Source organism: Nomascus leucogenys, chromosome 4, assembly GCF_006542625.1.
Source record: "Nomascus leucogenys isolate Asia chromosome 4, Asia_NLE_v1, whole genome shotgun sequence".
In the NCBI taxonomy this organism is placed as follows: Eukaryota; Metazoa; Chordata; class Mammalia; order Primates; family Hylobatidae; genus Nomascus; species Nomascus leucogenys.
Genome location: NC_044384.1, coordinates 131,916,569 through 132,493,284, shown reverse-complemented (window position 1 = coordinate 132,493,284; position 576,716 = coordinate 131,916,569). Strand labels below are relative to the sequence as shown.

Sequence of the window (576,716 nt, the reverse complement as noted above, 5' to 3'; positions counted from 1 at the left end):
TATAGGAAAAAAATATATATTTAGAAAAAAAATTTAAGGTATTTTGTTATGCCTTCCATTATTGTCTCACCATCAAATTGGCTGAAATACCCATTTTACACATGAGCATATTAAGGCAAGTTTATTTCTCTCCAAATTTATTTATTTTTATCTCTGATCATTATTTAGAGTCTCTACCTCAAAAGATAATTGTGAAAGTTACATGATTAATGTCAGTTAAATAATATAAAACACTTAGGAAAGTGTCTATGAGAAAGCAAGTAGTGTAGAAATGTTAGCTGCTGCTATTATCGTTTTAGGAGTGATTAAGCAAATAATGACTGATTACTCTGATAGTTGGCCTGTATTTTCTGCCTAAGAAACCTATGGGATGTGGCTTTCTTTTTCAGAGAAGTCATGTGAAAGTCAATATTGTAAATATATTAAACTCCTTGTTTAAATGTGCGTAGGGATTACTATTAACCAAAAATTTCCCATTAAAACTTCAGACATATGAATGTATATTCGAAAAGAACAAACTGCAAAGCTGAACATGAGATGGAAACTGTAGAGGAACTTCATGTTTGCTTTCATTTCCTGCATAGATCTCTTGAACTTGAGAAGCTTCAGTTGAGGTTTCATCTGTCAAAATGTTGCTTCGTTCCTATTATTCATAAATTTCCCTGAAGTAAGTCTCTAGTAAAAACTGTGAGTCATGGTCCACTCTTTTGTAACTGTCACAAAATACAAATTTCTGTAACAATTGTAAAGTAATGCCACATTTTACCATACTGTGCTGGGTTATACAGTCTTCAGGATGTGGGGAATGAGGAATGCAACTGATCGTAAGTGGGAATTGCATGGTTTAGCGTAAAAGATCACGTTTCCAGCAAAGGACAAGCTATCGCCAGGACTACATGTAAGAAACAAGAAAGTTTACAGAAGCCCAAATATGCGGTCTGTCATGTTGATGGTGGGGATATGTTTTTCTGTAAAAATCTACTGATAGTACCTCAGTATTTAAAAAGACCATCTAAAAGCTTTACATAAATTCAAATTAATTTAGAGAAGAAATATAAAATAGCCCAATCACTTTGTAAACTAAGAAAAGATGATGTGATACCTGACTCACAAATGTAATAAAATATATATTTAGAAAGGCAGAGAGGATGGTGTAAAAGATAAAGCACCTGCAAAGGGGATGAATCAATAAAAGAGAAGGAGGCTTGGTGCGGGGCTGACACCCGTTATCCCAGCACCTTGGGAGGCCAAGGTGGGAGGATCGCTTGAGGCCATTTCTACCCTGGGGAACATAACAATACTCTTTCTACAAAATAAAAATAAAAATAAGCTGGTTATAGTGGTACATGCTTGGAAACCCAGCCACTTGGGAGACTAGGGCAGGAGGATTTCTTGAGGCTAGGTGTTTGAAACCAGCGTGGGCAACATAGCGAGACCCTGTCTCTAAAAAAAAGTTTTCTTTCAATTAGCCAGGTGTTGTAGTATGCACCTGTGGTCACAGCTACTTGGGAAGCTGAGGCAGGAGGATCCCTTGAGCCCAGGAGGTTGAAGCTGCAGTGAGCCATGATTGCACCACTGAGCTCCAGCCTGGGCAACAGAGTGAGAATCTGTCTCTAAAAATAAAAAAATAAAAAAAAATCGTGAGGAAGAAGAGGAGGGAAGAAGAGGTCTAGGAACAGAAATACTGCCCAGAATAGGGAAGAGAATGTAACTTCAGGAAAGCTATAACAGAGGCCTAGTGGTATCAGGGAACAATTAAAAGAGCTCCCTCTATGTTAAATAAGAAGCTGGTGGGGAAAAGCTTTTGTATATTAATTTTCAAATTTCAACATCTATTTTAAAATATAAATTCACTTTCTGATCACATTCTGTAGATTTTTCATCTCGTTGGGTCATAATGCTGTATGCATAATCATTAAATTCAGATCACGGATAATAATATTTAGGGTAAATTTGCTGTTTCAGTTTTATTGGCTTTCACTGCACTGGAAGTATAAATACGATTCTTATGTAAATAAAGAAAAGTTATTCTGTTTGTTCTAACCAAAGGGATTAAGGGAATATATGAGGTCTCATTTGAGTTGGACCTCAACCTCCTGAATTGAAAAAATAAAGCAAAACAAACGTATTATTAAGGAAAATTTCAAATAAACACAAACGTGAAAAGAATAGTAAAATAATTTCATGTACAGCTGCCCCCCAGTGTTAGGGGGAGGAGCAGCTCCAGGACAGTCCATGGACACCAAAATCCAGGGATGCTCAAGTCCCTCATAAGAAATAGCACAGTATTAGCATGTAACTTAGGAATGCCTGTATACTTTAAATCATCTCCTAGATTACTTGTAACACCAATATAAATAGTTCTTACACTGTATTTTCATTTGTATTATTTTTGTTGTTATATTGTTATTTTTTAATTTTTCTGAATATTTCCCATCTGCTGTTGGTTGAATCTGCAGATGCGGAACCTGCAGAAACGGAGGGCTGACTGTACTCACCACTCAAATTCAAAATTGATCAATGCCTTGCCAATTTCATTGCAGTTATTCCCTTGTTTAAATACATGTGCACATGCGCGCGCACACACACACAGATAGAGGCAGAGAGCCAACCATATGTGTTCATGTATGTCTGTGTGTTTGTGTACATATATACATATGTGTAGTTTTATATGGGGGGATACACACACAGAGCTGAAGTGCAGTGTTTTAAAATAGTGCTACTCAAGGGCAGTCTGAAAGCCAGCAACATCAGCGGCAGCAGGAACCCTTTGGAAATGCGAACCCTCATTTCCACTACAGATCTCCTGAATCAGAACCTCTGGGGGTGTGACTCGGTATTCTGTGTTTTAATGGGCTCTCCAAGTGATTCTGATGCATGCACAAGTTTGAGAAGCAAAGTTTGAAAGCAAATTCCATACATTATGTCATGTCATCTGTGAAAACTCCATTATGCCTCTGTAACTGATACTACTACGTCCAACAAAATTATGAGTAATTCCTTAATAACATCCAACCTAGGGTAGTCACAGGTCCTGGCTGGCCCAGGCCCGTCCAGTTTACACCTGCTGTCCTGGAATAATTATTAACATCACTCCTTTCACACTCAGAAGTGTCCCAGTTAGGATGATAAACGTTATGGTCACTGTTTTCATACTTCTGAAGATTATAAAAAAGATTCACCTTTGTCCTCTCTATCCTGTTCCCTCCCCCCCCTTTGGTAACCATTTTTTATTGGTTTTATTTATTCTTCATTTGTTTATTTTTGAAACTGTGAATTAACTCATCTGGGTTTCACTTGCTTCCTCTTTTAACATGATTCCACAGCTCACATTTTTAAACTTTGCAATATACACGGGAGATAACTCTATGGCGGTGTACAGGGATCTTTCTCTTTCCTCTTATGGCTACATAATAATCCTTTTTGTGAAAGTTGTAGTCATCAGAGTGCTATTGATAGACATTTGGGTTGTTTACAGTCCTTTGCTATTTCAAATAGTACAGCAATGACTAGCATTGGGCATGCGGTCATTTCAAAATTTTGCCCATGTGTCTGGCAGAGATTTCTAGAAGTGGGGCTGCTGGGCCAAAGGATGAATGTATATACAATTTTGCTAGATACTGCAAAATACCACTGTATGGGGCTGTGCAAATTGGATATTTGAGTTCCTGTTTTCCCACTGCCTCCTTTAGAGCATATGTTATCTAACTTTGGAATGTTTGCCTATCTGATAAGCAGAGATATGGTATCTCAATGTAGTTTGCTTTTTTAACTTCTTACTGACATAATATCCATATAGAAAAGTGTGTGTGTGTGTGTGTGTGTGTGTGTGTGTGTGTATATATATATACAGATAGAAACTTCACAAACCAAACACACCTGGTAACCAGCACACTGATGAAGAAACAGAAAATTATCAGACGTCTAGAACCTCCCACAGGCTCTCTTAGTAAATTGTAATGTGCCTTTCTTGTACTTCGAGCAAAGGTGAGCTCCTTTTCATATATGTCAGGACTTTTTTGCATTTCCATACTGAATATCCCAGTATGGTTTATTAGACAGTCACAGAGTTTTTAGGCGACTTGTGCTAGCAGAAACATCAACTGGGACAGAAAAGGATGGAAACATTATAAAATAAAATGAGACCTTTGGGCCCAGAGACTTCTGCAGATCTCATCCTCCCATGTCGCTAGGACTACATGTGCATGCCACCACATCTGGCTAATTTTTAAATTTTCTGTAGAGATGTGGTCTCACTATATTGCCCAGGCTGGTCTCAAACTCCTGGCCTGAAGTGATCCTCCTGCCTTCCAAAGTGCTTGGATTACAGATGTGAACCACCACACCTGGCTGACTGCCTTTTGGAATGGCGGCATCTACAGCAGTTATCCTATGCCTTCCCCCCTGTTGTAGGTTGCACGTGTAGAGCAGATAAATTGTCTCTTTAGCTCGCAAGTCTTTAGATTGAGAAGAAGTAGCCCCTGGAGCTCTGAACCACTGTGTAAGAAGCTGAGGTTGCCCTGCTTGTGAGGAAACAGAAACTAATCAGGAAGAGAGACCACACCGAGAGAGATGCCTCGCCCCTGCCTGCATACCGCTGATCCCATGGCAGCCGCCATCACACTGCAACCTCAAGAGCGCAGGTGAGGCAGAAATACTCCATTGAACCATTTCCAAATTCCGGCTCACAAAAACCAAGAGGAATACTACATGATAGTCATGGCTTTGAAACAGCATTTGGGGGTCTTCACTCAACAATAGATAACTGGGACTGATTTCGATCCTTGCTCATGAAGTTAAAAAAAAAATCCAATTTCCTACTGAATGTAACTCAAAAAGAAACTCAGGAATGGTAGATAAAAAACAGTTTAAGTTTTGGAAATTAATTCTGGAACTCAAGAGATGTTGTTTAATTTAATACAAATCATTTGTAATTTCAAGTTACTTGGCTGCCTCCTTACACTCTAATTTGCAACCAGACACAGTGCCTGCAGTTTTAGCCAACAATTACTTAACTGATATGAGATTTTAATTGTTCTAGGTTTCAAAAAATCCAGTCGCTACAAGTGAAGATAATCAATAATTTAAAAAACCAAACTACCAAAAGCAAACACACTCTGGGAATAAAAATGGAACTATGATTCTCAGTTCTCCATCAGTTGTTGTAGCTTGGCTCTGAATGGAAATGTCAAAGAAGTCATTGGACAGAAACTATTCTGTGAGTCAAAACAGTGCTCCTTTTAAGAACTACTGACCAATTAAATTTATCTAAAGAAAATTGGGACTTGAAAGATATTTTGAAAACTCTAATTTTATCATTTGATATTTGGTATTGCCAAGGCCCAAAGCATCACCATTGGATATGATTTCCAATCATGTTAAAAATAACACCAAACTCTCGACTTGATTGAAGTAGTAATCAATAATAAAAATATTGAGTTCTATACTTTTGATACAGAAGACATGTCTAAGCTGACTTGTGAACATAGGTGTGGCATTGAATTACTGAGCCAACGAGGCATAACTGCTGCTGTAATTTGATTATTGAAAAATTAGTGTTTGACTCGCCTTTTAGTTGGTAAATGTGGCTTTCTTCTGAAAGCTTGTGGAGTCTCAGCACATTTCATCATATTTAATGGCTGTTTCCCTTTCTCTTTAGTGGTTTTTATTTTTAATTTTCACAGGGTATCAGGATGTGACCTGTTTTGTTTCTGTATTGCTTCAAAGACTGAGAAATAAGGGGTTCCAGGGACTGTTAAATTCCAAAGAGCACCTACACAAGGCACGTAAGAGCCAGAAGCAGCTTTTACAAAGCTTAACCCTTCAGCCAACTGGAGCCGTAAAAGGACTGAATGCAAAGAGGAAGAGAGAGTGATGTTTTCTCTGGACCATGTAGTGATGTGCGGGGGCTACCCCTCCCACCTTTGTCCCACATGTGGGAGAGGGGAGGGGAGGTTCACCCCCACTACAGTGGGAAGAGGGCTGCAGTAGAGCTGAGGCAGGAGGTGGGATTTGACTCCAGAGGTGGGGCTCAGACACCGGACCAAATTGAGGTCTAGCTAAAACAGAGAGGGGACAGAAGTACCTTTCCATGACACTCCCACCAGTATACCATGTCAGTTTACCATTGCCATGGCAACACCTGGAAGTTACGATCCCTTTCCATGGCAACAACCTGATGACCTGGAAGTTACCACCCTTTTAGGAGAAATTTCTGCATAATCCACCCCTTAATTTGCATATAATTGAAAGTGGGTATACGTATGACTGCAGAACCACCTCTGACCTGCTACTCTGGAAAAACTGCCCATGGGGCAGCCCTGCTTTGCAAGGAGCAGGACCTCTGCTGCTGCTGCACGCTGCCGCTTCAATAAAATTTGCTGCCTAACACCACTGGCTCATCCTTGAATTCTTTCCTGGGTGAAGCCTCCCAAGCTAAGCCCCAAGTTTGGGGCTCTCCTGCCCTGCATCAGAACCGGGTGGAGAGCTTGGCACAAGCGTACGGGGTGGGCCGCAACGGCGAGGCCAGGTCAGCCTGACGTGGTGCCTTGGTGTACAGCACCTTCTACCAGTGGCTCAGGAGCACATTCTTCTGTTGGGCCGAGGGGGCAGCCCACAGCTGGACATGGTCATTTACAAAGAAGGATGCTTTTCAAAGGCCTTCGTCCAGGGCAAGCCTAACTCCCCCCACAGAAAGGACTGGAGGTAGACCTTAGTCAAAAGGACTCAGGGTTAAAAGAGGTTGAAACTGGCCAGCCAGGAAAGTCAAGATCTACCTCGTTTGGCAGGAATTTAGCTGGAGGTACCCAGAGGGGATTCCTTAAAATCTCATAAAAGCCTCCTTGTCTCCCAGAAAAGGAGTGGGTTGTGGGGATGCACCACACTCAGAGAGCGCTCGCATGGACGAGCTTGGGGCGGGGCCACCAGGAGCTGTGCTGCGCCTCATCTCCCCTTCCCGGGGCCAAAGTGATGAGTTATCTAGGGTTGGGAGGAGTCAGGGGTCTCGGGATCAAGCAGGAGAGCAAGTTGGGAACAGAGAACAGAAGTGCATTCATCCAGATTTCTGATGCTTTGACACCAGGGGTCTTGCTGACTGCCCCTTCCAGGGTTAGCCAACTCCCAAAAATAGTAAATGAGGCTGGGTGCGGTGGCTCACGCCTGTCATCACAGCACTTTGGAAGGCCAAGGGGTGTGAGGCCAGCCTGGGCAACATGATGAAACCCCATCTCTACAAAAAATACAAATATTAGCTGGGCAAGGTGGCACAAGCCTGTATTCCCAGCTACCTGAGAGGCTGAGACAGGGGAATCGCTTCAGCCCAGGAGGTCAGTAAGCCATGATCTCTCCACTGCACTCCACCTAGGTGACAGAGCCAGACTATATCTCAAAAACAAACAAACAAACAAAGATAGTAAATGTCTCACCTGGAACGTGCCTTTCATGTGCAAACCAACCAATCGAAAGCCCTCAGCCTATCACTTCCTCCATCAGACTTTCACACTCTGAGCCACTAGCTCCTTGCCCTAATCACTCCAGGGCCTGGGCCCACAAAACTAGAGACAGCTCTCATCACCCCAGACCCTTCAGAAATTGCTCAAACCAGTCAGCCCAAGCCTGCCTACCCTGCCTTGCCCATTTCCACAGAAACTAGAACAAAGGTGCTTGCTCACATTTCCCCTTCGCTCCCTCTGCCTTCAGACCAACCCCGGTGCTTCCTGGCATGGCCTGCCCTGCCTCCTGCTTTGGGGGAACTGTGAGTAAACACTTCCTCTTGCCTGACAGTCATTTCTGCATCTGCACATCTTATCATACCCGAGTAAGTAAAAATCCTGGTACCCTACTAACAGGAAGCCACCCCAGTGTAGGCTTTCCAGATGAAGCAGGCTCAGGAGAGTAAGAAGCTTTCCCCCCAACTCCAAGACACCCCCTTTTTTTTGAGTCAGACTCTTGCTCTGTCACCCAGGCTGGAGTGCAGTGGCATGATCTTGGTGAAACTTTCCCTTTGAATGAGGCTTCAGATTTGATTGTCTCACTAGATGGGACAATCAATTACTGACATGAGACTCTCCTGGAAACTAATAGTTTTAGAAGACGTTTTGTTCTTGAAAAATAAGAGGGCCTGGAAAAGCTATAGGACCCACCTGAGTCTGCAAGTTTCTGGGAAGAAACAGTAAGTTTGAAGGATACAGTGGGTGGAAAGAATCAAGTTGTTTTCAGCTTGAATCATTTTGAGTTCAGTTTATTGAGGGCTCTGGTTACATAACAGAAACACACAAAAATATCACCATCAGGTTATGTGAGAAAGGAAGTTCTTACTGACAATGTAATATTTTAAGTAATGATATATTTCAGAACATTCCAGAGAAAAGCATTTTGAGGAACAGTTGTTTGTAGTGACGTTTTAAAGTACAATCTCACACTAGTAGTGAATTTATTAACCTTGGTAGTATGAAAAAATGTCTTCTCTTTTCTCTAGTTATAGGTATAACTAGAATTGAAAATTTCTCTGAAAAATGCCTGAATTAGAGGCCTGACTGTATATTGAAAGCCTTGAAACATCCTTCAACCTTCAATTCCTCTCTGGCAATTGCTGTCAATGAAATAATTGAAAAGATGCAAAAAATATTTACTGTAAGGATGTTTATTGAAGTATTGTTTATAGTACTATAAATTGGAATCATCCTCAATTTTCAATAACAGAATGTCAGATAAATCATGGTGCATTCATCCCAAAGGAATGCTGTCCTGTTATGTCAAATGATGTTGTTGATCTGTGTTTTTCAAAATTTTTAAAATTATTGTCTCTCTAAAGAGCCTGGTTTAGTGTGTTCTCATGCTGCTAATAAAGACATACCAGAGACTGGGTAATTTATAAAGGAAAGAGGTTTAATTGACTCACAGACCTAGTATATATTAATTTCCTATTATATGTGGGTACTTTTCATGTCATTTAACACTTATAATAATGCTGTGAGAAACTGGAGACCTACTGGGAGACCAGTGTGGGGTAGCGAGCACCGTGTTTGGCATAAACTGACGTTTAGTAAATGGTAGCTATTTTTATTATTAACTTAGATGCTATCTTTAAGAGACAGAATATGTTTTTAATTAATATGGCATAGATGAAACGGTTTGATGACCCATGGAGCCGGATTGCCCAGGTTTAAAACTTTGCTCTGTTGGCTAGGTGGTCTTGGAGAGTCACTTAATCTCTGGCATTCAGCTTCCTCACTCATTGACTATGATGACAGTAATTATAGCTACTCACAGGGTTGTTGTGAAAATTACATACATTAGTCCTTATAAAGGCTTGGAATAACATCTGGTATATAACTAGCAGTCAATAAATGTTAGCTTTTTATTCTTAAAAGCTAACATTTGAATCTGTGACGGAATATAATTATTTCCATTTTCCAGATGAGAAAATTGAAGTTCAGATAAGTTGAATAATGGAATGATTGCTGAGGGTGAGGACATCAGAAAAGGATGAGATACCAGGTGTCCAGAAGTAAGGCAAAGGACACAGCAGTTGGGTCATAAGAAGTGAAAAGGTACCAGAGATGAGTTTTTGCATTTCCTTTCCATGTCTATAGTGGATATTGCCTACATGTATGTATAATATATATTTCACATATCCACATACACATCTGCCATGTGCTTCCCATGGTCCCTGCTGGAGACCAGAGAGGAGGAATAGGGTTGGGGAAAGTGTGTGACCTTGGGGTTGAATTCTGTCTCTGATGCTCCCTGGTTAAGTGGCCCTAAAGGATACATCCTTTCTCTGAGCCAAAGTTTCCTTACTTGACAAAAAGGAGATATAATATCCACCTCCTGAAGTTAGTAAAAATTAATAAGAAAATAAAAACCGCCACCATGTAAAGAGTTCCAGGCATGCAAAAGGTACCATGCAAGCTATTTTACATGAATATTACAACAGACCCTCAAAAAATACTACTTTCCCTTTCCAATGTCTTTCCTTGTCCCAGTTGAATGACTCATGTTGAATGATAATGAATAATTCTTGCGTAATTCTAATCAAGGAGATACTTCATTCATTTGCTGTTCACCCAATAGGTCCTTGCTGAGTTGCCCCCAGGTGCTGGTACTTAGCGAGGCCTGGGGAGGGTAAGAGGAAAAACACCTCATCCAGCTTTGGAGCACTATTTGGTCTAGTGAAAGGAACAGTAACATAAGTTACTAGAGTATAATGTGATGCAACATGCCATGTGATAGTCATATGATATATTTAAGTGGCTTTAATAACATTTGATTTCAGCTACAAACTCTCCCGAATAAGCCAGTCCTCATTCTGCCTTCCACTGACGAAGGATACTGTATTAGTCCATTTTCACATTGCTATAAAGATACTACTAGAGAATGGGTAATTTATAAAGAAAAGAGGTTTAAGTGACTCACAGTTCCGCATAACTGAGGAGACCTCAGGAAGCTTACAATCATGGTGGAAGGGAAGCAGGCACGTCTTACATGGTGGCAGGCAAGACAGCATGTGAAGGAGGAACTGTTAAACACTTATAAAATCATCAGATCTCGTGAGAACTCACTATCACAAGAACAGCATGGAGGAAACCACCCCCATGATCCAATCACCTCCCACCAGGTTGACACATGGAGATTATGGGGATTACAATTTGAGAGGGGATTTGGGTGGGGACATAGAGCTGAACCAAATCAGATTCTGTCTCTGAGATTTGCAACTATTGCTAGGGATCATTAGCACTTGCTGGTCTCACTTTCTAGGAAGCTCTTGTTCCAATAAATTGCAGTTATTCTCTTCCCTCCAACCTCTCTGTCACAGAGACAGAAAACAGTGTCATATTTCTCCTGCAAGTGACTTCCTTTCCCTTCTTTACAACTTTTCTCAAGGGCTAGAAACTCTAGAAACCATAAATCAGGTTAAGTGAATCCAGAACACAGCACTTCAAAGGCTGAGAAAGTGGTCCAATAAATCTCTTTAGATTTACAATACATATCTGCCCCCAGGGTGACTAAAATGAATGAAAAATTTTCAGCTAAAATTTAGTTAGGTAAAAAGATGACATGCTATCACCAAAGGCTTTAAACAATGGAGAGTGTTATCTTCCTTATAGAAATTCCTTGGAATGATGAAGAAAGAGTTGCTTCCAATAAATGAAGAAATGTACAACATAACTTTTTCAATAGCTCCCTTCTCCAACTTGATGGGGAGGCATAGACTGATAACACTCAGTTCACACAAGTGTTTATTGAGCCTCTACTCTCTCAGGGTCTGGCACCTGAAATACATCAGTGAAACAAAATCTTCAAAACCCCTACCCTTGTTGGGCTTACATTTCTAGTTGGAGGAAGCAGACACAAACATCATAATAGGTAAAGCATATCTTAAAATGCAGTAATTGCTACCGAAAAAATATGCAGCTAGTTAGGAAATAGGGCTAGCCGGGGCATGGGGAATAGGGAAATTGTAATTTTAAATGGAGTAGTCAGAGTAGGTTTTACTGAGGTGCTCTTTAAGCAAAGACCTGAATTAGGTGAAGGACAAAGTTTTGTTAGCAGCTGAGGTAATGAGTTCCAGGCAGATAGAACAGCCTTATGAAACCTCTGAGGTTGGAATGTCCCCAGTGAGTTTGAGAGGTCATCCATGTTGTTGAAGATGGATGCAGAAGGAGACAGATGTGGTTCCAGTTTATGATTTATCATTATGGGTTCCAGTTTATCCTGCTTTCTTCCAGTGCCGGTCCAGTCCTCCTTCTCAACTACCTGTCCAGGTGACCTACAACAACTTCAGGTCCACCACCAGATGCCAAGCCAATAGCTTTTCATAAACTTCTCCAGCACCCCCGACACCTAGATAGGTTCTAATCCTTGCAATAATTCCCTCATTTTCTATCATTCATAGTGGTTCTGATCTTCTGATTGAACCCTAAGCAATACAATATCCAAGTGAGATGTCGGGTGGGTAGCTAGATATAAGAGTCTCAAGTTCAAGGGAAAGTTTCCAGCTGGATGTATAAATTTGAGAGTTATCAACATATAACTGGTATTTAAGGACATGAGGCTGGATTATGTCACCCAAAGAGAGAGCATATAAGCAGAAAAAGAAGAAGTATAAGAAGCAGACCCTGGAGCACCTGTAGTAAAGAAGTCAGGGATGAAACAGCCAATGAGACTGAGAAAGAACAGCCAATGAGATAGAAGGAAAACTAGAAGAGTACAGAAAATGTAAAGGGGAGAAAGTGTATCAAGGAGGATGCAGCGATCATTTGGGCCAAATGCTGCCAACTGTTGAGTAAGACTGAGAACTGGTCATTATGTTTAGTAATACCAAGGTTATTATTGATATTTTCAAGAGTGGTTTGCTGAAGTGGTATGAATAAAAGTCTGATTGCAGTACACTTCAAGACGAGATAGGATGAGGATTGGAGAAGATAATTCTTTACAGAAAGTTGTAAAGAAAATCAGAGAACTGGTGAGGAAAAAACAAGTCAATTAAGAGTTGGGTTTTTTTAAACAAGAGAAATAAAGCCTGTTTTCTCATGGGAAGGATTCAGTAAAGAAGAATAATAGTGGTGAAATTGGAGAGGAGGAGGATAATTTCTGGGGAAATACCTTTAAGTGGTGATAGGTGATGGGATCTACTTCACGTGCACGGGTGTTAGGCTTAGATAGAAGCACGGGGACCTCCTGGAGCAAGGAGTGTGGGTTCACATCTTACTGGTTAGATGACTAGAAGGATTTCAGAAAGTCTCTGCTAATGGCCTCAGTTTTCCAGTAAGATAGAAAACAAAACCATCAACTGAAAGACAGCTTAGGGGAAAAAAATGTAAGTTTTAAGAGAGAAGAAAAGGCGTGAAATAGTTCCCCAGGAGAGTAGGAGAATATGTGAACTAGGGAAATACAGTATAATGACCGGCAGTATTAAAGGCCTGCTAGAGGATTGTGGTCATGAATTTAAAGTGAGACCATGTAGTGTGAGTATGTGTGAGTCAGGCTCAGCTGCACAAATGCAGGAGCAGAGTAGAGCCATGGAAGTGTTCAGCCAGACTTATGATTTTCATAAATAAGATGAATAAAAAGAAGAATATGCAAGTGAAGAGGAGGCTTTATGCAAAGGAGTGATTTAACAAGTAGCCATAGAATTTTAATTGGGTAAGTGGGGGGAAAGACGAGATGGGAATGAAAAAAGAAGAGAACACGTGATAAAATCAATGGAATGGAGGTCTTACTGGGGGGGTCTTCATTTTGGAATGAAGGTGCTAGACGGAGTGAACTGGAAACATAGGAAGTGGAAGTTGGAGAATGGGATATGTGAGATACATGGAGGTCTGGATTTGTTGATAACAATATAGAAGTGAACAACTGAGATAGCGCTGAGGACAAGATCAGTAACTAAAAGTACTGACAAACCAGGATATCGCAAGAATCACATATGCATATATTGACATCAACAAGAAGTAATGTGGGAAAAGTGTTGAAAAGAGTGATAGTGATTCAGGAGCGAAAAGTGATCCAAAAATTGGAGAGCTTGACTCTTCTGATAACCTCCTATTCACTCCACTGGTGAAAGAGGGTTCTCCTGCCTCAAATAATATGAAGTGGCTGAACACCAGACACCTAGCATTGGACAGATGGGATTGGCAGCACTTTATTAGTCACACATACTCACAGCCCTGGACACTGCATGCCTTCCAGAACAGGACCACACAGGGGTCGCACTCAGGAATTGAGTGAGCAAGTAGAAACTGTGGGAGGCAGGCTTTGTAGTAACAGAAGGATGAGGTGCCCCTTCATTCTCATGGGAGGACATAACTAGCTTATTTGAATCACTCACAGGCTAGGAGGCAAATGAAACTTGTAAGGTTGAACAGGTGGAGTGCAGCTGTCTGGTTGGTAAGGGAACTAGATGGATGGGGAACCTTTCCCACTGGGGGAGGGGTATATCTGGTGAAAGCAGGGTCACTCATGGTCAGGCTTTTGGGGCCCTGTGAGACTCAGAGACATCAAGGTAGCACTTGAAATTTTACACCTTACAATGTACTTGACTCAGGCTGACGACTTCAGCAGTGAGAGGTAGCGGGTGACACAGCCTGATGGCATGGGATTCAAAGCAGTATGACGACATGGACTTCAAAAGTGGGAGATCTTAGGGTAAGGGAGAAAGTGTGCAAGGAGTAATGAGGGCAAGAGAGGACACCTTCCCCACCTTCCCCACCCACAAAGTGAGACAGGTGCAGGAGGAGCAGAGCCCTCAAAGGAGATGTAGATTTCACTTACGCAGTGAAAGCAGCATTCAGAAGAACACTGTAAGGATATGGAGAAGTCAGCTGATGATGAATTGTGAGTTCCAGGGCCACATAGTAAGATTTTAGGACTTTGGGAGGAGTGAAAGATGAGGGGAAAGAGAGATGTCCAAAACTATATGATGAGCAGTTACAGGAGATAACTGGTGACCCAGGGGTCTGGGGCTTCTCGTGATGACAGATACAAACAAGGATGAAAGATCCAGTGAGGCTGAGCATGAAGGTTTCAAGGTGGATACTGGTGGCAAAGCTGACTAGTTAATGGATAGGGAGAAAGAGACAGAGTCTGGTCGGCTCTGTCCCTTGTTATTTATTAAATCTTCAATTAATACCTGGGCTTCACTCTCTAGGTGTGTGAAATGAGGGAGTTGGAATAGATTTCATAGATACCTTTTAGCCCATAATATAAGATTTTAGGTCTGGTGCAATGCCTCACGCCTGTAATCTCAGCACTTTGGGAGACTGAGGCAGGTGGATCACCTGAGGTCAGGAGTTCGAAACCAGCCTGGCCAACATGGTAAAACCTAGTCTCTACTAAAAATACAAAAATTACACTCACCTGTAATCCCAGCTACTTGGGAGGCTGAGGCATGATAATCGTTTGAACCCAGGAGGCAGAAGTTGCAGTGAGCCGAGATTGTGCCACTGCACTCTAGCCTGGGGGATAGAGTGAGGGTGTCTCAAAAAAAAAAAATAAATAAATAAAATAAAAAATTTTAAAAAAAAAGACTTCAGGCAGAGTTTGCACAGCCACGGTACCGGGAGAATGACTTGCTCAATCTGGTGTATCACCGTTAGGCCACCGTGGCCATGCTTAGCCCGCCCAGTAGGTAATGCATACACTTTCTGTTAGTAAAGCCAAGTCAAAGTCATTCAAGGCCATTCCTTCCTTTCAACTTGCCTCGTTTTGCTTCTGACTCTTTTATTACCAACTTTACTTCTGGCTTCCAACTTCTCTCCTTGCCTTGACCGTTGGGTTTTCTGCACACATCTGTCTTCCCTACTATGATTGTAATGCTCCAGGGTTCTAATTCTCCACTTGAGTGTTCATCTCAACCTTGTTGGATCCAACTCAGAGTCACCCCAGAAAACCTCAGTTCCTCCACAGCCAAGACACTCCCTAGCCCAGCTTGGGCAAGACTAACCCAGTTACCACATTCTTAAATCTCCCTGGCTGACCTGTATTTGTTTACAAAGGGAAGGAAGTCTCTCTCTCTCCAAACACAGACACCCTTTACAAAGCACAAGCAAAAGGTTCTGTTCATGAATATCCTGAGATAGAGGGTGTAAGCCCTGGAGCAGAAGCAGCCCTGGTCTCAAAGGCAGCCTTAGTTCAAAGACTTTTCTCTCCTTCTCTTGAGCCAGTGCTTTTCCTTCAAACAGCCTGCTGATGCAAGAAGTGGTTCCTCAGCTAGCAAGTCTGCATAATATTGTAGGAAGTTCACAGTTCTTAGACCCATCCAAAGATAGATCCTCTAAAATCCCAGAGACATCTTACAGTTTCTCTGATTCGGCCAGAGTTTCTTCATGGGGATTTCATGTTCTCCTTTTCGGAGAGAAGATGAGCACCCAAAAGAGGGTGGAAAGGCTACATTCCTTTCCCCTTCTCAGGAAAATGAAATTCCAAGGACAGACATCGGGGGGAAAATCACATCTTGGTCCTTGGCAAAATTCAAACTATTAGGCTTAGCATATCCTGTTTTGAGTAAGGAAAAAAATAAAATTCTCTATTCCATACCCCACCTACCCCTCCCCCCCCAAAAAAATCCTATCCTCATGACTGAAGGAGTTATTCTGAGAAGGTTATCTTTTCATATCTACAAAAGTACATCAAATATTCCCCAGACAGTCCTACCACCTCATCACCTCCACCCTTGCCAGCCCACACTCACATTTAAAATCTCACTCCTAGCTTATATCCTGCCCATTAACAGAATTGTGATTATGGAATTAGGCTGAAACCGTGTCTACATTCCACACAATCTCTAACACACTGATACTTGGTCAGTGTTATTAATGACATTAATTGTAACGTTTGTTCTCCTTAAGAATGTATAGCATGACCTGAGGTTGCATGCTTTCTAATCTTTTTTTTTCTAATTATTTATAAACATTCACATTGTGTGTGGTCATCAGCTGTCTTCAAAGGAAACACTGACATTTTCTGTTAGCAACTGCTCTGCATGGAATTGGTTATCTAATATGTCTGGTAAACAAGTCTCTCTTTGACATGTAATAAACTGCAATGATTTCACATTCAGGTATTTCCCTACTTACTTGAGGGCAAAGGGCAAAGGGCTAAGTTCGGGGATTTGATTACAAAAACAAAAATTTTTTTATGGATAAGAGGAAAGTAAAAGGTCTTTTTTTCTAACTCTGTCTCTTGAAGTTTCAATGTCCAGCCTTTCTTTGGAAACACATTGTCATCTTAATATTTTTACTGGTCACAGTTTTCTTTGAAATGCATTTGTCATCAACTCAATGCTTTTGCCATAACTCCATCTCTGTAACCACAAGATATTAAATGAAGGGCAAAAAGCAAAGTTTTGATTCTGTTTTATTAAAACAGAACTAGATCTTCTGAATCAAGATAAACTGGAGTTTTCTATTTAAAAAAAATTATCCCTCGGTGTATATTCATGAAGACTGTGTATCCAACCAGCCAATGTTTCAGAATATATTGAAAGAAAAGCATAATTTACAGGTCATTAAGCTGCCTAAATCCTCAAATACTGTGCCACTGGTCATTTGATTTTATGCTACAGTAGGTTTAGATGGTGAAGCAAAAAATATTTCCCTGATTCTCCTGCCTCCAAAGGAAAACATGCCCCAAACCCGCATAGCAAAATACCCCAAATTACCTCTGCTATTATGCAAGAATTCCTATCTTTGCACTTATAGATATAACGAAGACAGAATTTTGAAGGACCCAAACACTTTCTCCTAAAATATATTCTTGCTAGTATTCCGCTTCAGACAAAAGTTTAAATCCTAAGCAGTGACTTACCAGGCTTACATCTGTCAGCTCCTTGAAGAGGTTCCGCTTTGGTTTTGAGGGGTTATGTCTGAAACTTAAAATATAAAATGCTTTCAGTTAAGCTGCCTGGCATGATTGACTTTGTTTATTCCAGTCATTCCATTTTAGTGAAAATTTCAATCCCTTCTCTCTGTAAAATCTTCAAATTATTTTCTTCCTCATCCTCCTTCTCTCCTAGACTCCAAGCCATGGATGAAAAAACACACGATCTTGGCTCACTTGTTAAGGAAAAGGTGTAAAATGTACATGTAATCAAGCAAATGAGGAATTGACAGTTGCAAAATGATTTAAAATTTTTCAAATAGATATAACTAACCCTGCTGGCTTTCTGCTTGTATATACTTGGTAAGAGAATAAGCTTTTTCAGTGCAGGAATGATATAAGGAAAGGAAGGGACACTTCTGCAAGTCAAACAGAGAGAGAGAAGAGGAGAGGATTCGAAAAGGTGCCAGAGGGTAATTGGACTCGGGCTCTGACAGTTGATCCAAAGCACGCTACAGGAAGTGCACTGGTTAGCTAAAGTTAGAGAAACAGTGGCCTCCGATGGAGCCCCAGATGTCACACCAATTACACACAGTACAGAAACTTGCAGTTTATTTTGACAGTCAATTAAGTTGAAATATGGGATGAGAAGGTTGCAACAGAAAAGCCATTTTGGGCCTAATTACTTCATTTCTATAAACAAGGTCAAAAGATCTCATTTTATTATTATCCTCTGATCTTCCTTCCCAGCACTGTTTATTTTCCACCTCCTATTTTAAAGATGCAAACATATTCTAACAAGGTCCATCTTTTAAAATTTTGAATCAAAATGGGAATTTTTGTCTTCTGGCTTCCTCTCTGTTGATATAAGCAAACAATCTTACAGTGTTTATTTTGATAATCAGTATTGAGCAAATATCTTACAACTTGGAAAAATCCTCCTGCTCTGTAGACAGCAGTTTTGTCCACTGGGCACATACAATATAGGCTAGAATTACAGACACTGGGTAGCGAGAAATTCAAGTTCTTCCTCTAAGCACTATGTTCATTTATTTTCCTTCTTTTTTCTCCCCTTTTCTTTTTCTTATTTTACTTTAAGTTCTAGGGTACATGTGCACAACGTGCAGGTTTGTTACATATGTATACATGTCCCATGTTGGTGTGCTGCACCTGTTAACTCGTCATTTACATTAGGTGTATCTCCTAACGCTATCCCTCCCCCCTCCCTCCACCTTTGGATATACCCACATGTGCTAATTTCCTTGGCTGTACTCACATTTATAAAAATGGCAGAAAAGAAAATAAAGGTATTTCAAGGATCTAGAACTAGAAATAACATTTCTTTTCTGCCATTTTTACAAATATGAGTACAGCCAAAGAAATTAGCACATGTGGGTATACCCAAAGACTAATGACAAGCTGATCCTCAAAAAAACCAGACAGAAAGACAGAACCCTTGATACAGGATTTTTCTTGGGCCTTTGTCGGACTTGCAGCAGGGGGAGCCTCATCTACTTGGCCCACGTGCTCAGCCCCTGGTGGGAGGGAGCATGTGAGTAAGCAAGTGCAGGGTCCAGTTGGCTGCTTTGAGTGCTGACACAGGAGCAAACGCCATGCAGGACCCGCGGCCAGACCAGGCGTGTCACCCTGAGGGGAATGCAGCAGCTCCCAGGCAGGGATGCCCGTGCTTCCAAAGCCCCAGAGGAGGTGCTAGTTTGCTAATTAGCTCTTTTAGTTCTGCCATCCGCAGCCCAACAGACTGCAGTGTGTTGGCAAGCTCAGTTGGCCCCTTGACTTGTTCTGGCTCATGGCTCTGGGACTGTCTTGGCCCTGCTACTGCTTCTGTTGTGTGGGGTGGCTGCCCTCCACCAGCAAGGGCAAAGGGCAAGTGTTACAGCCCTACTGGGTACCTGTGCTTGGTGGGTCCCGAGCTCTTGTCCAGCGTCCAAGAAGAATGAGGTCACACTGACTATTGAAGGGTGATGAGGGCAGAGAATTTTACTGAGTGACAAATCAGCTCTCAGCAGAGAGGGGAACTGGAAAGGGGTCAGGAAGTTCAGAATATCTTCGCCAAAGTCAGGTCATCTCTTCTTAATGTGGCTGAATCTGGGGCTAGGGGCGTGCATGCTGATTGGTGTGTGAGTACGAAAAAAAAAAAAAGGTAAAAACGAAGGTACCGGTAAAAGGTGGGCACAGTGTAAAAACAATTAGGGAAGGGTAGGTATATGTAAAATAGTTGAACAGTGGGGCTCACTCAAAGGAAAGCATGCCAAATGGAAGACAGGTTCTCAATCCAGTCCAAGGATTTGGCTTGTAGCTTGGCCTTCAGGCTTTAAATGATTTTTGACTTGAAGATGGGGTTTCACTGGGGACCTGACCACCCCTGTCTGCCTAGGATTTCTCTGCTTTCTGCCTCTATCACCTGATTTCTTTCCAGATTTGGTATTCATTGCGTTGCAGAGACCTCTAGTATGCTTCATCTAGTGATAAGGTGGGGTAATACCCAGAACAGACAGTGATGGTGAACTTGGGCAAGGCCAATGCAAATTTCAGGGAGGAAAAAAAAAAAAACATTTGCGGGGAGTTTCCTGAACTTTGAGCAGCATATATTTGGTGGAATAACAATAACACACAGGTAAAAGTAAAATATAATCAAAGATAATTAAAGTGGAAGGCTCCATTTGCCAGAAATTTACCTGTTAAAGATAGTTCTCATGGTTTTCATTTTAAGCACTAGTACAAAATCATGTGAAAAATACATTTAGCAAGAAACTGAGTCAAAGGCAGTTTTACTATTCCATATTTCCTCAAATGAGTAGCCCTGTTGTGTTATATTATCTGCTCTCTAAGCACAAAAACAAATTACCATGAATCAATATCAAGATATTAAGATAATTATTCTATTGAGTTTCTATTATTATTTTCCTCAAGCACACATTTGTGGTCTCATTTCCTAGACATATTGTAGGTAGTTTTATATAAATTCATGAAAAATTCTCAACACATGGATGTTTCATAATGTCACTGGATTGTGGATTTTCATTTATGCCTCAATACACATTCATTGAAAACATTTTGCAGTCCTAATGAAAAACCAAGACGAATCCTAGCAAAGGTCTCCTTGAAGTTAGCAAACCTAATGAAATGCTTTGTACAATAAAACATTGTTTTCATTTGTGACATAAATTCATTCTTATCTACTTCCTGAGTTGATTTTGTATTTATTGGAGCTATAAACAGCTCCCAAAAGTCAGCCTCCTTCACTGACAAGGACTCTTGATTTCCTTTCAGTTAAGGCAGCTATCTCAGCTTTGTTATTGCAGTATTTGATCCTCCTCTCTCTTTTCTGCTCTCTCTCTTCTATGAAGGTCACCTTTCTCTCTTAGCCATGTCTCAGAATCTATTCCACTTCTCTGATATTTTCTAAGTCAGATAGAGAAGGATGCTACCTCTCTATTCATTCTGATATTTTATTTTGAAACAGTTATAAGGGACACATCTAAAGATTTTAAGTAGTAGTAGATAATCTCATGCCTTTTTTCTTTTTTCCTAATTTTTTTCATGATAAGAGTAATAAAGGCTTATTGTACAAAATTTGGAAATTCCAGAAATGTACAAAGTACAAAAATTGTAATACAGATCAGTCACATTACCATCAGCCAGAGATAATCTCTCTCAACCAGTTCTTTTTTTCCTATTCACATATTTAGTTTTAGTAATATTTGGATAGCATTGTGTCCTGTTCCACCTATCATTATATTATGAGCATTTATGTCCCCATATTCTTCTTCTTCTTTTCTTTTCTTTTTTTTTGAGATGGAGTCTCACTCTGTCACCTAGGCTGGAGTGCAGCGGTGTGATCTCCGCTCACTGCAATCTCCGCCTCCCGGGTTCATGCCATTTTCCTGCCTCAGCCTCCCGAGTAGCTGGGACTACAGGCACCCACCACCATGCCCAACTAATTTTTGTATTTTTAGTAGAGATGGGGTTTCACCGTGTTAGCCAAGATGGTCTCCGTCTCCTGACCTTGTGATCCGCCTGCCTCAGCCTTCTAAAGTGCTGGGATTATGGGCGTGAGCCACCGAGACTGGTGGTCCTCATATTCTTATATGTGATTTTAATTTCTACATAATACTTACAATTTGTTTCATTCTTCCCCCATTACAGAGTATCTAGATATTTTCCAGTTACTATTTTAAATGTTATTGAGAGCATCTTTCTTGCCATTTTTAAGTTATCCTTCTTCATTAAGAGAAATTGATTATTCCAATAATTCTATACACTTAATTCCAGTGACCTAGGGGGGATAAGGGGCCCAGAGAGACTCTATGACTTGCCAGAGGCCATATAACTACTTATTGGAAATGTGGAATTCTTTGATATTTTCAGTTTTTTTATTTATCATGATAAAACCCTAGGCTTTTTAATTGCCTCTTTTTAAACCAGTTTCATTCCATTTTATAACAACTTCTGCCACTGCATTCCCATCCTTTCCTTGCAACCCCCACCCAAAAGCCACCTGCCTGGTCTTTAGGGCTTCCCTCTTCCCATTTGCCCTGAACACCACTATCAGGTGATTCAGATGATCCTCCTTATATCACTATCAGGTTCAAAAATTTCACTGACTTCTTAGTGAAACCCTGCATGAAATATAAACAACTTGCCTGACTCTCAAAGCTCCACTTTTCCCTTCAATCTTTCCTCATCCACTCCCACTTGTCTGCTGTTCCCTATCCCATTCCCAGCTTCCTGCCTTCTTCTTATATTTCTTTCTTTTCCTTTTTTTTTTTTTGAGACAAAGTCTTGCTCTTTTGCCCAGGCTGGAGTGCAGTGGTACAGTCTTGGCTCACTGGCACATTCTTAGCTCACTGCAACCTCCACCTCCCGGGTTCAAGCGATCCTCCTGCCTCAGCCTCCCAAGGAGCTGGGATTACAGATGTGTGCCATCACTCTCAGCTAATTTTTAACCCGGGCGTTGCTGTAATGACTACTAGTCTAACCTAGATAAGTCCTAGCTGGTAAGGTCTGGATGGGGTCACAATGGGATTTAGATAAAAGTGGATGAGTCAGTAAGGCATCAGTGTTCCAGAATTTTTCTGGAGTAGAAAAGTGTTACACTTCGGGAGTCCAAGAAGACTGGGATTAAGGTTAGCATACACCTTGTGAAGTCTATCTACTCTCAATTTAGATTCTGTTTCTTGGATATATTCACTGAATTTTTGTAGCAACCCATATTAGGCATGCTTACTGTTGGAAAGCAGAAGCAAGAATGTCCTTCAGACATATAACCCAGCCTTTGTTGCCCCAATCAGAAGGGTCAGGCTACCCAATCACGATATGTTGTTAAACATGGTCTCCTGATGATCTGCTTATAGATTATTCATTTAATTTGAAATTTACTTCTCAGTTTTAATTATCTAGTTTCTAGAGTCCTAAAGAATATTTTTTCCTAACAGGTCTACCCTTAAAAAAGTCAGTTCTAAGGTAAAGATTAGGACTAATGACAAGAGATAGGGATAAGGCTAGAGTTAGGGTGAGCACTACCTTTAGTTTCAGAGTTAAAGTTATGATTAGGTTTATGGTTAGTGTTGGATTAGGGTTCAGTTTAGGATGATGGTGAGATTTAGGTTCAGGCTTAGGGTTAGCATTTATGCTAGGTTTAGTGTTTGTGTTAACTCTACCCTTAAGGCTACAGGTTAGGGTTGGCGTTAAGGTTAGGGTTAAGTTAGATTCTAGGACACAAAGGACACTTTTACAAAAGATCTTCCTGCAAATTTTACTTCGTATGGTAAAAGAAAACATCTTCCACATTTTTACCCATTTCCTTGGAACTAGCAAAAACACTATTGTAGTAGAATGCCTATTTTATAGTATTCCACGATTAAAAACAACTATAAAGTTTTCCATAGTTGATCAGAGTATTTTTAAATCTCTAGTACCGAAAAGGCAAGTAACACCTTTAATGGCAATGTTAACACCCAAGAGGTCAATTTGTCAAGCGTATTCAATTTATACTACCTTCTTCCCCTGACATTCCCAGCCACCAACATAAAAGCTGGTACCATTAAAGTAAAATGCCATGATCTGAAATGCACTTACATTTTATCTGAAAAACCTTTATATATATAAATTTATATATATATATAAAACACCAGTCACTTGCCAAGCACCATAAACCAAAACACAATTTGTTTAATAAGGTTTCCAAATCATTAGATGTCACTGAAATAGGTATTTTCAGCCAGACCTCACTCTCCAACAACTTAAGTGTCTAGTGACTGAACGATGTCCTCACGTAGTACCTGAACTTCAACAGATCTGAACATGGTCTCCACAGCCCTCGCCCAACACACCTGCTTCTCCTTCTTTTCTTCCATTTGATTTAATGGCAGAACCATTTACCAAGTGCTCCGAACCAGAAACTTTTCATCAACTCATTTTTCCTCACGTCCCCCTGTCCCATCCCGTTGTGAAAATTACCTCAAACCTTCTTTCTGCCCCTCTCTTCAGTTCTATTATTTCTTGCCTAAACCATTTGCAACGGCCTCTTAAATAACCTTGAAATAACTTTCCTACCTCCAAGCTCTTTGTTGTCCAATCTGTCCTCCCCACACTGTCACCAAAATGTGCCATCTTTGCTATACCACCCACCAGTTGAAAATCTTTGCTAGGTTCTGTTCTAGAGTCCCTTTCATGAAAACCTTCTCATTCTTCTGTTGGCCTGGAATTTTCCACTTCCTTCTTTGCACCCTCCCATACCTTGTACATCTATGGTTGTGCTTACCATAGTTTATTACACGTGTTGCCCTTGAGTAGATGAGAAACTCCTCAAAATCAAGATGATCTCATTCACTCCTGCACAAACAGTTCACAGAACAGTGCCTGGCATATGGTAGGTGCTCACAACACTTTGCTGAAAAAAAAAAATAGCTTACAAGACCAAGTAACACTCACAGATCCTCTTTATATAATAGTGTGTCCGGTCCCAAAATAAAACTTATGCTGTGTAAGACTTCTTAAAAAAGCACACCCTGCATCTTAACAGGAAGTTACAGATTAATAAACAGCTGACGGAATGAACTAAACAGCATCCAGTGACTCACTGGGGGACCGTTCAATTGCTGCTAACTAGATTCAAGGAGAGAGAAGATGGGGCCAAACCATCATTCCCCACTGATGGGAAGATTTTGCAAAGAAGCTTGAAAGCCCTGGGTATCAGGGCCATGCTTATTTTCCTACACCGTAGTGGAAATTCAGGAACAGAAAAAGTCCATAGCAAAAATGAATTTGGGGGGCTGTGGGAATACAGACACCAGATAAATATCAAATTTGTGGCCACAGAATGTCTAACACACTCTACTTCATCCCTTGTGTAACATACAGCCTTGCATGAGGTATGTGCTCAGTTTTTAAGTTACTCTTCATGAGACTATGTGGTGATTACATAGATATAGATTTCCCCTGGATTTTCTTCTGCCTTTGCCACCTCTGCAACACCAAGACCAACCCCTCGTCTTCCTCCCCCTCACCCTACTCAACATGAAGACAAAGAGAATGAAGGCCTTTGTGATGATCCACTTCCACTTAATAAATAGCAAATATATTTTCACTTCTTATGATTTTAATAGTTTTTCTCTAGCTTACATTACTATAAGAATAGTGTATACAATACACATAACATACAAAATAGGTGTTAATTGTTTATGTTATCAATAAGGCTTTCAGTCAACAGTAGGCTATTAGTAGTTAAGTTTTGGGGGAGTCAAAAGTTACATTCGGGTTTTCGACTTCGAGGAGTGTGGGAGGATGTGGGAGTAGGAGGGGCTGCCTCTAACCTCCTAGGCATTCAAAGGCCAACTGTATATGGTTTTCTATAACTACTAGCTGTCCGCACTGTGGGGAATTAAGACAACTTGAGGAAGCTGTTTTCACAATTTTAAAATCCAAGAGCTCAGCTGCCGGTCGTCATTACAGACCTGAGGGCCCAAAAGGCGCAGCCTTGGGCTCAGGCTGCCTGGAGCAGATGCCTCCCACCTGAAGCATTTCTCGCAGACATAATGTTAAAACCCAGCACCTTGGAAGGTTAGATCTGATTGAGAACTCTTATTGGCAGCTCTCTCCTGGAAATGTGTATGTGGCCAGAGGAAACAGGAGAGGAGGACTGGCCAGCGACAATATACAAACCCATCATGGCCAGACCATATATAAAAATAGAACTCTGACCCGTGACCCCTGCAGCACCTGACCCAGAGCGTCAAGACTTGATCAATAACCACAAGCTTCCCTAAGGTTTGCCCTTCCTTTCCCCCTTCCAACTCAGGACCAAACCGAGAAAGCCAAATATGTTTCCCAAGCTAATCGCACGGCATACCTGCCTCCAGGTCCCTGACGCCAGCAGCCTCCAATCGGGGCACACCTTAAAGCCTTCCGTTCTCCATGATGAAGGGTCCCCACTCCCCGGCCTGCCTCTGAGTCTTGCCACAGCAAGCTCTGAATAAACTGCCTCCCACTACCGTGGCCCTGGTGGATTTCCACCTGGGTGTCTGGAGCACACCGGGAGCTTGCCTACTGTGATGGAAGGCGCCTCTCCCTTGGTGGGGTTAGAGAGGTGGAACTGGAATTGGAAGGGTCACGTTCCAGTTCGGTGGGAGGAGTTGGGTGCAGGTAGAAAGCCCAGGGTGACGCCTCAGGCCAGGAGGTGGAGGTAGCTGGAGAAAGGAGGAAGGAGGCAAAGAAATCCTCCCTGCAGCGATCTCCTGCGCCGGGCGCAGTAACAAGGGATGTGCGCGGCTCGTCCGTCCTTCCCCGGCCAGGACGCTGAGATGGCGGTGACTGTGGGGCAGCCGGGCCGTGCACGCCTGGAGACCGCCCGGGCGCTGGCCGCAGCTGGACCCCGGGAGCCGAACCGCTGGAGGGCGCTGTGCGGAGCCGGTGGTGGCCTACTCCACGGAAGTGGGCGCCGTCACCCTACTGGTCCTGTGCTACGTGCCCGACGACTGCCCGGGAGCCAGACCTGCTAGCTGGTGCAGGACACCAAGGTAGACTGGAGCAGGGAGAAATAGTGCTGCGGCCTGGAGAAGCGCATCAGCCAGGACCAGAGGACATCTGCGAGCTGCCGGGCGGCCAAGGGGAGGAAGCCCGGCTGGTGAACCTCCTGGGGGCGATGCGGCGTAGATCCCTTAGGGTACCTTGCTGCCTGCTACCACAGCATCTTTAGGGGGGTCAGAGAAGAGGAGGAAGGCGCTGACCCCAGATCCCAGCCTGCTGTCGGCGTCCTAGGCGGAGGAGGGCTCTGGTTATAACTCACAAGCGGGCCTCATCGTGTCTCTGCTGATTTTTTTTGAAACTAAGAACTAAGGGAGTTAAAACAAAACAAAAACAGATTCTCATGGGACCAGCGGGGACACAACAGTCCGAGAGGGTGAAGGCAAAATGCGGTCGATTCAAACATGCACCAAAAATATATATAATAATAATTCTACAAGACAAACTTATAAAATTATCCACAATGATTGGCAAGTGTGGTTGGCTCATGGCTATTTTCCTCACTTTGTCTCCTTAATGACAAATTTGGCAATACAGACTTTTGGGACTTGGGACAACCAATGAACTTTAGATTGAATTGCAGTTTATACAGAATATATTATTCAGTTTTTCAGGATCAGAATAACAATCTTGGTGGTGACTGTTCCTGAAAGATTTTCTTTTGCAGTTCCCCTTTCCTTGGCTTACTCTGTAAAGAAAATGAAAAATAATCACTCCGTGAGACATTTGGGTGTTTGTAAAACTATGGGAAATCCAACAGTCTTTTGTTCTGATAAAGCAAGCACATTACTATTCCAGGAGTCCAGGCTTCCATCGGTGAAGCTCATTGTGTAAGTCCCATGTCCATTTAGAAATACCTTTTTGACAGGTATTGCTGTTCATTGTTCTTATAACAATTTTTTAGTTGTTAAGGGTCCACCCCAACAGATTGGCAATATAATAGAATGTGTCTTTTTGGGATTTCTTCATCATTTCAGAATAGATTTTGAGAAAGAAAAGAAAAAAGAAAGGAAGGGAGGGAGGGATGGAGAGAGAGAAGGGGGGAAAGAGGGAGGGAAACAGAGAAGGAAAAGAAAGAGCATACCACAGGCTCATGCCTGTAACCCCAGCACTTTGGGAGGCTGAGGCAGGCAGATCACTTGAGGTCAGGAGTTCGAGACCAGCCTGGCCAATATAGTGAAACTCCGTCTCTACTAAAAATACAAAAATTAGCTGGGTATGTTGGTGGTCACCTGTAATGCCAGCTTCTTGGGAGGTTGAGGCATGAGGATCACTGGAACCTGGGAGGTGGAGTTTGCAGGGAACAAAGATCATGCCATTGCACTCCAGCCTGGGTGACAGAGTGAGACTCCATCTCAATTAAAAAAAAAAAAAAAAAGCATACCACATAAGAGTTTATGCCAAATATTAGCATATATCTTCAACTCCGAAAATCTATGACTACTGTCTTCAAACTGCCTGATGAGTTTTTGGTTGTTCAAAGAGGGAGTCTCAGAACTATCACTTAACAGAGGTGTCAAATCCTGAATGAAGAGGGAATACCTATATTTTCCAAAGGGTCGTGAAACCAATGGCTTGTGCAGGGGTAAGAATACTGTGCCTGGCATTCAGAAATTCTGCAGATACCGACAACAAACCTGGCTGAGCAATGCGCAAGATATTACTACAGATCTTGCATGAATTGCTTTTGTAGGCATTGAAGATGCTATGAGACCCCAGGCGTAAGTTTCCTGTGGCTGCTTCAACAAAGCTCTGCAACCTGAGTAGCTTGAAACAACAGGAATATATTTTTATCCAGTTCTAGAGCCCAGAAGTCCCAGAGGCCATGTTACTTCTGAAGGCTCTAGGGAAAAATTCTTCATTGCTTTTCTCATAGATTCTGGTGGTTGCTGGCAAACTTTGGCACTCCTTGACATGGAGCTTCTGTCTTCATATGGCTGTCTGTCTTCTGTATTTCTGTGTCCAAATTTCTATCTTTTTTAAGGATAGCATTTTCTGGATTAGGGCCCCCCTCTAGTCTAATGTGACTTCATCTTGATTACATTTACAAAGACCTTATTCCAAATAAGGTCATGTTCACAGGAGCCAGAGTTCGGACTTGAATACATCTTTTCGGGAGACATATTTCAACCATCAACACCTGAGGTGCCAAATGCAGTTTCATAACGCCAGCATATTAAATTCACTGCATGTGTGATTCTAGTGACAATCTCCACATTGTAAGGGCTGTTGCCCTGAAATATAGTGTTGTAAAGGTCCCCGAAGGTTACCCATGTTTAGAGGGTACAGATTTCAAGAAATGCATAAAAATGAAAATGGAGAAATTGAAAAAGAAAAAAAGGCTCAAAAACAAGAGTTGGTCAAAATTTCATGTACTTGCAAGATCCAGCTGGTGACGGAATTTTCTGTGTTAATGTGACTGGGCTGAGGGATGCCCAGCTAACTGGTAGAAACGTTGTTTCTGGGTATGTCTTTGGGGCTGTTTCTGGAGGGGCTGTTAGCATTTAAATCATTATACTAAAGAAGATTGCCCTCACTTAATCTTTTGAGGGCCCAAATAGCACTAAAGGGCAAAGGAAGGGTGGATTCATTCTCCCTGTTTGATCCGGGACATCTGTATTCTAATTCCCTGGGACATCAGCACTTCTCAGGCCTTCTTGGAGTAGGAATTATACCAGCAGCTCTCCTGGTTCTCAGACCTTCAGACTCCAACTGAATTACACCACCAGCTCTCGTGGTTCTCCAACACACAGAAGGCCAACTGTGGGACTTAGCACCCTCCATAATCACGTTAGCCAATTCCGATAATAAATCTTCTCCTATATAACCTGTTGCTTCTATTTCTCTAGAGAACCCTGGCTGGTACACCAGCCTTACTGTTAAATATGCTATTATTTAGTGAAAATGTGTAATGAATAATGTTTCAAGACAGAGGCAAATTGTAACAGTTACTGGTGATGGTCCTAATGATGGCCCAGTGTTAAAGACAGCAGATGTTGGATCTGCAATGGGATTAACAGAAACAAATACAGCTAAAGAAGTTTCCTATATTGTTCTTTCCAATGACGACCTTCCAAGTATTGTTAAAGCTGTCATATGAGGTAGAAATGTTTATGACAGGATCTTCACATTCCTTCCATTTCAGTGGGCTGTCAGTGCCACACTGTGGCCTTCACAGCTGCATGTGGTGTTGTCCAGGATCCTCCTCCTAAAGCTGGTCAAACCCTTCTGGTGAATCTCATAGTAGATGCTTTTGCTTCCTTCGCTCTGGCAACTGAAAAGACCACGGCGTCACTTTTGCTTTGTAAATATTATGGTAGAAAAATATCTTTCCTGTCCATTTATAAAATTGGTGTATAACAATTTTATATACAGTGTATAGTTACTTTTGGTCTAATGTTTGTTAACAAAATCCTTTTTAATTTTGAAAGTGGAAGAAACACCATCCTACATGCTCTTCCTTCTCTCCTTCTACCTATTTTATAATGATATATTTATAATTTAGTACTTCTGTTGGATGCAACTTTGGTATATATAGAGGGAGTTTCACTCTTTGTTACCCAGACTGGAGTACAGTGGCACGATCTTGGCTTACTGCAATCTTGCCTTCTGGGTTCAAGCGATTCTCCTGCCTCAGCCTCCCGAGTAGCTGGGATTACAGGTGCCCACCACCATGCCCAGGTAATTTTTTGTATTTTTAGTAGAGATGGGGTTTCGCCATATTGGGCAGGCTGGTCTCGAACTCCTGACCTCAGGTGATCCACCTGCCTCGGCCTCCCAAAGTGCTGGGATTACAGGCGTGAGCCACCTCACCTGGCAAACTTTTTAATGAAATGAATGCCCGGAAGCTTCATTGCAAAACAAACATATTTGAAAGACTTTTCAGTAATATCTTTTGTCTAATGGTCAGGTGAACATTTGCTGTATCGTGTGATATGGTGCAGTACTGGAGATAGGTGTTCTACTGTACAAATCTTAGTCCAGACATGTGACCATGGTGCATTTTCCAAGGAGTATGAGTTTTACTGGGGGTTCAGCTCTTAACTACAGTTCCCAATAACTGTGTGGAGCCAATCATAAGACTTTCACTGGGGGAATGATTTACTAAGTTATTTACTTAATTTACTAAATATACGTGAGAGTCAGAATTAAAAATGCAAAGCAAAGATCCATTTTGGGTGTTGTGCTGAGGTAGAATCAGAGATCCAGTTAGAAAGATAGAAGCATGGCTGGGCATGGTGGCTCACAGCTGTAGTCCCAGCTACTCTGGAGGCCGAGGCAGGAGAATTGCTTGAAATTGGGAGGCAGAGGTAGCAGTGAGGTGAGATCATGCCGCTGCACTCCAGCCTGGGTGACACAGCGAGACTCCATCAAGAAAGAAGGAAGGAAGGAAGGAAGGAAGGAAGGAAGGAAGGAAGGAAGGAAGGAAGGAAGGAAAAGGAAAGAAAGAAGGAAGGAAGGAAGGAAGGAAGGAAGGAAGGAAGGAAGGAAGGAAAAGAAAGAAGGAAAGAAGGAAGGAAGGAAGGAAAGAAAGAGAGAAGGAAGGAAAGGAAAGAAAAGAAAGAGAAAGAAAGAAGAAAAAGAAAGAAGAAAGAAAAAGAAAGAGAAAGAAAGAAAAGAAAGAAAGAAAGAAAGAGAAAAAGAAAGAAAGAAAGAAAGAGAGAGAGGCAGGCAGGGAGGGAGGGAAGGAAGGAAGGAAGGAAAAGAGGGAGGGAGGAGATGTATTTCTTCCATTCGTTCACTCTGTCAGGTCACCCAGTATAAGGAAAGGAACACTTTCCAAATTTACACGCATTTTATCTTAAATACTTAAAATATCCTGATACCCCCAAAACAAGTTCATTTTATCCCTTTCCTAAAATCTCAGATTTTGCTTTTATAATAAATGCATGAATTGAGTTGTCATCACTGCTACTTTTAAAAGCTGTATTTTGGAAGTGAAGAATACATAGAAAGCTATATTTTAGACAGAAGGGTAATGTGAGAATTCCATACGACTAAAGCATGGACAAGACAAAAATATTCTAACTGTTGTATTTCCTTTCATCTTTTAGCAGAAGTCCAATAACAAAATTATGAATAAGTTAACATATTAATATTTACTATTAATAAAAATCAACTATCTACATTATATGAGACAAAGATATGTTTAAAAGGCTAAGTACCTTATGGAAACTATTGTTATTATATACTACAGATAAAGGATACATATTATTATAAAAACACAGGCAAGTTAGATGCTTTCTAAAAAATATAGGCAGCTATGGTCCAATGTAATGGCTTTTGAATTAAATTGTTCTTTAAGTGCAGATACCCTTCATGATTACTGAAAAGAAAAGGAGAAAAAATCCGAACCATGTTTTCTCTATTTGTTATCTGGCCAAGCTACCATTGTAATTGGGTCCTTGCAGTGCATCTGAAACATAACAAGTGGTCCATAAGGAAAATGAAGCACAGGACCAGGGAAAAGTAAGGCAAACAATGGACTTTTTGCTTGCGTGACAATTTTTTTTTTTGAAGTAGAGTCTCACTCTGTTGCCCAGTACAGAGTGCATTAGCGTGATCTTGGCTCACTGCAAACTTGGCCTCCCAGGTTCAAGTGATTTTCATGCCTCAGCCTCCCGAGTACCTGGGATTACAAGCGTGCACCACCATGCCCAGCCAATTTATATATATATATAAGTTTTAGGGTACAGGTGCACAACGTGCAGCTTTGTTACATATGTATACATGTGCCATGTTGGTGTGCTGCACCCATTAACTCGTCATTTACATTAGGTATATCTCCTAATGCTATCCCTCCTCCCTCCCCCCACCCCACAACAGTCCCCGGAGTGTGATGTTCCCCTTCCTGTGTCCATGTGTTGTCATTGTTTAATTCCCACCTATGAGTAAGAACATGAGCTGTTTGGTTTTTTGTCCTTGCGATAGTTTGCTGAGAATGATGGTTTCCAGCTTCATCCGTGTCTCTACAAAGGACATGAACTCATCATTTTTTATGGCTGCATAGTGTTCCATGGTGTATATGTGCCACATTTTCTTAATCCAGTCTATCGTTGTTGGACATTTAGGTTGGTTCCAAGTCTTTGCTATTGTGAATATGCTGCAATAAACATACGTGTGCATGTGTCTTTATTGCAGCATGGTTTAATCCTTTGGGTATATACCCAGTAATGGGATGGCTGGATCAAATGGTATTTCTAGTTCTAGATCCCTGAGGAATCGCCACACTGTCTTCCACAATGGTTGAACTAGTTTACAGTCCCACCAACAGTGTAAAAGTGTTCCTATTTCTCCACATCCTCTCCAGCACCTGTTGTTTCCTGACTTTTTAATGATCACCATTCTAACTGGTGTGAGATGGTATCTCATTGTGGTTTTGATAATTTTTTTTATTTTTGAGACTGACTCTCGCTGTGTCACCCAGGCTGGAGTGCAGTGGCACGATCTTGGCTCACTGCAACCCTTGCCTCCCGGGTTCACGCCATTCTCCTGCCTCAGCCTCCCGAGTAGCTGGGACTACAGGCACCTGCCACCATGCCCAGCTAATTTTTTGTATTTTCTTAGTAGAGACGGGGTTTCACCATGTTAGCCAGAATGGTCTCGATCTCCTGACCTCGTGATCCGCCTGCCTCGGCCTCCCAAAGTGCTGGGATTACAGGCATGAGCCACCGCGCCCGGCCTGTTTTTTCTTTAAGTAGACACGGGGTTTCACCATGTTGGCCAGGCTGGTCTTGAACTCCTGGCCTCAAGTGATCCACCTGCCTTGGCCTCCCAAAATGCTGGGGTTACAGGTGTGAGCCACCACACCTGGTCTTGTGTGACAAATTTAATAATTGGAATGTGAGTCATCTTATATTTGGACACTTTTGCTTTAAAGATTTAGCTTTAAGGTTACATTTGGAAGATTTTGCGTTTGGATTCATCACCAAACTCCAGAAATTTTCCTCTTAATTATCCATTATGGGGAACAATAGACTCTATCCCTTTCCGTATTTCTGTTTGATTGTTCTGCATACCAAACTAGAAATGATTTCAAAATATAAGGTCTACTTCACATACACAATGAGCCAGGGAATTTGGCCTTGTAGTGAGTTTATCTCCTTGTCTGTATAGACTTTTTCAATAAATCGGGCATTTGTTTGAAAGATCCAGTGTGAACAGCACCATTCCAGGTATGTTAGAGTGTTAGGGAGAACAGAGACAGGCTCCCTCTCTTAGAGCAAATTTTTGAACAGTAAACTTTATAAAGCAGGAATATACTTCAATAGATGCTTATTTTACTTACTGGAGAACCCACTAACTTCTGAGTTTATGGTTGGTGACTTCATATGTACCAGAGAACCCCATGAGAATTCAGGCTTCTCAAAGTTTAAAAAGCTTCTTATTCACTTCCGATTTTGTTTTCTTTTGTTTTGTTTGTCAGTTACAAATAATTCAGACTTTTACTAATGGATATTGCTATTTTCTAACAAGGAGGGAATCTCTTCTCATTACCACAGTTGCAATTTGTATTTACGAGGACATAATGACAAGAACCATCTAAACATGTCTAGTAATCTGACAAGCGCAATCCCCAAGATTCTTCAGAAAATGCTTACTTTTATTCTAACATAAAAGTTAGAAACACATCTTTTCTGAATTATTTGAATGCCTGCTGAAAGAATCAATGGATTAAAAAAATTCATTTGCTGCTTTCTTTGATTAATACGTTTAAAATAATCAATGGTTTTTAAAAAAAACCAATGCTGTAATTGAGCTTCTATTTGAAAGTTTTGGAGAATTGTTAACTCTCAGATATCACACAGTGGGATATGCTTTAGTTTATGGGGAAGTTATATTCAAGAGTGATCATTACTTATTTCTGGTTTCTAAACAATAATGTTTGCTACAATTTTTGGAATTATGATGCAATAATTGACTTATGAAATACATTTTTATCAACCTTTGTATAATATCAGGGCTGTTAACATTCTGAAAAAGAAAGTGATATTAACAGTAATGATGCTTCTTAATTTCCTCCTTGTGTCCAAAGAGGTTGCTAACAGGACATTCTCCTGAGAAGGAAGGAAGGACTTCTCATTCTGACTCAATGATCATTCGCTTCTTTCTCTAAACAATCCAGAGTCAGCTTTGAAAGGGGAGAATTCCTCTCTGGCCACAGCCCTGTGGAGCTGGGATGTTAGCCTGTTAAATTCATAGCTCATTTGTCCGTATGTTTCCTCACTTTCCAGGTGCAGGAATTAAATCTCCAGGCCTGGCAATAACTCGGAGGAACTAGTTCCAGGGCAGAAGAATCTCAGCTGGCGCCAAAAGAAGTCACGTGGCTCCCATCCACATGGCGGCAGTCTTCGTGGTCACAAAGAGAATGGTGCTGTCCTCTTTTCCTTCACTCTTTTCTAGGACTGCTTTTCTCTTTCAGGATTGCCTCAGGTGATGATTTAAATCCAATTTATTTCACTAGTATGTGTCTGTCTTGGGGAGAGGACTTGGTTCACCAGGACTTGATGCAGAATCTGTTAATCCTTCCTTGCCCCAGAATCATCCCCTCCAATCTTCTGGGGAAGCTCTGCTGGTTGCCATTGGCAAAAGAACTTGCTTGCATCACAATTAGTACTCTATAGCCAAGTCTTTGCCAATAGGGTTAAGGCAACAAAAAAGTGAACTCCAGAAACGCCAAGGATAGTACTAGTGGGTTTTTCGACAAATGGGATATAACTAGCTTAGTGACCTCGTCCCACCTCATTTATTTTATGTTCCCCATTATTAGAACAATTGTCCTTCATAAGTGCTTCTCCCTACCTGTTTTCCAAAAACTATCAGTGGATCATATTTGCTATGACATTAAATGTAACTGTGACTTGGCTATTAAAGTCTTTCAAAATCCAGCTCCACCATGCCTTTCTGAATTCACTCCCTAAAGCTCCATAATCCTGAGTAAATTCTCATTTCAATTGGAATCATTTCCATAAATATTCATTGAGCACCTAGTTGATCCCAGACACTGTGCTACATACTAGGAATAAATAAGATAAAGTCCCTGCCCTATAGGAGTTCGGGACATATCAGGAGAATTAACATGAATGTAGCTATCACATAACGATAATAATAACAATCGTTAACTTTATCGAGCCCATTTGTATAGTCCAGGCACCATTCTAATCATTTCATATCAATGCCTTTAATCCTCACAACAAACCTATGAGGTGGTATCATCAGTATCCTTATTTTACAGCTGAACCACAGAGAGGTTGTTTTCCAAGATCGCACAGTTAATAAATGAGTAACTGAATCCACACAATCTGGCTACAGAATCTACTTCCTTAACTACTATATTATATAGATATTGTGAAGAGAGCTGTACTAGAAATGGAACAAAGGCTACAGGAACAGAAAGGATGCAATTCACTCAGCTTGGGGACATGGGAAATGGTGACACAGAGACAATCTTGCTCTATTCCTTATTTATGTATACCCCTACCTCCTGGAAAGGAATCAGGACAGCTCGCACTGGGAAAGGTATGCATTAAAGTAATGACAAAATTTAGAAATAAGGAGTCAGAACCAGGGACAATGTAAATATTGTAAGAAAATCAAGGCCAGAGGAAAAGTAAATTTCTTCTTAATGGAATAGCTTACTTGGCCAGGCGTGGTGGCTCATGTCTGTAATCTCAGCATCTTGGGAGGCCGAAGTGGGTGGATCACGACGTCAGGAGTTCAAGACCAGCCTGGCCAAGATGGTGAAATCCCCCTCTCTACTAAAAATACAAAAGTTAGCTGGGTGTAGTGGCGGGTGCCTGTAATCCCAGCCACTTGAGAGGCTGAGGCAGAGAATTGCATGAACCCAGGAGGAAGAGGTTGCAGTGAGTTGAGATCACGCCACTGCACTCCAGCCTGGGCAAAAAAAAAAAAAAAAAAGAATAGCTTAGTTACACCATGCTTTAGCATCTAATTTTGCTATGAACTTTCTGGTAGTCAAAGAGCAAAGTAAGTCAAGCTCAACTGCATGTTTATTGTCATAAAGGAAAAAGCAAACCAGTTTATCACAGGAGAAAGCAAGCCTTCCTTAGAAGTATGTTCTAAAATAAAATTTTCAAGAGGGATTACTGAGAACTGTAGTAGAAACCATGTCCCCTACAATGCTCCCGTAACAAAATAATAGAAAAATTTATACGGCAGTTTCTTAAAACATTTGTTGATAAAAGCCAGGGATATTGCATTAATGTAATTTAGCAAAGATGATTCCATTAAGCATACTACTGTCTGAATTCAGAATCTTCTGGTGGTAGGATTTGAAGCTAAGTTTAGAAAAATGTGGATTTTTCTAGGTTTAGAAGCAGGGTGAAGGCATGCAAGGAGGAAAAACAATATGATGTTCAGTTTAGTGTGATTTCCCTGGTACGTATGCTTGAGAAGGGAGGAATGGAGGGAAAGTTGGTCAATGAACAAACTTTTATTGAGTGCCTCCTATGTGTCAGGTCCTGTGCAAGCTTCTGGGATATGAGAATGACTAGGACAAAGTCCCTACCCTCAAAGAGATTACATTCTAGTGTGTAGGTATAGTGAAGGGGTGGAAACTAGAATAATAAAGTTGGGAACAAATAAGTAAGTAATTTCACATGAGTGCTGATCATTCCGATGAAGAAAACAGGGTAAAGTAAAGTACCTGGGGTGGAGGACTGCTTAAGCTGGGACCTTCTGGAGACAGCCTTATAAATACTGGCTGAAGTGCTTTTTCAGACAGAAAAGGTAGCAAATTTTAAAGGCAGAAAACAAGATGGATTTTCTTCTAAGAATAATGAAAGCCAATGGAAGATTTTAAGCAGGAAGTTGACAATGCGATGTACATTTTTTTTTTTTTTTTTTTTTTTTGAGACAGAGTCTCGCTCTGTTACCCAGGCTGGAGTACAGTGGTGCAATCTCAGTTCACTGCAAACTTCGCCTCCTGGGTTCAAGTGATTTTCCCACCTCAGCCTCCTGAGTAACTGGGTTTACAGATGCCCACCACCACACCCAGTTAATTTTTTTTTTGTATTTTAAGTAGAGACAGGATTTCACTATGTTGGCCAGGCTGGTCTCAAACTCCTGACCTCAGGTGATCCACCCGCCTCAGCCTCCCAAAGTGCTGGCATGAGCCACCAGGTAAATTTTTAAAAGCTCACTCTGGGTGAGATGTGGAAGATGGAGCAGATGGATATCGAGAGAGAAAAATGGTGGCAGAAATGCCAGTTGGGAGGCTGCTTGGAGAGTCCAGGGGATATGATGGCAGCTTGGACTAGGGTTGTACATATTTTGGAAATAAAACAAATGTGGGGTATGAATGAGAGATTTTTGTATCAAGAAAGAAACAAGAGTAACTGGATCAAGTTACAAGTAGGTTATTGTGTTTGATGATAAGGAAATTGATTAGTTATCATTTGCGTCTATTTTTAACATAATGCACGAGGCAAGACTATCACCTAATAATGATGAAAAGAGTAGATGATAGAGATTTAATCAAGGATGATGCATAGTTGTGTTGCCGAAGCAAGTAGGTGAATGACGTGCCTTTTCTTTCTTTGTTTTTTTGAGACAGTGTCGCTCTTTCGTCCAGGCCGGAGTGCGGTGGCGCTATCTCAGCTCGCTGCAAGCTCCGTCTCCCAGGTTCATGCCATTCTCCTGCCTCAGCCTCTGGAGTAGCTGGGACTACAGGCTCCTGCCACCACGCCCAGCTAATTTTTTGTATTTTTAGTAGAGATGGAGTTTCACCGTGTTAGCCAGGATGGTCTTGATCTCCTGACCTCATGATCTGCCCGCCTCAGCCTCCCAAAGTGCTGGGATTACAGGCATAAGCCACCGCGCCCGGCTGCCCTTTTCTTAAATAGGCACATTTAAACTTAAACAAGACATGGAAATGGGGGAGTAGGGAAATAAGTAGTTCTGTTTTGACCAAGTTAAGTTTGAAATGACTACTGGACATCCAAGTGGCAGTGGTGATAGAAGTCAGGAGCTCAGGGGAGAAGGTAAGAATAAACTGAAAATTAATGGGTATCTAAAAGATTTTAAATATCTTAAATATAGAGAATATATTTTTAAAATATGCTAATAACATTTTCAAATGTAACTCTGTTTTCTTTTATCTTTGCAGGCAAAGGCTCTCTTTAAAACCCTGAGTCCATTCATTAATCTGGGCAAAAAACGTACAATAAATAAACATTTTCCCTGTTTCCTCTTTTTCCAAGATTCAGAGCATGCACACAGAAGCCTTGAGACTGGAAAGATTATTTGGAAGATGGGAAGAAGAGCAGGTCACAAGGGGACTAAGAAAGAGAAGCCAGGTTAACAGGAGGAATACTAGATAAGACGAAGGGCTTCCAGATTTATTGGTGTGATAAATGTAAAAACACTGTCACAGAGTCTGGAGAACAGAGTCTTTCAAGAAGAAAGGAATGGTCAATCATGCAAAATGCTGCTGAGAGGGTGAGTAAAATAGGAAGCGAGCATTGACCATTGGCTTTGGAGAAATCTAAGTCATTGGTGATCTTGGCTAGTATTTTAGAGAAGTGGTAGGAATAAAAGCCCAGTTAGGGTGGGAGGAGTGAAAAATAAGAGGTGAAGAAGTGGAGACAGCCAGGAATACAAGTCTTTTAGGTAGGTCTGTTGTGAAAAGAAATAGAGACATACAGTGGCAGCTGAAGGGACACGAGATCATGGAGGATCTTTTCAATGATGGGTGATATTAAGGTATGTGTATATATAGATAGCAATGACCCAGTGAGTGGAAACTGATGATGTAATAGAAAAATTATATACCTGTAGAAGCGTGGTCCTTAGGAAGGGAGAGAGAACAGAACGGAGAATTCTACAGAAATTGAATGATGGAAAGAGGAGATGAGGGAAATTTAAGGAGATGTCAAGTAATCATCTTAAAGAGTAAAAAGGCAAATGTACTACAGCAAAGGAGAAGGATTACCCAAGAGTGTTGAATGCTCATTTCATATCTGTGGATTTAAATAAAAAAACAATTGAAGGGGCTGGGCGCATTGGCTCATGCCTGTAATCCCAGTCCTTTGGGAGGCCACCGAAAGGATTACTTGAGGTCAGGAGTTCGAGACAAGCCTGGCCAACATGGTGAAACCCCTATCTCTACTAAAAATACAAAAAATTAGCTGGGCATAGTGATGCATGCCTGTAATCCCAGATACTCGAGGGGCTCAGGCAGGAGAATCACTTGAACCTGGGAGGCAGAGGTTGCAATGAGTGGAGATTGTACCACTGCACTCCAGCCTGGGTGACAGTGAGACTCCATCTCAAAAATAAATAAATAAATAAATAAATAAATAAATAAATAAATAAATAACAAGTGAGGTATTATGAAGGAGGGCTCAATGTCTTCTTCACTTCAGTCACTCATTTCCTAAACTCATATCTTGACTTCCCTACATCTATTCTACCTGTGAAATTTAAACTCCAATATCCCACTCTCTAACCACAGTCTTTTATCATTCAAGTTTTCATCCACTTGGTACCACTATACCATGTATCTATTTAATGTCACAATAACCTTGGCATCTTCATTTCTTTTGGGCTATTGGGTCTCACTCAGGCTTTATTTCTCTTTATGTGTTGCTTAGATTCCATAGTTCATTACTTCAGTCATTTTCTCTGTAATATCTTAACTTTAATTTCCTTAACCTATTGTCCATTCATTGTGCACATTCTATAAAATTCAAGATGAGCCAAGTGATCTGCCTTTTCTATTCTTACACCTGTGCTGTAGGGCAAAGCAAGGAGAAGAAAGAAAAAATACATGAATGCTGCCACACACATCCATGGTTTCTCAATGCCCAGCCATTCTTGGTGTGCAATCTTAGTGAGTTTCTACTCCAATTCCTCCTGAGTGACTATATTTTCATCACATTTCTGAAGGTTTTGCCACTTCTCCCATCACAATTTGAAGGTAACATAGCCTTATTTATGATAGAGAAAGCAGAAGTAATCAGAGGAAAACCTTTATAAATTGTTGTTCCCCTCCATCAACTTTACTCTGCTCTCCTTCCCTGTTTCCTTTCTGCTTCAATAGAAGTGACAGCTCGAGTCCCATTCTATTTTAATTCCCTCCTTGCATGTTTTGCCTCCCCTATATTATCCCTGATGGTTTTGGTTGTGATAAACACCTAATTCAAACTAACGTAGGCAAATGAACCCCAAGGATGGGGCTGGCTTTAAACGCAACTAGTTCCAAGAGTTCAAATTCGTTTTTCAGGACTTTGCCTTTTTCTTGTCCGCTCTGAGCTTTTCTTTCCTCCATCCCTCAGCACAAGGAAGGTCACCTCCAGGTGGATGGTAAAGATTGCCACCAGCAATTCTAGGTTTTGTTGTCTTTACAAATGATGACACCACAGGAAATAAAATTTCATTTTCTTGGTAACTGAAATAAAAGTACCAGGAAGGACTCTGATTGCCAAACCTGAGTCACACATCCACCTCATCACCAAGAAAATGGTCAGCCACGTGGGTCAAGTGCTCATCCCAGGATTCAGAGAGTGGAGAGGGAAGTGGGGACATGTGAGCGACAGCCTTACCAGGTGGGAAAGTAGCATTTCTTGAGCAAAAATATGCTCAACAGACAAAACCTTATCATATTTACACTGCATATCCCTTCCTGGCCTTCCTAAGAGTTGAACTCATGAAGCAGCGCCTCTCATTCCCGTATCTTCAAACTCTTCTACTGACAATGCCATAATAATAATAATGCTTAACACAAATGCCTGGCACATCAGTGTTCAGTAAGTGTCAATAGTAGGAACAGTAATAATGATAATAACACCAACTGCTGTCCCAGCTTAAGCAAATTCTTAGGATCCTCCTCTGCCTTCCGTGTCCCTCCTTCCCCCTGTGAAAGGAAAGTAAGACTCTGGACTCCAAAATCACCAAGCCCAGGGGAAAAGTCAACCTGGGAATTGCATTGGGCAAAACTGCCTCCCATTCTGTTCCTGAATAAGACAGCTACAAAGATTTAAAAAAGAAAGAAAGAAGAAAGAAAGAAAGAAAGAAAGAAAGAAAGAAAGAAAGAAAGAAAGAAAGAAAAGCTACATACCTCCCTCACAATTCACCCACAAGGAAGTTCCTTGTGGACCAAAGACAGAATTCAAAGTCATCCCTCTGCTCGCATGAGACAAATGCATATCTGATTGCTTCCTTTGCCCTATTGTTTGACGAAGCCAGAGGAAGGCATAAGTGACTATTCCTGTAAATTGTGTATTCAGTGAAAACGCTAATCAGAAACTCAAAAGAATGTCTTTTGTCTACCTATGACCTGGAAGCCCACTCTCCACTTCAAGTTGTCCTGCCTTTCCAGGTCGAACCAACGTGCATCTTACAAACATTAATGTCTCATGTCTCCCTAAAATGTATAAAGTCCAGCTGTGCCCTGACCACCTTGGGCCCATGTCATCAGGACCTCTTGATGCCTCCACAGGCATGTCCTTAACCTTGGCAAAACAAAGCTTCAGAATTGACTGAGACTTGTCTCAGATACCTTGAGTTCATACCCCTCTTCCCTGCTAATCATCTGTCTTGGTGTGTTAATGCTGCTATAACAAAATACCACAAACTGAGTAATTTATAAACAACAGAAATGTATTTCTCACAGTTCTGGAGGCTGGTAAGTCCAAGATTAAGGCACTGGCAGGTTTGATGTCCATTGAGGGCCTAATTTTTACTTCCAAGAAGGTGTCTTGTTGTTGTGTCCTCTGGAGGGGACAAACATTGTGTCCTCACGTGGTGGCAGGGATGGAAGGCAAAAAAGGGGGCCAAACTCAGGCCCTTTTATAAGAGTGCTAACCCAACCCATAAGGGTGAAGCCCTCCCGGCCTAATCACTTTCTAGGGGGCCCCTCCTCTAAATACTACTGTACTGGGAATTAAGTTTCAACATGAATTTGAGAAGAGACACAAGTATTGAAACCATAGCAGCATAACTATGTCTATCCTTTCCCCCCCATCCACTTCCTCAACTTACTACAGTCTGTCTTGCCCCTGTACCACTCCCCTGACACATCACCAATAGCCTTCAGCATCCCAAGTCAGATAGATACTTTTCCAATTTGATTTCACTGAACACCTTCAGTATTTGATACTATTGACAATTATATTCTTGTGACTTTCCTCCCTTCCTTTTGTAATTCTTTTCAAACAGCTTTCCTCCTTAGCATTATTCTTATCTACCTTAATGGCTACTTCCTGATTTCCACTGTGAATAGGAGTCTAGTGATTTCCAACATCAGCCCCGTCTCTTTATTGAGATGGAGTTCTCTGTAATACAACTTCCCATTGAAGAGTTCCATTTGGATGTCCCACAGGCACCTAAAGCAAAGCATTTAAAAAACTGAATTTATCAGTTCCCACAGCCTATAACAAAAAATAAGTCCCCTTAATTATATTTCCTAATTTTATTGAATGGCTCCTTTAAACACCTATAACTGCTAAAGCCGCAGGATTGGGAGTTATCCTATATTTTTCTCTCCATCACTCCCAATATCCAGAATCAAATTTAGTAAACGCTTTCTTCTAAGAATCAAATCTCCTCACTTCAAATGCCACTTCTCTAATTCAGCCCACAACATCTCTTACCTGCATTATTGCCAGTGATACATAACCAAATCCTCTACCTCTCCTGCAAATCACTCGCTGTATCTTTACTAAAGCAATTTTTTTCATTAAAAGCAAATCTGGTCACATTATTCTTTAGTGGCTTCCTATGGCATCAGACAGCTCTAGTCTTCCTGTATAGGAGACCAAAAGTTCTGGCTGACCGAATTTAAGGGACAGTTTATTTGCTTGTAGCCTCTAGAACAAAGACAATCATGTCTTTAACCTCTTCACTTTTCCAGTGCCCAAGGGAACCTCATAAACTTGACATGAACAGGCTTAGCAATAAGCCATATTCATGAACAGTCAGGGAAAGTTACAGCTCTTTCGAAAGGGGTGGGAGGGGTCTCGGTAATTTAGGGGAGGAAAGTCTTTACCTTCTGGTATTCACATCTTTATGTAATCCCCTCCACTTGAGTATGGGGTATCACTTCTGAATTAGTTATAAATCGACGTAGCTCTGCCTTAGGTACACTCCCTTGGGTCATCATTCTGGGGGAAGCCAGCTGCCAGGTCCTGAGGCAGCGCCGTGGAGAAGGCCACGTGACTGAGCTTGGATATAGATCCTCCCATAGCTTTGAGATGACTGCAGCCCTGGCCAGCATCTTGACTGTAGCCTGTAAGAGATCTTAAACCAGAACCACTCCGCTAAGCCACTCTCAGGTTTCTGACCCACAGAAACTGTAAGATAAGAAATGCCTGTATTTCCAACTATCATATTTTGGGGTATTTTATTATGCAGTGACAGATAATTGATGCAAAGTCTAAGGGGGAGGGCATTTCACTGCAAAAATACTGAAAGAGACAGAAGAAAATTTAATAAAACTAAGAATCTCAAATAGATGCAATTAGATTTTTTTTTAAAGATTCACTGTAAGTACAAAAAGAATTTTGGATTTAAAAGTTCCAAGAAACTAAAAACTTATGGTTGTGGTAAGAACTAAATTGATGGCCCGAGACTGAAAGGGATAAATAATTCTCAACATACAACACAGAGTAAAAACAAACAAAAATTACAAATCATGAGGGAAATTGTAAAAGACTTGGAAGGCAAACCTAAGAAAGCTATTATGCAAATAAAATTTTCAAGAACCAACAGAACAAATAGAGAAGTAACAATAAAGGAAAACATAGGAAAAAATGTTCTCAAGTATAAAAACACAAAAAGTTATATTGAATGGGAGCAGAGTCTCAAGTAGGATTGACGGGGAAAGATACATACAAGATTTCTGAACTGCGTTGATTTTAAAAGCATTGTATAAACTTCCAGCCAAAAAGAGCAGAATATTCTAAAGAAAAGTGGATTCAACTTATCCTCTGTAGTATCAGCAGCTAATAGATAGTGAACAATCATTTTAGGCTACCAAGGGAACAGTGCTTAATCCAAAAGTCCTATACATGGTGAAGACATAATTCTTGACATTTACACATTTTCAAGCTCTCAGAAAGCATACTGTCCACATATCCTATCAGAAGAAAGCCCTTCAGGAAGTAACCTAACCACAAACACACAAAAAAATCAGAATAAAAGATCTTAAATCAGAAAATAGAGAAGCAAAAGAGTATAAGAAACACTGGTGAGAACTGAATTTTGTAGTACCTGTGGCTACATCTAAAGAAATGACTGTAAAAGTTCTTGATGTTAAACGTATGTATTAGGAGAGTAAGAACAGGAGACTTCCAGTTTCCAATTGGGCATGTAAGTAGTATTGAAGTCATCACTCTGTCACAACAACAAGTACAAAGCCAAACAAACTGGAAAACCAACAACTTTTCTTAGATTCATTAGAAAAGTGAGTTCTCAGGGCAAACCACTATCCTCAAAATTGGAGAGAGAGACAGGTTAGATACAGAGAGTCACAACTTAGTGAAACAGAAACCCATGAGCAGAAACCCTCACTGGAACCAGTACTGGGGTAGAAAAACCTGAACTGTAATTTATGAATTATCAAAGCTTAATGTGGACAAGTCTGAGAGTTAAAAACTGCAGGGTACCCAGCCATGGGAAGTCTTCTCACACTTTTTGTGTTTTACATCATGAGTTCTATCAGGTTCTCAGAGTGAAGATCAAAGAAAAATCCTTCATGCTTCCATTGGGAAGTGAGGGGAGGTCGCCATTTTGAAATCCAACAAAGTATTGTTGTTAGCAAGGCCTCCTGCCCTCAAGAGAAGCTGTTTTACCAGAGTCCAGCCTAATGATAGCACTGCAAGGGGAAATCGATAAATTCATATTTATAGTTGAAGATTTTGACGTTCTTCAATCATAAATGGACAGATCCAGCAGGCAGAACATCAGTAAGGACATAGTCAAACTCAACAGCATCATCAATCACCTGGATATAATTGACATCTATCGACTACTTTATCCAACAAGAACAGAGTACACATTCCTCTCAGGCTCACATAGAACATCCACTAATGTAAACCACATACTGGGCTATAAAACACAAATTATCAATGTAAAAGCATAAATCTTACAATATATTCTCCTTCTGACCACAATGGAATTAAACTGAAAATCAGTAATAGAAAGATAGCTGAAAAATTTCAAAATACTTAGAAATTAAACAACATACTTCTAAATAACACAGGAGTCAAGGACAAATTCTCAAGAAAAAATTTAAAATACTTCTAACTCAATGAAAATGAAATACAATTTATCAAAATTTGCAGGGTACAGTGAAAGCAGTGCTTAGAGCGAAATTTACGGCATTGAAAGCATATATTAGAAAAAATGAAAGTGTTAAAATTAACAATCTAAACTTTCACCTTAGGATACTAACAAAAGAAGATATAAAGGTAAATAAGCATATTAAAAGATGTTAAACAACATATATTATTAGGCAATTGCAAATTAAAACAAGTTACCACTACATTGAAAACTATGTCCACCAAAAAACCTGCGGATGAATGTTTATAGCAGCTTTATTTATAATTGCTAAAAGTTGGAAACAAAAATAGGACCTTCAGTAGGTGAATGGATAAATAAACATTGGTACATCCACACAATGGAATATTACTCAGCAATGAAAAGAAATGAGCTATTAAGCCATGAAAAGACACGGAGAAACCTTAAATACATATTGCTAAGTAAAAGGGGTCAGTCTGGAAAGGGTACGTACTGCATGAATCCAACTATATGCCATTCTTGAAAAGGCAAAACTGTGGAAACAGTACTATAAACGGATCAGTGGTTTCCATGGGTTAAAGGGGATAGAGGGATAAATAAGCAGAATACAAGGGATTCTTAGGAAGTGAAACCCCTCTGTATGATGTTATAATGGCGGATGCATGCCATTGTTAATTTGTCACAACCCATACAATGTCTTTAATACAATACCAAGAGTGAACCCTACTGTAAACTACAAACTTTGGGTGAGAGTAATGTGTCCATGTAGGCTCATTTATTGTAACATAACGACAACTCTTGTGCTGGATTTTGATAGTCAGGCAGGCTATGCACCCCTGAGGGCAGGGTTTCCATAGGAAATCTCTGTACCTTCTGCTCAGTTTTGCTGTGAATCTACAAATCACTCTAAAAAATAAAATCTATTTGAAAAAAATGAGTCCCAAGCCATGAAAAGATAAAGAGGGATCTTAAATACATGTTAATTACTAAGTGAAACAAGCCAATCTAAAAAGGCTACATACTGTATAATTGCAAGTATATGGTCCTCCGGAAAAGGCAAAACTATGGAAATAGTAAAAAGATCCGTGGTTTCCAGGAGTTGTCAGGGGGATGGAGGGATGAACAGGCAGAGCATGGATTTTTAGAGCAATGAAAATATTCTGTATGATACTTTAGTGGTCAATACATGTCATTACACATTTGTCAAAACCTGGAAAATATACAACACCAAGAATAAACTGTAAAGTAAACTACGAACTTCGAGTAATAAGAAAAACACAGACTAAAGAAACAAATAAACAAGCAAACAAAAATATCTTTTATTTAATAAAACTCTTGGCTGGGTGTGGGAGCTCACACCTGTAACCCTAGCACTTTGGTAGGCCAAGGTGGGCAGATCATTTGAGGTCAGGAGTTTGAGACCAGCCTAGCCAACATGGTGAAACCCCATCTCTCCCAAAAATGCAAAAATTAGCTGGTCATGGTGGCACATGCCTGTAATGCCAGCTACTCAGGAAGCTGAGGCAGGAGAATTGCTTGAACCCAGGAGACAGAGGTTGCAGTGAGCCAAGATTGCACCAGCTGGGTGACAGAGTGAGACTCCATTAAAAAAAAAAAAAAAAAAAAAAAAAAACTCTGAAAAAATCCTGGAAAGGGGGTGGGTAGATAGGGGTAGTGTGGTGCATCAGTCTGTTCTCACACTGCTAATAAAGACATACCCAAGACTGGGTAATTTAGGTTTCATTGGCTCACAGGTCCACATGGCTGGGGAGGCCTCACAATCATGGTGGAAGGCAGATGAAGGGCAAAGTCACATCTTACATAGCAGCAGACAGAGAGAGCTTATGTTGGGGAACTCGCCTTTATACAACCATCAGATCTCGTGAGACTTATTCGCTGTCATGAGAACAGCAAGGGAAAGACCCACCCCCATGATTCAATTACCTCCCACTCAGTCCCTCCTATGACACGTGGGAATTATGGGAGCTACAATTCAAGATGAGATCTGACATCTGGGTGGACAGGGACACAGCCAAACCAGATCAGGTGGGTACAGCAGAGAGAGCTGGAAGTTGAGAATATGAACATCCAAAGGTCTTGTATTGATGTAGGGGAAATGGCACTGTAGATGAGTAAAACATATCGGCCAGAGAGCACAGTTAATATTTATTATTAGTTTTTGTGCTAGTAGTAAGTTTGAGGTTTAAACATAGATACAAGATGATAACCTAACCACTATGGCTGATGAGGCGTGATAGAAATTTTAACTGGTGGAAGGCAGAAGGGAATAAAAAGAAAAACTGTCAAACTAGCAAAAATAAGGAAAACAGGCAAGAGGAAACAACTATAAACTTTAGGTAATAAACATTAAATATAACCAAACTGAACTCGTTTCACCAAAAAATGTGAATGGGGTAAATTCTCTATTAAAACATGAAGTCTCACATTAAGAAGGAAAAGAAACAAAATCTAGTTACATATTGTTTAACAAGAGTCAGAAAAACTAAAGGGATGGGTAAGATTTCTATTTCTGAAATTTATGATGGACTGGATTCCCGGAAAAACCCTCCTGATGAAAATAACAACAAACATATTTTTATATGAGTCTCACAATTTGAAAATAAAGATTCCACAGAGTCCTAAAACAAGAGGAAAACAACAGCCTTAGGCAGTGGGGCTGAACCCTGGAGAGCTTAAAGAGCCATCTGAGGGCTCCTGCAGGCCAATAACCCCAGAGCCTCCCTGAGATCAGAAGTCTTAAAGGAGACTCCTGTATAAAGCGGGGCCAGGGACCCTAAAAAGCTACATTCTCCATGTAATGGTGAAGAATAAACCTATCAATGCAGTACGCAAGAGGAAGGAGCTTGCCTGTCTTGATCTTGATTCTCATTGGAAGCAAACAAACAAACAAAATCTTCCTGGTAATTCACAGCTGCAAGCCAGCCTTCCATGGTTTGAGACCAGAATTCATGGTCTCCAATATGCTGAAATGAAATAGGAGTAGGCCTGAAATTCTATATCCATTGATGACTGCAGGGTGAGGTTCCACTGAGAACCATAAGATTGTCAACTTTAATGATGTAATAAGAGTTCTAGGTCAGGCACGGTGGCTCACGCCTGTAATCCCAGCACTTTGGGAGGCTGAGGCGGGTGGATCATGAGGTCAGGAGATGGAGACAATCCTGGCTAACACGGTGCAACCCCGTCTCTACTAAAAATACAAAAAAATTAGTCAGACGTGGTGGCGGGCGCCTGTAGTCCCAGCTACTCGGGAGGTTGAGACAGGAGAATGGCGTGAACCTGGGAGGTGGAGCTTGCAGTGAGCAGAGCTCACGCCACTGCACTCCAGCCTCGGCGACAGAGTGAGACTCTGTCTCAAAAAAAAAAAAAAAAAAAAAAAAAGAAAGAAGAAAAGAGATCTAAAACTTAGACAACAGTGGGAAGAGAAAGACTCCGAATTAACAAAGATTAAGATTCTGCTCCCTGGTAGAAAGGAGGCTTGGTACGGAAATTAAGTCAACTAATTTTTAAAATCATTATATTTCTTACATGCCTGAGTTGTGGATTCAGATTTATATCTGCTGCTTTATTTAAAAAGGAAGACTAAAAATACATTAAGTATGCCCCTTGAGACAGTTGGAAAAATACACTGAAAATAAGCATCAAGATAGTACCTACAGGAAATTAAAAGGATAAAGGGCAGAACTGATTAAAAATAAAGAAAACGAAACTAGTAAAAGGGATAATGGAACCAAAATCTCTTTTATCTGCATAAATAGATAATTCCCATTACATCTCATTAATGAAAAATGTGAAAAAGCAAATACAAACATATCAACATTGAGAATGAGAAAAGATATGCCCACAAATTCAAATAAGATTAGAAAAATTATGAGAAACTATCAGCCAGGTGTGGTGGCTCACACCTGTAATTCCAGCACTTTGGGAGGCTGAGATGGGTGGATCACTTCAGGTCAGGAGTTCGAGACCAGCCTGACCAACACAGTGAAACCCCATCTCCACTAAAAACACAGAAATTAGCCAGGCTTGGGGGTGCATGCCTGTAATCCCAGCTACTCTGGAAGCTGAGGCAGGAGAATCCCTTGAACCTGGGAGGCGGAGGCTGCAGTGAGTCAAGATGGCACCACTGCACTCCAGCCGGGGCAACAGAGTGAGACTCCATCTCAAAAAAAAAAAGAAAAGAAAAGAAAAGAAAAATTGTGAGAAACTATTACATACAACTCTCCAGAAATATAAATAGAAACCAATAAGAAATGGAACATTTTGTAAGAATAAATAAATTAATAAAATTTTCTCAAAAGGACACAGAAAATTTGAACAAATAACTGAAGAAAAATGAAGACACCTAATTCGGCTAGTTTTGCAATAATAATTTCTACATTGTTTGAACTCTTTCTTTCAGCTCATAAAAAGGAAAGCTCTATGGGCTGCCATGATGGCTCACACCTGTAATCCCAACATTTTGAGAGGCTGAGGTGGGAAGATCCCTTGAATCTAGGAGTTGAAGACCAGCCTGGCCATCATAGGGAGACCTTGCCTCTACAAAAAATTTGAAAATTTACTGGGCATGGTGGTTCATGACTGGTAATTTCAGTTACTTGGGAGGCTGAGGCAGACGGATGGCTTTGAGCCTGGGAGTTTGGGGCTGCAGTGAGCTATGATCACACGATTGGACTCCAGCGTGAATGACAGATTGAGACTCTGTCTCAAAAAAAGAAAATAAAAGATAAAAATAAGAAAGCTCTTAATTCATTTTAAAAGCCAACAATTCTAATATCAAAACCTGACAAATAGAGAAAAGAAAACCTGATATAACTTAAATTTACTCATGGATATAGATGTAAAGATTATAAATAAAATATTAGACAAGCAAACCCTATAGTATATTAAAATAATAAAACATCACGATGAGAAAAAGTTTTTTCCAGGGTGTTAATATTAGGAAATTATTGGCAAAAATGTATTACATCAACAAATTACATCAACAGAAACAATATTGACATGGTCTAAAAAGGGTTTTGATAAAATCCAGTGGTAATTTCAAATAAAAACTCTAAGTAAAGCAGGAAAAAAAGAAAAATATATAAAAGTGATACAGATTAACAAAAAAGAAGAGCAAACATCCTAAAGAAGGGTAACATACTAAAGCCATTAAAATTAAAATGAAAATTAAGAAATGTTTTCTTCACTTGACTTCCAGGAAGTGGTGTACTTTCCTCTGAGTCCACTGCTCTGCTTTTCTGTTGTTTGTTTTGTTTTGTTTTTGAGACAGAGTCTCACTCTGTCGCCCAGGCTGGAGTGCAGTGGTGTGATCTTGGCTCACTGCAACCTCTGCCTGGCGAGTTCAAGCGATTCTCCTGCCTCAGCCTCCTGAGTAGCTGGGATTACAGGCATGCGCCACCACACCTGGCCAATTTTTGTATTTTTAATAGAGAAGGGGTTTCACCATGTTGGCCAGGCTTGTCTCCAACTCCTGACCTCAAGTGACCCGCCCACCTCAGCCTCCCAAAGTGTTGGGATTACAGGCGTGAGCCACCGCACCCGGCCCCCACTGGCCTGCCTTTCTTGGTCATCTTTACTGGTTCCTTCATTTCTCCCTGGTATTCTTAACATTGGAGGTCATTTGTGCTCAGCCCTTGACCTTGCTTCTTCTCTGTCTGTGTATTTATTTGATACAGTACTCACAGTAGTCTCATAGCTTTACATACCACCTGTTTGCCCTTTCCTGCCACATTTACATCTCCAGCCTGGACCTCACCCTTGAGCTCCAAGCCATGATGTCCTCCTGCCCATGGAAACCACTGCTTGGATGCCTAATATTGACACATCTCACACACCGGACCCCTGACTTTTCCTCCTTCCAAGCCTGCTCTTCGCACAGTCTTTCCCATTTATTTTATTTGTTTTTTTTTGAGACCCAGACTGGAGTGCAGTGGCACAATCTCAGCTCACTATAATCTCTGCCTCCCGGGTTCAAGTGATTCCCCTGCCTCAGCCTCTGGAGTAGTTGGGACTACAGGCTCACAACACTAAGCCCAGATACTTTTTTGTATTTTAGGAGAGACGGTGTTTCACCATGTTGGCCAGGATGGTCTCGATATCCTGACCTCGTGATCTGCCTGCCTCGGCCTCCCAAAGTGCTGGAATTACAGGTGTGAGCCATCATGCCCAGCCTCTTTCCCATCTTAGTAAATGGCAATTCATCCTTCTGGTTGCTGTGACCCAAAGCCTTAGAGTCACCCTGACTCTTCACTTCTATATTTGTCCTCTTAGAGGCGAATCTCAACACAGCAGACAGAGTGATTCATGCAAGATATGAGTTAAAACCCTTCAGTGGCTACACATCACTTTGACTACAAGCCGTTTCCTTTTAATGGCCTATGTACTCCTGCATAATCTGGTACTCGGCGGACAGAACCCTCTTACATCTTTGACTTCATCCACTCCTCCTCCATTCTGCATCTTCTACTCTGCTCCAGCCATGCTGGCCTTCCTTCTCCGGGGCCTTTGCACTGCCCCTTCTTCCTGTCTGGCTTGTTCTATTGCTCTTTTTCCAAACCCTTGAGTTAAACTTGTAATTTCTAACATTTAAAAATTTTCTGTTAAATATATTTAAAGTTATAATTTTACCTAATATTACCTTTTATATGGTTGCACATATTTTGACATAAACGTTATCATTATCCTTTAATTATAAGCATCTATTAACTTACTTGATTTCCCCTTAAAACCAAGACTTACTTAATAAGCTGTTTATCTTCACACATAGAGGATTTTTTAAATTTTTTATTTCCGTAGGTTTTTGGAGAACAGGTGGTGTTTGGTTACATGAATAAGTTCTTTAGCGGTGATTTGTGAGATTTTGGTGCACCCATACCCTGGACAGTATACACTGAACCCAATTTGTAGTCTTTTATCCCTCACCCCCTTCCTACCCTCTCCCTTGAGTCCCCAAAGTCCATTGTGTTATCCTTAGGCCTTGCATCCTCGTAGCTTAGCTCCCACTTATCAGTGAGAACATAGGATATCCAACATAGGGGATTTTTTTTTTTAAGTTATACCTTTATGACTTAATTTCTAATTTTACTGAGTAAACTACAATTCCTACTTGAATAAATTACAAGTTGCAAGTTCTCAGGGAGAGTTTTGTTTTTTTTTTTTTTCCTCTCCAGAGCCTCAGCAGAAACCATGCATGTCCTTGATCTCTTCCTGGGGTGAATTCGGCCCTCCCCAAGCCTGGCTTGTGCGAGGGAGCTCACTTATTTCTCCAGCCTCTGCCCCCAAGGCAGCTGCGGCAACAGGCAAAACTGCTCTGGTTCTTAGCACCCCTTTAATTCTTAGCACCTGATTACTTTCTCCTTTTATCCCTGCAAGCTCAGCTCAGCATTGAAAGGGATGTTTGTAATGTACCAAACAGCACTGTAAAGGTCTTGAAGTGGGAGGATTTTCAGGTAATCCTGTCTTCTGTGTTGCGTATAACTGGAAGAAATTCCAACTACACAGATGGGCGTAAAAGAAAAGTCTACTCCTGTCCAGGGCGGTCATCCCAGTCTCCAGCGCTAACCAGTGGGAACAGTGTGGTCTTGTTCCCATCAGCCTTTTCCTTCATATTTTGCAGACCCGTGTGTTTCAGGGAGTGGTTATAGAAAGACCAGATCCAGTCCCAGCTCTGCCGCAAAAGACCTATGTGACTTTGAGAAAAGTCACTGACTTCTGTAGGTCTAGTTTTCTCCTTCAAGGGTCATGAATAATAAGATGTAGTATTAGTAAGCTTATTTTTTCTTATCTAGTCTGTTTTTTTGCTTTTGTTTTTATTCTTTTTTTTTTTTTTTTTTTGGCTTCTGTACTTATTTCAGAAAGTAGACTGTGGTTAGTAATGTATAACTTTCCTGGAATTAAAAAGGAAGAAAATATGAGGATTCAGACTATATCTAAGGTCTTTTTTATTTAGCACTAAAAGCCCTCTATGCTTATCTATACGAACAACCCTAATAACCGACACAGGTACTTCCTAAACCTGCCTATGCATCAGAACCACCTTCAAACACTTGATAAAAATGCAGGTTTGTGTTCAAAATACAGTCCATTTGTTTTGAAAAAAAGAGTCCTTGAGGACTTTGACATGCAGCCAGCTGAGTGCTGAGCAAAGCTCTGGCTTTGGGGAGTGTGGCCTTGATAATTGCACAGGGGACTGCACAAGGGCGTTGTTTATGTCGCTACTGAAGCCATTTTGCATTCGGATTGTGAAGTCCCCACAATGACCTTGGCCAAGAAACTTTCCCGCCCCGGCCTCTGCTGCTGCTTCTACAAAAGGAAGGGTTGGATTTTCTTCTGACTTGGACATTCTACTAGTTCATAATCCAGTGCTCCCTTGTACCCAAACCTGTCCTATTTAGTAGAACATTTTTGCCTAGGGGTCGTCCTCTGCAGAATTGTGGGGTGACACTGTCTTTTACACCCTGAGTTCCCAGGGCATGGTTCATCGAGCCATTCTGAACCCTTCCTGCCTAGGAAGAAAATATTTGGCTATCACACGTATTTGAAGGGGAGTGGTCCACCCTGCCTAGAGATGTTCATATTTTCAAAGAGGCCCTTAGGCACGGACAATATTTAAGGTGATGAAATAAATTATTGGCAAAATTAAATACCTGCTTGGCTGATCTATGGATCGTGGGGGAGGTCTGATGTGTTGCAACACATACTCCTTAAGTGACCACCCATATTCCCGCAGATAAGGAAAATTCTATTTGTATATTAATCTTGCATCACTAACTAGTTCATTCAGATATTCAAGCTACTTTGAGTCAGGCGGAGTCCCCACTCCAGGGAGCTCACACTTTAAGGGAAAGACAGATATTTACAGCATAAGTGAACCTGAGAGGCAGGATCAAAAAGTGGAGAAGAGGTGGAGACACCACAGAGAAGCCGACTTTGATTTCCTCTTGAAGGGCATGGAGGAGGGCGTCAGGTAAGGAGAGTTAAGGGAAGGCAGGGAACTATTAGAGCTTAACAGAGGTGCCCAGTTTTAGCAGAAGGATGGGCTGTCACGTTTGAGAAGATGTCACTTGGGTGTTCCCTAAGAGACTGTCTACCCTGAGTGTTCAGAGGCTCAATGTCTTTTCAGCGAGTCTTCCTTCTAGTAATCTCTTTTCTTAATAAAAGTAAATGAAAACACTTATATCCATATGTTACTTTTCTCCGACTGTGAACAGATTTAATTATTCCTTTGAGAAGTCTCTGATTCCAAAATTATTAAATAATTAGTGACCTGACTGAGCACTGTTTTAAGACTAATTTGCTACTTCTTAGACTACGAAGTGAGAGAGGCTCAATTTCTTAACACTTACAAACCTTAGGGAAAGGACCAAGTTAATTCTGGCAAGGACCTGACTATATTATAAGTGATTACTGAAGAAAGGCAAAGATCTGAAGAATAGTGACGTCTCTCCACTCAGCATAGTCACAATGCACTTTTTTGGAGGGCTAGGGAGGGAATGCATGGATGTGGTGAGACTGGGCATCTGGTCATAGCCAATGTTTGGACACTGGGTTAGGAAAACTAGTCCATTTCTGCAACTTGGCCCATTTTAAAGATGAGCAAACTGACTCAGAAACATGAAAGCTCATGTAAATATGACCTGTTTTCCCATTACATCACACAGACTGGAGGGTAGAGTAATACAAAGGGTCTTTGCAGCTCTCTGCTAGATGCTAAGAGAATGCCTTCTATGGAACTTCAGAAAATACAGACTCCCAAATCCTATTCAGACTTAACCATCATAAACATTCAGAAGTGGGATCACGGAATGTTTTCCTATTTTAAGCTAGGGTGAGTCTAATGAGTATCTCTGATTAAGAACCACTCTATTGAGAAAACAGACCACCTACAGAATGGGAGAAAATTTTTGCAAACTATGCATCTGACAAAGGTCTAATATCCAGTATCTATAAGGAATTTAAATTTACAAGAAAAAAACCAACAACCCCATTAAACTGTGGGCAAAGGATATGAACAGACACTTCTCAAAAGAAGACATACACATGGTTAATAGTTATGTGAAAAAAAAAGCTCAACATCACCGATCATTAGATAAATGCAAATCAAAACTACTATGAGACACCATCTCACACCAGCCAGAGTGGCCATTACTAAAAAGTCAAACAATAACAGATGTTGGCAAGGTTGTGGAGAAAAAGGAATGCTTTACATTGTTGGTAGGATTGTAAATTAGTTCAACCATTGTGGAAGACAGTGTGGCGATTCCTCAAAGACCTAAAGACAGAAATATTATTCAATCCAACAATCCCATTATTGGGTATATACCCAATGGAATATAAATCATTCTGTTATGAAGACACACACATGTGTGTTCATTGCAGCACTATTAACAACACCAAAGACATGGAATCAACTTAAATGTCCATCAGTGATAGACTAGATAAAGAAAATATGATGCGTATACACCATTGAATACTCTGCAGCCATAAAAAAGAACAAGATAGTGTCCTTTGCAGAAACATGGATGGAGCCAGAGGCCATTATCCTTAGCAAACTAACGCAGGAACAGGAAATCAAATACCACAACGTTCTCACTTATAAGTGGGAGCTGAATGATGAGAGCACATGGACACATAGAAGGGAACAATACACACTGGGACCTATCAAAGGGAGAAGAGTAGGAGGAGGGATAGGATCAGAAAAAAGAACTAACGGATACTAGGCTTAATACCTGGGTGACTAAATAATCTATACAACAAACCAACATGCATGACACATGTTTACCTAGGTAACAAACCTGCACATCCTGCCCATGAAGTCCTGAACTTAAAATAAGTGTTTTTTTTTTAAAAGAATCACCGTATCATCAAATACTCTATTTAAACTTAAATTGTTTGGTGTACTTGGTTCATTGATTTGTTCCCCCCCTTTAGTCAGCCCAGTTTCTGTTAACACAGCATATCTGACACCACTAACATTTGGAGTTTTGCCAGGCTTATTGTCAATGCATGCATTTGGCAAACTCATTCTTATTTATTCAGGATTGCAGTACTTAAGAAGGTTGTATTCACTAATTTCCTGCATAGCCTCAATTGAGTCTTGTCTGTAAAAGGATCATATGACAACGTTGTTGGATTCCAGGATAAAAACCCCGGCATGCATCTCTGTCCTTGAACGAACTGAGAAAGCGGGTCTCCTTTCCGACGGTAACCCTCAGAGGACTTCTGTGTATTCCCGGAGCCGGTGGCTTCCAGAGCCTCCAGAGGCCTCCAGTGCCGCCTGCTGGAAGAACATTTTATTTCATGCAACTTTACTAGGTTGAATGCGGTGAACCCGGGAAACTTGGAAATTCCCATAAAAAGGCAAAAGCTGTAAGCCACCCAATTCATGTTCCCTTAATGTCAGCAAATAGAGGCCCACCCTAAAGGGAGATTCTGCAAAAAGGAGAGAGGGAGGAGAGGGCTGGAGAGAGGGAAACAGGAAGAAAGGAAAAATCAGTTGCTGCTCTTTGGCCAGGCAGTTGCCTGGTGAGGGGCCCTACAGAGTCTCTCAGCCAATGCACAGCTGGGCAGCCTTATGGGATGCCTAGAAATAACAATATCAATATCATATGGAAAACAGATGCCCCAAAACAACAAAAGCAAGATATTAGAACCCATGGACCTGATCCACAATGAATAAATATTACATTGTATGCCAACATCGGCTCTAAGCCAATCAAAACAGCTCTCAACTCAATAAGACTTGCATAAAATAACTACAAGGAAGTTATAGGATCCTAGGAACTATTCCAGCTAGAAGGAAACATGAAGGGCTCTGGCAAGTTTCGACAAGGAAGATAGAAAGACACTATTTCAGGAGGGTGGCCTGGTAACACAGCTACTTCATACCTAGGAACATTTTAATCTTGGGATAAATCAGAAACCGTAAGTAACATACAAATGAAGACCCTGGGTATTTTAATCTGCAGTTTTTCAGTTCTCTGAACATAAGTAAAAGTTGGTATCAGTCCCCGTGTGGGGCTTGCAGTCACTAGGCCCCTTTGTCACCACCATTGCCACCCTCGGCAGTAATTTTTTGACAATGATAATTCTGTGTATAGGTACAGATATAGGAAGGTACAAATCTAGCTTTAAAAACTGCACACGTGTGACTCTCTCATCCTACATCTCATAAAGTCACTCATTCTGTTTATTCTTCTCAATAGCAGAGATTTTCTAAGTACAACAACAATAACAAAATTGCTACAGGTAAGACTGATCATGCCATTGAGAATGGAGTGGCTTAGGGAAGGGAAAATTGTAGCAGAAGTTTTCAAAACAAAGGACTTTTGGCTCTCAGTGGCACACTGGGAAAGTCTAAAGTCCTTCAATCGTCCTTTAAAGGTTCCTCAAGTGTAGACTGGACACAGTGCCTCACACCTGTAATCCTAGCACTTTGGGAAGCCGAGGTGGGCAGATCACATGAGGCCAGGAGTTCAAGACCAGCCTGGCCAACTTGGCGAAACCTCTTCTCTACTAAAAATACAAAAATTAGCCGGCCATGGTGGCACATGCCTGTAATCCCAGTTACTTGGGAGGCTGAGGCACAAGAGTCATTTGAACCCGGGAGGCGGAGATTGCAGTGAGCCGAGATTGCACTACTACATTCCAGCCTGGGTGACAGAGTAAAACTCAGTCTCGAAATAAGTAAGTAAGTAAGTAAATAAATAAATAAATAAATAAAATAAAGGCTCCTCAGATGAAGTGTTATTTAGAAAAAGGATCAGAGACTGAGATTCCGCTAAAGTTCTTGTTGTCTCTGTAATGTCCCCTGCCTCACAGACTAAGCCATCTTATTTGTTTAGAAGGAACTGGAATCTCCCTTGGGTTCTTCAGCACCATGCAACAACTTAGGACATTTAGTCACGTTGCGAGAGCAATTCCAGCCTTGAAAGAAAAGGCCAGGGCAGATGGCTGAAAACAACTTTAAAGGTTGAATCCATGTATACTTGTATTTATTTCCTTCCCCTGCCACTCTCAGCCTAGTTGGTTCTAAAAGTTGGTATATGGGGTAATATACAGAACACGGGCTTTGAACTCACGGAGACCTAAGTTCCAATCCCAGCTCTGCCGTGTGTCACTTGAGCAGCATAGGCAGACTTACTTCACCTTTCTCAGCTCAGCAACCTCCGCCTCCTGGGTTCAAGGGATTCTCCTGCCTCAGCCTCCTCCGTAGCTAGGACTACAAGCACATACCACCACGCCTGGCTAATTTTTGTATTTTTAGTAGAGATGGGGTTTCACCGTGTTAGCCAGGATGGTCTCGATCTCCTGACCTCATGATCCAGCCACTTTGGCCTCCGAAAGTGCTGGGATTAAAGGCATGAGCCACCGCACCTGGCCCTTACTTAACCTTTCTGAACATTGGTTGCTTCATGTATAAAATGGGAATACGATGGGCCTATCTCATAAGCTCTTCCTAGCAGGTTGTAGAAAGGAAATGAGAAAGTTTGTGATCCCCTTAGCCTGGTGCCAGCCTCCTCGGAGGAACCCAGAGAATGAGCGTGATCATGGTGCTGAATACGAAATGTTCATGTGGGAAGAGGGAAGAACTTGGCAGTGCTCTTCTCCCACCTCCTAGGGTGGAAATGACCTAAATGTCCTAAAACATGGCCTCTGCCCTGCATGGCTTAACCCGCCCAGCCACTAGGAGGTGGAGGGAAAGACTGACGCTCCAAAAGAAAAATGTTTGAAAGGCCCAGCATGATGATGAACGATGGGACCTCGCAATCTGCACTGTACCACCTGCTTCCTCAATGTCATTTCTGGCACGTCGCACGATGCGTGGGACATGGTAGGCACTGCATGAATATTTATTGAGTGGATCCTCTGGCCCCAGGCATGTGGATGAGCAGAGAGAGCCAGGCCCTGGGCAACTCTGTTGCTTCCTTTGTGTCTGGCCACTCAGGGTGGCAGTAGCTTCTGTGCCCTGTCTGTGCCATGGCCCAGCCACTTACTAGCCCTGGGATCCCAGGCAGATTAATGACCCCCTTGAGGCTCAGGTTGCTAATCTGCAAAATGGGGATAACAATTTCACACAGCTGTTTATAGGATTAAAATGTAAGATATAAAAGGCACATCTTACAGTACCTAGCACACAGTAAAAACTTAATGCCAGCTGTTTAAATTGCCATCTTCATTATCATAGTGTTATTACTAGAATTATTATTCTGGCTACATGCTGATTGTTATGTTATTCTAGAATCTAGCTTCTGGCCCCCGGGTCACCAATTTCAGGCCACTCTCAAGCATAGTAATCAATCTTGTTGAGGGCAGTGGCATCTCTCACTGTTCTGAGCTTCCTCCATTGCCAATGAGTGCTTTTGTGGGATTCCCAGTACAAAGCATATGGCCAATAGGGTGGCTCATACCTGTAATCCCCGCACTTTGAGAAGCCAAGGCGGGCAGATCACCTGAGGTCAGGAGTTCATAACCAGCCTGGCCAACATGGTAAAACCCCATCTCTACTAAAAATACAAAAATTAGCTGGGCGTGTTGGCAGGTGCCTGTAATCCCAGCTACTTGGGAGGCTGAGGCAGGAGAATCGCTTGAACCCAGGATGTGGAGGTTGCAGTGAGCCGAGATCAGGCCATTGCACTCCAGCCTGGGGAACAAGAGCGAAACTCCATCTCAAAATCAATCAATCAATCAATCAATCAAGTATATAAAGAGAATCCTGTGGTTAGAGGAAGCCCTCTTCAGGTAGTGACCCTTCTCCTGCAACATCATGTTTATTCAAGGTTGCTCTTTCCTGTTCGTCCATGTGTGGAACGTCTCTTGGACAGCCCGGTAGTTTGAGGGCTGAAATTGAACTGAAGCTACCATGTGTGCAGTCACGGGTGGCTGATAAGGGCCTGGGATTTTATTTTATTTTAATTTTTTTTGAGACAGAGTCTCCCTCTGTCTTCCAGGCTGGAGTGCAGTGACACAATCTCGGCTCACTGCAAGCTCCGCCTCCCGGGTTCACGCCATTCTCCTGCCTCAGCCTCCCGAGTAGCTGGGACTACAGTTGCCTGCCACCACACCTGGCTAATTTTTGTATTTTTAGTACAGACGGGGTTTCACCGTGTTAGCCAGGATGGTGTCGATCTCCCGACCTCGTGATCCACCTGCCTCGGCCTCCCAAAGTGCTGGGAATACAGGGGCTTGGATTTAAATACACCTTCTGAAAAGGGGCTTCCACGTGTAGAAATTTTCTATCATGCCTAAAATTCAGCCCCCAGACAGTCATTCCTTCTGCATCTGGAGAACGTGGTCTTCCAGGGAGCATTATTACATGGCACTACTCCTAGAGAAACCACTCCTGAAGGTGCCATTACAATAGCAGCAGCATAAGAAGAGAAGTGAATATGATTTGCACATTAATATCATTATCTTATGCCAGGCACAGTGCTGAGCCCTTTACGTGCATGATCTCATTATATTCCAACAGCTTTTGAGGTGAGCATGGCCAGCCCCATTTTTATACAGAAGGAAACTGTGCTTCAAGGAGATTAGGAAACATGAGCAAGGTCATGCAATTAGTAGATGGTGGACCTGGGCACAGTGCCAAAAACTGGGTGGGTGAAAACAATAGAAATTGTTTTTCTGACAGTTCTGGAGATTAGATATCCCAAATCAAAGTGTCAGCACGGGAAATCTACCTGGGAGAAACCTTCTGAAACCTGGAGAAGAGAATCCTTCCTTGCCTCTCCCTAGCTTCCCGTGGGGGCCACCAATCCTTGGTGCTCCTTGGCTTGCAGCTGCCTAGCTCCAATGTCTGTCTCTGCTGTCACATGGCCTTGTCTCTGTGTGCCTGTGTCTTCACCTGGCTTTCATCTACCTCTGGGTCTCTCTCCTCTTCCTTTAAGGACACCAGCCACATTGAATTAAGGACCCACTCTCCTCCGGAGTCAGCTCTTCCTAATGTAGGTAATTACATTTGCAATTATCCTCTTTCCAAATGAAGTCACATTGTAAGGTATTGGGGATTAGGACTTCAATGTATCTTTTTGGGGAACCACAATTCAACCCATAACATTCAGTAAAATATGTCATGTGTCATGTGAACTAAAAGATGCTCTTACCAAGCAAAAATATGAAATCTTGCAGTTCATATTCTGTTTCACTCTTAAATTTTTAAAAAACCATATAAAAGCTCCAGGTGGCTACTTGAAGAATGACAAAATTGAAGAACACATTCTGTTTCTTTGTCCTTACAATTCCTGTGTTAGCTTTATTTTAAATATACTGTTTAAATTCAAATAAGTGTATTACTACCAAGATTGTAGACACAAACTGTGCCTCAAGTGAGTTCAAATCACTCACAACTGTGATAAACTTGTTCTCTGAATGAAAGCATGTATTTGTGTTCCCATGTATAATTAGTAGACTTGCCAGATGAAATACAAGACACCTGTTAAATTTAAATTTCAAGCAAACAACGAAGTTTCTTTTGGTATAAGCATGTCCGAAATAAACATGAGGCATATTTATACTAAAAATCATTTGCAGTTTACCTGGAATTCGAATTTAACTGGGCATCTCTTATCTTTATTGTTAAATCTGGCATCTCTAGCTGAGAGATCTTGGAATTAACTTTCATGTGGAATACAAGGCTTATTAGAGGTTAAGAAACAAAAATGTGCTAAGTTGAAGCTTTCACACATATCATTAAAATTCAATAGTAACCATGACAATTATTTGCAATGGCAACCTACAAAATAATTTTTCAGGTAAGAGTATTTTCTCACTGACGTGATTTAAAACTGCCAAACACAACAATAACAAAAGCAACCTAATTTTTAGTCGGTTTTATAATTGTTTTTACATTTTCAACAGATAATACAGCCTCTTACTGTTTGCATGGGAAGCTGGTGGTATACACTGTCCCACCCTTAGTACATTACTGACTGTGAATATTAAACATCTAACATGAGCAGAACACAATCTCGAAAGCCCTCTTTCACATCCATTGTTCAATTTAATCCTTGTAGTGGCCCTTTGGATAGGCAGATGTGGTTTAAAAAGTATGTAAATGAGAAAGCTTGCGTGACTGACTTACCCAAAGCCATGCACTTCCCGCAAGGTAGATCAAGGGCCAGTGGCCCTGTCTGTTAACCTGTTGCCCCAAGTCCTTTTGTCCGGGACACCTTGGTTCTAGTGCTAGTTTTACCACAGACTAAACTGACTTGAGCCACGTTACTTATCTTGGCCTCACTTTCCTCATGTATAGAAAAAGACACGGTGGCGAGCGCCTGTAGTCCCAGCTACTCTGGAGGCTGAGGCAGGAGAATGGCGTGAACCCGGGAGGCGGAGCTTGCAGTGATCCGAGATCGCGCCACTGCACCCTGGCCTGGGAGAAAGAGCAAGACTCTGTCTCAAAAAAAAAAAAGAAAAAAAAAAAAGAAAAAAAAAGACAGAGTTGAGCCAGGTGACTTTCAAGATGTCTTCCAGCTCTGAGATTCTACAGTTTAGATCTTGGGACCAGTTCAGACCCAGGCATTTAGCCTCTTACCATTGGCTGGGAGCAAGAGAGGAGAGCCGGGACACAGCACAGGGATGTGGGAGCGGGGTTGAGGCATCCCAAACTTTACCTCTGTCATCATTTGGCCATGGAGCAGTGAAGTGCCGCTGTGCAAACAGCAAACAATACACACTGCACTCGCCCCTAAAACTAGAGAATGGTGCCAAAGAATCTTGCTGGGAACACCGCTCCCATTGGCTTACACTCACACACACATACATGCGTGTAAACAGTCATGCACGCACACGTACACACAAAGTCAAAGGACCGAGACTCTTCAGGTTCTATATGACGGCTTCATTAAGGACGCTTCAAAATTCCCACCATCAGCCAGTGGACCGGGGGTCAGCAGCCCCATTAATCTACTTCCAGGGTGGGTCTGATCTCATCGACACCCATGTGAATCCAGTGACTTGGTCTCTAGCACAGAGCTTTATTCATGCCTGGGTGCACTTGCTGTCTCTGCCACTCAGTTTTTGTGTTTTATTATTACCTTTGTGAATTTTTGAGATATTATGTGGGTGTGCATGCAGATGAGGCCTGGAGAGTATGCTGGGCTGAGAGAAGACAGAAAAGCAGGTAAGGCAGAACACAAAAATCAAAGAGAAAAGAAAGGGTGCTGTGGCCTAAGGAATCCTCTTATTACCTGCATCTAACATATATATGTATGTATGTAGGTATAATACCTATAATTCATATACATATATATCAAAATAATAACTGCAGCAGTAACAAATAGAACAATAGATATATTTAATTGCAGGACTGAATAGAGTAACCTACTTTTTTCCTTCCAAGTTAATTTACAGATTTAACACGATCCCAGAGCTGGAAAAGTCTCTATGAAGCAGATTATCTGCTACGTCAGGGGTGGCTTCATAAATCAGCGCAACACTTGGAAAGCAAGTTGGAAATATGTGTAAAGAATTAAAAAATATCAAAGCCCATTGGCCATAATTTACCTCTGGAAATCTGTCCTAAAGAAGTAATCCAAAATATTTAAAAAACCATATGTTCATAGATACTCAGTACAGTATTTATAATAATGAAAAATTGGAAGCAATTTAAATGCTTACTAATGGAGGATGGTTATGGAAAAACATAAAAGGGATATTATGCAGATATTAAAATTAATGCACAGGAAATAATGTTAAGGAACAAAGTGCAACCTAGTCTCTATTGTTATAACTGGCAAAAAGCTTAGAAGCAAATGTTTTTAAAAGTTGCCTTTTTGATTTGGATAGTAGGTAACTTCTTTCATTTCTAAATATTCTGTAATTTTCCTGTTATGATAAGAGAAAGGTAAAATGTAGACCAAAATTGAGTTAGTAAAGTGTATTTTATCCTTTATGACACAAAGAACCACACCCCATATTTGGTCTGCTAAATATCACTACTCAGCTGGTAGCCTTTTTCCTTAATTATGGACACAGTCCCTAAGAAGAAAAATATTAATCTTACAAACCAAAACAATTATACAATAAATATTTTATCTCAAAGCGGCCCCTGCAAAGAGCAGGCCAGGGTGCACAGTTTACCAGCAGTTAGTCAAGCTGCAGGGCCGCACTGGCCCTGGAGCAGGCTCAGTTGAGGGCAGTGTCTATGAAGAGACCTGGCCCATGTGATGTGTTTGTTATCACAAGAGGACACGGTATAGGAAGAATCCAAGAAAGAACCATAAATGAGATAAAGGCTATTGTTTTTAATCTCCCTGTTTTAGTCTGTTCTCATGCTGCTAATAAAGACATACTAACTCAAGACTGGGTAATTTAAAAAGGAAAGAGGTTTACTTGACTCACAGTTCCACATGGCTGGAGTGGTCTCACAGTTGAGGCTGAAGGCAAAGGAGGAGCAAAGTCACATCTTATATGGCAGCAGGGAAGCGAGGGCATGTGCAGGGGAACTCTGTTTTATAAAACCATCAGCACTCACGAGACTTACTATCACCAGAGCAGCACAGGAAAAACCGTCCCCCATGATTCAATTACCTCCCACTGGGACACTGCCACGACAGGTGGAAATTATAAGAGCTACAATTCAAGATGAGACTTGGGTGGGGAAACAGCCAAACCATATCACCCTTTCACTACAATTTCTCCATTAGGACATTGGTTTAATCTCCTACTGAACTCTGTGTATTTCTATAAGCCATCTCAAATTTATATTGGAACAAGATGATTATCTACACAAATAAAACAGTCAGATTAAAACAACATGAGAATCAACTCCACATGCAGCACTATTGAAGGCCTATGGGATGAGGGGCGAGTCGTTAGAATTCTCAGACATGGTGCCTCCTGCACAAGAGCCAAGCATATAGTTGGGGAGATATGAGGGGAAATGGGGCCATGAGATATGAAAGTAAATCAAGAGATGAAGGAGGCCGGGCATGGTGGCTCATGACTGTAATCCCAGCACTTTGGGAGGCTGAGGCGGGTGGATCACCTGAGGTCAGGAGTTCCAGACCAGCCTGGCCAACATGGCAAAACCCCATCGCTACTAAAAATACAAAAATTATCTGAGCATGGTGGTGGGTGTGTGTAATCCCAGCTACTTGGGAGGCTGAGGCAGGAGAATCACTTGAACCCGGGAGGCGGCGGTTGCAGTGAGCAGAGATCACACCACTGCACTCCAGCCTGGGTGACAAAAGTAAAACTCCATCCCAAAAAAAAAAAAAAAAAAAGGGATGAAGGGGAAAAAAATTATAAGAAAAGAGAAGGAACAGGGAACTGTAGGTCTGGGAGAGACACCAAAATAAAAAAGACATCCCAAGGAAGACAGGCTGCCTCATGGACCACAGAACACCTAAGACATAATAGCACCACTATGAAATAAATTGAGTTTTGGTTTGGCTTCATATTTCTGCTTTCTGGTTGAGGTACTGGGGAACCTCATTTGGATTCAAGTGCAAACACATCTTGTTCATTTTGATTTATCTGAGAAATTTCAATCAAGTATCTTAGCACAGCACAGTACTCAGGCTGTCATTCCTTTGAAAAAGACAGGTGATGTATGGCTGCAACCGACGCAGGGTCTTCTGCATGCTGGGCTTTGCGGCTGCCCCGGCAGCTACTAAGCTTATCAATCTTGGCCCTTGGCTGGCACATTCAGCCTTTATTGTTAGAGGCTGCTGAATATGGCTTAGGTCCTGGTCAAAAGATTATGTCAAAGTTTAAACAGACACTGAAATTATTCTGTTTTTCATTGCTTGAATGATGAACTGAGCTATTATTCCTGAAGGGTATGGCCTGGGTTTTTATTACTATGCAGATGAGCTAAGGTTATTTCACTCTGCTGTCAAATTAAAAAGCTGTGCTTTCTTTTTTAGCAGCTCACAGGATGCTAGGACAGGGACATCACTGAATTTTTTTGCAGCAAATTGAAGACGAAATGGGAATTTCTGCATCAATCAGCATCCATTGGGAATCAAATTGATGTGAGGCGTTATGCTAAACAAGGCAAGTTAAAGAGATATATACAGATGACATGAGCTCTGCTTCCAGGTTGCTGAGAAGGAGCACCTCACAGAGATCAAACACAACATTTATGTATGAAAAAGAGTTCAATAATGGCATGAGGAGGCAATGTGAATAATTTCAGGCTGCAGAGTAGGAAAGTCATTAAAATATATTGATCGCAAGCCCTACCTGATCTGCCACCCAGCCCCCACCCTCAGCTCTGCCTCAGTCTCCTCCAGTTCTGCCTTCTCCTCCCTATGCTCCAGTCACTCTGGTCACGACCCTGTTCCTAGAGCATGTCAGGTGGGCTCACATCCAAGGTCCTCTGTTCAGGCTCTCCCCTTTGTCTGAAAGCTCTTCCCCAGATGTCTATATGGCTTCTCCCTCACTTCCTGTAGGCTTTTATGCACATTTCACACTGAGAAAAGCCTTCCCTGGCCACCCGATCTGCACTTGCAAGTCCCCTTCCAAGACCCACTCTCTGCTTTATTTTTGTCAGCACTTACTACTGTCTAACATAATGCATGATTTACTTGGCCATATTGCTTTTTATCCTGGTCCCTCTCTTAAATATAAGCTTCATGAAGGCAGGAAATTTTGTCTGCTTTTTTTGTTTTGTTTTGTTTTGTTTTTTGAGACGGAGTCTTGCTCTGTCACCCAGGCTGGAATGCAGTGGTGCGACCTCTGCTCACTGCAAGCTCTGCCTCCCGGGTTCACACCATTCTCCTGCCTCAGCCTCCCGAGTAGCTGGGACTACAGGTCCCCGCCACCACACCTGGCTAAGTTTTTGTACTTTTAGTAGAGACGGGGTTTCACCATGTTAACCAGGATGGTCTTGATCTCCTGACCTCGTGATCTGCCCGCCTCGGCCTCCCAAAGTGCTGGGATTAGAGGCATGAGCCACCGCGCCCAGCCATTTTGTCTGCTTTGTTACCGCTACTTCTTCACAGCCTGGAGCAGTGACCAACACATGGTGGGCATTCCTGAATATTTCTCAAATGAATGAACTAATTGCCTCTTGCTTCTCTTTCACTGTGTGAAGTGCTTTATGTAAGACGTCTGTTTGAACGCTCTTGGCAATTCCATGAGGCAGATGTTATTTGGAGGAATTACAATGTGTGCCCTTGGGCCCACAGCAATGTGAGTCCTCGTCAGGGCAAGGTCGGTTGGATGTTTCCCAAAAGGTTTCACAGGGCAGTGTTCCTCACTTTGGTAAATTTACTCTGGACTAAGGTGTGTGGACTTTCGCCTTGCTGGATCAGAAACGCTTTTTCAAATTGCCAGCGTATTCATTAACAGTGAGAGAGAAAACTGCCCAATGAACAGGTGTGAACACCACATGCTGAGTATATTGCTTTCTGTAAAGTCAGACCCACATGGGAAGCCAACCCAGCAACAGCACCACCACAAGCCTCCAGCATTCATCTCTACTTCAGGACTTTCCCATCCAAAGCTCAGCCCAAGTCAAAGCTCCCTCTGCTTTGGGCAGAGCTTGGAGAGAGAGCTGATTCATCTCCTTTGCTCCTGTTTTCATTCTCCATGCTTCTCTGTCCTGCTCTGTGCCCCAAGACCCCAGCCTTTACAGCTTGCCTCCTGGGTTTATTTCTTTTGACTTCTGGTCAGACACCAGTGGGAGGCACCAGCAAGAGAGTTGATGAACAGGAATAGAAGGAATCGCGATATTTCCCCAAACTTTCCACTGCAGGTTCATCAATTTGGCAGTGGCTATTTTCATGTACAGCCAAGCTCTATCTAGCCAGGTCCAGTGATGTCATTTCTCCTTTCAAGCCTGAGGCAGCAGTGGAGGAGGGGATAGCTCCCAACTGTGGAAAAGCCATGGAGGTTCCACCATCTCTTGTTGGTTCTCTTAGCCCTATCCACACCTTTGTTAACCTCCTTTTGAAATTCTCTTCAATTAATCTTTAAGTGTGCTATCTGTTTTCTATCAGCACCCAGACTGATGCAATGCCACTGCCAGGGATTGACTTGAAGACTTTCCACTATCTGTATTTCAAAGATTAATCAACTCACCAACTCATCTATGAACTAGTGCTTTTCTTGAGCAGTGCCATCCAACAGAGCTTTCTGTGATGATGGAAATGTCCTCGATCTATGTTGTCCCACTAGCCACATTCTTAGTGGACACTTAATATGTGACCAGTGAGACTGGGGAACTGAATTTTTAACTTTGTTTAAATTTACTCAATTTCAGTTTAAATAGCTACAGGTGGCCACCATACTAGATGATGCAGGTCTGGCCATGTCATCAGTCAAGTACTGTTGACCTGGTACTTATGTTTCCTTCAAATGACATATCTGTGTCTCATAATTTATGGGAGCATTCTTCCTAATTTTCAAGATATCGATGGAAAACTCACTGTAGCCCCCAGGAATTACAACAATATTATCTAGAGAGATTAAGCAACTTGCCAGCATGGGCTGCATGACAATACTTATGACAGCGTTAGTTAAAAAAGAGAACAGTTTTACACAGGAAACTATTTCATGGGGTCCCTGTTTCTGTAGGAGAAGTGGAACAAAACTTTCCCCCTTCATCCCGATAGCAAAGAATTCAGCAGCAAGCTAACAATATCACAGTAGCATGTAAGTTCCTGGCGGGTAGTGACTTGCTGATAGTGAATTAGGAAGGGGAACTAGACATGCACTGGATGGGCTTTCTCCTCCTCTTTGGAACCAGCTGTCTGTAGGAAGCCTGCAATCAGCTCTGCTCCTCCATTAGGAAACAGTATAGGGAAGGTTGCCAGGTGGAGAGCCTGAATTGACCTGAGGTGTGGGTGTGTCTGATCCGGGGGCTCAGTGCCCAAATGCCTTCTGGTCAGCAGATGCAAACTGTGCCCTAGCATTTATCAGTAATAAAAGGGTCATCTAGGTGTTCCATCTGCCTTCCTCTTGTCTAATTTTTTAAAATTTTACTTTATAGACTGGGTAGAGAGAGCTCAGGCTCTGAAGTCAAACACTGCTGGGTTGAGAGGCCCTATTCTACAACTGACCAGCAAGGCAACCTTTGACTCATTGCTGGACAAGCCTCCATTACTGCAGGTGTAATGCAGTACCCACATGACAGGGTTGTTACAAAGACCAGATGACATGATGTTGATGCAGCGTATCACAGTGTCTGTCACGAAAGAAGTGCTTAATAAACGTTAGCCATTATAAAAAAAAAAAAAATTTAGTAGCTTTAAGGGTACAAGTAGTTTTTGGTTACATGGGTGAATTATATAGTGGGGAATTCTGATGTATTAGTGTCACAAGAGTAGTGTACATTGTACCGAATACGTAGTTTTATATCCCTCACCTCTCCACCCGCCCCCTTCTGAGTCTCTAAAGTCCATTATACCATTCTGTATGCCTTTGCATACCCATAGCTTACCTCCCACTTTTATGTGATAACATATGGTATTTGGTTTTCCATTCCCGAGTAACTCTACTTAAGATAATGATTAACTCCATCCAAGTTGCTGCAAAAGACATTATTTCATTCTTTTTTAGGTCTGAATAGTATTCCATAGTGTATGTATACATTTTCTTTATCCACTCGTCCGTTAATGTGCACTTAGGTTGGTTCCATATCTTTGCAATTGTGAATTGTGCTGTGATAAACATACACGTACGGGTGTCTTTTTTAATATAATGATTGACTTCTTTTTCTTTGAGTAGCTATCCAAGTAGTGAGACAGCTGGATAGAATGGTAGATCTACTTTTAATTCTTTGAGAAATCTCCATGCTGTTTTCCACTGAGGTTGTACTAATTTACATTCCCACCAGCAGTGTGTAAGTATTCACTTTCACCACATCCACACCAACATCTATTATTTTTTGAGTTTTTAGTAATGGCCATTCTGGCTGGGGTAAGGTGCTATCCCATTGTGGTTTTAATTGGCATTTCTCTGTAGATTAGTGATGTTGAGCATTTTTTATATGTTTGTTAGCCATTTGTATATCTTCTAGAAATGTCTATTCATGTTATTTCCCACTTTTAATGTGAATATTTGTTTTTTTTTCTTGCTGATTTGATTGAGTTCACTGTAGATTCTGGATATTAGTCCTTTGTCAGACGCATAGTTTGCAAATATTTTCTCCCAGTTTGTGGGTTGTCTATTTACTTTGATGACTGTTTTGCTGTGTAGAAGCTTTTTAGCTTAATTAAGCCCCATTTATTTACTTCAATGGTTGTTGCATTTGATTTTGGGGTCTTAGTCCTAAGTTATTTGCATAGGCCAATGTCTACAAGAGTTTTTCCTAGGTTTTCTTCTAGAATTTTTATAGTTTCAGGTCTTAGACTTAAGTCTTTATCCATCTTGAGTTGATTTTGTATAGATGAGAGATAGGCATCAGGTTTCATTCTTCTACGTATGGCCATCCAGTTTCCCCAGAATCATTTATTGAATAGAGTGTACTTTCCTCGATTTATATTTTTGTGTGCTTTCTCAAAGATCAGCTGGTTGTAAGTATTTGGCTTTATTTCTGGGTTCCCTATTCTGTTCCATTGGTCTATGTATCTACTCTGATATCAGTACCATGCTGTTTTGGTTACTATAGCCTTGTAATATAATTTAACATTGGGTAATGTGATGCTTCCAGATTTTTTCTTTTTTCTTAGGATTGCTTCGGCTATTCAGGCTCTTTTTTGGTTCCATATGAATTTTAGTATTGTTTTTCCAGTTTTGTGAAAAATGATGTTGTTATTATATAGGAATTGCATTGAATCTGTAGATTTCTTTGGGCAGTATGGTCATTTTCACAGTGTTGATTCTTCCAATCCATGAGCATGGGGTGTATTTCCATTTGCTTGTGTCATCCATGATTTATCTCAGCAGTATTTTGTAGTTTTTCTGGTAGAGATCTTTCACCTCCTTAGTTAACTATATTCCTAGATTTGTTTTTTGTTTGTATCTAATATGAAAGAGATTGAATTCTCAATTTGATTATCTGTTTGGTGATTGTTGGTGTATAGCAATGCTATTGATTTTGTAGCCTGAGACTTTACTGAATCATTTATCAAATTTAGGAGTCATTTGGAGGATTCTTTAGTGTTTTCTACGTATATGATCATATCGTCACCAAACAGAGATAGTTTGACTTCCTGTTTTCCAATTTGGATGCTTTTATTTCTTTTGCCTGACTGCTCTGGCTAGGACTTTCAGTACTATGTTGAATAGAAGTGGTTAAAGTGGGCATCCTTGTCTTATTCCAGTTCTTAAGAAGAAGGCTTTCAACTCTTCTTCATTCAGTATGATGTTGCCTGTGGGTTTGTCAAATATGGCTTTTATTATCTGAGGCATGTTCCTTCTATGCCTAGTGTTTTGAGGGTTTTTATCATAAAGGGATGCTGGATTTTACTGAATGCTTTTTCTGTGTCTATTGAGATAATCAGATGGGTTTTTTTTCTAATTCTGTTTATGTGGTGGACTATATTTATTGTATAGTGTATATTGAACCATCCCTGCATTCCTATGATGAAATCCACTTGATCATGGTGAATTATCTCTTTGATGTGCTGTTGGATTCACTGTGCTAGTATTTTGTTGAGGATTTTTGCATCCATGGTCATCAGGGATATTGGTCTGTAGTTTTCAGTTTTTGTTATGTTCTTTCCTAGCTTTGGTATCAGGGTGATACTGGCTTCATAGAATGAATTAGGGAGGATTCTCTCTTTCTCAATCTTTTGGATTCATTTCAGTAGGATTGTTGCCAATTCTTCTTTGTATGTTTGGTAGAATTTGGCTGTTAATCCATCTGGTCCTAGGCCTTTTTTTGTTGCTGGCAAATTTTTTATTACTGATTCAGTCTCACTGCTTGTTATTGAACTACTCAGGATTTTATTTTTCCTTGATTCAAGCTATGAGGATTGTATGTTTCCAGAAATGTATTCATTTCTTCTAGATTTTCTAGTTTGTGTGCCTAAAGGTGTTCATATTTGTCTCAAAGGATCTTTTGCATTTCTATGGTTTTAGTTGTAATGTTTCCATTGAAAGAAAAACATTCCAAACCCAAAAGTAGCAAGAGGAAGGAAATAGCAAAGATCACAGCAGAACTAAATGAAATTGAAACAAAAAAATACAAAAGATCAATGAAATGAAACATTGGTTTTTTGAAAAAACAAACAAAATTGATAGATTATTAACTAGATTAACCAAGTAGAAAGAAGATGCAAATAAGCTCAATTAGAAACAATTGCAACTAAATTGTTTAGGAGCTAGGACTATAAAATCATCTAGGAGCATATTGTTCAATTTCCATATGTTTGTATAGTTTTGAGGGTTTCCTTTAGAACTGATTTCTAGTTTTAGTCTGCTGTGGACTGAGAAGATACTTAATATAATTTTGATTTTTTAAAGTTGGCTGACCCTTGTTTTGTGGCCTATCATCTGGCCTACCTTAGAGAATGTTCCATGTGCTGATGAGAATAATGTATATTTGGCAGTTCTTGGGTAGAATGTTCCGTAAATATCTGTTTGGTCTATTTGTCCGAGAGTGCAGGTTAAGTCCAGTGTCTCCATGTTGAATTTCCCCCTTGATGATCTGTCTAGTGCCATCAGTAGAGTGTTGAAGCTCCCCACTGTTATTGCATTGTTTAATTGATCCTTTTATCATTGTATCTTCTTGTATAATTGATCCTTTTATCAGTGTGTAATGTCCGTTTTTGTCTTTTTTCCACCATTGTTGTTTTAAAGTCTGTTTTATTTGATGTAAGAATAGCAACTCCTGCTCACTTTTATTTCCATTTGCATAGACTATTTTTTTTACTCTTTTACCTTGAATCTGTTAGAATTCATATGTGTTAGATGTGTCTCTTGAAGAGAGCACATATTAAGTTTGTGATTTTTAAAATCCATTCTGCCAATCTGTATCTTTTAGTGGAGCATTTAAACCACATACATTTAACGCTGTTAATATTGAGATGTGAGGTACTGTTCCCAAAATCATGTTGATTTTTATCTAGTTACTTTGTTTTCTTCATTTATGATTGTTTTATAGGCCCTGTAAATTTTAGGCTTTCAAGAGTTTATACTCTAGTGCATGTGAACCTTTTTTTTCAAGATATTGAACTCTTTTTAGCACTTTGTTTTGTAAGACTAGTTTGATAGTGACAAATTCTCTCTCTATTTGCTCATCTGAGAAAGACTTCATTTCTCCTTCATTTATGAAACTTAGTTTTGCTGGATACGAAATTCTTGGCTGAGAGTTATTCTGTTTAAGGAGACTAAAGATAGGAGCCCAATCCTTTACAGCTTATAAAATTCCTGCTGAGAAGTCTGCTGTCAGTCTGATAGATTTTCCTTTATAGGTTACCTGATGCTTTTGTCTCATTGCTCTCAGAATTTTTTCCTTCATGTCGACATTAGATAATCTGATGACTATATGCCTTGGTGATGTCCTTCTGCATAACTGTCTCAGTAATTCTTTGAACTTCTTATATTTAGATGTCTAAATCTCTAGCAAGGCAAGGGAAGGTTTCCTCAATTATTCCTTCAAATACATTTTCCAAACTTTTTGCTTTTTCTTCTCCTTCTGGAACACCACTGATTCTTAGGTTTGGCCATTTCACATAATCCTGTATTTCTTGAAGACTTTGTTTCCTTCTTTAAATTCTTCTTTCTTTTGCCTGATTGGGTTTATTCAAAAGCCTTGTCTTCAAGCTTTAAAATTATTTCTTCTACTTGTTCTAGTCCATTGTTAAAACTAAACTGCATTTTGTAATTCTCTAATTGTATTTTTCATTTCCAGAAGTTATGATTGGTTTTTCTTTAAAATATCTATCTCTTTAAAACATTTTTCATTCATATCCTGAATTCTTTTAATTTCTTCATGTTGGTTTTCACCTTTATTTTCTATCTCCTTGAATAACTTAATAATCAACCTTTTGAATTTTTTATCTAGTATTTCGAAGGTTTCATCTTGGTTTGGATTCATTGCTGATATTTTGGGAACTGTTATTGAACCCTATTTTTTTCATATTGCCAGAATTACTTTTCTAGTTTCTTCTCATTTGGGTAGACTATTTCTTCTAATCATTTTGAAATTTATTTTTCATTTGACTCTGCTTTAAAAAAATTTCAGTTTTTTTTTTTCCCCTTAAGGATGTGGCTTTCATATTTATAGTTTGTTGTAACCTAATTTGGCCCTGGGTGCTTCCAGTGGTGAAGATTCTGTATGAGTTCCTTGGCTATAGAGAGTCTCTGTGTGATCACATTCTCAGGCGCTAGTTGTAGTAACAATGTACTCTGTGTGTGAGTGGCTTCACTGTCTCCTGTGAGGCTGAAATGGCAGAGGTCTCATGAAGCTTATCACATTCCCCAGTGGTGTGCACTTATTTATTTATTTTCCCCCATTTATTTCTCCACTGGGTTGAATAGTTTAGGCTTCAGGCCAGTAGGAGGTTTCCATGGGTAAAAAGTAGTTGTGGCTAAAGCAGGTGGCTAAACATAACACCCAATGGTGGGCAGAGGCCCCAGACTTGACAGAGGCAGCTGGGGAAGCTCTCAGTGACATGTGTTGAGACCTTTTTGGGGAAACGATGGGAGCCACTTTAGCTCCCCTACTAGGCCAGCAGGAAGGTGATCCACCTGTCAGTCACACTTCTTACCCAGTGTTCTAGCCATTCAAATCAAACAGGCACCTCTTTTTGTCTGCAGGAATGTGATGCTCCATGTAGATGGGTCTTGTGACTCTACCCCTCATGCAAGCTTAAACCTGGATGGCACTCCTCTTATGGGGATGTAGTCACCCTGAAGTGTTACAGAATGGCTGTCTACAGGTGCACCCATGCTGAGCTCCCATGGGTGAAGCCTCCGCTGTGTCTGCAGTGGTGGGTAAGAGGAAGAAGAAGTCTCCTTTTCCAAGATGCTTCATGAGACTTGGGGCTGCCTGAATGTTAGGGTAGAGCTGCAGAATTTCCCCACTGGGCCCAGCATTCCACTTGTGCCTCTGCTGAAACATTTTGTAAGCAGAAAGTTCCAGGACTCAAGGCCTACAGTCTGGATTCGGTCATCCCACAGCATGCTCCCTTAATGTGGTGCATTCTCCCTTCCCTTCGAAGTAGGAATCCCTGAGAGCCAGACTACTGTGAATCCTGCTGCTTCTCCGGGTCTAGCTGTGCAGTGGGGCTGCCACACTTCAGGCTGGTGCTAGGGGATGTCCACAAAAGATCCAGTGATGTGACCTCTCTTCTAGCCTTCCAGCAGCAGGTACCAGCAACAGCTCTGATGGTGTTGGAATGGGAATGATGTAGACTCTGTGAGATTTCCTTCCTTATAAATCACCTTAGTGTGTTGGCCTTCTCAAATGCCAGCTATAGTAGTAATGTACTGGTCATGTAGACAGAGTGAAGACTTCCTGGTTAGGCAGGGTGATGCAGGCTTGGGCAATAGCTAAAAAGGCGCAAAAGTCTACTCCTTCCTAGGCACTGTGTTACTGTGCCTGCACATGTTGTAATGGCATGTGTTGGTTGGGCTCCAGCTAGGAGGTGGTGCGTGCTTGCAAAAGAATGCCAGTTGCAGCGGTACTGCTGGGATTTGTGCTTGCCTTATTTATCCAGGGGAGTTATTCTGGTGTCTCAGACAATGGGTGGCACCATGGAGCTCTCAAAAGTTCCTGTCCTTTATATTAAGCTCCCAGGGTAGGTGGAGGGACAAAATCAGGTGGCGCTGGGTTAGGCAAGGCTGTACCCTAGTTTCCCATGTATAGGTGCAAGCAGCGGCCCCAGTGGACATTGCAGGGCAGTTCCCTGGCCACTGGGGTAATAATCCAGGAGGACCAAAGCTGCCTCTGCTGCACAGAAGAATCTGCACAAGGAGTGGGGAGTACCAGGCAGCAGTAAGCCCTATCCAGCTCCCATGTGCTTCGCAAGGCAGGTCTCACACGTGCAGTGTTCCACCAGCAGCAGCTAGCTGGGTATGAGTTAGCCTGCACTCTGAACCCAAAACTGCCCCAGGCTATAAACCTTCCCTATCCAGGCAGAAACTGAGGTTTTCCAACTACACTTCTCCTGGTCTGCCTGTGGAACGGCACACTCAGCTCCTGCACCTGTAGCTAAAGCACACATACTGCTTGTGTCTCAGTTCTGGACAAGGGGGCTCATCACCACTCAAGATTATATCACGAATCTCAGTTGGGAGCTTCTCTCAACCTGTGACCACCACCTGAGTTAGCTGGCTGATTTCTGCAAGGTCCCCTATGAGGTAGTATTAAGAATGGCTTCCTTCTGTCCCTGCTGGATTCCGGGAATGCACAAAAAGCACATCCCAATGCTGCTACTTCTCATACACTCCCTACCGCTTACAAAATCAGCACTGGGCAAGGTTAAGGCCTCACCCCATGGCCTGGATTGCCAGGCCCCACAGTAGGAGTGAATATCATGGAGGCAGCGTCTTCCACCTCACGCTGTAGGGACTCACAGTTTTCTGCCTGGCTTATTCATGGTGTAGGCTGCCGCCTTCTGCTTCTTTCAAAGGGTCCGTAGTTTCTTTCCGTTGTTTTGTTAAGTTCTTGTGTTGCTTCTTGGAAAAAAGTTCACAGCATAAATCTCTACACACTATTTTGTCTTTCCAAGGGGAGAGGCAGGCTAGCAATGTCTCCAATCTGCCATCTCGGAAACAAAATATTTTCCTCTTGTCTTATTTTTTAATTCTTTCAGAACTTGAGTGGGAAAAAAAAGAGTGGCACTATTTTGGGGGGACGCTTCAAGAACTCCAATTTAAGAGTTTGGCAAATATTTTCTGATGATGAAACTACCATCTGATAGAGCCGAGGGAGAGAGCTATCTAAAGAATCATGTAGACCTAAGAGGAGGCTCTGGCAAGGAAGTGTATACAAGAAATGCAGGAAAAAGAAAATAAGGCAAGACTTATGATCATCATGTATATGAATTAATCATTGTTCTGATTCCTACCTTACTGATTATGTATCAATAAAGCTGCATGAGGGAAAGCAGTTTGTTTTGTTTCATTGCTGGATTTTTAGCACTTAGAATTCTGCCTGGCACATAGTAGTTCATCAATGAACACTTTTTAAATAAACAAATAAAATGCAATTGCCCTTGGTGGAATTATAGATTTGTTTTACAGGTGACTGCACTGAAGCCAAGAGAACTTGATTACCCAAACAGAAACCGCTAATTCAGGGCAGAATCCAGGCTTCCTGGACGCTATTAAAATGCTTTTTGCATTATAACATGCTGCTCCTCTGGGTGGCCTCCCACCTACAAGCCCTTGCCAAATTACCTTACCTCTAATCTAATTAACTTTAAAGCTCTTTATTCTCTGACTTTAATGTTTTGGGCTACTCAAGCAAAGTGGTTGCTCTCCCCAAAAAATGACTCTCTGAGTCTGTGCATTTTCTTCCCTCTACCTGGAATAGACAGTGACTCATCAAACCTTTAAGTTTCCACTCATAAACCTTCTTGCTTCCAAGAACCCCTTCCTGATCAACCTTATTCATCTTTAGTCATACGTTAAGGCGTTTATTTTACCTACTTGTAAATACTTTCATAACTACATTATTTTTACTTAAACTTTAGGTAGAACTGAAAACATATTGGTGTGGGCATCCAGATCTCATCTATTTGCCTTTCTCTGGAAATTGTCACCTAGCTTCATTCCTACCCAAAACACAGGGTGAGCCAACAGCTATGGCTGTACTTGAAGATCCAATCTGCTTGGTCATGGTGATGAATCCAGGTATGAACAGCTGACCCACCCTGGGCTGAGCAGACTGCCTGTTCCAGAAATTGAAAATTCCAAGTTGAGAGACACAGACGGAAGGAAGGGGATTGGAGGGAGGGAAGGGGATTGGAGTGGGGGAAGGGGATTGGAGGCGGGGAAGGGGATTGTAGCTGAATCTCGTGCACAGCAAGGTGCTTGAAAGAAAACCCACAAATTCAGCTTTCTGGAGCTTCCTGGTCTCTGTCGCTTCTGTGGCCTGGTTTTCCACCCTTCTTTGGATTCTACATGTTCCAGCATCACTCCAGTACATTCTTGTTTTGCAATGGCCAGCTACAGTTAGTTTCTATGAGTTGCTATAAAACTGAGAAATAATCCACTCTTCTCATTTTGAAGCTAAGAAAACTGAGGCCTGGAGATGACTTGCCCAGAGTAGCTTTCTTTAGGTTTCCTTGGGAGTATCTGCCCTTTCTGTCCCGCTAGCTTGTCATGCACCTCTTCTCTGTCTCTCTCCATGCCTGTATCCTCACCACCCTGTTTGCACACTGGTGAGAATGTGTTTCTAACCCCCCAGCCTGGATTCCCTAATAGCGTTGTATGTTTCATCTCATGCCTCTCTTCACCTGTTTTGAGAGAGTCATTGTATAAAACATTCATTGCCTTTTTGGCCTTTTTGCCCTTGTCTTTCCACAGCCATCTATCATGGGTCATTCATCAAGGTCATGTGTTCACTAGCTTCCAAGTTGAAGTCCAGTTATGTGAAAAGCATTGTTTAGGAACATGATACTGGCTGGGCACAGTGGCTCGTGCCTGAATCACAGCACTTTGGGAGGCTGAGGTGGGTGCATTGCTTTAGCCCAGGAGTTCAAGACCAGTGTGGGCAACACAGCCAGACTCTGTCTCAACAACAACAACAACAACATAAAAAAATACAAAAATTAGCCAGGCATGGTGGCAGATCCTGTGGTCCCACTACTTGGGAGGCTGAGGTGGGAGGATCGCTTGAGCCCTAAAGGCACATGTTGCAGTGAGCCATGATAGCACCATTGCACTCCAGCCTGGGAAACAGAGCAAGTCTCTTTCTCTGAAAATGAACAACAACAACAACAACAAAAAACCAACTAATACTAAAACATAAAACTGTTCATCATCTGCATTAATATTGCCAAATATCACACCAAAATCCCGCAAAATTAAAACCCTTGATCTGGATTCAGTAACAATAGAAGGTTATCGCTGATGCTTCTGGCTCAAAGGTTTAGATTTTATTTGCAGGTCTGCCCCTTTGTACAGCTGTGGACAGGACCTGGATTGGGTAGAGACAGCCCGACTGTAAAGGCCATTCTCAAAGACTTCTAGGTCCACCGAGGTTGGGAAGCGAGGGTGCAACATGGATGGGGATAGAAACGGCCTTCTTTGTAAAAATAATCTAAAAAATACAAATATGAAGGCTGAGTATTTTATTTTAAATTCTACTGTGGGAAAGACTAGTATATTTGTTTATGGAATTGAATGTCTTTCAGAAACTCATGTTATTCTTTTTTATATGCCCTTTAAAAATAACTATTCCATTATACTAATGAAGATGTGTCATTTAATTTTAACTACAACAGAAATAAAAAGGAGGCTGCACTCGCTTGGGGATTAAATAGTTTTCTTCCAAAATAAATTCTGAAATGTTGTTCATCATTTAAAACTTAATGTTTAGGCCGGGCACAATGGCTCATACCTGTAATCCCAGCACCTTGAAAGGCCGAGGCAGGTGGATCACCTGACGTCAGGAGTTCGAGACCAACCTGGCCAACATGGTGAAACCCTGTCTCTACTAAAAATACAAAAATTAGCCAGACATAGTGGTACACGCCTGTAGTCCCAGCTACTCTGGAGGCTGAGGCAGGAGAATATCTTGAGCCCAGGAGGCTGAGTTTGCAGTGAGCCGAGATCCTGTCACTGCACTCAAGCCTGGGTGACAGAGTAAGACCCTGTCTCAAAAAAAAAAAAAAAATTAATTTTTAGTACCTAATGATAATTTAGTATCTGTATATTTTCTATTCAGTTTGGCAACAATATTTATTAGGTTTTACACGTATTGTGTGCCTGTCTTGATATGTCCTTAAGGAATTTAAAATCTAGATGTACAGCCAAGATTTACACATAAGAAGCAATCAAACGACCTAAGACAGCATAGATTTACATCCATGAAGGTCAAGAAGCAGGAAATGATTACTATTAATAAATACATTTATGATTTTCAGAGAATTGTTTCCCTTTCAAAAGCATTATACTGATTGATCATTCAACAATCCAAATTATGAAGTATACTTGACGGAGGCAAAACATTTTGCAATGACTAAAAATTGGTATGCTTCATTCACTACGTCTCTAAGTATTTAAATCAAAGAATACTTTTCAAGTCGTGTTTCATAACCACTCAAACAACACCACTATCCAAGGAAGTTATGAAAGTAAAGAGTCGCCTTGAAAAATTATTTCCCCATGCAATGTCAGTTGAAAAGCCGGTTAGACAGCTTCACTTTCAGACAGGCATGCTGACTTGAAAACAGTAAGTGCGGCCGGGCGCGGTGGCTCACGCTTGTAATCCCAGCACTTTGGGAGGCCGAGGCGGGCGGATCACGAGGTCAGGAGATCGAGACCACCGTGAAACCCCGTCTCTACTAAAACTACAAAAAATTAGCTGGGCGTGGTAGCAGGCGCCTATAGTCCCAGCTACTCGGAGAGGCTGAGGCAGGAGAATGGCGTGAACCCAGGAGGTAGAGCTTGCAGTGAGCCGAGATTTGCGCCACTGCACTCCAGCCTGGGTGACAGAGCGAGACTCCGTCTCAAAAAAAAAAAAAAAAAAAACAAAAAATAAAAACAAAAAAAAACCACTAAGTGCTAGCCAGATGCTCACGCCAACAGTGACTCAGAGATATGCTGTTGCTTCATGGCAGGGAGGCCAGCGTTGCTGATAGATTAGATTCTGTGGATGATTCTGTGGATGCCAAGCACACTTTAGGTTTGCAACTTGGCTGACACAAATTCAGGAGGAATGTGAAATGTGACAAGGAAGACTCCTAATCCATTTTTCATTCCAGGAAGGCAGAAAGCATAATGGTTAAGGACACAAACATGCGAATCTAACAACCTGGAATGATATCCAAGTGCTTCCACTCTTAATCCTGGGCAAGTAACTTCTCTGCCTCCGTTTCCTCATCTGTAACACAGAGATAACAAAAGGTTTACTCTGATGGTTAAATGAATTAAAACACGTAAGATATTCAGTGTTCAGCACACAGTAAATATTCAATTAGTGTAAGGTTTTTTTGTTTCATGGAAGGCTATTTGAATTGTTTCTTCTCCCCCCAACCCCCACCCCCAGCCTGTGCTGAGAGCAGACTCTTTCTGTTGCCCGGGCTGGAGTGCAGTGGTGAGATCTCAGCTCACTGCCACCTCTGCCTCCTGAGCTCAAGCAATTCTCCTGCCTCAGCCTCCCGAGTAGCTGGAACTACAGGCGTGCACCACCATGCCCGGCTAATTTTTATACTTTTGGTAGAGACAGGGTTTCGTCATATTGTTCAGGCTGGTCTCAAATTCCTGACCTCAGGTAATCTGCCCGCCTCGGCCTCCCAAAGCGCTGGGATTACAGGTGTGAGCCGCCGCACCCGGCCTTCAATAGTTTCTTAAACGATACACCAATTCACATAGAGCAGTGGTATCTGAACTCTTTTCCTCAATCCCATATCCAGTTGTACGAAGAAGCTGGAGAGAAAAAAAGGGGTGAGGAATGAGAAACTCCATGTGGATATATGCTGCACACCAGTTACATGTCACTTACACCTGCATGGAAGCCAACGTTGTGTTGTCTGTCTATGCCAAGGGATCTAGAAACACACACACCTCAAGGCAGATGGAGGTAATAAACTGTGGATGGAAGTAATAAGCTGTGATCATTATGTCCATCTTCTTTCTTTCTTTTTTTTCTTTTTTTGAGATGGGGTCTCGCTTTGTCGCCTGGGCTGGAGTGAAGTGGCACAATCTTGGCTCACTGCAAGCTCTGCCTCCTGGGTTCATGCCATTCTCCTGCCTCAGCCTCCCAAGTAGCTGGGACTACAGGTGCCCGCCACCATGCCCAGCTAATTTTTTTTTTTTTTGTATTTTTAGTAGAGATGGGATTTCACCATGTTAGCCAGGATGATCGCAATCTCCTGACCTCATGATCCGCCCGCCTCGGCCTCCCAAAGTGCTGGGATTACAGGTATGAGCCACCGCACCCGGCCCATTCTGTCCATTTTCTTAATTTCAAAGTATACAGTAGTCAGAGGACAAAATTAGAGCCAGGCAAACAGAGAAGAGGGAGCAGACTCCCAGGGAGATAAGAGGAGAGGATACTTCATTCATGTTTTGAGTGTTTAAATCCATCCTGTCATGTGTGGGGTTTCAGGTAACCACTTTGGGGAGAGAAGGTGATGGGCAGGACGTTTAAAGTCTAAGTGATGTTTTTGCCCTAATAATCCTGGTCTTCTGTAATAAGAGCCTGGGAGAAACCTATTAAAATGTTTGCTTGATGAATCGATTTTTAGTCCCTTACCCACTGGTCTAAAAACTTGAGGGCAGAAGCTTCTCTATCTTGCTTTTTCACATATTTCCCTACCACACGTATTTCCCTACCAAGCACTGTGCTTAGAACATACTTGCACTTGACATGTATTTTTTATTTTTACTGTTGAACTTGATCTTAGAAACTTGTCATTGAAAAAATTCACGGCCGGGTGCGGTGGCTCACGCTTGTAATCCCAGCACTTTGGGAGGCCGAGGTGGGCGGATCACGAAGTCAGGAGATCGAGACCACGGTGAAACCCCGTCTCTACTAAAAATACAAAAAATTAGCCGGGCGTGGTTGCAGGTGCCTATAGTCCCAGCTACTCGGAGAGGCTGAGGCAGGAGAATGGCGTGAACCCGGGAGGTGGACCTTGCAGTGAGCCGAGATGGAGCCACTGCACTCCAGTCTGGGTGAAAAAGCGATACTCCGTCTCAAAAAAAAAAAAAAAAAAGAAAAAATTCAAACATTTCAGCTCCACATGGGTGCCCATGCATTTGTAACACTTATTTTGAGAGCGGTGGACAACAAGCTGGGAATGCGGGAAGGATTTGGGAAGGCTGCACAGGTGTTGGAATCCCATCACCGTGTCTAATCTCCAAAGCTTCCTGCGCATCAGCTCTCACTAATCACCACTGGCCGATGGGCAGTGGGTCAGACCTCATTTCGCCTTTGGTAGACGGCAAAGCAGTTTTAAAATTCATCTAGATGCTGCATCATGAGAAACACAGGAGGGCATTTATATCCTTCCAGATCCTTGATGTGTGTGTGTGAGTGCGTCTGTGTGTGTGTGTGTGTGTGTTTTCTGAGACAGAGTCTTGCTCTGTCACTCATGCTGGAGGGCAGTGGTGCAATCATGACTCACCGTAGCCTTAAACTCCTGGGCTCAAGTGATCCTCCCCGTCAGTTTCCCAAGTAGCTGGGACTACAGGCACGATCCACCTCATCTTGTTATTAAGAAAAATTTTTTAGGGTTGGGGTCTCACTACATTGCCCAGGCTAGATAGAGCCTTGTTCCTTTGAGGCTCCAGCAAACTGCCATCACTGTGACACATCAATGCTACATATAACTGGCCTGTCTGTGGATTTCAGATTAATCTTTAAGAATGAAAATAAAAAGTTAAGCGATTAGAGGAAAATGGCTTTAGTCCAACTGACAGAACCAGAAATTTTTAGTCTTGAGTCATTTCTCAGTTCCACCTCAAACCATTAGGTGCCTAATTTGTGAAAGAAGAAAAGACATAGACTGATGACTGGATAAACCTTGTCAGGAGCTGGAAAAACCAGAGTGTTGGCATTATTAAAATCTTTCTCATTTATTGCTCTTTTTCATTTCTCATTTGTTCTTTATTATAAATGTAAACATTTGCTGTAATTTCAAAACGTATAGAATATGCTTTTAATCACACTTAGATTCTCAGGCTAATTTGTTGTCTGATTCTCACAATTCATGGAAGGATAGAATTTTGGACTTTTAGATTTCTTTCCCTGCAAGTTTTTCATTGTGTAAAGGACATTGGGGCTGGAGAGAGGAGTGACTGAGCCATGGTCCCCTTGTTTGTGCTGTTAGAGCCAAGATAGCCTCCAGGTATCCTCACTCCTCTTCCCGTTCCTCAAGTATTCTTTGTTCTGTTCCAAACAGCCACCCATCTTTCAGTTCCAGGCCATGTCTACCAGAGAATTGAGTTTAGCTTGGAGGGGATCACCTCCAGAACCATCAGTGTTTTAGTTAATGACTAATTCACCACTTCCAAAAATGGAGCTGCGAAAAAGTTTCTTCTGTTCTCTAATGAATTGAATTCCCTGCCAAAAGCACAGCCACCCCTTAGATGTGGAACAGAAACGAATCCTGATGCTTCCTGTTGTCACACTGAGACGCACACAGGGAAGGGGAGGATCCCTGGCCAGGAAGAATACAGGGTTACATCTCCTGACAGTGCAGGGAGGAGAGGATGGTGGCCTCATGCCAACAGCTGGCATGACCTAGGACAGCAGTTCCCAGGACAGGGGTTCCAAGAAAGTTAACAGAACAGCAGGAACCATTCCACAGGCTGCCCTAGAAAGATCACAGGATTCCCTCAGTTTTGGGCTCATGGGTGTAGCCATGGCTCTCATTGACAGTGAGCAGTTTATCATGAACTACACAACTCAAAAATAAAAATAGCCCACCAACTATTTCTATCTTAATGAAAGTCATTTGTATGCTTATAATTCAAACCTAGCATTTGTGCCTACAAAAATTTATACTACTGCGCTGTAACACATTTTTTTGCATCTTCTTTACACTGTAATGTCTATAGCCTGCAGCCTGTAGAAGGGGACAGTTTATTAAATAAAGAGGAAAAAATATTTTTACCTGGTGGCATTTACTCTGAGAACCCATATTCTACCTTTGGGAGAAGTTTCCCTGGGGACTCACATGAATACAGAAGATTAATGAACATCAACTCAAAATTTTCCTGTGTTAAAATAAATACACATTTCATTTCCCAAGGTTTCTGGCTGTTTGGCCCTTTTGGGGGTCTGACAGTAGTTTGTTTAGCAGCAGATAAAGTGGTCTTCACTGTTCCATTTTCATTTCATAGAAGGAAGGAACACGTGGGTCCCTGTGAATCCTGCTTGGTATACTGGCATCCTAACTTACATAGTGGCCTTCAGCTCTGCTTAGCAATTGCCTACAAGTGGATTTCAAAATAGCTCCTTAACTAAGGGTTTAGACCATTTAAGGACTGAGCGTGTCAATGAAGGGAACTTACAAGCCTCTAAATGTTGTGCCATTGTCAATGCATGCAATAAGAGCATCTTTCCTTTTTTGGGTGTCTAAAGAAAATATATTTACTTCACTATATTATTTATTCCGCTCCCGCCTCCTAATGATTCATTTGTCTTGTAGTTTAATAAGTGATCTTTTAAACTCTCACTAGCTCTAATTTCAGCCCAAAGATTGCAAACGCATTGGATATTTGACTTTCTCTTGGTGTAATCTTTCTTCTCATTTTGCCTTCCAACCTTGGACATGCTCTAATCATCCATCCAGCGGGGCTCATGGGTCAGTGTTAGGGTTGCTTCTTAATTTTAGACAAAGGGTAGTCTTTACTGTCCTAGGCTTCTGATACTGACGATACAACTGTGTAAACACCTTTTAAAGTGCTATTAGAAATGTGTTTTGGTGCCCTTGAAAGTCTTAAATATATACAAGGTTATTAAATGACAGAGCCATTTTTCATACAAGGGACCATGAGAGGATTTGCATCTAGGTACCAAAATTAGACTTCAGGGTTTGTAAAGGTAATCTATTATTTTATTGATTTGTCAGTCATACATAAAGTGTCTACTGGATGCCAAGTACTTTACCAAGTTCTGGGGTTACAACAAGGAATGAGACAAAATTTGCCCATAACAAATTTAGTCTTAATTCAAGTGTTTCTAACATAAAGAAAAGACAAATACTTAAGGTGATGAATAATCTAATTATGCTGATTTGATCTTTATAAATTACATATGAATGTATTGAATTATCACAGACACCTGGAAAATATGTAAATCTATTATGTGTCAATTTTTAAAATAATATAATAAAATCACTCCATTAAAAAAGACATTTACAGTCTAATAGGGCATAAAGGCCTATTATAGCTTGATATTATAAAATATTGCGCAAATACTTTGAAAAGTACGTAATAGCTATTACGGAAGCTCTCAAAAGGGGGCATATCTCTACGGGGAGGAGAAAAGAGGTCAGGATAGGCTTTGTGGAGGATCTGAAGACTGAGCTGAGTATTAAAGGATGAGAAGGAGTTAGCTCGTGTTTTGTCTTTGCTTTGTGGAGTGAGGGTGGCAGTGTGGAAAGCAAAAAGGAAAGAGGATTCAAGGCAAAACAGTAGGTACAAAGACAGAGAAGCCAAAAATAGCATGCGGGGTACAAGAAACTGGATACATTATTTAGTGTTTTGAAGCCAAAAGTGAGAGACAGATTAAAGGATGAAGCTGGAGAGAAAGACAGAAACTTGCCTTCGGTCTACAGAGCTTTGACTTTACTCTCTCAGTGATGGGTTTTGAGGTGCTATAAATGCAGTTGGCTTAACATTTTTTTTTAGCATATTTCTTTTGTGGCTCTATAGAAGATAGATTTGGAGAGGATAAGATAACAAGAAGGGAGACCAGCTGGGAGACCATACAAGTTAGAAATTAGGAAATAGATGATGAGACCTTGGTCCAATGACAGCAAAGCTGTAGAGGCTGGGAAGAGTTCAAGAAATATTTGGCCATTAGAATTCACATCGCCTGATCAGAATTGACATGAGATGACAAGTAGTGAAGGGGAGGGGAAGCCAAGAATAGCTTGAGGGACTGGTTAGTATAACCTACTAAAAGAGCTTAGAGTGAAAGAGAAAATAGGAATTCTGTTTGTGCTGTGTTGAGTTGACACTCATATGGAATGCTCGTGTGGACATAGACATCAGGTATTTGTTATCTAAGTCACAATTTCAGGGAAGAGATCTGGACTAAAGGTAAAGACTTAGGAGGCATTGACATGTGGATTTTAAAAGGCTGTGCAGATGAAGTCACCCAAGCAGAGTTTGTAGAGTCATTATAATCAGAGGAATCAGAAGGGAGGGTACTACTCTTAGGAACTCCAGCATTTGAAGGTAAAGAGGCAGATGAGCATTCCAGGAAGAAGCATTAAGGATTGATTAGAAAAGTTCAGAAGATCAGGAGAGTGGGCACTCACAGAAGCTAAAGGAGAAGTAAGTTTCAAGAAACAGGCATCATCCCCAGGGTCAAAACAAGCAGATAGGCACTGTGAGTTAGAGGAATCAATCCATGTTTATTAGATGTGATAAGCTGATGGTCATTTGTTTGCCACAGTAAGAGCAGTTTCAGTGGAGAACAAGTTTGGGGCACTGAATCATGGGTCAGAATCTGATAACAATGGGTTGGTGGTGAATTGTAGATCAAGACATGGACAGCGTTAGTTGAATCTATTATTTTAAGAAGTTCACTTGAGAAGCAAATGAGAATGTACTGAGGAAGTCCAGGGAGGGATTTCTAGGATAGGAGAAGCTTGAATATATTCATAAACTAAGAAATGTCAAAATGGGGAAAGATTCAGAATATAGTAGTGAGAGGATAGAGGACACAAAAGCAGAAAGGGATGAAGTTAAGAATAGAAATTAAGAGGATGAACTTCAAAGTAGAAGGCATTGTGATGAGAGGAAAGGAAGCAGGAGTGGGTATGCAGGAGATAAAGTTTTTGGTCGAAGAATGGGAAGCTAAGAGATTATGGGAGATGTTTATCATGTTTGTAGCTCTGAAGCATCTCTTGAACACTCCTTCTATATTTGAAGAGTTTTCCACATTATGAATCCTGATTCCCCAAGGTAGAAACGAGAACTCATTCTCCTGACATCATTTGCCACTAAAGTGCAAGCATGTGAGCTCACTTCCATCAGTCAGATGCTTCTGCATGAGATGCTGACCTGGAAGGTAACAATGTCAGGAGATAGGCGCATGGAGACTCCGTATTCTGTTCGGACACAATAGGGACAGAACTTCTGGTTTCCAGTTCTAAACATCAGCAATGCATGGTTCTAGCGAAGGTTTGGATTCCGGCAATGGTGCTCACCACAACAGCCCTCTTGGCGTGGTTGGGGCTGGATAGCTCCCAAGCTGGCTTTCTGGCTTTCCTGGAGATTCCTTTAACAACTGTGGCATTCAACCAGCAGACTGGGTTCTGTTGTTTATTATGACAAACGCTGACTGATACAGCAACCATGTGTAAAGGCATCAATTTTCTCAAGAAGGGAGGCAAGGTCATCTGCTGAAATTGAGAGGGAAAGGGCATGAAGATAATCATAATGGGTTGGAGTCACCGATGAAATCTCTGGGAGAGGAATCTGAGCCAGAGATAACTGAAGAATTAATGGGAAACCCAAGGGTCTGGTATTTAAGGTCAAGTTGAAGTTAGACCCATGAATCTGCGGTAGGCTTTATCTTCGTGGATTGCATGATTTTCTTTTCCTAGAAGAATTAGGTAGGGGAGGAAGGGAAATGAAAATGGCAGCAAGAAATCAACCAAGGAGGTATATTCTGGGGAGAAAAAAAGGAAAGGCCAGAAGTGAGCTGATAAGCCAATAAAATGGGAAGAATCAAGGGATTAAAAATTCAGTTGAGTTAAAAGAGCAAGTATAGTGTGAGTGAGTTAATGAGAAAGCTGAGAGCATAAGAGACTGTCTCCAGAAGTTGCAATCTTCAAATATTATATTTTAGAGGTAGAGAAGATCCAGGTCTTGAAGAGATTCAAGGGGGTAAAGAACGTCTCCGGCATTAAATAAACTCAGGAACCTCTAAGCTGAGATGTAGGATGAGTTGTCCATTAACACTGATGGTGAAATTTCTTAGGATAATAGTAGGAGTTGGAGAGAAGAAGATTTAGTACCAGATGCCAAAGTTTATGAGTGAGGGACAGTGCTTGGGAGCTGAGTAGGTGGCAGTGGGTGAAGGAGATAAATGACAAAGACTGCTGGTCTCAAATGTATTATGGAATGAGCTTTAGTACAATAGTTCAATAGTAATAGAATAGAAGCAGCAGTGGTTCATGGAGGGTGAAAATATCTAGAAAGAAAGCACACTCATAGCTAAGGATGTTAAAACTCAGTACAGGGCCAGGAGAGGGTGAAGGTGGCAGTGTGGTCCTCATTTGTCCTTCATTTGCTAGGTAATGACTGCCTCAAAGAGAGAAGACAGGCTTGGTGAGCAATAACTGGTCTCAAATCTCCAATGTCCTAACTTTGTCCAAGGAATTTGTAGAGCAAAAATGAACTAAGTCACATCTACATGAGACTCCTTAAGATACTTGGAGATGTCCCCACATACCCACAAGACTTATTTTGTCCATGCTAGACACCCTCAGTTCCTTTATCCCCCACTTCACTCATTCATTCTTCTCTGGAAAAAAAAATTGCCGCTTGATTGTTTTTTTCTTGAGCTTTTACTCATGGCAGAAGGTGAAGCAGAAGCTTGCACATCACATGGTGGGAACAGTAGCAAGAGAGAGATGTTGGCAGGGGGAGCTGCAACACACTTTCAACCAACCAGGTCTCATAAGAAGTCGTTATGATCAATGTCATCTTAAAATGTGGCACTCAAAATCAAGCACAGTTTTCCAAAGACAATCAAGTGTAAGGAGAACATGGTAAAATAGCTAACCTTTATTTCTTATGAGTTGAAATTGACTCAGGTGAGCCAAGAAAACACCCTGACGCCACTTTGAGCACAGCCCCCTTTCTTCTCTTCATTCCCTTGAAGTATATTTGGGCCTGGATAAAAATTTTGTTACTGATGACAAGGAGAATTCTGTGGCTAATAATGATTATGACGATTGCTTTAGGCCATTCTTGCATTGCTATAAAGAAATACCTGAGACTGGGCAATTTGTAAAGAAAAGAGATTTAATTGGCTCACAGTTCTGTCTGCAGGCCAGACAGGAAGCATGGCAAAAGCTTCTCCTGCTTGGCTTCTGGGGAGGCCTCAGGGAGCTTTTACTCATGGCGGAAGGTGAGGCGGAAGGTGAAGCAGAAGTTTGCATGTCACATGATGAGATCAGTAGCAAGAGAGAGATGTTGGCGGTTGCAGGTGCCACACACTTTCAAACAACCAGATCTCTTTAGAACTCAAGATCGTGAGGACAATACCAAGACATGAGGGATCACCTCCATGACCCAGACACCTCCCACCAGGCCCCACCTCCAACACTGTGTAAATTTCAGCATGAGACTGGAGGGGACAAATATCCAAGCTATATCAATGATGGTGTTGATCCTGATGAAACTCAAAGCAAACTGTGGGTGACAGGCCCCTCATGGAACTAGCATTAGAACTCAGGAGATAGGTAATAAGTAGGGTTTTTGTTTTGTTTTGTTTTCAACATGAACAAAATGTATATGTACATATATGTATATACATACGTATACGTATGTATATACGTATATACATACGTATATACATACGTATACGTATGTATATGTATATATGTATATATGTATACATGTGTACATGCATATATGTATACATGTACACATGTGTGTCTACGCATACATGTACACATGTGTCTACGCATACATGTACACATGTGTGTCTACGCATACATGTACACATGCGTCTACGCATACATGTACACATGTGTGTCTACGCATACATGTACACATGTGTCTACGCATACATGTACACGTGCGTGTCTACACATACATGTACACGTGCGTGTCTACGCATACATGTACACGTGCGTGTCTACGCATACATGTACACGTGTGTGTCTATGTATACATGTACACGTGTGTGTATACGTACACATGTATACATGTATATACGTGTATACATGTATATATGTGTATATGTATATACATGTATATATGTATATGTATATATGTACATATGTATATGTATGTATATGTATATAAATACATGACTTGTTCAGGGACCTGCTGTCCTAATGCCCAAGTTACTTCCTGCTTTAAATCCGGTAGCACAAGCTAAGGGTGTTGATACGGTTTCCAGAGATACCTAACCTATTTCCACATAATGGCTCATGTACTGGAAAATTCTGACTCACAGAAAAGGCACAGCAGAAAGAAGAACTTAAAAGTCTAACTCCTATATGGCATTTCATTGTTTGTTAAATTATACCTTTAGGCTTGATGAAAAATAAAATCAATAAAAGATGCTACTTTGAATTTACTTACGGTTACAAGTTGTGGTTTGCTTGACGAAAACTGGTAACTTTTTTTCCTGGAAAAAAAATTGTCAAGTATTAGACCATAGTCTTGCAGTCAGAATAGCAGTTAAAACTAGGGAAATACAAGTTAATAATAAACAGGAGTGTACATAGTTTTAGGAACACATCGGTTCAGTGCTATAAGATCAGGTTTGGGGCTATTTCTCTTTAGTGTCTCTACTAGTTAATTTAATGTTAGACGTGATAAAAATGAAATTATTTCAAAATTATGAACTAACAAAGGAACATCCTCAGTACTGAAAAGTAGAGGAAATGCCAAATAAAATAATTAGAAACATGGAAAACTAAGTGAAACATTAGATAAGAAGTCCTCAAATGTATAATTTAACATAAAAAAAGATAACTGGAGATCAGGTATGCACAGGACATGAAGAGGGAGGTAATTTACTTGTGCAAAGTCCACTAGAGTGATGATTGAAAGATCTGAATTCTAGTCTCTAATGTCCTCTAAATTAGCCTGGCAAGTCATTGCCTTTCTTGGTCCTTGTTTTCTATATTTGTCAAATAAAGGGTTTGAGGGATTAATCCTAATAACTTGGCTCAAATATTCAAATGATTCCATGAAAAAAAAAACAACAGGAAGAAAAGCAGGAAGGAAGGAAGAAAGGGTGGGAGGGAGAAAGGAAGAGAGGAAGAAAGGGACTAAGGAAAGAAGGAAGGAAAAAAGGAAGGAAGGAAGGAAGGAAGGGAATGAGGAAGGAAAGAAGGACGGAAGGGAGAGAGGGTAGGAGGTAGAAGGGAGGAGAGGAAGGGAGGGGGGAAGGAAAAAAGAGAGGAAGGAAAGGAAGAAAAGAAGGGAAGGAAGGAAGGAAGGATGAGAGGAAAGGAATGAGGAAGGAAAGAAGGAAGGAAGGGGGAGAGAGGGTAGAAGGTAGAAAGGAAGAGAGGAAGGGAGGGAGGAAGGAAAGACGGAAAGAAGAGAGGAAGGAAAGGAAGGAAAGAAGGAATGGAAGGAAAGGAAGGAAAGAAGGAATGTAAGGAAAGGAAGGAAAGAAGGAATGAAAGGAAGGAAGGAAGGGAAGGGAAGGGGGGGGAGGGAGGGAAGGGAGGAGAAGAATAGGCAGATCCCTGCAGAAAGCCCCACCGTAGTTTGTCTAATTTATGAATTGTCCAGACACTCTACATCTGCAGAAAAAAATCATCCCAGGACACCGGAGAATAAATTACTCTAAAAAATTGAGCATCGCAGGGCATGTTGTTCATATGCTGGAGAATTCTATATCAGACTGTGTGGTAGACTGTTGCACAAACAGGCCTCAATAAATCACACTTTTCAGCATCCATGTCATTGTATGGTCCTCTCTAACTGACTCTAGACTTTGCCCACATGGCTTGCCTCAGCCAAGAGGACATTGGTACATGTGTTGCTTTGGGGCTTGTCCTCCTGAAATGCTGCCACTACAATGTGAAAATATAAAGGAGCCAGCCTGGACTCCTTGAGAATGAAAGACCACATGCAGGGAGAGGCCTGATAATTCCAGCCTGTTCCAGCTTCTAGGGGAGCTAGAACGGGACTGAGCCCAGGCAAGATCAGCAGAGTAACCACTCAGCTGACCCACAAACTCACGACAAATAGTGCAGTGTTACCATTTAAAGCCACTAGGTTTTGAGTGTTTGTAATGCAGCAGAGAATGACTTATCCAAGTTGGAAAGATCAGGCAGACTACTAAAAACTTCTAATTAAGAGAATGTTCCCCATATCCTAGAGCCTTAACATTTTATGTGTTCAGCCTCATGCACACTCCCAACTGTCCTTGTGACTCTGTGACTCTGCCCCATGAATTTCTCCCATTCCCATAAGAAGGTACGTGACGAAGGGGAAGTTAAAATAAACTTTATGGTAACCACTGGAGTTTACCATTTATAAGATGAGGAGACCATAAAATATAATGTCAGGACAACTTTTGGTGTGCAGATTAGATGTCCTTTCAGAACATTCTGTGTTTAGAGAGTTGATGTGGGGGTTTTAGTCATAGACTCAAAGACGGTGAGCACAAGTAGATACATAAAGTGACCTTCCAATTGAGGCTCCATTTTTCTCCCTTGGTCTCTCCCCATGCCAGCCTCTGTGATGTTCGACTCAGTTGACCTTGGGATTTTCTAGGACCCCTGAGGCTGTTCTGTGCTTGAGTAAGTGAGATGGCTGAGTTGGATAACAACAGTCATAGGATTACATAAAAAATTTAGCAGTAGCGTTGATACAGGATCATGTAGCTTCGTAAGAAGCCCCTAATGTTCTGAAGGGAGATGGTTTCACCAGCCAACAAGGAAATCATAAATTCAAGCAAAAGAAGGAGACATAATTGTGTTGGTCACAGGCCAGCTCACCTGTGTTTTGCCTTCAAAGGTTCCCATAAGCCCAAATGACAAGATAATGCAGTGGCTGTTTGGTATTGTAGTAGAGGTCTCTACCACATTAACTTAAAGCATGGGAGCTGAAACTGGTTCTGTGGTCTTCCTAGCACTGGCCCTCCCTCCCCATTCCTCACTAGTACGGAAGCATTGCAGTTCTATTCATCAATCTATTTTGTGTCCTTGTATTAGACCGCTCTTGTATGGCTATAAAGAAATAGCTGAGTCTGGGCAATTTATAACAAAAAGAAGTTTAATTGGCTCAGGGTTCTGCAGGCTTTGCAGGAAGCACGGGGCCAACATCGCTCGGCTTCTGGGGAGGCCTCAGAGGGCTTTTACTCATGGTGGAGGGGAAGTGGGACTATAGGCACGTTACATGGCAGTGAAAGCAGGAGGAAGAGAGAGAGAGTGGGGTGATGGGGGAGGTGCCATGCACTTTTAAATGACCAGATCATGCAAGAACTCACTCACTATCATGAAGACAGCACCAAGTCGTGAGGGATCCGCTCCCATGATCCAAGCCAGCCCCCACCTCCAGTATTGGGAATTACAATTCAACATAAAATTTGGGTGGGGACAAATATCTAAATTATATCAATTTTCTTCCTCCTTTTTATTCCTGTCACTGTAATTTAAGCCCTTGTTTTGAACTTGCTCACCTTCCCTTCAATCTCTCTTTCTTCAGATACTGCCAGATTAATCTTCCTAAAATACAGTACTCCCCTCTAAAAGCTCACCAATAGTCAATGAGAAAAGTATATAATTTTGGTCCTGCATTCGGGGCTCCTTTCAGTCTAATCTTAAAGAATCCCACTGACCATATCATTTCTAACTCCTCTTTATCACCCTAGAATCACAGTTCTCTATATAAGGCCATCTTTCTTACCTCCAAGCCTTTGCTCTTAGAATCTCTTTGCCTGGAATGCCTTTGTGTCTCATTTCTGCTTGCTTGTCTATGTCAGATTCCTCCTTGAAGACCCATCTGAAATACCACATCCTCCATGAAAACACTACTGATCCCTCCACGTTGATGTAATCTCTCGTCTCCTGAATGCCCACAACTTCATCTCTGTGGCCTTTGTGGCACTTATAGTTTCTAATCCCTTATTTAAAGCATTATAATTATTTTCATTCATGACGTTTTCCCCTTTTAGATATTATGCTCACTGCCATCAGGGACTGTTTCCTCTCATTTCCCCCAGCACTAACAGAGGCTTACCACGTTTGATGAACAAGCAGAAGCAATCATTCATTTTCCTTTCATGTTACCCATGGAAACTACACCCCTGTGTGTTCCAAGCATATCATGTGAGTAGGAAGATATGAAAAGCAAGAAGAGAAGAAACGCAGGAAGAGAAGCAAGAGGAGAGCCATGTGTGGCTTTTTAACTCAAACATCCTACAAGTAGCACCCTCAATTCTGTCTATAATTTTTGCCCTAGGAAAAAAGTTTTATTATAAAAATATATAACTATTGGCCAGGCACGGTGGCTCATGCCTGTAATCTCAGCACTTTGGGAGGCCAAAGCGTACAGATCTACTGAGCCCATGAGTTCCAGAGCACCTTGGGCAACATGGTGAAACCCCATCTCTACGAAAAGTACAAAAAATTAGCTGGGCAAATTGGTACATGCCTGTGGTCCCAGCTACTTGGGAGGCTGAGGTGCGAGGATCATCTGATCTTGGAAAGTTGAGACTAAAGTGATCCCAGGTTGTGCCACTGCACTCCAGTGGGGAAACGGGAGTGAGACTCTGAGTCAAATGAAACGAAACAAAACAAAACTATATATATATATACACACACACACACACACACATATGTATATGTATAAATATGACTTATGAAAGACTATGAAGAATTTAATAAAACATTTCATTCTAACTATACTATTTGTTAAGTTGGATCAATATAAATTAAAAATAAAATTATTTTACAAACATTTTCAAACTACTCTAAAGTGTCAAGAGAATTCTACATCCTTTGATTTAGACACTCAGAAATTCATCCTTGTGCAGTCAGTCCTTCATTAGGCATGAGGGGAATATACAATAAATAAAATAAATACACAAGTCATGGTCTAAAGCAATTTACAATCTAGTTGGGGAATCAAGAATAATGAACTGATTGAATAATAATTCAAGATGCCATATTACTAAATTTGTAAGATGAATCATGTAAATACTAATCACTCTGTGTCAGAGTTCTAGAAATGCTGTATTTCAACACAATGGTTACTCAAATCAGTATCACTCACATTTTAGGGATAAAATATATATACATCACTGCATGTAATGAATAATTTGAAAAATAATAACAATTCAAGAGAAAATAAAAATAGGATGGGCATGGTGGCTCAGGCCGGGCACGGTGGCTCACACCTGTAATCCCAGCACTTTGGGAGGCTGAGGCAGGTGGATCACCTGGGGTCAGGAGTTAAAGACAAGCCCGGCCAATATAGCGAAACCCTGTCTCTATCAACAATAGAAAAATTAGCTGGGTGAGGTGGCACGCACCTGTAGTCCCAGCTACTCGAGAGGCTGAGGCACGAGAATTGCTTGAACCCAGGAGGGAGAGGTTGCAGTGAGCTGAGATCGCGGCACTGCATATCAGCCTGGGCGAGAGAGCGAGACTCAGTCTCAAAAAAAAGAAAAATAAATAAAATAAAATCATACAATTCTGTGACAGGATAATAACATGATCTCCATGGGATCACCTCTTCCTTTTATACAGAATAGCGTCTCATCTCAGAACACTCAGGCTACAGGAACCATGCCTGAGGTTAAGGTATTCTGTAGAACAGATTAATAGCTATTAAGTTACAGAGCCACTTAGGCTTAATTTCCAAAAATGAGCTTACTTAGGTTAATCAGGAAGGCTCTGGCTCTCTCTGGGCTAACCCAAATTTACATGCATTCATTTGTTCAACAAGCATATATTAAGTACTTACTGTATACCATGCACTGAGCTAGGCTCTGGGAACAGAAATATAATGAGGTTAAGTTCCAGCCTTCCTGATACATGCAATGTAACTGGGGAAATGAGCGTGTGCTGGGGACAGCATGGTGTAGCAGAAAGGGCCTTGGACTGCATGTTAGAGGTCTTGAGTCCCAGCCCTGGTTCCCGCACTGCCCAAGTTACCATGTAAACCTAGGCAAGTCATTGATACTCCCTGTACCCAAGTGTCTTCGTGTGTCAGTTGAGGATCACAAGGGCCTACCTCACCAAATATATTATGAGGACAGAAGGAAGTAATAGCCTGAAAGTTCTTTGCAAAGTTAATCTGCACAGATTTATGGTGTCATTATCATTTATAGCTCACTCAGAGGACTAGAAACAGTACTGGAGCGTTAAGTGTCATCTAAATCTTTAGTGACATGTTTCTTCCTTGGAATCTAACTAGGAAATACTGTCTTTAAAAAAAAAAAAAGTAAGATTGGAGTCTTTTGTTCCTGGGCATTTAATGAGACTGTTTATTCAAACAATTTGGAAACGCTGCTTGCCACGTACCAAAACTAACAATGAAATTCAAATTTTTAAATTCAGTATTGGTCAGGAATTCTTCTTTCATTAAAGACTCTCAAGATAATTTCTGAAGCCCAGAGGCATTCTTCCTTTCTCTCTTGTGTGAACCATTTCTCTATTAACAAGAAGTGTGGATTTGAGACTCTACAGGAACGTACTAAAGTGAAGCTCACTTATAAAATCAACTATATTGCAGATTTCTTTTAAAAAATCTCCTCCATTCTTTTTATCCTTCTGGTACTGATTCCTCTCTTTCTTCTCATTTTCTTCTTCCTTCTTTTTTTCTTTATGTTTCCTCTCTGGGTCAGAATTTGATCTAAAAGAATCGCTTGGAATTGTTTGGTTTTCCCATCAATACCTTCTTATTTTACTTAAGATGAGTCACATGCTGGGTGCAGTGGTTCACACCTCTAATCCAGTGCTCTGGGAGGCTGAGGTAGGAGGATTGCTTGAGGCCAGGAGTTCAAGACCAGGCTAGCCAACATGGCAAAAACCCATCTCTACAAAAAATAAAAAATTAGCCAGGCCTGGTGGTACATGCCTGTGGTCTTAGCTACTTGGGAGGAGCGTTTGAGCTTGGCAGGTTGAGGCTGCAGTGAGCAGTTATCAAACAACTGCACTCCAGCCTGGGCGATAGAGTAAAACCCCATCTTAAAAAAAAAAAAACAGGAGTTGCTTTGTTCAGGCTCAAAAGCTTGTGTGTGACTTGCAGGTCTTCAACTCTGAGCCCAGGACTGACAGTAGAAACTGGAGCCGAGTCCTGTACACACCCAGCCAGCCATGAACCAGTGCAGCTTTGGAGGTAGCTCCCATCTGCTCTCCATCAAGAGACATAGGTGCTGTCTGTTAGGAGAGAGACCGGATGGTGGCTTGCTTCACTTTCATTCCCGAATTCAGTAAGGTAAATGAGCTAGTTAACTTAATGTAGTGTAATAACTATGTAAAGAGATTATGCATCAGAAAGTCTTTGTTTTAATTCTGTATGCCACTGACTAGTTCTGTGATGTTTAAATTGGTGAATGTGGCTATATAATTTCTATGAATCTAGAACCCTCTCTCCGAAGGGTTCAGGGAGCTACCCTCTTTCATATTTCTCTATTTGTATGGAATGATCTGTCATCTATGGGCCATGCCCTTCCACTAGAAGCTATGCCGGGTGTTGTACACATTTAATTGTCCTTAAAATACCAATACACCAGTCAAAACCAACTCTGTTTCAAACTTAAACAATGCCACTTATCGAAGAGGCCATAAGCTGGCTCTTATTCAAACATACACTTACAGGAAGAGGCAAAGTGTCTTAATTTACCAAAGGGCAGAATGAACTTCAGCTTCCCGTTAGAGAAATCTGGAGGACACTTGGAGCCATGCATGGGGTGTGTGTGGGAGTGGGCGAGCTTTTGGTGCCAAAGAGGGAAATGCCTTCCTCAACTAAAGGGCCAGAGGGAATGTTGGGGGTTTCAAAACCAGGAAGAAGTGGAAGGAAGGAAAGAAGTAAAACTTGTGTATGTTGCACATCCCATAATCAGCCAGACACTGTCATCTTATGCATCTCATTTTATTCCCATCCTATTAAATGACAGTCTGGGTTTGGTGGAAAGTCTATCTCAGACTGACTTTAGGAACTCACTCAAAGACCAGAATGAAGAAGATGATCATCTAGCCTTATGTATGTTTCAGTAAAGTCCAGGAAGTGCCATTACTACTTTTTCAACATTTCTCATAGCCAATTAACTTTATTTCCACATATTTTAGTGGCTCTCAACCTTGGCCACAGATTAGTATCCCCTTGAATGCTTTGAAAAAATGCTGATATCTGCGCTCCATCCCATCCCAATCAAATAACTCCTTGGAGGAGTAGACAAAGAGGCAAATGTTACAAAGAAAATCTCCCTGGGTTATTTTAATATGTACTTGAGAACGGCTGTACTCATTTGCAGAAAATTCCTCATAAAACTAAAAGGGATTTGTGCACTTTTTGCAAAGATTGCCTGTAAGACAGAAGCTAGGAAATGGAAACCCATTTCTGAATCTGGTCCAACAAAGAGATGAGATTTGATTTTATGATTTTAGTAGACCTTATCAAAACTGCCTGGGAAGATCCAAGGAAGACCAAAATATTAGAAAAAGTTTGCTTCTGCTCCTTTCTCAGAGCTTTGATCTGTAAAAAAGCACTGGTTACCATAGGCCACTGCAGATGTCCTGTATCATTGGGATAGCGACTGTCCAATTCAACCCATAAGTTTTGGTCGGCAGTTCTCTGAGACACGGGCTGCTTGTCACTGTATTACAGAAATATAAGAAACCACCAGGCATGGTGGCTCACACCTGTAATCCCAGCACTTTGAGAGGCTGAGGTGGGTGGATCATGAGGTCAGGAGATCGAGACCAGCCTGACCAACATGGAGAAATCCTGTCTCTACTAAAAATACAAAAAATTAGCCAGGTGTGGTGGCATGTGCCTGTAGTCTCAGCTACTGTGGAGGCTGAGGCAGGAGAATCACTTGAACCTGGTAGGTGGAGGTTGCAGTGAGCCAACCAAGATTGTGCCACCACACTCCAGCTTGGTGACAGAGCGAGACTCCATCTAAAACATATATATATATGTGTGTGTGTGTGTGTGTATGTTGTGCATCCCATAATAAGCCATATGTGTGTGTGTGTGTGTGTGTATATATATATATATACACATATGAGAAACCAAAAATGTCTAATTAGCAACTCAGAGTGTGGATTTTAGAGAAAGAACTCCATAAAGGTAACTCTTGGAAAAACATTAAATATTACAGTAATGTAATTGATTCAAAGATGAATGTAAAGACCAATAATTTATCTTAGTGTTTATGAACATGAAGAAATAAAGGCCCATATAGAACCATACACAAATGAAAATAGTTCAAAATCAAATCTAACTGCTTATAGAGCGCTGAAAACATAGCAGACCCTCAATATATTTTTAATGATTGATGAACTGATTAAGATTTATTTTGAGATTTGATCAGTTTTTAGTAAAGTTTAAATGTTATTGTATTTTTCTTTCATATGTACATTACATTCACTGTGGTACAAGTGTATAACTGCTTTAACAGTTAAAAAGTGGTTGAGGTTTCTGATGCTGATCATAAAATACGACAGGAAAAATACTCTATTTTATAAAGAAAACATATGAAGGTAATTTTCATTGTCTGTAGAACTGAAATAAGGATTAATCTTTATCTTAGAAAAAGTGCAAAGTGGCTTATCCTGTCTTTCTGTCAACAATAGGGCTGCCAGTGTTGCACAACTCCAGGGGGCGCCTTACACATAGTGATCTCCGTGCTTGTCCCCTGCCCACCCACAGTTGTACAAGGGCCATGCTATGCCATTTTACTTGACAGCCCTGGGCAGCAGGGCTCCTAAGCAACATTCTAAAAGGAAGGCCAAGGAACACGTCCATTAAAATGTAGGCTATTTGTTTCATGGTATTCATTACTACAAATAAATGACAAATTAAAAATATTAGTAACAAATAAATCGATATCAAGCTTTTCTCTTTCAGTTCTGGCAGTGAACGCTGCAGCAGAGCATTCCTGAACACACGTGCTGCTGCTACCATGTTCCATGTCTGTGACTCGTCAGTGGCCAGCCACTGCCAGCAGTCTTCCCCACATTCGTCCCCACAACACATCCTAGACCATGGAGGGGGTAAATGTTTTCCTCTGAGAGTACTGGCCCAAAGGGAGGGAAAAAGTAACTAAGGGTCCCACAAGTCATAGGCCACCCGATTTTTTTTAGAGCATTATAAAACATTCTTGGCTGGGCGCAGCGGCTCATGCACGTAACCCAGCACTTTGGGGGGCCGAGGTAGGCAGATCACCTGAGGTAAGGAGTTAGAGACCAGCCTGGCCAACATGGTGAAACCTTGTCTCTACTTGAAAAAAAAAAAAAAAAAAAATGGCCGGGCGCGGTGGCTCACACTTGTAATCCCAGGACTTTGGAAAAACACAGAATACAAAATTAGCCAGGAGTGGTGGCCCATGCCTGTAATCCTAGCTACTCGGGAGGGTGAGGCAGGAGAATCACTTGAACCCAGGAGGCGGAGGTTGCAGTGAGCCAAGATCGCATCACTGCACCCCAGCCTGGGCAAAAGAAGTGAAACTCCATCTCAAAAAAAAAAAAAAAAAAAAAAAAAAAAATTCGTACTGTCTACTTTTGAAATTAAGGGAAAAACATCTACCTTTTCTCTTCCAGACAATGCCAATTAAAAGAGGAAATTCCAGGAGTCAGGAGAAAGGGAACAAAAAGAGAAGGTGATAGAGGAGAGAGGAGACCAAGTGAAGAGGATGGAGAAGAAACTATAGAAATAAAAGAAGAAGAGATCATGGCAAATACAGGAGAGATGCAAGAGACAAGAAGGTTGGAAACGGGCAGATGAGAGAAAAGGGGAAAGAGTCTGGGTTCTGAGTTATTTGCATTATTTGTGTACAGCGTGAGTTCCTTTGGGCTGTTAACATTATTTCAAGATAGAAGCTCCAAGGTGTTTCCTTACCTAATCTCTGAAGTGGCATACCATCATCACTTCTGCCGGGTTCTATTGTTCAAGCATACTAACCTTTACAAAGTGGCGGGGAGCTATGCAAGGGTGTAAATACCAGGAGGACGGGATCCCTGGGAATGACTTGGAATGTAGGTGGCATGGTGGGCAGAACCCACAGCCTAGGGTGAGATGGCAGGAACCTGGAATTACAGTACCTTAACGTGATATGAACTGATCTGAATGGATGTGTTTGAACACTCACCACATGCCAAGAGCTGTTCTAATCTCTTTGCATGTAGTATCTCATTTAACCCTCTTAACAACTTACCAAGGCAGACACTCTTTATCCAGAGGAGGAAAGTGAGGTACAGAGGTTAGTAGCACAGTGATAAAGCTGTTATAAGGAAGGACTTGCCAGGACCTGGAGAGAGACTGGGTGTGAGGAAGGTAACTGGCTGTCACAGTGTCCTGTAGGATTTTTCCTAACTGATAAACCACCCTGTATAGTTCTACCGATCCATCCATGCAGGGCTAGGATTCATTTTGACCTCGTCATAGCAGCTTTCCAGGGGCCAATCCCACTCCAGCCTAAAGCACCTCATAGGCTATCATTTAAACTGCAGTAGGAACTAAGCCTTAGACCAGAAATTCCTCCCTGATGGGATTCCTGGAATGGTTCCTAAATAGCTGGGTCTTATTTCCTGACAATGCCGCCTGCCCCGAGGCTTGATGTAACTCTGCATAGCTTCTGCAGTTTGGAGAGGCAGGGAATGCCATTTTGTGTTTGAACCCAGCAGGTCAGGCTCCTGCAGAGGTCAGGTAGTGCGTGGAGAGGACTACTGGTGTTTACTGTTTATTACATCTCTCCCAACACACAAAATCTGGGGTTCACCAAAGCAGGCGGTTTTCTTCCACATGCTCCTCTAGGATGCAAAATGCCCTCCAGTGGAAATGCCTTTCCACTGTGCTTCTGCTGAATTTTCCTCCAAGATTTCCTCTAACTGTGGACTGCCAGCTCCTCCCTGACGTCTTCAGGCACCAAGCCAACATGTTCTTGTTGCAATCCTCAAGACTCCTTTCAGCATCTTAACTTTTTCCCCAGTTTTCTTTCATTTTCTCCACCTGTCTGTGTTGACTGCGGTCTCCTTCCTTCCAGCCTTTTCCTTCCTTCATCTTATCCTACAAAGCCACACCTGTACTCACAAGTGCCAGAGAGTTCGATCATTTGCTTAATGTCAACAAAAGAAAAAAAAAAAAAAGCTCGAGAGTCGCCTTGGCTTGCAGCACGCAAGCAGAGTGAACAAGTGGGGCCTGCGCAGCCTCCTACCCTCCACCTCGCAAGGAACCCCGAGTTCTGAAACGTGGAAAGGCCCAGACCTGCAGATTTAATCTAAGTCCTGCAGTCCCCAAGAGATCACACACTGCAGATCCCAGTCTCATGAACTAAGAGAGGAGAGGAGCAAGGTTACCCCGGACTACCGCAGCTCGGGGATAACGCGCGGGACAGGCGGCCCGAGATGCGCAGGCCACGCAGCCTCGCCGACAAGTGGCCCTGGAGAGCCTCCAGGCGCCCGGGTGGGGCCGCGATCGCGCCCCGCCAGTCACCCCGGCATGTGGGCGCGGCGGGGCGGCGCGGGCGGGCCGGCTGCAAGAGCTGTTTGGCTTCCCGGCCGGAGTATTTGCTCAGCCCGCCTGCGCCGCATGGGACGCCTCTCCCTTTCCCTCCCTCCCTTCCCCGACGGCTTCTGGCGGCCAAGTGGATGTGGCGGGTGATCGGGCCACCCTGCCCAGGGGCGCCCAGCACTGGTAGGTGCTGGGGGTGGGGAGAGGCTTTGGGGAGAGTGTGCATGGGGTGGGAGTAGGGGGAAGGGAATTTCCTCGGGGGCTGCATGGGTCCATGGGAGGCGCAGGGGCCAGAGTGGGCGGGCGGAAGCCTCACCCCCGCCTCCACCCTTTCGCGGCGCCCGGGGCGGGCTCAGGTGCGGGGTTGGGCGGCGAGAGCGGCCGCGGCGGGTGTCCGGTGTCCGGTGTCCGGTGTCTGGAGCGGCTGGCTAGGTGAGCGGCGGTCCCCGGGGCCTGGGGCTTGCGGGGGGGGGGGCGGGGGGACCTTCGAGGGAGAGGGTCTGCCGGGGCTGAGGACCTTCGGGGAAGTTCTGGAATCGCGCGGGGACACGCGGCGCGTGCTTCCACCCGCGGGGAGTGCAGGCCCCGAGAGGGTCTGGGTTGGCCTAGAGTTTCTAGACTCCTAGCAGGAGCACGTCGTCGACCTGCGCCTCGAGATCTTCCAGGAGGGAAGTCCCGGGAAACGGTGGCAGCCGGCGCAGCACCCCCGCAGCGCGTTCCCCGCGCGCCGGCACCCAGGGGCGCCCCCACGTGGGGTCCGGGAGCGCGCGGAGGCCAGTGCAGCGCCGCCTCCCTCGGGCTGCAGCGGCAGGGCTGGGCCAGACCCAGGCCGGGTGCCCAGTGCGCCCAGCCAAGCGGCGCCCCTGCCCGCTCCTGGACTCGGGGGTCATGCGAGCACCGGAAGGAGCTACAGTTTGTAGGTTTTCTGAGTTATCTCTCCTTTCCCAGGGAGCTTAGAGAAGCAGCAAGCTTGGCACCTACCTCTTTCAAACAGATGCTCCTCATCGCCCCAAAGGCTTTTGTTTGATTGCTGGTTTAATAGAAACAACGACTTGGGTACCACTATTATAAAATAGTGAATAAATAAGTGGAAAGCATACGGGGCATAGATTTGGCATATGAGTGGAATTTTCTATGTATACTAAATCTGTGTGTACAGTTATCTCAAATTTCTGAAGAATAGTATATATTTACAAACTTGCCAAATTGCTGTCATCTCTGGTAATTTGTTTCATCCTCAAAAACAGCCCTTTTGCTGGTAGATGAATAAGATAAGGTTTGAATAAGAAAACGAAATTGGACCACAGCGCTGGCTGTTTTAAAAGAATTAGAATTCAAACTGTATTGTTAATGTTATAGTTACACTGTCCATACCACAATACTTTTATTTATTTTTTATTAGGTCGGTGCAAAAGTAATTGCGGTTTTTACTGCAAAACCCGCAGTTACTTTTTTTTGGCCATATAAAACACAAAAACTTTTGCACCGACCTAATGTTTTTAATTTTTGAGACAGGGTCTCCTTCTGTCACCCAGGCTGTGGTGCAGTGGTGTGATCTCGGCTCACTGTAGCCTCAAACTCTCCAACTCAAGAGATCCTCCCAACTCAGCCTCCCAAATAGGTGGGACTATAGGTGCGGGCCACCACGCCTGGCTAATTTTTATATTTTATGTAGAGACGTGTTGCCCAAGCTGGTCTTGAACTCCTGAGCTCCAGCAATCCACCCATGTCCACCTCCGAAAGCGTTGGCATTACATGTAGAACCACTGTGCCCGGCCTTCTATTTTTATGATTTAGGCTGTCTCTTAGGCCTTTTAAAATTTGTATTTTGTTTAGGTCTCAGAGTTATCCAAAAGACAGTTGTGTTGTAGAACAGTGTGAAGGTGTGAGAATCAGGCCAAATCTATGGTATCATGGAAAACAACTGATTCTCTGACCTTTTACCAATTGGTGTTCAGAATAAATAGCAGGTGTGGGCTTGTTGTTTATCATTTCTCTCTTTTAAGAAAGGTGCTGTGTTAGCTGAGCTATTCCTTTGTTGGATCTTGAATCACCGGAGGTTTGCTGCCCTTGATATAGTATGGGAAAGTCCTCTGAGTTTGAATCAGTATCAGCAGTGATTACTTCCTTGTCAGGGAGTGAAAGTGGGAAAGCCCTAGTTAGTTAATTTCCTGATTTCTATTTCTTCTATCCTGGCTCCACCAGGCTCCTTCACTTCACAGTGAATTATGTCAGATACACACAGATTAGGAGTCACAGACTGAACCAGCCCTCATTTCACAGATGAGGAAACTGAGTCCCAAGGAGGTGAGGTGACAGCGTAGAGTCACACTGCTCATTAGACGCGGAGCTGAGAGTTGAGCCTGGAGTGCCTCTGGGTGTCTTCTGTGCACTGTGCTGAGCTTCAGTTGGGGTCTGAGAAAGCCTTGGAGTGGGGGTTAAGGGTTGGGAATCAGCGGGTGAGGGGGACAGGTGATTTACACCAGTACCATTCAGCAGCTGCCGAATGGCCACATTGTCAACGGCCTGATTACAGATAGTTGTCGGCTGGGTCCCCCAAGTATTCTTGGAGGCACAAGAAAGCCAGTGTCTTTCCTTCAAGATGAACCAGTTAATTTTAATGTTAGAAATCCACATTTGCTATAAAAAGTAAAACAAAACAACATAAAAATGGAAATAATGTGAGCATTTCATCACAGAGGTGCCACGAACCTGCTTGCGCATGTGAGAGGCTGTGCTTTTTGCGCTGTTCTTAGTGTTTGTTTGGAAGGGGAAATTGTGGAGACGAAGTGGATGACTAAGTGCAAGGGGAAATGGAGGGGACTCAGTGTCTGGTGAATATGTGGGTAAACAATGTCCACACCTGGGCCAGTGTGACAGTCGGTTCATTGCTGTCCTTCCTGGCTGGGGTGTGTGCACCTGGCCTCCCCTAAGCTTAGCTACAGTTGACCAGGAGGAGGCTTCTGCCCTGTGTCAAACACCATCAGTTCAACATTTCTGTTGCTGCAGGAATTTGCTGGCTTCCATTCTGAAATTTCATACATGGCACCACATCCTGCTGTTCTGATTCTGGGCACACAAACTCACAAAAAGGCTTCTGTGTCATGTATTACAGTGAAGCTGAGTTAGAGCTGGACTGCCCGGCTCTGCCCCTTACCAGCTGCTGAGCTATGCTCTATCTTCCTAAACTGTGAGATGGGCATAGTGATGGGCTGGACTCGAAGGTAATTGTGAAAATTAAGAGAGTTAACACATGTAGAGTGCTTAATTAAGATGGTGCCTGGTACAAGAAGTGTTAGCTGTGTTATCAGGAATATGCAGGGCGGGGGAGACAGGAGGAATGTGACTTTGACACTTTAAGGGTTTTAGATTTTAGGATCTACCCATGCCTTTAATAGGATTCATGGCATTCAAAATCGGGAACACAGCAGAAGTCTCAACCCTAACTGAACTGTTCACCTTCTGCCGTGTGTGATTTCTGCGAAAGCCAACCACTGAACATAAGGACATTTACTGGAATGTCAAGGAGTCTTTCCGTCTCATTTCTTACCACTTTGTCTCGGAGCTTGTGGATTTCATTGGCTCCACCCTTTCAGAAGCTGCTAGAAACAAAAAGTCAAGAAATCTTGACAAGATATCCTTTTTTTTTTTTTTTTTTGGCTGTTCAAGCCTTTAAGGGTATCTCAGTTGCAAAATACAAAGTTGGCAGGTGGACCTGGGAAGGGCGTGACATTACTTTTAGTCCTTTAAAATTTTTCTCTTAATGTTTGGCTCCATTTGGATTCTGGTAGTTGAATGCTGCCGAGATGATAGGTTGCAGTCAGTAGGGATAGGTGTAGTTTCATCAAGGGCCTGGCTTCACTTCACAATGAACAGTCAGCGAATCTAAGAGCTGTGTAAGCACACCACTCTGTGGTAGCCTAGCTATTGAGCGTGCTTGTCTCAAAAGACAGGTGTAAATCAAGGAACAACTTTGCACGGAAGAGGAGGAAGACGGGAAGCTGAAGGAGGCTCCCAGGTGGTGAGAGGGGCCTTACAAATCTAGCTGTATCAATGACAAGGTGAATGAAGAGAAACCAACAACCCTACAATGGCCATAATATAGCTCAGTCACTTGTCTGAAGTTTAAGAGTGTTTGAACATAGTATGGAGAAAGAAGATATTTAAGAGCACATGGCAAGGTGTAAGATTATTGAGGTGTTATTATAAACAAGAAATTATTGGTCAATTCTTTTTTTTATTTTTGAGATTGAGTCTCCCTCTGTTGCCCAGGCTGGAGTGTAGTGGCGCGATCTCGGCTCACTGCAACCTCTGCCTCACAGGTTCAAGCGATCTCCTGTCTCAGCCTCTTGAGTAGCTGGGATTACAGGCACCCACCACCGTGCCCAGCTAATTTCTGTATTTTTTGTTTTTTTAGTAGATAGGGTTACACTATGTTGGTCAGACTGGTCTCGAACTCCTGACCTTGTGATCCGCCCGCTTCGGCCTCCCAAAGTGCTGGGATTACAGGTGTGAGCCACCATGCCTGGCCTGTTGGTCAATTTCTTAGGACACATGTGATTCTGAAAAGTTGTAGTAAGTTTTTTTTCTTACATCTTATTACATCGAATGCAAAGTCTTTTGTTTTCCAGAATAGAAATATTTTCATAGTTTCCTTCTGATTACAAAAGTATGATGGTTTATGAGACTTAGAAATTGTTTAAAAATAGAAAAATTATGACAATGTAATATTTTTAAGCCAATATTTTAAAATAGAAATGTGGAAAGTGGAATGAAACCTCAGTAGGATTTCCAACCCCAGGAGAAGTTCTAGGAGGCCACTATGCACGCTCGCTTTATGGTTTCTCTTTCAAGGAGCCATGCGGTAAAGTCATATAAATCAAGGATCCTTTGTTATGAACCTAATGACCTCTTCATCCCTCTAGTTTATCTGGTCTGTCCATTTAGGTTTTATTAAACTAGGTTATCCAGAAAAAGCACACCTAAAACTCGGTGACTTTCCAGAATGTAGATGGATGTTCTCTCTTGCACCTGCCCTGATTTTCATGGCTCTAGTAGGTTACCTGGAAATTACATTATCCTTTTTTGAAGAGGAAAGTACATAATTTTGTTTATTTAATGCTACTTTTTGGGGAAATTGCAGAAAATGCATGGTGGTCTAGTTTTTATTTCTTCCCTTTTCTTCCTTGAGCATGGCTCTATTTTAGTTTGGTTTGGGGTGAGTTACTCTGTGACATCTCAAAAATGGTATTTTCTTTTGAAATAGGTACTTTACAGAGAGCCTTTTAATTTCTTCCTGTGACTTTTTTTTTCTTTCTTTTTTCAGCCACACAGTTGGTGGTTTGTTAGGCTCTGGGATAATAATGTGTTTGCTTAGTTGGGAGCGGGACAAACCTCTGTGAACTTTTTTTGTTTGCCTGAGATTGACCTGTATAAAGTTAGGGTTTGTTTTCTTTTTTTGACAAAGTTTCTTTAGAAATTACAGGATAGAGGTTATACAAACCCTTAACAAAGTGTGCCTCAGGTTTTCTTCTTCTCTTTTCTCCCTGAACTGAAAAGTGATACTGTGTTTCCTCCTAGCTTTTTTTTTTTTTTTTTTTTTTTGAGACGGAGTCTCTCTCTGTCGCCCAGGCTGGAGTGCAGTGGTGCAATCTCAGCTCACCGCAAGCTCCGCCTCCCGGGTTCCCGCCATTCTCCTGCCTCAGCCTCTCCGAGTAGCTGGGACTACAGGCGCCCGCCACCACGCCCGGCTAATTTTTTTGTATTTTTAGTAGAGACGGGGTTTCACCGTGGTCTCGATCTCCTGACCTCGTGATCCGCCCGCCTCGGCCTCCCAAAGTGCTGGGATTACGAGCGTGAGCCACCGCGCCCGGCCTAGCTTTTTTTTTCAAACCAGTCCTAGCCAGTGTCCACACATTTTAACATGCTGCCTGAATGCGGGCTCTTTCTCTCTGCAGATTCAGTGAACAGCATTTTGGACAGGACATTTGGTGCCAGGTCTGAGGAGCCAGTTTGCTGAATTATTGTCCCAGTCAGCCAGGATTGTGAGCTGTTTGGGAAGTTTCGTGGACACGCCCAAGTGCAGGCACTGGTGGAGGGATACCTGGAGGCCAGTTTCAGGAACTTTTGCCACCGGTATAAAAGACTCCAGAACTGCAAAGATGCTGAAACAGATACTGTCGGAGATGTACATAGATCCTGATCTACTGGCAGAGCTCAGCGAAGAACAGAAACAGATCCTGTTCTTCAAGATGAGAGAGGAGCAGATCCGACGATGGAAAGAAAGAGAAGCAGCTATGGAAAGAAAGGAGTCCCTGCCAGTGAAACCCAGGCCAAAGAAAGGTAAACGTATCCACGTTTCTTCCGTGGATGTGTTGGCAGAATAGCTCCTGGCTTGCTTTGACAATTTCACAGTAGTCACAAGCAAAGCAGGTGCAAGTTCTAGTTTGGTAGATGAATCGTAAATGTTATTGAGAATCTAATACTGCAGTATGTCCACCTGAAGTCTACACACACACACAGTATTCACCAGGGAGTTGCATAGCTGTGAGGAAATCTTTTACTTGAAACCAGACTAACCTGAAGCTGTATTAAAAAGTCACCTGTGAGGTTTGATTTGAGGGGTATTAAGGAAGGTTTCTATCTCCTTTATCGTTACTGGTTCCTAATATTCTACTACTAGAACACAAAGTTCTTATATCAATATATTTATAGCAATTGTGTTTGCATTTCTTAGACCTCAGAGATTTTTCTTTGAGGTATCTTTTTAGGGAACACCTCCTCTTAAAATGTAAGGAACTGCTGTAAGAAAAAAAAATCATAATACTATCTTTTTTTAGTGTGAATGAGTTTCTCAGATGTAAACTTTTCCTCATTATCAAAGGAATCTCTGGTAGTTTGAGAGGGTTCTTTTGAGACCATGGGGGAGGAAATCTTTGTATATTAAGACTTAAAGAAGACAAGGTGCAGTGGCTCATGCTTGTCATTGCAGCACTTTGGGTGGCCAAGGTAGGAGGATCCCTTGAGCCCAGGAGTTCTGACCAGCCTGGGCAATATAGTGACACCTTGTCTCTAGGAAAAATAAAAAATTAGCTGGGCATGGTGGTGCATGCCTGTAGTCCCAACTACTTGGGAGGCTGAGGTGGTATAATTGCTTGAGCTCAGGAGGTCGAGGCCGCACTGAACTGAAATCACACGTCTGCGCTCCACCCTGGGTGACAGAGTAAGACTGTGTCTCAAAAAAAAAAAAAAGGCTTAAAGCATATACACATACAGACAAAGAAAAACACAAATTGTCCGCCCTCCTCACTCCGTTCTCACTAACCCCCACACCCCCGCCCTGCTGTTCACATGCGAAGTCTGTCATGGGTGAATACCGAAGTTGTGAAAACACAGCACACTTTTCAAGGTCACTGGCAGAGGCATCTAAGACCAATCTCTTTTCATGTTTCATTAAACCAGGATAATAAAATTTTGTAAAATCACATATGGTTTCAAACATTGAGAAAATGAATCTCATTTGCATCCCTGGTATATGCCCAGGTTCAAAAAGGAAGTCAGTGTAGCGTCCTTTACTTTTTACTGTCTTTTATTAAAACTTTTTTCCAATGATGCCTTCATCATGACAAGGAAATAAACATAAATATGTCATTTCCTCTTGTTAGGATCAATACAACTATTTATGAAACACCTCCTGTTTCAGACACTAGTTGAAGCACGTTTAGGTACATAATGCCTAACCTTCACAAAACTTCTGCAAAGTCAACATTGACAATCCTGTTTTATAGATGATGAAACTTAGAGAAGTTCATTTTGTTTGTTTGTTTGAGATGGAGTCTCACTCTGTTGCCCTGGTTGGAGTGCAGTGGTACAATCTTGACTTAATGCAACCTTCGTCTCCCGGGTTCAAGCAATTCTCCTGCCTCAGCCTCCAAAGTAGCTGGGATTACAGGCGTGTGCCACCACACCCAGCTAATTTTTGAATTTTTAGTAGAGATGGGGTTTCTCCATGTTGGCCAGGCTGGTCTTGAACTCCAGACCTCAAACGATCTGCCCACCTGGGCTTCCCAATGTGCTGGGATTACAGGCCTGAACCACTGCACCTGGCCATGAAACTTAGATAAGTTGAGTAATATATGCAAGGTTATACCACCTATAGTTGTCCAGTTCTGTTGGATTTTACATTATTCTGCACGATCCAAAATACAACTTTTCCTCCAATAAATAACATGGCCAAACTGAAACATAACTCTTTTGTCTTTCTAAACTGGTTTATGCACCTTCTTGGATTCTCTAGTCAGAGTTTTTCAGGTATAATTGGGTCTCTTCTGGGCACCATGTTCGTTGTGAACATATATTAGTGTGACGGGGTGACCTTGGGGACTGGCAGCCAAAGGGTTCTTGCCACTAGAGTCAGTGGCCCAGACTCTGTTAGACTTTGGGTTTCTCGTGTTTGCTGAATCGGTCTCCTTGTGATGACTTAAAATAATAATTTCAGTTTCTTTGCTTACATTTCTCACTTGTAGGGTTTTGAATCTACCTCTCAGAAACCCTGTGTTAACTTTGTTAGTCAAATGATCGTGAGAAAAGTATGTTAATATAAGCGGGGAAAGTTCTCTCAATATCTCACGTCAAAAGTGTATTACCCCCTTAGATTGAAAACTTGGAAAAGTATATTTTGCATTAAATTAGTTCCTCTTCTGACTACAGAAAAGGAAAAGTTTCTCCCACTTCCCCTAAAATCACATCACTTCTCTTTCATCTCGCGCTGTGTTTGAAGATAAAACCATAGACCGTCCAAAGCAATGCTGTCATGGCTGGTGCTGCCAGAGGTGCTTATCTGTGCTGTAGACTTGCTAAGCCTGTGACCCTTGTGGGTTGACAGGTCACTCATGCATCTCCTCCCTGAAGGCTTGTGCTCCCTGCCTCCCCTTCTCCTGCCTTTCTGGTTAGTATTGGGCTAAGTGCTGCTTTTCCTTAGCAGTTCTTAGCCACACGGTGGTTTTGGAGGTTGTTCATTTCATTAAAAACATCATATGCCACCCCTGCCATTCCTTGACCCCCTCTAGCTTATCACTTAGAAGTTCTTTCATTGTCATCTCATCATTTTTCACTATGAATACATGGACCCCTGTGCTTAGTGTTCAGGGATCATCACTAAAATTGTTGTGTATTGTGCATCACAGGAACTTGTCTTTTCTTCTTTTTTTTTTTTTAAGACACAGTCTTGCTCTGTCGCCCAGGCTGCAGTGCAGTGGTATAAGATTTCAACTCACTGCAACCTCCGCCTCCAGGGTTCAAGCGATTCTCCTGCCTCAGCCTCCTGAGTGATTAGTTGGGTTTATAAGCACCTGCTACCATGCCCAGCTAATTTTTGTATTTTCAGTAGAGACAGGGTTTCACCATGTTGGCCAGCCTGGTCTCGAACTCCTGACCTCAAGTGATCCACCCACCTCCGCCTCCCAAAGTGCTGGGATTACAGGCATGACCAACCGTGCCTGGCTTGTCTACTTTTCAGTAATCTGAAGGCTGAAGTAGAAGGGGCTGAAAAACTATCAGCATGTGAATTTAACTTAGTACTATATGAGAAGATCATTTCTGATTTCTGTAGTGGGAGAATGTGATACTTAGGGAGAGAAGTATGGACCTACTCTGCTTGCTGGGGTAGCTAGAGGTCTACAGCCGCACCGTCCAGTGCAGTCACCACTAGCCACGTGTAGCTCTTGAGCACAGGAAATGAGGCTAGTCTGGATTGAGGTGTGCTATACATGTAAACTACGAGATTTCAAAGACTTGGTAGAAGGAAAAGAAAATGCCACATTAATAATCGTATATTCCTTATATATGGAACTGATAATATTTTGTATATCTTCGGTAAAGTAAAATATTTAAATTAATTTCACGTGTTCCTTTTGATTTTTTTTTTTTTTTTTTGAGACAGAGTCTCTTGCTCTGTCACCCAGGTTGGAGTACAGAGGCATGATCTCAGCTCGCTGCAAACTCTGCCTCCTAAATTCTAGCAATTCTCCTTTCTGAGCCTCCCAAGTAGCTGGAATTACAGGTGTGTGCCACCACACCCAGCTAATTTTTGTATTATTAGTAGAGATGGGGTTTCACCATGTTGGCTAGGCTGGTCTCAAACTCCTGACCTCAGGTGATCCACCTGCCTCGGCCTTCCGAAGGGCTGGGATTACAGGTGTGAGCCACTGCACCTGGCCTCCTTTTGATTTTTTTAATGTGGCTACTAGAAAAGTGATAGTTATGGATATGGTACACATTTCTACAGTGCCATAATGGCAGCATCAGCCAGCATTCAATACGCTTACCTGGGTATCAGACCCTGAGCGTTGAGATTAAGTATATTATCTTATTAAATAATCACAGCTAAGCCTGAAGTGTGTATTGCTATTCACATTTCACAGATGAGGAAAGTCAAGCTCAGGGACATTCATTAACTTGGCTAGGGCCAACAGTAAGTGACAGAGCTGGAATAGATCCTGGGTCTCATTCTCCCAAAGCCAGAACTATTAACAAATAAACTACATGGAGAGCTTAACTGGAGCTTCATGACAGTGACTTTTGTCTGAAGCTGCCTTCACTGGACCTTAATGACAGTGACTTTTATGTGAAGGCACCTTGCACACATCTAAAATGTGCTCGCGTCAGGAATCTGCCACAGAGCCTTCTTCTTGGGTGATTTTACTGGGTAACGCAAACAGAAGACGCCTTCACTTAGCAGCTTGTTTCCCAGCACTTGTTTCATGGTGTCTGTGTCGAGTTGGTGGAAACCTAATGCAATGGGCTGAGATCTGGTTGCTGTGCAAGGTGCGGAAGGGGCTCCTCTGTGTGCCCTTGAAACAGACTTGGATTCATATAGCTTTATTTGCTGCGTTCTCATTGTTCCCAGGGGGGCGGATCCTTTATGCAAAGCCTTCCCTCCATTTTTGTGAAATAATGTTAAGGCCATTGGTTCGTGCCATTGACAGTGTTTGCCTCCCTGCCTTTCCCTCTTGAACTCACTGCATGCAGTAGGGTTATCAGCACAGGGGCATCAGCTGCCGGATTCCTTCCTTATCTTGATCAATTCGTCAGCTGCCTCTGACTCTAGATGCCTTTTGGTGTCTCTCTCTTGGAGTTGCCGCCCAGTCACGAGTCTCTTGCTCTCTCCCTGCTTTTTTTTCTTCTCTGCCGTCATCTTGAATATCTGTATTCCCCAGGGGGTGCCTCACACTGCCCTGGTGGTTTGTGATTTTGAGATGAGGCTGGGGGCTCATAGACTCCTTTGAAAATTTACTGAAAGCTTAGAGCTAGGAAAATGCACAGCGACACCATTCTGTGTATAATCTCACAATATTCACAGACTCCCTGAAGCTCATTCATAGACTCTCAGGGGTTCACAGATCCTAGGGTAACGTGAAAGTTCTGATTATCTCCCTAGGGCAACTCTTATAACCTTTAAATGTGAAACATCACCTTTATGCCAGTGACTCAAACCCAGATTGCCAAGCCGGACCTCTCACCCGAGTGTCGGTTGCCTGGTGAGCACCTCTGTTAAGAAGACCTGTAAGCCTTGCAAGCTTGATGCAAAACCCAGTTCACCAGCATCACTCCAACTCTCTCCAGCATCTGCTCGTCCTGCCTTTTACTCTCAGTGATGATGGGTGGTATTGCTCTGTTCCCAGTCACCAAAACCAGAACTCCAGGAGCCATGCTGCTTCCCCCCTGACCCTCACCCACCCGCCTAGTCTCTGATGCCTTGGATTTTGCTTCATCAGTCTCATTCCACAGAGATTTCCCACTACCAAGATACTGCTCTGTTAGGATGTGCCAAGCATAAGTTTTGTATTCATATGATTTCATTTAATCCTCACAAGGATCTGGTCAGGTAAATTTTGCCCCCTTTATTGTTACAGATAAGGAAACATACTTAGAGACGTAATTTGCATGAGTTGGTAGTGGAGTTAGGATTTGAACTCAGGTCCAGTTCAGCTCCAAGTCTGTCCTGAACTACCGGCCCTGAGCCCCACTTTTCTGTTCCTCCAACTCTGGGCTTTATAATTTAACCGAGATTGGCTTCCTAGCTTCATGGTGAACATCTTTTTTGGGTAACACTGTCAGAACCCTTTCACCTTCCCTGAGCTGCAGGCTTCACTGATCTCCTCTCTCTGTTTTCTAGTTCTTCCATCTGCTTTTCCAGCCGAGGTTCTCTCGTTTCTGTACTGCCCACTGCGTCCCTAGGCTGTAGAGCCGTGCAGGTTCCCCACTTTTCTTTCTGTCCTCATCTCTCAATAAGCATAAAAATTTATTAAAATGTTTAAATATTGACTTTGATATTAATAACTTCAGAATTGTTACCTATGCTAACAAATACAGGAAATAATGGGGAAAGCAACAGTTTGAATCATTTCAGGAAGTTCTGATAGAAATCGGCCTTGGCCTTCATTAAAATGAATACGGGGCTAGACCTAGCGTTTTCATCACCCCACTGCTCTGTGGAGCCGGGAAAGAACATGATGGCGACTTCACATCCCTGCTTGCCCAGTGGGGTCCTGTGTGTGGTTGCCACCCCAGCGTCCCTTTTCAGTTGCTCCATTTTCACCCTCCAGAGCATTTCAGTTTGGACTGTATGAGGTAAGCTGGCCTAAACAAGTTTTGCCATCACTCAGGCAGAACGGTTTTGAATTCTGGTCTCAGTGTTTACTAGCTCTGTGATCTTGTGCAAGTTATTTAATTCCTTGAGCCTCAACTTCCTCATTGTAAAATAGGTGAGTAATCACCTGAGCTGATATTTAGTGACAGATAGAGCATGGGCATCAACCAGTTGGAAGGGCTGTGGCCCCTGCCAGTCAGGCATTTGTCTTCTGGTTTCTGGGTCAGTTGAGGGGAACTGGGGTGTCCCAAAAGAGAGGCCAGAGGGAAGGAAGATCCACTTGGGACAATATGGCAGTGGTTTCTGGGAGTCTGCCAGCATGGTAACAACCTTGGTGTTGGTGGGCACCTTGCTTCCATCAGCCCTGATAAGACCCCACTGTAGTTAATATGGAACGTTGCTACCACCATCTCCTCTACCTCATAGGAGGCCCTGGTGTTGATTCTCTTTTGCAGCTGTTGGCTCAGTCCTTGGTCTTCTCTTTGTGGGGATAAAGTACATGATTCTCCTTCCCTTTATCTCTGTTCTCTTCCTGCCCATCGTGTGTGTGTGTTTGTGTGTGTGTGTGTAGTGTGTGTGAAAGCGTGTGTACGTGCCTCTCCCTCCTCTCACACACACATCTTTTACTATGATTGCCCTTCAGGTTGGATCCAGTGGGGGTGGAGACCAAGGGCTGACTCCTCAAAGGTGAGTCTTAGCCCTTCATCTTCACCTTAGCTGAATCTAAGGCTGACATTCACTGCCCCTGAGGAGCTAATCCACACTGACGCCCGCGTCTCACCCTCAAATGCCCCTGTCGAACCCATCACCTGGGAATAAATCCAACACAACAGTGTTGTGAGTGGCATCACGCTGCAATCTAGGACTGGACCAAGCCCGGCCATCTCCTTGCCAGGGACATGTGTCACCCCACTTTTATCTGATGTTTTTCAACACTGCCTAGTTAGAGGAGGCCCTAGGGGGAAATGTCTCTCAGATCTTATTTCTCTGCAGATTGAAGTGTGGATGTATCTCTCCTTGGCAGTGTGATTCCAAGCAGGACTGACCCGCCTTTCTAGAAAAGTTGGTTTTAGAAAAACTCTTCAAGAAACCCCCAAGATAGCAAACATGAAGAGTCCTGCAGTGTATAAACATGATTCAAGGACTGGAAAGAGAAACCCTGTAATTAAACGAAGTGCTATAAAAAGCTCCCTCCTTCACTCACTTCTGATTAAAGAGTGCGTTTAATTTTAAGGTGAAGCAGACAGAAAATGCAGAATGCCTGGGCGGTATTCAGGTAGGAAAACACACGTGCATGCCCCATTAGGCTCCCTGAAATGTACCTTAAGAAAGCACACTTAAGGAGGTACACTGTGTGCAGAAATATGGTTCTGTGTATCTCCATTTTCAACTTCTCTTACCAGACTGGAGCTTTCCTCAACTCCTTGTCAACACTTCGTTCTTCACCTGCACCTCCTTCTGTCCATCATTCCCTGGGCGTCATCCTTGACATCCTTACTCCCGCCTCTTCCAACACCTCAGGTATACTCCCTGCCTGTGTTTCCCCCATTTAAAGAAATCATTCAGCCAGTTGTGCTCTTGAAGTGCTCTTTCTGTCCCTTGGGTCTGTGAAGCAGTGCTGGGAATGTAGCAGACATTAAGTAAATACCTGCCGAACCAATAACGGGGAATCCTCCTTTTCCTCTTCACAGTAAACTCCAGAGCACACGCTGACTGCTGACACCAGTTCTCACCACCCCTTCCATCCCGCCTTTGTAGCCTGTCCCCACTGGCGTCCCCACAATGAGTCTCTCTGAAGTCCGAGGCTGCCTGAGAGCTTTCTCAGTCTGCATTATCCTCCCCTTCATCTCAGCAGGGCTTGACACTGCCCTGTCCCTTTCCTCTCTCAGCGACATGGCAGGACCTTCTCCCTGGTCTCCTCCACTGTTTGGTTATTTGGGGCATCAGTATCCTCTAGGTTTTTCATTTGTTTATTGTCCATCAGGACTCTCTTTTCCCTCCCCTTTCTTTTGCCCTCTGAATAAAGCACCTGCTTTTCCAAGGTTCTCTTCTTGGCTTCATTCTCTCTAAGAGCTCATCTGTACCAGTGGCTTCAATGACGCCATCTATAGAGTCATTCCCAAGTCTACATGGCTAATCTCCACCTCACTTCTGGACTCCAATTCTGGATTCCAGATGTCGATTGAAAGTCCTCATATGGACTTCCAGTAAAAGTAAAAATAACGTAGTCTACGCTTCCAAAGTAGCTCATTTTTTTTTTACTCCTTAAGCAAATTAATTTTCCTGTCACTACTTCTGCCTGTCCCCTGCTGTGTTGCCAGTTAGTGAGTTTCAGGATTCTGGCATCATCTTTGAGTCCTTCCTTAAATCCAGTGGCCTGAACCTTCCTATATTCTTGAACACTGTCCTTTCCTATGCCTGCCTTATTTAGGACCTGACTGCCTCACTCCTGGTCTTTTCACCCCAGTCTCTCCCCATTCTCTCCCCACATTCTGACTGAATACCCATCACATGCCACCCTGGTCCATCCTGTATATAGTGACATGCAGAGCAGAGCTTCCTTAATCACTTTCTTATCCTTGCGCCATCTGCTCAGAAATATTCATGTGTTCTTCATTGGCCACTCAGATAAAGAATGTGAAAATAATACACTCTGAGCATTTGTCACTTAGCAGGCCTGTGAGGTAAGACTTTCTTACCTCTGTTTATTATAGAAGGAACTCAGGCTTGGAGACATAAATTGATGTATGCATGGTCTCATAACTTGTCAGGGGTAAAACTGGGATTTTGCTCTTGCTTTCTGGCTCAACTGCAGTATAGGGCCTAAATTTCAGTACCTTAGCCAGGTGTGTGGGACCCTGTGCCACATGGCCCTCTGCTCCCCTGTGTGATGGTCAGCCTATGCCACACACGTGCAGGTGACTTCCAGTGCCCCTCTCGGCCTTGGTGGAGACCCTCATTTCTTATTTTCCATGTCTGCCTGCTGATTCCCTTCTCTATTCTTTGGTCATGCTGTTCTTTGCATCCAGTGTCAAACACACCCTCACTCTCTGTCTAAATTCCATATCCATCCTCCCATACTCAGTACAAAGAACTTGTTGTATTTCTCCTCTGTCTTCCCAGAACAATCTTTCCATCCCCTGAATCCTCACTGGACTTAGTAGAAAATCCACTGTGTTATAATGTATGCTGCCCTGGCCCTCCAGGGACTTAGTTCTTTTTTTTTAAACATTCCCGTAGCATCCTTTGACACCGCCCCCCACCACCTTTTGAAGTTCTAATAATTTTATAATTAATTAAGTATCCATGTTTGCTTCCCACAACTAGAATGTTAGTTTCCTGAGGACAGGGATTACTAGAATGTTAGTTTCCTGAGGACAGGGACTAGACTGTCTTGTCCTAAGTGTTTACCTGTGTGATACGGTTTGGCTCTGTGTCCCCATCCAAATCTCATCTTGAATTATACTCCCATAATTCCCACATGTTGTGGAAGGGACCTGGTGGGAGACAATTGAATCATGGGGGCAGTTTCCCCCATACTGTTCTCATGGTAGTGAATAAGTCTTACGAGATCTGAAGGTTTTATCAGGGGTTTCCACTTTTGCATCTTTCTTACTCTCTCTTTGCCTGCTGCCATCCATGTAAGACGTTACTTGCCCCTCCTTGCCTTCTACCATGATTGTGAAGCTTCCCCAGTCATGAAACTTTAAGTCCAGTTAAACTTTTTCTTTTGTAAGTTGCCCAGTCTTGGGTATGTCTTTATCAGCAACGTGAAAATGGACTAATACACTGTGTCTACCTCAGTGCTTGACACGTATTAGATATGTGATGAAAATTCATTAAATGCATCACCTAATGTCTTGCTCCTTCTCTTGTAGACTCTAGGTTCCTTGCAGGGGAATGGGCACATCTCTTTCGTCCCTTTCATCCCTGTATCACCTGCAGCATCTAGCTCTACATCTTGCTAATAGCAAAAACTCATTTTCTGCCTTGTAGAATGAACTACAACGAAGGCCTTGAGAGTCATCCCCTCATCTGATGTGAAGCCGAGGGTATCCCAGCTAACATTCATTATACTAGAGCAACTTCCCCCTCCTCCTACAGCTTCAGGGAGTTCGTGGAACCACTTGAAGCTCTTCCAGTATCCCCGCTCTCTGAGCTCATTGAAGAGCTCTTAGAGGTGAAAAGCCAGCAGAGAGACCGTTGTCATTGCCACTCTGTCAAGAGCCCGTTTTTCAGCATCTCGCTAACTGACATTTCCCATCTCTTTCTTCTTGCCGAAAGCCACTACTTCTTATGGTCACCGAGTTCTCTCTGTTCCCTCCTTTAAAGCTTTCTCGACTCTGCACCTCTCCTTTGCTTTCTTCTCTTTGTTTAGCTTTGAAGCCCCAACTGCTCACCTGCAGTTTGAGGATTTCTCTCCCCACCTGTAGCAATGCCCCTTTTCCCTAAGAGTTCCCGCCCTGCCCGTAGCCTATGGCCTCTCTGGAGGCTGTTCTGGGCTGTCCTAGCTGAGTTGCTGGAATCCCTCTGCTCTTCCTTTTTCTTCCCCTGGCACAGTGCCACTTGCCATCCTTTCTGGGCATCTTGCTCTTGCTGTCAAAAAAAATACCGACCGAGAACTACTTAGGTGAAGGCTGAGAGGCTGACATAATAAAAATATTATTAGTTGGCCTGAGAGAGTGTAATAAAAGGAGTTTTATGAGGTATGACAGCTTTCTAAAGTTAACGAACCATCTGGCATTACGTCAAACAGACGAAGAGCTTGCCAGGAGCTGGCACTGGTGCCCAGCCCCATTCGGGCACAGTGGGTTTGATCTTCCCCTTCTTACCTGGAGGCCACATTTGCTGTTTCTCCACAGTGAAAACAGGAATTCTTTGGTAGTGCAGTCTGAGTCTATTCCCTCTGCCCAGCATCTCTGTTTAGAACATACTGCAGGAGTGTCCACTGTACCAAGAAGGGTAGAAAGGGTCAAAAGAAAGCACGAGCCTGGCTTTGAGCAGCCTGCTTTGGTAATGTATCCCAGGGCCATAGTACAAAAGTCAACAATACATTGGACAGAAGACACCTTAATTGGAAACCTCCTTTGACTTAGTGTGAGAGGACAAGACACAATCCCAGTGTGGTGGATGTTTCACTCATCAAACAGGGCCCAGCACACACACCAGCCGGGTGCCCTCTTCCATGCAGTCAGCACCACTGCTAGTTTGGGGTCTTGACGAGAGGTCCACCTTTGGCCCACAGTTGCCCTGACAGACTCAGGGATGGTCTCTGTTGGCCTCTCCTAGGTACGCTCCACCTGCCCCCGGTTTAAGGGAGCATGACCGATGTGGCCGCATTTCAGGAGCGCTAGGATGTAATCTAACCTGGAGGCCAATTGTAAACAAGGGTTATTTAAGTAGCTTCACCAAGTATCACACTACCTGGTCATATTATCTTCTCACAGGCTGGTGTGAATCTCTGAGGCAGCCATATAAGTCAATAATAGGCTAGCAATGATAGCAGTTAACCTCTATTGAACTCCTGTTACGTGGCAGGCACTAGGGGAAGAACTTGGCACAGGTAGCCTGCCTACCCACAGCAACCCTAGGTAGTAAATACTGGTATTCCCATTTTGCAGATGAGGAAATTGAGTCTAAAGAGTTTAAGAAAGTTGTCCAAGTCACATAGCTCGTAAGTGGCAGGGCTAGGATTTGAACTCAAGGTGGTCTAAATCCAAAATGCCTCCTTATCTGAGGCAAGAGGATTACTTGAAGCCAGAAGTTTGAGACCAGCCTGGGCAACAAAGCAAAACCCTGTCTCTACCAAAAATTTAAAAAATTAGCTGGGCATGGTAATGCATGCCTGTAGTCCTAATTACTATGATCTCACTACTGCACTCCAGCCTGAGTGACAGAGCAAGACACCATTTCTAAAATAAAATAATAAATACAAATAAAATACAATATAAATAAAAATAAAATAAAATAATAAAACCTGCTTTTTACCCACCAATGAAGACTGTGAATGTAGTACAAATGCCACACCCTTGAACAGCTGTGGAATTCTGGGTTACAGGGAGATTGTTAGATTTAAGAGATTATGGTGTGAAGTGCTAGCTCTGTTACCCTAAAGGATAATGCAAACAATGAATGCTTTCTTCCAATTTCAGTTTCTTCATTTATAAAATAGGCACGTGCAGCCAGGTGCAGTAACACACCTGTAATCGCAGCACTTCGGGAGGCTGAGGTGGGTGGATCACGAGGTCAGGAGTTCAAGACCACCCTGGCCAAGATGGTGAAACCCTGTCTCTACTAAAAATACAAAAATTAGCCGGGCGTGGTGGCAGGTGCCTGTAATCCCAGCTACTTGGGAGGCTGAGGTGGGGAATTGCTTGAACCCAGGAGGCAGAGGTTGCAGTGAACCATGATCATGCCACTGCACTCCAGCCTGGGCAACAGTGTGAGACTCTGTTAAAAAAAAATAAAAAAAAAAAAATAAAGCACGTGCAAAAAACATACCCCTAATATTTTTAAAACAAATATATTCACTGAAGCTGCCTCTCACTGCCACCACTGCCATTGCTACCTACAGATGTTCCTGAGCAGGTGGAAGTTCTTTGTCTCATCTAATATATATATATTTTTTCAAAGACCCTAAATACTTTAGTGATGGAAACAGTAATCTATGACTAAAGATATTTGTTCAATCTGAATTTCTTGTTTGTGTGTTTGTTTGCAGAGAATGGCAAATCTGTTCATTGGAAGCTGGGAGCCGATAAGGAAGTCTGGGTGTGGGTGATGGGCGAACACCATCTAGATAAACCCTATGATGTGCTCTGTAATGAAATTATTGCTGAAAGGGCCCGGCTGAAAGCAGAACAGGAGGCAGAAGAGCTCAGGTATGAGATCTGCAAACCAACCAGAGACTTAAAGACTTTCCAGACTTTAGAAAACATGGCAAACACGCCTCTTGCTCACATTATCAGGTGGGAGAGTAGGGTTGGGTTGGAGGGTCACAAAAGTCAGTTTGGATCTCTTTGGAAGGTTGATTTAGATTTTTGGTCTAAAGACCTTTTGGATCTCTTTAGAAGGTTGATTTAGACTTTTGATCTAAAGTCTTTGATAGCACTAAAGACCTCATGAAAGTCTTTAGTGCTGTCAAATCAGCTGGTTCATCTCCCTGCTTGTCATTCCAGTTTTGATCTGTATGAGTGTGTGAGTTCCCCAGTGATCACCCGTGGCTGCACCAGAGTCATGTTAGAGCAATGCAGGCCGACGCAGCTGAGTATCAGGAACATATGTGAGAAATGCAGTGACTGTGCAAGCTTCAGGCTTTCCAAGGAGATCACTTAGATACAGGTGGCTGGATAATCAGGCTCTTTAGGTGCCTACACAGTGCAAGGTACTGGGAATTCAAAGAGAAACAGGGAGCTTCCAGTCTAGGAGAAGAAGGAGACATATGCACAGCTCACTGCGGCCAGTGCAGGCTGTGATTTGGGCTATAATTAAGGTAGAAACAGAAAGTTTACCAAGCATAGGTGGGAACCTATCATTCTGATCCACAAACAAGGTGAAATCTGAACTGAACCTTGAAAGGAGTGGTTTTCCAGCTACAGAAGGCCAGGAAGAAAGTGCAGGCAGAGGGCTTAACCACGATCCCTAGACTTGACTACGCATGGTTCTTTGGGGAATGATGAGGTCTTCTGATCATTTGGAATACACTTGGACAACTGCTTCAGAGGCCAGATTTAGGAGTTTGGACCTTATTCTGTGGAAGGTGAGGTTTTTCAATAGGGAAGTGATGTCAACTGCAGATGTAGGAAGGTAACTCGGAGGGAAACTGAGGCAGGTGATGGCGCTCCTCTGCTGGGTACCTTGGGTGCTCTGGGTGTCCTCCTCTGGCTCTGGGCAATGATGTTGACAGCCGTACTCTGAGATTGTGAAGTGGAAATTGGGACAGACATGAGGACCACAGTTCAGTTCCCAAGGGCTAGGGATGCAAAGCAGACTCTGGCACAGTGGATGGTGCATTGGACTTTCAAGGGCTGGGCTGCTGCCCACTAGTGCCTGTAACTTTAAAACTATCAATGGCCATATGAAGATAAAGGAATTATTTAATCATTGATTGGAAGGAGACAGTGTGTTCTAATAGGTTAACTTCTAAACCAGGAGTCGGGCAGACCAGGGTTCAGATCTTGGCTGTACCACTGTGTGGTCTTGGATGAATTACAAAATTTCTTGGAGCTCTTATAACAAAGTGAGGATGACAATGCCTTCCTCACAGGGTTGTGATGAGGATGAAGTTAACGTCTTTACACACCTAGCAGAGGGCCCAGGATGTTAGAAGCACTCAGTAAGTGGTGTCTGTTACTGTTTTTCACGTAATTTGAATGTCGACATATGCTTTGGAAAAGCTCTTCCTGTTGAAGAATGTTTTTTGAGAATTTCACTTTTGCCTCTCTTCAGAAAAACTCACTCTGAAGAATTCACCAATAGCTTGAAAACAAAATCACAGTACCATGATCTGCAGGCTCCAGATAACCAGCAGACTAAAGACATCTGCAAGAAAGTGGCAGAAAAGGAGGAATTGGAGCAAGGATCTAGGCCAGCACCAACCCTGGAAGAAGAGAAAATCCGAGTGAGTCCTTCCTGTCTGTAGATGTGCGGAATTTCATCATGGGGGAGAAAAAGCTATTGAGGCCACAGAGACTACTGTGGCTGAGTGTCAGGATCCTCCAATGGCTTTCTTGGGAGAAATGCCTCCTAACTTTAAGATCCTCCAGGCCGGGCACGGTGGCTCACGCCTGTAATCCCAGCACTTTGGGAGGCCGAGGCGGGCGGATCACGAGGTCAGGAGATCGAGACCATCCTGCCTAACACAGTGAAACTCCGTCTCTACTAAAAATACAAAAAAAAAAAAAATTAGCCGGGCGTGGTGGCGGGCCTGTAGTCCCAGCTACTCGGGAGGCTGGGGCAGGAGAATGGCGTGAACCCGGGAGGTGGAGCTTGCAGTGAGCCGAGATTGCGCCACTGCACTCCAGCCTGGGCAACAGAGTGAGACTCCGTCTCAAAAAAAAAAAAAAAAATAGATCCTCTTGCTCATGTCACTTGGGGGATTTAACTTCCATGCTACATCATGAAAAATAAAGCACCCCTATTTCGTGAGACTGAAAGTAACAAGCAAGAACGCTAGCAATGCAATTTGGCATTTTAAGATATTTTCAAGTTCTCCTCAATGCTGCCCCATTATATGTCTTCTGTTACAGCAGAGTTTGGCAAACATTTTCTGTAAAGTGCAACATACTAAATGGTTTAGGCTTTATGGGCTATGCCATCTTTTCACAGCTATACACAAATGAATGAGCATGGCTGTGTTCCAATAAAACTTTATTTTCAAGGACAGGCTGAGGGGCAGATTTGGCCTGGTCATGATTTAGATTACATTCTACTGAGTCTTCGCCTTTTTGTTGCGGACTCTAAACATCAGTGCCTGTTTGGCTTCATTGGCTCTGCCTGTGACTTGGGGGACAGTTACTTCCCCAACATAATAGAAATTTTATACTCAGAATTGGTATGAATTCTCTTATGGTTCAGGTGGTTTAAAAAACTCAAACATAATTTGCTGGTTGGATTATAGTTTGGGAGAACAATGAACTGTATTATGAAGTATCTTATTATTCTGCCAGGAATTTAATTACACTGAGAATTGACAGGGATTTGCAGTTGTTTGATTTCCGTTTATGTCTCCAGCCCTGCAGCACTGGCTGTGTGTGCTTTTGACTTCTTTGAGGCTATCAAATGGGAACACAGATATCTCCTGCCTCCTTCTAGGACCTAGTGAGACTCTGATAACTAACGTGGTCAGAGGTTATTCCACAGCAAAGCATGCTGCTGAGTGTCTCATGTAATCCTCACAATAACATGAACTAGAGACATCTGTCCATTTTACAGCTGGGGAAACTGAGGCTAGGTGTGGTTAAGCAACCTGCCCAAGGTCTTATTCAAACCCAGGTCTGCAGGACTCCCAGGCTATTCCTTAAATATTAACTACTAACTCCTTAATTCTTAACTCTCGTATTTGGTTGTGTCATTAATATGAGGCCTATGAAGAAACTTTTTATGAAGGGCTACAAATATGAGGCTCAAAATATTTAGGAAGAGAAAATTCTAAATTTGGTTTTTCATCTCAAGGTCAGCCCTGGGCATGCTCCCCACATCCTCAGTGAGGCCTCCATGCCTCCCCAGGTGTGCTTTGCACTCAGCATGTGTAACACCAAACTCCCCCATCACGGCTCCCCTTCCCACACCCCTCAAACCAAGAACAATAGCAATAACAAGAAAGCTCCTTCCAGACTATTAATTATGCAGCTGAGTGCGGTTGCTCACATTTGTAATCTCAGTGCTTTTAGAGGCCGAGGCAGGAGGGTCCTTTTTGAGGCCAGGAGTTCCAGACAAGCCTGGGCACAATCCTGCAGAGTTAGTGAGACCCCCGTCTCTACAAAAAATAAAAAATAAAAAATAGCCAAGCATGGTGGTGCATGCCTGTAGTCCTAGCAACTCAGGAGGCTGAGGCAGGGGGTCGATTGAGCCCAGGAATTTGAGGCCACAGTGAGCCCTGATTATACCACTGTACTGTAGCCTGGGCGACCGAGTGAGACCCTGACTCTTAAAAAAAAAAGTATTAAGTATGTATGCTTATCTTTGTGCTTGAATTACAGTACTTTTTTTAGACCTTTTTTTTCAAAAGTAGGACAAAAGATTAAAATGGAAATTAAAATAGATACCACAGTTATTATTCTTTAACCATCTCATAAATATTATATTGCGAGTGGCACTGTTGCATTCCTTAGGTGCCTGCTAAACTGTCATATGGAAAGAGATGGGGGCAGGGGAGAAAGAAACATTTAGATACAAGGAATATGGAAATAGATGGCTGACAGGTTTTTATATTTCTGCTTTTTATCCTTCCCTGTGTCAGAGCAGATGTTGTCAGGGGCTCTTGTGGTATTTGCTGAAGTTCACTGTGACAGCAGGCCACACAGCGAGGAGGCTGATCTTCACAGCTAGTGTGCGCCTTTAAAGAGGTCGTCTGCTACCTCTTAGACAGCTGACTCGATGGTACATTATATTTTTATTGTAAGTTCTGTATATGTCACTACGGTGGCCTGAATATTTATCCCCCGAAATTTATGTCCACCTAGAACCTCAGAACGTGAGCTTATTTGGAAATAGATCTTTGCAGATGTAATTAAAGTAAAGGATCTCAAGATGAGATCACCCTGGATTTAGGACCCTAAATCCCATTACAGGTGTCCTTATAAGAGGAGAGCCGAAGGAAATGTGTACCAGTCTGTTTTCACGCTGCAGATAAAGGCATACCCCAGGTTGGGCACTTTACAAAACAAAGAGGTTTAATGGACTTACAGTTGTACATAGCTGGGGAGGCCTCACAATCACTGTGGAAGGTGAAAGGCATGTCTAACATGGCAGCAGACAAGAGAGCTTGTGCAGGGAAACTCCCCTTTATAAAACCATCAGATCTCATGAGACCCACTCACGATCACAAGAACACCATGGGAAAGACCTGCCCCCTTGATTCAACTGCCTGCCACCAGGTTCCTCCCATAACGCATGGGAATTGTGGGAGTTGCAATTCAAGATGAGATTTGGGTGGGGACACAGCCAAAGCATATCAGACAGAAACACTAGGAAGAAGGCCAGGTGAAGAAAGAGGCAGAAAGTGGAGTTATGCTGCCGCAAGATGGGAGCCACCGGAAGCTGGAAGAGGGAGCACAGCCCTGCACAGCCTTGATTTCTGACTCTAGCCTCCAGAACTGTGAGAGAGTAAATATCTTTTGTTTTAAGCCACGAAGTTTATGGCCATTCATAGCAGCAGCCCTGGGTAGTGAATGCAGTTACTTCTCATTGACTTTGTCAGAAATGTTTCATTATGCTACCCTAATTATTAAATAGTTATTAAAATGGAGAAGCAACCATTTTAGAGAGACAGACCCACTTTCTGGAAAACCAGAAATAATTTGAATCCGGCATCCCTCACTTCCTGGTGCTGTAACTTTTAGCTCTTGAGTTTCTCCCTCTATCAAAAGGGAATAAACAATCTATTTGTTAGGCAGAATAATGGCAAATATATCCACATTTAGATCTCTTGGACCCACAAACACATTACTTTACATGGAACAGGGGACTCTGCCTCTGGGACCAAGGTTAAGAACCTTGAGATGGAAGATTATCCTTGAATATCCAGGCAGGCCCAGCTTAATCGCATGAGTCCTTAAAGCAGAGACTCTTTCCTGGTCGAGGTCAGAGGGAGATGTGGCTATAGGATAATGATAAGAGACATGTGATGTTCCTGGCTTTGATGATGGAGGAAGAGACCATGTGTGAAGCAAGGAACGGAGGCAGCTTCTAGAAGCTGGAAGAGGCAAGGAATTGGATTCTCCTTGAGTCTACGGAAGGCACGCAGCTCTGTTGACACCTTGATGCCAAGGTTGGGTCTCTGACCTACCGAAATGTACCATAATTTGTGTTGTTCAAAAGCATTGAGTTTATTGTAATTTGTTACAGCAGCAGTGGGAAACCAATACAATCTGGTAGGATTTTGTGATGAGTAAGTGAGGTATCGTATTGATCAGGGTTCTTTAGAGGGATAGACATATATATGAAAGGGAGTTTATTAAGGAGTATTGACTCACACGATCACAAGGTGAAGTCCCACAATAGGCCATCTGCAAGCTGAGGAGCCAGGAAACCAGTCCGAGTCCCCAAAACTCCAAAGTAGGGAAGCCGACAGTGCAGCCTTCAGTCTGTGGCCGAAGGCCTTAGAGCCCCTGGCAAACCACTGGCATAAATCCAAGAGTCCAAAAGCTGAAGAACTCAGAGTTCGATGTTTGAGGTCAGGAAGCATCCAGCACAGGAGAAAGATGGAGGCTGGAAGACTCAGCTGGTCTAGTCCTTCCATGTTCTTCTGCCAGCTTTTATTCTAGCCATGCTGGCAGCTAATTAGATGGTGCCTACCCAGATTGAGGGTGGGTCTGCCTTTGCGAGTCCACTGACTCAAATGTTAATTTTCTTTGGCAACACCCTCACAGACACACCCAGGAACAATACTTTGCATCCTTCAATCCATCAAGTTGACACTCAATATTAACTATCACAGGTATTCAACACTGAGCACTTATTTCAGTGCCTCTAAACACATATCAGATATTTAGTTAGCTCACTTTCCTCTTCCCTGTAAATTTTCTTTTCCTTTTTTTTTTTCCCCCCTTTTTGAGGTAGGGTCTCCATCTCCCCCAGGCTGGAGTGCAGTGGTGCAATCATAGCTCACTGCTGCCTTGAACTCCTGGGCTCAAGCAATACTCTTGCCTCAGCCTCTCTAGTAGCTGGGACTACAGGCACAGGCCACCACCCCCAGCTAATTTCAACAATTTTTTGTAGTGATGGGATCTTGCTGTGTTGCCCAGGCTGGTCTTAAACTCCTGGTCTCAGGTGATCCTCCCACCTCAGCCACCCAAAGTTCTGGGATTACAGGTGTAAGTCACTGTGCCTGGCCCCTATATATTTTTCTTAGCTTAAATATATCAACAGTGGGGAGAGGATCCCAAGATTGATTGATTTACTCATAACATGTTTTGAGTACCCAATAGGTGCTAAGTGTTGAGGTTATGATACTGGAGTAAAACAGAATCACTGCTGTCATGACGTTTTAGTTGGGGAGGGAGAGAGAGACATCGCATAACATATAGTTTCAAACAATAACAAGTGCTGTGACGTGAGGGATAGGTTTCTGTTCACCCCAATTACATTAGCACTGGGGCAGCTCCAAGGAGCCAAGGATGGCTTTGCAGAGGACATGGCCCCTAGGGCTGGCAGTTCCAGCTGAGGAACATGTGGCAAAGGCTACGTAGCTGGAGGGAAAGCGGGGTTTGGAGGAGCCAAAGGGGCCAGTGTGACTGGAGTGCAGAAGCGGGGAAAGCATTGTGGGGGGTGGGGCAGGGCCAGACAAGACAGGGTCTTGGGGGCTACTTACGTGTTTTGACTCTTTTCAAGAATAATTGGAAATTGTCAGTGATTATCGAGCAAAGGGTTGAGCTGATCAGGTTTATATTTTGAAAAGGAGAGATCATTCTTGCATCAGAGAGGGTGGAGGAACAAGGTAGCATGACCCAAGTTTCTAAGCTTGGATGCCTGGGAGAATGAGATGTCATCAGGATGGATGGGCGTGTCTGGAGGAAGAGCTGATGTTAGAGGAAATGGTGATTCTGGTTGAGATGTGTCAGGATTTTCCAGGCTACTTGCAGCAGTGGTAGTGGTGGATACATACTGATTTTTTTCTTTTCTTTCTTTTTTTTTTTGAGACAAGGTCTTACTCTATCACCCAGGCTGGAATACAGTGGCACAATCATAAGCTCACTGTAACCTCCAACTTCTGGGCTCAGGTTATCCTTCAGCCCCAGCCTCCTGAGTAGCTAGGACTACAGGCACATGTCTGGCTAGTTTTTAAATTTTTTGTAGAGACAGGGTTTCACTGTGTTGCCCAGGCTGGTCTTGAACTCCTGGGCTCGAGTGATCCTCCTGTCTCAGCCTCTCAGAGTGCTGGAATTACAGGTGTGAGCCACTGCAGCCAGTCAGGCTGATCTTTTTTTTTTTTTTTTTTTTTTTGAGACGGAGTCTTGCTCTGTCGCCCAGGCTAGAGTGCAGTGGCACTATCTCGGCTCACTGCAAGCTCCGCCTCCCAGGTTCACGCCGTTCTCCTGCCTCAGCCTCTCCAGTAGCTGGGACTACAGGCGCCCACCACCACGCCCGGCTAATTTTTTTGTATTTTTAGTGGAGACGGGGTTTCACCGTGTTAGCCAGGATGGTCTCCATTTTCTGACCTTGTGATCCACTCACCTCGGCCTCCCAAAGTGCTGGTATTACAGGCGTGAGCCACTCCGCCCGGCCGTCAGGCTGATCTTATACATGTGATTTGGAGTTCACAACACTTTTTCTCATCGAGTTAAGTCTTTTCACAACACTCCTGTGAAACAAACAATACATTACCATTTCTTTTGTACAGATGAAGAAACAAATGTTCAAAGAGATTAAGTGATTAACTCCAGAATTACAGTTAGAATGCCCTCATTTTTGTATGTCTACTTTAATCCCGACTCTCATCGTAAATATGACATATTTAAAACAGAATACATCACTGCCCCCAGGCCTTCTCCTTTAGAGGAGAACTCTGGTTTCTGGTGAGAAACCAAGACTGGAGCTTTAGGATGCATCCCACGTGTTTCTAAAATGCAATTCAGATTTGCACAGTAAGGATTAAAGATTTCCAGATTTCCACTACAATTTATTTTAACTCTAATATCTAAAAGTATATTGTCATGTCTTCAAAATTGCATTGTGTACACAAGGCCCAACATCTGTTATAAAAAAATCTTCAAGCAGTTTTTATTGAAGTTAGTGACCACAATCCTTATCTGAGTAACTCTGGGGGGATTTAAACAAAAATCAGTCTTCCAGGATTGTAAACAATATTCAAGGGAAATCAGCTATAAATTTATTAAAGTAAAGCTGTTTTGTTAGATTTGTAGTAAATTTCCAATGAAAGGTCATCACTAGAGTCCAGTTGCTGTGACTCACATCTGTAATCCCTGCACTTTGGGAGGCAGAGGCAGATGGATCACTTGAAGCCAGGAGTTCAACACCAGCCTGGGCAACATGATGAAACCCTGTCTCTACAAAAAAACACAAAAATTAGCCAGGCCTGGTGGCATGTACCTGTAGTCCCAGCTGCTTGGGAGGCTGAGGTGGGAGATCACTTTAGCTGGGCAGGCTGAAGTTGCAGCGAGCTGCGATCATGCCTCTCTACTCCAGCCTGGGTGACAGAGCAAAACCCTGTCTTCAAAAAAAAAAGATCATCACTAGAAACTGTGCCCCATTTTCTAATAAAATACTCAAGACCTGAATCAGAATGCACTTCTTACCAGTCTGATTTAAAATCTCCCAAGGGCTGTGGAGAATGGGTGAAAATTAAATTCAACCCAAATATTGATGTGTATTCAGCATTGTAGAATCTCTTGTGGAGAATTCAGTTTCTTCTAGGAGGTAGTGCTTCTAGTTAACAGTGACCCTTTTTATTTGTACTGATTTATCACTTGCTGCCAGAAGAAGTCCAAATAATGGAAAAATATCAGGGTTGGGGTTGGGCATGAGAGTATTCAGTCTTATGCACGTCAGGGTACACTGGATTTCTGCACTGGTATCAGTAGTGTTTTTTCAACTCTGCTATGATTATCTCATGGAAGGAAGGATTGAAGCAAATATGTAGTCAGAGTCCCCTTTGAGCTTATGTAGAACTTGGGGTAAATCCTTCAGTTACTTCTTCATTATACTTTCTCTTTACTCACTAGTATTTTGAATAGGATGAAATCAGGTTCATAGAATGCCGAGGCCAGCCTCAAGGGAAGAAAGCAACACATGGTAAGAGGATAGCTGGAGCTTGGATGCTATTTGGTGAACCAGGAAGAATTGCCTTAGTGCTGGTCACTGAGATGATAGTAGTTAGATATAGGTAGCCCTGTACACACTTGGAAAGATGTACATTCACCATGTTACTTCATCCTCACAACTGTAGGAGGTGTGAAACAGGTATTTTTATTCCTGCTCTGATTGGGGGGATCAGGGCAATGGTTTGATTCACAGGTGGAGCTGGGTCTTCTACCTTATTCAGGTCCCTCTTATTATCTGCCCCAGGGAAGGTAATCACGTCTGTATCTTAACGATCACACTGCTGGGATTAGAGTTTTTGGGCTTTTCCCCTCCACTAGCAGTGATACTTTAAACGAGATATTCTTGGCTTTAAACAGAAAAGCTTTTTCCATAAGAAAACACGGAGAAAGGGAAAGAGGAGGGAGTCAGGGAACAGTGGAGAAATAGACAGGATTAAATCTACCTTCCCGGACGCCTTCAGCCAGTCTCATTCACCTCGGTGGTGTTTTTGCAGAGCTCACAGCTCTAGCACGCTGCTTCCGTCTCTGTGTGCCTTGTATTTTTAGAGCAGCCTCTCTGCCCTGCACTGCGAGAGGGTTGCATCTGTACTGCTGGGTTGGTTACCTATGCTAGCTGTGCAAATCTCATAACCCTCTGGAACCTGCTTTCTCATCTATCAAAATGGGGAATTAAAACCAGGTGTGGTGGCTCGTGCCTGCAATCTCAGCACTTTGGGAGGCCAAGACGGGTGGATTACTTGAGCTCAGGATTTCCAGACCAGCCCTGGCAACATAGCAAGACACTGTCCCTACAGAAATTTAAAAAAAAAAAAAAATTAGCAGGACATGGTGGCGCACACCTGTAGTCCCAGCTACTCCAGTGGCCAAGGAGAGAGGATCGCTTGATCCTGGGAGGTTGAGGCTTCAGTGAGGTGTGGTCACACCATTGCACTCTAGGCTTGGCTTCAGAGAGAGACTCTGTCTCGAACAAACAGAAACTGGGATTTTTAAAAAACTTGCCTTGTTTATCTCATGGGTTTTTGGTGAAAAAAAAAAAAGATGAGATAGTAAAAAATGACATGAGATAATATATTTGGAAATTCTTTGAAAACCGCAAATCCCGGTACAAATCTAAGGGGTTATTTCAACTAAGAGCACTAGAGATTGTCCTTCCCCTGTGTGACCGTCTCCTACCCAGGGGCTGCACACTACAGTGCCCAGCACTGTTGGGCTGGTTGGGCTGCATCAGTCATTCTCTGAGCAAATATCCATCAAGGTTTATTCTGTGTAATGATAGGCATTACAGTGCCACGAGGGAGGCGTAAGATGAGGTTTGCATCTTTCAGGAGTTTTAACCCCTGGAAAGAGCAGCAGTGACTGCGCTGTAGGGCAGGATTTAATCACGTTCTAGGAGGCCAGTGGCCTGTTCACTGGTTTGTGGAAGGCAGGGATGGAGCGGGTGGCAGAGAAAGGCAGAGAGGCCTGGGGGGAAAGGACTCTGCCGTCCTGGCTGGTGAAATGTCAGTGGTAAGAAAGCACAAAGCCTCGTGTGTTGGGGAGAGAGAATGCAGGGGAACAGTCTGATGGGGTAAAGTGCTTTGACTGGGGCGCAGAAAGGTAAATTTGAGTAGATGCTAACAGGACACCTTATGGAAGAAGAGTCAGGCTTGTTCCATGTATTAGTTTTCCCCATGTGTTATCTCCCAGCTCCTCAGGTGGGAAGTCTGACATAGCAGGACTGGGTTCTCTGATTAGGGTCTTATGAGGCTGAAATCAAGATGTCAGCCATGATGGGCTCTTATCTGGAGGCCCTGGAGAAGAATCCGCTTCCAGGTATATTTACGTTGTTGGCCAAATGAACCAGCGGAAGGCCCTGATTCCTTGCTGGGCATCAGCCAGGGGCCAATCTTTGTACCTGGAGCCACCTGCATTCCTTATGCTTTCCGAGTGGCCCCTCAAGCAATGGCAGATTGAGTCCTCCTGCTTAGAAGCTCTCTCTGACTTCCTCTTCTGCTGTCTCTCTCTGACTCCAGCTGGAGAAAGTTCTCTGCTTTTGAAGAGCGCCTGTGATTAGATTGGGCCCACAGTTAATCCTGGATAATCTCTTTTTAAGGTCCATAGCTGGTAATTAATGTCTGAGGAGTTCCTTTTGCTGCATAACATAACAGATTTACAAGTTCCAGATTAGGGTGTGGGCATCTTTTAAGGCCATGACACCTACCACACCCCTGTAGGCTGTCGGGTCAGTAGTGCAGGCCTGCCACCCCTTATCCAATACATCTGGGCCCAGAAGTGTTTCAGATTTCAGCTTTTTTCCAGATTTTTATAAAAGAAATACTGAGCATGTACTATGTAATATATAATGCCTCCCAGCAAGGTCTGGGGCAACACTCTGTAAACAAATGCTATAAATACCGTAAGTAGCCTCATGTTAGTTCAAGTTAGGATCCTCCCTGATAGGAGCTACATATTTTCAGAGCTTTTTGGAGTTTAGAATTGTTGATAAGGGACGGTGGGCCTCCGGTCCATTTTTGAGCTATGGTAATATAATGAAAGCAAGTGGTCAGAACTGGATTTTCATTTTGACTATGTCTCTGCAGGACTTTTGTTTTCTTAATGTATAAAATGAGAGACTTTTAAATTGCTTAGTGACCACAGAGCCCAGGTGCAGGTACTTCCTATGCTGCCCCTGCGACAGACATCACTAATCAATCGCAGCACTCTCTCCTGATGAGCCAGGACAGGACCTCATATCCTTGTCAACAGGGCTGCAGGCAGCCACATGGAGTCCTAGGAGTTAACGGTACAGATGGACTCTGTTTGCTGAGGTGATTTCTCAGAAATTTCACTCTAACTCTACACACGCAGATCTTAAAGCAACACTTGATGCCTGTATGACAGAAAGAATGTTTTTTTCCTGTCGCTACTAGCTATTAAAGAGGGTTGCCATACCGTTTCAATGAATAAGCCACACCACAAGGTCTAGACTTTCGTATTTGAGTAGCAGTCAGGCAGGGGTGTGATAGGAAACCCAGTGGTATGTGGCAAGGTCAACTCAATTTTATTTCTGTAAATAAGGCACAGATGATGTATTCTTTGGTCAAGTGGCATTCCTGAGCTGGTTTTCACTACAGCCCTCCTCTCCGAGACTCAAAACGTATCTTTTGGTCCACCTGGGTAACAGCTAATCTTCTCACATATAAAAATGTAGAGAGCTGTACCTTCCTGCCATGCAACAGTTTCTGTAGTTTTAACCAGAACACCAAACCACCCAATCTGTAGGTTTGCATTTGGATATGATTTTATACCAATGTAACCCAAGTTATAACTTCATTAGTAAATGGCTTCATTCAAGGAGATCGCTTGCAGAACAGTGGAAGACTTGCCCCAGTTCTAAAAGTGAAGAATTTTTGCTTCACCCTGATAGCCATGAGAAGCAAATCTTAGGAATCTGAGAATTGTTTGATGGCTGCTGCAGGCTTTGGAAACCTTAAGGTCCAGTCTCAGAGTATCTTTCTACACACGCATGACAATCTTTACAGAAGATTTTCTAAGGATATATTTTTGTTGATTTAAAATTTTTATTATACCAAATAAATATCCAAAAGTAAGACTGCCTGAATAAGTACCAGATACCTGGAAACCATAGCACCAACACAGTAGAAGATCTCTAGTTAGGGAATGGAAGTTTCAGTCCTTACAGGCAGCACCGATCCTTGGGGCAGTATCCTATAAGGCAGGCGCCCCTATCCCTGAGGTACCATTGGTCTGTAATCTGTTAGGAACCGGGCCACATGGCAGGAGGTGAGCAGCAGGCAAGCAAGCGAGCGAGCGAGCATTACTCCCTGGGCCCCGCCTCCTGTCAGATCATCAGAAGCATTAGATTCTCATAGGAGCATGAACCCTATTGTGAACTGCACATGTGAGGGATCTAGGTTGTATGCTCCTCATGAGAATCTAATGCCTGACGATCTGTCACTGCCTCCCATTACCCTCAGATGGGACTGTCTAGTTGAAGGAAAGAAAGCCACTGATTCTGCATTATGAATTTTGATGAGTATGTAATAATTATAGAAATAAAGTGCACAATAAATGTAATGCACGTGAATCATCCCGAAGCTATTCCTCTGGCGCCCCCTATCTGTGGAAAAATTGTCTTCCACAAAATCGGTTGCCGATGCCAAAAAGGTGGGGGACTGGGGCAGTAAGGGATCCGTTTCTTCTGTAGATGTTAAATTTAGCAACACCGACTCTTTACAAAGGAAGCTGATAAAATGTATGCATAGGAGAAAGCAGCTTGCCCAGTATTGTCTGATGAAAGCAGCAACAATTGCCTCCTGAAGTCCTTCAATTACAGGATGCCGTTCTCTCACCCCCAACCCACATCCTCTAGCAAGTATGTAGAGCAGTAAAATATGTTGTTCTTATCAGGAGCCCAGGCTTGATCCTTCGCATTCTTCATATGAAGAGTTGGAGGCAAAAGAAGGCTGTCTGGCTGGATTTTCCAAGCTGAGGAGGAGGCTGAAGTAACATCTAGATTAGAACTGAGTATATGGTTTTTATTCTGCAAAGCTGTTACCTTCTGTAAAATAGCTGGCTTGTCCTTATTTTTTGGCAGTGGTGATGCAGCTGAGGAACCTCTGAAGTGATGCTCTGCTTAATACTGAGTCAGTGTTGTGGTTCTCTGTGGATCACAGCGAACACGCAGGGTTACTGGGTGCCTACACTGAACTGGATGTGCTGGGGAATAGCTGGGTTTCTCTATCCTCCTACCAGGTTTTGAGACATACAGGTTCAGAGCAGATGCCATTCCCAGGCAAGGATGAATGTAATGGGGAGTTAATGGGACTCAGAGAAAAAGACAGTGGCATGCTGTGTGAACAGACTCACCCTACCTAGGGGAGTTTGGGTATGAACTTCGAGTCCCCTGCAGCTGAAGAGACCCTTAGAGACCCTCTACATGGACAGCCATCTGAATGCAGTGATGTCCCCCACCCCCACTGAGAGCTGTTCTGCGTGTGGTTGGGAGAATGGCAGACTCTGCCACCTGAAAGATAAGCTCCTCTGTTTCTCCACTTATATGTAATTTGCAGGCTTGGAACTCATTAATCAGTACTGACTGTCCTTGCCCCTGAAGGGGACCTTGAATCAAACTATATCTGCTTACTTTTACATTTTATCTCCAGAGAATTCTTCATTATTTTTACAGAAATGGCCTTCAGAGTGGGCCACACTGCAAAACAGGAGATTAAAAAAAAAAAAATTAGAACCAAACATCTGGGATTCAAAACATTACACACACAAAAAAAGAAGACCTTGCAGCTGGCAGATTAAAATGCCTTCAGCAAAAGTCTTCCCTGTGATACATTCTTTAACCAGGTGGAGTTACAGATGAGGCCTCTTAGCTCTCCACCTCCACCACACAGGCACACACATGCCACACATTGCATGCATACATGTGCACACAACACACGTATGCACGCTTTCCACACTGCCCCAAGGCTCTGATACCTGTTTTTAAGCCTGTCATTTTTCTATAACAACTAATGATCACAAAAACACGCCACTAAAATGTATATTTTAGTTGTAAACTTGACACTGAAACTATGGTGGTTTTCAGTTTTTGTGTGCATGTGTGTGTGTATTTTTAGAAACAGGATCTTGTGGTGTCACCCAGGCTGGAGTGCCAAGGTGCAGTAATGACTCACTACAGCCTCAAACTCCTGGGCTCAGGTGATCCTCCTTCCTCAGCCTCCCAAGAAGCTTGGACTACAGATGCATGCTCCCATGCCCAGCTAATTTTTTTATTCCTTGCAGAGACAGGTGTCTCACCATGTTGCCCAGGCTGCTCTGGAACTTCTGGGCTCAAGTGATCCTCTTGCCCATGCCTCCCAAAGTGCCGGGATTACAGTTCACTTATATTTTTAAGTGTTATTGTAACTCATAGTGTTATGTTTCCATGAGTAGAGAGCCCTTAAGTAGCAACCTGTAAAATGATTTTAAGATATAACATGAAACTTCCACTTAGATTTTCCTTCTTCTATACCTTTCTTTCAAACTAAAATTAAGAGCGCTGTCCACTCTGAAATGATCAGTTCTGTAAAACTGGACTTCATTGGTTTGCCTTTTAAAAGGAGAGATTCAGAAGAGAGTTACTGAGATCAGAACACATCTTTGAAAGAATAGAAAAGAATATGCTGAATTATTTCTAGGATTCTCATTCATCTCAAAGTGTTATTGCATAGCAACAAAAGTTTGTAGTTTTCTGTCACTTGGGCTTCAGGTTAAGAGTGAAAAGCAGTATTAGCAAAATAACACTTTAAGGTGATTTAAGCGGAGGTGAGTACTGAGCTTGGTGAGTAGGCTGGGTTGAGAAGCCTGCATCCCACCCCAGAGTAGATACCTCGTGCCTGGGGTTAGAGGAACCAGTGTGGCATTGCCTGGTTCTGACTGCAGACAGCCATATTGTCAGTCTCTGGAAGGCAAGGGGGTTCACGCCTTAGAACAAGGACCACCATGGTAAATAGAGATCATGTGCTTCCGAAACACAAGCTAGAATTTGGAGGATTGAATCAGATATAGAGACAAAAGGGGAATAATCCTATCCCAAGCTAGGGGTCATTTGCCGTGATGTGTATTCCATTCTAGTATACATGAAGGAAGCATTTCAATATAATTTTTGTGAGAAATAAAGCATTGGACATACCAGGTAAAAACAGATAAGTAATTAATTGTGCATATCTTATTAATTCAAGAGTGGAGCCCTAATCAGAGGGCTACACAATTACCCAAGTAGTTTCTGTGTAACTGTAATAGAATTTCATGGTAGGTAATTTGTAGAATAAAATCTTATATAAGATAGAATCACAAAATGCTAGCACCTTAAAATTCACTTAAGCTGTTGTGCTTTTTAAAAGCAAACAAATAATCAAAATTTCTAAAATAAAAAGCTTGATATAAATTAGAAAAGAGAAAAACATATTTCTAGTCTAAGGGTTTACTCAATTTTGTTCCCAACTTCATAATGTACAGCTGCATCGTGGGAGATACCAGCACTGATTCACTTACTGAACTCATTAAAAGTAGTATGCTAGATTCCTGAGTCAGGAGATTTGTTGACCACTTCAAGGTCAGTTGTTCAACCTCTCTGAGGCTAAGTTTCCCAATCCATAAAATGGACATTAAAGTAGCTACATGCCATTGGGTTAATGTGAGAATCAAATGAAATAATATACATAAAAGTGTTTTGTAAAGCATTACATATGATATGAATATTGTTTTCTATTATTATTTCTTGAGATAGAGTCTCATTCTCTACCTCCAGTGTTCAAGCGATTCTCCTGCCTCAGCCTCCTGAGTAGCTGGGATTACAGGTGCCCATCACCACGCCCAGCTAACTTTTATATTTTTAGTAGAGATGGGGCTTCACCATGTTGGCCAGGCTGGTCTCGAACTCCTGACCCCAAGTGACCTGCCCACCTTGGCCCCCAAAGTGCTGGGATTATAGGCGTGAGCCACTGTGCCCAGCCTATTATTTTTCTATTATTATTTGTAGTTAAGTTTTATGTTCCATTTCAGCAGGACTTCCTGTATCAATCATGTTTTTTTATCATGTTTTTAAGATTCTGAATATTTTCTCAATAATCCTTTATTATTTTATGCTTACCCTTTATATTTCACAATTCCTTTATTTCTCTTGCTTGTCTTTTGCTTCTTCATGGATCCTATTTCAGGCGTCTCCCTGGATGAGAATGTAAGAGTGGCCTTTGAAACTCCCTCACATGTGAATGCTTTGCCCAAGCAACCTGCACCAGCTCTGCATCACTGCATTTTCCAAAGATGTTGCTGCCCAGTTCTGTTGTTTGTGTGTTGCTTAATGGTGTTTTAGGGGATGGTGCAATAGGAGTGAGCTATTGTTCATCTAATATGACTTACGTTCTGTGCTCTAACATGCTCAAAATAAACTCGGACAGCAAAGACAATGTTTTTAGTTGTTGTTGTTCTTTATTGTTTTGTTTTGTTTTGTTTTTGAGACAGAGCGTTGCTCTGTCTCCCAGGCTGGAATGCAGTGGTGAGATCGCGGCTCACTGTAACCCTGACCTCCCCAGGCTCACGTAATCCTCCCACCTTCGCCTTCCAAGTAGCTGGAACTACAGGCGCGCACAACCACACCCAGCTAACTTTTGTATTTTCTGTAAAGACAGGGTTTCACCGTGTTGCCCAGGCTGGTCTCAAACTCCTGGGTGCAAACGATCTTCTGACTGGGCCTCCCAAAGCGCTGGAATTACAGATCTGAGCCACCGCAGCAGCCGACAATGTTTAGTGAAACGTGCCATAAAATCTCACATCATATTGGAGTCTGCTGTACTTTCAAGTTAGGGTATTCAGTAGTCTCTGTACATGGATTTTGCTTGGAACAATATTAGAAAAATAAGGAAAAGATTTGCTCGGGTTTCCATTGTCCTAATTGGTGTGTCAGTAAAATCACTCTACAAGGAGTTCGTACCATATTTTTGGCAATAAAATTTACTGTCCCGCTTTTCATCTTGTTAGTCTACTTGGCCTTAGGAAAATCTCTCCTGTCTCTATTATTATTCTTTATAACTTTATTAAAGCAGAGTTCCATTATTCTGCCTCTCCCGTTATTTTAGAAGCAAAAAGCTAAATCCCAGTGTGCTCAGAAACTTAATATTATAGTCATCATTGGGAAATTGCCTTTTTGTTTAAAATGGTGAAAAGAGGATGATCTGATTATTTCAATGACCTGGTTGGCAAAATGGGTGAGTTATAGACCACTGATTCTCAGAGTATTTGAATTCATTCTATCTTGATTAATAGTGAAACTAGATCTCGGCTGGGCGCAGTGGCTCATGCCTGTAATCCCAGCACTTTCGGAGGCTGAGGTGGGCGGATCATGAGGTCAGGAGATCGAGACCATGCTGGCTAACACGGTGAAACTCTGTCTCTACTAAAAATACAAAAAATTAGTAGGCGTGGTGGCGGGCGCCTGTAGTCCCAGCTACTTGGGAGGCTGAGGCAGGAGAATGGCGTGAACCCAGGAGGTGGAGCTTGCAGTGAGCCGAGATCGTGCCACTGTATTTCAGCCTGGGCAACAGAGCGAGACTCTGTCTCAAAAAAAAAAAATAAATAAATAAAAATAAACTCTTGGTTTTATGCTGTTAATTCTTCATTTTCATCTTTACCATAAAAATTGAGTCTTGACAATGTTCTGTTTGTTGGAGCTTTCTGGTTTATTTGGAATTAAAGGCACTTGGCATTTGTTTGACTGTACAGCCCTAGCATTATTATTATTATTATTATTATTATTATTATTATTTTGAGATGGAATCTTGCTCTGTTGCCCAAGCTGGAGTTCAGTGGTGAGATCTTGGGTCACTGCAACCTCTGCCTCTTGGGTTCAAGTGATTCTTTTGCCTCAGCCTCCTGAGTAGCTGGGATTACAGGCACCCACCATCATGCCTGGCTAATTTTTGTATTTTTGTAGAGATGGGGTTTCCCCATGTTGGCCAGGCTGGTCTTGAACTCCTGACCTTAGGTGATCCTCCTGCCTCAGCTTTCCAAAGTGCTGGGATTACAGGCCTGAGCCACTGCATCCGGCCTATAACCGTACTTATAAACAAAGGGAATATTAAGTTAGAAGCCAGAATCAACTGTTTCTCAAACCAGTTTAAATAGTGAACATAATTAGAATAATTCTTCTCATACGACAGACTCTGGGGGAAGCATATTTTGTAACCATGTAATATTAATGTTGTCAGCAGCATCTTTTTGTAACCCAGTTGCTTATTTAGATTTGAACTGCCATACTTCTAAGTTTAACTGTAGTTATTATTCTTCATACTATCTTTTGGCCAATCAGGTGGGGTACACCCCCAGATCCATTTGGGATCTTCACTGGTTACAGAGGGTTATTCTGACTTGATGTCTGCAGGAAGTCCACTAGCTTCTGATGTTATTAGCTTTCAGTTTTTCTTTTTTGGAAGCTTTTGCATAAATATTCATGGCAGTTTTTGTGTTTAAATAGAATAGATACGAGGCAGATAAGATTGCTTTAACTCTGCTCATAGAGCTCCAGCGGCTGTAAGAATTTCTGTAATGTGGCAGATGGATGATGACCGCAGTGGCTGTTATGCGTAAGAGCATACATATGTTCTTTCTGGGAGACCCTGAGGAAGGAGCAAGCTTCAGATGTGGAGATGACATGCATTTGAGTCCCTGTCCTCCTACCTATTAACAGGTCAACTTAGGCCAGGTGTGGTGGCTCACACCTATAATCTCAGCACTTTGGGAGGCTGAGGTGGGAGCGTCACTTGAGCTCAGGAGTTTGAAACCAGCCTGGGCAACATAGTGAGACCTCGTCTCTACTAAAATTAAAAAAGATTTAGCCAGGTGTGGTAGTGCACGCTTGTAATCCCAGCTACTTTGGGAAACTGAGGCGGGAGGATCACTTGAGCCCAGGAAGTCAAGGATGCAGTGAGCCCTGATCATGCCACCGCACTCCAGCCTGGGAACAGAGCGAGACTCTGTCTCAAGAACAAAAACACAACGACCAATAAAACAGGTCACCTTACCTCTTTGGTAAAGGGATAAGGCCTATTTTGACACCTAATATGAAGGTCAATTGATGTATTAGACTTCAAAGTGCTTTATAAGCAAAAGTTATACAGGTAGGAGGGTCATTTTCTTCCCTTTTTTGGTATAGAGATAACTAAAGAGTGTATTTCCTGGGTCATAGCAGCATATGGAAGCTTCAGAGGGGGCATGCTAACCTCTTTGAAAAGCCTCTTTATCCTGCCTCTAGGAGTGCTTCAAAGAGGCAGTGGTATTGCTGAGGTATACCCTCTGATATTGCCGTCATAAATCATCACTTTTGAGCCCATTAATCATCTAGCTTTTTTTTTTTTTTGAGACAGTCTCGTTCTGTCATCTAGGCTGGAGTACAGTGGCACAGTCTTAGCTCACTGCACCCTCTGCCTCCTCGGTTCAAGCAATTCTCTTGCCGCAGCCTCCTGAGTAGCTGGGACTACAGGTGCGCATCACCACGCCTGGCTAATTTTTGTGTTTTTAGTAGAGACGGGTTTTCACCATGTTGGCCAGGATGGTCTGGATCTCTTGACCTTGTGATCTGCCCACCTCAGCCTCCCAAAGTGCTGGGATTACAGGCGTGAGCCACCACACCTGGCCTCTAGCTGTTTTTTTTTTTTTTTTAATAAAGGAAATACCTTTTGGATCTCACTATTTTCAATCTGTTACTTATTGTGCATTTCATGGATTTGTAGAACGTGTAAGTGTATCTAAATGAGACTGCTTTCTTCAAGTTTTAAGTTTTTCATGTTATTTTAACCCTTTAGAATAATGGCAAAATCTTGGTTCACCTTGAAAATCAGAATTTTTATAAATGTGGTTCTTAGTATGTGTGAATAGCTTTAGAGCTTACAGTATGTTTTAGACACATTGAATAGAAGTGTTTAAATAGAAGGATTCATCTCTGGAGTGGTTGTTCAACTAATTTTTTTTTTTTGACATGGAGTCTCACAGTCACCCAGGCTAGAGTGCAGTGGCACAGTCTTGGCTCACTGTAACCTCTGCCTCCCAGGTCCAAGTGATTCTCCTGTCTCAGCCTCCCGAATAACTGGGATTACAGGCATGCGCCACCATGCACCACCATGGCAGCTAATTTTTGTATTTTTAGTAGACAGGGTTTCACCATGTTGGCCAGGCTGGTCTCGAACTCCTGACCTCAGGTGATCCACCCGACTTGGCCTCTCAAAGTGCTGGGATTATAGGCATGAGCCACCACGCGTGGGCCTAATGAGTTTTTATGCTAAAATTCTTCTACTCAAGAACAAGCTTGTGAGTTTTGGTATACTAAAGACAAAACCTAAAATTTCAAAGAAAAGAAAGATCATCAATCAACTCCAGCTACCATGAGTGGATGGTGTTGGCGGTCACCACAGTCACTTTCGTGCCCAGTGGAATCACTTCCATGCACACTGTCTGAAGCACGTGTCTGTGCTTCTTATTTTAACGTAATTCATAACCGCGTCAGATCTGACAAATGCAAAAGCAGTGAGCATGTTGAAAGTACTAGTAAGAAAAGGTATACAATGATGATAGGAAAAAATGTAAGATAATTTAAAGAAAGCAAGTAGTAAAAATACCTTGTTCATGTGTACATGAGATGAACTGTTCAGTTGAAGGAATAACTGAGGGATGGAGGATAACTCACGCATTGTGTTCAAAGCATTGTACCCAGGCAGATGATAGTAATTGGCGGGAGATTGAGGGGAAACTGACAAAATAGACAATACTTTTGAACACACGGATTAGAAGATAACCATCAGATGCCTATTAGCCTAATGCTAATTCAGGAAGCAACTAAGTGTGTTTCAAAGCTCAAAGACTAAGAACAGCAAATGTGCTGCTGACAAAACCTTGGTCCAGACAGAACTCCAGTTTCAGAAGTCCAGATCTGATTCTGCAACAGCTGCTCTGCGTCTGTTCTATTTTAGATGTAGAGCAGCGAAGTATCCTTTTATAATATTAAAATGAGAAAAAAATGAAAGTATGATGAGTAGCAATTGTGAAACCTACAGGATTCATTAGTTTGCCAAGTAATAAACATAGCATATTTGAAACATTCTCTGCAATACTTGAGGGAGTATTAAGAAAGAAGGGTTACCTGCCTCCTAATTTTCAAATATAAGAAACTGACCCTTTTTGCAAAACAGTGCCCCAAAGATCTTACATCATCAAAGAAAGGGAGAGTGGGCCTGTTTTTAAAGCTGTCCTTCCTGGTGGTGGAAATGCACTCAGAGACTTTTAAAGTCATCTTGGACTTTTGAGCAGACACGCTTACATGAAACCTGTGGGAACAGTTCGCTCTGTTCCCAAATAGAGGAACTGGTTACTGTTCTGTTTAGATGCAGAGCAGCAAACTATACTTTTATAGTACTAAAATGAGAAAAAAAATGAGAATATGGTAAGTAGCAATTGTGAAACTTACAGGATTCATTAGTTTGCCAAGTAATAAGCATTAGATATCTGTTGACCCGCATCTCATTTTCTTATCACTACAATGTCAACAGTGGAAAAAGCATAAACTCTGGCACAAACCAGCTGTCTGGTGCTGAGCAAGCTCCACAACTCGACTGAGACTTGGTTTCTTCATCTGAAAATTGCCCATTATGTTGCCCATCCATCACAGATGTTGTGTGCAGTAAAAATAATACTAAGACACTAACATGATGCCGGGTCATGATATGTCTTCAGTATGCATTAGTGCTCATTAGTGGAATTAGCATTAATCTCACCACCTATGATTGATTATAAAACTTCAGTAGAGAGCTTGAAACATGCCACCAGCAACTGTTGTGACCAGTTTTATCAGTTGATAGGCTAAACTTTTGAAGCAAATAGTCCCCAAATGCCATGGCCAAAAATACAATAAAAGTTATTTATTTGTCTTCCGACAGTCCAGAATAGGTGTTCTAGTTCAGGAGGGCTCTGCTCCACACAGTCATTCAGGGCCTCAGGCTTTTGTAGTCTAAGTATCTGCTATCTTTAGTAATAGCACTGCTGCTGTCACCATTCCAGCCCAAAGGAAGGTGGAAGTGGCCTGGAGGAGTGTGTGAAGGAGGTTTTAAGTGGGCCTGGGGAGAAATAGCAAATGCCTGTTGTCACCTGCATTATGTTGAGACAACTGCTAAGGCATTTGGGAAATGCGGTATAGTGGGGTAGCCACATGCCAGCCACTGTGAGAAAAGGGGAAGATTGAGAAAGCCACTGGTTTATCGCATGGTGTAGTAATGATCCTCTGTACTCCTTCCGAATGGTGGCACCAACCTTTTGCTGAAATTTTGCTGACAATTTCCGATCTATGCCAAAATTATGAACTCAGACACAAGGCATATACTTTGCGGTAATGTGGGTTGTGGGTAGGTATATCTGGGTACTCAGGACATGTGACTACCCATGTTGGGACTTGTCTTAGGATCTGCACTCCAGCCAGGGACTGATGGGGGCCTGTGTCTTAAGAAGCACCCACTGTGATTTGCTGGCATACTTGTGATGCCAGAGGGTTGGCCTGTGGCAAGCAGGAATGACACCAGGGAATTTAGGCAACGAATCTGGGAACCCCACTGGGGAGGCTGCCTCATGGGAAATCCATCTAGAGCAGCAGAAACATAGATACTGGGTGACAAGGGTGTGAAAGGAGGAGAAGTGTGGGCCAGGCAGGGAAACTGGGCAGGGCTCCCAGGCACTAAACTGGTACTCCCGGCATGTCTGCAAGGCATCATATAGTTAAATCTGGAGACTAAGGCATTTCTTTGGCCTACACTAAAACAGGGTATGCAGAGATTAAGCAAGAAGAGAATTTACATAGGGGGTAATGTTGATGTCTAGAAGTGATCCCCATGGCCCTCCAGGGCCAACCAGATGGGAGAAAAATATACCAAACCCTCAGCTCCTGGCTCTTGGGCAGCAATTCCTTTCTACGCCCTACTGAGTGGGGATACTGAGGATTCACATGCCTGTTGCTGTAGTCAGGATCGGCCCAGGAACGCAGGTGCCAGTGGGAGCCTTGGGTGGATCCAGCTGTAGGGGTGGGGGCAGCATTAGGGAATGTTGAAACCAGGGAAACATTGACAGATTATCTTATGAAACTGCACTGCAGCTCCAAATGCCATAAATGTGTTTTGTTTAATTTTTAGTCACCCTCCAATTCTTCAAGAAATATTCAACAAATGTTGGCAGATTCAATCAATCGTATGAAGGCATATGCATTTCACCAGGTAAAAGACTTCGCTTCTGTCCTCTGGGGGCTGCATACCTAGGCATTTCCACTAATGTTTCACAGATTAGTTAATTAATCTCATGCAGAAATGAAATTAAGCAGCAGAATGGGAAATCTGTCCTAAAAGCTGCAAACACAGTTCTTCATCTTTACCCATTTATCTGGAGTTTGGGAAGTGTTGAGTGTCACGGGAAGAACAGATGCCAAAATGTATCAGCTAAACTCCTCCCAGAAGATCTAACATAGAGGCGGCATCCCAGGCTGCTGCAGACATGGAGGGAAGACTGATTTCAGACAGTGATAGACGGAGCATTAAACTTGGCAGAAAGAGTGAATTCAGATCGAGTTACTTCTGTGCTCATTGTTTCTGAACCTGTCCCTTGAGGGTGAGCAGCTGCTGTGTCCTCCATATCCACCACGCCTGGAACCCCTTCTGGCACTCAGCCCTCTCTCACATCCATCCACATGTGACATTCTCCCTCCAGGCCAAGCCCTGCTTCCTCCATCATGTGAGCTTGCTGTCGTGTCATAAATTGCTCAAAATAAATGAGGCATAGACTGGTACTTGGAAGCTGTAGTAGGATTTGACCTACAGAGAGTCTGAAACAGCAGCGTAAGATGTGAGCCTGTGAAGAGAAGGTTCCTGAGATCGGGCTGTGGTGGAGGTCAGCCCAGGGACCTGTGTTCCTGTGGACCATGTCATGAATTCCATGATTCCTCTGCAGGGACATGCATGAACTTGCATTTTTAAGACTTCAAGAAATCTGGATGAAGTTGTGGAACTGTAGTCCTGTATGCATACTGCTGATACAGTACATACTTCTTTCTAAAACAGCAGCAATAGGGGATCTAAAGGACATTTTCATTAATTCTGCTTAGATCTCACTATGTCATTTTAAATGGGGACGGCTGAGGAAGACAAAGGATCGTATATTCATCCAAGCAATATTTGTTGAGTGTCTGCTACACACTAGGCACTGTTATGGGTGTTGGAGACACATTTTATGAAAAAATTAGATAAAATTCCTGCCCTCAGGGAGCTTATATTTTTCATGGGAGAGAGAGAGAGATGATAAACATATCTATGAGGACAGGTGATCCTAAGCGCTGCAGAGGAAAATAAAGCAGTATGAAGGAAGTGAAGAATCCTCGGAGGATGGAATTGGGATGGGACAGGTAGTCAGAGAAGACCACTCTGGGAAGGCAGTATTGGAGCAGATACCTGAAGGAAAGAGGGAAGGAACAATGTGGATGTCTAAGGCATGCGGACGTCTCTTCCAGGCAGAGGGAACAGCAAGTCAAAGACACAGAGGCAGGACCTCACTTGGCATGGTCGGGAAAGGGCTGATCATTTGAGAGAATCAATGGGCCAGCTTGCTAAGCTTCTCTGTAGAACAAACGTGATAAAACAGGCATCCTACTTTGGGGGCAGTTGTGAGGCTCTGATGAAGGAATTAGGGAGGCACTCTAAGTGCTTCCATCAACAGGCTGGACAAGAGGCTTTCTGTATGGGCCCAGTGGCTTTCTATATGGGCGTGGCCTTGTTTTCTGGTCCTGTTAGCTAAGCACATTTTCACAGCTCACACCACACATCTGGGTCTCCACACCTTCCGCCCTGGGCATCTGGATTAGCACCCAGCCTTGGCCCCTCTGCCCCTCCACTCCAAGCCATCACCTGGATTTCCCCATGCCTGGCTCACAGTCCTGAGTCCTGGACCAACATGCCTCCAGCAAAACACTGCTGAAAAGGAAATAATGGTCTTCTGAATAGAGAAAGTAAACCATTATAGATTTTGATAAAAGTAAAATTCTTTGAGAAACTCAGGACAAGTTCCTTACGTTTTCTAGCTTTTTTGAATAAATACGGTGGTCAGGGCTGTATATAGGTGGGTAATAGCAGATTTCATCTGCTCTTACTCTGTGAAACTCATTACTTTTTCTTCTTTTCCACTGTGCCTGTACATAATTATATGCAGATTAAAGGAGTAGATTTATTAAATACAGCTCTGTTAGATATTTGAGTAACATCAACCAAGTACTACATCTGTTATTATTAATATTTTTTCTTAGGTAGAATCATGTTCCAAATTTCTTGCTTATCTTCAGCAAAAATATCCGTGATGATCTTAGCTTGATGTTTTCACTATATGTTTCCTGATCATTTAAAAATAAACACATATGCATGTGGAAGGATGAACAGAGTTCCACTTTGAAGCTTTTTCTGTTTAAGCTTAGAAATTGCTAGCAGCACATTTATCTATTTTGGGCTTGCAAACAGCTTCAATCAAAGGATGGCAAATTTTAACAGTCCTTTCAAACATCAAAGCTGTCCTTTGGATTTTCAAATGTTGGCAAACAAAAGGAGCTTAGCTCTAGGCAGGAAAACAACGTAAGGAAAAAAAATGAAAACAGTAAATGCACAGAAGTTTAGTTACATCTGCAGTGAAGCACAATTTATGAATGATCATTACTTGAACTGTGATTTATGACTGCCCACAGTGATCAGAAACAAGTTTCACAACATTAACGTTTATATTTTACGTTGTGGCGACATAAGAGCAAGGAAGTCTTTATATTTCTATGGGAAAGCCAAAAAGAAAAAAGCCTGTGACTTGTGATAGACAGGTGGGCACAGGCAGCCCTTCCTGGCCGTTTCAGTTTGTTTTATTACTTAGCTAACCTAGGCTTTTATTAGTCCACCAAATTGTAAATTCAGTCATCTTGTGAGCACTCAGAAGGTTGTGTCCAAATAAGCAAAGTACTTTTCAGGTCTAAGTGATTTGGTTTGTTCATTTCTCTTTCATTTAAAATGATTTCCCTTGAATGCTCTTAATGCCAGAAAACAGTACACTTAAAAATGGTTAAGGTGGTAAATTTTGTTATGTGGAATTTTACTGCAAGTTTTATAAAAACCTAATTCTGCTTTTAAAGGAATATTCACATTTTAAAAATATTTCTCCTTTCTCAAAAGATGCTTTTGAAAAATACTTTTCTGTTTTTTTTTTTTTTTTTTTTTTTTTGAAACAAAAAAATACATATTCTGGCAGGGTGTGGTGGCTCATGCCTGTAATCCCAGCACTTTGGGAGGCTGAGGCAGGTGGATTGCCTGAGCTCGGGAGTTCAAAACCAGCCTGGGCAACATGGCGAAACCCCATCTCTACTAAAAATACAAAACATTAGCCGGGCATGGTGGCTTGCGCCTGTTAATCCCGGCTACTCCGGAGGCTGAGGCAGGAGAATCGCTTGAACCTGGGAGGCGGAGGTTACAGTGAGCCGAGATTGTGCCACTGTACTCCAGCCTGGGTGATGGAGTGAAGCTCTGTCTTAAAAAAAAATAATGATATATGTTTCTTTTGAACCACCTAAAATCATGTAGTAAGTACCACATTTTGGGACACATGATTCGAGGGGAGAGATTCAGCTGAGATTGCTGTGGGAATGTGCATTTCTTCTGTGGAGTCTGTCAGCCACTGTAAAATAGGTTGACGCTGGTTCTATGTAATAGTGTGTTTACATCCTTCTTCAGGGAGTCAGTTTGAAGCAGCTAAGTACTGTGTCTGAGGAAAAGGAATATTTTTTCTTGCTATATGTTATACCCTGTTCCAGGGACTTCTTACATTATCTAATCCTCAATATAACCCTAAGAAATATTTTTTTCTCATCTTTCTTATGGGGAAACAGCCCAAGAGAGGTTCAGTTGTCGCTCCTGGAGTTACACACTAGCTAGCAATGGTCAATCCAGCTTCAGGTCTTACTGACTCCGAAGTCCACCCTTGATCCTCCCTAGTGGGCCAGAGAGTTAGATAGAAATCAGCTGTGCCGGGTACCCCCGTCCTTCAGGAAACTGGATTTGCTCACCAAGGTTCATTTTTGTTTTGTTTTTTTGTTTTTGTTTTTGTTTTGTTTTGTTTTTAAACAGAAGAAAGAATCCATGAAGAAAAAACAAGATGAAGAAATAAATCAAATAGACGAAGAGAGAACGAAGCAGATCTGTAAGAGCTGGAAAGAAGACTCAGAATGGCAGGCATCTCGTGAGTACCAGAGGTCTCCGTAGCACCTTCCAGGCTCTCAGCTGACTCTCTCACTTAATAATGTGATCAATCTAGAAAGCGCTTAATGTGGGTTGTTGAGAGATATGTTCACAGTAAGTTACCACTCAAATGTTATTACTAACTTATTATTCAAATGCTTACAAGCTACTTTTGAACAGCAGACTGGTTCTCCATTCATTTCTGTATCACCAAAATTATTATGTAATTTATCAAATAGCATGATATATAGCTATGGAAAATAGGTTTTGGAAGAGTGTTTAATGATCTTAGACTGTTTACATCTCATTAGCTTGGGGAAGAAAAAACACCATGAAATAGAATGGAAAGATTTGCTATTTAGAAATGTCTAAGTATCTGAAGGAAAAGAACTGGAAGGTTATAATAACATGTAAACATTAGTTTTCTTGGAAAGGTGAGATTCAAGATTATTTATTTGAATGTTTTTCTTGTAATTTAATACTGTGTTTTGGATTTTTTCCCCCTAAGTTTTTGATAGTGAATACATTTTAACTTTGTAATCAGAAGCACACAGGAATACCAGGCTGGATGTATTAGCATCCTGCTCGTGCCTGTGACCCAGCCCTGACTCCTATTCGAGTTAGCAGAGTGGGTGAGAAAACTCACAGGAGAAGAATAAGCCCATGCAACTGAAGGCAGAGGAGAGGATGCTCCAGAATGCTAGAAGAATTAGGTTTGAGAAAGAATTAGTGTTTCCATCTGACTCAGAGAAATCTGAACTGCTAGATCATCCTGAGGTAGCTTGAGGAAGACAGCAGGTATGGCTATATTTGCAGGATGTTGAGATCGTACATTGATCTGCAGTCCCATTACAACCAATGCCATTTAAATGACAACTACTGTGAAATGAAAATATTTGCAAGATCCAGTGGCCTCTTTGTACTACGCAGTGAAATCCTAGTATAAGGGAATATTTTGGGTATCTCTTTGAAGTCAGTTATAACAGGATTTGACCAATAATGCCTGAAGTGTAAATATACTCAGTAAAAATCATTTTTACATTCTGCATTAGAGTCTCATTGCTACAACAAAAAATTCTCTTTTACAAAGTAGTCACGTGCTGTATAATGATGTTTTGGTCAACGATGGGTCGCATATATTCTTTAGGCCAGGCACTGTGGCCCACTCCTGTAATCCCAGCCTTTTGGGAGGCCAAGGTGGGTGGATCACTTTAGGTCATGAGTTCAAGACCAGCCTGGCCAACATGGTGAAACTCCGTCTCTACTAAAAATACAAAAATTAGCTGGTTGTGGTGGTGTACACCTGTAGTCCCAGCTACTCAGGAGGCTGAGGCAGGAGAATTGCTTGAACGAGGGAGGCAGAGGTTGCAGTGAGCTGAGATCGTACCACTGCACTTCAGCCTGGGCAATGTAGCAAGACTCAGTCTCAGCAAAAAAACACAAAAAAACACACACAGACACACACACACACATACACAAAACCAAAAAATAATAATAAAAACCCCAAAATAATGGGTTGCATACATTTTTAAAATAAATTTTATAAATGTAGCACCTGAGTGTAAAGTGTTTATAAAGTCAACATCAGTGTGTAGTAATGTCCTAGATCTTAACATTCACGGAGCACTCACTCACTGACTTATCCCAGAGCAACTTCCAATCCTGCAAGCTCCATTCATGGTAAGTGCCTTATGTAGAGGCACTTTATTTTTTTGTCCTCTATACCATATTTTTACTATACCTTTGCTATGTTGGGGATATTTATTATTTTTATTTTTTTTTGAGATGGAGTTTCGCTCTTGTCACCCAGGCTGGAGTGCAATGGTGTGATCTCAGCTCACTGCAACCTCCGCCTCCTGGTTTCAAGGGATTCTCCCGCCTCAGCCTCCCCAGTAGCTAGGATTACAGGCGCCTGCCACCACGCCCAGCTAATTTTTTGCATTTGTAGTAGAGTTGGGGTTTCACCATGTTGGCCAGGCTAGTCGCAAACTCCTGACCTCAGGTGACCCACCGACCTTGGCCTCCCAAAGTGCGGGGATTACAGGTATGAGCCACTGTGCCCTGCCTTATGTTGGGGGTATTTACATACACAAATACTCTTGTGTTACAGTTGCCTCATGATGCATTTCTCAGGATGTATTCCTCTCATTAAGTGACTAGTGACTGTAATATTAAAAGGCAGGCTTGGGGTACTTTTTCGTGTACTAATGTGTTCTACAATTGCCTGTGGTTAAGCATCCCTTTAATTTTTTGTCTGTCGGGCTGATTCTCATTTTTTCCTGCTTTCTGCTCCTTCACCCTATGCAGACCCCCGTGCCACTGAGTAGTCCTGATGTTTGCTAGTGAGTCAGGCACACTGCATCAGAACATGAGTCTATGCAGGACGTGACGATTGCCTCTTATTACTCAGCACCCCTGCCAGCTTGAACCCATGCTCAGGTGGGGGACACTCACTTGGTCTTGCCAACTGCAGGAAATTCTTGCACACTTTCTCTACTTCTCTCTCATCCCTTCTTCCTCCTCTTCCTTTTCTCTCCCTCTCAGAAAACCCCTAGTCCTGTATGAAGAGAGGAATCATGCAGCAAATGCTGGGCAAGCCCTAATGGCCTGGATCATAGGTGTTGATAATGATTGTTCCTTATTATAAGCAGATAAGAAACTGCTGAGAACCTGCGCTGCTGCCCGTCGTGCAATGCTGAGCCTTCTCACCTGCTCTGTGGCCTGATGAGGGTTTTCTCCCACCCCGTTGTTTTTTTAGTGCGAAAATCCAAAGCAGCTGATGAGAAGAGACGCTCCTTGGCTAAACAAGCACGGGAAGACTACAAGAGGTTATCCCTCGCGGCCCAGAAAGGAAGAGGCGGTGAGAGGCTGCAAAGCCCCTTGCGTGTTCCGCAGAAACCAAAAAGACCTCCCCTTCCACCCAAGCCTCAGTTCCTAAACCCAGGGGCATATCCTCAAAAACCTCTAAGGTAAGAAGCCACACAGATGGGTTTATGCATAAACATTGCAATGGGCTTTGAATAAGCGTTGAAATTAAAGGGGAATTGTGTGAGCTGCCATGGGGTGTGGAGGGCCAACTGGCAGCCTGTGTAAGTAGCTCAGGCTTATGTCTAAGCCTTCTTCCTGGGTGATCTGGTCAGGCATTCCTCCCCTTCTTAGCTGTCATATGTGCATAGCTGTTATACTTAGTATACCCAGTGAAATAGTAAAGCTCTGCATGGAGTGAGAGAACTTCCCATGTCCCTACCCCACTCTCCCCTTTCCCTCCCCACCCCAGAGGCAGCCGGTGAGCCAGTGAGGGGAGAAGAGGAAACAAGTGGGGTTTCACTGATGCCCAAGATCACCCTTAGTCAGAGATTATCAAAGTAGGAACCCAAAGGTTTGCTGACTTTAGTGTGATCAGTGGGATTACATTTTCACTGCCAAGGATTAAAGGTTTGATGGTAATTCTCATTCAGGGATACATAGCCGAGTTCATCTTCTAAGAATCTGGAAAGTCTCCTTTTTTAAATGAATTGTCTATTTGGTGGTGGAGATACCATTGCCTGCTAGGCTGTGGAAGAATTAGGAAGAACCATTTGTTCTGGAAAAACTCTGCAGAAAAGTGCAATGATGCTATTAAAGAAACCCCCATCCCTTATGCTTGCTGATTATAAATTTTATTTCTGGTTATTGATCTTATTTTTAACATCCTAGTATTTAGAAAGAAGTATTAAAATCAAATATTGATTGAAAGAAACAGAATTGTCTAAAGCCTTGCCTTCTGAAATAAAAACTAAAAATAACTTGAAATACTTCTCTAAGATTATGGAGAAAGGAAAAATAAGACTCTCCTCCTGTTTGGAGTTGTTGTTATCTTCAAGGTTTTCTTTAAACAGGAATGATGACCTCAGGGGAAACACAAAGGCGGATGTTTTTCTTTGCTATAGTTATTTCTACTTACTCTACTGGAAAGTTCCATTTCGGGAAGTGGGGACCAACATGGAACTCAGTGGAGTAAGTGGAAATAATTACAGTAAAGACCATGATCTCCAAAGTGATGCTTTGGGTAATCATTCTTTTCTTACCGACAACAAAGCAAGAAATGTAGTCAGGAAACAGGAGTCTCCTTAATTGTGTGAACAGCTGATAAAGGTGCACACGGGCCCTCTGAGCGCTGGAGCTTGTCTGTGTGCACGGTGGCGACAGAGCCTCAGCAGGGATGTTTTTGCACCTAACTCCTGTTCTCCGTCTCTTCCAAGGGTAGCATGGAAATGACTTGTAGATGTCCCTGTCCCAGAGCATTTTGAAGAACAGTATATTTGATTGACAGCAATGAAGGTGGTCTTTAAAAAAAGGGCAATTCCTATTTTTAGTTGTGCTCAGTTAGCTCATTTTTTCCAACTGACGATGCTGCATGAAGTGCTTTTTGTGAGTCAGACTGGATGGTTTTAGTGCTGAGACTTGACACAGGGATGGCAGAGGTCACCTTGGAACCACCCCAGGAAAAGACAGAGATCGGCTAATAAAGCGTCTGTGGAGTTTTGCTCGATCTCCAAGGACTTCCCCAAAAAGAGCCTAATTTGGAAGCTAGTAAGAGAATGTATAATATAACTTCATATGTGTGCAGTGTCTGCCTCCCAGAGAAGTCAAATATTACAGGATATTTTCTCCAAAAGGCTCTGAAAGTCATTAGAGATAATATATACATATATATGCATATGTACATGTATATATGTATATCTGACAGTATGTCACACGTAACTCAGAAGCACGTTATAAAAAGCGTAAAGAACCATAAGTTGGTTAATTACAATAAATTCTAGTAGTTCATCCAAACTTGATTGTGGTGATTGTGTTTCATAAATTGTATTTTGTTTTTAATTGACACACAATAATTGTATGTGTTTATGGGATGCAGTGTGATGTTTTGATACATATATACATTGTGTAATGATCAAATCAGGATAACTCACATATGAATCACCTCAAACACTTGTCATTTCTTTGTGGTGAGAACATTCAAAATCCAATCTTTTGGCTGTTTTGAAGTATGTAGTACATTACTGTTGACTGTGGTTACCCTGCTGTGCAGTAGAGCAGCAGAACTTATTTCTGCTGTCTCACTGTAACTTTGCGCCAGTTGACCAACCTCTCCCCATTTACCATCCCCCTACTCTCCCCAGCCTCTGCTAACCACTGTTCCATTCTTCTGTAAGATTAACCTGGCCGGGTGTGGTGGCTTATGCCTGCAATCCCAGCACTTTGGGAGGCCAAGGTGGGTGGATCATGAGGTCAGGAGTTCGAGACCAGCCTGACCAACATGGTGAAACCCCGTATTTACTAAAAATACAAAAATTAGCCTGGTGTGGCGTGCACCTGTAATCCCAGCTACACTGGAGGCTGAGGCAGGAGAATCACTTGAACCCAGGAGGCGAAGGCTGTCGTGAGCCGAGATCGTGCCACTGCACTCCAGCCTAGATGACAGTGAGACTCTGTATCAACAACAAAAAAGATCAACCTTTTTGATTCCACATAAGAGTGAGGTCATGCAGTGTTTGTCCTTCTGTGTTTGGCTTATTTCACTTAAAATAATGTCCTCTAGGTTCATCCATTTTGTTGCAAATGACAGGATATTATTCTTTTTATGGATCTTTTGTTCTCTTTAATTTTTTTGAGAAACTTCATACTGTTGTTTATAATGGTATGCTAATTTATATTCCTACCATCAGGCAATGAGAGTTCTCCTTTCTCCAGATTCTCACCAGCATTTTTTTTTATTGCAAATGACAGCATATTATACTTTTTAGGTCTGAATAATATTCCATTGTGTATATATACCACATTTTCTTGATTCTTTCATTGTTGGACACCTAGGTCGATACCATATCTTGGCTATTGTGAATAGTGCTGCAATAAACATGGGAGTGCAAATGTCTCTTTGACATACTGATTTCATTTCCTTTTAACATAGACCCAGTAGTGGGATTGTTGGAGCTTTTGTTCTACTTTTCATTTGTTTGAGAAACTTCATACGGTTTTCTATAACGGTATACTAATTTATATTCCTACCAGCAGGCTATGAGAGATCTCCTTTCTCTGGATTCTCACCAGCATTTGTTTTTTGTTTGTCTTTTTGATAATCAAAAATACAAAACTGGGCAAGGTGATCTTGTGGTTTTGATGTGCATTTCCCTGATTAGTGGTATTGAGCATGTTTTTCATACACCTGTTGGTCATTCATATGTCTTCTTTTGAGAAATGCCTATTGAGGTTTTTTTCTTATTTGGATTATTTGTTTTTTTTTTTGCTATTGAGTTTGAGTTCCTATATTGATGCTTTGTCAGATACATAGTTTATGAATATTTTCACCCTTTCTGTAACTTGTCTCTTTACTCTGTTGATTGTTTCCTTTGCTGCAGCAGAATCTTTTTTTAGCTTGATATAATCCCATTTGTCTATTTTTCTTTGGTTGCCTGTGCTTTTGAGGTGTTACTTTTTAAAAATCTGGGGCTAGGTGTGGTGGCTCATACCTATAATCCCAGCACTTTGGGAGGCCGGGGTGGGAGGATTGCTTGAGGCCAGGTGTTCGAGACAGGCCTGAGCAACATAGGGAGACATTCATCTCTATGAACAAATTAAAAATAAAAATCCTTGCTCAGACTGATGTCCTGAAGTGTTTCCCCAATATTTTCTTCTGGTAGCTTCATGGTCTCATATATTCAAGTCTTTAATCCATTTTGAGTTGATTTTTGCACATAGTGAGAGTAGGTAGTTTCATTCTTATATATGTCACTATCTAGTTTTCTCAGTACCATTTATTGAAGAGACTATACTTTCTCCAGTAGGTGTTCTTGGTGCTTTTGTTGAAAATCAGTTGACTGTAAATGTGTGGATTTATTTCTGAGTTCTTTATTGTTTCGTTGTTTATGTGTGTGTTTTTATGCCAGTACCATGCTGTTTTGATTACTATAGATTTGTAGTATATTTTAAAGTCATTTAGTGTGATGCCTCCCAGCTTTGTTCCTTATGCTACAAATTGCTCTGGCAATTCATAGTAGTCTTTTCTGGTTGCATAGAAATTTTTAAAGTTTTTTTCCATTTCTGTGAAAAATATCATTGGTATTTTGATAGGAATTACATTGAATCAGATCTTTTTGGGTAGTACAGCCATTTTGACTATTAATGTTTCTAATCCATGGACATGGGATGTCTATTTTTTTGTTTCCTTTCGTTAGTGTTTTATAGTTTTTCTTGTAAAGACATTGCACCTCTTTGGTTAAATTTATTCCTAGTTGTTTTATTTTGCTATTGTAAATAAAATTGCTTTTTTTTTTTTTTTCTAGTCCATTGTTGATGTAAGGAGATGCTACTGATTTTTGTAAGTTTATTTTATATACTACAATTTCCCTGAATTTTATCAGGACTAAGAGTTATTTTAGTGGAGCATTTAGGGTTTTCTGTATGTAAGATCAGGTCATCTGCAAACAGAAAATTTGAGTTCCTCTTTTCCAATTTGGATGTGCTTCACTGCTTTCTCTTGACTCATTCCTGTGACTAGGACTTTCAGTACTATGTTGGATAAAAGTGATGAAAGTGGACATTCTTGTTTTGTTCCAAGTTTTAAAGGAAAAACTTTCCATTTTTCCTCTGTCAGCATGTAAACTGTGATTTTGTCATATATGACCTGTATTGGGTTGAGGTACATTCCTTCTATGCCTAATGTGTTTAAAGGTTTTATCATGAAGGGATATTGAATTTTAGTAAATGCTTTACCTGTGTCTGTTGAGATGATCTTGTGGTCTTTGTAGTTTATTCTGTTAATATGATGTGTCATGTTCATTGATTCGTTTATGTTGAACCATCCTTGCATCCCTGAGATGAATTTCCTTTGATTATGGTGAAGGATGTTTTTGACGTGCTGTTGGATTTGGTTTGCTAGTATTCTGTTGTGGATGTTTGTACCTATGTTAATCATCATCAGGAATATTGGCCTCTAGATTTCTTTTTTTATTGTGTCTTTGTCTGGTTTTGATATCAAGGTAATGCTGACTTCACAGACTGAGTTAGGAAGAATTCCTCCAACTTCAGTTTTTTGGAATAGTTTGAGAAGCATTGCTATTAGTATTTCTTTAAATGACTGATAGGATTTGTTAGTGAATCCATCAGGTCCTGGGCTTTTTTTGATAGGACACTTTATTAATGATTCAATCTCATTAGTCACTATTGGTCTGTTAAATTTTCTGTTTCTTCATGAGTGAATTTTGTTAGGTTGTATGTGTCTAGGAATTTTTTGATTTACTTCCAAGTTTTCCATTTTATTGATATATAGTTGTTCTTAATAATCTATAGTGATCTTTTTATTTCTGTGGTATCAGTTGCGATGTCTCCTTTTTCATCTCCTGATTTTATTTGACTCATCTCTTTTTCTTTGAGTAGCTAAACATATGTCAGTTTTGTTTATTAAAGCCACTCTTCATTTCATTCATATTTTGCATGGTTCTTTAGTCTCTATTTTATCTATTTATGCTCTGGTCTTTATTATATTTCCTTCAACTAATGTTGCATCAAGTTTGTTCTTGTTATTCTAGTTCTTGTGGTACAACAATAAAATTACTTATTTGAGATCTTTCTACTATTTTGATATGTGTGTTTATTGGAATAAACATCACCTTAGAACTGCTTTTGCTGTATCCCATAGCATTTGGTATGTTGTTTCCTTTTTCATTCATCTCAAGAACATTTTTGGTTTCTGAAATTTATTGACCCATTGGTTGTTCAGGAGCATGTTTAATTTCCACATATTTGTTTCTAGTTTTCCTCCTGTTACTGATTTCTTGATAACTTGAAACAATTTAAGAATTGTTTTATGGCCTAACATATTCCTAGAGAGTATTCTATTTGCTGTTGAGATACTGTGTATTCTGCATCTGGTTGATTAGAATAGTCTATAATTGTCTGTTAGGTACATTCTAGAGTGTGGTTTGTTGATTTTCTGTTGGTATGATCTGTTCATTGTTGAAAGTGGGGTGTTGAAGTCCGGTACTATTGTTGTATTGCAGTCTTTCTATTTAGGTCTATTAATATTTGCTTTGTAAATGTAGGTGCTTCCATGTTAATTGAGTATGTATATATTTATAACTGTTCTTGCTGTATTGAACTCTTTATCATTGTATACTGGCCTTCTTTGTCTCTTCTTACACTTTTCAGCTTCAGGTCTATTTTATGTCTTTTGGTTTCCATTTGCATACAACATTTTTTTCCCCATTCTTTCCTTTCCAGACTATGCATGTCCTTACAGGTGACGTTAGCCCCTTGCAGGCAACATATAATTTGGTCTTGTTTTATTTTTATCTAACCATTCTATGCCTTTTAATTGGAGAATTTATCCATCGATATTCAAGTTAATTATTGATATGTAAGGGCTTACTATTGCTATTTTCTTTTCTTATTTTCTAGTTATTCTGTAGATCCTTTCTTCTCTTATAGTCTTTGTGGTTAGGCACTTTTCTCTAGTAGTAGATTTCCTTTTTATTTTTGGTGTATCTGTTACAGATTTTTCTTTGTGGTTACCCTGAGACTTACAAAAATATCCTATAATTATAACAAGTTATTTTAGAGACTTATAAACTTTGTGAAGGAAAGAAACAAAAAAACTGTACACTTTACTTCCATTCTCTCCTTGCATTTTGTATTTTTGAGCGATGATTTACATTTTCATATTACCGATCTTAAATTATTGAAGTTATTTTTGATAGTTCATTTTTTAGTCTTCATATTAAAGATATAAGTGGTTTACACATCATGATGATAGTATTATAACAAAAATCATGTTAGCATCCTGTTTATGTATGAAGAACTATTTTTTAGCATTTCTTAAGGACAAGTCTGGTAGTGGTAAATTCCCTCAGCTTTTGTTTGTGTGGAAAAATCTTTATCTCTCCTTTTCTGAAGGAATACTTTGCTGTGTGCAGTATTCTTGGTTGCATGTTTTTTCCTTCAGTATTCAGCATGTATCATCTCACTTCTTTCTGGCCTGTAAGGTTTTTTCTGAGAAGTCTGCTGCCAGGTGTATTGGATCTGTCTTACATGTTACTTGCTTCTTTTCTTTAGCTGCTTTTAGGATCCTCTGTTTGTCTTTGCACTCTGAGGGTTTGATTATAATATGTCTTGGGTTATTCCTATGTAGGTTGAATCTGACTGGTGACCCTTGACCTTCCTATGCTTGGCTATTAATTTTTTTTCCAGGTTTGGAAAGTTTTCTGTTATTATTTCTTTGCATAAGCTTTTAACCCCTTTGTCTTCCTGAATTCCCTCTTTAATAACTCCAATATTTACTTTTTTGATGACGTCCCACAGACCCCATAAGCTTTATTCATGTCATTATTTTCTTTTTTATTCTCTGTGTATTTTCGAATAGCCTGTCTTCTGGCTCACTAATGCTTTCTTCCATTTGATCAAGTGTGCTGTTGAAACCCTCTATTGTATTTTTCATTTTATTCATTGCGTTTTTCAGCTCCAGGATTTTTTAAAATTACTTCAGTCTTTCTGCTAAATTTCCCTGATAAATTTTTGAATTGACTCTGTTCTTTCTTGGAGTTTGTTGAGCTTCCTTAAAACAGCTATTTTGAATTGTTTCAGAGATCACACACCTCTATGACTTTAGGCTCCACCTCTGGTATCTTATTTTGTACACTTGGTGAGGTCATATTGTCTTGAATCTTCTTGATGCTTGTGTATGTGTGACAATATCTGCACATTTAAGGATTAGGCTTTTATTGCACTCTCCACAGCCTGGCTTTATTTGTGCCTGTCTTTCAGAGGCCCTTCCAGAAATTCTGAGCCAACTTAGAATTCTTAAATTGTTTCCTGAGCCTGTGACCACTGCAGCCATCTCAGCACTAGAGGGCGCTCCAAGTCCAGGCTTGCTGCAAGTCTCCCACGGCTCTATGATTTACACAGCTCTCCGTCTTTGATGGACCTGAGGAAGAACTCAAGGAGGGTGCAGGGGCTGTATGGGAAAGCTGGTCAGGCACTCCAGTACAGAAGACTGTTTTAAAGACCCAGACAAGTGTGTCTCCTACTGGATCCCTGCAGGGAATGGATAGTTCCTTGGCTTCAGTGGTGGGAGGGGATGGAGCTGATATTGGACCCCCTCAGTATCTGTTTTTGGAGAGTGGCTGGAGAGCCCATCTCACTGGCTAAGATAGATGTTTGTCTCCCAGCAGGTGCCTCTCCAGACAGGACAGTTCACTGACTGCAATGGTGTTGTTGTTGTGTTTAAATCGAATTCTGCTCAAAATTAGTAGGCTGTTGAGTAGGACTTAGAAGTCTGTTTATTACATTGCAAGGTTACTCTTTGTAGTAGAAATTGACTTACATCCTAGAACTTAAGTTCTGCTACTGAATCTATTTCAAAATGATTCTGCTGCCTGTATCTTTGTCTTACCAAACTTCAAATACTCTTCTTCCTTTTACTTTATATTTCTTTATTTTTGTATAGCAGAACTAAATGTCATCAAAGTGGAAGAGGATAAAGCAAGTCAGGGAGGTTAGTGGAACAAGAAAGAAGAGAAAATCAAATAATGCAAACATTAGGAAAGAAATCTATCTTATTGCATTTGATTTCTTTTGTTTGTAAATACATGCTTTCCAGGAAAATGTGCTGGGGTAAAAGTGTATTTTGCCTTTTAATGCTTATTTTCTCAGATGTTAATTGGAAGTTCATGGAGCTTATAATTCCTATACAAATGAATTTAAATCTATGTGTTAACACAGCAGTGGCTCATTTCCATAACTAGCCCTTTAAGACTGGAAGGACAAGTGACAGATTTATATTCCTTCCTCTTCTGCCCTTGAGGAGGTGTATAATGGTAGTGTGCCGGGGGTCCAGCCTCCTGTTAGCTGAGGTCATTGAATTAGATCTTGAAATGTATATAATTCTCTCTCCCTCCCATTCTCTCTCTACACACACACACACACACACACACACACACACACACGTGTGTATATATATATGTATATATATTTGCATGTATATATATTTGGATGTATAAAGCACCTCTGGTGTCTACAGACATGCATGTATATATATGCATGTATATGTGTGTGTGTATATATATATACACACACATATATATATGACTTTTGAGGGCATTATTTTCAAATTAGTTAAATCTAACCTGAAAAACTTTTATAAATAACAGAAATCAGGGAGTGGCGAGGACAGTGTCCAGCTCTGCCCAAGAGGACATCATCCGGTGGTTTAAAGAGGAGCAGCTACCACTTCGAGCGGGCTACCAGAAAACCTCAGACACCATAGCCCCCTGGTTCCATGGTGAGTGCAGAGATTTCCTCAATGGTGTTTCGTCTTAGGGCGGATGAAGCTATGCTAATCTACCAGGAAGGCAGAATAAAAGCTTCCATTTACTGGTGCTGCCCAAAAAGAGTCTTTCAGATTATTTTCACAAAGCAGTTTTTCAAAGATGCCTCAGTAAGCTGCATTCTCATGACTGTTGAGAAAGCAGTCAGCATTCATGGGCGCTGTATGCACCGTGGGGCAGATTTCTCACCACAAATAAAATGCATCAGATGGGAGGGAAAAGAGGTATTCCTGGTGACTTACCACTAGGGTGCTTGATTGTGACTTCCATCAAATGGCCACGTCTTCCTTTCACCGAGGCAGACACAGTTATGGGTGTGGGAATGTGCTGGACAGGACACTGGCTGAGCAACCTTGAACAAATCATTATTTTTTTCTGTAGGAAATCAGTTTAAGCCTCATTTTCCCCATCTGTTATGGAGTTGAGCTTTGTGGTCTTGTAAGTGAAAACTTCTGTAGTTTTGATTCCTTCTTTCCAGTATGTAGTTGAGTGTGTAACATAGGTGGTTGGATCCTGGGCAGATAACAGCTAGTAAACATTTTCTGTATTTGACCCAAGAAACTTGATTCAAGCTCCTCTTCCACCTTGCAGATACTTCACAGGCCCCTCTGTTTCTTGGATCTCAAGAAAAGTGAGTGGTTTCTTGCCTTAGTTGACTTCCATAAAGTCCGTCGTTGAATTGGACTAATCGGCTATATGGACAACAAAAGGTGCATTAAAACAAAAATACAGTCCCCTCCCAGAGTGTGTTTGTCCTAAGGATGTCTTGGTTTGCATTATGTTTAAGGCACCTTTCTTTGAAGTAGTATCATCTCACACACAAATATGCCCACAAAAAGGAAACTCCCAAACACATATCATGGGAAACTCTTCTAAAAGGAATAGCTATTTGTGACAGGCTTTCTCCTAAAGCGCTGCTTGTGTGGTCAGAATGTCACAGAAGAACTGTCTGGCTTCTCTTGGAGGTATGTGTTCTTTGGCGATTCAGACTTTGTTAAGTGTCCATCCAAGAGGAGTCCCCTCTCCTTCCCAGGATGAGGTTGCAAGCCTCCTTCCTTTCTGCTTTTAAGACATTGAGAGAGAGATGATGGTGTCAAAGGTGAACTGAAAGAACATGGGCCAATGATGCATTAGCCGTGGCTGTCTCAGCTGTCTAATAACGCCTTGCTTTCCTTTTTAAAATAAGCACCGAGAAAATCAGCCATTTTGTAGTTTCTGTGTCTTTGGACAGAAGATGCCGTCATCTCTGATTATAAGAATGGTAGTTTTTTTAACAGCAGGGAGTAAGAAATGGAAAATGATGGTTGTTATTAAAAGCCCTGGTACTTTAACAGGCAGTTCTGTTTGAAAGGCTGAAAGCTAGGAAGACAGAGACTAAAAAATCGAGTTGGAGGTTTGGTTAAAAAATATGACTCTTGAGTTTTATGTAAAATAATTTATTCAGATGTGATTATTATCGATTTATTTTCACTTATACACATCTTTCAGACTCATAAGCAAAATAAAACTGTATAATAACCATTACATAGCCATATAGTCAGTATACATCTTTATTTTCAGTTTCAAGAAGATACAGTTTCACATTTTCATGTAAAGAGAATATGCATCACATCTTATCTCTTTGAAATAGAATTGTTTATCACCGGGAAGCCTGTTCTGAAATATTAGGATGGTAGCCCTTTATAGGTTTATCATCTTTTCTTTGTCACATCCACCATGAATCACCCTTCATAAGATGGTATTTTGGTTGCCTAATTTTTCACTCCACAAAATTTTATACTTTCATCTTTTTCTCTCAATTAAGGTCAAGGTAAGGATGGGAGTGGGTAGGAGAGGACAAACGGATTGAAGACTGGTGGATTTCTGGCTTTTGTGGCTGGGAGGAAGGTGGCTGAGCTATCAATGGAGAGAAGGAACATAGGGGGTGGGGAGGGTTAGGGAAGCAGAGAAGAAAACAGAGTGTTCTGTTTCACAGCATGATAAATGTAGTTAATAGAGTATTGTATGTTTCAAAAGTGCCAAAAGAGTAAATTTCTAATGTTCTCACCAGAAAAAAACTAAGTATTTCAGGTGACAGATGTGTTAGTTCACACATTGGGTTCATATATCATAACATCACTTGGTATCCCATAAATTTATACAATTGTAAGTTGAAGATTTACAATGAAAAACTTCCAAACTCCTCCCTGTGAGCCACAATGCCTACTTGATCTGCCCCATCTATTGCTCCAGACCCATCTCAAACCACTGTCCCTGCCTCGGTCACCTCTCCAGGCCTCCCTTCCGTCCCTCAGACACACCACACTTGTCCCTACCTTAGGGTTCTTGCAGTTGCTCTTCCTGCACACCTTCCTTCGGCTGATGACTTAACGAATTGACTCATGTGATTACAGACGCTTGGTAAGTCCCAAATCTGACAGGGTAGGAGGGAAGGCTGGAGATGCGGGGAGGAATGGCTTTTCCCATCCAAATGCCCCCTGCTGGCAGCATCCCTTCCTGCTCAGGGGAGGTCAGCCTTTGACGTAGTAAGGCCTTCAACTGACTGGACGAAGCCCACACACATTATGGAGGGTAATCTGCTTTACTCCAAGTCCTCCCATTTAAATCTCATCCAAGGCTGGGCACAGTGGCTCATATCTATAATCACAACACTTTGGGAGGCCAAGGCAGGTGGATCACTTGAGGTCCGGAGTTTGAGACCAGCCTGACCAATGGGGCAAAACCCCATCTCTACTAAAAATACAAAAATTAGCTGGACATGGTGGTGCACACTTGTAATTCCAGCTACTCGGGAGGCTGAGGCAGGAGAATTGCTTGAACCCAGGAGGCACAGGTTATAGTGAGCTGAGATTGTGCCATTGCACTCGAGGCCTGGGCAACAGAGTGCTACTCTGTCTCAAAATAATAAAATATAAAACAAATCTCATCCAAAAAATCCTTCTCAGAGACATCCAGAATAATTTTTGACCAAGTATCTGGGACCATGGCCCAGTCAAGTTGACCCATAAAATTAACCATGGAGGCAACTTTCTTGGAGAGACTATGCTGGTCTGTGTGCTATAGACAACATTCAGATGAGCAGTTAGTTAGTTGTCTCCTTAATGAAGCTAGATTTAAGTTCTCAGAATGTAATCAGGCAAAATCATCTCAGAAATCCTCAAAACCACAGGCATGAAAGATCATACAAATTTTAATTTTTTCCCTTCCTTAAAAAATGATTTTTCTTATGGAATATTTTAAAGTACCAAGAAAAATACAACAGCAGTGATACAACAAATGTTGTATCTGTTCTCCAGGTATAATGAATATTAACAGCCATATTTACTTCATATCTGTTTTTCTTAAGAAATAAAACTTGCCAGGGCGGGCATGGTGGCTCATACCTGTAATCCCAGTGCTTTTGAGAGGCTGAGGCAGGCAGATCACTTGAGGTCAGGAGTTCGAGACCAGCCTGGCTAACATGGCAAAACCCCGTCTCTATTAAAAATAGAAACATGATCTGGATGTGGTGGCAGGCACCTGTAGTTCCAGCTACTTGGGAGGCTGAGGCAGAAGAATTGCTTGAACGCAGGAGGCGGAGCTGGCAGTGAGCCAAGATGGCGCCACTGTACTGCAGCCTGGGAGCAGAGTAAGACTCAATCTCAAAAAAGAAAATCTGCCATATAGAGTTAAGGTCCCCTTTGTTGCTTTTCTTTTTAATCCCATTTCCTTTCCTTGTATCCTTCACTGCTCTTCTGAAGCTGTGATTTCCATCCATATTTTATATGCTGTAAACATATATATTGTAATAAAAATATACAGTATTGAGTTTAACATTTCAATGGGATCATGTTACACGTATTGTTTTCTCCCAACATTGTTCCTGGGATTTGTCCTTGCTTATACATACAGACAGGCTCATTCATTTTACCTATCATGCAGTGTTTTATTTTATATATATATATATATGTATATAAAAAATATATATCTACACACACATATATTACACATATATCATTATTCATCTCTTCTACATTTGCTATAACTTTTTTGCTCTTACAGAAAGTGATGTGGTATACACCCTTGAACATGTCTCGCTGTAAACATATATGATCATTTCTTCAGAGTATATATCTAGAAGCAGAATTCCTAGGAGGTAGGATATGTGCATCTTTAATTACACTGCATATTGCTAAATGCCCACGAAACTGATTATACCAGTATATACTCCTACCAGCTGTACTTGAGAATTTGTTTCCCTCTGTACTTGCCAGTTCTTGATACTGCCAGATTCTCATTTTCCATTCCTCACAGTGGAATCTTCTTATTTTAATTTGTACTAATTTATAGTGACTGAGCTCATATATTACTGGCTGGATGAGTAGGCCTTCTGTAATTATAGAGATCTTTTGACCATTTTTCTAATGAATTAATTTTTTATATTGACCTATAGGATTTTACATATTCTGGAGACTGATCCTTTGTCAATTATATGGGTTACATATATATTCTCCTAGTTTGTGCCTTGTCTTTTAAGTCTATTGACACATTTTAACGGAGATAAGTTTTTCATTTCAATGAGGTTAAATTTAGCTATTTTTCCTTTATGGTTTTTGCTTGTTGTATCATGCACAATCCACCCATATTTTATTTTTGCATATAACAGGCATGGAGACTCTATTATGTAAAAGTATGCACTATATACAGTTTACCACCTTCACAGTTCTTTGTTGTTTTTGTTGTTGTTGTTTTGAGATGGAGTCTTACTCTTGTTGCCCAGGCAGGAGTACAGTGGCACGATCTTGGCATACTACAACCTCTGTCTCCCAGGTTCCAGCAATTCTCCTGCCTCAGCCTCCTGAGTAGCTGGGATTACAGGCGCTAGCCACCAAGTCCTGCTAATTTGTGTATTTTTAGTAAAGATGGGGTTTCATCATGTTGGCCAGGCTGGTCTTGAACTCCTGACCTCAGGTGATCCACCCACCTCAGCCTGCCAAATGGCTGGGACAACCATTTTTAAGTGTATTGTTCAGTGTTAAATACATCCATAATACTGTACAACTGGTCATGTGTGGTGGCTCCCACCTATAATCCCAGCACTTTGGGAGGCCAAGGAAGGCGGATCCTTTGAGCCCAGGAGTTTGAGATCAGCAACTTAAACATGGCAAATTCCATCTCTACAAAAAAAACATGGCAACACCCCATCTCTCCCCCCAAAAAAAAAAAATTTGCCAGGCATGGTGGTACATGCCTGTAGTCCCAGCTGCCTGGGAGGCTAAGGCAGGAGGATCGCTTAAGTCTAGGAGACAGAGGTTGGAGTGAGCCAAGATCACGCCATGCACTCCAGCGTGGAAGACAGTGACAGACCCTGCCTTAAAAAAAAAAATTGTACAGCTATTACCACCATCCATCTGCAGAAGTTATTTCACCTTGTAAAACTGAAACTACCCATTTAATAATGCTCCATTCACCACCAACCCCCAGCCCCTGGCAACTATCATGGTGCTTTCTCTATGAACCTGACTATTGTAAATACCTCATATAAGTAGAACTGTACAGTTTTGTCTTTCTGTGACTGGCTTATTTCATTTAGTATCATGTCCTCAAGATTTCTTCATGTTGTTGTGCATGTCAGAATTTCCTCCCTTTTCAAATCAGAATAATGCTCCATTCTATGGATGGACCACAGTTTGCTTACCCATTATCTGTTGATGGACTCTTGAGTTGCTTCCATGTTTCAGGGTATTGTGAATAGTGCTGCTGAGAACACAGGTGTACAAATAGCTCTTCGAGACTCTGCTTTCAGTTCTTTTGGGTATTTACCCAGAGGTGGAATTTCAGGATTATAGGGTAATTCTATGGTTTAACTTTATAGAAACTGGCCATACTGTTTTCCATAGTGGCTATGCTACACTATTTTACCTTCCCACCAACAGTGGCTATGCCATACTATTTTTACCTTCCCACCAACACTGGCTATGCTATACTATTTTACCTTCCCAACAACAGTGCACAAGAATTTCAATTTCTCCACATCCTTGCCAGCACTTGTTATTTTTCTTTTTCCTTTTTTCTCTTTTAAGAGACAGGGTCTTGCTCTGTTGCCTAGGCTGGAGCACAGTGGCACAATTAGAGCTCACTGCAGTCTTGAACTCCTAGGCTCAAGTGATCTTCCCACTTCAGCCTCCTGAGCAGCTGGAACTACAAGCATGCAGTACCATGACTGGCTAATTTTTTTAATTTTTGTAGAGACAGGATCTCACTATGTTGCTCAGGCTGGTCTCAAATTCCTGGCCTCAAGCAATCCTCCCTCCTCAGCCTCCCAAAGAACTGAGATTACAGGCATGAGTCACTGTGCCTGTTTTCCTTTTTTTTCTCTCTCTCATAGCAACCATCCTAGCGGGTGTGAGGTCATATGTCATTATGGTTTTGATTTGCATTTCCCTAATGACTAGTAATGTTAAGCACCTTTTCATTTGCTTATTGGCCATTTGTATATCTTCTTTGACAAATGTTTACTTGAACTCTTTGCCCAGTTTTGGATTGGGTTCTTGTTGAATTGTAAGAGTTTTCTATACAGTATATTCTGGGTATCAATATTAGATATCTAATTTAAAAATATTTTCGCCTGTTTTATGAGTTGCCTTTTTACTCTGTTGAGAATGTCTTTTGATGTATAAAATGCTTTAATTTTTATGAAATTTGATTTGCCTATTTTTTTCTTGTGTTGCTGGTGCCTTTGGTGTCATATCTAAGAAATCACTGCCAAATCCAATGTTGTGAAGGTTTGGCCCTCTGTTTTCTTCTCAAAGTGTTCCAGTTTTAGGTCTTACATTTAAGTCTTTGATCCCTTTTGAGTTAATTTTTATATATGCTGTTAGATATGGGTCCAACTTCATTCTTTCACATGTGGTTATCCAGTTTTACCAGCACCATTTGTTGAAATGACTGCCCTTTCCCTATTGAATGGTGTTGGCACCTTTGTCAAAAATCATTTGACCACATCTATGCATTTTTATTTCTGAGTTTTTTATTATAATCTATTGGTCTGTAAGTCTGTATATATGCCAGTACCACACTGTTTTGATTACTGTAGCATTGTAGTAAGTTTTGAAATGAGTATGTGTGATGTCTTCCTGCTTTTTCTTCTTTTTCAGGATTGTTTTGATTATTTGGGGTCTCAAGATTCCATATGAATTTTTGGATGGGTTTTTCTATTTCTACAAAAGATGTTGGGATTTTGGTAGGGATTACATTGAATCTGTGTATCATTTTGAATAGTACTGTTATCTTAAGTCTTCTAATCCAGGAACATGGGATGTGTTTTTATTTACTTATGTCTTCTTCATCTCAGCAATGTTTTGTAGTTGGTTTTTTTTTTTTTTTTTTTTTTTTTGGACAGAGTCTTGTTCTGTTGCCTAGGCTGGAATGCTGAAGTGCAGTGGTATGATCTCTGCTCACTGCAACCTCCACCCCTCAGGTTCGAGCCATTCTCCCATCTCAGCATCCTGAGTAGCTGGAATTAAAGGCAACCACCACCATGCCTGGCTAATTTTTATATTTTTAGTAGAGACAGGGTTTCACTATGTTGGCCAGGCTGGTCTTGAACTCCCAACATCAAGTGATCCACCTCTTTCAGCCCCCCAAAGTTCTGGGATTACAAGCCTGAGCCACTGTGTCCAGTCATCAATGTTTTATAGTTTTTATTGTATAAGTCTTTCAATTCCTTGGTTAATTTCTAAGTATTCTTTTTGATGATAGTGTAAATGGAATTGGATTTGTAATTTCCTTCTCAGAGTGTTCATTGTTAGTGTATAGAAATGCAACTGATTTTTGTGTGTTGACTGTGTATCCTGCCACTTTGCTTAATTCATTTATTAGTTTTAACAGTTTTTTTGTGGAATCTTTCTGGTTTTCTACATAGATGATTGTATCATCTTACAACAGAGATAATTTTACTTCTTCTTTTCTAATTTGGATACCTTTTATTTTATCTAACTGCTGTAACTACAACTTCCAGGAATAGTTGAATAGAAATGGCAAAAGTGGGCATCCCTGCCTTATTCCTGATCTTAGAAGAAAGGTCATTCAACATAACTATGATGTTTGCTGTGGGTTTTTCAAACGTGGCCTTTACTATGTTGAGGGAGTTTCCTTCTCTTCCTAGTTTGTTGAGTTTTTATCATGATAGGGTATTGCATGTTGTCAGATGCTTTTTCTGCATTAATTGAGATGACCATGTATTTTTTTTTTCATTTATCCTGTTAATACGGTGTATTACATTGATTGATTTTCATATATTGTACCATCTTGCATTCCAGGAATAAATCCTACTTGGTATGGTGTATAATCCTGTTGAAATGCTGCTGGATTAATTTTGATAGTAACCATGTTACTATAATAGTAGCTTTTATAATTGCCTATGCTTTTATAATTTACCTTTATTGAGTTACTTGTTTCTTTATTTGGCTTTGAGTTACTGTCTGCATCCTTTCATTTCACCATGTAGCATCACCATCCTTGGACATTTCTTTCATGGCAGGTTTAGTGGTAACAAACTTCCTTAGCTTTTGTTTCCCTGGGAATGTCTTAATTTGTCTCTCACTTTTAAAGGACACTTTTGCCAGGATTGGCCAAAAGAATCAAGAATCAGTAGGATTCTTGATTGACAGTTTTTTCTTTTAGTATTTTGAATATGCAGATAGTCCTCAATTTACAATAATTTGATTTACAATTTTTCTACCTTCCGATGGTGTGAATGTCATACAGCTTCCATAGAAACCATACTTCAAGTACCTGTTCAACCATTCTGTTTTTCACTTTCAGTACAATATTCAATAAATTACATGGGATATTGAACACGTATAGTCTTTGTGTTAGATGATTTTGCCAAACTGTACAGTAATGTAAATATTCTGACCATGTTTAAGGTAGGCTAGGCTAAGTTATGAGTTTCAGTAAGTTAGGTGTATTAAGTGCATTTTTGACTGATAATATTCTCAACTTATGCTAGGTTGTAACGCCATCATAAGATAAGTTGCGGAGCATCTTTACTGGCCCACCGCTGTCTGTCCTCCAAAATTACTGATGAGAAATCTGGGGATAATCTTATTGACCATCCCTTGTATGTGATGAGTTGCTTCTCTCTTTTCTCTGTTGCTGCTTTGAAGATTCTTTTTTTTTTTTTTTTTTTTTTTTTTTTTTTTTTTGAGACAGGGTCTCACTCTGTCACCCTGGCTGGAGTACAGTGGCATGATCTTGACTCACTACAGCCTCGACCTCCCGGGTTCAAGCAATCCTCCCACCTCAGCCCTGTCAAGTAGTTGGGACTACAGGCATGTGCCACCATGCCTGGCCGATCTTTGTCTTTTGACAGTTTGATTGTACTATGTGTCAGTGTGGGTCTCTTTAAGTTCATCTCACTTGGATTTCATTGAATTTCTTGGATGTTTATATGTCTTTTGTCCAATTTAGGAAGTTTTCATTATTTCTTCAAATACTCTCTCTGCCCCCTTCTTCTTCTTCTGATAGTTCCACAAAACATATATTGGGTCATTTGATGCTGTTCCATAGGTCCCTTAGGCTATGTTCACTTTTCTTCATTTTATTCTTTCTATTCCTCAAACTCAGTAACGTCCACTGTCCTATCTTCAAGTTCAGTGATTCTTTCTTCTCCCTGCTTAAATCTGCCTGTTAATTCCTCTAGTGAATTTTTCATTTTAGTTATACTTTCAGCTCTAGGATTTGTTCTTTTTTTTTTTTTAGGTTTTTTTATATTTACATTTTGTGCATACGTAAAGTCTTTGAGTAGCTCTGTCGACAGGTCTTTTTGAGGGACAGTTTCTGATTTGTTTTCCTTGGAATGGGCCATATTTTCCTTTTTATTTTCATGCATTGTGATTTTTTGCTGAAAATTGGGTATTTGAATGTAATAATGTGGTAACTCTGGGAATCTGATTCTTCCTCTTCCCAAAGGTTTACTTTTTTATTTTTTTTACTTTTTTTATTGTCATAGGCTTTCTCTATGTCAAGGATCAGCCTGAGGTATAAACTTACGGTCTTCACAGCTCCTTTTTGAGCCTGTATCTTTACGTGGCCATGAATAGTCATAATTTTCCCCATATATGCAATTATTTTTTAATGTCCTAGTCTTTAATGTCTGGCTCCCAAAAGGGGGAAAAAATTAAGGGGGAGGGATTTTTAAAATGTAATGACTAGATTACCTAGGTTTGAGTTGGGTTTTCTTCTCTGTAAAATGAGAATAATACTAATACGTCTATGTCATAGGGTTGTTTTTATAAAGTAAATCAGCTAATATTATGTAAAGTGCTTGGAATAGTACCTAATAGGTGGTGTTTGCTATTTTGGTTTATCAGATTTGTGCAGTTTAAGTTCATCTTTCCTCTTCCCCTTTCTTTTCATATCATTTTGAGTAACAGTGTAAGTAAGCAGCACTTCAATAAAATAGATTGTAATTACTGCAAAAACTGCTGCATACTATTTCTACAAGTGTTTATTTAGGGCCTGTCTTTAAAAGCTAAGAGGTCACCTCAGAAGGCAACAGTAATTTGGAAGGACAGAGGGTCAACACCCTCACCAACAGAGAATGAAGTTTTTTGGGTAAGTTTGCCAGGACATTGCAGGTTAAGGTTGAGCTTGGGTTTGGGAGGGACGGTGCAAAGAGACAGGGGTGAGTCTTAGCATTGCTAAAGTAATAGCTCCCATTTTCTAGATTTATGATCTTCTAAATATTGTAATTGCTTAAGTCTGCCTGATTTTGTCACCCTTTATCTCTTCTTATTCCATTGTCCTTGAACTCTCATTTTTTCAGTTCCGCACTGTCTTGACCTTCAAATGCAATCCTTGTTTTATTCATTTTATTCTTGCATCTGATAGCCAGATTCCAACATTCTTTAAGAAAGACCTTACAGTCTGTAATATTTGTAAACTAAGTAATGTTGGAAAGTCCTTCTGGCCAAATTTAACATCCTGCTGACTGAAGAGTCATCCCAGTTATTCTGACTTCAGATTATGAGTCTCCAAAGTGTGTAGATACATAATTTATTTTACCCACTCACATGCTTTTAAAGTTCCCCAAGACAGGGCCACAGAATAAATAAAATTGAGATCTGAAGTTCTGTCCAGAAACCCACAGGTTCATTTCTTCATTCTATCAACATTTTCCTACTTCTGCTAAAAATACAGCAATATATTGGAGCTTAGAAACTGGCAGGGACTGGGAGTGGGAAGATGGGTAAAAAGCAATCTGTGTATAAACAAGTTTATGATTTAAACAAAAATTTACATATTTGCTTTATGTATCAATAGTTGATCATTATTCCTCTGAAATTTAATGAACACTCTTATTCAAATGTGGATGTAATTAGACTGTTGATGAAATCTTTCCATCTTGATTTGTTTCTTGTGGCTGTCTTTTGCTGTCACGGCATACAACTGAACCTGCCCTCCTCGTGCTTTGGTCCCAGTATTTTATATTTTAATGTACTTAGCAAGGAGATCCTTTTTACTTTGGTGGGATAGCAATATAGTTCACACTTCAGCTGTTTTTTTTTTTTTTTGACACAGAGTCTTGCTACGCTACCCAGGCTAGAGTGCAGTGATACGATCTCAGCTCACTGTAGCCTCTACTTCCCAGGTTCAAACGATTCTCCTGCCTCTGCCTCCCGAGTAGTTGGAATTACAAGGCATGTGCCACCACACCCTGGCTAAGTTTTGTATTTTTAGTAGCGACCATGTTGGCCAGTCTGGTCTCGAACTTCTTACTTCAAGTGATCCACCCATCTCGGCCTCCCAAAGTGCTGGGATTATAGGCCTGAGCCACCACACTCTGCCACACTTGAGCTATTTTGATTTCTTCCATTTTTCGATACATCCTACTGACTCTTCAGAGGGTCATTCTGAACCTCTTGGAGGTATTCTCTGTAATTGTTGTTCCCTAGAGATGGTTGTTAAGGTAGAATCGTGTGTCCCACTCCTCCCAAGTTCCCTTCTTCTACTCCTGACAGTTTGTCACACACAGCTCCTTCAAAACAGGGACCAGATACCACCGCCAACAAAGCATACGTCACTGAATAGGTTGCATTAAGAAGGGCTCATGGAGGCTTCCCAAAATTTCTTTCAGTCTAAGATCTTAGCAGACCTGAGTCACTGCCCCTAAGTGATCATCTGTCCTTCTACTATTTTGCTGAAGAATGGAGATTCCTTAATTGTGGGGCCATCAATATTCTGCCCACCTGTCACAAAGGGATTTTCAAGCTTCTGTCTTCACCGAGCACAGAGTGGTTATTTATGTGATTTCTCAAAGCCTTTTTGTTCTTAAACCTCAGATGACATATATATCCTGCCTCATTTACATGGATGACTCACACATTTTATGGAGTGGATAGGCTGTGGCCAGCAACAATAATATATCACTGCTGGTGTGTGGCAGAGAAGGACAGCCGGAAGTCCATTCCCAGGCAGGGCTCCTTTTAGCATGAAGGCTTCACCTACATTAATGTCATTAAAGCAAAGCACGTTTTGTCCAAATTATTCTCCATGGTCCCCCAATAAAATTGCTTAGTATTTGTTCAGATTGTAAAGCAGCTGGAGAAGATGAAACAAAGAGGCTAAAACTACATTAATTCGGATTTGGGAAGAACTAGCTTTTCTGCAGAACATTCTATGCAATGCTGGCTTTTTGCTGGAAGAACCTGTCTTTTCTCATAAATTACTCAGTGCAGCAGGCTTCCTCCAAAAATGTCACTATGTTTGCCAGTAATGTGGGGAATAGGCCATTAGCCCCAAGCTCTTACTTGGGTTTTTGCAGATGATGCACTTGAGTCCTCATCCTGACACTATCACAGGATGGCAGCGGCTGTGCCCGGGAGCCCCAGGCTTCCCACTACACATGCCCAGGACTGGACCCTTGTAGTTCCCTGTCCTGCTCTTGGAGTCCTGAGGTTGCCTAGAGGGGCCTCAGAAGCAAGGGGCAGGTACAGTGGTTGTGTGAGAACCTAAGAAGAGAGATTCTGCCTTGGGGGTTTCACTAGGAATTTTGAATAGAAAAGGGATTCTACTGTTTTAGTATTTTGAAAGCCATGTATTTGTCATCCAACTTTTGTCATCACATGCTTTTTTTAAAAAAATAAACAGGGTCTTGCTCTGTCACTCAGGTTGGAGTGCAGTGGCATGGTCACAACTCACTGCAGCCTTGACTATCTGCGCTAGGGTGATTCTCCCACCTCAGGCCCCTGAGCAGCTGGGAATGCACGTGTATACCACCACACCCAGCGCATATTTTTTTGTTGTTCTTCGTAGAGATGGGGTCTTGTCATGTTGCCCAGGCTAGTCTCAAACTCCTGGTCTCAAGCGATCCTCCCACCTCAGCCTCCCAACGTGCTGGGATTACGGCATGAGACAGGGCACCTGGCCATGGCCATCACATGCTTTTTTATTTTTGTACCATCACACGCTTTCTGGACAGTTTCTTCTGACACAGCCAGATGATGATGGCTGACTTCTTTATGCCAAGGGAAAGTAAGTAAGTAGTGGTTAAGAGCATGCCCCTGGGGCCACAGTGCCTGGCTTCATATCTGAGTCCCCCCATTAAGGAGCTGTGTGGCCTTAGGCAGCCACATGACTCTGTCCTTCTGTCCCTGATCTGTATAATGCGGATCATTAGGGTTGTTCCTGCCTCAATATGTGCATGTAATTTGTTGTTAATATTTGTAAAGAACTGTGTAGCACATAATAAGCCCTTGTTAATAAGTGTTAGCCAGTTAAGATAATGAAGTGAGGATGAATAACGCTAATAGTTCTGATCCTTGACTCATTAAGGAGCTTCTCAGTCCTCAGCAGCATGAATGCTAAGCTCAGAGGTTGGAAGAGTCAACGGTGCACTGTCCCCACATCAAGGCATACTACACATACGTAACCAATGAAAAATGCATCTTCTTTAAGTTGCCAAGGTGAGAAATGAACACCCCTTTGTGAAATAAAGACTCATTTTATTTTCGGCTCATTCCAGGAAAATTCCGTGAGCCTAGTGGGTTAAAAAGCACAACCCTAGAATAGGAGACAAGAGCCCTGGAAGTGTCATTCGGTAATACTGCATTAGTTTCCTCATCTATAAAATAGAGATGATGATAATAAAAGCTCTACTTTTTAGAGGAAACAACTCTAAAATGCAGTGGAAGCACATTGAACAGTGTGGTACACCAGTGGAAAGCAGGTGTTCTGTCTGAGAGAACGGGTGAGAACATGGGCTCTGAGGTCAGCCAGCCTGGGTCCATTCCCAGTGCTTCTCCTGACCTACCCGAATGACCTTAAACAGGGTTTGCAAGTTTTCTCATCCATTATTTGAGGATAATAACAATATGTCTATGTAGGGTTGCTGTGTGGATGAAAGGAGGTGATACAAACTTTATTTGGCTTTCATCTGATTTTTAAACACATTTTCCAGACACAGGAAGTTGTACAGATATACCCAAATAATGTTAGACCTCGTGGCACTTCAAAGAAAGATGAAATGCATCTCTTGTCCCTATGATCACAATTCTTAGATTAGAGGCAGTGGCTGCACAGAAGTGTCCCACAGAAGGAAGTTTCTGACTTGATTATAAGACACAAGCATTCATTAAACTCTTTTTTGGTCATTTTCTAAGTGGCAGGTGCTGAGTGTGTAAAAATAAATAAGATGGAGTAGTTGGCCTCTAGGAGCTCACAAGGAAGTGGGGGAGGGCAGGACAGTCATGGCAGTAGGTTCTGTGAATTCTTGGAGAATTCTTGGATAGAGGTGAAAACTAGCTGAGTACACAGATAGATAGAGGTAAGTACAGATGACACCCTGCATTGACCACTTGAGTGCTCAGATGGAGGTGGGAGCAGGTGCTCAGCAGGTCTAGGAGAAACTGGGACTGACTGCCTAGACTAGGATCAGGATACTTGGTGTTCTGGAGTTGAATCTTGTGGAGTGAGTAGGAGTTTTCCAGGAGGAAGCTGTAGAGAAAGATACCATTGAACTGCCCTGTGGGGTAGTCCCTGCCACTTGGATTTCCAACCGGAGCCTGCTGGTGTTTGAGTTACTTCTGGGCTCTTGGGTCTGTTTACCGTCTCCTACGCAAACAAATATTTCCCCGGGGCCTTTCTTGGGCAAAATGTTCATTCTAGAGAGGTTTAGAGCTATGCTGTCCAGTTAGGGTAGCCCCTAAACACATGTGGCTTTTCACATCAAAATGAATCACAAGCCCTATTTCAGAGTTCAGTAGCACATGTGCCAATATTTTCATTATCACACAGAGAGGAGTGGGACCTCCTCCAGCTGCGACGGACCCCTGTGCTGGTGGTGTTGTGTAGGGTGCAGGCTCTTAGGAGTTTCAGTTCCTGCTCTGCCCCAGGCTCTTCAGGGCCAGACACTGCCTATCGATCAGACCTCACGCAGTGACATCTGCTTTCTTGTGGGCTGCCAGAGTTCTGCCAGTCCCGGCCTGGATTCAACTCTAAAATCAACAGAATGTTGCCTGGGTGAAAATCTGGTTCACTAAACTGATGGACTAAAATATTCAAACCTGGGCAACATGGTGAAACCCCATCTCTACAAAAATTGGCCGAGCATGGTGGCATGTGCCTGCAGTCCCAGCTACCCAGGAGGTCGAGGCTGCAGTGAGCCGAGATTGTGCCACATCGCTCCAGCTTGGGCAACAGAGTAAGACCCTGTCTTAAAAAAACTAACAAAAAAATACTGCTTTTCTCTAGCACCGAAAGCCTCCTATGACATCAGGTTTGGTTTTTTTAAGCTGTGTGGAGAGGGCAGGTCAGAGGGAAGCAGCACCAATGTGTCATAGCCTTTAGGGGCTGGGGTGAAGACCCCTGCGTCAGAATTCTTAGAGTTGTGCAAAGGGCAACTCAGGGGACAAGTACCATTAGGTTGACTGAGGCCGGGTACTGTGGCTCATGCCTGTCATCCCACTATCATCCCAGAACTTTGGGAGGCCGAGGTGGGCAGATCATTTGAGGCCGGGAGTTTGAGACCTGCCTGGCCAACATGGTAAAACGCTGTCTCTGCTAAAAATACAAAAATTAGCTGGGCATGGTAGTGGGCTCCTGTAATCCCAGCTACACAGGAGGCTAAGGCATGAGAATCGTTTGAACCCAGGAGTCAGAAGTTGCAGTGAGCCGAGATCGCACCACTGCACTGCAGCTTGAGTGACTGTTTAAAAAGAGAAAACGTTGATTGAGTCCTCAGTAATCAATATCTAACAAACATTGGATTTTGGTTTTGTGCTCAAGAATTCCCTATCCCAGCAGATGAACCTCATTGCTTGGCAGTAATCACAGCCAGGACACCCCAAATGCACACAGTGCCCTTGATAGATTCATGACAAATTGTACATTGACCTGTGTATTTAGCTGCACCAAGCCAGTTTGCCTCTTAGAAAGCAAAAAAAGCAAAGACAAACTACCTCTTGGATCATTCAGAGTTCCGTTTGGAACCTGCCCTCTGTCCCATGGTGTACAAGGAGTCTCCACTACGACCTGTGCTTTGCCAACAACACGTTTGGTTGGGTCCTGGTGTCCCAGGAGATTAGATGGCACCAAGATCTGTGCGTAAGGCTAAGGGGCTTTTGGAAAGTTTCAGTTACGGTAACTATGACCTCACTTTAAAAGGAATTTGGCCTTAGTTAGCCGAGGTTTGGTTATAAATTTCCAGAATAGCTTTTATTTTACGAATCCAGATTCATCTGGATAATTTCCAGATGTTATAAATTATAACATCTGCCCCTTCTGTTGAAACAGCCTGGAATTTCATAGTGAGCCGTCAGCCTAGGAGGAGGGAGAAATCTTTTTCCAGGATGCTGCTGCTCCTCCAGCCGTGGCTCCTTGTTTGTGAAGGGGACTTTTCAGGGTCATTGAAAAACATCCCTGGGTTTCGGCGTCAGTTTCATACACTGTCTTTAGAGATTGGCCATGTGCAGTCCCCGCATGGGCTGGTACCTGGGGCCTTGTTTCAACGTATGGTTGTCATTTGTAATTTATCAGTGGGACCAGGTATGCTTAGGAAGGGGAAATAGACAAACAGAAGGAGTAGCCCGTATCTGTTGGAACTTAGATAGCCATGATTTGAGTACCTCATGTGGATAGTGGAGCATCTGAACCAAGAGGCTCTCTCAGTGTCCATGGTTCCTGCAGTGTCCTGTGGGTCTGTCTCAGCAGGGAAGGGGTAGAAAAGTGACTGGACATGACACATGCAATGCATGTGCATCAGTCATCTGCTGGGAATGAGTGTAATAGAGCCACTGCCCCTAGGAGCAAGGCTCTGGTCTGTTTCAAGGACATTGACTATCTGCAAGTCGGGGGGACTGGCCTTTTCATCCACTCCTAGCTCTTACCTGGAGTTCTCACACTGGGTTGACCTTCATACACTGGAACTCTGCAGTGGGACACCTGGGGTTTGTGTCCTCCTAAATACGAAGCAGGAGAAGGGCTGGTCGGATGATCTTGGCTAGGAGCAAACAGGCAATTTTTAAAATCCTCCTGTCATTCAAGGTCTGTTTACAGAAAAGAGAATAGAAATGGTTTTATTTTACTCTGGAGAGAGTTCACTTCTCAATTAACTGTACTAACAAACAAGACAAAAGGGCTATGGCAGCCTATTGCCTTTTCCTGAGGTGGTTCTGTTATTGTTTTGTTTTCCTGATGATAAGGTACTGAGTATCAACATGCAGCCAACAAGAGAAGGCAAGAGCTTTGCTGAAATGAAAAAGGGCACGCATAGAACGCTGCTCCTCAGCTCACTGAATAATTCATTGACTTCCCCATCTTTCCAAGATGCATTTCCACTCTATGAGTTTTACCGCATTATCTATGCATCGACGAATTATGATGGGAATAAAAAATTTGGAACATGAGTCAGACCTCATGAGTTTGGACTAACTGGGGAAAAGGCTGGTCTGGAGTAAGTAAGTGTGAATTCATGAGGCATCTAAGCTATGTCTATATATAACTTCATTTGTGTATATAAAGACACACATATAGTTTTATTCCTTTAAATGCCAGTGTAGTGTCATGTAGCAATAGCTACAGTGTAAGGTACTTTATAGAACTGAGTCTGACTTGGCTCTGTCACTAAATTACTGAGCCTCCCACACCAGGGAGTCTCAACTTCAACACTACTTCTATCTGGGGCTGGATAATTCTTTGCAGTGTGGGGCTGTACTGTGTTTCATAGGCTATTTAGCAACATCCCGGGCCTCTACCCACATCCCCTATCCATGACAACAAAAGATGTCTCTCGGACACTGTCCTGGTTGAGAACCACTGTCCTAGACCAAGTCAAATCACTCCCCAGGCCATTGAGTCCTTGTTGGCAAACTGAGGTAGCCTAGGGAGAGTATCTTTAAATCCCCTCCCAGATTTAACATTCCCAGGATGACCATCAAGGTGTTCGGTTAGACCCTCATAAACCATCTAACAAATACCTGTGTGTTGCTCTAAATGGGTGTATAAGTAAGTAGAAATAAATAAATTCTTTTTTTGAGACAGAGTCTTGCTCTGTCACCCAGGCTGGAGGGAGTGCAGTGGTACGATCTTGGCTCACTGCAAGCTCCGCCTCCCGGGTTCATGCCATTCTCCTGCCTCAGCCTCCCAAGTAGCTGGGACTACAGGCGCCTGCTACTGTGCCCGGCTAATTTTTTGTATTTTTAGTAGAGATGGGTTTCAGTGTATTAGGATTGTCTCGATCTCCTGACCTTGTGATCTGCCCACCTCGGCCTCCCAAAGTGCTGGGATTACAGGCGTGAGCCACTGCGCCTGGCCCAGAAATATTTTCTTCTTTTAAGGTTGACATTTAAGCTCTCATGTATACCTCTATACATGATTTTTATACAGTTTGCCTCTATAACCCGTTCATGTCTAATTAGCAAATAGCAGAAGAATATTCCGTATTCCTAAGAAGCCCAAAAGAGACTTAAAATTGCTCTTATTGGGTCTTATTTAGGTGTCATTGACTCTTTATCCATGAAGCTGGATTTAACAGAGGGGAGTTTCCGGAATGATTTGCCTGAAATACCTGCCTTTTTTTTTTTTGCTTTGCCACAGGAATTCTCACACTCAAGAAAGCAAATGAACTTCTTCTGAGCACAGGCATGCCCGGCAGTTTTCTCATCCGAGTCAGTGAAAGGATCAAAGGCTATGCCCTGTCCTATCTGTCGGAGGACGGCTGTAAACATTTCCTCATCGACGCCTCTGCAGACGCCTACAGCTTCCTGGGCGTGGACCAGCTGCAGCATGCCACCTTGGCAGATTTGGTGGACTATCACAAGGTGAAGCAATGCTTAAACTTAATTTGCCTTCTGAGTTACTGTCCTGTAGCAGCTCTAACAACGAATGACAATTACAAAGAAAAGGACTGAGACAAGTACCGGGGAGGGGGCGGGGGTGGGGGCTTGTCTTTGACAATTCTTCCTGATAATCAGGATTGTTAATCACATTTCGTTTATCTTAGAACCTAGTTCTTCCTTAAATACTCAGGGAACCCCACTGGGGCAGAAAATACAAGAAATACTAAAGAAAAGCTGTACCCGCATGGATCACATATGACAGCAATCCCCAACCTTTGTGACACCAGGTTCCTGGATGACAGTTTCTCCATGGACTCAGTTGGGGGATGGTTTCAGGATGATTTAAGCACATTACATTTATTGCACATTTTATTTCTATTACATTGTTATATATAATGAAATAATTATACAGTTCAACATAGTGTAGAATCAGTGGGAGCCCCGAACTTGTTTTCCTGCAACTAGACAGTCCCATCGGGAGGTGATGGGGGACAGTGACAGATCATCAGGCATTAGATTTTCCTAAGGAGCACACAACCTAGATCCCTCGTATGCACAGTTCACAGTAACGTTTGTGTTCCTATGAGAATCTAATGCTGCCACTGATCTGACAGGAGGCAGAGCTCAGGCGATAATGTGAACGACAGGGATCAGATGTAAATACAGATGAAGCTTCACTCCACTGCTCACCTCCTGCTATACAGCCCAGTTCTAACAGGCCACAGACTGGTACTGGTCCATGGCCCTGGGGTTGGGGACTCCTGACCTATGAGAACAGCCTTAAGTTAGAACTCAAGCCCTGGAGGGAGGGAAAGACAGTACCTGGCCGCGTTTAGATAAATGCCTTTTAAGATGATCATAAACCACAAAAGCTTTGTGTAAATCATGGGTAGGCAGCTAGTGATGTCCTCTGAGGAAGTAGGAAGAGCACATGGTTACTACTTACACTATCTGACCCTGTGCTTTCTGATTGACAGGAGGAACCCATCACTTCCCTGGGGAAGGAGCTCCTCCTGTATCCCTGTGGTCAGCAGGACCAGCTGCCTGACTACCTGGAGCTGTTTGAATGACAGCCTCCATCAGGGTCATCCTACAGCCTCCAACTGGGCTTTCCCCTGGACAAACGCCACTGCAACATTTATGCGTGAAGCCAAAATCACCCTGCAGCAGAGCCAATACTGATCAACTGAAAGTATCCATGGAGTCCTCATTGACACCTCTCTTCTGCACAAATACTGGAATTCAATGTCAAGAGAAAATGACCTCTGCTCAAAAGGGAGAAGAGTCTCAATTTCAGCAAGTACCTGTCATGAAGGGTATGACCTTAATGATGTACATAAAATAAAACAAACGAAGAAATGGAAACCTTTTAGAAATTAAGGTGTACTTGAAAACGAGTATCTTTGTGAACTATCATATGACCCCTGCACTCCCTCTGGATCATCTCAGGAGGTTTCAGGGGCCTGTTGACATGAAGTTTCATGTTGGCTTTGGAATGGTTGCAAAAGCCTTTCCTGGCTGAGATGATGCTTCAAACACACCTCACTTATTGTACATGTTGGAACCAGGATATGAGAGACATAGAAAAACAGAAGTCATGAATGTAAATGGAATGAGAAGTTTTAAAACATAGGATGAAAGGCTTAACATGCATAAAAATACAGATGGACGTGCAGGAAAGTGAGCAAACATTGCTGAGTTTGTTTCCTTGTCCTGGAGAATGGGGCCAAGGCTGGCCTGGCCTCCCCTGGATATACTCTAGAGTACACCAAAAGGATAAAGCATCTGCACATGTATTTTTCTTTTATCAGTAATGCTTAGACAAGAACAGAATAAGCAGGCTGTTTGGATGCTACTTGTGGTGGAATCCTGTTCCCCCAAAATATATGGTGAAGTCTAACCCGCTATCCCCGTGAATGTGACCTTGTTTGGAAATAGGGTCTTTGCAGATATAGTCAAGATGAGGTCACACTGGATTAGGGTAGGCCCTAAATCCAATGACTTGCATCCATAGGAGAAGAGAGAGTTTTGGTAACAGACACAAATGCAGTGGGAAGAAGACCAGGGAACAAGAGGCAGGTTGCAGTGATGCAGCCAGAAGGGAAGGGACACCAAGGATCGCCGGCCACCAGCAGAAGCCAGCAGAGAGGCATGGGACAGGTTCCCCACAAGCCTTAGAAGGAAGCATGGCCCTGACTTCAGAATTCCAGACTCCAGAACTGGAAGAATAAATTTCTGTTGTTTTAAGCTGCTTAGTTCATGCTGATTTGTTACTATAGCCCCAGAAAGCTAATATAGTTGTTTATGTAATTACATAACCTGACACACAAGATCGACCCATTCATTGCTGCCCAGTCCACCATTTTCATAATGAAGTAGAAATGGGAGGTAAGAAAAACATTCCAGCCAGTTCCATTTAGCCCTGGGACACATATTTGTCCCATTAGCAATCTTATGCCCTGCTGCACCCCCCACCCACCTTGGTCCAGTCCCAGTAGGGGGAACAGCCTCTGGACAGGGACTGAGGTGGCTCTCAGCCACTGGAGATCGGCTAGTACCTCTGGCCTGACTCTGTAGGTCAACACTCTTTTACATTGCCTTTTAATAAAAGCAGAATGATACAGCAGTGTGGTTACAAGCTTGTTGGTTGCATACAGCACTCACTGGTCAGTAAAATGTAGCCAGAGAAGGGGATGGTTGACATGTGTATTCTAATGAGAAAGATGATGAGGATTATTATTTTTAGAGACAGTGTTGCTCTGACACCCTGGCTGGAGGGCAGTAGTGAGATCATACCTCATTTCAGCCTCGAACTCCTGGCCTCAAGCAGTCCTCCTGCCTCAACCTCCGAAAGTGCTAGGATTACAGATGTGAGATACTATGCCAGGTCGAGATAGCTTTTAAACATAGATCATTGTTTAACTCTTTATTGAAATGTTCCGTGTGGTTTATATTATTAAACTATTGTAAGGATCTATCTCTTTGCTTTTGTTCCTATGATTCAACAATCATAGCATTATTGAGAAACTTCTCATCTCTTCCCACCATTTTCTGTGTAATCTTGGACAGGACATTTTATCCCTGAGCCTGTTTTTGCTTCTCAACAAAAAAAATATGATTTAACTGGGTTATCTTTATATTTTCATGCAATTCTTAAATTTTAAGGTTCCAGTGCTTCTCACTGGAATGATGGAAAGTACCCCCTTGTCACTAATAATAAGGAAGACGTTAAGATTCCAGTACTGGCCAGGTGCGGTGGCTCATGCCTGCAATCCCAGCACTTTGGGAGGCCAAAGTGGGTGGATCATGAAGTCAGGAGTTCAAGACCAGCCTTGCCAAAATGGTCAAACTCCGTCTCTACTTAAAATACAAAAATTAGCTGGGGACAGTGGCATGCACCTGTAATCTCAGCTACTCAGGAGGCTGAGGCAGGAGAATTGCTTGAACCTGGGAGGCAAAAGTTGCAGTGAGCCGAGATCACGCCACTGTCCAGTCTTGGCTACAGAGCAAGACTACGTGTTGTTGGGGGGAAAAAAATCCAATACCCCCTGTGCCTACATTTATCTTGTAGGAAATAAGTGTGGCCATATCCAGATACAACTACACAAAGCAACATCCTATTAAAGGAAGATTTAGAAAACAGGAAGTTGCCCAACCGAATTAACCCAATATTACAAAGGGAAGCAGATGTGGGTTCCGGACTAGTTTATCCTGTTGGTTGCTGATTGATTGATAGAGGAATACACTGTCCAGTGTTGGATGATATGATGGCACAAATGATACTTGAAATTCTTAGGGAAGGAGAATGGTTTACAGATTTCAGAACTGAATTCAACTGAATGGGGTTCAGGAGGCCTGAATTGTCATCCAAGCTGTGCTGTGGTCTCTGTCCTGCCTACATCTACCCTGAGTTATGGTCTAAGGTGAAGATGTCCAAACTCTGACCCTGGTCTCCTCCTCCTGTTGCCTCTGCAAGCCCAGCTCCTTGACCTGCCTGCGCAAGGTTTCTGGGTCTAGGAATGCTGCCTTCATGTTACTGTCCTGGTTCTCAAGCCTAGAGGCTCTGCTCTGCAGACCCTGACGCACTGGGACTGTGGCCAAATACTCCCTGCCCATCTAGATTCTTCTCTCCCACAATTCTGGCATCTCCCTCCCACAGTCATGTAAGATTTTCTGGCTGCCACCGTATTGCCAGATGCTCACAGACCCATCAGGTTACTTGCAAGGACCCTGCTTCTGACCTCCTGCCCTACCCTCCTGCAGTAGGATGCACAAGGAAGGTGGCTTGGCCCTGAGTGTCACCAGCAGTGCTAGGCAGTCTCAGAAAGTGTTTTCTGGCTGGGCACGGTGGCTCATGCCTGTAATCCCAGCATTTTGGGAGGCCAAGGCAGGTGGATCACGAGGTCAGGAGATCGGGACCATCCTGGCCAACAGGGTGAAACCCCGTGTCTACTAAAAAAAAAAAAAATACAAAAATTAGCTGGGCTTGGTGGCACATGCCTGTAATCCCAGCTACTCAGGAGGCTGAGGCAGGAGATAGCTTGGGAGTCAGAGGTTGCAATGAGTTGGAGGTTGCAGTGAGCCAAGACCACTGCACTCCAGCCTGGCGACAGAGCAAAAGTCCATCTAAAAAAAAAAAGGTGCTTTCTGGCACAAAGCTTACCCTAAAAATGGAGAAAACACAGGGCAAGTTAGGAAAAAAAGGATCAGAGAAAGAAAAAAGTAGGTGGATAATGGTCAGTCAGGTCACCAAAAATACGTCCGGGAGATTTCCACCCAAAATTGCCTATCTGAGCTAATGCTTCGGAATTAAGCATCCTTTGCTAATATGACATGAAATCTGCTTTTAGACTAAAAAAAGAAAACTTGATGGCTTAAAGTTTTGCAATTGCCACCTTTTGTAAAGGCAGTTTTCTTAATGCACTGGAGTCCCAACATGTTTTATGGCCTACACATACATATTTTGGGGCTCCTGCTATCTGGTGAGAGAGAAGACACAAATGCATGGGTTATGCATGGTTATGTTTCCATGGGGGCCTCTTTGCTTTCATATTTATCCAGAACGTGGTAGATGCTTTCCTTTCAGGCTGCAATTCACAGGGTTTGTTTTGTTTTGTTTTAGAGCATACGTTTTCAATGACTGTATCTTTAAATAATCTGTTTGAATTTAGTTTTTCTTTTCCTTGGGAATAGCTACAAATACTGGATTTTTCTTTGCTTTTCATTCGGTATTCTCACCCCCATTGTTTTCATCTCTCCCTTCTTTTCTGTTGTATTTTAGGAGAGCTCTTACATCTGTCCTTTCCCCATCAGCGATTAAATTTTCTGCAGTGTTAATTCTGCACTTCACTCCCTCCAGGTGGATTTTAGTACCACTTTTACATCTCTAGCTACTTCCCATCCTACCTTCTCTCCCTATGCAGGGATCTTTAGGCTTCCCACCGCTTCCCCAGACTGACAATTGTCAGGAAGCTTGAATGATAAAAGTACCCTGTTTTAATTGTGGTAAAAGCACATTATTTGATAATCAGGCTGCTTAATATAGTAGAGAGCAGGCCCAGCAGGTTTGGGGTGTGGTCCTGGCTATACCATAACTAGCTGTGTGGAGTCATTAAAGAAAAACAGTAACTAAGCCTGTCTGAGCTTCAGTTTCATCTCTCAGACAGTCGTTACTAAAGTCACCTGGGTTCTGACGATTAGGAAAGAAATATGTTAAATATCCGGCATAGAGAAAGCGCTCCATGGGCCCAGCATGGTGGCTTATACCTGAAATCCCTGCTCCTTGGGAAGCTGAGACAGGAAGACTGTTTGAGCCCAGGATTTTGAGACCAGCCTGGCCCACATAGTGAGACCCCATCTCTACAAAAAATACAAAAATTAGCCAGGTACGGTTGGCATGTGCCTGTAGTCCCAGCTACTCAGGAAGCTGAAGCCATAGGATCACTTGAGCCTAAGAGTTCCAGGCTGCAGTGAGCTATGATTGTACCAATGCACTCCAGCCTGGGTGACAGGGTGAGACCCTGTCTTTACAAAGAAAAAAAAAGAGAAAAGAAAGCCAGCTCTCCACAAATAGTAATTGGGTAATTGCATTTTCCTTTACCTAGTGAATTGTGAGTCCAACAAAGCCAGGATCCTTGCACTCCAGCCTTCCCCTTTGTCAACTCAGTTTATGTGACCACCGGGCTGTTTATCCCCCACCCTTGTTTCCTAGAATTTCTGAGATCAATTTTCAGAAGGAAGGGGAAACTTCTGAAGAGTAAGGGATATAATGACCAACCACACAATACATTCATTTGCCAGCTGACCTGCAGAGAATCAGCTCACTCTGTGCCCGGTGAGTCCTGGACAGAGGCTGCCATGGATGGCTGGCCCTCACTGAGTCCCTGGGGCGACTGTGGAGGCTGGAAAAGGGTCTTGAAGGAGCACAGCCCTACTTCTCTCCCCAGAGCAACACCCATCCTTCCCAGGCTGTGACGTTCCCCAAGGCGGCGCTGCCCTGCCCCTCCTCCCCTATGGTTCTCTCCACCTTCTTGCTAGAATAGCAGACACGCCAGACACAGCTGAGGAGACACTGGGGGTGACTACGCCAAAGGGCATGTTCAAAGGATCACTAATGCACAGTTTGAAAGGCACCTCTGCTGACAGAGGCACAGAGGAGCTGTGCTGAAGTGGCACAGAGGAGCTTTTTCTAATGTCTGATTTTGACAATCCCCAAATTAGCAGTAACCAGATTTTACCCCCAAATCAGCCATTGTCAAACTAGCTCTGTTGCCTTGGGATTCCTGATTACAATCCCCAAGTATTTGCCTCCCGTTTAGACCAAGAGACATTACAAACCCAGCTCCCTTTGGGATGAACTCTGCCTGTCTCCCAGCTAGGTCAAGCAATGCCAGACAAGCTCCCCCACATTCTGTTTTCCTCTGTCTAAATCAACTTAGGCTTTTCTTCAATTGGAAGGATGTTTCTTGTTGAAATCTTCCCACCAATGGCGTGGAGATCCTGGGAGCCCTGCATGGGCCTGCACCTCAACAACCAAACAGAATGGCAAATGCCTTGCCCTGCAGGGGTGCCCTCCCAATGGTGTGGCAGTGCTTGAGAAAAGCTTCCCAACCAACCAGGCTGCTCCCTGCTGCTCCCAACAGACCCCCATGCCAGGGGTGTGATTTTGACATAGCTTCATTCCAGGCTGATAAAGAAAAAACAAGTTATGTAAATAAGCTTTTCCTTCAGCCTTTCTTTGAACTTAATTTGGGTGTTTTCCTGTTTTTTTATTGACTTATTTAAACCATTTCAAATGAACTTTAACATCCTAGCAGGCCAGGTGATGTTTACTGTTACTGTTTTGAAACCCTGGAATGACAGGGTGAGTTGGCAATGGGGGTAGAAGCTTTGGGAATCACAGTGGAGGTGGAGGAAGTGGCCTGGCAGGGCTGCACTTCATTTCAAGCTCAAGTATCTGACTCAGGTTGATGAAGAATAAATCCAGTTCACCACACATCCCACCCAGGCTGAAGGGCATTCGGTAAGTCCCAGACAGAGGCTGCCATGGATGGCTGGCCCTCACTGAGTCCCTGGGGCGACTGTGGAGGCTGGAGAAGGGTCATGAAGAAGCACAGCCCTACTTCTCTCCCCAGAGCAACAGCCACCCTTCCCAGCTGTGACCTTCCCCGCAAGGCGGCCCTACCCTGCCTCTCCTTCCCTATGGTTCTGTCCACCTTCCTGCTAGAGTAGCAGACATGCCAGACACAGCCGAGGAGACACTGGGGGTGACTACTCCAGAGGGCATGTTCAAAGCATCAGTAATGCACAGTTTGAAAGGCACCTCTGCTGACAGGGAAGAACATATTCTGTGTGTTGGAAAAAACTACCGTCAAAACCCTCCAACCAACTGGCACCATCCCCATAGTTTTTGGCAGCAACAGCAAAGGATGGAGCCCTGCCAGGAGAAACAGCTTTGAATTAAAATATAAAGCTAATCAGAATATGGATCACACAAAGCTGCCAGTCATTTGATGTGTGTGGGGAGTAAAACACCCCTGCCCTGCTAAGAAACTGCCCAAGGTCATTATCTCTAATCAGCAATTCTCACAAACAGTATCAAGTCTTTTTTTAAAAAAGCAAGTATTCCCACCTGCCATCCCCTCCTACTCAAATCATTTTTCTTTTTTTTTTTTTCTTTGTTTTTGAGATGGAGTCTCAGTCTGTCACCCAGGCTGGAGTGCAGTGGCACGATCTCAGCTCACAGCAACCTCTGCCTCCCGGGTTCAAGCAATTCTCTGCCTCAGCCTCCCAAGTAGCTGAGATTACAGGCACCCACCACCAAGCCTGGCTAACGCTTTTGTATTTTTAGTAGAGACAGGGTTTCACCATCTTGGCCAGGCTGGTCTTGAACTCCTGATCTCATGATCCACCTGCCTCGGCCTCCCAAAGTGTTGGGATTACAGGCGTGAGCCACCACACCCGGCCATCACTCTTTCAATGTAACATGTTGGAATCCTGCATGAGAGCCAGATTCCAGGGCTTTGATCCCATATGGAGTCCTAACACTGCCAGTCATTGCACAGTGACTGGAGGGGGTGGTCAGATGCCTTAGCTCTTCCTCGATCCCTGTGTTACCAAGCTTTCTTCCCTTGTTACGTGATTTCTCAGGTGGGACTAGAGAGCAGAGAAATGGTGAGAAACTGAGAATCAAAAACAACAGGCTGGCGACTTACCCTAGGCCAAAGCTCATTCCCGCACACCTTCCAAATCCATCTGGAGCTGGCCATGTGACAGGTCATGGTCAGGAACAATGATGGTCATATCAGCCCTGAAGCTGGCTATTTGCTGGCTGGATCTCTGGGCAAGCTCTTCAACATTTCTGATGCTCATTCTCTGCACCTGGAAAATCCAAGCAATGATATTATCTAGCTTAGAAGTTTGGAGTAATGAACATAAGCTTCCTAGCTATGCTCCTGACTTCGAAAACCTGTAAAGTCTCCCAGCTGCCTAGGAGGGTATCAACTCCATATTACTGAGCGTGGAATGTAAGGTAGAAATTACCCATTAAATTTCACACTCCTAGTAACCCTTCTCCTTCAGATAGATTAAGTTTTGACAATGACAAAAAGAACAACAGTGTACATGATGGCTTCATAATCTTTACTGTATTGCCTATAATAGCCGTCTGATTATATCCAAGCAGCACTGGGCATACCAAGAAGCTTAACAGACACTGCCAGATACACAGTTGTACATGAGGAATTGTGTGCTGAATGCTAATAACTAAACACCTACCATGTGCCTGATGTGTCCTAAGTGCTTCATACATATGAACCCATTTAATCTTTAAAACAACTGCATAGCCGGGCGCGGTGGCTCACGCTTGTAATCCCAGCACTTTGGGAGGCCGAGGCAGGCGGATCACGAGGTCAGGAGATCGAGACCATGGTGAAACCCCGTCTCTACTAAAAATACAAAAAATTAGCCGGGCGTGGTGGTGGGCGCCTGTAGTCCCAGCTACTCGGAGAGGCTGAGGCAGGAGAATGGCGTGAACCCAGGAGGCGGAGCGTGCAGTGAACCGAGATCGCGCCACTGCACTCCAGCCTGGGCGACAGAGCGAGACTCCGTCTCAAAAAAAAAAAAAAAAAAAAAAACAAAAAAAAACAATTGCATGATATACAAGGATTGAATCCATCACCCTGAATGAGGACATCAAGGTACGAAGACATCTAGCAACTCCTTTAAGATCCTGTAAATTGCAAATAAAGTAACTGGAATCTGAACCCAGTTTGTTTGGCTGGAAAAACCATGATATCAACTACTCTACTGTGCTGAACCTTGATTATAAAAAATTAGATAAGATGATTTTCCTGAAACAAAAGCATTACTAAAATTAGATTCTGGGTAGCTATTTTCCTATGCCTGATCTTCATCACATTTATAAGTACAAAGAAGGGCTAGGAAGTAGATCACTGCAGAAAAAACAGCCCAGGTAGCCCAGGTATGTCACTTAGAGGCAATGATGTGTGGATATAATTTAACAATGGCCCAGGCCTGGGGGCCCGGGGTGGTAAGGATGGCTGATTGGTAGCATTGGCCAATTGCCAGTTTCCATGGTGCAAATACTCCCACCGTGATGGATTTCAAGCTACCAGCCTGTCAACACACGGAGTGAGTACTGGGAAGAAATGCTTAAAACTGGCTCCCACGAGGCTGTACCGGTACACCACTGCCTGGAGGAGACCTCCAGTGTATTAGAAAGCCCAACTCAGTAAGATAACCTGTGCTGGTCACTGGACAATTTAGGGATAGGAACAGAGAAAGCATGCAGAGTTGGAAGGGGCCTTAGGCAAGCCCAAGACTCACTGTTTCCTCAGCAGCATCCTTGAGGATGTGCGATGTGACAGGGTTCTTGAAGCCACTGTTCCGATACTGCTTTCCTTTGCTAAGTTTAAATTCCAGCCTCCTAATTCTGATGTTTTCGTGGGACCTTCTACAATCCTTCTTTTCTTTATGTCTTGGGCAGTCAAAGAGGGTATTCTCCTCTAGCATGTTGCTAAAGAGGGCCTCTACCCTTTCATAAAACTGTTTTACCTGAATAAGCTTTAAAAAAGAAATACCATAGTTTAATATTATGCTGTTCCGTCTCATCAGCTACTCTCCACAACTTTAAAAAACCCAATTCTTAACTACACAGCCATAAAAAAGAAAAAAATTATGTCTTTTGCAGCAACATGGATGGAACCGGAGACTATTATCCTAAACGAATTAACACAAGAACAGAAAACCAAACACTGCATGTTCTCACTTATAAGTGGGAGCTAAATTCTAAGAACCCACGAACACAAAGAAGGGAACAAAAGACACCAGGGCCTACTTGAGGGTGGACTGTGGGAGAAGGGTGAGGATTGAAAAACACGTACTGCACTTATTACCTGGGTGACCGAAGAATCTGCACACCAGACCCCTGCAAGACACATTTGACCCATGTAACAAATCTGCACAGGAACCTCCTAAAAAGTTGGAAAGGAAAAAAATTCTTCACCACTGTCTTGGGCATCTGTGATATGCAATTTAAACAAGTACAAAAATGGCTGATGAGCCCACAGAGTGCAGCCTGGATGGGACCACCTGTGACACTCTTAGACCTGCCCAGTTCCACGGTCAGAATATTGGATTGCCACTGCCAGCCTTGTTAGAAATGCATCCTTCTTACGCTTGGAGGATATGGACAAGAGCGTGCAGGTCACTCACCACAAAACCATCAGAACCATAGCAGAGAGAGGCCAAACACATGCCCTGAAGTTACTAGTATCATCAGAGCATATGAAAATATATATATATTTGAGACCAGGTCTCACTCTGTTACCTAGGCTAGAGTGCAGTGGTGCAATCACGGCTCACTGCAGCCTTGGCCTCCTGGACTCAAGTGATCCTCCCACCTCAGCCTCCTGAGAATCTGGGACTACAGGTGTGTACCACCACACCTAATTTTGTATTATATGTAGAGACAGGGTCTCACTATGTTGCCCGGGCTGGTCTCAAACTCCCAGGCTCAAGCGATCCTCCCAGCTTGGCCTCCCCAAATGCTGGGATTACAGGCATTAGCCACAGTGCCCAGCCACACATGACAGTATTAAGCACAGAGCTGAAAGGGGCCTTGGAAATCATTTCTCAGTTTCCTCTAATGAAAACAGACAAGTTAATGTATTAATAATTCAGGTTTTTCATTATGGTTCTCTTCTCCCTCTAGCCCAGTGGTTCTTAACCAGGGCTGAGTTCCCCTCAAAGGACATTTGAGCATGACTGGAGACAATCTGGTTGTCAAAACGGGGTGGGAGATGCTCCTGGCCTCTAGTGGGTACAGGCTAGGGATGTGGTTAAACATCCCACAGTATAGAAGACAGCTCTCCACAGCAAAGAGTCATCTAGTCTAACGTGTCAGGAGTGCCAAGGCTGAGAAAGCATGGTCCATGCACAATATACTATTGCCAAAAACTAAACAAAATGGCATTCTTACTCCACAAAGCAGTCATATCCACAAATCGTATTTTATTAGCTGTGCAATACCACCTTCCATTCATGGCCTGTGTTTTAATTAAAGTTTATAAACTACCAGTACAAATCAATACAATGCGTTTTTTAACACACCAACAGCTTGAATGTTCTTGAAGCTTTTAAACAATGAGTTTACTGTGGGCAAACAGAAGGCAAGGACTCAAAGAGATAATTAGCTCATGCATCTGGTGCTGGCTAATAATTTTCACATGAATGTAGAAACCACTTTATGTTAACTGTATTTATTTTTAAAAAATAGTTTGAAATGGTAATAAAATGCAATTTTCAGAGCATCTTGGTGATTGAGTAGAACTGCTTAATTTAAAAAATAATTAAGTTACTTCCACCTGGCCTGGGGCGGATGAACATGTAGCAAAAACTTCCATCCCACTAGATTCTGGCAGATGGATTGATCTTTCACAAAATATATCTATATATTTTTCTCCATTTCTTCTTATGGAAGCCAGAAGCTATGAGAAGCACCCTGCTTTGAAAAGAGATTGTTTGGTTCACACGGTATACTTTGGTTTATTTAAACAGGTAAGAAAGTGGTCCCTACTTCTGAGGAGAAAATGTGGTTTCTGACTTTAGCTACATCACAGTATCACCAGTCTGAACGAGTTTCCTTTTCTGTAAAGGACAAAGTGTCATTTCTTTTCCTCCAGTGTTTGGTTGCTCCTCTTCGAAAATACTCTTCAGATAAAGTATCTGTACGTCTGTATTAGTACAAACCATTCCTTCCCTATGTCTCAATGCCTGACATTCAGTGCCTGACAGAATCAGCATTTGGCATGTCCTTGGATATGGGATCAGTTTGATGCTTTGAACTGAAAGTTCTCATAATGCATCTCAAAGTATCTTCTTAAAAAACGTAAAAACGTAGGCTAACTTGTGCTCTCTTGTAAGGCTTGCAAAGTGGTAATTAAATAAGCAGACTATAACTCACAAGCGAAAAAAAGTGCATTTTTAAATAAAAGAAACAAACGGAGACAGTTAAAAGGACAACCAAAAAGATAAGCAGATTATTTTGGGTTAATCTTGGGAAAAAAATGACACGATATTTACGGTTTCTTTTCTTTTCTGGTCCATTTGATTTTACTTAATGTACTCACTAGGCTCATAATACGCCTATCTCCTCTCCTGCCTTCTGATATTTTAGCATTCCTAGAAACTAGAGCCCTGCTGATAGCCTCATTCATATGAGGAGAAATATGCTTGCCTTTCATGCTAATGAACTTTTTACAAAACTGCTCTTAAATCGTGAATATTTCAATGAGCACACAAAACAATAGGACTCAGTTTGTTGTAAACACCATCAAAACCTCCACACCATTAGGTTTATAATCTCACAAGCATTCTGCCTTTGTCAGACACTTCACAGGGTGCAACTGGGCTACTTTTGCAGGCAAAGTGGAGATTTTGATTTCTGTTGTGAAAAGCCCAACACAGAGAAATCGGAGGCTCTCTCGTCTCTGACCCATCAGTCCAATTCTTTTGTCGTCCTTTATGGAAGTCTTTTCTCTGTTGCAGCCACTTTCAGTAATTGCAAAAGGAAAGAAAAAGTGTCTCCCACAGTCTGTCTCTGGGAGTTCATGTTTTTTTGCTACTTGTCTTCTGTTTCTGTTTTCGAAGGTGAGCCTCTATCTCGTGCCTGAACACCAGCATGCCCAGCTGGCCGTGGGATGCCTCGTTCATGGCCTTGGACTGCATGCACATCTTGTACTGCTCGGGGGTCAGCTCGTCCACGCAGCGCTTCTCATGCCAGAGGTGGAAGAGTCCTCGCACGGGCGTCCGCACCACTATGAGGTTGCTGTGGAGATACTTGCGATAAAGGTGCACATCCTCTCCGCCCCAGCCTTTGATGTCCAGATCGAATCCACCTGTCGGGACAGAACACACTGCTGAATCACACTGCACTGATCTGTTTTGCTTCCCTGAGTTGCAGCAAGCACAAACTTTTCATTAAGACATGATTGGGGGGGTATGCGGGCTTCACCACCACCCCTCCGAGGTATGAGGGTGTCCACCTGGGTCAGAGGCCCCGAGAATTCCCCAACAAAGACGACTTTCATGGCGGACAGCACCAACTTCTTCAGACGACAGGACCTCCAAGAAAATTCCAAGCATTTGCCTGCATTCAAGAGTTATCAGCAATGCTAATGAACAGCCCCAGCCTTGTGGTTAACGGGTACAAAAATAAGATCTAGTATTCGGTAGCATTATTACTGACAGACTTATTGTGATTATGAATTAGCTATTGTTAACAATTTATTGTATATTTAAAAATAGCTAGAAGACTGATACATATGATAAATATTTGAAATGATGGATACCTCCAATGACCCTGATGTAATGATTACATATTGTATGCCTGTATCAAAACATCACATGTACCCCATAAACATACCCATAATAATTAAAAATAGAGGTTTTGTAAAAAAAAAAAAAAAAAAAAAAAAAAAGAGCTTCTACAGCATCCCCACTTTTCAGCTTGAAACCTCTGAATGCAAATTCTTGTGCTTCTGTTAGGAGGTGGCCTTCTCCTGCCACTGCAAACAGAGAAGAAACGAGGGGCTTGCAGTGCCTCTCGGCTCTGCAATCTCCACCTACTGCGTTCAAGTGATTCTCCTGCCTCAGCCTCCCAAGTAGCTGGGACTACAGGCACATGTCACCATGCCTGGATAACTTTTGTATTTTTAGTAGAGATGGGGTTTCAACATTTTGGCCAGGTTGGTCTTGAACTCCTGGCCTCAAGTGATCTGCCCCACTCTGGGATTACAGGCATGAGCCACCATGCTCAGCCTAGAAAATTTTTAAATGTCCTTTTTGGAAAGCTGATTTGCACATAACCATTTAGGAATAATTCTCTCAGAGATGTCCAAGACCACCTGCTGTTAGTTGCTGACTCTGCAGGACACCCACCACTCAGAGACCGGCATCCTGGGTGCTCTGCTCCTGCCAACAGGACTTGACTTCAACTTTTTATTATTTTTTTTTAATCTTTAACCTGGTGATTTCCTGGGGGTTCTGTAATCCTTGTAGTTCATGTCATCTCTGAACAAAACAATCCTGGGGCTACCCCTCATCCCTGATTTTAAAGTGAGTAGCTTTAGGTCTTGGACCTGAGCGGGGAGTTGCCTAGAAGCCAGTGAGACCAGCAGCTCATAAGGAGCCTGGGGATGGAACGCTCCATGCCACCCTGAGGGCACGGTCCCCCTGACTCCATCCCAGCTGAGCCCCTGCACCTGAGATCAATGTTTCCGGACTGTTCATTCATTCCCAGGTCATGCATAATCCACAACTCTATTTCTTTTGAGATCCAAGAGTCAGTATTGCTATAGGAAGGTGGGGTGGCGTTTCCAAGGGGGACAGGAGGCCTCTATTCTCATCCTGACTCTGCCTCTCACCTGCTGTGAGGCCTGGGAGGGTCTCTTTGCCTTTGACAGGCTTGGTCTCCTCACCTGGATCCCAAGGGCCTTTTCTCTCTGTGCTCTAGAAACCCACAGGCATGTGCATGTGCATATTTGTGTATGAACTGTGTGCGCAGGTGGACATTTGTGTATATGAATTGTGTGTGTGCGTGTGTATGTGTGTATTGGCAGCAACTGCTCATTTAGTCAGAGCTTAAAGTGACATCTGGAATTGTGAAGGTTAGCAGAGAAAAATGTGGGTCTTTTCAAGTATGTATTTCCTCCCAGTTCCCCTATTTCCCTCATACCCTTATGGGGGGGCTGAGGATGTTCTACAGGAGACGGCAGAGTGGCCAGGATCCTGCTGGGAGGAGGCACTGGAAGACTTGCTGCAAAGCTGCCTGGATGCAATAAGTAGCCTTTAATCTCAAATTGTGTCTCTTATTTGGGGTGACTGAGAGGTGCTTGTGGAGCTCATAAGGGCTAAAATGCCACCTACTACCAAGCCCCCTCTTGGTCCAGCCCTGAGTCTAGGACATCAGGAACAGCATTTGTTTTTTGTAGTGATTCTCTTTAGGAGAATCGCTATGTTGTCCAAGTTGGTCTTGAACTCCTGGTCTCAAGTGATCCTCTCTCCTCCAGCCTCCCAAAGCACTGGGATTACAGGTGTGAGCCACCGTGCCTAGTGTGTGATAGCTTTTTTTTTTTTTTTTTGAAGGCAATGGTACCACCTTCCCCACCAGGCTCCTTGGAAACCCGACTTGATTCCTTCAAGGCCTGCATGGGCCCGTGGCCTCTGGGTGGCAGTAGAGATGCAGATTTGTCCTACCTATATTGATGAAGTCCGACCGATACTGACACGTCATCCCAAATCCAAAGTCTCTCCAAAATCCAGTTTCCTTCTTTATGACCTACAAGGAAAGCACTGTCATTTGAGGGGAAAGTTTAGGGTGGACAAAAATAGTCTTCACAAACTCCTGTGAGCGACCGTGGAGTGTGGAGCCCATCCCATTACTGATAAACAGCCTCCAGTGGGGCAGGAAACGCAGATGGATTTCAGTCCTTGCAGACAGTCAGGAAGACAGTACACACACCAGTCCCAAAACAAGGCCTTGTGATTTTTGGCACCTTAGGCTGGAATGTTTCTAGGGCATAGGTATGAAAACACACACACACACACACACACACACACACACACACACGCACACAATCAAAAACAAAAACCGGGAGAGCCAGTTTTTGAGCAGTGCCGTGGAAAAGCCACCTACGTGCCTGGCCCCACACCAGTGCCAGTGAGAATCGGAGGCTTGGGCCCCTCACACAAGCCTGGGCAGCAAGCCAACAAAGGGCTCAGGAAGTTGAGAAAAGGGATAGAGAACAACTCGGAATTCAGCTGCCCTGGCACGGTCCACACACAGGACTCCCTTGGGGAATAAAAAGAAATATGTGAGAGACTTCAGTATGTTACCAGCTCTCCAACTCTGCTAACTCTTGCTTGCTGAGGAAAAGGGCACTAGAAGTCCAGCTTCTGAAGAAAGACTCTGTCCATTCATCTTCACAGTATTTTAAAACCAAACTGCTCCCAAAAGCATCTACCGTGGTGCCAGCCTGCAGGGCTGCAGAGAGGCCATCTAGGCACTGCCCAGTCTCTTACTCTGCAAGTAAAATTTCCAATGTATTTGCTGAAACAGCAAGGCTTTTTAAAACTGCATGTGTACATATATATATATATATATACACACACACACACATACACATATATATATACATACATATATATGTATAGACAGACACACACACACACACACACATATTCAGCTGAGAGAACTCTGGGAACAGTTTTGAGATCTTAGTTATTTTTCATAATTCATTCTTGCAGTTAATGTAGGTGCTTAGGTGAAAGGACATGCCCGCATCCTGTCCTCTGGGGAAAGGGAGAGAGGGCGGCAGCAGGTTCCTCTTTCCCCACTTGGATTTCTATGGATTTTGGTGGGGACATCTGGTTCTGTTCATCGCTAATTAGAAATGGTATGTGACGGGGGAGAAGCATCAGAGTCTTGGCCCAATGTGACCACTGGCTGGCTTTTTCACTTCAGGCAGGCTCCTTCACTTCTTCATGCATCTATTTTTTTTTCCTTATGAAACAAGGGGCTTAAATTCGCTCATCCCTTAGTTGTCTTTCAGCTTTCACATCCAAGTGTTTATCACATCGTCCCCCTTCCTGAAGTTTCACCACAGGCTAATTATATTTGATAAGTGGCTTGCAGAAGGGCTGATGAATCTTAAACGTTCTTTAACTCTGTAACGTATGAAACTGTCTTACTTTCACTACAATCTACAGGTAGATGTCACTTCCACCATGTCACTTAACATTCCACAGGGAAGGGGGACCTGCTGCCACCCTCTCCTGCAAGCATCAGGACTGCCCAAGGAAAGTAGGACCAAGAGAGTTTCTGTTGGTTAAAGTTGTCCCCAGCAAGTATTCTCCAGTTCTACTTCAGAATACAGGACTGTTATACAGTATCTCCCAAATGACAAGTCAATTTCATTAGTATCAAATGGAAAGATTTTGCAAGGCAGCAAAGTCTAGAAAAGTCTCCATGGAGTAATTTTTTAAAAAATGGACTTTGTTCCATCCCCGCCTTACCAGGTACACGGTTTCCATTGCAGCAAATGGACTAATACTCCTTCTGCTGGCAAACCAGACAAATTCCCTAAGCTTATGGGTAAAAATGGAGTCAAAGAGAAGTGCCAGTATCCAATCTTCAAATATTTCGCTGAGGTTCACATGGAATTTAAAAAGAAACGCTCCAAACAGGAAAAAAACTGGCCAAGCCTTGGGAAGGAAGACAAGAGGGAGGCATCCAGAGACTCTGGGCTGCATTCACGTAGGGCCTTTCAAGGTTGAACAAGGTGAAGGGTGACCCTCACATGGGAACAGCGTGATGGAGGCAGTCTGGCTTATAAGGTGGGAAGTGAGCTGTGTAAACATTTATTAAAGTCAGTTTGGAAGTTGGCAAGCCACAAAAAGCCACTATCTGAAGAGCTTGTCGAAATTTAGCCCTTTGTGGAGACTCATTTGGTCATGCCCACAGCATGTAATTACAGGGCAAGACGGAGTTCCCTTAGCTCAGGTTCCATCACCCACAGCTGTGCTGGGTCCCTAACTGGAAGGATGCGCTCAGTGGCAGTCTGGCGGGAGTGTGTGCCCTCAAGCACACATCCGATTACATCACGTTCCCACGTGAAGCCCTGCAAGGGTTCCCTAATCGTCAGCCATCTCATTTCTTCTTATCCTTCTGCCCTGTATAAGGCCCATTTTCTCCCACTTGGATTCTCCATGCTCACAGGTCTCCAAGGCCAGATACTTGCCGTCTCTCCTGCCTGGGTCACCCTTTCCCCACACACCACTAAGCTGTGCTCCAATGTCACTATTCAGAGTGGTCGTCCTGACCCTCCTGGCCCGTGTTATGCACCTGCCATCCTAAGGCCACTTGCTGCACTGGATCCCTGGTTTATTTTCTCTGTAACAATTCTGGCTTCTGAAATGATCCTGTTGATGCATCTGCTTCCCTGTTTGCTGACTGTCTGCAGTCACCAGCCCTGGTGAATGTAAGTTCAGGGCTTGTTCTTGTTCATGGCTACATCTCCAGGACACAGAACACTGTCCAGCACACAGCAGGTACTCAGTAAATACCTCCTCAATGAATGAACCAAGAGCAGTCCCTAGGGCAGAGATTGTTCCAAGCCAGTGGAAACAGACATGTCGCAAGATGCTTGCCAGCAAGTGGTCCAGCAAAGGCCTGGGAAATGCAGTGGTGAAAACCTCTCAGAATTCTGTGGCTCTGGACCAAGAGACAAAAATGTTTTCACCTCCCTGGGGTCTAAGGTGGAGTGCGTGACTTCTTAGAAACTTTGCTGCAAGTGTGAGAAGCTCCACCATTCTCTTCAAGCATTGACAAGTGATGCACAAATGATGTCTGCTGCAATAGAGGAGGAAGGAACCCTAAGATAAAGAGGAGACTTTAAAAGAAAAACAACTCTTCCTCCTGTTCTGGATTTCACTGATCTGTTTTCAAGTGCTATCTTCCCCCACTTTTTTTTTTTTTTTGATGGAGTCTTGCCCTGTTGCCCAGGCTGGAGTGCAGTGGTGTGACCTCAGCTCACTGCAACCTCCACCTCCTGGGTTCAAGCAATTCTCATGCCTCAGCCTCCCGAGTAGCTGGGATTACAGGCACGCATCACCATGCCCAGCTACATTTTTTATATTTTTAGTAAAGAAGGGGTCTTGCCATGTTGGCCAGGCTGGTCTTGAATTCCTAATCTTAGGTGATCCACCTGCCTCAGCCTCCTAAAGTACTGGGATTACAGGCATGAGCCACCGCACCCAGCCTGCTCTCCTCATTTTCTAAAATGTCCTCTGATAGCTGGCCTCCTCTCAACTCTCTCCGCAGTACCCGCTCCCTCCCCACCTGAGATCCCAGGAGAGCACTGCAGGGCAGGAATATACCACAAAAGGACAGCTGTCAGCCCTGCTCTCTCACAGGAAGTTTCCAGAGCCACAGCTCTGCGGACAATTCACGTGACAGGGATGATTATTTTCTATTAGGACCAAAACACAAAGCACAAATCAGCATCTCTCCCCAAAGATGTGGGAAGGCAGCCGCCCTGCAGCTGCATGTGAGCTGGGGCCGCGGTCAGTGCCTGTCTGGTTTAATGGTGCTGACTTGGCCACTTGCCCATGAAGCAATCTGGACCCTAAAATAAAATAAACAGCAACTACTCAGGCAGAGCGCCTCTTCTCAATCAGAGTCTCCCCAGCACTGAGGCTGTGTCTGCTCTACCTTGCATTCACAGCAACGCCCATGAGCAGGGCCGGCTTACAAAGTGACCCACGCAGCTGCACAGGGCCCCCATACATGGAAGGCCCCAAGGCCTGCTGTCACTGTCATGAAATTTGTAATACTTTTTGAACAGAGGCTCACATTTTCATCTTGCACCGGGTCATGTCAATTACGTAGCAGTTTCTGACCTGGGAGGAGCAGACTCCCTGAGCTATGAGAACGTCTGTGTCCAGGCTGGGGGCCCCCTGCCCGGGCTGTCCATTCCTTATCATGTGGGCCCTGAGGGCTCAGTGATCATGCTGCACAGGGTGTCAGGAGGGCTGCATGCCCTCTTCTTGTGGCTTCTTGGTATGAAGACACAATGACTCTCCCAAGACCACTCAGCCAATGTTGCCAAGCCCAGAACAATTCTAAGACTCTGGGGACAGCTCCACGTCTTGAGAAATAAGGTATCCTAGAGCCACAGCTTTAGAAGACTCAATTAAGAACACACTCAAAGGCCATCTCCTCCCAGATGTATTTGCACTTATTCACAATTTCCTGTAAGTCTTCTCTAGGTGTTTGCATGTAAAACACATTGTGTCTTCAAGGGAATCATGCTAGACAAGGAGTCATCCAGGTTCTGCCATTTCCATGAACCTATCATCTACAACTAAATGCCCTCGTTGCCCCCACGAAGCGCTCTGAGGACAAAGGATGTATCCCCTGTTGCCCAGCATCCTCAGCCCAGGTGCAGTCACATGGTGTGGCACTCGAGTTCCCACCCCTGCCACTTAGCCGCTGCGGGCACCTGGCCCTTAGTTCCTCATCTGTGAAATGAGAGTGATAGCACCTCTTCCCCTTATTGAATATTACGTGAGATAATGTGGGCACCAGACTGGCTTCTGGAAAGGCTCCATAAATGGCATCTGTTCACATTAATTTTAGTATTCAGCAGATGTATGTTTCCTGAATAAATAAAAACAGAATGCAAGGATGCATAGGATGTGCCATGCTCATTTGGCAATTTACAAAAAGGTTTCAACTGAACTGGAATGGTAAAATACTTTCTGAAGGGAGGTAGAGAGGTTAAGGGTGTGACCAGAGAGAGGGCAAGGACAGAAGCCAGCACGCTATGCGTACACTGAACTGTATCACAAAATCATCAGATTTAACTGACGGGTAAGACAGCATCGCAGACTAAGATGTGTGCGTCGGATGCCGTCGGCGTTACAAATGGTAAGGAGGTGGCCTTGAGGAGCAGAGAAAGCCAGGGAGACTGAGCAGGTGTGCTCACCTGGCAACAAGGCTGGCTTGGGTGACTGCGGAGCTGGTACCACGTGCCAGGTTCTGGGGTTTACAGATATTTTCTCTGCATCCATTTGAGAGTTGGTCTGTGGAGGACAACGAATCCCAACAGGGACTCGGGGCTTGCAGTGCTGTGCTGGAGCCAGCTTGCACCAGCTCACAAGGATTGCGCAAATCTCTTCCCAACCCTGTGTTCAGTGATGTCATGCTGGTAGCCTGAAATAGGCCATGGTGGGAGTATTTACACCACGGAAATTGGCAAATGCTATAAATCAGGTCTTTCTCCTGCACCCCCTTTTCAGAGAGCAGGTTGTTAAATATTTACCAGCACATCTCTGGCTCTGTGCCAAAAAAGATTTCTTAAAAAACTGAATGAATCTGTGATTTAGAAACCTATCTCTGGCAGAGGGTGAACAAAAAAGCGGAGTCTAGGGGAGGGAAGGACGCTAAAGATAGAAGTGGTAGGAGGCTCCTGCAGTGACCTAAACGGGAACTGGCAAAGCTTGAACCAGGAATGTGAAACGTCTAAAGTTAATGTTTGTTTAAATTATAGTCATTCCTTTCTCAGTGAACTGTTTCTACATTAAAGCACCAGCAAGTTTTATCTCATGGTTTAAACTAAAAAATTTAAACATTAGTATAAAATCCCATAGTTTCACTTAATATGAATTACTAATGGTCTATACACACAGGGGAAAAACAGTAGTCGAAGTACACACAAACACACACACACACACACACATACACAATCATAAATGTGGTTTCTTGCTTTTGTCTGCAGACAAAACACTATCAAATGACAGTGGCAACAGTCACGAGAAGGAATAACATACACTGACTAATGTGATCCTATTTCAAAGGCTGCTAGTAAAGATTGTCCTTTGTGTGCAAAACTAACTTTCATTAGAGCAGCATTCCGGATCTCTGTTCTCCCTTTATCTTTGATACTGATGTATTCCAAGAAGGCTATCAAGGATGTAGTAATTAATATATATAGGTAGCATCTCTTTCAAGACTGAGTCAGAACGTACCCTCAGTGGGAAGTCATTACTTAATTGATCCATCTCCAACCATTACTTTTAATTTTACACCTTCTCATCACCTAAATAATCCATCTCCATTCTATTACTTTCTATAGTTTCATGTTCTCCTTTGGAATTCTTGTCAAGACTTTTCCTTCATATATCAGTTCTCATCTAGATCCTAAGCAAATCTCTTCCCTCTGTACTGATAGAAGGAAATCCCGATTTTGCCCTGAGCTCTGCGCCACTAGCTAGCTGTGCAATCCTGAACAAGCCAGTCCACCTCTATAAAAAGAAGAAAGTGAACGAAACACTCTCACAAATTACTACCAAGTAAATGAAAGTGTTTCATTTCTTCTGACTTCTCCACTGGCACCTAGGCCAGTCCTCCGTAGGCAGCGAGCGCTCAAGAACTGGTTTGTCCGGTAAAAAACATAATCATACTCTTCTTTTGGGAAGGGGGAGTCCTTCATCTCAAAGAGAATTGCTGTTTCACCAAACTAGTCATAAATACTGAACTCTAAAATATCAGACTTCCGTGGTCTAGGCAAGGTCAAAATTGCGTTTGGAAGTAAATGTCAGAGGCTGCAGGATCATTCACAGCCTCTGGCAATGGACACAGGGAATCTGAGTGGTTTCTGCTTTCACCACTAATTCTGAGGATGTGAGAAACTTGCCTAACTGCACGGTGCCTCTAATTTCCTTCGCAACTCCTCCTCTGCAGGAATAATAAAAGGAAAAATCCTTTGGATTGTAAAACGAAAACAATTCCTTGCAAGCAAATAAGGTCTTTATGAGTTTGAAGTGGAAATATTAATCACACTCTATGTCAAATGCAAAACAACACATTACTTAAAACCAAAGGAACTTTAACTTTGATTGGCTGAAAGAAAATAAATCCTTTATCTTGTTTCCCTTTCAATCCAATGAGAAGCTTAGAACTCCAGGAAAGGAAACAAGAAGTTTCTCTGTCAATGAGGGTGATATGTGCTGCTTAACCATGCAACTGGAAGCATAGGCAATTGTAACACAATGGTATTTGTGTATCTGAACACAGAAAAGCTACAGGAAAAATCTGATGTGAAAGATTTAAAAACATTTTCTTGTAACTTGTGTGCTGCTTAATGACATTTCCATCAACAACAGGCTGCATATAAGATACTGATCATCCAGAAGGCAAGGTTAACAGGTTAACTTATTATTAAAGAAATGAAAACTTTTTTTTTTTTTTTCTGAGACAGTCTTGTTCCGTTGCCCAGGCTGGAGTGCAGTGGCACGATCTCGGCTCACTGCAACCTCTGCCTCCCGGCTTTAAGCGATTCTCCTGCCTCAGCCTGTGGAGTAGTTGGGATTACAGGCACATGCCACCATGCCCAGCTAATTTTTGTATTTTTAGTAGAGATGGGGTTTCATCATGTTGGCCAGGCTGGTCTCAAACTCCTGACATCGTGATTCACCTGCTTTGGCCTCCCAAAGTGCTGGGATTACAGGTGTGAGCCACCACACCCCGCCAAGGAAAACTTTTAAAAAATAAGTTTAGTCTCACCTAAGTCTACAGTGGTTAGAAAGTCCACAGTAGTGGACAGTAATGTCACAGGGGTTCACATTCACTCACCATCCACTCATTGACTCACCCAGAGCAAATTCTAGTCCTGTATTACAAGCTCCATTCATGGGAACCATTTTTAAAATCTTTTACACCATATTTTTCCTGTGCCTTTTCAATGTTTAGATACTGAATACCATTGTGCTTCAGTTGCCTGTAGTATTCAGGACAGTCACATGCTGTACAGGTTTGTAACCTAGGGGCAATAGCCTGTACCATACAGCCTACGTGTATAGTTGGCTATGTTATACAGGTTTGCATAAGTGCACTGTATGATGTTTACACAATGATGAAACTGCCTGATGCTACACGACATATCTCTATTGTTAATTAACACATGACTATAGATGAAAACTCACTTTTTTTTTTTCTTTGAGACAGGGTCTCACTCCATCAACCCAGGATGGAGTGCAGTGGTGTGATCTCGGCTCACTACAGCCTCTGCCTCCCAGGCTCAAGCAATTTTCATACTGCCTAGTAGCTGGGACTATAGGTGTGTGCCACCAGTCCAGCCTAATTTTTTATTTTTTAGTAGAGATGGGTTTTGACACATTGGCCAGGCTGGTCTCTAACTCCTGCCCTCAAGTGATCCGCCCATCGTGGCCTCCCAAAGCGCTCTAATTAAAGACATGAGCCACCAAACCCAGCTGAAAACTGCTTCTTAAGACGTGAAAAACTCTTACTGTTTTTATGTATAAAGCACAGATATAGATACACTACAAAAACAGATACACAGTGTATCTGTGGTATTACAATTCCACTAGGGGAAAAGGGAACTGTATTATTAGTAAGCCTGGTGCACCCCAAAATGAAGCCATGCTAGGATATAAGACATGAACATTGTCCAACCTGACGCCCTAAAGTTGAAACTTTCCGGAAAATATCGTAATACCAGCTGCCAGAGGTTAACTCGGGGAGAGAGGATGAAAGGCACAGGATGGGGCTGGACAGAACAGGTTTTGCTATTTCTGGAAGCTTACATACAAAGACAGTCCTCAAAGAATTTCACAGAACATGCGTTTTGAATGGAAATCAGTTTACTCTCCCATTGCACGGAAGCATCAGAGGCCTGGTGCCATCGTGTCTTCAGGTTCCCACAGCAGATGTCCTTCCTCCCTCCTAAGGAGTCCTCAGTGGGATGAAGCATGGATTTGCCTTAGCAAGAGGCAGAGCTACCCACAGCAAGGAAGAACAGATGTCCCTCAGATGGGAAGGCCACCATGAGATACAGCCTGGGCAAGAACACAGCTTCAGAAAAACCTGGCTCATCTCCCTACAGGAAAAAATCACAGCCCAACTTGAGCTGGGAGAAGGGCCTTTTCCCTCTCTGCCAATGCCGCCAACAATACCGAGAAATTCCATCCATGGGGGCCATGCCCAGACGACACAGAGATCCTCTTCCGGCTTGCCTTTCCTCCTGCTGCTTGCATTGCTTCTCTGCAAAGTGGACTAACTGCTTGTGACAACAAAGACATCTCAGCCTACAGGGACCCTTGGGGGCTATGTGCATCCATCATCTGTGCAGCCTGTGCACTATCCATCACCTGTGCAGCCAGGATCTTAGCAGAGAAGTCCTTCCAATATTCCCTTGAGAGCCACCTTGCCAGTGACACCTTTAACGCTAATGTGTACCCAAACACTGTGATGTGTGGGAATGGTGGCATGATGGGAAGGGCACTGGGAACACACTGGGAGTTTCCACTTCAAATTCACAAAGACAAGGTCCACAGAATTGCTCTGGCCCTCTCTGGGGTGAGCCACCCCTTTCTGATTTTTGTCAAATGGGAACATTAATCTCACCTTTGTTACCTTGTAGGATTTTGCAAAAATCAAGAGAAACTGTACTGCGCCCATAATGCAACAATACTACTTTCCAAAAACCACTGATGGAAACTCTGAAGGTGTGAAATTACCTTTCTGTAAAGTACTGCTTCCATTTATTTTCCACTTTAAATACTGCAAGCACTTTTAATCAATGAGGCGCCGGGAGCAGAGGCCAGCACATCTGCCAAACGTAAAAACTACTAAGGGAATCATTGCACAGATTTCCACTCACCTTTGCTCATGGTCAGGTGCCCCTGGTAATGACAGACACTAAACACAGCCACACAGAGGCATCTGCAGGGTAATTACTTACCAGCTGCTGTTCCAAGGGAGGGACTGCCTCATGGTGGCCGTATATTATGCCAGGATTGTACTGACTGAAAAGAACTGGATAAAATACCTTCTTCCCTACAAACCAGAAAACAAACATTCACTTAAAGTGACAGATCCAAGTAGTAGGTTTGTTCCTTGACATTTGGCCCTCTGAAACACCCTAGACATTTGCAGCCACTTTTTTGTTTTTGAGAGGCAGTCTCACTGTCACCCAGGCTATGACAGAGTGGCGCAATCTTGGCTCACTGCAATCTCTGCCTCCTGGCTTCAAGTGATTCTCCTGCCTCAGCCTCTTGAGTAGCTGAGATTACAGGCGCCCGCCACCACACCTGGCTAATTTTTTTTATTTTAGTGGAGATGGGGTTTCACCATGTTGGTCAGGCTGGTCTCAAACTCCTGATCTCAAATGATCCACCTGCCTCGGCCTCCCAAAGTGCTGGGATTACAGGCATGAGCCACCGTGCCCGACCTGCACCCACTTTTCCTTTTCCATTCACTCGACTCTAAAATGGGTCTTAGACATGCAGCGCCAAGCAGACCAGATAGTCGTATCTGCAAATATTTCTGATCTCCCAGCACAGGAATGATATTTCAAATACTGATAGTCCATAACCAAGCACTGGGCATCACGCCTTGGCAGGGAGTGTGAAAGAGTGTCCTGGTGCCCCTGCCCCACCAAACATTAACCCTTTACTTGCTGGCTCATGGGGTCGTCTTAAATGGTTGACTTTGGGTCAGGGTGACTTTGGGCAGTTGGACTAGACTTAGAGTGTCCGGGGTGGTTTCTCTTTATCAATTTACACAGAATTTCTGTATTTTAGCAACTGGCATGGCTGTGCCAGTGTTCATCAGCTCAATAGCAGCCTTGCCTATGAGTTGAGTTTGTGAAAGTCATTTTAGTACTGCGGGTTCTTTGGGCAAATAGCTCTTCTACCCTAGGTAACTGCCCACAGGTACTCCTTTCTCTTTAGGGTTGGGTAGTTTTCCAGGTCCACATCCTTCCCACCTCGCTTTCTCTTGGGAATGTTCATGAAAGCTGATCTCCCAGTTGCAGATGGAAGAGAGGTTATGGACATGAACTTGGGGAAAGGGTCCCAGAATTATGGTGGCTGACAGGCCCATGATGTGGCCTCAAAGAACTCAAACCAGATGGTGACATGGTTTGGCTGTGTCCCCACCCAAATCTCATCTTGAATTGTAGCTCCCATAATCCCCAGATGTCCTGGGAGGGACCTGGTGGGAGGGAACTGAATGATGTGGACAGGTTTTTCCCATGCTGTTCTCATGATAGTAAATAAGTCTCAAGAGATTTAATGGTTTTATACATGGGAGTTCCCTTGCACACATTCTCTTGACTGCTGCCATGATAGACTTCCCTTTGCTCCTCTTTCACCTTCTTCCATGATTGTGAGGCCTCCCCAGCCATGCAGAACTATGTGTCCATTAAACCTCTTTCCTTTATAAATTACCCAGTCTTGGGTGTGTCTTTATTAGCGTGTGAGAACAGACTAATACAGATGGTTTTCCTTTTCTTTGCTATTGGAGTGAAACAGGCTGATTCAGAAGCAGGACATCGGAGTGACTGACCCACGAAGAGGACGATGCATGGGCCCGAGAGGGATGGGTGCCACCTGAGCATGACAGAGAGAGGATCCATACCTGGCTGTGTATTCAGCCTACATGTATTGAGGAATTCAGATGTGAAGTAGATGTCCACATCACAGAAAAAGAGAAGGACATTGCTTCCCTTCCAGAAGCGGGCTCCAACATCAAGTCCCTTTCCCCGAGAAAATTCTCCATTCAGCTGGATGAAGGTAAAGTTCCTGAAATTGGCAGCTCTGAAAGGCAAGACAAGGTACTGTCACTCACATGCCCATATGTTGACAGCATCCCCTGAGAAAATATGTGATCAGGGCCCATGCACGTCTTGACCCATTTCTTTTGAATGCTGAGGGCACGTGGACTCCCCAGACAGTTAGAGAATGGCCCAGACTCACTGGATACTCACTGGGATCAAAGGTACCAAGAACACCTAGTGGAGTTTTAACACTAGTTTCTTCCTTGTTTCTCTGGCAGTTTCCCCATATTGAAAATAGTATTGTCATCATTAATGACTATTCTCTGTGATGGAGAAAACTTGAACCAGGGAAGACTAGAAACACAACCCTGGAAAATCTTCGTGCATCCTGAGCCAACTGAAAGAGGCCGCTGAGCCAAGGAAATAAGATCACATTGCAGTGGCCCCACTTAGCATCTTTTCATCTGCATTCAAATCCAGGAGCCAGACAAAATGTTCTCAATGTGAATCTTTCCCCCACAGAGATTTAAACCCGGATTCCTTCCCCATCCTCAGGTAAAGCAGCACAGCATGGCAGGAAAAACGACCAACTTGCAGTTAGAAGAAGAGGACTGTCTCAGGCCTGGCTCTCCCATAGATAGCTCTGTGATCTAGGCCAGCCTATGAATCTTCCTGAACCTCAGCTGACTCATCTGCCAAACAGGTGTAATAACACCTTCCATCACTATCCCACAGGGTTATTAGTGAGATAAACATTGCCAAGAGTATACAGCACTCTGTAAGTATCAGCTATTGCTGTGATTAGCATGGGCAAGGATTCCCAGGCCCCAGGCAGCGAAGCCAGGATGTTTCCTGCATTCGTTGTTCTTTCCCAGGGACAGTAGAAGATTCTGAAATGGGGCCCGTCTTGAGCTAACGTTCCATGAATTCGTTCCATGCCCAGCGGGACAGGTATTGTCTTCTACCAGATAACACTAGAGAACCACCTTCAGTCTTCTTTCAGCCTAGCAAATCCCTTTTCCTGTCAATGACACCCTTCTTTTCCTAATGGCTTCCTCTCCTCTCACACTCCCTGTCCTGCCAGCTACCTGGCTTAGTCCCATGCCCCAACTTCTCTTTACTCTTTCTTTCCAAAAGGTACAGAAATTCATTTCTAGTTTGTAAAGTTTGCATTCCAAGTACCTATCTTGGGTAAAGGCCAACACAAATATAGAGTCATAAACTTTTAAAATGCTAAGTTGTATTTGTATCTGGAATTGAATCAGTAAAACTAGTTCTGTGACTCCCTCCTTGACTCATCTTCTTCTTTTGGATCTGGGAGTGAGCTTGGTTTTTAATCTTAGGGATCAGTGAGCCCATGTCAGAGTATGATGCCAAACTTGCCTTTCAGATTTGGATCAGGTTAGGAGGCCTCATGATGGGTAGAGCACTGGTCTAGGAGTTTGGAAACCTGGATACAGGGCTAAACTGTGCCTGGGACCCCCTAGGTGTTCAACAGGTGTTTTTGAATGAGTGCAGGAATGTATGAATGATTCTAAACCTAGCTGTGCCTCTGATGGATTTGAGACAAGTCACTCTACCCCTTTTGTCTCTGTTTCCAGGAACAAAATCCAGTGGTTACAGAGCTCAAATTCCCCTTTACACACTAAGATGCTATTTTTCTTTGGTTGAAAAAACTTACTTTACATATGTACATTATATATACTTGCATATAATACACTTTTTCTTTTAGAGACAGGATCTTGCTCTTTCACCCAGGCTAGAGTGCAGTGGCATGATCATAGCTCACTACAGCCTCAAACTCCTGGGCTCAAGCGATCCTCCTCTCTCAGCCAAGCCCCAAGTATCTGGGACTACAAGTGCATGCCACCATGCCCAGCTAATTCTTAAAAATTTTTTATAGAGACAGAGTCTCACTTTGTTGCCCAACTCTTGGTTTCATGCCGTACTACTGCCTCGGCCTCCCAAAGTGCTAGGATTACAGGCATGAGATACCACACCTGGCTGAGACTCTATTTTCCTATGACACTGCATTCACTTCAGCACCACTCTACATTCGCAGGGATTCTCCTCCTCTTTCAGAACTTTATCTTGAGTCTTTTCTCTGGGTGGGTGCCCCCATTGCACATTTTCTGTGTGTTGTGTTGAAGTTATGCTCCAAAGCCTTTTCAGCATTAGGTATGGCACTAGTTAAGGACAGCGCTATCCTCCTGTCTCCAAAGACATTCATATGGTGTGAGGTCACTGCGAGCACCTTCATGTCTCTTAGAGGTGTCTGCAGCCCCAACTCCTGTAAGTCAGGTCAACCCATTTTTCCCTTCCCAGTTTGGTCAGTTTCCAGGAAAGTTTTACCCATGGGAGACGCCTGGATTTTTACCTGTTCATCTAAAGGCATCTGATCCTGGAGTCCATCTTGCTTTAACTTTCTGTGTATTTAATATATGTAGCCAGTAGCCATTCTCTTTCTTCGTTGTTTCCAGGTTTGTATTTTTTAGGACATCCTCCTCCCCACTATACAGGGATATCTTCTAACTTTCAGAGCACAAACACAATGTTTGAGCAAGTCCTTCCTCACTCAGGTTGTACCTGACTCATAATTCAGGTACCTTCTCCAGGAGAGTTTCCAGGATCTACTATAGGAGAGTTCAACTACAAAAAATACCTGAACAACAGCAAGTGACTTTTGCCAAGGGAAGAAGAATATATGCTCTTAATAGGCTGCATTAAATGAGCTGCGACATCAAGAATCTCCCCCTTGAACAACCTACAGTCCATTTGTATAGATAGGCCAAATATTTACAAAAGTTAAATCATGTTGAGTAATTAAATAAGAATACAAGACAGTGTCAGAAACTGAGGAAACAGCAGGAAAGAAATGACGAGTCTATGAGTGATTGATTAATTGCCGAGGGAACAGTAGAGACAGTTAGTGCTACAAATTTAGAGGGAAGAGTGGTAATTTGGTGGTGTGCATGCTTACCCAATGCACAAGTTAATCTAGTTTATTCTGTGCAGGAATCCCCTACCCCTGGCTTGAGCTGTTGCTAATAAATGCTGTTCTCTCCTCTGCTGCAACAGAGGATTGGGTACAGGATGGGCTTCCTGTCATAGTCATGGGAAAAGGGGTGGTAAGAACTCAAGGTACCCAGTGTTTGACATGACCTTAATTTGGAAGAACTTTTTTTTTAAGCCTTAAAATGTAAATCCCTATGCTTCCATGATGTGTTGCTTCTAGAGAAAGAAAATTCAGACAAATGGATGCTGGGGAATACTTTATATGGCCTAATGCAAAAGGCAATTTGCTTCCTTTCTCTTCATGCAATTTTCTACAAGGATAAGACAATGCAAGTTATATCCATGGCACTACCCAATCTGAATATGCATTTCAAATTCACTTTGTGTGTCCACAGGCTGCACAGAAAGCCCTGGGAAATGGTACTCAGCTCTGTCCATGCACTGTTTCCATGTGGACCATACGGGGGCTGGCACACACACACACACAGCACCAGGCACCTCGGCTTGCCTGTTCTCCCTGCCCCACGCAGGACTCTGCCCTGATCTAGCTTTCCCTGGGACTTTCATCCACCCTGATCAACAATGGCCAGAAGGCAACATTGCTGGCTTGGCAGTATGGGTCCATGTTAGAGCTGCTCTGAAGCCCTGGCCACTCACCAGGTCCTGATGAGAGAGCTGAACATGAGTGTGCACAGAAGGCAGGGTGGGGACAGAGTCACTGCTGGCTTGGGAAGCACCATCAGGTAGTCACAGACACTGGAGAAGGCCCAGAGTGCTAACTCTGTCATCCATCTGTGTTTCCCAGGGTGGCTGCCAGGTCATTATGCTCAGCTAGGGGTCCGTCTGAGGATGAATAATGGTACAATTTTCCTTCCTGATTCCTCAACCCAAGGCTTTTTTACAATAAACCACTGATCTGAAAGAACCTTTCCACCTCCTCTCTTGCCATCAGGAAGAGCCTCTGATAATTACCAAGCATCCTCTGCCAAGAAAGAGGACTGAGCTGGAAAAACCATGAAAATAATCAAGACAACTTCCTGTCTTTGCCAAACCTCCTGGGCCTGGAAGCGGGGCAGCCTCCTCATCTGAAACTTATCAGTACCTGCCATGTCGGCTCCAGAACAGGATATGACAAGATGAGGAGGAATTGGCTTCTTCAACTAGTCAGGCCCCTTACCAATGCCCCACACCCTCATTTTGAAACAGTGTTCACTGGGCAGGGAATCCATCACTAGACTAGAGTGCCCCCTGCTCAACAGTGGATTAAAAGGCAGCAGAGCCATTCAAACACAATGACACATTTCAACTCAAATCACTGATGTGTCCAACGTAGCCTGATGGTGTGGTTTGGGAAGGTCCACACCATGGCCATGAGGCTACAGCCCCCAAATGCAGAGTATAGTGTTTCCTAGGCAGGCATGCTGCTTTATCCTCTCTCCTGCTTCCCCCTAAAGTGACCAGCCAGGAGTAGATGATTATGATTGTGAAAGAAAAACAGAATCTCAGGACCCCAAACTCAACATGCCAAAAGGAGAATTAAGCTTGAGAAACGAGTTAACAAGACTGTTCTCCCGGCCAGGCGCAGTGGCTCACGCTTGTAATTCTAGCACTTTGGGAGGCTGAGATGGGCAGATCACTTGAGGTCAGGAGTTCGAGACTGGCGTGACCAACATGGTGAAACCCCATTTCTATTAAAATACAAAATTTAGCCAGGCGTGGTGGTGGGCGCCTGTAATCCTCACTACTTGGGAGGCTAAAGCAGGAGAATCGCTTGAGTCTGGGAAATGGCAGTTGCTGTGAGCCGAGATCGTGCCACTGCACTCTAACTTGCGCAACAGAGCCACATTCCATCTCAAAAACACAAACAAACAAACAAAACCATTTTCCTGCTGTTCACTGACAGTAGCTGTAACTTCACAACCCCGTGTCACAGTCTCATTCTCGTGACTCCCTCCTTTTACATGTGTTCATTTTTTCAGATGTAAAATGTAGATTTACTGAGCATGAGGCGATGCAGAATCGATTTTTTCCTCTGTTCCCTCTTTTCACATGTAAAACAGAGAATTACTAAGGCTAATCAGAGCCTCACAGGAGTGGAATCATCTACCTCACTGTCTGCTCTCCATCCCTTTGTTCCTCCTCCTCCTAGTTCTTTCCCCTTTAAATACCCAAGTGGACAAAACCCCCTTCGGAAAAAGCAGAGGTTGCAGACGCTTCTGTGGTTTATGACTTTCCTAGGCGCATCCTCAACCTTGGCTAAATAAAACTCAGATAGACTGAATCTTCCCTCAATCCCTTTTTGGTTTACATAACAGACAACTCACCAAGGTGTGGGCATGGCTGGGGCCTCCTATCTTCTCACTATTCTCTTCCCCAAATGTACATTCTGCATCTACTCCTGCGAACACTACTCAGTCTTTAAGGCCCATGTCAAGCATCACTGCCCCTCGTGTGCCTCACCATAAACTCATAGTGCGCACTCTGGGCTCCCAACATTCGATCCAGTCCTGCCTCTGTCCCTCTGTGTCCTGGCGCCTTCAAGGGCCTTTGCTTGCACAGATCTGTATGAGTTGCTCTAGCAGACTCCACATCCTTCAAGGACAGCAATTGCATTACTTTTTTTCTACCTTCAGAGATTATCCAGCACTGTGCAGTAAATGGCACACACGGGGTGACCAATATCCACTGGACGAATCAAGAGCTGAACAAATGGAAAACACAGGCACATTTCAGATCTGTCCCAAGGAGGGTGCTGCATGGAGATGCCTCCCTGCGAAAGAAAGCTCAGCCCACTCAGATGGGCACCAGAGAAACCCCTCCCTTGTGTATATACACCCACCTCCAACATCAGAAACAGGCTGTGACCAATGGATTCTGAAAGACAGGCACAAACCCAAGCTTTCAAGAAGATGAAAAATATGTAAATAACAGAAAAGAGATGAGAAAAATACATTACAATATGGTTCAAACTGTTGAAGTTACTCATACAAAGAAATATAATGTTTAGTGTTGCCCTAAAGCAATGGCAAAGAAATGTGCATTTATTACGGTAGGATGGGGGCACTACATTTTATATTACATAATTTCCTGTTATGAAACTGAATGTGCAGTTCCACTAACATCACATGATTTGCTCATAATTATTTCTTCTTCTTTTCTTGAATTGTATTATCAACTGACAAAACTCTGCCATTTCCCACTCAATTCCTGTTTTTATATAATAAATCTGATGCATGGAGACTCCTCTAAGTTACACAGAGTCATTTTTATAGAGGTTGTAATGAACTGACAAAGCTACTGTTTCTATGGGAGATTTAATTTCCCTAACTGACTTGCATTTCCCAGAATTACTGGATTAAAAATGATAGATCTTCCTGTCTAATACGATTTACTCTAATATAGACTTTTCCCCACAACTGCAAGGATAGTCTCTTAAAGTAACGCTTCTCACAACAGCCTTTCATTTTAAAAAATCTTTAAAAATTTACATAGAACACTAGTATTATATCCAATGCATGATTTTAAATCTCACAGCTCTAAATACTGAAATCACTTATGAGTTCTACTTCTTGAAGATATAGGAATACAGTGAAGAATTTAAAGCTGAACATGTTATCATCCAATTTTTCATAGGAGGCACTTTAAATAATTTATTTAGAATTGCCTAGATTCTGAGCTTCTTTAAGCCTGTTTTAGCAAGTTTCTTTAGAAACTTCATTTTTGCCTTTCCCTTGGTTCTAAAACTTCATGTGAGCATGAGGCACAGTTCATTAAGAAGAGCAAATGAATGTCTCTGAATCTTAGAATGGTCACAATGCAGGCATCAGCCGATTAGAATTCACCATCTTCCCGGCTACATCCTCAGATTGTCTTTTCTTGCTCACTGAATGCATATAATTTTGTTTTGTTTGCTTGTGTTTTAAATTGAGAAATCAAAGCCAGCTTTAGTAGGTACCAAACAAACTTGCCGATGCACAGAAAAACGGTGAGATTCAAACATCTGACATGAGGCCTCCGGCACGGAGTTTCCTTAGAAAATTAGGTGGTAACGGCCGGGTGCGGTGGCTCACGCCTGTAATCCAAGCACTTTGGGAGGCCGAGGCGGGCGGATCACGAGGTCAGGAGATCCAGACCATCCTGGCTAACATGGTAAAACCCTGTCTCTACTAAAAATTCAAAAAATCAGCCGGGCGTGGTGGCGGGCGCCTGTAGTCCCAGCTACTTAGGAGGCTGAGGCAGAAGAATGGTGTGAACCCAGGGGACGAAGTTTCCAGTGAGCCAAGATCACGCCACTGCACTCCAGCCTGGGCAACACAGCAAGACTCCATTTCAAAAAACAAAAAAAAATAAAATTAGGGGGTGGCAACCTGAACACCCACCATGCCAAGCCTTCATGCACCTTTGCCACAGGGAAGTGTGAGTGACTGTGCACAAGGCAAGTGAGGAAGGGAAGCCTCCTTCCTAATCAGTGAATCTCCCTGTGCCCCAGGTGAGGAAAGCAGTCTCATAGTAGGTGTAGGACAAGACACATAAAGAACCTGGGCAGAGGCTCAAGGTTGCTACCTAAGGAGGACACAATCCTTCCTCCTCCTCTGGATCTCCTGCAGGTGGCCTCCATCCTCAGACTTAGCTCATAGCATGTGCCATTTCTCCTTGCTCTGTAAAGTCTGGATGGATAATTCCCAGCTCCTGTCTTGCCCTGCGCCCTGAGGCATGCATCCCTCCATTTCCCACACAATACCCGAATGTACAGCAGCATCAGAGTGTATATTAGTCTGTTTTCACACTGCAAATAAAGACATATCCAAGACTGGGTAATTTCTAAACGAAAGAAGTTTAATTGCCTCACAGTTCCATGTGGCTGGGGAGGCCTCAAAATCATGGCAGAAGGCAGAAGAGGAGCAAAGTCACATCTTACATGGCGGCAGGTGAGAGAGAATAAGAACCAAGCAAAAGAGGCTTCCCCTTGTAAAACCATCAGATCTCGTGAGACTTATTCACTACCATGAGAACAGTGTGGGGGAAAATGCCCCCATGATTAAATTCTCTCTCACCAGGTCCCTGCCACAACACATGGGAATTATGAGAGCTAAAATTCAAGATGAGACTTGGGTGGGAACACAGCCAAATCATACCAGAGACTTTCCTCAAAAAGCCTGGAGCAAGCTGCCCTACATAGGGACTGGCAAATAGTGGATACTGTGCTTTTACATCATTAAGTACGATGCTTCTTTTATGTCTTAAATAAACTACTATACAGCAGCACATTCAATTTGGTTCCACAGAGGAAAAGTACGGCTGGCTCTGCAGAGGACACAAGGTGTTTAAGACATTGATTAGGACAAAACACCCTTCTCACGTAAGACACGACGTGTGCGTGTGTGTGTGTGTGTCTGTGTGTGCATGCTGTGTATTTATATGTATACTTTTTACTGAGTTAAAATTCACACAACATAAAATTTCAAAGTGTATAAATCAATGTAATTTAGTACATTCACAATGTTGTAAATTGTCACCTCTTTCTAATTACAAAATGTTTTCATCACCCCAAAAGGAAATCCTACACTCATGAAACAGTCACTTCTAATCCCCTCATATCCCCAGCCCCTGGCAACTGTTAATCTACTTTCTGTCTTCATGAATTTATGTATAAAGAATATTTCCTATAAATGGGATTAAACATTATCAAACTTTTTTCTTGTTTTCTTTTGAGACAGAGTCCTACTCTGTCACCCAGGCTGGAGTACAGTGGTACAATCTTGGCTCACCACAACCTCCACCTCCTGGTTTCAAGCGATTCTCCTGCCTCAGCCTCCCCAGTACCTGGGATTACAGGTGTGAGCCACCAGGCCCAGCTAATTTTTATATTTTTAGTAGATAGGGGGTTTCACCATGTTGGCCAGGCTGGTCTCAAACTCCTGACCTCAGGTGATCTGCCTGCCTCAGCCTCCCAAAAGGCTGGGATAACAGGTGTGAGCCACTGTACCTGGCCATTATTGACCTTTTACATCTGGCTACTTTCATTGATCACAATGTTTTTGAGGTTCATCCCATTGTAGCACTTATTAGTACTTCATTCTCCTTATGCCTGAAAAATATTCCATTGTATGGTTATGTCATATTCTGCTTTTCATTCATCAGCTGTTAGGTATTTGAGTTGTTTCTACCTTTTGGATATTGTGAATAATGCAGCTATGAACATTCATGTACAGTTATTTGTTTCAATACTTACTTTCTGTTCTTTTGGGTATATACCTGGGACCAGAACTGCTGAGTCAGATAATAATACTATGTTTAACCATGTAAGGAACTGACACACTGTTTTCCACAGTGGCTACACCATTTTTCATTCCCAAGAGCAATAGACAAGAGTTCCAATTTCTCTGCCTCCTCAGAGACACTTGTGATTGACTTGTGGATTACAGCCATCCTGGTGGGTGTGGTTTTCATTGCAGGTTTGATTTGCAGTTTTCTAGTGACTAATGAAGTTGACCATCTTGTCCTGTGCTTATTGGCCACTTGTGTATCATCTTTGGAGAAATGTACATCCAAGTCTTTTGTTCATTTTTAAATTGGGTTATTTGTCTTTTTACTGTTAAATTCTCTCTCTAGTTTTTGAATATAGACCCTTATCAGATTATGATTTGCAAATATTTTATCCCATTATATAAGCTGTCTTTTCACTTTTATGGTAGCACAAAAGTTTTTAATTTTGATAAAGTTCAATTTATCTGCCTATTCTCTAGTTGATAGGGTTTAAAAGTCACATCTAAGAAATCACTGCCTAATCCAAGGTCATGAAGACTTACAGCTATGTTTTCTCTTAAAACTTTGATAATTATAGCTCTTACATTTAAGTCTTTGATCCATTTTGACTTCAAGTTTTGTATATACAGTGGATGTATGCCTATCAACTACAGAAAGCAACTTTCATTCTCTGCACATGAATATCCAGTCATCCCAGAACCATTCTTAAAAAGATGATTCTTTCCCCCATATGATGATCTGGCACCCTTGTTAAAAATCAAATGACCACAAATGTATAGGTTTATTTCTGAACTCTGCTTTCCATCCATTGATCTATATGTATATTTTTATACCCGTGGCAAAGTCTTAACTACTGCAATTTTGTAGTAAGTTTTGAAATTGAAACTATGAGTCCTCCAATTTTGTTCTCTTAAGATTGTTCTAGCTATTTTGGGCCCTTGCATTTCCATGTGAATTTTAGAATCAGCTTGTCCATTTCTACAAGAAAAGTCATCTTGGATTTTAATAGCGATTGTACTGAAACTATAGATCAATTGACTGAGTACTGTCATCTGAAGAATATTAATAAACATGGGATGTCTTTCCATTTATTTAGGCCTTCTTTAATTCCTTTCAAAGTTGTATTGTAGTTTTCAGCATAAAATTCTTGCACTTTTTTATTACGTTCATTTCTATGTTTTTACATCTTTTTTATATTACTATGAAAATTTTCTTAATTTCATTTTCAGATTGCTTATTGCTCGTGTATAGAAATACAATTAACCTTTGTATATTGATCTTATACCTCACAACTTTACTGAATTTGTTATTAGCTCTAACAGTTCTGTGGATTCCTTGTAATTTTCTATATAGAAGATTATATCATCTGTGAATAGTATTTACTTTTTCCTTTCCAATCTAGATGGCTGTTATTTCTTTTTCTTATCCAATTGTCCTGGCTAGAACACCCAGTACAATACTGAATAGTGAAAGCAGACACCTTTGCCTTGTTCTTGATCTTATGGGGAGAACATTCAGTATTTCACCATTAAGTAAGATATTTTTCACAGATGGTTTTCTGTATGTGTCCTTTATTAGGTTAAAGAAGTTCTCTTCTAGTGCTAGTTTGAGGATTTTTATCATAAAAGGATGTTAGATTTTTAACAAATGCTTTTCCTATGCATATTGAGATGGTCATGTGATGTTTGTCCTTGAGTCTATTAATATGGCATATTTCATTGATTTTTGTATATTGAGCCAAACTTGTATTCCTGAAAAAAAAAATCACACTTACTAATAGCACGTAATTCTTTTTTTTTATGTTGTTGGATTCGGTTTGCTAGTGTTTTGTTGAAAGTTTTGCATTTATATTCATAGGGATACCGATCTATAGTTTTCTTTCCTTGTTCTATCTTTGTCTGGTTAGGTTATCAGGGTAATGCTGGCTTCAAAGAATAAGTTGGAAAGTGTTCTCTCCTCTTCCAATTTTTTTGGAAGAGTTTTTGACATACTAGTGTTAATTCTTTAAACACGTGGTAGAAATCAGCAGTGAAGCCTGGGCTTTTCTCTGTGGAAAGTTTTTTTTTTTTAAATTAAATCAATCCATTTGCTTGTTGTAAGTCTAGTCAGATTTTCTATTTCTCTGTTCCCTCTCCATTCCTGTGCTGTTATTGTATTAATATTACATCTTTATGCACTGTGTGCCCTTCAACACAGATTTACAATTTTTTGGTATGAAGCTGTCTTTTAAATCAGCACAAAAAAAGAGTCACAAACAAAAATACATTTATACTATCTTATATTTGCCTATGTAGTTACTTCACTAGCAGTATTTACACCTTCATGTGGATTTGTCTAGTGTCCTTTCATGTCCGCCCCAAGGACTCCTCTTAGTATTTCATACAGGGCATGTTTACTAGTGATGAAGTCTCTTCATTTGTTTATCTGGGAATGTCCTAATTTTGCCTTCATTTGTAAGGAATGGTTTTGCTGATAAGAGAATTATTAGTTGAAGTCTTTTTCTCACTTTGAATATGTTATCTCACTTTCTGGCCTCCATTGTTTCTGATGAGAATTCAGCTATTAATCTTATCAAGGATCCACTGTACTGGATGAGTTGCTTCTCTTTCTCTGTCTTTGAATTTCAAAAATGTGATTATAAATTTAATGTGGATTTCTATGAATTTATTCTATTTGGACTTAAGATTATTAGATATGTTGATTAATGTTTTCCATCAAATTTGAGAAATTTTTAGCCATTATTTCTTCAAATATTTTTAGGTGCCCTTCTCTATCCCCTTCTTGACTCCCATTATTCATACGTTTGTATGCTTGATGGTATCCCATGAATCTCAGGTTTGTTCATTTTCTTCATTCTTTTTTCTGTTTCTTCTGAGACTGAGTCATTGCAGTTGGCTTATCTTGAAGTTTGCCAATTATTTCTTCTGCTTCTTCAAACCTGCTGTTAAGCCTCCTCTGCCTTATTAATTTTTCATTTTTGTTATTGTAGTTTTCAACACTACAATTTCTATTTGGTTCTTTTAAATAGTTTCTACTTCCTTGTTGATATTCTGTATTTAGTATAACATGTTTTTCATATACTTCAGTTCTTTAAATGTTTTTTGTTTTACTTTTGCGAACATACTTAATACAATTGATTAAAAATTTTTGTCTATTAAGTCAAACTTCTAAGCTTCTTCAAGGACAAGTTCTAATGACCGATTTTTTTTTTCTCGTGCATGAGCCTTAGTTTCTTCATATGCCTCATAATTTTTGCTAAAAATTGAACATTTAAAAAAATGTATGATGGCAAGCCTAGAAATTAGAATCTCCTCCTTCTCTCAGGTTTTTTGTTGTTTGTTTAGTGACTTTTCTGAACTAATTCTGTAAAGTCACAATTCTTTGTTGTGTGACCACTTAATGGTCAGCTAATGAGTGGACAACAATTTCCTTAAATGACTGGAACCAGTAAGTCTCTCTGATTTTGCTGAGGGATTCTGTTTGCATATTGGGATACACCTTCAACACTCAGCCAGGCAATCAATGACTTATTTATCCTTTACTTCTTGCTTCCACAGAGCCTGAAGGTCAGCCACAAGTGGGAGCTTAGGACATACTTAGGTTTTAAGTAGGAGCATAGCCCTAGAGAGGTACATGGTCCTTAGGTTTTTAGGAATGTGCTGGAGCTTTTCAAAGGCCCTATGAATATCTAATCTCTGAGATTTTCCTTTTAAGCTTTTTGATTAGTCTATTGTTTGCCCCAAATCTTAATCACTGCCTCAGGCAGCCACAAAGTTAAACGCTTCCTATAATTGTTTTAGACAAATGCTCTCCCTGAAGAAAATACTTTCTGCATTGGAAGAGCTCTGAGTCAGGGCAAATAAAGACAACCTTGTGAGTAGTGTCTTCCAAGGAACCTCCAGATAGCTCAAATAGTGACAACTCTCTGGTTGTGATGCTTTAAAGCAAGCTTGTCCAACCCATGTGGCTCAGGACAGCTTTGAATCCAGCCCAACACAACTTCATAAACTTTCTTTAAAAATTATGACATTTCATTTTCAGCTCTTCAGGTATCAGTATATTTTATGTGTGGCCCAACACAATTCTTCTTCTTTCAATGTAGCCCAGAGAAGCCAAAAGATTGGATACCCCTGCTTTAAATGATCTCCAACCCCATTTTGTTCCACCATTGGCTGCCAGGCTGTGGTGATCACTGTGCTTGTGGGCTGTTGGATTTCCAGGTTACCAGAGAGCTGGAGTTGGGGATGGGAATAGGGCAAGTTAAACCTGCATAAAGCTCCCTTTCACACCAAAATTCATCCATGTTTCTTGGAAAAATGCTCTCGAGATTGTTGCAAACTTTGGTTAATTTCTAGAGTTCTGAGAAAAGTGATTCTATTTTTTTCCAATTTTCTTACTGCTTTTGTGGAGGGGAGTGCTTGCAGAGGCCTTTACTCCATTTTCACTGCTCTGACTCTTTTTTTTTTTTTTTTTTTTGAGACAGAGTCTCGCTCTGTTGCCCAGGCTGGAGTGCAGTGGTGCAATCTCTGCTCACTGCAAGCTCCGCCTCCCGGGTTCACGCCATTCTCCTGCCTCAGCCTCCTGAGTAGCTGGGACTACAGACGCTTGCCACCACGCCTGGCTAATTTTTTGTATTTTTAGTAGAGACGGGGTTTCACCGTGTTAGCCTGGATGGTCTCGATCTCCTGACCTTGTGATCCGCCTGCCTCAGCCTCCCAAAGTGCTGGGATTACAGGCATGAGCCACCATGCCCAGCCGACTCTTCTTCTTTTAAACAGTGCATTCTATTCCACTGCATGTACTAATATCATTTAATTGTTTTTCATAATATATTTTCCCCACATTTTTATTTGGACAAATTCTAAACCTTCAGAAAAGCTATAAGAATAGTATAAGTGCCCACATACCCTTGGCTAGATTCATTAAGTGTTAACATTTTAGCATATTTGCTTTTTTTCTCTCTCTGAAAGATTTGAGAGGTAGTTTCAGACATCACGACAACCTCACCCTTGAAGACATGTATCTCCCAAGAAACAAGATATTCTCCTGGTTCGTTAGAAAAATATAATAATCACACTCAGGAAATTAACATTTTTACAGTATCATAATTTATATGGCATATTCAAATCCCCAGTAAACAATTCAGAATGCAGGCACATCTCCAAAAAGAGTTGGCACACCAAGCAGAATCACACTTAGCACAGCCTCTGGCAAATACCAGGTGAGATGGTCAGAGGCCTGAGATACTGCTTTCATCTGCAAGATGCTACTCCCTGCCCCTGTTTCCCAGGGTCTGAGACTAATTATCTCCTTGGGAGGGATCTACTGTGCAGCTTATTTCATTTTAGCAAATGAGATGCTTATCTAAAAATCCTTGTTTAAGAAAAAATTAAAAGCAAATCAACAATGCTGCTCAAATTTCTGAAAATGAACAAACAACCTGGAACAAACCATTTCCCCCAGAAAAAATCTTCCTAGGGGTATGTGTCAACTCATTTCAAAGAGGTGTGAAATGCTGACACAAACAATGCAAGGTAGGTCCCTGATAATGACAACAACCCTCCCCTAGCATCACATACACTCTCTGGCAGGGCGGTGTCTCATTTCTAGCAACTTAATCTCAGAGATGACTCCTCTGAAGGAGGCTTTCATGTCCTTGTTACTGGGCAAAGATGAACTTGCAATGTAGTAAATGTCAACTTACAATGTGGTAAATGCCAATTCATCTACCAGTTACATTAAAATATTTTTTGGCCGGGCACAGTGGCTCACGCCTGTAGCCCAAGACTTTGGGAGGCCGAGGTGGGCAGATTTCAAGGTCAAGAGATTGAGACCATCCTGGCCAACTTGGAGAAACCCCATCTCTACTAAAAATACAAAAATTAGCTGGGTGCGGTGGTGTGTGCCTATAGTTCCAACTACTCGGGAGGCTGAGGCAGAAGAATTGCTTGAACCCAAGAGGTGGAGGTTGCAGTAAGCCGAGATTGTGCCACTGCACTCCAGCCTGGTGAAAAAGTGAGATTCTGTCACAAAAAAAAAAAAAAAAAAAAAAAAAAAAAAAAAATTCCCATTACATAGCTCCAAGCAAGTATCTAAAGCAGCGTTTCTTACAGTATGGTCCATGAACCACCCACACCAGCATCACATGTGGAACTAGTTCAGTGATGATTCCTAGGCTTCATCTCAGGCCCATTGATTGAGGAATTCTAGGCCTGGGTCCCAGGAATCTCCATTTTTAAAAGCACCACAGGTTATTCCAAAGCATGTTTATATTGAAGAACCACTGAGCTCATCTGAGATTAACTGAAACTTGGAAAACTCTACAGAATAAGAATCAGATATTGAGAACCGATTTGTATTTCTGTCTATGTTAGTAGCTTTTAAACATTTTGACCATGATCCTTATAAAGGAATATATTACACATCCTGATGCAGCGCACACACACACACATTGAAATTAAACTTTCATGAAAGAATATTTATCCTTACGACCTGTGATTCACTCTGATATTTTCTATCCTATTCTGCTTCACTTTTTAAAAATTGGACATAAGCCACAAAATTGATTTCCCAACCCTCTAATAAATCACAAACTGGTGTTTGCAGAACACTGATCTATAGCAATCAACTGAAATGTAAAGCTCAACTGACTAAGAATAAACTAGGGAGGGAGTGTGTAAAATATTGCATACTGGTCACTAAACAAGATTTTTAAAAAGATATTAAAGTACATGCATTTAGCTGGATTTAAAACAGCTTAATCACAATACTGATTTCCAAATAACATAAATTTCATTTAGTGTGACTATAAATCTTACTACTTTCAACTAACAACTATTGGTTTTAGGAGCAAGCATATTAGACTGAACATGTGGTGGTATGCTAACACTGTGAGTCTAGAACTTAACACGAGGCTCTGATTCTGGCTCTCCCATCTGACAGGGATCACAGCCTGAGCAACGACCTCGTTAAGCCTCAGTTTCTTTATCTGTGAAGTAGGGCCCAAAACAGTGTCTATCTCATCAGGTAATGAATATTAAATACTATAATTTATGCAAGTTACATTATTCAGAAATAAGATACCTCTGAACAAAAGCTTTATCAGCTTAAAAATAATTTAAAAATGTTTAAATAAAGTTTCACGTATAAGCTTATATGTAGATTACTATGGGAGGCCGGGTATAGAGGATCACACCCATAATCCCAGAACTTTGGGAGGATGAGGCAAGAGGATTGCTCAAGGCCAGGGATTTGAAACCAGCCTAGGCAACATAGGGAGACACTGGCTCTACAAAAAATATATATAAAAATTAGCCAGGCATGTTGGCACATGCTTGTAGTCCCAGCTACTAAGGAGGCTAAGTTGGGAAGACCATGTGAGCCCAGGAGTTGGAGGCTGCAGTGAGGTATGATCACACCACTGCACTCTAGTCTGGGTGACAGAGCAAGACCTTGTCTCAAAAATAAAGAAAATACATTACTAAGTGCACAAATTTACTATAAACCTGGCATTATTTTTCTCTTGATGAAGAAACCTTGAACATTTTCTCTGTATGGTGTTGTGCTAACTGCTGGAATTAAGGAGTCATGAGACACAGTACTACTTATTGAGCAGGTTATAATCTAGTTGCAAAGTTAGTAGAACAGGAAGAAATGTCAATCATCAAATCATGCACCAAGTGCCAGATTCAGAGGTGCAGAAAGTGAGTATAGTTGGAATTCAGAGAGGAAAGGAATGGGAGTGAGAAAGAGCGCCAGAGGTGGGAAATTAGGTGGGGAGTGATGGGGGGTTGAGGTTTGAATTAACAAAAAGGAGGGCGGAAGGAACTCCCAAAAGAAGAGAATAATGGGAGTGAAGACAAAGATCAAATTCTGCTCCCAGTTTGGCTAGAGAGCAGTAAGTCGTAAAGACAGGATTAGAAGCAACAGCCCATCTGGGGACCAGGCTAAGGCAGTGAGGGAGGTAGGAAGATTGATCTGGAAGGTGGAGTGTGGTATGGTAGTGTGAACTCAACTCAGGCTGGCTGCAGAGGTCTGGGCATCCCTAGGAGAGCCTGACCAGCAACACCATAAGAGAGGGCAGGACATGGCCCAAAGCATCAGTGACATCAACACTACAGATATCACTGGTTAATAGAATGAGGGTATCAACACCGAAAAAGTATTTATTTTATTCCCTATGCAACTAGTCAACCAGGTATAGGTATAGGTATATACAAACACAACTATATACATATACCAGGTATAGGTATATACATACACAACTTAAGAAGCTCAGGTTAATTTTGCCAAAGTTTACATAGCATTACTTTAAACACCAACGAACCTGGTCTCTAGCATGAAGCGAATTGGGTAGATCGATAACTAGATGTTTGTCAAAGTTTGAGGCAAACCATCTCTACCACTCAAATGATTTTACTTTTCTTACTCAGATTCTATACATTCTTTGCTCACCAAGCTACCTTCTGGTTGAGAATTCAGCTTGCCAGGTAATTTGATATGGAGAAGAATGAATTGATAAAGGTATAGCCTTAAGCATTCTAGTCACTACAAGGGGTCTAAACTGTCCTTCTACTTATCCATTGGACTCATGTAAATATGGTTACGTGTAACCCTCAGGAAATGCCTGGTCATTCTTTGATGGGCTGGAAATCTGCCATACCAAGCAGGAAGGAGGCTTTCAAGCCTAGCTGTACTTCAGAGTCACGTGGGGAGCTGCTTAAAATCTCTTGGGGTGGGGCAGCCAGCTGGCTGCAGTGAAGGGAACAGCTCCCAAGTGGACTACCACCTTCTGGTACAATTGTTCTCAATTGTGGCTTCATGTTAGAATCATCCGGGGAACTTTAAAGAACCTATGTCTAGGAATTGACATTGATAGAGATGTTAAAACCTACCCAATGGGCAGAGGCCATGAATTTATGTAATTCATATTCTTCGTTTCTAAGCAGAGGTGAGAACATAGCAATGTACTGGAGTCGAGGAATTTCTACGTCACCTGCATTTACGATATTCAATTATTTTATTCTATTTGATCTTAGACACAGGCCATAGCTTTAAGTTGTTGTTGGTTTTAAACTCTTAACAACTCATTATTGCTTTAGAGCAGGGATAGGCACAATTTGTCTGTCAAGAGCCAGACAGTAAACAGTTTAGGCTTTGTGAGTCACACAGTCTTTGTGGTGACTACTCAGCTGCACAGCTGTAGACAAAGGCAGCCACAAATAATATGTAAGAAAATGGGCATGCCTGCATTCCAATAAAACTTTATTTACAAAGACAGGTGCAAGACAAAATTTGGCCAGGGAGGTGTAGTTTGCTGATCTCCTGCTTAAGAATGCTTGAATAATTATAACTAGCATTCAGATCTTGGGCCAATTAATATAAAACTAATAACAAAGCATAAAAAAAAAAGTACACTCAGTCTTAGAATCTTATCCTTTGACTATCATCCTATTACCATTTACCAGAAACTCAAAACAGAGGGCACTGTTTATATCTAAATCATATGGATCTACTCAGACTATGTCTGCCCCTGAGTACCACTGGCCATACTCAAAGCTTCACTTGCATAGAAACCACCCACCTGATTACTCAAATAGTCCCCCTGCAAACCTCCAGGGCTAACTACAGGCCAGTGTGCAGTGCCATTCCGGCTTCCTTATTGGTAGAAGATGCCATGGGGATTACTTATTTATTTTTATAGGGAAAAAAATCCATCTATGCTGCTTTTGAATACATTTATGCCCCATGCAATTGATCACCTAGGTATAAATGTACAACTGGAGGCCTCAAGTTTTTGGTTAAATCATTTGTATTCAACTGAGTAAGTTTGATCAAGGATCCTGCCTTGGCCACCACTTCTGGTTTCCCCTGAATGTCTCAAAATACTTAACGAATCAAAGCCCAAAGGGTGAGACTGTTTGCTAAGTGGATGAGATCTGAGCATAGACTTCACTCTTAGCCTCTGAAGTTGTGGCTGAGATGGAGCTCACTGCACAGCTGTGCTCTCCCTAATTCCTACTCTGCAACGTGAAGTCCCCGCATCTATGGTGCTAAAAATGATGACATCCAATTACATGAAAGCTCAACGAAGCCCCCACTCCCCTCCCCCTTGCTGTGTGCAGTTTATCTCCAGTGTCAAAGTCATCACCCATGCACACTGAAAACCACTGTCAGACAGGGCAGTCTCCTGGGGAAGAGGAGTGCAGACTTTTGCCTGCACACAGCCAGCAATCAATCCATCCCATTTAACCCACAGTGTGAAGGAAAATAAAACTAAGTAGAAGTTTCAGCCTTGGATGTGTGCTTCTGAGTTTAGTTACCAGGACTCCTTACGACGGCTCCATATTGTACTCACTTGGAAGTGTTTTCAAGTATTCCTTTGACTTCATTTATTTCTTCTTTCCCAAAGTAAACAACAGTGAGATGGACTCTCCCATCTTGCTCAATGCACATCTCCCTGGAAAACAAAACACATGCATGTCTGGTGCCTATTTTCACATTGACAGGCACAGCACAAACCAATACCTTTTCGTAAAGTGCAAAAGGGTCTTGAAGAAAACTCGGTAAACTTCCAGGAGAGCCGAGATGGGAATCCAGGACCTTTCTGGTTGGCCATTCCAACTATCTGTATTTGTATTTATCTTATTGGGACAACAAGGAAATTTAAATATGCAGTAAATCAAAACTCAGATGCAAGGCACCTCAGCTCCAATCTGCCACAGGCCTAGCCCACCGGGTCCAGACAGCGTCATGGAAATGGGTCGCTGGTTCTTACCCCATAAAAAGACTATGAAGTACCAAAGATGAGAAAGCTAAAGTCCAGAGAAGATGAGACTAGAATCCTTGCCCATGACTCTCTTTTCTTGTGTGGGCCAATCACAGAGTCTTAAAGACCAAATGAGCAAAGGTCAAAAGTCATTCTCTTGTTTAGGACTCTAGAGTGCCTTGGAAGCACCCAATGTTATGACTATCTGAGGAAATGGCAAGGCAGAACAGTCACTGAAGTGCACCCTTCCCAAGCAGATATCATCACCTTCACCATGTCCCCATTTCTTCTCTCTGTGACTCTAATGATCCCAGGCACCGAGCACCTCATGTTCCAGCTTTCTGACAAAACCACCATTCGGCCATACCCTCCTGGGGCCAGATCTCTAGCTCTGGCCTGGTCCTGACCTGCTTTCCCACATTAGCTATTTGTGTTTTGCCCATGTCCTGTCCTCTCAAGTGAAAGCACTAGCTAATCTGGGAAGGTCCTCTGCTGAGGGTTTAGTTCATTTATGTATATGTGTATGTATGTAAATGCAGGTGTGTATGTGTAAATGTGTACATATGTGCATGTAAATGTATGTATGTGTAGATATGTAAATATATGCATGTGCCTAAATCACTGTTTATGTACACATATATGTATATATTATGTACATATGTGTACAGTTTCCCCTCAGTATCTGTATTAGTCTGTTCTCATGCTGCTAACAAAGACATACCCAAGACTGGGTTATTTATAAAGGAAAGAGGTTTAATGGACTCACAGTTCCACATGGATGGGGAGGTCTCACAATCATGGCAGAAGGCAAAGGAGGATAAAAGGCACATCTTACATGGTGGCAGGCAAGAGAGCTTGTGCAGGGGGACTCCCACTTATAAAACCATCAGATCTTGTGAAACTTATTCACTACCACAAGAACAGTATGACAGAAACTGCACTCGTGGTTCAATGATCTCCACCTGGCCCTGCCCTTGACACATGGGGATTACAATTCAAGCTGAGATTTGGGTAGGGATATAATTAACCATATTAGTATCCATGAGGGACTGATTCCAGAAACCCCCTGGGGATACCAAAATCCAGATGTTCATGCCCGTTATATCAGCAGTCCCCAAACTTTGTGGCATCAGGGACCGGTTTCATGGAAGACAATTTTTCCACACTGGGGGTGGGGGTGGAAGTGGGGGTATGGTTTCAGTATGAAACTGTTCCATCTCAGATCATCAAGCATTAGAGTCTCATAAGGAGCACACAGCCTAGATCCCTTACATCTGCAGTTCACAATAAGGTTCATGCTGCTATGAGAATCTAATGCTACAGCTGATCTGACAAGAGGTGGCACTCAGGTGGTAATGCTCACTCACCAGCTACTCACCTCCTGCTGTGTGGCCTAGTTCCTAACAGGCCACAGACCAGTATTGGTGTGTGGCCCAGGAGTTGGGGCCCCCTGTCTTATATAACATGGTGTGGTATTTGGATATAACCTACATACATCCTCTTGTGGACTTTAAATCATTTCCAGATTACTTTTAACACCCAACAGAATGCAAATGCTGTGTAAAGTGTTTTTGTTCTGTATCATCTAGGGAATAATGACAAGGAAAAAAAAAGTTTATGCATATTCAGTACAGACGCAACCATTCCTGTTTTGTTTTTTTAGAATATTTGCAGTCCTTGATTGCTTGAATCGGAGGATGTGGAACCCTTGGATACAGTGGGCCAACTGCATACGTGTATGTGTGTAATTTTAACCTGAGTTTCTGGAAACAAGTTAATGGAAAGATTCTACTGGTAGGATATTTTGTGATATTGATATTTTACATGTCCTTCCATTTGTTTTCTTTTATCTCAGTGTTGGCTACTTACCCTAACCCCCAAACAATAATTCACATCATAATTTCTAAAGATCCTTGAGCTCTAAATGCAGAGGCCAGTTTGTTCAATGCTTTTAATGATGACACCTAAAAGAAATGACCACCTTCCTGGGGTTGCTGGGAGAAATCCACAGCAATGGAAGACACGGTTCTTGCCCTCATAACACTTACTTAGGAAATCAAATGGGCTCAGCTAAAACCATCAGACATCTCATGGCATTGATATAAAGAACATGGAATTGAGAAAGTACAGCAAATGCTGTGGGGTGGAATGGCTGGGCTCAGTGAAAGAGGGATAGGGTTTAGAAAGGCAGAGGTAAGAAAGAAGACAATTCCAGATGGAAGAAATAGGGAGGATGATATTGACCCAGGCAAGACACATACAGGGCTCACTCTGGTCACAGGTTTGGTTCTGAGCATTCTGTCTCTTTCTGGTGGAAGAAAGAGCTACCTCAGGAACCCAGAGCAACGGCAGAGGTTTAAAAGCAGACAAAGGACAGGGAACAGAGGCCTAGGATATAACGACATGTTTCAAAACCAGGGGCTCCCACTTAGCCACAGTCCCTGCAGACTGAATCATCACCAATCAACAATGAAATCCTCTGTACATAAAAGATCCCTTTCGCAAACTTCCCAGACAATGTCTTAACTTCCTCTGCCAGGGTAGAATAAAAGCATACACACAGGGCCAAGTGCCAGAAAAATTGCTTGAAATTCGTGCATGCAGTGGGAAAAATCCATCCTAGAATCAGGAGAGGGTCACCCGCTACGTCTGAAGAAAAAGCATTCTCATTTTTCTAATAACATCTTTGCTGTCTCCCTCTCTGGTATTTTTAAATCCATTCAAACAACTTCCTGTTTTTAAGCAATAAGACAGATGCATTGGACCTTTACTCTCTGTGACTAGGTGAGGCGTCTTAAAAAAGGCAAAGTAGAATTTGTTGTGAGGTCTACCGTCAAGGTTCCATTGCATTCATTCATGTACTCTTTTCCTTCATTCATTCAACAAACACTTGGTGACAACGTATCATGGACCAGACAATCTACCAGTGGATCTTAAGAAATTATTAAGACATGTCTGCCCTTGAGTTCTCCATGTGCAAAACTGAAACTATCTGTAATATAACTAACAAGCGCTTTACAAGAATAAGAGTCTTATACCATGAAAAACCATGGCTGGCTGGCAGAATGATCTTTGTTTTCCTCTAAACAATTCTGAGTAAACTCCATCCACTGGAAAGGTGTGTGTGTGAGAAAGAGTGTGTATGTGAGTGAATGTGTCCATATGTTTTTGGTTTGGAGGCAAAAGTCTAAAAAGTAAAGTAGGCTGGGCATGGTGGCTCAGCCTATAATCTCAGCACTTTGAGAGGCCGAGGCAGGAGGATCACTTGAGGTCAGGAGTTCAAGACCACCCTGGCCAACATGGTGAAACCTGTGTCTATTAAAAATACAAAAATTAGTCAGACCTGGTGGTGCAGGCCTATAATACCAGCTATTTGGGAGGCTGAGGGAGGAGAATCACTCGAACCTGGGAGACAGAGGTTACAGTGAGCTAAGATGGTGCCGGTGCACTCCAGCCTGGGTGGCAGAGCGAGACTCCATCTCAAAATAAATAAATAAATAAATAAGTAAGTAAGTAAGTAAAATGCATGAGAAAGGGGGAAAATTGTATTCGTTGCGTATTCAAACTCCTGGCTTTGCACTGTTATTCATACCTGGACACATGGTACCTAGGTTCCTTGGGCTGACTTACATGCCTCTGATAGCACTTCTCTATAAACGCCTTGGTAACACTGTCTACAAAGCCTTTGCCATGAATCTCAGGAAACTCGAACTTCCTAAGGTCCCTCCAGGGAGCTCATCATTTTCTCACGGTCTCTGTGCATGAGCTCCCCATTCCCACTGGGTCATTCTCCTGCCCGAACCTGGAAGCCTGAAAATTCATTCATTCATTCATTCATTCATTTATTGAGACAGGGTCTAGCTCTCTCACCCAGGCAAAGGTGCCATCTTGGCTCACCATAGCATCAACCTCCCAGGTTCAAGTGATCCTCCCACCCTAGCCTGCAGAGTAGCTGGGACCACAGGTGTGTGCCATCATGCCCAGCTAATTTTTGTATTTTCAGTGGAGACAGGGTTTCACCATGTTGGCCAGGCTGGTCTCGAACTCCTGACCTCGGGTGATCCACTCGCCTTGGCCTCCCAAAGTGCTGGGATTAAAGGTGCAAGCTGCCATGCCCGGCCTGGATATTCTGTTTCTATTCCACAAAGACTCTTTTTAGGATGTTTTTTCTTAAAGCAACAAAAAAAATAAACCCATAAACCAGTTCTTCACCCAGATATTATAACAAGAGAGTACGGAGAGTACAGAGGCTAATTTAAGATGTATTTCCTATCACAAAACATGTATCACAGTCACTTAGACACCTATATTTCTATTTCCCAAGAGGCCAAAAGCCCTTCATGGTCTTTGAGTTCTGTTATTAATCTGCACGCCTGCCCTGTGGAGGGAGGTATGTGGCCATTGTTCGTAGCCTTAGCGTACAGGTGAGGGAAGGAGTTCCAAAGACCTGACCGAGCTATGGAGGCAGCAAGGCACGAAAGCCAGGTTTCCTAAGTACCTGCCTGGTAGTCAGCTCCCCAGGTCACCTGAGCCGCATGAGGGATGCATCTGTTAAGTCTGACAGCTTTGAACTCAATGTCTAGGACCCCACTACAAAGCTGGAGGGCTGGTATGGCCAGGCAGAAGGGAAAAGCCACAAGAAAACTCCAAACGTAAAAGGGCTGTGGGGAAGGATTGTTCAACCTGAGTTTCTGATGGGAACCAGCCAGATAGAATGGGAGATCTGATGGACTGGTGACAGGCTCATCCAAGGCCTGATTTGAGGAGGCGTTGTACACTAAGGGTGATAACTCATCCTAAGGGAGCCTTTTTCAACCTCTGCACTGCTAACAGTTTAGACCCTCTAACTCTTTATTGTGGGAGGCGCTGTGATGTGCACAGTAGGATGTGTGGCAGCATCCGTGAAGCACCCACCTATCCCAGATGTGACAACCAAACAGGTCTCTAGACTTTGCCATCTGTCCCAGGGCAAGGGGAGGTGGGTGTAGCAAAATCACCTCGGTTCTTGATCACTGTCTTGAGGGAGAAATAAGCTCAGTAATAACAACTGACTTGTCAGAGAGGCAGTGTGATTGTCAAAGTGATGCACACCCCTGGGGTGGGTCCTGTTCTCCAGCCAGCTCTTGTGGACTCACCTGTGAGTCCTAGAGAGACAGAGCTACAAAAAACGTGACGGCTTTCTTTACAGCAAAAGAAACTATGAGGATACTGGGAGCTCAAGCCAGGACTTTTGGGGAAGGTAATGGTGTTAGTGTGATAGAGATGCTGGTGGTGGGTACAGTAGCAGCAGCAGCCACATGCCATTTGGGAGTGATAGCCCCTCTGGCTGTTGTCAGAAGCATGGGTTTGCTTCATACAACTGATACTTGTGCAGCCAGTGGGGGTTGAACTTAACATCTGCACATGTGTGAGTTATCATCGAGGATACCTAGAAAGACTGAGAAGGCCAGAGAAGGTTGGAGATCTTGCCAGCCAGAGTAGGGGAGAGAGAGGGGGAAAAATTGCGTTTCTTGCAGTTAAGGATACTTATCTTTATACCTCATATTATGTGGTCTAGGGAAGTGTGGATTGAATAATCAACACTTACTGGGCACCTATGTGTGCAATGAATTATCCTCATTGGAGAAGGAGTTACAAAGGATGACCATGTATGGTCTTTGTAGTAGAACCAATCAACCAGGCTTTCCTGCGATTTTCCAGATTTTAGCAATGAAAATCCTGTATCCTGGAAAATTTCTCAGTCCCAAGCAAATTGGGACAACTGGTCACCCTCCCTATTGCAGGAGCTTTATAGTTTTTTGGAAGCGACAGACAACTAAAGAGCCATAATATAATGCAGGATGGAATAACCACAGTAACAGAGGTAAAATCAGCTAAAAGGCTGAGAGGTGAGTACGGTTATTTCCACTGGGTGCCAGGGAAAGGGGGACTGAGGACGAGGGGGATCCAGGCTGAGCCTTGATAGGTGAGTAGCCACCACGCACATGAACAAGGGCAGAGGCAGGGCTTTCACAGCTGATAAAGGCACAGATGCAAGGAAATCACATCACTATTCTTTCCAAGTCAATTTTCGACTCAAATGTTCAGGTATGTGATGAATATCTATTTAGGCTTTAAGTAGTGTCCCATGCAAATGAAATGACATGTAAAAGACCTGAAGTTCCCAAACTCTATCTGTAGTCTTCTGTGGTTACAAGAAGAAATTCCTTGGCACAAAGAAATTGGAAATAAGGAACAGAGTTAGCGGGGCTAAGTAAAATCTGGCTTTAAAATCAATATTCTTCCTTTGGGTTGAGGGGCATCTCCCCTCCCCTGTATCAAGACAAATTTATTAATATATAATTATTCTATCCCCTTATTTGAGTAGTCCAATCAGTGTTAAGAAATGAGTAATCAAGCAATTGGGACCTATTTTCCTGACTGTTCATTTCAAAACAGAAAATGAGATCATCTTCCGTTTGGTCATTTTTTACTCTTGGATGGATGTTGCTACATAACCCCTGGCTCAGGTGAAATCAAAACCAACTTCTATTAAGTCTCCAAAGAGAAACCTTTATCCAAATACAATGAATGATATAGATTAGCATCTCTCAAACACATTAGCCATCCAACTTTCTTGGTGCAGCTCTGGTGTACAAATAGTGAAATGGCCTATGGAGAGGTAGAGGGGCTTAGGGAAGGCAAGAGGACTAGACTATGGAAAAGATATCATTTTCCTGTTGGGGAACACAAAGACACTGGGAATCTCTATCATGATCCAACATTTGATGACCGGAGGCCTTTCTATCACATATACCAGCCTCGCTAAAACATTCCAGGCTCATTTCAATTTCCGAGAATCTATACTTACTGCTTTAAAATAATTTTCCTGAAATTTTCAGAACCATCTTAATGTTCTAGGCCAAAAACTGAATAAAAGAGAACTGCTAAAGAAAATTCAAGTACAAAATTTCCTTGATACTGTATTAAAATATCATAAATGTTAGAAAGAGAACATTAAGACAAAAATCACCAGTCAGGTCTGAGGAGGAATATAGCAGCACGAAAAAGGGTTCTCAGTACAGCTGGAAGCAGTCAAAATAAAAAATCAAGTAAACTTGGAATTGAGAAATTTTTTTTTAAAGCAAAGTGAAGAATATTTTCCACAAAAATTCTGCCTTTTTCCCTTCAGAGAAGCTCAGAGATAAAGACCAAAGAAAATCTATAGCTTTGTTATTATGAGGTTCTTCCTGCTATCACAAAGAAAATAGACAAGAAGTAACCAGCTGGCTTAAAATCTACAATATGGAAGGTAAGAGAAACAAAGCAGCCAAAAACCAAATTTGAGAATAGTTTCAAAGGCAAAATGGGGTGGAAGAAGAAAGAAGAAAGAGAGGGAGGAGGGAGAGGAAGGAGAAGAGGGAGAGGAGGAAGGGGAAGAGGAGGAGGGGGAAGAGGAGGAGGAGGAGAGGGAGAGGAGGAGAGGGAGAAGGGGAGATGGAGGAAGAGGGAAAAGGGGAGAGGGAGGAAGAGGGAGAAGAGGGAGGAAGAGAGAGAAGTGGGAGGAAGAGGGAGAAACGGGAGGAAGAGGGGGAGGGGAAGGAAGACAGGGAGGGGAAGGAAGAGGGGGAGGGGGAGGGGAGGAAGAGAAGAAGAAGGGGAGGTGGAGCGGGAGGGGAGGGGGAGGGGAGGGGAGAGGAGGGGGAGGGGAGAGGAGGGGGAGGGGAGAGGAGGGGGAGGGGAGGGGGAGAGGAGGGAATAGGGAGAAACGGGGAGAGGGGAAGGGGGAAGGCGGGGAGGGAAGGGGGAAGAGGAGGGGGGAGGGGAGGGGGAATAAGAGGGGGAAGGGGAAGGGGAGGAGGAGGGGGAGGAGGAGGGAGAGGGGGAAGGGGAGGGGGAGGGGAGAGGCAGGGGGAGAGGGAGGGGGAGGAGGATGGGGAGAGGGAGGGGGAGGGGGAGGGGGAGGGGGAGGAGGATGGGGAGGGGGAGGGGGAGGGGGAGGGGGAAGACGAGGAGGAGGAGGAGAAGGAGGAGGAGGAGGAGAAGGAGGAGGAGAAGGAGAAGGAGGAGGAGAAGGAGAAGGAGGAGGAGAAGGAGAAGGAGGAAGATAATGAGAAGAGGAGGAAGAGTAAGTAGGTTTAAGCCAACATGCAACTGGACAAAAAGGAAACAGAAAAACAGCAGGAGCTACATTTAAAGCAAGTTTTCCTGGGTAAGCTCCCTCTCTTCCCAGCCACAGGTAGAGTCTGCAGAGACCCAAGAGAGGTGGGTGGGGCATCCAGCGGAGAAGAAACTGCACATGAAGCCTCTGAGGGTCCCACATCAGCCAGGACAATGACAGCAGGAGAGAAGGAGCCTGCCACAGTTCCAGATATTTGATTTCCACAAACAAAAATGAAGTCATTTGCAGGTACAGTGGCTCACACCTGTAATCCCAACACTTTGGGAGGCTGAGGCAGGCTGTAAAGTGATCTTTACAGATGATCACTTGAGGTCAGGAGTTTGAAACCAGCCTGGGCAACACAGCAAGACTTTGTCTCATGAAAAATCTGGCTGGCTGTGGTGGCATGCATCTGTAGTCCCAGCTACTCAGGAGACTGAGGTGGGAGGATCACTGGAACCTAGGAGTTTGAGGCTGCAGTGAGCCATGATCACACCACTGCACACCAGCTTGGGCTACTGAACTTTTTTAAAGACCGTGTCTCAAAAAAAAAAAAAAGAAAAAGAAAAAGAAAATGGACTCACACAGCACATACATAGCCCCATAGCACCAAGAACAGAGCAGTCTTTATTGCCATCGAGGGGTGCAGTGGGGCTTTTATTCTTACTCAGAGATGACAATACTCAAGCTTTAGCGTCAAGCTTTAGCATCAGGATTTCTTGTAAATGTGAGGAATATCATTTATTTGGTGGCTCAATGCCTCTTAAATGAAGGCCCTCAGGGTCTGGGTGCTAGGAGAAAGCTCATCTCACCCAGCGGACGACAGACTTCTCTTCATTAAACATGAACAGCTGGAGGACTCTGGCCTTTGTTTTACCCCTTTCTCCTTGCCTGTTGGGACGTCCTGAAATCTAGTATTTTCGACAAGTTCCAACTTTCTATTAGTCTCAATTTCTAGGTGGACCTGTCCCTCTTCCCATATTGTTATTGAGTCCTTGTTCATTGAAATTTATAAAAATGGTTTTATTAAACTTGTATTTTTTAAAACACAAATAATTTTAGAGAGTAGTTGAGATGACTATAAGGAGAAGAAATAATAATGACAATAAATAACTTAGTTCACACACTCTGTGCACCCAGGAATAAATTTTGTTCCCAGGGACCACCCCAAGCACAGTTCTAGAGCACAAAGATGTGCCCTTTGCTTCCTTCCAGATTATACCCGGGCCTGGCCACTACCCTGGGTGAACTGTTTTCTGCAGACCTAGCCTTCCCCAGGACCGCTTTGTGCCTCGTGACCAGGGCTGCTCTTTCTTGGGAATTCCAGGCTCCACACCTCTTCCTTCTGTCCAAGAAGACATATTTATTATAAGTTGAAGCCATGCAAGTCTTTTCTAGGTAAATAATTAACAAATTGATGCTGATGTGGAAAAACCTACTACTGATAATAATCCGCCTACAACTGCAAGGGGACAGGGCCCATCTAGACCAAGACTTTCCTTTTACAGAAGATACTAAAGCTGAGATACATGAAGCAACACATTAAAGATTCCTCAACCAACTGTATGAGCAAACGGTGTTGATATTTTAAGGGTGATGCATGGGAAGGATAATGCTTTAAATACATTCATCTCAAATAGCAATCATTGCAAACTGTGTGCCAAAAATAGTTGAAAATGGCAACAATTTTGCCACCAATAAATGACCAATGAGGGAGACATAATCTTCTGCTGTCAACTTCAACAGAGTGAAGGCCAAGGAAAGAAATGGAAGGTTCTACATTAGCTTCCTGGGGCTCCTGGCCCCACTTACCACCTCCAGAAGGGAAGCTCGTTGGTGAGAAAACAGAGAAGACACAGATTCAGGTGTGAGACGGCAGCCTGGGGGACCTATGGAAGACACAAGAGACTTTGGCTTCCACCTAGGACCTTGGCACCAGCAGCAGGAAGAACCACGCCAGGCTATTTTGGTATTTCTACAAATTTTAATGAAAGTGGAGAGGGAAGGTAATTCCATCCCAATTACTTGTGAACCCCTGAAAAAAAAAAAAGCAGGGAAGGGGAGATTTGACATAAGCAAAGGAAAAAAGCTAATCACTTTTAGTGAAGATCTTTTATCTGAAGAGTTAGAGGAGAAGGGATGAGAAATACTGAGAGCCGATGACATGTATGCATCTCCCCCACATCCCACAGAAGCGTTAGAAACAGAGCCAAAACTTCCTTTTTCCTCTTTTTGACTGGTAGGAGTGGAAAGAGATGCTGAAGAAGAGCAAGGGAGCTGGAGGCGTGAGTAAGTGGGGCTGACTCTTTGTGATGTCCCAGGCCTCAGCCCTTATATGAAGGCCATTATGAGGGCCAAATATGATACATCTACCCCTTGGGAAAACAATTAATTCCCCCTACACCAAGTGAGCCTGGCAAAACTCACATATCCATCCCAGGGTTCAGAAGAGCCACGAGAACAGGGAACTTCAGCAAAGGCTGCACAAAGCCCCTGGAGGTTCTTCCTCTCCTCCACCCAGCTTTCACACTGCAAATAAACTAAACAGAGAAAAACCCTGTCCTCAAAATATGCACAACAATTCTCAGTCAAGATGAGGAGAGAGCCAAGGAGAATCCACCCATACTATGCTCGAGCAAACAGAAGGCTGGGTAGTCACCTGCACGTGATGAGAAAAGATAAAAAAGAAATCATAGCAACCACATCCCAAGAATCAGAACAAAATTAAAAGGAAAAGTTAAGAAATAGCATGTAAAGCGAAAGAAAAAAATGGGTCTGAAAGAAAAGGTAACTCAAACAGAAGAAAATTTCTTAGAAATGTTTCACACTTTATTAACAAAAAAATGAATTTAATTTTTAAAAAGTCCAAAGAGAAAACAATAAAAACAACAGAATAACATTAGCAGGCATACTGTGTGCTCAGAAAATAAATCAACAGCCAAAATGCACAGAAGTAATACATTAGAAATAGGAAGGTACAGAATAGATATGTCACAAAATCAAATTACTGACACAATAAAGGTTTAAGTAAAAGCAGATAAAAGACTAAGGGCATTAAAAAAACAGAGATGCTAATAAATGGAGAAGACCTGTAAAATATATAATTGCATCCATGAAACAGAGAATCCAATAAACGAAGCAAACAGAACTCAAAAATAAAGCATCCAAAAATTTCCCTGAAAGAACCCACAAAGCAAAATAGGAAACTGTACTACAGAAAAATCAGCTAAAGAACAACAGACATTGGCCAGGTGTGGTGGCTCACACTTATAATCCCAGCATTTTGAGAGGCCAAGGCGGGCAGATCCCCTGGGGTCAGGAGTTCAAGACCAGCCTGGCGAACATGGTGAAACCCAACCTCTACTAAAAGTACCAAAAGCAGCTGGGCGTGGTGTCATGCATCTGTAGTCCCAGCTACTCGGGAGGCCGAGGTACGAGAAGCGCTTGAACCTGGGAGGCAGAGGTTGCAGTGAGCCAAGATTGTGCCACTGCACTCCAGCCTGGGTAACAGAGCGAGACTCCTCCATGAGAAAGAAGGAAGGGAGGAAGGAAGGAAGGTAGGGAGGAAGGGAGGGAACAATAGAAGCTGAGATGAGACATAACCTGATTAAGTAAATGTGATTAAAGACTAATGAAGGAATTCTTCAGGCATTCTGGCAAAAGCCGTTTACGAGAGAGACAAAATAAAGTGCTCTTACACTTCACCAGATCATTTAATGTCAGAATATCTACAAAGTCCTGAGGAAGGACAGTGTGTCCCACGAATTTTAAGCCCAGCTAAGCTCTCTGTCCACGATGACAAAAAGTAGATACTCCATTCTCAAACACTTGTGACCTTTCTTGAAAAATTTTCTTGACCATACAATATAGACAACTAAGAACTCAGGAATGGAAAGCTATTGGAAAAGGACTGCTGATGAATACACTAAATCCACTTAAATCCAGAACTGTAGAAACTGTAGTTATAAAGTAGAATGTAAAGATTGTAACCCTGTCAAGGTCAAAGTAATAGATTGCAGCCAGGCACATGGCTCACGCCTGTAATCCCAGCACTTTGGGAGGCCGAGGTGGGCAGATCACTTGAGGTCAGGAGTTTCAGATCAGCCTGACCAACATGGTGAAACCCAGTCTCTACTAAAAATACAAAAATTAGCCAGATCTGTTGGTATACGCCTGTAATCCCAGCTACTCGGGAGGCTGAGGCAGGAGAATCGCTTGAACCGGGGAGGCGGAGGCTGTGGTGAGCTAAGGTTGTGCCACTGCACTCCAGCCTGGGTGACAGTGACACTCTGTCTCAAAATAAATAAATAAATGATTGCTAACAAAATTCAGAAGATGAGACACAGAAGGCAGAAAGTGTAGCTGTGCTGATTTCCTTTTGTACTGCAATGTTTCAATCAAAAAGTTACAAAATGTAGTTAAAAAATAATATTTCCAACCATTTTTTGTTTTGCAAAAATTACTTTTTAACTTCAGCGGGATCTCTTGGGAACTAATGTCTCTTACAGTGAAGACACATTTTCTTAAAGTTCAGCAAATCCTTTATTATACTTCCAGTTTTCTTCTATGAATTTAAGCAAGATACATTTTAATTCTATAAGTAGAAATAGAATGTATATCTCATGTTGCACTGACTTATTCCCAGCTGGCAAGCAATTCTTCTATCTGCAGATATGCAAAGAAAATTGCCCAGAATGATGTTCAACTAATGTTAATAAGGGTTAATTCTGTGAGGTGAGACCTGAAGTGACTTTTTAAATAATTTATTCCTTGTGCTGTTCTACACTGCTTAAACATCTTATAATGGCCAAGTATTACCTTTTACAAACTAAAAAGTCATGTTTAAATTATAAAAGCCAAAAATAATCTTTCACTGAATCTTTAAACAAAATATAAAACATATGGTAGCTATATAAATATTTAGAAAACAGAGGAAAAAAAGGAAATACAAATTGCTTCCAGTGTCATCCTCAGTGTCAACCACAGTTCACAATCTCCAGTCTGGGGATGAAAAGGACTTTATAAAGACAACATCAAATATTTATTAAGTAGCCCTTTATATTTTCTTCCAGTAATTTTATGGTCATGCTAATTGCATTTAATTATTTAATTGGAGTTTACTTTGCTTTTTTGGTGTGAAATAAGAATCACATTTTTTTCTGCTATGTTTGGCTAGTTGTCCTGACACCATGCCCTGAATAACCCCTTCTTTGGGTTTGAAATGCCGGCTTTAATAAGGTCTTATGAAGAATTAAATACCCACAGGTATTTACCCTCTCGCATCCCAGTTTTTCAGAGACCTCAACACTCTCAGAAATGCCTTGACTGCGACATAAACTCCCTACTCAGCCTCCTGCTCCAGTGTCAGCTGTCCTGCGCAGATTCTCTTTGTGTCCCACTGTCCCCTGTCTATATCTCTGCCACAGTGCCTGGCTCTGTATTTGCAGCTTCTGCTATTTGTGAAAGTAGGCACCGCATCTTGAATTTATCTTCTGATCCCTCGCACCTGGGTAGCATGTCTAGCACATGCAAAAGGCTCTCAAAATATCCTCTCCAGGTGACAAGTATTCTGTCACCCATCCCTTCCTACCTCCACGAGCAAGGGACATCCAAATAGTAAAAGTCCATATGGTGAGCTGAGATGAATCAGCTCAACGCAAATGGCCCTAGGATTTTTGTGTTCTTTTAAAAAATTAACTGAAATCATGTTTCATTTCACCCACTCCGTTTTGAGGCTTGTAAGCTACTCATTTGACTCTTCTCAGCGAAACTTCCCTTCCTGTTTTATTCCTATTGTTAATTGCTTAAAATTCTCAGGACACTAAGGAAATAGCTGTTCATATACATCCAAGAGAATCCTGCTATTTCACGCCCCAGGAGTCCTACAGTGAGGATTTGTCCTTTCACGGAGCAGATACTTCCTTAGTGTAAGCGCCATTTTAGCAAGCCTAACATGTCCAAGGACTCAGAGAATCAAAGCTCAGGACCCTGAACCCAGTAAGACATAGCTTCTTCGCCAAAGGAACTTGCTATAACCTAGTCCTAGAAATGGGCATTCTAGCTGCTGAGAGTAATGATTTCACTTAATGCCTAATGCAAACCACATTCAGGTCTGACAACTGCATTCAGAACGCCGCAGGTTCAGTCATTCTGGAGATGTAATGTTTAATCAACCAGTGGCACTGTGCCATTCAAAAGGGAAGGCCTACAGAGAAAGAGAGCAAAAACACTAAAAGAAGGTTGAAAGAAGCCAAAATTATAAAAACACTCACTTCAGGACTGGAGCCAGAGGAACACTGCAAACAATTATGTGATCATGCACAAAGGAGTATTCTACAAACTGGGAAAAGATCAATCAATCGGCCCACTCTACTTTGGATTACATCATGGCTAAAGGCAAGCTCCAGCTAATAAAAAAAAAATGTATGAACTAGGGAATATGAAAAAGCTAAGGGAATTGAGAACTGCTATACCTCAGAAAGAAAAGACTAGGAGACTTGTGATGACCACCTTCAAATACTTGAAAGCTTATGATGTTTAAGAAGAAATAGACTTGTTCAGTCCTCCAGAGGCTAGAATTAGACCCACCAGGCAGAAGAGACATGGAAGCTGACTTCAGGTACAAACAATAAAGAACTTCGTATCCAGAGATGGTCAACAAAGCAGCAGCTTGACTAGAAATGTAGGCAGCTTCCTGGTGCACACACACATTGCCTAGAGAACCCTATGTCAGAAAGACAGTCTGAATTAAGGGAAGATTAGACCAGATGACCTCAAAGGTCTAAGGACTATTTGATTCTGATCTTCAAAAAACTTAGTTTTAAGTGGGTTACCCTTTAAATTAAAACAGAGTATGCTCATGAACCAGAATTTTGAAAGGTATCAACCACACCCTTATACTGAACATTATGCCTTTTAATAATGTAAATTTACTAAGATTAAAAATCAAGGCTGGGCACGGTGGCTCACCCCTGTAATCCCAGCATTTTGAGAGGCCAAGGTGAGCAGATCACCTGAGATCAGGAGTTCAAGACTAGCCTGGCCAAAATGGCGAAACCCGGGCTCTACTAAAAATGCAAAAATTAGCCGGGCATGGTAATGGGCACCTGTAATCCCAGCTACTTGGGAAGCTGAGGCAGGAGAATCGCCTGAACCTGGGAGGTGGAGGTTGCAGTGAGCAGAGTTCGTGCCACTGCACTCCAGCCTGGGTGACAGAGTAAGACTCCGTCCCAAAAAAAAGAAATAAAAAATCAGCTTGATCTTTCAAGATTTATAATTAGACAGTAGGATTTTCTATGTTTAAAACAAGCTGGCGAAATCAGTTAGCTGGTTATCCTCAGCCAATATGTGCATCTGAGCCATCACAGCTTCTAAGATCCAACACTGCGCAATCAAGGGCTTAAAGGCACACATCTAAAAACTTGATCAGCATGCCTGAAAAATGAAACCCAGCTTAGACTCATTGAGTAGCTACAAAAATGTGGGCTTGAAACCTTCTTGGTATAATTCTACAATTAAGTCTAAGATGATGCAGGTTAGAATAAAAGATAGATTTTATTCCAGTGCATTGCAGCCACCACTGGAACAGGACAGCAGGTGAAGGCAGCCTAGAGCCAATCAAGAATACCTTGCATGGCTTGCCCACTGTCAACGTGGGCTCTGCCACCGCCAGCTCCTCTCTGCTCCTCAAGACTCTAGGTTGCTGACTTGCCTGTGAGTCTTGGTTCCTGCTATCCCCAAACCCGAGCCCCTCCGCAAGTCAGAATGAACATAACAGGCCTTCGGTCATCTTTGTAGATCCTGGTGAAAACCCAGTCCTTCCTGCTTTTCACTTCTGAAGGTAAATATGCTTGTAAGGCAGTTTTCTAATCGCTCTAGGGAAAGGCAAATACAAATGACAAACTTTACATGGAGAAAACAGAGCTGAATAAGAGAAAGGAGGCTTTGTACTGGGCAGGGGAAATGAAGGAGATGACGGGAAATGATGTCAGTGTTCTAACACACACCATGCGGAGGAAGATAAACACGTGCGAACAAACCAACCTGAAATTCTGCATGAACTGCCGGAACTTGTCCACCCTTTTTGCTAGAGGCACGATAACATTGATAAGCGTGTTGGCCATGTTGAGCTTTTCATTTTTCACTTTCATGATGGGGCCGAATGGTCGAAACAAGACGAGCCGTTTGAATTCGTGTTTGTGGTCCCCTTTGAAGGTGAGCTCATACAATGTCCCTTTGTCCCTTTCTGTTCGGTAGATCCCTATTAAAAGAAAAACAAGGAAAGATAGTTCTAAAAATTAACGTTGGCTGCTGAGTGTTTTTTAACCGAGATCTAGCACAGACGGCCTTTAAAAAGTGTTTAAGATGAAATCTCTCCAACAATTATTCGAAAATTCAAAATGCTCCCAATTAAAAAATACCAAAAGAAGTCAAAATAGCATGAATTTTAAAATCACAGTTATGAAGACTGCACAAAAACATGGGAAAAAGCTTGAAATGCTGGATACAAACTGTATTCATAGGATACAGAGGCATTTGTAAAAGGATTTTTAGGAAATAGGCCAAAGTAAGACTGACTGTGATACAGAGTGGGATTATGTGTTTTTTCTTTTCTTCTAGTATCCAAATTTTCTGCAATATGATTTGAAGAATACTAAAATAATTACACTTAATTTTAAAAATGAGCATTAAAATTATGTCTTAGAAATTAAGCCATTTCAGCCTGGGTGCGGTGGCTCACGCCTGTAATCCCAGTACTTTGAGAGGCTGAGGTGGGTATATCACCTGAGGTTAGGAGTCTGAGAACAGCCTGGTCAATATGGTGAAACCCCATCTCTACTAATACAAAAGTTAGTAGAGCGTCATGTTGCGTGCCTGTAATCCTGGCTACTTGGGAGGCTGAGGCAGAAGAATCGCTTGAACTCAGGAGGCAGAGGTTGGAGTGAGCCAAGATTGTACCACTTCACTCCAGTATGGGCAATAGAGCGAGACTCCTTCTCAAAAAAAAAAAAAAAAAAGTGTGGGGGGGTAGAAATTATGTCCATTTCAGATGAACTGACCATAGTAATCTATTTGGGACACCTGGGAGTAGCTCAGGGCTGGTCACATGGGTTGTGGGGCTGTCTGGAAGCTTCTAGAAGCATTAAAATAGACAACACATAAAATATTCAGTACAGTGGTATGAATACATCATATTTAGTTTCATATCTTCCTTCCTATCTGTAAACAGCATGACTCAGGGAATCAGAGCACATACTATCAAGCCAGACTGCCTGGGTTCAAATCCTGGCCCCACAGGTTTGCTTTGAAAAATTACTTCATGCTCCTGTACCTCATTTTCCCCACAGGTTACTGTGAGGAGTGAAAGTTTTCCTGTGTGAAAGAGGTTAGAACAGTACAAGGCATGCAATAAACCCTCGATAAATGTTAGCCATCCTCACGACTCCCCTTTCTCTGAGAAGGTAGAGAAGCAGGAGAGAAGTCTAGGGACCATTCAAACTGTGTCCCATCCCATGTCACTGTTGCTGAAACTCCATAGAGTATTGCTTGTCAGGTTGAAGATATGAACTCAGCATCTCAGCTCCCCTCTCAGAACAAGCCTCCCTAGGGTCTAGGTGACAGAATTTCCCAATCTAAGGATCAGATGATTTCCCTGATGCCTAAAGATCCATTTCCTTCCACTATCTCTGATATTATGCGTGTTTTCTCTACAGTCAGGAAACACACACGCATACACACACACATTACAAAGGTAAAATCCAACAAATCAGAAAAGCTTTTGGGTTATACAGCAGTCCCCATTTTCTAGTTTCACTTTCTGCCATTTCAGTTACCTGAAGTACAATATATTTTGAGAGTGAGAGAGAATCAGGGAGACACAAAAAGCGAGAGAGAGAGATGAAGAGACCATGTTTACATATCTTTTATTACTGTATATTGTTATGATTATTCTCTTTTGTTATTGGTTATTGTTGTTAATCTCTTTCTGGGGGCTTAATTTATAAATTAAACATTATCCGAGGTATGTATGTATGGGGAAAAACATACAATAGCTAGGGTTCAAGACGCTCTATGCTTCTGGGCATCCACTATTGTCTCGGAATGTATCGCCTAGGATGAGGGGGAACCACAGTACCATGGATTCTATTCATGTCTCCTTAATCCCCACAGTGAACTAAGAACGCACCTCCCAGTCACTGACTGGCTACAGAAATCAATCTCCAGGGAAAAACCTGACAAGTGACACTGTGGAGTTTCAGTTACAGCGACACGGCAATGGAATACAGTTTGAAAGGTACATAAATAGATTTCTCTCCTGCCTAGAGTCAGTTACAGTTTCTCAAGGTCTCTCACAAACCCTCCCTTTTTTCTTGCTCACTCTCCCTCTTCTCTTTCGTGGGAAGCACATGTCTTCCTCGCAAATGTTGCCAAGTTCTCTTCTCTGTTTTTTTGCCTTCTGGGAGCTTTTCATCCTACAGCACTGGTTTTACAGCCTCTTTGATCCTGTTCAAAGATTGGATTTCTTTGAGGTGCCACAGAGAGGAGTGTGGTCCTGTGAGTTTTCAAGGTAGTCTCGTGTCTCCCTACTGTCCTCACAGCCCCACCTGAAAACCTAAACCCACAGTTCCGCAGCAGTGAACACAGCTATTTAAAGGCCCAGACGTGGAGGAATCACAAGGACTAAGTTCCCTTTGGAAGCCTTCACCAATGCGTTGAGTAAAAGGGTATCCTGCTTGACTGCCCTCAAAGTCAGGCAAGCTGAGAGTTTTGCTGAGCTCATGTTGGAAAAGATTTCAAAGTCCCGGAGGGAAAGGCTATGGAATAAAAGAAGGTTCATTTCTTAGGAAGCTCAAAGGACTTCTTTGAAAACATTAACTGTTTCCCTTCAAAGACGGTTCATTCCTTCAGGAATGTAGTACTCACTGAGGCAACAGGCTCTTTTCCCACCTCTGATGCTGTGTGGGATGACAAGGTGAATCATCAACTCCCAGGGCCCAAATGAGGCGGGGCTGAGTCCGAAAGCACCCACATTCGCCATGGAGGGCATATCCACACAGCACCCATATTCACTATACAGGGCATATCTGCACAGCAGGCACATTCACCACGGAGGGCCTATCCACACAGCAGCCACATTCGCCATGGGGGGTGTATCTGCACAGCAGCCACATTCACCATGGAGAGCGTACCCACACAGCAGCCACATTCACCATGGAGGGCGTATCCACACAGCAGCCACATTCACCATGGAGGGCGTATCCACACAGCAGCCACATTCACCATGGGGGGCCTATCCACACAGCAGCCACATTCACCATGGAGGATGTATCTGCACAGCAGCCACATTCACCATGGAGGGCGTATCTGCACAGCAGCCACATTCACCATGGAGGGCGTATCTGCACAGCAGCCACATTCACCATGGAGGGCGTATCTGCACAGCAGCCACATTCACCATGGAGGGCGTATCTGCACAGCAGCCACATTCACCATGGAGGGCGTATCTGCACAGCAGCCACATTCACCATGGAGGGCGTATCTGCACAGCAGCCACATTCACCATGGAGGGCGTATCTGCACAGCAGCCACATTCACCATGGAGGGCGTATCTGCACAGCAGCCACATTCACCATGGAGGGCGTATCTGCACAGCCACCACAGCAGCCACATTCACCATGGAGGGCGTATCTGCACAGCAGCCACATTCACCATGGAGGGCGTATCTGCACAGCAGCCACATTCACCATGGAGAGCGTACCCGCACAGCAGCCACATTCGCCATGGAGAGCGTACCCACACAGCAGCCACATTCGCCATGGGGGCGTAAATGCACAGCAGCCACATTCACCATCGAGGGCATATCTACACAGCAGCCATATTCACCATGGAGGGCATATCTACACAGCACCCATATTCACCATGGAGGGCGTATCCACACAGCAGCCACATTCACCATGGAGGGCGTATCCACACAGCAGCCACATTCACCATGGAGGGCGTATCTGCACAGCAGCCACATTCACCATGGAGGGCGTATCTGCACAGCAGCCACATTCACCATGGAGGATGTATCTGCACAGCAGCCACATTCACCATGGAGGGCGTATCTGCACAGCAGCCACATTCACCATGGAGGATGTATCTGCACAGCAGCCACATTCACCATGGAGGGCGTATCTGCACAGCAGCCACATTCACCATGGAGGATGCATCTGCACAGCAGCCACATTCACCATGGAGAGCGTACCCACACAGCAGCCACATTCGCCATGGAGAGCGTACCCACACAGCAGCCACATTCGCCATGGGGGGCGTAAATGCACAGCAGCCACATTCACCATCGAGGGCATATCTACACAGCAGCCATATTCACCATGGAGGGCATATCTACACAGCAGCCATATTCACCATGGAGGATGTATCTGCACAGCACCCACGTTAATCACAGAGGGCACATCTGCACAGCAGCTGCATTTGCCATGAACAGGATATCTGCACAGCAACGACATTCGCCATGGAGGGCATATCCACACAGCAGCCACATTCGCCATGGAGGGTGTATCTGCACAGCAGCCACATTCGCCACAGATAGTATCTGCACAGCAGCCACATTTGTCATGGAGGGCTTATCCACATAGCAGCCACATTCACCATGTAGGGCATATCTACCCAGCAGCCACATTTGACATGAAGGGCATATCTGCACAGCGGCCACATTGGCCACAGATGGTGTCTGCACAGCAGCCACATTTGTCACAGGCGGCGTATCCGCAAAGCATCCACATTCACCACAGAGGGCCTATCTGCACAGGAGCCATATTCGCCACAGAGGCCACATGTGCACAGCTGAAACAGGTCTCCCGGTGTGGGTGACTGCATCTCGTCGAGTTTCTGTTATTCATGTCGGCAACATAACTTCTCCACACAGTCATAAACACAGAAAATGCAGCTGACAGTTTAAGATACAGATAAAAATGTATGCAGGCTGAGGAATGATTTTTTTTTTTCCCAATGAAGTCATTTTCTCAGAAGCAGGTTAAGAATCATTAACTTTTAAAAATCAAAATCCATAGAGTTGAAAATACAGAGAGCAATATACCTAAACCTGTCTCAAGACATGGACATCTATTTATGAAGAACCTACAGAACGTAGTAATTCTTATTCATAACAACTCCTACGAATAGAGAATGCCAGCTGCCTTGGAGGTGCCTGCATCATCAGCCCAGGGTAACAGAGATCCCCAGCCATGGTCAGTGGTTCCAGGTATGGCACACTGCCCATCAGGAAGGTTACAGCACCCAGGCTCACCCCACACACCACAATTTATGCTGCTTTCTGTCTTCCTCATACTATGCCTTGCAACAGTCATTACATCCATTTTTTAGCTGGTTTCTCTATACTCTGCTAATTATTTTAATTATATCCTATCAATCTGATTTGGGATCCCTTAACTTCATCTGTTTTCTTTTTTGTTTTCAAGTTTTCTTTTAGGTTCAGAAGGAACATGTGTAGGCTTTTTACACAAGTAAACTGCATGTTGCAAGGGTTTGGTGTACAGATAATTTTGTCACCCAGGTAAACAGCATAGAGCATAGTACCCGATGGGTGGTTTTCCAATCCTCACCCTCCTCCCACTCTCCACCCTGAGGTATGCCCCAGGGTCTAATGTTCCCTTCATCGTGCCCATGGGTACTCAATGTTTACATCCCACTTATAAGTGAGAACATGTGTTATTTGGTTTCCAGTTTCTGCATTCACTTAGAATAACAGCTTCCAGCTGCATTCCTGTTACTCCAAGGAACATGATTTCATTCTTTTTTTTCATGGCTGTGTAGTATTCCATGGTATACACATATCACATTTTCTTTATCCAGTCCACTTCTGATGGGCATCTAGGTTGATTCTATGGCTTCGCTATTGTGAATAGCACAATTTCATCTATTTTAAAAATGTTATTTAAAACTGTCTTGCAACCTAAGCCCACCGAAAGCCATACCCAGCCATCCACCTACCATGCCCACAGGCACACATTCCCATCCCTGCACAGAGGGAACAACTTTCAGTTGGTCTTCTTTAAACATGAAGGACAACACCTGAAAAAATCCGTTTGCCTGCTGGAGCTCTTTATTGGTGGAAACACAAAGGAACAGAGCAAACTTGGGGGTGGCGGGAGGGGTGGGGAGGGAAGGGTAAGTATTCCAAGGCAGGAATGGTTTTTCAGCCAGTAAGCTGACGCATGCAAATGGCAAGTACAAAGCAAAGCAGCCCCACAAACACCCTTCTTGTCATCTTGTGTAGAACAGCATCATTTCATGCACTATGCAAATTAAAGGTCAAAATCAGGACTTTGGAGCTAGCTTAGATCTTTGTTTAAACACCCTACCTGGCACCTCCATGTCTTTCCTCCCTTCCATAAATGCTAAGCTTCCTTTGAGTTTGGTGTAATTACTCCTTGTGCAAGTATCTCAATGCCGGTCTTTTCCTACTCAGTGGGCCAGGATCTAAGACCCCCAACTAGGTGGGGACATCTCCATGTATCCAAGACAGAGATCTGTAGTCTATTCATGCAAATGTCTATTCTTTCAGTAGGCCAGGAGCTAACCAGGTGCAGACCCCTCTCTATGCCCTGTCTTCAACTGAGGACCTTGACAAGGGACAAGAAAGGCACCACTCCTGAGTCAGATTCCCCGCCCCCACTGACATGCATGCACACAGGTTGTGACAGACGTCACACTACTGAGCCTATGCAGAATTTCTCTTCCAACTTTCTGCCTGCAAAACATTACACTCATTCTCAACAGTCCCCTTCACCCGCATTCATTCTCCGTCTCCACATTCATCCCCACCTTCCCTACCTTCCTACATGGAGGCGTGGTCTCCCAGCTGGATAACAACAAGCATCTGCCAACCCATATCCTGGCCTCTGGGGCCCAATCGGTCCCACACATAAATATTTTGGCCCTTATGTGTCCACAGTACCACTCAAACCCCACATCTCCCTAGCTCAAAGTTCTCGCCAGCATCCCATACCACAGAATAAAGTATCAACACCACAGTCCAGCCTTCAAGATGCTCCATAATCAGGCCCCCACCTACTGTACTAATTGTAAGTCTTGTTCTTGCCTTTTACAAAATCTGGGTACCAATCAGGCTGGTTTATATTGAGCACATATAACTACTGATTCCAGGGGTCCCTAAGCCCCGGAATGGTACCAGTCCATGGCCTGTTCAGAACTGTGCTGCACAGAAGGAGGGGAGCAGCCGGTGAGTGAGCATGACTGCCTGAGCTCTGCCTGGTGTCAGAATTACATTCTCATCACCCTACCGTGAACTGCACATGTAAAGGATGTAGGGTGTATGCTCCTTAATGAGAATTGAAATAATGCCTGATGATCTGAGATGGAACAGTTTCATCCCAAAACCACCACCTTCCCCTTGTTGTGGAATTGTCTTCCACAAAACTGGTCCCTGGGGCCAAAAAGTTTAGGGACTGCTGATAACTTTCTCCAGTTGGAGAAACTGGAATCCTGTGCACTACTGGCGGGAAGCAACATGGTGCAGCCACTATGGAACGCAGTTTGGCACTTCCTCACAGAGTTAAACATAGAAATACCATATGATTCAGCAATTCTATATATTTCTAGGTCTACATCCCAAAGAATTAAAAACAGGGGTCCTAACAGATACTTATGCACTCATGATCACAGCAGCATTATTCACAAAAGCCAAAAGATAAAAACAACACACACCCCCATCAACAGACAAATGGATAAACAAAATGTGGTCCATCCATATGATAGATAGAGTGCCAGTCTGCCTTAAAAAGCACGGCAATTCGGATACATGCTACATGGATGAATCTTGCAGGCATTATGCTAAGTGAAATGTGCCAGTCACAAAAGGAGAAATCCTGTAAGATCCCGCTGATAGGAGGTACTTAAAGTAGTCAAGCTCAGAGAGACAGAGCATAGAATAGAGGTTGCTGGGGCTGGGGAAGCAGGGACTGGGGAGTTATTGTCTAACATGTACAGAGTTTCTGTTTGAGAAGATGAAAGTACTCTGAAGATGGATGGTGGTGATGGATGCCAAGAATGTGAATGTACTTAATGCCACTGAACTGTCCACTAAAAAATGGTTTAAATGGTGGATGTTATATGTATTGACCACCATAACTGCTTTCCTCTGAAAAAGTCTAGCAGTTTCTCACAGACACAACCCATGCACAAGTCTATGCTTCCACCTTCTCCTTTTAAATCTGATCCTTCTGCTCTGGGAAGATTCCCAGGACATTCTCAATGCAAAGCCATCTCTCTTCTTCAGGCACTTCTGTCTTAGAGCTTTAAAGTCTCTTCCTTAACTACTGTTTTGGCACCTGACAACATGAAAAGCTCTTGGGCATCTGCCTGTCCAGCCTTACCATTTCACAGATGAGCAAAATGAGACCCAGAGAAGATGTGATTCGCTTGTGTTAGCCTAACTGGTCAATGAAGGCCTGGAATAAACCCCCACTGAAGGATTTACTCCCTGGAGTCACTTTTCATATGCAGAAAAAGATAACTCAGCACATAGAAAAGAATCCAGATCATGAAAAGAGCATCCAAGAAGTCAGAACAAGGTAAAGTCTGTAGCAAAACTCATTGTACCCAGAGATAACCCTCACACCTACCCTTACAGAATTCCTTGAACCTTACCATAGAAATTTGACAGTTGTTAAGTAACAGCTATCCGAAGTTCCAATCTCCAACATATTGAAAAGGGTAAATTTTGAAAGAGGGGATTTTTAATGGAAAAAAATATATGTTCAACAAGAAAACAAAGAATATTTGGGAAAAGAAAATCCGTAACAGGCAGAAATGCTGAGAATGGTAAATAGTGTAAGGCAACAACCTGACAAAAGGGAGAGGGCAAAATACTACTTTCTTTTAATTATCAACGTCTGAAATCATTTAATGTACTTGATCTTAGCCAAAAGGCTGAGAAGCAAGGATCATTTAATATAAAGAAAAAACACTTCACCCATGTAAATTGCCTTTGAGGACATCCCCACAATAGCACAGATCTGTGTACGCTGTTGCACCGTAAACACATATTCTGCTTACTCTGTTCAAAAAAGGAACAGGTAAATGTTCAATATTTTACTCTAAAATAGGATTTTTTATTTTTTTGTACTATTTTGTTGTCTCACTTATCTAGAATATTCTGCTCAGATGGCATATCGCATTCCCAGACCACATGAGATAAATGAGACACTATTACAGTGCCATCACCTGCCAGCTCTGTTTTTATAGGTAACGTAGTAAACTTGTGACATTTGTGGAAGAGATGTCCTAAGACTGATATAAATCCTCATATGCTCAGATGCTAGAAGGCAAATCACTCATCCCATGAAATGCAATAAAAATTATCTACTTGAAGGCTCTCTTCACCTGTGGGGCCACAGAAATGTCCGTACTTTCCCCTGCATCACAGTTCGCCTATGTTCAGTGGCTCTGGACTTGTCCTCACTGGTTTTATTTCTGTTTCAACTGCCACTGAAAGTTTCTTTCACTTGATAAGAAATAGTTGCAGCAACTGGTGGACTTGCTGAAAAAATTCATACATCACCTTTTCTTATTTCTCTACACTGCATTTGTTGTGTATTTGTTTATGTCATAGATGCAGGCAGGCAAAACCAGTATCTGGTTCCTAATCCATCAGAAATGTCTAAGAACTCACTTAGAGTACCTTCTCATTTCATCATTGGTACTAGCAGCTGACTTTTTTTTTTTTTTTTTTTTTTTGAGACAGAGTCTCACTCTGTCACCCAGGCTGGAGTGCAGTGGCACGATCTCGGCTCACTGCAAGCTCTGACTCTCGGTTTCACGCTATTCTCCTGCCTCAGCCTCCTGAGTAGCTGGGACTACAGGAGCCCGCCACCATGCCCAGCTAATTTTTTGTATTTTTTAAGTAGAGACAGGGTTTCACCATATCCACCAGGACGGTCTTGATCTCCTGACCTCGTCATCCACCTGCCTCAGCCTCCCGAAGTGCTGGGATTACAGGCGTGAGCCACCTCGCCTGGCTGGTACTAGCAGTTGACTTTCTTTTCAGAGCCCTTCTTCCCTTGCAGAGAACTGCAATGTATTTCTCACCTCATGAAGGCCATCAGGCAATCAACAATGAGCAGAAAATGAAGGCAGGTTAGGATTCCAGCACTGAAGTGGGCTGGGCTCCTCATCAAGTGGCCTGCCAGCCTCATGGAGTTCAAATGCAAATGACATGGTTAGTTTTATTTTTATTAATTTTTTTCTCATGGCTAATATTAATGATGGATTATATTCTATATTAGAGATATAAACATGGTCCAGGCAGAGTGGCTCATGCCTGCAATCCCAGAATTTTGGGAGGCCAAAGCAGGTGGATCACTTGAGCCCAAGAGTTCCAGACCAGCCTGGGCAACATGGTGAAATCCCGTCTCCACGAAAAATACTAAAAATTAGCCAGGCATGGTGGTACGCCCCTGTAGTCCTAGAGAGTCAGGAGGCAGAGGTAGGAGGACCACTTAAACCCAGGAGTTGGAGGCTGCAGTGAGCTGTGATCGTGCTGCTGCACTCCAGCCTCAGCAACAGAGTGAAACCCTGTCCCGTAAAATGAAAATAAAAAAGATGAACATGATAAAATCACTGTGCTTTAAGGATTTACATTCTAGAGAGAAAGGCAGGTAAACAAAACAGGCCTGAAGATGGTAAGTGCTTAACAGAGTCTGCCTGTGGTGTAAGGGAACAAAAAGGAGGGCGTCTCCACTTGCTGGAGGGTCTAGACAGTTTGATAGCAGATGATTTTTTTTTTTTTTTTTTTTTTTTTTACCAGAACCGAAGACTGAACATGTGTTGGCCAAGACAACAACATCAGAGAGGGCATTCAAAGGAAAGATAATCGTGGAAGCAAAGATAACAAAAACCAGCTTGTTATGTTTGGCCACCTTGAGGCAGTTCGGGAAGGCTGGAGTGCAACAGGCAGACACGAATGGGAGGTGTGAGAAGGCTGGAAAGACCGAAGTGGAGCGGGACGAGGGCTCACATCACACGGATCCCCTAAGTCACCTTCACAGGTGCAACCTGTCCTAGAGGAAAGGGGAGCTGGGTCAGTGTTTTAGCACGGGAGAGATGAGATCTTTTAGGACATTCACCTTAGAGCAGTGTGCGGCGTGGGTGGATGATGAGAGGGAAGGAGATTAGAGAGCAACAAGGAAAGAACCATGATGGTTTAGCAGGAAATGACAAAAGCCTGAACTAAGATGGTGGCAATGGAGGTGGAAAAAAGCTTGAGAGAATGTTGTTAGCAAATGTCAAGGCAGGTGAGGGAGAGGGAGAAAAGGAGGCTGACTAGAGTTACAGGTGAGACAGGGATTATGAGCTAAGCTTAGGATGTGCTGATTTGAGGAGGTGCATGAGTAGATGTGAAGCTTGGCGGGTAAGCCTTTTGTAGACATACAGATTTAGACATCCCCACTCTGTAAGCTGCAGCTGTGGATGTGGGTCATGTCCACCAGGAAGAGTCTTCAGATTAAGAAGAACAAGCTCAGGATGCAGGCCCAGGATATGCCAAACCTTCAGGTGCACAGTGCGTGGATCTGCAAGGGTCACTGAGAAGTCCCAATGACAGAAGCACTCAGAGGGGCAGAAGACAGCAACACCAGGGAACCCAACAGATGAGGGAGGGCCTGCTCAACAGTGCCAAGCACTGCAGCGAGGTTAATTAATATGAGGATGAAATTGGCCCCACTGCCCTGAGAGCGGTGGCTCACACCTAGCACTTTGGAAGGCTGAGGTGGAAGGATCACTTGAGGCCAAGAGTTCGAGACCAGTCTGGGAAACATAGCAAGACCTTGTCTCTAGAAAAAAAATGTAAAAATTAGCAGGGCGTGGTGCTGTGCACCTGTAGTCCCAGCTACTTAGGCGGTGCAGGCACGAGGATCCCTTGAGCCCAGGAGATGGAGGCTACAGTAAGCTGTGTGTGCACCACTGCACTGCAGCCTGGGTGACAGAGCAATACCCAGTCTCAAAAAAAAAAAAAAAGAAAGAAAAAAGAAATAGCCCACTGGATGGGGCAAGGAGGAGACCATCCACAGGTAGTCTCATCAGCAACAGTTTCAGGGGTGTAAGACAGCCTGGGATAGATTTGAAAAATGATAAGGGATGAAGGAGCAGTAGTGAGTTGAGTGTTTTTCCTTCATTGCCTTGAAACTGTCAAGTTTATTCCCGCCTCAGAACCTCTGCCCTTTCTTTCTCCTCTGCCTGGGACACTTCCCCAGGTCTGACATGGCTAGATCCTTCCTACCATGTAGGTCTCTGCCCTGAAGCCACCTCCTCAATGAGGCTTTACCTACTTTCAGTCTGTGAAGCCCCCCACCATCCCACAGACACTCTCTGTTACCTTTTCACATGACCCCATTCTGGGTTTTTCATCACACGTTATCTGAATGTGTTTACTGCTTATCTACGCGTTACTGCTCCTGCCATGGGAAGGTACACTCTGTGTAACCAGAACTTGCTGTCTGCAACCCTAACGAATACTTGCTGCATAGAAGGAGAAAGGGAGGGAGGGAAGAAGAAAGGGAAGGTGCTTGGCTAAAAAGGGAATAAATGCAATAGGGTAGAAATCAGAGGAATTACCGAGTTGACAGAATGTTTTTATAAAATATCGGAAAGAGCAACATACTTCCTTCATATGCTGATAAGAAGGAACAAATAGAAATGAATAATACAGAGGCAGGGGCAGAGTGAGAAGGTGAGAAGTGGATGAGATCTACAACCTGGCAAAGTACTTGGTATCAGACTAAGAAGGGTTCCCTAGTTCCCAAAATGGGGATGGAGCAGAAAGCTAGGGATACAAATAGAGAAAGCTTGGGGCAAGGAACCACAGGAACTCATGGTGCTAAGTTGTTAATTTCTTGGTGACACAGAATGAGGGAATTAAAGGTAGAATAATGGGTTTCTGAGCAGTGCTGGAGGCTGGGATGGGACAGATGAGCACGGAGATGGGTTAGGATGTGGGAAACAACGCAGAGGTGCGTGCAGCGGGGCGAGAGAGCATGAATTTGCACTGACATCAGAACGCGCACTCAGTGACTTCTCTCCAGCAGCGTGAGGAACACAGGAGACAGAGGAAACAAGACAGCGAGTCACTGAACTAGGACTGGACTCTGCAGACAGGTGTGAGGGCAAGGCAGGCAGGCACTGGGAAGCTAGTGGCGGAAGTGTTAACAGGTAACTAGGCATGAGTGGGGCAGGAGAGGGCTCTCCCCTAGAAACGTAAGGGGATGATTCGGCAATTATCTCACTGCCTCTCTAAAAATGAAAATTTGGCAGCGCCAGAGAGAGGCCACTTCCTGATGTTCCACACCTGTTAACATCAAAATGCTAACTGAATGCAGGCCCTAAGGAGAAGCAATGCCCTGCGACCGTGTGTTAAGAGACAAAAATGCGCTGGACGTGGTGGCTTATGTCTGTAATCCCAACACTTTCGGAGGCCGAGGCGGGCGGATCACGTGAGGTCAGGAGATCCAGACTAGCCTGGCCAATGTGGTGAAACCCCGTTTCTACGAAAAATACAAAAATTAGCTGGGCGTGGTGGTGGGCACACATAATCCCAGCTACTTGGGAGGCTGAGGCACGAGAGTCACTTGAACCTGGGGGGTGGAGTTTGCAGTGAGCCAAGATCACGCCACTGCACTCCAGCCTGAGCAATAGAGCCAGACTCTGTCTCAAAACAAAAGGAGAGAGAGGGGAGAGAGAGACACACACAGAGAGAGAGAGAGATAGAGAGAGAGAAACGGTGAAGTATGATCTTCTCCAGGCACACTCCACTGGAAAAGGGAAGAAAGCCTCCAATGGGCATGCGTATCACTCACTAAACACACTGCGCTTGCTCAGTGCCAAAGGGTAAGGAGGACACTGCGCATGCGGAAAGCCTATCCTAAGGGGAGAATCATGGGGAAGAGGCGAGCCTATAAAGTCCCAGGATCAAGTTTAAAGGTCTCCCTGCCTCCCTTTTTTTTTTTTCATTCCTGTCTTCTTTTGCTCTCTTTTCTCTCTTGGTCCCTCAGGTACCCACTTGGGTCTCTTTCAAGTGAATTTTCCTTTTGTTCCTTTTCTAAAGCCTTTTAAAATGAACTTCCATTCCTGTTCTGAAACTTGCCTTAGTCTCTTTTTCTGCTTTATGCCCCTCAGTAGAATTCTTTCTTCTGAGGCGGCAAGGACTTAAGTTGCTGTGGACCTCTTAGGGGTTCGCTGCCGGTAACTCGGGGTAACTCCTATCTCTTCCACCGGTAACAGAGGGGCTACATTATGGGGTCCAGGTTGAGAGATGAGCAGAGAAGCCTAAGGAAAGGTAGAGCATAAGGACAGGAAAGGGTGAAAGCTTAGATGCAGTGAGAGTAAACAACAACAAGGCTGAAGTGAGAAAACTCAACGGAAGAGACGGGGAAGAAACAGATTCTGAGGATGTTTAAGTCTAACTTGCTCCAGGTGACCAACAGCCCCAGAATGAACCTATCCTGGAAATTGGGCCTCTGCACTTTTCTCCCTCAGTGCTGTCTCTAGAGTTCGCTGGACCCAGACAACAGGCTGCTCGAAACAACTCCACAGATCTCTTTTTCACCTTCACTTCCTATTGTTGAAGAACTGTGGGTTTCTAATGAAGAAACGGCAGATCCACCTCTTCCCATCACATTACCTTAAGACACCAACGGTTAGAAATTACACTTGCAGGATGCCTACTTGGACTCAATGGAGTTTAAGAGGCCAGTCAGCAAAGGTAGAGGCAAAGATAGTAGGGAGTTATACAAAGATTCCAGAACAAACAACATGCAAGGAGGGGAAGTCACAGCTGCAATTATTAGGGCCAGTTTCCAAACAGCTGTAGGACTTCCTCTGCAAACAGTGGAATGTATATCCAGGATGTCGTGGGAAAGCAGAAAACTTAAGATATAGGCAGAAGCAATGAGCAGGAACTAAAAGGTCAAAGACCAAGGAATGTGTGACCAAGCTATTGTCTTTGGCCAAGCAATGACCTTGTCCATATGCAGCTTACCACCAAAGCAGAGGATGTGCAGCCTAACTGAAATTTCCATCACTCTGACTCATGTCCGTTTTTCAAACCCTGTTCACAAATATTATCTTGATTTTGAAGTATCTTTCAAAGAGGTAAGCCATTTACTCATCTTGAAAAAGTTAAAGTAACCTATTCAAGGTTGCAAATGATATGCTCCCAGATCAAAGGGCATACGAGTAAGAATCTGAGACCAACGTCAAAGTACAGCCCTTTCAAGGTGAATCAACTCGGCCATCAAAAAGATGTTTTAACTCCTCTTTCTTTTCTGTTCTTCCTTTCTTTTTGAGACTGACTTGAGAATAAAAAACATAAAGATGCTTCAGAAAGCTTATCAACTTTCCAAAGCGTATCAGAAAATTCTTAAAACTCATCTTTGAAGAGTAAGATAATACTAATTCATTGACATCAATTTCTTTATATTTAAAATATGGAATTAATAATACTTCTTCATAGGGTTATTTTGAAGATTAAATAAATATATGTAAAACATTCATGCCTGGTACATAGGAAGTACTCAATGATGTTAGAAATAACTATAATAATTGTTCTTACTATTATTATCATGTCATTCTACTTTGTTCCATTAATCATTTAATGTATTGCTGCTCTCAGTCAAACAGGTCAGGACTCCATACCAAGCACTTCACTTGCTCTACCGGCATTAAATATGCTTGAAAGCAGAATGCAATTGCTAGTTTTTTCAAGTCGCCACTGTGGACCCAAAGATGTGAAGATTTTTGATATTCTGGTAAAAAGCCTCAGGATATACAAATTAGCATAGGTAATATTCGGGTCAAAGTAATGTTTTAGCAAGATTGCTACAGGATTTTTTTGATATTGCTTGAAAAACTCATTTCTAATGCATAATATCAACTGAAAATTTCAAATGGTTAACTCGAAAGCTCTTTGTCACTTACCATGACCTTTCATCTCCCCTCCCAATCATCTGTTCTAGTTGTGAAACCCTGCCTTATATAACACCTACATCACCACCCACAGTCACTAACATGATTATCATAGGGTCCTTCCCAGACACACAGAGTCTCCTGGCTCTTCCAGACAGGCTTCTGTGGTTGACGAACACCCATGGTACAGACTTGCAGCCTAACCTGGCTTCACCACTGACTTTCTATCACCTTAAATAAGATATTTAATGACTCAGGGTTCCTACTTCCTGGTCTTAAAAATTGGATCACAGTATCTATTCAAAGCCTCAACATCAACTACTTTGTGCTTCAAGAAAAGCCAAAGTAGTGTCTCTTAAAAGCATTAGTTTTGTTGGAATGACTCATCTAACTAATTAGTGATGGAAATTCATTTTAGCTTTACAAACAGGTTATAAAGTTTAATCCACTGGACATTTGGGGAAAATATATATGTATTTCTGTGGAACTTCTAAATGACACAGAAACCACAGCAAGCTGAAGATCAAGAAAATAATTATAAGCCTAGAAAATAGGTCACAGTTTTCTACTATAATAAAATGAATTGACCTGTATTCATCTATGCCAGTAGAAACTGGTAAGCTTGAGAAAATACAGGTTCTTGGGCACCAGACCTATTAAATTGAGGTCTGAGGACTAGCTTTTGGAAACCATTCATTTATCTCAAACTGGTACATTGTAAGCCTTCAGTAAATCTTAGTAAAAAAGAACTAGCCATTACAATAAATAATAACAATGGTCCCAATCAATGGAGCTTCTGATGAGAGATAAGCTACGACCAATACCAACTAAACAGGTACTATAACAAAGCATGGATTTCTTGTCTCTGTGGGTTCCACGGGAGTCTTCAAAAGGGAAATAAACCAACACTCCTGCCAGCCAAGGAAAACAATCTATGTGAAAAGCACATTTGTAGACCCAATTCTTCCTCTACCCTTTGAATATCTACTTTCCAATATAAAGAAAGTTTGAAACTACCATCAAAACTTTGGCAGTATTTTTAAAATTTACTTATTTATTTACTTATATTTGGACTTGTATAGAGCAGGTAGTGTTTTAAGTGGAATCTGAATAACATATCATTTCTTGCATTCATTGTAGGGTCTTAAGGGCACTGACTAAAGCCCAGATGATGGTGAATGGCGAGATATGCTTCTGTTGACCCATCAGTCGAATAACTTATTGACTCAAGGATCCATCAATAAGCACCTTCTGGCCGGGCGTGGTGGCTCATGCCTGTAATCCCAACACTTTGGGAGGCCCGAGGTGGGTGGATCAATTGAGGTTGGGAGTTTGAGACCAGCCTAACCAACATGGCGAAACCCCATCTCTACTAAAAATACAAAATTAGCCGGGTGTGGTGGCACACGCCTGTAATCCCAGCTACTTAGGAGGCTGAGGTAGGAGAATCCCTTGAACCTGGGAGGCAGAGGTTGCAGTGAGCCGAGATCACGCCATTGCATTCCAGCCTGGGCAATAAGAGCAAAACTCCATCTCAGAAAAACAAAAAAAAGCACCTTCCATTTTTGGTAACAGACTAGAATATACAAAGATGAATAATATAGACCTTGTCGTGGAAAGGGCTCAAATTTGCAGCACAGTAACAGAAATGAGCAGCTACAACACCGTGGTCAGGGCCGGGGGTGCATTGTGAGAAATCCCTAACTCTGCTGGGGAGATTTTGAGAAGGGCATCCAGACAGGGGAGTCTCAGAGTTAAGGAGGAAGAGCTGTAGAGCAGGGACACTTAACGGGGTCAGATGAGGAAGATTCTCCAGGCCACTTGGCCAGAGTGTACAAGAGTATAGAGGAAGAATATGGCACAATCAGAAAAATGCAGAAGCCCAGGAAGTCTGGGAGAGAGACCAAGTAGAGAATGCAGTAAGACCTGAAGCTGAAGGGCCGAGAAGACAGCCTGTGAGTCACATAAGGAGGTCTCACCATTTGCCACCACGAGGGTTTTGGGGTTTGTTTGGATCTTTGGTGGTTTGCTTTTATGTTCAGACAATCCCTAAAACTAAAACAAAACCTATAACAATCTGAATATTAACCTGTACAAAAGTATGTTCCAATCACCATAAAGTTTTGAAGAAAAACCCCTGGAGATCAGCTTTCAATCAGAAGCGTCAATCTTTGTGCCATGCTTCCCTCCACATCCTTGGAAACACAGACACAAACATAGACACACCCTCCACTGATCACCAAGGGAAGATAACGACACACAACAAGAAAGTAAAAAGTGGTTTCCTTTGAGGTGAAGAGCACACGAGCAAACAACTTAAATACTGAAGATGAGGTTTGTCAACCCAAGAGGAACGTCCTTTGTAATAGAATAATCTGCTCAGAACGCCAAACTATGTTTTGGTCACACTAAACTCCAGTGTTGTGGCAGGTCAAAGAGTGACAGCACAGATGACAAAGCCAAGCAATGGCCTTACAGAGACAGCCTGGCAAGTGAGAAAGACAGAAATGAATTTCCATTCCATTTGACCATTAACTTACTCTAAGACGTTGGCCAAAGTCATTCTCAAAGCCTCCATTTCCACAACAACACAGATACTAAATGAAACATGACTTGCCATGTCCATGAGAAGCAATGAAACAGAAGAAAGACAATTGTAATCTTAGGATTTTGATAGCCACTGCCCCTACAAAATTCCTACAGTAACTTTACTAATGTATCCTATGACTGAGGTTGTACCTCCCTAAAGAAAAAAAAACAACTGCCTAACATGTCAACTGAATATGGCCATTTTTCAGCTGATAGTTTAAGAAATTTTTTAAAACCTAGCCTATAGGAATAGATAATACATAGCCGACTTAAGTGTACTCCCCCAGTTTTTTGTTTATTTATTTATTTTTTTGAGATGGAGATTCACTCTTGTTGCCTAGGTAGAGTTCAATGGCAAGATCTTGGCTCACTGCAATTTCTGCCTTCCGAGTTCAAGTGACCCTCCTGCCTCAGTTTCCCAAGTAGCTGGGATGACAAGTGCCCACCACCACGCCTGGCTAATATATTGTATTTTTAGTAGAGATGGGGTTTTGCCATGTTGGCCAAGCTGGTCTGGAACTCTTGACCTCAGGTGATCCACCCACCTCAGCCTCCCAAAGTGCTGGGGTTGCAGGTGTGAGTCACCACATCCAGCCTCCCCAAATATTTTTTTTCAAATGAGTCATGACCCCCAAATTATTTGGCAATGTCCCCTCCTCTGGAATCACAGGGGCTTATAACCGCAAGACCTAAGAGAAGAGAGTGACGCAACACAGCTTCCACCTTGTTTGTTGGAATATTTTGTTTTGGAACCCAGACTTCTATGTAAGAAATGCAACTACCCCAAGGGTGCCACATGGCGAAAAAGCCACACAGCACGGACAGGCGACACATGGGCACTCCAGCCAGCAGTCCCAGTGCTCATGTCGCAGCAGTCCAGATGCCGGATGTGTGAGTGAGCAAGCCTTCAGATGATTCTAGACCTCAGCTGTTGACTCACTCCCCTCAAGACTTTCCCATGAGGCCTTCCCATGAGGTCCTGGGACTGCTAGGGCAGGGACAAGCCATCCCCATGTGTCCTCTCTAAATTCCTGACCCAGTTGCAGAATCTGTCAGCATATGAAAATGGTAATAATAAGTCACTAAAATTCCAAGATAATTTGTAATGCAGCAATAACTGGAACACGTGTAGTTCATCATTACTGGCAGGCAGAAGTTTTGCTATATGTTCTCTGACAAGTTCACAACATGTAAATATGCTATGCTGCCCATCAAGCACAGATGCCAACATTATCAGTTACTGCACTTTCAGTGTTACCAACATCCACTTATGCCACTCCAGGTATGTGCTGGAACATAAGGCCACTCAGGGTCCACATAGAGCTGGGCAGTGGGGGTTCCCTGTGTAGGACAAAGATTTTTCCTCAGAAAAAAGTTCTGCGTCTACTAAACACGTGGACAAATGGGTGGCTAAGACCCCAAAATCCCACACAACTGAGCAAGGCTACAACGAATGCAGCCTAGAAAACTTTTCCAACAGATGATATCACACTCTTACTCTGGCCATAAAATCAAGCAATTAAACAAAGACCCCTGCTTAAGTACCCACTGATAGTTATCTTTAACTTCTTGGCATACTCTCTAATATAAAAATGCACCTTGGTTATGTAACTGGTTAACTTGGGGGACATAAACTCTAACATATTAGTCATTATCTTAAAACTAAATCATCTTCATATCCCAATTAAAAGGAAGGGCGGGCTCTAGAGCTGGGTGTGAGCCCCAGCTGTGTCATTTTGGGCAAGGTGCTTAACCTTTCTTTGCCTCTATGTCTTCACTTCTAAAAGAAGAATGATTGTAATACAATAGCTACCTCACAGGATGGTTGTGAGGACTGAAATACATATGTAGCACTTAGAACAATACACAAAACATTTCAAGCACTTGATGGATGTCAGCTAGAACACTATTTTGGAGTGTGGGAAGAAAGACTTCAGTTCCTCCCATACACTTCCAAACTCCTAAGAAGCCATGCACCAGTTAGAGACAGTCAAATATGTTTCACGATGTTTGATGAAGAGTAACACGGTTTCCAGGGACCCCACCTCCTGAACAGGCACAGGCTTGAGAACTATTAGATGTCAGGTGATTCTAGCTCTAGGTCTGGTGGTTCCTGTTCAACAGCAGTGTGCAACTGTGGTTACACAGTGGAATCATTTGGGGAGCTTTAAAAATACTGATGTCTGGGATGGGAGCTGTGGCTCATGCCTCTAAGCCCAGCACTTTGGGAGGCCAAGGCGGGCGCATCACGAGGTCAGGAGATCGAGACCATCCTGGCTAACACGGTGAAACCCCGTCTCTACTAAAAATACAAAAAATTGGCCGGATGTGGTGGTAGGCACCTGTAGTCCCAACCACTTGGGAGGCTGAGGCAGGAGAATGGTGTGAACCCAGGAGGCGGAACTTGCAGTGAGCCGAGACCGTGCCACTGCACTCCAGCCTGAGCAACAGAGCGAGACTCCGTGTCAAAAAAAAAAAAAAAAAATACTGATGTCTGGGTCCCACTCCCAGAGATTCTGATTTAATTATTCTATGGTATGGCCTGGACTCCCCAAAAGACTAACATACAGCCCTGGTTGCAAAGTATCACTTGAGGGAGTATGATGTCAATGCTTCCATAATCCAGTGATTCATGCATGGAGGTAACATCATTCACAGGCAGCCATGGGACACTGGTACTTGGCTAATAACATATTGCTCTTCTTCAAAGCAATTCTAGGAGTTAAGTGACGATAAAAATAATGCCCCCCCCCTTTCTCCACTGCTGAATTGCTCCACTGCTATGAATTGCTCCATTGCTATATATTGCTTCAGTAAAAAAGCAATAATGTTGCCAAAGCCTAATGTGAGGAAGCTACTTATCCCTTGAAGTGCAATATTCAAATGAAACAAAGTAAACAACACTGAAATCACGAACTTTCCAGACCTCTGCATTCACTACCCTCCTTAAAGGGATCTTGTCATGTCATTTTAGGTTGCTAATGTTTGGATGGTAGGAAAAACACCAACCAACATGCACAAGAAATACTGAGAAGCAGGATAAAATCTTGAATGTCTGGAGAGTGACTTATTTGATGGTCCTATAGACACAGAATGCGAAGTTAAAACCTCAAAGGTTAAACGGTCTTATTAACGACTGCTATTATGATATATGGGTTGTTATGATGTCATGATGCAGACTTGAAAGAGATAGCAGAAAATACAATTCAGAGCAGGGAGCCATCTACATAACTTGTGGAAAATTTGTCTTCTGGGTCCAGGGTACTGTCTGTTCCCTTATATGAAGCTGGAATCACTACAGCTGTCACCAACGCAGACTAAAACATCTCAACGGCCACAGCTATAAAGAAATACACTCCATTGTCTTTGTATGAGAGTCTGTGCTCTGGATAGACCATGGGAAAAAGTCCATTAAGGACTCTATCCATGGTGAGAACCAGGATTCTCAAAGTGCCATTGGCTGCCAGTAGTCCAGGCCAACCTTTGGTTTCTAATTTGACACAGCTGGGCTTATTCTTTTTCTTTCATTATTATTATCAAACCTGGATACCATTTAATTGTCCTCATCAGTTCTGTCTTATTCTCCTTCATATGCTTATTATGTTTTAACTACAGTATTGAAGGCTTAGGGGGAATTGTGATGCCACATGAAAGGTATAAGAAGTGCTGTTCTAACCAGGCAAATACGCAGAATTAAGGATGTTCATGCAGATACACAGAAAGCCCAGACTGTTAGGATTCCTCATTCAGTTCCTTCAGAAGCTGTGTGATTTAACAAGAGCCTGAAGGAAAAGCCGTATTTCTTGACTTAGGAAAAAAAAAAAAAAAAAAAGATTCCTCTCTGTAGATCACACTAATGCCTGTCTTCAGGAAAGAACTTTTCCCTGTATACTGGGATTCCATTGAAAAACCCAGGTGTGATATAAATATTGGGATGACAGATACCTCTTTGTAGAGTACAGAACCCTAAAATAACTGTTCTTAACATGGTAAGCTTATTTTCTTTTGTTTGAATTATAAATAACTACAACAATGCATATTTCATTAATCCTTTGTTCTTAAATTCTGAATAGGAAACAAGTCATGTTTTTTGTTTGTTTGTTTTGCTTTTACTTGAAGTTCAGGGGTACATGTGCAGGTTTGTTATATAGGTAAACTTCTGCCCCGGGAGTTTGTTGTACAGATTATTTCATCACCCCAGTATTAAGCCTAGTACCTACTGTTTTTCCTGGTCCTCTCCTTCCTCCCATCTTCCACCCTCAGAGGTAGGCCCCAGTGTGTGTTGTTGCCCTCTATGTGTCCATGTGTTCTCATCATTTAGCTATCACTTATTGGTGAGAACACGCAGTATTTGGTCTTCTGTTCTTGCATTAGTTTGCTAAGGATGGTGGTCTCCAGCTTCATCCAGGTTCCTGAAAAGGACATGATATTGTGTTTTTTTATGGCTGCATAGTATGCCATGGTATGTGTACATACCACATTTTCTTTATCCAGTCTACTGTTGATGGGCATTTAGGTTGATTCCACATCTTTGCTGTTGTGAGTAGGGCTGCAATGAACATATGGGTGCATGTGTCTTTACAATAGAACAATTTCTATTCCTTTGAGTATTTTAAACAAACCTAGCAAAGAGCATAGTTGCTGACTCATCACTGGGAATTTCTAGTTCCCTGAGGTTCAGTGATCTGGAGTGTCCAGCGTTGAAGAAGTAAAACGTGTATTTACAGACAAGGGGTCATTTCTCTTCTCGTTTCCTATCCCTACCAGGCTCACCCCAGCAGGGAGTTGCCTTTGAGATTAGAAGCCACACCAACAACACTGGGAGGGAAAAGGAGGAATATTTCTTCTTTCTAAACAGTTACTCTAAAGTTTCCACCCGGCATCAACACCAGGCAATATCGACTCATTCCCCTCTTGTGCCCTGCTGTTATGGGTCTCCTACGAGAGCGATCCTAGGTCTGTGTACTTCGCAAGTTGCACTTGCATTAGGTCATCTGCCTGTCCAAGTGGCTAAACTGTTGTCTATTGCTGGAAATATCACAGTGAAAGTCTTTTTCCAAGTTTTAAAGGCTGTAGTTAATCAGGCATTAGCTTTATAATGACCAGTTATCACCTGCAGCTAATAAAACCATCCTTCATCTTTCCAATCGCATCTTACTCCTCTCTAACTTTATTTGCCACTCTGCCGGTCTTCTCGTTTCCTGAATGCCTTGTGCCCATCGATCTCTGTGCCCTGGGTGTCTGTCCTTATAGTCTGCCCCATACTCCTGGTTGGCACCTTGCTAGTCACGGTCCTGTTTTAATCTTCACGTCTCTACGATGTCTCGTTTTCCCAACTCAGAGTAGGGATTATGTCTTACCCAAAAATCTTGACTACATCCTAGGGCCTAACAAACGTGAAGGTGCTTAGCAGGTGCTCGATAAACACCTGTGGACAGGAGGGACCTTATATAAAGATCACAGGTCTTTAGCTAAGTACCCTGCCCAAGATCTTCATCAAAGGCTACCCAAACCTCCTCCTGAGCTCAAAATCACAGTGGGGACACACTCAAGGACACTTAGAACCACCCAGTGAAAACAAAGTCCCAAACTGGAGATAAGCACACATTCTTATGTCAAAATTTTATAATCAAAATGACATCATAGTCATTTCTGTATCCTCAATGCCTCTCTCTCTGGCTTTTCTACCAGGGGCATAGAAAAAAGTGCTGAGCTCATGTTGCTATGCGATTATACCACAGGTGACAGCACTAGAAGAAGTCCCAGAGTAACCCAGACTTAAGCCAACAAACATGTATCAAACCCATCTTATGTGCAAAGCTAAAACTTATGGAGATACAGAGATAAAACAGTATTTTCTCATCTGAACCAACTTTCGAATACTTAGAAGTAAAATAATTTAAGGGTTTCAAAATGCTGGCAGGAGTGCAGGGGGCTTTTTTTCCATATACTGCAGCTACTCGATAGGACATAGGCAAACACACGGATGCTTTCACATTATCAGCTCTTTCCATCAAATAGCTCATGACTCCGATTAAATACACACATAGCCCTACCCCTGAGTATACACACGGGACCCCAGCACAGCTACCGCTCCTACCGTTTCCTTCCTCTCTTTCATTGCTGAGCACCTAGATCAGTGCTGGGAAACAGAATGTTCGGTGATGATGGACGTGTTCTTTATCTGTTTTGTCAAAGGGCTACTGTACACTTGAAGTGTGGCTAGTGAAACTGAGGACATACATATTTAATTGTATATGATTTTGATTAATTTTTCTTTAAAATAAGCACATGCAGTGAGGGGCACTGTGTTGGACAGTGCAGTTTTAGGCTCTGTAACCAACATCAGAGGACTTTTTCCTTTTCTTGTCCCACGGCAACCTTATTTCTGCCCCTACCACTCCACTAATGATGTTCTCTCCCCAATCCAGGCCAGCAATGACTTCTTGTGCTACATCCAATAGATCCTGTAAATTCTTATCTTGCTCTGCCTTTCTCAATATTCGATGCTAATTCCCACACTCTCCATCTAAAGAAGCTTTCTCCCCTTGGGTTTTGAGTTACCAAATCCTTCTGCCTTTCTGCCTCCCTGTTTGGCTGTTCCTTTATAATTTCCATCACGGGTGCCCTTCCTCTGCCTATAACTTAATTGTGGGTGGTCCTCAGAGTTCCCATCACAGATCGCTTTTCACTCTCAACGTTTCTATGGAAAATCTCATCCATCTCCACAGTTTAAATTTGCATCAATAAGTCCTAACCCCTTAGCTCCAAATTTGATTTTTATTTTGAGCTCCAAACCCACATTCCAAGTGTCTTGGCCCTCTCCCTTTATGTGTCAGAGACAGCTGAAAGTCACCCCCAAAACTAAACTGATCATCTCTCTCCTGGTCTAGTTCTTCCTCTTCTGAGGAACAGTGAGTTGCATTAGCATTAAATGAGCTGCCCAAAGCTGAGCTTCATCCTTCACACCTCCCTCTCCATTCCACATCCAGTACACGGTGAGATCATATCAATGTTTGCTATTATTATCTGATCAATTACCAAGCCCCATGGGTTCTGTTCCCTCAGGGCCTCTGGAATCATCCATTTCTCTTATCCCTAATTTTGCTACCACAAATGAAGCTGGTTACTTCTCAGCCTGGAATTACAACAATAGCTCTCTGTCCCTGTAGGCTGAGTTCCTCCAATATATTCTCAACAGAGCAGACAAAGCAATATTTCTAAATTTAATTCTAATAATGTCACCCTTCTGTTTAAGCCCTTCAATGGCTCCCTGGTTTCATTAAGACAAAGCCCAAAGGCATGTGAAGTTAAGGCACTTCATTATGTCTGGTTCTCAGAGATATCCCCAAGTTTCATCTCAACATGCCCTGACCCCAGACTCCATGCTCCAGCCAAAATGGATTTTAGCCTCATGAATTCACCAAGCTCTGCCCTGCCCTAGGGCTCTGCATCCCACCACTATTGGTCCCCACAGCCTACACTGGCCATCCGCAGTCTACTTTTGCTCCTCTCTGTCCTGCTCCCTTCTATCCCTCTAGTCTTAGCTCAGAGTATCTTCCTCCAGGAATCAATCCTTTCCACACCCTACAAGAGTGGATCTGATGACCTTCCTTCCTACGTATCCCATACAACAATTATGTAATCTCTGTAATCTAAAACCGCACCTTATCACCATGGCTGATCATCTGTTTACCCATCTGTGCATCCCAGGGCCAGCTGGGAAACTCTCATTTATTCATCTTTGTTTTAACCATGTCTGACGGTAAATACTCCATAAATTACTATTGACTAAATTAAGTGAATATGTAGCAACAGCCTTTCTTCCAATGTATTGTCCTTTAACAGACATATACCTCAATCTGATAGACAGCCATCCCCACTTACCCACTATTTTGCTTTTCGTGGTTTCAGTTACCAGTAGTCAACTGAGGTCCAAAAATATTAAATGGAAAATTCCAGAAATAAACAGTCCATCCTGACCAGGATGTGAATCATCACTTTGTCCTGCACACCTAGGCAGTAGACACTATCTCCCAAACAGCCCTCCCTCCACCCCATTAGTCTCTTAGGAGCTGTCATAGTGATCACATCAAATGTTGTGGTATAACTGCGCTTATGCTCATGTCACTTTTATTTTACTTAATAATGGCCCCTAAGCATAAGGGGAGTGATATAGCAATTCAGATACGCCAAAGAGAAGCCATAAAGAGCTTTCTTTAAGTAAAAAGATGAACGCTCTCCACTGAATAACAAAAAAATCATATGCTGCAGTTGCTAAGATCTATGAGAAGAATGAGGAAAGCTTAATATATATAGGGGTTGGTACTATTCAGTTTCAGGTGTCTACTGAGGGTCTTGGAACATCCAACTCGAGGATAAGGGCAGACTACAGTAAGAAATGATATTTACTTATTTTAATTTGTGAAGGAAAGAGGTTTAATGGACTCACAGTTCCACATGGCTGGGGAGGCCTCACAATCACGGCAGAAGGCAATGGAGAAGCAAAGGCACGTCTTATTTGACAGCAGGCAAGAGAAAGGAAATATTACTGGCATTCTCATTTCAGGAGTCAAGTTGCCTGGCTGCAGGACAGTCTAATCACACAATTCCTCCAGATTCCCAGATACCAAAGTTGGCCAATTTGTGGGCTGAACTGTGTCTCCGCAAAATTCACATGTTGAAACTCCAATCCCCAGTACCTCAGAATGTTATTGTGTTTGGAGAATACCTAGAAGTACTTTTGTGGGCTTTTAAATAAGTTATTAAGTTAAAATGGGGCTGCTCTGGTGGGCCCTAATCCAATCTGACCGGAGTCCTAATAAAAGGAGGACATTTGGACACACAGCAGACACACCAGGGATGTGCACTCACAAAGGAAGGGTCATTTTTGACCTGTCCTCACTGAGGACACAGCGAGAGGGAGTGGTCCTATGCAAGCCAAGGACAGAGCCCTCCAAAGAAACCAGACCTGTTGGCACTTTCACCTTGAACTTCCAGCCTGCGAATGGGTGAGAAAATAAACTTCTGTTGTCTCAGGCTTTCAGCTTGTGGTGCTCTGTTATGGCAGCCCAAGTAAAATAATACAACCAATGATATCCACCAGCAGTTACACAGCATCTACTTTCCCAGAATGTGTCTTCTGTAAGTATATATATTTTTAAATTACACACACATATACCCCACCCAGCGTCTTCCCATCTCGGTCAATCACAACACACTCTTGTGTGTTCAGCTCAGGCTGAAATCTACTAAGTCATCCCCGACTCTTCTCTTTCTCTTGTTAACCCATTAGCAAACCATGCTGCTCCTACCTTCAAAATATGTCCAGATTCTGACTAGGCACTTCTAACCACCTCCGATGTGAGAAATAAAAACAAAATCCTAGCCCCCAAGTGACTCAACAGACCTCGTCTTGGCCAAGAGATCCCCAGAGAAACCTTGGAAGCTGAATTCAGTGGCATAATGGGATAGGAAATAGGACACCCCCGTTGATGTTAACAGCTGCTAACAGCTATTACGCTTTCTTCCCTAAGGGCTAAACAGCAACTAGCCCTTTTTGAAAGCCTACTAGCTTATTTACTATGTACAGAACAAAGAGAAGATGAGATTAATCATTCCTTCACCCCTCCCGGAGACATCCGCTTCCTCTATTCCCTTTTTCTTCAAATATTCACCTTATCTTATGTAAAATGTAGATTTACTGGGCACGAACTAAAGCCTCACTGCCACCTCAGTTTTTTTTTTTTTTAAATGGAGTTTCACTCTTGCTGCCCAGGCTGAATTACAATGGTGCAATCTCGGCTCACCACAACCTCCGCCTCCCAGGTTCAAGCAAATCTTCTGCCTCAACTTCCCAAGTAGCTGGGATTACAGGCATGCGCCACCATGCCTGGCTAATTTTGTATTTTTACTAGAGACGGAGTTTCTCCATGTTGATCAGGCTAGTCTCAAACTCCTGACCTTGGGTGATCCACCCACCTCGGCCTCCCAAAGTGCTGGAATTACAGGCATGAGCCACCGTGCTCAGCTGCCAGCTCAGGTTTTAAGAAAAATATATAAATACCAAACCTCCTGAGAGTCTCTTTGGGAAAATAAAACAAAAAAACAGCCACAGATGCTTCTCTGACTTGCATTTTTCCCAGGTGTGCCTTTAGGCTGGCTTAATAAGCCTGGATGATTGGTGACAAGCCTCAATCACTCATTTTGGTTGTCACTTGTTACCACCTTGGTCCAGCCACTCTCATCTGCTGCCTGGTGACTGTCATGGCTGCCTAATGGTGGTCTCTGAGCTTCTACCCTACCTCCCCAAGTCTATTCTCAACACAACCTCAAAACAACCCTCTAAAACTGGGTCTTCCCATCTCACTGAGGGTAAAAGCCAAATCCTCACATGGGTCTACAAGGCTCACATGACGTGCCCCTCCCCTACTTCTCAGACCTCGTCTTGTCCTCTCCTCTCCCTCACTGGCTCTGCCCCTGCACACTGCCCCGCAATGCATTCCTGCCCAGAGCTTGCACACCAGCTGTTCCTTCCATCTGGAAACTTTCTTCCTTCAGGCATAGGCATGGGTGGCTACCTCTCTCTCTTCAAGTTTCTGCTCCGATATCACCTTCTCAATGAGACCTACAATGACCATCTTATTTCAGATTGAATTATCTTCCACTGAAGCCCCCAGCCCCCTTAAACGCATTGATTGTTCCTCTAAAGGGAATCCCCTTTACCCAGCTATGGAAGTTGCTTAGGTTTATGTTTATCAAATCCTCAACTAGAACACAAGCCCTGCAATGCAGGTTTTGTCTCAGTTTTCACTCCTGGTTCCCCATTGCCTGGGACACTACCTGGCGCACAGTAGCTGCCCAATAACGCTTGAAGAAAAGGTAACGAAAAAGGCTGCCTACTCTTTCATGCTTCTGTCAATGGACAGCAGGATTTACTACCTGTCCTCTTAGGAAGCCAAGGCAAACAGAAATCCTTTAGCTGTTATTTTCTGGGAAGAAAGTTAACCTACATTCAGATGCCAACTCATGCTTTTATATAATGCTTCCCTTCTGAAGAACTGCCTCAATTTTTTCTCAAGCTGACAACTCTAAAGAGCTTAAATTTTATCCCCGAAAGCTTTTGCTTTAACATTTACTCCCGTTCTGCTCCAGAGACTCATCTGTCATGTTAATATCCTAGAACACAGCATTGCTTTAAAAAGACAAACAATTTCACTCCCACCAACACCCAAATGAGAATATTTCACCTCCCAACAGCAGCGATGGTGCCTGGAAATAAAAGGGCGCCTTTCTCTTACTGCTGCTCATGCTTAGTCAAACCAGCTCCAGATTCAAAGAGCACAGGATGCCCAGTGTCCATGACAGGGAGGTTCCAGGACACGGCCCACATGTCAACACCATGGTGGAGGCGGCACCTACAGCAAAGGGCGAGACACATGAGCTCTGAGCCCGATAAAGTAGAATCTAATGGCTATTAATGTAATGAACGGAAAGCCAATAAGAAGAACGGGTAAGATTCTGGAGAAGAAAAATGTCAGACTTTGAAAGACTCAACTGTTGATAAACTCCAATAGCCGAAAAGCCACCTTTCTTACCAACTTGCCTGCACCTTCAGCTAACGTGCTTGGTACAAGTCAGCTATTCATGGTAGTTTTCCACAAAAAAGGGTGTTTCCACATGCAGACTGAGATATCCTTCCCATGCCATCCACCTTCTAATAGGATTTCTAATTAGAAAAGGGCTGTAGGTATCATGAAATCATTGAGCTCTCTAGTCAAAGGAAGCTTGGGGGTTTAGAATGGAAACACAGCAGCCCAAAGAATGAACTGAGAATGAAAATTCTCATTTCAAGATATGCTAAAAAACTGTGAAGTGATATTGATATTAACTCTAGACCCAAAATTCTTCATATAATACACCTCTCAAGAGACACCCTCTCACCTCACATACTGTAGGCACACAATAATACACTATGCGGGTTTGCAATATGACTGCTGATAATCATAGCATTAGCACAGGGGGCTGGGCGTGGTGGCTCATGCCTGTAATCCCAGCACTTTGGGAGGACGAGGTGGGTGGATCACCTAAGGTCAGGAGTTTGAGACCAGCCTGGCCAAAATAGTGAAACTCCATCTCTACTAAAAATACAAAAATTAGCCCAGTATGGTGGTGTGCACCTATAATCCCAGCTACTCAGGAGGCTGAGGCAGGACAATCGCTTGCATCTGGGAGGCAGAGGTTGCAGTCAGCTGAGCTGATGCCACTGCACTCCAGTCTGAGCAACAGAGCAAGACTCCATCTCAAAATACATATATCTATAATACATATATAAAATATGCATTATATATATATAATACATATATACAATATGCATTATATATATATATATATATGGTTAGATCAGAATTCTAACTTTGTAAAGAGCCTTTCTTCACTGAACAATGTTTACTCTTATAATTTTGTTTATATTAAGCAGTGTTTTGGAAATGGTTCCAGAAAGGGAAATGAACCTATGACTACTTAATGGTTTCTCAGAGAAAATCAACTGCTATTCAGAAGGGTATGAAGAGCCAGGGAAGGAGTGTAAACAATTTCTGGGGCTATAAAAACGCTCTCTGCAAATTTCCACCAACAAATAACAAAAGCAGTAATAATGACTAACATTTATTGTGCCAGGCACTGCTATAATGACATGTGTAAAAAGTCATATATAGCTTATAACAACCAGACAAGGTAGATATTAATAATGTCAGTTTCGCAGAGAAAGAAACTCAGGAGAAGAGAAGCCTGAGAACCCTGTATACCTGACACAATCAGTTAAACAGTGAAGAGAAGACAATAGCATCGGGATGGGATTGTCTAATCAATTTTCCCTGCTCATGAGTCACAGTAGATCCAAGGGTTTTCATTTTATACAAACTCAGGATCCTTGAAAATTAATAATATGCAGTTATTATTATGCGCAAGTAAGTCCAAGAAGAAACGATGGCCCCCATTTGAAGGGCAAAAGATTTATCTCCTACAGGTAGAAAATGGAGATGAGATAGGGAGACCAGGGCACCTAAGAAGGGGTCATTGCAAAGAGCATAGTGGGAGTCCCTATTGAGACACAGGGTGTCCCTAGAAGAGAGAGAAGATGAAAAGTGAATCCAGTGAGAAAATCAGTATGATTATTACAACAGAAATACCAAACCTAGAAATAAATTGCCCTTCTATTTTACAGAGTAAAATCAAAATACAGACAGGGAAGAATGAAATAGTCATAGGAAATCATCACTATCCAATGTTTATCAACCACCAATTATGGTCATTATTGTTATATGGTTAGACTTTAAATTCTTAGTCTCTCTCTCAAAGGAAAAAAATCAAACAAAAATTTACTCATCACTCTGCAGAGCCATCCTTTCCTCTGTTCTCAAAGGAAGCATTTTCCTTTCTCTTTCTGAGGCCAGTCCCTCAACCTGTGGTCTTCTTCCTAGCCCCTCTGTGATTTCATTTATTCATTCAACAAACATTTAATCAATTTTTCTGTACCAGGCAACCTGCTCAATATTAGGGCTACAAAGTGGTATAAGAAAGGGTCCCTCATCTGAGTCTAGGGGGAGACCCTGATGAATTAATCAACAATCACAGGACACGAACGGTATGAAAATGGAGCATACGCAATCTTTGTACCATCGAGGGTCCCAGATTGTCTTTTCACTGGCTGTCTTGACGATGACATCTTTCCTTAGCCCTGTTAAACATAGCTGTGTGTCTCCAATTTTAAATTAAAATCAAAAATCTCTCCTTCAACTTTCTGATTAGCAACCTTTCGTTAGGAAGCCAAGCTGAGCTGATATCTATCAGCTGGAATGGTATGTTTACACACATTTTCTAGCCCTACCTGTTCTAACCAAAGTCTCCTTCTACACCTTGAATGGTACCGACAAAATTCTGCTCCAAGCTCAGAAAACGACCAATTGCCTCCGTGGACTAATTACCACATGGGCCAGCTGCCTTCCTGGACCATCTGTTCTTTTGATGGCCCCCAAATATTTCTAACTCTGGGATTCAAGGATAACAGCCAGCAACATTCAGAAGCCAATCCTGATCAATAGCGCTGCTCTTCCCCCAACTTCTCAGCTCCTCTTTAAATAGCGCATGGAACATCACTAATTTAAGCATTCTAAAAATATGGCACATAATACAGACCAAGCTACAGATGGAAGGCTGCACACGAGAAGCTGCTTCTGCGACTCACACTGGTTTTCACACTGACTGCAAAGCAGTATTTTGGGAAAGAGGAAAAGAGAGAGACAGGCTTTAAAAAAAAAAAAAAAAAGGCACTTTTGACAGTAGGGTCTTTCTTCAAGGGAAGGAAGAAGAGGTGTTTTGTTCTTTTCCGTCTTGTCCTTGAAAATTCCTATTCATCTCCTGGGAGTACTGGGAAGGGAAAAAAGAAAGCATCATAAGATGCCACCAGGAAAGGGACTCTGATGGAGAACACCACAGCCTCTGGTTCCACCGAACTCTTGCTTAAGGGCCAGGAGCATGTGAAACCACCGTTTCTGCAGAGCCAACTGATAAATCCACACCAGATTAGCCCTATATGCTGATTGGTTCTCTCCAGCTTGGACACCTGTAGTCTCCATCACAATGCAGGAGAAAAGGAACCCAGGACACAATGAGGCTTTGCTGTAACTTCTTCCACAGGGCCCATCATCTCCTTCCCCAAAAAATCCTCACCTTTACAGGCAGCCTGCTCCTGTCTTGGTATTTAGGGTAAAGACTGATTGGGACCTAGAAGTTACCTGTAATTATTTTTCTCTTTCTGGATCCTCCAAGTGATTCCCGGGCAGCAGGAAGAAAGTCCCCTGAAACTACCACCTCGAAACCTGGGGCTGTTTCAATTGCCCTATTCTGTCATGTTTAGAGTCAAATGCTAATTTATTTTTCAGTCATGTCAACATGATTCAAGCATTGCCATATTTTATTGCAAAGTATAACAGCAACAGATTTTCCAAAAAAAGTATCTGGAAAACACAGCATCAGTCATAATTCTACCACTCAGGAAAAAAAATCCCAATGCTTTGCTACAGTGTTTTCGTCCCCTCAATCTTTTTTCTTTACATAGCTAGATAAAAACTTTATAATTATCTTCACAATTAAAATGATAGCCTTTGTCCTATGTTAATATTTACCGAATAAATGATTTTTGTTTACCGTACAATATTCTACTATACCGATACTGCATAATTTTACCAGTCTCCTATTTTTAGACATCTAATTGCTTCTCATTTTTCATTATTATAAATACTTCTATGATATAAATATTCATGGACATTTCTGAGAATCAGCTTTCAGAAAGAAAAATACTGGAAAAAGGTATGAATATTTTGAAGGTTCTTGATACAAGTTACTTTACAGAATGATAGAACAGTTTATACTCTTAATACTAAATATAAATTTTCATTTCACCTGCTCCTAACAATATGTGTCGTCATTTATAAAATTGTGAAAATTTGTATTTTACATTCGTTTTAAACTTTCTCTATTAGGTAAGAAAAAGTAAACAGTTTTTTATTTGTATATCAGATATCTGTATCTCTTTCGTGATCCGTTCATCTTTCGCTCATGTATCTTTCATGATGTTTGCTTGGGTTTAAGTTTCAGCAAGAATTTATGTCATGCTCATATGCATCTTGAACCAAATAAAGCAAGGTCTTCTCACATTTCACTCTTAGCATTTCATGTGTGTTTCGATGTTGTGCAGTAATTTGCAAAGGACACAACTGATTTCTAATAAATTTGGTACATAATTCGAGGGTACTAAGACATACATTTACATTCCATACACTTTACATGAGTCCATAGAATTAGCAATTTTCCAAGCATTGCAGTGCAATTTAGTATGTGGGTAGAGGTTACGGAGATTAATGATTTCTTTAAACATGGATGGAAGGCCAAAGTACACTCTGTGCAATTAATAAGCTCTATTTATTGACCATAAAATATTCGTAACTTAAGCAGGTTCAGCCACGAGCTTGAAAATGAAAAATGTGTTTACAATGCCGCTCATGGGAACATTGGTAACTAGTGAGAATTCTTTGGAAAATGTCTAAAAATTTACAGGATTTAAGTAACAAAATACTAAGTATATGCGAGAAGGCTCTTCTTTTCAGAGAAGCACGTGTCTAAGGTCAATAGCACACAGCCCTCACAATGAGATCAACCAGCATACTGCTGGGCTATGCCTGGGACGTGGTAGACATTTGGTTGAAGCCCTCACGGTGAAATCAACCAGCATAGTGCTGGGCTACGCCTAGGATGTAGTAGACATTTGGTGAATGTTGAGTAATTATCCCAGGGTGGTAAATTTCATCTACCTCTTCAGTTTCCTGCACGCTGCTCCTGGTCTCCTGATTCAGATGGCATTTTTCTGCGTTTTTACTAATGTCTAGTGTGAACTTCAAATATCAGTTCACCTCCTCTTAAACTCTGTGCCATCTACCCTGCTGGAGCTAGCCTGCCAACCCAGGCCAAGCCTCACCTGTGTCATGTCTGATGCCCCAGTCTGACTTAGATTTTGCCCTAAAGGCTTTCCGGATAAGGGCATGTTCCATTCAACACCAGCTGGAAGCCCAGCCATATTCTGCTCTTGCTGGTCCATGCCACTGGCTCGTAGCCACCAGCCTAGCAATGGCATAATGCTGCCAGTTATTAGGTTTGAATGTTTAGCCTCAAACTACTGATATCATATTTAAAAAATTATTCCCAAACTGGAAATTCATCTTTGTAATAATCTGTTGACTATGATCAGAAATAATATGAACAGATTTTTCATAATTTTGTCTGTTAAACTAATCTTATGGTAAAAATAACATTTAGGTCTTCTTTCTTTTCGCTTGTGCCCTGCCTCGCCTGCCCGGTGTATGGAGTATTTGTGTATTCCATGAGAAGGTTATGATCAAGCACTGACATAAGTAAGAAAGAGAATCAACATCAATTAATTCAATAGCTGCCTTAAATTCTTTTTTTTAAAAAAAAAACTTATCTGTAAATATGTTTGCAATAGATTCTTTATTAAACACTTTTGTGAAATGTCTATGGAAGAGCACAAGATACTAAATTAAAACTAAAGAATTACTCTTTCCTGAACACATTCAGCCTCCCCCAACCTTCTATTTCATAGCAACAGCCTCCACCCAGGAGCTCTTTGGTCACCTCGACTATTTTTAAAGCCTTTTCATTGGGCTCCCAGTTTCCACTGTTTTTTTTTTTTTTTTTTTTTTTTGGAGGACAGAGATTGTGCTATTTTTTTATTGAGATAAAATTCACGTCACAAAATTCACCCCTTTAAAGCAGACAAGCTAATTTTTGTATGTGTTCCCAGGTTTGTGCAACCATCACCACAATCTATTTTTAGAGATTATTGCATCTTCTCCAAAAGAAACTGTAACTATTCACAGTCACTCCCCATCTCCACCAACCCCTCCAACCCCTAGAACCCTAGGCAAACACTAGTCTACTCCCTGTCTCTGCCGATTTGCCTATGCTGGACATTTCACAGACACGGAATTATAGGACATGTAGTCTTTGACATCTGGTTTTTAACTTGATGTAATGTTCCCAAGGACCATTTATGCTGCAGCATGTTATCAGTAATTCATTTCTTTCTATGGCCAAATAATCTTCTATTGCGTGCAATGCCACATTCTGTTTATTGATCCATCCACTGATGGACATTTGGGTTGTTTCCACCTTTTGGCTATTATGAACAAAGCTACCATGAATATTCACATGAGTTTTGAAGTCAATGTGTGTTTTCATTTCTCATCAGTATATATATGTATGTGTGTGTGTATACACACACACACACCTATCTAGGAGTGGAACTGCAGGGTCACATGGCTACTCTGTGTTTAACATTTTGAGGAAATGCCAAACTATTTTCCAAACCTGCCTCCAATCTAATCCTCTATCCGGCTATCCGAGTGACCCAGCTAGAAAGCAAATCTAACCATGACATTTAAAACGGTCAACAGACCAGTGAATAACCTACACTTAGGTAGCATACAAAATGCACAGTAATCTTGGCCCTGCTTAATTCTTCAGGTTTATCACCTTGCCATGCCCTCTCCTTCTGCCTTCTATTATGTTCCTCCTTGATTCTCCAGCACTATCTGGTTACCTGTGGATCTCCAGATCAACCAACTTGTGCACACCTCCACATTTTGCCCATGTTAGTTACTGCTGCTCCTAAAACACTCCCCTCCTCCACAACAGACACACATCCTTGGCCTGAACCAATTCTACACATCTTTCAAAACATGCTCAAGAGTAGCCTTCCCTGCGATGCCCTTCCTGATCATTCCACCCCATGGCCAATTCTCTCTGTCCTGTACACTTGTTTAATACAGGACCCTGTGCTGTTGTTATTACCTGTGTACATGTGCGCCCCTCCATTTGGGCTCTGGGGCTTGTGAGAGGTAGGGACTATATTGTCTAACTCTGTCCATCTCTAGCACTGAGAATACCTAAGGCACATCCAATGAACAAAGAGCACTGAATATCCAAGTCTTTAACAACCTCAAAGCATAAATCTCATTCTGTCCCATTACACATCTATTCCTACACTTAACAAACTACAAAGTTTTGAGTTGCACTTAACCTAAGTACCTCCTCCTACAATTTAATTTCCTCTGGTTCTGTTCTTTACAATCAGCACCCTGTCTACAGAAACCTTCAGATGAAGTCACCTCTGAAAGCTGCATTTTCCATAGCATTGAGAAACCAGATGGAACACTCCAAGGTTGGAAAGTCCATTTCTTCCCTCCACCCTATGTTCATAGTAAAAACAGAAAATGGGCGGCGGGGGGGAGGGGCAGGAGGGTCGGGTAGGATTTAGGCAGTTATTTCCATGATGGAGCCCCTCCTCTTGTGTTTAACCCTCTCCCACCTCAGCTCCTATATGAGATGTAATAGGAATAAAGTCATCTAGGCAAAGGCTCAGCAGATACTCACTCTGAAGAACAACAAGCCCAAATGTCTCCACGGATGTTGACTTCTGATAAGCAATCTCAATGGAAACAGATGGAGAGGGAGGAAGGATGCTTCCTAGACCCTATCTCTTGCTTGCAATCAAAATAACCTCATCAGGGCCATCCATATGTTCCCTTTCTTTAGGTAAATAAGACTGATTCTGACTTACGATGTAGAGAAACATTGGAAGCTTCTGACAGTGAAATTTACAATGCCAGGAAATACAGGGAGGCAGTCGTCTATTTACAAATGGGTCCTGTTCCAATGTTCATTTGTAAGTTACTCAGAAAGCACAGAAACAATAGTCTGTTGTGGTGAAGTCCTCAGACCAGCCCTAAAAACCTCTTTAACCCATCGTATGCCTGCAGTACGGCATTTATAGGGCTATATATATTGACCCAGGGATGTAATTGAGAAATCCATTCACAGTTCTAACTTTGAAAGTCAGAATGACACCTTGCAGGGATCAGTGAGAGAGACGGACTATCCCTCCCCACAAGACAGGGAAGAGGCTGGAGAGGAGAGAGCTCTAAGTCACTACTGATGGGTCCTTAGGGCACAAGCTCCAGATGGCAAGGATGGGTGCAGAGAAACAAAGGAAGCAGAAGCTACTGACTGGCAAAGGAGGTCCGCCAGAAAAAGAAGAACGATAAGATTCGGAAGAGAATGTGTAGCCTCCTCAGGGTTTAAAGTCTTGGCTTTATTTCTGAACCAAGGGTTTGTGTGAGGTGATGAAAAAGAGAGCAGCAGAGGACACTTCAGCCACTGCTGTGTCTCCAGGCCTGCAGGAGGAAGGGAAATATAGGGAAAAGGTGGACAGTTCTGGAAGGAACAAGGTATTACCTTTGCCTCTCCAACCAATACCCATTTTAAATCCCCTACTCCAGCTAACATAGGACTTGTGTCAAAACTGGAATGGCGTAAAAGGGGTTCTAGGCTGACTAAGGTGAAAGGAAGAAAGTACGGAAAATAGTGACCCCTATTCTGGCAATGAGGAAGAGGGGGCTGACTCTACACCACCAATTTGGAGTAGTATGCTTGTTAATTACAAATTTCCACAATAACAATAGCTTTATTTTTAAGATAATATGGCATTTGAGAGAAGAAATCCAAGGGCCCAACACTACATATAACATTAAAACTCAAAGAATATGAATCTGGTACAAGATAGGGTTTTTAAAAAGAATGCCATTTCTTTAAATCACCACCATAGAACAGAGATCAGATCATGGGATCTGAGGCTTTCATTCAAAAGTAAATCTTCTAATAATGGACTTCCAGATTTGGGGTGTTACCACAACATTCCCACTCATGAGTAAAAACAACACACTTCAGTTCTTTTAAGCTATGGGACTCTGTTGATGGTTGGAACTAGGTTGTGAGGTTGTGGGAAGACGTTATTGATTTCTAGAGGAGTGTAAGTAGACAAACTAATCAATAGCTTTTAAAGTATGATTTTATGAAGGAGTTTCAGACTTCCGTTTCTGCTCCAAGATAGAATGAGCTGAAAGAAGCATCCCTTACCACGAAAAAGAACCACATAACCTTCAAATGCAAGACTTTTTTGGAACTTAGTAGAGAGGTGAAGTCACGGAGCAAACAGCTGGTTCAAAATCTGAGGAGTCACAGGTGCTGGCAGGGAGAAAAGAGATATGACCCCTTGCTTGGTGGGGCAGATACACTTGGCTAATGGCAAAAAGAAATCAATGACATAAGCAAGGCTCAGTGCAGATGAGTAGGGCAGTGAAGCCCTTTGTGGTTCCAAGAAGTGGAGCTTTCTTTTGCAAGCTTTTTCTCCAGGTACCCCAATGGGTGTTAATAAAAAATGACCAGAAAGAACCTTAGGACACCGACAATGCCCATGCCCTGAGGCTGGCGGGAGGGGACAGCAGCTCCCTGGGAGGGGCAAAATACTCTTCCTGGACCCTCCCACTCCCGCCTGCCCTCTATGGAGCAAAAACCTTATTGGTGGGGAAAGATCAACAAATATTCTCACCTTAGAGAACTGGTGAAAACTAAGTGCAGCTGAGGAAGGCAGACGTGGGACAGAAAAATACCCTAAGACCCAGTGACATGGTACCTGCCTAGGACAGAGATTTTATCAGAAAAATCAGAGACAACCCCACTTCCCTCCTGCCCTGCACAGACAGTTAAGCTGGTAAGCTGTGAATAACAAGAAACAGCAGAATATTGCTGGGAGTGGGAAAGGAGAGAAGTACAGATACCTTCTCTGAAATATAGAGCAATGAGTAGACCTCAATTGCAGGGCTGAACAGACAGTACTCAGGTAAAACAACTCCTACCCTAAACACAAGGTATCTCAAAAGGGATTTGAAGTCTGTGGTAAATATAGCAACAACAAACCTCAAACCCAGCCCAGCTCCTGACTACTCATCCCCTACCTCCCCTGACCACATCAAGACACAAAGCAATCATCAGAACTAGACTCAGGTATGATACAGATACTGGAGCTATCTGACGGAGAATTTAAAACAACCATGAATAATATGTTAAAGGCTCTAATGGAAAAGTGGACAACAAGTATATGGGTCACTTCTGCATAGAGATGGAAATAAGAATCACGCGGAAATGCTAGAAATAAAAAATACAGTAAGAGCAACCTAAAAATCCTGGATCATTCTGTGAAAGGAAGATAAATCCTCGGGCCCCAAATCACTAAGCTAAAGAGAAAAGTCAAGCTGTGAACTGCTCAGGGCCAACCTGCCTCCCTAATCTATTCAGTCACCCCTCTGCTCCCTGAGATAAATGCATATCTGATTGCCTGCTTTGGAGAGGCTAATCAGAAACTCAAAAGAATACAACCATTTGTCTCTTACATACCTAAGACCGGGAAGCCCCCTCCCCGCTTTGAGTCTCATCAGCTTTGCTTTGAGTTGTCCTGTCTTTCCAGACTGAACCAATGTTCATCCTACATATGTTGATTGATGTCCCATGTCTCCCTAAAATGTATAAAACCAAACTGTGCCCTGACCACCTTGGGCATATGTCATCAGAACCTACTCAGGCTGTGTCAATGGGCACGCATCCACAACTGTGGAAAAATGAACTTTCTAAATTAACTGAGATCTGTCTCAGAATTGTGGGTTCATAATTCAGAGTTCTGTCTCCTCCCTGAGGCAGGTTACCAGGTCTTTCAAGCCTGAGACCTGGCTTTCTCGTCCTTTTCTAGCCCCAAAACAGCTGGGGAGGTTCTGCACACGTGACCAGTATCCTATACACACGTTGATTAAGCCTCAGTGCAGGACCACATCCACAACCATAACTGAGGAAAAACTGGGAGGCTGATTAAAAAACTTCCATCCTTTCCCAACAATGCCTCCTACCCAACATGGGTGAGATGGGAGAGGCTGACCAGCAGTGCCTGCCAAACTAATGGGGAGGCACCATTCATGTGCAGGCGGCTCTTTGCCTGCCTATCTCCCCTCCTAAGCCTGCACCAGCTTCAACTCACACAGAACACATGTCCTTCCAATTTGTGTACAACCCAGCCAAAACCCCTCTTTCCCCTGAGCCTTTCCCACCCATCTCCCCTCCTAAGCCTGCACCAGCTTCAACTCACACAGAAAACATCCTTCCAATTTGTGTACAACGCAGCCAGAACCCCTCTTTCCCCTGAGCCTTTCCTGACCACTCCAGATAAACTCAAGTTCCTTCATCTTTGACCTCCCATAACATCACAAATTTTCTCTCATAACATATTCTTAATAGGAAACATAAGCCAGGAAGAACAGTGATATCTCTATTAAGCAAACAAAAAGGGCCGGATGCAATGGCTCATGCCTGTCATCTCAATGCTTTGGGATGCCAAGGTGGAAGGATCACTTGAGGCCAGGAGCTCAAGACCAGCCTGGGAAATACAGTGAGACCCCATCTCTATGAAAAGGTTTAAAGTAGATGGGCATGGTGGTACACACCTGTAGCCCAGCCGCTCCGAAGGCGGAGGTGATGGAATCACTTGAGCCCAGGTAGTTGAGGCTGCAATGAGCCATGATCATGACACTGCACTCCAGCCTGAGCAACAGAGTGAGAACTTCTCTCAAAAACAAACAACAAACAAACAACAAAATTAAAATTAAAAACCCCCAAATCTTCTGACGGACCAATCTCTTCTAGGAAGCTTGTCCTATATTCTGGGCTTACGTAGGTGCCCCTTTATTACAGTCACAAAATCTCCAAGATATATCTCTATCACGGCATTTACCATATAGTGTCATAACTGTATTTTAAAGTGTCTGCATCTACCACTAGGCTACAAAATTCTTGAAATAAGGACTGGGCCTGATTCAGCTTTGTGTGTCTGGAGCCTAACACAGTTCTTGGAACATAGTGAACACTCACATAACGTATGGTGAATGAGTGAATGAGTGCAACCTTCCGCCCAAAAACAAATAAATAATAAAAACAAACAATGAACATTTTTTCCCTGGGAAGTAAACTGTTTTGAATAAGGATAATACAATTGACAGCAAAATCACCACAATACAAGGCCAGATTTGCCAGCTTCTGCAGTTGCAACAAAATGCTCTGTGCACAGGCTCCATCTGCCCCAGTCCATGGTCAACAGAGCTGGTCCTCAGCAAAGTTATCAGGAATGTACTGTTAGACTCATAATTCCACGTTCCTTTTCCTTGACCTCTCCCTTCTGTCCCCTCCACCTCAGAGGTAGGACCAGCTACACAGTTTGCAAGGCCCAGTGGAAAATGAAAATGTGGGGCCCCTTAAACATGATTAAGAATGTCAATTCTGAGACAGATGAACATTAATTCTAGCATGGGGCTCTTCAGGTTGCAGGATCCTGATGGAGTGCCTGGGGGCTGGATTCCTGGCAGTTGCTAGAAATCCAAGACTGGGCTACTCTTTTCTCACCATTACCACAAGGAAGGATTCATTCTACAAAGTACAGCCTCAAGCCATGTATTTGCATTTAAGTCTCTTACCTCTAATTTTGGAATGAAAGGCATTTATCCTTCCTTATAGGGACTTGAAGCATCGGCAAAGGCATGGAGATATTTGAGAGCAGTAAATGGATAGAGGGGCGTAGTGAGAGAGGAACCTCCTATCACACAGGCCTACTCCACATTGAAGAATAAACCAATGAGTTGTTCCAGAACACAGTGAAGTGACGGTAGTGAGAAAGACCCCGGTTCTGCCACCCCTGCTTCCCTGGAGATGCTGGCTCAGAGTTCCCAAGTCTAACTGAGACCCTGATGGCCTTTTGCTGTCCTGCCTGTGAGTCTCCTCCTACTACACCCTAAATACAAATGACAGCCAACACTATGGAGAATCCCCAGTCTTCCTTATTTCTGCACCAAGATGTCCAGATACCTCTCAAATGCCCAGAATGCACCTGAAAGGCTGTCTTATGATTTCCACCACAAGCCACAAAGGTGCTATCACTGAAATGGCACACTGACATAAGGACCCATTTCCTGTCCGCTAACATCCCCAGCACATTGCTCACCAAGCATGCAGGACCTGAAATTCTATTTGACTCATCCAGAGAAGCTTTAGCAAAGTGGTCACAGAGCATTCCTTAGAGGCTACTTAGTGATACACCGACAAGTGAAGTAAAAAACTGACTATCCCAGTGAGGTGTTTGTTGTAGAGTACAGGAGGTTGGCATTGACTGTACAGCCTGCTAATACGTGTTTACAGCTATCTCCCTGTGTCTTTGCTTTAAAACATATCTCAAGGTGCCCTCTTAGTCCATTGTGTGCTGCTGCAACAAACTACCTGAGACTGGGTTATTTACAAAGAACAGAAATTTATTTTCTCACAATTACAGAGGCTGGGAAGTCCAAGATCAAGGCACAGGCAAGTTCAGTTGTCTGGTAAGGTCTGTATCCTCCAGAGGAAAGGAATGCAGTGTTCTCCCATGATAAAAGGCATATGGGCAGAGGCCGGGCATGGTGGCTCACACCTATAATCCCAGCATTTTGGGAGGCTGAGCTGGCCTGATCACTTGAGGTCAGGAGTTTGAGACCAGCCTGGCCAACATGGTGAAAGCCCGTCTCTACTAAAAATACAAAAATTAACCAGGCATAGTGGCATGTGCCTGTAGTCCCACGTGCTCGGGAGGCTGAGGCAGGAGAATCCCCCAAACCTGGGACATGGAGGTTGCGGTGAGCTGAGATAGAATCAGCCCGCAGCCTGGGCGACAAAGCGAGACTCCATCTCAAAAAAAAAAAAAAAAAAAAAAAAAAAGGATAAGGGCAAGCTACCAAATGCTACATAGAACCTCTTTTACATGGGCCTTAACCCCTTATACATATGAGAGAGGAGCTCTCACGGCCTAATAATCATCTTTATCATCTTTTAAATACCCCAACACTTAATGCTATCACACTGGCAACATCTGAATTTTGGAGGGGACACATTCAAACCATAACACCCCCAAAGCCCTCACTTTTGTGTGGAACATAGCTTAGGTTCCATCTCATCTCAAAATCAACACTTTTTCATCTGACCCACTCTCACCACACTACTAACCCTGAAGAGGCTGGAGGAGGATGAGCCACACAGGCTGGTGACAGAAGAGCAAACCCATGGAGATGGTAGACACAAATGCCTCACATGGGAGTCACATTATCAGATGTTTGGATTGTGAAAGAGAGTTTGGAAAGCTAATTTGTTTGATGGGATAATGTCAAACTTATGTCCAAGGGATCTATTTAAAAACAGTAAATCAGAGCCAAAATACGTGCCACTTAGATCTCAGGATTAGTTTGTATATCCCATCCTGAAAGAATAACTAAACAACATAAAGAGGGATTTTTTGTGTACTTGAGACAAACAGTGAAGCACAGGATTTGATTCCATCTCTATTCTCACTTCTCTTCCCAGATGGTTGTAAAAAATTACTGCGATTACATAAGAATCCAACACAAAAATCAGTGCCAATGGAACATCTGGGGAAAGGGAAAAAAGAGACAAAAATCACTTCCTCTGTGTTTTGAGGATAGATAATAATGAAATCAATATAGATAAATTAGACATCTGTATGATATTTTCCCTTTGCAAGCTTCACAGAACTGTAGAAAGCGGCCACAGAAAGACCAGACCTTATAAGTAACATATCTGATTCCTCCCTTTTATGGAGGAGGAACCCAAAGGGGAGGTGGCTTGTCCTCCCTGGGTCACCTGGCAGGCTGGATGGCAGAGCATCTCTGAGAGATGGTTGCTTGGCAAAGCTATGGAGAAAAGCTTTGTATTTTGCAGACAAGAGAGACCAGAAGGCTGGGCTGGGAAGGGCGACAGAGGACATATGTTAGGTCTTTTGTTGGCAGATTAGGAAACTGAGTCTCAAGGAGCCTAAGGGTCTTGGTCAAAATCATAGCTTCTCAAGCTTGCATCATCACGTCATTTCTCTCACAATTAGCCTTAAGTTTTACATAACCAGGAACATCTGCAAGCATGCCTTGGACTTTTCTTGTTATTTTTTAAATACAAAGAATCCCCATCTTTGTCATACTACTTCAGGGTTCAGCAAATTTGTTCTTCGTTTGGAACTCTCAAAGTGTGCAGAACTCCTGTTTCTAACCAAGTTTTCCCACGGATTTTGAGAAATTGCCTCAACCTTGGATTACTGAAACCCAAAACCCCAAATCACTCTAAGGTTAGGAACCCAAAGAAGTTATTTTAAAGATACATTTCACCCTTATGAAGTCCTGTCACTTGTTGTAGTTCACTACAGAAGACAAATCTCAAACCAGACCTTTCCATTCCCTTCTTTCTCCTTAACTAGGTATGCATCAAAGAATTGTGAACCAGGATTGAAAAGGTCCCCAAATGTAATTCAGTTGAATCACCTCTCTGAAGCTAGAATCATCATTTATAACCACCTAGTCAAATGGTCACCCAGTTGATGATAGAATTCTTGTAGTGCCAGGAATCCCACTTTGTTCTGAAACATCACTATTCTCAAAGCTACTCCTTACACTGCACTTAATTCTATCACCCCTGCAGCTTCCTCTGACCGGTACAATCTTTCATAAGGCCCTGCTTCCTGTGACTATAAAAGATTATCTCCACAGTTTTGTGTTATTGATAACATTTTTCAAAATGAAATCAACTGCTTATGATAGTTCAATCTCTATAAATATATTTAAAGTGTTTGCCTTTATTTACTCATCAATGAAAACAGTTGACTAGACTTTCACCAAATATGGAAGACACGTGTGGATTGATCTGCCTTAAAAAAGCTGTGTGCTGCCCATGAAATCAACACTGAGTAGCTATAATGTGAGTCTCTCTAAAAGAAGGTCATCCGAGCCTCAGAGAAAATATACTCAGGGGCAAGAGGCTGGCGTCACTGACGATTGAGAAAGATAGGCCTTATGTGTTAAACTACTGTGCATAGAATAGCAGATAGATTTCAAATATGAATGCAGATTGAACATCACAAGGTCACACATTCCAAATTGCAGACACTGATTTGCAATCAAGTTCTTTTGAAACTGCTCTGTATGTGGGCAGCTCTATGTAGCACACCTCAGGGAGAGTGACAACCAGGATTTTTTTTAATGATGTTGAATGATTTTCCCTGAGGGTCGGCTAGTAAACTAATACATGTGGAAATGCTTTATAAACTGTAAAGTACTATAAAATGTGATGTTGCATCATCATGATGATTCTATTTTGAACTCTTACTATGTGCTTACCATGTGCTTACACAGGTTAGCTCCTGAACATTCTAGACATTTTTACTGTTTCATATAACTGAGTTTTTTTTTTTTTAATCTCACACCAAAGACGATCTTGTAAAAGATTTCTTTACCTGGCTCTAGGCATATAAAACTGATGATACACTAAAACTGCATCACTTTATGGTTCACATATCAAGTCTAAAAAAGCATAAAAGAAGAAAGTGTCCAAAGAACACAGGCATAAACAGCAGCAGGAGGGTTTCTGATTTGATGGAAGAGAGTCAGTTGTGCCTGTAGGCCCATGAGACAGTGGTTGTATAACCAAAGTAGGGAGTGGGGTTAGGCGGACACGGCTGTATTTCTGGGCAAGATGAATTACTTTTTTTTTTTTTGAGACAGAGTCTCACTCTGTCACCCAAGCTGGAGTGCAGTGGTGCGATCTCGGCTCACTGCAAGCTCTGCCTCCTGGGTTCATGCCATTCTCCTGCCTCAGCTTCCCAAGTAGCTGGGACTACAGGCGCCCACCACCAGGCCTAGCTAATTTTTTTGTATTTTTAGTAGAGATGGGGTTTCACCGTGTTAGCCAGGATGGTCTCGATTTCCTAACCTCATGATCCACCTGCCTCGGCCTCCCAAAGTGATGGGATTACAAGCGTGAGCAACTGCACTCGGCCAGATGAATTATATTCTTTTCAGAAATAGGGAAAGAACTAGATGTCCTTGAAGGTACTTCTTTTCCCAAATTATTAGTTGATTTTTGAACCAGTAACAATAGATAAGTTAAGAAAACATTAACTTCCAAGAAACTGGACAAGGCTGCTGTCTTCTAAAATTAGACACAAACACAAATTAATACTAGGCTGTTCTACACCCGTGAAAAAAAGATGAGCCATCATCTCACTAGTTTCCATGTGCTCTGACAATCTGTATGATATAATGTAGAGGTTAAGGACATGGACTCTCGAGTTGACTTCCAGGGTTCAAATCCTGGTTCTGTCACTTGTTAGCTGAGCAACTTCAGCTATTTAATTAATTTACACCTCCATTTCCTCATTCCCTAATGGGGTCATTACACGGGAAAAGAGTAAGTGTGGCTGGCACATGTAAGTGTAATAATATGTGCGTGTTATTATTCTGTTCATGGGCTTGCTAACCAAGCCCAGTTACTAGAAGTGCCCTGTCATATTTTATTTGGGTTTCAAAGTTTTATGTTTATCTATTTTTAAAATGAAAGCAAGAAGTTCTACCTTCTTCTGCCAAGGAACAATGAAACTGTCCACTCAAAGACTGTGGTTTCCATGAGAAAGTAAGTGGAAACAGATGTTTCTGCAAAGTAAAAAGCCATGCCGTACCTTTTGGTGTCACACACATAAAACTTTCCACCAGCCATCCCAGAGCCAGCTGCCAGCCTCCTGGAGCTGGAATCTGCCTGGGTGCCAGGAACCCCCAATTCCTTTTCTTCTCATTTCCCCCCAGTTCACAAAATGCTAACCTTCTATGAAATCAGAGGCCGTGTAAGGACGGTGACTGGGGCTGTTCTCTGCAGGATTGTTCAGGGTCTCCAAGGCCGATTCAATGGCTTCCACCAACTCATCCCGCTTGTCCTTCCTCACAGGCTTCTCCTCGGGGTGGCGGGTAAGGCCAGTCTCCAGCTGGTACACCTTCTGTAGAGTAAAGCTATCAAAAGGCACTGCTGCATACTCTGTGGCCAGCTTGACGCCAGCATGCACCTCTGCCTTGTCCACCTGCGAGTGCAGGAAGGCCAGGAGGTCAGCATGGGTTTTCTCTGGGGAGCTCCTGTCCAGCCCCAGGCCAGCAACATCGCTGGCTTGGTACTGCCCGTTCCTGAGCTGCTCACTCCTCTCCTGCAGCTCCTCCTTGAGCTGCGCGATCTGCCGCTTCAGGCTGCTCACGTAGTTGCGGTGCTGCTCCTCCCACTCCTGCAGGACGGCCTGGTACCCCTCCTTCCCCGTGGGGCTGTTGGCCCTGGGCAGTGCCAACTGCTCCTCGTCACCTTTTGGGGTGCAGGCCAACATGTACAGGACGGAGATGGCACAGCAGAGGAGCACCAGCAAAACCACCACCCGGGAAATCCACGCAAGCAGCCCCCGGCGAACCATCATCATTCAGGAATCAGCCATGCGTCCAGAACCGGTGGCATCCCTGAAAGCCGGGGCCCCCACGGAAGGGCTTCCCTGGGCTAGACCACAGGAAGCATGCGTTTGGGGCCCCCGGAGCTGATTGCGTCCATTTCCTTCTAGAATGGGTTCTGCCTCTTGGAATTAACCACCACACAGAGCAGCTTCTCTACTTTTAAAGGATGATCTTGCAGGCAGAAGCAATGACTTGAGTGAAATCTCCAAGTTTTCACCTTCATTCCCATCATAGCCTTCCTGATGTGCAGCCAACAGCAAGAGGGGACCTGGGAAGAAACATAAATGACATCAACACTTAATCAAGACAACGACTCCCTCAGGCTCCCTATGGCAATCAATATCCAACAGATCTCCCGTGAGAGTCATGGCAAATGCCTGTGATAGATGATTAAATATTGTTAAATGTGTATAAATCAGAACACAAACACACATCTGCAGTGTAACGCAAATAAGCAACAAAGGACACAGAAAAAAGATTGGAAGGAAAATGGCAAAATGTGAACAATAATTCTCTCCAGATGGAAAGATTAAGAGTCATCATTCTACTTCTATTTTTCTGTATCTTGTAATTTCTGCATAGTGGCTCATGTCCTGATGGTTAAAGGGAGAAAAGCAAAAATGTTAATGACACTGGAGTTGCTGGCAGGGGACTATTTGGCCAGAGCCTGTGCTGTGTTTGTTTGTCCCCTCCAAGTCTTATGCTGAAATGTGATCCCCAGTGTTGGGAGGTGGGGCCTGGTGGGAGGTGTTTGGATCATGGGAGTGGATCCCTCAGGCATGGCTTGGTGCCATTCTTGCTGGAGTGAGTTGGCACTCTTAGCTCCCATGAGAACTCCTTGATAGAAAGAGCCTGGCGCTTTGATTCTCTCTATCCCCACTCCCTCCTGCTCCCACCAGGTAATGCCTGCTGACCTTCACCTTCCACCATGAGTGGAAGCAGCCTGAGGCTTTCATCAGAAGCAGATGCTGGTACCATGCTTCCTGTACAGCCTGCAGAACTGTGAGCCAGACAAACCTCTTTTCTTTTTCAGTTACGCAGCTTCAGGTATTCCTTTAGAGCAGCAAGAATGAACTAAGCCTGCCAGCAGGGGTGGATGCAGCCAGGCGAGCCCACCTGCGTTCACCTGTGTGCACTCACTCAGAGCAGGGCTGAAAGAGGATCGACATGGTTCTGAGCTTTCTGATCAGGAACTGGGGAAGCACCCAGAGGTTCAAATATATAAATAATAAATGTGGACGGTAACACATCCAGAAGGGATCAGGGGACAATGGTTCCAGCTAACTCTTTGATGCTGCTTACAGACAGGAGAAGATGAATTTACCATAGAAAGGATGAGGTTGGGAGAAGAAGAGAGACCAGATTCAGAAATACTGTCCTGTTGGGACCCAAATCCCAGTTATACCTCTGCTCCAGTGTCTGTGAAGAATTCTATGTCCTGTTTGTTCATAAGAAATACTCAGACAGGTCCCAGGACCTTTCACATGCTCTGCACCTCAACTTTCAATCTCAACAAATGAGAAGCCAGTCTACCTGCCTGCTCCATTTTCCCCTGGGGTCACCCTTCCTGGTCCTCCACTCGTCATGGACATTTCCACAGCACACTCCTTTTCAGATGTTCTCCTTCCTTAATCCCTTTTCCTTGTCTTCCCTTACCCATCTTAGCCAGAAAAAAAAAAAAAAAAAAAAAAAGAATGATTAATGGAAAATAGACCAAATACAATTTCTTGTCTAGGGACATTTTAATGAAACCTTCCTAGACGCATCTTTCTTGTTTTCTCTTTGTCGAGACAGAGTCTCGCTCTGTCGCCAGGCTGGAATGCAGTGGCGCGATCTCTGCTCACTGCAATCTCTGCCTCCTGGGTTCAAGGATTCCCCTGCCTCAGCCTCCTGAGTAGCTGAGACTACAGGCACGCATCACCACGCCCGGCTAATGTTTTTGTACTTTAGTAGAGGTGGGATTTCACCATGTTGGCCAGGATGGTCTCCATCTCCTGACCTCGTGATCCGCCCGCCTCAGCCTCTCAAAGTGCTGGGATTACGGCGTGAGCCGCCGTGCCCGGCCCTCCTAGATGCATTTTTCTATAGCACTTCACTCACAAACAAGCTCCCTGAGGGTATCATGCCTTTGCCATTTTATAAAAACTTGTCATTTTAAGTAATCCTCATGATAACTAAATTATTCTTTATATAGTCTTCACCCGACTCAGAAAGCCAGATTCTGGGCCAATAATCTCATTTACTGGTAGTCTATCCTATTTAGCGATGAGAAGAAGAGCCCAGCTCAGTCAATTCGCACGTTCAGGACCTTTGGGAGAAAAGAGAGAGGTGTCCCTCTCAAAGACAGAATGTTAACAACCTCCGTTACTGAATATGCACTTGCTATGCACTATATCTACACAACAGCTCCTCTTCTGTTACCCAGGAGGTGTGCCTCTTACTGATATCACTATGTTATCAAAATAGTTTATTTCTCAACTTTTCTGAGAAATTCAACACTTAACATTCTCATATTTCCTTCAACCCAAGGATTCTCTCTACTGTAATTTAGAACAACACACAGTTATTAGTGCTAAGTTTAAAGTGCATGTTTACCCCTGGAAGCCTTTTCCGTCTGAGGAAAATCTTGGGATTTGTATAATTACTATAATTCAGTGATTGAAAACAGCTCAGCTTTGGTGTTGAGCCACCTTGCTGTTTCTAATGAAGTCTCTCAGATAAACTCATTATATCCAAGTATTAAATTACCAGTGAAGACATGTTATCATGCTATTCTGCCGCTTTCAAGACTCCTACTTTAAATAGATTGTCGTTAAAGACAAAACAAGCGAATCAAAAAACAAAAATGGAAGAGTCAACACATTTTGTTGTGTTGTGGAAACTTAAATTATACAGTTTTTCTCTCAGGGTTTTCTAATAAAATTGTATTTGCATAAAAGATGAAAATCACGTTGGTTAACTGAACACCATTTAAAAACTAAATCTGTGATTTGAAAATTTAAAACCAGACTATCTTTTTGTTCTGTTTCTATAATTTTCTTCAAGATCTAGTTGGGCTTTTGAAATTCACTAGTATAAATTTCAAATTTATTTGGTATTCCTCTCTTTGGAGAAAAGGAGAAAAAGTGGAAAAGAAAGATCTTTAGGAAGAATGGGCATTTTTAACAGAAATAACCAAAAGCCATAAGAACTGCTGCCAAGGAGGCAGCGATGAATTTTTCCTTTGAAATGTCAGAAGCAGATAACACGTGTCGGAAACAAAATTCCATTCTTTAACAGACAAAATATTTCTGAACCGTTCCAGCAATCTCATCTGTAAACAAAAGCTTAAAAACTGGTTACACTGAAGAGGCTGGGAGTATCTGCTTCCTGAAGTCAGGAGAAGCCTTTACCCTTTGGATTCTTGCTTCTGTGAACACTTCAGGTTTTTCCTTTGGCAGCACAAAACATCATTCTTAAAAGTGGGTGTCGGCCGGGCATGGTGGCTCATGCCTGTAATCCCAGCACTTTGGGAGGCTGAGGCGGGTGGATCTTTAGTGGTCAGGAGTTCGAGACCAGCCTGGCCAAGATGGTGAAACCCCGTCTCTACTAAAAATAAAAAAAAAAAAAGTGGGTGTTAGCTGGGCACGGTGGCTCACACCTGTAATCCCAGCACTTTGGGAGGCCAAGATGGGCAGATCATTTGAGGTCAGGAGTTCAAGAGCAGCCTGGCTAACATGGTAAAACCCCACCTCTACTAATAATACAAAAATTAGTCAGGCATGGTGGTGTGTGTGGCCTGTAATCCTAGCTAATGTGGAGGCTAAGGCACGAGAATCCCTTGAACCCGGCAGGCGGAGGTTGCAGTGAGCTCAGATTGCACCACTGCACTCCAGCCTGGGCAAAAGTGCAAGACTTTGCTCAAAAAAAAAAAAAAAAAAAAATGGGTGTCACCTTACCACCTCTGCCACCTTCAGGAAAAAAACACCTTGATGAGACATAACTGGACCAATATATACCTAAGCCACGAAAGCTCTGTGCAATCTCCTTCTCTGAGCAACAGTGAGAGAATTAAAGAGTTAAAATTTATATGTTCACAGACTTGCAGACGGAAAGCACCGTGTAATTAGCAAGCACTACTAGAAATTAGGGATAACAGTGAAAATACAGCTTTATGTGATCACAGCAGCATTGAGCTACTATTTTAAGAACTTTGAAAGGCACCCACATTTTTAGACCAGCTCAATCTCTTGGGGGTGGCTGTGGGACAAAGAGAGTAGGGAGCAAGGAGTCCCTGTCAACAACAAATTTTAGGACCCTTGGAAGAAGGGAGATGCATGTTCCTGGGTTTTTTTTTTTTTTTTATTGTAGAAAATCCTTATGTTCATCAGGTTTCTTGACACTGCCATTTTTTAAATGTTCATCCTTACTATGTTTTGCCTAATACTTTCCTTTCCCTGGCCAAACCCCCAGGGATGGAACTGTGATGCATCATGTCTGAAACTGGATTTCTTGATTAGAATGAAGGAGATATCCAAGCGCAATGCCTTTCCTGCCATTCTTGCAATCTCTGGACAACAAAACAACAGGGAGAAGTTTCTTCATGGTCTTCTGTGAAGGCAAAACACCCCTGCAGGGTGACGCTTGTAGGACTCACTCCAATCTGAGACCCGGAAACAACCTCCAAATAACACAGCAATGAACAAACAACAGATGACAGTGTCAGTCCACTCTATCTAGGATTCTGTCTTTACTCATTCATACAACAAATAGGCACTAAGCACTTAGTATGTTCAATGCACTGTATAAAAAGTTACAGGAGATGAAAAGGTGAACCAAGAACAAATCCCTGCCTCAATAAACTTACTAGCTTGTAGAGGAACTAACATCCTTTCAAATAACTATAATTTGAGCCCCAAACAGACAAACACCATTTAAAATAGATATAGTGTTAATGTCATGTTCCCGTCGACCAAATGTATGGGTGAGGAATGGGAGATGGGAGGATCTGAAAAGTACAAATATAATACATTTTAAAACGACGAAAGTTTAAGATAAATGTTATGTGTCATCAAAATTTGTCAAGATAAGATATCCGAAGTAGTTACAGGTACTGTTTACCATTTCATCTCAGAAGGTAAAACGAAGGCAGGTCAGGTTTGTTTCACAGCCTAAGACTTAACCGAAATGTGGCCAGTGCATACCGGGATTTCTATGACTAGGACAGAAGTTGCTCTTAGTTTGAGTGTAAGCATTTCACTCTGCAGATTTCAGTGAACATTTTGGTCACGAGAGCTGTGTACTCTGCCAAGATATGCCTACTAATGTCCACAAGAAGCTCATAAATCAAGAAAGACTCAAGGACAAGCCCTGCTGATGAAACGCTGTCAGGGTCACCAGCGGGCAGAAAGGACAGTGGCTTCAAGGCGAGGCCAGGGCAGGCAGCACTACATGCTACAATGGCAGGCCTTGTAAGTGATAAAGGAAACTATTCAAGGAGTGGCAATAAATTCTGCAAGACATCTCCACCCCGTGTTGCAGACACAGCCAAAAGGCTTGATGGAGAAAAAAACAAGCAGTGTCTATGGGGTCAGGAAGTGGTAGACCAAAGCCCTAATGCTGCAGTGCCAGTCGATTCCACTTGGGCACACACAATCAGCTCTTTGACAGCAAGGGCACAAACTAACCTTCAGTCAAAGGATTAGCTGTACCAACAGAACACAAACTCAAGTCATATCTCTCGGATAAACATACCATCCTGGATGTGAGTGGAAAGGATTCTTAATAAGAGTTTTCAAATGCTCTGAAAAATGGATATAAAGTCAGCACTGTAAACTTTATTTGAACATATGGCTTCATTTAGAATTCCCTCTACTCCAGCTGAATTCCTGTAGGCAGGGTGTGATAGCCAGGTGCCAAGATGGCCCTCAATGGTCCCTGCCTCCTGGTAGTCATACCACTGTGTGTTTGCTCCCACACCGTACTGGGGGCTTGATGTGAGTGATTGTATTAGTCTGTTCTCACACTGCTATGAAGAACTACCTGAGACTGGGCAATTATAGAGAAAAGAGGTTTAATTGACTCACAGGTCCACAGCTGTACAGGAGGCATGGCTGGGGAGGCCTCAGGAAACTTACAATCATGGTGGAAGGGAAAGAAAGCATATCTTCACATGGCAGCAGAAGAGACAGACTGAAGGGGGAGGTGTTACACACTTTTAAACAACCAGATCTTGTGAGAACTCACTCACTATGATGAAAACAGCAAGCGGGAAATCTGCCCCCCATGATCCAATCATCTCCCACTAGGCCCCTCCCCCAACACTGGGGATTACAATTCAAAATGAGATTTGGGTGGGGACACAAAACCAAACCATATCGGTGACCAACAAATATGGCAGAAGTGGTATGGCACTTGTGAGATTAAGTTGTAAAAGGGGGCAGCTTCTGTCTTGGGTGCCCTCTCTCCCAAGCAAGCTGCTGTGTTGTGAGCAGCCCTGTGGAGGGGCCCGTGGATGACCAACTGAAGCCTCCAGCTGACCGACAGCTAGCAAGGAACAGAGGCAGACCTGCCGGCAACCCCCTGAAAGAGCTTGAAAACGCGTTCTGCAGCCACAGTTAAGGCCTGAGATGACTGCAACCAGACAGCTTGATTGCAACCCTGAACCAAAACTATCCAGCTAAGCTGCTCCCGGACTCCTGACCCTAAGACCTTGTGAGATAATAAATGTTTGTTATTTTAAGATAAGTTTTGGAATAATTTGTTACATTCCAACAGATAGATAACTAATTCACAGGGTCACAGACTTCAGATTTACATAAAAATGCGATCTCTCAACCATACACTATTTGTCATTTTACAAAATGTTTTAATATGCCTTATCTCCTATGATGCAATAATCTTGTGACATCAGAAATACATTAATCAGTTCTCAGCTTGAGAAAATAAGGCTCAGAGAAGTTATGAGACTTGTCTAAAACCACACAACCTGCAAGATACAGAAATGGGACTCAAACCCATCTTTGACTTGAAGCCCAATATGCTTTCTTCCAAAGCCCTCCGAGATTTTATTTTTGAACAATAGTCATTAATCCAAAAATGTTTTTTTAAGTGTCAGGGACTTTAGGAAATCTGTAAAGTTAAAATGTAATTATGTTTTAGAGGAACACTGTTTCCAGAAACCAGAGTCAACAGTGGTGTGTTGCGTAGAAGTAGTTGACTATTACAGCACACAGGCCAAGTTAACTGAGAAGTGATGAAGCACAGCAGGTCTGCTTCCCTTCCAGTCATTGTCTTTGCAGCCAATGGCAGCACAACCCACCAAGCTGCTTAAGCCAGAAGCAAGAAAACCATCCCTAGCCCTTCCTTCTCCATCATCTTCTGCCATTGACTTATCACCATGTCAAAATGCTTCCTCTTCCAAAAGTATCTCAAATCAGTTCTCGCATCTCTACTTCCACCACCACCCTACTCAAGGCTCCATCATCTCCTACCCAGACCATGCACTAGACACTGAATATTAGAGGCGGGCTGTGGACATAGGACGATGGCGACAACGTGGGACAAAGGAGGACAGCAAAGGTCTTAACATGAAAGGAAAATACCTGAAAATGTAATGGAAGACACATGAAAGCCACTATAATGACTGAAAGACCCTAACGCTCCCAATTCCTACACCCAGTACATTCTGTTTATCGAATTTTCTCTCTATATATATATGTATTTTGTGCCATCTGCCTGCTGCTAAAGAAAATGAGTATATACAACCAACACCTACAACTGCTAGAGTCCACAATAATCTATCTCTTGTACAAAATTAATTAGTTTAGGGCTGAGGCCCAGTTATGTCATTGCTTAATGAAAGAAAAATGTTCTGAGAGATGCATCGTCAGTCAACTTTGTTGTTGTGTGAACATCATGGAGTGTACTTTCACAAACCTAGATGGTAGACCTACCGCACACCTGGGCCATATGGTATATAGCCTATTGCTCCTAGGCTAACAAACCTGTACCACATGTGGCTATAATAAATACTGCAGTCAACTGTAACACTGTGGTATTTGTGTATCTAAACATATCTAGACAAAGAAAAGGTACAGTAAAAATATAGTATTATAATTATAGAACCACCCACATGTATTCGGTCCATTGACAAAATGTTACACATCACATAACTGTACTTTCGAAGAAGTCAAAATGACCTGAAAATGAGCATAATAGCTCACCATCTCCCCAAACCACATCCACCCAGAAGTTTCAGAGCAGGGTTTTCAGGTGTCAGAGATCTTTCTGGAATGCAGTTTCTTTTTTCTATTGAGACTTTCATTGGCATCTATATATGGGCCAAGTGCTTTATCTTCAGCTATGTTCCTGATAGCAACTAAAGCAGTTCAGTATTACTGTGTATGCACTAAGAGGTGCTTGAGCCAAATCCCAGCGAGAGGACAGGGGTCCCACTGGGGTATCAACCATTAAATGCCAAGAGTTTGGAGTTGGCTGTGGAAGAATCCGAAGCCTCCTTCCCTGACCCCCTCCAGCCCTGACACCGAGCTACTTACCACGGGTACCAGCTCGGGTTTCACACAGACAGCAATCTGCATGGGCAGCTGCCTTGGTGGCCCTAGCAGTTTTGCTGCTTTTCCTCCTCTTTCCTCAACACTCAAGATCAGCTGTCTCCAAACATTAATTAAACATAAATAGCACATTTCAGGCAGTCATATAACTTTTGAACAGAGACTATATATATAAATGTATTTATTTAAAAATTATATAAAGTCCAGGCACAGTGGCTCTCGCCTGTAATCCCAGCACTTAGAGAGGCTGAGGCAGGCAGATCCCTTGAGGTTAGGAGTTTGAGACCAGCCTGGCCAACATGATGAAACCCCGTCTCTACCAAAAAAAAAAAAAAAAAAATACAGAAGAGGATTAGCCCAGCATGGTGGCTCATGCCTGTAGTCCCAGCTGCTTGGGAGGCTGAGGAAGGAAAATCACTTGAACCTGGGAGTTGGAGGTTGCAGTGAGCTGAGATCACTCCACTGCACTGCAGCCTGGGCGACAGAGCGGAAGTGTCTCCAAAAGAAAATAAAAATAAAATGTTATATACAAGCTTTAAAATGTAGTATTATGTATTTACAATATATCTAAAATAATAAAGCGTAAAACATTTTTAAATAATATTGTCTCCCCCTGATGGACCATCCTAGACCCCACAGACACCTAGCTCTAGGTTTCCAGTAGTTGATCTTCTGACTGCATTACAAGTGTCCTTGGGACAGGGCTCTTGCCACAACTGATTCCAGGGCCCCAGTGCCAGGATCATGCCTTGATCCCCCATTCCTTCGGGAACCCAGCCTCAGAGCGCCTTTCCTGCCTCGGGACCCTACTGTCTCTATCTCAGGGTCCCCAGCACCTGCTGTCAGGCCATGTGAACAAACTGCCAGGACTCCACCCACAACCCACTTCCCTTCCTTCCTCACTCAAAAGACTTAGGTTCAGCCTTCAGGATGCTCCTTGAGTCTTCCCTGTGAGGTCCACCTATCTCCAGGCTCAGAGGGCGTGTTCTCCAGGGACCAGCACTGACCCAGCCCAGGGGAACAGGCTTGCAGATGACTTCACAGTCAGGAATTCCCTAGGAGGGAGGGACCCTCCATCCCCTCAACTCCTCGTTGGTCTTTTAAAAGAATTCTCAGTAGAAAAGCAACTGAGAATAAACACGTAAGTGTAAATAAAAAGAAATATTAATAAATAATAAAATAAATAAATAAAAGAATTCTGATTCAACTTCCCTGCCTTGAAGCAGAAAAACCGAAATGTGGCAAAAAGAAACTGGCACCTGCTAATCAGAAAATGAAAGCACACTGATCACAACCACAAGCACCAAAAGACCAAAAAACAGACCCAAGTCTTCTTTTTGTTTTTGAGTTTGATTTTTAATTTACTGGCAAAACTTTAGAGAGGAGGCCTGATGGAGAGGGGCTTCCTGTCTATGCCAGATCATCTAGTCCCATTCCTTGCAATCACCACCCTTGCTTCAGGAAGACCTAAGGCAGGTAGTTGGCATGGGTGGTGGTCATGGACCCCAGAGGGTGCAATGAGGGCAGGACACTGGCATAAGAAGCTACTCAAGCCAGGTGCACAGAATAAAGATGCTTCCTGCAGCTGTAAGACGTCTCAAGCACACATGTGGGGCTGAGTCAGCTGCCAAACCCTGCAGAGAGACCTGCCTCCCAGAGTCCTTTGGGGCTCTTGGTGCCAGTTCTCACCCCAAACTGGGAACCGCATGAAACCAGACTTCCAACACCCTCCCCTTGTTCATAATTACAAGGACTTAGTGAGCATTTACTTTGGGGCCAGACATCATAGAAAGCACTTCACAAATATTATCTCATTTAATCCTCATAACAATCCTATGAGCTACATCTTATTATCCCCATTAAAGAAACAGAAACTGAAGCTTAAAGCAACGAAGTAACTTGACACAGATGCTCAGCTGGCAAGTAGCAGAGCCCAGCTTCAAACCCAGCTCCGTCTGATTCTTACCCACCACGCTATACTGTTCAACTCCCTTCATAATCTCGAACTGCTAGCTGAGACCTGCTCCTCATTCTACACCCAGCCTACCCAATTTTTCTTGTTTCTGAACTCATAGATATTATTTATGAGCTTGCCTGGCCCCTCAAACGTGGTATGAATCACTGCTTCTCTAGTTAAAATGTTTTGTACCCCCATGTAGCTGTGATTTGCATTTATGCATCTCTCAACAGCTAGGCCAACTCACACTATCCTGACAAATAATCCCCATCCCAGCATGCCCAGTGTGAGCCTTGCTCGATCCCTGCAACTGGGGCCAGGCAGAATATCTTCGCAACATTCAAGTGTTTCTAAGTGATTCCACCAGACCCACCAGCCGTGTGGCCTCCACAGACCAGGCTCTGGGCGGGCTGGGGGAATGTCACCCATTACTCCTTGGGTCTGGCCCTTGGGCTTCCATGATGGGAGCCCCCAGGAGGGGGTGAGATGCTGGAAGTGGCTGCTTTCTGGGGATCGAGGTGAACACTGCGGGCCCGGCAGTCCCAGTGGTTCAACTGCTGCCTTTGCTCCTGGAGTTTCCATTTCCAGCTGGAATCTGCAGCCACATTTATTTCCTGTTCTCCATTCCCTGTTCTGGCCATGACCCACTACACATCTGGAGGGGTGGCTGGTTTTTAGTTGAGATGCCTCAAACCTGATATGTGGGTATAAGATGCCAGGAGTTTATACTCACATATCAAGTTTGAAGCATCTCAACTAAAAAGCATCATGGCAAGTCGAATTTTTGAGCAACTAAGAAATGTTCTTTGAAAGAGGAAAAAGAGGGCTAGGCATAGTGACACACCTGTAATCTCAGCACTTTGCGATGCCGAGGTGGGAAGACCACCTGAGGTTGACAGTTCGAGATCAGCAGTCTGACCAACATGGAGAAAAACCGTCTCTACTAAAAATAAAGAATTAGCTGGGTGTGGTGGCAACATGCCTGTAATCCCAGTTACTCCGGAGACTGAGGCAGGAGAATCGCTTGAATCTGGGAGGAGAGTTTGCCGTGAGCCGAGATTGCACCACTGTCCTCCAGCACAGTCAACAAGAGTGAAACTCTGTCTCAAAAAAAAAACAGGAAGAAGAAGAAAAAGAGAATATCTCTAGGAGGGTTAAATTGATCACTATGGAAGGCTCTCCTGCCAAACACTGTGTATTAGTCCACTTTCATACTGCTGATAAAGACGTGCCCGAGAGTGGGTCATTTATAAAAAGAGGTTTAACGGACTCACAGTTCCACGTGGCTGGGGAGGCCTCACAATCATGGTGGAAGGTGAACAGCTCATCTTACATGGCAGCACACAAGAGAGAATGAGAGCCAAGCCCAAGGGGTTTCCCCTGACAAAAACATCAGATCTCCTGAGACTTATTCACTATCAGGAGAACATTACAGGGGAAACAACACCCATGATTCAATTATCTCCCACCAGGTCCCTCCCACAACACGTGGGAATTATAGGAGCTACAATTCAAGATGAGATTTGGGTGGAGACACAGCCAAACCATACCACACTCAGTTCTCTCTTCTTTCCTCTAGAGCACTGCAAAAGTAGATGCCCATGTAATGGCCATGTGTCAAACTAACATTCTCCTGTGCAGGCAGAAACCAGCCCTGGCACTGGGGAAGACTCCAAGACTCAGGGAAGTAAGCACCTGGAGAGATCAGGGTCTGAGGTCACATCACACAGCTTCCAGAGAAATGCATGCTGTTAATTAACAAAGAGGGGACTAAGTTAAAAATGAGCAATGCTCCCCAGCCAAGTACTTTCTGATACAGGAGTTAAGAAGCAATCACTTAGGCAGATAGTAAGGGTATGGGAGTCCTCAGTAAGGCTTTCTTTTAAATGAAAAGCAGCCCAAATCATTTTCTAACAAAGAGCAGCCTGTAAAGTCCAGCCCCAGACATACATAAGCAAGGTGGGAGTGTGCATGGATGATTATCAGCAGGACCTAATGACTAGATGTGCTCAAGATGGCGGCTCCATCTTCCCTTCTCTTTATCAGCAACGTGTACTGTAAGGAGCAGACAAAATGGTGCCAATCAACTGGAAAGCCTATTTGCATAATAAGATTAGCGTGGGGTGACCAACCTTCCCCACACACTATGTAAACATCATACCTAATCAAACCAATCTGTGAGCTCTATGTAAATCAGAGACTGCCTCCTCAAACCAGACTATACAATCCTGTGCAGTCTCTGCTAGTCAGTTCTTTTTCTGCTCTGAGACCCCTTCCTCTGTAGAGAGAGCTGTTTCTCTTTTTCTCTTCTGCCTATTAAACCTCTGCTCCTAAGCTCCTCATGTGTGTCCGTGTCCTCAGTTTTCCTGGTACACCACGAGGAACCCCACGGTATATACCCCAGACAATGTAGCTGCTTCACTTCCAGCTAAGCCATCAGCACAGGCCCTAAGCAGACTGCAGGCAGAGGTGCTGAGTGTAGACATCAGCCACAAGGTGGGATCAGAGGTGTGAATCACCACACTCTGTTGGGAAGGCTAAGGTGGCCCCATTAGCAAAACAGGCTCAACTTTATTTATTTATAGTGAAAAGCAGCACAGAAAGAAGAAAAACGAAGCTCTCTCCTTTCTGATAAAATGATCCTTGTACATTATGAGCAGACAGAAGAGGGGAACTGAGGATGAGAAACAATGTTTACCCAATGCCTTGACCAGGTATGAGCTGATGGTTTTAAAACATTCTTCTGACACAGCTTTCCAAGAACAAAACATTATGGAAAGCCCAATTCATTAAAAGATACAGGTGAAAGTGTCCACTTTGAGTCTAAGGTAGTGACCTAGTCCTCTCCGGCAGCCGTGGGGGTGGGGGTGGGGGTCTACCAAGTACTGCTGGAGAATCCTTGGACCTTCTCCATCACCTGTTGTCTCACTTAAACCTCATAATAACTTTAATGGTGAGTTGTTGATCCCCATTCTCCTAGACTAGGAAACTAGGATTCAGCAGGGCGGGGTGACTTGCCCACACAGCTAGTAGGCCCCCATATCCTGAAGCACCACCACAATGATCTGCTTCAATAAGCCTTACATTGCAAAAAGTAGACAGAGCTTCTCAATATATACAGAATTAAACAGCAGCACAGGGAAAGGCGATGGCCAAAGCAGGGCAAAAGAGAAAGAGCAGGCCAGTTGAGAAAACATGCAGCAGGGAACCCTGGAAATAGGACAAAACATCACCTCTAAAGAGAATCACTGGTGCCGATAGCTGTCTCGTGAAGTGCCAAATCATGCTTTGATCTGAAGGCGAGAGTTGGAGGATGTGTGTGACACTCTCCCTCCTCTCCATCTCAGGCTCCCCTGGGTGAGACACTCTGCTTTGCTGCCAAGAGCGACAACATAGTAATTAAAGCTTGTCTTCTTGGGCACTTGCGGTCACCTAACGGCTGCTGTATGCTCCCTTCTCCCAGGGGTGGCATTCCGGTCTCTCCACCCACAATCCTTCTCATCAGCCAGCATGATGGAGAAGCCTGGTCTGCCCCAGGCATCATGGAAGAACAGAGTCTGCGCAGTGGTCTCCCCACCCCCACCAGCACAGTCCCTAAGGAAGGATACCTGGGAACACTGCTACACTGAAAGGTGCAGGCACCCACTCTGGAGAGTACATGGAGGCATGTTCTGGAGAGTTCTGCTGGCGTGTTCGAGATGAGAGGGGTTAAGAATGAAACTTTTACTTTTAGTTAAGACAAAATAAACAGCCTAACTCCTCTCAGCTCTCCTCTTCCTTCCCCACCTACAAAAAGATATGAGCACACAAATGAGGGGCTTTCTTTTAGAAAGTGGTTATTATAGAACGGGACTACAGAATGCACGTATTGTGCAGAATTATTTTAGAAACTCCATGAAGCTACATCAACCAAGGCTTCTCTCTTTGTGCCGTCTATCTGAACAGAAAAATGGAATAAAAAATGTAGGCAAAAATAACAAGAGGAAACTCAATAACACATAAATGCAAGCTGCATTGTTATTTTTGGTAAAAGTAAGACCTACAGATAATATTGCAGACAATATTTTTAAGGCCGTAGCTCCAGCCTCCCCAGGCCTATGAGTCCCTCTCCTGGAGTCCCTCACTCCTGGCACCTGACGCCAATCCTATCTTATAGTCAGCAATCTCTACTAGGGAGTTAGTAGATTATTATGGCATTAGCTAAAAAACATTTCAAGATTTCATGCCTGTAAAGAAATGTACATGCAGTAGAAATTGTCCTGTTTCTATGCACAGATAGATGCCACAGGACAGTTATTTAATCCCAGTTTTAAAGTTTAACACTGTTGAAAATTCCACTAATATGTTCTCTCTGCATCCCTCTTAAAACATTCCATTCTCTTTCAGTAGACTTTCCTCTCATAATTATAACCCCACGCTATCTGCATCTTCCTTTTAACTTTCTGATACCTCCTATGAGGTAGGTTCTGTTACTACTATAACCATTTTGCAGACAGAGAAGGACAATGAGACAGAGGTTATTAACATGTCCAAACGCCACAGCGAATCGGCATCTCTAGTCCATTGTTGTCTGTGCTCTTAAGCACCATGCAACATGGCTTCTCTATAATCTACAGAGGTGCTTTAGCAGATGTATGTTCACCATGAGGAAAAGCACTGATAGGTTAATATGGAAACGCAGAATGCCCTTTCAACACACTGTCCTGGAGTGTAAGAGCAAAAGGGAGGTGTGGGGGAAGACATCAGAGAAAAGGCCCTCATTTCATGGCAGAAAATTTAAACTGATAGGATGAAATTTCATCCTACAGGTAACAGCTAGCCAGTTGTCTAAGATTTTAAACAACAGACTCACACGATCGGAACTGAATTTTAGCAAATAAGTAGTGTTTAGATGAACTGGAGAGGAAAGCCTGGCACTGGGGACACCAGATATGAGGCTATTACAGTGTTCTAAATAAAGGCCAGGGAAGCCTTCAACCCAAGCCACAGCACTAAAGATAGAAGAAGTACAGCAATTATATGAGGAGAGAAAAAAAAAGCTATCCATCAAGAGTAGGGCCCAGGGGGCCTGCACGGTGGCTCACATCTGGAATCCTAGCACTTTGGGAGGCTGAAGTGGGTACATCACTTGAGGTCAGGAGTTTGAGAACAGCCTGGCCAACATGGTAGAAACCCATCTCTACTAAAAACACAAAAATTAGCCAGGCAAGGTGGTGTGCGCTTGTAATCCCAGCTATTCAGGATGCTGAGGCAGGAGAATTGCTTGTAACCGGGAGGTGGAGGCTGCAGCGAGCCGAGATCACACCACGAGACTCTGTCTCCAAAAAAAACAAAAAGAAGAAGAAGAAGAAGAATAGCGCCAAGATCTAACATGTACATTTCTGAGGATGGAGCTGCCACTGAAAAATAACACACACAAGAGAAGTTCTAGGAGAAAGATAAGTTTGGTTTCATAGACTTGCAAACTTTGCTCTGCCTGCAGGAATGGAAGATAAGAGAGGGGGCTTTGAAAACAGAACTCTGCTGGCATTCTTCAAATTACTGCACAGGCAAGCATCTGCTCTACCAATCCCTGAGTCATGGTAAGACTTCACATGTCCATTTGTTCTGACTCTGTAAGGCGCTTCCACATCTTGTATTTCCCTTTCTCCTAGCAGCCAATGCAGTGGTTGACATCACAGGCTCTGAGGATGAGACCATTTGAGCCCTGCAGTTGTTTGGTTTCTCGAAGCCTTTGTCTCCCACACCTGAGGAGCACAGAAAGGCTTGTCTTATAGAGTCCTCATGATGTACTCAGCACAGTGCCTGGAACAGAGTTAATATGAAATCAGTGTGAGCTAAATTAAGGTCAAAACCGTACTAGTGAGAGAAACGTGGCATGGACATCACTTTGCTGATGAGAAAACTACCACCAAGAAATAAATAGCTGGTGTGTATACACAGGTACAGAGCTGGTAGAAAGCACAGTCAGAACCAGAACTCACAACTCGAGACTCTTCATCTTTTGCCTCTAAATTTGCACAGTCCAAATTTTAAATCAAAATAACTCACGTTCTTACCTCTCCAGATCCATTTATTTTAAGAAAAGAAAACCATAGTAAATTTGAAAAACTCTCTCTAAAATGCCATTTAAACAAAGTGGTACAGATTCCATTAGGGATGCTGGCAGATTTTAAAAGGCAACGTATGTAAAATGCTTAGCCCAGTGTCCTGGCACAGTGGAGGAGGACATTAGGTCGGGGGACAACAGATTCCATAGTTGTAGACATGGGGCTGCAAGCAGCAAGAGCATTTTTCTACACCAGGAACTTACCAAAAGGACTCTGGGTACACCTTGGTGAAGTTCTGACCTGCAAACTCACTCTTCAAGGTGCAGCAAGCACATTTGGGAGAAATCTCAAAACCTCGTAAGTTATTTTTAAATTGAAATTTTCCAGTAGCTCAAAATATGATTCGATACACTACTGTTCTAATTTCAGCTACTGGTACTAAAAATATTCCCAAGGATCAAAAAAAATTTAAACAATAAAAGATTCTTCCCAAAATAAGGCTGCAAGGTGTCTCTGGTGAGCGGAGTTTCCTGATTCCCTCTTCAGACTGCATGCTACTATCCTGACACATAACAAGGCTCAGTTCAACGCTGCCTAGGATAGGCATAAAATGCCTCCATGTGAAAGATGAGTTGGAATATGATCCTTTTGATTACACTCATGTGAAGCTGCAACAATTGCGGACATTACTACTACTGCATTGCAAAAATCTACAAGGAACAAGACCATCAGAGTTCCATGTCATGTAACAGTGACCTACATTGAAGCAAGCACCTGTGAAAGAGAGGTAGCGGCACCACGTTCTTACGCCACACCCACCCCGCTATACAGGAAAGTGGCATGTGAGATGCTCCTAAACAGCATTATTACACAGTACTATTTTTATTTACTAATTTGCAGACAGGGTCTCACTCTGTTGCCCAGGCTGGAGTGCAAAGGCACGATCATGCTTCACTGCAGTCTTGAATTCCAGGGCTCAAGCCATCCTCTCACCTCAGCCTCTGGAGGAGCAGGGACTACAGATGCATGCCACGATGCCCAGCTAATTTTTTTTTATTATTTTTTGTAGAGACAGAGTATTGCAATGTTGCCCAGTTTGGTCTTGGACCAACCTTGCTCCAGTGATCTGCCCACCTTGGCCTCCTAAAGTGGAGATTACAGGCAGGAGCCACCACGCCCAGGCTACACTGTACTACTGCAACAGAGAACAACTTTTCTGGGATTCAGTAAATAATGTTACAAATAATGTGAATTGTATTCACGTAGTCATCAAATATGTATTAAATGCTTACTGCATGGAAGGGACCGTACCAACTATCACAGGAGACAAAGAGAAGGGTCAGCTGAGATCCCTGTCCTCACCAGGGTAATGGGAAGTGGCAAGGACAGTTCTAAAAACAATGTTTATGTCAAGGGAATGTGATCAGTCATTCGCGATATAAACAAAACAGTGCCGTAGTTCAGAGAAGACAAAGATCATCTGGTTGGACAAATCAGAGAAGCTTCTGCAGAGCCTTTTACGGTGAGTATTATTTGTTAGGTAGAGATGGAAATACTTGGGAGAATACCCAAATCATCATGGATACAAAATATGCAGCAGAGCCAGGCACAGTAGCTAATACCTTTCATCCCAGTGCTCTGGGAAGCTGAGTGGGGGGATCACTTAAGGCCAGGAGTTTGAGACAAGCCTGGGCAACACAGCAAAACCTCATCTCTAAAACATAAAAATTAGCTCGGTATACTGGTACATTCCTGTAGTCCTAGCTCCTTGGAAGGATGAGGCAGGAGGATCGCTTGAGCCCAGGAGTTCAACGCTACAGCGATGATCACGTCATCTCACCCCAGCCTGGGCAACAGAGCAAGATCCTGTCTCTCTGAAAAAACACTGCAACAGATCTAATTAAGATTTTCCATTCCCACCATTCCCACTTCAATTCCGCTGTTAAGGATGCATGTTATTTTAATAATAAGAGGAAAAAATAGAGAACTCAAAACTCACCATTTAATCAACCATGCCTAATTTTTTTTTTAGATTTTGTTTTTCTAGTCTGTTTCTTTTAGCTTTCAAACCCTTTACATATTTCCCAGGGCAAGGTGAAATACAATGAGCCTTGTCGTAGTCTTAATTTTTTTAATATTAGTTCCTTCCATATAGTAGGAAGAGTTGGGATTTTTGTTTTCCTTGACACTAAGCTAATGAGTCTCAAGACTGATATAAATGCAATTATCCTGTGGAGTGGTGAGTATAAGGACGCTCCAGCTTTTAATAAACATTGCTTATCCCTATTAAAAGCCTATAATGTGATAAGGTTTGTAAGCCCTTAGCTACAGAGGGCTGGGACCATTGATTGCCTACGCCCCCAAGATGTTTACTTCCAGCTTCCCGGCTCAATGATAGAACAGACATAAGCAAGAACATAACAAAACAAGGTGTACCTTTATGGAACATCCCACAGCCTCAGCTTAAGAATCAGACAAAAGATGCTGGAAATAAAGAGAGAGAGAGAGACAGAGACCATCCCCACTACAGACACTTGTAAACCAGAACAGTATCTCTGAGGACCAGCCAAGGAAATTGAGAAATAGTGCTTAGCAGAAACTGACGACAGCATTGCTTATGATTTACTACTTTGTTACATCTTTATTTCCAGCAATTCAGAAAAGCAAGCATGCCCCTTAAGTATGGAAACTTTGTGTTCTTTGTCCAATATATATGTATCTGCCAGGCCTGGCTCTCCTTCCAGGGCAATCCATGGTACCAAACTGATGAAAAACTAATGTCAGTTTTCTTTAAACAAACGTGAAAATGGCTTGCAGAGTACAAACTAAAACACTCGTTGTGGGTGGCATCATTACTGCTTTTATCTTTGTTTCTACTGACATTAAAAACTTGCAGAATGGCTGGGCGTGGCAGCCCATGCCTGTAATCTCAGCATTTTGGGAGGCTGAGGCCGGCGGATCATTTGAGATCAGGAGTTCAAGACCAGCCTGGCTAACATAGTGAAGCCCCACCTCTACTAAAAAATACGAAAAAGAAAAAAAAAATTAGCCGGGCCTGGTGGTGCATGTCTATAGTCCCTGCTACTCAGGAGGCTGAGGCAGGAGAATCACTTGAACCCAGCAGGCAGAGGCTGCAGTGAGCTGAGATCATGCCACTGCACGCCAGTCTGGGTGACAGAGGGAGACTTGCCACCCCCCCCCCCACAAAAAAAAAGTAGAGCCCACCGTAAGCCTCGTGCACAAAGCTGGAATAAATGACCTAGAGAAAAGTTGCCAAGGGACAACAGAGAGAAAGCAGCCTGTCCTTGGAGCACAGCTGAGTTACATGAATGTCCTAATCCATAGGGGCACAGCCTCTGAACTGAGGCCCTAGAACCAGCACCTTGGCAGTGTCAGCTACGTGAGGCCAGGGGTGGCTCTATCTTGCCGCTCCCTAATGGATTACTGCCAGCGTCAGCACTGTTCCACTGCTCTGTCCTATATAACTCTAGTGCAATATCCAAACCAGAAACTACATCTAGTGTGCATTTACATTCCATTTTATCATACGTGCAAGAATGGGGAAACCAGGTGAGGAATACTTCAGACCTTTACAACTTCCTATAAATCCGTAATTATTTTCAAATAAAAAGTTAAAAAAGGAAAAGGCTGCTGAGCTCCACAAGGCCCAGTGCTGTCATATCCTACCTCCCACTATGCTTCGTTCAAACCCACCTCTCTCATGAAATCCAACTGAGTCTAGGGAAAGGAACATGGGATTGGGAGGCAGGAGCCCTGGTTTCCATTCAGGGGCTTGCATTTCCTTAACTAGACGGGCAGAACAGCCATTACTCAAGGGCCCTTAACTTTTAAGATTTATAGATAAAGGCCAGGCACAGTGGCTTACGCCTGTAATCCCAGCACTTTGGGAGGCTGAGGCAGGCAGATCACAAGGTGAAGAGACCGAGACCATCCTAGCCAACATGGTGAAACTTCATCTCTACCAAAAGTACAAAAATTGGCTGGGCATGGTGGCGCGCGCCTGTAGTCCCAGCTACTCGGGAGACTGAGGCAGGATAATCACTTGAACCTGGGAGGCGGAGGATGCAGTGAGCCGAGATTGTGCCACTGCACTCCAGCTTGGTGACAGAGCGAGACTCCATTTCAAAAAAAATAATAATAATTTATATATAAAAATTGTAGGTAAGAGAAATGCTTTTTTGACTGATAAAGATATTACTTAAAGGAGCCACAATCCAATGGCAATCAATCAGCAACAAAAATAAACCATTTCTAAAAACATCACGTAATTTAATAGAAAAAAGCTCCATACTTTACCAAACTTCAAACAAACTACTACTTTTCTATAAGGTATCTCATGAGTATAGCAAAATACAACACTCTTTTGCAACTAAAATTATCAATGCTCTGGCCATTCCAGAAGTACGAAAAATGCTAACAAAATCTCTAGACAACCATCAGTTTAACAAACATTTACTCAGTACCTGTGTTAAATGCCAAGTCTCACTGAAGATCGTAGACATCTGTATCTATATGACTCGCTATATATCTACCCACCTATCTATATCTATCTATACCTATATACTATGTAGCTAAAAACAGGCAAAGCTCATGATATCAAGATAAGTAACACAGCATTCTTGACTTTAAGGAGTTTGAAGTACAGTGGCAGTAACAGATCCATGAAAGGATAAATCAATCAACTAACCACTAGGGCAGAGGAACAAAAGGAACAAAGGGGACATAGATGAGGAACATTCAACATAACCTTAAGCATTCAGAAACAGCTTTCGGCAGGAGATGACACCTCAGCTAGGTCTTTGAGGAGAAGGTTAGCCAGGAAGAGAGCATAAAAGAGGGCCAACAACAGTGGCTCGCACCTGTAATCTCAGCATTTAGTGAGGCTGAGGAGGGTGGATCACTTGAGCCCAGGAGTTCAAGACCAGCCAGGCCAACATGGTGAACCACCCCCCACCTCCCTAAACTCCTAAAAATGGAAAAATTAGCCAGGCATGGTGGTGGGTGCCTATAGTCCCAGCTACTTTGGAGGCTGAGGCAGGAAAATCGCTTGAAGCTGCGAGGCGGAGGTTGCAGTGAGCTAAGATCGTGCCACTGCACTCTAGCCTGGGTGACAAAGCGAGACTCAATCTCAAAAAAAATAAAGGATAAAACAGGCTTTCTGGTAGAAGTAACTGAGTGGCATAGGCTTGGAAATGACATTATGCATGAGAACTGTGCAGGCAGGTCAGGGTAGCTGGAGTGTGGGGTGCTGAGATGGAGTAGCAGGGTCAGGCTGTAGAAAACCAAAAATACCAAATTTAGGGAGATTATGAGTGTGGCCTTGGACAAGTTAAGCTCGAATGCCTCTGCAGCATCCAGGCTGAGATGGTAGCTAAGCAAGTCAGAGATAAGAAGAGCTGTAGGCCAGAGACGTAGATTCAGGGCCATTGGCATATTGATAGGAATCAAACCATAAGACTGAAGGAGATAAACTCAGAGAGAAAATCGAGTGGGAAGAAAAGGTGGTGCTGAGTATACAAGAACTCCAACATCAAACAGCCAGGAAGAGGAAATGAGCCTGCAAATCACCTGGAGAAGGAACTTCTGGAGAGGACCCACATTGTTATGAACTTCAGGGCTGAGGCTCTGCCTGAGTGGGTTTGACACAGGGCTATCCAGAACTGACTGAGGTAACCTGGCTAATTCTGTAGCCTATTTTTGCCACGTACCCAGGTCATGTTCTCCAAATTAGCCAATATTTGTGTCTCCATCTGCCCAAATACCATTTCCCAACTTGTTCAGGACTGAGAAAGAAAAAGAAAAAAAAAAAAAGCAAGCAGCCCCTGATATTCAGAAGCTTGCCTGACAGTCACGGCAAGGTCATGTTATTCCGCTATTAGACATAAACCATCTCAAAGAAAACCAGCCTCACACACAGTGATAAACAGAGACAAAACAAGGCCACTCCACAATTTTGTCTAAACACACACAAAAACAAGGTCAACATGTCACCCACAAAATACCAAACACACCCTTTTCTTGGCCAAAGTGACAGCCTCTTTACTAATTACAACTTTATCCTCATTCTAGACCCCCATAGTAAGATTTACTGAGATACCTAATGTGAGAATTACTCTTTTTGATCAGATCCAATCTAGAGCGAATCTCTCCTTCCTTAGACCCACCCCCAAATCATCCAACCAAGACGCAAATCTATAAGATAGGTTCTCCCTCAACACCCTCTTAGTAGGATACGTCACGACTTCCCATGGTATGCATTCTCCTTTCAAGCAACAAGTAATAAACCCAGCGTGTCAAACTACAGAGTGTGCCTATCAGTCTTTGGCTGCAGGGAACTGACAACTCAGATGTAGAAGATAAAGATATTGAACCCCTAGATACCCCAAACACCAAGGCTGGGATGGTAGTTCTCTCTTGGGATGGAAGAAGTGGGATGTCACTGGGGAAGGGCACACAGCCTTCAGAAGCTCTATGAGGAAAGGTTGTTAATGTTAAGATTTTATTTCTTAAACCAAATGGCAAGTAGATGGGGCTGTCATTCGCAAAATTTTGAAGTCCCAAAATTTGAATATACCTTTAAAAAGGAGGATTCAGTGGGCAGCAACATCAGATGCTGCTGAGAAATCAAGTAAGCTGAGAAGTGCAATAAAGCCCAGTGAGTTGAGCAACACGGGGGTCAACGGTAACTTAAAAGCTTTCTTTGGTGATTTCTTGAGTGCGAAAGAAGAGTGAATTAAAGACAGAGTGGGAAGGAAATGGAGACAATGAATATGCAGAATTTTTTCCAGAAGTTTAACTGCATAGCAGAAGAGTGAGAGTGAGTGAGCAGTAGTTGGAAGGGTGTGTATCAGGGAGAAGACCAGGGCATTTGTGCAACTGACCAGACCTGTGGGCCTTGACCACTACTGGGCATCAGCTCTTCCTCCTGCTCCTGGAATCCTACTCAAGGCTGGTGGTGAACAAGTAGGAGCTAAATCAAGAAGAAGGTCTTATCTCCTGTTTCACTTGACTTTAAGGTTTGGGCTCTTAATAACATTTCATTCATCATTACTGCAACCCCTTCCCCATTACTAATACATAGCAAGAATATTTATCAAATACATATCAATATCAAAGTAGCAGTGAATGAAAAAGTGGTAAGGAAAAATGTGTCTATTCATTAAAACTTCAAATACACACACACACACACACACACACACACAGAGCTGTCGCTTGGTATCCATGGGGGACAGGTTCCAGGACTCCTCCATGGATACTAAAATCCATGTATGCACAATTCCCTTATGTAAAATGGTGCAGTACTTGCATATAACCTAAGCACATCCTCCTGTATACTTTAAGTCATCTCTACATTATTTACAATAACCTAACACAATGCGATGCTATGTAAATAGCTACTATACTGTTTATTTGTATAATTTTCACAATTATTTCTCATATTTTATTTTTTTAAATATTCTCAGCCCAATGCGGTGGCTCACGCCTATAATCCTAGCACTTTGGAAGACTGAGGTGAGCTCTTGCCTGAACTCAGGAGTTGGAGTCCAGCCTGGTCAACATAGTGAAACTCCATCTCTACTAAAAATACAAAGTAGCCAAGCATAGTGGTGTGTGCCTGTAATCCCACCTACTCTGGGGCTGGAGCATGAGAACTGCATGAACTCAGGAGGCAGAGGTTGCAGTGAGCCAAGATCATGCCACTGCACTCCAGCCTGGGCAACAGAGCAAGACTCTGGCTCAAAAAAAAAAAAAAAAAAAAATTCATTCCATGGTTGGTTGAATCCATTCAATATCCATGAATGTGTACACACACATACACACATGCACACAAGTACTGACTGTACCTATGAGTGTGTATGTCTATATATGTAAGTGTATGTAATTTTATAATATCTATAACTCCTTCATTAACATAGATGAGTAACAGATTTTGCATTTATGACTTAGTCTCTACATTTATACATTATAATCATGACATGTAAACTTTACTAGAATTCAGTTGCTAAACTCTTGCTTCTAAAAAAATGTAAAACCAATAGCACAGCAGAAAAAAAGTAAATTGTTCACCAGGCACAGTGGCTCGCAGCTCTAGTCCCAGTTATTCACGTGGCTGAGGCTGGAGCATCATTTGAACCCAAGAGATCGGGGCTACAGTGAGCTATGATTGTGCCACTGCCCTTCAGTCTGGACAACAGAACAAGACTTTATCTCATAAAGGAATAGAAAAGGAAAAAGTCGATTGTCCACGAAGTTATTAAGACTTTACACCTCAAGTCACAGACTTTCTAATGAGAAAGGGATTGGTGAGGAAAAGAGTCACAGAAAATGAGCAACAGAAGTTTTGTTCAATACAAATATTTCCCTGCAATCTGGAGTGTGTGGATTTACTGCCTCTAGCCCCATTGTCTTGAACCTACAGAGGGTTCTCTCCACCACTCCCCACAGAAACTGTCATCAGTCAACCAATATCAGCTGATCTTCAAGCCTCGCACTTCAAGTATGAATGCCTAAGAATCTGAACACGTGGTTTCTTGGTAAGGCCTCCATTTCCTATTACATGAAAACATCTCGATAATTTAAAAAAATTAAAACCTTAGATTCCAGGGAGCATGAAACTCTTGAGAGACAAACCTATTTTCTAAATCCTCATGACATTCCACCAAGGGAGGCAGATATCTATCATCTTTATTTTAGAGCAGGAAACGTTGAAACCCCAAAAGCACAAGCTTCCTAGAAGAATGTAACATTATCAGTCTGCCAGAATTTTCACTCATAGCCCCACATAATTTAAAAAGTCAATGTAAGTCAAATGGGACAGACGTTAATATTGCCATTCCCATGAGACATATTCTGGACTGCTGAAGAAACTGCAGGCCAGGAGGCAGAACACCCAGCTCAGCCCTAGCTGGAGCCTCAGCTTTGAGTGGATCACTCCATTTATTTAAGTTCCCTTATTTAGAAAATACTATCAAAATTTACAACTCAATGGCATCTCCAAGTCCTGTTTCCAACACCACCGCTTACCAACTAAGTAACCTTGGCAAATCACTAAAGTTCTCTGGGTCTCAGCTTCTCAGGTGCAAGGAAAATTGACAAAGAATCTCATGACTTCAAGGCAGGAGCCCTCAACACCTCACCTCTTCAGAGTATAGCCAAGGTGAAATTTTTTTTATCAACTGTGACTTCCGTGGAACAAAAGAACTTTGTTGTTTACAAGCAAATTCAACTTGGCTTTCACGTCCCCAGTCTGCAGGGAGCAGACCACCCATCGTAGCCTATTCTGCTCTACTCACTGTGATCCAGTGGGTCCTTTTGGCCAGATGCAGGTACTGCCCAGTCCAAGGCTCAATGTCTTTCCAGGAGATAGGGCCGCTGGGTTTCTCCTGCCTGCCCCTTCCCTTTTCCCTGGATGCTTGGGCTTCTGGAAGGGAAAAGAGGAGCCTGGCCCCTCTGAATCTCTCTACTTCCTGCCTGCTGGTTGAGTTTTTCTTTCCTATTCTTAGGAAAATAGTCCTGACATCATATCCTGCCTGAATGCTATGGTATACCGTAAATTCTAGGCTCTGTTGGTCTTGGCTGTTAGGAGAGCACAGAGCCTTTGTTGCTGTTTCTTTCTGTCTCTCAACAAGTTTAGCTTTTGGAAATTAAAAAAAAAAAATGTTTGTTTGCACATTATTGTCTCACTCTGGACCTTAAAACAAGCTCATTTTGATCCTGGAAGCCCAGCAGCCATGGCTTCTTTATCCAAGCTATACTCGCCCTCCTCCCAAAACAAGAATTATCCCAGTTTCAATGGATGCAAAGCTGCAGGGCAGTGAGGAACAATTAGGGGTGACTGGGGATGAGGACATACGAGCCCAGTATTTTCAAAAACATGAGCCATGTTACAAAAGCCTTTTATGTCTGTCTTCTCTTTTCTATTCCCTTAAACATCTCTCTGTTTTAGGTTCCGATCATGACAAAACAGCTCCCTAACCAGTCTTCCCACTCCAAATCCTCACCACAGCTGCCATTATAGTTTTACTAAACCACAGCTTCAATCATGATTTTTAAAAATAATGACCTGGGAAGTCTTCACGTTGACCCTCAAAGTCTCTCTAATGTGGCCCTCTCCCTGCCTTCAAGCCTTGGCTCCTACCATATTCCAGTCATCTGAGTACTCAGATGGCAGAAGGTGCCTGAAGAGGTAGTGAGCTCTTCCTCATCACAGATACACGTTTCGGCTGGTTAACCGTTGGCGAGAAGGTACAGAGAGCGAGGTGTCACCTAAAATGCTAGATTCAGATCCATCTACACCAAGGGAAATGTTTACACATAACCCACTTTGCCGTACTACGGTTGAACTAGAAAACAAGCTGCTTATCCACTGGACTCAGTATTTTCCAACTGCCATACATCCCATCCGATCAACATTGTCATCTTTGTCTAAAATAGTCTTCTCTTCTTCTTCCACCCCAACTTTTATTTTCCTTTCCGAATTCTACTCCTTAAGATTTATCTTAAATATTAAATATCAAACTCTTTATGAAGCTTTTCTTTTCTACTGTATATTCTATCCTGTTTAGTCTTAAAGCAGTTTGAGGTTTTTGTTTTCTTTGTTTGTTTGTTTTTTGACAGACAACATCTCCCTCTGTCACCCAGGCTGGAGTGTAGTGACACTGTCATAGCTCACTAAAGCCTCAAACTTTTGGGACCAAGTGATCCTCTCACTTCAGCCTCTCGAGGAGCTAGACCTACAGGCACATACCACCACACCTAGCTAATTTTTTTATTTTTATTTTTATAGAGCCAGGGTCTTGCTATGTTGCCCAGGCTGGTCTCAAACTCCTGGCCTCAAGTGATTCTCCTACCTTGGCCTCCCAAAGCATTAGGATTACAGCCATGAACCATGAGTCATGGTCCCTTCCCTATTTTTAATTTATCCTTTTCCAGATCCTACTCTTCCAAGACTTATCGATATCAAATGGTTCATGAAGATTTTCTTCGCTACTGTACCTTCTATCCTGCTTGGTCTTCAAGCACTGGAGTTTAACCTTTCTATGGCTCATATAGTACATTTTTGATCATATCTTTTCATGTACTTCACATCCTAATAGGCTGTAAGCTCTTTGAGAGCAAGGAATGGCTCTTCCTCTTTCTGTATATCAACAGCAGAGACAATGCAGAATAACACTTAGTTTCAGTATGTTCAGCTCCCATAAAATACTGATCATCATGCTCATTGCTGTAGGCATATAGAAGAGCTTTTTACAGTTCTTTTTCTTCAAAACATATGCAGTCTAACTGGGAATATATGGAAAACAAAGCTTAGACTTTTTAAAAGGGTCAAAATGATAAGATGTTTAAAACCATGAGGGGAAGAAAAAGAGAATCTTTACTATTACACCAAAATAATCTCCCCAGATTTTTTGGTATGTGTCTCCCTACCTTCCCCCCATGCCAAATCAATTGTTCTGAGGTACTCAGATGCAGAATTTGGTCTTATTTCCTTTCAAAGTCTGAATTTAAAATAAGTATAATATTAAAAATATATTCAGTGATGTGTGAAAAATGGAATAAAGTCTGAAAAAATACTTGATGTTAGCAAGTTCATAGTTCCATGTAATATTAAGCTGCATAAAAGGCCAGGTGTGGTCGTTCACTGTAATTCCAGCACTTTGGGAGGCCAAGGCATGTGGATCACTTCAGGCCAGGAGTTCGAGACTAGCCTGGCCAACACTGTGATACCTCATCTCTACCAAAAAAAATACAAAAATTAGCCAGGTGTGGCGGGTGCCTTTAGTACCAGCTACTCAGGAGGCTGAGGCAGGAGAATAGCTTGAACCCAGGAGGCAGAGGTTGCAGTGGGCTGAGATCCCACCATTGCACTCTAGCCTGAGTGACAGGGCGAGACTCCATCTCAAGAAGAAAAAAAAAATCTGTGTAAGAGTAGTTATTTAATCAAGAAGCACAATCCTGGGGAATCAGACATCCATCTACTGCATTGCTGTAGATGGTGGTGCACGAGTGGGGAAAACGCATCAATCATGACCCTGCAGGTACCATTCAGCCAGGGGCCAGGGAAAATTAGATGAAATCCACCAAGAACTATTTCTTGGCATGACTAAAAGCAGACAAGAATCGAAATCCGAATCAGAAATGAGAAAGCCCCAAGTGACCTAAACTCTCTCACACACATCTAAAATGCTCAGCGAATGACAGTTTAGAGAGGAGTAAAAATGCCTAGAAGAAATAAAATAATCGTCATAAGCAGTTTGTTAGGACTAATCTCACATTTGGCAGTATTTTTTTCCTCAAGTCAAGTGGGGAGTTTGTAATCCAAACAGCCTTGGTGATTATAACCATGTATTTTGTGTCTATCCATTGCACTTCACCATATTTCCTCCAAGAAGAAGCTTCAAATCCCTGACCACTGCCGAAATATTTGTAGTGGCTGACACCACCAAAAGATGTTGCCAGGTTGAAGTAAATAAAAAGACAGAGTTAGCAGTGACGATCAGGGAGTATTTGGAAAGAAAAGCAAAGGCTTAAAACCATCTGTGCTGAGAGAAAGAATGTGTGAAGAAATAGGTTCCTAATACATTTAAACACTTTAAACCTATCTGCAAATTACCATCCCTGTGCCTGCTACTGACATATAAATGACAACATTTGAAAAAAAATAGAAAAGAAATATTATTTCCTATGTTTAATTTTATGAAATCTGGCTCTCTAGAAGCCTGAAAATTTCAGCGTGTTCTTCTAGCACCTCAAAGAAAGATTCATCATCCAAGATGCCCCTTAAGCTATTTCTAAAACTAACAGCTCAAGATAACTTAGTCATTAACAACTTCTATTCCAAAAGAGCAGTGAAAAATTAGTTAAAGGTTGATGACTATTTTAAAAGGATCTCTCCATAAGGGGTGATTTATCAGTTGAACTCTCCTGACTGGAGGGTTTAGACAAAATACACTTATATAAACTAGTTCTCAAAATCACTAGTTCAATTAAACGGCCATTAATAACAATAAAACTTTGAATATTTAAAATCATTTAAACAATGATCAACCAATTCAGGTAGTGCTCCAAGTCAATTTTTAGAAATTTAAAAACTAAATATGATTCTGATTGTAAGATGATGAATTGAACCCATGCATTTAATCTGATGCAATATACCATATTATACCATATTAGCAAGCTATAGAAGGAAAAAAATCACATGATCTTATCAACTGATGTCAAAAAACATTTGAAAAACTTCAACATCCATTCATAATTTGAAACTCTCAGAAAAGCAAGAATAGAGGGAATTTCCTCCACTTGATAAGGAATATCTACAATAAATCTACAACTAACATTATACTTAACGGTGAAATACTAAATACATTCCTTTAAGACTGGGTACAAAGCAAGGATGTTAATTTTCACAACTTTTGGTATATCTAGTACTCGAAGTTCTAGCCAATGCAAGGAAGAAAAAGAAAAGGCGTACAGATTAGAAAGGAAGAAATCAAACTGTCCATTTTTGCAGAAGACATGATCTTCTATATAGGCAATCCCAAGTAGTCTACAAAAAACTCCTAGAGTCAGTGAGTCCAGCAGGAACAAAGGATATAAGATCAATATACAACACTTAATTGCATAATCTAAACTATAAACTTCGGGTGATGATGACGTAAAACGTAGATTCATCAATTTAACAAATATATCACTCTGGTTGGGAATGTTGATAACAGGGGAGGTTACACATGTGTAAAGGCAAGGCGTATATGGAAAATCTTTGTACCTTCTTCATTTTGCTCTTAACTTAAAAATTTTCTAAAAAATGTTAAAAAAAATCAACTGCATCTCCAGACATTAGCAATCAACACATGGACACTGAAATTAAAAATACAAGAGCATTTATAATCACTAAAAAATTTTAAATACTTAGGTATAAATCTAACAAGACATGTACATGCCTTATGTGCTGAAAACTACAAGACACAGATGAAAATTTAAAAATCTAAATGAATGGATGCATGGATTGGAAAATGTAATCAGGGGTTAGATGACTCAACAGGAAATAAATTCTCTTCAAATTGATATACAAATTTAATATAACTCCTATAAAAAATCTCAGCAAGATTGTTTTGTACATATAAAGAACATTATAGAATTTACATAAGAAAGTAAAAGAGCTAGAGCGGCAAATAATTTCAAAAAGAAATGAAGTGGGAGAAATCAGTCTACTAATTTCAAGAATTACTATACAGCTACAGCAGTTGAGACTGGCAGAAGTACTGGCAGAGAGATAGATATATAGAACAACGAAATAGAATAGAGAACCCAGAAATAGGTACGACTGGTATGTCCAACTGCTTTTTCACAAACGTACAGTAATAATTCAATGGGGGTAAACAGCCTTTTCAACAAATGGTGCTGGTTCTGGAGCAAGTGAATATCAAATCTGAGAAACAAAAATAAAATCCTAAATTCCCCTCCAACCGACAAACGGATCTCCCCTTGGCCAATGGGATACCAGAGAAACCTTAAAAATCTGAGTTCCTAGCCATGACAGCATGGGAAGTCCGACACACCTCAGTATGCCCCTTCCTTATTAACCTTTAAGCAGAATTCTTTCCTAATGAGTAAGCAGAAACTAGCTCTGGAAAACAAGAAATGGGCAATTTGTTTCTTTATTACCTTTAGCCAATCATTTGAGGCTGTAACTACACTCCCCCTCCCTCTTTGCACTTTTGATGGGACAGCTTACCAGTTCCACAATACATCCCCCTCCTAAAATCTCAATCTCTAAGCCAGTTTGTTTGACTCACAGAGGGTGTGCAGTAAACGGTCTTCGTGGCCTCAGACAGCTGAAAACTCCACCCTTCGATTATGGTAAGGCTGCCATTTTTTAAAGCATGTGAACCTTAAAGACGCATAAGTCTCAATTGCTTGTTTCTCCTTTCATAAATATTCATGACTTATTATTCAATATGTACATTTGACCACCCCACTCAGCATAAATTCCTGTTCCCTCTACCCCTCACTCACAGGGTTTGCTTTTGGCTTCTGTCAGAGACTACCCTTCCAAGCCTACAGGATGGGAAGCCTGCAGGCTGCAACCCTTTATGCAAAATAAAGCTCCCCTCTCCAAATTTATGAACCCAGTGATTCTTCAGTTGACAAATCCATAAGCAAACAAAAGAAGAAGGAACATCAACCTAAGTCTCACACCTCATACAAAAATTAAAATGGATCCCAGAGTTAAACGTAAGAGATTCAACTTTTAAAACTTTTAGGAAAAAACATAGGACAAAATCTTTGAGATCTAAGAGTAGACAAAGTACTATTTGACTTGACACCAAAAACATAAGAACTATCAAAAGAAAAATACATTGGACTTCATTAAAAACTTTTGCTCTGCAAAAAATCCTTGTTAAGATAATGAAAAGATCAACTATAGACTGGGGGAAGTATTTGCCAACTATGTATCTAACAAAGGACTAGCACCAACCTTTAGTCAGATATAAAGAACCCTTGGTGGAGTGCAGTGGCTCATACCTCTAATCCTAGTGTTTTGGGAGGCTGAGGCAGGAGGATGCTTCAGGCCAGAAGTTCAAGGTCAGCCTAGGCAACAAAGCAAGATGCTACTGCTACAAAAAATAAAAAATAAAAAAGTGAGCCAGGCATGGTGGCATGTGCCTGTAGTCCCTAGTTACTTGAAAGGGTGAGGCGGGAAGATTGCTTGAGCCTAGGAATTGGAGGCTGTAGTGAGCTATGATTGTACTCCATCCTGTGTGACAGAGCAAGATCCTGTCTCAAAAGAAAGGGAAAAAATAAAAACCCTCAAGATTCAACAATAAAAAAAAAGTCATATAATTAGAAAATGGGCAGAAGACACGAACAGACATTTCACTGACATAGAAAATCGGCCACGAGGCCAAACCATTGATGCAGGCAAAAGATAATGGTAATTGGAATGAGAATGGCGGCAATAAAAGTAGAGAGCAATGTATGAACCTGACCTCATGTTGAATGCAGGATTGAAGGCCTGGGGAAGTGAGAGGGAGGAGGCCTTTAGGATAACATGAGCCAACATTAGGTGCATAAAGGTTTATTTTCCTGAACTGAAGGAGACCAGGGGAGGCAAAGGCTAGGAAGAAACAACCATGAGTTGTACTTTGGGCAAGACAAGCTGGAGATGGCTGGAAGATCAGTTGAAACAGCAGGGTTTGTAGACTTTACTCTGCACACCTGGGTCAAGGTTATAAAGCAGGCCTCCTATCCTTGTTCCCTTGCTTCCTAGATGTCCCTGCCGCCCACCCCCAGACTCACTGTCTCTTCATTGAGCCTACCAAGGTCAACCTTGCCTCTGAGCTAGTGTGTGTCCCTTTGCTCTGCCTGGACCACTCATCCTGAGATGTTGACCCTCCTGGCTCCTTCTCTTCTGTTGGGTGTCAGCTGAGATATTTTCTCCTAAAAGACCTTGTGCTGGGCATACAGGAGAAACTAAAACTTCACGAGCAGACACTCTGTATCACATTTTGCTACATTTTCTTTTTACATTTTTAGCGTATATATTTAACATGTACAGCTTGATGTTTTGACATACATATACCAAGTGAAATGATTACTACGGTCAAGCAAATTTACGCACCTCACAGAGCCACCAGGTTGTGTATGTGTGTGGTTAGGAATCCCTAACATCTATACCCTTAGCAAATTTCCAGTACACAATATCATCAACTGTAGTCCTCATATACATTAGGTGTCCAAATTTGCTTATTATACATAACTACAAGTGTGTACCTTTTGACCTTCATAGAAAGAAACTATCTGAAATTAATCTTATTAATGTTCTTATTATCTGCCTTCCCTTCAAGAAAGTTAAGTCCATTAGAACAGAGATCTTCCATGTGCTATATTCTACTGTAACCTCTGTCCTCAGCACAGGGCCTCACATATAGAAAGCACTGAATAAGTACATTTTTGACTGGAAGGGAATTTAAAGCAAGGCTTCTCTGAAAGTCATGAATATCAGGAGAACTGTTAAGTAGAAAAAGTGCCAAGCAATATACTGCAACCAAGACTGTCCTGATAAATGTATACTTTCCAGATTAAAGGAGGTGGCAGTCCTACTGAATACTGCACTGTCAGGCCACAATGGGAGTATGCACAGCGACATGTGACACAGCAATATTTATCCTTGAGAAAAAAATGGAAACAAGTGACACTAAAAATGTTGGCCACATTGACTGTGATTCTCCACCCCCTTCCAGAGGCGATGCCCCCACTACGGCCCTGCTGAGGGGACAGTTCTAGGCTATTAAACACAGATGGGCAGTGACATGGCCTCGGAGGGAGGGGGATATGAGGGGAGATACCTAAGAGGTAGCCTGGAAAGAAAGTTCTGCCTGAAAGGAGTTGCGGTGAGTAGCTGGCTCCATTAGACTCCTCCCTCTTGAAAGAAGAAATATTGAGAGAACTAGTCAACTACTTAGTGGAGGTTACCCAAGTAGCAGAGCCACAAAAGACTAAAGATCATGAATTCCTAACGCTAAACAACATCATTCCAGTTGTCCCTAATCCTGAAAAAAATGGCTATTCCCATGGCATGTGTGTTTTACAATAGCCCAGCGCTTCATATTATTTGGGAACTGATTCATTGCTACCAAAATAGTCTAATGACCTAAATACGTGATCAGAACATCATGTCCTATCCAGTTAATTGTGCCCCTTCTGTCTGCTGAATTATCATGCAGATGTTAAAAAGGCTATTAAAGGGACTGCATGGTAACATGGAAAACAGTATTTATTCTTTAGTGTTACCTGGGTGGGGATTATAAAGTAGGTGTTCTACACCCCTCCTCTTGCCCCCTGGATTCCTACCCCATGGGCTGTGTGGATACAAAAGTGACTAAAATTTCAGTTCACAGCTTCTGACACACAGTATCTGCTTATAAACACTTGTTTTGAATAAACGCTTGCACTGGCATTATAACTTAGCAGAGACCCTTATGCATGAGTAAGAGACTGGAAGAAAAAGCAACATAAGGAACAATGTCAAATGTCTTAATCTGGTGGGCCCGGTTCTTTGTGATCTAATCTGTACTTCCTTCTCCTGCCTCAACTCTCAGCCCTTACGTTTTAGATTCCACGCTTCAGCCACAGTACTGTACGCTGTGGATTTCTCAGTGGGTCACGCTGTCTTCTTGCCTGGAGAGCTTTGTTCATCCTGCTCCCTTTGCCCAGGAAGCCTTTCGTCTCCCCTCCACCGGATCATCTTTCTCCCTTTGATGGAATAATCCCCATACATCCTTCAGTATCAGCACGGATGTCACCCGCCAAGATGACTCATGTGAGTCTAGGTTAAATGCCCTGAGGTAGCACTCCTCCACTGAGCTATAGCTGCCTGTTCTCTCAACACTCTCCAAGCCCCTACCCTGTCCCCAGACGGTAGGTCATTTAAAGAAAGAATTATATCTTAATTCTTTATCACCTTCACTATAAATTATGCTCATAATGCATGTGGCAAAATTATACTAATATATTTTCTCTGGGTGATAATTTTTTTTTTTTTAATGGAGTCTTGCTCTGTCCCCCAGGCTAGAATGCAGTGCCATGATCTCAGCTCACTGGAACCTTTGCCTCCCGGCTTCAGGTGATTCTCTCGCCTCAGCCTCCCAAGTAGATGGAACCACAGGCACGTGCCACTATGCTTGGCTAATTTTTTTTTTTTTTTTTTTTTTTTTTTTTTTTTTTTTTTTTTTTTTTGAGACAGAGTCTTGCTCAGTCACCTAGGCTGGAGTGCAGTGGTGTGATCTCCGCTTACAGCAAGCTCCGCCTCCCGGGTTCATGCCATTCTCCTGCCTCAGCCTCCTGAGCAGCTGGGACTACAGGTGCCCGCCACCACACCTGGCTAATTTTCTTTTGTATTTTTAGTAGAGATGGGGTTTCACCATGTTAGGCAGGATGGTCTCGATCTCCTGACCTCGTGATCCGCCTGCCTCGGCCTCCCAAAGTGCTGGCATTACAGGTGTGAGCCACCATGCCCAGCCATTTTTTTTTTTTTTTTTTTAGTAGAGACTGGAATTTACCACATTGGCCAGGTGGTTCTCGAGCTCCTGACCTCAGGTGATGCACCCTGTGTTGGCCTCCAAAAGTCCTGGGATTACAGGCGTGAGCCACCGCACCTGGCCTGGCTGATAGATTCTTTATTAAATAATTTTTACTATTGTTAGTTTGGCTTTTGTAAGCTTTCAATGTTTATCTTAATAAATGTATTTTGGAATAAAACATGTAATTCTTCAATGTTTCTATTTTCCTATTCTTAAAATAACTGTGTGCGATGGAAGAATGAAGGGCCACCATTAAAAAATGTCCCTGTAGGCTCATGTCAAATATTGCTCTTGGCAGTTCTTATTTGAATCTCATAACATTTCACAGAAAAGGTCTTCAGTTATCAACAAATACTGGAATAAAGGCAAGATATGTTTATACAAAAGAAGAGAAAACTTTGGCATGGGTAGATCTTATGATAAAAAATATTCTCTAACCAAGGCAGTTGTCTAGTTCTTGAGGAAGCAAAAAGAATGACTAGGAATTGTTTTCCAAATGCTTTCTTCTGTGAGCTCCTTGATTTAGACAAAATTTCATTCCAAGTACTAAAGAAGAGAGACAGCACAAGGAACACACACACACACACACACACACACACAGTGTTATTATTCACTGAAGCCTATTAGTTAAGCTCAAAGGAAAGCCATTGAAATTCCCTATAAAGAAAACACTGTCATTCAAACCAGGACTGTGTCACTTAAGCCATAATAACAAGGGAAGAATTTTCACTTCAAAGAAGACTGGAACAGTATTAGAAGCAAAGGAATCATAAAATATTTTAAACAAGAGGCTCCATAGTGGGGTTCCTTGTGACAGTCTCCCAGTCCCAGAGCCCTCCGTCTATTTTTTTCCTTTCCTCCACAGGCGCCTACTGCCCCGACTCTTTTCAACCTCCCAGGTTCTGAGTGACATCCTGTGAAATCCTAATGGAGTTACCAAAACAAGAGATGATGATTAATTTCTATGGGGGAGTTTTAAGAATCTGTGTAGAGGAGCAAAACACACTTGTCTCCTAGTAGGAAGGTAAAAAAGCAGCCACTTCTGCCAAGCATCTCTTCATTATCTCATCGTTTTTATTAATTCACCTATCCAAAACCTCATCATTTTTTTTAGGATAGCTGTCACGCAAAACAAAACAAGAAGAAAACATAATTCATAAATTGTTTTAACGGCATAAATGGCTCTAAAGCAGTGGGGTTAATTTTATGAAAGTAACACTGTAAGCATTTTAAGAAGCCCTTCTGTAGATTCCAATTGTTTCCTGATAAATCCAGTTGGGTTTTCCTACTTCAATAATGAAATATCAGAGAGGTATAAGCTATCAACAAGCGGAGAGCATGGTCTAGACTAAGCTACCAACAGTAAGACTCAATTTAAATTGTATGAAACCTAAGTCATAACTTTGGAAGCAGTCACTTACATATGCAAAATATAACCCAGATTATGACTGAATTGTAATTAACAAATACTAGGCTCATGGAGTTTTCAAAAATAGATGTATATTATACACAGAATGCCCAGATATTATCATTTTCAGCTCCAGATGCCTTTATCAAATGCAAAGTCTAATCTTGATAACTCAGAGAAATGATCACATTACCCTCCCCCATCCTATACTTAAGGTTCAGTCTATTTTTGCAAACTGTTTACCAAGATGAAACGCAGTCCTTTGCAGGAAAGTGTTAACATAGCACGCCTGAGGCTATCCTTAGAAAGTCCTGCAAGATCCACCCTTGACAACGTCCAGGAACGGGGCTTGTAAAAAGTTCTCTATACGTACGTGAAGAGCTCCTTAACTGATAAGGTTGTTTTGCTGTGCCTAGAGTGTTTGTAGAAACTGTGATTTATGGTGAGCCCCCACTTTCTTTCTGAGAGCCTGGTATTTGGTAGGGGTTGCTAGACAAAGAATGCCTACGTGACTGTCTTCCTCATATAAACCCTAAACTCTCGGTCTCCAATGGGGTTCCATGGGCAGACACTGCACACATGTGGCTGCATCTTTCCCAGCTGGGGAAGGTGCACTCTTTACATAGCCTTTCATGTACAGTGCACAGGAAGCTACACATGGATTCCTCCAGACTACACTCATGTCTTTTTCCCTTGGTGACATTGCTATGCATTTTCTTGCTATTTCACTGCAATTAATAATAACTGTAAGTGCAACTAAATGCTGATCCTGAGTCCTCCTAGTGAAATCACCCAAAATGTAGATGGCCTTGGGGACCCCTGAAACAAGTCCAAAAACAAAATACGACCTTTTACCAGTCAATCATTAGCATTTGTTAATTTTTCTACAGTGGAAAAGACGGTGCCATTATTAAATTCTGCCTGATCAGTTTAGAGAGAGAGAGACATAAAGACACTTGTTCTTTTTAGGAGAGAGACATAAAGACACTTGTTCTTCCCTCATGAAATACATCATAGCCTGATGCTGCTAATATAATGGGTTTTCTACTGTGGAGACATAACTTTTTTTTTTTTTAACAAGTTGTTTTGCTGCTTTTTAGTTTATGGGAAAAGAATAGTTTGGTGACCACAAGGACATGGCTGTTAAACTGTAGATTTAGACAAAGCCTGAATAATAAATCTGTTCCTTGCCAGAGGCAACAAAATAAAACTGAGCAGACAGCTGGAATATGTGCCACCACCACTGAGACCACAATTGTATTTCTCTAATTCAATCTTAAGGAAATATAATTTAATAGAACTAATCTCTACTATTTAAAAATATCTATGTAGTTTAAAAGACATTGGGAACAAATCACTGAATAACTATTATTGAAATACTGAACATACTAAACATGAAACTTAGATGTTTAAAAGTATGAAATTTTAATTTTTTTCTCCAATGCTGAAGGAAAAAGCTAACAATTTCATGTTTTCTTTAACTACTTGAAAAGTCCATTAAATGAAACCAAAGGTAACTCCGAATAGATATCCACCTGATTGAATGACCCTTTTGCTTTTTAACCTCTCTGGTGTTCAGAATTCTAGAGAAGATTTGAAACTGCCTTACCCAAATATTTTGTTATAATTCTTAAAGTAATGTGGAACAGGGCCCCATAGCTATGCTGAGCTTAGCTATGCTAAATTCCAGGGATGAATTAATAAACCTCTAGTAGCTGTAAGTTTAAATGATTCTTTTGTATAGTTTTAACTATATAATTGGTCCAATCTTCAATTATCTTGCTGGAAAAATACAGACATCATCCTCCTCCAAGTAAAAGCTGTGTATGTGAGATACAAAAAAGTGTTCCCGGAGAAGACAACAAAGAAAGAGGCTATCGTTTACAGACGGGACACCAGAAGCTCCTTGCCTTTCAAAAAGGAGAAGTTTTCAAAGAAAGAATGGGAACCAGGGGAGAAGCCAGTCAGTCTATTCTTTCAGACTTTTTTTTTTTTTTTTTCAATAACTTAGCTCCAAAGATCAGGATAAATCACGATGACACAGCGACTCCTGGGAGTTGCTCTGAAGCACAGGGATGCCACTCCATGTCACCCTGGAAGCTAGAAAATACATTTTCCTCCAATAAAACTGTTAAAATCCTATCTCTGGACTTGACTGTCACCAGGGAGGCCTGTTCATAGCAGTTAGGTGGCTGCCACACTTGGTATCTCCTACTGTAGTGAAATGAGGATGTCCTTGTGGTTGAGCAGAAATGAGATGAATGAAATCCCAGAAAAATGATGATTTTTCTATAAACAATTAATGTTCAATTGAACATTTAAATTCATAGATAACCCTTTCATGAAAAATGAGATGGGGAAAATTTTCCTGCAGACTTATCTTGGCAAAGCCACCTCATGCCTATGACTTTTGTCGTTGATAATAACTGATGCAGAGAAAGCATAAAGCATGATCATTGATTTCTGCCAGATGAGTAAGCGGACGGCAAGTGTCCTGATAACAAAGACTCTGTCTTACATTTTTATTCCTCCTCAATGCCTAGTATGGTGCTTCAAACATAACAGGCATTCAATAAATGTTTCTGGGTCAACGAATGAGTATGCTAAAAAGATAAAGTAGTAAAACAATAAGGAAGAAAAAACTTAAAGAAATAGTTCAAGCGAAATTATAATTTTTCCTCCCAAGTCTCCAGGCAACTAAAGTTAGATGATGTTAAGGAGACCTGGTGAGAAAAGGATATATATATATTTTTATACACATATATTATGCATATATATTAATATATATGTATACATATATTATGTATTTATATATAATAGTTATATACTATATATTATATATGTTATATGCTATATATGTATACATATATGTGTATTTTTCTAAAACAGCAAAACAATGCACAAAAAATAAAATAAAGCTCACAACCTGCAAATCGCATGTATAGTTATAATGTGTGATTCCTCCACAGACAGCCCAAGAAAATTTAGGACATACAGTTGCCATAGCATTAGATCAAATTTTAATAGTCCTTTTCACTTAAAACAAGAAGGAAGTTTTATAAGGAAACAAGACTCAATATATTTTACATACTCAATTCAATTGCACAAACAGACATATGCACATAAAGTCAACAGAGTATATTTTTAGTATGCTTTGCCCAATTTCTATATTCGATGATATTTATCTGTCAAGTACGTAAATATATAAAACATGATTAATCGTGTTTTTGTAAGTAAGTTGAACATGGCTTTCATATATGCCTAGAGGGCTGTGCTTCAATATTACGGCTTTTATTTTCCCTTTTCAAAAATGGCAACACAATACCCATCTGTCGATCTTATTCCTACTATAATCATCAACTTAAGTGGAAATTAACCTCTGTGGAATATTAAGGACTTTGTGATCATGGACCTCAAGAGAACACTGAAATAACTATGCCTCGCTACTCTTCAACTAAAGAGGGAGGTATCATTAAGAATTAAGGATGGAACACAAAGCTAACTAGAAGTTTCTTAAACAAATGTGGCATCAAATTATTTAGAAAATAAATACTTGGAATACCATCTGATGATGCACAGCCACATCCATTCTCCCAGGTGAGTATTCTCATGAATATTGTTTCTTCCCACTACCCAATCATTCTTGGGAATATCTGAAATGTACAATGAGTATTCTTGTTGCTACTGGCACAGAAATGTAATAAACAAAAACCTATATGAAACCCCTCCAAACTCAGATGAAACCTAAAAAGCAAACACAGGTGACCAGGAAGGCTCTTCTTTACAGAGGTTGAATCTAGACCAAGCTCAGCTCTTGCCACAACTGAGGTCCCTGGATCAGTGTCATATAAGGTTCAGGGCACAGAATGATCCTATGGCTTCACAGTATCTGTTGACTGCCAAGATGCTCTTCCCAGAGGGAGCTGAGAGTAGCTGAATCATCCATCAGATTCGTCTTCTCTAGAAACACCTGACAGTGATTTTCCAAAAACACCGTCTGAGAACTTACCAGTGTCTCACAGTAGACTCTCCTGGGATTTCTATACCCAAGAATGCAACAAATATAAAGTGATATCTGGAGTTTTTCCGGCAAAAAAAACCGGCCAGGACACGAAGGGCTCCATGATGCCACAGGACAAGGCAAAAATGCCGGTACTGTTTTGTTACAAGTCTGCTCCTCCCTTGCTGGTATTTTTGAGGTGTAACGTACAACACAGCCAAGTAAGTGACAAGTAAAAGCTCTAACTGGTCATCTATGGTCCAAGCCTGATAACTAACTGGAATCAGAATGCATTTCAGTGTTTCGTGAATGACATGGCTTGGCTGTGTCCTCACCCAAATCTCATCTTGAATTGTAGGTCCCTTAATTCCCATGTGTTGTGGGAGGGACCCGGTGGGAGATAACTGAATCATGGGGGCAGTTTCCCCTATACTGCTCTCATGGTTAATGAATAAGTCTCACGAGATCTAGTGGTTTTGGAAGGGGTTTCCCCTTTCGCTTGGCTCTCGTTTCTTTGCTCTTGCCTGTCACCATGTAAGATGTGCCTTTAGCCTTTCACCATGATTGTGAGGCCTCCCAGCCATGTGGAACTGTGAGTCCACTACATCTCTTTCTTTACATATTACCCAGTCTCAGGTATTTCTTTATTAGTACTGTGAGAACAGACTAATACTGTAGAATACAATAACATATACTCTAGAGACTTTCACTTATATCAAGTATAATAGTTAAAAACTTGGGAAAATGGAGATGGATCACTGATTTGTAAAATAAATTCCTGACTAGTAAGTAATACTGAGAAGTGAAAGAAAGAGTAACATTTATATAAAAGGTGATGAGGACCAGATGGCCACTGCCAGACCCTTAGGGATTTGGGTGTGTTGCCAGGGGGTTGATAGTTATGGATGGGAAAGAGGAGAGAGCAAGTGCCATTTTCCTAAGTTTCCACCATATTCCCAGCATTGTATTAAGTAATTCATATGAGTGATGTAACATCGCTCACATTAACTCTGTGAGGCTGAAAGTCTGGAAATGTCCAAAGCTGGAAGTAGACTATTATTGGATTAAGTATTAAATGTTTCAGCTAAATACTGAATTTGGATTATATCTCAGCCAAACACTAATCATTAAAGAGAGAAGAGGCAACTTGCCCATTTCAGTCCAACTGGAATTTTCCTCAAGGATAGCAAATCTGAATTCCAATGATTCTGGCACTTTTTTCTAATGCTTAATATTGAAAATAAAGTTAGACACTAAGTGTGAATAATAAAGCTCTGACAAATTCCAATGTCAAATATCAAACCAACCATGACTCTAAACTCATGATTCATATGAGACTAAAAAATAGATTATTTTTCAATACATTCCAAAAACTCACTGCTGTTTTTCTCAAGTATTATTTTTAAAAAATATTTTGTGAAATGCATTATTCACATGAAACTAAACAACAGATTACTTTTCAATATACTCCGAAAACTCACTGCTGTTAGTTTTTCTCAAATATTATTTTTTAAACATTTTGTGAAATATGTTAAAACTTTACATATGTAAATATACTTTTATATACATGGATTTATTTTATCAAGCACATGATTTTAAAATCAAATGGTACTATAAGACTGACAATTAAAAATAGCAGTCTTTTGCCCTCTCCAACTTCCCTGAGTCCAAATGATCAAAGACACTTTCAACTCTTTTAGCTGTTTTCTCTAGTATTTATCTTCATATTTTAGGTAATGTTCTTCGACGGCCAAAGTTATCCCTTTATTTCTTTCGAGAAAGGTCCTTGCCCTTTTGCCCTTCTGCAGTAGAGTGGTGCAGTCACAGCTCACTGCACCTTCTATCTCCCAGGCTCAAACCATCCTCCTGCCTCAGCCTCCCAAGTAGTGGAGACTACAGGTGCATGCCACCATGCCTGATACTTTTTGAAATTTTTGTAGAGATAGTATCTCACTATGTTGCCCATGTTGGTCTCAAACTCCTGACCTCAAGGAGTCCTCCTGCCTCAGCCTCGCAAAGTGCTGGGATTACAGGCATGAGCCAGCAAGACTAGCTGCTTATTCTTTTTTTAATAACGATTGGTATCCCAGCGTGGAAGATCAGGATTTAGTTCTCTTACCTTTTCAACACACTTTTCCTCTCCATTCCCTCCCCCCAAAAATCCAATCAATTTAACCATTACAATTTTTAGTAACAATAATACTATTTATATAACAGTATTTTGTCTTAAATATTGTTCATAACTAAGCCCAATGATACACTGTCATTATAGTTTTCTTAGACAACTTTTTGTTTTTTCTTGCTATTAATAACTGCTTCAATTTTTCATTTGGTTCATTTTTCTACGTATCTAACATTAATTTTCCCCACACTCTAACACAGACCTAGAAAACTAATAATTAGGTAATTTTTCCAATTTCTTTTGTTTTGTTCCTCAGGCCATCCTTCCTGGTCTCTTCATCCCCTGATCCAATCAAGAAAGGCTGTTCTCCAGGCCTGACACAGGTGATATTCAGAGATGATGTTCAGAGGTCACCCTGAAACGTCCCCTTTTCTCCCCACCAGGGAACTTTCTTCACTTTCCCCACTTTCCTTTTTCATTTTTTCTTTTTTTTTTTTTTTTTTTTTTGGCGTATTCACTCACCTTCTCCATAAACTTCCCAAGATAGGGTGCAGAGGAGGCTAATTTTTGAGATCTTGTATTTCTGTCTGAAAATATCTCTATTCTACCCTTGCATTTGGCTGACAGTTTAACCAGGTAAAGGCTTCAGATTGGTGATCACGTTCCCTCAGATTTGGAAGGTACAGCTGTATTTCTTCTAGGTTCCACTGTTGCTGAGAAGTCAGATGCTGGCCTGTTTGCCGAGCCTTTGAATGTGACCTACCTTTTCTCTGTTAAACATTTTTGGGAAATCTCTTTTTGTTTTTAATTCAGACTTCAATAGATGTGTCCTGGAGTTGATCTTTTTTTCCCATTCTTTGTGCTGCACACTTAATATACTCTTTCTATATGGAAATTCGTATTTTTCAATTCTGTAGCATTTTTCTATAGTTGGCTCTTCTGCATTTTCTTCGTTCTCTTTCTGAAACTTTGTTTTTTTAGGTTTTTGTTTTTAAGCGAAGGAGTCTTGTTATGTTGCCCAGGTTGGCCTCAAACTTCTGAGCTCAAGCAATTCTCCCACCTCAGCTTCTCGAACAGCCAGGACAACAGATATGCAGCACTACACCTGTCTGTGAAACTCATTAGAAAAACAGATTTTGGACTTCTTAAAGTGAGCCTCTTGTATCCTCCTCTGTTCTCCCATGTTTTCCATCTCTGTGCTTTTATTCTACTTTCTGGGCAATTTCATCCACAGTCCAACTCCTCACTGAATTTTTAATTTCTGTCATCACGCTTCTCATTTCCAAGCCCTCTTTCATGGATGCAGTATCTTCTCTAATGTCTCACAGAATACCAATTACAGGTTTTTCAAGTATTTTTCTTCCCTGCTTTTCCCCTTGTTTCCTCTGAGACTTCTTTCCTGCTTATTTATTTTGGTCTCATTCCTTCATCTCGGTGATAATCCTCAAATTATCAGTGATCCTTCACTGTCCACCCTGACATCTAAAACTGTGCATTTAAGTAATGTCACTGGCTGAGGACACAGCCATTTTATTTGGTGGCAGGGGGGCCTTCAAATGTCTTCAACTGGTCTTTCTCAGATGTGAATCCTCTAATCCTGGCATGGTGGAGGATAAGCCCCATTGTCAGAGTTCTGGGTGCTCAGAAGGAAGATAGCACCATTCCATACAGATTTTCACAGAAAACTCCTATTTTCTCTAGTATGTTTTACCCCTACTCTCATTTGTCTCTGCTGTTTCCAAATCCCAGGCTTCTGGAAAACATACCTGCCAGGGTATTTGTCCAGACACGTGGTTAGAATGGGCTCCCACTACTCCTTATTCTGACTTCCCAGCAATCACCAGTTTTGGCCTCACCCTTCAAATCTGCCTTCTGGCAGAGCTTGTGGTTCTGAAACCATGCCCCAGGGTTAGAAAAGCTATTAACCGGCAAAATTTCAAGAGTTTGTTTTGCAGAACTATGAAGAAAAAAACAACTGAAGAAGAAAAGAGTTTGTTACAATTCCCTTATTTACAACAAAGTTGGATAACAGGCTGATACCAGGTGGAACCAACATGGCAGACTGCAGTCTGCATAGGAAAGACTTACTCATTGATGTGTGACCTTTGACCTCAGACAGTCGGAAACTCCACCTTCAGATCATGCTCATTGCACCATTTTCTGAGCAAGCAGCCCACGAAGCATGTCAGGGCAACAGCACATGCCCAAGGGCCCTTCCCAACCCCTTCCCTTCAAGCCAATCACTGTGACTCGAAACTCCACCTGCAAAATCTCTCCCTTAATTGGGTGGCAAAGTCAGTAGGGCGAGATAGATTAGATAGATTAGAGCATTTCCTCCTGTCTCCTTGTCGGTTCACTGGCAATAAATTTATCTCCCTGGAAAAACCATGCTTCAATGTTCGGCTTCCTATTGTGTGCAAGCAAATAGATCCAGTCTGGTTTGCTTACAGTTCCAAGTCTGAAGCTTTCCTGGTTCTCACCACCAATCAATCTGCTTTGGGTTGGCTTTCCTCCCAGTGGGCACTTGGCTTTCCATTCTCTCCCTTCTGCTAATTCAATTCCTACTCAATCATTTGCTTGCCATCTCCCAAAAATTTGTTGACATTCTCACCCACTAAGCCTCGTGTCACATTTTCTTTGTCCATAGGAATTTATATCTTATTTTTACCTATCACGTTCAGTAGTCTTAGGAGGAAACAGAGAAACACAAATGTGTTCCAATTGTCCTATATAACCGTAAGTTCAAAAATCTTTTCATCATGAAAAAAATTCAGGTTAGAAGTCTTGGTTGGATAACTCTCTAAAACAGGGTATCATTCCTTTAGGTTAGCTAGCATTGGAGCATACCCTGGCAAAATAATTGCATCAATTTTTTAGTCTACAAATCATAATTTATAAATGACATGGAGAGATTTCAGATGTGATAAAAAATAGTAATTAGAGGATTCAGAAACTGGCTTAAAAGAGCTAAACAAACAGATTAGATTATACCATGAAAAGAAGACTAATGAGGGATTTAATAATGGACATTGAGTAAGTAGATGAAGGATTATTATAGACACAATATGCTTGGCCTAATTTCTCTGTTTCCATTTCAAGCACAGTAAGAAAATGGACTTAAGATACCACAAGGAAAATTTACTGACAGAGAAGTATATTAAATATTACCAGAAGAGGGTGTAGAGTTTTCTTTTCTGGAATAATATTAAAAGTGAAAATGGGCCACTCCTTAAAGGTAAAATGCTAATTTGACAACTCGATTCCTTCCATTTGCATTTTTCCCTTCCAACAGACCTGTATGCAGAAAGTAATCACTCCTAATCCAAGTTTTTTTTTTTTTTCTAATAGAAACATTCTTCTATGGATAAGAAAGATGACTTTTAAAGCAAGCTCAGCTCAGTTTCCAGATATATACTTGCAAGCTCCCATCACTTTTCACGGAAATTAAAGATGGACTTTTTATACATTAAAAACATGATGACATTCAAAATGTGGATGGCACTTCAATACTGAGATGAAAACTTGTATTGCTGATGTTTTCGATTTTTCTTTGCAATAGATTGCACTGTTAAAAAGTATTAGTTTCCTTGTGTAAAAAGTGTCATGAAAAGAAAGTCTAACTGTAGCTACACAGAATGCTTGTAAGAACAGAATGTAAAGAACTTTTCCTTTCCCATTCACCCTCCCAAGTGAACTGCAAACAGGTACTCCTTCAAAAACATACTAAGAACAGGAGGGTGGCTGATGAGGGGCCCTGGGGAGAAACAGAGGCAGGGACGGCTGTGCTCAGGATGGATGGAAGACACACGCTGGAGAACATAAGGAAGGCTCAAGCACATGACATCTGCCTCCACTGTGCTTTGATTTTTATGTTATTGTTTTTGTTAAAGAAATATAGGTTTGTGCCGATTTGTTTTTAGTACAGAAATTTGAGCCTGGCCTCACACAAGAATCAATTCCAGACAGACAGAAGACCTCTATGTGAGAAACAAAACAACATTTCTAAAAACAAGTGTAAGATAATACCTTCCTGACCTCAGGTTAAAAAGACATTCCTTAAACAAGACAGAAAAAGCACTAACCCCAAAGATTGGTCCATTGAACCACACTAAAATAAAATTGAAAAAAACCTTCTGTTTATTAAATGGTACCCTAAAGGAATTAAAAGGCAAGGCAGAGGGGCGAAAAATGTGCCTTTCTTTCCATATGAGTGAACCCAAATTTCACTAAGTGGCTACGAGTGGGGAATCAGCACCTGATAAGAAAGCACTCTACATTCTGGCATTTGGGGGGCCCAAAATGCAAGAGCTTCTCCCCCCATCCCAAACTCCTATCACTGAAAACAAAGCCTGCCAGTCAAAAAGCTCAAACCATTTATATACAAAAACCTTAAACCATTTATATACAAAAAGCTCAAACCATATATATATAAAAATAAATATAAATACATTTATATATATATAAAAATATGTCAGCCTTTCTAGTACTTCTTCCTTTTGAATGAGCAGACACCCAAGGATGAGTAAGGCACAAAACCAGTGAGGGATTTTAAATTTCAATGTAAAAGAGAAACAAATGGGACCCCAAAGATAATAGAAAGGTCAGAGGAAATAAGAGGTTTTTGAAATGTAATTACTGTTGTCAGAGAGCTGAGAAAACATTGCATTGATAGAATAAGCAGAGAATGTCATGAGGAAAATAATCACAGAACAAGAAAGAGCTCGTGGAACACACACACATCACACCCAGAATCAATAAAAGCTTGGAAGATAAACCTGAAGGTATCTTTCAGAATAGAGAAAAATAAGAAAAGATAACCATCTAATTTCCAGTTTGTCCATCGTTCAACATCCAGTTGGAGCCCCAGAAAAAGTGAAGAAGAAAAGTGAGAGAAAATTAGTAAGAGAATAATAAAGAATGAATGAAAAAACAAAGCCCACACCTGAACATAACACGGGGAAATTTCAGAACTCCAAAGCAAAAAACAATATCCTGAAGGGTTCCAAAGAAAAAGCACAAGTCACTTGCAAGGGAAGGAGAGTGGACTGATAACAGATTTATCATCAGCAACATTGGACATCAAAAGTCAATAGAGCAATGTCTTCAAAGCTCTGAGGGAAAATAAGTTGGTTAACTTATAAAATCAGTGTTACATTTTTGGTACCTGGAGAATCAGGTATACATGACAGAGGCAGACGGTGAGAGGAGCTACAGCAAATAATGCAGGGCCAAGATCCTCACCTTCTAAGTCAGGGACCAAGTGATGCCACCTCTGGGTAATGAAGCAAGATATAAAATAGAAATATACTATTAAGTTACTTAAATAGAGGAACTAAAAATGTGATGCAACTATATTGAGCAAAGGAGGGAAGAGATGGAAGAGTATGACAGAAAACCAACAGACAGTTTCCAAAACTGATATACCAGGAAATAATTGTAAGCATAAAATTTTGAGATACAATGATAACATCACAAAAGGCAGTTATATAGGCTGGATGTGGTGGTTCATGCCTGTAATTCCAGCACTTTGGGAGGCTGAGGCCAGTAAATCATCTGAGGTCAGGAGTTCAAGACCAGCCTGGCCTACATGGTGAAACCCCTGTCTCTACTAAAAATACAAAAATTAGCTGGGTGTGGTGGCACACACCTGTAGTCCCAGCTACTCAGGAGGCTGAGACAGGATAATCACTTGAACCCGTGAGGCGGCAGTTGCAGTGAGCCAAGATCCCACCACCGCATTCCAGCCTGGGTGACAGAGCGAGACTCTGTCTCAAAAAAGATAATGAAAGAAAGGAAAGAAAAGAAGAAAGAAAGAAATGAGCCGGGCGTTGTGGCTCATGCCTATAATCCCAGCATTTACAGAGGCCGAGGCAGGTGAATCACGTGGTCAGGAGATTGAGACCATCCTAGCCAACATGGTGAAACCCCGTCTCTACTAAAAATACAAAAATTAGCTGGGCATGGTGGTGGGTGCCTGTAGTCCCCACTAGTCAGGAGGCTGAGGCAGGAAAATAGCTTGAATCCAGGAGGCAGAGGCTGCAATGAGCCGAGATCACGCCATTGCACTCCAGCCTGGGTGACAGAGTGAGACTCTATCTCAAAAAAAAAAAAAAAAAAAGAAAAAGAAAGGTCAGTTATAGGAGTTAAAAGCAGCTCTCTAAGGGGGACCATCAATATCAAATGGAGGCAACAGCCTACAAAAGAGAACCAGGAATGTTTGTTGTGATGGAGGCGAAGGAGGTAGAGTTTGAAGAAAGAAAATGACAAACTATCAGATGCAATAAGAGAGGTCCACTTTAAAGGGCTATAACTCCCAAACTTTTCGAGATTTCACATGCTTCCCATAGTACTTTCTGACCTATGTGAAGCATATCCAATACACTGAAGCATAATTCCAATATATTTAGGAAAAAAAACCAAAACCAAACAAAAAAAAACCCAAGAACTTGACACTGGCTCAACTGGAAACACCTGTGAGCATTAAATCACATCTCTGTGGTTACAATGTTGTTTATTGCTCCCAACTATACATTTTCAGACTTCATTTAGCATGTTACGGGTGCTTAGGTTCCAGGATTACTGAGATCTATCTCTACTCATAATTGCTTATAAAATGAAATCTATCGTCACCCTAATCGCCTGTGCCTAAAAATTTAGCATGCTTGTCTTGTGGGAAATATTCAACCTGGTATGTGAGTGACTGAAATGCAACTCTGTGGAAACACCCCAACTCCACATATTCATCCCCTTGGTAACTCAGCAGTTAGCAGAGTCACAGAAACTGAAGAAGTAAAATTCTCCTCTTTATTTGGCTTCTCAAGTCCCATTTTTAAGACAGCCATCAGGAATGGGCACTCTGTGTTTTTTTTCCCTCGAAGGTAAGAACAATGACACTGAAAGTTGTGATGACAAGCGCAAGCAACATTTTGCATTAACAAACAACATAAAAAGGATGATTTTGGCCAGGCAGGGTGGCTCATGCCTGTAATCCCAGCACTCTAGGAGGCTGAGGTGGGCAGATTACCTGAGGTCAGGAAAAGACCAACCTGGCCAATGTGGTGAAACTCTGTCTCCCCTAAAAATACAAAACATTAGCTGGGCATGGTGGTGGATGCCTGTAATCCCAGCTACTCGGGAGGCTGAGGCAGAAGAATCACTTGAACCTGGGAGGCGGCGGTTGCAGTGAGCTGAAATTGCACCATTTCACTCCAGCCTAGGCAACAAGAGTGAAACTCCATCTCTCAAAAAAAAAAAAAGATGATTTTATTATGGAACAAAATCCTACTTTAACGTGTTCCTTTTATTTTAGAGGCAGAAATAATGGATGACAATCAGTGATAATGAAATCCAATGGATTTGGCTTTGGCATCAATTCAGAGTCAATATTCAGTGTCACTGCACCACAGCAACCAAGACCGCTGACCAATAGTGTTGTGCTCTAGTCAATTTAATTAGTTGGCACAATCAGAACTCAGCATTATTGGGACTGTTCTGTATGCAAGCTTCTATCTGCTGCAAGCAGGCACAAGCTATAATAGATTCTCCTTTTTTTTTTTCTCCTAGGATAATTTCTTCAGTGCCAACACCCAGAGCTTCCAGAGTCATATTAATGCACCATGTATCTTGAAGCAAATTTAATCTCAAAAAGACCTAGCAATTTTCAGGTCAACAGACATTAAAGTAAAACAGGATGAAGTTTCCAGATGTAAACTGAAATTGAACCAGGTGTAAACATTTAAAGTAAATCAGATACAAAGTTAGTGACACCTGTGGGCAGGCGGGCCATAAACAAACCATGCCACTGTAGATGAGAAGGATCATATTCTCTGCCCAGAAAAAAAAACAAAAAAGTCTTCAATCTTGACTGGAACATCCTTCAGAGAAGAAAAGCAAAATTCAATCCTGCAAACATATTCTAATATGGTTTATTCAGGTGAAAAGGGATTGGCATCACTGTTGAGGTGCCTGGAATTTCCTTTCCATCCCAGGTCCAATTCTGTAAATTTAGTTGCCTCTTTTAGACACATCAGGAAACCAATGAGCTGTCACAACCTCATCCTACCCAGAATCTCCTGGTCTACCCAGAATCCCTGTCTACCCATAATCCCCTTGTCCTTGATCTCCTGCCTTAAAACTGCAGTTGCCTCCTCACTGCTTTGCTCTTTTCTATATTTGTCTCTCTTCAGACTATTATATGGCAGCAGAGGGATCCTTGCAAAACTAAAGTCAGATTTTGTTATGTTGCATTTCCAAACTCTCCAAGGTCTTCCATTCAATACATCCCAAATCCTGGACCAGGGCCTCCAGGCCCCTAAGAGACCCTGCGCCCAGCCTCACCTCCCACCTCAAAGCCCCCATACTTCCCCTGCTTGCCTTGTTAGCCACACGGCCCTATTCATTGTTTTGGGGACACACCAGGCATTTGTACTTTCTCTTCTCTTTTTCTGGGACATTCTTCCCCTAACTATCCACAGGGCCTATTCCTGTATTTCACTGAGGTTTTGCTCAAAGGTCATCTCAATAACTTCTTCTTGACCATTCTACCCAAACAGCACCCCCTGTCCTCTCTATTTCCTTCCCTTGCTTTATTTTTCTTCTTGCCACTTCTTCATACCTATCATGTTATTATAAAACTCTTTCTTTATTGTCAATCTCCTATCCTGGAACAGGAACCCCATGAGGAGGGAACTTCATTTGTTCAACATGCCATTTTTCTCAGTACATACAACAGTATCTCACACGTGGTAGCTTTTCAAGAAACTTGTGATACCATTTGAAACCATACCAAAAAGTGCCTACCAATAAATCTAACAAAAGTCATGTAAAAATGAAAACATAAACAAGTAAACAAATACAGTCCCAACTCTAATAATAAATGCGTTTCTGATTTTAGTAAAGTCACTCATCTCATCTCTTGGACAAGGAAATTGTACTGCATGGCTGCTTCTGTCGCAGCTCTTTCTAAAATTCTACTATTTCCTTACTCAGCTGATCACCACCACAGAATGTTGTGAAGCTACCATTTGATGAGTATTTATCATGCTTACTACAAGTGTTATTAACAGCTCAAGTATACATTTAAGCTACCTTTTGGCACAGTTTTACATTCACTTTGGGTTTTTTTTGTGGATTCATGGCTCTTTAACATATCCAATGTGATTTGATTGCCAGTATCGTGTTTTACACTTCAGCCATTCCTCCGAAGTAGGAACCCTTTTCATGGCTGGAACTTGGCTCTTTGCCCTTCTTAACGCTATTTTAGAAACTTGTTCTTTACAATTAGGGATTCAAGGGTACCTATAGTTGAGAAAGGTTTACTATTAGGGTTTCCAGGAGATTTCTGAACATTCTTGAAAAGGCTATGTTAATACAGAAAAAGTATGTATGGATTTGGAAAGCTAATTAACATCAATCAAAATTATAGCCTATGTTTTATATCATGTGGGTTTAATCTAGATGTTTACTTTTTAAACTTAAAAGACTTATTTTTTGCTTCCAAAAGTAAAAACTATTCTTAGAAAATATACTACTCAACTACTGACTAAACACTTACACTATTAGTGTCAAGGGTTATCCAAGAGAGAAAAAATTCTTTTCACACTGACATTTAATTTAGAGATTTAAATAGAATACTGAACAAGTTTTAAATCGAGTTATTAAAAAAATGGTTTCAGGGATGAGGCCATTACCTACATGTCATCAACATTCTTGGGAAGATATTTTGAAAAGAGGTATTTTTTTCCATGAACAATTTATATAAAGGAATTTTTCTCAATATTAGCTAAACTGGAAATATTCTGAACATAATTTGAACTTTTGCAAAGAAGATCATTTCCAAATATTTGATGTTCCTTGAACTATATGCATAGGTAAATAGTTCTATTTCAAAGCAACTGTGGCTTTCACATCAAAAAAGCTTAATTTTTATTCCTCAGGGAACTTCAGAATGAAATTAAACATTTCAATGCTCTATTTTAACAACAAAGATGGTACCTAAAATGGAAATTACAAACTAATGTCTCTCACGAACATGGATACAAAGCCCCACAATTTTAGCAAACCAAATCCGGTAATATATATCATGACCAAGTTGATTATAATTTTTTCAATAAATGCAGAAAATATAGCTGATAAAATTGAACATCCATGATTTAAAACTCTTAGAGAAGTAAGAAGAGAAAGTCACTTCTTTCCCATTAGATTATCTACCATAAAAAAAATACTGCAGCAAATATCATACTTAAATGCTGACAATTTCCATTTGAAATCAGAAGCAAGACAAAGATGCCTACCATCCGCACTTCTATTCAACAGTCAACATCAAATTAAAACCTAGCCAGTGTATTAAGGCATAAGTAAATCAATGGTACAAGGATTGGAAAGGAAGAAACAACTGTCATTATTCAGAAATGATATGCTATCCAAATGCATTTACAGATAAGCTGTTAGAAGAGTTCAGCAATGTAGAGAAATCAATTAGCAATATAGAAAAACTAAATTTCTATGGATATAAAAGCAAACCGAAAATGAAATCCAAAAAAAAGACACCATTTGAATCTGTATAAAAAGTGCCTAGCAATAAATCTAACAAAAGACATGCAGAAACCTCTGAGGAAGAAAACAATAAAACTTCACTAAGACATTTAAAAAGACTTCAGTAGAGAAAGACAATATTGTAAAGATGTTGGTTCTCTCCAAATGAACTTACAGATTCAATACAATGCCAATAAAAACCCCAAGACTTTATGTGAGGTGCTGTGGAACTTGATTAAGTTGATTCTAAAATTGCATATGGAAATGCAAACAGCCAAGTATAATTAAGACTCTCTTGAAGTACCAGGCTGTTCTCTCAGATATTAAGACTCACTTAAGAAGACGCAGTAATTAAACCAGTGTGCTACTGGTATAGAACAGACAAACGGCACTGACTAGAACACTTGGAAATACACCCGCACTTATAAACATTTTTGATACGTTGCATAGGTAGTAAGTAGAACGTAACCTGCACGGACCTTGGGGGACTGAACAAAGAGGGTGAAGTGGTTTCACTAAATGGAACTAGAGTATCCACATAAAAAAATTAATTTCGATCTTTACCTCACACCACACATAATAATTTCAGATGAACTTTAAGCTTAAAGACTGCAAGATTAAACTCTAAGTCTTTTAAAATTTAATTTATAAAATATATTCATGATCTTGAGCTAGGAAAGGATTTCTTTAAAAAGGCACAAAAGGCCGGGCGTGGTGGCTCACGCTTGTAATCCCAGCATTTTGGGAGGCCGACGCGGGGGGATAACGAGGTCAGGAGATTGAGACCACGGTGAAACCCTGTCTCTACTAAAAATACAAAAAAATTAGCTGGGCGTAGTGGCGGGTGCCTGTAGTCCCAGCTACTCGGAGAGGCTGAGGCAGAAGAATGGCGTGAACCCGGGAGGCGGAGCTTGCAGTGAGCCGAGATTGCGCCACTGCACTCCAGCCTGGGCCAAAGAGCGAGACTCCATCTCAAAAAAAAAAAAAAAAAAAAAGGCACAAAAGGCAACAACCGCAAAGGAAGTGGCTGACGAATATGACTACATCAAAATTAAAAACTTTTTGTTTATTAAGAAATACCATAAAGAGAGTTAAAAGACACGCCACAAGGTAGCAAAGAGATCAATCACATGTATAACCAACAGAAGACTTGGATCCTGAATGTGTAAGAATTCTGCAAACAATTCAATAGATACACAACACGATGGAAAAATGACCCTCTTCACAAACAAGGGGAAATCCATGTGACCACAAACATGAAAAGGGAATCAAACTTACTAGCAAACAGAGAAAAGCAAAATAAAACCACAAAGAGATATGAATACACACCTTCATTCTGCAACAAAACAAAGTATGACACTACTCAGTGCTGGCAAAGATGTAAGACCATTTGGAACACAGGACAGATGCAGAGATGTGTATTCCAGGAGCCAGGCTGATAGAGAAAGGCATGCTGGTATGCACTGGAATGCAGGCATAGGAATATTCACAGCTGCAAAATCTATATTCCCCAAACTGTTAACAACCCTAAGGTGGATACACACACTCATATTTTCATTCAATCGAATACTTCACTATACAGCAGCAAAATCTAGGAAGCCACAGCTACACACAGCAGAATAAATGCATCTTACAAACCTAATATAGAACAAAGCAGCAAGACACAAAAGTACACAGGCTGACTTCATTTATATATAATTCAGTAATAACCATAAATAATTATCAAAAGAATGGTGAGATTTTTTAAAGCAAGACAATTATTATCATAAAAATGAGAAGACTAGGTGTCTGTGGGAGAGGAAAGGAGTGTGATCAGGAAGGGACTCACGGAAGGTTATGGACAGTCTGTCAATGTTCAGGGTTATGTAGGTATCTACTTTCAAATTATTCATTAACCTCTACATTTATGGTTTATGAACTTTTTTGTACATATATTTTGTCTTATAATGAAAACGACAGAAAACAAATGTGTACATTTCAGAGCTTGATTTGGACATAGGTTGGGTAAGTGCTTCACGACCAGCAAGCACAGGAAGCTAGGAGAATAAGAAACAGATGAAAAATAACGGCGGAGGTTGTTTCCCATGTATGAGTCCCTCTCCGAGGCCCCACCAGGCTCTTCATTTGCAAGCCCTCTGCTGTATCCCAGATCCTGTGAAAAAATTCAGATCTCACTGTGGCTTATACCTGCTGCTAAAGGCGGCCTTGGCCTGTCCTGCAGCAGGTGTGATGATTAAGATCCATGTGCAGGCCTTGTCTCCCTTTACAAGGGGAAAAACAGGTAGATGGCAGAAGGGGCAGGGGGCATACAGAGAATGATTCTTTTACCCCTCTGGCCTTGTTACTAGAAACTAGCACAAGAACAAGAGAAAAGGGAATATGCTGTAAAGCTAACTCTACTGGCAGTGAACCAATAGTGAGGAAGGCCAGTGGAAGCAGCAGTGATTACAGGGAAAAGAGGAGGAGAAGTCAGTGGGGCCAGGAGGGTAAGAGGTAAGAGGAACACCTGAGCCCAAGCCAGGCCCAGATGGGTGGGGAGGGGTTGCTATTTCAGCATGTGGCCCGATCATGCCCACATTTCTCACCCTTGATCCTCCAGAATGGCCTTGACCTTCCCCCATCCTCCACGGTGGCTTCCACCTTCTCCTACTCCCTCTGGATGGAGCTCCTACCAAGCCTGCACTGAGGCATCACCTGACAAGTATGGGTCCTGGGGGAGGAAAGCTACTGTGGTCCCACTCTGAGCACCACCATCCTGCCACCCCCAGAGACCCCCCAAAGCCAAACCAGAGGCTTGGGCCCTGATGGGCCATATCAGAAAGAACCCAGGCTTAAAGATATTATCTTGAATCTTCAACCTTGAAAAGGCCCTTCATGGTCATTGAAAGCTGACTTGATTATTTCATAAAAATTCTCCAGGCTTAGCCAAAGAAGTCATTTTGAAGTGCCCTTTTACATAGAATAGTAATGACTTAGAAACAAAAAAATATTATTTTTGCTAGGCAATACCATTCGGGATATAGGCATGGTCAAGTATTTCATAACAAAAATGTCAAAAGCAATTGCATCAAAAGCGAAAACTGACAAATGGGGTTTAATTAAACAGCTTCTGCACAGAAAAAAAAAAAAAAAAAAAAAAAAAACTACCATCAGAGCAAACAGACAATCTATAGAATGGGGAAAAATTCTGCAACTTATCCATCTGACAAAGGTCTAATATCCAGAGTCTTAAACAAATTTACAAGAAAAAAATAACCCCATTAAAAAGTGGGCAAAGGACACAGACACTTTTCAAAGAAGACAAGAAACATACAAAGAAAAGCTCAACATCACTTATCATTAGAGAAATGCAAACCAAAACCACAATGAGATACTACCTCATGCCAGACAGAATGGTGATTATTAAAGTCAAGAAACAAAAAATGCTGGCAAGGCTTTGGAGAAACAGGAACGCTTTTACACTGGTGGCAGGAATGTAAATTAGTTCAACCATTGTGGATGACAGTGTGGTGATTCCTCAAAGATCTAAAACCAGACATATCATTTGACCCAGCAATCCCATTACTGGGTATATACCCAAGGAATATCAATCATTCTATTATAAAGACACATGCACGTGTATGTTCATTACAGCACTATTCACAATAGCAAAGACATAGAATCAACGCAAATGCCCATCAATGATAGACTGGATAAAGAAAATGTGGTACGTACCATGGATTACTATGTAGCCATAAAAAGAAAGGAGATCATGTCCTTTGCAGGGACATGGACAGAGCTGGAAGCCATTATCCTTAACAAACTAATGCAGGAAGCCAAACACTGCATATTCTCACTCATAAGTAGGAGCTGAACAATGACAACATATGAACACAGGGAGGGGAACAACACACACTCGGGTCTGTCAGGAGGGTCAGAGGGAGGGAGAGCACCAGGAACAATAGCTAAAGCATGTTGGGATTAATATTTAGGTGATGGGTTGATAGGTGCAGCAAACCACTATGACACACATTGACCTACGTAACAAACCTGTATATCCTGCACGTGTAACCTGGAACTTAAAATCTTTTTTAAATAGAAAAATATTATTTTCAGCAGAGACAACTGGCAAGTCATGGCTGACCTGGAGTCACCTTTACCCACTCCCACTCTATCAATGCCCACCCATTGCCTCCACATCTGTGTCAGAAGAACCCACCCTGATGGTCACCATCACCGCTCTTAAATATGCCTTCTTCCTCCTATTGCCACAGCCCCTGCCTTACTTCAGTTACTCATTCACAAACTACACTGTGACTACCACTGTAGCTTTCTAAGCAGTCTCCACCTCCACTCAGATCTTTGACCCATCCTTCAAAGTCAGCAGATCCAGCCTCCTAACACAAGTCTGCTCAGATCCCTCTAAGCCTCAAATGTCTTCACTAACTCCCAGTGACTCATACAGTCTAGCCTTCCTTGCGTAACACGCAAAGGCCTCCAACCTCCCCTCAGCCTCTCCCCCAGGCATGTCCTCCCCAACCCTAGACTCCCACACTGGCCTCCTCCCTCAGCCACGCACACTCACGCACCACACTGCGGCTGTTTCTGAAGCTGGACGCTCTGTCTCCACGGCTCTCCACACCACACCGACTCCTTCAAATAACATTTCTGCCACTGAGAACTGCCCCGTGCTGACTTGATCCTTCCACTGTCGGTGCTCCCCACAGGACACTGCTTTAAAACTTCAATTAAAACGTTTCTTTCACTGAACTTATCGCACTGAACATTTTGCAGACTTTTAAAAGTGGAAACCAGGTCATATTACTCCCTACATTAAAGGACTTTAAAGACAATCCGTTGATTTTCAAACACAATCTAAATTTCCTACCTTTTCAAAATCCTGAATTACCCAGGCTGGTTTCCTGTTAGATTAGAATCCCTCTGGGCACAACACAAAACAAAATAAAAACAGCCACAAAAATGGATGCCTAGTCCCATCCTCAGAAATTCCAATTTTGTTTTTCTCAGGTGAGGTTCAGGTATTTTTTTTTAAAGTTCCTGCAAGATGTTTCTAATGGGAAGCCCAGGCTGGGAACCACGGAACTAGGTGACAGGTCCTAACTGTCCTTTGTAACCTAATTTCCCACCACAGGTTCCTCAGCCGCAATGTTCCACATTTTGGGTCCTCGAAGCTGCCACGTTCATTCTTGCCTTGGGGACTTTGGAAGAGCGGCCCTATATGCTTATGCATCCTGTGCAGTGCACCCACAGGACTCATTCCTTCGTGTCCAATCAGAATTCATCATAAAATCACCTCCTTCAAGAGGCCTTCTTGGATCATCCAATCAAAAGAAGCCATTGCTCACTCCGTAGCACATCTCATTCTAATTCTCTGCATAGCACTTTTTCTGTAGTATTTCTCTGGTTTTTTAATTGTCTACCTCACCCTGTGAGAACGTAAGCTCCATGAAAGTACAACATTTATCTGGGTTGTTCAGCACAGTTTCTCAAGCTCCTAGAACGGTGCCAGGCACACACCAGGGATTCAGTAAATATTGGTGGAATAAATGAGTCACAAGTGAGTGAACATATCTAGGTCACTCCCATCATGCTCCATCAGGCTGTGCTGTGCTTTGCATTTAAAAGGACCTCAATGAATCCACTGCATTTCAGGAACTGAAAGTATCCACTATATTACAAACTTGGCCAAAGTTTAAAGGTTACAAGCATCCTTGCTGAAAAATATCCTTTTCCTACTGTAAATAGAGAGAACAGATTATGTATCACTTTAAAGACTCTCCAACTTTTTCTGAAATCCAACTTTCATAAAAGACTTTCCAACTTTCTCCAAAATCCAACTTTCGGAAAAGTTCGAAAAGTCAAAAATCATCATAGAAAAAAATTTTAATCTGACTCCCACATTGAGTAAGTAAAGGTAAAATAAAGGACCCCCCTCAGTCTCCTCTGGCATAAACTGGCACCTCTTCAGGCAGTGTAGCAGGACTGCCTACTTGGCAGACTACAAAACTAATACAGTCAACTATCACGTAATTTTTTAAAATTAAATCTCTTGACCTGTATTTATGACATTCATTCATCTCAGGTAGTTAGAGATATCTTTCCAACTCAAGATCCTCTAATGATCAATTCTAATAAAAATAAACAACGAGTTCAAAGGATAAATTTGAGAGATAGTCAAGTATTTTCTCTAGCTTCATTGCTTGTAGTACTAAAAATAGAGCACCTCTATTTTTACACTGAAGAACTTCAGGCCGGGCACAGTGGCTCAAGCCTGTATTCCCAGCACTTTGGGAGGCCAAGGTGGGTGGATCATCTGAGGTCAGGAGTTCAAGACCAGCCTGGCCAACATGGTGAAACCCTGTCTCTACTAAAAATACAAAAATTAGCCTGGCGTGGTGGTGCACATCTATAATCCCAGCTACTTCGGAGGCTGAGGCAGGAGAATTGGTTGAACCCAGGAGGCAGAGGTTGCAGTGAGCCGAGATCCTGCCACTGCACTCCACCCTGGGCAACAGAGTGAGACTCTATCTCAAACAAAAGCAAAAACAAAAACTTCAAGGCTAATCTAGTCTTTAAATGTCCATTTCTAGTTACCTTGAGTTACATCATCATCAAAATATACTAACAGCTTCCACATTGTAGCTAGAATGGCTGGTGGCCTCAAAAAAGATGTGTCTGTCTCCTAATCCATAAAACCTTTTGTCTTCTATGGCAAAAAGAGTGAATATTACCTTGTATGGGCAAAAGATGTAATAGAGTTCATTACCTTGAGAGGAGGAATTTATCCTGGATTATCTGGATGGGCCCTAAATGTCATCACATGTATTTTTTTTTTTTTGAGATGGAGTCTTGCTCTGTCGCCCAGGCTGGAGTGCAGTGGCACGATCTCGGCTCACTGCAAGCTCCGCCTCCCGGGTTCACGCCATTCTCCTGCCTCAGCCTCTCCGAGCAGCTGGGACTACAGGCGCCCGCCACCACGCCCGGCTAATTTTTTTTTTGTATTTTTAGTAGAGACGGGGTTTCACCATAGTCTCGATCTCCTGACCTCGTGATCCGCCCGCCTCGGCCTCCCAAAGTGCTGGGATTACAGGCTTGAGCCACTGCGCCCGGCCCACATGTATTCTTATAAGAGAGAGACAGAGGGAGTTTTAACACAGAAGAGGAGGAAACAGTGTGACCATAATCAGAGACTGGACTGATGTCGCCTAGAGCCGCCAGAAGCTAAATGAAGCAAATAATTTGTTCTGTCCTGGAGCCTTCGGAGGAAGCGTGGCCCTGCTGACAAGTTCATTTTGAATATCTAGTGTTCAGAACCATGAGAAAATAAATTTTTTTGTTAAAACAATAAGGTTAAATAAGCTTAAAAGCCTTATGTTTATGGTCATTTGTTACAGCGGCCACAGGAAACCAATACACACACTTAATGGATGGCTTAATATGTGCTACACATTATAAAAAACCTGGTATAATAAATATTAGTTACCGTCAGGCGTGGTGGCTCACGCCTGTAATCCCAGCACTTTGGGAGGCCGAGGTGGGCGGATCACGAGGTCAGGAGATCGAGACCATCCTGGTTAACATGGTGAAACCCCGTCTCTACTAAAAATAGAAAAAATTAGCCGCGCACAGTGGCGGTAGCCTGTAGTCCCAGCTACCCGGGGGGCTGAGGCAGGAGAATGGCGTGAGCCCGGGAGGCGGAGCTTGCAGTGAGCCGAGATCGCGCCACAGCACTCCGGGCTGGGCGAAAGAGCGAGACCCCGTCTCAAAGAAAATAAATAAAAATAAAAATAAATAAATAAATAAATAAATATTAGTTATTAAAAAGATGTTTCCGTTTCTAAGAAAATAGGTCTTTTGCATTTTAAATAAGTATAATGAAATATATTCAATGTCCATTTTGCAGGTCACATCTCAAACAAGGTGCTCCATTCTTGTTAGGATTTGAAGCCCCTTGCTTGATGTCTCTGTAAGGGAGTTCCCCATCTGAAAATATAAGATTAAAATTCTCAACTCCTTCAGGGTTAAAGGGATAAAGTAAAAGAGGATAACAACGGGCTACCCCTCAATGATTCAAGGAGTCTTAGAGCAAAAGCAGCCCTTGATGAGTACTTACAGCCAATCCCCCTTTTTCTAAGGATGAGAAGGCAAAGGCTCTCAAGGGTGAGACCCTTGCCATGAGAAAGCCAGGAGACTCCAGGTACGTGGATTCTGGCTCAGAGCCCTCTGCACAGCTCTGTGCTGCCTACAGAAGAATAAGGATAATATCCCCAATTCACTCATATTCGGGTTTCCTCCTCTCCTAATGGATGAGTTTTCACTGGTCAGTGCAAACACTCGGTCACCTTTAGGGCTAATGGTAAAATACAGGCTTAGGGCACAGATTGGTTCAACTGAAAAGACTCAAGCCTAGACCTGATGGAGTTAAAAATGACAAAACAAAAACCCCAGATGTCCTGAGTTGATCATGAGCCACTACTTGCTCAGAACCACATGTACACCAGTACAAAGAGGGAGACTTAGGTGACTGTAAACGTCAATTCTTCCAGCAGTCATTAGCCAGGAAAAAGAGTAGAAGGATCAGCCTGGAACCCAACCTAGGTAATAAAAGTCAATCCAAAATATTATGTTAATGACAGTGAGTCAGGACTGCCATTTTCCACGTTTAAGAGACAGTGTGACAGACAAAGTGTATGATAAAACTCATCATCCACCAGAAATAGCAGGCTACTTCCTTAATCTGATGAAAGGTATTTACAACAACCCTACAACAGACAGTACACTTATTGGGGAAATGTTAAAACTTCTTCTTTTGCGATCTGGATTATAAGGATACCCACTACCATCATTTTTCTTAAACTCTGTACTCAAGATCTGAGCCTATGCAATAAAGCAAGGAAAATAAATTTAAAAATATAAGGATTAGAAAAGACAAAATTAGAATGTCATTATTTACTGATGTGTCTATTTTCTATACGTAGAAAATAGGAAAAATCCAAAATCCAGAAGAAAACACATATAAAATATCAGAATTAATAAGAGTTTAACAAGGTTGTTAGATGTAAAATGCAATGTGGAAAAATCAATTATATTTTAATATAAGCACAAAGAGTTAGAAAATGAAATGTTAAAAAAGATACGATTTACTATGTCAACAAAAATATAAAGTACCTAGAAATGAATTTAATGAAAGATGTATAAAACCTAACTATGAAAATGATGTAACTTCACTGAGTTCTCTAAAAGTAACTCAGGTATGTATATAGGTTTTAGTCTCAACAAATGAAAAAAAATCAAATTGGATGTAATTATCCACCGTATCTTTTCATTAGAACATTTATTTTTGCAATGTAGAGATATCTTCATGTGTTATACAGTCAGGTGTTACTTAACAATGGGAATACATTCTGAGAAACACACTCTTAGGTGATTTAATCAAGCAAACATCATATATTGTACTGACACAAACCTAGATGATAGAGCCTACTACGCACCTAGGCTATATGGTATAGCCTATTGCTCCTAGGCTGTAAACTTGTAAAGCATGTGACTGTATCGAATACAATCGTAACACAAGGGTAAGTATTTGTGTATCTAAACATATCAAAAAATAGAAAAGGCACAGGGAAAATATGGTATTATAATCTTATGGGACCACCATCATATATGTGGTCCATCATTGACCCAGACATCGTTATGCAGTGCATGGCTGTATAAAAATTCTGATCAGATGGGTGCAATATAGGCTCTGATGGTGGATCAGGATTATCCAAAATTTAAATAAACATCAAATAATCATTTGAATTTCCATACTCAATACTATATTGCCTGTGAAAAACAAAAGGACTTTAAATTCTTTAATTTTATAGTGTCTATAAAGAAAAATCTGCTGGAATCTAAGGTCTAAAGTGGCAATATATATAAAACTTCAAAAAATCTGAGGTTCTATTCAGTCAATATATCCAGAATGAAATAGTCCAAACCAACAGATATACGGTGCCAATACAACCTCGCACTGCAGTAATTTGAAATTTCTGTCTCAATGTTTAGCCATTTCCAGAGCTCCCTGTTACAGCTACCTTTAAATGTAGGTAGAATAGACAGCTTCCTATATGGGGATATTTATCAAGACTTCCTTTCAAAATTCTCCCTTACCCTCAAAAGGTCAAACATCCAACCATCAAGGCTAATTCCTTGTAGCTAAGACACTATGTGTCCGAGAATCCATTATTAAAATAAAAATACTTCCAGGAGGAGGTAACATAAATGAACCATGATGCAATTTTAACACTGCAACTTCATTTACCTGACTCAAAAGCAAGATTTGGGGCAATCAATTCTGATAATGCAGGAAAGAAATGAGACAGCTTTTAAGGAGACAGATGTGGAGTACACAGTGCTACCATTAGCCAGATGGGCGTAATGGGGTATTCTGAAAAGCACACAGTTAATGACAGCACAGTGCTAGAGGAAAACTGAAAAGATGCTAGAGTCAATCATAATGTGCTCGACTATTTAGGGTGGGGACTGGATCCTGCTGTTAAGATAGGTTTGAGAGACTACCGATCATGGCACTTGATCATAACCTGACTCACACTGCTGATGGACTATTCTCTCTGACACCCTAGTGAAATACAGTAAACTCATCAAAGCAGGAGTGATGCTTTGTCCTCTTATAGACCTTGTGATACAATAAAGCTCTTTGAACCCAGTACTGAACATTGCCACCTGGTGAATTAAAACTTCACTTAAGAAGAAGTATCTGAGTTCTGGAGATGCAAAAAAAAAAAAAATCTACTTTTAAATTAGAGCTAGCACTTTTTTTTAGCATTACGAGTTGGATGTTGATAATACCAAATGCTTTCAAGGATGTGGAGCAATTGGCACTCGCATACATTGCTGGTAGAGTCGAAATTGATGTAACCAATCTGCAAAACTGTTTATCAGTGTGTTCTAAAGATAAACCTAGGCCTATGCTATGACCCAGTAAGTCAAGAACAGACATGTCCACCAGAAAGCATGTACATAAGGATATTTAGAAACTTTATCCCTAATAGTCCAAAACTGGATAAACTAAATTATCCATCAACAGTAGAATGGATAAATTATACTATATTCATACAATACTTCACAGCAACAAAAAAGAACAAACCATTGCTATATGCAGCCATACAGATCAATCTCAGAGACACAGTTAAAGAAGTCACACATTAAGTAAGACATACTCTGTGAAGCTATTTGTATGAAGTTCAAGAGCAGGCAAAAGTAATCCAAGATGTCTGATTAGATCAGAGGTCCAAATAGTGGTGCCCTTTGGGGCAGGGGATGTTAAATGCAAGGGAGGGTAGATTGGGGGCCTGTTTTTTTTTTTTTTTTTTTTTGGTTCTAGAAGTGGTCTACATCTTGATTTATGTGGTGATAAAACAGATATATTCATATGTAAAACTCTGCTGAACTGTATACTTAAGATGTGTGTACTTTGTGTAATATACCTCATTAGAAAGGTAAGAAAGAAAAAGTGTTGGCTGTTTCCCAAGGCTTAATATTTGTTTTAATCATTTTAATTATGGGAAGCCAATTTTCTTTAAGCATATTTTTGCTGATGGCTATAATTTGAATGCTTGAACACTTGAAAGGATCGTTTAACCAATTCAATAAAGAATAGTACTCTCTCCCTACAAAGGTACAGAAGCCATTCCAACTGTCTCAATAGTCCACTCCTCATTAACACCTAAAAGGAGCCATAACCTAATCCGGACACAAACAGAGAGCAAGAGGTAATGAGGACAGGGACAGAAATGAGTGGTACCTCTGACCCCATGGCTGCAGGGTTTCCAAGGCATTCAGGGCAGTGGCTGGCTCATGCTGGGAGCGTTCTTCTAATTGAAGAAGACATGTACAGGCTGGGTTTGGTGGCTCAAGCCTGTAATCCCAGCACTTTGGGAGGCCAAGGTGGGCAGATCACGAGGGCAGGAGTTCGAGACCAGCCCGGCCAACATGGTGAAACCCCATGTCTACTAAAAACACAAAAATTAGCCAACTGTGGTGGCAAGTGCCCTGTAATCCCAACTACTTGGGAGGCTGAAGCACAAGAATCAAGCTGAGGCTTGAACCCAGGAGGCAGAGGTTGCAGTGAGCCGAGATCATGCCATTGCATTGCAGCCAGCCTGGGCAATGGAGCGAGACTCCGTCTCAAAACAAACAAACAACAACAACAACAAAATGTACAGAGATGGGTCTGATTTACGTATTTATTTATTTTTGAGACAGGGTCTTGCTCTGTCACGCAGGCAGAAGCGCAGTGACACAATCACTGCAGCCTCAACCTCCCAGGCCCAGGTGATCTCCCACCTCAGCCCCCCAAGTAACTGGAACCAAAGATGTGTGCCACCACAGCTGGCTATTTTTGTATTTTTTGTAGAGATGGGGCTTTGCTATGTTTCCCACGCTGGTCTCAAACTCCTGGGCTCAAGCAATCTGCCTGCCATGACCTCCGAAAGCACTAGGATCACAGGCCTCTGATTTTTGAAGCTCCATATTTGATATGCCTAAGACACTCATCTAACAAACGTGCTAGCCAACAGGAGCTAGTTCCTACCTAAACACCTATGATTCAGGGAGTCCTAGAATTCTAGAGTGGGGGGCACCTGAGAATTGTTACTGACTTAAGCCTGGTGCCTATCTGGCCAAAGTCAAGAAATCAATTAAGAGTAGCCAAGAAAAAAACAAACAAAAATACAAACAAAAAAACAGAACCAGGGAAAGAGTCCCTGTCACCTGCCACTCTTTCTCCCCAACTAATATGGCTAATACGGCATTTATACTGAAAAGGATCTACACATATTTTAAGTTAATGACTAAAGCAGAATGGGGTTTTTGAAAGTAACTCTGGATAAAAATTACCAATATCTGAAAAAAATTATATTGGAAAGTCAGAGAGAAAGGCATTACTTTCAGCTTTCCCAGCCAAAGCCCACTGAAAAATGGCCTCAGCTATTTTAGCCACTGACTTTTCAGAGCTTTAAAGCAAACCTACAGTCCCTCAGCAAAATGGGAACAGAAACCTCTGCCCTCTTTGCTATCAGCCAAGGGCTGCCTGGAAAGCTAATGTATGACATGCCTGAATTTCCTAAAAGAAATTACTCTAAGTTTTCTGTAGGGCCTACAAAGATAAGATGGATTTATTTCCAATTATTTGGATTAAAACTGCTTGCCTCATTTTCACCAAATAAGTCATTACATTCTTTCTGAGGGGTTCCCACATCAATGAAACATGCCAATCATTTCCTATTTTCAATGCCTAGAAAACATCAGCCACCTTCAAGTGTTTTTCTCATGTTGAGAACAGCAAAATCTGCCAGTCAACCAGAAAAACATTGGCAACAACAACAAAACTATTTACATACTTCCCCTAAAATAATAATCATGTTTTCATATGCTTTTTAAACTTTTAGAGTTCCATCTCTCCAACCCGTAACATCAGAGCCACTTCGCCAGAAGATTTACATGTTTATCTACCTATCAAACTCCATCTCCCTAGATGAAAAGAATGAAATATTGAAAATGTTGAAATTTGTGCCATTAATGTTCACCCTTCTTTGTTCTTCACAGATATTCAGTGAAGCAACTGCAGTATTGTAGGCTTAACACTGATTCTAAGAGAAAAATTACATTAATTTTCAGAACAGGTTAACATGAGAAATCAAGAAAGCAAAAAGCAACAGAACTCAAGCGTCTCTTAAGATAAACTCGCCTTACCTATGGTCAAGGCTCACATACCAGTGAAGGGAAAGGCTTCCTTGGCCAGCAAATAAAGCACTTCCTGTGTACGTACTACTCACAAAGAACTTTTAATTCAGCAACTACAATAAATTGTTCTAGTAGTTCAAACTAATTGTATTTACCCAACTGCAAATAAAATTATTATTTTTTCCTTTGGTTCGATAATGTTGCAAGGCACGATTCCCATGCTAAAGGTGGAAATTGAATAGCAAACTCTAATGGCATTTCACAGCACTATTAAGTGTTTACACATTTAATGTGTATTATCTGGGGTCACTGATAATTCACAGTAAGATTTTTCATGAACGTCCACAAAACACAAAACAGACTATTTTTCACTCTGTTCCAGTGAAGATAAATAACCCATAATGAGACATAATTGAGTACTTTCTCCAGAAAATTGCTGCAGTCCCGAAAATCCTAAAAATCATATTTGAAAAGCAGGAAGACAGTATGAGGGATTCAGAATCAAAATTATACTTGTTACAACTGGTGGAAAAGATACTAAATGACAAATACACAGGGGACAAAGGATGAAATGAAATGGAAGTGGGTTTTTCACCTCCCGCCAGCAGATCATTTAAAAGGATACACTCCCATGGCTGTAGTATTCAGAGGTTTTACTTTGATCTCAAGACATGAAAAAGATGAAGTCAACTTGGTTCATCCTCTCCTCATCCAGCTGTACCCTGCAAATTAGCCCTTACCCACTTCTTCATTCAAACATCAACTGACTGTCTTAGCAACCAGAATGTTGAACAAGCACAACTGCTGGAACGTGATCAAACAAATCATCTTATTCTCCCTCTGGCCTTTTAAAAATCCAGCAGCAGGCAGGTGGCCTTCGTCGGCAATGGACGAAAACCTTGGCAGGTGCCAGGACCTTTCTGTTCACTCTTAGGTGACTAAGAGTCACTTAAGTCATGAAATATTCCCTTTTTTTTTTTTTTTAGACATGAAGTCTCACTCAGTTGCCCAGGCTGGAATGCAGTGGTGCAATCTCTGCTCACTGCAACCTCTGCCTCCCAGGTTCAAGCCATTCTCCTGCCTCAGCCTCCCATGTAGCTGGTATTATAGGTGTGAACCACCATATCCAGCTAATTTTTGTATTTTTGGTAGATACAGGGTTTCACCATGTTGGCCAGGGTGGTCTCAAACTTCTGACCTCAAGTACTCTGCCTACCTCGGCCTCCCAAACCAATCTCTTTTAATGATCAATACTGCAAACCTAATTTAAGAGCTCCATCTCTCCTTCCAGTGATAGGCTAGTTTCAGGAAGGGGATGTATCAGGCTTCTCTCTCTACAACTGCTAGCTCCCTCAAGGTGTTGGGGATAAAGCAGGTAGAAGAAAAGGAGTAAGAGTCCTTAAGAGGACTGCTTCCATCATAAGCTGGCAATCCATTCTTTGGGCCTGGCAGACACTTATTTTAGTTTTTAGAGAAAAAGTCTCTGTTACTCAGCCTTGACTGCAGTGATGCTATGATGGCTCACTGCAGTCTCAAATTTCTGAGCTCAAACAATCCTCCCGCCAAAGCCTCCAGATAAGCTGGGAATACAAGCACTCCATGATGCCTGGCGGGTTTTGTAGAGATGGCATTTTGCAATGCTATCCAGGTTGGTTGGTTTTAAACTCCTAGCCTTAAGAAATTCTCCAGTCCTGGCCTCCCAAAGTACTGGGATTACAGGCGCAAGCCACTGGGATTACAGCTGGCAGATGTTTAAAGTTCATTCTTTCTTGTATGAGCTGCCCTAGTGGGGACTTGGAGATTCTCAGTCCTGGAAACCATCTCTCCTGCAGGTCCTCCGGACCCAGCAAATGCAACCTAGTGCCAATGGTCTCCTGCAACAACTTCCACAGCCTCCTGGAATCTGGCATCCATTTCCAGCCTCTTGCTCATAGCGTTCCTCCATGCAGCCCAATTTATCAGACAGAACCAAAAAGCTATGCTGCCCTTTCACATGAGGCTCACCTATCATGCAGGGACAATAAATACATAGCCTCATATTGCTCAACAAATGCTGGCAGGGCAGGTGGATAGTAACAGGGCAGCCACACATATGGTGTGGAACTGGCACTAAAGCCACAGCCAGCCCACCTCTCGCAGCCTGAGGTTCAGGAGTCCAACCCTGGCAGTGCCCTCCAGCCCTATACACCATGGAACTGTGCTTCAAGGAGCCCCACTGCCAGCCCACAAGGTTTGGGATAAGATGGCAGACTGTCTAAAATCTCTTAAAATCCTCTCTCCGGCCGGGTGTGGTGGCTCACGCCTGTAATCCCAGCACTTTGGGAGGCCGAAAGGGGCAGATCACGAGGTCTCCTGAGGAGATCAAGACCACCCTGGTCAACGTGCTGAAATCCCGTCTCTACTAAACACACAAAAATTAGCTGGGCGTGGTAGCGGGTGCCTGTAATCCCAGCTACTCGGGAGGGTGAGGCAGGACAATCTCTTGAACCCTGGAGGTGGAGGTTGCAGTGAGGTGAGATCGCGCTACTGCACTCCAGCCTGGCAACAGAGCGAGACTCCATCTCAAAAAAAAAAAAATCCTCTCTCCTCTCCATAATCTGACCGTTTTAGAGCTGTGGGGCTGGTTTTCAAAACTGCCTTGTCTGCCAACTCACACATTTATTGAATTTGGATCTCTAGTGCAAAATGCAATTTTAAAATTCCATTACAGTTCTCTATAACCAGGGTATCTGAAGAGGCTGAACATAGTGGTTTTATTTTTTCCAATAATTGCTACCACTAGCTGCACTCTGGTTGTCGCCTTTTCCCCCTGGGAAGTTAGCAACCTTAATTCTCAGTCCATCCCAGAACATTTAGTTTTTTGGGTTATGAAAATAGTCCAGTATATACAGCACCACCTATTAAGGATTCTTGCGTAAAAATAAACTGAAGCTGAATCTAATCAAGTTTCTAAATCTACCTACTAGCTTGCAGGTAACACCAGAGGTAGAGAAACACATTTAATAGACATCCTTCGGAAGTAGTTGGTTAAGCGGGCAAAACTTTCCGTAGGACAAATAATCCTGCTTCTCCCTCAAATAAATGTCAGAAAAGCAACTGTTAAAACAAAACAAAACCTTTGAAACAACTGTAATAATTTGAATATTGACTGGGTATTCTAGGATACTAAGAAATTTTGTTAGAAGTAGTAATAGTATAATGACTTATCAAAAAAAGTTTTTATCTGTTAGAAGTATAAACAAAAGTATTTACATGTAAAACAGTAGAATGCCTTGGATTTACTTTAAAATATTATCCTAATTTTTTTTAATAAACAAAATAAAAGTTGGAGAGTGTTAGATGAAGTAAGATTGGAAAAATGTTAATCGTTGAAGTTGAGTGATAGGTTCATGAGAGTTCATTGTACCATACTTTTCTAACTTTTGAGAGATTTTAATAATAAAAAGCCTTCTTTTTTAAAAAAGGTACACATTTCAATCTTATGCCCAATTCTAAATTCCCCTTCCTTTCTGCAGAGCAGGCCGAGCAGGTGGTCTAATGGTTCAGACAGGAAGAGGTAGGTGGGCATAGTGGGTGCTGTCCGCTAGCCACACCCCATTCCTGTTCTCTGTGCAGGCTCCTCTGATGATGAGCCCAGAGAAGCTGGAGACGATGTTTCCCTCAGCAGTGAGTAGTCATTTTCTTTGTTGCTAACCCTACACTTTTTTTTTTTTTTTTTGAGACAGAGTCTTGCTCCATCGCCCAGGCTGGAGTGCGGTGGGGTGATCTCAGCTCAGTGCAAACTCCACCTCCCGGGTTCATGAGATTCTCCTGCCTCATCCTCCTTAATAGCTGGGATTACAGGCACACCTTCACACCTGGCTAATTTTTGTATTTTTAGTAGAGACAGGGTTTCATTATGTTGGCCAGGCTGGTCTCAAAGTCCTGACCTCAGGTGACCCTCTCGCCTCAAGCCTCTCAGAGTGCTAGGATTACAAGCTTGAGCCATTGCACCCGGCCTATTCCTGATCTTTCACATGAACCTGCTGCAGTGGTGATAAGATTGCTGTCACCTTCTCGGTGGTCATCACAGACGATATGGATGGAGACCCCCAACGAGTCTTGCTAGCAGGCACCTCAGTCCCCTCCTCTGGGCATTAATGATCTCTCATTAGATCCCAACACATCATCCAGCAGACCCCCGGCTGGCAGCCCCATGCTACACTGCTTTGATATGAGAGCCTTTCTATCCCACCTGCTGATGGCCCCATCAGTCTTACCTCTGTAGGCCAGAGCCAATACTTGGGCCTGCTTGTGAGTGGGGTCCTACTAGCATATCTCTCAGAGACCATGAATTTGAGGAGGCTGACTTGTTTCCTCTGCAGCTGGTTATACTGCCACACCTTACTTCTCTCCATTAGCACTGGGGCAGGTCAGCAAGCGCAATCAGTAGCCATCCGATAAGAAAGCACACAGCTCGCTTACTCCCCTCTTAGACACCCCACAAATTACATGAGCAACCCTCTCACCCTCCACACCCACCTCAGAAGCACAGAAACATCCAAACCCCATTAGACTCTATGCTCCCCTTTGGGAAGGAGAGAGACGGGTAACATGTATTTTTTCACAAAGAGAGAGTCCATTTTCTCCTCTATCCCAGGTCTCCTCTTATGTGTCGTTTGTCAAAGTCTGACAAACCAGTGCCCCTTCTTGCACCTGGAAGTAGACTGAGAGTTGTACTTGGCCTTGGAGAATTCATAATTTTGTTCTCGACATGATACTAGCTCTACTGTTGGGGCTGAGGCGTATGGCATAAGAAAATCTCAATTAGTAGCCAGGCACAGTGGCTCAGGCCTGTAATCCCAGTGCTTTGGGAGGCCAAGGCAGGAGGACTGCTTGAGGCCAGGGGTTTGAGACCAGCCTAGACAACAAAGCCCGACCCCATCTCTACAAAAAAAAAAAGAAAAAAGAAAAAAAGCCTAGTATGGTGGCACACATCTGTAGTCCTAGCTACCCAGGAAGCTGAAGTGAGAGGATTTCTTGAGCCTAGGAGTTAAAGGTTATAGTGATCTGCAATTGCGTTACTGCACTCCAGCCTCAGTGACAGCAAAATCCTATCTCAAAAAAAAAAAATTAAAAATAAACAAGAAAGGAAAATTTTAATTAGCAACTCCAACCATCCTGTTGGATCTAGTAGGTATCAGGTTAGCATGCAAAACAACGAAAATATAAGGACAGATAAGACATACTCCCATTGGGTTTAAAATAACAAGGCATGGGTTTGGGTCCAGGACTTGCTGTTTTCCAGCCGTCTGACTTGAGTAAGAAGCTGCAGCAACTTTGGAGTTAAGACTGTGTCTTTAACTGCAAAGTTAGAGAGGCGGGTGAGATGCCTCCCACATCCCCTATAGCACTCACAGCCAATGGCTGAGCCAAACTATTGGCATCACATCACATGAGACATGAGTCCAGCCCTCTGCCACAGTTAATTCAAAAGCAAAATAAAGAGCTAGTTGGCATGCGGGATAACTGGATCCCATAGGTGTGGCCACACTGACTGGAGCAATGGAAAAAATGATGCCAGCGCCACAGCCTGCTTTCACTCAGCAGATGGGCTGGAACATGTTCCAGATCAACTGCAAACCTTTGTGGTCCAGGCGCACGTGGCACCGCAGGTTGTCCCTGAGGCATAAGGTAACATGTGGGCTACCGATGATGCCATCAGCAAATTCTATCCCCCTAGCTAGTCACTATGCCACTTGCGTTTAAAATACATATTTATCACCATTTCTAGCATTATCACTCTCAAAAGTCTAGCCCTATTATGGGAGCTAGGCCAGCACAAAGTCAAGTGAGAGGACTTTAGGATGGCCCACGGGAGTGACCATTTGTCATGCTCTGGGACTCTGTGTACATCCTTCCTGTACTTAGGAATCAGCCACCTGTGATGCTGCTGCCTGGAGGAAGAAGACATTTACTTTCCTATAGCCTCTCTTGCGTGTGGAGTGAATCATCCTCTGTGGACTTTAAGTGAAAAATATTAACTTTTATTTAAGCAATTGTAGTTGGGGGTAGCTTAGCCTGTACTTTAATACACAAGCAAAATGATTAGATTCTGACCTGCTTTACTGCAGATCCTACCATCCCTGTATTCGCTAGGAACTTACATTTGTGGGTGTGTTAGATACTACTCAAAACTGTGCTACACACCTCCCTCTAGGCCTACACCAAGTTTCTTAAAAAGGCACGGACTCAAGCTGTCTCTGTTTTCTCTCTCCCGATTCCTCAGTCTGACTCAGTCTGACTCAGTCTGACTTCTGACATCTGCCTCTACCACTCCACTCAAACTGTCCTTCCCAAGGTCACCCCTGATTTCCATATTGCCAGATCCCAACATTTTTGAGTCTTCATCCTATCTGATATCAAGACCACGTCGACCCCACAAACCACCCTCTCCTTCCTTACATCATACTTTCTCTTGGAGGTCTTGCTACGTTGACCAGGCTGGTCTCAAACTCCTAGCCTCAAGTGATCCTCCTGCCTCACATCCTTAAGTGCTAGTAATCCAGTAATGAGTCACAGCACCCTGACTCATTCAGGAAGTTTTAACACCAAAAACATTTATGTAAAAATGAACTTGAGCCTATCCACCACACCCAGTCCAGAGTGATAATTTTCAACCATTAAAGTGCCATACTCAAAATCCTGCGATGGCTTCCCACATCACTTGGGAGAAATTCCAAAATCCTTAGCATGGACTAAAAGGCCCACTTTGATCAGGCCCCAGCTCCAAATTCGGCTCACGTCACTTTCCTCTGTTCCCACTCCCTCCATGTCCTCTACACTGCTGAAAACCTCACTGGCATCTTTTCAGTTCTTTAAATGAACCAACTTCTTGGCTGACAGGGTCTGCAGCACATGTGCTGTTTCTTCTAGAAAGCTCTGGCTAATTGCTTTTCACTACCGGTCTCAGCCAACACTTCCAAAGGGGCACATTCTCTAAAACCTTTCCCCTGGTGTAAATTAAGTCACTCTTTTAAGTCTCTTTCATAATTCATTTTACTTTTCCTTTGTACCTCTTACAATAACATGTAATTATATATAGATGTAGATTTAAGCAGAGAAAGAGACGGACACATACATATTTCTCTCTACCATACTGTAAGATCCTCAGCCAAGGGCAGGGATTATGCCTATTTAGTTCACAGCATTGTCCTCAGCTTCTAGCAAGTTCAACAATGAATAAACAGAAAGTTAAACGATGAATACTAATAGCATATACCATGATTTTAACCTAAAAACAGTTATGGTATTTGCCTACCCTATTTTCCCATAGGAAAACCTTGATTCAAATAGATAATACTACCGTATGTATTGCAGTCATGGAAAAACTTGGATTGCATAAGAATGACAAAAAGTAATGGTAATATCACACTAAGTCTCCCACTAAGAGCAATTACAAAAGCTGGATGAAGAAGAAGGAAGGGAAAGGACAGAAAGAAGGAGGAGGAAGACAAGGAGAAATAGCTGCTGTTTGCTGTTTGCAGACTTTGGTCTTCAATAAAGGCATGTAAAACTTGAGGGGCTAAGGAAAATACCCTGAGGTGAGACCCTCCTTTGTACTGCTTGCTCTTTTCAGAGCATTCACTAATTCCTAGCCAGGGGACATTGGCCGAGCAGACAGCTACAGCCCAAAGCCTGGAGCAGTCTTACTGGGATGAGGAGCTGAAAAATGAAATCTAGGACTTCCAATGCAGCCAGAATGTGAGGCACAAAATCCGAGAGAAAAGACAGCTTCAGAAAAATGAACCCAACATTCTTTCCAGCCTTTGCACTCCAAAGCTGTGAGTTGTAAAAGGAGGAGAAAATAAACAGAAAGCTTCTGATGAGAGGCTAAAAAGCTAAGCTGACTTTATGACCGTGGTACTCAACTTAGGAGTTGACATTTAGGGCCTAGTATGGACAGAGTCCTGCTAAATACTGCGGGCTTTCTGCTGAGACTCTCAATGGCTTATACCTTAGAAATAAACCAAACAAAAACAGACTAACTTGAAACTTAATTCCAATTATCATAATTCTTGATTGAATCTAGATGAACAGCTTTATCCTACTGCCAACAGAAAACAAATAGATCTTCCCTGGAGGAATATAACAGCATCCAGAGAGCCTGAAAATGTTCACATACAGTATCAGGCACTTAATAAAAAATTACAAAGCCTGACAGAAAACAAGATCAAATGACTAAAACCAAGATAAAAAAACTAGTAATAATTAGACTCACTGGCAATCTAGATATTTTATTCATCAAAATAGAATTTTACTATAACTACAATTACTTTGTTCAAGAAAATATATTAACGATAGAGAATCTTACCAGATACTTAGGCTGTATAAAAAAGAGGAAAACTGAAATATCATAATTGAAATTAAAAACTCAATTGACAGGTTTAAAAGGACACAGAAAAGACTGGAATGAAACAGGCGTCAGTAGAAGAAAATCTAATCAGAAGCACAGAGAGAAAAACAAAGAATTGAAAATATGAGAAAGATCTTAAGTCACATTTAAGAGAGGAAGAAGTAATACACATATAACTATTATTCCAAGAGGAAAAGAGAACAATGAGAAAGCAGCAACAGCTACAGAGATAGCCACCAAGGGTTTTCCAAAACTGATGAAAGGTATCAAGCCAGAGATCCAACAAGCTCCACGAACCACAATTAGGAGAAATATAAATAAAATACACCTAAGAGCCATCACAGTAAAACTGTGAAAACCAAATATAAAATCTTAAAAGCAGCTAGGATTGGGGAGGAATAGGAGAGCAGGCAATACTGCCAGATGTAAATGGCATATTCAGGCCTGACTCATAGTTTCATACTCAATTATGCCATTTTGATATCCCGTCACCTACTTTGCTATTAGTAAAACTAAGGATAAAGTTCAAATAATGTCTTCTTAAAGTCCCCAAATTAAAATATTATATTAATTTGTGACAGAATTATGCAACATATTAATTGTGAAATACTAATTTTGTTTTGTTTTTAAAACCTGTCACTCAGGAGGCTTAGGCAGGAGAATCGCTTGAACCAGGGAGTCGGAGGTTGCAGTGAGCCGAGATCGTGCCACTGCACTCTAGCCTGGTGACAGAGTGAGACTCTGTCTAAAAAAAACAAAACAAAACAAATCTGGCACTTACTGTATAAAAATACTTTAATTGAAGTCTGGGCTTCTCTAACTCCTAGAATGAACATGTAAAATACATCAGCTACAGAGTATCAACAACATATTAGTATATACTCATAACTTCACTTTCTAGGGACCCAAGGCCCATAAAGCAGAGAATAAAAATGGATTATCTTGATATTGTTAGATTAGTCTCTTAACATGTAGACCGAAAGCTGCTGTTGTAGATATTTTTAAATGGTGAGCTCACTATAATTTCAAAGGATTAACAAATTTATTCTGACTTTCTCAATTTAGAAAATTGTTCATCTTAGTTAACAGGAAAATAATTCAGATGTAAAAGCTTACAATTTTTCTTAAAGATGACCACCTACCAGCCCAGGCTGTATGTGAGCTATCTCTGTTACCCAAATGAGTCCTAGAACTGCTGGGACAAAAAACATGTAAATATATAGATTATATGTATCAACTTGCAGATAGTAATGTCCTGTAACTTGGCCCTTTCTCAGGAGGGCCATGGCTATAACTAGGCAGTGCAAGTGACTATATTCCTCCATTCACTGGGATTTTAAATACTGTCCGGGTGAATGCAGCATATTAGAAGAATATGATTAAAGTTTTCACAGATAATTCAAAGATACCAACAGACAAACATGATAAAAATAAATCAGCACTTCCAATGAAAGACTAGATAATATAAAACTTACAGAGTACATTAGCAAAACTGTATGGCGCAGGTTGAGGAAAAGAACCTTTACTGCTTATTTCCCCTCAAAGTCCTGGTATTTTTATTTAAAGAGCCTGAGAGCACCTAGTAAAACCAACATTTTCTGTAGTTCAGCTGTGAAGAAAATCATCTGGCTTCAGCAGTGATACACATGACTAAGAGCTGGTCAGTTGAGTAATTCAATCCACCCCATCAAAGAGATTGGTTTAGAGATAAACACATGACCCAGTCAAAGCCAATGAGAGTCAATCTGGGGATCAGCTGGAAAGACATAGAGAGGCACGCTCACTCTTCAGCTTGACTTAAATTTACAGATGCTGTAGACTTTTTTTTACCATGATCTAAAAAGGAAGCCACCATAAAAAGCAAAGCCAAGCTATCTGAGTCCCTGGACTAAGGCATCCTAGAAATCAGTAGCCCCTGTGTACGTATATAAGCCAACAGATTCTCTTATTTTCTAGAGCCAGTATGAACTGGGTTTGCTGTCACTTGTAGTAAAAAGAGTACCAAATGACAGGCTCACTTGGAGAAAGACAGCCATTTCAACAAGTCCCATTTTGAAGTACCTCAAATAATTTCTTAGCTAGAAGTCCCAGTAAATGGAATGGGCTAATAGCCAAATTGGACCACTGACAACCACTGTCATGGACACACATATACACTGGAGAAAAAAATTCTTTTTCACTTTACACTTAAAATACATGCAATTTTTATTTGTCAATCATACCTCAGTAAAGCTAAGGGGAAACATTATATCCTTGTATATTATGTATCCAAAAACATAAACGAATATCTTTTTTTTAAAAAAAATCCATTATTCTCTTAAATCATGTAGAAGACAGAAAGTAGAGTTCCAAGCCATTGCTACAACAATGCTAGGTTTTATAATTATCCATGTATTTATCTACAGTGATAGTACTTTTTTCTTTGTACATCTTTGAGTTATTCTCTAGTATCTTTTCATTTCAGCCCTCAGAAGTCCCTTTGGATTTCTTGTAGGACAGGTCTAGGGGTAACAAACTCCCTCAGCTTTTGTTTATCTGGGAATGTCTTGAAAAGAAAAAATCCTAAGCTGCATTGGATGTAATGCAAAATAATGGCCTATATATGGTACCAGATCAGCTTCTGGCATTAAAAATATAGTCATTTGATTCCATTCTAACTGATTCTTTCCCAAAATGTGTTAGGCTACTAAATCTTAGTAGTAAGCAAGTATAATTCACAACAACATAGCAGCAGAGAAGTGCATTCAATTTTCATTAACATCATCGATTACTCTGATGACAAGCATTCCTCAGGATTATGCTCATTTTCAGACATTCAGTTTCAGCTTAAACTCTTCATTCTTCTTCTCACTGCTACTTTGCATCAGCCACAAAGCCTGCACGCTGGAGTTCGAACTGCCAACAAAAAAATAATGATTGCTCTGCAGTAACTGAGCAACTAGAATAATATTTCAAAGGCTTCCAAAATCTGTTGCCCACTTACTCATACTATGGGTTTGAGAGAACTCAGACCAATGAGGCTAAATACTGACAGCCATCACTCTATGCACCCTGCAGCCTCTGTGGCATATTTAGGTTGCTCAGTTGAGACTGAACAACACAGAAGCACAAACTGGGCCACATCTAACAGTCTGCTACATTCATAGACTCAGCCCAAGTGTTTCTTAAAAATACTCCAATTCAAGGCAACACTAAAAAGTAAGTAGTAAAGAGGCCATTTCTGTGATCCACGCAGCCTTGTGACTTCTGAAAGATCACCTACCTCTGCTGTTTTTTCACCTGCAGAACATAATAGTCTAACTAAACAATCACCTCCCAGAGCTAACATTTGAGAAATCTTGTGATCCCTAAGCCTGAAAGCTTAGAATCATGTGGTCCCAGGAAATGTTATTGGAATTCTGTAATTAAGTTATACAGCCAGTTAATATTACTCATACTGGACCTTTGCAAGTCTATGGTGATTTTCATATTAGAATGTCAAACGGGGCTGAAATATTTTTTTTTGACACAGTAAGGCTTAGCTTGGAATTTGAATTAAGAGAAAGCTTAGGCTAATGGTTAACCTTGGATTAATGTTTATTTTACTAATGTTAGCTTTGTATCACATGGTGATATCCTATTTCCTCCAGGATATTGTTTATGCCATTATAAAATTCTAGCTAACACCACTAAATTCTAGACATAAAGTATTGCTAATAAATACCATTAAGTGACTATTCCGAAATCAAAAGTATAACCTAAATATACTTAGCGAAGATGAATGCAGGGATCCTCTGACTGGCTATGATACTGTTTTCTTTCACAGTATGTCCTAGAATGACTGCTGACAGCTGCAGTGCAAGGCTGAGAGCAGTATAAAGCATTAAACCATCAGTTGTAAGGCAGTTATAAGGCATCTGTTTATGATTTTTCTCCTAACAGAATTAAGGGCTTGCCATCCAGCTCAACAGCAAAGAAGATATTCTGAAGTGAGGGATGGTGACGCTGTCATGGGTACCAACCGTAGACAGCAGGATGGGGCAGGGGGACCTCAAAGTGGACTTTAGAAACCAAATAGACTTAAGTCTGAATTCTAGCCCTATCACTCTCTAGCTGTGTACCCCTGGACAAGTTATCTTATCTCCTTGAACCGCTGGGTCTCATCTATTCCATAAAGAACTGCTAAGAAGTACTTCCCAGGGTTATTAAAGAGAATACATGAAAGAAGAACATATGTAAAATAGATTACATAGTGCTTCAACACTCAGACTGCTCGGCTCACCTTTCCTTTCTTCTGGTCTACCCTCAGGCAAATCACTTCTCCGCAATGCTAAGAGAACCCAGCCCCACAAAGGTTCTCTCCTCCAACCACAAGTTAACCCGAAGGAGCCGCTTGCTGTTTGAGTTGACACTCTCTAGTAAATCCTGGCTTAACTTCTACAGCAAGGTGAGTGACCATATGGGCCCGAAAGAAGGAAAGACACAAATGTCCTCATCAAAGCACTCATGGGCCACAAAAGCACAACCTTGATTCTCTTGTCTCTGATTAAACCTACAGCTACCTGAGCATTTTCCACAAGCGATCAGACAATCTTCACAGCATGGGTAGATTCCTCCGACTTCATCTCAGCCTTGGATGTTGTCATTTGGGCTCTTCCTTGGAAAACAACCATCAGAGAAGCCTGTAGCTGTGATACACCCCTTTACTATCCCCATATTAATTCCCTGAATGGTAATTGTAAAAACCCATTAATCTTACCGCGCTACTTCCTGCCTGGCTTCTCACAGCATGGTGCTGAGGAAAGGAGATTCTAGAAGGTGTTAGGCCATGAGGTGTAAAATGAGAAGAACCTATACAAAGAACGTTTCTCCAAGAAAGCTTCAATTCAACCTCCATGTTACCAAATTACCGTTTGTATTTTCCAACCAGAGTTCCAGATCCCAGTAGCATTTGCCCTGAGGAGCTCAGGAAGCCCCTTCAACAGTGCTGCCCCCTCTTTACTACTTCTTTACATCTCAAAGCAACCTGCAAGTCCAGATTTGCAATGGAACTGTGCCAATGCCCAGGCTGGGAACAGCAGGCAGAGCCCCCAGGAGGCTAAGGACCTCAGAGTGCCCATATCACCTCAGTTTTATTTCAACACGAAACCAATTCCTTCTAGGAAACATGCCTAACATCAAAAAGAGTTGTAAAATGGGGCTAGGCATGGTGGTTCATGCCTGTAATCCCAGCACTTTGGGAGGGCAAGGCGGGCAGATCACATGAGGTCAGGAGTTCGAGACCAACCTGGCCAACATAGCAAAATCCCATCTCTACTAAAAACACAACAATCATCCGGGCATGGTGGTGAGTGTAATCCCAGCTACTTGGGAGGCTGAAGCAGAAGAGTCGCTTGAACCTGTGATGGGGCGGCTGCAGTGAGCCAAGATGGTGCCACTGCACTCCAGCCTGGGCAACAGAGCAAGACTCCATCTCAGAAAACACAAACAAAAACACAGAGTTGTAAAATGGACACACGCACTGTAGTCTTATAGAAAAAAAAAAAAGAACTTAGACAACTCTTCCTAACGTAGTGATTCTCAACCTCTACAACATCTAAGATCCCCTGGGACACTTTTCAAAATTGCAGGCAACTGGCACCACCCCAGACACCCAGAATCACAAACTCTGGGGATGGGCTTGAGCATCTGTAGATTTTTTAAAAGCTCCAAATCAAAGGGTGAGAAACACTGGCTTAGTCTACGACTGGCAATGAAGTGTAAGTCAGACTTCGAATCAGGTTTTCCTAATTTTTTCCCAAAATGCAGCACTTCTCAAAGGCTGCTGGGTGGGATATTGTACCTAAGAAGGTTGAGAAATGTCCAGCTGGAAATGGATTCTGTGGAGAAGAAAACTGAGAACCCCGAGCTTAAACAAAACACGTCTTTAATTTAGAACTCCCAGAATCGTCCTAGGCTCAGGTACACTGTACCCTACCAGAGAGGAATCCATTATATAGTATTTTCCCAAACTTACTTGATCACAAAATTCTTCTTTGAAAAATACCTCACAACTCTAGTAATCTCCAGGAAACACTCTGGGAAACGCTGGTCTCATGTACTTGTCCTTCAATAATGATTTCAAGAGGTTTCCTGGAAGGTCAGTACAGTGCAAACATTCACTTAAAAATGTGTTTGAGTTACTGGCCTTAGGGCTTTGCTGACTGCACACTGCTGCACAATCAGGGCTGCAGGACCAAAAACAGCAATCACTGCAAACTGACTCCATTTGCAGACTCATTATGATCCCCTGGGATGCTTTTCAACATTGCAGGTAAGTGGCACCGCCCAAGACACACAGAATCAGAAACTCTGGGGATAGGCTTGGGCATCTGTAGTCTTATTAAAGCTCCAAATCAAAGGCTCAGAAACACTGGCTTAGCCAACGACTGGCAGTGAGCTGTAAACCAAACTTGGAATCAGGTTTTCCCCAAATGCAGTGCTTCTCAAAGGCTACTGGGTGGGGCCATTTTTCCTAAGTTGAGAATTGTCATGGGTGATAAGGATGCTGTGTCCCACCCTCCCCCAGGATGGGGTTCCTAGGATGGGGCACCAAACAACTAGGATGGGGCTCCGAACAACCTAGGATGGGGCTCCAAACAACTCAATCCTTTTCTAACTTGGTCCCAATATAAACAAACCTAAGTCATGACTAATAACTATCAAGTTATGAATGAAGATGAGACTGTGCACACATCACTAAATTTCCTGGAATAAGGTTACCAGACATTTTCATGTTCTTAGCAATACCGTAAACCTATAAGTAACTTATTACATATAGATGCCCTTTATGATATTATTCCACTATTAACAGCTAGTGGCAAGGGCATAAATACTCCTGCATTAAAAGAGAAACTGGTACTCTCCAACCTAGGGGGCCTGGAATGCCACAGTTTTCGAAGGGGAAGGCTTTCTTCTTCTTGTTTCTCCTCTGGGGAGTCAGAATTTTAAACTCTTAATACAAGTAATAAACTTCCAGCTATGATGGGTTTCATATTTGTGATACCTTTGTGATCAGCATTACAAATATACAACAACAGGCCGGCAATGGTGGCTCACGCCTGTAACCCCAGTGCTTTGGGAGGCTGAGGTGGGAGGATCACTTGAGCTCAGGGATTCAAGACCAGCCTGGTCAACATGGCGAAACCCTGTCTCCACAAAAAATACAAAAGTTAGCTGGGCAAGGTGATGCATGCCTATAGCCCCAGCTACTTGGGAGACTGAGGCAGGAGAATTGCTTCAATCTGGGGTGGGGAGGTAGGTTTCACTAAGCAGAAATCACACCATTACACTCCAGCCTGGGTGACAAGAGTGAAACCCTGTCCCGCCAGTCCCCCCCCAAAAAAAAAGATATATACATATATACACACACACACACAGATATATATACACACACACCAACGAAAAATGCCATAGGCAAGGTATTCAATTGGCAATGACAAAGTTACTAGTATCATACTAATACTCCTAATATCATATTCTAGCCAGTGAGAAGAACTCATTGCGAATATGATTTTTTCTGTAGAGTATTATTTGATTCCAAGTAACTTACGAAGTAAGTTCATCCAAGCAAACTCAGAAAGAATTCAGTGATTTATATCCTACACAAATACTGATTACCTAAATGTAAATATCACTCGTGAGTATTGCTCATAAATCACAGTGTGCCCATGCACTCAATCGACAAATTTACTGACGTCCTCTCATACACCAGACAGTATTTCAGGAGCTGGAAATTCAGGAGTTGGAAATGCAGCAGTGAACAAGAGATAAGAACCCCTGCCTTCAGGAAGCTTTCATTCTAGATCTAGGAATCCAAATAAATATCAAGTTAATTGGATTTTTGTCATTTCAATTCTCTTGCAAGGTTGGCGCTGAAAGAAACTATTTCAGCTGTTCTGTGCATGACATGAGTTCAAGACAGGAGACGGGGGTGCGAGAGGGCAGAGGACCCAGATCCTAGCTGTACTTCCATATACTACCTTAGCTCATCTTTTTATGTCTCTGAGTCTCAGTTTCCTCATTTGTTCATTAAGTACTGGATTGGAGCCTGACGCATTACTCAATGCATAGTAGTTGAGGGGTATTTGAAAATGTGTGGGGGTGGGGAAGCATTCTGGTTGACACAATCACTGAGTGGGCCCAGGAATGGTGAATGTCCTTTATGTCACAGGACAAGCCTATACCGGGGTCACGGAGCTCCTGAGAGCCAAGATCGGCTGACTCTGTTTGTGGTCCTTTCCCAGATGCCATGCTATTCCATTCTTTCTAGGATTGTCTAGGGTGTTATGATCCCTGATTTCTGTTCATTTGCAATAGATTGGGCAAAGCAGTGAATGTTTCTTTGAAAAGAAAACCATCTGTCAACATCCTCTACTCTGAAAACCTCAGACTAGGTAAAGCAGGCAGCTTCTAGTTATCATTCTAAAGCTACCTAAATTTTCAAAATGCCCCCCAGTTCCTTTTAGGAAGGTTTTTGTTTGTTTTTGAGATGGAGTCTTGCTCTGTCACCCAGGTTGTAGTACACTGGCATGATCTTAGCTCACTGCAACCTCCATCTCCTGGGTTCAAACAATTATCCTGCCTCAGCCTCCTGAGTAGCTAGTACTACAGGCGTGCACCACCACACCTGGCTAATTTTGGTATTTTTAGTAGAGATGGAGTTTAATCACATTGGCCAAGCTGGTCTTGAACTCCTGACCTCAAGTGACCTTCCCACCTTGGCCTCCGAAAGTGCTGGGATTACAGGCATTACCCACTGTGCCCAGTCTAGGAAAGTTTTTTCATACCCAAAGCTCAAATAACTAAAATTAAAATAATCGTATCAACTAGATTTAATTTCCACTAGGATTTAGCTAATTTGAGCTAATTTGATTGTAGCTTGTTACAAAAAGGTATGTTAGTACAGTCATGGTTTTGAGAAGACTTACAGCATCCTTCTAAGGCCTGAAGTGGATAATTACAAAATATTTTGCAACCAAATCATTAATCCCTAGAAAACAGGCAGTTCGTGGAAAGAATATGTGAACAAAACCAAAAAGGTTAAGTAAGAAAATCTTATCACATACGTAGCGCAGTTAAACAACTATTACCTTCTTCACTGATGAGCAGACACAATGCAATACTACCCAAGAAGTTAAAATCAGACCTCTCTAGGTTAAACATATCATAAATGAAAGAAGGAATTTTCACGTCCTACCAACTAGGTTGAAATGTCATCTCTGCCTCCTGCCCAAGTTTGGTGATGCTGTCATCTCCCTCTTTAGAGTTATTTAACCCCTAACCTGCCATTAAGACACATATTTGAGTGGCTACGGGCGACACGATTGCAAGTCATCCTAGAAAGATTCTTTTAACTAAATTGATGATTACTAAAGTGTGCACTGAGGTACCCTGGGGCCTCAAAGGGAATTCACAGAGGCACTTTCAGATATTTTAATTTTGTGGCAGAATGTAGTAATAGTAGACATCTGTTAGACATCATACAGTCAACATTAGATTGAGCTACATTCCTTTTGGCGATAGCGTATCTCTGCCCTTTTAGTGGTTTCTGTAATGAATGCAATTGCTGCACAAAATGAGGTGGTGTCTAATCTAATTCCAAAGTTGAGACATCGCGCAGTGCTCAAGAGATGCACACATCCCCCTGTTCACTCTGGTCGAGAATGAGATCAAACTATTAGTTTTTCCAATTTATTGTATTATTTTCTCAAACAGCTTCTAAGTCAATAGGACATAAATACTCATAGCTGATGGACCTAACTACTTTTTTTTTCTTTTTGGAGCTGGAGTCTCGCTCTGTTGCCCAGGCTGGAGTGCAGTGGCGCGATCTCGGCTAACTGCAACTTCCACCTCCTGGGTTCAAGCGATTCTCCCGCTTCAGCCTCTCATGTAGCTGGGATTACAAGTGCCCACCACCACACCTGGCTAATTTTTTGTATTTTTAGTAGAGATGGGGTTTCACCACGTTGGCCAGGCTGGTTTCAAACTCGTGACCTCAAGTGATCTGCCCGCCTTGGCCTCCCAAAGTGCTAGGATTACAGGTGTGAGCCACTATGCCCAGCCCTAACTACTTAATTTTTAGACATTAGGTATTTCCTTTGTTCAAGGGATACTGGAAAAATTAATGAGACACTAATGGCACCATGAACCAAGAATGTTAAAGAACCTCTCAACTATACCTCTTGGTCAATCTCCAAAATAGGGCAGAGAATAGGAAGGGTTCTTTTTCACAGAGCTGTTATTTGGAAGAAGAGATCAGGACCTGGACCCACCTCCTCACGAAGCCACAGCAGAAGCAAGAGCTGCATTGGTCTCACTACTAGTGGAAGGTCAGGACCGGCAAATGGTCAGCTGCCCACATTTTATGCCTACTGCTCCCTTTACGTCTGGAGGTTCAAGGACAGAAGGGATGAATTACTTAAATACACCCTAAGTACAGCCTATAAGCTAAAGACCAATAGACTTCAATTTTCATTTTAAACTTAGAAGTGTGGGCTCTTCAAAATAATTCACCAAGAGACAAAATAAAAGTATACTGTAAAAAATCAGTGATAGTTACTTATAGTGCTTTTTGGGTGTTTCTACTCATCCGTCTTCGATTTATTCAACTGAAGCCCAACCGTGTAACAAAGATTAGGTAGGAACTTCGGCTATAAGCCAAACCATCTTAATTGTAGAAAGGGGGTTTAAAGAATGCTAATTTCATTGTGGACTAGTAATTGACTGACAGGGATAAAAAAATAAGCGTTTAGGCTGCGTGGAGTGGCTCCTACCTGTAATCTAGCACTTCAGGAGGCTGAGGCAGGACGATCGCTTGAGCCCAGGAGTTTCAGACAAGCTTGGGCAACATAGTGAGATTCCTCTCCACGCAAAAATGTAAATATAAAAATAAAATAATATAAAGGGATAAAAGCAATTCTTATTAGTTTTAGGGAGAAAATAGTAGGTATATAGTATTTTGTAAAAGCTGCCATCACCTTAACTGCATCATCAAAATTAACACTGTCAATGAGGAACAGATGTAATACCTTGATAAGAACACATCATTTATGTAAATTCCTGTTCAGAATAGATAACCTGAATCCAATTACAAGAATCACTCATCTAACCCAAAATAAGAAACAGCCTTTAAAAGAAAAAAAAAAAAAGATTGAGTACTTCAAAAACATTTTCACAAAAGACAAAGAAAGGCTATGAAAATGCTTCGGGTTAAAGGAACATAGAGACATAATAACTAAATGCAATCCCTGATGTTAGTACTAGAGGGGAAAATACTTTAAAGGACATTAAGTCAATTTACAAAACCAGAACCCAGTACAGTAGGCAAATTCAAATAAATGTTACGTTTACCGATGTTGATACTTGCACTTTTGTTATATAAGAAAATATCCTTATTCTTAGGAAGTATACTACTTAGCAGGAAAGGGCTATGATGTATACACTTATTCTCAAATGGTTCAGATAAAATAGTATATATATTTATTTATGTATGTATATACATGACGGGAAAGAAAGACACAAATAGCACGGATAAAAAGCAAATGAGCAGGGTATAGTGGCCCATGCCTGTGATCCCAGCATTCCAGGATTCCGAGGCAGGATCACTTGAGCCCAGGAGTTTGAGACCAGCCTGGGCACCATGGCAAAACTCAGTCTCTACAAAAGATACAAAAAATTTAAGCAGATGTAGTGGTACACACCTGCAGTCCCAGCTACTTAAGAGGCTAGGGTGGGAGGATCTCTCCAGCCTGAGAGGCAGAGGCTGCAGTGAGCCAAGATTGCACCACTACACCACTGCACTCCGGCCTGGGGGGCAAAGACAAACTCTGTTTCTAATTAAAAAAAAAAAAAAAAAAAAAAAAGGAAATGATGTAAAATGTTAACAACAGGTCAATCTAAGTAAAGAACACGTAAGTTCTTTGTACTATTCTTATTTTTGCAACTTTCCTATACAGACCGTACCCCACTTACAGTGGTTCAAATTACAATTTTTCTACTTTACACTGGGTTTAACAGGGTATTAAATGCTTTCTGACTTACAATATTTTTGACTTACAATAGGCTTATCCAGATATAACAGCACTGTTAAGTCAAAGAGCATCTGTAATTTGAAATTATTTCCAAACATTTTCAGTAAGTAAAATGTCTATGTAGCACTTTGGGGTACGAGAAGCTAACTGCTTCAGTAACCAAACAGGATGCCTGCGCCACAGCTAAAGAATGTATGATATGTATCAGATATACATGGGCGTAATGACAGGAAGTTCACTGTCAATCAATAGTGTGATGGTACCAAAGCACATAAACACAAGTTCTCAGTCATTGCCTGCTGAAGACTCTGCAGTAAGTGATGTGCAGGAACAGTGAAAACAACTGAAGATACCAAACTTAAATGAACAAGATATACAGGGACCTTACTGCTAAGGTTCACCATATGGAAGTGAAGTCTGCGTCATTTTGTGGTCTTCCCGGGGCACCACAACAACTAGGCTCCTCAAATGATTCTGTTCTGTAGGTCTGGAGTGGGGCCTGGGGCCCAGATGCGCTCAAGTGCCCCAGAAGATAGCTGCAGATGGCCCACAGACTACACTAAGGCCACAGGTTCTACCTGACCCTTTGCATGCTGGGAAGCCCCAGCTCCCATTAATGTACAATGATTTGTTCTTTGGAGGAAGTCTGTAGATTGCTTTACAGGGTATGAATAACATCAGGAAGGGTGTTTTTCATCTTAACTAAAACGAGCTGAAGACTAAGTACAGAGAAAAAGATCCTTGAGGTTAAAGGACACTGTGCAGCTCCTCCCAGTCTGCCCAGAAAATTCCTACACATGCTCCAAGAATTCTGCTCAAGCATCACTTTTTGGGACTGATTCCTACATTCCTTCCCTTGAGGGCTGGATGAGAGCCCACTTATTGTTCCACGAGCCCATCTGTCTCAAGACCCTTCTCAACACTGTGCTGAAACTGTTAATTTTCCTTCCCTGTCTCTCTCTCTAGGCTGCTTCATGAAGGAAGGAGAAGGACTGGAATGGTGACTTGGAGACAGAATATCAGAACTCAGCTGCGGACATCATGAATTGAGGGTGCTGGTGGAATATGCTGTGAAGATGGTCAGGAGTGCGCATCTCAGAGGAGTGGTTTGAGCTGAGGGTACAAATTTTTTTTTTTTTTTTTTTTTTTTGTCCACGAGGCATTTTATTTGTAAATATATGTATCACATCCCTAGAAAAAGAATCCCAGGATTTTCCCTCCTGTGTGTTTTCGTCTTGCTTCTTTATGGTCCATGATGCCAGCTGAGGTTGTCAGTACAGTGAAACCAAACTGGCGGGATGGAAGCAGATTATTCTGCCATTTTTCCAGGTCTTTGAGTTGCACGTCAAATCTGGGGCTGATCACTTCTCACTTGTCTAGCCTGCCTGTGAGGTTCACAACAATTTTCCCAGCTCTGTGGTCATCAATGATTTCAAATTCGCCAATGTAACCATGCTTCATCATCACAGTGAGAAACCGGACGATGACTTTGGAGCATGGCCTAATAAGCACCTGGCGTTTGCCTCTCTTTTCGGCATTGTTGATGCTCTTGAGAGCATCCACCAGGACATTCATGTGCACCATTGTGGCGGTGCGGGAAGATGGTGGAAAGATGGCGGAAAGATGGCGGAAAGAGCCGAGGGTACAAATTTTAAGTTAGCAGTTTGGATAAAAGTTCACCACTTACACCAGAAGCAACTACACGGGTGAAAGAGAATGAGAAGAACAGAAAAACATGGACTGCTAGAGAACATCAGTACTTAAGGCATGGAAAAGGAGATTATGAAGAAACAGCTAGAGGTGTATGAAAAAACTACCAGAGTTTATCGTCACAATATAGAAATAAGGCAAGGGAAGTGAGAGTCTCAAGGACAGTGGTCAAAGTGCCAAATGACAGAGAGGAATCAAGGAACACCTAATATGTATAATCCAGTACTCAATACTAAAAATATGAGTTAAAACACGTGTTATCAAATTACAGTGAGATGAACAATAACACTGAGACTCAAACACACAACAAGGACCTCAAAGGAAGAAAAGTTAGGTGACCATTTACCAAAGAAAGAACTCAAGCTGCCCACATGCAATTAGCTAGTCCACACCGGGGTACGGTCTTCATTCCAACTTTAGGTCGTGACTCAAATTAGGACAGACATGAATTTTCCAAGACTATAGGTAAGAGTTTTATTTCACTTTGCTGCAAAATATACATACATAATTATATATGTATATATATATACATATATATAATACAAGTCAAATTTTATAAATTATGTGATGGTATTTTTTTTTTTTTTGAGACGGAGTTTTGCTCTTGTCTCCCAGGCTGGAGTGCAATGGCGTGATCTCTGCTCACCGCAACCTCCACCTCCGAGGTTCAACCTCTCCTGCCTCAGCCTCCTGCCTCAGCTAATTTTTTTTTTTATTTTGATTAGAGACAGGGTTTCACCTTGTCAGCCTGGATGGTCTCGAAATCCTGACCTCAAGTGATCCACCCACCTCGACCTCCCAAAGTGCAGGGATTATAGGCATGAGCCACCACACCCAGACTTTAATTTTAATTTAACCTATTTTCGTACTGTCAGGACCTTTACTCCTTTTATATACCTACCCTCCAGGCTTGGCATAAGGTTGGCTATTCACATGTGTTATAAAGTTAGAAAACACATTTGATGATACAAGTGGCCCCGTCTGCAAGTTTTTATCATATATGAGATTTTGTGTCTGCAGGCTCCCCATCAATTCTGTGGAACATTCTTTCAATAGATTCCTTTCCTGCTTAAGTGAGCCTCATTGAGTTCTGTTTCTTGTACCTAAGAATCCTAAATAAAAACCAACATTTTATTTTACTGATAAAATTTTAAAAATTAACTATCATTAATTTTATTAACCATCATTAATTTTATTAACCATCCCATTTTAAATTTTATTAAGAAAAAAAGGCTAGACCCTTAAAGTAAAGGTTATCCCTTTAGAGTGAGTATTAGCTCTTTGAAAACAACACGCTATTTTTCTCATTTCTCTGCGGATGACTGAGACTTCACCAGAGACTGGATTCCAGTCCAAGAATTGGTACTTGGTAACCACAAAGCACATTTAAAGTCCAACACGTAGTAACAAGTCTCAATATACGTTTGTGAGTTCAGAACATACAACTCTTTATTAAAACATTTAAGGGTAAACATTAATATTTCGAATTACCATTTATTTTAAGAACTTAAATATAATTTTCATGAAAAAATTAAAGTATCAGCTTGGATTAGATATTTGCCTAGTGGAAGAGATGAATTTTCTTTTCTCTGGGGGACTTGACTATATGATCACATTTGTAATGTTAAAAAAAAATCTGGCCAGGCACGGTGGCTCACACCTGTAATCCCAGCACTTTGGGAGGCCAAGGCAGGACCCTGTTTCAAAAACAAAAATTTAAGTAACGATTGAAGTGTTTGCTTCCAGAGGTTCTAATGCTTTCCTTTGTCTACCCTCCACTCTAATTTTCACTCCCTCTCTTATTCCAGACTTCTCTGCAAAACTCCATCAGATTCTTGCCCTCTTTTCTCATTTTCAGTTAATATATTCCTAGGATGATGTGATTCAAGTTCCTTTTTTTTCTTTCTTTTTTTTTTTTTCTTGAGACAGGGTCCCACTCTGTCACCCAGGCTATAGTGCAGTGATGTGATCTCAGCTCACTACAGTCTCAACCTTTCTGGCTTAAGGGATCCTCCGACTCTAGCCTCCCAAGTGGCTGCGACTACAGGCACATGCCGCCACACCCAGCTAATTTTTAAAAATATTTTTATAGAGACAGGGGTCTTGTCATGTTGCCTCAGTTGGTCTTGAACTCCTGAGCTCAAGCAATTTGTCTGCCTTGGCCTCCCAGTGGGTTGAGATTATAGGTGCGAGCCACCGTGCCCAGCCTCATTTTCAGTTCTTCAGGAAAGGTATCACATTGTGGGTCAGAAACTGAGTGAAAAGAGAGCTACTTCCTAAGTGTCAGCTGAACATTCTGAAATTGCATTCTTTCAAACACCAGTGTGTTATTGACAGTTTTAGAGTCATGATTTTCCACAAGGAAGGACTGTTAATGTGACGAGGGGGAAAACGAAAAAGCCTAAAGCAGTTGGCTTCTTATGAACAATCAAATCAAACCCTGGAGTGTGTCAGGCCCTCTGCTTGTGACAGAACAAACATTTCTGCTCTTAATCATAAAAGTAATTTTTAAGTATCATACAAGTATTTCTGATAAGCAGAAAGATCCTATTACCTTTGCTGAAGAAAAACAAGTGAGAAAGTGAGTAATTCTGAATCATGTTTTAACTGCAAATATAGGCAACAACTTGTAAGAAAAAAAAAAAAGACAACAAGGTCTAAAATTAAGTCCCAAAGATCTTACCACTGTAAATACATTTTTTCATACATAACACATTTTGGAATAAAAAGTGATTTAAAAATCTAAGCAAAGGAAAAATAAAGCTCAAAACATGAAGTCTAAAAAATCTAATTCCTATCAATTATTTTTACTTTTAAAGGATAATCATTATAAAAATAGGTACTTTGACTTTTTATTTTTAATTGTAAAATTCATGTAATGAAATTTACCATCTTAACCATTTTTAAGTATACAGTCCAGTAGCATTAAATACAGTCACAGTTTTCTACTGCTAAATTCATTCACTGTTATGCAACCAAACTCCAAATCTTTTTCATCTTGCATAACTGTAACTCTGTACCCATTAAACAAGTGCCCATTCTCGCCTCCCACAGCCCCTGACACCTCTCATTCTATTTTCTGTGTCTATGAATGTGACCACTCTAGGGACCACATATTAGTGGAATCACACAGTATTTGTCACACTCTGACTGGCTAATTTCACAAAGCATCATGTCTCAAACTGCATCTGTATTTTAGTATGTGTCAGAATTTCTCTCCTTTTTAAGAATGAAAAATATTCCATTGTATGGATATACATACTGCATTTCGTGTATCCATTCATCTATTAATGGATATTGGGTTGGGGCTGCCTCTACCTTTTTTTTTTTTTTTTTTTTTTTTTGGAGAGGAGGTCTCGCTGTGTCAGCCAAGCTAGAGTGCAGTGATGTGATCATAGCTCACTGCAAACTCAGCCTCCTGGGCTCAAGCAATCCTCCCGCCTTCGCTCCCAAGTAGCTGGGACTACAGGCATGAGCCACCATGCCTGGCTAATTTTATTTATTTATTTATTTTTGTAGAGATGGGGTCTTCTATGTTTCCCAGGCTGGCCTTGAACTCCTGAGCTCAAGTGATCCTCCCACCTTGCCTCCCAGAGTGTTTGGATTACAGGGGCGTGAGCCCCAGCACTCAGCCTTCACTTATTTTAAAACAATTAATTTAACTAAGCAGGCAAAGTGCTGGAGTCTGATCCCTTGCCTCGAAGGCAGCAGAAAAAATACAAATGTTAAAAGGAAGTAGGGGAAAGGTTGGTACACCATCAAGTGTGCAGCAAATGATGATAATAATATTGCTAGCTTCTGATGAGGGTTTTCAGACAGCAGCAACTCCTTCAAACCTTTGTTTGTGAAGTAGGAACATACATATGCTAGATACTAAAAACGCAGAGACCATGCCTACTTTGAAGGCCAGATGGCCAAAGGACAAACATCTAACCAGTAAATAATTATAAACAATATGGAAAATAAGGTAATAGAGAGAGGCACACAATGGCCCAGCCCCATCCCAGCCTGGGGCTCAGCAAAGGCTCCCCACTTACCTGCCTCCCAAGATGAGGCTCAGGCATGGAGCGAGAGTCTGGAGGGTCAAGAGGAAGGGGAAGGCACTGCAGATACGGGACAGCACAATAAGACATGGAGGAGAGAAAGCAAAGCACAGGCTTGGAGGTAGAACCTAACTCAATGAAAAGGGCATCCCAATAGCAGAGCTCAAAACAGAATGGGAAAGACAGCAACAACACCTGACTAAGGATCAATCAACAGGAAGAAACAAAAACCTACTGGAAGGCATGCATCACCGGATACCGGTTCATGGGCCAGTATGAACCTCCTGGAGTAGCCTCGTCTGCAGAAAACCAATGGCGGCCCAGGAGTATAAATTAAAATTGAAGCAGTGAAAGGAGACACTGATTAAAAGCTTACAGACTTCATGGTACCCCTCATTCCATTCAATGAAAATATTTTAAAACTCTAAAACACATCCAAAAGAAGGCCACTTTATAAAATCCAAACTGTTACTTTTCTCTGGCTTTTCAAATAGGAGCAACTTGCCCAGTTAGTACATTATAGTTTTACATTATTATTTACTTATAACATCTGCTTCCTTCCAAAAACGATTGCATCAGCTACTATTTTATGTTATTTGCTAGTCATGCTTCACAGACTAATGGAACTGCAAAGGGCCTATAAGATTATGTGTCTACAAACAGTTTTTAGCCCCCGGATGCTTGAGAAGGAGCTGGATCACCAAAATGGGAAAGGAAAGTTCTGCGCCCTGCTCAGGGGTGAGTCCAGGAGATGACTGTGTAAACAATAATGACAATGCAATGACATGTGCCTGCAAGAAGAATGTGGGTGGTGCCAGAGGACGAAGTGGAGCCATCTTCAGGTAGGAGACATCGCCTTATTCACTTTTCCATTCATTCACTCACTAATTCATTCTTTAGTTTGGTGCCTCGTAAGAGCCAGGCACTGGTCCTCAGGCTAGAGTTGTCTATACAGGCACACATTTCCATTGAGGTGAGGTTTGAAGCTCCCTAGTCAGCGATGAGAAGAAAGTATGCTAGGTAGAAAGAATGGGGAGACCAACACAGCTTCAAGGACTGAAAGCTGGGGAGGAGTGAGCAGAAGGGCCGGAGGTGGGAGACAGGAACAGGTGGAGCCAAGAGCACAGGTCGGGGAGGGGGAGCACAGAGAGTTAGCATCAGGGGAGGGAGAGTACAGAGAGCTAGCATCAGGGACAGGAGCACGGAAAGCCAGCAGCACATCTTTTCCTTGATAGGAGGAAAGGAATTAAGGATGTGGAAATGTGGTTCCATTTCATCATAGGGAGAGGCAGGAAACATATCAGTGAGCAATGATAAGATACAAGGTGGCCGTAAAAATTGTGAGCAGAGGCCAAGCGTGGTGGCTTACACCTGTAATCCCAGCACTTTGGGAGGCCAAGGAAAAAGGAAAGAAAGAAAGAGAAAAAGAGAAAGAAAGAAAGAAAGAAAGAAAGAAAGAAAGAAAGAAAGAAAGAAAGAAGGAAGGAAAGAAGGAAAGAAAAGGAAAGAAAGAAAGAGAAAGAAAGAAAGAAAGAAAGAGAAAGAAAGAAAGACGGTCAGAAAGGGAGAGAGAAAGAAAGAGAGAGAGAAAGAAAGAGAGAAAGAGAGAGAGAAAGAGAGAGAGAAAGGAAAGGAGGAAGGAAGGAAAGAAGGAAAGAAAGAAAGAACAAGTAAATAAGTAGTCCAAAGCTGATTAAGGTCTACTTGGGCAAATGCAAAGTTATAGGATGTTTCTGTTGTAAAGTTAAAGCTACCAGAGTAGCAGGACAGGGAACACTTGGGGAGCTTGGGAAGCCCTTGTTTTCCCAGAACTGCTCCTTACTTTTATAGACTCAGGGCTTGAACATCCCTCAGCAGCAGAACTTCACCAGACTTGAATGAAACCAACATGCACACTGAGAATGCAGCAAATGAGTAATGAGTTGTTTCCTTTGTTTTTGGGCAGACACACCTACCCCACACCAGTGCATGCTTGGCGATCACAGGATCCCAGCAAGGGGAGTTAATTGTTCCATTCAAACATTTAGTAGCATTAGGCCATAAGTTTTGCAGTAGGGATAGCCTTGTGTGTTAAACACATCCGTCATAGAGCTTGTTCCACCATGGTTCCTTCTTGGTCAATTGCTGCTCACTATTCATTCATTCATTCATTTATTAGAGACAGTGTTTGCCGTTGCCCAGGCTGGAGTGCAGTGGCACGATCTTGGCTCACTGCAACCTCTGCCTCCCCAGTTCAAGCGATTCTTCTGCCTCACCCTCCCTAGTAGCTGGGATTACAGGTATACACCACCATGCCTGGCTAATTTTTATATTTACAGTAGAGACGGGGTTTCAACATATTGGCCAGGCTGGTCTCGAACTCCTGACTTTGTGATCCACCTGCTTCGGTCTCCCAAAGTGCTGGGATTATAAGAGTGTGCCACCGCACCCAGCCTACTTCTCTATTTTGTAAAGTTTATTTTGACTGTTTTCTGGCATTATCTCAAGGTCTTACTAATTATGGTCTACATGGGGTTGTAATGACATTGTTCTCTTTTGCATCATCCAAGTAATTCTCAAAAACATTAAAAATCACAAGGCCCAAGATTAGGACAGTTCCATATGCCCTTCAAGTTGACCCTGAATTACTTAAGCCTCTTAACCACTTGACTTTCTACTCAGGAAAGGATTTGGGAGGAATTCTCCTTCAGTTATTTTTGTTTGTATTATTAACTTTCAGCTAAGGTTGTTTTTTTATTTTTTCTATTGTTAGTAACTGAAATACAGTCCTTTATGAAACTCCACACACACCCTCATTTAAGTAGAGGGCAGTTCATTAATGCAAAATCAAATCATTAACTACTCTGGCTTCCATTATTTTATCTTAATAGTGTGACAAAAGTTTTCAGAGAAAAAAAAAAAAAGCAAAACCATCCAGCAAACCTCTATAGACGTTTGTTAAATGAAGAATGACGGTGAAGGGGGCTTTCTGAAGATATGTATATGCCGAGTGCTGCCTATCTATTTTCATTTTTATGCCTATTGAATTACTTTTAGAAAAAAAAAAGACTCCTCTGCTGAAGCTTGGAACCATATATACGTATATACTATTGCATGTCAACATTAATGATACGTTACAGTACTTGCTTTATTTTGTATTTTTTAAGTTTAGTCTTGTCAGATGTAGCAAAACATCTTATTGCATAGAAACTCAAAATTACTGGTTACAAGAGCATAACTGAAACAACATTCCAGAGATTTTCATTCGTCCCCGGACTAAAACCAAGCTAACAATCCATAAGGGTACTATTCTCAAAGAGTTCTAAACAGTGACCCTCTAAGACACTGTATGTCAGAAAGAAAGCTCATTCTTCAATTTCCAAAACCATGGTATTTAAATAATTATTTTCTAGCAAAGTCAAAAGTAGAGTACCTATTTGATGACAGGGTGACTATTTTAAAAAGCTCAGTATTCTGTCCCAATTTCCAGTGGGAGAACAAATGTCCCTATGTAAGCGAACTGTTTCAAAAAGATGTAGCTCTTCTAGCTCTATGATTGGTTGAAGTCACTTGCCACTCTGAGAAGAGATAAATCCTTAAAAAGTTGGGAAAGTTAGATGTCGATGTTACAGCCTTTAAAAAGCGAATGAAAAGGATTCAGTGGAGCCAAGTAATTGTATTACTTTGGAAGAAGTATCATTATCCTGAAGTAATAACTTGTTACTAATCAAGCTATTCAAAGTAAAATGAAATTTCATACATTTCAAACATATCCAGAATATTGAACACAAAGCAGACCATGCAAAGATTTGTTTCTTGAGTGAAAACTCTCACTTACCTGGGGGTTCAAGAAGGGAAGGTTAGGAGGTGGCTACATCATTCCTCCTCTGGGTCAAAATTGCCTTGGCGTCTCTCCTTGAAATAGGAAGGCAGCTAAAATAAAATAAAAACAGAAAGCAACCCTTGTAAATTTCCATGTCTTAAATGTATGTGGACAAAATGGGAAAATTTTAAATCACTTAGCATACAAAATACAATTCATCTGAAAGTATTACCCCAAAAAGCAGCATGGTATTTGTTCTCTCCCTGTTTCAATGAATAAAATGCAAACTATTTGTTTTAAAAAAATCAAGGCTTTAAATAGTGATAACCATGTCTAAAGGTGTCTAAAAATGAAGCTGAACATTTTCACGTCAAAAAGAGCAAATCATAAAAGCTGACCTCGCAAGAAACAAACGTGCCCAGCTGCCAGCGAGCCGCTTCCTAACTCGCAGCTCTGCTTCCAATGCTCTGACAGTGCTGAAGTCACACTGGGGTTTCCAGGTTGGGGTCAGGAGGGAAAGTGCTGCCCCCCTCTGCAAGGACTGTGTTCAGCGCCACCACTTAAAAAAAAAAAAAAAAAAAAGGTTTCATGAAATGAAATGTTAAAAAATAAAAAAATCCTCCTCTTTTCCCCAGGGAAGGAAAGCGTGCACACGCTGGAAAACGGTGGGAGCAGGGAGGAACGCCCGCCTCCCTGAGGCACCTCAGGGTTCGCCGCGCAGCGCCGCTGGTGAGGACCGAGCGCATCTGCCCATAGCGTCCGGGCCGCGCCTGGAGCCTCCCGCTCCCCGGGGAGAACGGTGGGCGCGTCCCAGGGAACACGACACCCAAGGAGAGGGCGGGCGCGAGTCCCACCGGGTGACCTGCTCCCTGGGGGGCGTGAAACCCCCAGACCTGTCCTGCCCCTGCCTGCAGATTGCGCCTTGCAGGGCGTGACAACGGGCCCCAGTCGTCCTTTCGTTTTAGGAATATCAATGGAGGAAATCGATGTGTCGACTAGATAAAAGCAGAATGGAAAAGAGGCGCAAGCAAAATACTCTGGAATGAAGGGCAAGGGGAAAATACTCTGGAAAGGGACTATGCCCTTCCGGTGAAATTCATGTCAATAACGTTATCTTCAATTAATCAAGGCACAGTCCTCCTTCCTGAGTTGTCAGGATTTTTATCCCATCTGTCTTTATAATTCGAATAACAGCAAACATCCATCTATACATATATTTGCTATTATATATATATGCATACATATACAAATATATTCATATGTACAAATATACAATTTGCTATTACTGTGTGTATACACACACGCGCACACACACACACACACAGAATTGCTCCCATTTCACATGCAGGAATAAAAAAAAAGAAAGAAAGAAAAGAAAAGAAAGAGAAAGAAAGAAAAGAAAAGAAAAGAAAAGAAAAGAAAAGAAAAGAAAAGAAAAAAGAAAAAACAGGCCCAGAAAGCTCTAAAGGAAAATTGCTAAGTCTCAGGTCTACAGACAGCTGGTCCCCAGTTCCTCCATGGGGATGGCCTCCAAACACCTCTCCGAAGGTTTTCTCTGACTCATTGACATGAACAAGGTCAGTTGAAGTGTGAGGTGTATCACTATAGAGGTTTAGAGTCTATTTTGTACCCGCCCACTCTTACCCGGGTTCACTGTGGGTTTAGTGTTGGAGAGGGTTGCGGACTGCCTGGGGCCAGCTCTTGGCCCCAACTCGGTACCTCTACTGCGGTGCCTGCGCAGCTCTCACCACCCACTTCCGCCTCTGCCTGGCCAATCAACCTATGTCTAAACCGAATTGCAGTTGGCAGCAACGCAGCAATGCCTAAGTGGAATAATCACTTGGACCCAAATCTGAGTTGTTTTCCGTCCCCGACAACAAATAATGTTACTTCAGCGCCTGCAGGCCAAGAGTTGAAATGAGCTTATAATTTGGCTTCCAATCCATCTCACATTCTGATTCCAACCACTTAAATTTTCTTTTCTGTGTTTTAGCTTGCAGGCGGCAGATCTGGAGGCTCCATCACTGGCATGGTCTTTATGGATATCCTTCATGAATAGCCTTGGCCATCTAAGTAAAAAGGGGGGAAATCTACATAATCCAAAACCACACTTGTTTTAATAATGAAAACAAATAGACTGTCAGCTGGTACCTCCACATAATCATTAATAATCTAATTTGTACTTTCTTACTCCAGCCACTTGAAGAACTGTTGACAGTTTTCTCATCTATACACAGTAATCCACATACATCGAGCCCTGGAGTGCAAGGTACTGGCAATACCAAACTGCAGTTTCAGAGCCATGGCACGGCTCAGCTCCTCCCTCGTTTTCCAGTGAAGGAACTTATTAAAAGTCTGCTCTTCAGCTCTGGAAAATACATGTCTCCTTAGCCATTCCAAGCATCATGTTCCTCCAGAGAAGAGTCATCTCAAGCTAGTAACTGAAAAATAAAGAGACTAGAAGGCAAACCTACTGCCAAGACCCCCTTGGAAATCAGGGTGGAAGGGAAATAGCACCATGGAAAATTCCAGGAGGTGACCTGCAGGTATACTAACAGCTAATGAGAAGTGGGTATCTTCAACTGGACAGACGCTCTACAGGAAGAAAAGAGAAGGAGCATCAACAGCACATTCACAATGTGTCCATACACCACGCAAGCTATGTTACACATGAACTCATTCCAACCACAACAATGCTATGGATATGTGCATTAATATTTCCACTTTACAAATACAGAAAGGAGGCTCAAAGGTGTTAAGTAACCTACTGGGCTCGTACATGGTGAAATCAGGATTTTTCTAACTTTCAAAACCAAACTCTACAAAGGAAACCGAGCCTTTACTCTGTTGACTTTGCAACACGCCTTTACCTACAGGACGTAGCCTTCATGTATGATTCTTTGAAAGTAAGTATGGGACAGCCAGGCATGGTGGCTCATGCGTATAATCCCAGCACTTTGGCAGGCCAAGGCAGGCAGATCACAAGGTCAGGAGATCAAGACCATCCTGGCTAACACAGTGAAACCCCGTCTCCACTTAAAAAAAAAAAAAAAAAAAAATTAGCCAGGCATGATGGCAGGTGCCCGTAGTCCCAGCTACTCAGGAGGTTGAGGCAGGAGAATGGCGTGAACCCGGGAGGCAGAGCTTGCAGTGAGCCAAGATCGCACCACTGCACTCCAGCCTGGGCGACAGAGCAAGACTCCGTCTCAAAAAAAAAAAAAAAAAAAAAATTATTATGGGGCTTACATAACACAGCTGCATGGAACTGGTGGCTAGGTATATGTGCTGTCAGCAACCTAAGGCTGCCATGTTGGCCTCAGGAACACAGCCCACCCTAATCCCCTATAATTCCCTCATAAGAAACCACAATGACAAAAACACACACTTTCTGAGTATCAAAGAAATGGACAATAAGTGTGTGCCAAAAGCAAAAACTAAATCCAATAAAGCAACTGCAGTTAGAGTAGTTACAAAACCTTGCTTTGCCCGATTCAGACAGTGACAATGACATCCCTCTGTCTAAATTCTTATGTCAGCCTGGCCAACATGGTGAAACCCCGTCTGGACTAAAAATACAAAAATTAGCCGGGCATGGTGGCAGGCACCTGTAATCCCAGCTACTCAGGAGGCTGAGGCATGAGAATGACTGGAATCCAGGAGATGGAGGTTGCAGTGAGCTGAGATGGTGCCAATGCACTCCAGCCTGGGGAAAAGAGTGAGACTCCGCCTCCAGTAAATAATTAATAAATTCATTCATTCATTCTTGTATACAGGTCTCAGTCCCCTCCCCGTCCTCCGATGCCCAGTATGTTCTCCATAGTTTGGCACAGAGAGTGAGGACTCCGAGTGAGCATTATGGAAGAGCTCATGTGTCATCACCAGTGTCAGTTACAGTAAAAAGCGAGGATGAGGAGGAAGGATGTGCGTGAGAGCAGCTGAGAAACCATCCATGGAAAAATCCTGGAATTGGTTCTGGAAGTTTTTCAGTTGGGATTCTAAAGATTGGGAAGTCCACCCTGCCCCACCCCCAAAGAAACGGAGTTTGGCAGACATTAATTAGCAGTCCTCTTTAAATAAACCTACTTTTAATCGTGTTAAAAGAAATCTACCAAAAATCATCTACCGAAAAGAGCAATTAAAAACGGTGAAAATGAGTACATTAAGATCAATAACATTTTAACCATCTAGGAACTCATCCTATTTAATGTACAACTAATAAGTGAAAGTTCTTTGCATTTTAAAGTCCAAAGGGTTTCAAAAACACAATGGATCCAACGGTGTGAAAATATCCATCCAGCCGCCTTAAGTTCCAAGGCTTACTCACCTGCATCTACTTAAAACTTTAAATCTTTAGACCATCTAAACCATGTCTGTGTCAGACACATTGATTCTCAAAATGTGAAAAATAAAAAGGCTAAAAACCCCCTTCACCATCAGCATGCCTAAAATAACAAATGAAAAACACCACGAGATGAAATATGTGTCTGCCAACTGAAAGTTCCCAGTGAGATCTTCTTTGTGCATATGTGGCTAATTTTATATATACACAAAATTATATTTAGATCTTAATGGTAACTTTTATTTCTTTAAATCAACGAAGTCCCTTATGTTATGGCACTGGAGGATAGAGCAGGGATAGGGTCAGGAACTGTATGGCCAACTTCTAAAATTATCATCTTTCTCAAGATATGTCTCAGAAAAGAAAGGCCTCTTGGATGTCACACATGATAAATTGTGTGTTACTGTACAATATCCTTAACCACATTCCTTCTACATTAAATAATTTTACTGCATATAGTATGTTTTAGAACACAACTGATTTTAAAGGTCGCGAATTCTTCCCCTAGAAGATTACTTTCCTGTTATTTTGTTAAATGAAAAACAGGATCTTGGTGTCCTGGTCTTAAGACTACAGGATGCAGACTCATCGGAAAGATATCTATTTTTAATTCCTTTTCATTTTAATCCTTTCACTCAAGTGGGTCACCCTGATTTTCTTCACTTCAATTTCTTACCTCAATAGATAGAGATAATCTCAGATAACAAAGTTATGCTACTAAATTACTTGGAAGTCTCTTTAAAAAGGTACGAGTCCATTATTGCCTTAAAGGATACCAAATATTATTTTCCTTATACTTTAAAGATTTACCAAGTGTAGCTGGGCGCGGTGGCTCACAGCTGTAATCCCAGCACTTTGGGAGGCCGAGACGGGTGGATCATGAGGTCAGGAGATCGAGACCATCCTGGCTAACATGGGGAAACCCCGTCTCTACTAAAAATACAAAAAAATTAGCCAGGCTTGGTGGCGGGCACCTGTAATCCCAGCTACTCTGGAGGCTGAGGCAGGAGAATGGCGTGAAATCAGGAGGCGGAGCGTGCAGCCAGCCGAGATCACGCCACGGCACTCCAGCCTGGGTGACACAGCGAGACTCCGTCTCAAAAAAAAAAAAAAAAAAAAGATTTACCAAGTGCCTCCAAAGCTCACCAGTAGGGACCCTGAGTGGTCTGGAGTTGAACTGTTGTCACATTATCAACATGGGAACCACTAACAAAATCGACAATGAAGTCACTCCCATCATAAGCTAACTGGAGATATAAATGATGAGCTATTATAGCATAAAAAAGCACTGACCAGTTTAGTCTGGAGAGGATCTGCATTATAACTAGTCTCTTGAAAAGAAAGTAAATTGCTTCTGTTTGTCATTGGCTGTGAGACCAATAAGACAATTTTTCTCCTCAATCAGTGAGGACTGATGGACCTCCATAAAAGAGCTATTTTCCAGCAAACAGTCTGCAGTGCCATAGTTACACTCCACATGCAATTGTTCATTTTATTAGACACCCTTTTCCAGCAAATCCTTCTGGGCTGGCCCTGCCCTTATTAGACACTACAGCTGCTCAGTTGGTGCTAGATGCCATCACAGAGCCTAATAAGCCCAGAACAGTGTTTCAGGGATATCGGCTGTGCTTAATCCTGTCCAGAACACAAAATTTGGCTTTTCATCTTAAATGAGTTACTGTGAGATCTTAGGCAAGTTCTTAACTCCTGTGAGCCTCCACCTCCCGATCTGTAAAATGAAGAGGTTGGACTAAATCTGTGATTCTCGGTGAGGGAGGATGATCTTTATCTGTTGTCTTCTCACCCCTAGCCAAGAATCCCTGTGTGCAAGAAGATATGTTACAGATGGTAACAAGCTACACCAATAAATGATGAAAATGCAGACAGCATTGAGACTTAGATGTTAAGACTAGGGAAGAAAAGCTTAAAAAGAGAACTGCTATAATGCTTAAAGTTGTAGACTTCCAGAGTACAAAGATTTCAGCAGGCTAACTGATAAAGAGTAGTTAGACAATCAAATAGAACAACCATGGTTACTTCATTAGCCAAATGTCACCTCTCATTGTGGCCTTTCCAACACATAGCTGGCTGAGTTAGGCAGGCACAACCCTTCATTCAGAAAAGTAAACTCACCCCCAAAGATGATACAATGATCAAGAATAGGTCAACTAGGATGCATGGTCCGAGGCAACAGGGACACCTATACACGGCAGCCCAAAATAACAAATTATACATTCCCACACCTTATACGCCAACATACTACTCCAACACAACAATGGAAGTAGCGGTATGGGGAGGGCAGAGGTGTGTGGTTCAGAAATGCCAAGTTCAGTCCCGGTTCTGCCATGAAATAATTGTGTGACCTTGAGCAAGTCACCTGCAAAATCAAAGTATGGAACAGATCATCTCTAAGTTACCTTCCAGTAGAGAAACTGAACTTACTTTTTATTATTCTTTTTGTTTTGCTTTTGTTTTTGAGACAGAGCTTCGCTCTGTCGCCCAGGCTGGAGTTCCACGGCGCTATCTCGGGTCACTGCAAGCTCCGCCTCCTGGGTTCACACCATTCTCCTGCCTCAGTCCCCCGAGTAGCTGGGACTACAGGTGCCCACCACTACGCCCGGCTAATTTTTTGTATTTTTAGTAGAGACGAGATTTCACCATGTTAGCCAGGATGGTCTCAATCTCCTGACCTCGTGATCTGCCTGCCTCGGCCTCCCAAAGTGCTGGGATTACAGGCGTGAGCCACCGCGCCCAGCCCTTTTTATTATTCTAATAAACATCTATGTGCTACTAGAATCTCCACAGCATCTTTAAGGTCACTACATGCATCTCCATTACTGGCTCAGTTTTTAAAATTACCACATTCCCAGCCTTTTCGGGCAAAGACAACACTTAGGACAACTGCCCAGAACACAAGTTTGAGATGCAGAATGAGTAAAGTCTGTTTTCTCTGGCTTCTTTACAATTCCCTCTGGCTAAATTCTACCCTGTACTCTGCCAAGTCTCTGTATTTCTGGCACTGAGGCTTGATCTATAGTAGTCATAGGGCTGGTGACACTGTGATAGATGAAGAAATTAAATCTTTCGCTAAACTTGAAAAGGCAATTTTGAATGTTAATTTTTATCTTCTTCCTTTCCAGATGCAGGAATGTCAACAGTTGAGAGACACTATGATGAAGGTAGAAAGTGACTGCAAAAACGGACTTGCCTCCCAAATGGTCTCTCATTACCTTGCAAATGTATTACTTTTGCTGTATCAATTTCTGAGTTTATTTTGTGTTACGCTCCAACTGCAAGGGAATTGAGAACATACTGTCCGCATTTTCCAGAAAAGACTAACATTAACAGAATAAATCTTTCGCCATGAAAATGAAAACTATGTGTAAATATTTATATAATTAAATTTATTCAATCAATCCATTGGGTTAGGCCGATGGAAGGATGCTTTGTTTTTTTATACTGAGATTGAAGGAGGCAAGAAAACAATTCTAATCTCAAGATTCAAATAAATAAATAGTAATACTGTTTGTAGATGTCATTTAAAAAGATTTATGCATACAGAATGTAAATGGGTATTGCCCTCAGGGATCCTACCATTGCTGTATATTATTTGCTATGCATACTAGATAATGAAGTTTAAAAATATAAACGGGAAACACAGATGTTTCCTCAACAAATATTTTTAAATCATTTCAATGTGTTTTCATTCCACACCCTAGCTAGGTAAGCAAGACAAGGGTAAACAGTTAACAAAGAAAACATCATTGGAATACTCAGCAATAAAAAGGAATGATCTATTGGTACGCATATCAACATGGATCATAATTATGCCGAGGAAAAGAAACCCAACAAATAGAATACATACTGTACGATTCCATTTATATACAAGTCTAGCAGATCGGTGTTCACCTGGGGATCGGGGTTGGGGGATGAGAAGGGCAAGGATGGACCCAGAGAAGCAGGAGGGTCAGATTACCGAGGGGCACATGGAACCTTTTCTGGGGATGTATATATTTTCGATTTTGGTAACAGTTTCGTATGTGTATACATATGTCAAAGCAGATCAAATTACCTGATTTAAATATGTGAGTTTATTGTATATCAATTATACCTTAATAAAGCTATACAATGGGGAAAATATCTAAATGATACAGAACGGACGTGCTGGGACGCGGGGAGTATGGTCCTTTTAAATAATATGGAAGAGGCCAGGCACCGTGACTCACACCTGTAATCCCAGAAGTTTGGGAGGCCGAGGTGGGTGGATCATGAGGTCAGGAGTTAAAGACGATGAGCCTGGCTAAGATGGTGAAACTCCGTCTCTACTAAAAATACAAAAGTTAGCCAGGCGTGGTTGAGGGTGCCTGTAACCCCAGCTAAAACCCCGTCTCTACTGTAATTACAAAAATTAGCCAGGCGTGGTTGTGGGTACCTGTAACCCCAGCTACTCAGGAGGTTGAGGCAGGAGAATTGCTTGAACCAGGGAGGCGGAAGTTCCAGTGAGCCAAAATTGTGCCACTGAACTCCAGCCTGGGCGACAGAGTACGACTCCGTCTCAAACAAACAAACGAAAAAGATACGGACGAGGGGAAGGGAAGGGCTGGGTAGAGGTGAAGGCGTGGTCCCTGGCTAGGGTTCCAAGCCCACAGACCTCGGTGAGGACAGGCAATTCCTGCCCAAATGTTGCATTTCCCAAGACCACCCTGGCCTGCCACAACCCATCCTATGCCTATAAAAACTCCCGAGACCCTAGCAAGGCAGAGACAGGGGCGGTGGACGTCGAGAGGAGCACATCAGTGGAGGAACACACAGGCGCTGGACATCGAGAGACACGCACCGGCAGGCGCCAGCAGGCCACCAACCAGCAGAAGCAGAACAACGCAGAGTTTGGCTGGGGCAGTCCGAGGAGAGCCCAGGCCACTGAGTGGCCCAGCTCCCGAGGAAAGCCCTGCCACTCTACCCACTTCAGACTTTCCCTGAGCTACTTGCACTCAATAAAACCTCGCACTCATTCTCCAAGCCCACACGTGATCTGATTCTTCCGGTACACCAAGGCAAGAAACCGGGATACCGAAAGCCCTCTGTCCTTGAGACAAGGTGGACGATCTAACTGAGCAGGTTAACACAAGCCGCCTACAGACGGCAAAACTTAAAGGGCACATGGTAGCACATGCCCACTGCGGCTTCCGGAGCTGTCAACATCCACCCCGAGACGTGGGGCCGGAGCCCCACAGCCTGCCGTCTGTATGCCCCTCTAGAGCTTTGAGCAGCGGAGCACTGAAGCAGCGAACCGCTCCCCCTGTCGCACGCCCTGCGAAGGGGACAAAAGAATTTTTCCCGTTTCAGAAAAACAAGGCATAGTTAAAATTGTGAGTAATTAAGACACCTGTCGTATGAAAAGCTACAGAAAATATAAGCTATACTAGACACAGGAGACTACCAGAGGCAGATTTCAGGATCAGGGGAATTCAGGAGGTTTCACAACACTGAAAAAGTCATTCTGAGCACTGAAAGACTGTGCCTAGTTAATATTCATCTCCTCCAAAATATATAGTTCTCATTTCCTTAAGATTTTTTTTAAGGTAGCTGGGATTAGAGGTGTGCACCACCACACCCGGTTTAAGGTTTGACAGAAATAGTTATAACTTCCTTCATAGTAGTAAAAATAGCTAGGTAGCACTTATTGGGAACTTGCTGTAAACCACACCCCAATCTAATGGATTATCCTATTTAATTCTCACCTAAGAACCTAAGAGACGTGTATAATCTTGACTCTCCGTGTTACAGATAAGGATATCTACACTCAGGAACATTAAATAACTTGCTTAGTGTCACCCACCACCACAGTGGTGGAGCTGGGATACAAACCCAGGTGGTCTGAATTCAGAGTCGAACCCTTGAAATTAAACTTCTGGCCCTGTTCTTCATAAACAGGATCCTGTATGCTGACTCATACCTCTGATGGCTTAAGGAGACTCTTTTCTTCATTGCATAGCTACATTTCTAAGTCTGAACGCTAATCTTCTGCGTGGTAGCAGCAGAAACGGTCAGTAGTAAAGTGATGGCAGAAGACAAGGGGAATTATGGTAGGAAAAAAAAATATGACCGGAAATCAAGAGAATTCGTTTTGGTCATGTCCTCACTGATGACTGTCAACATGTGCAAGCCATGTCTCCTGCTTGGATCCATTGCCTTTATGGTAAAAATTAAGGATTTGAACTAAATGATTAATTCTAAGACTCCTTCCATCTTTGTGATTCTGCTGGTCCTCTTTTGAGGAATACTTCCTGCATTTTACAACCTGGATTAAAAATTCTCCATGGGACCAGCATGGTGCTTCATGCCTATAATCCCAGCACTTTAGGAGGCTAAGGCAGGTGGATCACTTGAGGCCAGGAGCTCCAGACCTGCCTAGGCAACATGGCAAAACCCTGTCTCTACTAAAAATACAAAATTTAGCAGAGCATGATGGCACATGCCTGTAATTCTAGCTACTCAGGTGCCTGAGGCAAGAGAATTGCTTGAGCCTGGGAGGAAGAGGTCGCAGTGAGCCAAGATCATACCACTGCACTCTAGTCTGGATGACAGAGTGAATCCCTGTCTCAAAAAAAAAAACAAAAAAACTAGTTGAAAAAAAAAATTCTCCATGAACATAATACATTTCAGATACACAGCTTTCTTCATCCGCTCAAACACCCAGCCACCTTCCCATCCCTGCCATATCTTGCAAGATTCTTCACTATTTCCTCAAGATCATCTGTTCACAAGGATCACCCATAAAGGCCCAAGAAAAAGGAGGAGGGTCCCGCAACCAGTGACTTCCCTGTTCTGCTAGGCACTCTAAACCATCTTTTTCACTTGATAAGCATGCAAGAGTTAATTTGGGCTTTCAAGGGGTGAAAAGGAGAAGCCCCCACCCAGAAGCTCATTCCATTTTCCTTGTGTAGCTTCTGACATCTGAGATGATCCAAAGTCCTACTACGTGGTGGCTAAAGTTATGAGATTCCGTTTATTTCTAATTCCTATTGGTTCTTTAAAGTGGCCACTCTCTCTTTGCACTGAAAACACATCATTTCTCTTTTTAAACGGATAGATTTTGTGACCCTTTGGGGAGACATAAAAGCGAGAGAGCAACTAAGTAAGGCAGTTGTAAACCATTTCAGCATCTATAAAACCTTCTCCTTTATCACAAAAGAAAAGAGGAAAAGCAGCTGGAAAAAAAAAAAAAGCACAGCTGACAGGGAACTTGATATCTTTAAGAACAACTTCTCTCATGAATTTTCATCTCCATATTTTGGGGTTTCCACTGAATTGAAAATTCTTTCCAGAAAAACACTTCTCATGCGTGATAACTAATTTCACAATACATTGGGGAGACAAAACTCTTAAAAATTTCAAGGAGTATCATGTCTATTTTTCTATAATTCTACCTATATGTCAGCTCTTTATTTCTATTCTGTATTTTACATACTCTCACCTATTTTCAAAAACATCCTGTTCTAGCTCAGAACATATAATTTATGTTTTTATTTAGTACTTTGTTTTTATTGAGTCATTTAGCAATTATTCTATGATAAACCAAAAATTGAAATATAGATCATCCCTTTCCTACATCAAACCAGACTTACAAAATTCACTTCCAACCTTTATCATTGCACAGACCGGTTTTCTTTGGTTGCGTTCACCATGCACACACTATTTTCTAACTTTTTGCTTGATGTCTCCATTTATCTGAGTCCAGATATCTGTCATTTTGAATGGTACAATATTCCACTGTTTTGCTAAAGCAGTTCGATTAGCCATCTTTCAGCTGGTTGTTTCCACACATGATTATAATCCAGTTAACCATTTTTAAACAAATAAATTTTGTTTGTTCCTACTGGAGCTCCTTCCTTAGGCTATAATCTGAAAAGTGGGGTTAACACATTTAAGACCATAATCAGCCCCTGTGACTTTTATTATAAATCACTTTTATTATTATAAATGGCTCTCCAAAAGAGGTATTAGCAATTTGCCATGTCACCAGCAAAATTATGACCCTACCTTTTTCTTCATAGTCTCTTTCACACTGAAATTTCTGGGCTGTATTTATTTTAGGGTGATTTTATTTGGGGAGAACACTTGTATACCAGTGTCCATCCAGTGGTTGAGGACTCCTGAGTTACAGAAGTCCCAGATGTCAACTAATGCATTAATTACTCCTGAGAGGTGATATTTAGAAAAACAGAGTTTCTATGATCAAGTGACTCTGGAAAATGTTGTGTTAAAGTTAACAAGTTTCATTGTTGTGGAAGATCTCGAAGACTTTAATCTACTAAAAGAATGATGGAGAACCTTTTAGTTCTTTGAAATCTGTCCCATTTATGTCATACTCTTAATGCCCCCTTTTAAAAAGGTGTATTGATCACCTATTATATGCCAAGTGCTTTATATGCCTCATAACTCATTCAATACTCCTGACTGCCTGATAAAGTCACTATTACAAATCTTACTGTTACTAAAAAATGAAAAACTGAGACTCGAAAGGCTAAATAATGTAAGCAAAATTCCAAGGCTAATATGTAATGTCAGGTTTCAAACTCATTGTCTACTTTTTGTGGATTCACCATTATACCATCCTGCCTCATAACACAATGTTTAAACATATTGTCAGTTAGCCAGTTTCTGTTCTTCTTTTTGGTGGGGTGGGGATGTTCAGTTTTCTAGTTTTCCTGTTTACTGAGTTATCGATACACAGATGAGTGAAGTACAATCATCTTAAAGGTACAGTTCAATCAGTTTTCACGTATTATACCCTTCTATAACCATCACATGGATCAAGATACAAAATTTTTTTTCAGCAGCTTAGGATATTTTCTTTCTCAACAGAGATTGGTTTTATGCTTCTCATTCTATGTAGGGCGTGGTACTGAAGTTATTCAAATAGGTGTGAATAAACTCTGATCAGAGAAGGCTGAAACTAGAAGTGACATAATAGTTTATGGGTTCCAAACACTTCAATTTACAGATGCGCAAACTGAAGGCAAGAAGGAAAGTGACTAAAGACACAACAATTCAGAGCATTTCTGCTACACGGTGCTGCCCTTGCTGGCCACCGGCTGGTTACTTCTACACATTGTACTGCAGACACAGTGAGGGGCAACCAGAAGACAGGATGCGTAACAGAGAAAGAAGGCAGCTAAAGAGTTTTGCAGTGATGTTTTAATTTTAAACAAGAGTTGAAGTATCCAAAACGTAAAATTGGTGAAGAAATGCTCATCAAACTGACTTTAATGTAAAACACGATTTTTCAGTGTAAAAATATCAACACACTTTGGGAGGTTGAGTGGGTACTTGAGGTCAGGAGTTTAAGACCAGCCTGGTCAACATGGTGAAACCCTATCCCTCCTAAAAATACAAAAATTAACCAGGCATGGTGGCGTGCACCTATAATCCCAGCTACTCGGCGGTTGAGACAGGAGAATCACTTGAACCCGGGAGGCAGAGGTTGCAGTGAGCCCAGATTGCGCCACTGTACTCCAGCCTAGGGGACAGAGTGAGACTCCACCTCCATCCATCAACTGATAAATAACACTTTCCAACCAAATGAATTTGCCCTTCCAAGTGGTGTCCTTGGGAGGGCAGACACTTATTCCAAGAATGCCCTGTTGCTCGTGACTTCTTTTGAACCCTCTCTTTGAGATTAATTTCAGAGCTACTTTGAGTTAAACAAACCAATTTTATTTTTAAAAACTACAAAATCAGCACCAGAATAGGTACCGGATGTGTGTCTTCCAAATCATAAGAAAACAAAAATATAATCCATATAACTAAAGCAATAGAGAATTATAAGAAACATTTAAAGTAGAAAAATTTTTCCAACTTGAAAACATATTAGACCTATGAAATGTGATGAACATGAATAGGTTAAACATCCCTAACAAAGACAAAGATTCTCAACATCCAATTATATGCTGTTTACAAGACGGACCTAAAGTCAAGTGACTCAGAAATCAAAAACAAGAAGAGGAGCAAAATGTATCCAGAAAATGCAAATGAGAAGAAAAGCTGAATGACAACATTTATATCAAACAATCCAGAATATGAATCAAAAGACCATTTAACAGGACAAAGAACATGTGAAAAACGTCAACCTCATTAATAAAAATTTCATTTATATGAAGAAGTTTTAATTTATCAAACAGGTATTTTAATTATAATACTTTTATCATAGATGGTACAGCCAAATAGGCATATCCATATCATCAACTCTTAAGAAGACAATATGAAAATGACCAAGATATTGTGGATATATATGACTGAATGAAATGCACCCATTAAAAACAAGTTTCAAAATACATTTAATGACGTGGCAATGTTATCATACAATACTAGGCAAAAGAGGAAAGATACAAGATATATAGAGTAGGACCTCAAATTATCTTAAATATTCATATGAGATATTTTTAAAACTAGAAAAAGAAATAGTCTGGTTAAATTGGGGAAGATCTTTAGTTATTTCTTTACGCTACTTGTTCCTATTTTTAAAAAAGAGAAAGCCTCAAGTGCAAGATAAACGAAAACATGGCATTAGAAGACACAGCTTCCTCAAATTCAGGCATCCAGATATTCAGACCCAGACAAATACCATCCCCAGGTACTGATGAGGGGTCATAGAAAAAAAAATAGTAGAATCCTGACCCTCTTGCCACCTTCAGGCTCCAAAACCCCATGATTTTTATTTTCATCCAAGGACTGGCTAATATTTGATATAGTTTAGACATATGTGCCCCCAAATCTCATATTGAAATGTAATCTCCAATGTTGGAGGTGGGGCCTCCCAGAAGGTGGCTGGATCATGATGGCAGATTTCTTATGAATGATTTAGGACCAATCCTATGGTGCTGTCCTTGCAAGATCTGGTTGTTTAAAAGTGCGTGGTACCTCCCCTCTCTCTCTCTCTCTCTCTCTCTCGCTTCTGCTCTCACCATGTGATGTATCTGCTCCTGCGTCACCTTCCACCGTAAGTAAAAGCTCCCTGAGGCCTCCCGAGATGCTGAGCAGAGGCCAGTGCCATCCACATACAATCAGCAGAACTGTGAGTCAATTAAGCCAGCAGTCCCCAACCTTTTTGGCACGAGGGACTGGTATCATGGAAGACAATTTTTCCACGGGGGTGGGGCAGGGCTGGGGGAGATGATTTGGGGATGATTCAAACTCATTACACTTATTGTGCACTTTATTTCTATTATTATCACATTGTAATATATAAGTAAATAATTATACAACCCACCATAATGTTGAATCAGTGGGAGCCCTGAGCTTGTTTTCCTGTAACTAGACAGTCCCATCTGGGGTTGATGACAGACACCGACAGATCATCAGGCATTACATTCTCATAAGGAGCTCACAACCTAGATCCTTGATATGTGCAGTTCACAACAGGGTTCACACTCCTATGAGAATCTAATGTCCCCACTGATCTGACAGGAGGTGGAGCTTAAGCAGTGATCCAAGTGATAGGGAGTGGCTGTAAATACAAATGAAGTTTCGCTCACTCACCTGCCATTCACCTTCTATGGGGCCTGGTTCCTAGCAGGCCATGGATGGGTATGGGTCTGTGGCCCAGTGGTTGAGGACTCCTGAATTAAACCTCTTTTCTTTAAAAAGAAATACTTAGTCTCAGGTATTCCTTTATAGAAATGCAAGAACACCCTAACACAATATTTAACCAGAATATAGACTGTTCATTTTGTCTTTATTCTATGCTCTCCAAACAAACATATATTACTTTCATAAGCAGAGTAAATTAATAACCACAAAAATACAGTTAAATTACCCATTTTGTTCGTAAATCTGTCCTACAGAGATATAGATTTACCAATGCTAGAAAAAAGAATGTGCCAAGTGCTCTAGGATAATTCTGAACAAGAAGTTCCAAAAATATTTTAAGTGAAGGCAGACTCATGGGAGTAGCTTCCCAAAGTATCTTCATTGAATTACTTTGCATTCATTTTGATTTATATATTTTGACATGTTAGGATATCTTAAAATAAAATTCTGCTGATTATGTTAACATGTCATTTATTTAATACCTTGAAGGAAGAATAGATAGGCTTTTAAAAGAGAAACTTAATAAAAGTCATTACATTCCTATATGCTTTTTTTTTTAGAGACAGATTCTCTCTCCATCGCCCAGGCTAGAGAGCAGTGGCGTGATCATAGTTCACTGCAGCCTCAAACTCCTGGGCACAAGCAATCCTCCCACCTCAGACCCCAAGTAGCTAGGATTACAGGCCCTTGCCACCACTTCCAGCTGTTTTCTTGTAGAGATGGGGTCTCACTACATTGCCCAGGCTGGTCTCAAAGTCCTGGTCTCAAGTGGTCCTTCTGCCTCACTCCCCGAGAAAGCACTGCGATTACAGACAATATTACTGCAACTGGCTATGCCTGTATGCTTCAAATGAGATTTGTACTCATCATTGCTGAGAAATAATCAGATTCCAGGTTGCTCACGAAGATCTATGTCTCGGCAAAACATATACCCTAAAAATTATGACACAGAGGACCATGTACTGTCACTGTAGGGCTGGCATGCACAGACCTAAGAAAACCTAAGTAACTGGCGGGGCACGGTGGCTCATACCTGTAATCCCACAACTTTGGGAGGCTGAGGCAGGTGAATCACTTCAGGTCAGGCATTCGAGACCAGCCTAGCCAACATGGTGAAGCCACAACTCTACTAAAAATATAAAAATTAGCCAGGCTCGGTGGTGGCCACCTTTAATCCCAGCTACTCAGAAGACTGAGGCAGGAGAATCACTTTAACCTGGGAGGGGAGGTTGTAGTGAGCCAAGATCATGCCACTGCACTGTAGCCTGGGTGACACAGCAATACTCCACCAAAAAAGAAAAAGAAAAAAAGAAAGAGAAAGAAAAGAAAAGAAAAGAAAACCTTAGCAGTCATGGCACCCAGCTTCTCACTGTCCTAGAAACCACAGTACAGAGAGGGGACATGACTCTCCCAAGACCTGCGCTAGCACTTTTTCCAGGCACAGCTGCATCACTAACTGCCTTCTAAATTTCTCCTTCCTGCTGGATTTGCATAATGTAATTATCACCATCATCCATTTTCTTCCACACTGAATTCTTTACCGCTATAAGAGAAATTTTAATGGGATGGAGGGCAGGTGATTGAACAGGCAAATCTCTCATGCCCCCTTCCTCCAGCATAAATGCACATGTGCCTCAGAACTGTCAGGCTGTATGATGGGGCTACAAACCCTGCCCTCCTAGAGAAGTCACAGATTATTTCCCCTGCCATAACTCAGAAGACAGTGGGCTATAAGAAAGCGTGTGCAGGACGCTACAGAGGAGCAAAGGGAAGGAGCATCTAATCACATTAGACTACTCAGACTCAAATCTGAGTCAGGAAGGGCAGGTAGGAGTGCAGGTGAGGTAGGAAACGGGAGACAGGAAAAGAGCATTCTAGACAGGGTGGGGGGGACCGTTGAAAAAAGGCACAGACATGAGAAAGCATGGCAGAGTTTGGGACCTGTGAGGAGCACAATATGGCTGGAATTTCAGATGCCTAAAGGAATGTGGAAGGGAGTGAGTCTATAGAGAAGGCTGGGAACCTCTGCTAAGGGATGGAGCCATGGCCTAAGCGCAATGGAGTCGCAAAGACCATATTTGTGACATAGTTTTAAATGTTCATTCTGAGTCCATGATGTGGCTGGGCTGGAGAGGTGAAGACTGGAGGTGTGGAAACAAGCAGAAGGTTCCAGCAGTTACCCAGCTGAGAAGGATTGGTGCCAGACTAGAGGCAGGTTCAAGAGACATTCTAGGCATAGAGTCAGGGCTCAGTGATTGTTCTCACATAAGGTGAGGAAGAGGAAGGAGTGTTTCCAAAATTTAACTTTCTTCTTGTTCAAAAAACAGTTTTGAACAGTTGAACACATTTGTGTCACAATAACAAAATGGTCCTGTCCTCAGACTTTGAGATCCAAATACTGAATAAACATTGATAACAAAAAGGGAGGCAGAGGCCAATGAGGTTACTTGAGAACTTGTTGACAAGAGGCAGTATAATGCATGGTCATAGTGCCAGATTAACTCAGGCCCAAATCCCAGCCTGGTCACTTGAGACCTTGGGCAAATTATCCTTTTAAATTCTAGTTCTCTAATTTCTAAAAGGAGGAGAATAATGCGACCTACCTGAAGAGATTAACCAGGAAGCTTCTATAAGAAGAAAGCAGGCTGGGCGTAGTGGCTCACACCTGTAATCCCAACACTTTAGAAGGCCAAGGCAGGCTGATTACTTGAGGCCAGGAGTTCGAGACCAACCCGGCCAATGGGGAAACCCCGTCTCTACTAAAAATACAAAAAAATAGCCAGGAGTTGAGGTATGTGCCTGTAATCCCAGTCACTCGGGAGGCTGAGGCAGGAGAATTGCTTGAACCCGAGAGGCAGAGGTTGCAGTTAGCCAAGATTGTACCACTGCACTCCAGCCTGGGCAAAAGAGTGAGACTGTCTCAAAAAAAAAAAAGTGCAAAATACTATATCTGACCTACAACGAGTACTCATTAAATCACTATCATCATTCAGTACAGAGGATTTCCAAGGGCTGGAAAAGAATCTTTTTTGTTGTTGTTGTTGAGAAAGGGTCTTGCTCTGTTGCCCAGGCTGGCTGGAGTACAGTGGCATGATCATAGGTCACTGCTGTCTCGACCTCCCAGGCTCAAGCGATCCTCCCATCTCAGCCACCTGAGGAGCTGGGACTACAGCAACCACCACCAGGCCTGGCTAATTTATGTTTTTATTTTGTTGAGATGCGGGTCTCAGTATGTTGCCCAGGCAGGTCTTCAACTCCTGGCTTAAGCAATCCTCCCACCTTGGCCTCCCAAAGCACTGGGATTACAGGCACGAGCCACTATGCCCAACCCCTTTTTTAAATTAAAAAAAAATAGCTTTTATTTTTAAAATATCCTCAGTTATGGGTAGTGGGTGAGAAAGAATGTTAACACTCTGGTATGTAGCCATGGACTGAAAGTTATCAGATGCTCCTTCTCAAGTCCAACCAGGAGCATCAGAGGGAACATGGATCCCTCAAGTGGGGGCTGTGAGATACTCTCACACCCCAAATCTGCTAGAAGAACAGTGGGAAGCAAAAGCTTAAAAGCTGATGTTACAGTAACAGAAAAGTCTTTTAGGCAAAAGGAAGAGAATCATCTATTTTGCACTCTGAATAAACAGAAACTTAACAATGTAAATATGTTGTGAGAAGTAAGAGGCCTTGGTCATTTTTACAAAAATGAAAAATGAACAACTAGTCTTGAGTTCTTTATCAGGAAAACCGTAATAAAGAAACGAATACTAGAAGTAATAAAGAAGTAAATACTGTATTTAAGTTAGTGACGTCTAATTTTCACCCTAGGATTCTTAAGAAAGTCAGTCGATAGAAAGATAAAACTCTTAGGCCGGGCGGTGGCTCACACTTGTAATCCCAGCACTTTGGGAGGCCGAGGCGGGTGGATCACGAGGTCAGGAGATCGAGACCACGGTGAAACCCCGTCTCTACTAAAAATACAAAAAATGAGCCGGGCGTGGTGGCCGGCGCCTGTAGTCCCAGCTACTCGGAGAGGCTGAGGCAGGAGAATGGCGTGAACCTGGGAGGCGGAGCTTGCAGTGAGCCGAGATTGCATCACTGCACTCCAGCCTGGGTGACAGAGCGAGACTCCGTCTCAAAAAAAAAAAAAAAAAAAAAAAAAACTCTTACCTGCAGTTTTGAAGGAGTGAGGTCAGGGGTGTGCTGGTAAATTTTTAACAACCAGCTTGATGAGGGGAAAAAACACCCCCGCATATCTTGAATTTTGTACACAAGTTTATTATAAATTTTACTGAGCTAGGAATGTGTCACACATCCTAAATTCCATATAACCAATTCATTTGTTAATTTTTATACAATTATTGTATCTATAGAAAACCTATGTTTGTATATGAGGAACAAGTGTACTTCCAACATGAATACATGTAGATATTTTCTTCTAATAATATATTATTAGGAATAATGGCCAGGCACAGCAGCTGTTATGTGTAATCCAAGCACTTTGGGAGGCCAAGGCAGGAGGATTGAGGCCAGGAGTTCAAGACCAGCCTGGGCAACGTGGCAAGACCCAGTATCTACAAAAAATATTTTTTTACATTAGCCAGGTGTGGTAGCAAGCACCTACAGTCCCAGCTACTCAGGAGGGTGAGGCAGGAGGATCTCTTAAGACCATGAAGTTGAGGCTACAGTGAGCCATGATCACACCACAGCACCCCAGCCTGGGCAACAGAACAAGACACTGTCTCTAAAAAATAAAAATAAAAGAGTAAAACAACACATCATTCACTCATCAATGGCAAGAGTGATTCCTTTGCTGAGTCAGATAATTGTTTCTGAATATGAGAATATTTTCCACAATTTTTTGTGCTATTCACAAAATGCTACAGACAACAGATACTATTAACTTTAATCTTCAATTTTCTTCATCATTTTCTTAAGCCTACACAACAAACAATAACTCAAGTCCTGGTATGTAGTCAATACTTCCATAAAGTAAATAGTCCATTGTGGCCAATTTCAAGCTACAACATGACCACTGGTTAACACAGAGTTTGGAAGAAAAGCACAGTGGAACACGGTTATGTAATATTTTTATAATACAGGTATAATGCACTTCATTGTTTCACATTTACAAAACTTCTCAATGCCTTCCTCCAGGTCATCATTAACATGTATCGCTATTTGTTGAACTTGACTAAACACGGTGGTTGTTTTATTGTTTAGGGATCCTAAATATATCCACGTTTGAATGCTGAGATGTAATTCCAAGGACTATCTTTATTAAACTTGGCTACAATACTATGTAATGACTTCCACTCAGTAGCATACTTGACCCAGATCTTACTGGTTCATGAGAGACAACTATTAAATTTTCAGGAATTTTACAAGCCAGTTGTTAAACGTAACCATTGTTTAAAAGAAATCATATGAACTTATAATTAAATTATATTTCAAAACAAGGATTAAATATTCAAGATTCATCACTTCACATTCGCATTACTACATTTTAGTGTTACCTACAGGTTATTCAGGGTAGTAGCATATAAATTTGAAAGGGGTATAAATGGAGTTAAACTATTTTAAAGCCCTTGCGTTGTCCAGGAAGTGGTAAAAGTACTAGTTTATACTAGCCTTTAATAAGTCAAAGATAAATACACACTCTCTAAGGTAACCACTAAAAGAATGTAAAATAATGTGTAATTAACAAGCTAATAAAGAGGGAGGAAAATCAAAAAGTAACACTTAACTGAAAATAAGGCAAAAAAGGAGAAAAAAATAAACAAGAAATGGGTGAGAAAAATAGAAATTAAATAGTAAGATGGTACATTGAAAGCTAAATCTGTAATTCTATTAAAGGCCAGCAGATACTCCAATTACAAGACAAAGATAGACACAGTAGATAAAATAAAATTCAAGTCTGCTGCTTAGATGACGGGTTGATAGGTACAGGAAACCACCATGGCACATGTATATCTAGGTAACCAACCTGCACATTCTACACATGTATCCCAGAACTGAAAGTAAAATAAATAAAAAAGAGGCATACCTTCATCATAAGGATATAGAATGTTTGACAGTAAAGGGATAAAAAAGATATGCAAATACTAAACAAAAACAAAAACTGGGAAATCTTAACTAGACTTTAAAGTAAGAACCATTCTCATCAGATTGATATAGCAATTCTAAATCTGTATGTATATAATAACATCTCCTTGAGATAAAGAAGAAAGTGAATGAATTAAAGGGAGAAATAATAATAATCCTTAATCATAGATATTTTAATATACCTTTCTCTGGTGTTCAAAGAGTAAACAGGGAAAACAATCTGTGAAGATATTGTGAACAAAAATGTTTCTATCCTTTTACTTTTAACCTCACTATAACCTGAATTTGAGAAGTCAGTCTCATAAACAGCATAAAAGCATCCTGTCACATTTTTTAAGAATTCAACAATACTATTAACACTCTTCAATACTATATCCACCAACTGTAGAATATGAATTATTTTCAAGAGTAGATAGAATGTTTACAGCAATTAACTACATGCTGGGCCAGAAGGCAGCACTCAACAAATCTCTAAGAATTGAAATTACACAGAGTAGGTTCACAGACCTCAGTAAAATTGAGCCAGAAATCAATAACAGAAAGATGACTGGAAAAACCCCAGGTGTTTGGATATTAACCAATAAACTTTTAAATAATTCATGAATCAGAAACTACTTAGGACCTATTGATAATAAATCCTTTCAGAGGGGAAATCTCTAAGCCAGAATGGGCTTTTTATCTATTCATTGAAAGTGGTGAAATAATGATCCCTCTTAATGATCTAACGACCTAAGATGATTTCTCTCTTGTATTAACGGATCATGTACTTAAGCCTGTGCCTATGAAGGAGGCTCATCTTATAGGTCTAGAAGAGCACTGGAGGCAAATGGCTAAATATTTTAGATCCAGTCCCTGGACAGCTACTCCATGGAACACAAGAATCTTCTATTTTACAATGAGCAATAGCACAGTAAGTTACGTGCTAAACCCTTTGTCTTTTCTTCTAGTGCCCAGCACCATTCTCCTAGTGGTAGAATGCCCACCCTCGGCCCTAGACTATTTGGATCACCTCTTCAACAGTGTAGCCCCTCTGAGATTATCTACCATCTACTACCTCTGGTTCCTGATAGCCCTTATTGTCAAGGGATTATTATCTTGACTTTCACCTGGCTAAGAGACCTGCCTCTGATGTTTGAGATTATATACATAACACCCACAAAAATATTCTGGATTTAAAAAATTTTGTATTCTCCAACCAATGAAGATCTCACCATGCTTTTGTCTCCTACTGAACTGCTTACATGTCTTAATATACTTCCTGTAGCTAGTATAAACCCTAAAGCATTTAGAACATAGAACAAAGATAATATTCAAAGGATAATTTTAAGTGTTTAAAAATAGCCAACACCGCATATTAATTGGAGTAATTAACACTAAGTACTGCACACATGCCCCCAAATCTCAGTGGTTTAAAGCAACAAACCTTTAGTTCTCTTTTGAATAACTCTAATATGTTAATGGAGTTTGGAGTCTCCCCCAAATGGTGACTCAGAGGATCAGGCTACTTCCATCTTGTACTTTTACCATCTTCCTTTTTTTTTTTTTTTTTTCTTTTTTTGAGATGGAGTCTCACTCTGTTGCGAGGCTGGAGTGTACTGGTGAGATCTCAGCTCACTGCAACCTCCACCTCCCAGGTTCAAGCAATTCTCCTGCCTCAGCCTCCCAAGTAGCTGGCATTATAGGCATACACCACCATACCCAGCTAATTTTTGTATTTTTAATAGAAATAGGGTTTCACCATATTGGCCAGGACGGTCTTGATCTCCTGACCTCGTGACCCACCCACCTCGGCCTCCCAAAATGCTGGTATTACAGGCATGAGCCACCGTGCCCAGCCAGTTTCACCATCTTCTTGCTTCACTGTCATCCTGCTATCACCCAGCTAGTAGATGCAGCAGAACAAAAGATAAGTCTAATCAATGACTGAACCATCTCAGCCAGGAAGGGACACGAGTCAGTTCCATTCACATTCCATTGGCCAGAAAGCGTATCATGACCCTACCTAGAGGGAGAAGGACTGTAAAATATAGTCTTCCCAGTGACCAGGAGGGAAGTGGCGTGGTCTGTGACACACATCACACTGTCTCTTCCTCCAACAGGCATCAAACCGCAGTCTATTAAGGAGGAAGAAAAGAAAGGAAGTAGCATTCACTGATTTGGGGTGCCAAGTTTAATGCTACAAACTAGTTCAACCATTGTGGAAGTCAGTGTGGCGATTCCTCAGGGATCTACAACTAGAAATACCATTTGACCCAGCCATCCCATTACTGGGTATATACCCAAAGGATTATAAATCATGCTGCTATAAAGACACATGCACACGTATGTTTATTGCGGCACCATTCACAATAGCAAAGACTTGGAACCAACTTAAATGTCCAACAATGATAGACGGGATTAAGAAAATGTGGCACATATACACCATGGAATACTATGCAGCCATAAAAAATGATGAGTTCATGTCCTTTGTAGGGACATGGATGAAGCTGGAAACCATCATTCTCAGCAAACTGTCGCAAGGACAAAAAACCAAACACCACGTGTTCTCACTCATGGGCGGGAACTGAACAATGAGAACACATGGACACAGGAAGGGGAACATCACACACCGGGGCCTGTTGTCGGGGAGGGACAGCATTAGGAGATATACCTAATGTTAAATGACGACTTAATGGGTGCAGCACACCAACATGGCACATGTATATGTAACAAACCTGCACGTTGTGCACATGTACCCTAAAACTTAAAGTATAATAATAAAAAAAAATGCTACAAACTTCATACATGCTGTGTTTAAACAGTAAGAAAACGTAAAACAAATGTCATTCTCCTCAGTTTATACATGAAGAAACTGAAGCATAGAGATATTACATAAGTAAATAAAAAAGTCAGGAGTCGGCTCCAGGTCTATCTGACTTCGAGGCGTGTGTTTCTCTTTTATCATCCCAGGTTTCTCAAAAGGTGGCCCACAGCTCACTTGTATCACAGTCATTTGAGGTGCCTAAGCCTCACATCATGCTTACTGAATTAGAATATCCAGGGCTAGAGTATAGCAATCTGCAGTTTTAACAAGTTTCCAAAGCGCCTCTATACTATAGCGAATCATGCTCTCTCTGGAACACAACAGTGAAATTCTAAACAATCTCTTTAAACAAACTAGAAAATGTATGAAAAAGAAATAAGATTCAGTAGGCTTAAGAGGGGAGGCCTTACGGCAACTGGAAAATCCTATAGAACAACAAGTTCAAGGCTGGGGAATTCATCCCAAGCCAGTTAGTTTCCTGGGTAATCTTGGGCAAGTCACCTAACTTCACTCAGTCTGTCCCCAAAAAAATTCTACATTTTCTCCATAGTCAAATGTTGCAGGCTAAATAATCTCTAAAGCATTTTTGAAAGTTATTTGTAAAGATTTAAAGAGCTTTAAACTGAGACAATAAAACAAATACAGGATGAAGAAAGTATTAACCTTTAAATTAATGATAATCTTAGCAAGATTTTTTGTAGATATACACAGGCTTCTTCTAAAATTTATATGGGAAGGCAACAGAACTAAAAAGTTAAAACAATTTTGAAAAAGAAGAATAAAGTCAGAGGAATCACAATACCCAGTTTTAAGACTTACTGTGTAACTATAGTAATCAACACAGTGTGGTACTGGCAGAGAAATAGATCCATAGATCAATGGAACAGATTACAGAACCCAGAAACAGCTCTATGTAAGAATGGCCAGCACACTTATTTTTAACAAAGCTTTAAAAAGCAAATGAATGGAGGAAGGAGACTGTTTTCAAGAAATGGTGTTGGAACAACTGGCTATCCAGAGGCCCAAAGGGGAAAAAGAAAAAAAAAAAAAAAATTTACAATCTAAACCACACCTTTAACAAAAATTAAATCAAAACAGATCCTGGACCTCAATGTAAAATTGTAAAAATAAAAATACAAAACCTTTAGAAAAAAACATAGAAAATCCTTATAACTTAGGTTTATGCAAACAAATCTTAGGCACGACACTGAAAGCATGATCAGTAACATAAAAATTTCAATTCATTATAAATTTGTTTTCCACAAAGTATCTTGGGAATAGGATGAAAAGATAATCATCAGAAAGTGAGAACATGTCTGCAAAATACATGTCTGACAAAGGACTTGCTTTCCGTATATTTAAAGAACTTGCTAAATAGTAAACAATCTAAGTTTTTTAATATGCAAAAGACTTGAACAGATAGACCTTCACCAAAGAGAATATGGGTGGTGAATAAGTACATCCTCAGCCAGAGGAAAATACAAATTAAAACCTCAATGAGATACCACTACACACCTATCAGAGCGGCAAGAATAAAAAATAGTGATAATATTAAACTCTGGCAAGCATGTAAAGGAACTGCATCCCTCGTACGTTGCTGGTGGGAATGTGAAATGTACAACCACTAACGGAAACAATTTGACAGTTTTTTAAAAAGTTAAACACACAGCTAGCATATGACTCAGCAGTCATACCCTTGGGTATTTATCCTCAAGAAATGAAAACATTCTCACATAAAATGTACATGAATTTTCATAGCAGCTTTATTTGTAATAGCCAAGAAATTGACACCAACCCAAATGTCTTTCAAACAGTAAACAAACTACCATCCATCCATGCAATGGCATATATACTAATTGGCAACAAAAAGCAATCAACCACTAATACACAAACCAGTTGGATGGATCTCAAGATTATAGAGAGTGAAAAAGATCAATCTCAAAAGTTAAGATTCCACTTATGTGACATTCTCAAAAAGTGATGGAGCATGGATCCATGGCTGCTGGAAGGGGAGCGGGGTTAAGGATGAAAAGAGGGTGTAACTATAAAAAGATTGCACAAGGAAGTTAGTTCATAGAAATGGAAAAATTTCGTATCCCTACTCTGGTGGTAGTTATACACATCTAGACAGGTAATAAAATTTCATAAAACTATACACACACACAAACATAAAAAAGCAAGCATAAGGCCAGGCATGGTGAGTCACACCTGTAATCCCAGAACTTCAGAGAGGCTGAAGCAGAAGGATCACTTGAGGCCAGCTCAAGGCCAGCCTGGGCAACAAAGTAAGACCTGTCTCTAAAAACATAATAAAAAAATTAGCCAGGTATGGTGGCATGCACCTATAGTCCCAGCTACTTTGGAGGCTAAGGTGGGAGGATCACTTGAGCCTAGGAGTTCGAGGCTGCAGTGAGCTATGATTACACCACTGCACTGCAGCATCTGGGTGACAGAGCGAGATCTCCTATCTTTAAATAAAAAAAGCATGGTGAAAAAACTAGTGAAATCTGAATAAAGTCAGTAGTTCAGTTAGTAGTGTTGAACCAATATCCATGTCTTGGTTTTGATAAACCAAGACATACTATAACTATGAAAGATGTTATCATTGGAGAAAGCTGGGAGGAAAAAGCTGGGAGAACGAAACTGGGCACTCTCTGTACTATTTTTTTCAACTTCTTGTGAGTCTAAAGTGATTTCAAAATAAGATAAAAAGCAGCTAGTATTTGTTGAGCACTGTGTGCTGACATTGCTCTGAGAACTTTACATACATCAATACATTAAGTCCTTACATCTTTGCAGTAGATACTGTTGTATCAGTCAGTTCTCACACTGCTATAAAGATACTACCCAAGACTGGGTGATTTACAAAGGAAAGAAGTTAATTGACTCACAGTTCCACATGGCTGGGGAGGCCTCAGGAAACTTGTAATCATGGCGGAAGGCCAAGGAGAAGTAAGGTACATCTTACATGGTGGCAGGAGAGAGAAGGCTCAGGGGAAACTGCCACTTTTAAGACCATCAGATCTCATGAGGACTCCCTCACTATTATGAGAATAGCATGAGGGAAACTGCCCGCATGATCCAATGACCTCCCAGCAGGTCGCCCCCTCGATACATGGAGATTACAATTCGAGATGAGATTTGGGTGGGGACACAGAGCCAAACCGTATCAACAGTGTTCACTGCATTTTACAGATGAGGAAACTAAGCTTCAGAAAATTTAAGTGAATTGAGCAAGGACACAGTTGCTAAGTAATAGAGGTAGGATTCAAACCCAAGGAGTCCAATTCCAGAGCTTTCAGTCTTAACAAATAAGCTTTTTTTGTTGTTTTTTTGGTCTCGTCATGCTGCCCAGGCTAGTCCTGAACTCCTGGCTCAAGCAATCTGTTCGCTTCAGTCTCCCAAAGTGCTGGGATTACATGCATGACCACTGTACTGAATGCCAATAAGCAGTATTTTTTAAGGACAAAAAAAAAGCAGGACAAAGAAAAGGTCAGGATAGGAGTGAACAATATGGGGGGAGGAAAAGAAAAAGAACACAAAAAGACAAAGTCAACTGAACACAGAATGCAAAAGCCCGGGAAGTGATCTTTCTGGCACCCTCTGTGTCAGTCAGTCCCATAGGAAAGACTGTATTCCATTTTGATCCACTTATTTCTAAGGGACCAAAGAGAAACTGGAGAGAAGGAAGGCACATTCTCAAAGGAATATTAAACAGCTCTTATTCTAATAGGTCAGAGTAATTGGAGTTATTTAATCTACGGGAAATCAAGAGAGTAGTTTAATTGCTACCTTCTGTAAAGACTTTTGAGAGCATGCCCAGAGGATACAGGACAAATCAAAGAGACTTCAATAGAAAAAAAAAAAAAAAAAGTTTAGTTTGACATTAAAAAACGTTTTCCTGGTCATCTGAGTGAGGACAAAACTAAGACAGATTAGACTTTCTTGTGAGACATTCAAGAAGGAAAAAACAAAACTAGCAGTTCATTGTACTCAAAATGAAATCTGTTCAGAAGCTGTAACTGGTGCTATGCCAGGACCCATATAAGACATTTGATGTGTGTTGTCTGTTTGAATCCTCATAGGTAACTATGAAGTAGGTATGGCTGTTCCCACTTCATAGATATGGAAACTGAGCTTCAGAGAGGCTCAACTCCTGCCTAAAGGCACTCAGCTGCCTGGTGGTGGAGATGTGAAATGCAAACCCAGGCATATCTGCCTTTACAACTCAGATTATTTCCACTATGTTATATACATGTTAAACTTGGAGATTTGTGGACTTTGAGACCAGCCCCCCACCCCAGCCCTAATGGCATAAAACTGAATCAAATAATTAATTATGGTTGTTTTCCAGCTGTAAAAGTACCTATGCCTCAAAATGCTACTAACCTGATTTGACATCAGCTCCAAATCCACTCATCTCAATCAAGCCCTTCTTTCAAGAACTCTATCTTGTCCAGTAAGGAAACCTGTGCTTCTAATGTATCACTCTCTCAAAAGCATCCCTGTGGGGTATGGAATTTGAATTAGAAAAAATGACAGAGAAGGAGTAAGCATGTGAGTCTGTCTCATTTTACAGATGAGAAATTCTGAGATGCCCAGCAGGCCAGGCATAGAATCAAAGTTGTGTATAAGTAAACAAGCGACTCACGGATCAGGGGAGTCTGATGTCCTGAAGATTTCAACATAGAATGAGTGTAGCCCCATGGATGCTATGGCAGAGCAATGTGGAAAAACTGGGCAGGCCTCTACCCATCTAGGCCAACATGGGCCGAATGAAGACTTCCCGGCTTTCACTGTGCACAGTTGTGGGTAGCCACAGTTAGGACGCCAGAGAAGATTAGCCATCCAAGTTCCCACGTGTGTATATGTGTGTGTGTGTGTGTGTGTGTGTGTGTGTGTGTGTGTGTGTGTTCTAGTAAAATTTTATTTGTAAAGACTGAAACCTGAGTTTCATATAATTTCTTGCTAATTTAAAAAAATTAATAGAGTTTAATTTTTAGAGCAATTTTAGATTTACAGGAGAAGTGAGAGAAAAAGTACAGAGTGCCCATATATTCCCAACCACCCCCATCAGTTTCCCCCCTTATTAACTTCATGCACTGGTGTGGTATATTTGTTACAACTGATGAACCAATATGGACACATTATTATTAACTTTACATTAGGATTCACTCTTTGTGGTATACAATTCTGTGGGTTCCGCCAAATGTATAATGACGTGTACCCACCATTACAGTATGAGGCAACATAATTCTACCGCTCTAAACATCTCCTGTTCTTCAACTACTTTATCCCTCCCCACCAAAACCACCAAAACCACTGATCATTTTGCTGTCTCTATAGTTTTATCTTTTCCAGAATGTCATATAGTTGGAATTACATAGGAGCTTCTTCAGACTGGCTTCTTTCACTTATAATATACATTCAAGCTTCCTCCAGGTCTTCTCACAACTTAATGGCTCTTTTTGAAAAATAGACTAAGAACAGTTTTAGGGTTACAGAAAAAGTGATCGTAAACTATGGAGATTTCCCACACACCCGCCTCCCTACAAACAGTTTCCCCATTTTATTTCCATCTTGCATCCGTTTGGTACATTTGCTACAAATGATGAGCCAATATTGATATGTTATTAAAGTCCAATGTTTTCATTAGAGCTCGCTGGGTTTTGACAGTTGCATAATGGTGTGTATCTACTGTTAGCACATTTGTAACAGACCATTTGTATGACCACACCACTGTTGGTCTATCCATGCATCTCCTGAAGGACATTTTGGTTACTTCCAAATTTTGGCAATTATGAATAAAGTTGCTATAAGCATTTCATGAGATTTTTGTGTGCGCCTAAGTTTTCAACTGATGTTGAAATACCAATGATCTTGATTGCTTGCTTATATGCTAAGACTATGTTTAGCTTTGGAAAAAAAAAAATGCCAAAGTGTCTTCCCAAGCGGCTATACCATTTTGCACTCCCACTAGCAATGAATGGAGTTTCTGTGGCTCCACATCCTTGCTGGTGTTGTGTTTTAGATTCCAGCCATTCTAACAGGCATGTCTCTTGGATGTGTCTAATATGTGTAGCTCACATTTTAACCCAAAAGTATCTTTTCTAAAGTACAGCATTCAACTAAAATAAAACAAGTCTTCATAGACCTCCAGAATTCAGCCTGTAATTGTCATTTTCAGAAACTTCATCCAATCAAACTGGAGGGCTCCAGTGAGAACAAAATTCTTTAAAACTACTAACTCCTATTGCTGAAGGGAAGGCTGGTATTACTTACTACCCAAAATACTTCGCAATTGAAAAAGCCAAGTCAAAATGTGTCCCTTCACTAATATGCTAAAATGAACTTTTTTAGTACAGCATGAGGACATCTGAAGTACAAAATAAAAATTGTATTCCGTTGACTAGCAGCCTCATAAAAGCACTTTCTTTAGCATTTCTGGATTTGACTTTGTTTTTCAAAGCTTCTCAGATTTAAACAAGTGTGCAGTCCTAAATTACTTTGCGCTATTTCTAAGACACTAAAAGGTGTGGGCCAGGCCAGCAGGGAGGGGCCTGGCATTTCCTTTTTCTATAGCTTATCCAGATGTTCTCTCACATTTTTTAAGGAAACTGGGACAACAGAAAAATAGGAAGAAGCTTTTTGCTGTCGGTTATTACACCTGCTATGGCCTGAATTTTCGAACAGTGAAAGATAGTTTCTTACCATTTTTCAAAGCTACATTTTACACCTTCTCGTTTACATAATACTTTTGATGCTCATTAACTCTACGAAGGTTCGGAAAACAGAGTGCAAAAAACAAATTCTTGAAGAAAGAGAAATCACCCAATTTCAAATTTTTTGCAAATGTGAACTTTCCAGTTATGACTTTATGATGTGGTAACTTAACGTCATTAAAATCACATAACACATCTACCTTGGAAAATTATTGGCAAGGATCTTAGATTGTTAAATGGCCCATTTTACATTCCAATCCTTAATGAGCAAGATCAAACCATATAAAAACAAGCACTTTCTCAACTATCTATCTGCTTTTTATGGCACCTCCTCAAAAGCTTTGGAAATAGTCCATAATTAGGTGGCAAAGATGCCTGAGAAGGTTTCCAAACCAAATGGCAAAGCGTTTAAGGGAAGCATCAAAAAAGCATTTGTCAGAAATAAGCATAACATTTGGAATACCTTTCCTTGGTTTTTAATTGCTGGATGTTGGAGGGTAAGTTTAATTACTTCTGTTCTTAACCCGTGCCTATCTACAGTGATCATTGCAGCCACCCCTGTATTTCATATGGCAACATCGAGCCTAAGAAACTTCAAGTAAAACACTGAAATACCCACACCTCAGCAGTGCTAAGAAACTTCTCCCCAGGAAAGGAAAGTTGTAACTTCCTTTCAACCTAAGCAGAGTGAGAACATTCTGCTGAGTCTTTTACTTCTATTGGAGACAATCACACTCTGTCATCCAGGCTGGAGTGCAGCGGAATGGTCACAGCTCACTGCAGCCTCATCCTCTCAGGCTCATCGATCCTCCTGCCTTAGCCTCTCAAGTAGCTGGGACTACAGGCTTATACCATCACACCCAGCTAATTTCTTTTTTTCTTTTTTTTTTTTTTTTTGGTACAGACGAAGTTGCCCCACGTTGCTCAAGCCAGTCTCAAACTCTTGGGCTCAAGAGATCTGCCCACCTCAGCCTGCCGAAATGCTGAGATCACAAGTGTGAGCCACTGTGCCCAGCTGAGGGCTTTTTAAAAGGGAGTTTGGGGGCTGGTAAAAATAAATGATGTAACTTTTTAAACATTTCCAGTGAGGGACCTCTGGCACAGGAGGTACTTGATTATCCCTGCCGAATTGAGGGGTCTTCCCCAGGTTGTCAGTGAATCTTTAATTTTATCAGTGAGTTTCCCAGTATGAGCCACTCGATTTCTGTGATCGTTTCCTTCTCTTACCCTATTGCTTGATAAACATACTACTCTCACCCACACTACAGACATAAAGCTTTCTACCACGCTATTATGGGCTGAATGGCAGTGCCCTAAAGAAGTCATGTTAAAGTCTCAGCCCCAAAACTTCACGTCTTATTTGGAAATAGGGTCATCGCAGATGTAATGACTTAAAACAAGGTTATACCCAGATAGGGCAGGTCCTTACTCCCATATGGCTATTGTCCTTTTAACACACTGTGAAAATGTGACAGCAAAGAGAGACTGTAGAGATGCAGCTGCAAAGCAAGGAATCCCACCTTCGGAAGATGGGAGGAGGCAAGGGAGAGTTTTCCCCTATGGGTTTAACAGTGAGAACTGCCTTCCAGACTTTTAGCTTTCAGATTTCAGATTTCTAACCTCCAGGACTGACACGGTAAATTTCAGTTGTTTTAAACCATCCAGCTTGTAGTGATTTATTTTAACAACCCTGAGAAACTGATACACATGCCTTGGTTCTTGAGTCAAACAGGGGTTCAAACCCTTCTTTCTGGGTAACTGGTGGCATGCAAAACTCTTGTGGGACTGGGGCCCAACCTTGCTGCAGTAACCTCCTCCCAGGGATCAGACTTCTTTCCCAGCCAAGGGTTAGTGCCTTCCTACTTTCCCTTAACAGTAACACAGCCTCCAGGGATGCTGCCTAAAGGCCTATGGAAAACCCATAAAGCCCCTCCTGGGACTTGGGAGTTTGTTTGGTTTAATTTTTCATAAACACAAAATAAGCTAGTAAATTTATAATTTTACCTAAAAATTAAGATAAACCTGTGATACTTTGTCATATATGTTAATTTTGAAAATGTATTACTTTCATATACATAAAATGTCTTTGGCTCAAAAGCTGTTGCTATGGACTGGATTATTTCCTCCCAAAATTCCTATGTTGAAGCCCTAACTCCTTAGTGTGATGGTATTTGAAAATGGGGCCTTTGGGAGGTGACTAGGTTTAGATGAGGTCATGGGGTGGGATGTTCATGATGGGATTAGCACCCTTATAAGAAGAAATACAAGAGGCCAGGTGTGGTGGCTCATGCCTGTAATCCCAGCAGAGAGAGGCCAAGGCAGGAGGATCACTTGAGCCCAAGAGTTCCAGACCAGCCTGGGAAACACAATGAGACCCTGACTCTCCAAAACATTAAAAAATAAACTTGATATGGTGATGCACACCAGTAGTCCCAGCTACTTAGGAGGCTGACATGGGTGGATCACTTGAGCCCAGGAGGTCTAGGCTGAAGTGAGCCATGATTGCACCACTGCATTCCAGCCTGGGCAACAGAGTGCCTGTCTCAAAATTTTCCTTCAAAAGATGAGACAAGAGAGCTTGCTTTCTCTTTCAGCCATATGGAGACACAGAGAGAAGGCAGTTGTCTACAAGCCAATAAGGGAGCCCTCACCAGGAACCGAAGTGGCCCACACCTTCATCTTGGACTTCCAGCCTCTAGAACTATGAGAAAACTATCTTGCATAACCATGCAGCCTATGGTATTTTGTGATGGAAGCCCAAGCTAAGACAGCTGTCATATTTAAGTGAGAACACAATGTAATGTAATGATGATAACACTTTAAAAGCAGTAGCAGTAATCAGACATGATCTGAGTCAGGACTCTGTCATATCGATTTTGGAAAGACAGGTCATGTTAAAAGTTTTAAGTAAATGTTGTATGTTTTAAGTACAGCAAATTTCTAAATGACTGTGTTAATTAAGTGGTTATGGTACTTTGTTTTCAATAATAAATAAGATCTGTTTACCTCCTGCTTCACTGCAGTGCCCTGGGCCTGGCCATCAGGTCAGAGCAGACCAGGAGGAGAGGGAGGGAGAAGAGAGCTGTCCGTCCTCTCCTGAGCCCACCCTGGTAGAAAAGCCTCTAGACACCTGTCTGAACCCCTTGGGCAAGTAAGCCCGTGCAAGGCCAAGGACAGGGATGGGTTTGAGCTGCTTTTCTGTCCAACTTCCTCAATGTCCACTCTCGCCTACAGCATCTCCTCATGTCTGTTGCCCTCACTTTAGACACCAAGTCCTACCTGCCTACTGGTATTTTTCCTCAACACTTTGATCTAGGCCTGTTGCCCTAAATGGCAGATCTGAACCGCCACATACATGTGCCATCTGTCTGTTAATGTCAGAGGCTTAGGGGTGAACCTCGGCTGCTTCTGTGTCCAACTTCCTTGTTGCCTCCCCCTTGTCTGTCGTCTCACCAGATACCTACTGCTCCTCCCCTCACAATTCACAGGCATTTCAAGATCAGCTCCACTTTCTCGGCATATTGAGGTCGCTTCATAAAGGAGGGATGGGCAGAGGGACACAGTTGTGAGGCATCCAAAGTGGGCATTTACGAAGTCTTTTCACTTCCCTTTCCAGCTTTTCGTTTTATTTTTTTAAGACGGAGTCTTGCTCTGTTGCCAAGGCTGGTGTGCAGTGGCGTGATCTCCACTCACTGCAACCTCTGCCTCCTGGGTTCAAGCAATTCTCCTGCCTCAGCCTCCTGAATAGCTGGGATTACAGGCACGCATCATCACGCCCGGTTCATTTTTTTGTAGTTTTAGTATAGACAGAGTTTCACCATGTTGGCCGGGCTGGTCTCGAACTCCTGACCTCAGATGATCCAACGGCCTCGGCCTTCCAAAATGCTGAGATTACAGACATGAGCCACCGCACTTGGCCTTTTCATTCATTTTTAAAAGGCTTTGCACACCATTCCTCAGATTTTATGGTAGTATTCCTATTAACTATAAGCAGTAGTCCCCCTTATCAGCAGTTCACTTTCTGCAGTTTCCATTACTTCAGGTTAACCATGGTCAGTAAACAGGCGAGTACAATTACAATAAGATATATTGAGAGAGTTAGAGAGAGAGAGATCAGTTTCATGTAACTTTCATTATAGTATATTGTTATAACTATTCTATTATTGGTTATTGTTGGTAATCTCTTACTGTACCTGATAAACTTTATCATAGATAAGTATATATTAAAAAAACTATAATATATATAGGGTTTGGGGCTATCTGTGACTTCAGGCATCCACTGAGGGTCTGGGAGCATATCCCTTGTGTTTAAGAGGAAATGACTGTGTAACAGATACCAAAATCCAAGAGAAAATAGTACCTCTATAACCAGCACGACTTTATATAATTGGAGTCACTTCACAGAAAATGGTGGACAGTTTTTTATATTCTATGCCGCTCTGTCTCTGACAAGCGTTGACAAGTCCCACAAAGACATAATTATTTTTCATTCACCTGAACAAGACCTGTCTTTCCAAAATCGATGTTCACACCAGCAAAAGTACCCTGGTGTCACATACAGTCAATAGTGCCGTCCCCAAACTGAGTGAGAACTTGGTAACATCCTTCTAGAATTCCCTATTCAATCAATTGGAATAACTTTAGAGTCTTCCTTCTCCTGAGTTTTGTAAAGTTTTTTACCTTATGTAATACCATTTGAATGTGGATGCTTTCACAGGTTAATCAAAATCTTTGAGACAAATGTTTCACACTGAAGAAAGCAATGACATGCTACATCACCTATTTTCATTAAAGAGTCTTAAAGAGGCCAGGCATGGTGGCTCAAGCTTGTAATCGCACTTTGGGAGGCCAAGGAAGGCAGATCACCTGAGGTCAGGAGTTCGAGCCTGGCCTGGCCAACATGGAGAAACCCTGTTCTCCACTAAAAAAAAAAAAAATACAACAATTAGCCAGGCATGGCGGTGTGCACTTGTAATCTCTCACTTTACTACTCTGGAGGCTCAGGCAGGAGAATCGCTTGAACCCAGGAGGCAGAGGTTGCAGTGAGTGGAGATCGCACCATTGCACTCCAGCCTAGGTGACAGAGACTCCATCTCAAATAAATAAAAAAAAAATAAAGTCTCAAGGAAAATGCTCTGCTTCAAGAGATTTTCCCTTTTCTAGTTGGTAGGAAATCAAAGCACCCCGTTCTTTTCCACCAAAAGCCTTTATTTTCTCAATTTGGAGTTGGTTATTTTAGTAATCACAGCAATCATTGTTTTTTATTTACCATATGCACTTGGTAAGATTTTTATTTTACTGTTTTTCTTTCTGGTTTATAATGTTCTCTTTTTTGTATGATAATGTCATAAGCCTAATTTTTCCTTCTGTTAGGTCTTGATTATTCCCCCCGAAGGCTGATATTTAAAATAAAAGCACTTAAAACTTAATGTTAGCCGAACAGTTATGTGGTCACATGCATACAAGGGAAAATAAGCCTCCAGACAGTGTTAATATTCCATGCAAATTAAGTCTAATGCAGCACATCTAGTAAGGAGTTTCCCTTCAGGGCTGATCTAATCATAAAACTGAGCCTAAGTTTTAAAAAGGTAATTGGCAAATAACCAGGAATCAGTTTGTCACTGCTGTTGCAGGACCGACTTCTGAGGATCATTTGTAACTGACCAGGGAAATTACAACCTGAGAGTTATACTCGTTGTATGAGAATGTTCTCGAAATTAGCCTGACCAGTTTTTTTTTGTTTGTTTTTTTAAACAAAAATAGAAGAAGTGAGTGCCCAGTGCTGATATTAGTTGAGGTTAGCCACAGGATGGTTTAAACAGGTCTCTTCAAGGTTAGCTGGAGCAGATCTCAGGTTGAAACTGCTGGTTAAACCGAAGGAAGCAGCAGTGGGTCCACTGAGCAGCTCATTGGCTTTTGTCAACTGATATGAGGAAGTTTCGATGAAGGTATAGAAAAACCTTGACAACCAACCTAAACTGTTAGTCTCTTGAGACCAACGACTGTCTAAAATAAACTAGGAGACTCATTTCTAGCTTCCCAGGCCCTACTTTGTATTGAAACTCCCTTGCCTGCCTCCTTAGCACAGCCACATCCACCTCACCCTTCAGATCTCAGCTCAAATGTCAGCTCCTGAGAGGGTGGGCTTGAGAGGCTGCCCCGCTGCCTCAACTGTGTCTGCTGCTCCAAAAAGCACAGCAGAAAATGGGCAACAGACAAGCCCAACCAGAAGGGAAGAAAAGCACTGCCCCAAGTGGCAATCACACCCATCGGTGCCCACTGGTCTTTGGGTGCAACCTAGGCTTGGACCTTGCCTTTTTCCTGCCCTGTAAGATTACTCTCAGTTGATTGTTCTAGTTATTTCTGGTTCTCAGCAGCATTAAAATGTTATGCTAAGATAAGTTAAAAGGAACTCGATGTATCAGAAAGGGAACAAGTGAAAAGGCTAACAAAAAGGGGCAAAGAAATATTTAAAATGTATTATAACTGAATAAAATCAAAATACACAAAAGACCAACCCAACTGGAATTTAAATAGTTCTATGAGAGCTTCACAAGAAGTGATTATTTAAGTGAAGTGACAACGGGAATAGAATCCTGTTCTATAGTCACTGGGTGGTAACTTCCCTCAGGCTAGAGACACAGTGTCAATTCACTTGCTCTCCACCATGAAAGAGCTGAACCAGGCCTGTGGGAAGGTATTTTGTAAATTCAATAAAGGCCACATTCTGATGTAAAAGCATCCACCGAGACTTACTTTGCACATCAAAGTTACAACTTCCAAGGTCAGTTAAAACTACCACATACATAATTTGCAAAAGGCTTTTACTACTATAAATGCCTACTTTCTGTGTTCTTTTTCTGTTTTTTTTATGGCTCACCAATAAAGAGGTATGTCATGATCACCTCTAAGGACTCCTCCCCTGCCTCTTCAGAACTCTGAAGGGGAAAATTGACAATAAATACGACTGTTTTCCTAGCCCCTCTAAAAGTACAAAATTAAAGAGACCTGTTATCCTGTAATGAAAATGTTCTACTTAAATGAAATCTCATTTTCAAGTGACCCAACCACAGAACAATCAACAATAACAGGCTTTATGTCCAAATGGGAGAGGAGAAAGGCATAGCATGCTTGCCCTTGGTTAAGAAGGGTTGTATTTAAACAATGAGAGACAAACGTGTCTACACCATGGGGTCTGGGGAAAATACGCTAGCTATTGTTGTTTTTGGATTAATGAGAATTTTGCTCCCAATTTTCCACAGAACGGTTTTTATTTTCTAATATTCTCATTGAACCATTAACCACTGCCAGGAAGAAGCCAAAGAGTTGCTAAACTCTACTGTATCACATGTGAAGCAATGTGAAACAGGACTGTCAAAAAACTAGGGTACCCCCACCACTCCTGGCCAGGCCACATAGTTCCATAGTTCTGGCAGGATTGAGGCTGCAAGGCAGGACTAGGGATGAGATACTCAAAATGGGTAACGAATATTGAAAACTACGTATCATACCAAGTCTTGGCAGTCAGGAAGATGGAGCAGGTAATTTAACATTTGACAAAGCTTCCCTCTCTTCTTCCACCTCCAGGGGAAGAGGGCTGCTTTTCTTCATCAGGCCATCCACAACATGCAACTGCTCTGACCCGGTCCATGTCATCATAAACAAATGGCAAAATATTAAGGAGTTTCTTGAATTTATAATGATATATCCATTTGCATTATCTAAAATGCTCTTTGGAATAGTCACTTTTAAGAACAGTTTTTTGTTTTGTTTTGTTTTTTTAGTGAGACAGTTTCATTCTGTCTCTCAGGCTGAAATGCAGTGGGGTACAATCACTGTCCATTGCAGACTCGACCTCCCTGGGCTCAGGTGATTCTCCCACCTCGGCCTCCCAAGTAGCTGGGACTACAGGCTCACCACCATGCCCACTCAACCAAGCTCAGTAAAGCATCCCACCTGCTGATGAGAGCTTTAAACGTGCAATGCACCTGGGGGATACGTTAAGGTATTTTATTTTCCTCAATGATACTTTAGTGAGCAAATAGCTTATTAACATCTCAGATCGCAACCTCTAGCACTTGCCAGCCACACACCAGTGTAATATTTGTATATTTTACTTACTTTATGAAATGTATTTATACATATGTACATTTACATATATTAGATACATATGGAAAATGACTATGCAACAAATTTAAAGCACATGATCCCACACATGTAAATCTCCCAACTCTCTAATCTCACTGTTTTCTCCTTGATTCCTGAAATTCTCCAAAGACTCCTTGGAATTCAGCTGCTAGAATATTCTTGACTGAACATAAAACTGCTGCTAAACACATTCTCAATATAACTTTGAGTCCCAAACATAGCCATATTTTCATTTACTTAGGTAAAATGATTACATCTGGAAAATGTATATAACTTGGACTCAAACTCAAAATCAGTCCACCACTGCATCAGAAAATAACAACATTAATTCTAAGCAGACTCTTTTTAACAGGAAAGCACTACATAGCATTTCTCAGGAGTTGATCTGGCACACTTGAATCTAATCTGAATTTCTAACAACTTTGCTTCAGAAGTTTTTCCATGAAATTTGGTCTTTGCCTGACTCGCCTGCTATAAATTCTATTAACCGAACTCTGCAGGCCCTTACACTATTCTTGAACAATTCTACACTTGAAAAAAGATTATGAAATCTTTAGCAAACACATTCTGTATTTCAGAAAGTAAAATTATGAGCTTAAGACTTAAGTTTTGGTTGTTTTTTTTTCCTTTCAGATTATCCAAAAGGCTGGATTCAGTGCCTGAACAATCATTTTCCAAGACAGAGGAATGAAACCATAGAGAAACCCATTAGAGTTCAGACTCATCCTGTGAGACTTAGGCTGCTTTAATACAAAGCAGGATCATTTTGTAATCCATTTCTCTTAGGTCTCTCCTTCCATGGAGTTCTCACGTCTCCCAGGGATGTGGAATCTACTTGTATTACCAGTAATGGTGACCTTTTTTTTTTTTTTTTTTTTAACCAACCCTCTCTCTCCCCCTTCACTTCTCCTCCCAACAAGACCTTCAAGTCTTCGAGCTTCTTCCGGGTACCACAATGCCAGCCTCACCCAATCCCTCTAGGCCCACAATCCCTACCCATCCTACGGAGTCTCGGCTTTCTCCAGTGATAATGGATGGAAGTTAGTTGGATAATAAACCAAATCACATCAGGTTTACAAGATGCCTTAATCTAGTTCAGAAGATGTCTCCTAAAAGAGGCTGCTGCTGAGACTTGGAGCAGCAGAGCGAACCTGGGAGAACTCTCATTTTGGAGCTCTTCAAATGTTTTTATCTGGACAGCTGCGACCATACCAGTCCTACTGCATGGGAAACTCCATTAAAACAAGATGTCCACAGGAGTGGACACGATCCTTCCAAAAGAAGTACATTTTTAAAAATGTTTCACAACACACACTCAACGTACCTTTTTACATGTATGAAACATATTGAAATACGAGGGTGAAAGCAAAGAAACAAAACCTGTAGGCATTCACTCATATCCTCCCGTAAGATTGCCTTAAATGCATTTACAAAACACACACTTTCCTAGATAATGTACGGAAGAGGCAGAAAGTGACTGAAAGCAAAGCGACGGCTCATAATTACCACGTGACCCCCAAATGCCTTCTGGTTGCTGGCCAGGGCTTTGCTGCACAGTGTCCTTAGCAATTTTTACCTGCGAAGGGCCAGATAGTTAAATATTTCCAGCTTTGTGGGCTCCACAAGGTTTCCGTCTCATCTTCCTCTTTGGTTTATTTTACAACCCTTTATAAGTGTAAAAGCCATGCAGTCCAACCACCTCTTCCTTAGGCGATATTTGGGCAACGCCTGATGTCTGTGTCTAACTGGACAAAATTATCAGTTAGGAAGAGTACTGAAAACTAAGAGGCTTCTGTTTGAAAGGAAAATGGCTTGTTAGATAATCTGACACTAAAACAGAGTTCCATTCTGCCTGAATCTTTTTGTTAGCTTTACACAATTTCAAGGGAAATCTTAGAGACATCTGTGTTTCCCTTTCGTTTTTATTTTGTTTGTTTTTGCTGTAGGAAGGGTAGAGATCAGGGAAGACAGAAGAGAATGAATCCTGCAAAGTGACTCTGACTCATATAAAGTAAAAAGGTTATAATGACTAAGCTCTGGGAAATCATTGTAAGGAGGAAGAATACAACTTCAAGAAATAAAACAAAGTTTTATTATATATTTTTACAACGCAGAGTATCATTCTAGGGTAAATATGAAACAGATCAACAAAATCAAATAGCATAGAAACAGACCCTAAGCTATAAAAGACATTAACACATGATGAAGTGATGACAAAAGGCTATGGGGAAGCTGAGAGTAGTGGCTCACATCTGTAATCCCAGGACTTTGGGAGACCGAGGTGGGTGGATCACTTGAGCTCAGGAGTTTGAGACCAGCCTGGGCAACAAGGTGAAATGCCATCTCTACAAAAACAACAACACAAAACAAAACAAAATTAGCTGGACATGCTGGCACACACACACCTGTAGTCCCAGCTACTCGGGAGGCTGAGGTGAGAGGATCGCTTGGGCCCAGGAGATCGAGGGTGCAATGAGCTGTGATTTCACCATTGCACTCCAGCCTGGGTGACAAAGTGAGACCCTGTCGCAAACAAAAAACGGCTGTGGTGGGGACACAAAGGCTTATTCAACAACAACAACAAAATTGATGGGTCAGTCAACAGATTATCTATAGAAGAAAAATCAAGTTAGATTTTTCTCCATTTCAAAATATAATTCAAAATGAATTGCATGTAAATAATACAGTTAAAGTTTTAAAATCCCATTAGAGGAGCTGGAAGAAAATACAGTTAAATTTTGACTGTCCTTCAGGATGGGAGATTTTCTAAAATGATGGCAAGAATCACACACATAAAATATACTTGACTACTTAATTAAAATTAGTAAATTGAATTAGTAAATTTACCTTTATATAGTAAATTATATGTTACATAGTACATTATGAACTATTAATACAGTAAATTAAAATACTGAATAAAAGTTAGCAAATTAAACAATAAAAAATCATTTTAAAAAGCCAATAATAACCAATTAGGACAATGTTTTCAGCTAATATAATAAAGTGTCAATATACCTAATCTATAAAGATGTTTTACAAGCTTTAAGAAACATACTAGACTTCAATAGATTAAAAAGTAGGGAGCTTTCGCCAGGCACAGTGGCTCATGCCTGTAATCTCACCACTTTGGGAGGCCAAGGCAGTAGGATGACTTGAGTTCGGGAGTCCAAGACCAGCCTGGCCAACATGGTGAAACCCTGTGGCTGCTAAAAATACAAAAAATTAGCCGGGTGTGGTAGTGTGCACCTGTAATCCCAGCTACTCGGGAGGCTAAGACAAAATAATTGCTTGAGCCTGGGATGCAGAGGTTGCAGTAAACCAAGACTGCGCCACTGCACTCCAGCCTGGACAAGAGAGTGAGACTCCATCTTAAAAAAAAAAAAAAGTGTAGAGCATTTCTTTAAAGTAGTGAAAAGGTTAATACACATATTTTCTGAAGTTTAATAAATTCACTGATAAAGAACTGAGAACACATTAGTTTTTGCTGATCAAATTAACCACAATAGCACCCAATGCCTGTTGGAGAATATTGAGTCCAGGCTTCCACCTGCTGCTGGCTGCAGTGGAAATTTGCTCACTGACTCAGGTAAATAATTTAAATATACTTCATACTTGCCAAATTATTGCTAAAGTGGTCTTACTTTTTGACCTAGTAATTTTACTTTGAGGAATGAATCTCAATTAAATAGTCATAAATGTGGACAAAGAGGTCTATGCACTCATGTGTACATAGGGGCATTGTTCATAAAACTATAATTTACACGCCTAACATTGGAGAATGCTAAGTTATGGCATATAGATTTTATAAAACATTAATTACCTAACATTAAAGTTATGAGTTTTTAATAGAAAATTTATGATATACGTTAAATGTGTTGGTATCTCAAGTTTGAAATATGTGTGCACAGTGCACACACATGGATTAAAGGCAAATATACCAAAATAATTAATAGTGATCATCATTGTAATGTTACCAGTAGGTAAAATTATAGGTAACTTATTTATTCTTCATATATTTCTGGATTTTCTACATTTTCCATAATTAGTATATTTGTTTTCACAAATATTAATTTCTTATTCAGAAAAAAATAAACCTGAAAAACAGTTCTTAACCTCTCAAAAAGTAGGGTAATAAGATGGGCCGGGTGCAGTGGCTCACGCCTGTAATCCCAGTACTATGGGAGGCTGAGGCGGATGAATCACCTTAGATCAGGAGTTTGAGACCAGCCTGGCCAACATGGTAAAACCCCATCTCTAGTAAAAATACAAAAATTAGCTGGGCATAGTGGCATGCGCCTGTAATCCCAGCTACTTGGTAGCCTGAGACAGGAGAATTGCTTGAACCTGGGAGTGCCGCTGCACTCCAGCCTGGGTAACGAAGCAAGACTGTCTCAAAAAAAAAAAAAAAAAAAAAAAGAGGAAACGTTGCTAGTCATCTCGTCATCAAGCCAAGCTGCTTCTAAACCAGAATTACAGAACTGAAAATGACCTCATGTACCTAATCTAAGATCTTGTACTGCAGATAAAAAAAATCATTGTAAGTATTTTATGAAACCGAGGCTGGCCGGGCGCGGTGGCTCAAGCCTGTAATCCCAGCACTTTGGGAGGCCGAGGCAGGCGGATCACGAGATCAGGAGATCGAGACCATCCTGGCTAACATGGTGAAACCCCGTCTCTACTAAAAATACAAAAAATTAGCCGGGCGTGTTGGCGGGCGCCTGTAGTCCCAGCTACTCGGGAGGCTGAGGCAGGAGAATGGCGTGAACCCGGGAGGCGGAGCTTGCAGTGAGCCGAGATGCGCCACTGCACTCCAGCCTGGGGGACACAGCAACACTCTGTCTCAAAAAAAAAAAAAAAAAAAAGAAACCGAGGCAAATCCTATATCCGTAAAAGTCTTATCCCAACATGCCGTCAGCCAAATATTAATAACATTCCTGTGTAAATAGCAGGAGCCTCTGTCTGGGTAAGATACAAGTTTAAGAGTAAAAATCCAGTTTTGATAAAAATGAAAGGATCTATGTAAAAGTCTTTTAATCATCAAAGTTTAATTCATTAAAAAGAAAATAATCAATAATCTTGGTTTTGATATGATTAGACTCTCAGAGCAAAACATAATAATTAATTTAGGCCTGCTCTCACCAAGGCAGGAGGCAGGGAAACAGGATTCACCAGTTATTTGATTCTAATACAATAAACAAAGCAAACAATGTGCTGGATTATTAATAAGTCAAACAGGGAAAAATGAGTAACTTTAGGGAGCATGATGCCACGGTATTAAGATCCAACAGCGGGATATAGCCAAGACATCCTCTAATGAAGACATGGAGGATACTATCCAACTGAAGATAACAAAAGCTATAAAAGAAAAAACACTCAAGCACCAGATTCCCTTTGTCAGAGAACAAACTGCTGTGGTGGAAATTGTCTAGATTTTGAAGTCACACAGACAGGATGTAGAATCCCAGCGCAGCCACTTACAAGCTGCGTGCTCCTTGACAAGGTTCTTAACCTCCCAGAGCATCCATTTCCGCAGGTGTCAAACAGATAACAAGGAACCTCGAAGGGTGGCTGCAAGGTTGAGATAGTGGGTACGAAATGCCTGGTTCAAAGCACAGCTTGCCTACCAACGAATGGAAGCTGTAAGTCCATTATGAAAGACTGGATGCCAGAGCCTAGTCCTGGGTCACTGATGCTGTGGGCACTGCTTGACTTGCAAGCACAGGGGCAAAGCTGTGATTGGTGTCAGCAGGAGCAATTGGGACAGGTAGGAAGTGAATGATACGGCAGCAGCTTGGATGATCAAATGTAGCCCTGGCCCTGACATTACCCACTGGTTCCCCCAGGGCAGTGCTGGCCTGGGCTCTCTCTGTCCACCCCACACCAACTCCCAACTCCACACAGCCTAGAAAAAAACGAGGATAAAAGGAATGGGTAAATGGTAAAAGGAATCCCACCAGAGAAGTAACAATACACCCTCCAAAGAGAGGGAAAAGCATGTTATAGAAAACACAATAAGCCTTATAATTAAAAGAAAAATAACAATAAGTAAGAGTGAGAAATCAACACATCTAGAATAAGCCTATTGAACAATACTTTAAAAGAGATGCGGAACACAAAGAGTGAAGAAAATTGGCAGTGATGGGAAGAATTAATGAAGACAAAAATCGGTATTATTCAGTAGAACGACGAAAGAAAAATACTAGAAATACAAGTGTGTGTAGAATAAGAACACTGCCTGGCATGCATCTGGATCGTAAGTGAATTACACAATGACCTTGCTGAGACAGAAAGAGACAAAACTCCAGGCATCCCCAGAGGCTGAAGAAAGATCCCGTGTGATTTTGCTGATCACTGAAAAGTTAAATTTATTGACAACTTGTCAATAAATTAAGCCTGAATTTTCAGAGAATACAGATAATTTGAAGAGATACTGAAAATCATTTGCAACATGAAAATGGATCATAATTACATTAAGGGTAGTGGAACTAGGAGTAATAATGAGTCCTTTTTAAAAGAAACAATTGTGTCCAACGGATGTGGCAGCCCCTTTTATTAGTATAGGCACTTTTATTTTTAGCTGACAGAATAGCATAGTGGATAAGGAAACGCCACCTTCAGCACAAGAAAGCCCCGTCTGTGAATCTCAGTGGTGCCCCCTTACTTGTCGGCACATGTTATTAATATTTAAAACGCTCAGACTCAATTTCTTTATCTATAAAAGGGGTCTATAAATATCCATCTCCTATTACTGTTAACAAATGACAAAAAGACCCAGCCCATAGTAAGAGCTCCATAAATGGTACCTACCGTGAAGCTTACCACCATCTATTGTGTTGACCTCGATTCTAAAGATGGGGATAAGAGACACACCTTCTCAGTGTCCAGATCTTGCCAAGTTGCTAAGGCGAAATAACAACAATCCTGAATAAATAGTTTTGGTGCTCCACTCTACACCAAGAATACATACATGACCTCCTTTGGCCTGTAAAACATGGTGAAAGCTACATGGCTGAGTGGCTCAACTTACCACCGAGCACCTGTAAGCCTAGTGCTCCCCTAAATAAGAAGCCCGCCTGAGCTAATAGCAAATCTCACAGTGGCTGAGTGCAGCATCGCAGCCCACTGTGATGGTCAGCTTCTGAAGTACTGAAGCAGCTAGGGCCTTCCTATCAGGCTGGGAGAGGTCAGCTGACAACTCACAGCTTCTCATCCTGACCAGGTGCCATGTTCAACACACCTGCTATTCAACAAGTCTTTCCTGATTTTGTACCCCAGTGACTAAAAATGGCTACACGAGGCTACACACAATGGCTTATCCCTGTATTCCCAACACTTTGGGTGGTCAAAGCAAGAAGATCGCTTGAGGTCAGGAGTTCAAGTATGTATTGAGTTGGAATCATGCCACTGCACTCCACCCTGGGCAACAGAGAAAGATCCTGTCTCAAAAAATATTTAAGCAATAAAAAATAAAAATGGCCATGTGTTTATCTGTATCTTGGCATGTTATTTTTGTTCCTCCTCTTTCAACTCCTCAGCTCATCTGAATACTCAAAGAGAGCCCAGTGATCACCTGCCACATGGATTACGAATGTGCATCTCAGTGCTAATCCTAATTCTTAGCACAGATCAGAGTTTTGTTTCAAGAGAGTGGTGTATTAGGAACTCTGTAAAATTCAATGGCTGCATAATTTACAAAATGTAAAACAGATAAAGGAATTGTAAATATTTTCAACTGCCCCAACATTACCAAGTGCAGGTCATACGGTACAGGATATTAGATGCCGATACAAGCTTTGGGACTGGTTTACTTGGGAGATTATATTATTTGAAAGTATTTAGAATAAACTTTCACCTACATCCCAAACAAAAGCTATATGGGCAGTTTGGCTGGCAGCAATAATTTGCATAATGAGACATTTGAATAAAAGAAAGGCATTCTGTGTTGTGCCAATCTCAGACCCTGGACACAAGAGACAGTATTGCTAAGCCAAGGCACTTCAAGGAGCATCTGAAAGGCCAAGCTCTGCTGCAAGTGGAAAGTAAATACATTGTTGCTCAGGGTTTCCATTCAAGCTCTTTGTTTTGTTTCACTATCTCAAGAATACTTTGGGAGTTAGTGAATATAATGACAATGTGTTACATATTATACAGTTCCTCTGAAAACAGCTCACTAGACCACTTTGCTGCTCCCTCCAACACTTAAGAATAAAGCATTAAGTGTTGTCTTCCTACCACTCAATCTGTTACAAAGAATCTAGCAACGTTAATCAAATTTCCAAGTATGGATGGGTATTTTTATTACTGCTGAACAAAACTGCATTTTAAAAATTAATGTTAGAGGCAAACTGTCAAAAACAGGCACTCTCATTCTCTGCTGGTAGGAGTATATCATTCTGTGAAGAGCAATTCATCACTATCTAAAATTAAAGCCTATACTTTGACCATTTCTACATTCAATTTCTAGAAAGTTCCTTTACAGATACATCTCCACATGTACACATCCATTTCACCAAGGCTTTTTATAAAATCCTAAGAATGGAAACCTGGCTTGAAACGGTGGCTGACACCTGTTATCCCAGCATTCTGGGAGGCCAAGGCGGGAGGACTGCTTGAGTTCACGAGTTCCAGACTAGCCTGGGCCACATGGTGAAACCCCGTCTCTACAAAAAATAGAAAAAATAGCTGGGCATGGTGGTACCTGTAGTCCCAAGTACTCAGGATGCTGAGGTGGGAGGATCACGTGAGCCTGGGGCAACTGAGGGTGTAGTGAGCTATGGTGGCACCACTGCACTCCAGCCTGGTGACAGAGTGGGACCCTGCCTCAAAGAAACAAACAAAAAGAATGTGAACACCTTAATGTCCATTAACAGATAACTGGATAAATTATATCCATAAAACAGAATACAGTAGAGACTTTAGAACAAATGCAGTAGCTCTATACCTAATAAACTCTACAGTGTTGAAGACCTCATATCGTTAGGTTTAAAAAAGCAATGTATTTAAATATATAATAGTACTCTACTGTGTATGTCTATACGGTAAAGTGAAGACAGACACTCACATATAACATTAATAGTTGATATTTGTCTACTGTATTGTGTGCCAATAATTGTTAGCAATGTACATGAATTATCTTAATTACCTCATTTGTTCCTCTCAGTGATTCTAATATTCCCATTTTGCAGATAAGAAAAATGGAGTCACAATGAGGTTTAGTCACTTGCCCAGGGTCACAAAGTTGGTGGCCATCTTCTTAGATAAGACTACAAAGAACCTCCTGGTGTAGATACTGGCTATGGAAGTCCCCACAGAAAGCTTCTAAGAGCAGTCACTCTAAGGAAGGGACTGCTTGGCTAGAAGATGGGAAGTGGAAGATTTATTCTCCCTGAATCTTTGGTATGCTATACATGACCATGATCTGTGCAAAAAATAATAAATCCAGTGTTTTTTTTTTACTCTGCCTTCTGGAATTAATTAGAAAGAAGGACAACATGAATGCTGCTGTATATTATGTATTGTTAAAGAAATGTTGTTTTAGTCCTATGTGTTTACTTGTATGATTAATCCCTTAGTTTTTCCAAGTACTTAAGAAGATGGAAAAGACAACTTATTTCTACACAGAATTCACAGTTACAAATACAGGCAATTTCCAAAATAATCAAAAAGGAATGATAATATGCACAAACCCAAAAACCCAGCATCAAGCCTATTGACATGGGAGAGAGTTGAGTTTGTTCATTTACTACAGATTAGCCAAGACTCTTGTTAAAAATAGTAGAAATTTTAGGCTTTATTTCTAATTAAAGGAAGAAATTAAATGTATTCCAAGTAGCAAAAAAAAAAGAAGGGGGGGCGTTATGTATCTCTTAATTGTAAGCTCTAATAACAGAAACCAGTAAAATTTTTCTCGTAGGGAATACATTCACCATATGAAACCACATCTTCATAACACATGAAACATAAAAGGTCTGTGGGGTAGGGCCCTATTTTAGTATGTTTTTCTGAAATACAGGGTCAGTAGCCCAGAAAAGTACTTCCCAAACTTTCATGTGTATGATGAGCATCACCAACGATCTTGTCGAAACGATTCAGGTGCTCTGGCGTGAGATTCAGATTATGCATTTCTAATAAGGATACTCCTGGTGGGTAGATGACATTTTGAGTAGCAAGGCACCAGACAATACGCAAAACTAAATAAAAGTATAATGTGATCAATGAGGTTGCAACTATTAAAATCTTAGCCCCTTCAGAAGTATTTGAAAGCTAGACAAAGAAAGATTTAGATTTTTCTCTTGAGAACTGTGAGCAGTGTGAAATAAAGAGATGTACTTGTAAATACTATGCTTTCAAATTTGGTCAATAATTCAAAGTCAATTTCAAAAGATTCAGGAGGGGTTCTAGTTTCAAGAATGAGAGAAGATCTAGTAATTACTACATTATTTCATGCGTAAGTGAGCAATAGTGAAGCTCTTAATTTTTTCAGCTAAATCAAATGCAATTCAATGGGCACCAACACGCGCAGCAATGGTGGAACAAAAGATGCTGATGACAGGGTCAATGTGGTCCTTGTTCCCAAGACCATCAGGTGTGGAGACAGCATGCCAGAGTCCAGCAGAGTGGGGACCCTCCCAGGAGACCAGCTATAGCAGACAGTATGTATGAGAGTGAAACAACATGTTCAAGCGCTGAGGAAATGCAAAGCAAAGAAACAAAACCAGTTCGTTTCTTTTGTTTGGAATAAGGAATACGTGAGGGTTTTGTTGATAATTTCGGCCAGGGAGTGAGTCTTAGCTTCTTAGAAAAAGTGACTAAAAACTAAAGTGGCTTAAACCTGCACTTCCAGGACTCAGGTGAAGAGTCACGAGTTACTCCCGTGTCCTTAGCAATTTTAACTGTTGAAAGTGCTGGAGAGAGGCATCATCAGATAATTCTAAGAGTTTACAGCATCAGGAGAATACCAAGAACAAAGAAAAGGTGGGCTCAGATACTAGCATGGAGGTGGGGTCTTCAGAAGTCAACATTTCCTCTGGGCCTTGATGTGATCAACTGCATAGGGGTCAGAAAGCTTTTCTGAAAACGGTCAGACGGTGGACAGTTCAGGTTTTGCCACTGTAGTACAGAACTAGCCATAGATCATGTTCCAATAAAACTTTACAAAATTCTGGATTTTGTCAATGCCACTGCGTTGTAAAAGGAGGGTAATAATACCTTTCCTGTTTTTTTTTTTTATTTTCTATGTAATTTTCTCCAACTTTTATTTTAGGTTCAGGGGTACAGGTACATGTCTGTAACACGGATAAATAGCCTGTTGGTGGACATTTTGTATACAGATTATTTCATCACCAAGGTAACAAGCCTTGTACCCAATAGTTTTTTTATCTTCATCCTCCACCCATCATCCACCTTCAATTCAGCCCCAGTGTCTATTGTTCCTATCTTTGTGTTCGTGTGCACTCAATGTTTAGCTCCCACTTACAAGTGAGAACATGCAGTACTTGGTTTTCTGTTCCTGCATTAATTCACTTAGGATAAGGGCCTCCAGCTCCATCCATGTTGCTGCAAAGGATATTTTGTTTTTATTATGGATGCACAGTATTCCATGGCATGTATGTACCACATTTTATCTGGTCCACTGTTGATGGGCATCTATGTTAATTTCATGTCTTTGCTATTGTGAATAGTGCTGCAATGAACATTCATATGCATGTGCGTTTATGGTAGAATGATTTTTATTTCTTTGGGTATATACCCAGTAATGAGATTACTGGGTTAAATGGATGTTCGAAGTTCTTTCAGAAATCTCCAAACTGCTTTCCACTGTGGTTAACTAATTAACATTTTCACCAGTGGTGAATGTGTTTCCTTTTCTCTGCAACCTCACAGTCTGTTGTTTTTTTAACTTTTTTAAGACAGGACCTCACTCTGCCACCCAGACTAGAGTGCAGTGGCCTGATCTCTACTCACTGCAACCTTCACCACCTGGGCTCAAGCAATCCCCTACCCTAGCCTCCTGAGTAGCTAGGACTACGTGTGTACACCACCACACCCAGCCAAATTTTTATTTATTTTTTTCGTTTGTAGAGATGGGGTTTCACCATGTTGCCCAGGCTGCTTTTAAACTTTAGGGCTCAAGCAATCCACCTGCCTAGGCCTCCCAAAGTACTAAGATTACAGGCATGAGCCACTTCATCAGGACTGCTTTTTACTTTTTAATAGCCATCCTGACTAATATGAGGTTGATTAATAATAACTTTTCAAAAGGTAAGTATTTGGTGACCAAGATCAAGGAGGGGGAGGTGATATAACTTTATGTGACAGTATATATCAATTCAAATATTCATGGACCATGACTATCTATGCATATCTAGAAATAGACGCATCCCCACCTGTCTTTACCTCCATCCCTTCTAATTCACTAGATGAACTGTCTCTCTTCCCAGCTATCTCCTACCTCCCCTAAAAGGTCACTCCTTCAATTCATCCTCTCTGGTATTGTCAGCCTTCCTTTCTCTATTGCCTCTTTCCATCAGCATATGGATACCACAAAACATAATGAGCCCCATCTCTTTGACCATCTCCTTCTCTATCCACTGCTCCACTATTTACAGTCGACTTCGGGAAACAGCAATCTGTGCTTTCCCCACCTCCTGCTGTTCCACTTCAACTACCTGTGTTAATTGAATTTTGACCCCACCACTCTTCAGTAACCGTCTTTGCCAAAATCAATAGATATCTCTCTGCTATTAACATACTTGACTCCTCCGCAGGAATGGAAACTGCTGACTTTCCTCCAAACTCCCTCTCATCCTCGGTTTTCCAGATGACCCCAGCTTCTATTGACTAGGATCTCTGTGGCCTTCCAGCTTTCCTCACATGCTCTTTCCCTCTGCCCTCAAATTTTCCACTAACCAAGTATCTGCTTTGCCCTCCTCTCTTTATATGTAACTACTTATAAGTTTGGGGGGCACAAGCATACAACGGTAATGAAAACCATTAAAGTGAATTATGAAGTGATGAAAACTGAACCCACTGCCACAGTTGAAACCAACTCCCCCCTCCTAGAATCACTATCCCTCTTGATGGAACAAGTGTCCACCCAGTTAACCACACCAGGAGACTTCTGTCCCCTCGATTTTACTTCCCTTCAACCCATATTCCCAATGGATGGTCACCTCCTGTCCTTGTAGCTTTCTCAGTTCTATCCTTCTAAGGGAGGCTGAGCACGCAGCGCTGCTGACATCACTGAGTAACCCCACAGGCAGCAATCCTCCCCTCTCTGGATTTCAGAGGCCCCACCCTCCTGTCTCCTTGGACACTGGTTTCCATTGTCCCCCTCAGACTCCATTCTCATGGCCTGTTGTGTGCCTCAGGGGCCTACCCTGCACCCTCATCCAATCCCAGGGCTGTAAGTCCCATCTATGTGTGTTGAGAACCAAATCAGAACCTTCAGCTGTGCCCAGGTGCAGTGGCTCATGCCTGTAATCCCAGCACTTTGGGAGGTCAAGAGGTATGGATCACTTGACCCCAGGAGTTTGAGACCAGCCTGGGCAACATGGTGAGATCCCATCTCTACAAAAAGTTAAAAAAATGTGCGGGTGTGGTGACACACATCTGTAGTCCCAGCTACTTTTGAGGCTGAGGCGGAGGGATTGCTTAAGCACAGGAGGTCAAGGCTACAATCAGTGAACTGTGATTGTGCCAGTGCACTCCAGCTTGGGTGAAAGAATGAGACCCTGTCTCAAAAAAAAAAAAAAAAAAAAAAAAATCTTCAGTTGTACATTTCTGTGCCTTTCTCTTGAGCATCAAATCCTTCTATCCAATACCTACCCACATCTCCCCTTAGCTATCATAAAGTATAGGAGGATGACTATAGGTGTTGACTGTCTGACATGCCTCCATTCCCCTCTCCCCTTCCTTGTAAGGAAACCATGCTAGGTTCACAGAAAGCAAATTCCAGCCTCCTCCCACAGGGACCCTGAGGGTCCAAAGCTGATCCCGCAACGCCTAAGGTGTGTCCACTGCATGAAAAGCTGCCTTATTCCATCATCACTGAAAACACACGAACTGACTGCTTTCAGAGTGCTTGAGGACCTCCACACTATGACATAAATGTGAGTCATTAAGTCAGTAATAGTCACTGAATATAACATTTTCCAGCTGTTTCTCCAAATTCAAAATAAACAACAGAAACTGGAAATGCTCAATCACTTTCTTACAAGGTCATGTCCAGTTAGCATGGTAACAAGCTTTGAATTTCAAATGGGGAGGGAAGGAGTTCCAACAGACTTAATGTTTAACCTTTAATATCTGCCCAAATCCTACCATTAAGTCAGAATGTGTGTGACGCACTGGAAAGAGACAAGCTTTTGAATCAGGTGAACCTAAATCCAGATCACAGCAGCCCCACTCCTTAATGGCTGAGTGACCAGGATAAATCATGTTTTCCTTGCTTTCCTCATCTTTAAAATGAGGATGTTGTAAGTTACTTAAATATTTAAATTAGGTAATTATTTTTGAGGGGGGTTTCACTGTGTAACTTAGGCTGCAGTGCAGTGTTGTGATCTCAGCTCATTTGAACCTCTGCCTCCAGAGCTCAAGCTATCCTCCCACCTCAGGCTCCCAAGTAGCTGGGACTACAAGCATGCACCACACACCCAGCTAATTTTTTGTATTTTTGGTAGAGACAGGGTTTTGCTATTTTGCCCTGGCTAGTCTTGAACTCCTGAGCTCAAGCAACCCTCCCGGCCTTGGTCTTTCAACGTGCTAGGATTACGGGCATGAGCCACTGTGCCCAGTCTAAGTCAGGTTATTTTTTAAAGTAAAATTTTTCCTAAGTATCGAATAAAACAAAATATTAGTAATTGAGATTTCAAAGAAAGTATTCCTCTAGTTCTACTAAAAAAAAATTCTAAAATCATCTGATGGTAGACCAGAATTAAAAAAAGAAGAAAGATTGACATGCATCCCTTTATTTAACAAATGGGTATAAAAATATAGAGTAATAAACCAATAAATGTTAGGGCAGTCATTTTTGTAGAACACCATGGCCTAATCTCTCTTTGGAAAATAGTGATTAGCAGAAGTCATTTTCCTGGAATGGTGCAAAGACTTTTCCTCTGTAGAAGACACCTCTGACTCCATTATGATAGGATGAAAGTTCTGCCAAGCTACTCTACACTTCAGGCACTGAGACACCAACAAATCCAAGCCCTTTATGACACGGTATGCTATCACTCATGAGAAAGCTCTTACCAACTCTGACAATCTTTCTCAACTATACACAGTCATGATGCACCTTCCTATTTGCTAGTTGGGTTTTATTTTTGAGGCAGGGTCTCACTCTGTTGCACAGGCTAGAGTGCAGTGGCACTATCATGGCTCACTGCAGCCTTGACCTCCTTGGCTCAATCAATCCTCCCATCTCAGCCTCCCAAGTAGCTGCAACTAAGGCAAGTGCCACCACTCCCCACTAATTTTTATATATACATCTATATACACACATATATATGCATATACACACACACACACACATATATATATATTTATATATATATATTTGCAGAGACAGAGTTTTGCCATGTTGCCTATGTTATAGTCTCAAACTTCTGTCCTCAAGTGACCTGCCCTCAGCCTCTCAGAGTTCTGGGATTACAGGCATGAGCCACCAACCCAGCTGGTAGTCTTTAATTCTTTGTGAAAAATTTGTGAAAAGTGAAAAATGTTTTTTCACTTATTGTACAAAAATATTCCAACTATCTCTTCAAGGCTATGGAACATAGAAATATGAATAAAACATGCAGCTCTCAGTCTGGCAATAGAAGACTTAAAAATAATAACAAAAGGTAGAAATTGTTGATGAATGGGCGCCACTACTATGCTAATTCAAAGGAGGGGACCATTTGGGGTTAGAGTTGGGGGATTCAGGGTTGTCTTCTCAGAGGATAGAGTATTTCAGTTAAACTTTGGAGGTTGAGCAGGATTTGATAGGGCAGAATGGAAGGGGGTACATTACAAGCCTAGGTGAGGGCAACTTGTGCTTCACACAACTCTGGGAACTCCACTCACTTCAGTCATCATGGATTTTAATGTTATGAAAACTTTCCGACCAGTAGCAACAAAGTATCTGAAGATAGGATTGCCTTTTGCTAAACTGCACAATGTTTTATCAACAAGCAGCATGGCTGCCTCTCAGAAACTGCAAGAAAATTTGATTCTCTCAAATGTTGTGAGCAAACAGAGGGAAAAAGATCTATCCTAAAAGTCTGGAATCAAAACCTAGCCCTCATATAGGACCTCTAGTCCAATTCACCATTTTTATATGGCTTGAAAAACCTCAAACCAAAAAAAAAATGTTAAGGTGGTTCCAGGTTGCTAGTGCCAGAAGAAACTTAGCAGCAGCAAACAAATTCTCTACAGAGGAACCCATCTTCAATCTAGACCTCAAAGAGGCCCCACAGGTAAATATTCAGGAAACTGAATTTACACTTAAAACACACTTGTGTACGCGCATGCACACACACACACACAGTGACCAAGAACCAGGAGAAACCACCACCCCCACACACACGCACACATAATAGATCAGCAAAGACTTCAAATACTAGAATTACCAAACACGAAATATTAAACAATCATGTCTAAAAGAAATAAAAAGTAGCAATTTATAAAGTGAGTAGGAAATAAGAAACTATTAAAAATAAGCAGCTTTTAAAAACAGCTAAATAGAACTTTTAGAAATTAAACCATGTAGGCCAGATGTAGTGGCTCACGCCTGTTATCCCAGCACTTTGGGAGGCCAAGGCTGGTGGAACACAAGGTCAGGAGTTCCAGACCAGTCTGGCCAATATGGTGAAACCCTGTTTCTACTAAAAATACAAAAATTAGCTCGGCATGGTGGCACACGCCTGTAGTCCCAGCTATTCAGGAGGCTGAGGCAGGGAATCGCCTCCCAGGAGGCAGAGGTTGCAGTGAGCCGAAATCATGCCCCTGCACTGCAGCCCAGGCAACAGAGTAAGTCTCCCACTCAAAAAAAAAAAAAAAAAAAAAAAAAAGGAAAAGAAATAGAACCATATAAAATAAGTGAAACTTAAAGAATCTGTTTATTAGTAAACTAGACACAGCTGAAGAGACAATTTGTGAACTTGAAGATAGAGCTATAGAAATCCAGAATAAACCAGAGAAACACACAGATAAGAAACTGAGAGATTACAAGACATTAGGATGTTAAACATGTCTAACAGATCCAATTGACTTTCTATGAGAAAAGGAAAAAATGGATCAGAAGCAAGATGTGACGAAATAATGGCTGGATATTTTCTAGAATTGACAAAAAACCTCAATCTAAAGTTGCAGAAGATCCAATAAATTCAAAACTGAAACAAAGTCGCCATACCTAATATATAATAGACATCGCAGAACACCAAAGACAAATATACAAATAGTCAGAATGAAAAGATGGATTATCTTTAAAGGAACAACAGCCCCATTTCTCAAGAGCCACAATAGAAGTCAAAATCCAGTAGAAAATACCTTCCATGTGGAGAGAGAAAGTAAATCTCAATCCAGCATTGGTACTATCTCAGAAAACATCTTAAGAATAAGGGCAAAACAAATCTAAGAAAAGAAGTTTCTAGAAAGTGTTCTAAGACCCTGGGGCAAGATGAGAAGTGCTAGGAGACGAGGACAAAGGTAGCATAGGGGGGCAAATTATATGGGTTTTTATAGCCAATCTTAAGGACCTCCACTTTTGCACTGGGAAAATAAGCGGAGGGTCCAACAGAACACCTTGGGCACCCCGATGGGATTTCCAGGCCATCGTTAGATGGCCTGGGGGCACAAAAAAGTCAGGCATAAGCTTGGTGGTCTAACTAGCTGATCTTTTAAGGTCTCTTTCAACCTTGAAATAATTATTCAGGCAGAATAGTGATAGAATAATTACTCTACACTGAATATGTATGCTCTCTTACCCTCTGTCCAGAAAAAAAATCCTGTTAAAGCCCTAACCCCCAATGTGATACATTTGGAGACAGCGCCTTTGGAAAGTGATTAAGGCTAGATGAGGTCATGAGGGTGTGCCCTCATAACAGAATTAGTGCCCTTATAAAGCAAAGGTCATGTGTACACACAGCCACGAGGCAGCTGTCTGGAAGTCCCCAACAGGAACCAAATAAGCCAGCATCTTGATCTTGGACTTCCCAACCCCCAATAGAGAAAATACATCTGTTATGATATTTTGTAAGCCCAAGGTGATTAATTTATTATTCCACCAACCATACTCTAATATGTTTCAAGATAATAGTTACCAAGAAAAGTCAAAGAAAGGAATCTCAAAAACCAAACAAGAGGCTGGGCATGGTGGTTCATGCCTGTAATGCCAGCACTCTGACAGGCCAAGGCAGGTGGACCACCTGAGGTAAGGAGTTTGAGACCAGCCTCGCCAACATGGAGAAACCCCATCTTTAATGAAATTACAAAAGTTAGCTGCACATGGTGGTACACACCTGTAGTCCCAGCTACTTGGGAGGCTGAGGCAAGAGAATCACTTGAACCTGGGAGGCAGAGGTTGCAGTGAGCCAAGATTGTGACACTGTACTCCAGCCTGGGTGACAGAGCAAGGCCCTGTCTCAAAACAACAACAACAACAAAAAAAAAAAAAAAAAAAAACACCACCACCACCACAGGCAAGAGCTATGCTTCTCCGTATTTTCATTAGCTGTAACATTTAGCAAGCTTCAACTACTTTAAGGGAATTGAGGCTGAAAAGTGATACACAGTGTTCATCTTCCAACAATTATCTGGTAAATCTTTCTAAGTTAAACAGGTCTTTGGGGCATGATATTCAAAAGCCAGTACCTGATAGCTAGTTACATCTGTTGGAGCTGTGAATAACCAGCTTCATAAATGTTTTTTTTTTCCAGTCATCTAAGTAATGAAATCTCTTGTTAAACTCTCACTGAAAAGGCAGGGCTCCCCCCAACCCACCCACCACCTTACATGTCTGTGCATTGTACATTTTCTGCAGGATGATATTGACATTTTAAAGTTTGATGTACCATTAGAGGGATATATGTATTTTGGCCAAATTTAAACAGGGTATCTCACATAAGGTGAGTATACATAGCATTTCTTTGTCCACCACGTTAGATCCATACTAGAAAGCAAGGCTAACTCAGCTCCATTTTGCCTGTGCCTCGCATTATTTCCCATTTGTCACTCTTGATTTCAAGCAACACTTTTCTTCATCCCAACTATGTCAGATTCTTACTTGGGCTCCTTCCCTTATCCTAGGTGCTGTCCACACCCTCTTTGCATCAACCCAAGACATGAATTCTCATTGCCAATTTAAACTCTTCTACAAAGGCTTTTGTGACAAACTGTGTGTGTTTCCAACAGAACTGAGTATTTCCCAGGCATAGACAATTAGTCATATGAATCCCCCAGAGCTTCTATCTCTGTACTGGGAGTGACTCTAAAAATATTTGAATTGAATCTGCCTGGATCACAAAAGTTACCACGAAAGTATTTTTCAACAAAATCAGGTATCAGCTGAAATTCTCATCTTCTCTTTTACATATGAGTATAGAATACGCATCCCATGAATCTCTGCCTACATTATTGGCTAAAGGCTGGCAGGTCATCCAGCTTTTCCTGTTGTTGCTTAAGAGCACCTGCCTGGCATGCAGCTCAGAGCACTGTCTGCCCAGACTGTGACCAAAGCACATAACCCTCCAGCAGTGCATCTCCAAGGGGAGATTGCTGCTTCCTGTCAATCCCAGATTGCCTACTTCTCCTCTTGCCTGAAGAGATGGCAGCAAATCACGGCAAAAATACTGCCTCACATTTATCGAATGCTTATTATATGCTAGACTCTAGCCGCTTTCTTTGTAGTAGTTCATTTACTACTCTAACAAGTACAAGGTAGTACTATTATTGTCCCAGTCTTATAGATGGGGAAACTGATGCATAGGGAAGTTAAGTCAATTGCCCAGTCTTACAACTAGGATGTGTCCAAGCCATGACTTAATGGTCAATCTGTGGGGCTTCAGAGTTCACATTCTTGTCTACAATTCCATACCCACCTCAATACAGGGCATTCTATGTTATCCCATATATCCTGCCATGGGATCAGAGAAAATTCAATAAATATCTGCCTCACCAAAAAAGATGAGAGGATGGAGCAGATGCAAGAGTGCAGTCTGGGAACCAGACAAACTTGAGTTACAGTCCAAGATCTTAACTGCACAACCTCAAGCAAATTACTTAATCCCCCTATGCCTTAATTTCTTCATCTGTAAATTGGGGATAATTATACCTTCTGTCACTGCTGCTGAGTGGCAGAAATAAGACTCAACCCCGGAATTATGGTGCCACAGCCTCTAGAAGATTATCATCTTCAAAAATTGGAGGGAATACCAATGCTTTGCTGTAGCCAGGTGATTTAGGGGTAACTGTAGCCCCAACCAGAAACTTCTGGTCCTGCTACCTCCTCTAAAGAGTCTGGGGTTGTGAGTTAATTTGTGTGCCATCATGCAGGACCCACTAGGTAGCAAGGAAAGGCTCCCCTCTTACTCACAAAAGCTCCAGCTGCCACAGGCACATTCTCAGAGCCTACTGCTCCATGATCCCTGATATTAAAGGCAATGACGTGGTAGATGAAAATCACCAGTCCCTAGAACATCAGTGGCTCCTTTATCCAAAAGGACACACTCCCTTCTACACACAGGAAAACACAAGGTTCTTACATGGGTGTACATTCCCAAAACCTCCAGAACGACCTCATTCCATGGCACAAGGACCGTTCAGGTTTTTTTGTTTTGTTTTTGTTTCTTGAGGCAGAGTCTCACTCTGTCACCCAGGCTGGAGTGCAGTGGTGCAATCTCAGCTCACTGCAACCTCCGCCTCCTGGGTTCAAGCGAATCTCCTGCTTCACCTTCACCCTCCCAAGTAGCTGGGACTACAGGTGCATGCCACCACACCCGGGTTTTTTTGTTTGTTTTTTTTTTTTTTTAGTACGGACAGGGTTTCACCATGTCAGCCAGGATAGTCTTGATCTCCTGACCTTGTGATCCCCCCGCCTCAGCCTCCCAAAGTGCTGGGATTAGAGGTGTAAGCCACCACTCCTTGGAGGACCATTCAGTTCTACCACCCTGGAGCAGCAAGGCCTCTCCCAGAACCTCATCTTTCCAGCCTTGCAGTGGTCTGGAAAATGGGCAGGGACTCTGCCCAGAGCATGTGAAGATGAGTCACCTACTGCTGTCACCTGGCCCAGTTCCTGAGTGGAATGCTGCAAAGTCCTAAGTGTTCCTGCACGGCACTGATGAAAGGGATTTATTAAATGAAGGTAAAAACTCTCAATGAAATCTCTCTTCAATCTAAGGAATGCACCAAACCCACAGTGCTTGTATGAGAGTTGGTATCCTGGCCCTTAGATGTTCCAGGACCTTTCAAATGTTCTGTAATACAGTACTATTCCCGCTATGTGGAGTTTAAGTAATACAAGTGACTTGTGGCCCGGATTGCATGGGACATAGGATAACCATCCCAGATCTTCATTCATGATCATCTATGCCATGCTCCCTATGATAATGGGACAAGCACATAGAATATTCTGTTCACATGGGAGGATGTGGCCATTCCTTTCCATGGATCTAGAAGGTCAGGTAGGTCTTCATTTCCAGTAGAAGCTGCTTACAGATGTGCCACTCATTTCAAGTCATGGGATATGCCTTGCCTTTCTATTTCTCCCATCAGTTTCACCAGTGTCTGGGCCTCTACGTGAACAGTTTCTCCTTGTATGTAACCTCAACTTACTTTGACCAAAGACTTCTCCTTCATCCTAATAGTTCAAGATTTGGTGAAGCCCATTTCCATAGCAATAATTCCCCTTTCTGGTGTTCATTATCCCGGGATAAGAGCTGAGGTATCTTTAACCATCCCTACCAGCAGCAACCCCTTTCCCACTATTAAACTTGCCCCCACTCCCCCTGCATCTTCAGCAGCTTTAGCTCTTTATTGAAATCCAGCAACTGAGGTTAGGTGCAGTGGCTCACACCAGTAATTCCAGCACTTTGGGAGGCCAAAGCGGGTGGTCAACATGGTGAAACCCCATCTCCACTACAAATACAAAACTAGCTGGGCATGGTGGTGTGCACCTGTAATCTCAGCTACTCAGGAGGCTGAGGCAGGAGATCACTTGAACACAGGAAGCGGAGGTTGCAGTGAGCCGAGATCACACCACTGCACTCCAGCCTAGGCGACAGAGCAAGACTCTTGTCTCTAAAAAAGTAAGAACAATATCTGAAATCCAGCAACCAAAACAATCCTAACATGGTTTTACGTTCTCAACACTCCTACTGATGTAAGAATCAAAGCTAAACTGTTAGGCTGATGTTTGGGTGAAAAAGGTTCACATTATCCAATAACTGGATGCAACCCAGATGGTTAACAACTATGCATTACTAGGAGGCAGTGTACTCCTTTCTTAGGAAGACCTCCTATTCCATTATTTCCTTTTTACTGATAGGAAACCTTTAAATCCTAAAGTGAAACATCTGTGCCTGCTAAGTGGATGCTAGGGTGTGTGTGGTAAACATACCTGAAAGAGATATTTGTTTTGTTTCCATCTTTGGGCAACAGTGGTCTACACTGGTAATACTCACCTTTGGCTCTGTCTTCACCATCCACTCTGAGCAGTGGGGAGATGGCGCACCCATCAGCTGGGGCACTAGCACAGCTGCCCTATTCTCCCCCCATTCAGGAGGTCATGCCACACATCCAGCTACTCTGAGCCTTCAACCACTCCCACGAGACGATGAGGCTATGCCAAAGGCAGAAACCGAAACATCTGTTTGCAGTGTCAGGCACATCTGTAATGATGCAAGGAAAAGGAAAGGCAGAAAAAAGTGCTAGTGCTACAAATGCCTGGAAGGGGTTGCAAAGAACAATGCAGGATGCTATGAATCTATTGTGTTCCTCATTAGTCATGATCACTGCCTCTACAACGCCCCAGATCCCTCTGTGGCATTCAGGAGTCACGCCACTCTGCCTCTACAATGCCCAGTTGGAGAAACATTTCCATGGAATGTCAGTCTATTAAAAAAGATAACTACACTTGTGAAGATGGGTTTTTCCATCTTCCATGACCTGGGGTCAGGCTTGTCCTTAATTGTACCGGAAGTTTGTTTTCTCTCCTTCCTATAGTGGTTGAAGGATACAATACCACGAAAACTCTGTTCTCTTTGGGTGCTTTCAAGCCCTCTTCTCACCAAAATCTAAAAACAAAACTGACTGAAAAATCACCCACTACAAGTAAATATATTCAGAGCAAATTTTCAGTTTAAAGCAATGACTCACATCCCAATTTTCCTCTCCCCCTAGCACAAGAGGTTCCTACAAGCAGCTCTGTTCCAAACAGCATAGCATTCACGCTTCCATAGGGAAGAAACAGGCAATTCTAGAGCTGACAGCCTGGGTACAGTGGTACCTCTTTAAGCTTCAAATTCAAATCCTGTACAAAGATTTGAGAAATGATTACCAACTGGGGAGGAAGACAGACACTAGGGAAAAGCACACACAACATACTTAAAGAGACAAATGTATTACCTGGAACAACTTGGGGAAACTGCAATACCACATTTCTATTGTGCAAACAGTTTCAATTCATCAAGAAGGAATCTTAGGCACGAGAACAGACAAGAGCCAGACAGATAATGCAGCCCTTCTCCTCCATCCCACAATTCTCTCCTCTTCATGTTTCATATGGTCCCAACAAGACCTTCAGATGTGGGTTCAGATGCCAGACCTTGGCAGTTTTAAAACAGACAAATGTCACTGTTGTACAAAGAGTAGAAGTGACACCATCTTCACAGAGAAATCTTTTCCAATTACCAGTAGACAGGCCGACTCCCAGCTGGTGAAAGCGTGGGCCAGGGGTGGGCCAGGACACCCTCCACACCCTGCCAGGTGCCTGCATAATGGCTCGGCCCAGGCTCCTGGAAAGAGTTTATTTCCCATTACTTCTTGATGTTGATATACTCTCCCAAATGTTCCTTAGACTCACATTTTATGTTGAAAATATTTTTCAAAGCTGTAAATCTAGGAATAGAATTGAGACATTACTACTTTTACAGGATTGCTGGATGAAGAAATGGCATTTTGCAAACTAAAACCACAATGAGATCATCTTACAGCAGTCAGAATGGCTACTATTAAAGAGTCAAAAAATAACAGACGTTGGCGAGGAGGTGGAGAAAAGGCAACACTTCTACACTGCTGGTGGGAATGTAAATTAGTACAGCCTTCAAGCAAGACAGTGTGGAGACTTCTCAAAGAACTGAAAATAGAACTACCATTTGAACCAGCAATCCCACTACTGGATGTCTACCCAAAGGAAAAATCATTACATTAAAAAGACACCTGCCCTCCCATGTTTATCCCAGCACCATTCACAACAGCAAAGATATGGAATCAATCTAAGTATTCACCAATGTATGCTTAAAGAAAATGCAGTGTGGATATATGTATACACACACACACACGCACACACACGTAAACACAATGGAACACTACTCGGCCACAAAAAAAGAATGAAATAATGTCTTCTGTAGCAACATAGATGGAACTGGAGGTAATTATCTCAAGTGAAGTAACTCAGACACAGAAAGTCAAATACTGCATCTTCTCGCGTATAAGTGGGAGCTAAATAATGTGTATACACGGATACAGAGCGTACAACAATAGACACCGGAGATTAAGAACGGGAGGACACGGGGGTGAGAGACAAGAAATTACTTAATGGGTGCAATGTATACTATTTGGGTGATAGCTACAGTAAAAGTCCAGACTTCCCACTATGTAATATATTCATGTAACAAAAATGCGCCTGTACTCTATTTTTTGAGAGGGAGTTTCACTCTTGTTGCCCAGGCTGGAGTGCAATGGCATGACCTTGGCTCACCGCAACCTCTACCTCCCAAGTTCAAGTGATTCTTCTGCATCAACCTCCTGAGTAGGTGGGATTACAGGCACGTGCCACCACACTTGGCTAATTTTTTATTTTTAGTGCAGACGGTGTTGTACCCCTTAAATTTATACAAAATCAAAGAAGAAAAGTCATTTTTACTCAGCTTTGAAGTATACCGACAGGTAAATCCAGGGATTTATTAATAATAGAAGACAAACTTCTTTGTAAAAGTATTCATAGCCAAGTTACATTAAATGCCATGGCTCTTTTGGGCTTCTAACACAGTATTTTAAGTGGTTACAAATGTCTATTTATGAATAGCTTGCCTCCTAAGATAATGTCTCGGGGCCAAAACACAGAAGGAGTGAGAAAAGGCAACTGCCTCAAAGGTACTCAGGCTGCAAGTAAACATTTGATGGAATAAATGCTCTTTATTCACGGCCTGTGTTGAAATCTCCCTGAGGATGACTCACCATGCCTCTTCCCAACATCAAGCCCAGGAAGCCATGGACTTTCCCATGTCATCACTGACTTGCAAGCCTGGGGCAACACCACAGTCCACCCAGCACAGAACTTGGTTCTGCGACCAGAACCAAAGATCAGCTTGTACCCTAGGAAGATGTGGTCTTCTAAGCCTGACAAAGGACATAAATTTTCCCCATTCCTCTCTGTTAATGCCTAATAGAAGGGTGTGGTTAATTACACCTGGGATAACGAATAACTAAAAATGTGTTCCCCACTAGGTAAAAGGAGCACATTCTCTATTCATTTACAGTTACCATTTCAACTTCCTCTCAGTCTCACCTCCCAGGACAAGGTCAATGGACCCACATTCATCTAACCACATTCTCGATTTTCCAGGCTTCTTATTTTCTCCATCTTTCATCTTTCCATTTGAAGATTCCTCATCGTTTTAGACTTTCTTCATCACAGCGCTCACATGGCAGTCCAGATTTGGGTTATTTTTATTCCTTTTAGAGTTATTTCAAGTTGTTTGTCTAGTTTAAATCCAGGAAGCCTTCAAGATTTTTCCCTCTGTTCCTGTGAAACACCGGTGAAAGGAGGGTGCTCCATGGAAGCTAGATTTGAATGCTAGAAAAGGAACGAGGTATTCTAACAGTGCTCTTCCCACAACTTTCACCGTCAGACCTTAAAATATGAGTGCTGTAGGGAAATTACAACCATCTATTGTCCTCACATTGTAGCTGGAGGAATAGAAGCCCAAACAAAAACAACTTGCTCCGGCTCCCATGAAGAAAACCCTGTCTCTTCTAATTCTTCCTATTCTATTTAGCTACTTCACCCAATTCATCTTTTAACATTTTCTGAGCCAGGCGTGGTTGCTCACACCTGTAACCCCAGCACTTTTGGAGGCTGAGGTGGGCGAATCACTTCAGGTCAGGAGTTCAGACCAGCCTTGCCATCATGATGAAACCCTGTTTCTACTAAAAAATATACAGACTAGCCGGGGGTGGTGGTGAGTGCCTGTAATCCCAGCTACTCAGGAGGGTGAGGAGGTGGGCGGACAGCTTCAACCCAGGAGGCAGAGGTTACAGTGAGCTGATATTGTCCTACTGCACTTGAGCATGACTGACAAATCGAAACTGTTCTGGGGAAGAAAAAAAGAAAGAAAAGAAAGAAAGAAATGTCATCACAATATCAAAAGACATAAATTCAGCCAGGTGCAGAGGCTCACGCCTGTAGTTCCAACAAGTTAGGAGGCAGAGGTGGGTGAATCGCTTGAGCTCTGGAATTTGAGACCAGCCTGCCAAACATGGTGAAACCCCATCTCTACAAAAAAAAAAAAAAAAAAAAATACAAAAATTAGCTGGGTGTTGTGGCACATGCCCCTCATCCCAGCTATTCAGGAGGCTGAGGTTGGGGGAACTGCTTGAGCCCAGGAGGTTGAGGCTGAAGTGAGCCAAGATCACACCACTGTACTCCAGCCTGGGCAATAGAGCAAGACCCTGTCTCAAAAAAAAACAAAAATCAAGACATTATTTCTATTCTACCTTAGTGCTTAAAGAGTGAAGTGATTTAACTATGACTTCTCACAACAGTAAGAGAACAACGAACTGCAATGAGTCAGTCATGTTCCACCGCCTTTGAACCAAGGCTGATGAATTATGAACAAGTCAAGGCCCTTAATGCAACATGACCACAAAATGGCAGTAAGGAGAAGGTACTTGAAACCCAGAGGCTAACGTCTCTTCCTCCAATGAGGAGAGCTTTCAGAGAGCTGCAAAGGTCATTTGCTGCTTCGTGAGCAAGAATGTAAAAATCACAGGCCATAAATCACTAACTTCTGCCACAGAGAATGGAATGTAAGATTATACCATCCACATATTTTCATTATAAGGTATTACATACTGGTAAGAATTCAAAAATCTGATAAAGCATATGAAAAAGTATTAAACTCAATGAATGATCATGGAATTTCCTCCAACTAAATATTTTAAAAAGAAATAGAATTAAAGCACAGATCACAACTCCTGTGAAAATGAGCATGGTGAAGTTGAACTGAAGGAACCCTAACGATTCAAATATTAGATGAAGCTAGAAAGTAAGAATATAAAAACCTGACCAGCATATATTACATCCTTTAACTTTTCCAAAGGGAGAAATAAAACTGGCTCCCAAATATAAAACATGGTCATTCACACAATGAAAAATAGTTTTCATGAGATTTTTCCTACATTTTGTTCAAAAATGCAAAAAAGGAATGGTAAAATCACACAGCATGTCATCATTGCTTTCCTCTGTTCCTTTAATCGCACCCTCATCTCTGCAGTCACCTCAGGGACACAGGTTGGGGACAGACACTCCTCAGCTTCCTTAGCCACTCATAGCCCCATCTCTGTCTTACACATACATGCACAGTTACACACACACACAACTTTATAAAAATAGGCAAACATTCCACCTGAGCCTTCAATTTGTTTTTCTAATTTTAGAATTTAAAAACTAAAAAATTAGTAAGAAGTTGAATCCTTAACGTAAGAAAAAACTATTCTTAAATAACTGATCAATTACTTCATGAATAAACGCAAACCCAAAGATTCCTAGCTGCATACATCTAAACTGCCAATCTATTTCATTTTCATTTTTGAGACCAAGTCTTGCTCTGTTGCACAGGTTGGAATGCAGTGGCATGATCTTCGCTCACTGCAACTTCTACCTCCTGGGTTCAAGCAATTCTCCTGCCTCAGCCTCCCAAGTAGCTGGCATTACAGGCGAGTGCCACCATGCCTGGCTGATTTTTGGATTATTACGAGATGCGGTTTCACCATGTTGCCCAGGCTGGTCTTGAACTCCTGACCTCAGGTGATCCACAAGCCTCGACCTCCCAAAGTGCTGGGATTAAAGGAGTGAGTCACCGTGCCCGGCCTGCCAATTTATTTTAAATGGGAAAATGGGATCAATCACATTGCATTAGGAACACCCTTATTGAAACACTAGGAAACCTTTTGAAATACTGTAATAATCTATGAATTTCCAGTGATCAAAGTTTTAATTTCTCACCAAAATGCTTCTGCAGAAAAACAACTTGTTACAGGTGAATATTTATGGGCTCTGAAATAAATTTTGCATAAAACAAAAGGTCTCAGGTACAGCAGGCTTCTTGGAGTCTAGACATGTGGATTTCATTCAAAAGTAAGTTGATAATTTGCTATTTGGTTTTGAGAAAATAACTTAATCATTGAGAATTTACCTCCATTTCCCCAATACAAATTTGAGTAGATTTGCAAATGCAAGAACTAGTCTAACCAAGCAGACATGCAACCACAGAAGAGAAAAACCACTACCATCTGTGTTTCTGGAAGCAAACAACTTTCTCTTCAATTTTATTAATAGGTACCCTTGCTTAATAAATTTCATCCCGAGATGGAGGACACTATCATAAAAACTACAAACATTCAAAGCACACGGTTACTCTACCAAACCAAATAAAAACTATAAACCGTTTCTAATTTTTTTTGTTTGGTTTTTATTTTGGATATGGACTCTCCCTCTGTCACCCAGGCTGGAGTGCAGTGGCACGACTTTCACTCACTGCAACGTCTCCCTCCCAGGTTCAAGCGATTCTCCTGCTTCAGCCTCCTGAGTAGCTGGGATTACAGATGCCTGCCACCATGCCTGGCTAGTTTTTTTTTTTTTTTTTTTTTAGTAGAGATGCGGTTTCACCACATTGGCCAGGCTGGTCTCAAACTCCTGACCTCCCATAATCTACTGGCCTTGGCCTGCGAAAGTGCTGGGATTACAGGCATGGGCCACAGTGCCCAGCTGTAAACCATGTCTTTCAAAAGCCCTTTCTAATGTTGTGGCAACATTAATTTGCATGCTGAAAACAGGTTATTGCAGCATGAAGGCCCTCCAGATGCTATTCAAACTTACCTTTCAGTTTCATCTCCCAGCCCCTAACCTGCATGTCCCCTGAAGTCCTGTGGACAAACAACTCACTGTCCCCTCAAAATGCCTCCTTTCCCATTTCTTTTATATTATTTCCACCTGGAATTCTTTAATTATCCCATGTCTAGGTACTCCTACCTATCAAAACTCCTAATTCTGTAGTTCACTGCCATGTTCCCCACTCCCTGCACATTTGCCTGTCCCCAGATCGCTTGCAACTTCTTCCTTCTTTCAATCTATATTGTGGCTTTCCTACTCATCCTGGGCACTGTTTTTGCACTTATAATCCCACTTCAGAGAGTTCAGGGACGATTTTTAAATGATCTCCACAACCTCCTTCAGTGCCCATTGCAGTACCTTATAACTAGTAGAATCTCAGTAAGTTTTTATGGAATTGAATAATCTGTTACATAAAATCCTGCTTCCCAAAAATCAATCTGTATTCCCTCAATAAAAATTACACCATTTTAACAGCAGAAGGTTACTGTAGCCAAGTTATATCCTGAACATTTCACTTTAGTTTATTAGCTTTTTAAATATTAATAAGAAAAAGTCATTAAATATATATGTACATACATATATAATGCCTTCTAAGGTGCTTGAATCACTACCCATATATTATTCTTATGCCATCTCTGAAGGGTCAGAAATTACATTTATTTTATACACAGGAAACTAAGGATCAACTGACTAATAAGTATGTGATATCAACCTTCAGACCAGAAGTGCTCATGCACTATTGAAGACATAAAAAAAAAAAAAAAGAAAATAGAAACCTTCGCTCAAGCAGCTTGTCATTTGCTTGCAGAAAAAAGATAACACATGAGACAAGTACAGCATATGTGCTTAAAGCATTTCTATGGTGTTTCTGTCCTAAAATAGATTGAGCCAGATTCTACTTGGCTTCCAGCAGAAGTAGCTTTTGGCCCCTTTGGTTAATGGCCATTGTAAATATGGCTCCCCTGAAGCCCAACTCCAAGAACTACACTGTGTGCTTGGCCTACTCCACAAGGGCCATGGGGACTCAAGGGAGGACAAGGCCAGAGTAGTCACAGAAGACCTTAAAAGGAAGTCAAGACTCAAACTGGCATTAGACGAAAACAAAATTTGAAATGGTGACCAGGAAAAGTGTAGCCTAGAAAGGAGACAGCAGAAGCCAGACTTGGAGATGGTTATTACCAGAATTAGCCCAGAGTGGAGGGCAGGGAGAGTGAAGTCAACAGACTGGCCTGAAGGGTGTTGCAAAGAGCCAGGGTGGAATGGTGAATAGAAAAGGCAAGGTCAGGCTCAAAACCCAGCAATCAGCCAAGCACAGAACCCGTAACAGACCCTGAAGGTTCTAAGACGGCCCTCAACAATATTCTCTACCTGCAACTAGAAGGCTTTGATTCTGTTCTCTTCAATCCTCTGTTCAGCCATTCCCTACGGATGAACTAGTTAGGTCCACAGGACAAATTCACAGGCAACAATGTTGTTTTCAAGCTCCAACTACAGAGGTAATCCATGTTTATTATGGAAAATATGGAAAACCCACAAGTAAAATTTAGAAAGTTAACGCCCACCAGTATCATAATCCAACCACATTTCCTGCACTCGTTTATTCACCAAGTACAGTGTTTATCAGAATCTGCTACACCCCAAATGTTGTTCTAGGCTTCTAGGACATATCAGTGAACAAAACAGACAAAAATCCCTGCCCTCCCAGAACTTATATTCTATTAGGAGAGAAACACAAGAGTCATTGATATAGACAAGTAAATGTCAAGTACGTTAAAAGGTAGTAGGGACAAAGAAAAGAGTAGAGCAAGGTAAAAGGATTGGGAGTGCAGGGGTGGTGGGGGAAGCTACAAACTTATGGGAGTCAACTTGCTCTAAATTGAGACTATAGATTTCCCAAATTGAGATCCTACTGTTTTATTGGCTTTTTTCCCACTTATTACATAATGAGTATCTCCCTAAGCCATTAAATATTCTTTTGCAATATAACTTTTAATGACTGCAGAGAATTCCATCTCATGAATGTACCATATATAAACCATAATTAACTGTTCTACTCACTGGGGCAATTAGATGCTTTTTTAAAAAGCTATTATAAATAATGCTTCCATTTCCTTAAGAGAAACATAAAGAGGTACATTTACATAGAATTTGGTACAAACAGTGTTAAGGCTCATGATATACTTGAGCTGCATAGGGCATCAGCGTCTTCAAGCAATGTGCTCAGATTCTTTTTCTCCCTCTCTTTCTGTCAAGGTTCCTGCCTCCCACACATGGCAATTTTTTCCATCAAGCTCACGGAATTTCTTCGGCTTTCCCATCTCTCCATCAGCTTCCCTGTATATCGAATACTCTATACATCAGAGGAGAACTCTTCCTTAGATGCCTAACACAGTACCAGGAACAGAGAAGAACATGCAATACCCATTAGATTAATAAATGAACAACAAAAAAAACCCAGCTGAGTATTCATAAACACTCTGGCTTCCACACAGCCAGGGAGACACCTGGCAATGTTTCTCTTCTCCCACCTTTCACCGTAAGGAGTGAGTCATAACTCAGACATATTCAGCATCACTTTAACAAGACTGCAAAGTATTTCCCTGAATGCCTTTAGGATGCTGGAAACCACCATTCAACCTGGATAGCTAAAGAGTACTATTAACTATCTAATGTAAATGCTTAATAGCAGAAAACCCTCGCTTTATTTTCCTTCTTTCCAGTCACTTATAGATGACTCTTATATAATGCTTTACACTGGAAACATAAATGAAAAGCATCTTTTTAATAGTTCATAAACCAACATTCCTAATTAAATTCCAACCATAGCATTATTTAGCTGCTGCTCTTATCAAAAATAAACTTATTTTTTATACTGTCACATCAAGAGGAAAAAGCCTGAAAATGATTTGTAGAAAAGTTGGCAAACAAGAAAATACTGCACTCAAAAAACAACAACAACAAAAAAAAAACCAAAACAAAAAAACAGGATACATCAGTTATTTATCACTCGAAGCTGGTTCAGTATGGGTTCATGCTACTGAGTGATTAGAGTTTCATTGTTTAGCCAATGGAAGCCTCTGAGTTGTAAGCACTGTATCTCACTGCTTCTAAAAAGTCTCAACATCCTCCTTCCGAGTCCCACTTTTCAGAGTTCGAAGTGAAATCAAACAGCAATCTCAAAAGATTTCCTAATCTATAACGTAGCCTTAGAACAAGGGGAAAATGTCCTCTTACACCAGCAGTGAGAACACACACCCTAGGGTGACAATTGTCCTTTCTGGGAAGAACCCACACAGCCATTCATCCACTGCACTAAAAATGGACTCCGATGCAAGGAACAAAGGGGATACGGGACTCACAGCCTTCATTGGGTTTCCAGGTTTGAGTAGTGGTGCTACGTAACTACTGCAGCTTCACAGCTAACTTGGCTGTGCTTCAAAGACACTGAAAGTGGAGAAGGTGAAGACTCTAGGAACAACAATGATTGTTTCAACTTGCTCATGCTCAGGGCTGTAGATACATGTGACAGCTCTTTACTCTGTCATTCATCATCATGAGATCTGGTCACAGCAAACCAAGATGGCAGGGATAATGAGACCAAACTTGTTATGCACAATGTGGTTTCAGCTGGCTTCTACTGTTACACACCACTCTTGCCTGTCTTCAAGATGCACCACAGCAGAAAACAGTGAAAGCCACGTGTGTTTCCATCTTTGATTCCCATAGCTATCCTCAGAAATGGTCTCATGGGAAACAAGCAACCCAGTCCCGGTAGTTAAGAGTTAGAAATGAATTTGTCTGCTTCCACCATGTGCTAATGTTCCATACCCCAAAGGTGGGTGTGTGCGTGTTAACATCTTAGCACACTTTTACCATACTAATTTCTGCAGGGTTCTTTTGAAATAGAGTTTTAAAAGAATAGAAATTAACCCTATCAAATTCCTTTTTTATGAAGAAGTACTCTGAAAATACTGTTTGTCTTTTGGTGCACTCAACCAACAAATATTTACTGAGTGCCTATCCTGTGCCAGGCACTATTCTAGGCACTCAAAATACATTACTGTAAAGATAAATGCAGAGAACTTGTCATCTAAGAGCTTAAGTTAAGGGCAGAAGACACAGAGATATCTAAGAAGTCAGGTCTGGTTGGGCAGTGGCTCACACCTGTCATCCCAACACTTTCGGGGGCCAAGGCGGGAGGATCACTTAAGGTCAAGACTTCAAAACCAGCCCGGCCAACATGGCAAAATCCCATCTTTACTAAAAATACGAAGAAAGAATTAAGCCAGGTGTGGTGGCGGACAACTGTAGTCACAGCTACTCAGGAGGCTGAGGCAGGAGAATTGTTTGAACCTGGGAGGTGGAGGTTGCAGGGAGCCAAGATAGTGCCACTGCACTCCAGCCTGGGTAACAAAGTGTGACTGTGTCTCAAAAAATTTTTTTCTTAAGTGAGGTCTGATGAATGCAGTGAATAATGCACAGTAAGAGGGGATCAAGAGGAATGGAGGTGGTATCTCAGCAGAGATCAGAAGATGAGTGAGGGGTAATACTGCAGATATCGGAGGGAGAAGGAAGAAGGACAAAGGGCCTGAGGCAGGAGAATGTCAGATTCAAAGGTGAAGGTGACTGCAAAAGCTGGGTGGTTTGAGCCAGAGGATGAAGAAGAACAGCGGGAAAAGGCAGGAATGGGCAATGGGGAGAGACAACCCTACCACCATAGAAGTCACTCCAGGGCCCTGGCCTTTATCCACAGGGATAGGTAAGCAGTGACTGGTGAAGGGCAGTGGTGTGAAATGAAGCTTGACAGAATCTAACTTACCATCTAACTTACCACGAGGTGAAGAACAGACTGAACGGAAATAATTGGGAGCAGGGAGGGCAGTTAGGAGGCAGTGACGGCTCTGTATGTGAGAAATGATCTCCTGGAAATGGAAAGAAGTTGTCTGGTTGTAGATATATTTTGAAAAAAAAATCGTAAGTAGGTCATGGCTTGGATTTGGATATGAGACAATGAGAGGGGTCATGGATGAATCCAGAGTTTCTGGCCTGAGCAATGAAAGGAGGGCATTGCCCATCTTGAAGTAGGGTAAGACCAAGGCAGGATGTCAAGAATCCAGACTTAGACTCAAAGTTGAGATGCCCGATTGACATCTAAATGAGGATACTGAGTTCTGGGAAGAAGTCTGGGCAAGAAATAAAAGTCTGATAAAAGGTCCAGGCAACAGAGGTAAATCTGAGAGTTCCCAGTAGGGTATTTAAAGTCATGGAGCCATCATGGTAAGTGCCCAGGACAGCCATCCTTCCTCTGCTTACAACTAGAAATTCTCAACAAAATACAAACAGCAACTACCTGAGAACTAGGAAAACAAAACAAAAGCAGGCAGATCGTAGAGGGGAGTCAAACGTTGGCAAAGTGACCTACAAAAGGGTTAATTCCCCCACTTTCCCTGCTCCTACTTCTCTAATGGCTTTGCCCCAAGGTGGTGCCCACCAGTCACAGAGGTCCACAGTCAGATAAATCTTACAGAAACCGAAGAGGCAAAGGGATTCTTATGAATCAGAAAATGAGTAGAACCACACAGAGGAGAGAGCTGGAGAGACAGATCCTCTAATTCTCCTCCCTTCTGTCCCCTCAGACAGAGTCTCCTCTGTCACCAAGGCTGGAGTGAGTACAGTGGCACAATCTTGGCTCCCTACCACCTCCGCCTCCTGAGTTCAAGTGATTGTCCTGCCTCAGCCTCCTGAATAGCTGGGATTACAGGCACATGCCACCACACCCAGCTAATTTTTTTTATTTTTAGTAGTGACAAGGTTTCACCGTGTTGGCCAGGCTGGTCTCGAACTCCTGACCTCGTGATCCACCTCAGCCTCCCAAAATGCTAGGATTACAAGCATGAGCCACTGGGCCTTTGCCCTAATTCTATATATGAACCCCCGCCCCACTCTGCCCAAGGTCTCAGGTTCATCCAAGTTGCAGGACACACTCAAATCGATACAACAGAGACCTGAGGACTGAACCAAGATTCACACCAAGGCCCAAATCTCAAAGTAATCCCTGGTGATACAATTTCAGGACAGATACAAAGTGGACAGCCAGGGCTTTAAAAATCTCAACTCACACTGGAAGCACCACCCATAGAGAGCGAGACAGAACTACTTGCAGCCTGAACCTGACCACGATGGATGGTGGATGTCTGATTTAAAAAAAAACAGAAACAAACCAAAAAAAACCGCCCAGATTACAAAAGGAAGCAGAGTTTACACAAGATAACATCCACAATGTTCGGGACAATGCAAAATTACTCAAGGCACAAAGAACTGGAGAAATGTCACCAGTTTCCAACGGAAAAAAACAATCAACGGATGCCAACTCCAATATGACCCAGATGTTAGAATTATCAAGCGAAGGCTTTAGAGCAGCTATTTTAGCTATGTTCCATAAGGCAAATGCTCTTGAAATAAATGGAAAGCTGGGCATTCCCAGCAGGGAAATAGGAACTATAAAAAAGAGTCCAGTGAAAATTATAGAACTGCAAACGAGAATATCTGAAATCCAACATTCATGGAATCGTCTTGTAGCAGAATGGAGCTAACAGTCAAGAAAAGTCAGTACTTGAACATCAAGAGAAACTATTCTATCTGAAGAACAAAGAATGTAGACTGAAAGATTATAATAAATTCAGCCTCAGTAACTTGTGGAACGATATCAAAAGATGTAATACATACTGTGTAGTATAAGAAGGAACAGAGGAAGAAATTAAGACCAAAAATCAACATTTGCAGAAACAGTCATGGAACTTGGTAAGAACACCTGCAAATTAAGCAGGAGGAGGAAAGAAAAGCCTCAGGGGCTGAGCAAGCATTGTCCACTGTTTAGACATTGGCAAGAGGAAGAGAAACCATCAACCTAGACAGGATTGGAAGGATCTTTCAGGAAGACAACTGGGAGGCTCGGTACTGGAACCAAAGGAAGAAAATCAAGAAGAAAGGAGTGAACCACCATGTGAAACACTACTGATAAATCAAGTCCGATTAGAACTGAGAGCAACCAACCATTGGATTTGACAATGAAAGAGTTATTAGTAGCATTCACAAGACCAGTCTCGTAGAGGACTAGGGACAAAAGTCAAACTAAAGAGGATCAAGAAAAGAAAGGAGAGGGAGTGTAGAAAATTCTTTCAGTAAAAGCAAAGAGAGAATGCAGCAGAAGCTAAACAGGGGTGGGTTTGAGAATGCTTTTTTTTTTTTCTCCTAAAACAGAGTCCCACTCTGTCACCCAGGATGGAATACAGTGTTATGATCTCTACTCACTGCAGCCTTGACTTTTTGGGCTTCAGTGATCCTTCCACCGCAGTCTCCTGAGTAGCTGGGACCACAGGCACGCACCATCACGCCTACATAATTTTTTAATATTTTTTGTAGAGACAGGGTTTTGCCATGTTGGCCAGGCTGGTATCGAAGTCCTGATCTCAAGTGATCCTCCCACCTCGGCCTCCCGAAGTGCTGGGATTACAGGTGTGAGCCACCATGCCCAGCTGAGAGTGCGTTTTGTAAGATGAAAGATATTTCTGTGTGCTGATGAGATGATACAGTAGAGAAGAAAAACTAATGGTACCAGGACAGATGAACCAACATTACAACAATGACCTTGAGTAAGTGAGAAGGACAGGAGCTAGCACACAAAAAGGGCAGGGCTTTGGCATGTGTAGGGCTAGAGTATGCATGTTTTAGCTAGAAGGAAATCAGTCTGTAAGTTCAGATGTGGATAGGTTTGTAAATTTAGTATTGAATGTAAATACTGTCTTCAGAATGTTTTTACTTCAGCGAAGTAAGAATCAAGGTCACCAGCTGATATTATGGAAAGGTGAGATGTTGAAGGTTGAGGAGAAAGGAAAAATCATTGTGAAAAGCCAGAGAGTTTCTGGACTAGGGAAATGGGTAAAGCAGAAATTCAGCAGGGGCATAGGTAGGATTTTTTTAGGGAATGTTAAAGGTCACAGATGACTGCAACTTTCAAACTGTCTGAAAAACAATTAGAAGACTGTTTTTCAATAAAACAATTACTGGCCAACATGGTGAAACCCAAAATCTACTAAAAAAACAAAAAATTAGCTGGATGTGGTGGTGGGCACCTGTAATCCCAGCTACTTGGGAGGCTGACATGCTTGAGCCCAGGAGGTGGAAGCTGCAGTGAGCAGAATCGCGCCACTGAATTCTAGCCTAGGCCACCCTGAGACTCTGATCTCCAAACAAAAACATGCATGTAATAAAACAATTACCCCACTAAATGCTACTTAGTCATACTGCAAATACATTTCCTAAATGGTTTCCTCGGCGACTAACACCAAGTTTTAGGGAATCACTATTAACCTTAACACTCAGAATTCCGGGGCAAAAAGGCCTAACAAGAGGTATCCAGACATCTCTGCATAGAGACGTCTTTAGAATTAGTGTGTAATACTGAAATCTAACAAACAGGCAAAGTTTTCACATTGGGACTCCAGACTGAGAATTCTTCAAATAACCAACAACAGAGTACAAAAACGATTCCAGGTTAAGTCACCAGGAAGGGTAACTATTACAGAAAGCTAGAGCTGATTTTGTCCTCATAGCTAAGCAGTTACTGATTACGTTTGACGTAAATGCAAGTCAGGCACGCGATAGAAAATGTAAATAGGCTCCAGGAATGTCCCTGTGTCCCCAGCTCATTAAGCAGAAAAGAAAGTCCAAGACAAACGGTGTAAAGGAAAATGTCAACAATAAAGCCATCACTGGTGGGACCTCAAGGCAGACAGAGGAATCACAACTAGATCCTGCAATATAACAAATCACAATCTTAGGAATTTTTTTTTTACAAAGCAGAAATTCTATACGTTTTGACCCATGAAGGGGAGAGCTTCAGCACATGAAACAGATTCGTCTGGAGTAATAGGAAGTGTGTCCAAATGAGGGAGGAGGCATCCAAAAGGTCAAGACCTGGTAAGTGACACCAAGCAGGGAAGACCAGGAAGCCCTCATTATAATGACAATAACTACAACAGTAATAGAAACCAATGCAATTAGTGATTACTCATGGCCATCCCTTGCTGGGAGCTTGAGTGTCTCCTCTCACATCACTTAATCCTGACATAAAGATTAAGTAGGAGGTATCATTATCCCTATTCTATGGATAAGGAAACAGTCTTACAAACGTTATGCAATCAACAGTGTAGAAATGTTTCATAAAGTCTTGAAAAACTTCCGTAATTATTCTATGTACAGGAACTCTTCTTAAAGGTAAGGAAATTCAAGACAGCAGCAAAGCCCTAAGAAACTTCCTCTCAGGTGTGGTTGCTCACATCTGTTATCCCAGCACTTTGGGAGGCCAAGGAACGTGGACTGCTTGAGCTCAGGAGTTCGAGGCCAGCCTGGGCAACATGGTAAACCCTCGTTTCTACAAACAAAATACAAAAATTAGTGGGGTTTGGTGATGTGCACCTGTAGTCCTAGCTACTTGGGAGGCTGAGGTGGGAGAACTGGCTTGAGCTCAGGGAGGTCGAGGCTGCAATGAGCCATGATCGTGCCACTATACTCCAGCCTGGGCAACAGAGGGAGATACTGCCTCAAAAAATAAAAAATGAAATAAAATGAAACACAAAAGGGAAATTCCAACAACTTAACCCATATACAGATCAATCTCATTTTAAGGTACTGACACAGGATGCTGACAGTGCTGATCAAATATCCCTGTAGCCACCTTTAAAAAGCTAGGATACTCGCCATTCTTCTTCAAATCGCCTTTCATCCTGTGCACACAGGAAGGTCCGGCACCACCTGCCGTGACTCGAGGCAGTCATGTGCCATCAATATTCGCCAGCTACCCACAAACAGGTGCTGGTGCCCAAACTCCTTGGGTTATGAAAACGCTACTCTTAGGTTCTGACGTACAAGAGGGTGGAAGAGGAAGCCCAAGTCCCGGCGAGACTTTACCTGTGGCTTTATAGAAATAACTTCACACACTCTGATCTCAATTTCCTACCCTATATAATGAGGAATGTGCACTAAATTCATAGGCCTTCTGAGCTGGAAGGGGGCCTACATACCGGCTTAGAGTAGATTCAATTCATTTTCAGGTTATAATGGACAAAGCACCCTTCCAGTAGCAAAATTCTAAAAATAGCCACGACAAACTTTATTTCTGAAAGTTTACTTACAAATTAGTTGTTTGAAATTGGCAATATACTTCCCCACAGGAATAATGTTATTATAGATTCCTATGTCAACCTCCAAAAGCCTATTTCACTTGTAAACTACCTAAATATAGTATAGTTGGCCCCCTGTATCCATGGGCTCTGCATCCAGAGACTCAACCAACCACAGATCAAAAATATTTGGAAAAATAACAATTAAAAATACAAAAATTAAAAATAGTGCAAATTTAGGCCTGGATTGGTGGTTCATGTCTGTAATCCCAGCGCTTTGTGAGGCTGAGGCAGGTGGATCACCTGAGGTCAGAAGTTCAAGACCAGCCCGGCCAACATGGCAAAACCCTGTCTGTACTAAAAATATAAAAATTAGCCGGGTGTAGTGGCGGCTGCCTGTAATCCCAGCTACCTGGGAGGCTGAGGCAGGACAATCACTTGAACCCAGGAGGTGGAGGTTGCAGTCAGCAGAGATCACACCACTGCACTCCTGCCTGGGCAACTAAGCAAGAATCTACACCCTAGTCCCCCGCCCCCCGCCCCCCCGCGGCCCCCGCAAAAAAAGAATAGTGCAAATTTAAAATACAGTTATAACAACTATTTACGTAGCTCTTACACTGTATTCGGTATTATAAGTAATCTAAGAGATGATTTAAAGTAGTCATGTGTCACCAAATGACTGTGATAGGTCTGAGAGATCTATCATTAGGCAATTTCATCACCACGTGAACATCAAAATGGACTCACACAAACCTACATAGTATTAGGTTTTTATCTATGTATATTTTTTCATATGGAAAAACAAATATCCCAGAACCATTACTGAATACCAACCATTTTTCCTACTTGATCTGCAATGCCACTATTTAGTGCCATGTGTCAGGTTTCTACATATGCCCCATTAGCTTATGGGACCACAGTTGTATATGTGGTCCATTGTTGATGAAAACCACGTATGACTGTACAGACTGTATACAAGAGGATGTGTGTAGGTTACATGCCAATACTACTCCATGTTATATAAGGGACTTGGGCATCCAGATTTCAGCATCCACAAAACTCCTGGAACCAATCCCCTGAAGATATGAAGGGATCACTTTACTACTATCACAAGGTCATAGAAACTCATTGGGATACTAGTAAAGCATCTCCCACCTCCCTGCAGAGCCCCCACTGCCCCTGCCAAGCCACCAACACCAAGCAATAGGAAGAAATTCACAGCAAGGAAAGGAACAGAGTAAGAATGGAAACCGTAGAAAGGCAGGAATTGGATGTGTGTAAGAGACTGAGGCAAAGAATGAGAACCAGACCAGCAGATCCATAAATGCAGCGGGAGAGAGAGGCAAAGGGGAAATGGTGCATCTGTCCTTCGCGCCCCCATCCCCGTCGCTGGCTCCTTCATCACAGCAGACTTTTGTCACCACCAGTACAACATTAAAAGGAACAACTGCGGATCTAGGGACCTGGCAGGAGAGAGGTCAGAGCAGGTGCAAGACAAGTCTCCTGGGTCTGCATCAGTTAAGTGGTAAATCTGCAGGCGTACTGCCCAAATCTGAAAGTAACCAACGGACATTTCTAAAACCATAATTTCGTATGTCCAAGGGTTCCTACGCTTGAGGTGCCTGACCTCGGCACTTCCAGCACCTCATCTGGCCTGGATGTGGTTCCAAGTTCCCACTTGCTCCCTCAACTCCTCCCATCTCTGTCCCCTGCCCTGGGAATGTCAGGCTGGGCCAGAGTCTGGGCCCTTGCCCTGGGCACCATGCTCAGAAGACACTGCTCACACCTTCTCTAGCCACACCATGTCACGGGGCAGAGTTCACAGGGCCCCCAAGACATGTTCACCTGGACATCACCCCACCTTCTGGGTCACACTCCAGGTCTCCCTGGGCCTGCTGCTTTACCTGCCAGTGTCCGTTTTCTCACGGGTGAAGCACTTCACCAGTTTGCATAAGAGAGATTGTCTGCAGAGGTGTAGACAGACTTGGGACCTGTGGCCAGGGATATCTCCCTGTATCACAGAAAGATTTTGGACAAGAAACTTGAGGAGTCTGAGAATTCTACATTGGAGCCTGGCTTCCAGGTTGTTATGAAGGTTGTGTTTATTTACCAAGATGGCAGCATAGGACCTGATTTTCAGAGGGCTCGACTTAGAACTTGGAAACAGCTACTTAGACATATGGAATGTCAGCCTCTGTCTGTACTCATGCCTTGGGCCCAGCAAGTGTTAGGAGCGAGCCTGTCTCTCCTCTCCCTGCTTTGGGCCACTAGGTAATGTGCCCAGGAGGTCTCATCAGAGTGTTTGCTAATGAGTTGGCAAGCTCACTTATTTCCCTTCCTAGGGCTCTTCTTAATTAGAAACAAAACAGCTCCCAGCACTCCCCAAACAGAAACTTCCCGCAAATTTCACACCCCATAAAGGAACCTTCCCTCTCCCACTCACCCACATACGAGATCAAAAAGATGACGCCTATCGTCACCCCTACCTGGGGACGTATGGTCTTTCCCCATCTTTGTTGTCACTACTCTACTCCCATAGTTTCCACCTAAGGAGAGCACTCACTGATGTACACTGGGACTTTAGAGCCCACAGACTGTGTAAAATATTCAGGCAACAACAGTCAAAACCACAAGGAAGCCATTGACACAAGCCTTGGGTTACTCACCTCCGTGCGATTTGGGGCCACACCAACGCACAGCGTGAGCAAGGCTGCAGATCCTGGGACAAGCCCGTCTGCCGAAGTTTGAGTTCTGGTTTTAAGCAGCCCTTCCGGCCAGCACAGATAACACTATCCGTTCTGCAATCGGGGCCAGGACACTGCAGTCAGCAGCCCTCACCGGTCCAACCGCAGACTGCTGTCAAGCAACCCCATGACCATTTATGAAATCCCAATTACCTGCGCTTATCCATCGCTAGTTCAGTTTGCTGCAGTCCTTCGTACACTGAAGAGCAGGTAGAACGAGTTCACCCTGAACACAGCATCCCTTTAAATGACCCTGGAGACCGTGACTTGCCACTGCCAGACAGGATGGACAGGGGAACAGATAGGCAGCTGTGTGCGATCACAGGACATAATGGAATGAAATGTCAGATCAGGAGATAGGATTTGATCTGTGCTACAGTTCAATCTGTGCTACAGACTTCACACTTGGTCAGGCTTTTCCACGATGTGTAAAATTCTACAAGGTCTGTGCGGCGTCATCTTTACTCTACTTTGCTCAACCACAATCACTGTGATTAAGAAGCCTGCCCATAGCCACATGACCCTCACCACCTCCCACAGCCTGGGGGCCAGTTGTTATGACATTTTAACAGGATCTTGGTCATCAGAAACCACTCTAAAAATGGGTTTCAAAAAGTAGAAGCAAGGCAAAAAAAGCTCTGACAATTTAAAAACCATTAGAATTACTAAGAGTTTGGTAAGGTGTCAAGTTCTTTTAAAAACAGCCTTTCCACACACCAACGGCAGCCAGTTAGAAAAGATTGTGGAAGAGGGCTACACAGTCCCTTTCTTAACAGATATTAAAAATAACTACCTAGAACTGAACATTAAAAATTTGCCAAAAACACACAAATACCAAGCACATGAAAGGAAAGTGGAATAGACAGACCATATCCCTGGAAAGTAATTTATTATACAGATCTCAAGTCTTTCAAAATTAATCTAAAATGAATATTAATCTAATTAAATCCCAAAAGGACTTTTTCTACAGCTTGACAAAAATGATTCGTAAGCTTTCATAGTGTAATAAATGTAAGAAAAGTCAAGAAAGTATTTTTTTTTTTTTAAGGAAAAGCTATTAAGGGACAGAGGGCAAGACCACATTCTACCAAATATAAAAATACGTAATAAGGCCAGGCGTGGTGGCTGACGCCTGTAATCCCAGCACTTTGGAAGGCCAAGGCAGGTGGATCACCTGAGGTCAGGAGTTCAAAACCAACATCCCCAACGTGGTGAAACCCCATTTGTACGAAAATAAAAAAAAATTAGCCAGGTATGGTGGCACACACCTGTAATCCCAGCTACTTGAGAGGCTGAGGCAGGAGAATGGTGTAAGCCTGGGAGGTGCAGACTGCAGTGAGCAGAGATTGTGCCATTGCACTCTAGCCCAGCCAACAGAACTTGACTCCATCTCAAAAAAAAATACATAATAAAGCTCAATGATTCAGTAATAATCTAGCAACAGACAGGCAGATCAATGCAAGAGAACAGAAAATCCTGAAACAGATCTAAGAATAAATAATATACGGTAAAGACGGCATTTCAAATCAATGGGAAAAGGTATGTTCATTGACAAAGGTATTGAAGCAATGGGTTAAGATGTGGAAAATAATTGTATCTCTGCTCCCATTCACCAAATGAGACTGTAGACCTAATAAAAATAAACCTAAGATTATGAGAATAAAATACCAATAAATATTTATAGTATCTTGCAGTGGAATAGGAATTGTCTCACTCCTTCTGCGCTAACTCCCCATAATCACAGGGCTCTCAGTTCCAAAGAGAAAAATGGAACAGATGCCTCCTCCCCCCTCACTCCCCTGGGACCTAGGGTTTGCTCCCTGAAGGTATTGAGCCACCCTGCCACCCACTCCTCCTGGGAGGCCAAAGAAGCTTAAACAGCAGGGCCCCTCCCTGTGCTGCCCCTGGGAGTACAAAGAGTTCTGGAAAGGGAGGAAAAGCCAGGGTCCGATCAGAAAGCCTCTCCACGTAAGCCTTTCTGGCCAACCGCCTAAAAAGGGCTCAGAAGAAAAAAAGAACCTGAATCTCCAAAGTGTCAGTCATTTGTTCACTTTTCTTTTCTCATTCTAAGTAAATACTCACTTTGGCACCTAATTTCATATCCATGTTATAAGCTTTGTTAAAAAAAAAATTGTGTAAATTTCAGGCTCCACAAAACCTGGATCCATCCCTGTTCCCACACTTTCTACTGTAACAGCACTGACAGATTTTGCCTCAAATCTATCTTATTAAGTTCACATTAAATAACTATACATTTGTAACAGGTGCATTTATGACTACGGTAAAGAGCACAAACTTCGAAATTTGAACTTGGGAAAGCATGATGAGATCAGTTATGTAAAAATGCTAAGAACAGTACCCAATACATGGCAATAAAAATAGGACAGAAAGAAGGCCTGAACAAATATGTTAAAGTGCTTATTCCCAGTTGGCAAGATAATAGGAGTTTTTTCTTCACTTCTTTTTATTTCTACTTTCTAACTTACCAACAATGAGCTCATAAGGCAGATATGTCCCTTCAGCCCAGGAATTTGAAACTAGTCTGGGCAACATGGCAAAACCCTGTCTCTACAAAAATGAGCTGGGCTTGGTGGCATGTGCCTGTGGTCCCAGCTAATCAGAGGCTGAGATGGGAGGATTGCTAGAGGCTGCAGTGAGTCATGACTGCACCATTGTCCTCCAGCCTGGGAGACAGAGCAAGACCCTGCCCCAAAAACAAGAAACAAAGAAATAAAACATGAAAAAAATTATTTGAGGATGCTCCTAATTAGCATTAACTAGTTCTTAGTGTTACATGGTTCTTTAAAAGGAACAGTTTCAAAGTACCATACCCTGAACTATCAACTTTAATATGATTTTGAGAGCTGGGTTCTCATGCTGAAGGTGCCCCTGATGGATTCAGACAAGATGGAAGGATGGTCCCTCCCTCAGTACAGATCCTGCTTCTAGGCCATCATTCATATTCTGAATCTGACAGGCAGGTATTTCAAGGAAGGGCATTTTGCCACCAGGCTAACTTTGACATACCAATGAGAAGGGGTGGGAAGAGGTGGTTTTGGAATCAGGAGGCTCCAGTTTAAGCTCTACTTCTGCTAGTTAATAGCCGTACAACCTCAGGCAAATGACTTAACTTCATTAAGGCCACCTGATCACTTGTAAAACTAGAGTAGTGCTATCTACCCATACTCATGTGTCGAAACAATCACGTTAAGTACACACTCCTGGTGGACTGTGACATGTTCCTCAAGTAGGAAGATGACAGTGATAGCTGCCCTTACACAAATGACTACACAGCACAGTCAAGAGCACAATTAATTCTTTTTCTCCAGTGAATCAATCTTGGCTGATGCAGATGGGAACTTCATGGTTCTGCTTTGCTCTCCAGCCAGGGGACTGACAAGGATGCCCCAAAAGCAAAGCCAAAGAGAGTTAAAAACAAATGGCCATGCAGGGGACACACAGGGTGGTCTCCATGTCAGCCAGGACTCTTGATAACAACGGATGGACTGAACACTTACCAGCTTAGGGGAAAAAAAAACTAGAACAGCAAAAGCTCACTCTCACTTTATCCACAGGAGACAGCATTCAGGGGGCTCAAAGAAGCCCACCAGGTCTCAGGAGCTACAGGAGTTCTTGCTGCCACAGCCACCAACGCATTCTAACCGGCTTTCCTCTTTGCACTGCACGCTCATTTCAAAGCTCCAGTGAAATGCACCCAGCTGGCCGTCCTGGGAGGTTTGTCTGTGCCTAGCCAGAGCCAATGCCTGCCTCCCACCAAGACTACACATAGAAGGCAAGTCCCAGGAACTGAAACAATAGCCACCAAAAAACAAACTCCACTGTGCATAAACATTGGCCACATAGAATTTCAATTCCTCTGCAAACTGGAACTTTTCACCACCTCTCCCTTGTGCCTGGATAGGATAAAAGAACACAAGCCGGACAGGCAGAGAACATTCAGAAATTTAACAACCTCAGAAGGGAACATTCAGAACAACCCCAGAGAGGGATACCATCCATCCTGTAACTGCCCTGAGAAAATAACAGGCGATGTCATCATGGTTGCTGGACTAGAGGTAGGACTTCTGGTGGGTCACATCTCTCTCCCCTTCTCTGACTCCATGGCCGACAGTTTAACCTAACGGCTCCCTCTCAGCCTTGGCACAGAGCTTTCCATCAGGACCAAATCATACACAATATAGACGCCCATATGCTAGGAAATGCAAGCAACAAAGATCTGTTTTTCAAATGCCCTGTGTAACTTAAATGTTATGATTGCGGTTTGGATCTATTCATGGTCTTGGGGCTTGTTTGCATTAAGAACTGCAAAAAACGTGCACAGTATGACAGTGTATTTGTGACGTTTGTTCTACCACAATGCAGTCAATACATCATTGAGGCCTCAAAACCACCAATGAGCTTTTTCTCTAGTTGGGCATCCTACCAACCTCTTGACAAATTCCTCAGCAACACATTTAACCATCAATCTCTATCTATGATCACTTAAACACACACACTTCCACTACTATGTAGAAAAACTTAGGTAATCAATGTCTCGTCCTCTGACCCATCAGAAGTTTTGCTTTTGAAAAAGAGTATAGCTGCGCCAAGAGATGCCCCCCTAAAATATATTATATATGTGCATATCACAATAATCTCCATGTACAATGCTGTACAGATGTGATGCAAATTACTAAAAAAATGAAATTAACTAAAATGGAAGTTCTTTTCATATAGAAGTTAATTAGCACAAACTATAAACTGGATTATGTTACTCTGTCCATGTTGTATGCCTTGGTCCATTACCACACTAATATAATTCCTGAAATATCAACCATTTCTCACGTGTCAGAAAAAATTTGGCTTTTAAAGACATGCAATTCCAGAAATGAAATTCCACTCACCTATTATCAACTCTAGTCTCTGGTCTTTACTCCTTAGAAAGAAACAGACTACAAACAGACAGTACTATTATTACTATGTCCATTACAACTGTAGATCATGAAGCAAAAATTATTACAATTTTTCAACGGCTGACACTTCCAGGCCGATTTCTCATAGAAGTCAGTAAATGGAAAAGTGACTGAAGCAGACACCGTATGACCCTCAGAGGAAAAAGAATTAAGTTTCTGATAACACATAAACAGCCACTGACCTACAGGATGACAAATAATCAGTTTCTTATATCCGTGTTGTGGTTTGCAAGGTACAATTTACCGTTTAGAATCTGCTTTATAGGAGTCATCAATCTCACAGCCCTCCTCTCAAAACATCCCTCTGAAGTAGGTGTTCATGTCCCATTTTACACATGGCCGGTTGACACCCCCAGAGTGAACAACTCTCTGACTAGATCAGTATTTGGTACCTGGAGACATTGGTGGGGCATTCTTGAAGCCCTGTGTCTTCCTATGGGCTGCTTTCCTCAATGGGTAATTTAGGGAAATAGATGGAGTTGATTGGTAAGATCTTTGAGATTAGGGTGAGGAGAACAATTCGTACCTATAGGGACGCACCAGGGTTGCTGCAGCATCCATTCCCATGGGAGGTTGATTCTGTAAAAAAAATCTCTTTGGTCTAATGTAAAACAAAATGGTAGACAACTGGCCACATCCTGAAGGGGAACGAAAGGGGTCACACAGGTGGTGGGCAATTGCTAAGTGACATTTTTCTACAGGTGGAATTCCTTTGTTCTAAAGCAAATGTTTAACCAGTGTCCATTGTATATGTGCTGTGCCAGCACCCCTGCACTTAAAATCCAGAAAAGAAATCATGTCACATACATGATAGAAACAATGCCACCTTGTATTTTGCATTGACTCCTTCCCTTCCTTCTATTCTCTCATCTTTATAAAAAAAAAAAGAAAAAGCTGATAAAATAGATAGGAATATGAAAGCTCTCTCAGCCCACTCTATCCCTCTCCCCCCTTCTTCTCTCAGCTAAGCATTCTGAGAGCATCGTCTACACCTGCTGCTTCCACATCATCCTCTCCCAATTGTTCCCAGCAGCCCAGCAGTCTGACTTCCATCCCTACCATCCCAACAGAACTGCCCTTGACAACCTCCTCCACATCCACCACGGTCCGAAGATAATGAACACTGCTCAGCACTCGCCTAACTGGGACAAAATTGATTTCTATCTGGATGTGCAGCCATGCATGTCCACATAATTATGGATAACAGTGCAGTCTCACCTTAGCCACAAGTGATCAGTCTTTCATTTAGAAGCCATAGTTTGGCTAGGGTAAATGTTAATGAGGGGCTTCTAATGGATTATGGCAGTTTTAAAACATACCAAAATCTTTGATTCTCCTCTTCATCTATTTCCTATTGCCCCCTCCTCTGCAATCTGGGCGAACGAGTACAGCACAGCAGGAGCGATGCCATGTGCCTTCCAAGATTATGTCATAAAAGACTATTATAGTTCTCCACCTGGTTCTCCTGGAACAATCACTCTTAGAACCCAGCTACCATGGTATGACAAAGTCCAGGCAGCCCGTGGAGCGTCCCACATGAAGAGGGCCATTTGGAGGGGAAGCAGGACCCCGACCCTGGACCCCAAATGAGCTCTGGTCAACAGTCTTTTGAGCAGCCACCTTGGAAGAGGATTCTCCAGCCCCCTGAACGGTCCCAGCTGACATTGCATGGAACACAAACCTTCCATACCAAGCCATGCCCAAGTTGCCTTTTTCCGAACTCAATACCTGACTGTTGTTTTGAGCCACTGTTTTGTAGAGGTTTGCTACACAGCAATAAATAACTGATATACACGACTATAAAACATTCTGGCTTCTGCTTAAAAATTCTATGAGAAAGACGCTGAGAATTTTCTATGTATGAAACTATTAAGATTTATAGGAGGCCATTGATTTAGACTGAGCTCCTGCCTGCTCTAGGCTCCAACAGATCTGACCAAAGTAGAGTCACTCATGCTAAAGTTCCACATCACCAAACCAAAGCTAAGCTATTTATCTGACCTGAGAAAGCGAGAGAGAGATGCTAGTTAAATCCCCAAACAGCAAGTTTCAGCATAAAGAAGTCCCCTGTGCTTGAACCCTTACAAGGAAAGTGACGTGGAGTAACCTGATATTAACAATCTGCTTTTTTGCACTATGCTGTTTTCTTGTTCCTGCTCAAGCCACCTTTTAAAAACCAACCGCCAATGCCTGATCAGAGTCTCTTTTCTGCATCTTTAGATGAAATGATGCCCAGTTCAGGAATCACTAATCATTAAAGCCAATTAGAGCTTTGAACTAATTTTGAAGATTTGAAATTTTAACAGAACTCAACAAATAAAACACTATATTGTAGAGACAACTGCAGGTATAAGTTTACTAGAATCTGGATAAAACTTTTTTGGAAAAGGTTCAAAGCAGTTATATTCTAATACATTTCCTAATATTGAGTGGGCAATTAATACATGAATACTTTTGAAATCAATTGCTGATTTAACAGAAGATACAACTTTACCTCTTTTCCTTCCAGAAGGCAACATTAACTGCATTTACAGCCAAGTAATGCTATTTTAAAATCTTCATTATCCAGATTAATTCTCTATATTATTATAAATTCATCAGTATTTCTAATATCATCCCGCTCCCAGGACTTAGATATCTTTACTTTGGGCCTTAACGCTCTGTTTCTGCTAAGAAAAAAACAGACAAAAGCTACCGCAAGTGTGATATATAGCACTATTAAATAGTAAAATAGCTCATCTTTCTCCTAACTCAGAGTTTCACTACAGCTTACCAAAAATGAAAAAATACAAACCATATATAAAACATATTTTCCTCTATAACCAAAGCCCACTTGTAATAAACTACATGAGAGGTTCAAATTGGCTTGATCATAATAGAGCTGTTTAAAAATACATGGCTGAATTTCACATTTGCAGTTTGCAGGTAGAGCAATAACGATACTCTGAATTAATAATATGTGATTGAAACTCCGCATGGAAGGAGGGAATGTGTTATCCCACCGTATCCTCCAAGCTTAGGTCTTCCTAAGGACTATTTTGCTCAGTGGGTAATTTGGGAAATTAGAGTTTGTTGATAAGATGTCTGAGATCAGGGATAAGCAAAAGATTTCACTACTCTGTGAAGTCACTGGCAATGACCACAGCAACCATTAATAAAGATTGCCTTATTAAAAATCTCCATGGCACTGGGCACTGTGGCTCATGTCTGTAATGCCAGCACTTAGGTAGCCCTAGAGAGAAAGATTACTTGAATCCAAGAGTTCAAGGCTGCAGTGAGTGGCAATTCCATCACTGTACTCAAGCCTGGACAACAGAGAGAGACCTTGTCTCAAAGAAAAGAAGAAAACGCAAATAAAACTCTCCGTGACTTATCATAAAATGAAATGTCAGGCAAGCCAAGAGGCCACACCCTAAGGAGAAAACAGATAGGCCTGAGTGTGGGGGTAATGCTCCAGGCAGCAGGCAGTGAGCAAAGGGGTCAAGCTGGGTTCCTGAGAAGTTCCCCATAGAGTTCAGCCAACCATGCACAGGCCTCCTCCCAAACACCGCTGAGCAGGCCTTTTAGATCTCACTGCTTTTCACAGCACAGCCAACCTCAGCCACCAGGGTCATTTGGACCAAAAGGGAAAATACCACTAATCAAACAGGGCCCAATTTCTTAAAACAACAACAAACAAACAAAAAACACCAATTGCTTTCTTATTACAAAAGAACTTAAGAAAATCACTAGGCCTGTTAGACCAAACAACTAACTCCACAGGTGGTTAACTGCCTGGCCCACTGAGTGGGGCAGCACCCAGTCCTGCAGCTCCACAGCCCTGATGATAATGCAGGCTTCACTTTCATTCACAGATGGCCTAGGGGACATCAACAGCTGACCCAAGCCGTGACATTCCATGCCTGCTTCCTGTGCCATGTGGCTGTGAACTAGTGACTCAGCCTCTTTAAGCCTCAGCTCCTCTGCTGTAAGATGGAGCTAACCATACGGGTCTGGAACACTGTAAGAGCCACACACTGAAGTAGTGATTCTCCAAGTGTGTCGCTGGGCTAGCAGCAACAGCACCATCTGGAAATTTGTGAGAAATGCACATCTCCAGCCCCCACCCAGACCTACTGTATTACACCGTCTTTGCACTGCTACAAAGAATTGCCCAAGACTGGGTAATTTCTAAAGAAAAGAGGTTTAATTGACTCACAGTTCTTCACGACTGGGGAGGCCTGAGGAAACTTACAATCATGGCAGAAGGAGAAACAAACACATAGTTCTTCGCAAAGCAGCAGAAGAGAAAGAGCAACAAAGAGTAGAGAAAACTGCTTTAGAAAACCATCAGATATCCTGAGAACTCACTCACTATCACCAGAGCAGCATGCAGGAACGGCCCCCATGATCCAATCACCTCCCACCTGATCCCTCCCTCGACACACGGGAATTATAGGGATCAGAATTAGAGATGAGATTTAGGTGGGAACACAGCCAAACCATATCACCTACTAAAACAAAAATGGAGTGGGAGAACTTAAGGGGCTGGGGAGCCTCCTGCAATGTTACATGCCCTTCAGGTGCTTCTGATTCATGCTAAAGTTGGAGAACAACTGAGCTACTGTCTTAAAGCATAGTTACCAGTGTAACAAATAGCTCCTCCCTTCTCTGCAATGCAGATAACACAATGTTCTACTTGGTGTGTTCAATGTCTACGCTCATGGCAAGGGAGATAGATGGTGATGATGATGATGGGGAGGATGAAAATGATCATTTTTCTTTATTGAGTGACAGGAAGTGGGACAAGGAACAGAAGATGTCCTCATTCGTGGCTAAAAATTTATGTGACTAACTCACAAGGCTGCTGCTTCTGTGGCCATCCAGGACATAAAGGCAGAAAATGAGCTTTTTAAATACAGAACTTTATTTTATAATCATGGTAATGGAATTTTCCATCTTTCTTCCAGAATGTTTCAACAATTTCAAGAGGGTTTTGTGGAGCTCTGGTCAAAAGTCTAGCTGCTGTGACTTCACGTGGCAATAGAAATCTAAAAAAGAGTGCCTAAATCCTTAACCTCCCCAGCATCTGGCTGAGCTTCCAGCAGGCTGGAGAATAAGCACTGTCACCTGGGACAGGAAGGGCTCTCGGGAAGATGAGGGCACTGGCAGAAGGCTGGGAAGATGCAATGCATCTGATGCTCTGAGGTCTTCAACATTCTCGCAGGCTTGATCTGCTACCTGCGTGAAATCCATGAGGCCATCAGCCCCCATCAGCACACCTGCCAGGAGTCTCGCTCCATCCCTGACCCAGCCTTGTGCCTATGTGCCAGTCATTTGCCTATTTGCTCTTTGACTCATTCCCTACCCTTCATCTGCGAACTACCTTTTCCAGGCTCATTTGCCAACTGGCTCCAGCTGGGTTGAAGTGGAAGACTGGAGGATGAGAGGAAGCCAGAGAATTTCCTCCCCTTCCTTTCTCTGCTTGGGGTGATATCTCCAGCAGTGGCTTTTTCTTCTCCATGATTCCAACTCCCAGCAGACAGACCTTCCCTCTACAGTCCCAGGTGCTTCTGAACACCCCCATGTAGATCCAGTTCTTCACCTGTGGTGGCACCATCCTCTCTCTGTTCTACCAGCCTTTGTCATAGTAACGGTTTCCTGCTACTGTTAATATCTGGGTGAGTTTATCACCCCTATTTGGCTGTTCACATCTTGTAAAGATCTTTGTAATTAAGTACTTATATTAAAGCGATCCTATTTTATTGCATGGGCCATGACTAATGCATCCTCCTCTCATGTCTTCAATCTTGATCACGCCTTACCTGAGGCCCACCCAACTGACTCAGCTCCCTATCCAAGATTTTCTCTGGACCTGTCTATGGGGAGCCCCTGTTCACATACAGAGCTTTAGCTGTTACCTGTTTGTGATCAACCAGTTTTGATACCAGTTCATGCACCTGTGCCCTGACGCCAGCCCAAACCCTGACCACCCAAACTCAATAATCACCTAACTCCAGCTCTCTCTGGACAAGCGAGTCTCCACTGGTATCTGCTACTTTCCCCTTCTTGAACTCGGTAACTATTAGGTTGGTGCAAAAGTAATTACAGTTTTTGCCATAATAAGTTAACACACACTCTGAGGATCTCAGTACATATTTTCTACTTAAAAATGTGTCCTGGAGCAACCATATAACATTAAGTGGATATTTAAGTTAATCAGGCAAAAGGAAGTTTGTGACTTGAAATAACTAACTGGCCCAAACTCACCTGATATTTTCACAACTTTCCACTTCCTTTTGGCTACAAAGATACAACAGATGTACAAACTAAAGCAAGAACACAGTGTTCCAGAAAATGATTATGCTTTTGGCAGCTACCCACGTAAGTGTAGTAAGTACAGTATAATGACAGTCCTCCCTGGAAGCTTCTTGTTCTGTAGAGAGATTTGCCCTCATTTGAAGTCTCACATTCCAAAATAAATTGTTGAATTATCCTTAACAACCAACCTTAGAAAGCTCAATTCCTTTAATTAATTTTTCGAAAAGTTAAAAAGTTAAACAAAACAGAGAAAATTGCACATAGTGAAGATAGCAGTGTTGCTGACTTAGGATTGGAGCCAGGACTGGCAAACGCCATGGCTTTCCTAAGCCTACACACACTATATTTATACGTGTTGCATACTGCACTACAGCTTCTGGAAATACTCAGTTAGTGCTCATGAGGTCTTCTAGAATAGGAAAGGGCATGGGTTCCCTTAAATGTTAAATAAACTTCTAGAATTGATCAACTACCTTAATATGGGCTTCTGAGCCCTTCTTTAGTTGCTCAGCTATTCCCAGTTTGCCCTTAAGGAAATGCAGGCAGCTACCTGAAGGTAAAGCACATTAATAAAAAGAAGAAAGAAAAGAAACAGGTCCAATATTGCAGGTTATCTTCTAAAATGATCCAATGCACTAATGCATAAGGTCCCCAAAAGTTTGTTCCATGCTGCCTGTGCAGCAAAGATGGCACACAGAGGCCCCATGTCTGTAAAACAGCCCAGACCCTTTCCAGTCAACAAGCCCCAGAGACAGATGCTGAGGGGTCATGAGCCAGCACAGGCCCCCCCAGCTACAGCTCACTCCTCCTCTGCTCACTTTGTATTTGGATGCTGAGAGATTCTAGTATTTGAACAGCACCCAACATTGTTCACAATAATGTCAAGCTTCAACAAAATCTCCCTATATAATTTCACATCAATATGAAATTCAATATATTTTCACAGTGCATTGTTATTATTTTCCTAAAACCACTAACTTCATTTCAAGCTTCTACAGAATTGGAAATAATTTGAATTGTAAGACCTTAATTAATAAAATAAAACTTGGACTTTTCTTAGGTCTTCCCACTCGTTTCTGGATGGTTTCATTTCTGAAAGCCTATGAGGGGGAAATAACTCAAATAGCAAATTTTAGCCTTTGGGTCTCATCCTGGGTTTTATCTCTACTCTGCCACTAATTAGCTGTGTGGCCAGAGATCATTTCACAATCTCTCTCCCAGCCTCAACTTCTTCCCTCTATAACAAGGAAGTTGGACTAAATATTGTCAAATATCACTTCTAAGCCTAAAAGTCTCCAATTGACTCCAGGAAAATAACCTAAGAAATGCATATTTTAATTCAAAGTAAAATTAAAGCATGATGAAATGACAACAAGGAGTTTAGATTTCTAACATCATTTTAGAGGCTGCACTGCAGATTGGGGTAGAGATTGTGAATTTAAGAGAAAAGCAACAATGTCAAGACAAAGGAACGTGGGTAATTTAGAAAGTCCTCCAAAAGTTACTAAGCTTTCATGTGATATCATGCACATGTTTAAGAGTTTGTGGAGTCAAAAGCTTTCTCCTTCAGTGCGGGACATTTTGTAATATTTCTAAATGATCCAGCCAAATAACACTGGAGGAAGAAAAAATCAAACACTACACTACACAAGCCATCATCCTGTCACAAAGCCATTAGCGCTCATGAAAAACAATGGTATTGTTAAGGTTTATTTATAGTTCTTTCTTAATCAAATAAAAATTGAACAGGAAAACACTCAGAATATAAATTTTTAAAGACTTTAAAGACCCAAGACCGGTAGCAAAAACATATATGAAGACATAGTCCTACAAATCGTCTTTTTAAAAAAATTGTATAGGCAGGAATGCTTATGGCTATGGCTGAATTCTGCCTTTCTCCAGGACATCATGAATAATTAGACATCCAGCAGTCTAGGTTACTGCCATCAGGACTTTGGGGAGCCTGACAATGTGAAAAAGATTCTGTCCCCAATCCAACTTACATTTTATGCAATTTGCCCTAAACACCACTGTAGTATCTTATAGTAAAGCAAGATAATGTGTGTCATTTTTTTTTAAGTCATGCACACTGAAAACAACCAACTCTTCATTCCAGGGATATAAGCATGAATTAAAGGCAGGCCTGCCCTCAAGGGGCTCACTGTTTAGCAGGAGAGAACAACATTTAATACGTAATTGGAACAGGGCATATGAAACGCCACGATGGAGATGTACATAAAGAGGGGTGGGGGCAGGGAAGTGCTGGCTGAAAAACCACAGTTGCTACAGTGGTTATGAACCCAAACTCTAGAATGGGGCTCCCCAGTTTCAGACCCCAGCTTGCTACTTGCTAGCTGTGTGACTCCGAGCGAGATATTCAGCCTCTCTATGCCTCAGTTTCCCAACTGTCAAATGAGAGGGATAGTGATGGTGGCTACCTACAGGTACCACACAGGGTTGTTGCAAGGATTCAGCACACGAGTTCATGTGGACCATCTAGAACAGTGGCCGGTACACAGGAACCACACACAGCGTTGACTGTTCTCACTGTTACAGAGAAAGCTTAGACGGTGCTGAATCTTAAACGCTGAGTGGGCATTTCCTAGAAAGACAAAGTACAGGCAGAGCCTCCCAGACAGAAAACATGCATGCCAATGAATACTAGCATGAAAAGCAACCCCACGTGATTTGGTGTAGCTCAAAAGTGACATGTGAGGGGTTGCAAGGCAGGAGGTAAAGATGGTAAGGGCAGATGGCAGAGGGCCTGTGTGTGCCATCCATAGGAATTTCTCCTTTATTCCCATAAGAACAGGAAGTGTGAGTTTCAAGTAGGTAACAGCATTGTCAGATCTAGCAGGAGAGTGGAGGATGGCCAGAAAGAGGCACGGATGGAGACAAAGAGACCAAATAAGAGGCAATAGCAATGGACAGAGATGACCACCATGAAAAGGAAAAATGGTAGTGAAGACACAACAGAGGCGAGCACTTGGGAGCCATAGAGGCAGTTTCATGGTCTTACTGACCCTGAACTGAGGGTTGCAAGCAAGAGGGTCAAGAAGGAGTCCAGAATGATACCCAGGTCTATGGCTTTGGCAGATGATGAACAGTGGGGCTGATCACCGTGATGGAAATTCAGGCAGAAGAACAGTACAGGGCCATTCAGGGAGAATGTCCAGACAGAACCACAAGTCACGTTAGCACCTGGGGAAGGTCTGGCCGTTCCCCTTGTAAGATGACTGGGCACCAACTCCCACGGCTGGGCAGAGCTAAAACAGAAGAAAAGCAAGATAAATGGCTGGAAAAATCTAGAGACTGGACCAAACGCTAGCTGGGGAGTTAGGGATTGAGTAGCCCAGAGCCCCCCCCGCCCATGTACAAGGCACCCAGCAAGCTCCATGCTGTGGGTCCAGGGGCTTCAGGGCCCTTGCTGGGACGGAGCAGAGTCAGAGGCAATGAGTTCACTGTGGGACATGTGGACTTGAAGGAGATCAGGAGGCAGTGGTAAAGAGGACTCAAGTTCAGAAAAAGAGGCCAAGAAAGAGACTGGAAAGTCATTAGAGAGAGGTGGTGGATAACGTCCCACCCAGAGAAGGTAAGGTGAATTAGAAGAGGGTGAGAAATACGATTGCGAAGGAGAGCTATCCAAAGGGGAAGGAGATGGTGTCCCAGGAAGCAAGGAGGAAGATCAAGAATAGAGAAGTAAACACTGAAATGCTGCCAAAAATTCAAGTAAGTGTATCCTCGGATTTGTCCATTAGAAAGTCATGGTGAAAAGGGTCACAGTGGTACTCATGGGAGCTCCACTGCGGGAGCTAAAGAGTGAATGGGAAGTGAGAAGGCTGCTGGGGAAGCAGGGAGAAGTCACTGGACAAACCAGTCCCATGAGGTCCCCTTGATATGCCCTTCGTACAGATTTTTAAAAAATAAGAAATTTGTCCAAGGTCCCTCAACCAGAAGGTCAGAAAGCTGGATTTCAGTTTCTTGCCTTCTGGTCCCAGAAGCAATGCTCTTTCCACCATACACTTTGGAAACATTGTGTTTGGGGTTAGGATATGGGAGGAAACCAACAGCTATGAACATTGAGAATATTAACTATGAATACAATGCACACTTGTTCATGCTTTTGCTCTTATGGGAAAATAAAATTAATACTTGAATAAGCACATCGCGTAAGCTACTCTCTCATTAATACCCATAACAATCCTTCTTTACAGACATTTACATTGTACAGAAGAGGACATGGAGGCTCACAGGCTAAGGTAACTTGCCCAATAAGGCACAAGAATTAAGCAGAGGAGCAGCGATTCTCAAAGAAGTTAATCTGGAAGCACTACTGATACTGCTTTAAAACTTACCTCTGTACCTCACACTTAGCAGGATGGCTACTGTTTTTTTAAAAGCAGAAAATAACAAGTGTTAGCAAAGATGTGGAGAAATTGGAGTTCTTGTGAATCACTGGTAGGAATGCAAAATGGTGCAGCTGCTATGGAAAAGAGAATGGATATCCCACAAAAAAATATCATTGATTTACCATATGATCCAGCAATTTCACTTCTAAGTATACAATCATCCCTCATTACCTATGGAGGACTGGTTCCAGGACTCCCCACAGATACCAAAATCCTTGAATGCACAAGTCTCTTCTATAAAATGCCATAGGATTTGCACGTGACCTAGGTTAGATTACTCATAATGCCTGACGCAACGGAAAGGCTATGTAAATAGTTGTTGCAGTGTATTATTTTCTTTCTTTCTTCTCTTTTCTTTTTTTTTTTTTTTTTGTTTGCTTTGTTTTTTTGAGATGAGGTCTCACTATGTTACCCAGTCTGGTCTCAAACTCAAGCAATCTGCCTGCCTTGGCCTCCCATGCTGGGACTACAGGCATGAGCCACCACGCCCAGCCTCGTTTTTTATTTTTAGTTTTTTAATGACTCACTGTTATTTTTCTTGTTTTATTTTTTCAAATATTTTCAGTTCACAGTTGGTTGAATCCACAGATGCAGAACCCACAGGGCCAAGTGTATATCCAAAAGAATTGAAAGCAGGATCTCAAAGAGATTTCTGTACACCCATGTTCATAGTAGCATTATCTGCAACAGCCAAAAGGTGGAAACAACCCAACTGTCCATCAACAAATGAAGAGATACACAAAATGCTCTAATCATGAAGTGGAATATTATTCAGCCTTAAAAAGGAAGGAAATTTGGAAACAGGCTATAACACAAGTGAACCATGAGCATATGATGCTGAGTAAAATAAGCCCATCACTAAAGGGCAAAAATTATATGATGGCAGTCACATGAGGTCCCTGAAGTAGTCAGGTCCATCAAGCTAGAAAGTAAAATTGCAGTTGCCAGGAGATAGTTAATGAGGAACAGGAATTCTTGTTTAATGGGTACAGTTTCAATTTTGCAAGATGAAAAGTTCTAGAAATGGATGGCCTTGATGGTTACAAAAGAATGTGAATCTACCTATCGCCACTGAATTGTACACTTAAACACCGTTAACACTGTAAATTTTCTGTTCAGTGTATTTCATCAAAATTTTTAAAATAACTTAGGGGCTGGGCGCGGTGGCTCAGGTCTGAAATCCCAGGCCTCTGGGAGGCCAAAGAGGGGCCAGATCACGAGGTCAGGAGTTTGAGACCAGCCTGGCCAACATGGTGAAACCTTGTCTCTACTAAAAATACAAAACGCGTGCCTATAGTCCCAGCTACTCAGGAGGCTGAGGCAGGAGAATCACTTGAACCCAGGAGGCAGAGGTTGCAGTGAGCTGAGATCACAGCACTGCACTCTCTAGCCTGGGTGACAGAGTGAGACTCCGTCTCAAAAAAAAAAAAAAGAAAGAAAAAACTTAGTTAAGTCTTATTTGCCATTTTAAAATAAGAAATAAGACACAACGATGTTAAGTCAGTTTTTTTTTTAGTAATATAAATTGTTTACTGCAGACCTGGGCCGAGAAACTAAACCTCCTACTTCCAATTGTGTGATCTTCCTAGGCAGCACTCACAGGTTTGCTTTCAACTTTGACTGTGACTTGAGGTTAGGAAGTCACTGTAATGTGTTGCCATGGTGTCCTTCCTTATTAATAAACCTGGCCCAGTGATCTTTCTTATCTACAAAATCAGGCTAATAGCCTTCCTTTTGTGCCTCTCATGATGGTACTAAGGTGTTTCTATATTATTGACAAAGTAGCTATAGGTGGAAATATGATAGAAAGGATATGGACCATATGACACAGCCTTCCTCACCATTAATCACAGATACCATGGTGGTATCTGTGAGTGTGAACCAAGACTCTCCCTCTATCCCTGCACCTACAATTGATTGAACCGAAAACATCCAATGTTCCTATCTCTTTCTGTAATTGTCCTTCCTTTCTTGAACAAACTTCTTAAAGGCAAATCTTAACATATGCTAAAAATGAAACAAATAGACCACCAAAATTTGTCTGTCCAAGAGAAGGCAATTGACTTCTATAAAATTCTTTGAAAGCCTTGAGGTCGCTTTCCTGCAGTGTGGCAGTGGCCCCTAGTTTCCCATATCCTACCCATCGTTCCCTTTTTCTTAGTAACAGAACATTTGCATTTTTGAGGGGGGCAAAATTTCTGAAGAAATTACCTTTCCCAATATCCACTGAAAACAGGGATAGCCAATGAAATGTCAGTGGAAGTCCTTAGGTGGGGTTTCCAGGAAGGAATTTAAAGAGAGCTTATTCAGCTTGCAGGTACCTTTCTGACCTTCCACCCTTCCCTCTTATGCCATCGAGACAGAAATGATGGCTGGAGCTGCAGCATTCGTCTTGAGTTCATGAAGGAAGGAGACCAAGAAAATTGCAGTTCATCTATTATCTTTTTTTTTTTTGAGACAGAGTCTCACTCTGTTGCCCAGGCTGGACTGCGGTGGTGTGATCTCCACTCACTGCAACCTCAGCCTCCCAGGTTCGAGTAATTCTCATGCCTCAGCCTCCTGAGTAGCTAGGATTACAGGCACACCACCACACTGAGCTAATTTTTGTATTTTTAGTAGAGAAGGGGTTTCACCATGTTGGCCAGGCTGGCCTCAAATTCCTGACCTTGGGAGATCCGCCCACCTTGGCCTCCCAAAGTGCTAGGATAACAGGGGTGAGCCACCGCACCAAGCCTACTCCGATATCTTAAGACACCAAAGCAGTGCCAGCAACTGTGTACCTCCAGTCTTCTTGTTATGTTCTGAAAATTAACCCTTGGAGTTTAAGACCACACAGTGGAAGGTCTGTCACTCTTAGCCAAATGCAATTCCTCAGGGGTACACCTAAGATCCCGAAAAGACCCTACATAGACAATTAAGTTATGAATAAATGTTACTGGATAATATGACAATGATCACGATGATAATGATAACGACAATGTTAATCTATGCAGCACATCCTACATGTCATGTAGTGAAGCCCAGAAAGGTTAAGTAATTTACCCAAGATCTCGTGGCTAATAAGTGGTAACACTCAACTTTGAATCCAGTCAATCTGGTTCCAGAATCCATGCTTTTAACCACTATAAGATGATAATATCAAGTAAAACAAACTAATATACACTGCACAAATGAATAAACACAGATATACTAATCTTAAAGCAGCTTTGTTGATTCATTAATGAAAATTCTTATTATATGCCATCCCCAAATTGCTCCTTTATTTGAGAATTATTTCCTTTAGGAACTGAGATTCTTACAGGTCTGGCAAACATGTGATTGGCTTCATAAGTGCCTACCTGTTACATTAAATACTGCTTGAACCATGATTATAGCCTCCTAACAGATGCCCTTGTTTCTGATCCCTCCTCATCACCATCCATCACACCCACCATTGCAAGATGAATCTCTCTACAGCAGAGCTCTAAACCCCTCACAGCCCTTCCCAAAGGTATTCAGTGGATCCTTTGAGCCAAACTCTGGGCCAGGTGCAATGGCTCACACCTGTAATCTCAATGCTTTGGGAGGCTGAGGCAGAAGGATCCCTTCTGAGACCAGCCTGGGCAACATAGGGAGACCTCATCTCTACAGTAAAATAAAAGTTTAAATATTAGTTGAGTATACCCCTGTAGTACCAGCTACTTGGGAGGCTGAGGCTGGAGGATCAATTGAGCCCAGGAGTTGAAGGCTGCAGTGAGCTATAATAACACCACTGCACTCCAGTTTAGGTGACAGTGTCCATGTCTCTAAAAAAAAATTAACTAATTTTTTAAAATTCAAACTCTGTAACCTGCATGTGCTCCCAGCCCTTTCCCACCTTTCCAGCACTCCCCTTCCCATGCAAAACCCTCCAGCCAAACTAAGAACTGGTTGTCCCCTGCATGCACCTGGAATGCTCCATCTCAGCCCTTGTCACAGACTGCTCTGTTGGCCGGACACCCAGCCTCTCCCATCCATCCCCCAGTTGCACGTGTCTATACCAGGCCTTGTCCTCAAGACTCAAGTCACATTCCATGTCAGTGACTCCTTCTGGACAAGGGCTGAGCTGCCATGGATCTAGTTCAGAAGGAAAAGCTCTGGGTTTCAGGGTCTCCCCTAAAGGGAATCCGTGTAGCCCAGCCCCTCACCCAGTAGCCCCCACTTAGACCAGGGCCAGTGACTAGATCTCCTTCTTCCCCTACACCCCTCTTGGCCCCCTTCCTGGTGTGTGTTCACTTCCCTCCACAGCTCATCTGATCAACATAATCACCGTGGGCGGAATTCAAGCTCAAAAGGGAAACTTGTAACCCTATGGATGTCTGAGGCAGGGGAGGAAGGGAGGTCGTGGGGAAGCGCTCACTAGTGTCCCTCCAATAGGACGCTACTGCCTTCTGATCTGTTACCAAAACAACCCAAGTCAAGTAACTCCAGGATTGGACTGTGCTGATTCCCTTTAGGGGAGACCCTGAAATCCAGAGCTTTTCCTTCTGAACTAGACCCATGGCAGCTCAGCCCTTGTTCAGAAGGAGTCATTGACATGGCATATGACTTGGGTTTTGAGCCACTCAAAGTTGTTACACAATAAGAACAGGCTGACCTCTCTTGGTTGGCTGGTTGGTTGGTTGGTTGGTTTTGAGATGGCATCTTGCTCTGTCACCCAGGCTAGAGTGCAGCAGCGCGATCTCAGCTCACTGCAAGCTCTGCCTCCCAGGTTCACACCATTCCCCTGCCTCAGCCTCCTGAGTAGCTGGGACTACAGGCACCCGCCACCATGTCCAGCTAATTTTTTATATTTTTAGTACAAATGGGTTTCCACCATGTTAGCCAGGATGGTCTCAATCTCCTGACCTCATGATTTGCCTGCCTGGGCCTCCCAAAGTGCTGGGATTACAGGTATGAGCCACCAGGCCTGGCCCTCTCCTGGTTTTTAGTGCTCCTCAGACCTTCAGGTAACTGGAGGGTTGGTTACTACTGACTGCACAGCACCTTCCACGGTAAAACAAAGTTTAACCAATACAAGAAATCCTCTCATGGTCTGCAGGTCTCCCTGATTGATACAAAGTTATCAGATTCATTCACTCAAAACAACATATTCTACACCAAGTAATTTATGTGATTAAGTTTAGTTCTCTACAAAGTACGTTACAATTAACAGTGTTTTTTAGGAAACTGCCCATGCACTGGCTTTCCTCCCTCATCCTACACGCAGCTCTCAGGAGCCTCTTACATAGTACAGGTGCATATCTGGCAGTGACATCTTTCCTGAGAGCTGTCAGACCCTTGAGGGTATCGTCTATGTCTGATTTGCTCTTCCAGCCCCGCTCAGTAAGCCTAACACACTACACTGCACATGGGAGGTCTTACTTTTTAAAGTTTTGAATGAATGAATGAGAATGCTCTGAATTAACCAAGCTTGATGGTTAATTACACAATTCCATGGATCATTCTTATTCTCTTCTCTCCCTCCCTTCCTCTCCTCCATTTCCCCCAATCCCTGGAAAAACAAGGCACTAAACGAATGTGCTGCCAAAGGAGAGAGAAGAAAGGTAACAGGGCATTTGAATGACATACCCTTCCAGGCCCATATTATATTGTTAGATGGGGAAGAAATTTTGAATTTTTCCAAAGTACCATTAATACTTCTTTAAAATTTAAAAATAAGTTTCTTGCAAATCAAAACCACAGTCATCTATCACTTCACACCTTAAGATGGCTGTGATGAAAAAGTCAAAAATATCAAGTGTTGTCAAGGACTTGGAGAAAAAGGAATCCACATACATTGTTGGCAGGAGTGTAAATTGGTATAGCCATTATGGAAAATGGTATTGAGGTTCCTCAAAAATTAAAAATGGAACTACTCTATGATCCAGCACTCTCACTTCTGGGTATATACCCAAAGAAATAAAATTACTTTCTCAAAGAGACACCTGCACTCTTTTCACTGCAGCATTATTCACAATAAGACATGGAAACAATTTAAGTACCCACAGATGGATGGATGGGTGGATGGGTGGATGGATGGATGGATGGATGGATGGACGGATGGATGGATGGAGAAAATGTGATATATACATAAAACAGAATATTATTTACCTTAAAAAAGTAGAAAATCCTGCCATTTGTGATAACAAGGATGAACCTGGAGGACATTATGCTAAGTGAAACAAGCTAGACATGGAAAGAAAAACATTGCTCAATCTCATTTCAATATGGAAGTTTTAAAAGTTGAACTCAAACAGACTAAAAGGGTAGTTACTGTGTGAAAACAGAGGGTTGGGAAATGGGCAGATTTTGCTTAAATGATGCAAACTTTCCATTACAAGATGAATAAGTTCTGGTAGCCTACAGCATAGTGACTATAGTTAATAAACATACTGCCCACTTAAAATGTGCTAAGAGGGTAGATCTTAAGTATTTGCACCACAAAAAGGTACTATGTGAGGTGATAATTAGCTTGATTATAGTAATCATTTCACAACATATACCAAAGCATCACACTGTACTCCTTAACTGTATGTAATTTTTGTCAATTATACTTCAATAAAGTTGGGGGGGAAACAAACAGAAAGTAAATCAGTAATTCTACCTTAAGGATAGTAACTCAAGGGTAGCTATTTATGCAAAGACTTACATCAAGAATTCCATTAACTCAGGGAAAAATTGGAAACAATTTAAACGTTCAATAATTACTTCCTAATGCATTTTTATTCATCCATTCAATGACATGTTTTTGAATAATTTTTAGAAGGAAAAAGCTCATCATTTGAATTTTAAAATCCAGGGAAGCCTGGGCACAGTGGCTCATACCTGTAATCCTAACACTTTGGGAGGCTGAGGCAGGAGGCAGGAGGCTTAAGCCCAGGAGCTCAAGACCAGCTTAGGCAACATGATGAAACACCGTCTCCACAAAAAATACAAAAAATTAGCCGGGCATGGTGGTGCATGCCTGTAGTCCCAACTACTCGGGATCCTGAGGTGGGAGGATCGCCCGAGCCTGGGAGGTGGAGGCTGCAGTGAGCTGAGATCGCACTATTTCCCTCCAGCCCAGGCAACAGAGTGAGACCCAGTCTCAAAAAAAAATCCAGAGAAAAAAATGTTATGCTAAAGTTTCAAAAATTGTACATTACATATTACGATTAGATGTATATAAATATGACCATAAACATAAAAGTAAAACAACATTCCAAAATGTTGATGCTAGTTAAAGCTGAATAATCGAATGACAGGGCACGACTAATTTTCATTTTCTTTCATTTCCTCGATTATCTTCAATTACCTTGTATTGCTTGATTATCTGAATCCCCGAACCTCCCCTCCAACATGAAGACAAAGGCAAAAAAATCTGGAGGTGCAGTAGCTACAAATAAACCCAGACATGAAAAAACACTAATCAAATCAAATAAAATCAAAAATAGATTTCTCCACCTCCCAGTCATACAGGGCCCTTACAAAGCAAACAGCATGCAAGGATGACAACGGGGGACAGCTGTGTGTGGCCTTCTGTCTCTGTGAACTCACCAAGCCTTCCCCAATGTCATAGTTAATTCATTTAGGTTAGGGAGAATTCTGCTTCATGCTCTAAAGGGATTTTACAAAAAGGCAGTCATTGTCCCTGTGATGTGTGAACTGAAGCCAGGCTCAATCTCTATCTGTATTGTCATAAAGAGAATTTCCTCCACATCCTCAAAGGAAGTGTTACTTCCTAAAAGGAAACCTGCGGCGGAGGCTGGGGAAACCTAAGAGAGCAGTGGAGCCACGGCAGCCCAGGAGGTCAAGGAATTGAATAACACAGGCACTAAAACCAGACACTGGAATACACTGAATCAGGTTTAAAGGAGTGCCTTTTCCTAACCCCAAGTCCACAAAACACCCAGAAAGACATCTCTTTAGCCTCCGACCACAAGGGAAGAAGAGGAATCATTTTAATGGGGGACAAGTAAATAGCAATAATAAATGTTGGCAGTGGGATATCTACCAGAGCATCTGCAGGTCAGGGTCCTCCTTGGGTGTGAAGCCCAACCCCCAGACATCAGGTGTGGGCACTCCTGGCTCAAGCAATCCTCCTCACCAAGCCTCCCTAGTAGCTGGCACTACAGGCATGCACCACCATGCCTGGCTACATTTTTTAAAATCTTTTGTAGAGATAGGATCTCGCTATGTTGCCCAGGCTGGTTTTGAACTCCTTTCCTCAAGCGATTCTCCCTGCCTGGCCTCCCAAAGTGCTGGGATTACAGGTGTGAGCAATTGTACCTCCTTGGCATCCTATCCGATCAAAATCGACACTGGGGCAGTCCCAGAGCTAAAAATATTTCACGTAAGGGAAGCTGGCAACACTAAGGATATGTGAGATGGGGGAAGAGAGAGGCCGGGGAGCTCTTACCAGCACCCAGGGATTCATCTCGTAGGAGGCTGCTGCCTTTCTGATCTATTCACCAAGATAATCCAAGTCAGGTAACTCCAGAAGGTAGCCCAAGAGAAAAGTAGCATGAGGTTTAAACAGGATTTGAAAACACCAATGGTGTCCATGGAAATATCGGTGCTAAAGCCAGGAAATTCTTGGTTGGTTGACAGATCAAGCAGTTCTACATCCATAAGTGCTCTACAATTAGGCATAACAAATTACAACTTTTAAATCCCAATTAATAGCTCTGTGAACTAAGGGACCCAATAAAACCACAGTAGCCAACCTCTTTACTAGTTATTTCTGATACCCTGAATAGAACTGCGTGTAAATAATATAGTATCAGACATGCAGCCATTTTCATTTAAAGTCACTGATCAAAAGGAAGGAGTTAGGGACAAGATCATTCTGCAGTAGAAGTCCTCTACCATTTATCATTTGAACCAGTACATGTCTAAGGGTAAAAGAAGTCACTATTAATAACTGTGCTGGGACCACTGACACAAACTGAGATTGTCCCAGGCCAATGAGGGTATTAAGTCACCCTCTTCAAGAGCCACATACAAACATAATCAACAATGGAAGATGAGATAAACAGTGTATGTTTACCGAATATGCTTTTTTAAATCCACACAGAAAAACCCTAAAACTATATTACATATAAAGGCCGGTGTGGTGGCTCACACCTGTAATCCCAGCACTTTGGGAGGCTGATGTGTGAGGATCACTTGAGGTCAGAAGTTCGAGATCAGCCTGGCCAAGATGATGAAACCCTGTCTCTACTAAAAATACAAAAAGTAGCCGGGCATGATGGCGCATGCCTGTAGTCCCAGCTACTTGGGAGGCTGAGGCAGGAGAATTGCTTGAACCCAAGGAGGCGGAGGCAGAGCTTGCAGTGAGCTGAGATGGCACCACTGCAGTCCAGCCTGGGTGATGGAGTGAGACTCCATCTCAAAAAAAAAAAAAAAAAAAAAAACTCTAGTAGATAGAAACAACAAAAATACACTCCCACTCCACTCTGAGAAAGGAAGAGCTGAGCAGAGAAAGGAACACAGACAGGTGCTAAGGACGGAGAACTGAGATAGAACTGGAGGAAAGTAGTTTAATTTGGTTCTGAGGTCAAGGAAACTGGTCACATTGCCCTGTTTTATTTTGATGTTCTAATGGTGAAATTATGCAAATGTTTCTTACATGCAAAGAAGTGTGCACAGCACGTAGGTCTGAGTTATGGGACATTCCAGCAGACTCAGCATCTAGGAGCCCATTACCCACTGCATCACCTGGGAGGCCCGTCAACATGGGGTATTTTCTTTTTTTTTTTTTTTGAGACAGAGTCTCGCTCTGTCGCCCAGGCTGGAGTGCAGTGGTGCAATCTCGGCTCACTGCAAGCTCTGCCTCCTGGGTTCACGCCATTCTCCTGCCTCAGCCTCTCCGAGTAGCTGGGACTACAGGCGCCTGCCACCACGCCCGGCTAATTTTTTTTTTTTTTGTATTTTTAGTAGAGACGGGGTTTCACCGTGGTCTCGATCTCCTGACCTCATGATCCGCCCACCTCGGCCTCCCAAAGTGCTGGGATTACAAGCGTGAGCCACCGTGCCCGGCCAGCATGGGGTATTTTCATCTCTATCATCAGTAGCCATGTCGAAACTGATCCATTGATTAACAGCTACCCCAGATTTTAGGACATTTTCCTGAAACTCATATGGGGTCCATTATGAGTAAGATATTCACAGTGGTGCACTGTGGAGGGGAGGCTGTCCTCACAAGCCAACCAAGTGAAATAAAGCCGCATAGCTCCAACTACTCAGCTACAAAACCTGCTGCCTGCTGGGTCACAGCAACTTAGGAAGGTCACATCCTCAAGGTATGTGTGAACCCTTCCATTAAAAGAACTCAGCAAGTATGAGCTGAGGACTCAGCACCAGGTTCCAAATGTGCAAGGCAGGAGATGGGGAAAACTTCCTCCTCATTACTGCTGCATCCTCTCGCCATTCCACTGGCCGTTCTGTCCACACCCTGGGACTGTTTAAACCAACAAGAGCACAGAGCTTCAGGAGGAAAAAGTGCCGTTGTCAGCACGGAGTGGAGGGGCAGGTGAGTGCTCCCTAATCCTGGAAGGTCTGGTGCCCTCTCTTGTCCCTCTCATGGTGTCCCAAGGAGGTACAAATTCTAATTCCATCATGTACCACATATGTGGACTTGCACATGTCATTCATTTAACTGCTCAGAGCCTGTTTCACCATCTGTATGATCATCCCCATCCCACAGGAAAGATAAAATTAGAAAAAGTACATGAATGTTCCTTAAAGCTGACTATTATCATATTCATATCTGTATTTTCATTGTCATTATTATTATTATTATTCATTTGGAGAGGCTGAGGGCAAGATCAGGAAACAGGAACAGGGCTGGATTCAAGAACATGCTGCCAGCCTGTGTTCTGATTACATACTTGCCAAGAGGTGGGTACAGCTATGCTGGAAAGAAGCTAACTCTTCTCCAGGTCTCAGAAAAAGGACTCAAGCCTATGCTCAGTATCTCTTCAATGCATCTTGATATCAGAATTCATTCTCATTTAACAGATATGTTATATGTATATATTATACCAGGCACTGTCGTAGGCATCAGACCTGCCTTCAAGGGGCTTATATTCTAGTGAAGGGAGGAAGAGACAATAGAAAGCAAACAAATTAACAGATGATTTCAGGTAAGCCTAGGGCTAGGAAGTAAATAAATAGGATGTCATGCTTTGGGTTAGCTGGTGAAGGGTGGGGATCTGTTTTAGATAGGATGATCAAGGAAGGCCTTTCTCAGGAGAAATGACCTGAGAGAATGAAATGGTTCCTACAGAGGGAACAGTAAGTGCTCCTGAAGCTGGAAAGCCCTTGGTGACTTCTAGAACCTAGAGGAAGGCCAAAATAGCTTGTTGCTTTCCAAGTGGTGCTTCTCAACTCGGCACTCAGTGGTATCACCACAAGGGCATTAGGCACTATGGAGGTTTGAGTCTGCCCCTCCCCCGCAGAGTCTGATGTCATTGTCTGGGTGTGGCATGGGGAGTTTTCCAAGTCCCCCGGGTATGTCTAATGCACAGCGCAGGATGACAGCCAGGTCAGGTAAGATTGTAAGTGGACGCAGGACAGAGCTCTAGGGCACTCTGGGATTGAGTGCCTTCCACTCCTAAAGGCCCATACAGAACATTTGCTCCAGTCTGCAACCAGACCAGATGCAAAGTCAAGGCTGGGTTGGGTCCACAGCAGATGTAAATGACTAATTACTTCTGATTTTCATTTCACAGCTTGGAAGGAGGCAAGACATGTGTGTGAAATATTTACTCCCCACAGGCTTAATTTTTCCTCCTTAAGAAATACTTCTAGGAAAACACTGCAACAAAACCAGTTTCATCCGTATCCCTGGAAATTATCTGTGACTTCTGATTCAAAATGTTAGAGAAAAAGAAACCCAAAAAGCCATAAATTAATTATAATTGTTTCTGTCATTCCATCAAACGCATAATTAAAAATTAACACAGCATGACTATATGTGGAGAGTGAACAGGGTCTATAATCCATTTGTCAAGAAATAATTACCAGCTGAGAGTCAGTTTAGCGAGGTTGCTGCAGTCATCTAGTTTGTTTTATAGCACCTATGATAAAGCAGTGAAATCATCTGAAAAAAGGATGGGTCCTGTAAAAGAAATAGATCACCTTAACAACGCTACGCTTGGTGACAGGAAACACACCAAGTTCACAATCATGGCTTCTTCTGAGGAGGGAAGGGAGAGGAACAAAGAGTGCATCAGTCAGAAATATTTTATTTCTTTCATTTAAAAACAAATCTGAAGCAAACAGGGCACAATGTTAATATGTATTAGTCCTAGGGTAGGGAGTGGTCCACAAGTTCTTGTTTCATTACTCTCTGTACTTCGCTGTGTGGAAAAAAAAAAAGAAATGAGAACATGTTTGAAGGGTAAAAATCCTTCATTTAACACTTCTTGCATAATGTGTTAAATTGAGTAGAAACCCTATAATTACTTCTTACCGTTACTGTTTGCCAGTTTCAGAGGCAATGCTCCTGAAATCATCATAAGCATTTGCACTCCTGTTATATTTATACATGAAGGCCAACGAGGTGCTGTTAAATACCGCCTAGATTGTCTCTTTCACATTCTCCTTCTTTATTCGATTGCATCACTACCGTATGCTCGTCTCTGACTTTTTTTTTTCCTCAAAAGTACTGCCTGAAAGAAGGATTAGTAAGACAGTCTCCACATGCTTCAAGGAAGATTGTCCCCGTGGTTCATTGCCCCACCCATCCCCTGCCGCTATTCTACAACTGTTTGGTCAACCTTTACATATTCATTTTTTTCTTAATTTATGCTTTCAATATAAATAATATTTCTGAGGGCAATATAGCTTTAGATTTTTATATGTCTTTAAAGGATAATTCATAGTCCTTGTGCTAAGTCAGGCCCAATAAAAAGTAAGCAGTCATCAACAGTGATAGCTGAGTTGTGCTGGGAGGAAAAAAAGATGGAAGCGGAAAGTTTTAAAACTGATATTTTTATCCTGAAATATTTATTAATCAATTTTAAAGCAGTGGAAAACATTTCCCTCCTGCAGGAGGGTGGGGCGAGGAAGAAGTAAAAAAAGAGACAAACGAAGAGAGTCTAACAAGTTCAACAATAAATTTTAAGAGAATTCACTTTGGTGATGAAATATAGGAAACCAAACCCTGTGTGCCAAGTGGCAGGAAATAATGTATTTCAACAGTGTGGCATCTGTTTAAGGGAACATCGCAAATAAAGCAAACTTATATGGAAGCTTTTACAGTATAACCCCCTAAATCAGCATTATTATCACACGTACAAATTAATATATTTCAGAAATGTACTTGCCAAATGGATCTTAGGCTATAAAAGAATGAACATTGAGAAGCAAAAAGCCTAACACCCTGCAGATGCCCACAGCTAAAGAAGGGAATCTCAATGTGACATCTCACAGGTGACCAGAGCATCATTCCAACAATTCACTTCCATTTCAGCCATCATTGACATGCCCACCCGTAGCCAACTTCACTCCTCTTTGTCGTGGTGTCCCATCCTCTTCAAAACTAGGAAAGGATAAACGAACAGTGTGTGGCACCTCCAACATGCCAGGCATTACTGGGATGGTCACTTTTCAATTATCTTAATATCTTATCTCATTGAACCTTCCCACTAACTCTAAAAGTGGTGCTAAACCTATTTTACAGATGTGGAAGCACCATGCCCAACGTCACAGAAATAATAAGTGGTGAAGCTGCGGTTAGAACTCAGAGCTCTTTTTTTTTTTGAGACGCAGTCTCGCTCTGTTGCCCAGGCTGGAGTGCAGTGGTGCGATCTCGGCTCACTGCAAGCTCCGCCTCCCAGGTTAACACCATTCTCCTGCCTCAGCCTCCTGAGTAGCTGGGACTACAGGCACCTGCCACCACGCCCGGCTAATTTTTTGTATTTTTAGTATAGACGGGGTTTCATAGTGTTAGCCAGGATGGTCTCAGTCTCCTGACCTCGTGATCCGCCCACCTTGGCCTCCCAAAGTGCTGGGATTACAGGTTTGAGCCACCGCGCCCAGCCAGTACTCAGAGCTCTTCAACACCAAAACTCATGCTCATTGTTGTACCAAGCTTCACAGGAACAGTTGGAAGAGGGAAGTACCTAGAGATTTTAGCTGTCTGCAGTGGGGAACCAGGAAAAGAACATAATGGCAGCCTTTTAAATTCATGGTGCCTACCTCTAGCCACTGAGTACTCTCTTCCTGAACATTCACTCTGCTTGTTCTCCAAGGGCCCAAGAAGGCCTTGCTGTGCTTCTACCAAACTCAACACATCCTAAAATCATCCCTGCAAAGCTCTTCCTTATCGCGACCAAGTCTCTGCACTCTAACTACCGCCATCACAAAAAAGAAGTGCCAAGCACCGTGTTTCTTAAAATGCAGTGCCTTCCTGGCCAAAACAGCACCAAAACACAACAGAACAAAAATGCATGGATGGACAGCTCCTGTTACCCTGCTCAAGACAGATGAGCATCTCACTGAGGCAGCTAAAGGCATAGACAGTTAACAGAGATGGAATATCTAAAAATGTGCAGAGGGTCAAGCTTGGCAAGAAACATCCAAGTGCAGTTGGAAACAACGAACCCAATCCTGACTGATGTTAAGGCTCCTGGTGGACCCTGTGCAGAACAGTCTGAAACATCATTGTAAGGAAGCATGGTTACAATCTTACCCTCAAAACGAAAAAATACTATTTTCAAAAAACAGCCTGGGATATCCTCTCTTCCTCCCATCTTTCCAATGCTTTATCTCACCTCTTTCAGAAAAAGCTTTCCTGATTACTCTCCATCCCCATTTCCTCTGATTGTAATGGCTTTCTCTGTACTACAAGATTCTAAATCATCTTACTAGGAAGTGACTCTGGACCCTGTGAAGGGTGCACAGAGCAGCTGGAATCACTTTCGTTCTCAGGATGGTGAGCCGTGCTGGGCAGACAGGAATAGTGAACCACATAAAAGATATAACTTGTTTGAAGAGCATGACAGAGTGCTGAGAGGAGGGAATTCCATTATGAAAGGCTTCAGATAGGAGGTAGGACTCAAGGGCACTTCAGACGGTGAGTTGGATTTCCCTAGAAGAAAATTTGTAAAGAGGGACGAAGACGTAGTAAGTGTTATGAGTTGAATTGTGTCCCCACTAAAAAAGATATGTGGAAGTCCTCACCCACAGTAGCTCATGATGCATCCTTATTTGGAAATAAGGTTGCTTCAGATGTAATTAGTTAAGGTGAGGCCATACCGGAGCAGGTGGGCCCCTGGATCCCATGTGAATGGTGTCCTTATGAGAAGACAGAGACACACACAGAATGTCATGTGACGACAAAGGCAGACACTGGACTGCTGCAGCTGCAAGCCAAGAAACACCAAAGATTGCTGGCAAGTGACGAAGCTAGAACGTGGCAAGGAAGGACCCCCTATGGGTTTCAGAGGGGATCTCGCCCTGAGGACACCTTAATTCCAGACATCCAGCCTCCTCCAAATCTGCAAGATCACACATTTCAGTTGAAATTAATTTCAATACATTTTTCCTACTATGAAGTTTGTGGTATTTTGCCAGGGCAGCCCCAGATGGAGAAGGGGGCTGGAAGAAAGACAGTAGCCAAGCTGTGGTAAAAGGAAACCACAGAACACGTTTAGGAAATGCCTTTCTCTGATCCTGTTGAAGACCTGTGTCCTACTTTACTCAATAGATGCACGGCACTTGAATGAGTTCACCTCCACATCCTCCTCTCTGCACCCAAAGCACTCTCCAGCTTCACCCTTCTTCTTTTTATCTTGTCTTTTAAAAGAAGGAGCTGTTTCTCCTTTCAAAGGCTAATTTTGCCATCTATAAACTTTATCCAGTTATTCCCCACTCCTGTTCATCTCTTGCTCCAATAATTTCAAACTTTTGTTATCTGCTGTGTAACCTATCTCCAGCCCTCTAATTTTTCTCTTTGAAAAGCAGCCTATACTTAGATTCCTTTTTATCTGGCTGAATTAAAATTTTCTCTTTCTCTTTTGTTTACAACTATTGGAGTATAACATACCTGGGTGTGTTGTGTTTTGTTGTAATTATCCTGTCTGCTAACCCCCTGAGCCTCTCGGATCTGTAATTTGGTGTCTGTCATTACTTTGGGAAATTTCTCAGCCAACATTTCTTTAAATATTTTTCCCATCTCTATTCTCTCTCTCCAGTCTCCTTCTGGAACTCCAATAAGCTATATGTTAGACTGATATTACCCCAGAGCTCTGAGGCGTTTGGTTTTATTCTTCTTTTTCCTTTTTGAAAATTTTTTCTCTCTGTGTTTCAGTTTGGGTAATTTCTATTAACTCATCCATTCTTGTGCATTGCCCACCTTTTCTATTAGAGCTTTTAGCTTATTAATCATAGTTATTTTAAGCCCCCTATCAGATTGTTCCAACATCTGTGACATGTCTGAGTCTGGTCCCGATGACTGCTTTGTCTCCTGGGTTTTTTTTTTTCTGTTTTCTAACTTTAACTTTAGTTTCAAGAGTACATCTGCAGGTTTGTTATACGGGTAAATTGTGTGTTGCAGGGGTTCAGTATACAGATTATTTCAATACCCAGGTAATAAGCATAATACCTGATCAGTAGGCTTTTGATCCACATCCTCCTTCCACCCTCTACCCTCAAGTGGGCCCCAGTGTCTGCTGTTCTTTTCTTTGTGTTCATGTGTACTTGTATTAGTCCGTTTTTATGCTGCTGATAAAGACATACCTGAGACTGGGAAGAAAAAGAGGTTTAATTGGACTTATAGTTCCACATGGCTGGGGAAGCCTCAGAATCATGGTGGGAGGTGAAAGGCACTTCTTACATGGTGGCAGCAAGAGAAAATGAGGAAGATGCAAAAGTGGAAACCCCTGACAAAACCATCAGATCTCGCAAGACTTATTCACTACCACGAGAACAGTATGGGGGAAACTGCCCCCACAATTCAAATTATTTCCCACTAGGTCCCTCCCACAACACGTGGGAATTATTGGAGCACACTTCAAAATGAGATTTGGGTGGGGACACAGAGCCAAACCATGTCAGTAGTCAATGTTTAGCTCCCACTTATAAGTGAGAACATATGGGATTTGCTATTCTGTTCCTGTATTGGTTTACTTAGGATAATGTCCTCCAGCTCCACCAGTGTTGCTGCAAAGGACATGATCTCATTTCCTTTTTATGGCTGCATAGTATTTCATGGTGTGTATGTACCACATTTTCTTTATCCAGTCTACTGTTGATGGACATCTGGGTTGATTCCATGTCTTTGCTGTTGCGAATAGGGCTGTGATGAACATTTAGGTGCATGTGTCTTTATAATAAAACAGTTTATTTTCTTCTTGCCTTTTTGCATGCCTGGTAATTTTTGTATTGAAAGTGTGGGAGGATAAAGATGGGGGTAAATATATTTTAATGCCTGGAAATGGGCACATCTTTCCTTCTGCTAGTTCTGCTAGGTCTCTAGTGTAAGAGTTTGAGTTAATCTAACAAGCAGTTGGGCTGACTTGGAGGTTTGTTGTCTCTGTGGTTACTCTCAGTGATCTACCAGCCTCATATTCCTCTAGTGATACCCTGTGTTCAGGGCAAGGGCTGATTGCCAAGTCTGTTTTCCAGTGACTGCTGCACTCTCAGAGACTTCAGTCTTTCCTTTGCACCACATCTCAGAGAAAGTCTGTCTCCGCATATTACTTGTCACTCCATGCTTGCCAGCCTGGTGACAGGGAATGGGGGTTGGAGGTTGTTCTCTTGTTCTGATTAAGCCTCAGTCTTGGGCAGGCAGTTTATCCCCAGAAACCAAGGACACGGCATTTTCAATGATCCTGCCAATCCTTCAATAATCCCGCCCTTTCCTCTAACACAGTCTTGAATCTAGCTTGTAATCTTTCCCCTCTCCCAAAATAAAGCTTTTGTCTTCTAGGGGAGACACAGGGGAAAAGTCATACGCCAACTCCCCTTCCTCCATGATCAGAGCACCGCCTTTGTACCTCCCTCTGTGAACTCGGCATATCTTGTGTGGTAGGGAGTATACTTCTAAATATGCTTTATCTTGTCTAATAGAAGATATGATCTTCCTGTGTTGTCAATCTTGGCTTTTTATTATATAATTGTTCTATACATGGTTATCTTTTATCTCAACCAAAACCATTTCTTCTTTGATAATACGATACAAACTTTCCCTTTAAAAAAAAAAATAATATTTCCAGCTGGGCACAGTGGCTCATGCCTGTAATCCCAGCATTTTGGGAGGCTGAGGCAGACAGATCACTTGATGCCAGGAGTTCAAGGCCAGCCTGGCCAACATGGTAAAACCCTACCTCTACAAAAAAATAAAATAAATAAATAAATAAATAAATTAGCCAGATGTGGTGGCACGCACCTATAATCCCAGCTACTCAGGAGACTGAGGCACGAGAATCGCATGAACCTGGGAGGCGGAAGTTGTAGTGAGCCAAGATCGCACCACTGCACTCCAACCTGGGTGACAGAGTGAGACTTTGCCTCAAAAAAAAAAAAAAAAAATCAGTATTTCCTTTTGCAGTTTCTTATACTTCCCTCAACCTCCAAATACACAAATAGCATAGAGGATTAAAGTTGACCTGATCCTTTTCCGCAAGTTCTCCAAATAGAATTATAATTATATATGACTAAGGGTCTGCAGTCCTATACTAGAGCCACAGCTCCCCACTCAGTTGTTGCATGGCATTAGGCAAAGGACTTAAACTTCCAAGCCTTAGTGGGGATAAACGAGGCAAAAATTCATACTTAATTAACAGGATTGCTGTGAAAACTAAGTGAGATAATGCATGTGATAAGCACTATGCAGATGTTAGTTTCTTGTAAAATTATCATTTTAAGAAATAGTTGCTTTTGGCAGAGAGGAGGAATGGAATTAACTTTTACTGAGTCCTATGCACAATGCTCAGTGCCTCTGCAGTCTCCATCTTAGTGAAGCCACACCGGTTAAAAGGCATATGTATTATCATTAACCTCGTGTGACAGAGGCAAGGTGCAAACAAGTTCCTTTCTCACCACTGATATAGCCTACGTAGCTGTGAACTATTACTTTCTTCTTATGACTGCAGAAAATATCTTCTGCGGAGTACAGACACATAATATAGACACACCAAAAGATTACTTAGGAAGGTGGTAAACCAGTAACCTTCCAAGGCGGTGAATTCACCACCGAGCCTCTAGACTCCGTATGTTCAGCTATATGGGTTTTGACAAACGCAATGAGTCATGTGTCTACCACCACAGAACCATAACGAATGGTCCCACCACTCCAGAAATTCCCTCATGCTGCCCCTTTATGTGGTTTAGACATTACGACAGAATCAAACAGCTAATACGCCCTATTCGGGTCTCTGGTTCCCAGGACCCAGTTCCCTGAGCTCCTGAACGGGACTCAGTTTAACAACCCCAGCTTGGTTGTCCAGTGATTATGAACCCATAGCTTTTTTCTGTAGGTTATGTTCTGCAAGACTAGAGACCACTTTTAGTTTCTTGCACTGTAACCCTAGTCTTAGCTAGCCTCAGGCACTGTAACCGTGGTCCAGGCTAGCCTCAGGTACTGCAATCCTAGTCTAGACTAGTCTTGCGGCATTGCTAACCTAGTCTAGGCTAGCCTCAGGCACTGCTTAGAGGCAGGCACCAAGGATCCACAGGCCAAGATGCCCTATAACTGCCCCTGCCCCGTCCACCATCTGCCATCAAGCCATCGCAGGGATGGGCATCATGGGCTGGGGCCTCTGCAGACTTTCCCCTTGGGGCCCAGAGTCCCTTTTTATGATAACTAAAAGGTCCAAAGCATAACAGGCCTTCTTTTTGAGACAGAGTCTCATGCTGTCACCCAGGCTGGAAGGCAGTGGCACAATCTCAGCTCACTGCAACCTCTACCTCCCAAGTTCAATCAATTCTCCTGCCTCAGCCTCCTAAGTACCTGGGATTACAGACGCTTGTTACCACACCCCACTAATTTTTGTATTTTTAGTAGATATGGGGTTGTACCATTTGGCCAGGCTGGTCTTGAACTCCTGACCTCAAGTGTTCTGCCGACCTCAGCCTCCCAAAGTGCTGAGTTTACAGGTGTGAGCCACCAAGCCTGGCCACAGGCTTTCTATTTTTCCTCCATTTTCCTGTTTAAAAACTAGAAGCCAAAGACTGAATTTGCACAATTCCTATGCTATAGCAACAAAACGCACAGTTGCAGCAAGTGAATCTGTGTTTTTAAAACACGTTCTCTTTTCTTTTTCCTTGCCATCAATGTACTGTTTCTATTTCATATGAACTGATAATTATTGTATGCAATGCTTTCCCATCATGAACACTTAGTCATTTTTTAAAAACATTGTTTTGATCATGTCACTTCCCTGGCCCAAAACATTACCCAGTTTGCAGTTGTTTGCCATTTAGCCATCTCTAAATCCACCCAAACTGCCTCCCATGCCTCCCACACAAAAAGCTCTGCTCTGGCCAAACAGGACTTATTTCCATCCACTCTACCCTTGCCTCTTCTGCAAGGGTCACCATGACCGTGAAGCCCTCTCAGACCACAGGAATGAACTTTCTCTCTCATCTGGATTCCTGTAACCCAAATTCCCCATCATGCGAAGACGTCCTGACATATTATGGCTATTAACATACTCCCTGCAAGATCTCTCACCGTTGTAAAGAGTTAAGCTTCCCTTGAGTAACCATCTATCTGTCTTGTAGACACTGCAAACTGTGTAACAGAGTCTTTCCTTCCACCTGCTGACTGCTAAAACCTGAGAGCTAAATTTGTACCCTATTCCTAGAAAGTACACAGGACCTAATGCCACACATATACAATATACACATACACTATACAAAACAGTAACTTATACTTCAACCCTGGCTCAAATCATCACTTCCTACCCTTGTTTTCTCTTGGACTCATTTGTCTTTCTGATTTATATTTTATCTCGCCACATTGCATGCATTTTTTTGGAAGGTAGGATGAAAGCGAGTGAGAAAAAGCTAGAATTCTTTCCCATGCCTGGCACAGACACCCTGTACTCCCTGTGATGGGAGGTTGACAAGTGGATCTTCACATGCTGATATGTGTCATTATCTAAGGGGTGTGTCTGGAAATAGGCTCACATTCTTCAATCTGCCTCTGTTATGACCAAGCAAAACTCAGGAGGCCCCAGAGTCTGGGTACATTAAACATCACCAAGGTCCTGATCTAGAAATCTCCCATCGTTTTAAGATATTTTCAGAAAAACACAATACAATGGATGCCAGGAGCTAAATGTCCAGAATAGTTGTGTGATGATGGTAGGAGCAAATCAGCAAAAAATCCCTATGTTGTTTCTTACTGGGATTCTAGACCTTGATCTTCCCGTCTTGGTATAAAGCTTCATGTCCACAGTTAAAGCCACTCATTCCACAAGTGTCTGTCTGAGTCATTTCTACGTGGGAGGATGCCAGACAATGCCAGCTGCCTACATTCGCCTTTCTTCTTTATGAGTAGAACCCCAATTTTGTTCCAGGCAGCCATATATTCTTCCTTATGAAAAAACAACAACGAAAAAACACCTCCCTTCCCCAGATCCCCTGCAGCTAAGTATTGCCACGTGGCATACTTCTGGCCAGTGAGACATCAGCCGAAGCTCACTAATTAGGGTCTTCCAAGAAAGCTATCATTCTTCTAATAATAGAAGGAGCACACTACACTGGCTCATCCCTTCTGACCTCACCTTTTGCCCTGTAGACTTCCTGGAAGGTAGATGTAATGACAGAGGTACAATAGCCATTTTGCAAACCTGAGAATGATAAGAAAGACAGCGGAGAAAGCCAAAGGGCACTGGTGACATGGAAGAGCCACTGCGCCAGTCCGGAGCCACTACCCTTGTCCTTCTCCTAGCACAAGAGAAGTGAAACCCTACAATTCATGCCAGCATTTTAGGTTTTGCATTACAGGCAGCCAAAGTCAATCCTTAGTGATGCAGGGAGGCAGTGTGCTTAATAATAAGAGAGATAAATAAGACGCGATCCCAGTCAGCACATGGTTCTCATCTATTGGGGGAGATAAGAAACTCGGAGGAACAATCATAAAGCCTGATGGACCGTGACAAGCACATAAGCCATAGCTGGGGTGCTCAAGAGAGCTCGGAGGAGGAAGAAATGGCTTCTAGCTAAAAGCATTTAAATTGGGCCACTTTACACTAAAATATCGCATTCATCCTACCTGGAGAGAGACAGTTCAATCCAAGAGAATCAACCTCTCCTGGTAGAACTGTGTGCATTACATGTCTTGGGAGGTAGTTTGAGGAGTGGCTCCCTTCCCTGGATAGGGCGAAGGAGTGTGGCTGTGCCAGGCATGGCATGGGAAGACAACATGCTGATTCTCTTTCTCCACCCTCCCTCCCCTCTTCCTCCCATCCACTTGTTTTTCTCAGTGCCCAAAAGGGAAAAAGCTTTCCTCCATCACTCCCTGGACGATTCTGGTGCTGCTGGCTCATGCCGAAGAATGTCCTGGCCAAGCAGCATCCCAGAGGAGGGTTTTGGTTGCATGTTTTAAAACATCATAACAAAGCCCCTGATGAAGAATCTGAGCCTGACACCTGTCCCCAAGGAGGCCTGCCGAAGTGGTAAGGGCGGCCCTGTGCAGAGGCCCTGAGACCTCAGATCTCATCTCCTATAGGAGCTGCATAGCCAGGACAGAGAAGAAAACACACACTGGGTTTTAAATCACTGTTTCCCGGACCACACTAGGTGACAATAAACATGAGATCCAAGAATCAGTGACCAAACAGTATAGCCAGCCCTCTCCTTTTCTGCTGGAACTCAGCCACCTTGAAATGTTCCCCGTTGGGTTCTCAGTTCAAGGCTCACACCCCAGAACTACATTGGGGATATCTGCCAGATTTTCCTCTTGAGTCCTAGTCCTGTCACCACCATGTCCAAAACCTGCTGTGAACAACATCCTGGAGACTGTGAAACTGATCTTCAGGCCCATGCAACAAGCCCAAGTCCCCAGCCAAGACCTCAAGCGCTCTGGCTACTCCACCCACCATGTATAGAAGGATTTTGATCAACAATGTATGGAAATCACCGTTTGCACTCTGAAATCTGCAACTACAAAAATATTTTACCCAAAACACATAGGCACAGACAACACATAAGACACAATCCTAGTCCACACATGGTTCTCATCTATCAGGGGGAGATAAGAAACTCGGAGGAATAATCATAAAGCCTGATGGACTGTGATAAGCACATGAGCCATAGCTGGGGTGCTCAAGAGAGTTCAGAGGAGGGAGAAATGGCTTCTGGCTAAAAGCATTTAAGTTGGGCCACTTCACACTAAAGTATCACATTCCACGGCAAACACAGAATTCTGTCTGTCATGGAAAAGGTTAAATTTGAAAAGACCGCCAAAGTCTTCTAATCATATCACATACTTGAGAAATATCACGCACTACGCTGAGAACACATTTATGCCTAATGAACTGCACAATATATGCAAATTAAAACATGCTAATTGGCTTTAGCTGTTCCTTTACATAAAGTCAATACTTCTACGGATCATTAAATGTATCCGTTTCATATTAATTTCAAAAGAAAAATTAATTGCTATAAAAACAAATTCCCTGGTGTAGGCAATGTAAACATTCAAATCTAAAATGTTGCTACAGTAAAACATTTACCGTGTCAGCTCCTAAAACCTAGTAAGTCTTCAACTCAAGCAAAAAAAAGCAATTTCGTATTGAATTTTTTTTCTGTGATTTAAAACTGATTAATTCATGCTGCTTTAAGCTCAATAGAAACCTTTTGCTTGCGTTTCAAATTTGTTTAAAATAAGCATTTAGTTATCTTTTTTTTTCCTAATTAGATGAGAAAAAGGACACTAAAACCAAGAAGGAAGCAAAAGAAATTGGCGCTTGACACTGCCCTGCCTGTCCCATTGACTGCTCCCTCCCCTAAAATGTATGCGGTATAGTGTCTGGCACATAAAGGGCCTCAATCAGTATTTTTTATTTAAATAAATGAATTAATCGATTAGCTTTTTGCAATGTCTTATGATGCCTTTAGCTAATTAAAATTAAAATAATAGTTATAATTTCTTGGATGCTTACTTTCTGCCAGGTACCCTACAATGTAGGTGTTCTCTTCAATTTCCAGATACAAAAACAGAGGCCCAGCAAAGTCAACTCAAATAGGTATTAGGTTTCAGAGCCAAGATGCAAATCCAGGTCTGGCCACAAAAGTCAACACCATTTGCGCATGGTCGCCCCAGCCTAGGGTCATGGGTGGTTACTAGAGAAGGGAGCAGACGGGAGCATGTGGTCCACCAAATTCAATCCAGCTGGCCACCCTGCAGGCGGTCTCACAGCCCTGGCGTACGGACCAGAGTCATGAATAGGCACTGGCCTGGCACACTCACCGAGGGCAGGGTCATCCTTCAGAGAGACTCACATTAACCAAGCCCAAAGTGCTGGGCATGAGTACAGCACCAACTCCTCTTTTGCAATAGGAATCAACATCTTGAGGACCAGTATATTCTCCCCAAGTAGCAAGATCTGCAACAGGGACAGCCCAGTTAATATCAGAATGTTGTTGAGAAAACCAAAACAGAAGCAAGTACAACCATTTCCCAGATGTTTTCAGGGCAGCTAGACTGTTTGGATTTCCTTGGCTGTCACTACTACCTGCCACCGATCTTTATTCCAGGGACAAAGATTAGATAAGTGATTCCAATGTCTCAAGCTTCTCTCTTTTCAATCATCTACACTTTGCAGCAAGCCTCCTCTATTTGTATATGCTAATTTATTTTCTCAGATTACCCTCAAGCCTCTGTCCTGGGAAATCTTCACCTTATTTTGGGCTCTGGCCCACAGACCCAACAGATTGATACTAAAATTTAAGATCAGTCTTATTTCCCTTATTTTCAAGCCCTTATATTTGAAGGAACTTATATTTGGGGTATACATCCAAATAAATGAAAACAATATCATATGTGTGTGTTTAATATTGTTAACGTGCTAATGAAAGACAAGTGGGCCGTAATAAAAACCCAAAACATCTTGAGGTACGGATTCTTAGAAAGTGTAATTACACTTACATCACGTAAAATGTCACATCACTTTCACGTTATTCAAATGCAAGGTAGTATTCTGAAAAAAGAATAAATCAGTGTTTGCCGCAAACCTCAGGACTAGTTGACTTTGTTAGTTCTCAGGATATCAAAAGAAGAAAAAGGGAATGGAATTTATAAAATGATCCACTAAGGAATGGAAGTTGCTGGGACAGAGAGAGGAGAAAAAAGGCACAAGGAGGAAGGCACAGCAACAGGTTTGCGTTCTGGTGCAAGGACACAGAAGTCATGGCTAGTTCCTCCCACACTAGGATGTACTTTTTGGAAAAAGTGCCTCCTTTGAAAAGCTTATAATTAAGCCTAGTGATACGTTGCACCATTTGATGGTAGTGGACATGAGAAAATGCTAAAAAACTCTCTGGGAAATGCAAGTCGCTACATTACAATATGTAAACAGTCCTGGTCCCAAATTCAAATGAAAATGTAAACAGTTGGTTTGAAAACAGAGCTCTGACCTATAGTTCCGTGCTTAACCAAAGAGTCTATAAAGATTAGGAAACTTTTTTCTATCAATAGAAGTAGTAACATATTACCATTTATTTCAAGGAGGGGAGGCCTCAAATCTCTCATTTCAAAAACTCTAGGATTTTCTGGCTCTCAGATTTGTGCCTAAATTCTCCCTAAAGTGGAGATTTTGTCTAAAGTCTCCATGCTGATTTTCCAATATCCAATAAGCTGAGCACGAATTGTCCAGGAAAGCAAGACCACCGCTGCCCAGCAGCACATTTGTATCAGTTTCCCAGAGCTGCGGCCACAAACTACCCCAAACCTGGCAGCTTAAAACCACCCAAGCGCATGATCTTAAAATGCTGGAGGTCAGAAGTCCAAAATGCATCTCACTGGGCTAAAATCTAGGGCTCAGCAGAGCTGCATTCCCTCTGGAGGCTCTAGGAGAATCCATTGCTTTGCTTTTTCCAGTGTCCAGAAAATCCATTTCCATGCCTTTTCCAGAGGCTGTGGTTGGTGGTTCCTGAATCCATCTCCAAAGCCAGCAATGGCTGGCTGAGTTTTTCTCACACGGCATCACTTTGGTTCTCTGCCTTCATCACCACCTCTCTTTCTCTGATTCTTTCAAGAAGTCTGTGATACTGAACCCACCCAGATAACCCAGGATAATTTCTCCATCTCAAGGTCCCTCCCTTCATTACATCAAAGTCCCTTTTGCTGCATATAATAACAGATTACAACGACAAGGATTAGGATGCGGCCGTATTTGGGAGGCCATTATTCTGCCTGCTGTTGCACTCTCGGCTAATACATAAGGATTCGCAAAGTACAATGAAGGTGCAATGAAGTCAATACAAGTTGCAAATACAAATCTGTTCTGCTCAGGTATTTGAGTCCCACAGCCTTGTGGGTTTCATGCACAGACACATTGCATCCTCTGTGTCATGACCTTTCAGGGAGGGTGGAGTGGGAAAGACAGAGCGCCATGTGTGCTTGGTGGCCCTGCATTCTCTTCTTTGGCTGGTGATGGTGGGTGACTATCCACCATCCCACGTAGGCAGAGAGCTGCGCCCTCAGCATCTCCGAGAGCCCTGCTGCCCCTGATCTCGCCTCCCTGGCTTCACTGTGGCTGTCTGACTCATGAGCTCCAAACTTGATCCTGCCCATGCCTCCATCTACTCATCTCTGACTGCTGCTGTTTAACCTGATGCAGGGTTCATCCTTACCCAAAAACCTACAGAAGATCAGAAGTAAGCACCGAGTCTCCCTCTAACACTACGGATAACTGTCCATTTTCAGGCAGGTGCAGAAGTCCAAGGCACTAAGCCTTGGTGAGCACTTCGCTAGTGCAGCCCACCCTCCATTCTAAAGAGATGGCTGAGTTTTGGAAGGCACAGCTATAAGAATCTGCGTTCTGGCTGCCCAAGTCCAAGGGGCTGCGTTCTGGCTGCCCACCCAGCGTGGCTCTGGAAAGTAGCTTGGTAAATAAAATGGAACCCAATGCACGAAAATACCTGAATTTCTTTAAAGACTTCACTTTTTTTCTTTTTTCTTTTTTTTTTTTTTTTGAGATGGAGTTTCGCTCTTGTTGCCCAGGCTGGAGCACAGTGGTGTGATCTCAGCTCACTGAAACCTCTGCCTTCCAGTTTCAAGCGATTCTCCTGCCTCAGCCTCCCTAATAGCTGGGATTACAGAAGGCCGCCAGCATGCCCAGCTAGTTTTTGTATTTTTAGTAAAGACGGGGTTTCATCATGTTGGCCAGGCTTGTCTCGAACTCCTGACCTCACGATCCACATGCCTCAGCCTCCCAAAGTGCTGGGATTACAGGAAAGGGCCACTACGCTTGGCCAAAGACTTCACTTTTTAGAGCAGTTTTAGGCTCACAGCAAAATTGAGAGGAAGATACACAGATTTCCCATATACCCTCTACCCCCAACACATACATAGCCTCCCCCATTACCCACATACCCTAGCAGAGTGGTGCATTTGTTACACTTGAACTTACATTGACACATCATTATCACCCAAAGTCCATAATTCAGGGTTCACTCTCGGTATTGTACATTCTATGGGTCTGGACAAATGTACAATGACATGGAGCCACAATTATAGTATCATTCAGAGGAGTTTCACTTAAAATCCTCTGTGTTCTGAAGACTTAAATTTTTCTGCGAAGTCTCTGTGGCCATATTACCTAGGGAAAGTCATGCGGGCTTGAATTTCCTAACAAAATATTGATAATTCTGCCTGCGTCGCCCGTACATTGGAAATAATATAAGCTCCATGTATTTGGATAAAAATGTTATTGTAAATAGTTACAAACTTTAAGATAAGTTAACATTAAATTTTAAAACAATAATATATAGGGCCTTTGATAAATGAAATAGCCCTATGGTTCTAAAATGATACATAATTTAAAAAATATGTTTATGACACAAAAAATTGTTAACTACCTTGATAAATATGGAACATTCATACAATCTAATATTATACAAATACTGTTGTGAAATGAAAAAATATTCATTTTTATGTTTTTTCTTCATCTTTACTTTTTGTTTCTCTTCCTTTGTATAGTTGACAAAAATTGTACATATTTACAGGGTACAACATGATGTTTTGGTACATGAATATATTGTAAAATGGTTAAGTCAAGCTAATTAACATATCATCACCTCACATGCTTATCATTTTTTGTGGTGAGAACATTTAAGATCTACTCTCTCAGCAATTAAAAAATATACAATACATTATTATTAACTATAATCACCATGTACAAATATGTTTAGAATGAGTAAAAAGTCATATGAACAATATAATACTGACTATGAAAAAAATACACTAGAAGACAATGGAAGGAAAACATCAAACGCTGGCAGAGATTTCCTCTGGATAGCAAGTATATCTGCTAAAAATCATTAGTGGCAAACAACAGGAACTGATTCTGACTAACTTCAGCAAAAGGGGTTTTATTAGGATACTGAGAGCTCAGAGGACTGAAAGCTAAGGAGCCATACCTGTAAGTCAGTGAGAACTAAGGCAATTCTAGAAGCTTCTAGACAGCAACCTTAGGAACATCCTCATACAGAGTTACTAGTCAAGGTGCCACCTCCAGGAATGAATAAACTCCAGCACTTTTATTCCCCTCAAAATTCAAATCCCTGGGAAGAAGCTTGCTATTGGTCCCGCCTGGGTCACACACCCACTCCTGGTGCTGAGGGAAGGCACTCGACCTGCTTTTCAATGACCCCAGACTTCCCTTACTGGGGAGAGATGTGATTCCCCAAAAGGAGATCAGAGGGCTTATGGAAAGGAGTGGATGGTGAGCAGCATGAAGGGAAAAAAGAAATGTCCAGTGGAATTAGGAGCGACTTTTTCCCTCTCTTTTATTATTTTCTTTAGTTGACAGGTTGCACCCAGTAATTACAAAATTGTGTTGGGTTTGGTTTGGTTTGGTTTGGTTTGGTTTGGTTTGGTTTGGTTTTAGACAGGGTCTGGCTCTGTCACTCAGGCTGGAGTGCAGTGGTATAATCACGGCTTTCACTGCAACCTCCACCTCCCAGGCTCAAGTCATCCTTCCAACTCAGCTTCCCAAGCAGCTGAGACTACAGGCACACGTCACCACACCCGGCTAATTTTTTTATTTTGTGTAGAGACGGGGTTTCAACATGTTGCCCAGGCTGGTCTCGAACTCCTGGGCTCAAGTGATCCAGCCGCCTCAACCTCCCAAAGGGATTATAGGTGTGAGCCACTGCAATTGGCCACAAATTGTTTCTATCAAGATGGTGATAGTCTCCTTTTTGGTCATGGTTGATGGTTGCCCATCAAAGTGTGCCCTCCCTTTTTCCCTAACACCATGGCTGGGTGACATTTCCCATCCTTCCTGACACGTAGGTATGACCCTGGGACCAAGGTGGGCCTCAGTTGTCTCCAGTGGAAAGTTAGCAAAAGTCCTGCCTCTGCCCTGAGGCCTCCTAGGCCTGCTCACCTGGAATGCTCCCCTCAGACCACATGAGAGGGAAATAAACATATATTTCCTTAAACAACTAAAATTATTGTTGAGTCTCTTTAAGGGACTAGCCTTATCTTAATGAATAGAAACAAAATGTCATTCCAAGTGCGACAGGAGTTCTATGCATGATGCTCTGAGAGGCTGTGTCGTGTAATGATTAAGAACCCACACTCAGGAACCAGGCTGCCAGGGCTGAAATCTGGGCTCCAGCACTTACTAGCAGCATGGCCTGGGCAAGTCATTTAGACATTCGGTGCCTCCGTTTCCTCATCTGTAAAATCTCGTAGGGTTGTTATGAGGATTAAGAAAATTCTTCTATATAAAATCTAACTGTGACTCACACAAAGGAAACAGTATGATAATTTCTACATGATTCAAAAGAAGTAGGCTCATTTTTCCACAGTCACAGTTTAACAATTTTTATGGAAAAAATTAACACATCTACAGGTCAGCGCTAAAAATAAAAAGTGAATAAGAATGCAGGCTAAAATATCAAGCATTCTTTGTGCAGTAGAAATTATTAATGCTACATACAGTAAGAAGGATCTGTTTGAGAAGCTCAAAGAAATGCTTCAACTCACTGGTGTGAGCTGAAGATAGAATTTCATTTTAAACTCTTCTATTTCAGGGTTCTGTGAGTTTAGGTCAGATTTACAATCCTATTTGCACAGACTTGTTCTAATCTGAGTACACACGCACACACACTCTCATTGATTTTGAGGCCACATGTTCATTCCACATTTCAGCCCACGATTTATGCAGTTGTAGGAATAAAGTACTATTCATTCAACGCAGAGGCATGCTGCCTCTGCATAAAAAGGTGGCTTGTTAATTCATTTCTCGAGTTTTAATACTTTCTTACAATTTCTACCAAAAATTCTGGAGCATTTTTAGGTGTGTATGACTGCACTGTGGAAAAAAATGGTAACCCTTTCCTTAACCCCCAAAAGGCTTAACTCACCTACCTTTGGCATGGGGCCTTTGAGAAGGTGAAATTAAAAGAAAACTGTCCTTCAAGCAGGCAGTCTGATTTCTAAGGAGCTATGGGTTACAAATATGTTACTAAACAAGTTTACTAAGAGAAAATTGCAAAGGTTCCTACTGTTTTTTAAGCTGATATATTTCCCCAGGGAAATTATCACAAATTTCCTAGTATTTCTTCTCACAAAATATTCCATGGATAAGTCCTTAACAATATAAACCAGTTAAATGTGACCTACTAGATACAACTAAGTGAGGACTGAAATGTACCGTTGATGTAAGGAAAGAAAGTCATGTCTTCTGAAAATTAATACATATACTCAGAAGTCTCTGAGCATATTAAACCAAAGGAATTAAATAATGGAGTTAAGAAGAACTCTCAGCTCACTCTAATATTTGCTTATTCATTTGTTTGTTTGCTTGCTTGCTTGTTAAGTGATTGCATGTATATTTGCAGACAGTGCTCATATGCAAACTAGCAACCATTCCTATGCACGGTTCCTCATTCCTCTAAGGGCAGAATTTAAGACCAATGGGTAGAAGCTGTAAAACACGTCCAAATTGAGCCATACAGATGCAGAATGGCCTGCCTTGTGAAGTAGTGAGTTTGCTGTCCCAGGAGTATTCAAACACAGACCGGACAACCTGGGATGCTGTAGAGAGGCTTCAAGGATCAGAGGGCTAGTTAGAATAGATATAGGTTCCTTTTAACTTAGAGAGCCTAGGACTTCACCAAGGCCAGCTGAAAGGCTTTAATTCATTTCATTTTGATCTAACATTGTTTTTCTCCTGCACTTCCTGGCCCAGGAATAACCTGCCACAGAAGACATGGAGAACATGCTATGAATGCCACAAGAATACGCTTCCCCCTCCTTTATCCTCTGCTTTGACCACACAGAGAAGGGTGGTCCCATATGACCTTGCACCTGGGGGATTCCTGGGCTCCACAGCAGGTAGAAGGAAGAGTTGAACAGGGTCCCATGAAGAAGTTCCCATCCTCCTTTACTGGGGAACTGTCACCTTTTTGTGAGGAAGCATCATTTTTCATTTCCCCAGCACCTTCAGCTCTCAGCAGGAGAAATCAGCCCACCAGCAGAAGTAGGGTGCTGATGTCACCTGCCATTCCATGTTCAGAGGGAGCGATCTCAGACAAAGGGTGCCAGTGGAGCCCACCAGACTAGAGACCTTTACAATCTTACTGATCGTGCCCATGCAATGTTTCAAGATCCCCAATCTATAATCACGACTCTCATCCGCCCGAGTCCCAGAAAAGCAGAAAGCTCATTCCTTGAGAAACGCAAAGTCAAAATCACATTAAAAGCCATCACACTCCCTTCTTTACACTCAATGTCACCGTTCCTAAATCAGAATGCTTGGAACCAACCAAGAGATCATGAAGACCAAAATAGAACAACACCTGGGGAATAGAACATGTAGCTCCCTGGCTGGCTGAGGTGGGATTTGAAAATGCAGCCACTAACAGAATTTGCATGCTGCAGGACTCCTAGTCAAGCTGCTAATAAAGAAATTGCCTGTGCTAGGGGACTAAAAATGTTCTGTATTGTTAAACTGGTATTATGTCCATGCTGAGGTTGGAATTATGATGTTTAAGTGCCTGCTATTCTGAATGGACTTTTTCCAATAAAGAAAAACGGACTTAATGATAAGCAAAAAAGTATATAAGATGAACCCACCGGAAGGAATAACTAGGCCATCACTCTTAGCGGCCTGCTGTCTGTCCTTGTGTGCAGAGCTACAGGGGTGACGCCCACCTCCCAGGTGACAGCCGCCCCTCCCAGGTCCATCCAGTGATGGAGTTGCCTGGCTCCTGGGTAGGAGCGAAATGGCCCCAATCCTCCCTCTGACTGTGTTCTTAGAGTAGAATGTCCTTTAATAAGTCCCTGGTATTTGCCAGTAACACTGAAATAGCTCTCTTGTATTCTATCACTCTAATCATCTTGCAAACCAGACTCCAATGGCCACTGGCCAGAGCTGAAACCAGCTCTCCCTGCCCCAAGCTTGGGCAGAACAGAATGTGTCCTCCTGCATTCTTCATGCCACGAGGACAGCTGGCAAACGCTCTGGGAGGAGAGGTGGGGAACTCCTTGAAGCGTCAGGGAATGGAGAATTAACCTGGACAGGGATCTCCACTGGAATTAGGGGGTGCGAGGCTCCCTGAAAGAAAGGGAATCATGAGCCTAAACAGCTTCTAAAGATGGCTGTTTCCTGACACATCATCTTACAACCTAAAACCTGAGAAACTTGTGATGCCGCTTTTTCATAATGCAACTCCATTAGGCTCACTCAAACACAGCACCTCCAAACAACCAGCAATAAAAATAAGCTCCTTGGCTGGCCGCAGTGTCCCATGCCTGTAATCCCAGCACTTTGGGAGACTGAGGCAGGCAGATCGCATAAGGTCAGGAGTTCGAGGCCAGCCTGGCCAACATAATAAAACTGTGCCTCTACTAAAACTACAAAAATTAGGCAGGCGTGGTGGCCCATGCCTGCAATCCCAGCTACTTGGGAGGCTAAAGCATGAGACTCCCTGGAACCCGGGAGGTGGAGGTTGCAGTGAGCCGAGATTACACCACTGCATTCTAGCCTGGATGAGAGGGAGACTCCATCTCAAATAAATTTTAAAAAATGGCTGTTTTCTGACACGTCATCTTACAAACTAACACCTGAGAAACTGATGCCACTTTTCCATAATGCAACTCCATCTCGAACACAACACCTCCAAACAACCGCAATAAAAATAAGCTCCTGAAAGAGATCTGTGGATAGAAGATGGTTGCACAACCATGTGAATGTACTTAATGCCACCAAACTGTACACTTTAAAATAGTCGCACTAAGTATATTTTACCACAGTAAAAAATAATTCCATCTCAGGCTCTAATTCTTGATCAAGAAACAGCAGATACTTACTCATCAGCATCCTCTATAATTGTATATTGAGAACTCTAATAACTGTTGCCATGGTTAATAATTTAGAAAATAAATTAAAATATTGAGTCAAATAATAACCAAGCTGTCAGGCTGTGCTGCAACTCCGTCTTTGGCATTTCAATTATGTATGGCATTAGAGCTTTGATCTCCATAATGAGTTGATAGCACACAGAAAACAAGACCATTTCTAAAAATGTGTCATTGGCCAAATGCTTTCTTACAATCAATTCTAAATCTTCCAAGTTAAGAGAATTAGGTAACGTAAGCTACAGTTGCAATCTGAATCAATCTAGCTTTAATCAGTTCTCCCTTTTTTCTAGAAATTAGTGTGCTTAAAATGGCACGTTTTCAAATAAACTAGCATAACGGTTGTGTTTCTCCTGCTGTCTTTGATGAACATTAACTAACAAGAAAAATCTGTCCTCAAAAACATTATTTTTAACTTCCTCACAGGCAGAAGTTAAAGAGTTTTTTTAACAGTATTTCTACAACAAAATACATCCCATTAAAATCAATCAATGTCTACTGTGATTAACTTTATTTATCAGCTGCCATAAAATATGCACCAGAATCAGTTGCTGTGTTCAAGGACCATCTCTTGAAAACAAGAACATGAAATTCTGACTCACCGATAGTTGACCTTTCACTTGATATTGTCTTCCCTGATCCTGAAAGGAGAATAAAAAGCAGTCATATGTGTCTTCATGGGACTTTCAGCCCATATCACCAGCACGGCACCTGGCACATAGTAGTGGCTCTATGAGTATGTCTTAAAAGAATAAACAGGAAAACAGCATCAAGGTTTATCAGTTAAAACAATATACAGAGAAGTGAGAAGTATTCACAGACACTTTAGGCAATAGATCAAGTTGCAGAAAAGTTACATATATGGATCTTTATAAATTACGTCATTTCAAAATCCATTCCCTTGCCATATGAATCACCCTCTGTATTACTTTGCATTGCTGCATCCTACAAAGGGAAGTTTAATTGTTGTTGTTGTTTTTTAGAATGCAAATAATTTTCTAATTTTTCTATTTTGTAACTATGATGATACTGGATATGTTGTTCTTGATTTGTTCTTTTTAAAACACAAGTTCTTTTTAAAAGTAGAACATGTAAATATCTCAAATTTATTTTGCAATACAAAGGGAATAAAATATAAATGGTGAAAAATGGAGTTCTTATAATTTCAAATGATTATACTACTAACTCATCCCTTTACCCTGTTATATTAGAAATGGTATAGTGCTGAAAGAGGATTTCTGAGGGTTAATAACTAATGTGATAAAGAGTAGAACTTCTGGACAGAAGTGAAAAGAACAATCAGTATCAATGTAACAAAACATTGTTTTCTGTCTCTTTTGTTTTACATAGCAGTGCTTTATATGGAAGGTATCTCAGAAATATGAGTTAAATAAGAATAAAATCCCATCCCTATATTCCAAGTTCACATTTTATAAAGCACTCTTGTCAATTTGGAACGTGCTCCTTGTGGTATGTTCACATTGCAAGATCACAGCGAAGGCCCACACTCCACCAATTGTTAATGTGGAATTCTATTTAAGCATAAAAGAGATTCCATTATTGCCTACTTCAAAAACCTATATTTTCTATTAGTAAGAATAAATCAATTCCCTATGCAGGATAACTACCAAATCAACACCATTGTCTCAAACTTTCTGAGTTAGGAGCCAGCAGCTGTGTGACATATGAAGTTTTACGCCAATATGGATTATCGCTCACCTCCTCCACAACTGCTAAGACAGAATTTTAATCAGAGGGTAACAAAGGCAATGCACAATGCACTCTGTGTGCCGAGTGGTCTATGTCCTTCTGCTGCTAGAAGAATGCCTGTGCTAAATTATGCATGCTTTTCTGTTTGCCTGAAAGACATCTACATGTGCACTGACCTTTCCCAAGGGAGACTAGCTAAGGTGAGAATTCTACATTTTGCTTCTGCTCACATGAGCTTTATTTGTTGTCATTAAGGACCATTTTTTTTTTCCTTAATGTACCTGAAAGTAGCCAGAAGGGAACCTCTGCTGCCATCTCTGAATACTGAAAAGGAAGGAACAGCTTATCTCCAGCTTAGAATTCATGCCCAAGCCCAGGAGTACAAGCCCAAGCCATAGAGGAGGCCAGAATGCACTCTAAGAAGTGTACCCAGCTGCTTCATGGCACACCAGGGAGCCAGGGCTATCTGTTCACCCCCAACAATGAACGCTGAGGCTCCTCAATCAAGGGAGGGAGAGGGACCAGGCTAGTGCCAGGCTCTGGGAATTGTAACAGAACCTGAATGGCCACTCCCCATATCACTTCCATCTCAGAATCAAGGTATGTGAATCAGAGATAAAAAATTTCAAAGTATCAGCCTCTTGCGCACAACCTGAAATCTACACCTTGTACCGAGTGTTAAACTAGATGAAAGTGGCCTAAAGCTGCTTCAATACTTTGCATCCTTACATAGCAAACTGCCACCTAACTTAAGAGAATATTCTTGTAACAAATAGCTGAGTCTCAGCCAATCACAGCAGCCAAGCTTCAGCCAATCACAGGCTGCCAATGAATCAGATCATAAGGTAAATGTCTCATCATACTGTGCCCAAATAAGGCAAATGCCCAGCCATGACTAATCAAGCTGTGCCTGTACTTTCTTTCTCTGTCCATAAATATTGCCTGCACACATTGCTGGGCTGAGCTCTCTGAACCTCTACTACTTCAAGGTGCTGCCTGGTTCATGAATCATTCTTTGCACAAATAAACTCCACTAAATTTAATTTGTCTGAAGTTTTTCTTTTAACACAAGAAAGAGAAGAAGAATTCTGAAGTACTCTTCCCTTCTTCTATTAGTGTTGACTCTTGGCTGAATGTCTGAGAGGTCACAGAAAAATCTGAGGAAGAAGAAAACACAGACTTCCATTGCCAGTAATATGGCAGACTAGATAGCTGAAGAAAAGCTGTACAAAACACCTAAAGTTACTGAATGTCAAAACACGCACATACATATATGTGTGTATGTATATATGTGCGTATGTATATTATAAATATACATATATATTATAAATATACATCCGAATTCAGCATGGTTGAGATGATGGGTAAACAAGGAAAACTGTCAGAGCCCTGAAATAATAGGAAAGCATGGATCCAAACAGATAAGAAAGATCAGGCTTGCTCTTGCTAGCCAGGAAATCAATGTTAGTGAGCCACTTAGAAAGGACAAGGGGCAATGTCAAGGGCATATGCTGGGGCCAGAGGTTGCCAGAGGAGATCCCATGCACAGAACTGAGAACCCCCAAAATGCAGCAGCCTTAGGAGGTAAATTAGAAAAATATGATCCAAGAAAGCAAGTGGAGATGCTTGCCCATCTCAGCATTGGCTCTGGGTGAAAAATGAAGAAGAGGTGCCCTGAGAATGCCTAACTATAAGGCCTCCTTCACACATGTATGGGCTGAAATTGGCACTCTGGGGCCCCAAAATTTCCATACCAAAGATTTCATTTTGAAACACTTTGGAATGATGGTACTCCCAGATACTTCCAAGAAATAAATGTAAGTCCTCTCTGAACAAACACACTTTAAATATAGGCCTCAAAAAATTCTCACATTAACATTCCCATAGATAACATTCCAGCGACCAGAAGCTCAAATCAAAATACCACAAAACTCTCAGGGGGGAAAGCTGTCATGAGCAAGTAACAGGAAAAAAAAACATGCTGCAAAATTACATGCACAAAAATTGTAGATATTGGAATTATCAAATAAAAACCATAAAAATGTTTTATCTTTAAGTGTATGGCAAAAGACAAAGAGACTATCAAGAACTATCAGATAGACTTAAAAAAATAAAACTTTATGTATTGAAAGACAGAAGATCTGACCCTTATTTAACAACTTTACAGGAAAAATTGTTAAAAATAAAAATAGTTCCAATAACTTTAATGGAGAAAAATTATAATACATTCCATCTCCATGGAAGACATCCAGACAACCTTGACAGGTAGAATAATATGTCAATTGAACAATAAAAACAAATTCAAATCCTAAAAACAATTTGAAAGTGAATAAATATATAGTATAGAAAAAACACAAAGTACATAAAGGCTTTTTTCTTCTTTTTATACAATCAATTTTATCAATGTGTTTTATCAATTTTCAACATTTGGTAAGTTTATGGGTATTTCACATTCAATCTGCATGTAAAAATAATATTGCAACACAGGAAAACACATTTAAGACAAAAATGCTTCAAAACTTATGGAAATAGTGCAATCATAACAAGCTAAAGAGATGTACAATAGCCACCTCTTCTTCTCTTTTGTTTGCAGTGTGTGCACAGCAAATGTTTTAATTCATTCAAACACAAAGCAGAATTCAAATTTCCTTAGCAGGGGTCAGAAAACTAGAGCCCACTTGTTTTTATAAATAAAGTTTTATTAGAATATAGCTGTGCTCATTCATTTACATGTTGTCTATGGCTGCTTTTTTCCTATGATGACAGACTTGAGTAGTTGTAACTTACACTGAATGGCCCACAATAGCTTAAAATATTTATTTATTATCCGGCCCTTTACAGAAAAAGTTTCTATAGGATAGTCTGTCACAAACTGCTGACTATGTATTTTCCTGAATTTCTAATGTCTAAATATCACTTCCTATAGGGTTTTATCTCATGTGCTTGGGACTGAGAAAGTCCTTAGGTCCCAAAACCAAAAAAAAAAAAACAAGAATCATCCAAAGAGTGGCACTACTTTTCAAAAAGCCATTAACTGAACAGTTCTTATGCACAGTATGTCTGTACGTTGACATTAGAAACCGAATAGATGGTCTACATATTGTATTGGACATGGTTAAAAAGAGAATTTGTAAAACAGAAAATAGAGTTGAAAAAATTACCCAACAAACAGCACAGAGGGAGAAAAAAGATAGAAATATGAACAAGATTAAGGAACAGAGAGGAACTCTACAGCACATCTCACTAGAGTTCCAGGAGGAAACACTAGCAACATTGGGGAAAGAGGTTATTTTCAAAGAAATAATGGCTGAGAATTTTCCAAGATTGATGAAAGACAATTATCCTTGAGTTCAGGAAGCTCACAAAACTCTGAACAGGATTAAAAAAAAATCCTCACTCACCACATTAAAAATAAAAGCATAAAGGAGAGAGTAGAAATAGGAAAAACAAAGATACTTAAAGCAGCCAGATAAAAAAGGCACGTTTCTATAAATATCAATTCAATTTAAAACTGACTTCTGAAAAGCCAGTTAAATACTATATTTTAAGTACTGAAAGTTAATAACTTCCAACCTAGAATTTTATACCTAATGAAACTATCTTTGAAAACTTAGAATAAAACAAAGTTACTGTCAGATAAATAAAACTAGCAGAGTTTACTTCCAACAGGCCCTTACTAAAAGAACTTCTAAATAATGTATTTCAGGAAGTATATATCTCCCAGAAAGAGTCTAAGAGGCAAGAAGAAACTGTGACTGGGAAAAAAATACATATATGTGGTTAAACCCAAATGAATGCTCACCATTTAGTACAACAGCAGTAATAATATCTAATTTGTCAATTTACAAGATAGATAAGGCAAAAATACTAAACAGGTGGGGATCACAGTTTTCTAATACTTTCTTTTAGGAAAAAGAGACATAAATATATTGATCAGCGGTTAATTTTAGACTTTGTTAAGTTAGACACATATGGAAAAATTTCTAAGAGAACAACTGGAAAAATAGTAGAATGCGTAACTTCCAAACTAGTAGAAGAAAAAAATTGGAAAAAGAAAAAAAAAACCACTCAATTCAAAAGAAGGAAAAGAAGGAGAGAAAATGAAACATAAAAGAAGTAGAATAAATAAGGCACATAAGATAAGTAGCAGTAATCACAATAAATGTAAATGTACTAAGGCTCTAACTTAAAGACTGAGATCATCACATACATAGTTCTAAATCTAGCTAAATGCTATTTTCATATCAAAATAAAAGGATACACAAAATATTATGATTCTACTTACATGAGGTACTTAGAGTAGTCAAAATCATAAAGACAGAAAGTAGAATGCCAGGGGCTAGGAGATGGATAAACAGACAGTTAATTGTTTAATGGATATAGAGTTTCAGTTTGACAATATTAAAAGAGTTCTGGAGATGGGCAGTGGTGATAGTTGCATAACATGAATGTATTTATTACCAATGAACTGTACACTTAAAAATGGTTAAGATGGTAAATTTTGTTACGTATATTTTGCAACAATAAAAAATGAGGTAGCCAGGCACCATGGTTTGCACCTGTAATTCTCAGCTAATCGAGAGGCTGAGGCAGGAGGATCACTTGAGCCTAAGAGTTGGAGGCTGCAGTGAGCTATGATCACACTACTGTACTCCTGAGTGACAGAGCAGGATCTCATCTCCATAAAGAAAAACATATTTTTTTTAATGGGGAAATAAGAAAGCAAGACATAGAGTGGAATATTATTCTGCTTTAAAAAGAAATAAAATTCTGACACATGCTACAACACGGATGAACCTTGAAGACATTACAGTAAGTGAAATAAACCAGTCAAAAAAGGACAAATCACTATATGATTCCATGTATATGAAGTTCTTAAATTGGTCAAATTTATAGGGACAGAACGTAGAATGGTGGCTGTCAGGGGCTGGAGGATGAAGAAATGAGGAATTATAGTTAAATAGGTACGAGTTTCAGTTTGGAGAGATGAAAAAAGTTCAGGAGATGAACATCCGTGATGGTTGCATAACAACGTGAATGCACTTAATGCCACTGAAGTGTTCACCTAAAAATGGTTAAAATAATGAATTTTATATTATGTATATTTTACCACAATAAAAAAATTTTAAGACACAAATGTACAAAATAAAAAGATAAGGAAGTTTTAAAGTTAAGGGCTGGCCACGCATCACTAAAAGCAGAACCATAAGACACTGTGCACCGACTGAAGCAAAAATAATTATTCATATAAACTACAAATTATTTTTGTCTGAAAAAAATGAACCTCCATTTAATTAAACCTCTAGATATAAGTAACGTTTATAGAAAATAAAGAAGACACAAAACAAGTAAATGACGATACCAGGAAGAGGACTTTCAATTACAAGAGACTTCACAGACTAAGCAATCAAATTCAATGTGGGGCCCTCCTATACAACATTAATCAAACAAAAAGAGATACTTTTTGAGATAAGGACAATTTAAACATGGTCTGGGTATTCAGTAATTTTTAAAGAATGATAATTTTTAGGTATGAAAACAGCATGGTGGTTATGTACAATAAAGACCTTATCAAGTTGAAATATATATGATATTTAGGGGGTATGCTTATATCATGCTACTCAAGGAAAAATCTAGTAGGCTCTATAATTTTCTGGCCACTTGCAGGTAACAGAAAGTCCTAACGTTACTTTAAGTCACAAAACATAATTGTGATTCAGATAATAGAAAGTTCAGCTCAGTGTATGACATTGACTCTAAAGAAGATCAAACAAACAGTAAGACTTCCTGCTGCATCCCCCAGCTAGGATCTGTACAGGTAGCCTATAGGCTTCTTCTCTGTTTTCTACCCACTTTTTAGCTGCTGTTACTCTTCTCTCTGGGTTTGAAACATATGAAGAAGAAAGACCACATGACTGCCACTGCCATGAAAATGCTGGCTGCCTCACTATATCCCCTTCCTCTTTACAAAAAGAATCACAGCAATAAGTTTATATTTCCTAGCTTCTCTTAGAGCTAGGCATGACCACATAAGTGAACCCTGGCTAATAAGCAAAAATGTTAGGTGGAGCATCCTAAAAGTCTCCTTAAATAGGAGGGGGCAGACAGTTCCTCTGCCCTTCCTTTCCTTCTATGCCTGGAAAGTGATGTGATGGCTGGAGCTTTAGCAGCTGTCTTGCACCATGAGCACAAGGAATCTATTCCTAGGATGTAGGAGCAGTGAAGTAGAAGACTTGTTCCTAATAACTCTGTGGAACTACCACCCCATTCCCAAATTGCCTACTTCTTGACTTATTCTATGTAAGAAAAAAGTAAACTCCTATTTTGTGTTACCATTGTTCTTTCATTTATATGCAGGCAAACTTAATCCTCACTAGTGCAAATGGCTTCACATCCTGTAGACCAGCATATACTTAAACCAAGTTTCTCTCTTTCTTATGGGTACTTTTGTAGGTTTTCCAGGGGCTCCCTGCTGGGCCCCTTTAACCAAAATCCCTGTGATGTGGATGATGCGTTTAAGTCTTCTGTTTGTACTGCCCCCAAGCCTACCCCTGCAGCCCCTAAAATTCACTCCACAAGCTGTCTGCTGCCTGTGCCTCCTGGGCAGAGGCCAAATTGTTCCAGGCTGGCTCTCCATCCCGCCTGGGCCACATCTGCTCCACAGGAAGCGCACACAAATCTCTCCAACATGCTTGGCAGCGGGGAGGCCCTATCCCAGCTGCCCCCCTTCACTCTGCCACCAAAGTGTCTCACCCGAGTCACATGACAGCCTGCCACACTCTCAGTCCCAGGGGACACAGAGCCTGCTGTCCAGGCAGCCTCAAAGCAGCTGCTCTCTCCAGGCTTGGGGTGGGGGCAGCACCCCCACAACCCTTCCTCCAGGACAAAAGGACAGTGATAGGAGCACAGCAGAGGCTTCTTCAAATAAAGCCCCTCACCTATCCAGTACCAGCGTTTTACTGTATCTTCAGAGCGAGAAGGATTTTCAAGAGCTTGATCCTGGTGTTTGGACATTTCATTTGAAAACCTCCATTGGGGTCTTTCTTGCACCTTATTTTAGTAACTGCTATATAATGTATCTTGAAGGGTTAGTCAAATTTTCCCATTCAACAGCCTGTTGAACTGGAACAAAAACAAATTATTTGTGGATGCACATTTCTGGTAAAGCTCAAAAGAAAAGCAAGGAAACAGTTAACAATATTTGGAAAAGCAGTTACCCCTGGGGTGAAGGAGTGGGAGGTAGGAAGGAAATATGACCAGGAAGCACACGTGAGGGGTTTCAAAGGAATGTTCTAGATGCTTATGGATAGTTATTTGTTTTATTATCATAAGTTAAAATGGACGCACATGTTACATAGCCACATATGTATTCATAATTTATAAATCTAAAACTAAGCAAAAGAAGAGACACAAGATAATATCTAAACTCCATAGCAAAGCAATTTGAAAATAAGATCACACTCTGAGAATTAGGTCATGAACTCAACAAAATGGAGGAAGCAAGTCAAAAACTGACTTTTGTGCGTAGGTTGAAGGATTTCCTCCAAGACTGGGGTGTTGTTCTTAGACAATTCTACAGTGGCAGTCCAGTGGCACAGACAATGCCCGTAACCTATCTAATCTACTTTAATCATCTGCGTGGATAGATCAGAGAAAACCATCACAGAGTTGGTCACTGACACTCCAGAGCTCCCTATAGTAGGAAAACTCTGCAAGCCCTCAGAGGTGAAAAGGGAGTCTTAGCCGGGTGCAGGGGCTCATGCCTGTAATCCCAGCACTTTGGCAGGCTGAGGCAGGTTTATCACGAGATCAGGAGTTTGAGACCAGCCCGGCCAAGATGGTGAAACCCCGTCTCTACTAAAAATACAAAAATTAGCTGGGCTTGCGTGTGGTAGCACACGACTGTAATCCCTGCTACTCGGGAGGCTGAGTCAGAAGAATCGCTTGAACCCGGGAGGCAGAGGTTGCAGTGAGCCGAGATCGTGCCACTGAATCGTGCCTGGGTGACAGAGTGAGACTCCATCAAAAAAAAAAAAAAAAAAAAAAAAAAAGGGAGTCTTAGCTAAAAGAGTCGGGGAGCTGATCCTGCTGGCAGTCTACTCAGCTAGATCAAGGCTCCATGAGCTATAGGGACATTTTATAAAGGCTTCTGAATTCTTTTCGCATTACTTTAGTAATTGCCAAAGCAACTTTCTAATTATGATCTAGCTTCTTACTTAATAGCTTGTCTACGGGAAAAGAAACTGCTGATCGTATGGATTTTATTCTTGTTATTAAAGTAATGCTAGCTTTATTATAATTAATAACGATGAGAGCTAATATTTCTGGTGTGCTTATCCCATTTGATCCTCACAATAACCTTAATCCTATCAACAGGCAGCATAGGAAAGTGATAAAAAGCAACAGACTGCCAAGATTCAAATCCCAGCTCAACCCTGAACAGCTGCGTAACCTTGAGCAAGACATTAAGCCCCTTTAGGCCTCAGTTTCCTCACTGTAAAGAGAGGATAATGGTAGTGCCTGCCTCATAGGGTTTTCTCCTAAAGCACCTGGCATACACTAGGCACAGTATAAATGTTATAATTCCCGTTTTACAGACAAAACAACTGAAACAGTGCTTGGCATACAGTGAGCACAATATAAATGTTTGCTATTATTCCCATTTTATAGACAAAACAACTGAGGCTCAAAGTGGTAAAGTAACTTGCCAAAGTTCCATAGCTAGTAAATGGCAGCTGGTCTAACCCAGACATCTTAGACTTCAGACCCAATGTGCCAAACCACTGTGCTGTATAAACTGAATACTCAAGTTGCCGTGACAGTTCTCTACAAAGGTAAATTAACCTGTTTATCTCTTGGGTCCTTTTCAACCGTGGGGCCTCTCTTGGCTAGGTGATTTACTCAATACCTGATCATTGCCCTTGCAGGCTGAAAATGCAAGATGCCAGGCCTCTGAAACAGAACACCCAACTCCTCAGCTGAGACCTGGTCTGGCCCAGCTGCAGCCAATGCATCTCCCACGACAGCGGTTTGCTGCCCTCTCTGACGAGGTACTGAACTCTGAAATTCTCAAAGACTACCCTGGGAATTTTCGTCATTGAGATTTCGGCTTCTAACAATACACCAATGAAAAAATATCACCCTAGACAGATTCAGATGATCCCAACCCTGTCTTCAGCGGGCCATAGGCAATGGTTCTTCCTTCGACATCTTTCTAACCTACCCAGACCAAAATACACTATATCTGTGAAGGGTCTGGAAACTGGGAAATGGTCCAAATGTCATCATCTCTCAGGGGCCTTCACTGTACTGTAGAAAACGCACAGGGAATGAGCCTAGCTCCTGTTCCACTTCTGCCACTAGCAACCATGTGAACTCTGAGAAGCCTCTTTGCCTGTCTGAGCTTTGGCTTCTCCTTCTGTGGTGCAGAAACACTGTACTAGATGATCTATACATTCCCTTCCTTTCTTTGATCTTTATTTCCATGTTTTCATTCAGAGCCAGATCTCATTTTGATTTGACCACATTCAAAAACAACTCACAATAAACTCTCACTTTAGGGAGATACACACACGCCGATTTCCATAATGCATAAATGGAAAGCAACGCTGTTGCTATTTGCAATTGTGAAGGGACAAAGCCGCTTTCAAAACCCCAACATGAGCTGCTGGAACCAGCGACAGGGAAAAATCTATTAGTCCAATAACCATAAATTACATGAAACGTACGGAGTGGAAGCTTTTATTCCCGAGAGTAAGAAGCAATAAACTGGGCCTATTCCTAATCTGGTTGATGCCAGTCAGCCCAGATTACATGTGTATGTGTATGCCTCAGTGTGTGTGCACAAATGAGAAAGTACTGTGAACATCTGAAGTAAGGACCATAATTCATTACGATGAGCATCTCAAAATGATATCAGATAACTTATCAAAGATACTAGAGTGATTCATAATCTTACTTTTGGCCCTATACAGACAAAATACTTGCTGCTAAATCAGCGATGCAAATATACTTTTGAATTAGGCTGCACAGAACAGATAAATTGAGAAAGTAAGTAAGGGTTCACCACATGGACTTTCAATGATGGTGGTTTGATATCTAAAAATACTCTTTTCATCATCAGCATGTATAAAATGTAACTACTTATTGATTGGTTTTTTCTTCTTCCCAACATCGTTGTAATTTATATTTTTATGATTTAAAGCTACTTTAAGATGGCTCCATTGAACAAAATTAATGCCATCAAGTAACTATTCTATATATCTTTTCAGAAGTCTGATTCATAAAAAATGCAAACTATAGATGATGAATTTCTCCACACATTTTTTAGAGGTTTCATAATCTTTGTAGCATAATTTCTCTTAATGGCCCAATAGTACTGAATACTTCATCAAATTTTTATGCAATATATTTGGCGCAGTGGCACTGTAATAAGAAAGAAGAAAAAAAGACAAATGATCCAGAAAGCTGAGGTATGTTATAGGTAATGACCAGACTATTATTCTAAATGATAATGCCACGCTTGCCCTAAATACTTTGCCTAATTAAACTTCACATGAGAAAAAAAAAGCTTTAATATTTAACAAGTATAATGGTGCAATCAATGTGCACCAATCAGTCTCGATAAGGAGTATTGCTTATTAAAAAGAAAGACAGATGGCTACAGGAAAGGTATAATCATTAAAAGTAAGACCTCACAGACTCCAACTGTGAACACCAGCCACGTTCTTTAAAATTGCCACCAACCACAGAAGCTCAATGCCTATTTAGTCCTGTCCTCATGCTCAGCGGACCACAGATACACTCACATCATAGATTGAATAAAATAACTTGGTTCAAATAGATTGTCTTTGCTGTTTCTCAAAAACCATCTTTTCTTAACCACTTTTGCTGATGTCAGAATCCCAGAGAGTCCAGATGTCCAACATGTCTCTTATAATCGTTTCAGCTAGGTAATTAGTCCTCCTTTTTATTACCTTCAAGAACACTTAATGTGTTGGAAGGCTTCCTGCCTCTATTAAATCCAGCCAGCCTGCCACAAGAGTATGAATATATAATTTGTTTATAGGTAGCTTTTAAGAAAACACACAGTTTGTAGGAATATAATTGAAAACAGGCATGCTTATAAACTGAAAATTATAATAAAAGAGATTTCTAAAGGTGAGTTTTCTGTTTGGTTTCTCCAAGGTCAGATTTACACTCAAATACAGGGATCCTTGAATGTGATTTGTCTATTCATGAACACAGTTTTTATTAACCATGTCGACTATTAAATTGCTACATTTACTCTTTCCACACACCTTTATCAAGAAGCTTCTGTGCCTACACACTGTACTATACTTGCCACACTTTTGGGAAGCCATTATAAAATTGTGTAAACTATGGTCCCTATACTCCAGGAGTGTATAATTTGGTCCAAATGTAATGTAAACACAGCTAAAGCATCCACTGCCACGTAACATATTACTCTTGGTACCCAAAGAGGTATCACAGCAATCTTGGGAGTAAAAGTTTTAGAGACAGACAGACATTTGTTCCAATGCTGGTTCAGCCTGTCATAGTCGTCTGACCCAACGTATTCCATCGATGTGAATCTCAGTTCTTCAAATATTTTTGTATGTGTTGAAAACATAAATTCTACAAATAAAATACTTCAAACAGGGTTTAGCACATATTAAAACTTCCTAATCTTCTGCCATTCCCAGATTACCAGAAGAAAAACGAGCCTTAATTTAACTGAAAAGCCAACTATTCACCCCTTGACTTAGATACAATGATACCCATATCCACATCTTATCTCTCTTTCGGTACATACAATCCCACTTTTGATACATAATAACTGTACATACTTATGGGGTACATTTGGTTTTTGATATATGTGCACAATGTGTAAGTGATCAAATCAAGGCATACAATCCAATTTTTTACTTGTGTCCCTAAAGAAACTGCTCAGAACCAATCTTACCAAGTGTTTCCAGGAAGATCATAGATTTGAAGTACAGGGAAAAAAGGATTTCAAACTTTAATTCACCAGCTGGATGTGTACAGATGAAGCTAAGGTCATTTAGAGTCCGTTTGATTCATGAAGCTTTTTGCCACTGTTTCCAATTCTGATGTTGTAACATAAACAGGAAATAAAAATACATCCCTGTGCCTTGAAGTACACAGTGAGAGCTCACCATCCCCAGGGAATATCTGTGACTGAAATGCGAGGGGTTCATGTCCAGGTCCTGCTGCTCACAGCACAGAAAGCCAATCTCCGAGAAAACACGTATTGCCAGGGAAGAAGGTTTTAATCAGACAGCATCTCCCTGACCCACTAAAATTAGGAGTTTATATAGCAGGGAAGGAATGTAAGTACACATCGGAAAACAGGAATTAGGGAGGGGTAAGGAAGGGGAGTTGGCCAACAGGAAGCAGGTGGTCAGTTAGGCAATTACAATGGATGAATGGTCTGGGGTTTGTTCAGACTTGCTGATCTGGTAAGTTTCAGCTCCTTGGTAATATCTGGGAGTCCTGAGTGTTGGTTTTCTGAGAAAGGAACTCAGATAAGACGAATGTAAGTTTCTTAAGTTTTCTATGTTTATTCAAAAGAAGCCATAAACATCAGTTCTATGGGAAAATTGGACCACTTTCAGATGCCCCATGGGTCAGTAAGCCCTAGTGTAGTAATATATTCCTTTCCTTGTATTTCAATCTCCTGTGAGCTCCTGGGGTCAGAATCCCCTGTCTGTTCATCTATGTAACTCCAGCATCAAGCACAATGCCAGGCATACAGTAGAAGTCAAAAACTAGATTCTGAACAACTTGAGAGTAGGCATCTTGGTAGTTCATTATTATAAGGGGCACCTAAAACTATCTGCATATTAGCCATGGTACCTAATGATGTTGCAGAGCCCATCAAGTGCAGATTGATGAAAATAAGGAACCTGGGTTCTATTCTCAACAATATCATTCATTCCACTAAGTAGCTGGGTCATCTTAGAAAAGTCACTTAGCCTCTCTGAGCCTCTATTGCTCATCTTCAGATTAGATGGATAGTACAGGTCATCTCAAACATGCTATTATTTCTGCAAAACACTGTTGTTAGATCAAATGATCTGAGATGTTATTATTTCTGTTGATATATTTTTGCTAATCATTGGTTCTCTCGTGAATTCCAACTCCAACATGTTATTGACAAGATTATTAAATGAAGCCTACAAGTCCTCCAGGAATGAAGTATCTCTTTCAAATGCATGATTTTGCCATTTCAAAGATTTCTAGCTCATGTAAATTAAATAAACAAATATGGTCAGCTTTATTCAAAGCTTTGCCATTCATTCTCTGCCCTTCTTTCCTACATGATGGAGAGCAATGGCAATACTTGGTGATTTCACACACTGGCATCACTGGCATGTCATCTGCCCCAAGAATAACACAACCATCACTTATGGACACCAGGGAAAGGGATTTAAAGAGCCAGTGCCTCCCACATGCCTTCACTTCAGTGGGTGGCCAGCTCCACAAGCCAAAGAAGCCCCTCCTCATGCTTTCAAGTAACCAGACAATTTTACAAGGATCCCACATTCACATCCCGTCCCACTTTGGTGAAAAGTGCAAAAAGTCACTGGTTACCCTATGTGCACCAATAAAATTCACCATCTTGAGAGGATAGGGAAAAAATGCAGTCCTGGTACTTAGCCAGCAAATAATTCCTGCAGTTGGTTCAAGAGTTCAATGTCTTGAGTGGGAGAGAAAGCAAAAAAAAGCCAGTAGTTCCTGTATTTCCTCCAACTTCATTTTCCATTAGAACACCAAACGTGAAGATACTGGTTCTACATACAGGGTCTAAGGAGGTGTTCCCTGAGGCCTCTGTTATCCACACTAACAATGCCCCAAGCACTGGTGCAGACTCATTCTTGGAAGAAGGCAAAAAGCTAACTCCAGTGAAGCTGGATAAATTCCTTTTTATACCCAGGTATATTAATGGGGAAAACCCTCAGGATTTTTAGTGACTTCAGTGAATAATATGTTCTCTACAAAGGAAAGCTATTTTTGAGAGCACCCCAGACCCAAAATGTTGAACCAGCTTACTCAATCCAACAGAGTAACTATTTTCTGCTCAGATTTTGGCTTCAGCCACCCTCTGGACTGATGAATCAATTCACAGTCCACAAATTTCATTGCTTTGCATTTGATTAAATTCCTACTTTATGGATTAAGAATTTGCTCATGGCTACAGAGTGAGTCAGCTACAGAGTTCTGTCTCCACCAAGCTAGTTTCCTACTGCAGAAAATTGTCTACACCTCCATTTGGAGGAGAAGTAAAAAAACAAAAAAAGAAAAGAAAAAGCCTCAAACTCAGCTCTCCTGTTATTCAGGCCCAGAAATACATGGGCCATAAGTTTAGTTAAAAGATGAAAGAAATCTCCCCGCCAAAAAGCATGCTTTAGACAACTTGGAGGTCATAGGTATATCCAAAGAAATATCCCTGCAAAATACAAGTGTCCTCCCTTGTTCACCCATTATGTAGCCATAAATGTACTCAAAAAAAAATCTTACTTCTATGCATATAAGATACTCAAAGGTAACCTGGAAATTTTAAGTTACTTATATGTATGGAGGTCCAAGAAGATGTATCTATTTCCTATCCTCTTGTATAAAGAGTAGATGGTAAATAATAAAAGAAAAGCTGTTACCTTTCGGGTAACTAATTAAAGTAGCCAGGGGACATTAGGAATTCATCATTTAACAGCAATTCCTAGTTGTTCCTCTCAGTCTAGAACTTCGAAGATATCAAAGGATTTCTGGGATTAGTTTCCAAACCCAAACACCTTATGATAGTGACAGGCACACAGTAGGTATTCAAGACATATTTGATTATAATAACCTAGAACTTACACATTTAAAAAACTAAGAATAGAAATAGGAGATATAAGGCCTAAAGCAAATACAGCATGCTCTTCCTCATCTTCCGAATGCTCCTTGACACTCGTTTTCTTTTCCATGTTTCTTTCCCGTCCCTCTCCGCCATAACAACAGTTGACACATATATTAAGGATTTACCATGTGCTGCAGCGTTTACGTACATTAGCTCAATGACTCAGCAAACCACTCAATAAAATAAGCATGATTATCCCCCCATTTTATGGATGAGAAACAGGAATTTAAAGAATTAAGTAGGCTGGATGTGGTGGCTCACATCTGTAAACCCAGCACTTTGGGACGCCAAGGAGGGTGGATCACCTCAGGTCAGGAGTTCGAGACCAACCTGCCAACATGGTGAATCCTCGACTCTGCTAAAAATACAAAAATTAGCCAGGTGTGGTGGCGAGTGCCTGTAATCCCAGCTACGTGGGAGGCTGAGGCAGGAGAATCTCTTGAACCTGGGAGGCAGAGGTTGCAGTGAGCCGAGATTGCACCACCACACTCCAACCTGGGCGACAGAGTGAGACTCCATCTCAAAAAAAAAAAAAAAAAAAAAATTAAGGAACTTGCCCAAGTTCACAGAGTTAAAAAGTGAGGTTGTTGTGCATGACTCCATCTCCCAGGCCGGTTCACCAGGGGTGCTGTTTCTTTATTCAGTTCATTGGTTCCCAGGTTTTTTCACTTATTTGTGTGTTTTGCATATGCCCATGATACTAATACTCCCAAGAACCGTTTGAACTAACTTGGGTTTCATTTCAAGGACTATTCCTCTTCCCACTAAGCTGTCCTTCTGTTTTTGTTTTTTTTTTTTAAAGTTTGCTTGTTCAATTCATTTTAATACACTCTATTAGTTCCACAAAATGGGCTTTTGAAAATTACAGTAACTTGCTTGAAACAAACTGTTCTCCAATTTGATACTGTTTTTAAATTTTTGGCTTTTAAAAAAAAAAAAAAAAGCCTGAATCAAGCTTCTCTTGCACCTGGGCAGGTTCTGTTTGCTTATTCACAGAAGGGCTGGCTTATGCCTATGTGCCATGGCATAATAAATAATGAGTAAAGGCTTCCTGCTCCTGGCTGAGGTAGACGTTTCTGAGCTGTAATGATTTTGAAAAATCCATGTTCCCTCCCTACCACACACAACATCTACCCTGGTCACCAAACAAGGTGGCTCATTATCATAAAACCACTTGAAACATCTCACTAAAGACCATCCCTGATCTAACAACACAGACTACTATACAGAACTGCAAGCAGGGCCCTATACAGGCCTCTGGCTCCCCGCATCATAGTGAAACACACCTGGATGTAATTAACCAAATCCCCAACTGGCGGTGTGGGGGGAAAGGCTCAGTTCTCCTGCGACAATAGCTACCCCTTAAAGATCTCCAGTAGTTATTGCCAGACAACTAATAATTTTGACTTAGCTACTCACTGACAGGGGATATACTGCTTTTGGAAAAATCCTGCAGTGGGAGGCCAGGGAGCCAGAAGTCCATAAGAGGCAATGCACCAATCTGGAGATGTACCAGGCTGCAGCTCTCCTCTGAGCTTTTCAGTAGAAGCCATCTAGCTAGTGCAGCACAGCTGAGCCCCTGACCCAGCCTTGGACTCCTCAAAAAATGGTCACTTATATGCCCCTGCATCCTGGATCCCCAACCCCTTCTGTTCAGCTGACCTCCAACTTCATTTCTGACTTGTTCCAACTTCCATGGGACCTGAGTTCTTGACTTCTTCTTAAAATAGCTTCTCCCTTACCCCTTGTACCCAAATCTTATTCTACACCATAGGTACCTCTCTTGGGCTCCAAGCTGCCATTTGCCTCCTGGCCATCCTCTTTGGCCAGCTTAGGTAACAACCAAGGGTCACAGGGACCCTAAACTGCTGCCAGGTTTGTCCCAGCCTCTGGTGGAAGAACCACAAAACGACATTCTAAAGGAAATGATCACACTCGGCCTTGGATTTTAGATACTTTTATCTCTACGACCATTCTGTCAGTAGGGGGCAGCGGGGAAGAGGGAAGGGAAGGGAAGGGAGAGGTTGAGAGGAGACAGATGAGAAGAAAGAACAAAATGGACACTGCTATTTGTTGGTACCTACTACTTCCTGGTGGCTTGGAATCTTACCTATACCTTTCGTTTAAATCTTGCAACAAGCCTATAAGATGTTATTATCCCCATTTTGCATATGAGGAAGCTAAGCCTCAGAGATGTTTAGTAATGGAACAAGGTCCCTGAGTCAGTAAGGAGTAGAGCTGGGATTCAAACCCCAGGTTGTCCACCACCAAAGTCTCAAACCCTTCCTCTCTCCTGCACTGTCTTCACATCTTGGTATTCCCTGCAGTGTCTGGCAGAGTACCTTCATAGAACAGGTGCATAAAAATGTTTGATAGATGAATGCATGAATGGTTGACTCCAGCCTTAATACCTTAATATTCTGCAACCCACACACTTGATCTTATTCATACTTTCTGCTTGTAACATGCCTGCCAAATGCCTTGATCGGAAGTTAGATGTTAAACAAAGATGTTGCTCTACATTGTATTTTTGAGCTGCTAGAAAAAGCTACATACACAAACCTATAAATTAAAAGTGCTGAAGCAGACCCTCTGATAAAAATTATTTTGTTATTTTGCTCCATCATGCCCAGAAATGGAGACAAATGCAATACTGTAAGGAAAATCAATGTTTGCATGTCAGAACTCAAAGACCTTTTCCAGGCTGCCAATTCAATGAGTATTTATGCTGGAAAAGACAGCAAAGAAGTCATGAGCTCAGGTCCTGGAGCCAGGCAGACATGCACTAAGGCCCAGCTACACCACTTACTAGCTGACCTTGACTTGCTTCCTAAATCTTAGTGTTCTCATCTGTAAAACGCAGATAATAAGAGTGCACAGTTCCTAAGTTCCTGGCTGTGCTGATTAAATGAAGAACTCATGTACCATACTAAGCAGAGTACCTGCTACATATTTAAGGGCTCCATCAGTGTTAACCATTTTTATCATGGGAAGAGAATTGTGATAGAAGTGAAACAAGAAACCTTAAATGAATTACTTACCTTTGCAAACATTATTATGAGTACTAAGTTTACCTGAATCCTCTGTTCCAGATTATTGCGACTACTAGAATGATCTACTCTGAAAGCAATGCAGTCAATAATGATAATATTAATAACAACAACCAACAGTTATATATTGGTATGGTTTGGTTCTGTGCCCCCACCCAAATCTCATGTCAAATTATAATCCCCACATATGGAAGGAGGGGCCTTGTGGGAGGTGACTGAATCATAGGGGCAGACTTCTCCCTTGCTGTTCTCGTGATAGAGTTCTCACGAGATCTGGTTGTTTGCAAGTGTGTGGCACTTCCCCCTTGGCGTTCTCTCTCCTGTTGCCATGTGAAGATGTGCTTGCTTCTCTTTCACTTTCTGCCGTGATTGTAAGTTTCCTGGGGCCTCCCCAGCCATGACCCCTGTGCAACCTCTGGAACTGTGAGTCAACTGAACCTCTTTTCTTCATAAATTACCCAGTCTCAGGTAGTTCTTTACAGCAATGTGAGAACAGACTAATACATGTGTATATTTATATATATATATAACATTTTTAAAAATTGTATATATTACATAAAATATACAATGTTATACAATATATTTTTATATGATATGATAATGATAATGATGATAAATGATATACATTATTGTATGATATATAATATAAAATGTTATATATTATATGATATGTATTTTATGACACATATCACATATAATAGTATATATTTATATCATATACTATATACTATATATCTTATATGATATATAAAATATACACACACACATATATAACCTTTACTATCCTCCAGACATTGTTCTAACCACTTTTACAGACAAAAGCGTCAAACCCAGTTATGCAGGTTGTGCCACACGTGTGCCCTGCAGGAACTTCAGCCCACTCTCTGCTGACCAGGCTAAGCACCCGACATGGAACAGTCTACCACAGAGGAAGGGGTTCCTAGCACAGCCCTGTGTACATATATTGACCTATTGACTGATGCATTAATTTCAGCACGTTTTTTAACATTTAAGAAACAGAAGTAGAAAGTCACTTTTGAGAGAACACAGAGCCGAAGTCAGAGACCACCATTTTGGTAATTTTATTAACAGAATAGATGAACATACCACAAAAATCACCAGTGACCTGTTCCTAGTATTAAGCTGCAGTGCTGTGTGCCCATGTGCCTTAAGAAAACAAAAACAAGGCTGGCCCTCAGTATAAATGGACAATTCACATCTACCTCCTCCCCTTTTCCTGCTTTTCTTTTCCTGCATCAACTCAAATGTCCTTTGTGTGTGAAAATGAAACAAATTATCAAATATGACTCCCGGGTAACTGAATGTTATGTTTTATGCATTGCCTAAAAACAGCAACAAAAATTATCTGTCCTGCAAAGTAATGTTTCCCCACGTCATAGGTTCAAAACATGAAATTCCAGCAAACAATTATTTTTGTGCAAGCACACCTCCCAAGTGCTGGTTCCTAAAAATGACTCCCAGGTTTAAAGACTCATTCATTTCCTCTCAACTCAGCCATTCATAACCTTGTTCAGCTTGGAGCTCTTGCCCAAACTAAATTGTCCCATCCTACATAAAGCTTTGTACCTATCATCTTGGCGTGGACTCAGCTTCAGTCTGCGAAGATGAAGGAGAGGCAGGGAGACACCACGGCCTTTGCTAGCTGGGGGTCTGAGGATAAGCCAAACCCTTGCAGTTCTGGGGAAGCATTAGTTTGTGCAAATGGGACCTCTATAACCTTTTCATGTGCACAGAATCCTAAAAGTAATCTAAAACATTTAGCTTAATCAAAGGGAAATGATATTTAAAATGTTCTACTTCATCCAAAAGTTATTCCTCTTACCCTGTTCTCTTAAGACTACTGACCTAGACCTTGATTTTCAAAAAAACCAGATTGTCTTACTGTAAAATCCCGCTATGTAAAAATCAGAATTGGATGTCTGATAATTTTCCAAACTCAGGGACATTCTGCTAGATAAGACAGGAAAACCACTGGTAAGATTTAAGACCTACGATGGGCTAAACTGCTCTCTGTTGCTAGTTTTTGTTATGGTTTGGTTGGGTTTTGTTGATTCGCTTCTGAGACAAGGTCTTGAGATGTTGCCTAGTGTGGTTTTGATCAATTGAGTGCTTCAGAAATCCTACTACCTCAGCCTCCCAAGTAGCTGGGACCACCACACCTGGGTCTAACTGTTTCTAATTTTACTTACAGATTAAAGGTATTTAGTTTGTCACTCGAATTAAATTTCATGAAAAACCTGAAAATATAATGTTCTCATTCATTTACATAAAATATGGCAATATTTTCAGTAATAACGTTTGTTTATATACATTGTCAGTAATTTTTCTACCAAATAGAAAATTATTTCTGACAAATAAAAACACAAACAAATAAAAACTTCTTCAAGTTGTTCAATAAATATTCTCAAGCTTGACTAACTTCATTCACATTAGAATTTAGAAATAAGAGGTCTTTTCAAAAACACATAGAAGAAAGGTGCCTTTCAGTGATGCATCTTGGAATGTGATAAAACACTATTTAAAGATGAGATTCAATGTGGCTCCATTTTTTTTTTTTTTTTTTTTTTGAGACTCGCTCTGTTGCCCAGGCTGGAGGGCAGTGGCGTGATCTCGGCTCAATGCAACCTCCACCTCCCGGGTTCAAGCGATTCTCCTGTCTCAGCCTCCTGGGTAGCTAGGATTACAGGCGTGTGCCACCACGCCCAGCTAATTTTTGTATTTTTAGTAGAGGTGGGGTTTCGCCCTGTTGGCCAGGCTGGTCTCAAACTCTTGACCTCAAGGTATTCGCCCGCCTCAGCCTCCCAAAGTGCTGGGATTATAGACATGAGACATTTTTTAAAAAGGAAAGAGAACCAGAAGCTTCTGCTAGCCAGATGAAATTCCTTGAAAAACAACTTATATTGCTGTTAGTGCTACAAATATCTATTTTGGAAATAAAACCATTTTAAACACATTAAAAGATAAAAATAAGCTGTACCAAACCACTGAAATACTAGATGAAAACCATATATATATATTTTTTTCAAAGTTTTAAAAAATCATATATTTGGAAATTAGAATATATAAAATACAAATCCACATTCTTACACCTCTTTTAAGCCCTTAACGCTAAAGTTATTCAAAAACAGTGCCAAATCCATCATTTAAGACCACTTTCATTTATTTTTAGGCCTTTGGCTAATGCTTTTGACACAAGGTTGCCCTTTTCTAATAAAGTATTCCATGTCGTGAACCCAGGAAGTTAAATTTCTTTGCTACCTTAAAGGACAGGATAATGGTAATAAATGACAGCCTGGGGTGATACACTATGCTGAAGAGGCCCCTAGCGGCGAAGTTACTCTCCAACCCGGCTTTATAGGTTTTATAAGACTGCTTCGCCATGAGTGCAAAATCAATGGGTAATAAAGTCTACCTTAGCTTTGCCTCCGTAATAACCTCTATTAGCCCTAATATATAGTAGGGCTAACATTTAGAATCTCAAGGTCCTTTCATCAGGACTTATTAAAAGAAGGATGTGACCCAAAAAATAACTTTAGCACTTTGGGAGGCCGAGGCGGGCGGATCACGAGGTCAGGAGAGCGAGACCACGGTGAAACCCCGTCTCTACTAAAAAATACAAAAAATTAGCCGGGCGTGGTGGCAGGCGCCTGCAGTCCCAGCTACTCGGAGAGGCTGAGGCAGGAGAATGGCGTGAACCCGGGAGGCGGAGCTTGCAGTGAGCCGAGATGGCGCCAGTGCACTCCAGCCTGGGCGACAGAGCAAGACTCCGTCTCAAAAAAAAAAAAAAGAATAACTTCATTACATTCTGTATTTTAAATCAACAAATATTTATTTAGTCCTTATGCCCTGCCAAGCACTGTGTTAGAAGTGGAGGAAATAGGAAAGATGAGGACCCTTGCAGACCTTACTGTTATTTCTTTTTAACGTAATAACATGGCATTAAGAACAGAGCTAGGGCAATATGAAGATCGGTAAGCACCATTCATCATCATATGAACTTAGGATGGATTCTTAGGAAGATACAAGAAAAAGCTGAAGTATTGCCCCAAAGTTTCAACTGCTTATTTTCAACACCCATACTGGGTAGCATCTGAGATTCTTCAATAAATAATCAATGGATAAATGAATAGAAAGTAGGGTTACAAAGAAGAAGGAATTTTTACAATTTTTTTTAATGTTGAAACATGCTGGAGTTGGGGATCCCTAAATGTAAAGAAAGACAAAAAAAAAAAAAAAAAAAAGACAACATTTATGAAATGCATACTGTGTGCTCGGGGCACTAGGATAAGTTCCCAAAGGTAATTTCCTCCTGCTAAACACCTCTATAAGGCGAGGAGTATTATTGGCATTTTACAAATTAGGACAGCAACGCTGGGAAAGGGTAAGTAACTTGCCCACGGTCATACAGTTAATAAGTGGAAGAAGCCGCCTGGAGCTCAGGTCTCTGAAACAGCAAAGTACAAGCTCACTGCACTGTAATGTAAACGGATGAATCCAAATGTTGGAGATTCTGCTTTAAAACCCACTAATACATTTTACAAATAGACATATAAGATTTAGCACACAAAGATGAACAGGATTAAAGTATTTTGATATTGTATTATGTGGAGTACATATGGTGTGGTAGCTCAAGGCAGATGAATTATTAAATATGTACGGTGATCTTACAATGGGTATCGCCCATCTCATGCTTTCTAGGAATTGACCATCTTCTGGCAGCCCAAAACCCAGTCCCCTGTGTATTATGCACTATTACAAAATGTGTTCAAGTCGCCTTTTATGCCTAAGGCTTACATAAAAATTCACCTTGCCTTTCTGCGTCTATTTCCAAGTTTGAAGGACCTTTCTCCCTCCAATTAGCAACATTTCAGCACTGCACAGGGCTTACTAACGCTCACTGTTGCAAATAACACCAAGGTAATTTGACTTTCTTGTAGAAACAATGTCGACAAAATCCAAGAAATCCTACAGAATTAAATGTAAATTTCCAGTTTAAAAAAAACCCCTGAAAGAACATTTCATTATCTTTATTATCTAGACATATCTAACAACATTAAGTAAAAACTGCGCCAAGGCTTTGAAATCAGAATAAAAGTGGAGTTTGTGAAATTTAACCACTCTATGCTTTTTATTAGTATTTCATTTATGAGTATTTCCCGAAGCCCACTGTTTTGGCAGGCACAGTGCTGTTAACATCTCTTCCTTTCTCACCATTCTTTGCTCATCAATGAAAAGACAACTTCAAAATCTCCGACAGGAGCGCAGGTGCAGGAAGTGCGACGGAAACAAACAACTTTGCCTCCGCTTCCTACAGCTTTCCTCTCCTCCCTGCCCTTCCAACCCCCATCCCACCCCAAGATCATGCCCTCGCACAGCTTCTACCCACCGATCGCACGTCCCCTGGGCATCTTCGGAAAGCGGTGACCCTCAGCCACATCCCCCACGGGCCCGGTCCCGGGCAGCCGAGCACGCTGCCCACCGGCCACCCTCGTCACGCCCCCTCCACCCTCTCCATCCCAGCCACAATAATACAATAACAGCAGTTATCGCGCGGCACGTGGAAAGGCTATTTTTCAGTGGGTTTTGCAGAAAGTAATTAGACAGCGGAAGGCCACGAGAAAGGCTGGTGAAGCCAAACCGACCCCGGGAGCGCAGCGGCCCCGGACCCTCCCTGGAAGCTCCCTCCGCGTCCCCGCGCGCCCACCCAGAGGCGCCGCGCCCTCCGCCTGCCAAGCTGCTCCCCGGCCCCTGCCTGTGCCCTGGGCCCCCGGCGGGCAGCGGCGGAGGGAGGCCAGGCGCGGCACCGTTCTCCGCAGCTGCACTAGCCACCCCGAGGTCGCGGGGTGGGCGGGAGCGAGCGAGGCGCGCGGGGCTGTGGGGATCTGCCGGCACCAATGACGCCCCCCCGCGGCGCACCGCGCCCCGGCTGGCCCGGGAGGGGATCCGACTCACCCGAGGCGCCCTCCTGGCTGCCCGGCCCTGCTCCGGCCGCTGCAGCCGTCGCTGAACTTTCTCTCCTGCGCGGCCCTCGCTGACTCGGCTCCACCTCCCGCTCCGGCAGCCGCGGAGCCTCCAGGGACCCCGGGGGCGGGGAGCAGCGGCGGCGGCTGCGGCTCCGGCGGGCGGGCGCAACAGCGGCCAAGCCTGGCGCCCCGCAGCGCAGTGGGTCCGGCGGGGGCGGCCAAGGCCGGGCTGGGGTCGCGGTTGGCCGCGGACGCCCGCGTCACCCACGGCCCCTCTGCAGTGCGTCCCTGCGCCCGTCGGAGCGGCGCCCTGGCTGAAGCCTGTCACTCTCGGAAGGGGCCGCGCTCGGACACCAGGGCGGTTTACGCGTGACTGGTCACCGAGAGCCGGAGAAGTTTAGAGACTAGGACACTGTGGTGTGGCCCGAGTTGCAGGAGAGAGGTGTCCAGTCTCCATGGGGTCCTTACTCTTGCAGGACACAGTTCCCCATCCCCCTGCTCCACCCGCTCTGTTCCCTTGGCTGCCCTCCCCGCCGAGCGCCGACTTCCATGCAAAAACTTTGTAAATCGCACTTCGGAGAATTCATGCTTTAGTCGCGGTCTCTGCTGCTCTGGTCAGCTATAACGCCTCCCCTAGAGAGCTTTTACTTACAGCGAAGGTCAGGAACCCCTGTAACTCTCACACCGCACCACTGTGGGTAGGCGATGTCTGCAGGGACCCCTGACGGCCACTGGGAGGCCAGGAGAAAAGTGGGAGAGGAACGGCTAAAAAGGCAAGTGGAGTGTTGGGTAATAAAAGATCCACCGCCACCTCCAACACACACAGGCACACACCCTCCAGGGCCACAGGTTGCCTTTTATCTGTAAATGCTCCAGCGCATCTCTGTGGCAGAGGGAGTTGGGAAATAGGATCGCCAATTTTCAGTGTAATTGAGGGGGACTCAGGAGGAGTCAGTTTGACTGGAAGAGGTCATCACCTGCAGATGCGGTTAAGCAACTTGCAGAGGCCCCAGGGCTGAGCCACCGCAGAACCAGAGCTGGAAAACAGTCCTATGGCTCCTGAGGCGGTGCTCTTTCTACGGCCTGGCCATGGCTCCTTCTACTGCCTGGCTCAAAGTCTCCATCTGGGAGATTCCAGCGCACCAGACTTTATGTGGGCACAGGGTAGGCAGTCCTGAGGCTATAGACACCATCTTGAAGCAGCTCGGTTTCCATTAAGCTCCTGCTTACTGCAGGAAGCATCCATGAAGCAAGTTTTGTTTCCCACCTGGACTCCCCAGGTGGACCTGTCCCCACCCCACACCCTGAGTGAACTCTTCCCCCTCGTCACCTAATATACCCACTGCAATTCAATTTAGACTTGGGAAACAGGGAAGAAGTGAGTGTTTTCCAAATGAATGAAAAATATGTCTATTCTGCTACCGCCCCAAAATGCTGAATAACAGAGGTAATAAATAGTTAACACAGCATACGTACACATATACATAGGTACAAGCCATTGGCCAAGACTCCTTCCCACATTATCACACAGCACCCTCTTAAGGCAAATCATGACAGTCCCCATTTTGCAGACGGAGGGCAGGACATGGAGGCTGGAGTTGGTTGTGAGTTGTGTAAAGGTTAGAACGTTCACAGTCAAGCACTCTGTGGGTAACCAGGTAACCTCTTCAGAGCCTTCTCACTGCCACCAAAGCATTCCCACACCTCCCTATATTGGCAGGTGTGTTGTCAAAGCATTGATTTTCTTTCCTCTCCTGAAGCATCTCCTGTCTTTCTGCTCAGTGGTATCTCCGGAATTATAGAACACAGTTTCAGCATGGAATCTGGTCTGGAAGACAGCCCAGAGAACTTGAGCAGGAGCTGCCATGGCCCAGCACAGATGCACGCGGTTGGACTCAGGTTCTAGACTATGCGGATGGGCTTGGGGAGGGTGGAGGAGGCGCCCTTGTTGCTGCAATTGGCTCGATAGCTATCTAAAAGAAAGAGGTAGAGGCCAGGTGCGGTGGCTCACGCCTGTAATCCCAGCACTTTGGGAGGCCGAGGTGAGTGGATCACCTGAGGTCAGGAGTTCGAGACCAGCCTGGCCAACATGATGAAACCCTATCTCTACTAAAAATACAAAAATTAGCCGGGTGTGGTGGGGCATGCCTGTAATCCCAGCTACTCAGGAGTCTGAGGTAGTAGAATCACTTGAACTCGAGAGGCGGAGGTTGCAGTGAGCAGAGATGGCACCACTGCACTCCAGCCTGGGTGACAGAATGAGACTCTGTCTCAAATAAAAAAAAGAGGGAGCTCACTCCAGGATTAATTACTTTTTAGGGGCTTATAACTTTAACAGTACCTTGTTACCATTTCCAAATTTTTTCATTTGGATAGTAATATAAAAGCATAGCAATGTACATAACAATACGTGTCATATCAGTATGCATCAATATATATCAATTCATAAAGCCAGTTATAGCTAAGGGTTTGGTGCCCCCATACATTTTGACAACAATTAATATATGAAATGGTAAGACAGCGGAAAAGATGATAAAACTATGAAACTAAGTAATACAATGTGAGAAAAGATACTTTTTTTCTGGAAAAAAAGCAAGTAGATATGTAACAGCCTTTGGATTATCCCTTTGGGAGCCACTATTCTCAAGCAGTATTGGTGGTACTTAGTGTCCATCATTAGAAAAGGCAGCAGAGTATGAGGGAAAAGAATGGCCAACTCATCTCTGCAGCCTCAGTGCCCTAACAATGCCTAGCAGAATTAAGCCGGTGAACCTAATAGAAGGATGGGTTCCTTTACACCTCAAAGACCAAAGGAGAAGACTAACCAGATTGAACACGAAACCTACGAGGCGGGTGGATCACGAGGTCAGGAGATCGAGACCACGGTGAAACCCCGTCTCTAATAAAAATACAAAAAAAAAAAAAAAAAAACCAATTTTTAAGACTTATGGCCAGGCATGGTGGCTCATGCCTATAATCCCAGCACTTTGGGAGGCTAAGGCTGGAAAATTGCTTGAGGCCAGGAGTCCGAGACCAGCCTAGGCAACATAGTGAAACCCCATCTCTAGGAAACAAATATTTTTAAATTTAGCCAGATATGGTGGCACATGCTACAGTCCCAGCTACGTGGGAGGCTGAGAAGGGAAGATCACTTGAGCCCAGGATGCCAAGGCTGAAGTGAGCCAAGATCACACCACTATACTCTAGTCTGGGCAACAGAGAGAGACTCTTTAAAAAAATAATAATAATTACTACAAAAAAAAAAGAAAGGCAGGGCATGGTAGCTCACACCGGTAATCCCAATACTTTGGGAGACCGAGGCTGGCAGATCACTTGAGGTGAGGAGTTTGAGACCAGCCTGGCCAACATGATGAAACCCCGTCTCTACTTTAAAAATACAAAAATTAGCCAGGCACGGTGGCAGGCGTCTGTAATCCCAGCTACTCAGGAGGCTGAGGCATGAGAATTGCTTGAACCCTGGAAGGGGTGGTTGCAGTGAACCAAGATCACACCCCCACACTCCAGCCTGGGCAATAGAGCAAGACTCCGTCATGAGAAAAAGAAAAGAAAAGTTTACTGCATGGAGTTTAGCTTTAGTTATGTGGTTAAACATTTTTCATAAACATGATTTGAGAATCAAAATGTTATTTTAATTTACAAGGACATTACAAGTGTACCTTAATATGGTGCTGATAATGCAGTAACAGTAAGGAAATATATAGAAAGTTGTGGAAATAAGTCAAGTCATGGTGTCAGAGTGATTTTATCCCCTTAAGGAAAAAATGGAATAAAATATATGGCATCATGGCATCATTTTTATATGGCAGCCCATATAAAAATATATTCTAAATATAAAAAGTGGCAAACTTTTACATTTATAAAATGCAAGATATGTACAATATGTTTAATATCTTTAATAACTTGTTTCAAATATATTTGAATAGGTATTTTTAAGCACAGAAATACTTCACACAGTTCAAGGTTAGACTTCTCAGCCTCACCAGGGTCTTGAGAACTTTGACCCAGAGCCATTCGGTAGCTGAAGGAACAGTTGTGAAACTCATTCATTAAAACTCAATTACATTATTTTCGAAGAGACATAATCATGTCATGTTGACTCTTCTTTTAAATACAGTTCTAATAATCAGGGTTATCTGATTTCTTAGATGACAGCAAATGTGCCGTGTAGTTAGAGACTGCTCATTAGATGGAAGAGGATTGTTGTACCCAAGCATAAATACTGGCCAGACGGTACTATTGTGGGTGGTAAGTCATTAAGCTAGGATCTAATTATATTCCATATAGTCTTAAGGAACATGGAAAATATGAAATATATTTCTAAATGAATTTTTTATTTTAAATGAGTAAAATAAACATTTGACCCGGAGAGGTCAACTTTGCTTTTCTAGAAAAAAAAAGGTCACACATGTTCAACACCTCATTCCATAAGCATATCTCAAACATAGTGGGGGCTTTGTTAATATTTGCTGACTGAAAAGGGGATGCTTTTAACTTCTGGATGTTTTGAATTAACACCTTTAAATATACACATTAAAACAAGCGAGTTGTTTCCTACTATTTTCAAATTTACACTCTTCGTTGTTCATGCTGTTTCTCTCCAGATCAGTCCAGGAGGAGGACTAAAGGGGGAACATGTATCCCTCTCACTGCACCATTGCCGAGCTTTCTTCTCCAAATGGCACAACAGGCACAGCTCTCTGGTGTAACGCTTTTAACTGCATAACTGAGATCTCACATAAAAGTCATCTAGTACAGGCCAGGCGCAGTGGCTTATGCCTGTAATCCCAGCACTTTGGGAGGCCGAGGCAGGTGGATCACCTGAGGTCAGGAGCTCGAGACCAGCCTGGCCAACATGTTGAAACTCTGTCTCCACTAAAAATACAAAAATCAGCCGAGTGTGGTGGTGCATGCCTGTAATCCCAGCTACTCGGGAGGCTGAGGCAGGAGAATCACTTGAACCTGGGAGGCGGAGGTTGCAGTGAGCCAAGATCACTCCAGCCTAGGCAACAGAGCAAGACTCCATCTCAAAAAGAAAAAAAAAAAGTCATTTGGTACATCAGGGTGCTTCACAGTTTGACTTTTCCATTCTACTTCTGTCCACTCAGCATCGTCACTTCTCCAATCTATAGAAGAGAACAAAAGGGTAACAGAGGGAGCTAGTACAGAAAAGAAGATGAGTGGGGCAGCAGAGTTTAATCTAGATCTGGTCTGCATCTGTCTGACATAAAATCCAGATATCTAAACACAGATCTGCTGAAAACGGTGTCTTTTATTTCTACAGTAATTATACTAACTCACCAATGTGCATATCTAGCTCACTCAGACCTTTATTTATCAATTGGAAAACTAGTTTTCAAATAGTTTCCCTTTGATAACTCAAAACTCAGTATTTTAGAGAAAGGTCTTCTAACCTTTACTCCACCTTTAATTTTTAAATTCTGATGGATAGGTTATTTAAATTATTACTGTTGTTTCTTTCCAAGCATTTTTAGCACCATTTTAAAAAGTGGATATTTATCATTTAAGTCAATATCTACAAAATCCTGTCCCACTTTCATACCTTACTCTGTGCCCTTTCACTGTGAAACACTATGATAAACTCTCCATTAATAAGAGAATATGTTTCAACACACATTATAAGAATCTTTATTACCAACAGTAGAAATAAGATGCATAAAGGTACACTCAAGGATGCTAGAAGAGCTACTGTATAAATATTAACACTGAATAGGGAAAATAGCCTGAGGAGGGGAAGGGCAAGTATACTCAGAATCAATAGGTCCAAAAATAAGAAATGTCTAAAGAAAAGCAACAAGTGGGTTATCCACCAAGAAAAGAAAAAGACAGGCAAAGGCGATAACATGGGAAACACGTGTTGCCAATTTCATAAACAAGGATATTTCCTTTCCTATTGCACAGAGGGGATTCACTGTGTATCGGAGGGGATTCACTGTGTATCGCCACAAACACTTCCCATTGAGGAGAAATTTGGCCTTCAAACCAGATGATGCCAGTAATGCCTCCCTTGCTATATGAGACGTGTTTGGCTTTTTCTGTAAATACAACCAGAAAATGTTCTAGTCAAGTCATTATTCATCCAACAGTAAGTTAGGCAGTTACTGTGTGCCCAGTACAGTGGGAACCACACAAATGACTAAGCATAGTTTTTATCAAGAAACCTAAAATCTAGTAGAAAAGACTGAAAATATAGGGATGAAAAGTAGAAAAAAGAGAGATCCCTGAATTGTCCATAGATGGCTTCACATTAGGAGTGGCGCTTTTTTTTTTTTTTTTTTTTTTTTTTTTTTTTTTTTTGAGGCAGAGTCTCATTCTGTCACCCGGGATGGAGTGCAGTGGTGCAGTCTCGGCTCACTGCAACCTCTGCTTCCATATTCCCCTGCCTCAGCCTGCCCAGTAGCTAAGATCACAGGTACCCACTACCACGTCCAGCTGATTTTTGTATTTTTAGTAGAGATGGAGTTTCATCATGTTGGCCAGGCTGGTCTCGAACTCCTGACCTCATGTGATCCGCTCGCCTCGGCCTCCCAAAGTGCTGAGATTACAGGCATTAGCCACTGCACCCAGCCAGAAGTAGCTTTTGAGAGAGATCTTGACAGGTGAGCAGAATTTGGATGGGCAGAGAAAATAGGAGGTGGTCCCCAAGAAGTAATTGAAGCAGAGATGGGGAAATCCTAGGCATGTCCTGATCCAAAGGACAGGATCCAAAATGACCAGAACATGTGGGACATTTAAAAAGAAAGGCAAGACTCTAAAAATGTTCTCAGTCTAGATATGGGGGATTTTGAATGCCAGAAAAAAAATTATTATGCCAGAAAAAAATTTATTATATGAATTTTAGTAGGGTGCAAATCTGCGGATGTGAGCAGACACTGTTAGTTGCTTAATCAACATTCTTTCCTTCTTGCTGGAAGAGCCCTAATTTTGCTCAAAGCCCGTCTCCATGAGGCCCTAAAAGGGAGAATCAACACTGTCCCAGCTCTGAGTAGGGCTAGGGAAATAAATTATGATTGGTTTAAGCCAACAGGAAAAACCAATGGCAAAAGTGGCTGAGCCTTGATGGAATCCGTGGGATATCTCAGAGGAGAGGTCTGGTTATCAATTGGAAATAGAGATCTGGAACTCAGGATGGGCTAGAGCTAGAGATCTAGAAAGAATGGAGGTCCTCCATGTACAAAATGTAATTGTTTAAATAATTAGAATGAAAGGACCAACTAGAGAGAGAAGATCCAGTGAAAGGTAGTGGCTGAGAGCACAATCCAGGGAGCATCTGAGCAGCGGTCCCCAACTTTTTTGGCACCAGGGACAGGTTTCATGGAAGAGAACTTTTCCATGGACCGCAGGGGCAGGGGTGGTTTTGAGATGATGCAAGTACATTACATTTATTGTGTACTTTATTTCTATTATTATTACATTGTAATATATAATGAAATAATCATACAACTCACCATAATGTAGAATCAGTGGGAGCCCTGAGCTCGTTTTCCTGCAACTAGATGGTCCCATCTGGGGGTGATGAGAGACAATGACAGATCATCAGGCATTAGATTCTCATAAGGAGCTCACAACCTAGATAGCTCACATGTGCAGTTCACAATAGGGTTCGAGATCCTATGAGAATTTAATGCTGCTGTTGATCTGACAGGAGGCAGAGCTCAGGTGGTAATGGAGAGATGGGGAGTGGCTGTAAATACAGATGAAGCATTGCTCACTGGCCCACCACTCACCTCCTGCTGTGTGGCCCAGTTCCTAACAGGCCACAGACCATAACTCATCCATGGCCTGGAGACTGGATACCCCTACATTAGAGAATTCTATAAAGGATGCTGGGAAGGAATGATGGGAAAGCCAGAACCAGCAAGGGAGATGCCTCAGTGGTCAGAGAGTTTCCAGAGGTGGGTAATGGTTCCATGTATACAATTCTGAGGCTGGGCGTGATGGCTCACGTCTGTAATCCTAGCATTTTGGGAGGCCGAGGTGGGCGGATCACGAGGTCAAGAGATTGAGACCATCCTGGCCAATATGATGAAACCCCATCTCTGCTAAAATACAAAAAAATTAGCCAGACGTGGTGGCACGTGCCTGTAGTCCCAGCTACTCAGGAGGCTGAGGCAGGGGAATCACTTGAACCCTGGAGGCAAAGGTTGCAGTGAGCCGAGATCACGCCACTGTACTCCAGCCTGGCAACAGAGCAAGACTCCGTCCCAAAAATCAAAAAAAAAAAATTCTACAGTATCCGTTGAGTTTGTCAAGAAGTATCTTTAGCTATATATGAGCCCTCAAAACAACAAAAGAGGCATATTTTCTCACAATGCTGCTGAAAAGGCTAAGTAAATATTAACGTTTTACTAGAATGATATAAAATCTGTGTGGTTACACTGACATTCATGATGAGCCTATGCTGATTTGCGGTTGACATCACAGTACACTCTGGAATGTGAATGGGGACCGAGTTACTGTGCACAAAGTGTCCAGCATACCATCAGTTTTTTGGCCTAGAAACCAACCCAGAATTAAGGAGGCAAAAGCAGTGAACAGTGCATACGTATCGTATATTTATCTATCTTGATTGTCTTTTTAGCATCACAACCATCAGATATCAGGTAAACTTATTATACTTCAGTGACAGTAAATATTTGGATCAGAAATGGAAGAGAAAAATAATGTTAATAAAAATGGGAAAAAAATCACGAGCCCTACTTTTCTCACTCCTGTAGTTATAGACTCTCAAGACCTTTAACCTACAATCAGCCACGACAGAGACCTGAGTTTGTCCTAGGCAAATATGGCACCCTCTGTTAGGAACCACAGCCTGTTCACGGAGCAGGATGGGCTCACCATGTCTGGACCTGCCGTGAGTGTCTGCCTGCCACCAGCTGCACCCTCTTGCAGTAATACCTTTGTTTTACGGGAAATTTTAATGGCTAGACATGGTTTTCTGCATATACGAGTCCCCCTCTGGTAACAAACTCTGCTTTGAAGCCCAGACTATCTGACCTATACCTTGACCCCTTCTTGCTTTTTTTTCTATGTCACTTTCCCCCACCTCCAACACTCTACCTTTACTCCCTAACCCTTCTCTGACCTTGAGAGCCCCCCCAAAATTAGTATAGACCTCAGCAACCTGAAAAATAGTACCTCTGCACCGAAACTCCTGTTGCTCACTCCCACACATCCTTAAACAATACGGCAACACCACTCAAACCACGGTGTTCTATATTCTTTTGGGCATGTAGGTGGGACTACTAGTCAACTCTAAGAAGGGCCAACCCTTCTCCCTGGTTAGTTCTAATAATAATAGCAGCAATGATCATATCATCATCGTCATCATCATCACCATCATCATCATCACCATCATCATCATCATCATATTACTATTGTAGTTTGACTTTCACCATGTTCCAGGCACTGCTCTAAGCCAGGGGTCCTCAAGCCCCAGGCTGCAAACCAGTACCAGTACGTGGCCTGTTAGGAACTGGACCGCACAGCAGGAGGTGAGCAGCAGGCAAGTGAGCATGACTGCCTGAGCTCCGCCTCCTGTCAGATCGGCGGTGGCATTAGATTCTCATAGGAGCATGAACCCTATCGTGAATTGAGCATGCATGGGATCTAGGTTGTAGGCTGTTTATGAGAATCTAACTAATGCCGAATAATTCGAGGTAGAAAGATTTCATCCCCCACCCCCGGCCCGTGGAAAAATTGTCTTCCATGAAACCAGTCCCTGGTGCCAAAAAGGCTGGGAACCGCTGCTCTAAGCCATAAATATACTCATATACTTGCCACAACCCTATAGAAAAACTGAGGCTTAAAGAGGTTATAGAACATTCCCAAGGTCATACAGCTAGTAAGCCATGACGTCAGGATTCAAACCCAGGCCAACCTTCCTTCCCATGGACACAACTCTGGGGTTCCCATACCTTACAGTCTGAGATCAAAGAAGTAACTAATAATATTTTTCAAAACATCCTATTTACAGGGCAGAAATAATAAAAATATGTTCTTGGTAGGAAAGAATAATAGGAGGAAAATAGGAGGAAACCACTGATCTCTAATATTTCCTCTAAGAACAAGATAAATTCAGAATTGGGATTTGCCCACCCGACTCCCAGTCCAGTGCTCCTTTGTTGTGCTATGTGTGGTCAGAAGGGTGAGGAAGTATCACAATGGAAAGGCCAACAAGATGGCAATGAATGCATCTACTCCTTCAGTCATTTGCTTCAGTCTTTAGTCATATCATACCACGTTTTGTACTCTTGTTGGGGTGATAATTAGCGCCATCTGTGTACTCTCATTTTATTAAGCCAATAACTAGAGTCATACCAACAGCGTTCACAGAACTAAAATAAGGAAGCTTTTTGTGTGTTTGTTTCTTTTCCCTCTCACAGGACAGATACTTCTCCTTCCTATTTTTTTTTTCTTTTTTACTAGCATCTTGGAAGACAACCAGTCCCAGGACCTATAAACAGTGCTTCCCTTCAGATACAGCTTTTATGTTGATTGGGCAGAGAAAGACAGACTGTTCCCTTGCTGATAAAGGGCTTTTTGAAGACTTTTACATAACTTCTGCAATGCACTGGAAAATAACACCCAGGAAAAGGCTGGGTGTTGCGGGTGGATAATAAACTCTTACTGCTATATGAAAAGTTATATTTTTCAGAGTAATATGGTGATTACAGATAAAATAACAAAATAAATTTTAATAATACCACATTGCCGAGTCATCAAATAATTGGGCACTGGTCCAGTAACTTCTGGGAGAATTTGCACCTGTTGCCTCTTTCCCCAAGGATGGAAGAGGTTGCCAAAACCAGCTCCTCCTGGGAGGGCTACCTGCAGCTCGAGTAAGCATCAGCACTGGCTAGGTCATCGTCTCTTCCAGTTCCGCCACCAACCAACTCATTCCAAGAAAATGTGGGAAATAATGCCTTATCATGAAGTAAGTCAGAAGCTGTCACACTTACAAAGAAAAATGTTTTCTCGTCAGGGTTCCCGGTGGGCATGTCCTTGCAGATGCCTTGATGCGGCTCTGAATTTCTAGTTACAATTAACTGGCAATGAACTGAAGCTATGCTAGTTTAGATTAGGGGTTTTGAAAAGTCTACTTGTATAATAATAGCATACCTAGTCTTAGCTTTTAGGTTCTCTTTCTTCAAAGGGAACATTCAGAGCCATATAGAGGCAGAGGTCTGCCAGGCAGCTTCTTAGAGCAACAATCTTTAAGAGGAAACTCTAAGGGGGAACTCACATAACACTAAAATAAATTGGAAATACAGCCCCACTTATCCCGAGTAAAATGTAATTGTCTCACTACTCTTGAAATCGGCATTTCGGAGTTGGAAGACAAACACCACCCCACCACACACACACACACGCACGCACACAGTCACAAACATACACACACACACTCTGTTGAATATTTTGGCAATGTATACATGCTACATAGTAATTTGTTGCCTTCAACTGAAATTCTAAAACCAAATAATACATGGCATAATACTTACAGAATTGAGTCAGTCTTTTACTATCCAAAATGTTAAACCCTTTAATATACCTCCCAAGGTGTTGTCTGGTTCAGAAACTCACAAAAGGAAATGGAAGGGCAAACTAGAACTGCTGAAAAAGTGGAAAACAGATTTAAGCAATTTCGTCATTAGCCAATGAAGTAAATTAGATGACTCTAACTCTATGTAATTTTCATTACCACAAAATATTTTCCCACTCCTACTAAATAAATGTTAAGCAATTATTTAAATGACATAAATTATGTTACATTACTAGCTTGCTTGGAGTGTCCACATAAAAGTCTTAATTACTCATACTTTCTCACCACCACAAAAGAAAGAAAGAAACAAGTTGTGGGGGTGTGGGGGTTAAGAAAGAAGGAAGAAAGAAAAGGACGGAGGGAGACAGGGAAGAAAATAATTGATTTCTGCCATTTTGGAAAACAGAGTGGCAGTTTCTTAAAAAGTTAAACACGTATCAGCTGGGAGCAGTGGCTCACGCGTGTAATCCCAGCACTTTGAGAGGCCAAGGCGGGCGGATCACCTGAGGTCAAGAGTTTGAGACCAGCCCGGCTAACATGGCAAAACTCCGACTCTACTAAAAATGCAAAAATTATCCCTGCGTGGTGGCAGGCGCCTATAATACCAGCTACTCGGGAGGCTGAGGCAAGAAAAACCCCATCTGGGGGATTTGGAGGTTGCAGTGAGCCGAGATTGTGCCAGTGGACTCCAGGCTGGGTGACAGAGTGAGACTCGGTCTCAAAAAAAAAAAAAAAAAAAGTTAAACACATATCAGCCATATGATCCAGCCATTCTACTCCCAGGTATTTATCTAAGAGAAAGGGAAATACATTTCAATACAAAAATTTAAACACAAATGTTCATTGTGAGGTAAGAGGAAGGACTTGACTCAGGAGGTGGGACTTGACTACAGAGATAGGTCTTGGACACTGGACTGAGTTGAGGACTAGCTAAAACACAGAATGAGGCAGAAGCAGCTTTCCATTAGACACACCCTCTAGTGTGTTATGTCAGTTTACCATTGTCACGGCACACGTGGAAGTTACCACCCCCTTCCACGGCAACAATCCAATGGCCCAGAAGTTACCACCCATTTTCTAAAAATTGCTGCATAATGCATCCTTCAATTTGCATGTCATTAAAAGTGGGTATAAATGTCAGTGCAGACCTGCCTCTGGGCTGCTACTCTGGTCACACTGCCTATGGGGTATCCCTGCTCCACAAGGACCTGTACATTTGCCACTGCTGTACACTGCCATTTCAATAAAAGTTGCTAACACCACTGCCTTACCCACTCTTGAATACTTTCCTGGGTGAAGCCAAGAACCCTCCCGCACTAAGCCCCAGTGTTGGGATTTGCCTGCCCTGCATCATGAGCAGTATTATGTGTAATAGGCAAAAACTGTAAACAATCTAAATGTCCTTAGCAGGTAAATAAACAAATTGTGGCACATTATAAAATGGGATACTGCTCAATCAAAAAATGGAATTAACTACTCAGATGCTCACCAACATGGATGAGTCTCAAAATCATTATGCTGAGAAAAATAAACATATCAAAAAAGTCACATATTATATGATTTCATTTATACAAAATTCTAAAAAATGCAAATTAACATAGCGACACAAAGGAGATCAGTGGTTACTTGGGTATGGGGTATGTGAGAAGGGGTGGAAGGAAAGAATTACCAAGGGGTACTGGAAAACGTTTAGGGGGCATGGATATATTCACAATCTTGATTGTGTTGATGGTTTCACCGGGGTATACATACGTCGAAGCTTAGCAAATTGCATATGCTAAAGTGTGCCAATTTTTTGTATGTAAATTATACCTCTCTACAACTATTTTAAAATTAATTTTTAAATTTAAAAAACAGGCCTCTGCATTTGAGAGAACACGTTCTCTATCTTGCTTTCAGTAAAAATCAGGAATAACCTTTGGAGACTAAATTAAGTGATCCTGATTTTTTTGTTCAATGACTAAAACAGTGGTTCTCCAAATTTAGTATGCATGAGAGTAGCTGAGATGCTAATTTGAAATGCAGTTTCCAGGGTTTTATATAGAGGTATGCTAGAAAATATTACTGATAAAAGAATGTGTAGCACCTAATTTACAAGTAATAATACATCCAGTATTCTTTATTGTAAATTTAATAAATCTTACAAAATGCTTTTGTTGGCTTTTGCTAAACTCTTGTATCTGTAGTCAGCCTATGGTTGCAAAAGATGAACAAGTACAGTTCCAATTGAATGTTGGGTAATAATTTTATTTACTCAGGTGAAAGGATTACTTGAGGCCAGGAGTTCAAGATCAGCCTAAGCAATGTAGTGAGGCCCTGTCTCTAAAAAAATTGTTTTTTTAAATTTCACCAGGCACCATGGAATACACTTGTAGTCCTAGCTACTCAGGAGGCTGAGGCAGCAGGAGAGCTACAGTCTAGGAGCTTGAGGATACTAAGTTCATACCGCTGCACTCTAGCCTGGATGACAGAGCAAGACTTTATCTCTTAAATCATAATAATAATTTTGTTTACATTAATGAGTAAAAATGAAGCATCATTTCTTAATCTCACATGACTTATTAACGATGTGAGAGACTTCTTTGCTGAACTGGAAGATAGTTTTTGAAGACTGGGAGAATGTTTCCTTAAGTTTATACTACTTATCATGTAACAACTACAGGCATGACACACTTTAAGTTTAATCTACATTATTAACATTTATTCCATCATTGTCTACATAATCAACGAAGCAATAAATCAAGCCTGGCTGTATTTGACAAATGCCATGGTGTAAATATTCCCACATGGCCAATTTCAAGCTCCCAGTGCATGTGAAGTTGGGAAGAGATGTACAGTAGCACACCAGTATCAGTATCTCCACCACACAGATGTAATAGACATAACCTCAAAAGCATAGATAATAGCAAAGTGTAGTAAAGTCAATAGGAAGTGATGAGTTTTGAATACTTATCTTTGTTTTCAACATAATTTATGTAATTGTGAGCTCCTACAATTTAATTTGTAATGATTTTTAGTAATGAGCTCATAAAATTCCTGAAATTTAATAGTTGGCTCTCAGGAACTGATATAAATTGGCTCTAACACACTGCTGGCTTCAGCTCAGCCCTAAGAAATTAGGTCCTTTGGGGATGGAGCTCAGGAACCTGCATTCCTAATATTGTCTAAGATGATTCTGATACACAATACTGGTGGAGAATCTAATTGCAATTTTCTTTTTAGCTAGTGTTATGATCTGAACATTTGTATTTCCCCAAAAATCCTTATTGAAATATGATCCCCAGTGTGATGGCATTAAGAGATGTGGCACCCAAAGGGAGGGTGATTAGGTCATCAGGGCAGGGCCCTCATGGATGAATAAAATTAGTGCCTTTATAAAAGAGGTCAAGGGAGCTTGTTTGCCCCTTTCCCCATGTGAGGACACCGCCATCTATGAATCAAAAAGCAGGCCTTCACCAGACACCAAATCTGCTGACACTTGCATCTTGCAATTCTCAGCGCCCAGAGCTGTGAGAAATAAGTTTGTGTTGTTTGTAAGCCATATTGTTACAGCAGCCTGAACGGTCTAAGACAGTTAGTACATAGGTGTTCTTCGGAGCCAACATGTTATGGGGAAAGAATACAGGATTAAGCATTAGGAATACTAACGTTCTCACTCCAGTTCTTCCACTTAATTATATGGCCTTGGGCAAGTCACTAACTTCTTAGTTTCCTTATCTAATAAGGAGGGAGTAGGACCCAAGAAAAGTTTAGTAGATGTAATTTTAAAAGATTTACTTATAGACTGAAGTATTTGTAGGTGTAAAGACCTGGTACCTATTATTTGGTATCTATTTCCTTAGAATGCTTCGAGAAACAAAAGGAAAAAAAAGGTGGGCTGGAGATAAGTAAAAAGATAGGCAAAATGTTTTGATAATGAGAACGTGGGTTCTATTATACCATTCCCTTTACTTTTGATGTTTAAAATTTGTCCATAATAACAATTTCCTAAGAAGTCACTAATAAATAATCCAGATTCTTTTTATCTTTAAAAGTGTATTTCACACCATCCTTGGATTTATAATTTTTTTAATCGGACAGGAGTGAGGACTTAGCATCTTCTATGTGTTTGTTGCTGAGCAATCTGAATCTACTTTAAATTCCCAGAAAAATTAATGGCTGAGCCAGGATTCTAACAACTACCTTCTGAGTTCCAAATCCCACCGCCATTTCGGTTACACCAAGCAATGTGAGGGTGCTGCTGTCCCAGTGCAGTGTCAAATGGGAGCAGGGAGATGAGAAAGAGGGTGGAAATGGGGAAATTTGATGCAAAGCTTCCATATCAAGCATCAATATTTATTTAAAGTACATGCTGCTTCTAATTACAATCAAAACCAGGGGCAAACATTGCTGTGGGCAATTAAAAAGCCAGTCACTGCAGCTACTTGGGAGGCTGAGGCAGAAGAACGGTGTGAACCTGGGAGGCGGAGCATGCAGTGAGCCAAGATTGCACCACTGCACTCCAGCCTGGGCGACAGGGCAAGACTCTATCTCAAAAAAAAAAAAAAAAAAAAAAAAACCAGCCACAAATTATCCTCTAAGATTCTGGGCTGTTGAGAAACTGCTTATATCACTCCCGTTTTTACCTATCATTTCAGAATGAAAACAGGGGAAAAAAAGGTGAAATAATGCAAGTCAACACAGTACTATATTTTCTTTATTTCAACTAGCCTGGAGCCTGATACGGTTTAGGAAACAGTAAGTTCTCCATAAATGTATTTGGCTGAATCTAGGTAACCCTAAACATTTTCAGCACTTCATGTGATACATGCTTTTTGAGTACCTACCATGTGCTAGACAACACTTAGAACTTTGATACTGTGGACTAATTTAGTCATTTTTATGTGTCTCATTATTAATAAGTGATTATTTCAATACTACCAAAAAATTTTAGTCCTCTCCTGTATAAATTCCATAGAAAAAATTAACTCTATCAGCTTCAATTACAAGACAGATTGTTAGAATAATTTTTAAAAAGCAAGAACCAATTTTATGCTGTCTACAGGACACTAACTTTAAAGACATTGGTTAAAAATACAAGGGTAGAAAAAGATATAAGATGCAAACTCAAACTAAAAAAAAGTCAGAGTGGCCATATTAACAGCAGACAAAGTAGTCTTCAGAACAAGGAATATTACCAGGGATTCAGAGGGGTATTATGTAATGCTAAAGGATCTATTTGCCAAGAAGACATAACAATCCTAAATGTGCATGCACCAAACAACAGAACTTCAAAGTACATGAAGCAGAAACTAATACAACTGAAAGGTAAAATAGAAAAATCCACATTCCTAGAGCTCAACACAAAGTCTGGGAGCTAAACCTGAGAGTCTCACATTAAGCTGGGTCTTTTGAAGCAGTCTAAAGTGGTCCCAGACTAGCAGCTCCCACTGGCACACATCAGAAAGTAAAACAAATTCTTTCTGAGGAAAGCTTCCATGATTTAGGACCTCAGGATTCCAACTGATTAAAGTCAATCAAATATAAGTTCATGGTGCAAAGTCATCAAACATATGAGGAAATAGGCCAGCATGAATAAAGTCCGGGAAAAAATAACTTATAACCCAAAGAACTGAATTTAATATTGGAATTATCAGATATAGAATACAAAATAAATTTGTATGAAGAAGAAAAAAGATTGTATAAAAGACAGATAAAACTGAGCATTGCACAAACAATAAAACACATCATAAATGAGCCAATAATTTATTTTAAATGAATTGATTTTGAAAATGTAATCAATTGGCTTTAAAGGCTCAATGGATGGGCAAAATGGCAATTTAGATATAGCTAAAGAGAGAATTAGCACATATGAGGATAGATTAGAAGTTGCTGCAAGGAAAAAAAGGGAAATAAAGAATATGCCATGTATCAAGGGTCATGAATTAAAATAAACCTAACTCCAGACGTAGTTCAGTGAAACTGAACAGGAAAGATAAAAAAAGATCTTAAATGCTGAGGTAACCATACTATTTATTCTCCAACCTAGAACTTTTTTTGGAGTCAATGAGGGCATTCTTAATAGATGTTCTAAGAAAACAGACTTAAAACAGCTGTTGTAGGCAAACTCACATACCAGGTCATCCTATTAAAGCACCCAGTAAAGCCAGGCAGAGTGGCTCACGCCTGTAATCCCAGCACTTTGGGGGCTGAGCTGGTGGATCACTTGAGGTCAGGAGTTTGAGACCAGCCTGGCCAACATGGTGAAACCCCGTCTCTCTCTACGAAAAATATAAAAAATTAGCCAGGTGTGTGGTAATACGTGCCTGTAATCCCAGCTACTTGGGAGGCTAAGACAGGACAATCGCTTGAACCTAGGAAGGGTGGAGGTTGCAGGGAGCCTAGATCATGCCACTGCACTCCAGCCTGGCTGACAGACCAAGACTCCATCTCAAAAAAAAAAAAAAAAAAAGCACCCAGTGAGAAAAAAGGTCACCTATACATACACAGAATGATCACTGGACTGTCAGCACTCTTCTTAACAGCAACAAATGGAAGTCAGAGAACTGAAATGTCAAATAATATATTAAAAATACAGACAGCAAACCACTATGGCCCTCGAATTATGACCTCCAGAAAACTATATTTCAAGAATAAAGCTGAAAGAAAGGCATTTTCAGATAAGCAAAAACAGAATTTATCTCCAGTGAACCTTCACGAATGGTACTTCTAAAAGATGTTCAGAAATGAAAGAAAATCAAAAACAAAAACCTGCTGAAGGAGCAAAGTGTGAAATGTAAGAAGGAATGAATGAACAAAGAAATAAACTGCTAAACATGTGTATATCTAAAGCACATATTACCTGCATAAAATAATAGCATCTAGCTTCATAAGTTAAGAAAAAAATGAAAACTGGCCAGGCGTGATGGCTCATGTCTGTAATCCCAGCACTTTGGGAGGCCAAGGCACCGGATTACTTGAGCCCAGAAGTTTGAGACTAATCTGTGCAACATGGCAAAACCCAGTTTCTACGAAAAATAGAAAAATTAGCCCATCATGGTGGTGCATGCCTGTAGTCTCAGCTACTTGAGAGGATGAGGCAGGAGGATAACTCGAGTCCAAGAGTTCAAGCAAGGCTGTAGTAAGCTGTGATCACACCACTGCACTCCAGCGTGGGCAACAGAGGAAGATCTGTGTATTTAAATTAAGAAAAAAGAAAAACAGCTAGGTACAGTGATGCATACTTATAGGCCCAGCTACTTGGGAGGCTGAGGCAGGAGGATTCCTTAAGCCCAGGAGTCAGAATCTAGCCTGGGCAACATAGTTAAAATAACATAATTAAAACAAAACACTAGACAACAGTACCATGTAAGTTGGGAAAGGGCGATTGCAACAATGTTCTAAGCCTCTTATATGATCCTGGGAAAGATACTGATTAACTTTACATTAAAAGATGTACAGTAAAACTGGAGATCATTATGTTAAGCGAAATAAGCCAGGCACAGAAAGACAAACATCACTATTCTCACTTATCTGTGGGATCTAAAAGTCAAAACAATTGAACTCACGGACGTAGACAGTAGAAGGATGGTTGCCAAAGACTGGGAAGGGTAATTTGGGGGCTGGTGGGGAGGAGGGCATAGGTAATGGGTACAAAAAAATAGAATGAATAAGACCTACTATTTGACAGCACAACAGGATGACTATAGTCAATAATAATTGTATATTTAAAAATAACAAGTATAATTGTATTGTTTATAACTCAAAGAATAAAATGCTTGAGGGGATGGATACTCCATTCTCCATGTTGTGCTTATTTCGCATTGCATGCCTGTGTCAGAACATCTCATGTGTCCCATAAATACACACACCTACCATGTACCCTCAAACATTAAAAAAAAAATTTGGCCAGGGGCGGTGGCTCACACCTGTAATCCCAGCACTTTGGGAGGCCACGGCGGGTGGATCACGAGGTCAGGAGATTGAAACCATCCTGGCTAACACGGTGAGGCCTCATCTCTACTAAAAATACAGGAAAAAATAGCTGGGCGTGGTGGCGGGCACCTGTAGTCCTAGCTACTGGGGAGGCTGAGGCAGGAGAATGGCGTGAACCCGGGAGGCAGAGCTGGCAGTGAGCCGAGATCACACCACTGCACTCCAGCCTGGGCAACAGACCGAGACTCCATCTCAAAAAAAAAAAAAAATGTAAGAGATGTACAGTAAAATACTAAAGGTAACCGCTAAAATAAAAGAAATACGGTAGGTAACTTCTGAACCCATGGACAAGGCAAGAAGGAAGAAAAAGAAAATTCAATGTAGAAAAAGCAAGACCAGCAACAATTCAGTCTGACAATATTAAGTATTTGCAAGATTGTAGAGTTATGTTAAAATTTCATACTGCTGTGGAAAAACTTTTTGGCACTATCTTACTAGAGAAAAATATGTATACTCGACGACCCAGCAGTACCACTCTTGCATATGGAGAAGAAAATCTGAGGTACTTGTGGAGAGAAACTAAAATGTTTTTAGCAGCATTGTTCATAACATTAAAAACTAGATACAACCCTCTATTCACTTACTGGAGCTGCCATAACAAAATGCCACAGGCTGAGTGGCTTAAACAACAGAAATGGATTTTCTCATTATTTGGGAGAGTAGAAGTCCTGGATCAAGATGGCAGAAGTCCTGGATCAAAATGGCGACAGGGGCCTTTTCCTGGGGCCTCTCTCCTTGGCTTGCAGATGGCTGCCTTCTTGGTGTGTTCTCACAGGGTCTTTCCTCTACATGCAAATCCTGGTGTCTCTGTGAATCTCAATGTCCTCTTCTTATAAGGATACCAGTCAGATTAGATTAGGGCCCAGCCTAACGCCTTATTCTGCCTTAAACAACTTTTCGAAGGTCCCATCCCCAATACAGTCACATTCTACAGTCCAAGAGGGTTAGAGCTTCAACATATGCAATTTTGAGGAACACAATTTAGCCTCTAACAGACCCAAATGTGTACATAACATACATAATAAACAGGAAGACATAACCAAATTTTGGAATAAGTACTCAAAGGAATGTTACGCAGAAGTAACATGAATGAATTACATGTGATAAAATGGAAAATATTGAGTAAGAAAAGCAAGTTGCAAAAGACTACCTCCATTCTAACACCATTTTTATATAGGAAAAGAAAAGCAAAAACAGCACACAATTTAGTGATATGTACATATGATATCACTATTTTTATAAGGCATGGGAATAATAAAGCTAAAGTTCAAGACGGTGGCTACCTCTTGGGGAGATGGAAAACTACAGTGTTGGAAATGTCCTAAGTCATAAGTTGGGTGGCAGGCTATGGGTATTCATGTAATGCATCATTACTAATATCTATTTATATCATCATGTATATATTTATATCTGATATGTATATAATTACATATTATTGTATGTGTATCAAATATAATGATATTAGGTATTAAAAATACCTTTTATGGAGGAGAACTGGGGAGGTGTTGCTTTTACCATTTAGAAAAAAAAGTGCAGCTCGCTGCCAGCACTCATTTAATTTTACATAAACACACTCTTTGAGGCTGAAGTAAATCTGATTTTCAATATGAAAATAAAATATAAAAACAGTTCTTAGAGTTATTTTTCAACAGCATGAACATCAGAATCATCTGAATCATCTGATTCGTCTATTTTGGAAAAAATCAGATTCATTAAATGAATCTTCCTTCAGCCAACAACTTTTCCAGAGCCACGTTAACATCAAATGTAGGAATTCTATGTTTGCTAGGATTTGACATCTTCAGCGATTGAGAATTACTATATTTTGTAAATGGAAATACCACTACTAAAAACAGGATGCTATAAATAGAATGATGTCTTTTGTTTCTGAAGTCAATATATTAGAGCAATGGGAAAATAACAACAAAAGTGAGATAGTTCCTGAAAAATTAAAAGCGAGGTAGTTCCTATCAAAGTTATGCTGGGCAAACGCCGCCAGCAAGGATTCTCAGAGCAAACAGCAAAAAGTACTAAGTTTCAGTTAGACAGATGAATAAGTTCTGAAGATCTATGGTACGGCATGGTAACTAAAATAATAATGCATTGTATACTTGAAATTGCTAAGAGATTAGATCTTAAATGTTCTTACCAGGAGAGAATGATAAGCATGTGAGGTGATGGATATATTAATTAGCTTGATTTAATCAGTTCGCAATGCATACATATATCAAAGCATCGCATTGTACAACATTTTTAATTGTTAATCATACCTTAATAAAGCTGAAGGGGTGCCAATGGTGGCATTATAATCTCAGCTACTCTGGACAATGAGGTGAGAGGATCACTTGAGGCCAGGAGTTCAAGACTAGCCTGGGCAACACAGCGAGACCCCTGTCTCCTAAAAAAAAAAAAAAACTATTAGCCAGGTGTGGTGGTCCATGCCTGCAGTCCTACGTACTCAGAAAGCTGAGGCAGGAGGATCCCCTGAATACCGGAGCTCAAGGTTACAGTGAGCTATGATCACACCACTGCACTCTACCCTGGGTGACAGAGGGAGACCCCATCTCAAAAAATAAAAATTAAAAAAAAAAGCTGAGAGGGTAACACCTCTTATGACAACATATTTTTATGTAGACCTCTTTGCGAATGGATGTTAACTCATTTATACTACTGTACACTTGTCCTAATTTTATATTTTGAATAATTTAGTGGTGGGTGTGGAATTAGAGGAAGTCTTTGTAGAGAACAGAATGTGTCTCTGTACCTGATTATCCATATGCCAGACTTCCTTCCTTCTGCAGTTCAAATATAGTACACTTGTAATTTCATCTCATGATCATAGTAATAGCGTAGTCAAAATCTGTTTGAGACTTCTTATCCTTGTAAATTAATAATTGTGATAGTATAAGCATATTCATGACTTTCTTTAGAGCTGGTTTCTCGACCTCAGCATTACTGACCATTCAGGGCAGTTGTGAATGACCGTCCTATACCAGCAGAGAATGTTTAGCAGCATCTCTGATCTTTCCACCACTAGATGTCAGTAGCACACACCCACTCCCCACCCCCAGTCAAGACAAGCAAAAAAACATCTCCTGAGGTTGACAAATGTCCCTTGGGACAAAATCACTGTTCTAAGGAATTTCTGATTCAAATGACCCTTAGAGACTCTATACTGAAATTACTTTTTCATATCTCATTCTACTTTTCTATCTTGCTAAATAAGTTCATGTTTTGTTCCTTAATGTAAAGATCTTAGCTTGCCATCAAAACACTGCTGACCACATTATCACATGGAAACACTAGTGATAAATAGGTTTTATTTTTTTCTTAATGTTTCACTTCACAAAATACTGTGGATGTAGACTAAGGACAAGGTACCTGAACATCTGTGTGTTGTCCTGATAATGAACTTTAATTTTAATCTTCTATAGCTGTGAACAAATCAATGCTTTTACTTAAACTTTACCAATTATGTTATGGGGACTATAAAATACTATACAGAAAGCTGTCTTTCTATTTTTACATAAAGATCTTTATATATTTGATTAGCATTATTTCTTAGAATGTATTTATCAACAATAAAATTATTGGCTCAAGATTATGAATAGTTGTAGAGCTCTTGAATGTACTGCCGTACTGCTTTACTGAAGGATTATGCCAGTTTATACCATCATGTGAACTGGTTTGAAATCATACCATTGACTCTTCTAAACTCTACTAAGAAAATAAGATTTTCTCCATCCACCGTATTGGCTTTCTCAATTCTTTCAAATGCTTTCCAGTTTCTAGAATCTATTACTATGATGATCAAACATAAAAGTATTATTTTGCAGTTTTTGACCTTACATCTATTGATTGACAGTTATCTGTTGTCTAGGCCTTAAAGAACTACCAAAAAAAATTGAATTGGGTTTGTATCTATATATATTCAAGTTATAGATAAGTGCAGAAATAAAACAGTGGGTAATAAATTAAATAGGCAATGAATTATGCAAATGCTATCCTTACTTCATCACCTGGAGACTGATGACATCCACGGATGTGACACATCTGATATCACTCCTAAAACAGAAATGCCACATTTGGATACAATTGCACCCAAGTCAGATTGGGTCTTACTGTGATACCTGGAAATTTCCTGTATTTGAAACACTGCAAAATTCAAACTAAAAGCCAGCCTTTCATCCTGACTCAAGCCACCAACAAAAGCACTTTATTTTGTGATGTAACATACTTGAGAATTTTGGTTCCAAAACTTTTGTTTCAAGATTGCCCTCCTGAGTTATAAACTTCATGAATTTAAGAATAAGAAGTTTAAGCTCAATAATTTTCCCTTAAAATTTATTTCATATCATAATATAATTGTAACAGGAAAATGAATAGGCATTACTATTGATTCTACAGAAATAAAAATGATAAAAGAATACCATAAACAATTGTATGCCAACAAATTGAATAACCTAGATGAAGTGGACAAATTCTTCTAAACACAAAATCTACCAAAACTGAGCCATGAAGAAATAGAAAACTGAATAGACATATAGATACTAAGGAGATGGAACTGCTAATCATAAATATTACACACAAAAAATCCCAAGACCGCATGGCTTCACTGGTGAATTCTACCAAACATTTAAGAAGAATTAATACCAATCTTTCTTAAACGCTTTCAGAAAATTTAAGAGAAGGAGACATTTCCTAACTATGAGGCCAGTGTTACCCTATTGCCAAAGCCAGACAAACAAACTACAAAATTCTAAGGACTTTTTTTTCAGAAATAGAAAAATCCAACTTGAAATTCATATGGAATCTCATGGGATACCAAATAGCCAAAACAAGCTTGAAAAAGAAGAAAGTTGGAGTTCTCACACTTTCTTTTTAAAAATTACTACAAATTTTCAGTAATTAACCCAGTGTGGTACTGGCATAAAAATATACATATAAACCAATGGAATAGAACCTAGAGCCCAGGAAAAAACTCTTAAAAATGTAGTTAGTCGATTTTTTGACAAGAACCCCTTATTATTCAATAAGGAAAAGACAGTTTTTTCAACAAATAATGCTGGGAAACCTGGATATCCACATACAGAAGAATGAAGGTGGACCCTTGCTTATCAGCATATACAAAAAATTAACTCACTATGGGTCAAACACCTAAACTTAAGGGTGTAAACTATAAAACTCTTTAGAAGAAAATCTTCATGACTTGGATTAGGTGGTGACTTCTTGGCTATAACACCAAAATCACAGGTAGCAAACAAAAATAATAATAAAATGGACTTCAAATTTTAAGACTTTTGTACTTCAAAGGACATCAAAAGAATAAGAAAATAACTCACTGAATGGAAGAAAATATTTGCAAATCACGTACCTGATGAAGGATTAATATCTGCAATGTATAAAGAACTTATATAACTCAACAACAAACCAGACAACCCAATTCACAAAGCGGTAAGGGACTTAAACAGACATTTCCCCCAAAAAAATACATAGTGGCTAATAAACAATGAAAAGACGTTTAACATCATTAGTCATTAAGGAAATGCAAATCAAAATATTGGCCAGGATATGCAGAAAATGGAATTCTTGTGCATTGCTAGTGGGAGTGTAAAATAGTACAGCTGCTGCGAAAAAAAAAAAAAAGTTACTTGTTCCTCAAAGAGTTAAACATAGAATTACCATATGATCCAGCAATTCCACTCTCAGGTATATACCCCAAAGAACTGACAACAGTCAATAAACTTGGTATTGATGGAACATATCTCCAAATAATAAGACCTATTTCAGACAAACCAGCCAGTATCATACTGAATAGGCGAAAGCTTGAAGCATTCCCTTTGAAAACCGGCATAAGACAAGGATGCCCTCTCTCACCACTCCTATTCAACATAGTATTGGAAGTTCTGGCCAGGGCAATCAGGCAAGAGAAATAAAAAAAGGGTAATCAAATAGGAAGAGAGGAAGTCAAATTGTCTGTTTGCAGATGACATGATTTTATATTTAGAAAACCCCATTATCTCAATCCAAAAACTTAAGCTGATAAGCAACTTCAGCAAAGTGTCAGGATACAAAATCAATGTGCAAAAATCACAAGCATTCCATGCACCAACAATAGACAAGCAGAGAGCCAAAACATAAGTGAACTCACATTCACAATTGCTACAAAGAGAATAAAATACCTAGGAATATGGCTAACAAGGGATGTGAAGGACCTCTTCAGGTAGAACTACAAATCACTGCTCAAGGAAATAAGAGAGGACACAAACAAATGGAGAAACATTCCATCTTCATGGATAGGAAGAATCAATATCATGAAAATGGCCATATTGCCCAAAGTAATTTATAGATTCAATGCTATTCCCATCAAACTACCACTGACAGTCTTTACAGAAATAGAAAAAACTATTTTAAATTGCATATGGACCAAAAAAGAGCCCATATAGCCAAGATAATTCTAAATAAAAAGAACAAAGCCAGAGGCATCATGCTACCTCACTTCAAACTATACTGCAAGGCTACCAGAACCAAAACAGCATGGTACTGGAACAAAAACAGATATATAGATTAGTGGAACAGAACAGAGATCTCAGAAATAACACCACACATCTACAACCATCTGATCT

At 41.9% G+C, this 576,716-nt stretch overlaps 2 protein-coding genes and 1 pseudogene across 10 annotated transcripts; 1 reads left to right on the top strand and 2 right to left on the bottom strand.

The window, feature by feature from the left end:
- The first annotated feature begins 103,660 nt into the window (after positions 1 to 103,660).
- On the top strand, positions 103,661 to 186,016 carry SH2D4A (SH2 domain containing 4A). 5 transcript variants are annotated; one of them, XM_004087944.3, is made up of 10 exons: positions 103,784 to 103,914; positions 109,689 to 110,073; positions 123,102 to 123,261; positions 124,829 to 125,000; positions 147,597 to 147,677; positions 151,599 to 151,710; positions 154,468 to 154,678; positions 163,895 to 164,025; positions 183,149 to 183,372; positions 184,368 to 185,645. In XM_004087944.3, exons 2-10 carry the CDS (start codon positions 109,893 to 109,895, stop codon positions 184,458 to 184,460), a joined length of 1,365 nt encoding a protein of 454 aa, XP_004087992.1. In that variant the 5' UTR covers positions 103,784 to 103,914; positions 109,689 to 109,892; the 3' UTR covers positions 184,461 to 185,645. The 5 variants fall into 5 exon arrangements, with proteins under 5 accessions (XP_030668145.1, XP_003256774.3, XP_004087992.1 ...); XM_003256725.4 differs by lacking the exon at positions 103,784 to 103,914 and adding an exon at positions 104,067 to 104,163 and having other exon boundaries at positions 184,368 to 186,016; XM_030812285.1 differs by lacking the exon at positions 147,597 to 147,677 and having other exon boundaries at positions 103,661 to 103,914; positions 184,368 to 186,016.
- Positions 186,017 to 195,403: 9,387 nt separating this feature from the next.
- Positions 195,404 to 550,645, bottom strand: CSGALNACT1 (chondroitin sulfate N-acetylgalactosaminyltransferase 1). Of its 5 annotated transcripts, none has more exons than XM_030812279.1 (9): positions 550,525 to 550,645; positions 393,665 to 393,759; positions 295,517 to 296,446; positions 247,787 to 248,003; positions 231,193 to 231,294; positions 211,415 to 211,593; positions 209,736 to 209,830; positions 199,669 to 199,750; positions 195,404 to 197,309 (listed from the first exon to the last, which is right to left on the bottom strand). In XM_030812279.1, the coding sequence occupies exons 3-9, from the start codon at positions 296,148 to 296,150 to the stop codon at positions 197,020 to 197,022; spliced, it is 1,599 nt and encodes a 532-aa protein (XP_030668139.1). In that variant the 5' UTR covers positions 296,151 to 296,446; positions 393,665 to 393,759; positions 550,525 to 550,645; the 3' UTR covers positions 195,404 to 197,019. The 5 variants fall into 5 exon arrangements, with proteins under 5 accessions (XP_030668139.1, XP_030668141.1, XP_030668138.1 ...); XM_030812281.1 differs by lacking the exon at positions 550,525 to 550,645 and adding an exon at positions 417,682 to 417,754; XM_030812278.1 differs by lacking the exon at positions 550,525 to 550,645 and adding an exon at positions 393,882 to 394,447.
- Positions 385,286 to 385,678, bottom strand: LOC100583546 (annotated as a pseudogene).
- Positions 550,646 to 576,716: the final 26,071 nt, after the last annotated feature.

Coding starts and splice junctions, on each gene's coding strand:
- SH2D4A (XM_003256725.4), top strand. CDS start 109,893: ATGCTGAAACAGATACTGTCGGAGATGTACATAGATCCTGATCTACTG. Junction 110,074..123,101: donor GAAACCCAGGCCAAAGAAAG/GTAAACGTATCC, acceptor GTTTGTTTGCAG/AGAATGGCAAATCTGTTCAT. Junction 147,678..151,598: donor AGGCATATGCATTTCACCAG/GTAAAAGACTTC, acceptor GTTTTTAAACAG/AAGAAAGAATCCATGAAGAA.
- CSGALNACT1 (XM_030812279.1), bottom strand. CDS start 296,150: ATGATGATGGTTCGCCGGGGGCTGCTTGCGTGGATTTCCCGGGTGGTG. Junction 211,594..231,192: donor ATACTTGAAAACACTTCCAA/GTGAGTACAATA, acceptor CTTGCCTTTCAG/AGCTGCCAATTTCAGGAACT. Junction 197,310..199,668: donor GTCGGACTTCATCAATATAG/GTAGGACAAATC, acceptor CTGTCCCGACAG/GTGGATTCGATCTGGACATC.